The sequence below is a fragment of the Chelonia mydas genome, chromosome 6, assembly GCF_015237465.2.
Source record: "Chelonia mydas isolate rCheMyd1 chromosome 6, rCheMyd1.pri.v2, whole genome shotgun sequence".
Taxonomy (NCBI): Eukaryota; Metazoa; Chordata; order Testudines; family Cheloniidae; genus Chelonia; species Chelonia mydas.
Window position 1 is genome coordinate 99,940,998 of NC_051246.2, and position 576,716 is coordinate 100,517,713.

At 42.1% G+C, this 576,716-nt stretch overlaps 4 protein-coding genes and 2 long non-coding RNA genes across 16 annotated transcripts; 2 read left to right on the forward strand and 4 right to left on the reverse strand.

Moving 5' to 3' along the window:
• Nucleotides 1-10,570: 10,570 nt before the first annotated feature.
• On the reverse strand, nucleotides 10,571-71,874 carry PTPN21 (protein tyrosine phosphatase non-receptor type 21). 3 transcript variants are annotated; one of them, XM_037900810.2, is made up of 20 exons: nucleotides 71,536-71,839; nucleotides 65,543-65,907; nucleotides 57,303-57,472; nucleotides 53,761-53,858; nucleotides 45,616-45,683; nucleotides 45,021-45,091; nucleotides 42,744-42,831; nucleotides 42,311-42,399; nucleotides 40,851-40,938; nucleotides 39,974-40,053; nucleotides 38,532-38,633; nucleotides 37,721-37,781; nucleotides 37,073-37,157; nucleotides 32,222-33,693; nucleotides 28,991-29,128; nucleotides 25,635-25,856; nucleotides 23,642-23,770; nucleotides 23,018-23,252; nucleotides 22,431-22,591; nucleotides 10,571-21,518 (listed from the first exon to the last, which is right to left on the reverse strand). In XM_037900810.2, exons 2-20 carry the CDS (start codon nucleotides 65,720-65,722, stop codon nucleotides 21,390-21,392), a joined length of 3,666 nt encoding a protein of 1,221 aa, XP_037756738.1. In that variant the 5' UTR covers nucleotides 65,723-65,907; nucleotides 71,536-71,839; the 3' UTR covers nucleotides 10,571-21,389. The 3 variants fall into 3 exon arrangements, with proteins under 3 accessions (XP_037756738.1, XP_037756736.1, XP_043404641.1); XM_037900808.2 differs by lacking the exon at nucleotides 38,532-38,633 and having other exon boundaries at nucleotides 71,536-71,874; XM_043548706.1 differs by lacking the exon at nucleotides 38,532-38,633 and having other exon boundaries at nucleotides 71,597-71,836.
• A 5,764-nt stretch (nucleotides 71,875-77,638) lies between these two features.
• Nucleotides 77,639-122,611, forward strand: ZC3H14 (zinc finger CCCH-type containing 14). 4 transcript variants are annotated; one of them, XM_037900811.2, is made up of 17 exons: nucleotides 77,639-77,938; nucleotides 78,923-78,965; nucleotides 90,505-90,619; nucleotides 96,290-96,330; nucleotides 96,710-96,905; nucleotides 97,306-97,729; nucleotides 99,315-99,481; nucleotides 99,819-99,919; nucleotides 102,635-102,790; nucleotides 106,901-106,975; nucleotides 108,294-108,453; nucleotides 111,270-111,493; nucleotides 113,636-113,756; nucleotides 115,605-115,741; nucleotides 116,905-116,999; nucleotides 120,911-121,017; nucleotides 122,329-122,611. In XM_037900811.2, the coding sequence occupies exons 1-17, from the start codon at nucleotides 77,903-77,905 to the stop codon at nucleotides 122,333-122,335; spliced, it is 2,205 nt and encodes a 734-aa protein (XP_037756739.1). In that variant the 5' UTR covers nucleotides 77,639-77,902; the 3' UTR covers nucleotides 122,336-122,611. The 4 variants fall into 4 exon arrangements, with proteins under 4 accessions (XP_037756739.1, XP_037756740.1, XP_043403762.1 ...); XM_043547827.1 differs by lacking the exon at nucleotides 77,639-77,938 and adding an exon at nucleotides 78,317-78,467; XM_037900812.2 differs by lacking the exon at nucleotides 106,901-106,975 and having other exon boundaries at nucleotides 77,641-77,938.
• A 9,213-nt stretch (nucleotides 122,612-131,824) lies between these two features.
• EML5 (EMAP like 5) lies at nucleotides 131,825-431,240 on the reverse strand. Of its 4 annotated transcripts, XM_043547826.1 has the most exons (45): nucleotides 430,684-431,239; nucleotides 367,483-367,642; nucleotides 363,526-363,624; nucleotides 362,356-362,424; nucleotides 350,397-350,582; nucleotides 333,582-333,717; nucleotides 324,967-325,168; nucleotides 323,537-323,674; nucleotides 322,968-323,224; nucleotides 306,047-306,259; nucleotides 300,840-301,007; nucleotides 288,378-288,484; nucleotides 287,848-287,966; nucleotides 280,833-281,019; nucleotides 278,479-278,584; nucleotides 260,996-261,089; nucleotides 245,495-245,595; nucleotides 236,604-236,806; nucleotides 233,646-233,757; nucleotides 231,162-231,289; nucleotides 228,971-229,112; nucleotides 219,479-219,631; nucleotides 214,469-214,600; nucleotides 213,741-213,829; nucleotides 213,216-213,392; nucleotides 202,716-202,917; nucleotides 197,898-198,024; nucleotides 196,883-196,897; nucleotides 177,505-177,513; nucleotides 166,797-166,875; nucleotides 166,485-166,592; nucleotides 165,277-165,406; nucleotides 156,618-156,716; nucleotides 154,187-154,207; nucleotides 149,931-150,104; nucleotides 147,074-147,282; nucleotides 143,643-143,800; nucleotides 140,617-140,731; nucleotides 139,815-140,003; nucleotides 139,381-139,553; nucleotides 138,314-138,476; nucleotides 137,032-137,135; nucleotides 134,399-134,552; nucleotides 132,664-132,764; nucleotides 131,825-132,307 (listed from the first exon to the last, which is right to left on the reverse strand). In XM_043547826.1, exons 1-45 carry the CDS (start codon nucleotides 430,878-430,880, stop codon nucleotides 132,271-132,273), a joined length of 6,042 nt encoding a protein of 2,013 aa, XP_043403761.1. In that variant the 5' UTR covers nucleotides 430,881-431,239; the 3' UTR covers nucleotides 131,825-132,270. The 4 variants fall into 4 exon arrangements, with proteins under 4 accessions (XP_043403761.1, XP_007055991.1, XP_043403759.1 ...); XM_007055929.4 differs by lacking the exon at nucleotides 166,485-166,592; XM_043547824.1 differs by lacking the exons at nucleotides 166,485-166,592; nucleotides 177,505-177,513.
• Nucleotides 431,241-454,791: 23,551 nt separating this feature from the next.
• TTC8 (tetratricopeptide repeat domain 8) lies at nucleotides 454,792-518,993 on the forward strand. Of its 3 annotated transcripts, none has more exons than XM_043547828.1 (15): nucleotides 454,792-454,939; nucleotides 470,686-470,715; nucleotides 474,330-474,450; nucleotides 475,895-475,958; nucleotides 477,527-477,686; nucleotides 478,332-478,421; nucleotides 491,668-491,712; nucleotides 499,250-499,335; nucleotides 501,331-501,418; nucleotides 505,500-505,610; nucleotides 507,985-508,124; nucleotides 510,421-510,595; nucleotides 511,758-511,880; nucleotides 515,225-515,308; nucleotides 516,691-518,993. In XM_043547828.1, the coding sequence occupies exons 3-15, from the start codon at nucleotides 474,366-474,368 to the stop codon at nucleotides 516,805-516,807; spliced, it is 1,368 nt and encodes a 455-aa protein (XP_043403763.1). In that variant the 5' UTR covers nucleotides 454,792-454,939; nucleotides 470,686-470,715; nucleotides 474,330-474,365; the 3' UTR covers nucleotides 516,808-518,993. The 3 variants fall into 3 exon arrangements, with proteins under 3 accessions (XP_043403763.1, XP_007055989.1, XP_007055988.1); XM_007055926.4 differs by lacking the exon at nucleotides 454,792-454,939 and adding an exon at nucleotides 455,783-456,371; XM_007055927.4 differs by lacking the exons at nucleotides 454,792-454,939; nucleotides 470,686-470,715 and adding an exon at nucleotides 455,782-456,371.
• Nucleotides 493,271-495,328, reverse strand: LOC122466097. The gene is made up of 2 exons (XR_006291360.1): nucleotides 494,805-495,328; nucleotides 493,271-494,136 (listed from the first exon to the last, which is right to left on the reverse strand). It is a non-coding gene; the product is annotated as an uncharacterized LOC122466097 (long non-coding RNA).
• On the reverse strand, nucleotides 502,806-510,981 carry LOC122466098. The gene is made up of 3 exons (XR_006291361.1): nucleotides 510,818-510,981; nucleotides 508,360-508,448; nucleotides 502,806-502,947 (listed from the first exon to the last, which is right to left on the reverse strand). It is a non-coding gene; the product is annotated as an uncharacterized LOC122466098 (long non-coding RNA).
• Nucleotides 518,994-576,716: the final 57,723 nt, after the last annotated feature.

Sequence of the window (576,716 nt, forward strand, 5' to 3'; positions counted from 1 at the left end):
TGCATAAATAAACAACCAGTGGAAGGAGAACTTGAACAGGGGCCTCCTGCATCCCAGGAGCATTCCCTAACCACCAGGCTATAGTCACACCCACCCTTACTTAGCTCTGCCTCCCCACATGACTATTTAAATCAGTGATACGAAGTAAAACAGCTTTAACAGGAGATAGCCCATACCCCGTTGGTGAGGGCACCCTCCTCAGAGGCAGGTTGAAATCCCTGCTCCACATCAGGCAGAGTGGGGAATTGGAGCTGAGGCGCCCACATCCTGGGTGAGCAGGCTAACCACTGGGCTAAACATTATAAGGCAGAGGTTCTGCCTGTTTTGGGAAGAAAGGGTTGGCCTGGCACTGAAACACCAGGAGAGAGTTCACAGCTGTGAATCCTGCATGGGGCTTGGCTCGTAAGTCCCTTTGAGGGCAAGGCTTGGGACTCACCCCTTTCCTCAGCATTTCCTACTGGCTACTCACTGCTGAGCAAGCTGGCTTTTCTGGATCCCATTCCTAGGCATCTAACTCTCCTGGGTGCGTAACTCAGGCCTGTGAATTCCATTAGGTGGCAGGATGCCTGAACACAGCATTGCAACATTTACCATCTAAGTCCTCTTTGTGGAGCTAGCCCGCAGGCTGTATACCCCGAGCCATTCTCTTGCCCACTCCCAGACCAGAGTGGGATAAGAATGTTGGAGGGGCAGAACACCCAGTCCCTATGGAATAGGCATGACTCGCATTTCCGAGCAGCGATCTCGCTTACTGTTTACAGAATCATGTGCATAGCCTCCAGCAGAGTGAGTCTTATCCAGTCCTCAGCTGGAAGGCTGGTGGATGTGACATGAGCCCTTGAGAATGGTAAGTAAGGGCTAGAATAATTGAGTAGCGAGGTATCTGAGACAAACAAAACAAACCCCAGCTAGGCAACCCACTGAGCTATGTGAACTCATACTGTCAGAGGGCAGCATGAGACTGATCCATTACACATGATCCTGTGCAGAGTCATTCCAGGAATTCAACACCATCAAGAATGTTGGACTGCCCTTCCAGTATATGTGCAAGAGCTACTGCACATTGCGGAGCTAACAGGAGATAGAAACAAGCTGGTTCCAGAAGATGAATCACACACCACAAGATGACCCCCCAGCTATACCATCCTATACACATGCATACATATGAGAAATTAAGCTAGTTGTAGTAAGATATCAAGTCATCCTATCACCATCAGAGCACATTCACAGAGCCAGCTAACTCTCCAGCAAGGATCAAGTTTGGAGACAACATCTGGCACATACTTTACTGACATTTTACAGGTACAAAAACATAGTTGATACAGATAGCAGAGGCTATACACTGGCTGTTTCCCGGAGGCAGGGTGCACATGTCCCAGGTGCCAATTACACACTGTAGCAAGGCTTACCCAGTCTGCCTTCAGGCCCTGCTGCTGCCTCAATTTCCCTTGCTTCCCCAGGGCCTCTCATTTACACTGCCGGTGTTTTTCTCACTAACTCTCCCTTTTGAGGATTTGTTTTATTAACATCAAGTTTAGAACCCCACAACCCTTCATAGCCGGCTCACACCATTGGTACAGTGTTCTTACTCCTCTTCCAGCCTAAGCTTTCATCTTAGGTGGCTCCTGCTCCCTGCAGGCCTCTCAGGCCTTCTGGAGTGTTACTCAGTCTAGGCTTCCTCACTGGCCTTTTCCTGACTGTTCTCCCACTGCTTAATGACATTGTCAGGGTTCCTTCCCCACTCTGAACTCTATGGTACAGATGTGGGGACCCGCATGAAAGACCCCATAAGCTTATTTTTACCAGCTGAGGTTAAAACTTTCCCAAGGCACAAACTTTGCCTTGTCTTTGAACAGTATGCTGCCACCAAGTGATTTAGACAAAGAACAGGGAAAGGACCACTTGGAGTTCCTATTTCCCTAAAATATCCCCCCAAGTCCTTATACCCCCTTTCCTGGGGAGGCTTGAGAATAAACAAGATGAGCACAGACCAGCCTTGGATTTTTAACACCAAAAAATCCAGTCAGATTCTTAAAAAACAGAACTTTATTAGAAGAACAAAAAAAAAGATAAGAGAACAACTCTGTAAGATCAGAATGGAAGATAATCTTACAGGCAGTCAGATTCAAAACATAGAGAATCCCTCGAGGCAAAACCTTAAGTTACAGAAAGACACAAAAACAGGAATACACATTTCCTTCAGCACAGCAAATTTCACAAACCAAAACAAAGAAAACCTAACGCATTTTCTAGCTAGATTACTTACTAACTTAACAGGAGTTGGAGGGCTTGCATCCTTGATCTGTTCCTGGCAAAGGTATCACACAGACGGACCAAAGCATTTCCCCCCCTCCAGATTTAAAAATATCTTGTCCCCTCATTGGTCATTTTGGGCCAAGTGCCAGCCAGGTTACCTGAGCTTCTTAACTCTTTACAGGTAAAAGGACTTTGCCTCTGGCCAGGAGGGATTTTATAGCACTGTATACAGAAAGGTGGTTACCCTTCCCTTTATATTTATGACAGACATGTACTCCATGAAGGCTCTCCCCAGCTCACCTCAGGCTGCCCTCATATCCCCCATGTTCTTAGACACATCTCCCCATCATGTGGCCCTTGTATTCATTCCCTCCATCTGTGGAGGAGAGCTAAGCCTGGCATAGGTGAGGCTGAGCCCCAATTCCCTTCAAGGGACAGCTCACCCTGTGACACACATTGACAGCAAAAAGCCAACTTCCGAACAAGCAACCCAGGCATTTAATGATGTATGAATGGGACAACACAACCCCAAAGCTGTCTGCTAATATAGATCAGTAATGGGCTTAATCTACAGCAAGGCAAATTTAGGTTAGATATTAGGAAAATCTTTCAAACTGTAAAGATGGTTAAACTCTGGAATAGGCTTCCTGGGGGGAGTTGTAGAATCCTTGTTATTGGAGGCTTTTAAGAACAGGTTGGACAAACACCTGTCAGGGGTAGTCTGGGGTTATGTCATCCTGCCTCAGTGCAGGGGGCTGGAGTTGATGACTTCTTGAGGTCCCTTCCAGCCTTACATTTCTATCATTCCAAGATCAGTAGAATCAGAATCACTTATGGTTGAATGCTCACCAATGCCATTTAGCACATTTTCTCCAGTTTCTCTGCAGACTACCAACACAAAATGTAAATTAACCTCACTGCTATTTACTTTTCATTATTTAAGTGCTAACAGTGTGCTGTGGGATAAGTAGGATAACCTCGTTCATGCAAACAGATTCATATGGAGCATTCATTTTCCAGCTTGATGGCACAAATACACTGAGAGGCAGATTCATCCTTGGCAGAACTCCTAACTCAGTGACACTAGGGCTGAGTTTGTTTCAGACAGTGACTACACTCCAGCAGTACATAAATGTTAGATAACCTATGCACTCACCATATTCTCTATTTTATGCAAATTGTTTCCTAACATGCTACAGTGCATCAAATCAGTACACCTGATACCTGCTGAATGGATTTGTATAGCCCATTTGCTTGATTCTGCTATGGAACAGCTCCCACTTTACTCTGAATCAAAAGCTACGATTGGGAAGAAGACACTTCATTAACAATCATGGCATGTTTTAATTTTAATGCACAACTGCACTTTGCTGATGTTTCCTAATTAAACTCTGATCCTGATTACCTGCAAAGTACAGTCCACTCTCCCCTCTGTATCATGCAGGGAACTGATGTGCCTATTTGGATCATGTATTGTTTCTAGCATGCACTGTGCAGCCTAGAGAGAGTAATTAGGGGGGCGAAAAAACATGTTACTTACTATGTATCTGCAATTAATAGAGAATTGTTCTAGCTTTGGAGGGTGAATTCCTGGAACCAAGACACTACCCTTAATTAAGTCAGAGGCTTTGTTTTGACAGGCAAAAAGGTTGCATTTTTCAAAAGTGTTAGCTCAATCAAGGTAGCTTAACATGTTTGAAAAATTCCCTCAGGATGCAGGTTTGCAGCCATGTTAGCTGGCTGTGTTTTAGACTTTGCTTCACACACTTCAGCCTGTGTCTTGAGGGGCCGTGATTGAAAAAAACAAGTCAAGCTACCTATGGTTGGAGCAACCAGGCGGAGACCACCGAGACTAGGCCAGTGTGGGTTTGTATCTCAGCTCCCCCACTTCCTGTCAGAGCATAGAGACCATGATGCATGATGGGATAGACTCCCTCACATGCCCTGTGCAACAGCAGGGAGTTCGCAACGGAATCAACAACTGTGGGGAGGAGGAACAGCAGCTGCACCGGCATACGCAGGATACGGCCTCTGTGATCTCAACTCTTGAGAAACTGTGCAGGTGAGTCTGAAATACCCACCCAGAGACAGACTGTCCCCCAGCTGGAGCCCCTGTGGGTTATGTATGTAACATTATAAATGGAGTTCATGCGGCATTTTGCTTGGTTTGGCTGAGACCTCATATTCGCTTATCCACCTTTACTGTGGTATATGGGCCCCACTCTTCCCCTCCTTTAGTGGCTGCTGGAGCACCGGATAGGAGAGAGCTCACTGGGTTGTCAGTGAATAAATCACAAACCCAAAGGCTTAATAGCCTCAGTTCGTGTTTAAGTTTTACTGAGAGGGAAGCATAAAACCACCAAAAAGTCTAATCATGCTTTTTATTTTACTGCTTGCTCTCGTAGTCCCTGTCACTGTAGCAGAGCGGTTGATACTATGAGGAACAGAACATTCCAGCAACTTCATTAAAAATAAGTGTGTTATGCAAATGAGGTGAATAGGCATTAAATATGAAAATGGGGGCACTGCATCATTTGCATAAAATCTCTAGATTCTTGAGCCCTCAGCCTCAATAGGTCCATCAGTCAGTGCTTCTCAAAACTAAAGGAGTTATCTGAAAATTCAGTGACTTACTCCTACCTGAGCAATCTAGAATGATGGGGACCTGCAGCCCCCAAGAGAGGTCTGATTTTGTGCAATATAAGGGCATTCACTGTTTCTGGAGACTCAGAGATGAAGTCACTAAGGAACAGATGTACATATTTCTCTGTTGCCAGAGTGCAGGAAATTAGCAACTGATATCTGGAAGCTCAAAAAAGCCACAGTAAATCTAACTAAAACAAACTAGATTCTGCAGACAACTGACTCACTGGAGTATTGTGCTAAAGCATTTGTCTACACAGGATTAAATTTCAATTGTATTCAGTGGAAGAATAGTTTTTTGCGGGGGGGGGGGGGGGGAATGTTTGTTTATGGGCCCGCACACAAGACTTTCTTTGTAGGCACAATTCCCTAGTGAAAATTCTTACTTTGCCTCTGAACAGTAGAAGCATGTCTGGGTCTTTCCTTGGAAGGATTTGATGTTTAAATGTATGTAAAGGCATGTGACTGTCACTTTAGAAATGCTATTAATAAAATAATAATCTGAATTTAGTAGCCTAGATTAACATACTGATGAGCAAGCCCGCCAAGTCTTTCCTAGTAGTTTTGTTCATTAGAGGAGATACCTTAAATACATAGAATAAGCAGAGCTGTAAATAATACTGGTTTGGTATGTCTGGGATGACAGATGTTTGGTTTAAATTTAGGTGTCTGTCTGAGGTCTTGTCATGCAGATCAGTTTTGGAGCTGTTGTGATTAGTCAGAAATGGGATAAGAGAAGTTTGCTTAGCTCTGCTACATATAATCTCCTACATTTATGTTGTGCCCTTTCATCCCCAAGTGCTTGACAAGCTATAGGTCTAGTCTGAAGTCCTTACCCAGGCAAAACTCCTATTAATGCTCCCAATAAGGACATTGACTCAAATGTTTCTCCTTCTCTCCACCACTACACAGCATGGAGAGAGAAAGAAATCTCAAGATAAATGGCCACCCACATGCCAGTATACTGCTCTCTGTATTGGTTCCCCTATGAACACAGCATCCCGCTCAATATAATTGTCCAAATTTCAAAGCTCATGTGAAATTGGTCTTAGCTACTGCAGCTGTAGCCTTCTGTGGTGGTTATGTGCTACTGGGACAACTAAACTGTCAACCAGCTGAAAGTCACTCATGACTGCAGGATGCAAAACCTTCATAAAAGCTGGAGTGAGATTATGGAAATTACTGTCCCATGAAATTAGGATCATCACCTAATCATCATCATCATGCTCCCTTTAGAGCTAAATTCAAAACTCACCTTTTCAGCCAGCTTTTCCACGACAGCACCCTGCTTGTACCAACATTCACACTTACCGTGACCATTTGGGGAACCTATGCATGATATTATGCAGTTGTTAACTATGAAAATTGCTGTGTCATGAGTGCCTCTCTGTCACTGTGTATCCATCATTCCTGATAAACCTTTAAACCCTACCATACTAGAGACAATAACGGATTAATTAAGGACCATTAGCATCTGAATAGGCCTTACCTGGGGAGAACAAAAGAGTAATTGCACCCTAGGAGAAACAGTTCTCTCTAACTTGTCTGCTGGGAGGGGTGGAAGTGGAGCAAGAAGAAAATTTCCGAAGTGGGATACTCAGTGGTCACAAAACAGGTTATAAAGGGATTCACAGGGAAAAAGACTCAGGGCATGGCTACACTTGCAGATGTAGAGCGCTTTGAGTTAAACCAGCCCTCGGAGACCGCAGCAGGGAAAGCGCTGCCATGTGTTCACACTGTCACCTGCAAGCACAGTGGTGTGGCCACATTTGTGGCACTTGCAGCGGCATTGGAAGCGGTGCATTATGGGCAGCTATCCCACAGAGCACCTCTTCCCATTCTGGCACTGTGACTTGTGAGAAGGGGGCGGTGCGGTGCGGGACATTCTGGGTCCTGTCCCAAAGCCCTGTGACGCATCACTTCGCATCCCAGCAATCCCTGTGCTTCTGTCCACATTTGGCGCCATCTTTCAATGTTTTTCATACTGCGTGCTCTGTCTTCCCTTTCGGTCTGTGGTAATGGATCCTGAACTTGTGAGGAATATGCTGATGGGTCTTGCCAGCACGAGTTACTCCTTAAGCTACAAACTGACAGTGAGGAGTCCAACGATAATGTCGTCTCGCATAACGCATATGACACGAGATTGCTTATAGCATTCACGGACGTGCTCACCACAGTGGAACGCCACTTTTGGGCTTGGGAAACAAGCACTGAGTGGTGGAATCATACAGTCATGCAAGTCTGGGATGATGAGCAGTGGCTGCAGAACTTTCGGATGAGGAAAGCCACTTTCATGGGACTGTGTTCTGAGCTTGCCCCCACCCTGCAGTGCCAGGACATGAGATTGAGAGCTGCCCTACCAGTGGAGAAGCGGGTGGCTATTGCAGTCTGGAAGCTGGCAACTCCAGACAGCCACCGATCGGTCGCTAACCAGTTTGGAGTTGGAAAGTCGACCGTTGGAATCATGTTGATGCAAGTTTGCAGGGCCATTAATCACATCCTGCTCAGAAGAGCTGTGGCTCTGGGCAACATGGGTGACATTGTGGCTAGCTTTGCACAAATGGGTTTCCCTAACCACAGAGGGGCGATAGATGGGACGCATATTCCAATTCTGGCACCAGATCACCTAGCCTCTGAGTACATAAATCGGAAGGGGTATTTCTCTATGGCTCTCCAGGTACTTGTAGTTCACCATAGGTGTTTCATGGACATTAATGCAGCCTGGTCTGGAAAGGTGCATGACGCACACATCTTTCGGAACACAGGCCTGTTCAGGAAGCTGCAAGTTGGGACTTTCTTCCCAGACCAGAAGATCACCATAGGGGAAGTCAAAATGCCCATTGTAATCCTAGGAGACCCCGCTTATTCTTTAATGCCGTGGCTCATGAAACGCTACACAGGGAGCCACTCCCTCTGTCTCAGTGAATATTTAATTATGCATACAAAGTGGAACAGCTCCAACAGGAGAGCTTGAGCCACTCACACTAGAATACGCAATAGGCTGTGTTTGAAGGCCCTCAGCTGGGATGTGGGAGAGCTGAGTTCAAGTCCCTACTCCAAATCAGGCGGTGCAAGGATCTGAAAGCAGGTCTCCCACTTGCCCTCACTAATTGGCTATAATGGAGTAGGGTGGGTCCGTACATGTGAGAAAGGCACCTAAGCTGGATCAACCCTAACTCCAGGTGAGGGTTGATGGCTGAAGATCCTTAGTGGAGATAGGCACCTCCCTGTGGCTTGGAAGTCAGAAGGCTTAAGGCCTAGATCCATGTGAGTTAGGTGTCTAAGTTCCTTTGTGAATCTGAGCTCCACCCCTTTCCTGAGCATTCCACTCCTAGCTAGCTTAGGCAGCACCCTGCTCAGCATGCTGGCTTGGAAGGACCCCTTTCTTAGGCACCTGACTCTCCCCGACATTGTCTGGAGAGCCTGGATGCCCAACTCAGGGCCGTGGCATTAGGCCTAAGTCCTGTTTGTGAAAATAGCCCTGGGCTACCTTTTGAGTTTGTATAATGCCTAACACATTTGACTTAGGGTGACCACCTGTTCCGAACTGGGCGGGACAGTCCCAAAATGCAGAGTTCAAGTCCCGCTCCTGGGCTGAATGACTCCAGGACAGCATTTGGCCCAGATTCCCTGTGGCATCACTCCACATCTGCCTGAAGCTCAGGGGCAGCGCCAGCCTTTTCCCAGGAGTGGGGGCTGAGGGGGGTCTTAGCCCCCCTCACCACAAGGCCCTGTCTCCTGCTCTTCCTCTTCCCCATGAGGCGCCACCCCTGGCCAGGCCAGAAGCTGGAGCTGGACAGTAGTAAGAGCTGACGAGGGAGCCCGGGCCACTGTGCGTCCCACTCCTGGGGGTGGGGCCACAGGCTGGGGCTGCTCTCAGGCTTCCTTCCCAGAGCAGGTGGAGGGTACGGGGCTCCCAAGAGTGGCCCAGGCTCCTTCTTACCACAGTCCAACTCCAGCTTCTGGCCTGACCAGGGGGCAGGGCCTCAAGGGGAAGAGGAGGGGCTGGGGACAGAGCCAGGGAGGGAGTGGGGCTCCTGCATGTGTCCCGCTTTTGCATTTTGAAAATGTGGTTGCCCTAGCTTGATTGGAAGAAATAATTGTAGTGAGAGCTTAAACAGGGTCTATGTTTTGGAATGGGAACTACAGGAAAAGAAACAAATGTTAAAATTGGCATTGTACACTGACCGGAAGCTAGCTTTACATCAGTTTCCACATATCAGGCTTCCATGACATTTCCATGACAAACTGATGCTACAGCCCAACAACTAAGTTATGGAAAATGCCCTGTACACAGTGCATGAGAGAAGCAAACAATTCCCCAAAAGGCACAGAAGTTGTTTGCCTTCCTTTCTTTGGGTTAGTGGGGAAGCGCCCATTTATTTAACCTCTGGTTGGATCAGGCCCCTTCACCTCCATGTTTCTATGGTGGAATCATTGTAGTGAAACTGCTTATTCAGCGGTGAGCAGGTCCATGAATGTGTTAAGGTGACAAAGGCTGCCTATTGGTTAGATGGTTGCAGTGGGGCGGCATAGTGAGATATTATCATAACTGGGAAACATAATTTATATCTACTTTATGGCTGGCATTGGTCATTGTCAAAAGACAGGATACTGGGCTAGATGAACTATTGGTCTGGCCCAGTATGGCCATTCTTATCTATTTCCACAGTCATGGTAGCACCTCGTTGTTGCTTCTATTGGCTTAGCTGGCGTGCCGAGACAGTTTATTTACCTGCAGCATCCGCAGGTTCGGCCAATCGCAGCTCCCACTGGCCATGTTTCACTGTGCCAGGCCAACAGGGGCTGCGGGAAGCAGTGTGGGCCGAGGGATGTACTGGCCCCCGCTTCTCGCAGCCCCCATCGGCCTGGAACGGCAAACCGTGGCCAGTGGGAGCTGCAATCGGCCAAACCTGCGGATGCTGCAGGTAAACAAACAGTCTTGGCACGCCAGCTAAGCCAATAGAAGCAACAACGAGGTGCTACCATGACTGTGAAATATATAAGAACGGCAATACAGATACACTGTGTTTTTGCAAAGCTACAGCACGTAATCTATGGGTAAAGATGGAATTTTCCTGGAGTTTGTCAACTGTTACTTAAATTACAAATCATGATGATATGGCTAATCAAGTTGGCTGCAGGGGATTTCATACATAATTAACCCTCGACCCGTCTATCCCAATCTTTTTATATCAAGTTAAGGTTATATATTCCATAACCGTATCTGTAAGGCGGTTTATTATCACCACTCTGTTTCTAGTGTACATTACTTTCAGAGCTACTGAAAACAGAATTTTCTAGGGAGGTCAAATGTTATCCCTTCCTTTCTAATTGTTCATTGAAGGGAACTGCTGGTATTCATAATCAAACATTCTTAATATTACTCACTGCATAATGCAAAATGGACTATGAGGTGATAATGGCAGGGCAGAAATCATGAGTCTTTTGCTGCAAAGGGGATAATTATTAATATCTTTAATTTTCAATAGCAAGAGCTTTACCCTCTCCTTTAGGTACATTACAGTATCTGCTGCAGACTTTAGGAAAGGGGATCTATTATACTGAATGTATTTCTGCCATCACATCTAGGCGTTAGGAAAGTATTTAGACTGATCATAATTAAGTTCACTGACTGCTTTTTTCAGTACAACTCAAACAAAATCCAAAATTGCTTCAAATATTTATTTCCATGGCAAAAATAGACTATGATATATTCATTTCACATATATTACATATTCAGTAATACAAGCTTTTCTGTCTATGAAACACAATTTGTACATTGTTTTGTTTTACACACCAATTTCAGTTTTACAAGAATTAAAGCTGTACTGATTATACATTTTTTACAGTATTGATGGCAATACAGCAAAACATACATATTAACCACTAGCTTGATACTAGAAAAATAATACTTGAAAATCCACATGTGCTGCTGTTTAAACAAAAGTAGTGTATACATCCCTGCATACTGGCTCGAAGGAAAAGGATGCAACTGGGGTCAGATCCTGCATTCCTTTGCCACATAGCGTTCAACCCTGCAAGCTGTTGAAAACCCTTGACTCCCACTAACTTTAGTGAAAGTTAAGCAATCTCAGCAACTTGCAGGAATGCTTAGTCAGAACCTGATGAGTGTTCAGGACTTTGCCGGATCAAGATCCTAAAACTCCCACTGAAGTCCCATCCAATATCAGCAATACAGTTGACGGGCATTTTGGGTACAAAAATAGTCCAGGAGAGGGCCCTGTACATGGACTATGTTTATCTTCTTTGTGAGAATTCTCCAGCATTAGCAAGAAGATGGACTGGATGATCTAACAGATCTTTTTCTCTCTCTAAATAGAATGATTCTAGAAATCCAGTGTGCTGAAAGTTTCTCATTATAGTACTTTCAGGTCTAAGTTTTGCTTTAGCTTTTCCTAACAGAAAAATGTCATCTAATTCCCTTTATAAGGTTAGGCATCTTCTGAAACAGTGCTTCATAAAGATGATTATTTGGTAAGATTCTTACTGCTGAATATTTGAAATGAAATAATATGACAAAGTTTATACAAAACAATTGGCTAGCCTGCTGCAGTGCTGCATCTTTTGTCATCTGTATTCATTAGCTCCTTTGTACATCAAAATTTAATTCCCGCCTCCCATCATCATTTATAGCCAAAGAAAGAACACCCCAAGAGAAAATACAGTGGAGGCACATCCTTCATTTCACAGTGCAGTGTCTTGTGGAAAACTGTGACAAATACAGTCAAAGCTCACTTACTAATTTTTTGTTTTGAAATGCACATTAACAAAAAATTTGATTTTTTTAGTTAAGTACAGAATCCCTGCTGATTAGTAAAAAAATAATATACATGACCAAAACAGAATGAACCAAGTTAGCTGGTCCCAACAGCATCTTGGTAATAAGGTTTGACTGTACAGCCATGCCTAAAAAAAAGCTGTGAAAGTTTGTGAGATTATCTGAAGCATTAAGATCTCTGCATGTGCTGCACTGAAATATGACTTCTACGTTCATGGTTAAATGCTATTGCTTAAGGGCCTAATGTGCAGCCCAGCCTTAACCTGGCACAATGTAGGTCAGTCACGTCTACTGTAAATACTTGTCTGCACCCAGAAAGCATATAGCTGAACATCTAAATGACTTTAATTGCACGCACAAATAGTTGCCAGTGCAAACCCTTATTTTCCCCTGCTGTTTGCAAGTGTAACACCAGAGACCTGTGTTTGCAAATCTGACCCTAAATCTGTAAACAGACGCTGAGCTGATAGGTTGCACAGAATAAACTTGCAAAAGAGAGTTTGGGTTTTTTGTTTTTTTTTTTTTTTTAATAAACACAGCCTCTGAACTAAAATGTTCGGCGTTTCAAAAAGCACTTTTTAAAAAACCCTGCAAAAACAGAATCTGACTAAATAGTCACTTATCCTACTACGTCTCACAAAACGTCCTATATGAATCAAACCCTTCTAGCTGCTCTAGTGTCAATAAAAATTGTTCCAAAACCTTCTCCATTTGCCTCTAGCCACTCCCTGCACCCTCACCCCCCATTCCACATGTCAGAGTTAGTACAAGAGAGACAGATTTGGGGAAACTCTTACCCACGTATCCTTTTAATTTTTCAAGAGTCTACAGATGGAGAATCTTGATCCACTGCTTTGGCCTATTCTAGGTATCTGTGTTTAAATTTAAAAGGAGATGTGAGTATTTAAGCTCTGTGGGCCTTATCCTGCACCAGTGCTGAGTGTTTTCAACTGCCACCATTGATTTCACAGAACTGAGGGAGCTCAGCATGTTGCAGAATTGGATCCTGGTTTTGCAACAGTTTGTAGATGTGAATCAAATTAATTTGCAATTCTTTACAAATGTCATTGTTGGACTGGTCAGTTTTGTGGATTTAACATTGTCCCAGCCCCTCACCTGCTCCAAGGAAACCTCAGTTTCTGAGAATAATATTTTCCACACTACTTCCATAAATATCTTTGAATGGCAGTTTCACTTATTTGAAAAAGAAATAAAATAAATTATTAATCCGTTATTTATTAGCATTACGTTGGAGGGGAAGTTCACCTTTTTGTGAAACACTTGAAAGGCAAGTGAACGAAATTTGCTTTATATTTACCTTGTTTCCTCACAGTTTACAGTCAGCCCAATCTTGCAATATGCCCATGACTTCATTAACCTGGCTGCACAGTGTTAAGACAGAGGCACCATAATACAAATACCTCTTTGGAAGGTAATTGTTCAAGCACCTGGGGCCTGATCCAGAGAAGTCAATAGATACCCTCCCTCTCACCTCCATTGACTTGAGTGGGCTTTGGATCAGCTGTTTAATGATTCTTCAGAAGCGGAGAATGGCTTCTGGTAATGAAAAGCCAAATACAAAGAGTTGTTCTTTCACTGCTCAGCCCTACTTATTAATTTAAGAAGCTACTTTGGCAGAATTCCCCGCATGCCTTAAGTATTAACCCAGCAATACACATGCAGGATTACATGGTGAGATAGAAAAGCACAAATACACTAATAGTAAAATGATGTTCTTTCAGTTTAGCCCATCTATGTGATATTTATAACACTCTTCTACATTTTTCTTTGAAAATACTGATGACAATTTTCAGCTGCCTTTATCAAAAAAAAATCACGAGCTCTGCTTTGCTAAGTTCCTTGTAATTAAATGTTTTTCTAAAAATATCCATAGATCCCTAGAGTTGTATTTTTAACCTGTTCACTTGTGTAAAGGGTTATTATTATGTGCACAGTGGACACTACGGCCTAAATCTGGCCCAGCTATCCACAGGGGTGGACATTCCTATATGCAGTGGAACCACCACATAGCTCTACCGTGCAGGCTGTGAAGAAGCCACACAGGAACTCTGTGTATGCCATGGAGTAATGCTCCATGGGACTCACGCCACAGAATTATGGAGGAGTGATTTACAGCCTGATCCAAAGCCTACTGAAGTCACTGGGCATCTTTCCATTGATTTGAAAGGGCTTTGGATCAGGCCCATAGAGAAGAGCTTGTCCATGACTGTACAGATCCACTGGCCAAAACTCTCACATCAGGGGAGTATGCAAAAGCCATTGCTACAGCCTCCAAGATTTTCTAGTGATTCTTAACTCAGGCCTGGTCTAAACTACAGAGTTAGGTCAACACAAGGCAGCTTTAACTACGTAAGTGTCTACACTTAAATTTGGCTCCTACTGACATAACTGCCTGCTATGCCGACTTAATACTCCACCTCCACGAGCAGCATAGAGTCAAGATTGATGTAGTTTGGTTGATGCAGTGTCAGTGTAGACACTATGTGGCTTACATTCACCATTACTGGCTTTCCAGAACCGTCCCACAATGCCCCACACTGACAGCACAATTGATGCAAGTGCTCTTGGTAAGATTGTGCATTGCCGACAAAGGAGCAAGTGATGCACAAGTGATGTAATTACTGGATTGGCTGTATGCCAATGTAAGTTAGCTCGACTTAATTTTGCAGTGTAGACATGGCCTCAGACTTTGCAGAGTTTTACAGAATTTGATCCTAAAGAAGCATTTTCCATTTAGTCCCACAAGAGAGAGAGTGAAGTCTCACTATATATTTCCAGTAGCAGCATCCTTAATTGTCCCTGAGAATTCTGAAATTCTAAGTCTGAAAAAGAGCAGTATCTTTTCCCTGCTATTTATTGCAAGATCATCTTTATTCAACAGACTTTCTATAACAAAGAATACAGCTTAAACTTTAATTATATATGTAGTTTCTCCCAAGTATTTCTACATCAGTAGGATAGGAAAGTGGATTTGGTGAACCTGGCCCCACTTGGGAGTGGAATTTTAAGCCTTTGGCAAATAAACGTACCTGCAACCCTGGCTGGGGCTGGGTTTAGCAACAGATTCCCTTGTAACGCTCAATATTCTATGAAGAAACATGGTACAGATAGATATCCATCCAGTTTGCATGGACAAATGTGTGGTTTTGAAGGTTCAAAGCATTTGAATGCTAAAACCTGAGTATACATTTAGACTTAAACACCGTTTCTTAATTAGTTCAATAGCAATTTTAAATTTCATTTTGTTACAGAGAGCTGTTGAATTTCATTTTTATTGAAAAATCTTTTGGAGAGAAACGGGTTGGCTAGAATGCTCTCAGAGCTGGATCCAGCAATTCTTACTCACACGAGTAATCCCACTGATTTATATGAATGTTCATGCTGAAGTAAGGTCTATATATGAAAGAACTGCAGAAGTGGGCCCACGAGGCCAGATTCTGAGAGGTGCAGATAAACCATTTGACATATAAGTTGCAGGTAGTTTGTAGGTTAGCAGATGTGAATTATAGTGTGCCACATCTTCAGCAATTAGTTTCCTCTGGATCAAGGCACTGTTCCTGCTAGGTGTGGTTCTGGTTGGGCAAAGACATGGTAAGCATGTTATCTTAGGCCTGCAGTTAAGAGGAAGAGAGGGTTTTCTCTGTAGTGCTCAAACTCATTTTTCATCATCATGTTCCCATTACGCCTCTGGTGTTTAGGGCAGTGACAAAGCTCCTCCACTCCTGTCTGTTTCTGGCAAGTTTTTCAATGGTTCCCCAGCTGTGCTCCAAGTTTTTCAGCTCAGCTTTCACAGCTCTTCGTCATGTTGTTTTCAGACAGCCTCGTTTTCGCTTGCCTTCAGGTGTCCATCTTATTGCCACTCTGGCGATGGAATCAGTTTCCACCCGAAGCACATGGCCAATCCATCTCCAACGCCTCCTGGCAATGATGGTGCTCAGATCCTGTTGGCTGCACTGTGTCAGTAGATCTTGGTTTGAATTTGTTCTGGGCCAAAAGATACGGAGGATTTTTCTGAGGCAGGTTATATAGAATGAAGATAGTTTGGACAAGTCATACTTTCTCATTCCCCAGAATTCTGCACTATAAAGTAACGTTGAAAGTACGCAGCTCTGATCAATCTAGAGTTTGGTTTTGGTTTTGTATGTTGATGATTTCCAGACTGTATGTAAGCTCCTGAAGGTGTTCCTGGCTTTATTGATTTTGCTCCGGATGTCCTGGCTTGTTCCATCATCCTGGTTGGTGGTGCTGCCCAAATATGTGAATGTTTCCATATTGGTGAGAACATAATCCTCTATCCGTGATGGTGAGGCAATAGTAAAGGTCATGATACCTGTCTTATTGCAGTTAATTTTCAGTCCAATTTGCTGGCTGAATGCGTTGAGTCACGTTTTTTCTTGTATATGGTGTTGGGTATGTAATAGGAGAGTGAGATCATCTGTGATGTCCAGGTCTTCAAGGGATGAGAAGGGTGTTCATTTAATGCCTCTCGGCATGTCTTCTGTTGTACGCTGCATTACCCAGTCAATGGCAATGTTGAAGAGGATTGAAGATGTGACACCACTTCTGATGTACTCCTGTTTTGACTTCAAAACTGAACTCATTGTGGTCAACACTGCATGTAATGTTGAAATAAAAGCTTTTGATGATGACAACTATATGGAAAGGGATTCCCTATGCCTGCAGAATGTCCTCTGGTGTCTGTGCCTTGTCATGGCGGGACAGCTTGAATGCTCTAATGATCCCCAGAGTCTGTGTTGGTGGGGGCTTTTTGCTCCTGGTAGGTTCAGCCATGCCGGATTGGTCTGTGGGAAAAGGTCCAGACAAAACAGACACCCTGGTCTTCCAGGTTGGGGGTTAGGCATAGAGCTAACAACCCTGTCCCATAAAAAAACAAAAATGTGTTACAGAAACAGCGATAGAGAAATGACCATTTCTGTGTGTGATGGCTTTCAGGAGTCAATGACCCATATGACTGCCAGTGGTAACAGCCAAAAGGAAGCCACTAGCATGAAGACTGAAGTGTTCAACACCAAGACAAAAACCAGACTTGGTTTTTGGAACGTAGGGACAATGTACGAAACAGGGAAGATAGCTCAGGTCACAGCAGAGATGAGATGCTACAGCTGACACATCCTGGGTGTCAACTAGAGCAGATGGACGGGATCAGGAAGATTAACAACAGACTCAGGAGAAACTTTGCTGTATTCTGGACGGGATGATGGACAACACCATGAGGATATTGTCATCCTTTTGAAGAAGGGAGTGGAGCATTCCCTGCTTGAATGGAAACTCAGCAGCAGCAGACTTATGAGAGCCAGACTGAAAGGGAAAACATAATATCACCTTGATTCAGTGCTATGCTCCGACAAATGACAGTGATGAAGAAATAAAGGACAAATTCTACCTTACATTACAGGCGGAGTTAAAGAGTACCATGCCATGACCTATCATCATGGGAGACCTGAATGCCAAGGTCAGTAAGGACAAAAACAATGACAGAGCAATGGGAAGACATGGGTGTGGCACCATGAATGAAAACGGAGAGAGGCTTGTTGGTTTCTGTATTATGAATGACCTAGTCATCAGTAGAACCCTATTTCAACATTGTGAAATTCACATGCTGACATGGTGTTGTCCAATGGCAGAGAGAAGAACCAGATGGACCATATCACAATCAATGGAAAATGGTGACGCTCACTGATAGATGTGAAAGTGAGAAGGGGTGCAGATGTTGGTAGCGACCACCACCTTGTGACAGCCTCCATCAAGCTAAAATTAGAAATGTAGGCCCACCAAACAAAAGGACATAGACGTTATGATATTGACAAACTAAAGGCCCCTGAAATACAGAAAGCCTTCATTCTGCAGTTAATACAGAAAGCCTTCATTCTGCAGTTGCAGACCTTGGTGAAGAGGAGGGGAATGCAGATGAGGAGAACAACAAGAAGTGTGACAAAGTAACAGCAATTTATAAACAGAGCAGTGAAGCCTGTCTAGGCTACAGGCAGAAGAGAAGGAAGGAGTGGATTCCATCCAGCACATAGAACGCCACAGAAACCAGACAAGCCCTGAAGAAAAAAGTTTTAGACACAAAATCCCAGAAGCTAAAAGGACAAATACCACGAGCAGTACAACAAGGCACACCGGGAAGTCAAACGCCTTGTGAGAACGGACAAACAGCATTATATTGATAATCTGGCAACACAAGCAGAGAATGCAGCTGCTTGTGGTGAACAAGGAACAGTCTACAAAATGATGTGGCTTACCAGTGGTAAACGTCAGACACCAACAAACACTCATCAGCGTCAAACAAGGCCACCTACTAACAACCAAGAAAGAACAAGAAATGCGCTTGTCATAGGGGGAAGAGTAGCATAAAATCCCTCCTTGGCAGCTGTACTGGATTCCCTTACCTGTAAAGGGTTAAGCAGTTCAAATAACCGAGTTGGCACCCAACCAGAAGGACGAATGAAGAAAGAAGATACTTTCAAATCTAGGGAGGAAGGATTTGTTTGTTGTTCTGTAGTTTGTTCCTTCTCCGGACAGAGGGAGAAGCCAAGCAGGTACAATATCTCCTGAAAATATACCTGGAATAATCCATCTAAAACCACAGAAACTGTGAGTAGGGCCAGGAAATGCGTTAGGTTATCTTTTGTTTTGGTTCACATTGCTAAAGCAACTGGTTGGTAGTTTATTCTCAAGCCTCCCCAGGAAAGGGGATGAAGGGGTTTGGGGGAGATAGGGATTCCAAGTGACCCTTCCCTGAATATTGTGTGTAGATCACTTGGTGGTGGCAGCAATATCAGTCGAAGGAATTAGTTCCTGAGAGAAGTTTTAACCTAAGCTGGTAAAATAGAAGTTTGGGGGTCTTTCATGTGGGTCCCCACATCTGTACCCCAGTGTCCGGGTGGTGGGGGAGGGGGGCGACTGACAGCGCTGGACAGAGCATTTAAAAGAATTGCTGAACAGGGACCTACCTAAAGAGAAAGCAAATATCCAGGAGGCAAAAGATGATCTTGATATCAACACAGACATCCCAGCTAAGGAAGAGATCATTCAAGCCATCAAATCCTTAAAAAATGGGAAAGCTCTTGGCAAGGATAACTTGAATGCAGAATTGTTCAAGGTAAATCCTGAGTTAGCAGCATCTATCCTGGCCCCTCTATTTACATCAGTCTGGGAAAGGGGAAAAGTGCCAGATGAGTGGACCAATGGGTTTATTTATAGTGAAGATACCAAAGAAAGGAACTCTCAGTGATTGTAATAACTGGCGTGGTATCACACTTATCTGTGCCAAGCAAAGTATTGTGTATGCTGGATTATGATCTTACATCAGAGGCAGTTGATTGCGTTCTCAGAAAAGAGCCAGCTGGTTTTCGGAAAGGGCGTGGATGTACAGACCAGATCATCACTTTATGAAACATAACAGAACAATGCTTAGAATGGCAACGGCAACTCTACAAAAACTTATTTTTACCAAGGGCAATATGAATTGGAAAGGGCATCAAAAAACACTACATGGCTCTTGCAATCGACCCCAAAGTAATATAATTTTTTGGAGGAGTGATATTTTAACACTGTCATTTGGACCTTGTCTGTCATTTTGGGAGCAGATCATTACAGAGGAAACTGAAGCAACCCTTTATTATCCTTTAATTAATAATTTCACAATTTTTTTCTTGTGAAGGGAGCTTTTAATCTCTTACACTAGGGCTTAAAGCTTCCTCACAGCTAATCAGAAGTAAATGGCACCATCCTGACAGTCATAAAAATGACTAACAAATAAATGCTAATCCCATTCCATTCTGCGGAGCAGGTTTATCTCTCGGGGAGGTACAAAATGTTTGTTTGTTCACTGACTGGTCCTCCAAAGATTCAGGGATTGAATTGACCACTAGACATCTACAAACAACAGAGAGAGCTCTTGAATCGAGCTGTTTGTCACTAAATCTCAAAGCACTTTACAAAGATGGGGAAACATTATTACCCCCGTTTTACAAATAGAAAAACTGAGGCACAGAGAGGTGAAGTGATCTGACTTAGGTCAAACAGTGAGTTAGTGGCAGACCAGGGAACAGACCCTCAGGTCTCTTGACTTCCAGTTTCATGCCGCATCCAGTGACTATGTTGCTTCTTTTTCAGCAAAGGAGGTCACTAAAATACCCACATCTCCAACATCATCATCGTTTGAGTGTTGCTATCATTCTCAGATGGCCTCCTGTATATCAAACACCCTTAACTCAACAATACCATACAAGGCTAACAAAATAAGCTTAGGAATTCTATGTAAATTAAGATGTTTTTAAGCTTTTCTTGCTAGAGAGAGTAAAAATTAATACTGAAGTCTTTGCACTAACCACGTGTAATCAAAAATCACAGCTGTCACACTTGCACCATCATTTGCACATACTCATTCCCCATTCACCACTATGCCAACTTCCTACTTTTAAGTTCTGTTATCTCTCACTTCATCATTTCCAAAGGCTCTTCCTAAATTAACACAGTTAGGTTAGTAATGGTACTTAAATCTATTAAATGATATATGGTTACAGTTTATATACTTAGCTATATAAATGAGAGCAAAAAAAAAGTGCTTAAAACATTTGCATCCACTTCGATTTCAACCAGTAAAATCAAACTGTCCTCTAAATATATGAATAATACTGAATATATACCTCCTCTTGTCCATTTTGTTACCTAGAACCCTGTAGGTAACTGACCTTCTCTTGTTCATTTACTTTTATCTAAAACCGTTGACAGTAACATCTTCCCCTTGCTGATTATTACCTACAACTCTGTAGGTAACTGTGCCTCTCTCTTACCACTTATGCCACCTAGAAATGTGTAGGCAACAATGCCTTCTACTTGCCTATTTTATTACCTAACACTCTGCAGGTAACAAGACTTTTCTCTTGCCGATTCTACTACCTAGAACTCTACAGGTACCAACAGTTTCCTCTTGTACTTTTCCCTTTTGTACAAATCTTGAAAAGTTAATTTGAGTGTCTTCATTTTTGCTCTTCTCTGAACAATTGTTCTGTTTATAAATGTATAGCTCTTTGAAGACTAAAAAAATTAAATTTGCTGAAAAGAAAAATAACTGTCCTGATGTTTTTAGGTTTCTAGCAGCTGCTGGTTCTGCTAAATGAACCAGAAGAAACTAAGTCTAAATACAAAATGGAAAGTAGAGTGAGACTACTTAAGACCTTGGCATTCCAATGAGGCAGTCATGCCCCTCACTATGCAACTCTACAGATGATATTTTTTCCATGCCCAGAGCTAATGCTCTGTTTTTTAAAAAGCAACTTAGACTAAAAATCCGATTTCCAAAATCACCCAGTGTACTTTTGGTAAAGTTGACAGTTAATTTACCTAGAGTAACACAATCTCAAGAAGGTGGGCAGGTACATCAGAAGAGCACAGTTGTTTTAGGTTAGAACCTTCCTGACATGGCTGAACACAGAAAGAAGTTAGTCCAGGCAATATCTTGCTTTGCAAAGGTTGATACCTTGCACTTGCATTTAATATCCCCACACCATGCCAAAAAGGTAACTCTGCATGAGTCATCTATTGAGGAAAACACCAGAAAGGCAAGTCTGCCTGGACAACTGCAATTCTCCTTTTATAAACTCTTGAGGTGAATGAATCCCATAGAAAGTGGTGGGCGTCATATAAGCCTAGAACTTTTAAGGAACTGAATGAGAACTCCATAGACGAAAGTGTATTGACAGAGAGTCTGCACCATCATCATCCTCTGCTGCCTCAGCATGTCCAGCACTCTTGGGATGTCCAGCATCTGGAAAAAGAAAGAAGTTAACTGTTATAATGACTGGTGATTAATAAGTCTGAGGTTTGTTCTTTCAAAACAGGAGAGATGTATGATCTAAGCACAAAGTCAGTAACTCCTGAGCTCAGATCTCAGCTCAGACAATTAACCCTCAGTGGCCTCGACCAAGTCACTTAAATTGTCTGCCTCATTTTCTTTATCTGTAGAAAGGGCTTAATACTAATTTGCCTACTTCATAATGAGGCTTAATAATTTAATGCTTGGCAAGTGCTTTGAAGATGAAAAGCAGTGTCAGGTGTAAATACTAAGTATCATCAGCATAGATAAAGTGTCTTAGTTTCAGTATCATCTTTCAGAGCACATTCAAAAATGAAAAAAGCAACAAGTGCAATAGTCTATAGCTGGTCACCTTGGGTGATGGCCAGACAGGGCTAATGTCTCCTCTAAATATTTTATTAAACTGTCACACTGTCTTCTACACAACATTAGTATTATAAATACAGATACACCCAGCAACCAGGCAAATCTAACGAAGTGCAGGGATTAGACTGAAAAAATGCATCTGTAAAAATCAGTCATAAAGCCAAACTAGCAAGATGCTGGGTACCCTCAGCTCCCACTGAAGTCCACGGAACGTGAAGATGCCCTGCACCACACAGGCATTGATCAGCACCTTGCAGGACAAGATTCCGGAATGAATACTACATTTTAATGCACACCTGATGCACTAGCAATCACTTTTACAATATTACTAAAGGTGGTGAGCTTGTAAGGGTTCTCCCACCCTCAGCAGTAAGGATTTTCCATAAGCCACATCACAAGTGCTCAATAGCAGTACAACACTTATGATCTGGGTCACCTGAGCAATCTCCACATACATATACCAAAGCTTTTATTTTAAAACATAGGCAAGAAGATAACCTCATTGTGTTCCAAACAGGCAATCATGATCTCTGACAGTATGACCACTCCCGTTCTTCCCACACCTGCGCTGCAGTGCACCAATACAGGAGGGTTAGAGCTTTTAGGATCTGCTGTGCTGTTTGTATGGCGCCGCACTGATTGTATCTCCTCCAAGTATGCTGTCCATTCCAATGGAAAAGAAAAAGACACGTAAATACACATATTATATCACTACCATTGTAACTAACATCAGAGAACAAACTGCAGCATTCCTGACAACAATCATTGATTTACTGAAACATTTTTAAACAGCCCATCAAAGCAAAAGGAAGGATTATTTGTTTGCCTGGGTGGGCTCTTGGGGAGGTTATAGCCTAATTCTCTTTTGCTGGAGAGCTGTTAAAGTGACAGAATGCAGTGTAATTATGTTTCAATTTATATGGTTTTTAATAATTATGTACATCAGTTTAGAGGCAGAAAGACACACATTTCTACAAAAACCAGCAATCCAACATCCATCACTGGTGTGAAGAAACCTTTAACATCAGTATGCTCTACAACCATAGGAGGTGTTGCGGCTAATGGAGGGGATGAACACAACTTACACAGAAATCCCTTGGGATCATCTGGGCACCCGTGCTCTGGCCAGTCAGTGTACTGCAGATGCCAAACTGTTCTCTCCTGCCCTGTGAGAAGGTGTTTGATCTTCAAGCCTGTAGTTGCATAGCAGCCAGAGTCTGTCCGGAATCGTGTAGTAATCTTAAATCTCCCATAGGTGACAGTGTTGTGCCTTGAGCCAAGCCGGGGCCAGTACCTGAAGCTCTTTTCTCGCCCACCCTCCTTGGAAGCAAAGCATTGTAAACATAAGGCATGAACACACACACACACACACACACACACACCTGAACTTGCTGTAACAATCCCGACATTTCTACCCCACAATGTATCGCTAAAGGGCTTCTCCACACACTTAGACTCGGACTTAGTAAATGAGGAAACCATTTCTAAGGCTGAGTCTACACTAGAATGGTTGGCCAGTATAGCTATCTCAGGAAATTCCCCGAGTGGAGACCAGTTTATACCAGCAAAACTTCTACCAGTTCCCTGAATAAAAAAGCTATACTGTCAAAAGGATTTTTTTACTAATATAAAAATATCACACAGGATCACGATCCTAACATTACTAGATCAACAAATATTTCTAAAGTAGACCTGGCCTAAGGACCCACCTCTTCTGCTGTCACCATTGCTATAATGGCAATCCCTTGTTCCCACACCATCTGCCAGAAATCCTGACATGTATTCTGCAAAGGGCCCTGTGTAGCAATATAGTCCCACTCAATGCCACTGACAGAGACCTGTAAAAAATGCAAAAGGAGAACGTTAAATTACTGGTTACCAAGAAAGTTGTTTGCAAAGTGAGCGACTTTAAAGTTTGGAGTTGAAAGTAACATTTGGGAATCAAATGAGGCCACTTGTAAACCACATAAATCTGATTCCACCTAGTATTTGCACCCTGTCGTGTTGTAGTCATCATTTATATGGTCCTTTAAAAAAGTTAAATGAACATTTAGGAGGAGAAAAACAACTAGAGACATAGTATTTTAAAAACCAACTATACTGGACAACTGAGGCTACATCAACATTCTTTCATATTGGGTGAATTCTGTGCATTTAGACAAATTAGGCTTTAAAGACATTTTCTAGCCATTTCAATGCCATTATTACAGCATTAAAGTGAGTCTACACTAGTCAGAATGTTTTTCCTTCCAATTCTGATTCAGGAAAGTCAAAATGCTGACTTATAGCTTGTTATCAAGTATGGAAACTGTTCGATACTATGCCAGGCAGCAAAAGGCCATTAAAAAAAAACATATAACCTTGTTTAGAGCTGCCTACAGATAAGAAGGAGATCTTAACTCTCTTTAGAAGCAGTAAATCATTTAGGACTATAACCCACCTCCCTGTGGAAACACCCACTGGAAAAGGGCAAAGGGCCCTGGCCCCTGGAAATTCTATGAAGTTCACCTTGCAAGAGGTTCCTTATAATCTTTGAGGAAAGAGGCTCGGGCGAGGGAGAGGGATTATACTGTGAAGAGCAGTTTCCCACCTGGCTCCATCTACTCCCTGTGACCAGCCAGGAAAGTTCCAGCAAGAAGCTAGCATTCCCACCGGCTGTGCTCCCAAATCCACAGAAGGAGAGGGAACAATAGGGCCCTTAATTTCAGTTCTTTAGGTTGGGTGTGTGTCTCTGTCTCTCTCTGCTGAGAATGGAGTCAGATTGGGCAATTACAATACCTGACACATATATACCATCTTTGATCTCAAAGGACCCGCATCATGGATTAAGGATTATTGCCCAGCATGTCACATCCCCAAAGCATTGATTTACCTTCTATTAATGTATGACAAATGAAAAAGAGAAAGCAACTGAATGAACAGTATATGGCAGACACCTCAGATATCTGACCATGAAGTCTCTCTTAAGGCCTAAGGGCTTGTCTACACCGAGACTTAATGCGTGGTAAGGCAGAGTTTGAATGGACAGCCCTCTAGCCTGTCACTCACTAAGTGGCTGTGTGGACCCTGTTACTATGCTCTAAAGTTTCATTGTGTGCTGTGATATTCTGCCGTTTCAAACAGCGGTACGTCAAAGTGCACTACAGAACTTTTAGTGCGCGGTAACAGAGTGCACACAGTTGCTTAGTGTGTGGCAAGCTACAGTGCTGTAGTTTTACACACTGTGGTGCTGCGCACTAAATCTCCATGTAGATACAACCTAAGGAAAATCTCTCTTCCTTAAAATAGTGAATATTAAGCCAACATGAAAAGGGAAAGAGGGACAGACTGAGCACTTACCCACACTCATTTACCAGTCAGTTTTTCCAATATCAGTTCTAACACTTCTCTTAGTACAACAGTTGCAATCCCCTACACAGTTAAGAGAAAGAAAAGTCTCTCCCAGCAGCTTCATGCTGCTCTGAAACTAGTACCACCAACTGAGATCTTCATCACCAAGACTCTCCTCATAACCCCTGGTGCCGTGACATTTCGAAGTGCAGAGGTCAGTGTGCTCAGTCAATCCAGCACATCAACTACCCTGGCAACATTTTTAGGCTATTCAGAATTATTTTAACAGAACAATAAAGAGGCTTTTGATACTACCTGCAAGGAGACTGAAGAATTCTTCTGCAAAACGTTCTTCATCAGTGTTAATCTTACCTTAATATGGGATGCATTGATATAGCCAGTGTTGTTTTCTTTGGTTGGGACCAGCTCCACTCTGGCATCATCATAGGGAAGGACATCCTGGAACCTGTTTCTTTCTGCATTTTCAGGGAGCCGGGCTATTGAGCACTCTCCATCTATGAGCCTTTTCTTTTGAATCCGCTCATACTCGGTAAACACCATTCCTTGTTCCAGCCGTTGTTCTAGAATTTTACACTAAAAGACAGAATAAGATGATCATACAATACCACATCCCAACTCAATTTTATTCTTAACACTTCAGTGAAAAGAATTTAATAAAAAAAAAAAAAATTCACAAATTTCTCACTTAATTTTTTAAAAGCCCTCTCCAACTACCACTGTTCTTACAATCACAGTAATTCATGAGTGGCCAAATCTTGGGGTCTTTGCTCAGATTAAACTAATTTATGTTAATGGAAGTTCTGGCCAAGTGAACATGGATGAAGAAAGTAAGGATATGGCACTAGGAGATGGAGATAGTAAATAACATTGAAAAATTATTCCTTGATTTCTATATAGACAATCCAATTAGACATGGAAACATTTTGCCAAACAAGGTAATTAGGACAGATTCTCTACAGGTATTTGAGGCAAGGATAGATAAATTTGGACGGGGATGTGTGCAGTCCTTCCTCCTTGATGTAGCAGGTTACAGTAGCTAATTTGAGAGGTATCTTCCAACTCTATTATCTGGTCAGCTTTGTTGTTCAAGTGGAAGAGAAAAGCTCTCCAGATTCAAAACAAAGTGTTTGTTAAATGAATAAATTCAGCACACTTTGCAAATACTCTGTTTTATCAGCCTGCAGATGATAAATGTTGAAGATGGCAGCAAATCCTTCCAACAAACTCCTACTACAGATGAGGTATAAGCACAAATTCCTCCTATCATAGTAATTCTATTTTTCACTATTTTCTGTATTATTTTTCATTTGTTTCATTAATTGTTTTGTTTTATTTAACAAGACCTGCTGAAAAACAATTTCCCCCCCCAGGCCAAATACTTTCTAATCATAAGAGACTTTTGGAATTTCAGCATTTTGGGGCGGGATGAGGGAAACAGAAGAAGATTTAAGCTAGAGAACTGTGTGTGTCACATGAACTAGACTCTCACAGTAACATCAAAACAGCCACACAGTATGAGACAAATCAACCCTCTAGTCTGGTATCCTGTCTCTAACAGCTGCCGTTACCAGATGGTACAAAGAAAGGTGTAAAATCTCCACAACAATTCATACATCAGCACACTCACAGGGAAGTTTCTGACTTTCTTCTTGGTCAAGTTTTCTACTATGAAATTGACTAGCAAGGGCACAGTAGCAAGAATCTGAGCTTCAGAAGTAGATGTTGAACAAACTTCTTGGTCCTCCAAAAATATCTGAAGTCCTCTGAAACTGGATTTTCTCCTATTACATAGGTCTGAATGGTTTTGTCTGCGCCCTATTTAAATAGTAAACTTCTTGTTTGTGCAGCATCACGCACAACAGTGCTCAGTGTTACAGTGGCAACAATATCTGTTTTTTAAAGATTTAACTATTTGCTTCAAGAATGACTTGATTCTTTCTTCTAATAGATTCCTGTGGGTGGTCCTGGGCAATTGCGCCTCTGCTGTATTGGTTCTACTGCATACAGGTCTGCAAGGTTCTATTTTGTCACCCTCCTATTCAACATGCACGGCATACAGGGCTGCTGGGAAAGACAATGCAGGGATGTGGATGCAGAGGACACACATCTGACTCCTTTTCATCTACCCTATCAGTGCAGATTCCCCGTTTTCCCCCCAAGTGCTTGGGAAAAACTGGGGTGTGGATAAAGTGTGCTCACTGAAGCTCAAGTCAGACCCCCCCCCCCCCCAAAAATGATGCTGATAGGTAAGAGGGAGCATGTGAAATACAGGGAAACCTGCTATCATTAATGGCTGTGTCTGTTTGCTAACTTCAGTGACAATGTGGTGTTACTTTAGGAGTCTAGCAGATGCTGGGGACCTATGGTGCGCCTATGGCTAAAAATGCCATTTTCTATTTACATTTGTCCAGAAAACTACAACACCTCTCTCCAGTGTGTGGACCATACTCAGTTATCCAAGCCTTTGAGATCCCCAGAATGGATTACTGCTATGTGCTTGACATTGGATTACCCTTGGAATGACATTGGAAGCCATTTGGAAGTTTGTAGTTGGTGCAGAAACGTGGTTTCTCACTAAGGGCTCAGTCTTGCAAGGTTCTCAGTGACCTTCTCAGTGAATTGAGTTAAAGTGGAGATGAAGTTAAGCGTGCTGTGTTATGCACAGAATCAGGTCCTTAAGTGTTGGCTGAAGCATGCACTTTACACTACTTCTCCAAGGACTACACTGGCTTCCTCTATGCTCCTGGGTATAATTCAGGGTGATTACATAGGGCTCTATTGAACAATATTGTTCGGGTTCTGCCTATTTTCATCCCATATCCTCTCATGGCACTTAGATTAGGCAGAGTGACCTTGCTTATGCTGCATATCATAGAATCATAGAATATAAGGGTTGGAAGGGACCTCAGGAGGTCATCTAGTCCAACCCCCTGCTCAAAGCAGGACCAATCCCCAATTTTTGCCCCAGATCCCTATCAAGGATTGAACTCACAACCTTGGGTGTAACAGGCCAATGTTCAAACCACTGAGCTATCCCTCCCACCTTAAACAGCTAGAAGCTGGGATCAAGGCATTCTCAGTTGGATGACCCTCAACTTTGGAGCCTACTTTCCTCCACAGGTTTGAGACGGTATAAATGTGTTTATCTTCATGGCATTGTGTAAGATCCATCTTTTTTTTCCAGGGTTTTTCCTGAGGAGAAATATCAATGTGACCTGCAAAGACCTGAACCCTGGATGAATTCTAATTAGGATACTTGTTGTTAAATTTATTATTATTATTTGTTAAGCACCAACAGTAATAAGTCACAGAGAAAGTCACAGCCTCTACCATGAAGAGCATACACTCTAGACAGGGATACAGCTCAGTGGGAAATGAAGGGAAACTTTCTAATTTAAAAAACTCTGAATACTATTTTAACTACTGCCCACATGCCCAGAAGCTGGATGATAGGTGAATCTTACATATCTAAAAAAACAAAAACAAAAAACAACAAAAAAAACTTTCATCCTTAGTCTCATAAGGCACTTTTACCAACAACTAACCAATAATTAGAAGTCTCTTTCACCGATTTGCTGTCACCTTCTATGTCTGAATTATTTTGAGGGTGAGACATTATAGAAATTAGCACAAAACACGACGATGCAGTTAATTTTTAAGATTGCCCGGCTAAGAGAAACCAAATACTCTAGAAACCTTTAACATACCCGTTCATCATTTGTTGCTCTGGTAGGCTCTTCTTTACCCTCATCTGGCAAAGGCATTCGAGACAAGGTTAGTCCATTTAGGGCAGCTAGCTTCAGAGGCCCTATTTTTTTTGCATCAGTTCTATTCTTTTTCATACCCTGCAGAAAAATTTGAAAAATTGTAACATCCACAAAACAGATTACGATGTAGTCTTCACAGGGGTTAAGCTTAATAAAGGGGACGACTGACTCCTTTTTGCAAACAGAAGACAATGCACAGCCTTTCTCTTTGCTAACCACTGTGTAAGAGATTGCAGTGGTAAAGCCACATTCTTTCCTAGGACGGGACACCAGTCTGACTTCATTCCAGATACACGTTTCTGGAACGCCACAAGAATGACAAATATTGTTCTCTCCAAGGCTAGGTCACAGTGTGACGGGCAATTTTGGGCAGTTTACAGTCCTCAATAGAATTAAAATCTCTAATAGTATGAATAAGACAGAAAAAAATACCACAATGGTATATCGCACACATCAAAATGATTATGTGCATCAGACTATATAGTTTATAGGCCCAGTTTTCAGAAGCGGCCCCAGAGCGCACAATTTTATGGGTGCATTTTATAGCATTTAGATGCACAAGCATTAGACTGCGCGGGGGGGGGGGGGGGGGGGGGGGGTGTCTTAAATGTCAAACCAGTTTAAAAAAAAAAGCCTACAACAAATTTCAGATGCAAAAATGTGGTCAAGTTTTAGAGGCAGAGTTAAGGGCCTTTGGAAAATCAGGGCCTGAATCTTTAATTTTGCAGTATTCAGTTACTGTTAGAGAAAAATATTACTACAAATTCAGGGGGATTTTTGTGTTAAGAACCATTCCACCATAATCTTTTAAACACTTATTTACTAGAGAAAGCAAAATGTCTCAATCCTACAGTTTATAAATTTGGCTTCTAACAAAAATAATAGATAAAGAATTTCTCACAGTGAAAAAAACTGAAACAGAACATGGGCACATGTGGTGTGTGAGTGAAAAATCATTACATCCAAGAGCTAAAAGGCAGTAACAGAAACAAAAACACTGCTAATTGCCAAAGCTAAGAGAATGGGACTCTGTGCAAGAATGAATTAATGGAAACCCAATAACGAAGGATCACAATGGGAGCAAAAGACGTCGTCATGGAAAAAAATGCCTCTACCAGTCTTATCAGGATATAAATGTCAGTATTAAGTCTTGAAAGGAATTAGGTTCTATCTATATTGTTTGCAGGATTGTTGTAGCCATGTTGGTGTCAGGATGAGAGAGACACGAAGTGGGTGAGGTACTATCTTTTACTGGACCAACTTCTGTTGGTGAAAGACACAGAAACCACAGAAGTCATCCCAATAAAATATATTTCCTTACCCACCTTGTTCTAGCTATATTTTACAATAACTAAACACAGTTACTTGCTGAATAAGACAGTATTCTATTGAACATTTCCAATGAGTAAAGAACATCTTAATTTAAAACTAAAGTGAGAGTCTCTCTCAGTGAAAGCAAACTAATTACAAACACAGTAGAAGGAAAAAGCAGGGTAGGTTCACAAATGTCTCAAAAACATATACCATGTAAAGAGCAAAAAGAAAAGGAGTACTTGTGGCACCTTAGAGACTAACAAATTTATTTGAGCATAAGCTTTCATGAGCTACAGCTCAAGCTCACGAAAGCTTATGCTCAAATAAATTTGTTAGTCTCTAAGGTGCCACAAGTACTCCTTTTCTTTTTGCGGATACAGACTAACATGGATGCTACTCTGAAACATGTAAAGAGCAAGACGCAAAACTTCAAAGATATTTAAAGGTCACATTGCAATAATTAGGAGTTAGGTGCCTAAAAACCTTTGAGGATCTGGGCCTATGACACAAGGTGAGAGTTTAAAGCTGCCTGTGAATATAAGCCTATCAACAGAAGAACCTAATTAGTTTGACTTGATGTTAGTGTAACAAAGGGGGGAGGGGAGGGAGAAGAAATTATATACAATTATAAAATTCTTAAAGGAAATTGACTAGGATTGTGCAATTCTACTAGGTCTCTTTCTGCATCCAGCTCCATGCTAGAAAGCTTGATTTGGAGGGACAATGATGAGGGCTATATACGTGTCCAGATAAATAGACTAATCCTACAGTATTTAGTTTCTGCAGGGTCAGCTGTAGCAGCTGTTAGGCAGTAAAACTAGTATGCCAGTCAGTTTCTCATTGCTGCTTTTCCCTGCTTTTGCAGCTGCTGATAGTGACCCTGGGGAAGAAGTTAATGTAGCACAATCAATTAAAAAAATAAAAGCAAACTAAAAGTAGGGAAAACAGGGGTGGGGGGGGGAAGACAGTAGCTAAAACAAAGAAAAAAATATTTTGTTTTTATTACAGTAGCACCCACAATGAGCTAGACACTGTACAAACACATTGAGTTATAGTCCCTGCCCTAAGAACTTGCAAACTAAACAGACTAAAAACAAAGAGGGGTCAATGTAGAAGATCACGAATTACATTGTGTGGTTCTGCACACATCTTGGAGGAGGTTTTGTGGGCGGGAGTGTCAGTTTGTGTTCCTTTCTTTCATTATTTATTTTTTATGGCTTGGCGAGGTAGAAGTGGGAGGGAGGGGAAATGGCAAGGAAGGACTGAGTTTTTAAGGATGAAAGAATGGTTAAAAAGACAGGAAGGGAGGGAGTGCCTAAAAAAAGGGAAAAACCAAGGAGTGAATACAAAGGAGGGAGGTGCTTAGTGACATCACATTAGGAGGAGAGGGAGTGGAAAGTGTGTCAGAACACACAAGTGAACACTCAGTTAAGTCCAATGCTCAAATTACGGGAATGGGTCTAATGTCATCACAAAACTGCCAGGGGAATGGATGTAGCTGCTCCTGCTTCAGGTGCCTGGTGAATGCCGGGGGGGGGGGGGCCCTCTAGGAACCCTGGATGACTCATCCATGGGTTATATGAGGCTGAGGAGATCCCAGAGCCAGTCCCCCGTAGCTGCAGACTGAATAGAGGGTGGGGGCAGGAAGACTAGCTGAACAGACTGAGGGGGATGGAAAGACAAAATGGGGGAGAGGAAGCAGGAAACAGCGAGGGGGGGGGCAAATGGAGAGGAAGGTTACTGCATTTAATTGTTATGCTTCAAAGATATTGAAAAAGCTTTCTTAAAAACACCGACAAATGGGATCAGATCTATCATCATGAACCAAGAGAAGAGAGAGAAATAATATCCACTTACACCTAAAGGGGGAAGACCTTCCACTATATTCTTCTTCCCTGACAGAAGGTCAGAGACAGGTCTCTTCTTTAGAGAATCCCTTCTCACTCTGTACCTTCCCGAAGTCGTAAGGTCAGATTCTGACATGGACGGAGTCAGCAATCCTTCACCTCTTCTCTGCACCTGGGTTTCAGCCATTAAGTGTACTGGGCTCACATCTTTTATCCTCTTTTCCGTCTCCGAAATATGTAACTTAGGCTCAAGGATATGCAAAGGGCCAGGAGGTGAAGCAACAGAACTGTAGGGGTAACTTAGTAAGGATTCATTAGGATAACCACCCATAATAGCAGAAAGCTGGGTTTGATCATCAATGAGAGGAGTCAGGGTTGTACTAGCTTTGTTTTCTTCTTCAAATTCTTCTTCTTCCTCCTCGCTGCTGTGAATCAGCATAGTGGCATCCGAAAGAGACTTCTTATGATCACAGTTCAAACTTTCTTCTTGCTCCTTATTTTCTTCTTGCTTTGTTCTCTCCATGAAAATGCTGGGCTGTGACCCTGCCGACATGACCCTTGGAAGGGCCACATCTGCAGCAGAGGCTGACATGGTCCTCTCTTTAATTCTTATGCATTCAAAGTTGTGGGCAAGTCCAGCTATTTCAATACTGTTCCTTTTCTGTAGCTGAGCATGTCGTGCTGATGTTAAGGGCTCACTCACTTCCTGAAGGGAATGTGCAACAGGCAGGCTGTCTTCCTGAAACGTCTGAACAGAATGGTGGACTCGCCGCGTGATGAGATCTGGATTGCTGCTGCTAATGTAAAGATGTCGGGAAAGGTCTGGGGTACTGTTTGCAGGTCTTGGGTATGGGTAAGGGGGAGGAGGTCGATATACCTGGGTCTTCATGATGTTTGGGGCTGGATACTCCTGAGCCTGAAGCTGCACATTTGTTAGCTCAGGGACACTGACTGCACCAACAACTGGACGCCGTTCAGCAGGGTATGGGTAGGGAGACTGGCTATGAAAACTGTAACTCAGGTTGAAAGGACAGTGATTAGATTGGGGGGAGGTGAAGTGAGCATGTTCTCGGATTTCAGGTTGGCTGTAGACCAGAGCATCAGGCCTACTGTAGGCATATGAATTGCTGATGTTAAGATTTCTCATAGAATGACTCTGCCTGTCTGTGTGTATCATTCCTCTGTTAAGCTGTCTCATCACAGTTTCATAATCTGGTGTAGGCCGATAAGAAGGTGGTATTAGCGCACTATGTCGATGCGACGGAACATAATCAGGTCTCAGGACATCGCTTCCAGTAATGCTTGGGTTAGAGGACATGGGAGATGGCTGCAAGTAGTGCTGTGGGTTATTCAAAGAGTTTGTGCTGTGTGCACTATAGACACTCCCATTGCGGATTCTGCCATTGTAGTCATGTGGAGTTCTATCCAAGCTAGTCTGAGAGTGGTAGTAGTATCCATTCTGCTTGCTCACAAAAAGGTTATCTGAAAAAATAAAGGTGTTTAACAACCATTATGTCCAAACATTAAAAGAGTGAAATTTCTGTACTAGTCATGTTTAATCAATGATTAATTATCAAAACCTCAGCCCTTCCCCTCCATATCTTGGCTTTAACAATATATTGCTGCCAAGCAACACTTTACTTCCAAGGATTGCATTTTTAGTGCTGCAAGGCTCCCAACACTGCTCCCAAATACACAATTGCTACCTCGGGATAGTATTTCTGTTTTACCTCTTGCTACCTGGTCAATTTTCTGACATGCAAAATGGATCCTGTAATATAGTCCTTTACCTGAAGACTGATTTAATTCTGATGTGATTTGTTTTCAGACACCATGACGTTAATGAGTGTGGCATCAAGACTCAGCAGTGAAACATGAGAGTTGTAAATTTGCCTTTTATCTTGAAGTCATTCAGAACTTGTTTTGCTTTGACCAGGTGGGGTTGTGATGTAACAGCCAGAGTCAGAATTCAGGCAAGGTTGATCAATAAAATATGTCAGCCTCACTCACAAGAGCCATTCAAAAGCAGGAATCTAGAAAAATCCCACCAACGAAGCAGTAACAGGCTCAGGAGCAACCACAGGATTTCAGCTCTCTAGGCCAGGGGAGACAATGCACAGTACAGAGTTATGGCACGTGAGCTCTAGGGGAAGAGGTGCACCATACCTGTAGGGGCAGCCATGCTAGTCATCTAACTAACTGAATTAACAGTGGCTGCAGAGGGGACTTTCCCTCATCCACCAAGCCACTCAAAGCTCTGCAGTGACTGCAACTACTGAGAATTAGGCAGAGTGCAAGCGATGGAGGAAAAGGGTAAAATAGAAAAAAGTTTGGTCCCGCTTCTGATCTTATTTCTTTATATCTTATTTACCTGTTCTAGGCCAGCGATTTATACAGCATTACTCTTGAGATACGCCAGTGCAAGGTCTTGTCTACGGGCTTAGCTACACTTGCGAGTTAGAGTGCATTAAAGCAGCCCCGGGCGCCCTAGGTACTACCCGTCCACACTGGCAAGGCACGTAGAGCACTTTGACTCCATGGCTAGAGCGCTCCTGGTACTCCACCTCGGCGAGAAGATTAACACTTGTGCCTTAACTGAAACGCTCAGGCGTCAGTGTGAACGAGGTGTTGCATTACTGCGCTCTGATCAGCCTCCGGAAACGTCCCATAATCCCCTTAAATCAAGTGGCCACTCTTCTCATTGTTTTGAACTCGCTGTAGGAATGCGGAAATGCCCTTTGAAAGCTCTGTTTCTGACAGCCAGCTGCTTATCTGCTCCAAGAAAAAGCAACCATTACTGTGGAATGTTGTGTGAGAGTGAGAAAGAGAGGCGGGGGTCTGCTCCTGTCTGAACTTACAAGACAGCATGCTGACATGCTCCCAGCCCCCCAAAACCCACTCTCTCTCCCCCCACATACACACAACACACTCCCCCCCCACACACATTTGAAAAGCACATTGCAGCCACTTGAATGCTGGGATAGCTACTAAAAAGAGAGAGTGTCCACATGGGAGTTTCTATTGGTTCAACTATATCAGTTAAAAAAAAACAGTAAGTTAAACCAGTTCAACTTGCCTATGTAGATAGGGTCTTAGTGACAGAAGAATCAGGCCCACCATATAAATGAATAATCAATACTAACGAAGTGTCTATAATCAGCTGGGAGATGTGATTTCGAGTTCAGAAAGACATACATGTGCTAGCGCTGGTCGAGATAGCATGCTAAAAATACAGCATGGTGGGGACCGCATGGGCGGGACCGCATGGGCGGTTGCTCAGGTTAGCTGCCCCAAGTACATTCCTAGGACCTCAGATATAGTTGTTCTCAAGTGGCTAGCCTGAGCCACACAGCTGCATTGCTACTTTTCAAGCAGAGCTGGTGTATGTACATCTCTCTGAGCTGGGAATCACCCCTCCAGCTCAGAGAGACATACACATACTAGCTCTGTGTCGACAGTCTAAGAAATCTGCCTTACATGACCATCCTAGTAACCAGCAAAGGTAGATCTTAGTCAAACCAAAGTTTTCTGGAGACTTTGGAAAAATGATTTTAAAATATGGTAGGATGTTGCGGCTTACTACAGTTGGTCCTTATTACAGATTTCACTATACAGATGAAAGTGAATTATTGATTGTTTTACGTTTAATGTTTATAAAGCAGTGGAGCTTTTGCTCGGATGCCAAAATGCAACACACTGCTTCGGGTGCTTTTTGTGCGTGTAGCGCAAACAAAACCTGCTGTGCATCTTTGCTGACAATTGCTTTTGATTCTTCGTTCATGAGAATAAGCGTTCAATAGCAGGATTTTATTACAAATCTGGTGTTCTTTACTGAACCCCTACTGTGGTACTGGAAACAATTCAACTCCGTTCTGCTTTGGAGATTACAGGTATTAGTTCCCAAAACTGTCAGTGACTCAGTATTACCAATATTATTAATATTTGTACTACCATAGCACTCAAAGGCCTGAATGCAGTGGATAATTAAACACAGTCCTTACCTCAGAGAACTTAGTCTAATTAAACACAAAATGAGGGTAAGAATAAGGGAGAAGGAAAATGAGGGTACTAGTAAATCCACTGCATATTACATAGACTAGTTATGTGCACCACTTGAGAGTTCTGAATAATTTAAACTATTTTACTTTTAGAAAACCAGTGTTTAAAAATTCCGTATCAAACCAGCTACAATCCCCTGGGCTCTCTCAAAGTTTGCACCCCCAGCCTATCCCAAAGATTTCTATACCTACTACTACAGACAAGAGGTCCCTCTCTTCCTGGAGTACCTATCCCATATGGTCCTTAGAAATCCTACTCTCTCTATTGCTGTCCAGGGGCGGGGCTGGGTCCTTGGAGCAGTCAGGGGAGAGAGGGTACAAAGTCCATGGATAATTTATGGAGCTCGGATATTTTTAAGGTCTAGAGGGATATGAAGGAGCTCCTGAGGCCTGCTCATTAGCTTACCTTCTGAGGGGTGTATATATATATATCTATAGAGAGAGAGAGATATAGCCATAGAAACCATAGCCAATTTAAGGTCATTCAAGAGGGATTGTGGTCTGTAATTACAATGTGCATGGTCAGTAACTCAGTATTTGCTATCCTAGCTCCCTGCCACACCCCTATATCATTCTGTACTTAAAATAGAAACAAGTACTGCAGCAAGAGAAATAATGTGGGCCTGACTCACATTTACACTTTGGCCTCTTTACACAGCTCTAGCAGCGCCATGGGGCCTTAAAGTGAGTTGAAATGTAATGTGGTAAAATGTGATATCAAGTGGTCTGAGTGCTTACTGGTTCCCACTGTATTTAGAATTTACTTGAGAGTTAAACATTGAGAGTGACACATCATAATTTACCTTGGGATGATGTGTATGGTTCCGTGTAGTGTCCATTGTAATGTAGAGGAGGTGGTGGTTGCATCATGTAAGGCTGTGGCTTGGGCTAAGAAAGAAGATATTTTAAAAGTAGTTAAATACTACATGACTATTAAAGAGTCTTGAAGATCTTTAATACAAGGGGCTATTCTAAAAGCAAATTCAGTCAGTGTGTAACACAAAGTATCAGTTTTCAGGACTAGTGAAGAGTAAAAGCCAACCAATGTTGTGCCTACAAACAGACATCTAGGATTTTCTCTAGATGTAGGGGAATCTTAAATTGAAAAGAGATGTATCTAAAATACCTAAAAACAAAAAATATTTTTAGATCAGTTATTAAGAAGTTACATCCTGGTTTTCTGACAAACTAATAAGTTTCTTAATTTATTGGTCCCACCTTATTTTTCATCATTTCAGCTTATTTCACTAAATGAAAAAATATTAAGTCAAATGGAAAACTGTAAAAATTCAAATCTCAGAAGTCTGGCATATTCCTAAGAAAAGTATTCTTTTCCAATCTTACTGACTATTAATGTAGTCACCACCATTTCTCCCCTCATGGGGAATCCTCTATTCTAGTTAGCAAGAAACAAGAAGTGGCTCAAATGTAAAGCTATTTGAAAGCCTTACCAGAGACATCCTGGAAGAGGACCTCCTTCTAACTGGATTCACTGTAACAGCCTGGGTTTGTCTACAAAGCAAGTCATATGATGAGCAACATTGTCAACTTAGGCCCAATCCTGTAAAGTGCTCACCACCACATTTCAGGGCACTCAACACTTCACAGGCCCTATGTTGCACAGTCCTCCCGCCAGTCCCAGAGGGAAGAGCTTTGTATAGCATATGCACAAATCACTGCTGTTGCTAGAATGAGAAGAAACACAAAAATAGGATGGGGAGGGAGAAAGACAAACACCTTGTTTATCTCATTGCCTCCTTTCCCCATGTACAGCACCCTAGCAGGGGAAGAATTCAGATTACTTCTGGGGAAGCCTGGTGTGCCAGAGCGAGTGAAATGGAGGAGGACCTGAATTTCACATATGCAGTGGGCAGGGAGAAAGGTGGGATTTTCATGCTCTCACACCAAATTTCAACCCCTGGTAACCTGTAGGCTCCCTGGCCTGGATGTCTGTCTTTGTAATAGTCTATAAAGGGTCCTCAATACTTACTAGGCTATAGAAATAAACAACAGCCAAATGCTCATTCTGGGTCCCTAACCAATCCAAATTTTAGATATGGCGAACATTGTAGCTATCATAAACAATGTTTTGAAGTTTGCCAAATCACTGCATGTTGGACTGTTCAGCAATGCCCATTTTCCCCACCCTATACTGTTTCTGTACCTGTCAGCGTGCAGTATGACAAGGACCCAAAAGACACCAGAGCAATACAAATACAGGACATGCAAAATTTCAGAAAGAAAGATTATTCTCCAGCTCACCCTTTGGGAAGAGAAGGACGAGAAAGAATTGGTAAGCGTGGAAAGGAAAGAATGAGGAAAGGTTTCTGAGAGCCTTCCACAGGTGGAGAGTCTGGGGAGTCTCTAAAGACAAGGTACGTGCAGACAAAATGGAGACAATCAACTAGCACACGGAAAAGAAAGGCACTTGTTACTAGCAGAGAGGACATTTTAACTGAACTTAGATGAGTCTGGGACAGAGGTTCTTAGCCTGCGTGTCAGTACTACCTTGCCCCTCCCTTTTGTTAAACAGGAGGATTTCCCAACTCATTGACATGGGGATCCCAGTAAGGAAAGGTTAAGAACTACTGGTCGTGGGCATTTTCTTCTTTTTTTTTTTTTTTTTTTTTTTAAAGTGAGTTATTGTAAAGGGTGCAGAATTGACAGCCCAGAGACTGAAATTTGTAATGTAACCAGAAAACAGATACAGTTCAGACAACAGCTACACATGCTTCTGACATGTACACTACCTCCACCAATATGCTTCATCCCTGACCAGAAGGCAACCACCATGAGGGAGGAGAGGCCAGTCTGGTCTCTATTCCAAGTCAATCCTTCAACTATTTTTGAGAGTGTCAACAAGGGTGTAATTAATATTAGTGCCTGTTGTGGTGATTTTTGTGATATGGATATTTCTCACAGTCTTTCCTTCAACTTCAATAGGCTCTGAATCAGAGCTCAATAAGTCATTTATTGCTGGACTATGTAAAATAAATTGAATTAAATGGAAACCATGCTTATTCAGACTCACTGGACCCGATTCTCTGTCTCATACTAATGAGAATCAAGAGTAACTTGACTGAAGTAAAAAAGATTAAAAAAAAAAAAAAATCAGAATCAGGCCCTTGATTTGCAGTGTGGAGACTGGACCATTAAATTTAATCTTCTCACTTGTATTTAATTTGTTCTGCTCTGGCGCTTACTGAGCTATGAGGAGTCTGTGGATATCGAAAGGGCCGCATAATGTAAAACTGCCAATCCAGCATCTTCCAAGCACACTACATTCACTCCCCCACTCCTTTAAAATAACTTCAGTGTCCTATTACAAGTTCAATCAAAAGCACATTCAGAGTCCCATAGACTTCAGTATTTCACAAATACCCTGACATTAATGGCCCAAGTAGATGCATTTACAGCATTGAGATCCAGTTATTAGAAGAAGAGAACTATGTTCTCAGCTGTGACTCAGAGTTATAAAAATATTGTCCTCTATTATAAGGCTGCAACCATTTAAGATAAATCCTTTCCATATTGTAAACTTTAGCATTGGGGATAAATAAGTGGTTCAAAGCATCAGGAGTAAACAAGGTCACTTTTAGTATATTCTAAACATGTTATATAACATTTAGGTTCATTATGGGAACAGAGACCCCCCCCCCCAAAAAAAAAAAAAACAAAAAAACAAAAAAAACTATTCTACTCACAGGCTACATTTATTTAGTCTGTAAAATTTGTGTCTGGCCACACACATCCTCCACACATATTTTGCTGTTTCCATGTCCTCCTGTCAAAAAAAATATATAGATATATGACAAAATATACAGGCTAAAATATATAGGCCCAACTCTTGATCCCATGGAAGTCAGTGAAAGTTTTACCACTGACTTACACTGGAACAAGATTTGACCCACTTCATTTTGATGTAGCAGTTTCTATATCAAAGTTTCTTAGGAACCATGTAATTTGCAGGACTAATCCAGCTGCTCAAGCATGAACACTCCACTAGATTAAAAAAAGCTGAAAATAGCAGCCTTCCGTTGAAGACAATCTTATGACTCAGAACACTGAATAACCATATATACTGTGCATATCACACTTTAAGACTATTACAATAATTATATTCTTGAAGAAGGGAACAAACAAATGCTTTAAAGACTCAATTCTGCAAGGCGCTGAGCACTCTGGCCCTGACCCAGCAAAGCACTTAAACATGTACTTATCTTTAAGCATGTGAATAGTCCCATTGACTTCAAAGTCTCATTTAAACACATGCTTAAATGCTTTGCTAGTTTAGACCAGAGTGCTCAGCACTTTTGGTGTACTTACAAAAGATAAGATTTCTTAATGCCTTTTACTTTTGTATAAAAACTACTGAAGCAGCCACAGAATTTAAAATGTTATATTTGTGCCACCCTTATAATTAATACTTTTTAAAAATTGTAACAGCAACTAAAAAACCTCCACATATCTACAAAGTTGAAAATAACAACATTTTGGACAAAAATAGTTTGAGGGATTTTCTTATTTTGTGGTTTACTTGTATAGCTTTAGACTGATAGAAATAAAAACTCACTCACTTACAGTTTGGAACTGGATGGTCTCTTCTTTATTTGCCAGTTCTAATGCAAAAAAGGACTTGTTGTGGGACATATTGGCAATGTCATGCCACCTAAGGATATATGAAGACGACATGACAAGTAAACTCTGGATTTTCAGCATACAGAAAGTATAAATGAAAAACAAAACCTATCTTTGGGAGGGTGAGGACTAACTGAGCAATAACTCCCCCCTACCCCCAATCTGAGTCATGTGTAGCAAACTCTGCAATAGTGATTAAAGAAGCAGACTATAACTTCACACCCATTAAATTATTGTTAAAAGGAAAATGGGGACGTAACTGTAGTTCTTTGGAGGATGTATAAGTGTGGGTGGTATTATTTATAATGGATAATGCTTTACTATTCCTGCTCAACTTTGAGGTCTTTCAACTTAAATGCATTAAAAAAAAAAAGTTTAAAGACAAGAAACTAGCCATTAGCATGTCCTGACTTCTTGAAAGTTAATCACTCATTGTAAAAGAAAAGCTATGTCCAGTAACCAAGAACGCTCAGAGCTATTAAGACCTGGTTAAAATGAATGAGAAGACAGGCAAGGATGAGCAGAACTTGGGGCCCATAGAGATTCACTGTGCATGGTCCACTTACTCTGGGGTTGCAGAGAGGTTCCAATATTTGGTCCTCAGTCAGTCAAAAACTCGATTTGATCAGATAAAATCCACTGAGAACAATGTCTACCTGGCCACAATGGTAACTATAAGTCACCAGTGTCCTTGAAAGTAGCCTTCCGCATGTGTCGCTACAAGACATTTATTTGGTAGGCCAAATTCCGCCCATGGATGCACACGTGCAGCTCTTATTGAAGTCAGTGGGACTCATGTGCTTGCATCCAAAGGTGAAATCTGGGCTATTGGAATTGGGCCAGGTGGATCTCAATGCCATGCCTAGCATGGAAAAACATTTTTAAAATATTTAACTATGAGAATGCCCAGAAAGACTGCATGCTTCACTACCAGTGAGAGCTTAATTGCAAACAGCAAATGATCTATCACTTCAGAATAGTAATGCTACTTTCCTCTTCTATATTTCCATATATAGAACAACACCCCCCAACATACTTTTACGATTGCACATCCCCAAGTAATTGATGTGCACGTTTGTTTTTTGTATGTGCCTGTATCTGCCAAAATGATGCTGCCTTTAGATTCACATGCATTTGCACATGGGAATATACATAACTGTAGGTGACACACATATATAACGTAGCTCTAAATGAACTAATCCTGCAGCAATTATATAGGTAAAACTCCCATTGACTATAGTACGTATGCACAAGGGCTGCAAGACAGGGCCCATATTTGGAACTGTGCTAATGAGTAAGATCTGTATTCATCCAAGATGCCATGAAAGCAACTGGGGACTGCACAGAAAATGTTAATTTGCAAAGTACTCATCAGCATTATTCTGGCAGGGGACAATACTCACCGAAATATAACAGGAGGCCGGCCATTTTTGTGTTTCACAAAGATACCATCAAGACATGCCCCAATAAATAGGTCACTTCCCTGGCTATCCTAGAAGTAGTAAACAGAAATCACAAGAAAAACTCTTTATGAGCCAAAGTTACAGCAGAAACTGTTCACTTCAGTGAGGTCACAGAAAGGTTCTTACATAGGCAATGCAAATCTTAATCTTTAGTTTGAGATCATGACCTCTCCTCATCATGCAGCACTAACACAGGACTCGATACAGTGGTCCTTATGAAATCAATGAGACAACTCAGGTGACTAAGAGATGAAGTATAGGGCCCAGGGGTTTCTTATACATTGGATTTTCTTGTTTTTTCTTTAAAAATGGAAGAAAGATATGAAGATGGTTGCACTTGTTAAGTCACGTCAAGTGTCAAAGCCATCCTTACCTTTGCAGGGTAGCTCTCTTCACCATAGCCTTCCATTCTCTCTACCTCTTGCATATATAACATTTCTGCATCAGGAGGTGTAAGGCCTCTACAAACAAACACAACAGTAACTTTTAATCTAGTGATCAGCTTCTAAAATTGTACCAGTGGGGGGGCTCCTACTTGTATTACTCTTGAAGCATGCTCGAAAAGCACTTAATAAGATATCCAGGCTATCGTGAAATCTTATTGCTTCTTGTCTGTCCAAATGGCTAAAACACTTGTCCTAGTCCTGCCACTTGGAATCCTGTAACCTCTTCCTCTCTGGCTTCCCTGATTTCCATATCACTTCTCGCCAATTCGTCTGCTATGTCTATTGAGACCATGTTACATCCCTCTTCAAATCCCTCCCCTGGCTCCCCATCACCCACCATATCAAAACTGAATGTTTAGTATTTCCATTCAGGGTCCTTCATAATTCCACTCCAGCCTGCATCTCAGATTATTTATTTCTTTAGCACAAACAGTATGTTTAGAACTGTACAGTACAAGGAGACACACTAATTTCTTATTATATATCCCTTCTCATTCCTCTTTTCTCTGACAGTCACATCAGCCTCAGCTCCTGCACTTCCTTCTCCCACTCCCATCTACATTCCTCTTTTTATAATGCATATTATGCACAGAAAAAGCCCAGAATCCTGATATGTCAGTCCTCACCCCTCTCCTCATTCCAATTCCTCCTAAAAACTCGCTGCTTCCACGCTACTTAAAACAAACCCACAACACTGAGTCACATCAAACTCCATCTCAAGCCCAACATTATTCTAATTAGAGGGGGGGGGAGGGAAAAAGAGTGAGATCAGGAAAACAAACAAAGAATCTCATCTGATGCCCTCCTCTGGGTCTCCCAGTGCACTGTGTCTTATCTCTGTGATTTAGACTGAAAACACCTTGAAACAGAGGTTACCTTTAGATTGGTACAGCTCTGAGCATACTGTTAGTTCTTAAACAAAAATAATTGTGGTCACGATTTCCATTACACTAAAGCCAGAGATTAAGTTAAAGGACTTTATAAATATTCTAACAATGAAGCCACAATATTTATTTTTGCTCTGATAAGCAGCATTACTACGATGTACATTTGCTATTTCAAATGTCCTGGCTTTACCCTGGATGTAAATATCCACACAAAATTGCCAGAAGCTTGAAAATCACTGCACAGACAAGAGAAATGCAATTTTCTCCACACTACTCATCCCCAGCTGTGCCTCAACTCTGACTGGGAGGGAACATCTCTGGCAGAAGAGCAGTAGCTGTTCCTAATTATTCCTTCCCAGTTAGTGGCACCTATAGGTTTAGTGATTTGGAGATCTGTACTCTAGAAATTGGAGTGAGACTGCATCATACGAGGATAACTTTCAGTCACTACTGAGCCAGGATGGACTTGAACCAGCAACATATTGGTGACAAGCTCTATATCGCACTACCTAAATATCCAACATCACCTATACCATAGAATCATAGGACTGGAAGGAACCTCAAGAGGTCTTCTAGACCAGTCCCCTGCACTCAAGGCAGGACTAGTATTATCTAAACCATCCTTGGCAGGTGTTTGCCTAGGGAGGTTGTGGAATCTCTGTCATGTGAGATTTTTAGGAGCAGGTTAGACAATTTATTCCAGTGCTTAACTACCCTGACAGTTAGGAAGTTTTTCCTAATGTCCAACCTAAACTGCCCTTGCTGCAATTTAAGCCCATCGTGTCTTTTCATATCCTCAGAGGTTAATGAGAACAATTTTTCTCCCTCCTCCTTGTAACAATCTTTTATATACTTGAAAACTTATGTCCGGCCCCCTGCCCCCAATCTTCTCTTCTCCAGAACAAACAAACCCAATTTTTTTTTTCAAATCTTCCCTCATAGGTCATGTTTTCTACATCTTTAAACATTTTTGTTGCTCTTCTCCAGACTTTCTCCAATTTTTCCTGAAATGTGGGACCCAGAACTGGACACAACACTCTAGTTGAGGCCTAAGCAGCGCTCCAGCTGTCAGCCCTGGGACGTTGGGGGCTCTAGCTGTCAGTGCTCAACAATGCCCTACTTGAGTCGATGCAAGCGCTCCTGGTGAGGATGCACACCACTGACAGAAGGTGCATACTGTACGGACACACAGAGCCGGTTTAAATTACTGCAATGGCTGTAGGTTGACCTAACTTAAGTCAACTTAACTTTGTAGTCTAGACATGCCTTTAGATCTGAAGCGACTGCTCCACAATTTCTGCATTTATGAAATCTTACCTGTATTTTTGATGCAGCAAGGCCACTTTCTGAGTTGCTTCCTCCAGTACTTTTTCCTCTTGTAACCAACCCTTAACATAAAGCAGAATTTAGTTAAAGAGCTAGTAGAAGGAATTCTAAAAGGATAAAATAATTAGTTCCTTCACTCAGTAGGATCCTGACTTCCAACTGAGCCTGTGGTTAGTAGGCTGTGAACAGATTACTGCAAAAACCTAAAACATACTTTTTGTTTTTTCCCCCCACCATTTATCTTCACTATAATGTACAAACATCTTTAAACATTGGAATGTCCTGGAAAACTGGGATCTTGTGTGCAATTTAAAGCATTATGTGTAATTCAATTACCTGATAAAAACTTTAACTAGCTCTGGACTTGCAGAACCTCAATAATTTGTGCTTTGATTGGTTTGGGAGCAGTAAACGAGAGAGAGAAGTAGTGGTTCTCAGCCTTTATATAAGCATGTATCCGTTTGTTGAAATCTCTCTGATAAGCACTGCTATTTGTCAATACAGTGTTTGCTCACTTCGAAAGGGGTCTCCAAACCATTTGTTTTCTTTCAATAATGTCAGAAAAGCAGCTGAAGAAAGTGCTTACCACAGGAAACAAGGCAAATCTTTGTAGAAATTCCTGAGATTCATACTGATTGTAGTCTCCAAAGTCAGCTAAGGAAATGAAAGAACAGATAAGATTCAAGTACTTGTGATGATGAAAGGATATAGTTCAGTGTGAAGGATGCGCTCTCTGTACAGCATAGCTCCGTAATAATGAACTCTATTATTTAAAAGTAGTGGATGACACTGTACAATAGTTAGTAAACTTTGCAAAGTATAACAGTTAAGCAAATCATGTTGTGATGAGTGTATAAACCCCATACTGACCAAAAAGGAGCTAAATAGAGATAGAGGCCTGGTGTATACCTCAGAGTTAGGTCAAGACAAGGCATCTTGTATTGACCTAATTACAGAAGTGTCCACACTTAAATTTCATTCCTGTCAAATTTCAGAGTAGCAGCCGTGTTAGTCTGTATCCGCAAAAAGAACCAGGAGTACTTGTGGCACCTTAGAGACTAACAAATTTATTTGAGCATAAGCTTTCATGAGCTACAGCTCACTTCATCGGATGCATTCAGATTACTGTCAAAGTAACTGCCCTGCTAAACCAATTTAATAACTCCACTTCCACGAGCAGCATAGAGTCAAGGGGTCTATGTAGTTAGGTCAACGCAGTGTCTCTGTTGACACTGCGTTGCTTATGTCGATGGTTACTGGCTGTCAGGAGCCTTCCCACAATGTCCCACACGGACAGTACAAATCAACACAAGAGTTCTTTATGAAGACATGCACCGCCAACACAAGGAAAAGCGTAGACACACAAGCAATGTAATTTCTGCAGTAGAGGTATTCCAATGTAAGTTAGGTCGACTTAATTTTGTAGTGTAGACATGGCCTCAGAGCTTTAATTAGCACCAACTTGTTATACCTGGAGGGTGCATCAAGCTCACTGAGGAGCTCAGCTAGGAGAAGGAGACCCAGGAGAATGGAGATCTGGGAGTTCCTGCCCAGTGGGAAGGGTCAAATAGAAGCTCAGTGGAAGGAGAATTGTGGGGAAGCTACAAGAGTGGAGTTAATGCTGGGGCGGTGGGGGGTGGAGGGCTTGAAAAAGGGACAAGATTCCAGCGAGCCAGCCCTGTGGGTTGACGCTCTGTAGGAGAGAGGAGAACTGGGAGAACCTAAGATGCACTAAAAGTTGAAGCCTGGAGCAACTTCTGCCTGCCCTAGTTTGTATTTTTGTCTGGTTTCTGAGTTTTGCTGAGGGTTTTCAGGGGGTAGCTCTGCAAGGCTGAAGAGGAGCTCAGGAAGGACAGAAGATGTTGAGTTGATTACCACTATGTTGTTGGACATTATTTATTTGGGGCCCTGGAAGGGTGGAACTATAGGGAGACGTGGATAAAGGCCAAGTCACCATTGTTAGAGCCCTGCATGGATACAAAAATTTGAATCCGCATCCCTGGTAATTAAATTGTATCTGACCTGTGATCTGCACTCCACCTTATAGAAGGATCTGCATCTGCACCAGCACCTTCTAGAGCAGTGGTTCTCAACCGGGCATCCATGGCCCCCTGGGGAGCTGCAAGCTGGTTTGAGGGAGTCCAGGACCCCGCAGGGCTCCGGGCTTCAGCCCCACAGGCAGTCCCCCTGAAACCGCAGCCCTGCTAATTGAGATCCTCTGCATAATCTAGAGCCCCGCACGATAAAAAAAAATTTGGATTCGCATCCGATCTGTAATCCAGAGTTGGTAAATAAAGATCCGTATCCATGGATGCAGATATCTGTGGATATGACGCGGTTATCGTCAGATTTGCGGAGTTCTCACCATTGTACCAGACCAATGACAGAGCGAGGAGGAGAGCAAGACAGAGTTGCTGAAATGCCATATCACACCAGGAGTGCGGGGGGTACTCTGTGATGGTAAGACTTTGTCCTTTTTCTCCTAAAATATCCTACTTAGTCTGTGTTCCACTTCTGACTGGTCACATGACACAGTTCAGACACTAATCCTTTTGATCTTAATTCTTTAGGAACTCCACTCCTGTTCCTCTCTTTTCATTTGTTGTCTCCTGCACCCAGTTGTATTCTGGCCCTTGGATCTCCTCTCCTCTCCCCTCCCCTCCCCAGGATTCAAGTAGGCCTGGTCCTGGTTTAAGGCTTCTTTTACTGAGGATGCTGGCTGTCAGTTGCTCCAAATGAACACAACTTGCACTGGGTGCGTAAGAATGGGAGGTAGGTAGGAGGGTAGCTATCAGGGAGATGATCACTTCTCCCTGATTCTCTACGGCAGTCCCAGTTCTGCTGTAGATTAGAACAGACTAAGGGCTGTTCTGACAATTCTCCACTGGGTATGGTCCCACAGAGACTGTACATCAGATAGGGATTGTTGGAACACACTGGACACTTCCCCTCCACACCCTAAAATGATCCCTGTGCTGGGAGATGTGGAGAGTGAGGCCTAGAATCCAGTTCTGCATGCTCTGCACTTGCTGGGGGTATTCAAAGCAGGGACTATGGGGAGGTTTTAGTTCTCCTTTGGTCACCCAAGCAGCCCAAAGGGATCATAAAGGGACAGAGAACCTGCCTCTATATCTGGCCCCAGCCGAACAGGAGAAATAAAGTGGGCTAAATACAGAAGACATCAAGAAGGCCAAGGTGTTTAATGTATTTTGCTTCTATCTTCACTAAAAAGGTAAGTTGTGAAGATACTTCGCAATGGTGAATTCGGACGGGATGGGCGCAACATCGCTTCACTGTGGTCCCGTGCTCGCAATGCCATGCGTCGCCTGGGGAAGCGCATCGGCTTCCGCTGGGAGTGGTGCAAGGAGCACCAGGAGCTGGGAGTCCTGGTGCCGCAGATCAGGTCCGACGATAACACCATCGTCACCCCGAACACCGGGGCAGGCTGGAGAGGTTCCTGAAGGCAGCCATCTACTCACTGTACATGGAAACCCTGAAGTGTAAACCGGACCAGGGTAAAGCCTTCGAACTGACCAGCAAGTGGGACGTCAGCAACCACTTCCTCGCCGGGGGTGGCTTCACCCATTTCACCAACTGGCGGTTCATCCACCGTGCCCAGCTCAACTGCGTCCCGCTCAACGGAGCCGTCTGCCACGGGAACCGAGACAAGCGTTGCAGGAAGTGCAGCTACTCCAACAAGACCCTGCCCCGTGTCCTGTGCAGCTGCAAGCCCCACTCCAGAGCCTGGCAGCTGTGCCACAATGCCATCCAGAACCGCCTGGTGAAAGCCATCGCACCGCGCCTGGGGGAGGTCGCCGTGAACTGCGCCATCCCCGGTACTGACAGCCAGTTGCGACCTGACGTAGTAGTCACCGACGAGCCCAGAAAAAAATCATCCTCGTCGACGTCACGGTCTCCTTTGAGAACAGGACCCCGGCCTTCCGTGAAGCCCGAGCTCATAAGCTGGAAAAATACGCCCCCCTGGCCGACACCCTGAGAGCAAAGGCCTACGAGGTGCAGATGGATGCCCTGATCGTCGGAGCCCTGGGCGCTTGGGACCCCTGCAACAAGTGTGTGCTGCGGACCTGTGGGATCGGTCGACGCGACGCACGGCTCATGCGGCGCCTCATGGTCTCGGACACCATCTGATGGTTCAGGGACGTCTAGATCGAACACATCACCGACCACCGACAGTACCAGGAGATGTGAGCCGGTACGACATCATGCATCAACTATGAGAAAGGGACCGAGAGACTTTTTCCATTGGACCATATGAACTGGAAACAAACTCACTGAACATTAAATCTCACCAAATGCGGGTAAATCCATCCTCCTCATCGTATCCACTCATTATACTCCACACCTGAACATAGCCATTATATGAACAACATACCCCCATATCTCAATGTCTGTATTTTGACCCGTTAACCTTTTACCCCCAATCGGGGATGTCATAAATATAAAGGGAAGGGTAAACCCCTTTAAAATCCCCCTGGGCCAGAGGAAAACTCCTCTCACCTGTAAAGGGTTAAGAAGCTAAAGGTAACCTCGCTGGCACCTGACCAAAATGACCAATGAGGAGACAAGATACTTTCAAAAGCTGGGAGGAGGGAAAGAAACAAAGGGTCTCTGTCTGTCTATATGCTGCTTTTGCCAGGGATAGACCAGGAATGGAGTCTTAGAACTTTTAGTAAGTAATCTAGCTAGGAATGTGTTAGATTATGATTTCTTTAAATGGCTGAGAAAAGAATTGTGCTGAATAGAATAACTATTTCTGTCTGTGTATCTTTTTTGTAACTTAAGGTTTTGCCTAGAGGGATTCTCTATGTTTTGAATCTAATTACCCTCTAAGGTATCTACCATCCTGATTTTAGAGGGGATTTCTTTACTTCTATTTACTCCTATTTCTATTAAAAGTCTTCTTGTAAGAAAACAATGCTTTTTCATTGTTCTCAGATCCAAGGGTTTGGGTCTGTGGTCACCTATGCAAATTGGTGAGGCTTTTTATCCAACATTTCCCAGGAAAGGGGGGGGGGTGCAAGCGTTGGGAGGATTGTTCATTGTTCTTAAGATCCAAGGGTCTGGGTCTGTAGTCACCTAGGCAAATTGGTGAGGCTTTTTACCAAACCTTGTCCAGGATGTGGGGTGCAAGGTTTTGGGAAGTATTTTGGGGGGAAAGACGTTTCCAAACAGCTCTTCCCCAGTAACCAGTATTTGTTTGGTGGTGGTAGCGGCCAATCCAAGGACAAAGGGGGGAATATTTTGTACCTTGGGGAAGTTTTTGACCTAAGCTGGTAAAGATAAGCTTAGGAGGTTTTCATGCAGGTCCCCCATCTGTACCCTAGCGTTCAGAGTCGGGGAGGAACCTTGACAGAGGAGATTGCAGATTATGTATTCCTTATGCCACCCTTCCTTATTCCCTGATAACCAGAAACTTCTATGCTTAAACTCTGTACCGTTTTCTTTTTATTTCAACATCATCTTAATAAAATTATTAAGATGACGGGGGAAGGAACACAAGCCAAAATAGGGAAAGCACAGGTCAAAGAATATTTAAATAAATTAGATGTATTCAAGTCAGCAGGACCTGGTAAGGAACCAGCTGAAACAATCTCAGAACTGTTAGTTATTATCTCTGAGAATTTATTGAGGCCAGGAAAGCTCCCAGAGTGTTGGAGAAGGGCAAACATAGTACCCATCTTTAAAAAGGAGAACAAAGAGGACACCCAGAGAATTATAGACCAGTCTCCTAACTTTGACACCTAGAAAGATACTTTACTGGAACAAATTAATCAACAATCGATTGTAAGCACCTAGAGGATAACAGAGTTACAAGTAACAACAAATCATGCCAAACAAACCTAATTTCCTTCTCTGACTGGATTACTGGCCTAATGGATAGGGGGAAGTTGTAGACGTGATATATCTTGGTTTTAGGAAAGCTTTTAAAATAGTCCGAAGTGACATTCTCATGAGCAAATTAGGGAAGTGTGGTCTAGATTAAACTACTATACAGCAGGTGCTACACTGCTTGAAAGACCATACTCAAAAAATAGTTACCAATGGTTTGCTATCAAACTGGGGAGATGTATTTAGTGTGGTCCCACAGCTGTCTGTCCTGGGTCCAATACTAATGAAAATATTGATTAATGACTTGGAGAATGGAGTGGAGAATATACTTAGAAATATGCAGATAGGAGGGATTGCTAGCACTTGGAGGACAGAATTAGAATTCAAAATGACCTTGACAAATTGGAGAACTGGTCTGAAAGCAACAAGTTGAAATCCAATAAAGACAAGTTCAAATTACTTCACCCAGAAAGGAAAAAAATCAAATGCACAACTACAAAATGGGGAATAACTGCCTATGTAGTAGTTCTGCTGAAAAGGATCTGGGACGGATAGTGGATCACAAATTGAATACGAGTCAACAGTGTGATGCAGATACAAAAAACACCAAAATCTTTCTGGGGTGTATTTACAGGCGTTTCAGATGTAAAACATGGGAGGGAACAGTCCTGCTCTACTAGGCACTGGTGAGGCCTCAGCTGGAGCAGCATGTCCAGTTCTGGGCACCACACTTTAGGGAAGATGTGGACAAATTTGAGAGTCCAGAAGTGAACAAAAAAAATGATAAAGGGCTTAGAAAAATCTGACCTCTGAGGGAAGGTTCAGAAAACTGGCATGTTTAGTCTTGAGAAAAGGAGACTGGGAGGAGCTCTGATAAAAGTCTTTAAATATGTTTGTTAAGGGCTGTTATACAGAGGACAGGGATCAATTGTTCTTTTGTCCACTGAAGGTAGGAAAAAAAGTAATTGGCTTAATCTGCAGCAAGGGAGATTTAGATTAGATATTAGGAAAAAACTAAATCAAGATAATTAAGCTCTGAACAGGCTTCCAAAGGAGGTTGTGGAATTCCTGTCTTTGGAGGTTTTTAAGAACAGGTTAGGCAAATACCTGTCAGGGATGGTTTAGGTATATTTAGTCCTAAATTAGTACAGGAAGATCGACTAGATGACCTCTGAAGGTTCCTTCCAGTCCTACATTTCTATGGATTCTATAAATATCAGAGAAGCTATAAATGAATCTTCAGGACAAAAAGGTCTCAAAGGACCAGAGTTTCTGCTGAATGTCTGTTCCATATAGGAATATAACCCACAAAAATATAGCTCTTATTTACAAGTCTCACTGAAGAGAAGTACTTAGACGCCAGTCTTTAATTCAGAATTAATAGTATTGTGTGGGCTAGTATTCACATTTAAATGAGACTTCACCCATTTTAGATTAAGTTAATACCCACGATCAGACTAGTGTTCGGAACTGACTTACTGTTACTATTAAAATCACAAATTGCTGTGGCATTCATGAGTAGGGACAATGACAAATCACCAACTTGCCAAAATCCAAGTGTTCATGTTCCTGGTAAAAGCAACTGACCCACCTTATAAGTTATCAAGGTTAGTTATCTAGCACCTTAGTTATCAAGCAGTACCAATCCAAAAGCTCTACTATTCTACGCTGGTTTTTCAGTGTGTTACTGACACATACTATTCCTTTCTTACAACCCTGCCAGATAAAGTGAAAAATGCAAAAAAGTTAAAGGATAAATATTTTCCATCTGAGAAGAGGATTATACTGAGAAAGATTCCCATAAACAACTCACTGAGCAGAGACACATTTATACTCTCCCAAAAGCATGAAAATGAGTAAGAAAGAACTTGGTAGATGAAGAGTATTAAAGGCCTAGCCTGAACTACAAAAAAAACCAAAAAACACAACCTACACAAAACCCCATTTTTACATACATAAGGTATTTTTAATTCACCCTATTTCACTGGTAAACAAAGCAGAAAAACAGATTCTCTTCTTTAAATGTGACGCTATCAATATCTACACACTTAGTTAATTTTTTAAAAAAATCAACTACTATTTTCATGTACTACACATGCCCCCCAAGTATCCTGCCAATGCTGGTGGTTTTACAAACTATTAGTCGTTATAGAGGAAGACAAAATTCAGGCAAAGGTTGTGGGAATGGAAGACTACATATAATTAGCCTGGTCATGGGGAAGACAGGTAAACTGTTAGTTCTGGGGGTTTCTAGGTTTTTTAAACTATATGTGTAACCTATCCCACCAGCCCTCAACTAGCCAACATTAAATGGCCAATTTCTTGTAGGCATCATGGCAGAAGGGGGTCTTCAGGAGAGATTTGAATGTGCGGTAATGGTCCTGTGGACAAGCTCTGCAAGCACATTCCAGGCCTAGGGGGAGTTGGCATGAGAGACAACATGGAGAAAAGAATATGGATGTACAAACACATTCTTATTTATTAAAATGCATCGCGCTCTCCTGCTCCTAAACCAACAGGAGGAGATTGCAGAAGTTGAGACGCAACGAGGTCTAGTGGTCTGAGCACATGACTAAGAGCCAGGAACTCCTGGGCCACTGACTCCCTCTGTGGCTTTAGCTAAGTCCCACTGAAGTTAATACACCTTTGAGGATCTAGCTCTTAATGACCAGCTAAGTGTTGAGGCACCATAATCCAGGTGCATTATAAATTCAAAGCAAAGATCATGTATTTTACAAAAAGGCAGGTTAGAGCCACAAAAATACATACAGAGTATCTACCATAACAGGGGGTGTTCATGTAAGCAACAAATATAAAATATGCATTCAAATATCTCAAGTCACCATCCCTAAAATTTACTTAGTGAAATTCCTTTGTTTACCTTGAACAGCTAAACCAGCCAGATGAATTGCTTGTTCTAATGTGCAAGGAATGTTTCCCTCCAAGATATCTTTCTTCAACTGCAAATAATACTGGTATCTACAACAACAACAACAAATATATATATATATATATCCATGTCAGCTTTTTCCATTTTTGTTTCAGTACAATATAGCGAAAAAAATCTTTTGGAAGCCAATGAATTTGCACACATATTTCCTTCCAAATCCCCTCCCCTTCCCTCACTCTCTCACTACTGAGGACACCACAATCCTCCTTGTCACTCAGTCCCATAACTTAGTGTTCATCTTCAACTTCTCCCTCACCCCTCACACTATAGTGTATCCATATCCCGCCACTTCTTTCAACACATCTCCAGGATCTGCTCTCTCCTGCCTGCCCAGGCATCAAAAACGTACTCACATCCTCCTCATCATGCTATTTAATTCCTATAACAGCTTCTTCTCATGCCTCTCTGACAAAAAATCACACCCCTTCCCTTCAGGCCATTCAAAACACTGCTGCTGGTCAAAACAATCTCTGATGGTCAATCTGACATCACTCCTCCCTTTGAATCACTTTGATTCTTGCTTCTCCAGTATATCTCTTGCAAGCTATATGTCATCCCCTTTAAGTCCCTACATAATCTATTCCCTTCAACCTGGTCTCTACCTGTGTCATCTCCTCTATTCATCAATTACATCACTTTCCCACAACCATCTTCTTGCATGCCATTCCCTACGCAGAGAACATGCTTTCTGAGGAAGTCCAGCAGCCACCAGCCTCTCCTGAAAGTACTTCTTTAAAACCTACTACTACTGTAGTAAAACCTACATAAACTTAACCAACTAAAACATTTATTTAATCCGAATATAGATATTTTTAAAAGTTTAAACTTCCTCATGCTGTACATTAGCCCTTGCTCAACAGTGCAAACACTTAAACGTGCTCGGCTTTACTGACTGGAGCAGTCCCATCTGAGTCAAGTAAAGCGCACAAGTTTTTCAGCAGCAGGGCCTAACTGCATAATTTTACTGGTATCGTCCCTGTCCCCCAAACTGTTTTACTACATCACACTGAACAATAGTTTAAGAGTTCCTGGGGGCAGGGATTTTGTCTTCTTACATTTCAGGAGGTACATCATGCCATTAGAAACAATAAATAAATGCATGTCAGACTAAATACAGGAATACAGATTTTTCCATCTTTACCAAAGACTGTTAAACACAGCAACCTTTTAACGTATTCTCTACTATTTTCCCCTCTCCCACAAGAGCAGAGCCATGTGCTATATGACAATAGATGCCAGTGCTACATAAGTCACACACAAACAGAGCTGGGACTAAAATCCTTTGCTCCAAAAACACACACTACCCTTTGTGCAAAAGGAAATCACCCTAACCAGGCAGTAGGTTTCTTGTTCTTCCTGCAGGACACCTGCTAAAGGAATATATGATGATCATACAACTACCCCATCTAATTATTGGCAACTTCCCTCAAATACGGGCCTTACACTCCCTTGGCTATGCCAAATATACCACTTGTTTTAAACTCTCTTTGGACCAGATTCTGATATAGAGCGGGAGTAAGTAACTCCATGAACTTCTCTGAAGTTAATTCCCATCTTAACTGATGTGAATTAGGTAACAATCTAGTCCTTTATATCTAGCTGCCCAGGGTATAGGAACACAGAGTTTGCACCTGAACTCGGGTCTTGTGCATGGCATTGCTGAGCTACTGCACCAGAAATTTACAGCCTCTGTGTCTGCTAAGAATGTCTATATTAGAAATACTGGCAGTTTCACCCCACTGAATTAGAAAACTGCCTAATCAAAGTGAAAGCTTTTACTATTTTGATCTTGCTGAAACAATTCCTGATACATCAACCTGTGGAATCCTATACCAAGTTTAGGACCTAATCCAATACCTGAATACCTAATCCAATACCAGCCCTTAAAAACCTGGAAAACAACTGAAAAAACAGCCGACCATGCATTTTAACCTTTTATAAAGAAAACAAGTATACAGCTTTTCCCATACAAAACGAGAAGCAAAGTCAACAGGCCTTGTGCTGCACTGTATAATATGTTGGAGCTGCAGAATGTATTCTGAGCCACCCCACTGCATTGAAGCATAGCAGCCTGTAATTAATGTTGTGACAGTTCTCAGGGTAAACAGGACTGAGAGCCATCTTGTTACTCCTCTGCCTTCAGTGTGAGGGAGTCTTGCTTGTGCTTAACTGGTTGTCAGCTCCGTGAAAACACAAGACTATTAGCCACCCACACACTCTCCTCTGGGCTATGCCAGCCCTTACTCTGCCTTGCAGGTTAACAGTACATGCACCCCAGTCCCCAAGTTCCTTTGAAGCATTGCCCCTACATAGTATTCACCCCTTATCCACTGAACATTCATCGAAATACACATTTTCTGGGTACTCAGGACTGTCACAAATATGAAGGGTCCATGCAGCAGCAAAATAATTTTTAGTCTTCTAATTGTTAAAAGTAAACTCCTGAACTACAGCAGTTCACATTAAAATAAGTGTTTTCCACTTCCATGAGAAACTAAATTTATCACAGATAGTAACTGCAATACAGCCTGCTACAACAGTTTCCTATTAAACTCTAAATATCGGGTCTGAATGTGGTCTCAGCCAAACTGGTATAAATTAGAAGTAACTCAGTGAAAGTGAAAAAAATAATCACACTGGTGTAAACACCATGTACATTAAAATAAGAAGTGGAACAGCAGCTGGGAAAAGGTGATTCAAATCTGTTTATCCTTACCTCCCTATTGAGGCTATGTAGACACAGCCCACTGGTTTAGATGTTTAGAATTTGGCTTTAAGGAAAGATTCAGGTTTTTTTTCATTTCTATTTGTACAGAGCCTATCCCAATTCATTTACATTTCTGCATTTCTTTTGTCTATAAAAATCAATAAAATTATAAAAGAGTGAAGGTACATTCACCATATGAAGAGCTAATCAGTGAACATGCTGAACTGGATTCTTTTTTACAATTAACAGCACTTCCTGGCACTTGTGCCTGTGATCAGTGAATACACAAAGCAACAGTGGAAAAGGATGCACAATTTCTTCTCTGATATCCATCTTTATTGTCTATAATCACACACACTTTGCAAATGTGGTTTATGAATGCCAGAGTGTTCTGACAACAGGACAACCTGCCTCTATGAGCTCTTCAGGTGGTAAGTGTTGGATGGTTTCCTGAAGCAAAGTATTGCTCTGAAAGAAAAATCTATAATAACTGACAGGCTGATCATGCAAGCACGTCTGTGAGTAACTTTACTAGGCTCCAATGGACTCATAAGATCATTGGGAAAATTCATCCCAAGAGTAACTCTATTATTATATAGTCTAAATACACTAAAAGGATAATAAATGCCACAGTTTGGGCACAGTTTCTGCCTTAAGTCTGCATTTCCATTTTTACAAAGGTTGGAAATAAGGCAATTATGTCTACTTTAAGATGACCCATACGTTAGAATATTAAAAACTGAAATTAAAAACATGTGCAAGTTACCTGGTAATCTCCTGCTGAAGCTGAGAAACAGTAGGCACATAAAACACCACTCCAAAATATACCGTCGGCTCCAAAGCATATTTGTCCAGTTGCTTTTTTAGAGGCTTGTCCAAATCCACCCACCGGCGCTGGTTTTGCTTATTGTAATACCACAGACTGAAATAAGTAATCTGAAAAAGAGGGAAGCAATTCAATGATCAAATCATGTCAGTATTGCAATACCAGACAAAGTGCATATAGTGTGAACCTGGCACTGTCTCCAGCTTCACAAAAGGCTAGAGATACAGGACTAAAAACCATTTAACACAGGAAGGCTTTATAAACCTATAGTCTTAGGATTCAAAACTGCCAGGAGTATTGAAATATTTTTAATAGCATGACATATTAAATATTATGAAATAACAAAACAAGCCCAGGTAGTTGAAGAAAACACTTTTGGTTGCCTAATATATAAATTAACAGCCCTATTCCCAAAACACTACCACCTTTTATTACTGTGAGCATGCTCATTGACTCTGATAAGACAATTCACATAAGTAAGTAATATTCTTGGTAGTAAAAGTTTACTTTTCATGATGCAGCATTAACTTCATGATGCAGAATCAGACTCATTCAAATCTAAATTTCACACCATACAAGAAATGATCAATAACGTCTCATTTGGCAGCCTTTATTCCTGTGAATAACGATTTCAGAATTGGGTCCTCAATGAGCACGGACCTGGGTATAAAAGGTCAATCTAAAAATCAGACAAACCATCAGTACTTTTATTATAACAGTGATTAATATAAAGCATCAATGTTGTGCATTAGTATCAGTGGCAGTCAGGAATTTCCCCAAGTGGTTTATACACACGCACTGTTATAGATGGTGCGGGTAGAAACACCTATAGACTACCTAACACTTTTCTTTAAAAGACCATGCTTCCAGTTAACTTTGCAATGTTAACTGCCAGGGCTGAAATATCATATGCCAAGTGTCTGCCTCAAGTTGATTTCCCCCTCATCCTCCCCATACTGAAAGGGCCAGCCATTTCTGAGAACGAGAGTAGGAAAAAATGTGTTCACCACTCTAGGCCAATGTGAACTACTGGAAGCCGCCGCTTCCTGCAACCCCCATTGGCCCGGAGCAGCAAACCACAGCCAGTGGGAGCTGCGATCGGCCGAACCTGCGGATGCGGCAGGTAAACAAATCGGTCCGGCTCGCCAGGGGGCTTATCCTGGCGCGCCGCGTGCCAAAGGTTGCCAATCCCTGCTTTAGAACCTCCATGCTTTGGAGCAGGAACTTGAAATTTGTCCAGGGTGTTGACTTGGTGTCAGAGATGTGCCTTTTGTGGATGTGCTAATGGATGAGGGACTCTCCCAGGATGTAGGAAACCCTCAGTTCAAGCCCCGCTTTTCTTGAGGGAGAGAAGTGATTTGAACAGGGATCTGTTGCCTCTCAGGCGATTGCTCTAGCCACTGGACTTTAGGATATTCTTGTATGGGTGTTTCAGTCTCTCCTATTGAAGTTGTTAGTTAACTAATTGAATAACTAAATATTAATTGGGCAAGTGAAGAGTTAAATAACTTTATAGCCTAATAGATAGGGTAGTGGCTCTCAACCTTTCCAGACTACTGTACCCCTTTCAAGAGTCTGAATTGTCTTGTGTACCCCCTAGTTTCACCTCACTTACTCTCTCATTTTTACCATATAATAATATAAATATTGTACTTACATTTCAGTGTATAGTATACAGAGCAATATAAGCAAATCATTGTCTATGAAATTTTAGTTTGCATTAATTTTGTTAGTGCTTTTACGTAGCCTGTTGTAAAACTAGGCAAATATCTAGATGAGTTCATGTACCCCCAGAAGACCTCTTAGTACCCCCAGGGATACACATACTCCTGGTTGAGAGCCACTGAGTTAGGGCACTCACCTGAGAAGTGGCTGATCCCTGTTCAAATCCCTTCTCCCCCTCAGAAAGGGGGGGGGGGATTTGAATCCAGGATCTCCCACATCTTTGGTGAGTACACTATGCACTGACTAGGCTAAACCTTATCAAGAAAGTCCTCCTCCCCCAGCTGTTTTGTTCCTGGCTCCTCATGCAGTTTAGGAACACCTATCTTCCCTGGTTCTTGGATCACTAGCAGAGATAGACGCCTCACTGCAGCCTACATTTAAGAGCTTATCTCTGTGACAGGATTGCGGTTTGCACACATCCCTGCGGTCAGCATCTCCCATTGGCTAGCTTAGTCGGCTCCCTGCCTAGTATGCTGGCTTTGTGGATCGCAGTACGAGGTACCAATCTCTCCCCATTTATTGTACAGGGCGCCTAGGTGTCTAGTTCAGGCTTTCCAGATTGCAGTAATATACTATGATTTTCTAGGGATCTAAAAGTCAGGGGCTGCGATGCTCAGAATCATAATGCCTCAGTCCCTTTGGGGGTTTGGACCTAAGGTACTATGATGAAAGCACCCTAGAAAAACTCAGGAAGATGATAATTTGGGGTTCAGTATTGCATGCCATCCACATGCTGCAAAGAACACACAGGGACAAAGCCACACACTGAATGAAGAGGATAAAGAAGTATTGAACAGGTACCCATTGAATGAGCCCACCAATGTCCATTGTACACTGAATGAGGCATGGATCCTGTGAAAAAAATTGTAGCTGATCATGTAATTAAAGAGCTTGTCTACACAAACAGCTAGACCGTAGCAAGTGGGGATATGGAAGTGCCCCGCATTAGCCTAGAGTGGACTAAATGTCTGTGTGCACCCTGCAGATGCGCACAGGCTTTGACTGAGACTTGCATCAGCAAGGTACATAAATTACAGGTAGTGTGCTGCAGGCCAGCGTGGGGTAGAGCCACAGCCCAGCTTGCCATCATCTAATTGTTTGTATAGACAAGCTCACTGACTATATACTATAATGTGCGCACACACAAGGAGCTGAATTAAAGTTACATGACAACCTTAATTATGGCATTTCCTAACTTCTGACTGCTAGAATTTGCTACCTTAGCATCCTTTTATGTAAAATTACATTAAAACAAAGTAAGGTATATGAACTACAGGAATACAATTACAATAATGTAGACTCATACCTCAATTAAAGTTGAAGTATAGGCCAAGTGCTGCCAGATCCCACCTGCTGCTGTGATAAGCTTGTGTATGTAAGCCTATTCTTACTACTGGTCCAGTCCATCTACCCAGGTACTAATGCATTTAGCTGGCTTAGCAGTTATAGTAACAGCTAGGGGCTACCACTAATCTTTAGGATCAGTGCAATGTTTAAAGCTGGACACTGAAACCTAACAGTATTTTGGTCACCACTACTGAACCAATGCAGCCTACTGTCAAAATGTGTGTGTGTCTGTCTGTGTCCTCTCTCCCCGAATCATATGAACATTTATGAAAATTGACCTAGTAGAGATATGTGACAATGCCCAGAAAACCATTTGACTGGGTTTGATCTGTAGACTTAATCTAAACCATGAAAAAGAAAGTGGATTGTTATTTAAAGGGGGACGGGGGGGACCTTGAGATTTGGGCTAAATATGCCAAAATTTTCAAACCTGTCACACTCAAAATAAGCATCTAAATCTATATTGAATAAGTATCTTGGTTTTTCGGAGGTGCTGACTGCCTGAAGTTTCCACTCAGTTTCTTCAAAAAGCAGGCCACTTATGTTGTTGCATAAAAACAGATCTAAGTTGTTATGACCACAAATAATGAAATGTGTTTACTCTTAAATATGATTGAGTGTAATTGTGTGCATTTAAATAACCTTTCCCTGCCCCCAAAAAAGTGTACACTTGAAGGCCCAGTATAAACAGATTAAAGCCAAATAAAACACTCTGCCAAATCCTGTCTTCTGAGTCACATGCAAGCCTTCTTTTGGCTTCAAGGGTAGCATTTGGCCCTATGAATTCTCAGTAGAGGTAGTGTACTCTGGAATACTGGTGCTGATTAAAATAGAATCATTTTTTACTCATTGCTAAAAGTCTGTTAATAGTAGCACAAGACATTACACAATCCTAAAAAAAGTGACATGACATAATTCTTAAAATATGTCAAGCTTCTGAGATTAACACTGTAGTGAAGTTTGTTTATTATAGCAACTTATTCGTCATTTAACTCCTGGGCAGAAAATCAAACCTAGATAAAAAGAACTGTAGAATTTCCACTTAACTATTTTCCAGCTAATTACTTTCTGCATTATAGAAAGAAATAGCAGGGCTCTTATATAATTGTGGAACTGTTGACAAAAAAAAAGGCACAGTAAAATTAAAGGAACTAATAAAATAGGTCTAGAGAATACTAATATGGAAACCAAAATTTTAGGTGGGAAAAGGTTGCCTCTATCGCCTACATGCATGCCACCTTGCTTTGAGGCAATGGGACTTCACAAGCTAAGCAGCTGGGTTTGGTCATTATGTGCATGGGATACAGAGGAAGAGACACAGTTCTGATGATACAGTAGGTCGTGATCTACTGTACCTTCTCCGTCAGTAGAAAATTAATGGTGCTAAAAGGCAAGGTCTTGTTGGAGGTTCTTCCTTGTACATGAAATATAAACCCGAGGTCTCAATCACTTGATGGTCTCTTAAGAGATCACAGGAAAAACTGAGCTTGATTCTTAGTGCTCTAGCCAAATTCCAATTCTGGTCATTTCATTCTGCCTCCCTCAGTTCCCCCTATAGCGTCAACTGGAAACCATAGTTTTTTCTGCCTACGGCAAGAGCAGCACGCAGAGCCTCTCCCCCCCCCGACACACCGCCTAGGAGCAAGACCTGCTGGCCGCTTGCGCGGTGCAAGGACAGGCAGGGAGTCTGCCTTATCCCCGCTGCACCACTAACCGGGAGCCACCTGAGGTAAGCCCATGCCCCAACCATGAGCCCCAACCCCCTGCCCCAGCCCTGAGCTCCTGCAAACCTGGAGCCCCCTCCTGCACCCCAAACCTCTCATCCCTGGGCCCACCCCAGAGTCTGCACCCCCAGCCAGAGCCCTCACCCCCCCACACACACCAGAACTCCCCTACCCCAGACCAGAGCGCCCCCTCATACCCTGAACCCCTCATCCCCCACCCCAGAGCCTGCCCCCCAACCCCTCGTCCCCGGCCCCAACCCAGAGCCCACACCCCCAGCCAGAGCCCTCACCCACTCCTGCACCCCAACTCCCTGACCCAGCCTGGAGCCCCCTCCCACACCTTGAACCCCTCATTTTTGGCCCCACCCCAGCACCTGCACCCCCAATTAGAGCCCTCACCACCTCCTGCACCCCAACCCCTGCCCCAGCCCAATGAAAGTGAGTGAGGGTGGGGGAGAGTGAACCACTAAGGGAGGGGGAATGTAGTTGCAAACCAAATATAATAAGATCTCTACCTGCTACTGTAAATTGCTCTGATTGTCAATTTATTCTATTTTCAGATGTCTCCAAACTCCACTAACACATACACTCAACCATCAGCACTAACGAACAGATACACAGCCTGCTACAGTATAGACTGGCACTATCCCAAAAACAACTACTTTTGTCATATTTTTTCCCCCCTCAGGCACAACATAGCATGGTGAGAACACAAGACAATGAATTAGTAACAGCTGCAGAAAAGTATGTGGTATATTAAATTTTGAACTATAAGGTTTAAAAAGACAACTGATGGCAAACTACAAGAAGGCAGATGGAAGTTAATGGATCCCAAAGTAAGCAAGTGCTGATAAGAAAACCCCAGTACAAATCCACTGACTTATGTTTATCAAAACATTTTTAAAACAGAATACGAGGCCACTTCTGCAAACATTTGCTACTGTATAATGCTTAATACCATGAGCAGTCCTAAAGTAATTAATGCTGTTCACAACAGTAACCGTCTGCAGGACTGAGCCCTAAATTAGTTTGCTCAATAGTTACTGAAGCTGCTTGAAATTGGAAATACAGTATTTTGGAAAAATCAACAAGTTATCAATTAACTAAACAGAGTAATCCTATATCCTTTTCAGCTTGCTCTTCTATTTTTGTTGTGTACCGCAGTCGGGGATTTTGTCTCTTATACAAAGCAGTATTTAGAGGCATCTCTTTTCTAGTACTATGGTACAACATATGCCCATTTCGGTCTTGTACATTTTCTAGTTTATATTTTGGTTTTTTCCTGAACAAAAAGTCAGATTAGTGCAGTACAAAATACACAATACAGTGGTTACAGCAGGACTGGGATATGTGCCAATTTCCAAATTGTGTCAACAGCATCCAGCCCTTGGGGTCAAATTCATCTCTCGTACCACTAGACTGAAGCTAATGGAGTTACAATAATAATAAATGTCTCCCTTTAAAAACAGATCTGTGTGAACAAAGGTTCTACTTAGCTAAGGATTCTATAAGACCAGTTTCACAATTCAGCACTTCAGGTGTAAATAAATCAAAACATAAACATCATCAGATTTGTGTGGGACAGAGGTAAATCTGAGTTACTGGAGAGTTCTCCAAAATGTTTAACCTTCTTTTCAAAACTAATTTGTGTATGCATATACTCTGTCTTTTAGTGGAAGTCAAGCATCTGCACCTGGCCAACTATGCATTTAATGGGCCATCTAGCTCAGCAGTTCTCAAACTGTGGGTCACAACCCCATTTTAATGGGGTCGTCAAGGCTGGCATTAGACTTGCTGGGGACCACGGCTGAAGCCTAAGCCCCACTGCCCAGGGCCAGGGTCAAAGCCAGGGTGGCGGGGCTCAGGTGACAGGCCCCGCACCTGGGGCTGAAGCTCTTGGGCTTTGGCATTGGCCCCCCACCTGGGGCAGTGGGGCTGAGGCTTTGGCTTCGTACCCCTGGCCCAGGATGTCAGGCTTGGACAGGCTCAGGTCTCGGTCCTCCTCCTGGGTATTACCTGTAGTAATTTTTGTTGTCAGAAGGGGGATCACAGGACAATGAAGTTTGAGAACCCCAGACCTAGCTTATATATACCATGCGTGTATTTGCACGTACCAGTCCACAGTACATGTATTCGCGCTGGCATGAGAGGCTGGTCGCATAGGCTAGGAGAGACACTGCCTCTCCAAACAGCCAGGCGTAACCTTGCCCGCTGCTGTGACTCTCCCTGCGTGTGGCTCCAGTCCTCTGGCTCCAACCCCACAGTGCTCCACTCCACCTGCCTTCCTGCACTCTGGAGCTGGGGACGGTGGGGTGAATGGCCACCCGCCCCACGGACTGGGGCCACACCTCCCGCGCTCAGAAGCTGGAGAGGCTGGGGTTGCGTGCCGCCCTCCCTCCCGCGCCCCAGGGCTGGGGCCGCATGCCCCTGTCCTCCCGGCGTTCCTTTGTGGCTGGGGGACTAGCTGCGGGACTGGGCCGGTGGCTGCAGGGGTGTGGTGTGGTGTGGTGTGGTGGTGGTGTGGGGGGCTACGGCAGGGGGGTTAGGTGGAAGAGGTGTGGCCTGGCGGGGACAGGGGCGAGCCTCCCCCAGCCTGCGGTTCACGCATCACCCAGGAGTACTGGTGCTTTTTTGCCCAGCACCAGTGCCCTGAGACCCCACCTCATTCAAATACCTCTTTCTTAAAGAGCCACTTCTTTCATGTAAGCTCTACAAACACAACTGATTAAAAGGGGGGAAAAAAAAAAAAAAAAAAGAGACTCTAAATTAACACCTGCCTCCAAATCGCCCACTATTTTCTGTATCCCTCTGTTATGATCTATTCAGGCAGGAATGGTCATTACTTGTCTTACAGTGCTGAGAGTATTGTCAGCACTGTATAAGAAGTGACAACCATTGTCCTTTTGGCTGGCACTTTAGGCTTGTGGGCTGAAACATGGTGCACTGCTGCTGTCCACATCCTATTCCCTAACCCTACAACATAAATTGTGAGACTGGGTTTTGAAGCCATCCAAGTTGCACTGTGGATCAGAGCATTCACAACAGAAGGAACATGCCGGGGTGGCTGGTACAGGAGAGAATTTGGTAAAGTATCATAGTTGTCTAAAACAGTGGTTTCAATCTGGGGTCAATGGACCCTGGGGGGTCCTCAGACTATGTCTAAGGGGGTCCAAGAAAGGTTGTCATTACCATAGAACAGCGGTTCTCAACAGGGGTCCACAGACCATGTCTAAGATTTCCAAAGGGGTCCACACCACCATTCAAAATTTTTTAGGGGTCCACAAAGAAAAAAAGATTAAAACCCACAGATCTAAAATGGTAGGGAATCACTGTAGTGGGTAACCCGTTTAAAGTGATGGCTAGAGAAGTTGCCAATTTGCTTACCTCCCGCAGTTCGAGTCTCTGAGCCACAGCCTCCAGGCTTTCCTGGCCGGTGCTCTCCACAGAAAGAGTGAACTCCACAAATTCATTGTTGAGCAGCTGGATGCGGGCCACCAAGCAGCTCTTGCTGGACACCGTGTAACGTCGAGTTCGTTTCAATTTGAGCCCAAAAGGTAACGGCATCTTTCCCCACGGCCAGTGATGAAAAGGTATCACCACACCGGAAAATGAAGGGAAGTAGCAGTCTTCTCCCAAGCAATAAGGAGCCCTGAAGTATCCTGCCAATCAACCAGCGGCAGCAGCAGTAGCCATTAAAGAAGAGCAGGTCCTCCACCAAGCTCTAACTGGAGGGAGTTTCCACAGCAGCTCTAACAAGGAGAAGGGAGAGAGTCCAGAAGTGATTTATTTGAAAGGGGAATTGGAGCCATGGGAAATCCACACAGAGTTACGTTTCCTAAATCTACATGGTCAACATTTTTTCTCCTCCACTAGAGAGAGTGGAGTATGCTCTACAACAGCGAAACAAGAATGAAGATTCCTGGTTTGCCACAGACTCTTGGAATGACCTTTGATAAATCACAACTTCTTGATGGCTCTGTCTTAGTCATCTGCCAAATAGTGTAATGAATTTTGACCAAATGCTGCTGACATGCTTTAAAGACAAAAACGGCTCTAAAACTGCTAGGTATTTCATAAACTGGATCAATACTTGGATGAGACACCTTTAGGAAAAACGAAGGCGTCTCATGTATTTGGGAGGGAGAGTCACTAGGTGGCACTGTTTTCTCCAACTCAGGACTAAATCTGTGCTCCAGTATTGTCCTAGTAGCACCATGCTATTGGAGGCTCTGTCTTGGACAAAATGCAGAACCAAAACACAGGGTCATTAGAGATGCCACAGTTTGGCGTGTCATGTGGTGGTGGGTTTTTTTTTAGTTTGGAGCTGGGGTGAGGGAATACTAGCCAGATTCCCATTCAGTTCATTATATTCCAACTCTCGTTTCCCCCTGAAGTTCGTTAGCTACAATATTCTTTATTTCCTGTCCCAAACATCCGCGCTGTGCTTCAGGTTGCTAGTACTTGCCATAGTGTCCTCCCCTCCACCTCACCAGAGGGGGACTACCTTTCAGTGATGGTTGAAGCAATTCTTTTCTAAATCTTCTCAAAGAGAGACTTCTTCAAGGAAACCTATAAACCCTAACAATTTCCTTGACACCATCCATTGCTCCATGTCTCCCACAAACAATTTTCATGCTACCTCCTAAGCACAGAAGACCCTCCATAAATAAGTCTGGAAACTTACAACCCTCTTTCCAGTACTTTCTCACAGACCACTCCCTATAATAAATTGCACATCATTATTACTATTATTGACTGTTTAGAAAATGTGTCTGCATAATGGAAGTGAAGTTATCAACATTTTCTAAAAAGACTATTATTCTCTATGCAGTGATTACTATGTTTCATAGATATAAGTAGTTTGGGTAATTAGTAAGGTTTATAAAGTGTTTTGAGATCCATTCTGATGGAAATTGCTACACAAAGGCAGGCTTCACATAGTAAATTGCAGACATCTAATCACATTCCTGGGGAGGAGGAAACCAAACATTAATCTTGAAACTACCAGCCCAAGGTAAACAACACATGCACACAGCACGGACACACTGATTACCTGAGCCTGGACTTTAAGGGGTTTGTTTGGTTTCATTCCCCCTCCGCTAGAACTAGCCCCACTAGGTTGGTGACTAGAACCTGCTTGGTGTCAGGCTCTAAGGACCCTCTGGATGAGCTCATAGGTGACACAGAGCAGGCCTGTCCAGAGGAAGGGAGGGAGGGAGGAAGGAAGGGAGCAAGTCCACTGCCAGGGAGGACTGAAGGGGCTCAGAACCCAGGCTGCCAAAAGGGAGGCTCCCCCACCCAGACTGTGAGCACCAGGCCTCTGGGGGCAAGGTATTCGGGCTGTCACCCACAGGAGCTTCTTGACTGTCAGGGACTGGTTAATCTGGAGAGGCCACCCCCAGCCAGGGGAAGGCGAGGGAGGGGTGCATTTAAAGGGACAGTGCTCACTTTAGTTAGGCCTCCAGCTGAACTCCCCTTTAACCTTGTGCATTGTTAGCGGGACACATGGGGCGGATTCCTCCTGTGCAATTTATTTTTCCTATTATGTCTGGTTTTGCTGGGGGTAATATTTCTGGCGTCTAGGTCACAACAATGATGTCATCAGGTGCTCAGGTGGAATCATGGATGCCACACATCTAGCTTTTTTATTTTTTTGGTCCCCTCTAGTTTCCCAGTAGCTTTGTTTCATCACTTGAAACTTCAGGAGGGAGATGGTCAGCTCTTATATAAGCAAACCTGCAAATGTCCTTTTTAATGAAGAGTTAGGGGGGGTTGTTTTTTTAAATGCAAATTCACATCCACCTTAACTGAAAGGGTTTTATTTTAAAAAAAGTTAGGGAGGAAATATTATTGGAGCTATTAAATAGGGAATTTGTAAAAAGTAATGTTACTCCAGCAGTGTTTAAAACCTAGAAAAGCAGGACAGAGTGAGAGTGAATTACAGATAAAGGAAACAAATGGAATGTGTGTCTATGAACCGGGAGAATATTAACTCTATCAAAATATATGCCTAGCTTACTGCATCATCAGGTCTAGAGTGGCCTGACCAAACAGGCCAGGCAAACATCTGGACTCCTGAAAGAGCCAGATTGAAGAGGCCTGGACCTCCTTGGGCTGCGTTTACCACTAATGGATATCAGTGGTTACAAATAGACCTGAATAAAGAAAAGAGAACAACAGGCATTATAACTACTGGATCCATCACAGGAGAGTACTACTATTACATCTCTGCCTACCAAATTCTATACAGTGATGATGCACAGAAATTGACAGTATACAGAAAACCTGGTGTTGATCAGGATAAGATATTTCAAGGAAACACTGAGTATTACCAGGAAGTTAGCAATAACTTCAGTGTTACCAGAACGTAGCCTTGAAGGCACTAGTTACTACACTATGGAATTTGATAATTAACCCAATCATCAATGAAACCCCAGACTGCTGCAGGCAACATGTTCTGCAACATTAACAATAATAACAGTTACTAAATGTCTGCTCTAGCACAGTGGTTAAGGACCTGTCAGTATTTACCATCAAGTCTTATTTTTCAGTGGTGGTGTAGCCGGGCAGCAAATATTTACTGTGGACAAAAACATAACATACAAGTTTGTCAAATCATGTACATTCTTTTGCCTGCAAAATATTACAGTTGATTTCTCTCTCTTCTATGGTTAGGAAAGAATCAAACATCAACTCCTTGTTTCCAAAGTCTTCCAAATAACATTTCTTCAAACTAGCATGTGTTAGTATTATATTTTTTAAAATTTATGGACTTTGATTTCTGAGAAGACTCCCCTTACAATTTGTTAAATCAAACACAGATCAGTTTTGATGGGGGAGGCAGACTCCTAATGCACCTCTCTTTTAGCCCCTTAAAATGTATAAATAAAGATAATCTGTATCTAATTTGAGTGGAAAATTCATAAACTCATACAGAGCTCCATGTTCCCTTTTGTTAGGCACCCATGGAGGGGAATAAAGGTAGGCAAGAAGGGACAGATGACTGACCCCATGACACAAAGAGTGCGGGGAAGTAGCACCTCAGTGACCTACTTAACTCTCCACATCAGGAAACCCTCCATGTCCTTTTTGCATGGTCATGCTTCTAATGACTTGGAACAGGTTGTACCATTCTAAACAACATACTTCCCCAGCTCCTGGCAAATTTCCACAGAAGTCTGTGCAGTAATTAAGGTAGGCTGGATGAGAGACTGTCTCCCTGTATGCATATGCAATACCTAACAAAATTCTAGGTAGTACTGGAATATAAATCATAATGGATGGAATTAGATTTCCCTGCAGAGCCTAGGGTGACACGGGTTTCCAGGCTTTCCAGTTTGCTCTGCACATTGATCTATATAGTCCTACTACATAACAACATCATGCAGGGAAGGTTCCACAGACTAAACCTTGCAGAGTTTCCTGCATACTGAGGGCAGAATCCCGCAGTGGATTTATTCCTGGAAGTGAAACTTGTGGATCACTGACCAAGCTCGCTTTCCTGTGCCTTGGTATTGAACAGATCGTACATCAGATTATGCTCTTTTCTCTGATCCCTCTGGTTCCAAAGACAAAAACCCAATTATGGAGCTTTTAGTCAGAACTTTAAATCTGTTTTAACAGTTTTAAAGGGGTACAATTAAACACGAATGACTTTTTAGCTCTAAGGCAGTGGTTCCTAACCTGGGGTGCACACACCCTTTGTGGGTGCGAGATGCCCTTTCTGGAGGTGCGAGACATGCCAGATTTTTTTAGAAGGTAAATCATCGAAAACACTAATTAAGCACAGGCACGTATGTACAATTACTTTGTTTCATCAAACCTATGTATTTATTAATATTATGCATTTTTAAACAATTACTGTAATATACAAACAGAAAATATATCTAGGTTTAAAGAACTGACCTAGAACTTCACCAATTTTTGATAAAGGGTGTGAGAACGTACTTTGAGAGCCAAAGGGGTGCAGGCTGCAGTAAAGATTAAGAACCACTAAGGAGTCTTAAAAAAAATAAAAAAATAAAAAAACCACCCAAACAAGTACAACTCACTAGCCCCAGAGTGACTTACTACATTTCATTTGTCAGAGTGTCAGATTGCCCAGATTCTCATTGCTTTAGTTATTTCTTTGACAAAACTAGATTTATGCATATGAGGGAAATTTTAAATAAGACTTGGTGGTCCATTAAAAGGGAAGGAATTTTCAAAACATGCCAGGTCCATTTTTAAGGCCATATTGTATTCTCTGCTGTTTCCCAAGTGATGACAAACTAATTTTCTCTTTATCTAAACTATATTTTTTGGTAAATTTTCCTTACTTATAAGGCATGCTTACCTGACTTTTTAAAATGATTCTTAGGAAAGCTACAGTGAAATCAAATAGTTACACTTATTTAATTAGCAATCCATATCATTCACTAAATCAAACATAGCCCCTGACATATTTTACAATACAATTGTATTGAACAAATAACATTTGAGAAATTATGTTCAGAAGTAATTCAATAACTTATTGCTGGCCAAGCACAATTCTTGCAAATAGTGCAGTATTGTTTTCGTTTACCAGCTGTCATTTTGCACTACCATATGCTGTCATATTTGTCTCAGGCATTATTTCAAATGTGTGTATCTACACTGTTGTGGGGCTTTTTTTGCAAAAAGAAAACTGTGCTAAAGTGCCAATGCTTGTAAATCCAATCAACTCTCCGCTGAAATTATAAGTCTTTATTTGGCAGGCCTACAATTTTCATACAGCAGCCAAAAAAGGAATTTCACTCGCTAAATTGTATACATCCATCCATCCATCCATGCATGCTACACATATAGTTTTAGACAAGAATTTAGTTCAATCCAGCCAGGAACCAAACAGAATTACCAAGCATTTGAATATCTTCCTTCTTTATCCATACTCCTAAAGCCTCTCCGATAATTAGCTTTCATTTAACTTTGTAAAGCATTTCATCATAGCTTGCACGAATGACAGTATGCAACATAAAACTGCAACGCAGGGAGGAGAAATGAGGCTCCCGCTATTTCAAGTACTTAAATGTAGAAACTTATTTTATAAATTATGGGGCGAAGCCTCAAAGCAAAATCACTCCCCTCGCCTTGGTGCACTTTTACCAATCAATCGCTGGAATTACTTATTCCTGGGACTAACTGTAAGAGTAAAGGCAAAACGTGCACCACATCACAAACTTCCTCTGCTACCCGGAGCGAAGAGGCCCCGAAAGTTACACTGACCTCACCTCTCCAGGCTGCTCTTATTTATCTTAATAGGAAATACCTGACACTGTGTAACCTGGGCAAACAAACAAACAAAACAAAGAGGGGAAAAAACATGTTATTTCCAACAGTGCCCGCGGCTTTCCCATTACCTGCTGCAGCGATCCAAGGACACAGCGATCCCTTCCCACATCTTTAGCTGCGGGACCTCACCAGCAGCGCGGAGAGTTCTTCCCCTGAAGCCACCTCATCTAAATTCCTGGGAAATTGACTTATTGTGCTCCCCTTGCATGAAACAGCTGCTATGTCCGCTCCCCCGCCTTCTTCTCAGATCACTCATAGTGCAAACACGCCTCACTTCCTGTCTCAAAGCCCTTGCTCTGGAGATCATTCCACTGGGTAAAGAGTCGGACTGGGAGGGGAACAATATTGCAGCCAAATAAACCTGCAGCAGCCAGCTTTGCAGACACCTTTCATGCGACCTGGGGTATTGTGCCGCTTGAGCACAAAATGAGTTCTCTGGAATATTTCAAATCCTCTCTCTCGCTGTGCATTTAATTTCTTTTCCTGGGGGCGTTCCCCTGGCTCTATGCATGCGGAAGGATACGATGAAAGATGAAAGCGAAGCCCGTGTGCTGTAGCCCATTACCTCAGAGAGTTGGAATGCCTGGCAGGGAGAATGTCAGCAATGGGACAGCTGCTTCTCTGGCTACCGGGGCATTACAGAAATAGGGCCTTACAACAAACAGCAGGCAATCCTTTCTTTTTTTAACCATATGATCATTTATTTGATGCCTTTCCAATTAAAGAAAAGCTTCTTTCAAATCTACTGGTCTTATTTATACCTTGCCTAGGCATATTTTTAAGCTTTCATTTTAATTAGGTTTATGTATTATATAAAGTGGCTGTCGTACAACATTATTTTAAGGTCTATGACTTAAAACAAAAGTGATTGGGGAGTACCAGCCCTTATCCAGATGCCTTCTCAGCAGCACTACGGAGTAGCAATACTAGTAAATACAAAATTGATTAGGAGATAGAACTCTCAGCCAAAAAACCCATTGAAGTCAACAGAAATTTTGCCATTAATAAGAACTGTAAGATCAGGCATCAAGTGAGGACTAATTACTTCATGTTTATAAAAAGAAAGGAGTACTTGTGGCACCTTAGAGACTAACCAATTTATTTGAGCATGAGCTTTCGTGAGCTACAGCTCACTTCACCGGAGCTCACGAAAGCTCATGCTCAAATAAATTGGTTAGTCTCTAAGGTGCCACAAGTACTCCTTTTCTTTTTGCGAATACAGACTAACACGGCTGTTACTCTGAAACCTGTCTTCATGTTTATAAAACATTTAACTGAAGAAAAGCCTTCTGTAAATATTAAGGATCCCTTCTCACTTTATTGGTAATGGAATGGTCCTCCTTGTTGTGGGGGGCAGAGGAAAGCAGTGGCACAGACTTAAAGGGGGACAAGCGGGTGGGGAATTAGACATAATAAGTGAATGCTGATTCATTATCAGAAAATGTCAGTTATACAATCTGAACTCCTCCCCACACCCTAGGCAGGTTTAACTGCAGGTCCACTAGGTAAGCAGTAGGTAACTCAGTAGAACACTAACCTGTGTGTGACAACAAAATGTAGGTAATATTTGTACTATGAGGAACTGCTCTTGAGTTTTTTCTTCACTGTGTTAGGCCCAAACATGGTTTCTATCACAGTTTCTTTTCGTTCTGAGCACAATGTATTTTCCCACCTATCTTAATGCTACTGAGCCATATTTATGATGATCACTGCAAGCCATATATGCCAAGTTAAAAAAATAGATTGAGGGATTTTATGTTGAGAGTAAATATCAGTAACAAATGTAAAAAATTACAGGAATGTTCCAAATATCCTCCAAATATGCAGTTAAGTTTAAGCTTAAAAGACATCTCAACATGTTAAAGTATAGAAACACACTATTAAGGTACCCAAATAACTGCAATTTAGTAGCCATACCATGCAATAATCATTCAATTATACTTAATGCAATTTAGTGATTTGGTCCCTCCCAGATTACATTATACTGACCTTTAAAGGTATGTTTCCATAGGTGCTGGAACAAATTTTATAGTGGAGGTGCTGAAAGACATTGAACAAACTGTAAACCCTGTAAATGATGGAAACCACTTCAAACACCTTTCCACCCCTAGTTCCAGCTCTTCTGTATGTTTCTCCCCTTTTTTCTTCCATAACGGTGTCAACAACCTGAACTGTGTCCTGTAATCTGATGCCTCCCTAATACTATTATCAACACAACACGTTGCAGCTCTATGTCTTGATGGGTCCCTGAAACTGGGAATGATTGCTCCAGGCGACTGAGAGATCCCACACATTTTATCTGTTATATCTCCTTCCTAAACCCTGCTTTCAGTGTGATCCTGCTCTGAAGTTGCATCTCTGAGAACACTCTTAGCTCCCTAATTTGTCATCTCTGTGTATTTGTGCATCTTACACTAAGGTAGGGTGATCAGATAGAAAGTATGAAAAATCGGGATGCGCGTGGGGGGTAATATGTGCTAATATAAGAAAAAGCTCTGAATATCAGGATTGTGCCTATAAAATCAGGACATCTGGTCACCCTACACTAAGGGGCATGCACCCAGCTCAGCAGCCCACATTTTCACCTTTCCTCCTGAGAGCCCTGTGTTTCTTTTGGGTTCCCTAGAAAGGACACCTCATGCCCTGCTTCTCCACCTCTCCCATCATTCTTCTGTCACATCCCTGCCCGTGCTGCTCTCTGTGTTACCCCCGCCCTCTTTTTTGCCAAGAAGCCAAGTCTGGCAAGTACTAAGGGCAGCGGCAGCTTTACTGTTGTGAATGTGCATGCTCGGGTCTCTGATGCATGCACAATAATAGACGTAGACTAGCCCTGGGATGGGGGGGTTGGACCAATGGCAGCACCCCGCGCCCTTGTCCCTGCCGGGCTGGCGCAGGCGAAGTAGTCAGGTGTAATTCAGGCCCCAGGGACACTTAGCCAAGCCCCCTTCCTTGCTATCCCATCCTTGGGCCCGCGAGGGGCCGGGCTCTCCCGGGAGGTCCCAGCCTGGGACACACCTTGGTCCGATGGGTCCCTTCTAGGGAGCAGCATGGCCCATGGGCTGCGGTGGCACCGAAGGGTTGTGGTCTGGGGTCCCATTGCCATGCTGACCCCGGGCAGTGGGCTGGTTGCGCCTTCCCTGGTTGGCATTGCCCCATCCAGCCTCTCTGGGATTTCTCCATCCTTAGTGGAGCTGGTGCAATGCCAGTGGTGCAGCTGGGAACGTTAAATGCAGGAATTCATGGTGCCCTGTTTCTGGCAATTTGGTATCTCTGCCTGACTCCAAGGTTTGTAGCATTGCCAAACTTGCAGGATTCTCCCAGAGTCTCCAGAAATTAAAGATTAATCTCTACTTAAAGATCATGTCATGGGATGAAACCTCCAGGAATACGGCCAATCCAAATTGGCAACCCTAAAGGGTTGGGTCAGCTTGTTCCCTGACTAATGGAAAAGTGTCACTCCGAAGTGAGCCCACTAAACACAACAAACTCCATTGTTCTCCGGAGCAAGAAGACATTTGCACAAGTGTCTTGATGAATTTATTGGGGAGACACTAGTTCTTGAAAAGATACAACGTACTCTAGAAATCAATAGGAAAGAAGGGTTGCCAGGACTTCTGAGCACCAGAGAAGCTTTAGAGAATGCATCATAATTTATTCACTGAACACAAGAGACGGTGGCTGCAGACACTTAAAGTCAGACACAGACTGATATTGATTGTCTCAGGGACGAGAATTATTCTTCTTTGTGTGATTTATAAAATCTTCTCTCCTTTTTACAAATGTATTTTCTCCTTCACTGCCCTTTTACTACTTGACAGAGTGTCTTTGAGACTTCCTTTGTTTTTCATCACGCTAGGTATTATTCATGACAAATGCAGGATGTTCCACAAAACAAGGTTAAACCACAAAACAAGGTTAAATCAGGGCTCTCAGGAATTTACAGGGGCTTTTAAAGTATGGAATGTTGTAGCCATGTCAGTTCCAGGATATTAGAACAAGGTGGGAGAGGTAATAGCTTTTATTGGACCAATGTTGGTGAGAGAGACAAGCTTTCGAGTTTACACAGAGCTCTTCTTCAAGTCTGGGAAACTTATCAGAGTGTTTATCTCTCTTTATCTGTGACACTCTGATTAAGTTACCCAGACCTCAAGAAGAGCTCTGTGTAAACTCGAAAGTTTGTCTCTCTCACCATCTGAAGTTGGTCCAATAAAAGATATTACCTCACCCACCTTGTCTTTTTAGGGGACCATTTACGACACACGGCAGTTATGTGAAATGCAACACTGTAATTTATATATATATATATATATATATATATAATTTGCTGCATTTTTAAAAGGGTGTTAGGTGGCATAGAGACATAAAATGACATAGACACAGTCCCTGCCCTACAATGCTTGCAGTCTAAAATGTGTCCATTATGTTTCTGCAGATGAAACTTTTATCTGTGTTTGCTGGATCCCTTTTCAAGGTATGAATGGGCTCATAAACAATGAACTGCAGTCATCATCTTGTGCTACTGAATACATTAGCTGAGATTATTATTGAGGTTCTTCAGTTACAGCTTTGTAGTTAAAACTAAGATTTGCACTTAATACAGAGATGAATCACTGATTTATGTATGAAGAATACAGCATATACTCCCCAAAATTACAGCACTTTATCAGAAAATTCATTCTGTATTCAAAGATAATTTACAAGTAAATCCACTAATTAGTTTGAGATAAAATTAATTTTACAATGTCCTTTAGCATTCAGACCTTTCTTGTCTAGAAAACTTTATCTCTGCTCTGTAGTGAACCCATAAGTAATTTTTTACAACTGTCCTTAATGTCTTTAAAGTCAATTTAATCTAATCTGGGATCCAAAACAAAAATTTATTATTGATCATAATTTTATGGTTATTGCATGGTGTTGTTACAGGACAGAGTTCATGTTATTTAGATGCCTTTACTGTTTATTTCCATATTTTAATATGTTTGTATTTCTTTTAAGTTTTACCTTAACGCCTGGGTTTGTATACTTGTTTTTGGGATAATTACAACATGCCTGTAATGTTAATGTTTTTACCTTTAAGTTACTGATATATCTTTAAATGTAGTTGTTTTGTATGGAAATAACCTTTTTTGTTTCAATTATTAAGGTGTGTTAAGACCACTTCTTGTATGCTGATCAATACTGTCTCATTTTTTCCTTGTACTCTCATATTCATCTGGAACCATCTGATGTCTCTTGACTTATTCTTACATTGTAAACTGTTGGGGCAGGGGCTGGTTTTTTGCTCTGTGTTTGTATAGCACCTAGCACAATGGGGTTACCAGAGCTACAATAATACAAATTTTAAAAAAGTTACCATGTGATATATACAGTGATTTATGAAATGTATGTAATATTAACCTTAATTTTTGTTTTAATTTTAGCTTTAGGGATAGATTCACTTGTTCGCTCTCACTGCTTTATGGCACTTTGGAACAGTCCAAAGTACCAACAGTATACTGGCCTGTTAAACTGGGTTTACAGTGGGCAGGACTCGGTGCGGTACAGTCATGTCAGGGAGAGGAGCTGCCTGGGGTGAGTGCTGGCTCTTGCCAGTGGGGGCCCAACATGCTGCTGCTTTTACCACTGTGGTTCCTGGCAGAGCCTTTTATATCTGTGGATATGCACATCCGCGGACATGAATTTTGTATCCACACAGGGGTCTTACTTTTTACCCTCAAAATGCAGGCGCTTGCAGGGTTTGGTGGGAATTTTGTGAATCACAGTGGACCCTAAAACTGAGGCTTAGAATATCAGGGTTGGAAGGGACCCCACGAGGTCATCTAGTCCAACCCCCTGCTCAAAGCAGGGCCAATCCCCAATTTTTGGCCCAAAATGGCCCCCTTAAGGATTGAACTCACAACCCTGGGTTTAGGAAGCCAATGTTCAAACCACTGAGCTACCCCTCCCCCAAAAGTACCTTTGTGAATCCCATCCTTAGCTGATTGGGATACAGGGCTTTTTTAAACGTTGATTTAAAATCGGCCAATTTAGCAAGGAAGGAAACTTCCTGAATAGGCAACTGGGCAACTTGACTCAGAATTGAAAAAAAAATGGATATTTCCACCCCGTTTCCTTTTTTTTGTTTTTTGTTTTGTTTTTGTTTTTAAACGGAGGTTACCCGTGTCTGGGAGCCGGGCAGGCGTAACAGAAGGCGGGCGGAGAGCAGGGATGGGGCGCTCAGCGGCGATGGGGAGGCTGTGCGCAGAGGCGACCTGCGGTGGGCAGAGCAGCCGCCCCCGGCGCTCTGTAGAGGGCCGAGAGGGGTGGGCTTAGTCCCGGCGTGTGCTGTTCCTGGGCGGCCCGGCAGAGGGCGCAGCAGGCGGAGGCCGCGCTCTCTCTGCCGGCCCGGCCTGTGGTGGAGCAACGGCGGCCCGGGGCTCCTCAGACATTGCGACCATGGAGATCGGCACCGAGATCAGCCGCAAGATCCGGGTGAGAGAGAAGGGGGCCGTGGGGCCCCGGGCAAGGCGCTGGCGAACCCAGCGCCCCCCCGCTCGCCGTGTTCCCGAGGGGGTGCGGCCCCGGGCCCCCCCCGCGCTGCAGCCGCTGAACAGGGCCGCAGGCTGGTGCCACGGGCCGGGGACCCGGCTGTGCGCTAACGAGCCCCGGACCCAGCTGTGAACCGTCCGCCGGGGTCCACGTCCAACCCGCTCCCCGAAGTGCGCGCGCGCGCCCAGCGGGGAGAGGGGGCAGGCGTCGAGGGAATAGCCAGGGAGTGAGAACAGGTGGCGAGAGACCCAAACCACAGCCCCCACCTGCCCCCCCCCCGACACCCCGCTTCCATCGGGGGTTGGTATCCGACCCCACATCCAGATCCGAACTGTGCCGCCAAAGCCGGCTCTGGAAGGGGCCGAACCGACCTCCAAACATCCCCGCACTCGGGGAGGCCGAACTCTGGCTCTGAATGGTGCAGCTTGAGCCCATCACTGGTATACACCAGCCCTGATTCAAAAATCATGAGGTAGATTCTCTTCCCTTCCCCCCGCCCCCGTCATGAGATTGGTTTAAAAATGAGATTTTTTTTTAAAAAAGGGTTTCTTCTTCTTGTTTGTTTTATTGGGGGAGGAGGGTGTTCACGTTTTCCAGTGTTTCTCTGCAATTATGAAGGGCTTGGAATTTAAGAACATAAATGGAGATTTTCAAGTAATCTCATTACTCAAGGAGCTAGGGATACCGGAGATACTGAGAGACTGGTGATTACATCATGAGAGTTGTCAGCACTGCCTCTCCCTTTGGAAGTTTGCTTTGCAAATAGTGGAAAAGAGGAAAAATAAGCTCAACACCTGTATAAGATCTGTGTTAGTGTTGTTGACAAACACATTTTAGCAACCAACATTCTTTCAGAGTTTGGGTATTAGTTATATTGAGTGTTCCTTAACTTAAATGCAATACTCTTAATTTATTTTCTTTTTGTAGGGCGCTATAAAGGGAAAATTGCAGGAGCTGGGGGCTTATGTCGGTAAGTTTTATTCTGTTTAATAGCTTTATTTAGGCTCATTGTATTTAAAGATGGAAAACCCCTGCTAGTTTGTGTCTGTCCCCTGCAAGAGTATAAGGTAGTTTCCTCCCATGACAGTGTGTGGGGTACTGCACTGACTTTAGCTATTTATTTTAGTGTAACAATAGTTCACAAGTTGATATAGTGCTCCACTGGAAGCAACTCTGAGAAAGGCTTCAATCCTGTGTCTGGATTTATACTTACAAACTCCGGCATTCACCTGGAGCACAGTTGAAGTCCATGGGGAATGGGCTACATGGGTGCAAGGATCACATGCCATTGGGTGATCAAGCCCAAAGGTTGTAGCTGGGTCCGAAATTAATCCTGCCACCTATTTAAATGTGTCAGATGGGTAATTACATTTACAGGTTTACCCAAAGTGGTTATGAAAGGATGCCCCATCATTTTCTCAGCCCATCATGTCTGAAGAGGATGAGCTCATAATTTCTCCTTGCAAGTCTTTTCTTTAATTTGTTTGTCAGCCCCACTGTATATTTGGTCATTCAACCATGCAACCTGGTTGTCTTCTTTGATTCTGCTCTTTCCTTCTCACTGTTACCTTTCGGTTCTCTGGTTTCTCAATTATATAGCTTCTTTTTCAACAATATCTCTGAAATCAGTTCTTTCTTTTTTCTAGAGCCAAAATGTTATTAGTACTCAAGTAATCTCTGGTTTTAATTACTGCAAATGAGGAAGTTAGTTAACTAGAAATTAAAAGGTATAATGCCCAAAGTGAAATCCCTGCAAGCTTCACGGGAACTTTTTAAAGACACCATAATAGAGGCTCAAATTAAATGTATACCCAAATTAAAAAACACAGTAAGAGAACCAAAAAAGTGCCACCAGGGCTAAACAACAAAGTAAAAGAATCAATTAGAGGCAAAAAGGCATTCTTTAAAAAGTGGAAGTTAAATCCTATTGAAGAAAATAGAAAGGAGCAAAAGGCCAAAAAGAATGTGAAGAACAGCTAGCCAATTCAAAAAGTAACAGCAACATTTTTTTAAGTACATCAGAAGCAGGAAGACTGCTAAACAATCAGTGGGGCTACTGGAGGATTGAGATGCTAAAGGAGCACTCAAAGAGGATAAGGCCATTGTGGAGAAACTAAATGAATTCTTTGTATTGGTCTTCATGGTTGAGGATGTGAGGGAGATGTGACGGGTTGGATCACAGAAAACCCCTTGGGAACTACCACCTGGTGTACTTTGACTACCTCTGAGTCTGTTTTCCCTACCAGCTTAGGACTTCAGTGCCCTGCCTGGTTTGAGCCAGACACACTTGCCTGCTACAAACCCAGACCTAGGTCTGAACTATGTTCCCTAAAAGCTGCAGGCTTAACTGAAAACAGCTTAAGAAGTGTGCCTGTCTCCAACACTCAGATGCCCAGCTCCCAATGGGGACCAAACCCCAAATAGGTCTGTTTTACCTTGTATAAAGCTTATATAGGATAAACTCATAAATTGTTCACCCTCTATAGCACTGATAGAGAGAGATGCACAGATGTTCCCCTCCTACCCCCCCCCAGGTATTAATACGTACTCTGGGTTAATTAATAAGTAAAAAGTGATTTTATTAAATACAAAAAGTAGGATTTAAGTGGTTCCAAGTAATAAAAGACAGAACAAAGTGAATTACCAAGCAAAATAAAATAAAACACGCAAGTCTAAACCTAATGCAGTAAGAAAGTGATTACAGATGAAATCTCACCCTCAGAGATGTTCCAGTAAGCTTCTTTTACAGACTAGCCTCCTTCTAGTCTGGGTCCAGCAATCACTCACACCCCTGTGGTTACTGTCCTTTGTTTCAGTTTCTTTCAGGTATCCTTTGAGGGTGGAGAGGCTATCTCTTGAGCCAGCTGAAGACAAAATGGAGGGATCTCCCAGGGGCTTAAACAGACTTTCTCTTATGGGTGGAGACCCCTTCCTTTCTCCTATCCAGAATTCAGCTCCAAGATGGAGTTTTGGAGTCACATGGGCAAGTCACTTGTCCATGCATGACTGAGTTCCTTACCAGCCAGGCCACATTCCTGGGAAAGCTCAGATGTGGATTGACGTCTCCAAGTTCATTGTTAGCTTAAGTGTTTCTTGATTGGACAGTTACTGAGAATAGTCTTTTCTCAGGAAGCTGACCAACTGCTTCACCGAGGCTACTTAAAATTAAACAAGTACATAGCCAATATTCATAACTTTGAATACAAAAATGATACATGCATACAAATAGGGTGAATATATCCAGTGGATCATAACCTTTACAGAGATATGTTACATGGCATATCTAGCATAAAACATATTCCAGTTATGTCATATATACATTCATAAGCATAATCCCATAAAGCATTATGGGGTGCAATGTCACAGGAGATTCCTCAACCTGAGCCATTCTTTTTAGGTGACAAATCTGAGGAACTCTCCCAAATTGAGGAGTCAGTAGAGGAGGTTTTGGAACAGATGGATAAATTAAACAGTAATAAATCACCAGGACCAGTTGGTATTCACCCAAAAGTTCTGAAGGAACTCAAATGTGAAATTGCAGAACTACTAACTGTGGTATGTAACCTATCATTTAAATCCGCTTCTGTAACAGATGACTGGAGCATAGGTAATGTGATGCAAATTTTTAAAAAAAGACTCCAGAAGTGATCATGGCCATTACAGACCAGTAAGCCTTACAGCAGTACAGGGCAAATTGGTTGAAACTATAGTAATGAACAGAATTGTCAGACACATAGATAAACACAATTTGTTTGGAGAAGAGTCAACATGGTTTTTGTAAAGGAAAATCATGCCTCACCAATCTACTAGAATTCCTTGAAAGGGTCAACAAGCATGTGGACAAGGGGGATCCAGTGGATATAGTGTACTTAGATTTTCAGAAAGCCTTTCACAAGGTCCCTCACCAAAGACTCTTAAACAAAGTAAGCTGTCATGGGATAAGAGGGAAGGTCCTCTCCTGGATTGGTAACTGGTTAAAAGACAGGAAACAAAGGGTAGGAATAAATAGTCAGTTTTCAGAATGTAGAGAGGTAAATCGTGGTATCCCCAGGGGTCTGTACTGGGACCAGTAATATTCAACATATTCATAAATGATCTGGAAAAAGGGGTAAACAATGGGTTGGCGAAATTTGCAGATGATACAAAATTACTCAAGATAGTTAAGTCCCAGGCAGACTGTGAAGAGCTACAAAAGGATCTTACAAAACTGGGTGACTGGGCAACAAAATGGCAGGTGAAATTCAATGTTGATAAGTGCAAAGTAATGCACATTGGAAAACATCATCCCAACTATATATATAAAATGATGGGATCTAAATTAGCTGTTACCACTCAAGAAAGAGATCTTGGAGTCATTGCGGATAGTTCTCTGAAAACAAGCACTCAGTATGAAGCGGCAGTCAAACAAGCTAGCAATGTTGGGAATCATTAGGAAAGGGATAGATAATAAGACAGAAAATATCATATTGCCTTTATATAAATCCATGGTATGCCTACATCTTGAATACTTCATGCAGATCTGGTCAGCCAATATCAAAAAAGGTACAGAAAAAATTATTAGGGATATGGATCAACTGCCATATGAGGAGAGATTAATAAGACTAGGACTTTTCAGCTTGGAAAAGAGACGACTAAGGGGGAATATGATAGAGATCTATAAAATCATGACTGGTGTGTAGAAAGTAAATAAGGAAGTGTTATTTACTTCTTCTCCTAACACAAGAACTAGGGGTCACCAAATGAAATTGATAGGCAGAAGGTTTAAAAGAAACAAAAGGAACTATTTATTCACACAACACATAGTCAACCTGTGGAACTCTTTGCCAGAGGATGTTGTGAGGGCCAAGATGATAACAGGGTTCAAAAAATATCTAAATAAGTTCATTGAAGATAGATCCATTAATGGCTATTAGCCAGAATGGACAGGGATGGTGTCCCTAGCCTCTGTTTGCCAGAAGCTTTGTCATCCTCACCTCAGTCCCTGGAAAAATCATGGAGCAGGTCCTCAAGGAATCAATTCTGAAGCACTTAGAAGAGAGGAAAGTGATCAGGAACAGTCAGCATGGATTCACCAAGGGCAAGTCATGCCTGACTAATCTAATTGCCTTCTGTGACAAGATAACTGGCTCTGTGGATGAGGGGAAGGCAGTGGACGTGTTGTTCCTTGATTTTAGCAAAGCTTTTGACACAGTCTCCCACAGTATTTGTGCCAGCAAGTTAAAGAAGTATGGGCTGGATGAATGGACTATAAGGTGGATCGAAAGCTGGCTAGATTGTCTGGCTCAGTGGGTAGTGATCAATGGCTCCATGTCTAGTTGGCAGCCGGTATCAAGTGGAGTGCCCCAAGAGTCGGTCCGGGGGCCAGTTTTGTTCAATATCTTCATTAATGATCTGGAGGATGGTGTGGCTTGCACCCTCAGCAAGTTTTCAGATGACACTAAAGTGGGAGGAGAGGTAGATACGTTGGAGGGTAGGGATAGGATACAGAGGGACCTTGACAAATTAGAGGATTGGGCGAAAAGAAATCTGATGAAGTTCAACAAGGACAAGTGCAGAATCCTGCACTTAGGATGGAAGAATTCCATGCACCGCTACAGACTAGGGACCGAATGGCTCGGCAGCAGTTCTGCAGAAAAGGACCTAGGAGTTACAGTGGACGAGAAGGTGGATATGAGTCAACAGTGTGCCCTTGTTGCCAAGAAGGCCAATGGCATTTTGGGATGTATAAGTAGGGGCATTGCCAGCAGATCAAGGGACGCGATCGTTCCCCTCTATTTGACGTTGGTGAGGCCTCATCTGGAGTACTGTGTCCAGTTTTGGGCCCCACACTACAAGAAGGACGTGGATAAACTGGAGAGAGTCCAGCGAAGGGCAACAAAAATGATTAGGGGTCTGGAACACATGACTTATGAGGAGAGGCTGAGGGAACTGGGATTGTTTAGTCTGCGGAAGAGAAGAATGAGGGGGATTTGATAGCTGCTTTCAACTACCTGAGAGGTGGTTCCAGAGAGGATGGTTCTAGACTATTCTCAGTGATAGAAGAGGACAGGACAAGGAGTAATGGTCTCAAGTTGCAGTGAGGGAGGTTTAGGTTGGATATTAGGAAAAACTTTTTCACTAGGAGGGTGGTGAAACACTGGAATGCGTTACCTAGGGAGGTGGTGGAATCTCCTTCCTTTGAAGATTTTAAGGTCAGGCTTGACAAAGCTCTAGCTGGGATGATTTAGTTGGGGATTGGTCCTGCTTTGAGCAGGGGGTTGGACTGGATGACCTCCTGAGGTCCCTTCCAACCCTGATATTCTATGATTCTATGAATCTGGGAATGTAAGATTGGGGATGGAACACTTGTAACTACCTATTCTGTTCATTCCCTCTGAAGCACCTGGCATTAGCCACTGTCAGAAGACAGGATATTGGGCTAGATGGACCTTTGATGTGAGCCAGTATGGCTGTTCTTCTGTAACCCCCTCTTCCATTGTCTCTCCCCACCAGCTAGTTCATTCAAAAGACAGCTACCAAGATAATCTTTACAATGGCTCCCGTTCTTCTGAATTATGTTCAAGCTTCTCATTTTATTGAAAGGTCTCTGGACCCACCTACATCTCTGTCCATGTCTTATCTTACCTCCTGTCTACACTCAAGTTGTTGTGGTCCTTTGTCGTCATTTCTCGCTCCTGATTTTACACTTTCTTTCATGTTGCCCTTAATGCTTGGAACAGCCTTCCAGTTAATATTTGCCTCCATTTCTTCCTTTAGAAAACCAAAATCCTCCCTACTTCTTGAGCCATTTTTACTATTCTGAGCATAGAGCATTCTGTATGTGTACATTTTTATTCCGATTTGTGTCTTTTTGTGTCATTCTGTTAGGTTTTCTGAAAAAAGACTTGTTTTTGGTTTTTTAAAGTTATTTATAATGTAGAAATAACTGTTAACGGAAAATCTCACAACATAGGAAACTAAAGAGAAGAAAAAATATGCTAAAATGCTAATCCAGAATTTTTCAGAATATACCTAAATCTCACATTTGTACAGATCCCCAAGTTTTTCAGCAAGGGGGTAACTTCCATACATTTTGGTAAGAGACTAGGGGACTGTGAACAGTAATGTCTTACTCTGGAACGGTTCACAAAGTACTAGCATAGGGCTGAAATGATATTTTATGAGCTTTAAGAACTGCTGTTGCAGTATATGAATTTAACTGCTGTAGTCACACAAACTGTCACATTCTCCTCTGTACATTTTACAATATAAGAGAAAATGTAATTCTGTTCAGTTATGCTTTGATTTCACTTTGACTTCCTCCTCTTTTCTCTGATTTGTTTCCTTAGGCCCTGATACTGTAAAGGCTTATGCATATGCTTGATTGTAAAGTCTTTGGGGCATGGACTGTCTGCTGCTCTGTAGAGTCCTAGTAAAATGGGGCCCCACTCTTGATTTGTTCTAAGGCACTACTGTAATAAACGTGTTAAATACAAATATGCTTGACCTTGCACGCTGTGAGTAGTCTCTCTGAAGTCACACAACTCACAGTAGAAAGTTAAGCACATGAATAAGTCCCTTCAAAATTGGGACCTTGATTTTTATATATATATTTATTTATTTTTTTAAATAAATAATGGATGTACCATTATTAAGGTTAAGATTTAGTCATGGGTATTTTTAGTAAAAGTCATGGACAGGTCATGGGCAATAAACAAAAATTCATGGCCCATGACCTGTCCATGACTTTTACTATAGACACCCCTTACTAAATCTTAACCCCGGGGCGTGGGTGCACTGGGGGGCCCCCGGGGCCAACCCTACTTGCTGCTGTAGCTGCAGAATTTCATGGAGATCGTGGAAAGTCACGGAATCCATGACTTCCGCGACCTCCCTGACAAACTTGTAGCCGTAGCCACTATTTCCTCTCAGCAGCGTTCCCCACCACTCCCTCAAATAAAGATAGGTAAGGAGGAGTTCTGAATTGGATTATCTTCAGTAAACATTATTGGTTTTCTTTTATGTTTAGTGACAACGGTAGCTTTGGGGTTGCACAGCATTGTTAAGTGTCATCAAAATAAAAAAGGGTACATCTAATCCTCTTCATAAAGTCATTCAGAATGCTGCTGCTGTTTTAATAATCTAATAGTTTGAAATGTAAGGCACTGTAGAGAATTGCAAAGTGCTTTATACATAGTAAGGAATGAAAATAAAAGACATCGTTTCATTGATATTCATCTGAAATGAACAATAGTTTGTTTTTAATCTTTCATTTTAATCTTTTAATCTCTCAATCAGGCCCTGATTGAACAAAGCACTTAAACATGTATGTAACTTCAAGTGATTTAATTGGCACTGCTGACATGCCTAGTTATGCACGAGTTGAAGTGTTTTGCTGAATCCAGACCCTAATGATCTTACCATTCCCCCATGAAGTATATAGTGTCTATCTATGCTTATTCATTTTTTTTTTAAGATGGAATTTTTGACGTTAATAGATAAAGGTTTGTCTGTAAATTTTATGCATAAATCAGAAAGGAAATTTCTTTATTTCAGGGACATGTTTTCCGCCACTTCCTGCAGCTCCCGTTGGCCGGGAACTGTGAACCGCGGCCACTGGGAGCTGCAGCGGGCAGTGCCTGCAGACGGTCAATGCAAACAAAATGTCTCGTGGCCCGCCAGCGGATTTCCCTGATGGGCCACATGCCAAAAGTTGCCGACCCTTGCTCTATTTGGTTGCTTTTCCTGAAGGAGAAAGCCCTTTTGCAGTATAGGGCTTTTATCTTAAATATTTGAATAAATGAGAAACATATACTATGAGTGTTTAAATTAAAGGCCATAATATACAAATGTGATATCAAAATGACATTGTTCATATGTTTATCATGTATGTGTGACTCACTTGCTCTTTTAAAATTTTACTGTAGTCTTTAATTTGGGTTCTGGTGGAGTTGACAATCTTATGTGCTTTAGCCATATCTGAAGCTTGTTGTATTTTAGAGGAAGTGGAAAACTTGTCCCCGAAAAGCTTGCTTATTCATTTGCTTATCAGATAATCTGTTTGTTGTGCTGTTATAAGTAGGTATGTCTGACATACCGGGATGCAATCCAGACCAGTGATGGGCTGTCTCATCCCTGTCCTACAACCGTTACTCCTGGGGGAATACTGCGCATACTCAGAATTTATGTCCCCTGCAGATTTCTTTGCTTCCCCGCAGAAAAATGACTTTCTGACAGGGAAGCAAAGGGAAGCCACAAGAACAGTCATGTGACCCTCCCCGACAGTATGTTTTGGGTGCCCAGGGCAGCCGATAGAGAGGTAAATCACTGTGGGGCAGGGGGCAGGATTGGGGAAGACCCAGCCGGTGGCTCCTACCCAGCACTGGGCTCAGCTGCTAGTCCCGGCTGGGCTGGGGAGGACAGGACTTCCTCTTCCCCTGCATGGCATCTGGGGCTGTGTCAGACCCACCCCCAGATTTCTCCATCGGTTGTAGGAAGCTCTGCAAACTCCCCTCCTGCCTGCGTCTTCTCCCCCACCCCCGGCGCGTCCTGCACCCATCACTCCTCAGCTGCAGGGGGAGGGATCACTGTACAGGGAGCTACTTCCCCATCCACCCAACTCCTACTGCATCCAGAACCCCTCATACCCAGAGCCTCACGCCGAGCCTCCCCCTCGCACCCATAACCCCCCCCAATAAGCCCCTACCCCCGCACTACCTTGATGAGCCACCCACACCCGGATCCTCCCCGTACCGAACTCCAACCAGCTGCACCTGGATCCCCACTCCCCTGGCATCTGGACCCCACCACTGAACCCCCCACACCCACCCTGCTGATGTCTATCCTCCCCCACACCCAGACACACATACACCCCCCCGAGCCCCAACCACCTTCACCTGGACCCCTTTGCAGAGTCCCATTACTGTTGCACCCAGAACCCCCCAACAAGCCTCTGTGCATCCAGATTCTTCCCCCCCCCCCCCACCCCTGGACCCCACTGAGCCACCTGCACGCAGGTTGCCCTACTCAGAACCTTCTAAATCCACACCTGGATCCCTCCACGCTAAGCCCTTCCACAATTGGATCCTGCCTTGCTGAGCCTTCTTGCCCACACCTGGTGCACTTGGCATGGAGGGGCATGGCCCTGGGGTGTTTCTGGGGCAGGCCTGGTCCTTGCGCTGTGTCAGGGTTGGGTGCAGCCTCACCACTGAGTCTGTGTCTCGGGAGGAAGCTGCACAGTGATCTCCCACCTCTGTGCAGTCAGTGGCCTGTGCTTCCCAATGCCATGCTGGAGCCTCCACATTTATTTGACAAATAAAATTTGCGGAATTTTGCAGAATTTTAAAATATTGTGTGCAGAATTTATATTTTTTTGGCACAGAATTTTTAATTTTTTCCTGCAGAATGCCTTCAGGAGTAAACCTTGAGTGCCGCATAATACCTTGCTTATAGTAGCTCCAACCTAGGCTGCTCATAAACGGCCTTCCAGCATGCAGGTCTCACCATAAGTCTCTGTACAGTTGCAGCCTGCCAGCCACACTTGGGTTTCACTCTAGCTCTTACCAACCTCAGTTATACTGCAGAGTATTCCCTAGCACACTCCCAGTCCTGGATCCCCCCCCCCCCCCCCCCCCCCCGTGTGTCTTGTACTGCACAGCCCTCTCCCGAACAGTGCACATTAATTCCGTCATTCCTTTAAGGAATAATACACACAAGTTTACCACCTTAAATGGAGTTACTCAGACACTTCAATTTAAATACTGGATTAGCTAAATCAAGTTTATTAACTACAAAGAGAGAGTTTTAAGTGAGTACAAGCAATGAGGCATAAAAGTCAGTAATGGTTACAAGAAAATAAAGATAAAAATGCTTTCTGGTGCCTAGTTTAACAGATTTTAAAAATTTTATTAACACTAATGTTAAAATTACATAATACACAGGTTGCGAAAAGAGTGACTGTACATCTGGGTATAGTGCTTGGATTATCCACAAATACAAAATTTGTTTTTAAAAGTCATATGGTACATACATAACATAATCAGCAATAACCCAGATTTAGGTGAATAATTTTAAGAATACAGTTTAGATCAGGGGTGGCCAACCTGTGGCTCCGGAGCCACGTGCGGCTCTTCAGAAGTTAATATGCTGCTCCTTGTATAGGCACTGACTCCGGGGCTGGAGCTACAGGCGTCAACTTTCCAATGTGCTACAGGGTGCTCACTGCTCAACCCTTGGCTCTGACACAGGCCCTACCCCCACTCCACCCCTTTCCGCCCCCTCCCCTGAGCCTGCCATGCCCTCGCTCCTCTCCCTCCCCCCCGAGAGCCTCCTGCACACCACAAAACAGCTGATCGGGAGGGAGGGGGAGGCACTGATCAGCGGGGCTGCCGGTGGGTGGGAGGTGCTGGAAACGGGGTGTGGGGGAGCTGATGTGGGGGCTGCTGACGTATTACTGTGGCTCTTTGGCAATGTACATTGGTAAATTCTGTCTCCTCCTCAGGCTCAGGTTGGCCACCCCCAGTTTAGATATTAGACTCACAGCAAATTTTCTTACCACATGCTTCCAACAGCATTACTGACCAAACTTTCCGGTCAGGATTCCTCCCCCAGAGTCCAATGGCTGCTTCTTTTGTCTTCTCAGGTGCAAAGAGTGAGATGGACAGGGAGAGAGAGGAGAGGAGCTTTGGAATATTTGCCCCTCCTCTTTATAGTTTCAGTCCCTCTTTGAAAAGCATTTCCAGTTGAGAACTGAGAGACTGGGATCTGATGGACCAGGGAGACCTCATGCTGTTTCTTTTCTAAGATGCAGCTTTCTTTGTCCTTGCCTCCCTTTCTTGCCAAAGAGTGGTCACTGGATAGGGGATGGCCCATCAGCTTTGTTGACACCTGGCTGGGGCGTCTGCTTGCCCTTTGTTTTTAAAAAACTGGTTTAGCTACTCCCCAGATTTATCTGGGAAACATACTTCAGTCATGATTTCATCTTATGTTCATAACTTTACACATGATTTTGCTAGATGCATTTTACAATGATATTACTGATCAGCAAGTTAGGAGTTTTCAAGTGATACCTCACAAGGCATGCCTTGTACAAAGATTATTACAATAGCGTAGAGGGTGTGAATACAGGGGTGCATTCCATCACAATATGTCAAACATAGAAGGGTTTTGATGAAGCAATTTCATGGGTTACATGTAGTGTTGTCAGTGATGCAGATTTTTTATTGCAAAAAAGAAAACCTTGAAAGCTTTTGATTTTACAAGAAAATTTGCAAGTAATTACCAATTAGTTTAAACAAATCTGTTTGGCCATGATTTTGCTATTCTCTTGCTACATTCTGTGCTTCCTGTTTAATGAAAATCTTTATTTCAAGGAGTTTATAGTAAAACTGGAGAAATATTTTGATGTCTTCTTTTTCTCTGCCTCTTTTGTGCATCTACTGTACTTCGAAAATCTTATAGAAATGTCATTGTTAATTACGAAGTTGCTTTGAAAAATAATAACAAATTGTATTATTTTTTCTTCCAATTAGATGAAGAGCTCCCTGATTATATTATGGTCATGGTGGCCAACAAGAAGAGTCAGGAGCAGATGACAGAGGACCTTTCCCTTTTCCTAGGAAACAACACTGTCAGGTTTACTGTATGGTATGTTTGTGATCTACATTTTCCATGAACCTTACTTCTAATAATTATTTTGTAACTGCATCTGTATATGCGACTTGAGAATATAAGAAATTACACATTTTGTCATTATGCAAGTAAAGTTTGATCAATTAATTTTTTCTTGTGCATGAAGTGATGCAATATAGTAACTGATAATTTTTAAAATGATTACTTGTAGCTTGCCAATATTCAGGCAGTGGTAATACTAACATATATATAATATACAGCAGTTAGAGACTGAGGTATTGATATTCTCCTTTTGTCCATTTTTCCAGCTGAACTGTTCTGAAATGTTCAAAATAAATTAGGAGTCTATTTAGACATGGGTTAGCAAAACGGAGTTTCAAACATCTGAATCCCATCAAGGGAGTTGCCCTCAGAAAATTACTACTGCAAAATTATATAAGAACTAGAGAACATTACACAGTGCAGTCATATCTGGTTATGGTAGATGTATTTGGTAAACTTCCCTTTTATTCAGATTAACACAGCTTCTGTTAGAGATGTTGATATTGTGTAGGCATTATAGGTATGCAGTGTGGTAGCCATGTTGATCACAGGATATTAGAGAGACAAGGTGAGTGAGGTAATATCTTGTATTGGACCAACTTCTGTTGGTGAGAGAGACACAACCGACTTCTTCCACAAACTCTGCAACATTAACAACCTCCCTCAGAACACCATTCTTGCCACCATGGATGTCACTTCCCTATATGCCAATATCCCTCACTGTGATGGCATAGCTGCCTGCCTCGAAATATTTTCAAGACAATGGACAACCCTCAGATATCTACCCCAAACACATCGCCAAATTCATCCCTTTATCCTCACCCATGACAATTTTCCATTCAGCAACACCATGCATTGTCCAAAGCATGGGAACATCCATGGGTACCAAGATGACTTTCAATATGTCACCCACTTTGTGTTCCTCCTTGAAGAAGAATTTCTGAGCAAATGCACCATGATACAAGTGATATACCTCAGATACATCAATGATAGATTTCCACCACAACATTAAAAACCACCACCTGTCCACTAAACTCTTTCTGGAACGGTCCCACACTAGCATTAACTTCCTGGACACCATAATCAGCTTCAGCAGTGGAACCCTACAGACAACCATATACAAGAAACCCACGAATCACCACATCTATCTTCATAGAGCAAGTAACCACACCAAGAAATCTGTTATCTAGAGCCAGGCACTCAGATACCACAGAATATGCTCCAAGGCGAAAGTCCAGGATATACATCTTAATACACTTTAAACTGTCTTCACCAAACAAGGGCACCCCACCAGAGAAGTAGATCTGGTCAATCATGGAATGGTCCACCCAGATACCCTGAGAGACTGCACACCCCTAGTTATCACCTACCAACCCACACTGGAACCCCTATGAGTATAGTGAAACCACTAAAACCCATACTTAATGAGGACCTCACCCTGAAAGAAATCTTTCCAGAACCCCCTCTTCTGACCTTCAAACAACCTCCCAGCCTCTCCAAGCTCCTCATCAAAAGCAAACTCCCCACAGACCAAAATGCACCAACTCAGAGTGGCTCCAGACCCTGCCAGAGCAACAGATGCAAAACCTGCAGACATATCTCCACTGTTGCCATGATCAGCACTCCCCACAACACACGTCTATTATAACACGTGGTGTACCTCATCCAATGCACTAAATGCCCCAATAACAACTATGTGGGTGAAACCAAACAATCACTATGCTCTCGAATGAACTCTCATAGAAAAATGATAAAAGACAAAAAAAAAACCTGTTCTCTGTGTGTGAATACTTTTCACAAAGCGGTCACTCTATATCAGACCTATCAGTCTTCATGTTCAAAGGAAACTTGCACAATGCTTTCAAAAGACAAGCCTGGGAGCTTAAATTCATGAGTGTGCTAAACACTAAAAATCATGGACTGAACAGAGACACTGGATTTATGGCTTATTACGACAATCTATAACCAGCAATCCTCCCCCAGCTGCCTCTCCCTTCCTCTTCCCCTTATGACTGGAGTGGTGTTAACGGGTCACTTCAGCTTGAATGGTCCCTTGAAATATGTGTTAACTACTTATGCTAAACAATCTGTTCCAGACCTGAAGAAGAGCTCTGTGTAGGGCTATGTCTGCACTGTAGCCTATGTCGGCATGACTTATGTTGCTCAGGGATGTGAAAGAACCACCCTCCTGAGTGACATAAGTTACACTGACACAAGCGCCAGAGTGGACAGCGCTATATCGGCGGGAGACCGTCTCCCACCGACATAGCTACTGCCGTGCATGGAGGTTGTTTTATTATGCTGATGGGAGTGCTCGCTCCTGTGGGCATAGAGCGTCTTCGCCAGATGCACTGCAGCTGTATAAGTACAGCTGTGCCACTGCAGCCCTGTACATATAGGCATGGCCTAAGTTCATAAGCCTCTCTCTCTCACCAACAGAAGTTGATCCACTAAAAGGTATTACTTCACCCACCTTGTCTCTCACGGCATTATAGGAACATAGGAATAGCCAGATCAGGGCAGATGATTGGTCCGTCTACTTCTGTATTCTTTCTTTGGCAACAGCTGTAGATGCTTCAAAGAAAGGTGCAAGCTGCCTCCCCTAATGACTCCAAAACCTCATGATGAACAATTATGAAAATACCTGCCCATCAGGGAAATATCTTCCAAAGTCCTAGGAGCTATATATACTTTATACCCTGAAACATGACAGTATGAATCCCTCATAACTTTTGTCCTGTCTAATGTAACACTAGGGAGGCTTACTGTCTTCACCTTTCATTAAATTTAGGTTTCAATGGTTTTAAAGTTTGATAATATTTAAAGGGGTGTTGGGTTAATTTAGGAGCTTTCCAACTTTGAAAGTTTCAATTTTTTCCACGGGTAAACTGACTTCTGAATTTTTTTTACCTACCATAGTTTAAAAGTAACACTTAATATTTTAACTGAAATAAAATAAAATATCACAGTTCTGGGTTTTTTTTTTTTTTTTTTTTTTTGAATTTGCTTTGTGCCTTTGGCAGCAGTTTGTTTATTGTCACTTTCACTGTTTCACTGTAAATTAGTCAGTTTCCCCTTTTGTTGCTATAGGCCATTCATACAGCAGCAGGACAGGAGAAAAACATTTTAAAAGATGGAAAATGTGATTGTAAAAGCACAACAATTTACACGAGGAACTGAAAGGCAGGTGTAGTACCTGGAACTAATTTATAATTTTTAATTGACTACATATCAACACGACAATGTCCCTTTACAGGACATTGCTGGCACGTGTTGCTTTTAATTTATTTTAGGCAGGTGTAGAGGTGAGGTGGGGGCGGGGGTCACATGTCCCACCCAGATTTTTGTGAGCACCATGCTGCCTTTGTGTGGCTTTACTCGGCCTGCTGCGGGAAGGGAAGCTCTGTCCTTCTCATGCTGCACCTTTTTCCCTCCTCCCCTTCCTTCCCCCTCCCCTCCCCCGGCACATTTCCAGTTCGCTTGGCCCTTCTCCCCAACAGCGGGCCCAGGTGGTGAGTGGAGGGGGTGGGACGGGTGCTACCTCTCCTGCTGGGTGAGGGTGGCTGCTCTGGGTCGCTGCCTCTGGAGCTGGCGGGGTTGTCTGCCCTGGCCCAGGGAGATGGGGCTGGAAGGTTCCTGTACTAAGAGGCAACACGTGGGTCAGTCACATACCTGTTGAGGGCACAATTTAAAGATTGTGGGTATGTGTCACCTCTGCGTGCTTGTCAGAAACAGAAGAAAAGAGCATGCAATTTATTGTTTTTTGAAAAGTATACACACTTGTACATGCTCATTTATTCCCTATTGTGGCATGCCTGAACAGTTTGTGGGTTTGGGTGTTTTTGTCATTTTATCAGTCACACATCTGTGCGTCTTGCATCCAGTGGCTACATGAATCAATTAGAAAACAAAATAGATACTGTCAAATGTGGAGGTTAGTTCCATTACTGGAACTTGTTCTTTATAGCATCTTTTAGCTAGATTATATCCCAGAATGTATTATTAAATATGACAGAACATTTTTAATACTTTGAAGGTGAATAAATTAAATTAAATCATTTACTCATAAGACCAGTAATGAGGTGAGGAGAGAAATTATTCTTCAGTGTAGGACGATATATCAAGATACACAAGTTTTTAGATGTACTGCCTGTTTTGACAATGTCCTCTAAATTATTAAAGGAATGAGAGTACTGCAACTTAATCAGGCAACTCAGGTTTCTGGATCTGTTTGTGAATATAAATTTACTTCACAGCAAATATTTTGTCAAATATTGAAATACATTGTGGTTAAAAATAACTGAAAAGATGAAGATTAAATGAAATGTATCCAATGACAATCCAGAAATATGATGGGAAAAATTAAAATGGTAAATCCAGGAAACCTACAATTTTAAACATTGTTCTTATGCTTCCAGTCTTTGTTCTCACCAAAATGGATTTCTCTTAGATTTCAATACCAATCCTTTGCAGGGCATTCCCAGGTATAATGTATACCTCTAGTGTATAATTCTGATTCTGCTATAAAAAGTTTCACAGCACTGCCGTGACAGAGCTGTGGCTCAGTTAAAGGTTTGTCAGCCCTTTTCTGACCAGGGCGGAGGCCTGGTCTACACTAGAAAATGAGGTCGGTTTAACTGCATCAGTCAGGGTTGTGAAAAATCAACCCCTCAGAGTGGCATAATTAAACCAACCTAAATCTCAGAATAGACAGTGCTAGGTCAAGGGAAGAATTCTTCCCTTGACATATCTACTGCTTCTCCGGGAGGTGGATTACCTACACCAACAGGAGAATCCTCCCGTCAGCATAGGTAGGGTCTGCACTGAAGCACTACAATGGCGCAATTGTGCTGTTGTAACGTTTTAAGTGTAGTCAAGCCCTGAGTGTCAGGTCGCACCTTTCCTTGTGTCCTGAGTGTGAAAGTTGATCCATGATGATCACATCAGCAGGACTCAGCTGACTCTGCTTTGGGAGTGTTCTAGTGAGAATGCATGCAAGAGGGATCACAAAGGCTTCCTTACTGCAAAAGTGTTACTCAGTCTTTTTTTCTCCTAAATTTCAATGGAACTCTCTTAGGCTCCGAAATTATGAAGATGTGTAGTTGCAACTGAGTAAGTAGGGTTGAATTCTAAAATGGGCTAAAAACGGGGCATGCATTTCTGTTTTTCTCTCAAGGTAGGTCTTCAGTCAGTGTGAAATTTTACACAGGATTGTTTTATTCCCTTGTAATTTTCTTTGTTGGTTTTACTTCATACATTTTTAATAGGAAGCCTTTGAATTTGGGCTCTAGCTGAAATTTTTCCTTGGCCGTGTTTCTTGACTTCTCTCTTTAAAAACATTGTTTTACATATGCAACATTTGCTAGGGAAGTAGATCTTGCATCCATCAGGTGCACAAAGCACAGTATTTGATCTGTGTATACAAAAACTGATTGATTAAGTCTGGGAGTGTACAGAGATTGATTGATTGATTTTGGGGTTGGATGTACGTAGAGATGATTGTGTAAGTGGAAAGCAGGCTCACTCAAATGAGAGGCCTGTTGACATGAAAAATAAAACTTATAAACCTTGGCTGATTTTTGAATGGCTACTGTTCTGAAAGAGTTTAAATTACTCATCTCCTCATCTCTCTCTTTTTTTCAGGCTACATGGTGTGTTAGATAAACTTCGGTCTGTAACTACTGGTAAGTAAAGTTTTTCCAAGAAAGCAATAGCTTAGCTTTGGAAGCAGATATCAGTACTGTATTTTCTTATACTCGTATATTTTGCCAGTTTTTAAAAAGTTCTTAATTGGCTGTATCATTAATATTTAATGTTTATGATGTCTGTGGCTCCTGGCTATGAAGAAAATTGTCATGTATGTTGCTTTTGGAATGAAGTAAATATGATCTTTTTAAGCAGGTCTTGCTGCTTTTTCAGTCCAGTGGTTTGCTTCTGAGGATTTCTGTAGAGGCCAGTTGTTCATTATCTTGTGGCTTTACAGTTGCACTTGCTGTATAATTGATTTACATAAGCTAAGTCACTGAACTTTGATGTAAGGGTGAGGTGCACCTGTCTTCACAGAACCTACTAGCCTAAAGTCTTCAGACTCTAACATCTTTGAGAGCAACTTGCCTTCCAGCAAAAGCAGTTCATGTGGGAGTGATGAGAGACGGCGTGAGGAAATCCTACCGCCTCTTGCAGTCTCCAGCACTCGGGCTGAAAGAAATGACTCCAGAGTTTCAACCAGCTCACAAGAGCAGAGAGCTGCTGCTGCCCGGTAAGGCTTCTACCTGCTTATTGGCAAGAGCTCAGATTTCAGAGGATATACATCACTGGAATTGTTGTTTGGAAGAGAAGTAGGAAATAACTAGCTGATGAGACCAGAACAGGAGAATGGAGGCTTTTCCAGTCTCAAGCAGAAAAGGGTTGCTACTGTGTGTTGCATAAAATAAATATTATACCTGAAAAGTTTACATCATGCTTCTTTATGCCATAAATGTTCTTATCTTAACTAACTAAACTAAAACTAAAAGTAGATGTAAAATCTGCCAGATTTTTTAAAAGAGCAAAATCTTGTTTTTTTTATTTCTGCTTATATTTAAAGCGTTCTAAATTTTGTTTTTCAGGGATTCTTATCTGGCAGTTAGTTGAGACTTTGTAACCTCTTCTTTCACCAGGCAGTCTTATGAAGATGGATCTGCATCCCGCTTAATGTCAACAGTCAAGCCTTTAAGAGAGTTGGCGCCTTCTGAAGCTGTGATTGACATTAAACCTGAACCAGATGATCTCATTGATGAAGACTTAAATTTTGTGCCGGAGAATCCATTGTTGCCTCGGAAGAAAGCTGTTATAACTGTAACTTATGGATCTTCCCGTCCTACTGCTGAAATCTACAGACCACCAGCTAGCAGAAGCACGGAGAGCCATATACACTTACAAAGATTGCCGCAGCAAGGCAGCCTACAGGGTGGTAGGCAGTTAGACATGGAAAGCTGCAGGTCTTTGGAAACAATCCCGCTATGTGATCCAGAAGCATTTGGCAGCTTATCAGAAAGTTACAGGCCCACCTCCAAACTGAGCGCTGATAAAATAAGCAGTGAGGTTAGTATGCAGATCTAAACTATATCTGTATTTGACACACACTCAACAAAGCCAAGTCACCTTGGATGACACCTAGGAGGGCATCTTGGCCGCAGTGAAGTCAATGGGAGTTTTGATGTAAGTTGCGCCAGGATTTCACCACTTTGGTCCACTGGCCAAAAACCAGTGTGCTTAACAAAAAAAAACCCTCACAAATGGCTGACTAACTTGGTGATGTGGCATCTGTTTGGTGCTTTACTGACTTGGAGTAATGAAATAGAACATTGTTGGCAGTGAACATATGGTAGGTAAGAATAATCATTTTAATCTCTAGGTTTTGGAATAGCTGTGTTCATGCATGAGTTCTTTGTAGATCTCCAGTTTGCCAGGTGTGGAATAAAGACCAACACTGAAGATGAAAGAAGAAAATATATCCATCTACCTATTTGTGTATGTATCTCTATGTATTTTTAGTGTGCCAAACAACTTTGTATTTAGGGTGCATGAATCTTAGTCTCAAAAGCCATTGCTATTACATCACTTGCTGTGGATGCCAAAATGATCCTGTCAGCAGCAAGATAATTCTAGGACTGTCATATTAATGTATTTAGGAACATTGTGTGTAAAAGAAAAGGGATAAATGGATAGTTGGCTTTCAAATTGTTAGGACTGCTAACTTCTTAATAAAGTAAAAAAATTATTTGCCTTATATTCTAAGTGGAACTGTTTCTTGTTTTGTATTGTTTTTTGACTATAATAATTTTTTGTGCTTATATAATGCTTTTAATCCAAAATGCTTTATAAATGCAGGTAAACTTCATCCTCTCATTTTATAGACAGGGTATCTGGATCTTGAGAAGTGATGTGACTTGCCAAAGTCTCACATGAGTTAACAGCAGACCAGTCACCTCCCTTCCTGGGGTATATTAGACATGCCCCTTTGAGCTGTTACTCCCTCCTCCCCTTTTTAAAATTAATATTATAATCCTGTATTTAAAAAAAATAGAGATATTTTTATGGAGAGAGCCCTAGAATTTGGAGTAGCAGCCGTGTTAGTCTGTATCCGCAAAAAGAAAAGGAGTACTTATTTGTTAAGTCTCTAAGGTGCCACAAGTACTCCTTTTCTTTTCTCTGGAATTTTGAGTTTCATTATCTTCAGCCTTGTCTTAGACAAGTTTTTGTGGCTTGAAAGATTTTTCTCTTTTCACCAAGATGTTGATTTCTCATGGTATGTGTCCTGTGCATGGTCACTAAAATCCTTTGGTGCATCAGTCTGGCTAGTGAACACTCTCTGTATTTATCCAAAGATAGTGCTGCTGCATAGGGGAAATAGGAAAGTATAAGCAGTATAAATGGTACTCTTGGCAGCAGAGTTCTATGTAGGTGTTCCTTGGGGGGGATTGTGAGTCACATCCCAAACCTCATTCTTTCTATAGCACTTTTTTTTTCTGCACACAGTGCAATACATCCAGGATTTTAAGTGTGTCTCTGTGTCCTAGGTTATTGTTTAAGTGGAAGCTCTCCATCATCTGTCTATTGGTGGAATAACAGGGTCTTGTTTGTTTGCATATTAATGTGGATCTGATTAATGAATTGTTGGTTGCAGGAAGAAAGTTCCAGGAAGAGAAAATTGCCAGTTATAAGCTCAGTGGTCAAAGTGAAAAAGTTCAATAATGATGGGGAGGAGGAGGAGGAGGAAGAGGAGGAAGACTATGGGTTACGAATAGGAAGTATCTCCAGCAGTGTGTCTGTACCAGCAAAGCCTGAAAGAAGGTAGTTGAAGATTTCTGTGATCCACTACTGGTTTTTAATATGGATCTAATAAAGGGCAGCATGGAAAAGGAATGAGGTGATGGATAAATCAAGGTTAACTAAAGGTTTAGTATAGTATGTGAGCTAACTGGTTTAAAACATTAGAGTTGAAGAATACCTTATAAAAAGATTTAGTTCGTTAAAGTGTATTTTCAGATTGTGTATTCTAGCGACACTGTACTTAATTATGCAGTGTTTTAACATTTTTGTTGAAAATGAAACATCACAGTACTGGATTTACAGTGGCTATTGGGATTCATATATCTGCAGGAAAAATTAATTTCTCTCTCTCTCTCAGACCTTCACTACCACCATCCAAACAGGCCAATAAGAATTTAATATTGAAAGCTATATCTGAAGCTCAGGAATCGGTTACAAAGACAACCAACTATTCCACAGGTAATTCATGCCATTTTTATGCTTGGCAAAGCTATGTTATTTCTAAGTCCTTTCCAGGGAGTTGCTTACATGGGTGCTGATAGGTAGATTTGAAGGTTGGTCTGGAGCATTAAAGAGTGCTCTGAGATCAAGGGGAATGAGAAGAGACAAAGGTTCGTCACATGGCACAGATTCCATGCTATTGCAAGACAAAAAAAATCCAAATTAAAATCTGCAAGAGCTGAGAAAAGTGTTTTTGAAAAGGGTATGGACAATGCCAGATGTTAATACTGAGCACTAACACAAGTTATTTTAATATAGTGCTTTACATTTTCAGAAGACGTCCCAAATATTAATTTTACAGAGCTGGGGAACTGGCAAAAGGAGCGATTGGCAGTGGCACTGTAGAGATAAGGGTGAGGAATGGAGTCAGATGATAGGATGGTCATTGAGATAGACGCTTCCTTAAGAAACTGTATGTCCTAGGGATGTACAGAGGAAGAGGAGAGGAAGGAGAAAGCATCAAGGGGGCAACTGTTGGAAGCGCATGAGATATTGTGATTCACAATCACCCTAAATTGGAAGAGGAAAACTATTCTGTGCACTGGAGTGAGTTTGGATATAGCGTGAGCTGGTGTGAGAATATGGAAGACGGGGCAAGGATTGCCAGCCTCTTCACAAATGAGGCAGTTAATGGAAAATTAACTTGGAATTGTTTTGGAGAAGAATTTGGTAAATCACTTGGCTATTTTTAAAACATCTTCCATACAAAAAATAAAGTGTTAAGAGAATGTTATTGAGGTTGTGAAGTGAAGTATCTGCAAGTTAGGAAATACCTGAATTAAAGTAGCCTATGGAGCATTAATTATGACCCTTTGGGCATATGCATTATAATTAGATGATCGCATACTAACTTTACCACAAGACCCCTGCTTCATTGAGTGCCCAATTAATAAAGCTCTTTAATATATTTTTTTTAATCCTCATTGTTCAATGTCATTCACTGCATAGCATCCAAACCCTTCAATGAATAAAGAATTTTTTAGTTCTTTATGGAGTTTTCTTCTGCATTCATACCATGGTGTCTGGGTGCCTCCCAAACATCCGTGAACTTGTTGTTATAAAATCCTTGCAAATTAGGGAGGTGGTATTATGCCCATTTTACTGCTAGGGAACAGAATTATTAAGACAAGTTAGTGGAAGAGATGGTATTACTAGAACCATAGCTTTACTATGTCAATGGGTATTTTGGTAGAAAAAGACACAGCAGCAGGAACTAGAGCTCCCTATGTGTGTCCTGAAATGCTGCAGGAGGCTCAGTGGGCCTGGGGGGATGCACAGTGTAACATGGTAGAAGATGGAACACTGCCAGAAACTTTAAAAAGTTGTGAAAACTGTCCTGTGCTTGCAACGGTAGTCATTTTCTGTGGCTTATAACTCAGCCAAAGTAGGGACAGCAGAAAACACCTCTCTGAATTCTGGGCTTATCTCCAGGACATATTTCAGCTTCCTATTCCAAACCCCTAAGGTACAGGAGCCATTAATTTTTTTTGCAGTTTTTTTAAACATTACAAGTGTTAGCTGGTGCTGTTGCTTCAGGTACAGTACAATTTGCAAATGCTTCATATCTTATTTAAACATTTTAAACAGAAAATGAAAATAGCATCAGTTCACGTACAATAAAAAGGATGAAAGAAGATAAGAAACTGAATGATAAACCCAGTACCCTGCAGTGCCTCATGCTGTACAAGCCAGAGAATGGTCAGGACTGTCAATGTGGTATTCATCCAGAGTGCAGCAATCACATCCTCCCGCAGTTCTTTACATCCAGCTCACGGTCAAAACCAAACCAAAGCAAGGAAATCAAACTGCCATCCTGATGTCATCAAATTCCATAGGCTGCTGCTGTCACATTCTACACTATTTCCAAGGGCCTTGGGTAGGATTCTTCAGTATCCTGGCTATCACAGGTTGATTCAAACATATCCACAGCGTAGTCATACTGACAGAAGGCAGGAAGAGAAATGGCTTTGAAAGTCACTAGAAAGTCCGATTTGCATTTGCCCTCCATTTAACTACAAAAATAACAGGAGTACTTGTGGCACCTTAGAGACTAACAAATTTATTTGAGCATAAGCTTTCGTGGGCTACAGCCCACTTCATCGGATGCATACAGTGGAAAATACAGTAGGACAATTTTATATAGACAGAGAACATGAAACAATGGGCACTGTTTCATGTTCTCTGTGTACATAAAATCGTCCTACTGTATTTTCCACTGCATGCATCCGATGAAGTGGGCTGTAGCCCACGAAAGCTTATGCTCAAATAAATTTGTTAGTCTCTAAGGTGCCACAAGTACTCCTGTTCTTTTTGCGGATACAGACTAACACGGCTGCTACTCTGAAACCTGCCATTTAACTATAACACTTTTCTGGCCTGAAAGCTGGGTGAATGAATGCTGTTGCTAGTGTCAATCTTACTTCTACTGTAGGCCAACTGTGGCTCTGCACTGGCTGTTTGTGTGAGGAATCAGAAGTTGATCTTACAAAGCAGGCGTCATAAGATTGCAGCACATGGAACTGCCACTAGGCCAGTCTCTGGACTGCTTTTAAAGTTATACACTTAGCTTGTTGAGAATGAAATTATTTTGGGATTAAATGCAAACGTAGTACCACTGTATGTTTTTTTTTTTTTTTTTAAAAAAACATGCTCAACTGTTTGACTTATGTAAAGTTCCACAGAAGCAGACCGTTCCAGTTGCACCCAGAACAAGAATTGCTCAGGATGAACCTCTGTTAGAAGTGATCCATGTACAGAGCCGACCTTCCAGAGTGAGTGCCCAGATTGAGGCAGAAGAACCCAAGGAACAGACGACAGAAAGAATTCAAGGTAATTCTGATAATACTTTTCAAAAACCGATACGTGGGAAAGTTACTTTACTTAAATATGGAATCCTTTTACAGGCTGATTATCAAGTTGTTTGGTCACATGTGCATTATGGTAGCACATAAAACTGAAATTTCACCGAAAGTGCACCAGAGAAAAACAAAGTATGCACCGGAGAAGCAGATTTGAGCACCTTCTAGTGGTGCCGCAGCTTGTTAGTTGCTTCTGTAGCTGTTGGACTCTCTTAGAAGCCAAGAATCAAAACCATAAAGGGCTTTATAGATCAAAACCAACCCCTTGTGTTATACCTGGAAATGAGCTGAAAGCCATTGAGGTTTCTAGAGCAAAAGTGTAATATGTAATAATCAGCTCAGATGAGCCAAGCAGGAAGCAAAGATTTGTATATCCTTCTGGTTTATAGTGAATAATTTCACATAATGGAGCTGCCGCCAATCAGGATACACTTATTTGCATATGTATTATGTTTGGTTACTATTTCCCCATCCTTAGTATTTTTGACTGTACTCTTCACAGGAGGGAAGGCTTAATCAGTATCTTACAAAAGAGGGAGAGTTACAGCACTGGAGATTTAGAGTCAAGGTGCAGTGTGCTGTGAGATATTACAAAATATTTTCAGCGCTATTGTTATCAGATGAGTTGTCTTCAAAAGTTTTTACCACTTTCTTTGTATAGGTTTTAAAACGTACTGTAGTCAAGGGTTGCGGGAAGACTGTTAAGACAGTGGTTACTTAAGCATCAAGCTCTGTCTTCACCTTTTGTTATAAAACTGCTAAAAGAAAACTGACTTAACATTAAAGGCAATAAAGAGTATAACTCTGAAAATGTCAGCAAAGTATTAGGTTTTCCTATGTCAAAGGGCAGTGCCAAGAACAACAGGTTAAACACCTCACCTGGGCTAACTGAAAGAGAAGCTGCTGTGTGACACTCTGATGTACCCGAGGATTCAGTTACTGTTTTAAGCATGTTGGAAAAAATATCCAAAGATCTTGGCTAAAATTAAGGGAATAAAAGAAATTATTCTAACAGCTCACGCAGATATTTCTGCCCTGAATGCCTGGGTTGCAAAGAATGAAGCTGAAATCTCTGCTTTAGAGATTAAAAGAAATGAATATGCAGCCTTAGCAAGTGAGTGTGACAGGCAGTTTGGAGTGTTCCTACCAAAACTAATGGATTTTGAAAGCCATGAGACAGGAAATAATAAAATAATTGTTGCCTTTGGAAACACTGACAAAGGTAATCCCATTTTTTAAAAAAAGTTTTGGCAGTAAAACCTCCTGGCACTATTGAGCTCTTCATCTTACCTTCCAGTTGGTTGTGGGAAGGGCTCATAGATCATTCAGTCCCCATCCAGCTTGGATCAAAAACCTAAACCTGTTATAATTATATTTTTTGAGATTCGATGCTAGAATTGTGAGATCCCAAAGGAAGCACAAAAAAATCATTTTTATATCATGTATATACCCAAACTATATAATTTATCTTTCTAGACTTACAGTTGGCCAAAAAAAATAGTCTTCCCTTGGAAGACACTTCTCCAGTCTAAATTAGCAGTAATGACCAATGTGGGCATTTCATGACTATTATTGAACCCTGGCAAGAGTTGAGGGCCTGAGGTAAGTCTTTATTGGTTTATCCCTTCAGAATTTTGGGTGTCTTCATCCCTAAGTTTTCCAAGTTCTTTGATACAACCTTTAACAGTGTGATGTTGTATTTCCATTTACTCAAAGAGGGTCACTTAGAATTAGCCCGTAGTCGCTCATTCTGTAGCGCTTCATGTAACCGCACTCATAGATGATGAGAGAGATTTTTGCGTGCGGCTAAGAAATCCTGGCAAAATCTTAGATAACATACAACATAAATAAGTGATTGGAGTAATAAAAGACCTAATCCTGCATTGGGCTCCACATGGGCCAAGGTCTTGAACAACATGTGGTCTTATGTCTTTGAACCAAATGAGCTGAATATAAATTATATCTACTAGTAAATGTCTTTCTTCCCCCTTCTTTTTCTAAAATCTGTATTTTATAATATTAGCATCTATTCAAAATTAAGGAGAAATTGAGATGAAAATAGTTTTAAAAAATCCAATAAATGTCAGTTGTGTTAAAGGAACACCATCAATTTAATAATCACACTGAAACTTTGTTTCCTCTAATCTCTATCAAATATAATAATCTTAGGTGTTTTTCTAGCAACAGCAAGTAACAAATTGTTTTTCTCTCTTTGTCAATGTTTACTTTGTGCATTTGAGAGCTTTTTTTCTTATACTTAGTTTCATTGTTTCCCCTGTATATATAGTAAGTCTGTTGTGCCTACTGTTTGTGTGTCTTTCACATTGCAACTGAGGAGAGAAAAACATTTAAAGAGAAAAGTTGTCCTGGAGACTTGGGTGTAGGACATTCAGTTGTTTTCATTTTGTGAAACTGACCAGATTTCAAGTTGACAGGGGGTCTCTGTCTCCTGGGGATTCTAAATATGGTATTCTGCTTTTGGGTAGATCTGTATCTTCACCAGTGACCCAATGGAATTGCATGTACACTCCAAACTTAAAGGGATTTTCCCAATATTATACCAACCAAAGTGGAGTTCACTGAACATTTATTATCGCTTAATGTTAATACTTTTAGCTCAGTTAATCACTGATCCTGCAAACAAACATGTGCTTAACTTTGCTACTGTGAGTGGTCCCTCTGAGTGTTTGCAGGATTGGGGTCTTAACCACTTGCTACTGCAACAGAAACTTTTTTGAGGAACCCTCATTGCCCACTATTTTCTGTGCATCTTTGCTATAAACAAACCTGGTCATGTGCGTGCCACTGGAGAGATGGAGTGTGTCCCAGTGTGAAATGTTCAGGGAGGAATTCTTGGCTTTAAAAAAAAAAAAAATTAAGGTAATGTAGAAACAGCATGAATAAAAGCACAGCAAATATCTAGATTAAATTAAAGGGTAAAATGGATTTGAGTTGGACTGTTGTCAGGTTGGCTCAACTTCATTGTCTGAGGGGTGACAATTTCCTGTTAAAATTAATCACTGTTTTTTCAATCCCTTGTTTTTGTTTTTATTTTTATATCTAGCCACATTAGTCTATAGCATTATGCTGGCAGATTACTTCAGAATCGGAGTGAGTTTGAATAATTAGTTCATAATGTAAGGGAAAACTTTTCCAGTATCGGTATATGAGATAGTTTAATGTTTATAAACTATGTAAACTAAATGTTGGGGGTTTTAAATGGAAATGACTGCTTAGGAACACTATCAACATACTGTAAGGGCTGGTTTACACTAGGTACTTACATCAGTATAGCTACATCTCTCAGGTGTGTGACAAATCCATACTCTTGAGAGATGTAGCTATATCAACCTATCCCCCTGTGTATACAGCACTAGGTTGTCAGAAGAATTTTTCCATTGACTTAGCTACCACCTCTTGGGGATGTGGATTACCTAATCTGACAGGAGAAACCCTCCCGTCAGCATACGCAGTGTCTCCACTGAAGCGCTATAGCAGCGCAACTGCACAGATGTAGCATTTTAAGTGTAGACATACGCTAAATAGAACTAATTTTTCCAAACTTTAACAATAAATCTAATGCAGAAGAATGTGCTAACCTCATTTGTCTAGCAACTTTAAAGCATAAAGTAGCCTCTGTTTTAGTTAGTTCCTTGCATTTGAGTGTCGCTGAGAGGAGGCAGCTGGAAATGGGGATACCTGCTGTGCTACTCAAAATATAGAAATCCCTGTAAAAATGAGGGACAAAGGTGCAAGCAGAACTGATCTTCATAGTACTGTTTCTCCCAGAAGACCATGTATCCACAAACATAATCCATGCACAGTCACAACAATGGGAAAGACTGGGCTCTCTAAACAACTGGATTTTGGTGTGATCCTGTCCTGCTGGAGGAAATGTTTTATTGCTATATGTTTTGGAACATTCGAGATGGAGAAATAAAAATACAGAAATGAAAATTTCTTCCTCTGTTAGATTTGATTTTTTTTTTTTTAAGATCAGAAAGAAAGGAGAGTTAGCAGCTGGGACCTCTTTTAATTTTGACATGCAGTAAAATGTGCTTCTAATCCATATTTTCTTTAGGAACTCAACAAACACAGCTCTTTTCCCGACTCCAGATTGAACCGTTAATTGAAGAAACTTTGCAAATGACTCAAGGTTAAGGATGGCTTTTCTTTTTTTCTTTTTGAAAATGTGATAGTTTGACCAAAGAGGTCACTGTGTTTTAGGTTTAAAGTAGCACTTCCCTTTAAATTAGTTATATTTGTAATGTCTTCTAGTTTTTACATGTTAAGTAAAATCTTTCCATCAGTAGGTGTCAAAAATGAGATACTGGCATATGGATCCAGCTGCTTCTGCAGAGCCAACCCAATAACAAACTCCTAGTGATCAGGCCGTATGCTGCTACACCTTCAGCTGATATAAGCAGAGTTGGTGCATAAAGAAGGAAGTACACTCATTTTCTGTTTAAAAACCAGGGTGGATTTGATTTAAATCAAATTGATTTAAATCATGATTTAAATCACTAGTTAGGAAGACTCGATTTAATCATGGATTTCTACATCAAAGTGCATTTTTGTTGGTTGTTATAACCTTAATACATATTCTTCACAGCTCAGAGATAGATGTAGGTTTCATTTTTAGAAGGTACACACTATACATTTTTGAAGTGATTTATTTTGAAAACTTTTCAGATTAGTTTTAATTATATCAGAAAATGAATGATTGTTTGGTTATTTCATTTACCAAAGGTAATGAAGCAGATAGTTCACCTCCCAATGATTTCATAAATATCTCCAATTCAACAGGCTAATCATTAATATTTGGAGGATTTTCTTGCCATGCTGTAATAGGAGGAGAACATCACCAGACAGACATTTAAATTGTTTTATTTAACTATTTCTCACCTCTGTACATTATTTATTTATTTATTTATTTATTTATTTAAAAACATTTTTGCTGTTAACAAGCATGTTATCTCTGGAGACACAAATCCACAGTTTGAGAACTGCAAAACTAAGCATCTCTGACGGTATCTTCTAGACTGAGCACTGAGTCCCATTGGGGAGATAGAAAGATTAACCTAACTAATCTATACAGAAGCCCCTGGAGCCCCATAAGATTGGGTCCCTAATCCATGAACTATTGAAACTCATTTACAAAACTTTTCTTAAACATTACATGAATATATTAGATATATATGAGATATCTTTGAGCTATAATGTATCTAAATTAAAACTATCTTTTTCCTCAAAAAAAATCCAATTCAAATTAAAAAAATCAATTTTTTTGATTTTTTTTTCTTTTTAAAAAATAATTGATTTTTATCTACCCTGTTAAAAACTAGTACAGAGAATTGAAAACAAAATGCTAGTTGGTTGGTCTCTTCTAAATTATTCAAAAACATGACTGCTTACTAAAGTGCAATACGGTGGTTCTTTTATTCCAACTTTGATCCAATTTTTCTATGACTCAGATTATTATGACGTGGAGTCTGTGGTCCACACTGATACTAGATCATTTATTCTGAAAAAGCCAAAGCTATCTGAGGAAATAGTAGTGCCACAGAACCAGGAATTGGGGAAGAAGGCTGCGGAGGCAATGCGGGCACTTTCAGGACGTCTTATACAGACAAGGTAAAAAGTCAGTCCTTTACTTCATTTAAGGAAGTAACAGGACCAAATATAAGACAAGTCTTGTTACTGTAACGTATCTTGTAATTGGTTAGAATGTTTATTTAAATGTAAGAGGTTCCATAGTTGGAAGAACAAATTCAGTACATTTCTTGGTTTCTATGCTGCAGAAGCTCAATCAAGACTGATGAAAAATGGACAAAAGAGCCTACAGCCCAGCCAGAACTCAGAAATCCTGACATTCATTTCTTTTAAATTGAAAATGTGTCCGAGGCTTGGTTGTGGTTAGAGCAGTTTTTTCATTTACTAGGAAAATGGAAAAAAGAACTGGATGGCTTGCAGGTATCAGAGGGTGGCCCACTTGTATTGTAATTTTTATTACAGCTGTTACATCTTGCTGAAATCTAAGCAAATAGTTTGCATGGGCTCTTGTTAAAGAGTTTTAATTTTGTTTAACTTTTTTACTTGTTATATTTACTCTTAGCCCATCAGTCAGACTAAGATTTTGTCATGGTTATTTTTAGTAAAAGTCACGGACATGTCACAGGCAATAAACAAAAATTCACGGAAGCTGTGACCTGTCTGTGACTTTTGCTGCTGCGGCTCCATAGTTTCCCCCGCCACCATCATGGCTGGGAGCTGTGGGGTTCCGCCTCTGCACGCGGCAGCTGGAAGCGGCAGGTGACCATATTTCCCAAAGAGAAAACGGGACATCCCCAGCTGCTCGCCCAAGGCGTCCCCCTGCACTCCCCCTCCCCGCGAGGCTGTCGCCCGTTGCTACAATCCTGAGGAAAGCCCTCTCAGGAGTCTGTCACCTGTTGCTGGAACCTTGCAGGGGACCCCCCGCTGGCTGCCAGCTTGAGAGTCCCACAGCCCCTGGGGCTGAAGCAGAGAATGTCACAGAGATCTCTGGAAGTCATGGATTCCATGATTTCCATGACCTCCGTGACATAAACGTAGCCTTACCCATCAGACTAAATGCTAAAAATTTTAAAACGGTCTCTTGGTTGTAGTCATCCTCTAGCCACCTATCATTTTGAACAATAGGTGTGTAGAGAATGGAGGCAAACAGCGAGGTTAATGTTAATTTTAGACGGTAGGAGCTATTTAAGGAGGACAATGAGTGAATGTATTCCTGATTGGGTTTGCCTGGGAGTGTGGGTGTAAAACTGACCTGACCTAACTGGAGCCTCCATACCCAGAAGCCAGCAAACAGCTATTAAGTAAGTAAATGGTGTGTGGGAGCCCTGCTTTATGGGAGTTTTCCTATAAGGCGTTTGGCCAAGGGAAGCGCGGGACTCGTAGCTGTTGAGAATGGTCTATGTTGAGTTCACTGGGTTTGCAGAAATGAGTGCCCAGTGGACAGCACTCCTTTTAGTTCATCCTAGTACTAGGTAGCTTCTGATAGGGAGCAGCTCTGATTTTGGGGTATGTGTATGTTTTACCTATTTATATACAAACTGCAGGAATGGATGTGATGTCATGTGATAAATGGCGTTTAGCATGTACGCTTCATCACCTCATTGGCCCCTAGCCTCCTAGTTCCTCTCTTCCAGGGATCTGCTAACATTCCAAATCCCTGAGCAGTTTCTGTTTAAAAAAAGGCAACCTTCCAGAGAAGTGTTTCCTTTTTTGCTCTCCAAAAGTGAAATTTTGTCACAAAAATCACAGTTACTTAAGGCCATGGATGATCATGATTCAGTCCTGTACTAGACATGTTTAGCATCCAGTATCTCATGATGCTGCAGGGCTGGAAACTGGAGCTTTGTACCCTTGGAAAGAGGTGAGTCCTCCCATCCAATGGGACTGTGCTCTGACATCTAGCCCTAAAAGCTCTTGATATATCGAGCCTTCCATTTGTAATGTTTTTAATATATTAAAAAAACATTTTAGGCCCTTTATAGACGTGTTTTCAATTTCAGTTGCTTTTTTCCCCCTTCTAACTATGTAGCATATAAAGAATACATGATGGTGTGGTGAGAGAGAAAGGCTATGTTTGCACTTGTTTGGGATGGCTGCACAATTCACTTTTGCCTTTGCCACTTGTGAGTAATGCAGCCATCCTAAACTCGAGCTCACCTACTCTTTTCAAAAAGAAAAGGACTACTTGTGGCACCTTAGAGACTAACCAATTTATTTGAGCATAAGCTTTCGTGAGCTACAGCTCACTTCATCGGATGCATACTGTGGAAATGAGTGATGAAGTGAGCTGTAGCTCACGAAAGCTCATGCTCAAATAAATTGGTTAGTCTCTAAGGTGCCACAAGTACTCCTTTTCTTTTTGCGAATACAGACTAACACGGCTGTTACTCTGAAACCTACTCTTTTCAGACCTCAATATGGTGTATCTTTCACTGTCTGTCTGAGGGGGAATATGCATGTATATCGTATATGAAATAGCTTCTTCCAAGAATTCTGAATGGCATTTAGCTCACTTTTATGCCTCAAAATTGATTTATTTTAAACGGCTTAACTGTGCTCCTTTAGTAACTTTGCACCTATCAATGAGTCTCTGAATTTGTCCTTTTGAGCCAGCGTGCACAGGCTGTGAAATCTACCTGTTGAAATTTACTACTCTCTGTAGGTGTAGATTCCTGTTTTTTGGTGTGTCAGTGATGCAATAAGGAATGTTGATATTTGAAGAGGGTGATTATTGGCAAAAAAAAATAAATCAATCCTGGATAGTGAGATGCTCCTTGTACTTTGCCCTTTGGACTCATTCTTACAGCTCTGTTGGTATCAGTACAACTGACTTCACTCCAATTTCTTAGAGTTAAATTCCCTGTGATTTTTACCATGTGTTTTCTTCTGTTTTTTAGAGAGCAGCTTGCACAATCAGAAAAGCCTGCTAGCCCTAAGTTCATTGTGACACTGGATGGTGTCCCCAGCCCACCAGGGTACATATCTGATCAAGAAGAGGAGGAGATCTGTATAACTGAAGGAGTGAAGCCAGTTACCCAAAATGTAGCTGCAAACAAAGGATTAAAAAGCTTTCAAGCACAGCAGATGCAGGTTATAAGCAGGCAGCTGGAGAGCCCTTATGGTAAATTATCCTAGCCAACAGGGCCTTCATATTGGAGTTAGATTACTTTTTAATGTGGGGCTTTCATACTTGGGAGAACTCTCAAGCCTACCAGCATTAAACATCACTCCTTGCACTTGTCTGTATATTATTTGTTCAGGGTGTAACGAGACCACCCTTTGAAAAGTGAAATTTCAGCATTTAAGGGGATAGGGCTGTTTAACTTGCTGACCAAGAGCAGTAGCTGAAATTGTTCTCCACAGAGCTTTATGTGTCAGTAAAATTAGATAAGTGGTTTCTTTTAAACTTCAGGGAACTTTCACTTGTCAGAAAGAGCCATCATTCCCCTTACTTGCTGCATGATTGGCCCCAGGCAGGACTGCGTGTTCTGAGATGCACCTTATTAATTTGTATTGAGCCATTGAAAATGTGCCAGGTTGTGGTGGTAATCATGATCTTTCTGGCCAGATTTGTTCATTTCAAAAGCTGTTTTTAATGATAAAGAGTGTCTTTCAAATTGGTAGAATCTTTCAAAATAGAAGAAACTTTACTTATGATCACTGTATGTTTTTCTTAATATCTCATACATTCAGAATGCCGGCCCAGGAATTTAGAACATTGGCCACTTTAAAGTTGTTTAGAACTCTGCTTTTGAAATGTTGATTTCTGAATGCAAAGTAACACTCACTTTAAAATGTGGATTTTCCTTTCTCTTGGGCTTCTTAAACACTCACTGGTTTGAGGTCACGTTTACATTCCATTTTCCATTTGTAGTACAAGAATGTCAGACCCTCATATAGTAACAATGCATCAAAATTTCTTGTATTTGTATATAAGAAACTCAGGGCTAGGTACTATGCTGAGTGCCCTCAATTCCATTCACTGGATCAGGCCCTAAATCAGTGGAATACCTAGAGGTCTTTTTAAAGGACAGTTTCAGAAAGTATTAAGGAGAGATTTAGGCATTGATCCTACAAATACTTGCTTGCATGCTTAGCTTTATGTGCTGCTTAATTTGCTTCAGTGGGACTGCTCACAGCACATAAAGCAAAGCAAGGGAGTAAGTTGTAGAATTGGAGCCAGGATGTGAAGCAACTTGGAGAAGATAGAGTTTCAGATGGGGCAATACCACTGAGTTTTGAAAGGATGTGAATCGGGTACATAAATGAGGCCAATAATGGAATGAGGGTGCAGAAAGATTGCTACGAGTGAGGATGGTGAGGGATATTGGTGTGAATTTTGAATTGCAAGTGGATAGTTAAGAAACCCGTGAAGATGCCAGAGAATGAGGGATAGGGTCCTGTTTTCTAGGGCAGTCCTACTCTGGTTTCTGAATCCTCCGAACTGGACAGGGAGAGATTTAAGAACAACGGAAGAAGGGAATTGCAGGAGGGAAACCAAGAAGTGATTAAAGTGCAGTAATTGACAACAAAGTGATTGTATGAAAGTTGCACCTTCTTACTCAGCTTGCCCTGTTAATAAGGAGTCCTATCTGCTGATCGTAGTGTCAGAAGTAACTTCTTAATGCTGCTTTTTCATGATGGTCTCCCAAAGCCAAAACTATCCGTGAGAAAGGGTGATTTTATTCTGACACATACATCAACAGAACAGTTAGTGAAGTTTCAGTTGCAGAATCTTTTCCTTAGTCCAGTCAGAGTAAGGAAGGATCCGATTTGTGTTTGTATATCTGGCAGAAAACAATTTTTTTTTACTAGTAAACTGAGCTCATTTGATGATCTTTAAGTCCTTGGAAGACAATAAATATCCAACCCTAGGATGATATTTTTAGCCATTTTAAGAAGAAAGTAAGGATTTAGCAGAGACAGTTTTGTGTAGGTTTCACTGGGCTGGAGTATACACTGGGAAACTATTGAGTGCACACTTGGTTTGATCACTTTGTACTTGAGAAATTAACCCACTAAATAAAGTAGTGCAGCTTTCACCAGCTAACACTCTCCACTCTAGTTAGAGGTTGACTAAACTCTGTGTATGTTCAGGTGATCTGAAGTCTTGAGAGATTTCAATTTTTGTATGAATGCTTTCTCACCAACATATGACAAGCTCTCTGTGCAGGGGACATACTGAATTTAAAGGGTGGTCTGCTTCATAAACCAAACTGCACATGTAATAAAATAAGGTCCCTGTGTCATTTCTCCTCCACAGTGGAGATGGAGGAATTGACTGTGCCGCAGAAACAAGAGAAAGTGCTTGAGCGTTGCAAGTACTGGCCTGCCTGTAAAAATGGAGATGAATGTGCGTACCACCACCCCACATTACCATGCAAGTAAGTGCTACAGAACTCGACGACATCTGATCTGCTTTGTCCTTCTGGGCTCTAAATGCTGTGTTAAGTTATTTCACATCTGTTACTCAATTAACATGGTTCATGGTGGGAGACGGGAGTTGAACTTTGCTTTGTTAATGTAACTTCCTCCCCCCTTCTACTTTCCTCTCTTTCACCATGTGGCAGAATTTCGTGGTATTTACAATCAGCGGAGTCACATCTGAGCTCCTGTAGGAGAGAGCTTTTCCCACCACACAGGGTGCTGTTTTTTCTGGGCTCTTTATAGGAGAGCTGGGAGTGTAATATCTACACTACAGCGCTTACAGCGCCAGCGCTGCTAAGCGCAGACCCTCTCCCGTTGACTTAATTACTGCAGCCACGAGGAGCAGCGGTAGCTCTCTCTGTACCAGGGCTTAGGTCAGTATCATTTCATTGCTCAGGGTTGTGGATTTACCACGCTCCTGAGTGATGTAGTTATATCGACATAAGGCTGTAGTGTAGTAGAGCAAGCCCAAGATACCTCAGCTCGGTGTCCCCAGAGTTTTGAGCGCAATTGCTCCCATGTATATGGTGGTACAATGCTTTTTGGCTTGAAAGCAAAGATTTAGAGTAGTCGTCCTGAAGATTTTACTGTGCTGTTGACTCTTCTTCAACTGGCAGCAGCTGTCCAGAACAGCTCCCTTGCTGTTGTCCTCCTGGATTTTTGCGAGTCAGGCAGGCACTCAGCTTTACTAGCTGCTGTCAGAAGAAGGGAAACTGGACCACAGCACAGTGGAACAGGCATGGTCCACCTAAGAGAATGTACACTGTTGTGGAGTTCATTCGGTAAGGTGGAATCTTTCTGATACAGGGTTAGCTGACAGGTCATCAAGCCCTTGCTTTCCCCACCCTCTGTCCCACAGTGAGGAAGTGGAGAATAAAATTCACACCTTGATGCGGATTGATTCGGTGCATCTCTGACGAGATGATCACAATGGTCCCTTCTGGCCTTGGAATCTATGAATCTTTGACTGGGAAAGCAGATTCTCAGTCTGAAATTAGTCAAAGGGGACCATAGTACTGTAAAAGAGAATATTCCTTGTATTTTTGCTTAGTACAGTAGATACAGTAATTCAAGGTTGTATAGTAAGTGCACTTGCTTTATGAATGGCGGTATTCTTTGTGGTTTGCACTACTTTGTCTCACAAATGAACAATATTTTGGAAGGTGTTTATGGGAGCTTCTAATTTCTCCAAAAGGCAATGATATATTGTAGTTTATGCCACCCTATACCTCTGAATTCCTGGTAGACAAATACAAGTGATTTCATTCCACAATAATTCTGAAAAGAAAATTCACATGAGATCAGAATACTAGTTCTTTTATCACCTTAAAAAACTGAGATTGAAAAGGGGACATTGTTGGGTTCAAGTATTTAGTACCCAGTGAAAATTATTCTCCTTGGGCGTGTATAGCTTGTGGTGTTCCTGCAGTGGGAGCTCAGAAGCTGAATTTTGGACATGTTTTGTCTGGTTTGCTTAGCCTTTCAGCTGGGGTTTTAAATCTAACTGCCTTAGCTCTGCTGTTTGGGGATATACTGGTGCTATTTTTAGATAGCAGGTATTATCAGACTTGGGGTCCATCAGCCTTGATGTTGTCTTGTTGAAAGAGTTCATTTTGAATTATGGCCTTACATCATCTAATCCTTATTTGGAAATATCACCTTCTGCAAAATGAACTCACTCTCTTTCTAGGTGCTGTGGCTCAGACCGTATCTGATCTGTGGGAACTGTAGTTTGCCCTGGAGCGGGTGTGCACTAGCTACTGCATGGAACGTGGTTCAAATAACTGGTTTGGTTTTTTCCCCAGAGTCTTTCCCAGTTGCAAATTTGCTGATAAATGCCTGTTTATCCACCCAAACTGTAAATACGATGCAAAGTGTACTAAGCCAGACTGCCCTTACACTCATGCCAGCCGACGAATCCCATTGCCACCTCCCAAACCAGGTGAGCAGTCTTGACTATTGCTAGTTTACTGTGAATTTGCGAGGAAGGGAATAGTGCATGTGAGGAATTGGAGCTAACCCACAGAATCTGGTTTGGTGATATCTAAGAGGAAAAAGTTTTCTGCATGACACTTGACATTCCCCTCACCTCTCTTATCCCCTGGGCATTAAGACTTGAGTTAATATAACTGCAAAATCTGTTATGAATGTCAAATCCCTCAGCTCCTCTGTGTAAGTGCTGCGTACCAGCAACTCTCATTCACTGCAAAGGGAGTAGCATGGGACAGAGGTGGTGGCACACAGAAATAGCCTTCTGAATGGATCAGGTAATTAGTCAGTTCTGTAAGAACAAATGCACCTAAACTGTCCCCAGATTTAATCTGTATTATAACAAGAACGATCTTTTGATGTGAAAACACAAATTGAAGGTTTACGTTTCTGGAAGTCTGCTTTCTGTCTTGTAATTTTACATGATTGTGATAATTTTTATCTTTCACTCATTAAAACAGAGAGACTATCCTTGGGTAAAGAAATGACTTGATGGAAATTAGGTTTACAACTAAATGCAGTTATTTGAGTTGGAATTTGCCCAAAATTTAGGGGTTAAATTCCTACCCCCATAAAAAACACTATGGTAAGGGAGCCACATCTGCAGTGGCTTAGTGCTTCCTGACATCACAGTGAGGTGTGGTTTCATTACTGTGTCAGGCTAGAGTCCTACATACTGATCACTTATGCCACTTCCTGCACTCCTATATGCTCCTGGAAAGAGCCCCACCGAGGTGTTATGTCCCAGTCCTGTTTAATTTGAAAACTAACAGGCTTGCTGCAGCCTGAATGCAAGATTTGAACCTCTTTGTCTCTCTAAATTCCCCTGAATTTTGTTGGAAGCGATATTCTGCATTTTTTGTCCTGAACTGTTGAAGTGCTTCTGCGTGTGGCTAAATAGTGGCCACATTCCGTCTCAGCATCAGTAGCTTTTCAGTGCTGGGTGGCATAATCCCGATATATCTTATGTATTTCACAGGGCTATTACAAGGTTTAATTGTTTGTGGAGTGATTTGAGATCCTCAGATTAAATGAACTCTGGAAATACAAAGTAGAAATTGCTGAGAAAGTGGAATTGTTTTGATCCATGCAATACTCTTGTTCTTTTTCTAACAGCACCACTACAGGCACCACCGGCAACCTCCAGCAGTCAGCTCTGCAGATTTTTCCCTGCTTGTAAGAAAATGGAATGTCCATTTTATCATCCAAAAGTAAGAGGTGTCTGTTAACACTTCTGTAGAAGGAAATCTGAAATATGTTACGTTGCGTCACTGTGTTTTATGACGCAATCCTCAGAAATGCTTCTATAATTTGTATCTGAAAGGTAATCAATTTATAGCTTGAAAACGAGAGACAGAAAAGCATTGATTTATAGTTGTACATTTCTGAATGATCTTTCCTAAACTCTGTTTGGTGGTCTGGTAAAACTGTAGAAAATGCTAAATATCAGACTTGTTCAGTTACATCAGACTGGCCACAATGAGTCAGTTGGCACTGTGGTATGTGTTCAGTGTCAGCTCATCGCTAACCACTTATCCAAACTCTTCAGCTTATGAGGAATGATTTGAACACAGGAGAAGATGATTCACTTCTGCAACATATCGTGGGGAGAGCACACAATAAATGCTGACTTGGGATTTCATTTTTCCTGCCGCTGGGGTCATATAGTTAGCTTAGAGTATGTACAGCTAAATGATTATCCCATTGAGGATATAGCATCCGGAAGTGGCCACACTTAAAGTTTATATTGAGGGTATCTCCAGAGAAAGATGTGATCGGATTGGTAAAGACAGCCACCAAAGGAAGAGAAGAAAGGAAAGGCTGCCTTTAATTGTGAATTATGTTTCTTTACGTTAGAGATTTGTCTTGCGGCTCTTCATGTTCGCTGTAAGAGGAAGCTGTAGCCTTTGTGCTATGAATTTTGACTGAAGGTGGACAGGGAATCTTCTCTTTTGTTATGAGAATCACCTTTGATACATGTGGAGATTTCGTGAGCAGTCTGTCCTTTAGGGTATGTCTACACAGCAGTGTAAGCCCAGGCTTGACCTGGGCTCAAGCCTAACCCCCCTCACGTCCACAAACCAATTGTGTTAACCTAGGGCTCGAACCTAGGATCCCAGGACCCTGCAGGGCTGGAGGGTCTGAGCCCATGTTAAGTTGGGACGTAGGGTCCAGCCCCTATTGCTTTCCTGTGTGCATGTGGCCCAGGCTTGACTCGGGTCCTGGATGTCTTCTGGATATATCCCAGAGTTCCTTGGGGCAACTTCCTTAGTCCTCTCTATGCCCACTGACAATTAGTGTTGCAGTCTGTTGCACTCTATTGCAAACAGAAGCAGCTCAGATCAGCGTTAACCCATTGTCTGCTGAACACTGGTCTCCAAGCACACTATCAGGGAGCCTGCAGGGTTTTCAATGGAGACCAATAAGAAGAAGCTTTTTGCAGAGAGCTGCTTTTGGGTCACAAGAGCACAGCCAGATTTTGCTGAACTCAGCCAAGCAGGGGTGGGGGCAGGAGCGGGCCAGTGAGCAGAGCTAGGACTAAGTGGCTGCCTTGCAGGGAAGGGGAGCAGCAGAGCTCCCAGCTCAGCATGTCCGGGGGAGGATGACCCCCAACACCCCATCTGCTTCCCCTCCCTGCAGGGCAGCTGCTTGTTCTCTGCTCTCTGGCCCCCTCTATGGGTGTATGTGCAGGATGCCTGGGCAGCATGCACTGTCAGGGCAGCGAGTGGGAGCCAGTCCCTAAACCTTCCTGCACCCTCCTGCAGCTCCAGCTCCTCCTTGCTGTTGCACAGACTTGCCCAGAGCAGGGAGCAAAGCTGACAGGTGGGAGGCAGCTCTCAACTGCCAGGCTGTTGGGGTCATCCATCCCCTGGCTGTGCTGAGCTGGGAGCTCTGTCATTCCCTATCCCTGCAGGGCAGCGGCTTGGTCCCACTCAGCTCTCTGTCACTTGCTCTCAGGCCTTCCGGCCCTCCCTGGCGCTACATCTGCAGAGGCACCTGGGCTGTGTGCACTGTGAGCGGGAGCCAGCCCCAAAACTTTCCCAGAGCCCCCTGGGGTTCGCATCCCTGCCTCCCAGGGTATGAATGGGGCAGGGATAAGGGAGCCCTGGGAGGTGCTGGAGCAGACTGCATCCCAAACCCTGGGGATGCACTTCACTGCTCTGTAGTGGGCAGCAGCCAGGCTTGGACACGTCTTTGTTTTTCCTCTGAAACCTCCATTTTATGTCCAACTTCCAACCAAACGAAACACCTTCAGTGAACATCCCATTTTAAAAATGTGGACTTGCCAAGTTTCATTTTAATAGGTTGACAGCCCTAGAAACTGATGCCCTAATTATCCTCAGAGCAGGCGCACAAAGGCATTTTCCTACCACTGTGGCTCAGCCTGGAGCTGGAAAGCCCAAATCAGAGATTAGATGGTAGTTCAGTATAAAGCCTTCTCAAACTGCACTCATTCTACTGAGCAGCCACCAAAGGAGCTAATGATGCAACTCAGGTGCTCCTTATGGGCAGCTGAGTCCCATCAGCAGCACTGTCACAGTTAGGAAACTGGGTGGGCAGTAGTGTTTCCTCACAGAGCAACACATTCATAGGGCTAGACTGTTGAGACCGACGTAGGGGGGCACTAAGAAACTGGGATAGGGTTACTTTGATTCAGGTCTCTGCAGAGCAGTGTGGACGCCAGAGCCCTAGGGTAAAACAAGTCAGAAAATCCTTAACCTAGGGTTAAAATGCAGTATAGACGCACAAGCCCAGGGTTCCCTGACACAGGTCAGCTGACTCAAGTCCCACTAACCCTAAGCTTACACTGCTGTGTAGACATATCCGTAGAGGCCTTAGAGTACTTTCTAGGATCTGATTAAGAAATACATACAATACATTGCTTAAACTCTTACTTTCCATCTAGACAAAATGTAGTCACTATGTCAACAATGAGATAGTTCCTGAGATCTTTTTCAGAAGTCAGTTTCGGACATGATGAAAGGAAGGAAATATCCTCATTTAAATTGAATAATGAATTCACTTTTGGTCCGTAATTGCTGCTTTATCATTATGAAAGAAGAGAGTGAGATTTAGAAGGCAGTGATGTGATTGAATCTCTTCTAGCAAAACTGATGGTCCCAAGAAATACTATTTTCCAGGACAGTAATGTAATTTTACAAGTCACTAGAGATGAAAAGTGGAAGGTAAAATCTTCTAACAAATGTATTTTTTGTCACTGCAGATTAATTCTTGCTGTTCTTCTATATATGGTAGCATAGGTCTGGTAGCTAACTGTAATTCCACTGATGAATTGCTTTAGTGACTTTGTAATAGGGACTTGTGATTCTTGGAATACTCCAAACTAACCCCTTATCTAAACTCTTCCTGTGAGGAGGAATGACTGAAAGGCTGCAGAAGAAAATTCACTGCTGCAGTGCACCATGGGGAGGAGAAATCCCAGTATCTGTAATAAATCTTTAGAAGCCACACCTTTACAATACTAACATAGTGAAGGTTACACAAGAGACAAAAACCTAGTGAGTTTGGCTTTTACTGTACACACCTTCAACTTTAGAGACCTTAAAACAGGATGCAACATGGGACCCTGAGACAAAGGGATTGGATGAGAATGAGGAATAATGGATTCTTAAATGTATTAATCACAAATCTGCAACACTCAGTGCACTGCTAAGAGAATCTTGATGCCTTCAGGGCATTCAGGATCAGTAGTATGACAAAATCATAAAATTGGTTCCTGTTGTTTATGACATTGAGAACACATTTGTCATTTTAGCAGATGATTCTTTTCCACCTCTAAAACAATGAATCTCCCAAGTGTCAATCAACTTAGCAGTCTTCAGTTTATTTGTTTTAGTACATTTTATTTGCATTTTTATAATTTCATGGTCACTTATTAAATATCCTGTTGATAGAACATTTCCTTATAGAAAACAGAACCTCTGCCATTAGTGGGTTCAATTGACACTGCTGTTAATTTGCAAAATTATTGACCCATTATTGCCCATCAGGTATTTTGGACTATACAATAATAAGTACTCGTGTATAAAATTTGCCAAGATAACTTGCTTGTGGCTTTAGGAGTGCTATCTTTAATTAGTCTTCTCTGAATTAATTTTAGCACTGTAGATTTAACACCCAGTGTACAAGACCAGACTGTCCATTCTACCATCCCACTATTGCTGTACCTCCACGTCATGCCTTGAAATGGACTCGAACTCAAACCAGGTAATCTAAGCAATCTTTCACTGTGGTTAGCTTTTAAGGCCCTGATCATCTGAATATATATACACATGTGTAACTTTACTTACGTGAGTAGCCCTGTTGCATGTATGCATAAGTGTTCATTGGGTTAGGGCCTAAGATTGGTAATTATTTCAGTCTTATTGTGTAGCAATGGTCAAAGGCTAATCTGTCTTTGAACCAGAACTCTGTATTTGTTGTTTTGAACAGTGACTTAAACAGTTACTAACTCAACCCTTAGAAATGTGAAAAATCAAAGCTCTGCAGTGAGGGCCTGGAATAGAGCAAACAAGGTTCCAGGCCTGTGCCCAAAGACTAAGTAGAATGCACTGGTCTCCCTTGAGTCAGACCGTAAACTGCACATCAGTTCTTCCTTGTCCCTGGTCTCATGTCATGGTACATGACACCCCAGATGGCTCAGGTAGCTCCTTTTAGTATTCCTCATGTCATAGCAAAAACAGCCTTCTTCCTAACACCGCCAATGACTCCACAAACCCTAGCAAACTGGTTAGTCTACGAAATGCTGTGAGAATTAGCCAGCATCCTAAGTATCAATGTTTTTTTTATGCTCTGAATCAAGAAAATGGTACAGTTTACTCTGAAAAGATCCATGTGAGGGGAATTTATTTACCTGTAAAATTTTTGGCTTAGAGGGAAAGATTAAGAAATGTAATGTAAAATAGCCAGTGTTTAAAGTTGAAATAGCTTGTGTTGAGAGTAAATGCTTGAGTGTTTCTTGTTTTACTTTGAAAGTTTAAGATTGCTGGTGATAAAATTATTAGCAGAACTTCCAATGACCTACAGAAAAAAATATGTAGGTCATAGGTTGAAGGTGAATAGTACCTGTAATTTGTTCCTTCTCCTCATACTTAATTGGTAACTTACATGTGCTGTCCCAAGAGTTAAGTATGTTGTAAAACTCATTAAGAAAAATCTATACCATTAATCTACATCTCTTTATATGCCAGTACTTTTAGGATTAAATCCTGCTGTGTCAGCAAGAGCTGCAGGTTTTGGAAATTGAAGTCAGTGGAAGTTGCAACCACTCAAAATTGCTGAAAATCAGGCTCTTTATTAAGGTGCCTAAACAGATTTAGGAACTTAACTTTAGGCACCAAGTCTGAAAATGTTCACTTTTCTTTTAAATGCTCAGCTCTCTTGAGCATTTCTCACCATTTAATATCCCCTGAAATGGAAGTCTGGATACTTGAATCATTAAGGGGCTAGGACAACACTTGTCAAATCATCTATAATGGATAATAGGCTTGTTAATTATGTGGTTTTTTTCCCCCCTAGTGAATAATTATCATACAATTTGTGGATGAAAGTTGCTGCCTTTGGACACTGATGGAGAGGAAATCCTGATACTACAAAACCTTTCATCACACCTTTGGAAGTTTGAATATATATAGTTTTCATAAAATGAAATTGATTGCATACTTGAAATGTCTCTAATTTTCCAAATTTGTAAGTTTAATAGCTGATTTTACTTTTTTTTTTAAACTCTGTGAAAAGAACATCTGTGGAGGGAAAGAATTTTACTTTAAATTCCATTAAAAATTTTAAGACCTGGTTTGTATTTTACTGTTCAGTTTAGCCTGTTCTTTATTTGCTTAAAGATTATTCAGTAGAGCCACTCAAAGATTTTTAGTACCTGATGGATACAACAATAACTATTCTCTTGTGGGGATGGAAAGTTTTTTTTCTTTTTATTCAAGGAATAGTACATAGGCCTCTGATAATCTGACAGTAGAAGATAAAGGTACGAGGAAAAGTAGTCATTAGTAAGCAAGTGTTTTTAAATGTAGCAAACAAAGTGAGTTGTTCCACTGTTTTTGAATTACTGAGCAGTTAAACTGGAAATCCAATGTTAAGGATAAGTGTAGGGAGAAGGCACCATCTTGAATCTATCCTCAAAAGACTTTATTATTCTTCAAGCACTCAACACTGCTGCAAATACTCTGTTGTAATCATCTCCCTCCAGGGAGCACCTGTAATGTATATAGCAAAGATAAACCCATATGAATAGTAACTGTGAAGAAATAGTTTAAAATCTGTAATTCTTCTGTTCAAATGATGTAAATTGTTAAACAGTAACATGAATGCACTTTTTTTATTAAATCTTTTGTATCTTTTGGGGAACCACATTTTCACAAAAATATACAAAAGATATATTTTTTTACAAATATTTACATTAGATATCAGAAAACAATGTCACCTACATATTTTAAACTCAAATGTGACAAATATATTCTTGAATTCTGAAATTGAACACTTCAGGAAATTAATTTAAAATATTGGTGCAGATAAAGTAATCAAAGTTTAGTTCATATTCAAATTTAAAAAATCTGAATTTATGCAAAAACCTGAAGATTTAATTTAAATATTTTAAAATAACATAAAAACTACAGTATTGTATGATTACAGGGATTAAATGGTCATGGCCAAAACCAAAATGGGAGCACACTTAAAACCATGATCCTTATTACAGTAATACATGAACATACACCTTTGGACTAGTTTAGAGTACATTTTTTGGTTAAAGCAAGAGGGATAGTCTGACAAACACCATAAACAATCTAAAAAGACAACTGGATCAATGATTTTAAGTTTAAAGAACTTCAGTAAGAAATTTTCCTAGACAATTGAGCGGAGGAGCATAGGATGAGGAACAGTACTGAAACAGTGATTTCCAGCCCTTCTCTCCCCCTCCCTGAAATGAAAAGTAAAACTGCAAATGAAATTTTTTAATAGAATCTTCAAATACATCCATTAGCTAGCTGCACCTTTCGGAAGCATGCTTTCCCTTTTGGATATGAGACAAAAGTGAATCATAATCATTATAGGGCAGCAAAACAGATTAATACCTACACTGGTTAATTTCAACAGCTTTGATGTCTATCACCTATTGCACAAAGTTTAGCATAAGGCAATCTGCTGATGCGCTCCTCTAATAAAAACAGTAGGTGACGAACCAATGAAGTAAAAAAAAAAAATTAATTTCAGTCTAAGGGGAATGTTATCTAATGAGTGCCATTTAGATTGAATTTACATTATTTTAAATAACTACTGTGGTCTTGATCTTATTCTTATGTAAAACTTTACATCAAATGTACATTTTACCTTTCTTCACAAGTTAATAATGCAGCTTTTCCATTACTTAGTATATGCTGTAAACTCAGAAATGAACTAAAAACAGTTAAACAAAGCTCACAAGTACCAACTGTTTGTTCTTGTTAAAATTGAAGTAGCTATTCCAAGTCCAAAAAACACAACACTATGACAAGTAGTAGCAGTAAAGGAAAATAGGCTAGAAATATGGAAAGCATTATCTGACAGCACCAAGAATTTCACAAAGGAGTAGTAAACCAGCTTTATCATGCAGTTTGTGTCAGTGCTGACACTTGGAGTTTCTTTATAAAATGCATTTACTACATTTCCAAATATTTCAATAATCAAGCATAATACATGTTGGAAACAATTGTGGAACTGTAGACGTGCCAGTCACCATTCCATAGTTATGGCTGAGCATTAAGTTTTGTGTTTTAAGTCTTGCAGTGAAAGTAGGAATGCAGCTGCTTTGTTACATAGGAAGATACAATGTATCCTCCCAAAATTACAGCCTTTTCCCCTTTGGGCACAGAATGATTTTTTTTGAGAATTTATAAATAAATCTGTTAGTTTGACTCTTTCAAAATAGCTGCCTTGGCTTCTTTTGCCCTCATGGGGGAGAGACTGAAAGTGCCCTTTGCTAGCAAATATGCCCTCTTTCAAATGGCCACCAATGGGAGGCTGTGGCCATTTTAAAAGAGGGCGTCTTTGCTCAAGTTCAGCTATGGTCTCAGACCCAGTGAGAATAGATGGCTGCCATTTTGAAAGCAGGCAATTCTTATATTCATCAGCCCCTGCTGAAGGTGAAACTTTTAATTAAGAAAAATGGCAGAAAATGAACACTAACCCTGAAACTTCTTTTAAAGACCTACCTGTTACACCAGATTGACTCAACAGGTATGGGAAATTCTGGAGAGGTGTGCATGGAAAGTTGGAGGGGAAGGGATAGGGGACGTTTCTGTATGGGTGCATTCTGGGGAATGTGGAGTTTATGTGCTAGGGGAAATTGAGTAGTACACTCTAGTTGCTTTGCACTGCTCCTGTGTGGGATTAACAGCAAGAATATCTGGTGAATCTGGTCCTAGAAGATTTAAGGGTGATGCTACCCATCTTCAAATCATTAAAAATATTAAATGGCAACATTCTTTGGGTTTCTTGTTTCTATGACATTTTAAATAATAATAAACTTCCAGGAAAGAATCTATATTAAAGATAAGATTGACAGTATATATCAGTAATTTAGAGGTAAAACCGTTACTGGAATCTTGTAACAACCTAAATCTGAATTTCCTGGGTTTGTAATGCTTGTTTTGGGAATCAAGTACAAGAGAAATCCAAATGTGTTAAGGTATGGATAAGACACACAAAATGTTAACTCTGTCTTCTAGTACCACCATTTGGGGCGGGAGAGGGGAGTCTGTAACATCAGTTTAATCAAATTTAGGACTACAAACATTTATGCATTCATCATAAGTGTATGGTTATTGCATAGTGTCACTATAGGGCAGAGTTGAGGTTATTTGGGTGACTCTAAATTTCCGTACCTTCACACATTTGAGTATTTATTTTAACTTATGCCTTAACTCTCTCCTGAGTTTAATTATTTGTTTCTTGATCACAAAAGCCCTGTAATTTTTTTTTTTAATCCTTAAATTACTGATTTGTACTCAATTGTAACTCCCATCTCAATATAATTTGTGAGTAATTTTAACAAGAACTAATGAGTACAGGCTCATTAGCAAGATTTGTGCATCTCCCTCCTTCTAAGCGACTGTAATTTGTGCAGGCAGATCGTGGGTACCATTTTCAAAATGTAACATCTTATGGAATTTCACAGTTCTTTGGTTTATTTTCTCCTAAAGAAAAGTTTAAATACCCCTGTTATTCAGCAATATGAAACCTGGACACTATCAGGTTAGGCCAGTTAAAATAACCTCAGTATTTGTGTATTCCTTTTAGTCACATAGGCTGGAGGGTAGTAAAGCAGGCTCTCCCAAGCCTCACGTTACCCTTTGGGAGCAGCTGGGACTTCCCCAGGAACAAAGGGGTGGGGCAATGCCCAGTAACTTTCCACTCTAACTAGCAGAGGGGTTCTTTCCTAGCAGCTGCCACTTCACCAGCTGCCAGTTCTTTCAGTTTGAAATCTGGGTATTTTTCATCTGCTGGTTGGTGGTTTGACTCATTGACCACTTGCCCCTTCTGCTTGTCACTTCATTGGCAACCTCACTCTCCAGCTTTCCTTCCTTACTATTTCCTTTTCTGCCCACCCCATTGTTCTTATTTACTCTTTCCCTCCTGCTGTTTTCTTCAGCACATCCTCCATAATTAAAGAAGTGGAATTAACTTTTGCTTGTCATTACCATGTTCATATATAGTATGCCATTACTCCTCCCTCCTCCCCTGCAATCTTCCTTGTTTTTATAGTTGGGGGTTGGACTCTGTCTTCCTAGTTCTTTTTACATTGACTATAACAATGGGAGCCCAATCCTGATTAGAGGCTTTACTATAGATAATTCAAGTAGATATGACCAAAAAAACCCCATAGTAACTGCTGAGATTGTATTCAGTTATTTGTGAATGATTTGGTAAGCAGCTCTGTTGCAGCCACTCTCTGTATTATGAAGCCAGTTTTCTTTCTCCTAAATAATCAGGCATTCAAGACCAGTTTGGTTTAAGATTAGAAGCTGAAGAGGACCAAATCAAGAAAAGGATTTGGTCTGACAATACCACAGTGATTGGTACAAAGAGTGCATAGTAGGTTTTGGCATGCGCACATATTTATCCAGATAAGTAAAAACAAACAGTACTATAAACATTAGGGGGAAAAAAACAGATGACAAGAGGCAGGAAAGTCTGTAGGTGTGAAAGAGCATATACATGAAACACAGCTAGGGCTGCTCAATCAAATTGGTTACTATGACTAATACGGCAGTTTAAATTGTGACCTGCAATAGTTTTTTCTTCCCGTCGTTTAGGCATGGTACATTCAGGAAGAAGGCCACAGAGTGATTCACTCACTATCCAAAACATAATTAGCAACAAGACATTTGTCTGTTGTACACACACTAACCCAAAACCACTTGCTTTTGACAAAAATTAAGGCTTGCCGCATCTACTATGCTGATAAACAGGAAAACATGTCACTTTGACGCTGTAAGAAGAGTATATATTAAAACCAAATAGCTCAGCCTTCCATACTGTTAGGGCTTGCTATCCACTTACAGCATATAGATAATTATTTGGGTGCTGTGTGCTGTTTTTTAGGTGGTGCAGGTATCAGCCAGCATTAACCAGATTTCTGTAATTAGGGTAACTCCAGCTAGCAACTTCTGATTATGCTCATTGTTAAGATTTTTGTTCTAGCTAAACACTGACTTTATTGGTGCATACATTCAGTTACTGAAAAGGAGTGCTAAACCAAGTTGCTCTTCCCGCAACCCCTTCCTGGATCCAAAAAATGGTGTCCAGTGATCATGTGTTGAAGAAGGAAAAATTGAGACATTTAAGGTTAAAATGATTCAATACATTTGGCTCATTACTTCTCCCCAACCTTTTCCACACATCTTGGCTCTTTTGACTACAATAGGGTCATGTGTAAGTCTGAGATGATTTTTTTAGAATTCCAATCTGTGCATAGGATGTCAGGCTTTCTCTTTGTTAATTTAAATACTTTTCAATAACAGATGGATTCATGGGTATCTAGACTAGCATGTGTTATTCTTTCACTTGTATAATGGGTTTACTAGTTTCGTAATATAAAAAGAAATTACCTTGCGGCCCTTAAACATATCATACAGCTGGATTCATTGCAAACTAGAAAATGAACCTGCATGATTGAGTGGCAGGATCCAAAAAAAAAAGAGTTGGGGGCTCATTGCCCCCCTGTTGGTGCTGCATAGCTAAGGGAAAGGCTCCTTCCCCAACCCCATTATACCCTCCAGACCACCATACTTCCAGAACAAGTCTACACTCAGCCCTTCACATTCTTCCTTCCAGGTTTAGATGATCATAGCACACTAGGCATTTTTCTGCACCAGTGGGCAGTTATAATGTCCCATAGGCTATTGGCACTTGTATTCACTTGTTTCACTTAGCAACATGGCACCCAACTGATTGAAATTACACCACTAACAGTGAGTGTAAACACTAATTGAGGCACAATTGACTTGTGTGCCAGTGTAGACACATCCCACTAGCACATTGGTGAGCTGTCAGTTCCCACTGCTGTCAAAGACAAAAACTCTTCAGCAATGAACCGCCTTAGTTTGCTTGTGGAACATGCACTCTACCCCCATAGATCTGCAGCTAAGATACTATTCTCCCCAGCTCCAGGAGTTTGGGGGTAGAGGGAGTGTAGATAGCAGCTGTGCACCTCCTGCTACAGCCCCAGATTTGTGGGTGCATTGTGTGCTGGTATTTGTGCTCTGATGTACCTCTGTGGTTCGTCAGTGCAAAAGTATCCGCTGGCAAATTAGCAGTGGAGTAGCACAGCCGTAGCATGGGCACTGCTGAAGGTGGTGATCAGGGAATGGTTAGTGTGAGAAGAGGACACTCTGGGGAAGTACAGGGTGGGTGCAATTCACAGGCAGAAGACTTACTGGGGGATAGTGAGCATAGGATTTGTAGTAGATGGTGAGACACAGAAAGAAGGTTTTCAGCTGGCAATTTAAAGAGGTTCACTAGCTAAAGGAGCTTTTGACAGTCACCCCATCTGAACTGGTGTAAGGCAGCCTTAGCATGGATGCAAGGACAAATTACACCATGTTCAGATGTGCAGTATAGCTGCACTAAATCAGTGGCAGAACAAAGGGTGTAAAACAACAGATTACTACACTAACACTTGATTTCTCTAGCATAGATAAATGCTAACTATTAATGTTTATATTATAATAATGGGCAGTGAGAGTAATGCTGCACTGATCTCACATCTGTGTCAGTCAGGTACAATTCCACTGAGTCAGTGGTGTACCCTAGCACAGGTCCTAGCACCTTATACTTTAGAACAGCAGCTGCGTGGTTAGTGAAGCTATCGTACTCTAGTGGTAATGGCAATAGCTCATCTGTTCCAAATCCTGCCTGAGACACTTGATATTAGATCCATACATTTTCTATTGTAAAAGAAGCTCTAGTTAGATATAGGAAACAGTGTATAAGATTATTTGTTGGGTCACTAGTGTTGACTATTACTAGGGCCCTACCAGATTCATGGTCCATTCTGGTCAATTTCACAACCAGAGGGTTTTAAAATTGGTCAATTTCATGATTTCAGATGTTTACATCTGAAATTTCAGGATGTTGTAACTGTGAGGGTCCACACCCAAAATGGAATGCGGGGGGGGGGGGGGGGGAGAAAGGGTTGCAAAGTTGTTGTAGGGGGTCCCAAGATTAGCACCCTCCCAGCTTCCTGCAGTTAGAGGAGGTTCCCAGTGGTGAAGGTGGGTAGGATCCCCCCCCGCCCATGCTGCTGGAAACACCCCAGCTGGAGGCTCCTAGCTGCTAGTTCATGCCAGGGACAGATTAAAGCAGAGCCCCCTGGCCAATTTGGGGTCCCCCAGGAAAAATGGGTGCTCAAGCCCCAGGGCAGAAGCCCCTACTGGGTTACCCTGAGCCCCAGAAGAATCCGTGGGGCAAAAAGTGCCAAGCCCGCATGCCCTGAGCTGCAGCTGCAGGGCTGGAGCCTGGGCAGCCCCAAGTCTTAACTTCTCCAAGCCCCAGCTGGCGTGGCAGAAGCCCTGAGCCTGGACTGCCCCGATCTCGTCTGGAGCTGGTGGGTGGTGCAGAAGCCCTGAGCCCAGGCTGCCCCGGCTGCAGCTGACAGGAACACAAGCCCGCAGCCTGGGAGGAGCTGGCCGGGGAGGAAACCCCGAGCTCAGGATCTGGAGTGGTGGTGGAACCCCAGAGCCTGCGCTGCCCTGACTGGAGCAGCAGAGGAAGCCCCTGGCACGGGCTGCCCCGAGTCCTGGCTGCAGCTGTGGAGTGGAAGCCCCCAAGCACCCATAGCCGTCCGTCACGGGGGGGTAGGGAGGGGCAGAAGCCCAGAGCCCAGGCTGCCCCAGCTGCAGCCAACAGGAGCAAAAGCCCCCAGCCCAGCAAGCTCCGCTGTGGGAAGAAGCCCCGAGCTCACTGCCTGGTGCTATTGCAGGAGCCCTGGGAGGAGGTGGGACGGAAACCCAGAGCCCAGCTCCTGAGCTGCTGCAGCGCAGAAGTGAGGATGTACCACCCTCATTTCTGCACTGCCTCGGGAGGTGGGTCTGATCTCACCAAGGGTGGCAATGCAGGGGAAGGACAACTCCTGTCCCTTCCCAGTGTGGGCAGAATAGTAACTAGGAGCCCTGGATTCCCCGCAGCAGGGGAGAACAGATTTCCCGGGAGAGGGCTGATTTCACAGTCGGTGACATGTTGTTCAGGACGGTGAAATTGGTAGGGCCTATATTACATAACAGCAAGCATTGTTGGACATGGAAGAGGTCTGGCTGAGTCTCTTCTTAGTTTCTCATCTACTCTATGCAATCTGTCTTTTTCTCCCCACCACACACACAAAATATTTACAGTGGGTGCTGAGGTTTATTTGTTTCATTTTTACATTTACTTGGAGTAAAATGATAAAAGAGGTGAATAACAACAGCTATGCTATCTCAACTCTGGAATCAAATGCCATCCTTAACAAACGCTGACTTAAGTAGACAATAACAACTGTAACCATAGCAACACTACTCACATTTAACAGCACTTTGTTAATGCAACCTGTGAGCTAGTTACTTTTGCTCCCTTTCATGTTGCATGAAAAATAACTGCACTGCTTAAAAAACAGATATAGCCCACAGCACACCTCCACTGCTCAATCATTTCAAACGAACAATTGAAGCAGTCTTCCCTAGTTTCACCAAAAATGCAACTTTCTCCTGGAGTTTATCATCACTAAAAATGTTTAAGTCTGTGTTATTTTGCCATTTAGAATATGTTCTTATTCTAAGGGTTACAAGCAGGCCCATATCCTTAACATTCATGCTTACTTAAAGAAGAGTTATGACTGGATGTTACATTACAATCAGAAGAGAGAGCTGAATAAAGATCTCTTCCAACTAGTTTTATTCCAGTTAAAAAATCTGAATGTACAAAATACCAGTGTTTGGAAAGATTATGTTCTCTCTGCATCCTCCAAGTGATACTGAGAAAATAAAATCAACAATTCCTATTGCTGTGAAATTCTGTTTTTGCAACTGGTGACCCCAGTGTTTACAGAGACTAAAATTATCTTATTTCATATTTCCAGCAAAGAGGCTAGCAGCTCAGTCAAGTTTAATCTCCCTTCCACTGAGAACACTTTTATCGCAAGGCAAAAACTGGAGTTAGACTTTTAGGTTGTGGGCAAGGCACTCGCAAAGTGAGCAAATCTGTTTCTGCTCATGGAACTAATTTAATGTTTAAGTGCAATAAAATCACTAATTAGCCTTAAAGAATGGGTTCATGCATGCCTAATAGCATTCATCAGACAGGATTATGACCCAGGCCTCTAAGCACATGAATACTGCAGGTCTAAGGAGCAAACTTTACTATTACTGCTTCACCAGACAATGCTTCATTTTTTGACTATTCATAGAAATGTCATATCCCATTTTATTACTTTAATCTTTTATTAAAATACTGTGTAGTTTTATTTAAGAACTGCTAGATGGTTTTCCTTTCAGTAATTAAAAAAAAAGGAGTAATCTGTTTCAATGATATTCAATCCCCAGAATTTAAAGGAAACACATTCGTGCTGATAATAAATGCATCACATACAGCATTAGGTCAGAAATAACATCTCTTGATTAAAACCCCACTGTCTTATTGGGAAACTATACATTGATCCACAACTCACTTCTTCCTTTTATCCATGTGTTTCTTTTTCAATATCTGGCAGTGAGTGCAATTACTGTAGCAAATCTAGGGGGCGCAGCATATTTGTTATAGTCTATCCTTCTGATAGACTCTAGACACTTGTCTTTCAGAGACAGATTGTTGTCTGTCTTAGATCAGCACCATTTCTTAAGCTGCAGGGCACTGTAGAATGTCTCATTGCACTCATGGGTCTTTCATGCCTGTAATTTTCCGCAGTGTCCTCTTTGCAAAGGCTCCATGTCACTCTTAATGAGGCATATGCACGCATTTCCAGATAAATAAGCTGCATTTTCAAAAAGTTAAGAAAGATTAAAAATTATTATATGTTTAATATCAAAGAATCTTCAATAAAAATTATTTTCCATTAAATTTAAAAATATTTCAAACTATATTGGCCATTACAGTCTATTTTTTATTTTAGTGAAGCTCTGTACTTCATACCACTCTTAAATAAAAAGAATCGGGTGTTGTAAATATTTGACTGCTTCTTTACAAACAAGAAGGAACAAACACATAACTGGTTAAATGTCTCAGATTCTGAACTTGAACATTATCTCTGCACTATTAAGAATTGTCCACAGAGAGTAAACATATTAGATTTCTAATTACTTTTTGGGAAGAATGGAAAGATATACCTACCTGCAGTCATCCCCTCCAGCACTGACAACGTATTTATCCCCACTTGTAAATCGAATATTAGTCAAATGGGCCGAGTGACCTAAAAATCGCTTGTGTTTTGCCTAAAAAATAACAGCATGAAAGATCATGAGTCATCCTCATTGGACTGTTTTAGAAAGAAAGAGTAAAAGAGTGTGTGTATAATATTTAGTATCATGTATCTAGAAGGTTCTAAAATGCTCCATAGGTTCCTAGGCTACAGGGGTCATTTCATGAAATGCATCCACCATGGGGTGTAAAGCAGAAGCTATTAAATTGTCTCTAAATTATGGGGTCTGGGGGTGTCTCTAAACTATGGGGTGTGTGTGTACATCACCCTCCTCCCCATAGTTTAGAGACAATTTAATGCATTTATCCAGTGTGGTATAAAGCAATTTTTAAACACAAACACGCGCGCCCAGTGGTTAGGGCAGTCAGCTGGCAGATGGAAGACCCAGGTTCTAGTTACGCTGCTCCAACAAATACTTATTTATATCATAGTGGATCTGCTTTAACAGGAGGGATTGAGACACAGACCAGCCCCAAAATACCCCGTAGCTCAGTGATTAGAGCATTTTCCTGGGAGGTAGGAGACCTAAGTTCAAGTGCGGCAATGCTAAGCGTTGCAATGCCTAAGTCCTCCTTGGGTAGCCCACCACTACTCTTTTTGAATGTGCCTGCTTTCCACAGATGGGTGTCTTTGAGGTAGGCAGTATTTGTATGTGCAGATACTTGCATGTAAGGGAGACCTTTTTGTGGCAGGAGAGGGAGGAGAGATCGGGAATGGGGGCAAAAAATTAAAAACCAAATTTCTTCACTTTCCTTTGGGGGGGGGAGGATTTCTCTTTTTTCTTTTGACTCCTCATGCTCTGCTCCCTCCTCTAACTCTCTTCCATGCTGGCCATCACATTCCAGCTTGTGAACAGAATATTTCTGACATCATTCCATGCAGAAATTACAGATTCCTGTCTTAAAGCCTTGTCTTCAAAAAAAGGTGTGTAACAAGTTCAAATCCTTGTGAAGACAATGCAATTGTTTTCATGTGAGTTACTCAGTGGTTCAAGTTAAAGTCTTGGCTCCCCATCAGAACACACCTTTTTTTTTGTAGTGAAGACATGGTTTAAGAGAAACCATGTGCGTTGTTCACAGTTCAGAAAGTTGTCTCCTTGCTACAGAGGCCAGTGATGAACTCTAAATTTCCACTACATTTTCATTATGTTCTTTCTGACTAAAGGGATTTAACAGCCAAACAATAACTTTGTGACCATGAAATCAGCTACAGGTAGGGACACGAATGCAACCATTTTGCTATTAATTTACACTGTGCGGTCACAGTTTGTTTCCATAACAAGTCCTTAACCTCGGTGCCCCAGTTTTCTTATCTGTAAAATGGAGATAGTGTAACTTATCCACATTTATAGAGTGCTTTGAGACCTTCATAATGAAGGCACTTTATTAATGCAAGATGGCAACGAGTACTATTGCTAGTTTTTAGATTATTTGAAATCATGGATTGTGGCTACAGTTATTGTACAGGGTTTAGGAAATCCTGGATAGCAAGCAAGCTTGTGAGACTATGGAGCTACAACTAAATGCATACATTAAAAAGCTATAAACTTAGGGGGGGGGGAAAGAACTACCACCACCCTCCCTCCGATAGGGTGCCACAAAATCAAAAGCACTTTGTGTTACAATCACACAAACAAAAGGTTCTTACAAATTTTTCAGGACATGGAAAGTCAAACAGCTTGACCATGCCAAAGTCATCGCCTGTTACAAGGCTGATTCCAGAGTGAGAGACACAGGCACAGTTCACATCAGCTTTCTCAGCATGCCTGGACCAGATTCCAACTACTTCATCCCCTAGAATACTGAAATAGAAGGGTGAGAGGGCCCCCTTGGCAACTAATGCATTGTAGGAAAAGCAATAGGTTTAGAAATAATAAACCGATTTTTATAGTATTCTGTGATTATGAGAATCTGAAATTAAAGTAAACAATTTACCAAAAAAAGATATTACATGGCTAACAAAGCTAAAAAGCATATGATGAAACTGATATGGTTAAAATTGACCAATGAGGCAATTATCAAATATAGAAAAATAAATGATGTGAAGTACAACATACAGAATTTGAACAGAGATGTTACAATTAGAGCTAGTCAGAACATTTTTTGTGAAATATGTTTTAATGGGAAAATGCTGTTTCACTGAAATCAAAATGTTTTGTTGAGATGTATGAATTTTGATGGCATTTTTGACTGAAAGGTTCCCGAGGTCCAGGGTAGACCCTGGTCCATTCCAGAAAGAAAACCCAAATCAAAAGCTAACCCTTTTGCTCTGAAAACTGACATTTCAATAACTTTCCATTTTTCAAAAACTTTTGAAAGATTTGGTTTTCATCCTACACTGGATCTAAAATACATTTCAAACCTTGAAAATCCTCATGAAATGGAATTGTTGGTCTCTGGCTAGCTTTAATTATAATGTACATGTATACTCCACAACCTGAAGAGAAACCCAGCACTGGATTATATGATGGATTATAATTTATATGCTGAAAATTTGGGATGCTAGAATTTTTCTGGATCAGGCTTGAGTATAATATATATATATATTAAAATAAAGTTATAATACAGTTAGGGCTAGGTCAGCTGACAGTGTTTCTTTCAAACACAATTAAACAAGGAATATAATAAATTAATCAACTCACTATTAAATCATAAAATGGATAGGTACAAAAATGGCTCGGGACCTGATGACCTGAAAATTCTCCCCCGTCTGATACTATCCTGATTATGATCAGGAACCCTTTTGTTTTGAAAAGGAATGGGCTGCTGGCAGGACATTCTCTCTCTTTAAAGGCCCAGTGACTTTGGAATTCACTCCCCACAATGGTATGAAGTAGCTCAAGTCTGCCAATTTCAGGGCATGCTATAGATCCCAGCTCTTGTTCAGGGTTTTGAGAAAGTGGGAGATGTATGGGGCTGGTGATTTTTTGTTTTTAAAAAGACTGATTTTTTCAATTAACCTTTAGTGCATGAATGAAGGTATATTGCAGGATTTGTTATTTTGTATTGATTGTGATTTTACAGATTTGTCAAACGAGCCTAGAGCATGACATAAGTCATTTTTATTTCTGTAAAAATTAAAATAAAGTAATTAAATATACAATGTAAAATAAAAACAACGTAGTTTTCAAAAAAACAAAAAAATGCCAAACTTAATAAAATATCATTTTAAATATAATACCTGTTTATACAATGATTTATTTTGTATATTTTTGAATACACCAATAATAATCATATTTTTTCCATACGTTAAGCAGATAGAAGTACTGTGTATAATCTAGCACTGTCTACTACACATGCTCTAATAGGCTCTGTAAAACTTAAATGATCACAGGCTTGTATTATACAGGTTTTTATTTGAAACCAATTTTATATTTTTTCCTGACTTATCCTCAAATTGCTATTTCACAGCTACTGCTGCAACACATTCCATTAACTGGGAGAGTGAGATGTATGATCTCTCAGGTTGCCTTAGATTGGGGGAGGGATAGCTCAGTGGTTTGAGCATTGGCCTGCTAAATCCAGGGTTGTGAGTTCAATCCTTGAGGGGGCCATTCAGGGATCTGGGGCAAAAATTGGGGATTGGTCCTGCTTTGAGCAGGAGGTTGGACTAAATGACCTCCTGAGGTCACTTCCAACTCTGATAGTCTATGATTGCACCACAACCCTCTTCTGACAACAAAAATTACTATACAACCCCAGAAGGGGGGACCGAAGTCTGAGCCTGCCATAGCCCTGCCGCCCTGGGTGATGGGGGCCAAAACCAAAGCCCAAGGGCTTTAACACCAGGCAGGGAGCCTGTAACCTGAGTGCCACTGCCCAGGGCTGAAGCCCTCGGGCTTTGGCTTCGACCCCGGACCGCAGCAAGTCTAAGTCAGCCCTGGTGACACCATTAAAACGGGGTTGTGACCCAATTTGGGGTCCCAACCCACAATTTGAGAACTGCTGCCTTAGATGCTGGATCAAAAGCTGTAAAGGGTACTTAAAGAGAGTGAAAACTCATAACCTCCAGGGACCATATGCATCTAATACCCTGATTGGGCTAATCGCCAGTGGTCTCAAGTGGAGCCTATACATTCTTCTCATGTGACTGTATAATGTACTCCTACTCTGTTGCCAGATCAATCAGGCATGTTTTTAAGAAAAATATAGATCAAATGCTGTAGCGTTGCAGTATCCTTCATGATAATATGGTCATTTCCAGACCTATGGTTTTCTTTCCAGGTGGGAGACATCTGAACTTTTACTCCAGTAGCAAAAGCGAATCTGTGAATTAGTTACCTGGTCCAAGTGGCCCATGTTATTCTGTCAATCACTGCCTGGTCCATAAGCTGTTTTCCCGAAGGCACTTCGTAGACCTGTCTTTTGTAAGACCCAGTAGAGACCTTTGAGGATGAACATTCAGAAATAAGAGATCATTTGAGTTAAAAATGTTTGAAGATATTTGAAGTGCTAAGGATATAATTATACACTCAATGTTATTATCAATGGCTCTGAAATAGGGTGTTATTGATAGAGCCTTTTACCCTACAGTAGAATCAGAGGAAGTATTCTGTGGAAAGATCTTATGCTTCCCAAAAATGTATACAAGTAGAGAACAATGAGAAATGGTGATCAATTTTCAATTAAAAAAGTCTTACCAATAAAATGTGAGTGAAATATATGTACATTCCTTACTACACAGCACCCAATTAAAAGAGTAACTGTTGTAAATAATGCAGGTATAAACTGGACTTTTAGAAGTTGCTTAATTGGCCTGGGGAGGCTCACCCCAGTCTGTGTATGATCCTTTGGTGGTGAAGAGGCCACATAAGAGCTCGTATGCTATTCCTCCTCCCTGATGTTGGTGCAGCAGGGAAAATGGAGTGCTGCTTGGACATCCCTACTCCATGCTGATCCCAATATTTATTTTTGGCCTGTTGGAGCCATTTAAGACCAGTATAAATTACAGCAGCCTGAAGCTTGCGCTTGTGACCTCATAGAAAGGGGTCAAAATGTGTAGATACATTGTGAAAGTCATGGCAACATGGGTAGAGTGCTCATCAGAGGAGGCTTGTACTGATAAGATGTGCACAGGGGCACTTTATTATTATGGTCAGGAATCTGAAGGGTTTGCCATAGTTTCCTGATGATTCCTGGGAAGAAAGATCATTTCCAAAAGGTCACAAACCCAGCTTCAACAAGGTGATGAGGCAGATGAACAGTCAGTGTCACTTTTTAGTAACTCAGAAGTACGCTTCTGCTTTCTGTATTTATTTCTCACACTCAGGTACTAAGATGAGTCCAAACAACTTATTTTTATTTGTGATCTATACATGCCTATCACAAAACAACCTCACCATTTAACACAGCTATCAGTTTCTAACCATGATAGGCCCAGGACTGAAATACTGGGGGAGCTGCTGGTCAGGACTGAGATGTGATTACTGGAGCCTCATAAGGAATCTTGCATGGTGTCTGTCACTAATATCTTTGGCATGAACAAGTGATAATAGACCTTCATGAGCAATAAATTTACTTACAAACTTAAAAAATATATACAATGATCTCAAATGACTGATACCTGGAGAAAATGACTATCTGCAGAGAAGTCCATCTGGATAACAAAGCTTGGGATATCTTTGCAGTAGCTAACTCGATTTAGCGTTGGACCCAATGTCAAGTCATAAAAATCCACTGCATTCTCACTAGTACCCACTGCTAAGTAACGAGAATCTGGACTGAACCTGAATAGATAAATAGTTTAAGACGAGAGGTTGAAATTCACAAAAAGAAAAATTGAAGATCTTAGAATTTCTTTTTCTATTTTCTTTTCAACCCTCTGATATCAAGAATCATGGGCTTTTTTTTTTTTTTTTTTTGCAACCTAGTGTTACAAAACGGATCCAGCACTTATTCTAAGGGATGAAAGACAAGAGAAAACATAAAATTTGTCTGGTCCTACTTTCTCTTTCAGCATGATTGATTATTAGTAATATATTGACGAAAACACACTGTTTACATCTTCTATCTCCCCTCCTTGTGACTCTCCTCAATCAGGAGTCACTCTTTCTCTTGTGCTACCCTATCTCTGCTGAAATTTTCTCTCCCTCTAAGAGGCTGAGTTGATTTCTTCTCTTTTGAATCTAGAGTTCTGAACTGGGCTCACCTATGACAGAACCCTTCCATTTCCCCTTCATTGTAAGTAATGTCTGACCATACTTACTGACATCTCTACTGCTTAGGTTCCAGCTTTCTGTTCTACTCCATCTTCATATGTCCTTTTTCTCTTTATGCCTTGTATTGAAGTCATTATACTCAGCTCTGTAAAGCATTCACTCTATTCTATCTCTCTGCAAAGCATTTTGTAATACTCTGTACAATGGATACTATACAAAAGTAAATTATGTTGTATTATAAAACTATTCTCAAAGCACACACTTTGAAAATTACACTGGATTGGGAGGGGATTAATATGGTGTTTTAGGTATACGAACTCCAGGTAAATAGCAACTTTTGCATATGGGACTTCCTTATAAAATAAATCACCTTATGTGGGCAGAGTTTTTGTTTTTAAATTATTGCTTGCTTACTTTCTCAGCTCATTATTATCACATTTCAAGGGTAGATGAATGCCATGACTTTTCTGACCTTATGTCTTGGATAGCAGATCTTCTGTCCCTTTTTTTCCCCCATATTTTTAGAGAGGTCACCAGCAAGATAATAAATTCTCCATTTTTCATGCCAATAGCCACCATGTCCCCCTCGGGGCTGTAAGAAACAGTACGAGCTGCATGTCCCAAACTGACTTTGTTCAGCATCTTCTGTGAGAAAATAAAAACCAGGAAAAGAGGAGTAAATGTTTCTATTTATGCATGTTCCAAAATAATCCATAACCAACAGTTTCTCATAGTATCCATTGAATGTTATTTTTATTATGCAAAAGGTAGTGTCACAATCACTATACTAGCTTAGTTTCTCAGACTATGGTAAGAAAAGCTATTTTAAATCCTCACTATTGAATAAATCTCTGATTCTTTTTTGCTAAAATTATAGCTGCTTAGTACTATTAACTTTACATCTACCTTTTCAGCAATGTCCCAGAGTCTCACTGTCCCATCTTCTGCAGCAGAAAGGAAAAAATCTCTTGAAGGATGTGTAGCCAGTCCCCAGATAGGTCCATCCATATGACCATTAATTAGAATGTTACATGCTGCATTTTTCTCTCCAACTTCAATTATTTCAGCATTCCTTGTCCCAACAAGAATTTTTCCCTGGGACAATGGTGAAAGAATTATTACTGTAATAATATATTAGCTAATACTTATAAATAGTAACAAATGAGCCATGGTTATAATTCCATCAAGAAGGGCTGCTGAAATCAAATAAGGATTAAATTTTGTTAATGAAGAGATCGGCATGTGAATCTTCTCATTGTCTGAATTTCTGTTCACAAATCGGACATCAGATATAAAACGGATCATTCTCTGCCTCCAAATTTAACAGAATGTATTCAATTCAAGAGTTGTTATAATGGTCTGGGTGCTAAACACAGAAAGCGATCCTTTGTTATTTTTTAATCAAGTTGTATACACAATGTCATCCTAACTGGCACTAGTATTTCCTTAAGTGTATTTATGTGTGGACTGGAAAGTATGCTTTATGACAGATAATCTACAGCCATGGAAAGCCTTTAATTTAAGAACATTTAAAATTATAAATTAAAGTTAGATTCTTCAGTAACTCTTTAAATTGACATCAACTTGTATTAATTATTCAAACTAATAACCATGAGAAAAAGATTCTGCCAAAAATTCTTCAGTATATCAATTTGCTGTATAATAACCCAAGGATTGACAGCAATATATTAAAAAGAACATGCCTTACTTTGCCTCTACACACAGAACGAACACAGTCAGTCATCTGTCCTGTTTCCAATCTGAAGGCACGACATCGCTTCAGCTCCTGATCCCATAGTTTAACAGCCCCTCCTTCCTTTGATCTAATAAGATAGTAGCCAAAGACACTAAGTATGAAAGCTAGCTCGTATTTTAGTCAATTAAAATATTTTATTACTTAATGTAGTTTAACCTCCCCATTTTTTCCATTTAGCTTATTCCCTCCTAAGAAAACCTACCCCCCAAAAGCATGGAACTAAAATGACATTGTCTGCCATAACACTCTTCACTGTTTGTGTGTTATATCCATTTCCCTCACCCTGTCTCTGTCTTGTCTATTTAAATTGTGAGCTCTTCAGGGCAGGGACCCTCTACAACTCTGTATAGTGCCAAGCATAATGGGGCACCATTCTTCATTGGCCCTTAGGCACTAATGTAATAAACAGGGTAAAGGCATTATAAGTTTATTCCTTAAAGATTCCATTAACATTTGTATAGGCAAAAATATAAATATGCAATATATACCGGTCTAAAAAAATAAAATTCAGATTATAGATCAATAAAGTTTATTTATTAAAACTTAACAGTTTTTAAACCAAGGTAGATTTGCTTTTCGACTGTTTTAATCTCATCTTTCAAAAACACATACATTCTTTGATTTGAATTAATTATGTGTATTAATCTATAAAGATGATCAATTTTGCTGAAATCTCTAAATTACTGTCCAGAGGAAAAATAAATCAAAGGCATAGTTAGATTACAGATTCTGTAATTCATATGGTGCTCCTCAATTTCCTTCACTGTAATGCTTCTTCCCTGCTGTAGTGAAATGGCATTTAGAAAACTCTTCTGTCTAGCAACTAAAGACTTTCTTCATATGATGTGAAGAAAGGAGTGGATTTCCCAAACTACTGATTTAGTACTATATGTTAAACGCTATCTGTGAGCCATAACAGTATAATCCTAAAACAAGGAGAAAGTGAAGGAAGAGAAGAAAATATAAGAAAAGAAACTGAAGAGGAAAACTGAAAGAGAAGCAATGGGGAAGGTATTGATGGGGAAACAGAAAACAGAATAAGATTTGTAGCATGTAGTTTTAATTATTATTATTGTTTATTTTTTATTCAGTGCCTTTAATGTTCTAGATGCTTCACAGAACAAGTAAAAGATATGGTCCCTGTTCTGTAGAGTTCACAATCCACAAATGGAAAAGGCATGAGATGACAGACAATGGGGATGAGGAGACAGCAGGAAAAAGGCCAGATTCTCCATTACTCCCTTCTTGTACTGGTTGCAGAAAACAAGATCAGTGGGGACTTTAAATTATTTTTGTGTCTCCCTAATTTTGGTCCAGAATAGGGGCCTTCCAAGTTCTAAACACAACTCTGAGCAGCCCAATACAGCCTCATAGAGCAGAACTGAGACACAAGGGTAGAGCAATAACACTGTGTGGTTAATTTGATAGGCTGTGCACGCTCCGTGGAGGTTAATTTTAATTATGTATTTTAGCTATAAGTGTTACTAGACCAAAGCATTGCATTACATTTCTGCTAAATGATTCAACTACTTATCATGAGCAACTGCTGTTTTTCAATAGATAGTTATAAATATTGATGTGTAAGTATGCAGGCTTCCATTGCTCTTAAAAGTGGTCTCATAGCATATCTTCAGAAATCTGTGTGGTCAAGCATCAGCCAAGTATGCAAATATGTTGCATACATCAAGTTCCCAGAGGCGGTCATCCATACATATTTGATTAGTAAGACAGGTGGAGAGTTTGAGAATGCAATTCAGGGAACAAGAGGAGGAGATCTGGCTTTTAGTACTTTTGATCTACATTAGATGCCAAAACACACACACACAATTACAAAATACTTTTGTCACCATTTTTTCAGGAAAACTGATATTTCCTAGTGATTTCCATGAACAAACATACTACAAAATTATATGTCTTTGTGTTTTTAGGTAGTCTGTATAGTTTACATTAACGTGTGCAGTGTGTTTTGAGATTATTCAGAATAAAAGACAATATACAGCAGTTATGAGTTGATTTTATTCTTACCTTTTTCAATATATTCATTGATTCTTTTGAACCTATGTGATAAGAATACCCTTTTGGCTTTGAGACACTCAATATTACATTAGAATGTGGAGAAATAAGTAGCAAATAAAAAGAACATATTAAAAGCAAAACATCTTTAAAAATGCAAGACTATTATTTTAGGGAAATAATCATAAATTGGATGGAGTTTTGTATTTGGATGGGGTGTACGTTAACAGCTATCTCCAAGGGAAAGGAAAAGGATCTCACCAAAATGGAAGGAAATATGTAGTGTTCTGCAATACTGAATCTTGCTGAGCTTTCAGTCTCATTAAATCTGCTGTGTGCCATTGGCATCTGCAAATGAGGCTAGAGGAGCAGAAGACAGCTCCCTCTCATGATGCTGCTTTCCTCTCTACTGCATCCCTTCTAATGCCAGGTCTGAAAGTGTAAAAAGGGACTGGAAGAAAACTGGCACTGGTAATGAAAATAAAGGATCTTCTTTTTGAAATCTGATTAAGAGAGACCCAACGGCCATTCTATTGAATAGGTGCCCTTTAACCTCTCAAGTGTCTCATGAGTTTTCCTGACGAAGATATCTGTGTAAGAAAGGGGTGGTCAATTTATATTTCATGGCAAGGGAAAATTGATAAATTCATTGTTACAGTTCAGGGCAACTACACTTGTATTTCCCCTCAGTGGTCCAGCAAGGGCCCTGTTCTCAGGCTTCCATTGTATGTAATGCTCCCATTGTAAAACAGTGTTTATTTCTGTACTGTTTAAAATTATTTTTTTCCTAGTCAGTCTTAATCTTAATAATGAAAAATCATCACGAAATGTTTGAAATAGCTTGCATAGGTGCTTAAATAAAGTGACTGATAGTAACTACTGGAATTTCATGTTCTGAAGCACATTTGTACAGCACATAATATCTTAGTAAAACATATTTGAATGATAAAAAAAAAAAGACTCACGGTCTTTCTTTGCCTCCTGTTACGATTAGACCATCTCTTAGCGTAGTGTACATTGTGAACACAGGCCCATTGTGAGCTTTGGCCACAATTCGTACCAACACATGATCTTTCCAAACACAAACATCTCCACTGATGGTACCTGTAAATGTCAAGTTATTCTGAAAAGGGGGAAAAATATACTTATCATTTGATTCTGAATAAGTCAAGAAGAAATACATTTAACTTTTGAAATAAATAATAAACAAATTCTACATTTTGGGCTAGATTGTGGCTTTATTAGTCATTGCTGTAAAAGTGGTGTTTGTAGAGGGATACAGACCAATGGCAGATCCCAGAGGCACTCTGTCTGCAGAGGAAAAAGGCAGGCAGATAGCCTCCAAGTTAGAGGGTGAGCACACAAAAGAGAATCAGTTGTTATTCGCTTTTAAAGGCACATGCTCTTCTCCGGTCAACGTGGAAGAAGAATAGAGCAAAGGTCATGCCTAGGCTGAGATGTCCAGCACCGCAGGGAGCATGAACACTCCCTTCCTGCACTGAGAAAGTGCAAAGTATGGGATTTAGGGACAGGGCTCTCGGATCCGTTCCGCATCATCCCTTTGCACAACCATGGAACAGCAGACAGGAAATCAGGAGCAGCTAAGATACTAGTATCATATTTCACACAAAAACAGTAAAAACTATTACTAGTTAGTATCATGTTTCACACAAAAACTATTACTACTATACTTCAAGCACAATGTTTGATGGAAATCATCTTGTGTCCAGCTATTAGGTACAGCACTTCCCTCAATGGAGTACAGAGATGGTCAATTTAAAAAAGGAAAGTAGTAAGAATCTAACTCATTGGAACATAACTTGGTTTTCTTTAACTGTGCCTCCTATTTTTGAGGGGTAGTAAAGTTAAGCTTAACTACTTTAGGTATTCAAAAGCAATGATATTGAAAAATATTTAAAACCAGTAACAACTAAATGCTTATTGTTGGGAAGTTCAAAATGTTTTTGTTAAGTGCAGAATTCTTTATGTTTCAAATTATTGGTGATATGTAACACGTAAGATAATATATCAATGTGAAGAAAATACATTCGCTTGATTGACTCTGCTGATTTTATCTGGCACTGGTTTCCCTTGAAGTCACATCTCTATCTAAGGCACTAATATAGCCTCCATTATCATAGTATCTGAGCTCCTCACAATCTTTATGATGATGATGATGTTACATGCATTGAAAACATTTAATTTCCAGGGATCCCAATTCACTTTCCAAGCTATTTACTGTATTTACATGACTCATTGCCACCCAACACTGAAATGCAGCTGATTCTGTGCAGGGAATGACACAGCTGTTTATCTGTGTACAGCAACATCACATAACATTAAATGACTATAAGTGAAGAAAAATATATCCCATCAGGCAGGAAGTATACATGGGAATGTGGCCAGGAAACTGCCACTAAACACCATCCCCATGCTTGTGAAAAGCTTCCCATACTTTTAAAAAAAATTACTTATTTATCTAGATTTGTATGCAAAAGTAAAGAAAGGCACTTATCCACCCTCCCTAAGCACCCTTGCAATAAATTACAAAAACAGAAATAAAACTGAAGTGCCAGCAAAAGACAACACTCCCCAACAGTTTCACCCCTCTCAAACTTCACCCTTAGATGCAGCTTGGATGAACAACTACCTCTTGCACTGTGATACAAAGGTCAACTGACTCAGATTATACCAGACCAGAAGAGGGAAGCCTGTTCCAGAGCTAAGGGCACCTCAAGGAGAACGCTCTACACACCAGTCCCCTCTTTTAAATCAAGGGGAGTCCAGCTCAAACACATCTCTCAATTGCAATTGTGATAGAGAGGCAGTCTGTCAAGTAGGGAAGTCCCAAGCCATTTAGGGCTTTAGAGGTCACAAACAACAATTTAAAGTCAGTCTGGAAACCAATAGGCAGCCAGTGTAGATCATACAGCACTGGTGTCATGTTCTGCCATTCAGAAGCACCAGTTAATAAGCAGGTTGCCACATTGTGCACCAGCTGAGTTTTTTAAATTTACTTAAGATATAGCACCATGTACAGCACATTGCAGTAATCCAGTCTTCAAGTGACAAAGGTGTGGGTCCTGGTTTAGCATCTCAAAGAAATGGTCACAATCTCTTAGCATGGTGCAGATCATTTTAATAGATTCCAAGGGCAGAAGAAACACTGTGATCATCTAGTCTGAATTCCTATATATCAAAGGCCATAGGATTCCTCCAAACTAATTCCTTTTGAATTAGAGCATATCTTTTAAAAGAATCCACCATATTCCTTGGTACATTGTTGCCATGGATAATTATCCTCAAAGAGCATTTCTGGACACTTTTGCTGTATGATCATCCCAGAGCAGCTGGGGATGCAACAATACACCCAGTCTGTGAACAAGAACCACCCCATGGTGGGCCCAAAACCTTAAGTGGAAAAGTTATTCTCTTAATTTCTTCTGGTTGCCTTTCCCAATTTAACAACATCACCTCAGTCTTATCTGGAATGAACTTCAGCCAGCAAGTTCCCTGCAGAACTCCACATAAAAGTGCCTTAAGGGAAGAGGTACTACCTCCCTATACCACCTTCTGGGAATCTTTAGGCAGGAGAGAACAGAGCCACTCTAGAGCATCTCTGCAGTCCACAGACAAGTCTTCATGTTTAATGAACACAAGAGATGAGAATCTCAGGTTTTAGGTCTCAGCTGAAAGAGGGCATATTACAATGACCTAATTATGATGGGCTACTGAATATTGACTTGAAGGGAAAAGTAGTAGCTACCGAAACACCAAACAACTTCCCACAGATGCTAGATTTCTCTTGGGGATCTCCCATCCAAATATAGATCAGCCCTGATCCTAATAAGATATAATGACCTCACCACCTGGGGTGGTATAGCTGTTTTTTTATACCTTTTTATAAACTTTCTACATTAAATGCATACCACATATTGTGACTTAATCCCCCCAAATTTGGATCTTGCTTAGTTGAATTTTGTCTTGGAATAAGCATGGCTGGAAGATGGACATTTGTTACCCATAGGTCAAATCTTCCTATCATTTTTTGTAAAGTAATAAAACAGAATGGGACTAGACGGGAATATTTTTAGTGATCAAATATCAATACATATGAAGTTTATACAACACTGGGAGTATCTGAATTCATAACCTTTTTCTAAAGAGAACTGATTTCATTTTAATTAAGAATAAGCTCTAGAAATAATAAGTTTTTGTTAAACTATACAGTTTATATACTAATCAGCAGGTTATAGCAGTCTCTTATGCAAATAGGCATTTATGGCAGAAAAGTTCAGGATAACTCATTTTACTACATATACAGACGTGGAAGAATAAAATGTAAAAATAATGTTTTGTATCTATGCATTTTTAAAGAATTTGTTAAGGTACATACAGCTCCAAAAGCTACAGATAGCATGGTCTGCATCCGGGCATCTTCTATTGAACTCAGTAGCCCTTTTTTACTGAGAAGAGCTCTTCCAGCAAGGGTCCAAAACCTCACATGTTTTACTCCCACTGAAACAAACTGGGTATCTGAATCCGGTCTGAATTCTGCTACAAATATACGTTGGTTATGACCAGCTCTGCTGGCAATTTTGGCACCTGGCAAAAAGAAAATGGAGAATTTGAATTTACCACAAAAATATGTCTTCTCCCAACAGAAGAATCCTTTACTCTGGAGCCTGATGAGTTATTCATCCCCACAGGAGTAAAAAAAGTAGCTGAAACCCGAAACTGTTCCTCCTATATAAATCCTCGAATGGATTATCTCCAATGCTTTAAACGCTAGAAAACTATACACATATACAAACTACATACCCAGCATAGGCAAAATTCCAGAATAGAGAAAGGTGGTGTGGGGGAGAAGAATGAAATGAGGAGACAGATCAAGAATGTAAGACTGAAAGACCTGATGTCCAAGACAGCATCTGGTGAAGATGCTGTCTCTACTTGTAGGCTGTAATTTTCAAAGGGGCCTAATGATCAGGGCCCTACTCTTATTGTATTTCAATGGGAATTGGGAGTCTAACTACCTTAGGTCCTCTGAAAATCACAGGTCTAGCATCCGGTCAAAATATGCAGAGATTGCCAGGGGGCTGCTTGGCAGATTTTCTCCAAAGCTGCTCTATTTCTCTCTGTTCAAGATCAGTAGAGTACATTCAACAAAATCAGTCTAAGACTCAAAGATGGTGCCTTTCCAGCCTATACATAGTTTTCAAAATTAGATGTTCTGACCCGTTTGAAGATGGTTGTCTTAGATGCTTTGTTCTTCCCTGCAGAGCAGATGAACAAAGTATCTGACTACCTATCCAGGAAGCATTTGATGGCTCTGTAGCTATCCAGATGGAGCCATATGAACTTTTGAGGATGAGCAAGTTTAGGACAGGGGCATCTTGACTGAAATGGTAAGGAGAAACTTACTAGACAGGCCCTTACTAAACATACTACACAGGCTCTATCTTTGCCCATGTCCATGCTCAACACTGCACCAGTTTCTGTAGGGACCTGACTGGACACTAACCACATATGATGACAGACACATATAGTGCGGGGTCATTTTCATTACATGCACTCATCACTCCTGATGGATTTCTCCTTGGTCAGCAGAGACCACCAGATGGGAAGGTGGCCAGTCAGTGTGTAATGTATCATGTCGGCACCCAGGGTTCAGGGCTCTGGTAGGGTTGCCAGATGTCCGGTTTTAGACCGGAACGCCCGTCAAAAAGGAACCCTGGCAGCTCCAGTCAGCACTGCTGAATGGGCCACTAAAAGTCTGGTTGGCGGTGCAGTGGGTCTAAGGCAGGCTCCCCACCCTGGTTCCGAGCAGCTCCCAGAAGCAGCGGCATGTCTGTCTCTAAGGCACATGTCTGTCTCCTGCCCCTGCCCCAAGTGCTGGCTCCGCTGCTTCCATTGACTGGGAACCGTGGCCAATGGGAGCTGCAGGGGTGGGCACCTGCGGGCATGGGCAGCACACAGAACCCCCTGGCCCCTCCACCGAGGAGCCAGACATGCCGGCTGCTTCCTGGGAGGCACATGGAGCCAGGGCAGGCAGGAAGCCTGCCTTAGCCCTGCTGTGCCATGGACTGGGAGCCACCTGAGGTAAGCACTGCCTGGCTGGAGCCTGCACCCCAATCCATTGCCCCAGCTCAGAACCCCCTCTTGCACCCTAACTCTCTCCCAGAGCCCACACCCTGCACACACTCCCACACCTCAACCCCTGCCCCAGCCCTGAGTCCCCTCCTGTACCCCAAATCCCCCATCCCTGACCCCAATTCAGAGCCCACAGCCCCAACCGGAGCCTGCACACCCTCCTGCACCCCAACCCCCTGCCCCAGCCCTGAGCCCCCTCCTGCATCCTGAACCTATCATTTCTGGCCCTACCCCAGAGCCCATACCCCCAGCTGGAGCCCTCACCCACTCATGCACTCTAACCCCCTGCCCCAGCCCGGTGAAAGTGAGTGAGGGTGGGGGAGAGTGAGTGACAGAGGGAGAGGGGATGGAGTGAGCAGGAGGTGGGCCCTCAGAGAAGGGTTGGGGGCCTCAGGAAGTGGCATGGCAGGGGTGGGGCAAGGGTGTTCGGTTTTGTGCGATTAGAAATTTGGCAACCCTAGGCTCTGGGTGCACCAGAAACTTTGTAGTCATGATCTGGGTAAGGACTTGCCAGTTGGGAAGGGGAGAGAGAGAAGGAGCATGACAGTGCAGAAGAGAGGAGGGGCAACAAAACCCAAGGTCATGTTGCCTAAAACCTTGAACTCAGAGCAGAGATGCTATGAATGACTGTTTACTATAGTTGGGCACGTGATGTAATTCCAGAGATTATACAGAGGGAGCAGTTTAGGCATCACTTTTCTGAGAGTTTCAGCTTCTTCTGTGGTCTTTGTGAGTGAGTCAGTCAAATCTCTAGAGGACTCCTTCTGGGTGTGAAAAGATTTATATTTAGCAGAAAGGAATAGATTCAATACAAAACTGAATGAAACGTAAGATTTACTTTCATTATTATAAATGGAGGTCAAAGGATTTTCTTATCCAGTGTTTACAAGGACGATGCACTGGAAATACATTTGGCAATTATCACAATAGTTAAGCACATTTATCTTATTTTTAACTTGTATAGTATATGCTATGAAATATTTATTACAATCATTTTTATCAGTTGATAACAAAAAATTTTATGTTGCAATTCTGGTGTGTGCTCTTGATTGACTTAGGGGCAATATAAATGTACTGTACAAACACAAATGCTTTCCTACCTTCCTGCCACTTCCAAATGGTAATGGTGTGTTCAGGATCCAGCCCTACAGAGAGGAGAAGTTTGCCAGTGGCACTGAAACTGACTGAACAAACTCCCTTTGAATGGTAGCAACGCAGTACAGATAATGTCTGTTTGTTCATTGCATCCCACACGTGGATAGAAGGAGCTGTAGCTAAATGAATATAAAATCATCAATTATTTGTTATATGCTTACAAACAAAGGCAACATTTTTGCTACTGAAAGCAAATGAGGTTTTTAACACTAGAAAAATAAAATTGTTTCGGTTAAAAAAAAAGGGAGATTTTGGTCTCACCTTATAAACTAACTTTTTGAAACAAAACCACCAGTCTGGACTCTGGGCTTGTTGTTCCAGATTATATTGGTGCAAGTAGCTTCACCCTCTAGTTGGTTGCTGAGCTTCTGAAACCCAACAGAGACCCTCATACCAGCAGTCCTCTCTTGTTTTCAACCCGAGTTAAATTGTCCTTAGCTTGAAACATTAACTCAAAATCTGAGAACTTTGAAACATACCTTATCTAGTAGTATGTAACTTGTTGCAGGTTTAATACCTGGGTGAGGCTTTCATACTGGTGGTTTCTGCAGAAAGTCAGTTTACAAGAAAAGAACAAAATTTCCTTTTCTACAAGGTGCCCACCAGTTTGGAATGCGGGCTATACCTAGCAGTATGCCAGCTGAACCACTGGTAAGCTTACTGAGGTAGAAGAACTAGAGGTGTTTATCTTGGTATGAGTTACTTAGATTGTAAACTCTCTGGGGTAGGGATTGTCTTTCTACAATATGCATGTACGTTATTAATTATGGTGATGATGATTATTGTAGCGCCTAGAAGTCTCATTGTGCTAGGCATCACAGAGACAGTCCCTTCCAAAAGGGAGTCTAACCATGGCTTGCAATCTGTGTATAGAGCCTGGTACAATGAGGCCCCAATCCTGAGTAGGGGTTGGATTTTCAGAGGTGTGTAAGTGACTCAGCAGCACAAACCTACTTGAAAAATCAGTAACAACCTTCGCAGAAGGAAGACAGAAGGACTCTCCTTCAACTCATGAAGAGGCCTGAAAGAGTGGGTCCAGAAGGCTCTTTTCTGCTTTGAAGATTTCCTTCATGCTGTTACATAGCCACTTTGGTTTAACCAAATAGAAACCCTCCCTCTGCTCCTTTTTTTAAACTTTACATAGCACAAAACAGGGAATCAAATTTGTGAAAATCCTGGGAAGATTCATTTGGTGTATAGGCATCCAACTTCCTGAGCTAAGAAAATTACCTTGTCAAACCTCTCCTAGAACAGGTAGACAAGACCTTGGAACATGTTGAAGACTGTTTTCAAGTGGACCAATTTCTGAGAGCACACTAATTCACTCTTCTTAAGGCTAATAATAAACCCCATATGAGTAAGCAGCTGTATTGACTCACAAACTACTTTTGGAGCCTCTAGAGCTGACTGAGCTTTCAGAAGCCTGTTATTGAGATACAGCAGAACGTGCTGGTGCGGGTGGGAGCAATGCAAGGATAAAGTGTCAATTAAAAGTGCTCTTGACCCAGAGCAAAACAAATATTTTTGATGTGATGGTGTGATGTATATGCAGGTGTGTTTTTTTGAAAGTGAGGATGCCTGCAGGTTCAACCCCTGCTATAACTATCTGGGTTGTCTCTATTTTGAATTTCCTGTGTGGCACAAGGGGTTTGGACCTCACTGGGAGTTGGGCATCTGAGTGTTAAAGACAACTTCTGTAAGTTGCTTTCAGTTAAGTCTACAGCTGCTAGGGGATGTGGTTCAGACCTGGGTCTGGGTTTGCAGCAGGCTAGCAGGTCTGGCTCAAACCAGACAGAGCACTGAAGTCCTAAGCTGCCAGGGCAGGAAAGCAGGGGCAGAAGTAGTCTTGGCACATCAGTTGGCAGTTCCCAAGGGGGTTTCTGTGATCCAACCCATCACCCCCCGAACTGCAACCCTCTGCCCCCGCCCTCAGCCCCCCCAAACCTGGAGCACCCTCATCCCTGGCCCCACCCCAGAGCCCTCACGCCCTCCCATACCCCAACCCCCTGCCTCAACCTGCAGCCCTCTCCTGCATTCCAAATTCCTCAGCCCCACCCCCCAGACTGGAGCCCCCTCTGAGCACCAAAGCCCTCATCCCTGGCCCCAGAGCTTGCCCCACAGCCCAGAGCTCTCACTCCCCCACACCCCAACCCCTTCCCCAGCCCTGAGCCCCCCCAAACCCAGAGCCCCCTCCTTCACCCCAAACCCCTCATCCCTGGTTCCACCCCAGAGCCTGCACCCCCAGCCCAGATTCCTCACCCCCCCGTACCGCAATCCTCTACTGCAGCCCAGAGCCCCCTCTCACAGTCTGAATCCCTCGGCCCCACCCCCCAGGCTGGAGCCCCCTCCCAACTCCCTGCCTTATCCTCGGCCCCATCCCAGAGCCAGCAGCCCCAGCCCAGAGCCCTCACCCCCTCCCACACCCCAACTCCCTGCCTCAACCTGAAGCCCCCTCCCCATCCCCCAGTCTGGAGCCCCCTCCTGCACCCCAATCCCCTCATCCCCAGCCCCCCCCAAGCCTGCACCCCCAGCCGGAGCCCTCACCCCCTCCTGCACCCCAAGCCTCTACCCCAGCCTAGTGAAAGTGAGTGACGGTGGGGGACAGCGAGCCACTGAGGCAGGGGGAATGTAGTGAGTGGGGGGTGGGGCCACAGGGAAGGTGCAGGGAAGGGGGCGGGGCCTCAGGAAGTGGAGGGGTTAGGGTGTTCAGTTTTGTGCAATTAGAAAGTTGGTAACCCTATCTTCATCTAGACTCCACAAATGTGAATTTGAGTAAGTCTACCACAATAGGGTTAGCTGGAAGAAAAATGTGGTTCCCTCTGTTTGTGCTCTTCTCAAAATCTCTGCCTTGATCTTGCTCCTCCCTCATGAAGGTCATGGTCTGCCTGCTGAGTATCTGTCCTAGCATTTTGTGGGGTCTCCTCTCTCTCTTTAGTCAGGGTAAAGGTTCCATGGGCAAGCAGGGCAGAAGAGATCTGCATTAGAATGAACTAGACCTGTTCTGCAGTCAAAACAGCATTTCAAGTGCCATTCTGATCCTGATGCCAGCAAACAATTTGGCATGGAGATACTTAAAACATCATAATGAAGAGCAGCAGCAGCTCAGATTCTAGTCTAGTAGCTCCATAAAGAAGAGAGAATATAGTGCAGGACCCAGGCAATGCCATCAGGAATTATATAGGTTTATTAAGACATAGAAGGTCAAACTAAAGCTGTGCTAGGAGGGTGAATGAGGCAGCAGAAGTGCCTAAGTGGGAGTTAGTGGAGACAGTATGCAGCACTAGAGGGGTTCCTCCTGAACTCATGGAAACAGCCATGAGTTACCTCTTACATAGGAGTATTGGTTGGAAAAAGGCTCCCTTTTATGATCTCTCCATCCTTAATGCACCTTCATTTGGAATATTCAAAAAAAATCAACACACTTCAAAATTTCACTGACCATGTGCTCATCATCATGCATAATTTTCATCATATTCTCTATATACACACAAACCCACTTTATGCATCTCTGTGTCTGATGTGTGACAAACAACTACAATGATTGCTCAACAATGAACTCACTCACACATGATGGTGATGGATCCTTAAGATTACAGTTAAGATACAATTTATTACTAAAAACAGCTCAATTGCAATTGTCAAAAAGACCCAAAATGATTCATCACAAAATTAAACTGACATAACACCAATCATTTTGGATCACTGGTAGTAATTGCACGACAATCATACAATAGATATGAAAGGTGGTTATTTTAATTCACTCAGTCACCTAGGCCTCCTCCAGTGGAATATTACTTTAAATGTGTACATTACAAAATTATGTTCAATTGAATTGTCCTAAAACTGTGTAGTTGTCAGCCCCAATAGCTTCTAAAAACTGCATGTTGTACAGATATGCTACAGTAGCAGCATACGTAGAAATAGTTTATCACCGGGCAGCAAGAAGGGAATATGTTTCAACAAAAAATAGTTTTAAGATGTGTTCTTTTGAATGTTTTGATCTTTGGTAAAGGAGATATTCTATTTTTACAATTTACTGAGCTATTGTGGTTTATGTTCAGTGCTGAGGCAGTAAATGATTGATATGTGGGTTTATAAACTTGAAATATATTCTCAGAATTTATTGATCTACGAAGTTGTAGACAGTGACTACTCAATAGTCTAACTATACCTGAAGAGGTTAAAATTTTATTTCCCTTACCTGACATATCTGCTGAGTCTCCTGTAATGGAAAAGCAGCAGAAAAATAATTAGATCAGAAATAAGATATGGGTTCAAGAAAATATATGCTACAAAAAGTGTAATTTCTTACCACACACCCTGAGGTCATCTTCTTGCACTACAGCAGTACTAACACTGCTATTATAGTTAAAGTTGAACAAATATTGATGTCTAAAGTCTAAGTGGGTTCAGTCACATTTGGAATACAAATGGCTAGCATGAATGTATTTTGTCTTCAAACTGTTGTGAGTTATAAAATGTACAAATGTCTCTTGGGTCTACGCTTGAGTCCTTCTCTGCCTAGCTCTAAATTAATAGCATTTTTTACATGTTTCAGGCATGCTAACCAATTAAGTAAACAAATGCCCAGAGGGAAATAATGTTTGAGATGGTATGTTAATAAAGGGCCTGATCCTGACATGTACTGAACCCCCTCTACTCCCATTTACTTCAGTAGAAGGGATAGGTGATCAGCATTACACAGGAACATGCCCAAATTAGAGAAGCAATTAAGCATTCTGCATAACATAACGGATTTAGCATCATCATAAAACATTGCAATGAGATATTCTGATGTCAAAATTATTTCAATGCAAGTCTAGAGAGACTCTGCTACCCTGCCATTACAATTTGAAAACACATTAAAGTAATATTTCTGTAAATCTTTGGAGACTGCATTATGTCAAAACTATGCTGATGCAAGTTATAACACTGTTAAAAATAACAAAAGCAAATAAGTATAGTAAAATAACCTTAATGCCAGCGTAAAGCTTTAAAAATTGTTTTGCTTAGAAAAAATGTTTATTTTATCTTTTTTTTAAACAATTCTCCCCCCCCCCCATTTAATTACTGGGATTATTTGCATGGAAACAATTTTATTTATGTGGAGTCATCTGTTCCTGCTCTTTATTCCTCAATCCAGGTTATAAAACAAGGTAGAAGTCGTTCTATTATTAGCTGCTTTACAGAATGCTTATGGGACAAATAAGCATTAAAAGTGTCCTATGTTTCCTCCTGGGTGAAGAAGCACAGAGGGAAACAAAATAAGCAAAGAACCAGAGCTTTTGGAGTGTCATTGCATTCCTCCCACCCCATTCTGCATTCTTTGAGTAAACCTTTTAAAAAATGTTCAAAATCTAATCGCAATATTTCAATTTTGTCAAAAGATGTTTTATTCAACCTGAAACAAGTTTTATTTTTTTCTTTCAATTCGCCAAAAAATTTTGAAAAATTTTTGTTTTCAGTCCATCATGAATGTTTTTTTCCCCAACTTTTCAAAATTCCCAGTGAACAGAAAACATTGTTATTTCCTTTATTTTCCCAGCTCTTCTTAGCAGTAACTTCAGTACAAACTTTTGTAGAGAAATAAAAATATATTCCTGTTAAGTCAATCTGGTTCCTACATTTTCTAAACTCTCAGACATTCAATATGTGCTATTATTTGCTAAGAAACATTAAAAGATATGCAACATATGTTTGGGTTGTGGAATTGTCAGAGGACTGTACTGTGCTGCAATGTCTAGACACAATAGTGTTGATATAAGAGTACTGTTGTAAGGATTTCTTTTTTTATGTGTGATCTTACATATCAACTTTAATGTCATTTTAATATATATTTGTTTATACTAAAATCTAGATTATCTAGAGCAGGGGTTCCTAAACTTGGTTCATGGCTTGTTCAGAGTAAGCAGTAGCCTGGCCCGCAGCACTTCCCGCAGCTCCCACTGGCCAGGAATGGCGAACCATGGCCACTGGGAGCTGCGAGTGGCCGTACCTGTGGATGCTCAGGTACACAAAGTGTCTCGCGGCCCGCCAGGGGTTTACCCTGAACAAGCCACGAACCGAGCTTGGGAACCCCTGATCTGGAGGGAAACATTCATTACTGCTTTGGCTCTGTTTGGAAGGTTAAAACCATTTATTATGAGCACTGTAGTTGTAGATACTGTAAACCTGTATCATGAGATAATATTACGTAAATTCACAACTATTCTTCCATTTAAGATAAAAATGCAGGCCACTGTTTAATTAAATGTTTTTCATTTGTCTCCCTTTCATCAACAGACTACTGCTGAATTGGTTGGAAAGACTGTTTATGATGATGATGTCCTAGAACAAGTCAGGAGATTAAATGAAAGTACAGACGAATTTAAATGGGGCTCAAAATTTCCAAAATTACTTTCTGATAACTCTCCAAGCAAAATATAGGCTTTGGCTTCCTAAGCCTCTCAATAATTTTTGTTTAATTTTATTAAATTACACACTAGAAAAAAATAAAGAGGACAGGTAACTGAGTAACACTCATACAAACGGAGATAGCATAATCAAATAATCTTTATGTTTTATTCATGAACTCAAATGACCCTAATGTCATGCTTATATGTTAATTTCATTTTAAAAAAATACAAACATACCTACTTGGCCAGTTGCCACAAGGTTGGTAAACTTGGGGTGCTGATTTACAGTGAGGCACAGAATATCATCATTATGTTCCTGGTAAAAAGACTGAGAGCCTAAAATAAAAATACAAAAAATTAATACGTTTGTTAAAACATTTATGCATATATGGCAATGATTAAATTTGAAAAAATGTTCTAATATTTAATAGAGAATGGCCTTATGATGACATAATATTCTACATTCAGAGCTTGGAGTCACGAATCACTAAATTCTAAATCTGGATTTGATATATACTTCTCAATGATATTGGACAAGTCCCTTAACCTCTCTCTCTCAGCTTTCTCATTAGGAGTATTGTGATAATGGATCAAATTTGTCCCTGGTGTAACAGCACAGACTTCATTGTTGTTACATCCACTATTGATATGTACCATTAATACTTATTTCCCTATCCCACAGGGTTGCTGTTTGATCATTAGTTCGTATTTATAATGTATTTTGAAGATGAAAAGCAGTAAATAATTGTAGTATGCTTCACTTTAATAAATACTTTTGAAAACATTCCATGCTTTAGATTAAAATTCTTACCATAAACATAACAAAGCTTTTAAAAATATACACCTGAGTAAATAATGCATTTGTTGAAAACAAACCATCAGTGCACCAAAAGATAAATTGCCATGGAAAATTTACCTTATAAAATTAATACACATGCTATTATATTTTCTGTGTCCTTTGTCAAAATATATTCTTTTAAAAACAGTTCAGTCATCTTAAATGAGCTCCTGTTCAAGGAACTGTGCTCCGCAAATGCTGATATGACAGAAAGTCTCCTGTTCTGACCACAAGCCCTAAATTGTCAATGCCCCAGATGTGCTCCCCAACTTATTGAAGAGGCATCAGTGATTATGGTCATGGTTGGTGGAGGATGAGCAAAGGGAAAACCCTGGTGTACACTGCTCTGAACTGCCCAGCACTGTAAGAAGTCCAAGGCTATCCAGCGATTGACAACTTGGGCAATAGACCAATTTCACCTACACTGGAAGAGGATGAAAGCACAATCTCGCATGCTGAACTCCAAAAGTGCACGCAGACATATGGCCTAGTAACTTCAGGCATACACAGACCAGAATTGAAGGTTGAGATTGGAATGCCAGCCACAGGTGACAAATTGCTTGAAATCATTTGTTCGGCAGAAAGATTCTTGAACTTACAGAGTTTAGTGGGGCTCCAGTTTTCTGAGGTTGATTTTTTGAGTTGGTATTACTGTTGATTTTCCTTTGATCAAATCAGACCCAGATAACTGAAGAGATGTAGAGTGAATAGGACATGAAAGAGGACTTATCCTCTGTCACTCCCTAACCGATTGTCCAGGTATGGGAACACATGAATTCCTCTTTTTTCTGAGATATACTACTACTTCTACTATCATCATGTATTTGGTAAATACCCATGGAGTGGAGGACAGGCAAAAGGGAAGCACAGCATACTGATAATGCTGACCTGCCACTACAAATCTTAGAAACTGTCCGTAACTTGGGAAAATTACCACATGGAAGTTAAGAGTCCTGAAGAATGAGGGTGGCAAACCAGTCATTGTGATTCAAAGCAGGGAGAACAGTCACTAGGGTAACCATGCGGAATTTCATGTATTTGTTGAGGCTGTGGAGGCTGAGGATAGGTCTCATATCTCCCTTGGACTTGGAGATCAGGAAATACCATGAGTAGAATCCCCTTGCCCAGTTCTGAAGAGGAACCTCTTTCATCACACCCAAAACCCGGACAGTCTGCATCTGCTGAAGGAGCAGACACTCATGAGAGGGGTCTATGGAAAGGAATGCATAGGAGGGTGAGAAGAGGAATGGACAGGAACTGAAGGCATAACCCAATCCCACAGTGCTCAGGACCCACTTGTCCATAGTTACTGACTCCCAAGACCTGTAGAAGTAGGATAGCTTATCCCCAAATGTAGGAGAATGGCTTGAAGCCTGCCGACTGTAATGCTGGCTTCGGAGAGCGAGTCAAATTAGCTGCATACCCAAAACTGATGAAAAACAGGCTGACTGGTTAAAATTGGGACTAGAAGATCTCTTATAAGACTTGAGCCCTTTCTTGGAAAAGTCTTGCTGCCTAGCAAGATAATTCAACCTAAAGAACCACTGAAGACAATAATGCTGCTTAAGTTGTTGCCCTGCAAAGCGATGCCTCTTTAATACTGGTGTTAAAATCCCCAGCAAATGCATCATAGCTCATTTTTCAAGGAATGTAACATTTTGTCATTTCCAAAAGCTGACCATAGTGATATTTTTGCCACTAGTCACCTTTTACAATGAACTCTTAAACTCTTCCCTGGAGGATTCTGGCAACTTATCTATAAATTTTGCCATTGTTTCCCACTTTAGAAAGTCATACTTTGATAAAAGTGCCTGGTGACTGGCAATGAGCATTTGTAAGGATGAGGCAGAATAAATTTTCCCAAACAAGTCCAATCTTTTAAAGTCCTTGTCCTTTGGTGTCAACTTATCTCTCCCCCATCTTAACCTCTCAATAGCTGCTCTTACGACAAGAGACTTAGGCGCTGTATGTGAGTAGAAGCACCCAAAAAACCATTCACAAGCATGTGGTATCTTTTATTTGCATGCTTCATTGTGGGTTTAAGGAAGCTGGGTGTTAGGATTTTTGCCGGTTCCAAGATTGCTTCATTTATGGAGACAGTCACTCTCCCTGGAGCTGAGGATTGGAGAATATCCATCAATTTATGGGTGTTCTCTTGAGAAAACTTGGCCTGAATACCCAAGGCTGAACAATTTAAAATCCTCGGGTACAGGGGAGGAAAAATCATAGAATCATAGAATATCAGGGTTGGAAGGGACCTCAGGAGGTCATCTAGTCCAACCCCATGCTCAAAGCAGGACCAATCCCCAATCAAATCATCCCAGCCAAGGCTTTGTCAAGCCTGACCTTAAAAACTTCCAAGGAAGGAGATTCTACCACCTCCCTAGGTAACGCATTCCAGTGTTTCACCACGCTCTTAGTGAAAAAGTTTTTCCTAATATCCAACCTAAACCTCCCCCACTGCAACTTGAGACCATTACTCCTTGTCCTGTCCTCTTCTATCACTGAGAATAGTCTAGAACCATCCTCTCTGGAACCACCTCTCAGGTAGTTGAAAGCAGCTATCAATCCCCCTCATTCTTCTCTTCCGCAGACTAACAATCCCAGTTCCCTCAGCCTCTCCTCATAAGTCATGTGTTTCCAGACCCCTAATCATTTTTGTTGCCCTTCGCTGGACTCTCTCCAGTTTATCCACGTCCTTCTTGTAGTGTGGGGCCCAAAACTGGACACAGTACTCCAGATGAGGCCTCACCAATGTCGAATAGAGGGGAACGATCACGTCCCTCGATCTGCTGGCAATGCCCCTACTTATACATCCCAAAATGCCATTGGCCTTCTTGGCAGCAAGGGCACACTGTTGACTCATATCCAGCTTCTCGTCCACTGTAACCCCTAGGTCCTTTTCTGCAGAACTGCTGCCTAGCCATTCGGTCCCTAGTCTGTAGCGGTGCATTGGATTCTTCCGTCCTAAGTGCAGGACTCTGCACTTATCCTTGTTGAACCTCATCAGATTTCTTTTGGCCCAATCCTCTAATTTGTCTAGGGCCTGCTGTATCCTATCCCTATCCTCCAGCATATTTACCTCTCCTCCCAGTTTAGTGTCATCTGAAAACTTGCTGAGGGTGCAATCCACAACATCCTCCAGATCATTTATGAAGATATTGAACAAAACCGGCCCCTGGACCGACCCTTGGGGCACTCCACTTGATACTGGTTGCCAACTAGACATCGAGCCATTGATCACTACCCGTTGAGCCTGACAATATAGCCAGCTTTCTATCCACCTTATCGTCTATTCATCCAGCCCATATTTCTTTAACTTACTGGCAAGAATACTGTGGGAGACCGTGTCAAAAGCTTTGCTAAAGTCAAGGAGCAACACGTCCACTGCTTTCCCCTCATCCACAGAGCCAGTTATCTCGTCAGAGAAGGCAATTAGATTAGCCAGGCATGACTTGCCCTTGGTGAATCCATGCTGACTGTTCCTGATCACTTTCCTCTCCTCTAAGTGCTTCAGAATTGATTCCTTGAGGACCTGATCCATGATTTTTCCAGGGACTGAGGTGAGGCTGACTGCCTGTAGTTCCCAGGATCCTCCTTCTTCCCTTTTTTAAAGATGGGCATTACATTAGCCTTTTTCCAGTCATCCAGGACCTCCCCCGATCGCCATGAGTTTTCAAAGATAATGCAATCACATCCGCCAACTCCTTTAGCACTCTTGGATGCAGTGCATCCGGCCCCATGGACTTGTGCTCGTCCAGCTTTTCTAAATAGTCCCGAACCACTTCTTTCTTCACAGAGGGCTGGTCATCTCCTCCCCATGCTGTGCTGTCCAGTATAGCAGTCTGGGAGCTGATCTTGTTCATGAAGACAGAGGCAAAAAAAGCATTGAGTACATTAGCTTTTTCCACATCCTCTGTCATTAGGTTGCCGCCCTCATTCTGTAAGGGGCCCAGACTCTCCTTGACTTTCTTCTTGTTGCTAACATACCTGAAGAAACCCTTCTTGTTACTCTTAACATCACTTGTTAGCTGCACCTCCAGGTGTGATCTGGCCTTCCTGATTTCACTCCTGCATGCCCGAGCAATATTTTTATACTCTTCCCTGGTCATTTGTCCAATCTTCCACTTCTTGTAAGCTTCTTTTTTGTGTTTAAGATCAGCAAGGATTTCACTGTTAAGCCAAGCTGGTCACCTGCCATATTTACTATTCTTTCTACACATCGGGATGGTTTGTCCCCGTAACCTCAATAAGGATTGTTTAAAATACAGCCAGCTGTCCTGGACTCCTTTCCCCCTCATGTTATTCTCCCAGGGGATCCTGCCCATCAGTTCTCTGAGGTTGTCAAAATCTGCTTTTCTGAAGTCCAGGGTCCGTATTCTGCTGCTCTCCTTTCTTCCTTGTGTCAGGATCCTGAACTCGACCATCTCATGGTCACTGCCTCCCAGGTTCCCATCCACTTTTGCTTCCCCTACTAATTCTTCTCGGTTTGTGAGCAACAGGTGAAGAAGAGCTCTGCCCCTAGTTGGTTCCTCCAGCACTTGCACCAGGAAATTGTCCCCTACACTTTCCAAAAACTTCCTGGATTGTCTGTGCACCGCGGTATTGCTCTCCCAGCAGATATCAGGGTGATTGAAGTCGCCCATGAGAACCAGGGCCTGTGATCTAGTATCTTCCGTTAGTTGCCGGAAGAAAGCCTCATCCACCTCATCCCCCTGGTCCGGTGGTCTATAGCAGACTCCCACCATGACATCACCCTTGTTGCTCACGCTTCTAAACTTAATCCAGAGACACTCAGGTTTTTTTGCAGTTTCCTACTGGAGCTCTGAGCAGTCATACTGCTCTCTTACATACAATGCAACTCCCCCACCTTTTCTGCCCTGCCTGTCCTTCCTGAAAAGTTTATATCCATCCATGACAGTACTCCAGTCATGTGAGTTATCCCACCCAGTCTCTGTTATTCCAATCACATCATAACTCCTTGACTGTCCCAGGACTTCCAGTTCTCCCTGGTATCATAAAGTTGTCTGGCAACGAAGAAGAAGGAGGAAGCAGAGCCCATGGAATCTCCTGTGGCACCTGTAACAATGGTTCAGGCTGAGCCAGCAATTCTGGAGCAACTACTGTCTGTGGCTATAGTGATGGAGGTTCAGGAAGAGAGGCTACTGGAAGAATAGGTGACCTCGTTCTGGACTGAGCAATATCGCAAGGAGGCCACTGTGGGTAGGGTTACAGCATTGGTGGCCAGTAAGATCTGGGTCACAGACTTCTATCTCTATTAAGGGACGACCCTGGAGATGGCAGATATATTGACCATGCATTTGCAGAGAAGAAGTGGAGCTTTTCTTATACTAAGCAAAAGATATGATAAGATGCATGTTTTTCTAGGATATTGTAATGCTTCTGGTACACTATTGACCTAAGAATAGTGCTTCCCAAATTCAAACCACCAGGCAAATTGCCTGTATTGTCAAAACACAGATGATGATAGGGAATAATAAGCCCTTTGAAAGTCTATCATTTAACAGTAATACTTGGGGTAGTTGGTGAACTAACATACATAGTATGGGAGGACTGAGATGTGAAATGCTAGTTTAACAAATGAAGATATAAAAATAGTCCCAATAATGTTTTTAAAACCTCTTTCAAACATTTCTAAAACAGTTTTTCCGTAACATATACCGAAAACATGAAACTGTTAAGCGGGTCAAAGGTTTTATTGGCACGTGTTTTGGATGATCTGTGTAACTAAGTAACGTGGCCACTCAAATGCATTCACTTGCTCATGTCATATTTAACAAAAGCCAACGAAAATCATAGCAAATGCATTTCTATACTGTCTTTACTTTATTCATTTTTTTAATTTTGAGGGGTAGAGAGATGAATTCAAAGGTGAAGTGTGATGAATTTAAAGGTCCCACAGAAGTTTTCACTGTACATTTTATTATATATCCACGTGTGTTTCAGGCACATTCTGTACACATTCCAACTGGCTGTCATTTTGGATTACTTTAAGAGAAAATTGCTTGCAGCAATGCTGAAATTTTAAATGTATTAAATTCAAAACTAAAATGAAACATTTTAGGTCATGAGCAATTAGCAGGTCCTCAAGGAATCAATCCTGAAGCACTTACACGAGAGGAAAGTGATCAGGAACAGTCAGCCTGGATTCACCAAGGGTAGGTCATGCCTGACTAATCTAATAGCCTTCTATGATGAGATTACTGATTCTGTGGATGAAGGGAAAGCAGTGGATGTATTGTTTCTTGACTTTAGCAAAGCTTTTGACACGGTCTCCCACAGTATTCTTGTCAGCAAGTTAAAGAAGTGTGGGCTGGATGAATGCATTATAAGGTGGGTAGAAAGTTGGCTAGATTGTCGGGCTCAACGGGTAGTGATCAATGGCTCCATGTCTAGTTGGCAGCCGGTGTCAAGTGGAGTGCCCCAGGGGTCGGTCCTGGGGCCGGTTTTGTTCAATATCTTCATAAATGATCTGGAGGATGGTGTGGATTGCACTCTCAGCAAATTTGCAGATGATACTAAACTGGGAGGAGTGGTAGATATGCTGGAGGGCAGGGATAGGATACAGAGGGACCTAGACAAATTGGAGGATTGGGCCAAAAGAAACCTGATGCGGTTCAATAAGGATAAGTGCAGGGTCCTGCACTTAGGACGGAAGAACCCAATGCACAGCTACAGACTAGGGACCGAATGGCTAGGCAGCAGTTCTGCGGAAAAGGACCTAGGGGTTACAGTGGACGAGAAGCTGGATATTAGTCAGCAGTGTGCCCTTGTTGCCAAGAAGGCCAGTGGCATTTTGGGATGTATAAGTAGGGGTATAGCGAGCAGATCGAGGGACGTGATCGTTCCCCTCTATTCGACATTGGTGAGGCCTCATCTGGAGTACTGTGTCCAGTTTTGGGCCCCACACTACAAGAAGGACGTGGATAAACTGGAGAGAGTCCAGCGAAGGGCAACAAAAATGATTAGGGGTCTGGAACACATGACTTATGAGGAGAGGCTGAGGGAACTGGGATTGTTTAGTCTGCGGAAGAGAAGAATGAGGGGGATTTGATAGCTGCTTTCAACTACCTGAGAGGTGGTTCCAGAGAGGATGGTTCTAGACTATTCTCAGTGATAGAAGAGGACAGGACAAGGAGTAATGGTCTCAAGTTGCAGTGGGGGAGGTTTAGGTTGGATATTAGGAAAAACTTTTTCACTAAGAGCGTGGTGAAACACTGGAATGCGTTACCTAGGGAGGTGGTAGAATCTCCTTCCTTGGAAGTTTTTAAGGTCAGGCTTGACAAAGCCTTGGCTGGGATGATTTGATTGGGGATTGGTCCTGCTTTGAGCAGGGGGTTGGACTAGATGACCTCCTGAGGTCCCTTCCAACCCTGATATTCTATGATTCTATGATTCTATGATCAAAACTTGCTCCGTACTAGTTCCTGCAGCTGGAACAGAAAAACTGAGACTTTAATTTTAGTTTTGAAATTCCTCTTTGACTACAGACCTAACCCAAAATAGTGTATTAAAAGTAAAGCTTAGGAAAATTCGAACAGTAGCAACACACGTCATCCCTTTCGACGGGAGGGAACCTAAGATGGTAACCATAACTTGGAAGGTTCAACAGGACACTGTGATATGTCTCACAGCATCACAGTGACAGAACTGCAACGCCTCCTAAATTACAGATTCTTTGGCAGTATATTGCTGTCAGCTGAGAATGTGAAGACAATTACTTTTTGAACACACATGATGCTGGTACATGGAGAGGGAGTACTACTGAGTTACGAAAATTGGTATTGAAATAACTGGATTCTTATACCTCCCTCCAAATATTGTCCTCACAGGGATTTATTCAGATCTTTTTTTTGCTACGTAGCACGAATAATACAGATCACACACTCTCTGATAGCACTTTTAGCTAGATTTTCTTCCGTAAATCATTATTTTGCAATTTTTCCAGACAGCACTAAGATTTTAAGTACACTGGTTATCACATGGGTGTTGCCTGTACACATGAGCAGAGAAATTTTCCGAAGTAGTTTTTCCTACCTGTTGCCACGTTATACAGAATTCCAACAGATGCAGTATGATAAATTATATCAGCCCCATCATTCAGATAGTGAACATTGTTCCTGCAGTCCTTGCCTCGGTATCCAAATACCAGCTCCAACACTAGATCCTAAGAAAACAGATTTAAGTCTATTAAATACTTTAAAACTTCTTTATGAATAAAGATTTCCTAGTGCTTTATTTTTTAAACATGTGTACTTGCCTATATTCACAGGAAAAATGAATTTTTAATGACGGCCAAAAACATCTGAGACTAATCTGCTGCCTACTATACCAGTATATCATATTTTCCCCGTATCTCATGCTATACCTTTTGATGGATGTTAATGGAAACAAATTTTTCACAAAAGATAGTATACACAGCCTCATCCGGCAAAAATAATATAACTCTTGATATACAAGATGCTAGGACACGAGTATGAATAGTATTCTTCACCAGTTTCATATTCCCATAGTCTACCTGATGTTGAGCTTGGAGGACTAGGGGAATTGGAATGCTGAAATGGTGCCTAAAAATTCCCAAAGCGTCATGGCAAAATACTACATACTATGTCAAATATTTTCTTGAATATTAATTAATAATCTATATTTCTAATATGGTGAGAATATTATTTAATATTACAATAGCAATCAGATGCCTAATGATGATCAGGGTCCTACTGTGCTTGACAATGACACAGATGAAGACACACTCCCAAATTTAAAGCACTTACAATTTAAGCAAACAAGTCACATCTGAAAAGGTGAAGGGATGGGGTACAGTGAAACATAGAATTAAAAAAAAACAAAACTCATATGCACTGGCGGCGGGAAGAGAGAAAGAGAGAGAAAATATTAAATAAGGCCCCAAATCCTACAATCAGATCTAACTGCAGGATTGGGGTCTAATGCTACCTAACCCTAAAAGCATCATTAATTGGCCATTACTTACGAGCTTCAGAAGAGATTTATTTTGAATTTGAGTTTTAAAGGAAAAGATGGTAGTGAAGAGTTCAGGTGAATTTACAGGGAGGGTATTTCATGCATAAAGGGGAGAGATAAATTTACTGCATTCCTCTGAATAAACTTCAGAATTAAAGGTAATTTGTTTATCTGGTTTAGTAACCTACTGGTAATACAATGCATGGCCACATGGAAAAATCAGAGTTCTGGCCAAGTGTGATATTATACTGATACCCTACACTCACCCAAGAGGGACTCCATACCACATAGGCTGAATGTGCTGTTTCTGTAACTGATAGACTCTGAAGAAAGCTGTGGCTCAGACACATTTGTGGGGTGGGGTGACAATGGACCTTTCAGGGATCAAAAGAAAAATGAAAGATAAAAGATCCTAAAGGATTCCCTCCCAAAAAAAGAAATTTGCTGCTGTATACATACACGCTATTAACTATTTCTCTCTTTATACTAACTTTACCATATACAACCATTCACTTTATTGATAAGCAAATCATTTTTTTGGACAAAATAGAAAAAAAGATGTCTGCGGTTTTCCTTACCTCTATCGGTCTCTTTTTTTTGCCAACGTTATTTGTCTGAAGTTTTTCAGGCTGTGGCAGTGCCCTACTAACTGGTGGTCTGAAATAGAGAACTGTGAATAAGAAAAGGCTGTCTGTCACCTATTCTGTACTAGAAGAGTATAGTCTAATCTGTTATCTGGATAGGGAAAACTGTTAAATCACTATGTTGCTTAAATTGTCATAAAGAAAAAAGATCACTGTGAAAAGACTAGCCGTCTCTGATTGCAGAAGTGTCACAATTTATATTGATCAACTTGATAAGTTTTTGACAATTCTGAAAGTATCTATTCGGTCAATTCAAAGTCTTATTTTCCAATAGGAATGAGCCAAACATTCTTAACTTCTAACAGCATATTCTTTCTCCATGTACTTCCCTTTCAATGCAATAATTATTGTTGGATGACCCACAAAAGTTTAGAGGCTTGCCTGAACTATCTAAACGCATTTAAGGTTGTCCCACCCTTTCCCACAACTTCAAACAGACCCCAGTTATCTCCCCACCTCCTTTCCTACATTCCTTCAATAGACCCTAGATACCCACATCTCTTCCTACAACTGTAAAAGTCTCTGCTGAGCCCTGGGCACCTCTGATACAGTTCAGGTCAGTTCTTGATTGAATAAATAGAAATTAGAGATAGAAAAGACCTATTAACATCCAGCCCATCTCCTTGCAAATGCATGTTTGCTTTTATATCCTTACAGTATATGTTCTAGTGTTCTGGTTAGTCTAGTTTTAAGTTGTTCAAGCAATGGGCTTCCATCATTTCACTAGGAAAATAATAATTTGATCAAAATTTGTTTGGTTATCTTTTTAAATATTTGTAATATTTATATATTGTAGACAACATATATGGTTTCAGTCACAAAGGACAATTATACACATATTTAAAAACTCAGGAAAAGAAATATATTTTATCGACCAAATTTAGGTAAGTATTGCTAGCAAATTTGCAAGAGCAATAGTAGCTGATTCTAGATAAAATGTTCAGTTGTTAAAAAAAAAATCTTTTAAACTAAACTATCAGAAAAAGTAGTATTCATTCAAAATTTAACAAGTCTTTGTGAAGTCTAAATTATTTAACTCAGCTGAGTTTGTAAGAGAGTTAGTTATCCATCATTCCTTGTCGTTGAAAGGAAAAGCTATAATAGATCATAACTCTTGGAGACAATGCCCGCAGAACATGACTGGCAGGAAACTTGTAATTTGAGTATTTTGCAGGCAGCCAACCTATCTAGGATATAGATCACAAAAGGTGCCCACTGTTTGGGGAATGGAACATACTAGTTTTTCTACCAGCTTGTTTTTCAAGTGAAAGCTAGAAAAAGATTAAGGAATGCAAATATGTATCTTCAGTTCTGTTGGGAAGGTTGGTGGCTGGAAAGCTATTACAGTTTTTACTCTCAGAAACTCATAATACAGTATTTTTTCTTCCCTAAAGGCATCAGCAGCATTAGAATCTCTTGCTACTGTGAGCTGATGGTGGGGACAGAGGAGGGAGAGGGACAGCTGTTGACCACACCCCCTTGGACCTAGCACTGTGGCCCCAGTGTCCTATGTTTCTCTCTGTGGCCATGATATGGAGCAGGAGCCTTCCAACTTCTGAGTGCAGGGATAAAGAAAGAGAGGCAGGCTGGGTCAGTATCCCCCCTCAATCACCTCTTAGACTTTGCACAAGGTGCCTTCAGTCCATGAGGTTTTTGTTGGCAGTTCCTTCCTTTTCTATAAATTTTCAAAACCTTTATCAAGTTCCCTAATTTCAGCTATTATTTCTATACTAATAGCTCCCAAATCTACCTATCTATCCCTAACCTCCAACCCTCTGACCATTCTTGCATCTCTAACTTTCCTCAAACATCTCCTCCTGCTCTTGTACTTAATATATTCAAACTCAACTTCCCAACTTTCCTAACCCCTTTCCATGCCCTCCCTTCTCTACTGGTGATGATACCTATACTTTACTTTCCCAGGCTTGGAAGATTGCTGTGAAGTTTGACTCTTCTCTCTCCTTCTCTCCCATATTTGGGTTTTTCTTTAATTCATGTTGATTCTTTCTCTGTAGTACTATTTTAAAAAATTATATTGCTGTTGTCTTACTGTTTTGTACATGGCAAGCTCTCTGATAATGAACACTTTCACCTGATATTTGTAAAGTACCTTATATATTTACAACACTAATACAATAATATAATCACTAAACATGATAACGCATATTACACAAGACTGCTGTATTTTTTATTTTACTATCCAATTAAACCACAAACGTCCCTGGCAATTCATGCAATTTTTACCCATTTTACACATGCTAGCTCTGGGATATAATTCATCTTCACAAAATAACAGATATCCTTTAACGCATTTATGCTTTTTCAGGGATAAATCAATGTTTTACTGTGAGAAAAAACATCTTTTAATCACTTTTGTTCTACACTCTTTTCATAGATGTACAATTTCCATTTAGGCACAAAAGCAATCAGTATCTTGCATGGAAAATAGATGTCTCTCCAGGTCCACATTAGACCCTTCAGAACTATGCCTTTGACCAAACCCCAAACACGTGTCTCATCATTAGGATGTATAACGGATTATATTATTTGTTTATTGGAATATTATGAAAACATATAAATCAAACAAGATGTAAATATATTTAAAATATACAACATAAATAAAACCATTGGAAATATTACATTGTTATAGATACAAATTATATTGCCACTAAATTCCTGTCAGAGAAATAGTCATTTAGGGTGGGATTTTCAAAAGCATCTAAATTATATAGGAACACAGATCCCACCCTTAGTTGTTTAGTCAGCTGCTTCCAAACAGCCCAGCTCCAATTATATCTGCTGAAAAAAATCAGACAACCTTTACAACTCTTTTAATCTAAAAGATCGCATGTCAATGCCTTCTTTTTTATTTACTTATTTTTAAATAAAACAGCCTTAGTTTTCAGTTATAAATAGTTAACTAACATTATTATTCTGGAAATAGCTACACTGACCTCTAAAATATTATCCATTTCAGATTTATTGGCTGTACATGTCTGAAAAACATTAGCTGATATTTAATAACTTCTAGTCCTAAAAATCTCTAAAGTGAGATGGTAAAATGTTATCTAGCTTTACACCCAATTCTTTACTTTATGTGATAAGAGTCCCTGAAGAAGAGAGGTGATTAAAAATTAAATTGAAAACAAGTTTGATAGCACAATACTATATTATTTCAGGGGTAAGAACTGCATTCACTATATGAATGGAAAGAATTGACATCTTAAAACCAGTATGATAAATGATACTGAGAGTACTTAATCAAGATTTTACTACCTGCAGATTATTCACTGGAATTATAATTAAGGTACTATATTTCCTTTTATATCTCCATAACCTTCTGGGCACTTGTACAGATATTTATTAGTAATTACGGATTACATATACATAAGTTAATTCATTTCAATGTCACACCTTAAAGATGTATTATAAACTAAATATCATTAATCTACTTTCCTGTTTGCTTAGATAAAATGAATATGGCTGACTATTCTATCATCAGAATAAAAGTACCTTTCTCCTTTTCAAAAGGATAAGTATGAATGATGTCAGAGTTCTGTAAATTAGAAGACTACTTACCAGCAATTCTTGTTAGTTGTAGTAACCTTGTCTACCATCCTATGATGTTGGATTAAAGGACAGACGCATTATGGTGCCACCTACTGGAAGCAGGGATGCAAAGAGTTTTGAAACCCCATACCTGACCACACAGCTTTAGCCAGAAAATGCTCCCACCAGTTAAAAAAACTTCCACAGCCATAGAAAAGGACATAGTATACAAACCAGTGAGAGAGATGATAAACAAGCACCAGAGCAGAGAATGGAGGGATGCAGGGAGAGAGAACAGGAGACTCCGATAAACAGAATTACTGTTAAGTAATTTTCTGTTGTTATATGCCTGTCTTCTCCAATCTTACATCAGTGGATAGAATGACAGAAATGTAGCAAGTAGTAAACCCAGGAAGCGGGGCTACCATATTGTTCTGCTAGCAGGACCCTTTGTCCAAAAGAGACTATCTGAGAAGCAAAGAGGCCTAGCTAATAGCGACATAAAAAAAGGAATAGAGACAACCATGTTGCCACATCATATACTTGGGAAATGACTGCTCCAGCAATCACTGACCAAGACGTGAAGACTTCCCTTGCCAAATGTCATCTGACAAACTCAGGACAAAGCTGCCAGTCCGGGCATACTCTGTGAGAATGCAGGCTTGGACCTACCTAACAAAAGTGACTTCAGATGCAGCCTTGCCCTTGTTACAACCCTCAAAACAGAATAGCAGTTGTTTTGGCTTTCTAAACTCATGAGAATAGAATTTTGTTTTTGAAATGTTCAACAAATGAAACTTCTTCTCATAGGGGCTGGGATGCAATACTGGATTTGGAGGGAGCAAGAAGAAGAATGGATGATTTTTCTTCATAGGGAATTCCATCTTGGGAACAAAGGAAGGCTGAAAAAATCTTTCTGGTAAGAATGGGCAAATATGAGAGAGAGAGAAAGAGAGAGAGATCAACTTGTACATCTAGCTGAGATCACTGCAATAAGGAACACCATTTTAAAGAAAAGAAGTCTGCCCTAAGGCCCAAATGAGGGTTGAATCAGAGCTTGCAAGATGAGGAGCAAGTTTTACTGAAGGATCACAGGATTAATCACTGGTTTGAGATCTTACTTGAGTACCAATAGAAAAAAATCCCAAAGATCCTGGAGCAAGAAAAGTAGGAAACAGGATAGCCCTCTGATGTCAAACCAGGCCAGGAAGACTTTTCAGACCTAAGAGTAAGAAAAAGAAGCACCTTTTCCACCCTCCAGACAGTGTCATGTCAGCAGAGAAACCTTCTTTTCAGAAGTGGCTCCCTTCAACTTAAATGCAGTCAGCCTAAGGTGGAAGTGGTTGCAGAGCACAGAGTCATGAAGGGACCAGGTCAACAATTACAACTGTTTCATCCTGCCTGGCTTTCCTCAGTACCTTGAGTAGCAGAGGAAGCAGCATCTCAATACAACTCTTCAACTCTATGCGAGGCATCACAAAAACGGTGAGGGACTGGGATAAGAGAACTGAATCAGAAATGACTGACAGACATCAAGATAAACCAGTCCAAGGTGAGGCACTCTTCAGTCTGGAAAATGGCATCAAAAGTCCAGGGGAGCAAGGTTCCATTTTCCCAGAACAGTTTGTAATTAAGTCTGCCTAGAAGGCTGTTGTTATGGTCCTCCAGATATAGTGGTTTCAAGGACAGAAGAAGGGTTCTTAGAGGCATCACTTCCAAAACTAGGGGCTGTATTGCAAGCACTTCCCTAGCAGTTGGCAGAAGCCATTGCTGTTTGATTGTTACAGCAGACAAAGATGTGGGAAATCAGGACTAGAAGCTACCAAATTAGGAGAGTAAGGCAGGAGGCCCAGAGTTCTAGGAGCCTTCTACTCCACCCACAATACCCCCCAGACCAGGATCATGGGCTGATGGTTTGCCCAGATGCACCATCCCAACCCAAGAGACACATGTCAATGGTGATAAAGAGGTAGGGGATGGATGGAGGAAAGAAAGGACGGATGGAGAAAATCACCAATTCAAAGAAGGATGAATCAGCACAGGGAAGAAAGGGAGTGCCACATGGGCCAAGGCCAAAGATTCAGTCACATCTACAGAACTAAGTCCACACAGGCTACAAAGCAAGCCCAGTATCCCATGGATGCTCCTAACTGAGGAAGGGGAGATGCTCTGATTGGCAACAGCATGTTCAGTAAGGACTGAAGCCTTTAATAGGACATGAGAGCCTTCCACAGATAGCTATTTAGGACTACACCCAGATGAACAACTTACTGGAAAGGGGCTAGGTGGAATTTGTCCCAGGGAAGTTGGCATCCAGTACCAGCAAGATTTGGAAGCTGATGAAAGTACAAATGGCAGGGTGCAAAACACAGGAAGTGACTGTTTCTGTGGGTGAAAGGTAGAAGACTCCAATGAGCTGAAAAGTTATGAATATGCAGATATGGGCTCTGAACTGCCATCAAGTAGAGATGGTCACTTGGGAAGTAACTATAGAACTGACCTGGAAGTTTCCATCCAGAATCTCTGCTGTTATTTAACAGCCATAAAACAAGGAAGGACCAGAACCCTTCATAGTTTTTGTGCATAAGAAATAACCAGGAGCAGAATTCCTAGCCAAAATTCCTCTGCAGGGACAGATAGATCTATTACAAAAGAGATCCTGGAGTTGCATTACCTTTCAGTGCCTCAGCCTCCCTCTCTCTTGATGGAAACAAGACATCCCTACTTCAGAGTTGTGTTGTGTATCCTAACTCATTAACATTACCAAGTTCTCTTAGAACCTCAGAAAGCACAAAATATTATTATATGGACTTCCCCATGGCTACAAAAGGATATGCCACAGATAAAAGCAGGCAGCTGTACAATGCTCTATACTTGTCCTACTTAATACTAAGGAGGAGAACTTAGGAACAACAAGATATATGACAAGTGGAACCTCATTACTGAGGCACAAGTTCAAATATTCTCCCAAGATATATATTCCACATTCTGACTGTGGAAAATACACATTGAAGGTCCCCAGCAGCCTAGAAATGAAGGATCTGGGGGATTCTGAGCAAGAAGCTGGTTCAAATATGATCTCCCTTTCAAGGGAATTATATCTATTCCCTCTGTGCAGTAATAACCTTGTAGGATCAGAACTCAGAGTTATATTTCTCATGACAAGCTGCTAAGTAGTGTGAAGAGGGATCATGGTGCTTCTAAACTGGACTCAAGTTAGAAACAAGGAGGGCAGGGACAGGCAATCTTATAGGAAGAGGTACTGTCTGTACAGAAGGGAGCTAGTATGAGAGCGTGGCTGTACAGTCTATTCTTTGTGAGGCTGGTGCAACACACAATTAGCAGAGACTGAAAGGTAAGGGGTCCTGATGTGTGGTGCAATAAGGGAGACCACAGACACAGAAACTAAGAGGAATGATGTAACATCCAGGCCATTCAGAGCACCTGTGAGAAAAAGTGTGCATCCAAAGAAAATCAGTGAGAGAAAAGAGATGAATCCTAGCCAGAGACTGAGAGAAAGACCAAGTTTCTACGGAACCTATGAACTGCATAGGCTCCCGGAGCAACAGCAGAAAAATGGAAGGAAAACCTGCGACTGGAAAACAAGGGAGAGGAGATAAACCCCTCCCCAAAGATGGAGACACAAAGTTCTGGTTTCTGCACTTACAGCCTGGTAAGGGGAGGCAGAGACTGCAGAGCTGAAGGATTGGGAGTGGGGGTGCTCAACAAACACTTTTTATAAGTAGCCAGGGTTTTGGTTTTACCTCTCAACAGAAAGACCCACATACCATAAATTGCGAAGTAGTCAGTTTCACTCTCATGCTGAAAGAGCATGATCTGGGGTTTGAATTCCTGAGTGCAGTGATATGAAACTCAGGGGCTGGATCCTGCAGTCACCAGCTCAGTACTTACACCAGATACAGGGAATAACCTGGAGTTTACAGCTAGCACAGATTTTCACCAAGGCTTTAACTGAAGCAGAATATGAAAGATATGAATCTGCCAGAGTGTGGCTTACCAGGGCCAGGACAGGTGGAGAAGCCTCAGGACTAGATCCCCATGGACACTGGAGAGACTGAACCAGAGAACTGCTGAAGAGCTGGACATGCTGCTAAAGAGAACAGCTCAATGAGCAGGCAGGACGCTAGAGAAGCTGGTCTCCAGTGTGGAGAATGAGCAGGCCCCCTGGCATCAGACCCCTGAGAGGAGAGAATTGTGCTGTTTGCACAGGGAACAAAGGAGATGTCAGAACCATCTGGGGCTGAGGGAGTGCCAGATGGACAGGGAGAGGCTCCAAGGAAGGCTAAGGAGGCTGAAGTTGGAGCAGCAGAAATTCCTGCAGGAACAGCAGGTGAAAGAGGAAAATCCTGGGGATGGGAAGCACAAGGAGAGCAGTAGGGGGGTCCAACAAGGGAGGAGAGGTGGAAGAAATACCTGCCAAAGCAGGACTTACCAGAAGTGGGATTGGCTTGAAGACCCCAGGTATAGGAGTCCCTGGGCCTTGTGGAGGCAGAGAAGAGGATGATGAACTGCATAAGCTGTGGAGCAGAGCTGCAAGCTGAGGCAGAGTCCTGATACCAGTAAGGCAGGGAGGCAGCATGATAGGTGTATGGGTGCTTCAATCAAGGAAGCCTCTTAGAGATTGAGGAGGGAAAGTCTGTGCCCTCTGGCCACCCCTGTAAAACTGATATTTACAATGTCTGGTTGGATTGCCAACCCCAGTTGAGATCACCCTGCCCCCAGGGAGTGATCAGCCACAGAGCCTGGTGCCCTGCCTTCCACCCTCCCTTGGGTTTGAAGAAGAACATTCAAATTTCTTTCCCTTCCTTGTCTCCTTTCTTCTTTTGTGTCCCTGAAAGACAGAGAAAGAGAGAATGAGAGGAAAAGGGCAGAAGAAAGGAGACAGCAGGAGTGCAGAGTTGAAGCCTCTATGTTTCCCAGTACAGAAGACAAAGAAAATTAAAGGGAGAAAGTTCTGGCTCAAGCTTATGTAGTTATGTGTGGGGTTTCAGAACTTTTTGCCTCCTTCCAGTAGGTGGCATCATAAAATGTTGTCTGTCCCTTAATCCACTGTTGTAGAATGGGAGAAGAGAGAAATGTATCACAGTTTTCAATTATAAAACAATTTGAGAAGACCATCTAGTATTTAAGTACAATATATAACTCCTTAGCCAAACAACTGATTGGCCTATTTGAATTTGTATGCTACTATACTATAGCATACAGTATGCAAAATAAATGACTTTTGGTCTCAAGAATAGTGTTAAACTTGATTAGTTTGTGCTTAACTGTCTGTCTTTCAAGATATTCAAACAATATAATTGTAAACCAATCTAAAAAAACCTTTAAATGCACTATATTGTTTCACAGCAGTGGAAACTGAGTGCAAGATAAGAGTAAAGGTATATGTACATATTTTTCATTCAAATATGTTTCAGGGTAACAATCTCGGCATTCGGAAGCAGGCATATGCCAGGCATGGTACAGAACATGGGAGTACATTTTCAAAACACTGTCCTAAGGATGCAAATTAAAAAAAACCCACAGTTTTTCCAGGCTGATTTTTCATTTGATGTGCAGCTGGGTCACTATTTGCACATGCAATATATAGCGGACATGCATTTGCATGAGGAATATGGCTGCATGCTCAAAAACTGTGCGTACAAAAAGTGGGAGAGGCATGGGAAGCTTTTAGAGGGTTAATTTTCTCTTTGAACACATGTAAGGGAGTTAATACAGGAATTAAGTCCCTGTATCAAAGGGGAACAGACCCGTTCACATAGGTAATTTGTTTTATGCATGAAAATTTAGTCAGTGTTACTACACATCTATATTTTAGTATTCTTCGTTAAAAGAGTATAGAAATGAAATAAATGTATTTATACTATACATAGTTTAAGAACAATTAATCTCCTTTCATCCCACTTGATGTGATTTCAACATTATTGATGCTGGTATGCACATATAGTTCTGCACAATGTTACAATTTGTCTCTCCCTAGGTTTCATTTTAAAGCTATTAACAGATCAAAGTATGGTCTTTTCTGATGTGCATTTCCTTCCATATCTCCCTTCTCTACCAGTGGAAGATGCCAACAAATCTTTTAGTTTTGAGTTTAGTGGTAAACGAGGCTGAAATGCCAGTGATAGTATCTTTGTTTCTGTGTTAAAATGTAGATATTTTAATCACATTTTTCAGAGAGTAAATGCAGCTGTATGGACAGATGAAGAAATTCACCCTTGTGCTGAATGATACCATTTCCTACATTGAAGGACTCCAGTGGTGCTGGCCCTCTGTACAGTTTGAACCACACCCAGGGAAAAATGAGCTCCAAATAGTTTATGAACTTAAAGAGATTGAAGACAATTTTTTTGTTTACATTTATTCTGGTTGGGATTTTCAAAACCACCTAAGCAATTTAAGTGTCTAATTTCCATTAAAAGTTAATAGCTCCCTGAGGTATTTTTTAAAATCTTGCCTGCTGACAATAAGCAGTCAAACTGGGCACTCATACTAAGCCTTGTATGCACAGAGATAAGTGCCAATTTTGTGTGCACAACTGTAGAATTGTTAGTTATCTAGTATTTAACATTTTTATTTTAATACTGGTTAAACAGTGGATTCAATGCTTATAAAGGGTGCTAGACTGACATGGCAAGTTCAGTCTCTATGACCATTTTTTCCTTGATCTCTCTACTGAGACTGCCAAAAAATGCTAAAGGAGTGCAAGTTATGGTGTTTTTTTTTTTATAACATAGATAGCTGTCCACTAAGAACTGTAATGAACTCCATTCCTACCTCCTCTTATTTCACACTAATTTAGTATTTTTAAAATGTTCACAAATTTAATGAACATGTGGACAATTTTATTGGTAAATACATCCCTAAATACAATGTAGAATATATTGAATAGAACTATAGCTGATGCTATATATGTAATTTAAGAACTGATAAGCAGCATAATGGTATTTTGAAGGTTGCTAGGCAAAGCACAGCATCCTATTAGACTCCAAAATAACATATGGGTTTTTAATGGTAATGAGAGGTGATGGTAAAATATGGACTAGACATCTTAGCAAAATAAAAGCATTACCTGGAACCTCTTTTCAGCAGCAGATAAGAAAAAGAGAATAATTACTTATACAAGTTTGGCTCTCAGCAAAATATTTGAAGGGAAGAAAGATAATCAACTTTTTAAAGTGCTTTTTTTAAAGAGCAGAAGAGAAATTGTGTCTATAATAAGGGGTTTATTCACCTCTCCATGGGTCATACACAACTACTGATTTTTGCACAAAACTACCATTGACTTAAATTAAAGTTCTGCACAACCAGTGGAGCGTGAATGTGATCCCGTAAGAATAACTCCCAATATAAGCAAGAAGAGGAAATGTGTGTGTACGTGGGTGTAGAGAGAAGTGAGGACCTCTGATGTATGATAAGCATTTAACAGAGTTGATAAGTACAACATCTGAATCATTCAATCTAAAAAATGACTTGACACTGGTAATTTCTCTAAATAAGGAGACAGATAGGATAGATTCAAGTCACTAATAAAAGCAGATGTAACAGCTGTACAAAGTTACACAACAAAAGATATTAGATTATACTGGAATGCAATTGTCTCAGCTCACCAAACTGCAGGCATGTGGTATAGTCAATGATAAACTGTACAGTAATGTTTCCTAGTTATCCTCAGCATGCTGATTGGTTACTAATGATAAAGCCTGTTAATTTGTCAGAGAATAGGAATATGCATTTTATATGGTTGTATGATTTTTCTCAATAATGAATACATGAAACAGAACCCTACAACCAGAGTGCTTGGGTTTGCTCTGGTTACTGTTCAATAACTGCACTATGAATATGCACATTTTCCACTCTGGATAGCAACTATAATCTTTCTGCTCTGACTTGCTTTTGTTATAAGAATGTTCAAGCTGTTTGGCAAAGATGCTAGCTCAGTTATCACTCCTTGCAGATGAAACAGAAATAATTTAGAATTTGCTTAAATGAGAAGGAAGCGCAAAGCAAAGAGGGTTATTAACCTGCTAAAGGAAAATAAAGTTGAAAAAATGCATTCAACTCTTTTCCATTTTCCTTCTCCTCCCAACTTAAGCCTCAGGTCAGCAAGGCTCTGGTTTTCAGAATATCTGTTTTTCCATTGTTTCTTTACAATGTGAACATTTCAGCCCCTCTCCCAATTCAATTTCTAAAAGTTCTTGAGCAGAGTTTCTAATCAACAGACTCAATGCTTCATTGTTTGTTCTGTTAGAGGGGCAAGTCACAGCTAGATCTCTATCACTAGAGTGCCAAATACATCTGGATATATTCCAGGAGCAGGTATGACCCAGCATCATTGACAGGCACTCTTCTCCTGGACTGGAATCAGGCATTCCTTTATGATTTTCCTCTGATTCTGTTGATCCAGAAGTTAATTAAGAAAGTCAGATGGGATGAAAGCAAAATGCTGTGGATAATCCTGGCCCAAGCCTGGAAGTTTTGGTTCTCAAATCCTCTGGAACTTGAAACCACAGTCTACTAGATTTCTTGTCTCAGGATTGGGGCAAGATTCTCCATCCAGATTAAAATTCTCCACAGGCTGACAGCTTGGCTTCTGGACTGATGGGAGCCCAAGTCAAGAGAGTATTTTTCTGAGGTCCAAAAGATCCTATTGTAAACCAAGAAGGCTTCAACTAGACACATCTACCAAGTGTAGTGGTATAATAGTTCCAAATCTGGACAGATCAACAGGGAGTAGATTTGATATGGTCCTCTGTCATTTTTCTCTTTGAATACTCAGTACTTCTTTATCTACCAGAGTCCACATGGCTGCCACCTCAGATTTCTACACTTGTGTGTGGGTTGGCAATCTGCTTATCATACAGTAACACATTTCTGAAAATGTTTTCCAAGTATTTTCTCTGGCACATGAATCAGATGTACCACGGTAACTCAATCTTGTTTTCATAAAGTGCTGTTTGAACCTTGTCAAACTGTTCTGTGTGCCATCTGTCTGTGAAAAGGGCATTGATTATAGCCACACCATGATCCCTTATTTAGGGAGATACAAGGTTGATGCTCCCTGCACTGTGTTCAATAAGAATAAGGTGCTCCTGTATCTTCACTCCAACTTCCTGTGTAAAGTGATCTTTGATTTCCATTTCAACTGGGACAGAAACCTGTGCATTTTCACCCTCCTCTGGTCTTATGCACATCCAGGGAGATAAGGATCCATATTTGAGATGTCCAGAAGGCCTTAAGTTATTATATATATAAGCCAAAATTATCTGCAAGTTCCCCTGACTTTTGAGGCATGTAATAAGACCAGGGTTCAACCCATCTTGGTTTCCAGGCTGTCCAGATGGATCAGATTAGGTATACAACACTGTTATGACATGACAGATATTCAGCCACATGGAGATATCAGAGGACACTCAACTAAGTCTAAGGCAGCTTCTATGACATGTCTTTGCACTGTATCCATCACTGAAATACTCAGGGCTGTTGCTGGAACTATTTTTTCATCATCATTCCTTCAACTTGGTTTTGAGATGTCAATCCCAATTTGAGAGAACAATCTTGTCATCATCTTTAACTAATACACCTCAAACCCACAGTGCTAGGATCAGCCTACCTTGCCCAGTGAAGTATCTGTTGCCTCAGTTTCCCCTTCTTGGGCTCATCAATAAATGCATATGAACTCATGCTCCAAGTAACACCCCCTTTTTGGAGTCTAATTTATTAACATCACATAACAGTTCAATGTCAAATCATATCTTCCAGACCTCTTCCCCAGGCTGTATGGTTCCTTCTCAAATCCAGCTCTTTTCCTGATGAGGCTTCTTCTCTTGCTCCCTGGCAAGTGTCTTCTATTTCACTTACACAGACTCCTTTCCTATACCTTTTCTTTGACCCTGAGTCTCTTCTCTGTCAGAACGTGCTTCTTCCACCTCTGGGCTGCCACCATATTACCCTTGGTAACTTGATTCTGCTGCAGGTCAGAGCCTTGAAACCAGGCATGGGAACATGCTTGTGCACCCAAAGCACTATGTTACACCCATCTCCTTTAAGGTCTCTATATCTTGATAATTTCCCAAGAGTAGGGATCCATATGAGCAATTCACAAAGAAAAAACAGTTACATACTATAACAACTCTCAGATGATTGCCCATGTGGAACCATACTTCCCATCTATCTTCTGGAGTTCTTTGGAGCCTCTAAAGAGATTCCTGAATTAGTAGAAGGAGTTGAATAGTGATTGGGGCCCCTCCACCTTTTATAACATCAAAACTCTGTGCAAGAGAGGGAGGGAGGAAGAAGTAGCATTAATGGAACTGATTTTTAGATAATTCCAAGCTCATGGGCGGGAGCCATGCATCTCCTAACAGGGTACTCTCTCTATGGGAAAGCTCAGAGAACCACAGTTACGACAGTAAGTAATTTTTCTTTTCCTTCCCAAGGTATTTCCCTATTTTCACATCAAAAAATGGTTATCTACCTCTTGTAACTGTTGTTCTTCAAGATGTGTTGCTCATGTCCATTCCAAGTAAGTGTGTACATGCTGTATGCACAGTTGCTAGAAGGTTTTTCCCCTCCCGGTACCCATTGGGACGGATCAGGCGCCCCTTGGAGTTGCACCTTTATGGCACCCCATAAAAGGCCCTGCTGACCCGCCGCCTCTTCATAGAGTCATAGAATATCAGGGTTGGAAGGGACCTCAGGAGGTCATCTAGTCCAACCTCCTGCTCAAAGCAGGACCAATCCCCAATTTTTGCCCCAGATCCCAAATGGCCCCCTCAAGGATTGAATTCACAACCCTGGGTTTAGCAGGCCAATGCTCAAACCACTGAGCTATCCCTCCCCCCTCTTCAGTTCCTTCTTGCCGGTTCACCCCAACAGAGGGGTAGGAGGGTGGGTCTTGGAATGGACATGAGCAACACATCTCGAAGAAGAATTATCATGAGAGGTAGGTAAGAGGAGGTTACTCACCCAGTGGAGTAACTGACGTTCTTTGAGAGGAGTGTCCCTGTGAGTGCTCCACTTCAGGTCAAGGTGCGTCCCAACGCCTTCGATCGGAGATTTCTATAGCAGTACCCCTACAGGCTGCGCATGTGCAGTGCCTGCCTCACAAGCTATCTGTGTTTGAATAGCAGGTGCGTGGCCCGGGCTCCTCAGTTCCTTCTCTACAACAGAGTGCGTTCCAGAATCCGAAGTAGAGGGGAGCAGGGTGGGTAGTGGAGCACCCACAGGGACACTCATCTCGAAGAATGTCAGTTACTGCACAGGGTGAGTAACCACCTCTTCTTTAAGAGAGATGTCCCTGGGGGTGCTCTACTTCAGGTGACTGAAAAGCAGTATCCCTTAGGATGGTTGGGACTTCGGATCAGAAAGAAGGCTGCTGACAAGACAGCTCTACCCATCTTGGTGTCAGATGCTGCAGTGTGCTTGACAGTGTAATGATTGACGAAGGTGAGGTTCGATGCCCAGGTAGCTGCCTTGTATATGTCAGAAACCGGAACATTACGGAGAAGGGCAATGGAAGTGGAGACAGCTCTAGTAGAGTGTGTCCTAATTGATGTAGGGGGTTGTATTTGCTTCAGTTGGTAACAGAGATGTATGCAGTCTGCAATCCATTTGGAGAGTTTCTGGGTAGAGATAGCTTTTCCCTGTGATCCCTGAGAGGTAGAGACGAAAAGTTTGGGGGTTTTCCTAAACGGTTTTGTTCTATCCAGGTAAAAGGATAGTGCTCTGCGCACATAAAGAGTGTGCATTGCTGTTTCAAAAGCATTAGCATGAGGTTTTGGGGAAAATGTTGGTAGGTGTATTGGCTCATTAAGGTGACAGGAAGAGCGTATCTTAGGCAGTAACTTTGGGTGTGTGCGGAGTGTGACCTTATCATGGAAGAACATGGCATACAGAGGTTCCGCTGTAAGTGCTCCCACTTCTCCTACTCATCTGGCAGATGTGATTGCTATCAGGAGACGGTCTTCATGGATAGGTGGAGAAGGGAGCAGGTAGCCATTGGCTCAAAGGATTTACCCATCAGGGCCTTAAGGGCTAAGTGGAGGGCCCAGGGCACAGCAGGAAGTTTTATGTCTGGATATAATGTTTGGATGCCCTTCAGGAACCTTTTGGTTACTGGATGGGCAAAGACCGTAGTGTTGTCGATCTTATGGTGAAATGTGGTGATTGCTGCGAGATGGACCTATAGGCAACTCATGGAGAGACTTGATGTTTTAATGTCTAGCAGGTAATCCAGTATCAGTGGGAGTGGGGTGGAAACTGAGGAGATCTGTTTGGCAGTACACCAAGATGTGACCCTCTTCCATTTATGTAGGTAAGTAGTGCGCGTTGTGCATGTCCTGCTGTGTAGTAGGACTGTCCGCACTTGTTCAGAACATGTTAACTCCTCATTAGAGAACCATTGATTAACCAGGCCCTCAGGTGGAGTCGTTGTACGGTGGGGTGAAATAGCTGGTCCCTGCGTTGAGATAGGAGGTTGCTGATGGGGGGAAGGGGAATCTGTGGCTTGACCAACATCTGCATGAGGAAGGGATACCATGGTTGTCTGGGCCACGATGGGGCTATTAGAATGATGTTGGATTTGTCTGTTCTTATCTTCTGTATTATTCTGTTCAGCAGAGGTATTGGTGGAAACGCATACATGAGAAAGTCAGTCCGTGGGAGCATGAAGGCGTCTCCTCGAGAGTGTTTCCCCAGGCTGGCTCTGGAGCAGAAAGTTGTTTATTGCAATGGCAAATAGATCCAGTTGGGGATAACTTCACATCTGGAAAATGGTGGATAGAATAGCGTCGTTGAGTTCCCACTCGTGCTGTATGGGGAAGGATCGACTGAGCTCGTCTGCGTTGGTGTTCTGAGAACCGGGCAGGTATGAGGCGGAGATATGGATATTGTGTTGAAGGCACCAGTTCCATAGTTTTACCGCCTCTGTGCAGAGGAGTGGGACCAGGCTCCCCGCTGTCTGTTCACATAAAACATGCATGCGATGTTGTCGGTCATGATCCGAATTCTGCAGTTTTGGATAATGGGAAGGAAATGGAGGGAGGCATTGCATATGGCTCTGAGCTCTAGAAGATTTATGTGAAGCTTGGTTTCCGTAGAGGACCAGAGGCCCTGAGTGGTGAGGTGGCCCACGTGTGCTCCCTATCTTGTGAGCGATGCATCTGTAGTGATGGTCAGTGAAGGGGGTTCTTGTCAGAAGGGAATCCCGGCACAGAGATTGACAGGAGAGGTCCACCACAGGAGTGAATCCTTGACTTTCGGAGGCATAGGTAGCAATTTGTTTAATCTGTGAATATTTGGTTTGTATACCGTGGCTAGCCACCTCTGAAGGCATTGCATGTACAGGTGGGCATTTGGGACCATGAATGTGGAAGCGGCCATGTGTCCTAACAGCTGCAGGGAATCTCGGACTGTAACCCGCGGGCTGGCATGTATCTGTATAATGAGGGTGCCCATTGTGTGGAATCTGTCCTGGGGAAGAGAGGCAAGACCTGTGGTGGAATTGAGGTGTGACCCGAAGAAGTCTATTTTTTGGGTAGGTCGTAAGGTAGATTTGTTTCTGTTTATTTGCAGACCCAGGGTGTAGAAGCAGTGCACGGTTGCAGAAGTTGCTCGGATCGCCTCCAAGTAAGTGGGGGACTTGAGGAGACAATCGTCCAGGTAAGGAAAAATTAGGACCCCTTTCTTTCTGAGATGTGCTATTACGACTGCTAGTACTTTTGAGAAGACACGTGGGGCGGTGGAAAGGCCAAAGGGCAGGACCCTATATTGATAGTGTTCCACTCCCATGGCGAATCTGAGAAAATGTCGATGGGCAGGGTGGATAGTGACATGGAAATATGCATCTTGGAGGTCGAGGGCTGAAAACCAATCTCCCTGCTGCAGCATCGGAATTATCGTTGGCAAAGTAACCATCTGGAATTTCTGTTTCTTGACAAACTTGTTTAGACATTGAAGGTCGAGCATAGGGCACCATCCACCGTTTTTCTTTTCTGTCAAGAAGTAGTGGGAGTAAAACCCCTTCCCTCTGTGTTGAGCTGGTACCCTCTCTATCGCTCCTAGTTGTATGAGGTGTTATACCTCTTAACGGAGCAAATGTTCATGAGAGGGGACCCTGAAGAGGGACGGGGTGGGAGGGTGGGTGGAGGGGTATGGAGAAGAAGGGGATGGCATAACCCAATCTGAGTTTCCAGGACCCATCTATCCGTAGTGATGGCTTCCCAATTGGCAAGGAACGGGCGTAGATGGTGTCCAAAAAAATGGCTGGTTGAAATCGGCGCTGAAAAGGGTGGGAGGTTTTCTATACCCTCGACCAAGGCTTCAAATTTGTTTGTTTGAGTTAGGAGGGTGGGTTGCCATCTTTTGTGGAGGTCGACATTGCTGGGTTCTGGGTCTATGGCGCTGTTGTTGCTGCGTATCAGATTGTCTGAAATGTTGATTTTGCATAAAAGCATGGTAGCATGGCTGTTGGTATGGCTGATACTTGTACTGCCTCTTTTTTGTGGCAGGTGGCGGAATGCCTAAAGATCTCAGTGTGGCACGTGATTTTTTCATGGAATGGAGGACCTCATTGGTTGTTGAGGCGAAGAACTTGTCCCCATCGAAGGGGAGATCTTCGAAGTGCCCTGTATCTCCTTGGGAAAGGAGGAAGTAGTACACCATGAGGCATGCTGTATGACAATGGCCGTGACTGTAGATCTGGTGGCTGCAGCCGCAGCACTGAGGGCGGTCTAAAGAGCTGTATAGGAGATCAATTGGCCCTTGGACACCACCACTTTGAATTGTTGTCATTTGTCTTCCAACACATCATCAATAAATTGCATTACTTTAGCATAACTTGTGTGATCATATTTTGCAAAGAGCGCCGCATAATTCGCTACTCGAAATTACAAAGTGGAAAATGAATACACTTTGCGCTCAAAGGAGTCCAGTCTCTTGTTCTCCTTGTCAGATGGGGTAAATCGGAAAGGCTGGTTCTTATTTTTCTGGTTGGCCACCTTGACCACTAGCGAACTGGGTGATGGGTGAGTAAACAGAAACTCAGAACCCTTCGATGGGACAAAATACTTGCGGTCCAGTCTCTTGCTAGTGGCGGTTATCGTGGCCGGGGTCTGCCAGATATTTTTAGCTGATTCCATGATGGCCCCATTAATTGGTAAGGCTATTTTGGATGAGGTGGTAGCTTGTAATATGTCAGTGAGTTCGTGGTGGGTTTCTGGTACCTCCTCCAGGGTAATCTTGAGCTCATTGGCTACTCTTTTAAATAATTCCTGAAAGTGAATGAACTCATCAGTAGTGGGAGGTGGTGGGGGCCTCCTGTGGTGGTATCACTGTAGGATGGGGAGCGATGTCCCGTGCAGGTGGAGAGGCTACTTCAGGTCTTATCTGCTTATCAGTGTAAGAAAGCATTGGGGAGGGCCTGACAGCTTTTCTATGGGTGGCACAGTGAACATCCGACTGTGTTGTGGTGTAGTTCCATGGACCCCAGTGTGGCCATTGCCCAGGAAAAGGCGTAGGTGGTCCCATCCAGGCATAGGTGGCCACTAGGATAGGAGGATCATGGTTTAGTGCATCTCCCACTTGTAGGTAATCGAACCTGGGAGGAATACTGTGAGGAAAATATGTGGTTATTGTCCTCTTTCGCCTCCTCCTCTCCGCTTGAGAGGCTTGGAGCAGTAGGGGAGTAATGCAGATAGGGTGCTGAAGGTCCCGGTGATATATCGGTGCCGAGTAGTGGAGATTGAGGGGCACGTGACACTCTTAAGACCCCTGGAAGTAAAAACTGAGGCGATGCAGTGACTCCAGGTGCCGAATGATAAGGCAGGAGAGAGTGAGTGTTGACTGAAGTGGAGATGGTGCTGCTGCCGTTGATGCAGGCAGGGTCTGAGGAGGTATCTGCTGCACTGAAGGTTGCACTGGGGGTGCATATTGTGCCTCAGGAGTAGGTGCCCCAGATGTGGGCACTGTTGGGCAGGCAGGTGACAAGAGGCAGCTTGGTGCCGGGAACGTTGGCTGCAGTGGGTGAGAAAGTGGCGCTGCAAGATCAAATGGTGGTGCTGGGGTCTCTGCTTGTGCTCTCGGCACTGTGACAGTTCTCGGCACCGTGCTGTCAAAGACTGCCGAGGGAGAGAGCTGTAGGAGGCGGGCAACTGAAAGCCCTAAGCCTCAGCACCAGGAAGCTGAGCAGCCGACTCCCAGTCGGTGCCTGAGGAGTTAAAAGTGCTGAGCCATGGAGTGGCGGGCACTGGTGAGGGGGAAGTCATTTGAGACTTCTTTGCTGAGGAGCAGCCCTTGTAGGTAGGAAGGAGGGGGAGGAAGCTGAGGGGGAGGAAGTTAGCTGTTTCTTTGTTTTACCTTTCTCCCTTGAGGGTTTTAAAGAGCTTTGCTGGCCAGGGTCAGACACGGGTCTGAGGGAGTTTTCTAAGAGGAGCAGTTTCAGTCTTAGCTCCCTGTCCTTGCAGGTTCGCGCTTTGAGCTTATTACATTGGATGCATTTTTGGGGTACATGAGACTCCCCTGAACAGCATACACACTGTGAATGACCATCCGAGATGGGGATGGCCTCACTGCAGGAGCCACATCTCTTGAAGCCGGGGGAGCCGGGCATCCCCGTAGCCGACTTTTTTTTTTTTTTAAATAACTCTAATAACTAAACTATTTTTCTTAAATAGTAACTCTATGACTAAACTATCTAAATTAAACTGAGAAACAGAACTATCTATGACTAAATCTGAGAGGGCTGCTGAACTCCGTCTCTAGCTGGGGACGGTAGAGAAGGAACTGAGGAGAGGAGCCTGGGCCATGCACGTGCTATTCAAACAGCTCGTGAGGCAGGCACTGCGTGTGCACAACCCGTAGGGGTACTGCTGTTGAAATCTCCAATCGAAGGCGCTGGGATGCACCTTGACCTGAAGTGGAGCACCACAGGGACATCTGTCAAAGAAGAACTGTTTTTTCTTCTTTGAGTGCTTGCTCATGTCAATTCCAAGAATGTGACTCCCAAGCTGTACCTTGGAGGTGGGGTCATAGTTCATGGATTAGCTGATTGAAGCACTGCTCTGCTGAATCGTCCCTGGCATGCTGTGTAATGGCAAAGTGAGAAGTAAAGGTGGGGACTGATGATCATCTCGCCACCCCGCATGTCTCCTGGATCAGGACCTGGGCCAGAAATGTCACTGAGGAGGCCTGTACTGTTGTAGAGTGTACCTCCAGTGCAGGGGCAGGTATCTTTGCTAAATCATAACATGCCCAGATATGGGATGAGGTCCACAATGAGATTCTTTGGGAAGACACCGGGGGGCCCTTCACTCTGACTGCTACTGTGACAAACAGCTGGTTTGATTTTTGAAATGGCTTCATCCATTTGATATAAAACCAGTGCCCCGCAAATGTCCACGGAGTGGAGTCTTTGCTTCCAACTGTTAGCATGTGGCTTAGGGTAGAAGACTGGGAGAAAAATGTCTTGATTGGCATGAAACAGAGACAATCTTTGGAAGAAAGGCTGGGTGAGGCCAAAGCTGCACCTTACCCTTATAAAAGATGGTATACGGGAGTTCGGATGTTAGGGCCTTGAGCTCAGACACCTTCCTAGCTGAGATTATTGCCACCAGAAATGCCACCTTCCACGACAGAGTAATAAGCATGTTGCTAGGGACTCGAAGGAGGCCTCCATTAGCCTTGAAAGAACCAGATTAAGGTCCCAAGCAGGGATCGGTTGCTGAACTTGAGCGTATAACCTGTCAAGTCCTTTAAGAAAACCCGCAACCATCAGGTCAGCAAAGACTGATTGGTCTGTCACTCCTGGATGGAAAGTCAAAATGGCAGCCAGGTGAACTTTTATTGATGACACTGACAAGCCCTGCTGCTTTAAGTGTAGGAGATAGTCAAATATGAAGGGTCTTGATGACTACATCAGGGAGGTATACTCTGGAGCACACATGAAAAAAAAATTAGTAGGTACTTAGCACCCACTGGCAGCCAGCTTACCCCCTTCCCCCCGCCCACCAGCAGCCCTGCCGATCAACTCTTCCCCCTCTCTCCCAGCCCCTCCCACCCACCTCAATCAGCTGCTTCGTGGCATGCAGGAAACTCTAGGAGGAAGGGGGAGGAGTGGGACAGGGCACGGCATGCTCAGGGGAGGACGCGGAACTGGATGGGAAGAGGTGTGGACTTGGGAGAAGAGGTCTTTCATCAGCTCACAGCAGTAGCGAATGCAGGCCGTGATCCAGGATGAGATTCGCTGAGCAGACACTGGGCAACCTTTCATCCTGTCTGCCACTGCCACAAACAACTGTGTCCATTTGCGGAATGGCTTGGTTCTATCTATGTAGAATGCCAGCTTTCTCCTTACGTCCAAGGTGTGAAGTCTGCACTCTCCATCTGACGCATGAGGCTTCGGACAGAAGACTGGTAAGCATATGTCCTGGTCAATATGAAACTGGGAGACAACCTTGAGAAGAAATGTCGGGTGCAGGTGCAGCTGGACCTTGTCCCTGAAGAAGACCGTATAGGGCGGATCCAAGGTGAGTGCCCTAATCTCAGACACCCTGCAGGCCAAGGTTATAGCGACCAGGAAGGAAACCTTCCAGGAGAGCAGCAGGAGGGAGCAGATAGCCAAAGGCTCAAAGGGGGATCCCATGAGCCTGGACAGCAGGAGGTTCAAATCCCAGGAAGGGACAGGATCCTGGATGTGTGGATAGAGGCGCTCCAGACTCTTTAAAAATCTCGCCGTCATAAGATGGGCAAAGAGAGACCTGCCCTGGAGCATGGAATACAACACCGAGATGGCTGCCAGGTGGACCTTGATGGAAGAGAGGGACAACCCTTGAAGCTTGAGATGCAGCAAGTAGTCCAAGACATCCTGCGGAGAGGCCTGCTTGGCCTGAAAGTGCCCCTCCAAAGCCCAGCATGCGAACCATTTTCACTTTGCTAGGTAGGTTGCCCTGGTTGAGGGTTTTCTGCTGCCCAGCAAAACCTGCTGAACATGGGCCGAGCACACCTGTTCTTCCGTGCTCAGCCACGCAGGAGCCAAGCCGTCAGATGCAGCGCCACCAGGTTCAGATGCAGCAGGTTGCTGTGGGTTCTGTGACAGCAGGTCCAGGTGAAGAGGCAGAGGAAGAGGGGCAGCTGCCAAAAGGTCCAACAGCATGCCGAACCAGTGCTGATGGGGCCATGCAGGGGCCATAAGGATAATTCTTGCTCTGTCCTGCTTGACTTTCACCAGGACCCTGTGGATTAATGGCACCGATGGAAAGGCATACATGAGCGCCCCCAACAAAGGGATGAGGAAGGCGTCTGAAAGGGAACCTCTGTCCAGACCTTGGATGGAACAGAATTCGTGGAACTTCCTGTTCTGTCTAGACGCAAACAGATCCACCTGGGGAGTTTCCCACCTTTGGAAGATTATGTCAACCACCTCCAGATGGAGAAACCATTCATGGTGAGACGAGAAGGTCCTGCTGAGGCAATCTGCCAGGACGTTTCTGGAGCCCAGTAGGTGGGCCGCGACCAGATGAATGGCATACCGCACACAAAAGTCCCAAAGGCTGAGCGTCTCCTGACAAAGGGTCGAGGATTTGGCACCTCCCTGCCTGTTTATGTAATACATCACGGCTGTATTACTCATAAGGACCTGCACCACGTTGCATCTCACTTGCGGCAAGAACGCCTGGCAGGCCAGGCGGACTGCCCTGAGCTCCCTCACATTGATATGGAGGCCTGCATCTCTTGTGAAAGTCCAGCTGTTTGAAGCCAGGAGCTACATCTCATCACCACCGTGGACGCTACCACCCTGGCTTTCGAGTCTACTGCATCCCAGGCCATTGAGAGTGCACACTGGGCCGTTGTGGTACCCTCCTACACCAGAGTGTCAAACTCTTGAGCCACTGGCCAAGGAAGGGACTCTTTGAACTTATGGAGGGAGTCCCATAAGTTAAAGGTATAACGGCCGAAGAGGGCCTGATTTTTCGCCACCCGAAACTGTAAACTGGCGGTAGAATATATTTTTCTTCCAAATAAGTCCAGTCGTTTGGCCTCTTTGTTGTTTGGGGTTGAACCGCAGTGCCCCTGCTTCTCTTTTTCATTGGCTGCTGAGACCATCAGCGAGCCAGGGAGAGGGTGGGTACAGAGATATTCAAAACTTTTGGCTGGGACAAAGTACTTCTTTTCATCCCATTTTGAGGTGGGAGGGATGGAGAAGAATGTTTGCCAGATGGCCTTGGCAATTTTGAGAACCCCGTCATGCACCGGTAGTGCGACACGGGTTGGGATAGAAGCCAACAGGACACTGAATAAAGTGCCTGTCTGCTCAGCCATCTCCTCCACCTCGAGGCCCAAGTTCTCAGCCACCCACCAGAGCAAGGCCTGGTGGTCCTTAAAATCATCAGGCAGGCTGGCTGTGGAGGGTCCTGCAACCACCTCGCCCAGGAATAAAGATGATGATTGTCCCACCTGAGGGGGGGCTCTGGTCCTCCTCTTCTGCCAGGGAGGGTGGCTTAGGGGAGGGCACAGCCTCTTGAGTCTTGGCTTCCGGGCATGTCTCCGGTACCAGGTTCAGTGCTCTGAAGCAGCAGCTGACGAAGGGGGCATAGCCATAACTGGAACTCTCCACGCATGCCAACAAGGCTAATGCATGGGCAACTCACCCGGCTGCCACTGTCCCGGCACCATCGATGCTGGCTCGGTAGCCCATTCTTGCTGCTGGGGTCTAGGCGATGGGCTGAAGCAACCCTCGGTTCCAGAGGAACCCCCTTCCGGAGACCACGGATCGGCTGTAGATGCCTGAGTCTGCCTTGAGACTACCGATAACCTTGACCGGTGCCCTGCACAGAGGGACTGGTACCTACTGCGTGGAGACCAGGGTCAGTGCCGGGGGACCAGAGGCAGGAAGCGTCAGTGATCTGGATCAGCAACAAGACGATGATCTGCCGGACGGTGGTCAGTGCTGGTAGTAGGGGGACTGGCGCCTTCCACTCAGCGAACCGCATCAGGACGATGGTGATCGTGACCGTGATGCTGGCAACTGATGGCGAGTATCTGCTGACCTGGATGGACGCTCCAGCGTCCATCAGCACGGAGGTGGAGAGCATGTCATCACCTCAGGGGATCTGTGGTGCTCCACTGCTCCCTGGGAAGCCTTTTCAGCTGGCTTGCCTTCTTGGGGAGCTTTTGCTGAAGCTTGTGGCACCTGCTGTGCTAGCAGCACGGGCAGAGGCCTGTGCTCCTTCGACGCCTGGGGCGCATGTGTTGGCGTCGGTGTCGACAAGGAAGACAGTCCAGTACTGCTCGCAGCAGTTGGAGGAGGGCCTTTTACTGGGCTAACGCCCCAACTGGTGAAGGCCGACTATGGGGATCCGGGATAAGCGGACGGCCCAAGGCAGTTCTTTTGCCCACTGCCACCTGGTTTTTCCTCACCGGCACTGGGGAGCCGTGTTTTCGCACCTTTTTTTTGGTACCAGTTTTAGGGAGTGGTGCTGGGTGGAGCCTGATGCTGGGGTGCACTCTTCACCAATGCCAAGGTACTCAGCAAGTCGTGCCGAGATGGCTCGGCTGCCAGACAGAGGGCGGACTCCATAAGGAGAGCCCGGAGTTGAATATACCACTCTTTCTGCGTGCAGGGCCAAAAGTTCTTATAGATACGGCACTTGTCTTTGATGTGTGCCTCCCACCAGCACTTGAGACAACTGCCGTGAGGGTTACTAACAGCCATAGGCCTGTTACAGTCTGTGCAGGGCTTGAAAGCCAGAGATCGGGCCATGTCCTACAGGGGGTAAAGTCCCTGCTGGGACCTTTACTACTAACAACTAAGCTATTAACAGGTACTTAACACTAAGAATAACTATATACAAGGCCTTAAGGCACAAAGTCCAAGATGACAAAACTGCTAGCCCTTGCCAAGCAAGGAAAGGTGCTCTGAATGAACACCATATGGGCGGAAAGAAGGAACTGAAATGGAGTAGGAACAGCAGTGCCTGATATCCAAGCGCATGAGCATGGCACTCAAGGGGGCGCCACGGCAAGCATTATGGATACCGCTAAGGCAAAAATCTCTGATGACCACACATGTGGGTGCGTGCACATCTACAATGCAATCGACATGAGCAAGCACTTGAAGAAGAATTAATGTTCATGAGGTGCTCACATATGCCCTGCACCACTATAGCATAAATACCTAATTAAAGACAGACAAAAGGGGCATCATCACTGGGAGACTACACTGTCTCCAAAGTAGGGACAACCAGACAGAATCCTGGGAATTGCCATCCATGAAAGATCAGAAGTATCTTCAGAACCCAGACCTTCAATGATTGATGTACCCTCTATATCCATAGCAATGTTTCTTTTTCCTCTGCAATGGAACTAAGTTCCCTGGTGCAGATCCCATCTGGGATCAGCTTCTGTTTGCTCTTTTGCTTGACAGCAGGAGGAGAGTAAACAGACTTCACTAAACATGGGGCCCAGCACTGGGAGGAAAATTCAGCACTCACAGGAGATGGCTTAGCTCGAGATTTCCCTAGTGCTGAGACACAGTGAGGAACTCTCACAGATAGCAGTATGCAGTTCATGGCTGAGAGGAGAGATCATCTAAATCCCTAGCACTAAGGATACCCCACCATCAGACACAGACAATGGTGCTGACCACATCATCTGATCAACCTCAGAACTGGTCCCACCGTGTTTGCCAGCCTGAAGCTTGATAATAGAGGCTGGCCCCAGTGTCAATAGTTGGAAAGGAAGGAACTGAAGCTACTGAGGACCACACTTCTCTTACAACCTCAGCTCCTAACATTCTGAGCTATGTGGGAGTGCTGATACAGTCCTAACAAACACTACTTTTCCGGAAGATTCACAGTTCTTAGTGGGGTCGGGTAATGCCTTCAACAATAGGCCACCTTGTAGAAAAATATTTATTACTGGGGACGACACATGACTCAGGAAAAAAAAAAAACTCTCTACTTGACTTACATATTTCATGTTGAATTTTCAGGGTTGTCTGGTACCTTTTTACTTGTAAACTGAGAGACAATCATGGAACCTAAGGAAGCCACTCTTTAAGAGTCACTACAGAGAAACACACATTGGCCACAATTTTCAAAAATGGCTAATGATTTTGGATGTCCAACTTGAGACACCTTAAAGGGGCCTAATTTTCAGGTGGATAAATGGTCAATACTTTCTGAAAATCAGGCCCCTTAAAGGGATCTCAGTTTGGGCATCCAAAAATGGAGGCACCCAAAATCACTAATCACTTTTGAAATTCTTGGCCTTAAGTTTCAAGAAAATAACACTGCTTTTTTATAGCACTTTAACCAGTATGATTCGTGCATACTGCTCATTGCATTATAACAAACTGGGCAATTCTCCCTTGATTTCACACTTCCATTCTTATGATGAGCTGTTCTATAACCTTCCTAAAATCCCAAACTTTCCCTCTTCTGAAAACATTTCCAGTCAAATATTACAAAAAAACCCCCAACAATGCAGATGAAAAGAGAGAAACATTTAGAAAAGGTTTTTAATTAAAAATGGTTTCCCAATCTTTTGTGATCCATCAAATATATAAAAATGCCACACAGAAAAAATAGGTAAATAATGCACACACCTTAGAAGACATAAATCATTCAAATGTCACATGTGAGTGTTGCCTTACAGTCCATAACATTTTATCATTCTAAATAATGGATACAATAAACATACCAATACAGACTATAAGTCATAGCTATGTGAAAACACTCTGTTTCACAAGAGAATAACATGACTTGATTAGAAATTGGTCCAAACCAAAACCCTGCATCCAATTTCTCCCTAAATTTTCTGGAAATTCAGATCTGTATTCACACTTTGCAACTGACCTCTAACTCTGTATAGGCTGAACTAAACCCCTGAGTTCTACCACCCACATATTCTGTAAAAAATCTTCAGGTCAGAAATGTAAGGTTTTGGTCCATTTCCACTTTTAATATCAACCTTCAGAGCACTTTAGGCTGATACAGTCAAAGAGATCAAAAGGAGTTAATCACACAACCTCCACCAACTTTCAACAGGACCTGGGAACTCCCTTAAGATTTCAGACTTTATAGGCTGATAGTATGTAAATAAACTTTACCCAACTGTATGATCATTTTTATCTCATATCACTATTCAAGTAATAGGGAGTTTGTTACTTTGAATTCAGGACTAAGAAATAAGAAATTCTCCACTTCCATTTTTGAATATTTCAAAACTGCCTTTTCATTGGAAATGCCTATTTGGGCATCTACTATATCCAAATAAGGAGTTTTCAGTGAAAATGAAGGGTCACATGCTTTCCTTATATAAAACTCCATAGTAAGAGAATACTTACCTTATAAGTTTATCAACTCTTGGAAAACCAAAATTCACATTTCCTTGTCACGCTGTTGCATAAGTAACATTGTGAAGGAGGTAAGGGGTTGTACCCAAAGTTACCCAAAGCCACACAGGAATTAATAGCAAAGACCCTAAAGGTTCCAAGCCAGATGCATTTGTGGCTCTTGGCGCCACATTTTTCCTTCCCATCCCAGAACAAAAGAATAGATGGTACAGTTGTTGTGTTGCCATTGTCTCCCCTGCCTGATATTGGCATTAGTGGCCAGTAACGTCTCTTCTGGGGGTCAGTTGATAGCATGAGTTAATGCTGCTTAGAGCAGCTGCGCCTTCCAATTTTTCTGGACCCATTTCCACTGAGAGACAAGCCATATAAAGCAGCTGTTCCACCAGACCATTCCACTTTTTCCCTGTCTTGCTCTTCTGCAATGGGAGTTATACAGCAGGACTGTAGGCAATTGTGCCATGAGGTTGGAGCATAGCATGTGGCCAGCCACCTCTTCCATACACCTTTAAACCCCTTTTCTTTCTAGTTTTTGTCCTTTTGTTCCCTTGCACTGCAGGGGAACAAATAGTCCCAAATACTGAAAGCTTCAAAAACATCTGTAGAATCATCTTCCTTTCAATATTAAATGCCTATACAAGACTGTCAGCACAAGCAGTAGAAAAGTCACCACAAAGTTGCAAAAATCCTGTTTACCCTGTAGGGGAAAACAGAGGAACTGTTCCCCAAAGGTGAAATAAAATGGTTAAGCCAAAACATTATTAATTATGCAGGTAAAACAAAATTATATTACTTATATCTACTAAATTTAAGGAGCACAACATAGGAAAAATGATGCATAAGACCACAAAGAAAACGCAGGCATAGTTACCATCACAAACATCTTGACTATTGCACTTGATGTCATAATACCTACATCACAGATGTACATAGTCTTATACCTCCATTACCAGGCAATATTCATTTCTCTCTATCCTATATAAAATTTTAATCTTGCTGCCCTATGTATTAAAAAGGTTAAGATAACTTCTAAAATATAATGTCTTGTTTACACACAAGTTTTGAAATATCCACATATTAAATGGGGGACATCCTCCCCTCAGAAGCACAACTTTACTTCAGTACATCTCTGCGGTCCTATGAGTACATTTAGTCAAAGATGGTGTAAAAACAAGAAATATTTTTACAGGTGATATTTTAAACTTTTTTGTAATACTTAGGCAGATGTATCAAGTTTACTCATAGCACAGACCCCCTGTTGTTTGATGTATATTATATACTCAACTGAAATGTAAGTGAACAAATGGAAAATGTCAAAGGAACAATCTTCATTAACTCCTTATGCAAAAAGACTGCACTGTAAACCCCTGAATCGGGATGTATACTATATACTTTCTGAGCACTGTCACAGCAATGAGCAGTTATGGTCTGCTTTCTTTCTGATATGTTCTGGAGTTCAGCGAGAAATACTGGCTTTCCCTTCATAAGAATACTCAGCAACAAGAACAAAATAATGTTAATGGGAATAGTGTACTAAGAGACAATGCAGCTCTCTCCTTCAATACGGCAGAGGAGCCCTTAGCAATGGAAGCGTTATGCTTCCACTGTGCAAGTGGGGGCCAGGTAGGCATGCAAGGGGTTCAACCTCCTCATGTGCAGTGTGGATCCCGGTTTCACTCAAAGGGTGGGAGCGGGCAGACATAGGTTGCGTGTGGCCAGAATACATAAATACAGCATGGATTCTACATCTCTCTCGCTCACAGGGGTTTGCATGAAAGGACCATGGAGGTTACACTTCAGCCATTGGACTGAAGTAACCTCAGAACTGTTCTTCAACCAGGAGGAAGAGGGAAGACTTGTCCTCCTGACTCCATGCTTTTCTACCTCATGCCCAGCCTAGCTACTCACACTGTGTATTTAGCTCTTTATTTGTCCTCTAATCCCTTCGCTGCCCAGTAACAATCTGCATTTTAATAAACAGTATATTGCATAATGCACCTTATTTTAAGCATTCATTGCTGTATCAACGTACAACTCTACTTTTCAAAGTTTTGTAATAAAAACGCTTTATCCTGGATTATTATAAAGATAAGAAACTTACCTTACTACCCCTTGCCTTCACAGGAAGCAAAAAGGGGAAAATGAAGAAAGAGAAAATAAAAATTAGTATATATTTAAGCAGATTTTTTAAAATTTTTGAACAGAACAGAATTGCAGTAATATTATAGCAGAAATCTGGGCTAAAAAATAAAAAATGAATGCAGTGGATCAAATTCTGTCTCCATTACTCCTCCAGCCTCCCTAATTAGAAGGTTTGGGTCCTAACCTTTTAGGCCTTGATCCAATGTCCATTGAAGTCATGAGAATCTTTACACTGACTTCACTGGGGGCTGGACTTTGCTTACAATGCTGTAAAACTTATTGCATTTGTACTTTTGACAAGGGATCCAAATTAAGTTTGCATGGATAATCTTAATTATGGTATATCCTTATTTTTGAGTGCTTGAATTCAACTTTTATGTATATTAAGTATAGTTTTTGTGTATGTAAGTTCCTAAGTGTTTAAAAAAGCAAACTAAAAAAAAATCCATCATGTGGATTCTTCTAACCCCCAACTCTCCACACATACATATCATCAGCTAGGTTGGGACATTTAGATCCATAGTCCGACTCCAGACCATTACCACTTTCATTCAGGGAGTAATTGATAGTAGTTGCAAGCTGTTATCCTCTAGCTGGACCAACCACTAGAGACTAATATGGCATACACCCATAACAATAGGTATCACTACCACTTTTTGCCTATAATAAGTATTTTATAGAGTTCAAAACAGGACATGATATTAACAAAACACAGACAAATGAACATATTATCCAAGAAATTATTCAAATGTTATCATTTACACAGGTCATTTATGCCTTTTTTTAATTCCCTCCATTTATAAAAAAAGAGGCATGATCTAGATGTAAATAATTGTCTGGTAATCAAAAATGTTTCAAAAGCAGTACTGATTTAAAATGTGTTAGCTCTCTATGCATTTAATGCATCAATGTAATTATGTTTTATTATAAATGCTACTTTTTTTAGCTACATAGAACTCCAGTTTAGAAATTACCTTTCATCTAGTGATGGCTCCTTTTGTTGCAGATGAGGCTTAATTCCAAACATTGGTCTGATGTTTGTTGATAAGGCTTTGATGGTGTAATTAATTTCATTCTCTCGTGTCACATCACTGTCATAACCTAATAAAATCAATATAGTAAACAGGACTAAGAGAAGTAGGAAGTGAAAAATAATAAATAATTATTTTATTTCTGTAGCATCCCTTCTGCAGGAGCACTGGGAAATCAAATAAAAAGTAATACAATATACATATAATTAAATACCACCTTCTTAGACAGACAAGGTGGTTGAGGTAATATCATTTATTGGACCAACTTCTGTTGGTGAGAGAGACAAGATTTTGAGCTTACACAGAGCTCTTCTTGTCTCTCTAATATCCTGGAACATAGAAGGATTTCAAAGGGCAGTAATTTCTACCACCATAGGGCAGCAGTGGGCAACCTGCCATGGGGTCTTCCATACCAAACCTGTAATTGTCTGCTACTTACACAGCAAATAAAGATGTAAAACGAAATTACTTAGATTATGTATAATTATTTCTATGCTGCCTTTTTAAATGTTTTTGAACAGCTATTCCCTTAAACTTGTAAACGTATGGTCAACCTGATATCAAGTTCAAATAAAGGGCATGTCATGGAAGAAGCTTGACTGGGAAGATTATCCCTATGGCTTGGTTAGCAGCTGTATGAACTGCTATAAAGAAAGTCCTTGTAACATCATGATTTCTTAGGCAGGCAGAGAGATATCGGAAATGTCTGAATTTTTCTCTTGCACTTATAGTCTGTGAATGATTGCTCTTTGCTGTAGTTTCTTTGTAACTGTAGTCTCAAGCATTTTCAAGATGACAGTATGGTAGAGCTCCCCAAACTGTTGGGTGTGCTCCTGAGGGGGGCACGGAGGAATGTTTGGGGGGAGTGGCTGGGGCCCAGGCCAGCTTCCACAGGAGGGAAGGGGAAGGGAGCACCACCCAGCTCTGCTCCTGGCCCCACCCCCTTCCCTCCACCTGTGTCCCCACCTTCCGGAGCCATGGCCCCGCTCCTAGCCCTGGCTCCCGGGGGCGGGGAAAGGATGTGGATAGGAGTAAGGGGGGGGGCGAGAGGTAAAAAGTTTGGGGACCACTCTACTATAGTTAGTTTAGATATCTGTCTCACCAGAAAAATAACAGAAAAATAAAAAGTGGTGGACCAGTGCCTGTACAACTTACTAAAGTGAAATGTCAATTTAAGTGAATTGGACCCAGATTTTTTATGAAGTCTCATTTTACACACATCCACAGACACCCCTCAGAATTCTTTGGTGTTATCAGATCAAGACTTGTCACACATTTTAAAAATCACAGGTCCCATAGAATAGTAGTTTAGTTGTTGATGTATGTGTCACATTGGCAAAGGTTATGTTTAAAATTATACCTTTTTGACATTTTAATATTATATTTTTTACGTTTTGTGCTGTTTTGTGCATGTATTTTAACTGTTAGTTCAGCGCCTAGAGCCTCTATGATCAACTTTAGAAATAAAATAATGATGCCAAGATTAATTACTTTTTTGGATTGGAGCAAACATAATAGTTTGCTATACAAATTGTTTTCCAAATTCTTGAGGCTGGGGTTCCCTACGATCTGATTCCAAAATTCCAGCTGCCTATCAAACACATATTAACTGCAACCAAAATAGTTTCAGAGTAACAGCCGTGTTAGTCTGTATTCGCAAAAAGAAAAGGAGTACTTGTGGCACCTTAGAGACTAACCAATTTATTTGAGCATAAGCTTTCGTGAGCTACAGCTCACTTCATCGGATGCGTACTGTGGAAACTGCAGAAGACATTATATACACAGAGACCATGAAACAATACCTCCTCCCATCCCACTCTCCTGCTGGTAATAGTTTATCTAAAGTGATCACTCTCCTTACAATGTGTATGATAATCAAGTTGGGCCATTTCCAGCACAAATCCAGGTTTTCTCACCCTCCGCCCCCCCCCACAAACTCACTCTCCTGCTGGTAATAGCCCATCCAAAGTGACCACTCTCTATACAATGTGTATAATAATCAAGGTGGGCCATTTCCAGCACAAATCCAGGTTTTCTCACCCCCCACCCTCTCCTCCAAAAACCACACACACAAACTCACTCTACCGCTGGTAATAGCTTATCCAAACTGACCACTCTCCTTACAATGTGTATGATAATCAAGGTGGGCCATTTCCAGCATAAATAAATAGGTTCCTGGGTTAGTGGTTCTGTTGTGTGGTATGTGGTTGTTAGTGCAAATACTCACCAACAACCACATACCACACAACAGAACCACTAACCCAGCAACCTATCCTTGCAACAAAGCCCGTTGCCAACTGTGCCCACATATCTATTCAGGGGACACCATCACAGGGCCTAATAACATCAGCCATACTATCAGAGGCTCGTTCACCTGCACATCCACCAATGTGATATATGCCATCATGTGCCAGCAATGCCCCTCTGCCATGTACATTGGTCAAACTGGACAGTCTCTACGTAAAAGAATAAATGGACACAAATCAGATGTCAAGAATTATAACATTCATAAACCAGTCGGAGAACACTTCAATCTCTCTGGTCACGAAATTACAGACATAAAGGTCTCTATCTTACAACAAAAAAACTTCAAATCCAGATTCCAGCGAGAAACTGCTGAATTGGAATTCATTCGCAAACTGGATACTATTAATTTAGGCTTAAATAGAGACTGGGAGTGGCTAAGTCATTATGCAAGGTAGCCTATTTCCCCTTGTTTTTTCCTACCCCCCCCCCCCAGACGTTCGGGTTAAACTTGCATTTATGCTGAAAATGGCCCACCTTGATTATCATACACATTGTAAGGAGAGTGGTCAGTTTGGATGAGCTATTACCAGCAGGAGAGTGAGTCTGTATGTGTGTGGGGGGGGGGGTGAGAAAACCTGGATTTGTGCTGGAAATGGCCCACCTTGATTATCATGCACATTGTAGGGAGAGTGGTCACCTTGGATAAGCTATTACCAGCAGGAGAGTGAGTTTGTGTGTGTGTGTTTTTTTGGGGGGGGGACAGACCTGGATTTGTGCTGGAAATGGCCCACCTTGATTTTCATACACATTGTAAGGAGAGTGGTCACTTTGGATAAGCTATTACCAGCAGGAGAGTGAGTTTGTGTGTGCGGTTTTTGGAGGGGAGGGTGGGGGGTGAGAAAACCTGGATTTGTGCAGGAAATGGCCCACCTTGATTATCATACACATTGTAAAGAGCGTGGTCACTTTGGATGGGCTATTACCAGCAGGAGAGTGAGTTTGTGTGTGGGGGGGTGGAGGGTGAGAAAACCTGGATTTGTGCTGGAAATGGCCCAACTTGATTATCATACACATTGTAAGGAGAGGTTTCAGAGTAACAGCCGTGTTAGTCTGTATTCGCAAAAAGAAAAGGAGGACTTGTGGCACCTTAGAGACTAACCAAGGAGAGTGATCACTTTAGATAAGCTATTACCAGCAGGAGAGTGGGATGAGAGGAGGTATTGTTTCATGGTCTCTGTGTATATAATGTCTTCTGCAGTTTCCACAGTATGCATCCGATGAAGTGAGCTGTAGCTCACGAAAGCTTATGCCCAAATAAATTGGTTAACCAAAATAGTGTCTCTCTCACCTCCAAACTTGCTGAGTCTGATGGAAATGCTTAGGCTCTGGCTGTGTTTTTTCTCTGTATATATGTAGACAGCTGCAAAATAGCCAAAGTCTTCTGAGCAACCTACAAGATGGTGACAGATTTGCAACACAGAAACTAAGACCTGTTTAAGAAGCAGGGGAGGAGTTCAGGAGAATCCTCCCCAATTAATGTTTTAAAATGCCTATTTGGTGTGATCTGATTTATTCCAATGCCAACAAAGTTAAATTGCCTTCAGAAGAATCTAACATTTAGGGATAAAAAGCCAAATCTGGCAGGGATAGTTTAGAAGTATCTGAAGATTGTGATTAATTCTCTTGAATGTAACAGAGGCAAGCAAAACTCATTTGGGAGCACAGAGGAGGTACTGACAACCTTGAGAAAATCTTGAGCACCCCTGCCTGAGAACGAACTCCTGAGCTATGATTTGAATAGGAACCCTTTATAACCCACGCATTCCGTATTGCAGGAAGAACTGATATTTAGTTCTATAAAATGTGATTAAATGTTGTTACTCCTGTTCATTTTAGAATTGTATGATAAGGTGGCCCATAATACTAACATGAGCATATTTCAGGCTAGTACACTTAGATACAACAGACAAGGGGTTTTAGAAAACCTCAAGACAAGCAGATTCATTCATGATGTAGATTTCAACAGACATACAAATCCTTCTCTTCATAATTTTTAAAATAAATGGTGTTTAAACATGAACTTTATTTTGCTGACTTCTTTAATATAATTATTTATTGATTTTAACATTTATATCGGTTTCTGGCAGTTAGATTCTGCTGGTACACCAAATCTATCTATGCAATTTCCAGTGCTGTGTTGTGGCTAGAGCAAATTCTTGGGTTCTGTTCCACAGACTCAGACACTGAATAGTTTGGTGGTCTTGGGAAAATCACTTAATCTATCAGTTTCCCCATGACTATATTTATTGGTCTGTACCTCACACAGGATGCTATAAAGTTTAATTAATGTCTCTAAAGTAATTTGGGGTCTTTGGGTAAAAATAGTTATAATATAATATATATATATAATATTATAATATATATAATAAATATTTTCATTTCTAAATTGGCAGTTTTTCTAAAAGAAACAAGAATTGCTCTCTTAGACTAGTATTTCTTAAGAATATTACTGACCTCCATCTTCCTCAGAATCTAGATCAGATTCTTCACTATCACACTGCCTGCTCTCCCGATGTCCCTCCATCTCATAGGTCCACAGCATTAGAGATGTGTCTGCCCCACCAACAGTGACCAACAAACTGTCCTCATGAGTCCAACGAACATTTGTTACATGCGTACTATGGGCCACATACTTCTTAAATTTTCCAAACTTTCCCTAAATACGAAAAAAAAAAAGAGACAAAAGTTTAATCAACTCTTCTAAATAAAATTAAAATGAGCTGCTAATAAAAGACATTTTTGTCCACTGCTATTTCCTTAACCCTTTAAAAGCATATGCTTTAAAACAGTTTTACATTTATTCTGTATTACATAATTTGACAAATTCCTCAATCATCCAGAAACTTGGTGAAATATAAACCAGATCTGCACTTCCAGTGGGGCTCTGCTTAAGAAAACGAGGAGCAAAATCACTGCAATTTACAATAAGAACATAGGAATGACAATACTGGCTCAGAGCAATGGTCCATCTAACCCAGTATCCTGTCTTCTGACAGCGGCCAGTGCTAGTGCTTCAGATGGAATGAAACAGAACAGGGCAATTATCAAGTGATCCATCCCTTGCTGTCCAGTGCCAGCTTCTGGCAGCCAGCAGTTTAGGGACATCTGGAGCATGAGGCTGAGTACCTAACCATCTTGGCTAATTGCCATTGATGGACCCATTCTCCAGGAACTTATCTAATCCAGTTATACTTTTGACCTTCACAATACCCCCTAGCAATGATTCCACAGGTTGACTGTGCATTGTATGAAGAAGTACTTCCTCATGTTTGTTTTAAACCTGCTGCCTATTAATTTCATTGGGTGAGCCGTGGTTCTTGTGTTATGTGAAGAGGTAAATAACACTTTCCTATTCACTTTCTCCACACCATTCATGATTTTATACACCTCTATCATATCTCCCCTTAGTCATATCTTTTCTAAGCTGAACTGTCCCAGTCTTTTTAAAATCTCTCATATGGAAGCTGTTCCATATGCCTAATCATTTTTGTTGCCCTTCTCTGTACCTTTTCCAATTCTAATATATCTTTTTCAATAATTTATTGCATTAGTGTTCAAGAATCTTTCACCAACTATTGATTTTAGTAAGGAAGGAAAAACCCAAATGTTTGAATTAAATATAAAAAAACCTGGTTACTAACCTTCCATAACTGTTGTTCTTTGAGATATGTTGCTCATGTCCATTCCAGTGTATGTGTGTGCTTGCCCTGAGCACCACCGCTGGAAAGCTTTTACCTAAGTGGTATCTGTCGGGTCAGCTCTGGTGCTCCCTGGAATCGCATGCTCATGATACCAGTAAAAAAGGGCCCTGTCACCACCTCAGTTCCTTCTTGCTGTCTAACTCTGACAGAGGGGCAGGTGGGGGCAGGGTTTGGAATGGACATGAGCAATGTATCTCAAAGAACAACAGTTATGGAAGGTTAGTAACCATTTTTTCTTCTTTGAGTGCTTGCTCATGTCCATTCCAATGTAGGTGATTCCCAAGCAGTTGTGCAGGTGGAGGGTTTGGAGTTCACTCGCATGCTGTTGTAATACCTCTGGGCCAAAACCCGTGTTGTCTCTACCCTGCTGGATGATGGCATAGTGAGATGCAAAGGTATAGACTGATGATCATGTTGCTGCTCTACAGGTTTCCTGGATAGGAACTTGAGCTACAAACGCCACCGAAGATGCTTGAGCCTTGGCAGAATGTGCGATTAGGGCAGGAGGAGCAGGCCCCTTTGCCAGGTCATAGCATGTGTGGATACAGGAAGTGATCCATGATGAGATTCTCTGGGCTGAGACTGGAAGGCCTTTCATTCTGTCTGCAGTGGCCACCAAAAGCTGTGTAGATTTTTGAAATGATTTAGTCCTTTCTAAATAGAAGGTTAGTGCACGTCTGACATCCAGCGAGAGGAGTCTCTGTTACTCATTGTTGGCAGGTGGCTTCAGACAGAAGGCTGGAAAGAAGATATACTGGTTTCCATGGAATTGCGAGATCACCTTTTGAAGGAAGGTGGGATATGGCTGCAATTGAACCTTGTCCTTGAAGAAGACCATATAAGGTGGCTCCGATGTAAGGGCTCAGATTTCTGAGATCCTTCTGGCAGACATAATGGCTAGAGCCCTGCAAATCCAAGTATATCCGCTTTATTTCCGTGGACCATTTTTGCAGATCGCAGCTTGGATGCAAATTTTGTATCTGCGTAAGGCTCTGCAGCACACAGTCACCCAAACGAAGCAGCTGTCACCCAGTCCTCAGGTTCTAGGTCGGCTCTCTCAATCACAGCAGTGGGCTGCGATACATGGCAATAGCCTGCTGGGCATTCTGGAAGTTGTAGTCACCAGCTTGCTTGGATGGAGAAAGTAAACTACAACTCCCAGAAGAGAGGTTTCAGAGTAACAGCCGTATTAGTCTGTATTCGCAAAAAGAAAAGGAGTACTTGTGGCACCTTAGAGACTAACCAATTTATTTGAGCATGAGCTTTCGTGAGCTACAGCTCACTTCATCGGATGCATACTGTGGAAACTGCAGAAGACATTATATACACACAGAGACCATGAAACAATACCTCCTCCCACCCCACTCTCCTGCTGGTAATAGCTTATCTAAAGTGATCATCAAGTTGGGCCATTTCCAGCACAAATCCAGGTTTTCTCACCCTACGCCCCTCCCCACACAAACTCACTCTCCTGCTGGTAATAGCCCATCCAAAGTGACCACTCTCTTCACAATGTGTATGATAATCAGGGTGGGCCATTTCCTGCACAAATCCAGGTTCTCTCACCCCCTCACCTCCCTCCAAAAACCACACACACAAACTCACTCTCCTGCTGGTAATAGCCTATCCAGTGACCACGCTCCCTACAATGTGCATGATAATCAAGGTGGGCCATTTCCAGCACAAATCCAGGTTTTCTAACCCCCCCACCCCCATACACACACAAAGTCACTCTCCTGCTGGCAATAGCTCATCCAAACTGACCACTCTCCCCACAATGTGCATGACAATCAAGGTGGGCCATTTCCAGCATAAATGCAAGTTTAACCAGAACGTCTGGTTGATGGTGGGATCAACCTCAGCCTGGTCCAGTCCACACAAGAGATCCACTTCCTGGACACTACAGTGCTAATAAACGATGGTCACATAAACACCACCCTATACTGGAAACCAACTGACCGCTATTCCTACCTACATGCCTCCAGCTTTCACCCTGACCACACCACACGATCCATCGTCTACAGCCAAGCTCTGCCATACAACCGCATTTGCTCCAACCCCTCAGGCAGAGACAAACACCTACAAGAGCTCTATCAAGCATTCTTACAACTACAATACCCACCTGCGGAAGTGAAGGAACAGATTGATAGAGCCAGAAGAGCTCCCAGAAGTCACCTACTACAGGACAGGCCTAACAAAGAAAATAACAGAACGCCACTAGCCGTCACCTTCAGCCCCCAACTAAAACCCCTCCAACGCATTATTAAGGATCTACAACCTATCCTGAAGGATGACCCAACACTCTCACAAATCTTGGGAGACAGGCCAGTCCTTGCCTACAGACAGCCCCCCAACCTGAAGCAAATACTCACCAACAACCACATACCACACAACAGAACCACTAACCCAGCAACCTATCCTTGCAACAAAGCCCGTTGCCAACTGTGCCCACATATCTATTCAGGGGACACCATCACAGGGCCTAATAACATCAGCCACACTATCAGAGGCTCGTTCACCTGCACATCCACCAATGTGATATATGCCATCATGTGCCAGCAATGCCCCTCTGCCATGTACATTGGTCAAACTGGACAGTCTCTACGTAAAAGAATAAATGGACACAAATCAGATGTCAGGAATTATAACATTCATAAACCAGTCGGAGAACACTTCAATCTCTCTGGTCACGCAATCACAGACAGGAAGGTCGCTATCTTACAACAAAAAAACTTCAAATCCAGACTCCAGCGAGAAACTGCTGAATTGGAATTCATTTGCAAATTGGATACTATTAATTTAGGCTTAAATAGAGACTGGGAGTGGCTAAGTCATTATGCAAGGTAGCTTATTTCCCCTTGTTTTTTCCTACCCGCCCCCCCAGACGTTCTGATTAAACTTGCATTTATGCTGGAAATGGCCCACCTTGATTGTCATGCACATTGTGGGGAGAGTGGTCAGTTTGGATGAGCTATTGCCAGCAGGAGAGTGACTTTGTGTGTGTGTTGGGGGGTGGTGGGTGGTGAGAAAACCTGGATTTGTGCTGGAAATGGCCCACCTTGATTATCATGCACGTTGTAAGGAGAGTGGTCACTTTGGATAGGCTATTACCAGCAGGAGAGTGAGTTTGTGTGTGTGGTTTTTGGAGGGGGGTGAGGGGGTGAGAGAACCTGGATTTGTGCAGGAAATGGCCCACCTTGATTATCATACACATTGTGAAGAGAGTGGTCACTTTGGATGGGCTATTACCAGCAGGAGAGTGAGTTTGTGTGTGGGGGGGGGGGTGTAGGGTGAGAAAACCTGGATTTGTGCTGGAAATGGCCCATCTTGATGATCACTTTAGATAAGCTATTACCAGCAGGAGAGTGGGGTGGGAGGAGGTATTGTTTCACGGTCTCTGTGTGTATATAATGTCTTCTGCAGTTTCCACAGTATGCATCCGATGAAGTGAGCTGTAGCTCACGAAAGCTCATGCTCAAATAAATTGGTTAGTCTCTAAGGTGCCACAAGTACTCCTTTTCTTTTTCCCAGAAAAGAGTGAGCCAAGCACCATTTTGAAAGAGGTGTGGTTGTACTTTGAACTACGAGCAGCAATGATGAGCGATGTGATGAGAGTAGTTGTTGCCGCTGTCTGTTCTGGCTGGGCCTGCATGCGTTAGAGCCACTGCAGCTGCGTAGGGGTGTCCGAGCCCCACACTGGAGGATGGTGCTGCATACGAAGGCCCACGATTGTAGCCTCTCTGCCCAGAGCGGGGACGGAGGTATGGTGAGGGTGGAATGGGTGGCAGGGCAGGAGGTCTCTGGGGAGAAGTGGGAGGCATTTAGGGGTTGGGACTTGGCACAGCCCTGTGTCACTCGTGCACGGTGACCGGTGGAGTTGTTAGTAGAGCCCTGCAAATCCATGGATACCTGCAGACAATTTTTGCAGATTGGATGTGGATACAAAATTTTTGTATCCACGCAGGTCTCTAGTAATGGCCACCAGGAATGCTACCTTCCAGGATAGGCAGAGCAGAAAGCACTTTGCCAGTGGTTCAAATGGGAGTCCTGTCAGCCACGCCAACACCAGGTTGAGGTCCTGGGGGAGAAGCTATTGTACAAGGGGTTTAAACTCTCCAGGTCTTTGAGGAAATAATCACAGATGGAGTTCAAGAAAACAGAACACCCATTCATCCATGGGTGAAAAGCCAAGATTGCCACTAGCTGGACCCTGATAGATGACACAGATAGGCCTTGTTGTTTCAAGTAGAGAAAGTAGTCCAAAATGAAAGGCAGTGTTCACTGTGTAGGAGAAATACCCTTCAGTGCAGACCAAAGCAAGAATCTTTTCCACTTTGCCAGGTAAGTGGCTCTAGTGGAGGGTTTTCTGCTCCCTAAAAACAACTCAAGAGCTGTCCTGAGCATGCTAGCTCTATGGGGTTCAGTAATGGAGCTTCCAGGCCATGAGATGAAGGGACTTGAGGTTTGGATGAGGTAGATGGCCATGGTCCTGGGAGATCAGGTCTGGAAATGAAGGCAGATGGAATGGCGTTTCCACCAAGAGGTCTAGGAGGGTGGTGAACCAGTGCCAATGTGGCCAAGCCCGGGTTATCAGGATAAGGCGTGTCCTGTCCCTTCTGATCTATAGCAATACCTTGTGTATGAGAGGGATGGGAGGAAACGCACAGAAGAGATAGTCCGTCCAAGGAAGGAGAAAAGAGTCTGCGAGTGACCTTGGGCGGTGGCTGAGGAAGGAGCAGAACTGAAGACACGTCCTGTTGTGCCTCATCGTGAACAGGTTGATGTGGAGAGTCCCTGACTTCTGGAAGATGTGTTTCACAATGTCTGGATGGATGAACTACTTGTGATGACTGCAGAAGGATCTCCTGAGGTGATCTGCTGCTCATTCTGTGACCCCAGCAGATAGGAGGCCTCAAGGTAGATCAAGTGGGCTATGCTTCATTCCCACAAGTGAGCTTCCTGGCACAAGTGAGAGGAGCACACCCCACCCAGCCTGTTTATATAAAACATAGCTGTCATGTTGTCTGTGAGGATCAATATGCACTTGCCCTCCAAGTGGTTTTGGAATGCCTGGTAGGCTAGGCAAACCGCACTGTGCTCCCTGACACTGATGTATAACACGAACTCCTCTGGAGATCAGAAGACCTGAGTTCTGAGAGGTAAGCTCCCCAGCCCATCACCAAACTGTCTGTGATGAGAGACACTGACAGATGGGGTCTCAAGAATGGGACTCCAGCATACACTGCCAGTGGGTTCAGCCAGAGAAGAAAGGAAGCAATCACTGATGGGGGAAGTGTGACTACCGTGTCCAAATGGCGTTGGCCCAGTTCATATGCCGATGCCAACCAAGCCTGAAGAGATCTGAGCTGTAGTCTCGCTTGCTGCAACACATAGGTGCATGATGCCATGTGGCCCAGGAGCTTTAGGAACTTTGTCCTGGTGATGGGGTGAATCCTGAGGCTTTCCATGAGTGCCCCTAGTTCTTGGAACCAGGCTTCTGGGAAGAAGGCTCTGGCTTGGACCAAGTCGAGGATCACCCCAATACATTCTATCCTTTAAACTAGGGAAAGGGTAGACTTCTGGGTGTTTATTAACAGGCCCAAGTCCTGGAAAGTTGACTGTATTAACTTTACATTTGTCTCCACCTGGGCCTTGGTCCAACCTTTGATCAGTCAGTCATCGAGGTAAGGGTAGACCTGAACCCCTTGTTTCCCCAGGAAGGCTGCGATGACTGCCATGCACTTCGTGAACACCCAAGGGACCACTGACAGGCTGAATGGGAGCACTGCAAACTGGTAGTGCACATGATTCACGATGAATCTGACGAACCTTCTGTGTCCCTGAAAGAATGCAATATGAAAATAAGAATCCTTCAAATCGAGGGTGGCTTACCAGTCCCCTGGATCCAGGGAGGGGATGATAGAGGCCAAGGAGACCATGCAGAATTTCAGTCTCTTCATGAACTTCTTGAGCTTCCGCAGGTCTAGAATCAATCTGAAACTGCTGTTGGCCTTCAGGATTAGGAAATAACTGGAGTAGAACCCTTGGCTCCTTAGCTCCCATGGAAGCTCCTCCACAGCTCCCAACCTTAGGAGCAACTGCACTTCTTGAATAAAAAGGAGCTTGTGAGAAGGGTCCCTGAAGAGGGACAGGAAGGGAGGTTGGGAAGGAGGGAAACAACTTGACTGAAGGGTGTATTTGAGTGCTATCGTGTGTAGAACCCAGTGGTCCGAGGTAATGCAGGCCCACGCCCAGTAGAAGTGGGATAAACGGTCCACAAAAACTGGGGAATCTGGATCCATGCTTTGGCCTGGTAAGCCCCCAAGCGTCACATCAAAAGGCGTGCATAGACCTCACCGAGTGTTGGGGGCGGGGGTCAGACATGGGTACAGACAAGGATTGAGGTGGAGGTCTCCTCCTAAAACCACTACTCATTCTCCTACTGTAGTCCTGCTGGGCAGGAGTCTGGAAGAACCAAGCAGATGGCTGAGGTCTGTATTGCTTCCTTGAGGGAGTCAGTGTATGCATTCCTAGGGACTTTAGGGTGGCCCTTGAGTCCTTTAGGCTGTGCAGCTTTAAATCTGTCTGCTGGGAGAAGGGTGACATCCCCTCAAACAGAAGGTCTTGTGAGGTCTGCTGCACCTCATGTGGTAGGCTGGGGGCTTGAAGCAAGAGCTTCTGTGCATAGCCACTGCAGAGGCCATGGACCGGGCTGACGAGTCTGCCATGTCCAAGGCTGCCTACAGGAATGCTCTCACAACCAACTTGCCTTCCTCCACTATGGCTGCAAACTCATGCTTGGACTTCTGTGGTATCTGTTCTTTAAACTTTGCCACAATATCCCAGGGATTAAAGTCATTAAAATCCCAAGGATTAAACTCAAGTGTGCATGCTGAGTCACAATCCTGAGCTGGAGTCCCCTGGTTGAATAGACCTTTCTGCCAAAGAGATCTAATTTCTTGGCATCCTTGGCCTTGGGGTTGGTCCCTGTTGACCCTGCCGTTCCCACTCATTGGCCATTGACACCATCAAAAAGAACTCGGTGAGGGACGGGTGTAAAGAAACTCAAATCGTTTGGCCCGGACAAAATATTTCTTTTCTAATCTCTTTGCCATCAGCTGAAGGGATGCTGGCGTTTGCCATAAGGGCTTGATAGGGTCCATAATGGTATCATTTAATGGCAGTGCCTTTCTTGAAGGGCCCGATGCCATTAGGAAGTCCACTAGGGTGTGGAGGACTTCCTGATCTCCTCTACCTGGATCCCCAAGTTTGGGGCCATTCTTTTAAGGAGTTCCTTATATGCCCTGTAATCATCTTGGGAGGGTGCTATCTCTGTTCCTGGGACCGCCTCATCTGAGGAGGAAGAGGAGGATGCCTGTACCAGCTAGGAGCCCTGTTCCTTGCCCTCAGCAGCGGACGGGTCCTGTGGTACCAGGTCCTGATATTCGGTACCGACCTCAGTACCGGGAGTTGGATCCTGCTCCAATAGTGGAGGAGGCTCTATAGACTCTGAGGTCATGGAGTATGATCTCCTGAAATGTGATCCCTGTGGTGGGGGAAATGCCTAGGGATTCCAGAAGGGCCTCTGTGCTGGTGGCCATGCCAGAAACAGACAGGCCTGGCCTGCATCCACTGTCGGGTACTGCTGGCTGGAGACTTGGCGCCGACTCCTGAGGGAGACATACGACTCTGCCTCTGAGTCTGTCCCCAAAGAATCCATTCCCGGATATCACGATGGATTGGTGCCCAGCTGGTGCTGAATGGTGCTGAAATGGAGGAGGAGACCAGTTCTAATCCATCATGGCCGGTTTCCTGTTTGAAGGTACCTGGAGTCTCGGTGCTGTGGCAGATCTTCCTATCGGTACCACCGTTGACTTCTCCTGTACTGGCGGGGACGGCGGTACCGGAAAAGAGAGCAAGTCTCTCATAGCCACAAATGCCTCCGGTGTTGAAGATATCACCAGGGTGGTAGGCATCCAGTGTCTCTCCAGGGAGTCCATCGGTGCCAGACTCAATGGTGCCTGTTCCAGGGCAGAAGTCAATGCTACCAGGCAGGCTCTAGAGATCTCAGACTGGCCTGGCATGGGTTGCACTCTACTAGAGTCTCTTTGTGACCTCGGGGTCGGGGATTGACCACTGTCCATCTTTTTTGACACCGGTGATGAAGAGCAGTGCTGAGAGTCCTTGGCCGGCATGGTCTTCTTTGGCCCTGGAGACGACAGACGGTGACAAGGCTCCCGAGAGGCAGAAGCAATGTCCCTTCTCGGTGCCAGGGATGGAGACCGGCGCTGAGTCCTAATAGTCGCTGGGACACTTCTGACAGAAGCTGAAGTACTTGGTGCTGAGCCCGAGGGACTTGGCTCCAAGGGAGGACAGAGAGCTGCCTCCATGAGAATAAACTTAAGTCTTGTGTCCCCATCTTTTTTGGTGTGGGGCATGAAGTTCTTGCAGATATTGCAGCGCTCCCACACATGAGCTTCCCCCAGGCACTTAATGCAGCTGGAATGGGGGTCGCTCACTGGCATAGGCTTGTGGCAAGAACCATAAGGCTTAAACCCCAGAGACTGAGGCATATCCCGGTGCCGGGCAGTGACTAACTCCACAATGTGGGGTTCATTAACCTAACTAACTGTTCTAACAATTAAAACTTAATTATAATAATGGTAACTATACACAATAAGTTAGAAACAAAGTCCACTGAGGAATATTTGCGAACACAAGGACGAAGTAGTTCCAGTGACTGTCACGGGCAGTAAGGAGGAACTGAGGGCACTGCAAGGCTCTTTCTACTGGCACCATGAGCACGTGACTCCTGGGGGTACAAGAGCTGATTCGATGGCTACCTCTGAGGGAAAAACTTTCCGGCAGCGGTGCTCATGGCGAGCACACACCTACACTGGAATGGACATGAGCAAGCACTTGAAGGAGAACTGTGCATAACAATATCAACCACAGAGATTTAGTACTGTGTAGCAGTTGTGAAACTTCATGTTAAAATACTATAAGCATGTGCACTGCTGACATCACTTGTATGATACAATATTAACAACTGGAGAACTATGTGATGGCATAAATATATTTCACAGTTTAATGCACAACAAGGTACAATGTCATACTTATTTCCTTTACTGATCATGGTGACAAAAAACTTAAGAGCAGTATTATGCTTATATGTAGTGATAATTTTTGTAAGTGTTGGCATAAGCAATTTCATTAACCAAACTTCTAATACCACAGTTAGAAACTTACTTACTTTAGCAGGGAATCGAAAAAGTTTCACAAACCCAAAATCATCTCCTGTGGCCAAGACTTTACTATCACTGGTGAGGCAGGAAGCAGTTACATCTGTGACTTCCCCAATTATTGGCCAGATTCCTTCACAGCAAGAGCCCAGAACACTTGTCCATGATGCCCAGCCAATTTTTTCAACCTACAAAACAAAATTTTTCATCCATGTGATCTCAAACAAAACAAAAGCTTTTTATTTCAAAATATATTATTTTATATACATACTGTTTTCCAGAGTTAGAGACATGTGTAATTTATATGAGGAGGAGGAGAAGACATCCCTTATGTACGTGTGCATTCTGGTAATGATATTATTTATATGAAAAGTTTACAAAAATATTCTGTATAATTAAAGGACAGCAAAGAACAGTAAATAACTAATAGATGGTTTCTCCTAGAGGACAGGTAAGAACTGTAGTATTAAGCCTCATTCTCTATTGATGCAATTTATACTGTAGTTCTTTGGTTTGCAACTGAGTTACTTCCCTACCTCCAAATTGGGAATTGTCTGTCTTTTCCCACGAGGAGCTTCAAAGAACAGCTGCTCTTTAGCACCAGTGTTGACTTGTAAAAGCTTCCCTGTAAAATATATAAATTACATGCCAGTATGTTAACACCAATTAGAAGATTCAACTTCACTGAACAAATGTCCATTTGGAAATTTTCTGTTAACCATTTCTCACAAATTATTTGTTTCCACTTAATTCATTTTTAAATTAATCATGCATTTAGTATTCAGTACTACCTGAGAAAAAAAGTCATTCTTCCATGTGTAAGACAAAGCAAGGATCTGTTTTCTTGGAAAAAAGATGCAACAACACATTGCTCAGAAGGTAGAAATCAAACAGTACATTACATGTAAGACATAAGAATCTGGATAGAACTTTTATCTTACTTCATCAAATTGCACTCTTTATAAGTGTCTAAATTGCGGTAACAGATATCTAGCTCGGTATTTTTACCCATATAACATCAGCATCCTTAAGTGAGGGACGCATCTGCCATTGGCATCATAAATTCACATTCTAGGTGTACCAGATAAAATGAAGCATGATCTGCATGTTTAGGTTAACATAGAGTATAACCCTTTGACTTCCAATGAAATTTAGGCTCCTACATGCTTAAATCACTTTTGAAAATAGGATTTAGGCTCTTTTAGAAATTTTACCTATAATCTAATCTTGCAGTTGTCATTTAGAGTCACAGATTATTACTTACCTCTGATGTCCCAGTCCATGTGTGTTATGTAACTGGAGGCACCCTTGCAGATTCCCACTCGCTTACTGCTCATTACATTGTAGATGTCTACAAAGCTGTCACATGATGCCACCGCTAAGTATTTTCCAGCTCCTAAAATAAATTAGAACATAAGACATTTTTCAATCATTTCAGTGTTTTAAACATTAGTAGATAAGCTATTACCCTTTCACTTTTTGGATCTCAGTTAAATTAAATTTCCAGCTCTTTCTGAAATAGATGTGGTGATCCACAACCAACCCCTGACAGATTAGCATCTACATCACAAAATAACCAAAAATGTCATAGACCTTGTCTACACTTGTGGTGGCATGTACGGTATGTGTAGCTACATGTGGCAGGAAAAGGCAGGCTGCATCCACACTCACTGCAGTGCATAACTACATGTGGCAGTGAAAAGCTCCAGATGCTCCTCACTGCTGGAGCCTTTCAATGTGGTGAAGAAAGGTTCTGGCAAGGAGGAGGCAGCAAGACACTGCACTGCTAAAAAGAGAAGTGTAGACAGGGCCCCAGGGAGCCACTGCTTGGGCATGTAGAGCACATGTGTAGGGTATATATATCCTGGGGTTCAGGCATGCACTCTACTTTACTCACCGAATTAGTGCTTCACCGTCTACACCAGTGGTTCTCAACTAGGGGTTCGCGTACCCCGTTGGTTATGCAGAGATCTTCCAGGGGTTACATCAATTCATTTGGATATTGCCTAATTTTACAACAGGCTATATAAAGAGCACTAGCAATGTCACTACAAATTAAAATTTTATACAGACAATGGCTTGTTTATACTGTTCTATGTACTATACCCTGAAATGTATGTGCAATATTTATATTCCAATTGATTTCTTTTATAATTATATGGTAAAAATGAGAACATAAGCAATTTTTCAGTAACAGTGCGTTAGGGCTTTCCTCGCTCCTTGCCTAGTTCTTGTCAAGCAAACAGAAAGCAGAAGACCATAGTCCAAAGTGCAGGCAAAGCTATGTTTATTGGGGTTAATCAAGCAAGCATATCCATAGCTCTGTACACTGCCGAGCTTTCCTTTTCCCCCTCCCCTTTCTTAGGGGGCATAATTATATCTGTAGTGCATGCCCTTGGTTCCACCCCTTACAATTTATGGTAATCTTCCATTTTGGAGGGTCGTGAGTCTGAGTGCTTTGGTACCACCTCTTTTGTACCCCATGGGAGGGGGTAAGCAGTGAGGTTATGTTTCAGCCAGGATCACCTTTTCTCTGGCTTTTAGTATTTCTTATGCTTCCCCCCCAATCCCATCTTGCCCCTCCTGGCTGGTTGCTTGGCCTTGCCTTGATATAGGAGTCAAGACAGTCTTCAAGTGTATGCTCATATATTAAACTCCCGCCATACCCAGCAACACTTTAATTCTCTTCTCATTGTGCTATAAACCCCATCTGGTTAGGCAGAAGTAAACACAGTGTCTTTGTTCTTTGTTCACACATATTAGTAAGGATATAAAAGTATAAAAAATCAACTCAAAATTCTATCTCAGGCTAAGAGACAGGCCTATATACTAACACTTTGCGGTGACACTTTTGTATTTTTATGTCTGATTTTGTAAGCAAGTAGTTTTTAAGTAAGGTGAAACTTGGGGTATGCAAGACAATTCAGACTTCTGAAAGGGGTACAGTAGTCTGGAAAGGTTGAGAGCCACTGGTCTACACTGCTAGTTATACCCCTCCTAGCTGGGTGTGCAGTGTTTGCACTATACATTAGAACATAAGAATGGCCCTACAGGGTCAGACCAAAGGTCTATCTAGCCCAGTATCCCGTCTTCCGACAGTGGCCAGTGCCAGGTGCCCTAGAGGGAATGAACAGAACAGGTAATCATCAAGTGATCCATCCCCTGTCGCTCATTCCCAGCTGGGGAAAACAGAGGCTAGGGACACCATTCCTGCCCATCCAGGCTAATAGCCATCGATGGACCTATCCTCCATGAATTTATCTGCTTCTTTTTTGAACCCTGTTATGTCTTGGCCTTCACAACATTCTCTGGCAAGGAGTTCCACAGGTTGACTGTGCGTTATGTGAAAAAATACTTCCTTTTATTTGTTTTAAACATGCTGCCTATTATTTTCATTTGGTGACCCCTAGTTCTTGTGTTATGAGAAGTAGTAAACAATACTTCCTTATCTATTTCCTCTACACCAGTCATGATTTTATAGACCTCAATCATATCTCCCCTTAGCCGTCTCTTTTCCAAGCTGAAAAGTCCCAATTTTATTAATCTCTCCTCATACGGAAGCCGTTCCATACCCCTAATCATTTTTGTTGCCCTTTACTGAACCTTTTCCAATTCCAATATATCTTTTTTGAGATGGGGCAACCACATCTGCACGCAGTATTCAAGATGTGGGCATACCATGGATTTATATAGATGCAACATGATATTTTCTGTCCTATTATCTATCCCTTTCTTAATTATTCCCAGCATTCTGTTCACTTTTGTGACTGCTGCTGCACATTGAGTGGATGTTTTCAGAGAACTATCCACAATGACTCCAAGATCTCTTTCTTGAGTGGTAACAGCTAATTTAGACCCCATCATTTTATATGTATAGTTGGGATTATGCTTTCCAATGTGCATTACTTTGCATTTATCAACATTAAATTTCATCTGCCATTTTGTTGCCCAGTCACTCAGTTTCGAGAGATCCTTTTATAGCTCTTCGCAATCTGTCTGGGTCTTAACTATCTTTAGTAATTTTGTATCATCTGCCAATTTTGCCACTTCACTGTTCACCCCCTTTTCCAGATCATTTATGAATAAGTTGAATACCAGAACAGACCCTTGGGGGACACCACTATTTACCTCTTTCCATTCTGAAAACTGACCATTTATACCTACCCTTTGTTTCCTATCTTTTAACCAGTTACCAATCCATGAGAGCAACTTCCCTCTTATCCCGTGGCAGCTTACTTTGCATAAGAGCCTTTGGTGAGGGACCTCGTCAAAGGCTTTCTGAAAATCTAAGTACACTATATCCACTGGATCCCCTTGGTCCACATGCTTGTTGACCCCCTCAAAGAATTCTAGTAGATTGGTGAGGCATGATTTCCCTTTACAAAAACCATGTTGACTCTTCTCCATCAAAATATATTCATCTATGTGTCTGACAATTCTGTTCTTTACTATAGTTTCAACCAGTTTGCCTGGTACTGAAGTCAGGCTTGCTGGCCTGTAATTGCTGGGATCACCTCTGGAGCCCTTTTAAAAAATTGGCATCACATTAGCTATCCTCCAGTCATCTGGTACAGAAGCTGATTTAAATGATAGGTTACAGACTGCAGTTAGTAGTTCTGCAATTTCACATTTGAGTTCCTTCAGAACTCTTGGGTGAATACCATCTGGTCCTGGTGACTTTATTGCTGTTTAATTTATCAGTTTGTTCCAAAACCTCCTCTAATGATACCTCAATCTGTGACAGTTCCTCAGATCTGTCACCTAAAAAGAATGGCTCAGGTTTGGGAATCTCCCTCACATCCTCAGCCGTGAAGATCGATGCAAAGAATTAATTTATTTTCTCCTCAATGCCCCTATAGTCCTTGAGTGCTCCTTTAGCACCTTGATTGTCCAGTGGTCCACTGGTTGTTTAGCAGGCTTCCTGCTTCTGATGTACTTAAAAAAATTTGCTATTACTTTTTGAGTCTTTGGCTAACTGTTCCTCAAATTCTTTTTTGGTCCTCCTAATTGTATTTTTACACTTCATTTGCCAGTGCTTATGCTCCTTTCTATTTTCCTCACTAGGATTTAACTTCTACTTTTTAAAGGATGCCTTTTTGCCTCTCACTGCTTCTTTTACTTTGTTGTTTAGCCATGGTGGCTCTTTTTTAGTTCTCTTACTATGTTTTTTAATTTGGGGTATACATTTAAGTTGAGCCTCTAATATTGTATCTTTAAAAAGTTTCCACACAGCTTGCAGAGCTTTCACTTTTTGCACTGTACCCTTTAATTTCTGTTTAACAAACGTCCTCATTTTTAGCTTACACCTGGTTGTAAGGCTAAACATACTCATAGTCTGACACAGACAACCCCTTTAAGGAACAATCAGAAGTGAAAACTTGAAAATCCAACCATTCTTTCCTTCACAGAGGATGGCATGTGTAATATTAAGGTTGAGGTAACAGCAGGGCAGTATTTTTGTGATATTTTGCACCATGTATCTGCATCAAACTTTGCCTATAGGTAACAAGACTGCTTCCACTGAGGTGTTGTTAATGCCTCGGGCTATACATTTGGGTTCCTAAATGGGAGCTGAGCTCTTCCCAAAAGCTGCCCCCAATCAGCGGTGCTGAGCACTTTTAAAAATCTGACCCTAAAACATTAATAATACTTCAAATAAATTGCTCTCTTTAGCTATGGGTAAAGTTTCATGAAGATACATAGTGTAAAATATCACACAGAGACTGCCCTGCAGGGACCTCTACCTAATCCAAGTGGCCAGATTTTCCAGAGCTCACAACACTTAGCAGCTCTCGTTATTTGCAATGGGAGCTAATCACTTGAAAATCTAGTCTTTAAATTTATGTACCTAAATATGAGCTGAGCTCTTCTGATAATCCTGCCTTTAACCTCCAAAGTGTGATAATGCATCCAAGCAACATCAAACAATAATATTAATTCCATTTACTAAACAATGATAGATATAAAACAGGAGAACAAATCTTCATTTTCCCGTTCTTTTGAAGGAGATCCACAAGAGATGAAGAATAAGATTTATGTCCATTTGTTTCTTTCAAATTTCCATAGTGTGCATAAAGAAAGCAACACTATGAAGGTTTTATATCTGAAAAGTGACCTTCCTTTAACACATTCTAACAATTGATTTGATACATTTATGGAAAAACACAAGTGTGTTCTCAGTGAAGAAACCAAAAATCCCAGTATGCATTTTTACCACAGATATGAAGTTCTATCAAGCTGGATTTGATAATCATCACCTTAATGGATCACTCACCAGGAGAAAATCGAATCTCTGAAATAACATCCTTCCTGTGGTGGAAGGAGACTAGATCCTCCAGAGTGTCTGCATTCACCATCAAGAAACTTCCATCATTGAGACCTACAGCCAATGCCTTTCCATCAGGAGAAAAGCAGCAACATCTGCCCCCTGGAAGAGACACACAGGAGCTATTTACTTATTCTTTCATTAAATATTCTCCATTTCTTGTTTACCTATTTGTCCAAAAATTAGGAAAGATTAGTCCTGCAGTCCTCTGTAAACCACACATTTTTTTTCAGAAAGAATACCAAGAGATAATACAGACCCACTTCCATGAAAGTACACAGATTCTGTTACTGGATAAGCAGAGATACAACTTCACATTTGCATTACATTTATTTGTACAATCTGAATTTTTTTACTATTATCAATATTTATTTTACATTAGTGATCAGTGTAAAGATAAATATTGTTACTATTTTACATATTTCTATGTGGCTCACGACAGTAGGTGTTGGTGCCAGTTGTTTGCTACAATACGCTCTCCTCATACCAAGCGTACAGCAAGGTTCTTCACATGCCATCAGTTACAGTATATTTTCATCTGTCAATATGGAGTTTGACTATGCAGCATAATGCTGAACATTGTATACTTAGCCCTTTCTTTCCTTCTCTTCAGATTTCACAGAATTTTCTTCTAACATTTCTAAAATGTGCTGCTCCTCCTCTAATTTCACTGCTCGAACACTGGCGCATGTCAGAGTTCTCTTTCCTGGACTACTACATCTGGCCTGATCTCTTCCTCTCTGGCCCCCACCACTTCTGTCTGTACAGAATTCAGCAGCTAAAATACTCTTCCTTTCCCATCACTTCCTCTGCATCAAATCTGGATTCTTCCTTTTTGCTTCTAAAATACTGAAAAAAAGGTTACTTACCTTTCATAACCATTGTTCTTCTAGATGTGTTGCTCATGTCCATTACATGCCCAGTGTATGTGCACCATGTGCACTTGTTGCCAGAGATTCTTCCCTTAGTAGTATCCGTTGGGTCTGCTCTAGCGCCCTCTGCAGCTGCGTTTGTATGCACTGGTATAAGGAGCGCGGCCAGCCATGCACCCTCTCAGTTCCTTCCTGCCGGTAACTCCAACAGAGGGGTAAGAAGGTGGGTGCATGGAATGGACATGAGCAACACCTCTTGAAGAACAGTTTTGGAAGGTTAGAAACCATTTTTTCTTCTTCGAGTTCTTGCTCATGTCTATTCCATGCTAGATGATTCACAAGCAGTACCCCAGGAGGTGGGCTTGGAGTTCATGGATGTGCTGACTGCAAAACTGCAAAGGATGGCATCATCTTGGACCTTTTGACGGGGTGAACTCATTTCGCACTGGATGGGGAAAGGTTAACTCCTCATTCTGGGCAGAGGAAGCCACGCCTCCCGCATCCCTACTGGGCATGCTTCAGGTGTAACACCACTATAAGAGGGGGCAGCCCAGCTCAGTCTGGGTTGACCACCAGAAAGGAAGGACGCTCCTTGCCAGCTGCTTCCCAGGAACCATTGGCGCTCCAGAATGCGGAAGTCAGAGGCACTGAGGCCTAAGCAGATGCCCTGTGGATCCCAAGGGAGGTCTGAGCAACAGGGAGTTGCACCGACTGAGGAACCCGGAGACCCCGAAGATGTGCAGACTGCCACAAGGAATAACACGGTAGGAAGTAGCATCCTTTTATTTCTGGGTAGCACTTGACTGGCCCCGCCTGTCCCTTTTGTTCACCTCCAACACCACCAGGGACCCTGGAGCAGGGTGCGAGTACAGATAGTTGAACTCACTTGCTAGCACATAATAGATAATTCTTCTCTGCCCTCTTTGAAGTGGGGGCCAGAGAAGAAGGAATCTGCCATAGGGCCTTGACTGGTCCCATCATTGCCTCATTGATGAGCAGGGCTACTTTGATATCCTGGCTGCAGCAGCTCCATCCAATAAGGGTGTGTGATGTCTCTTTGAGCTCCTGGATCTCCAAGCTCAGGTTTGAAGTGACCCACTTCAGAAGGTCCTGAAATCGTCCTGGTGAAGTAGTCTGCTGGGACCTGCAACAGCTTCATCTGGAGAGGATGAGGGGGAGGCTTTCATCGGAGGAGGGACTCCTTACTCTCCTTCTGCCTCAACTATAGCCACTGGGCTTTGGTACTGGGGTCAGTGCTGGAGTCTGGATCTTGGGCTGAGTGGAAAGGAGCAGTAGCCTGTCTCCAAGAGGCCACCAAGTAGGAGCAGTGGGAGTCAGACCCTGGTACCGGGGAAACCCCAGGGGTTCCAGTAGGGCCACTGCATCGGACAGTGACCTGCTAGCCAGGCGCCCACCGGTGGACCAGCAGTGAAGCTTGGTGGGGCGTAGGCTGGGTACCGATGGTGGGCTTTTCTTGGTACACAGGACTCCCCTTCAGAATCCAAAGAGGATTCCTCTGTCGGCGACCATGGTGGAGCAGTACCCACACATATGGTGTGGGGGTTCTGGGGACTAGTAGTGTGCCAGGCAGAAGGATGCCGGGATTAGGTAGGGCTTGCCCTTGGATGATGTTGGGGGACTCAGTGCCAGGAAGGCGCCTGATGCACCTTGTTCCCTCCTGCTTCCGGATGCCAGAACTGGTAGGTTCCCCAGTGGGGCTGGAGGGACCAGAACAGAGAGAAGTTCCCTACCTGCCCGATAAGCCTCCAGGGTCGATGGCACCGTCAGTCCACTGATACCACGGTGGCTCCCTGGTGTCAGTGGAGGGTCCTGCATCAGACTCAATTCCCTTGGTGGACATTATCAGTGCTGACGCAGGTCCAAGGGTAGAAGAACGGCCTGCCATGGGTCTCACTCCCTCTCCCCACTTGTCTCTCTTCTGTACCGGTGAGTACCCTCTCTTGGTGTGCTGCTTTTTGTGTTTCCTTCGTGGTACCAGGGATGGAGAATGGTGCCGGAAAGAGCTTAGTGCCAGGAGACAGGTTTGAGGGTGGCTCCATGAGGATAGCCTTTAGTCTGATGTCCCAGTCCTTCTTGGTGCGGGGTCTGAAGTCTTGACAGATTTTGCACTTGTCCTTAAAGTGAGTTTCCCCAAAACTCTTTAAACAACTCGAGTGTGGGTCACTCACTGGCACAAGTTTGCCACAAGAGGCACAAAGCTTGAAGCCTGGGGACTGGAGTGTCTCCGGCCCCTGGGGTGAAAAGTCCTTTGATTATAAGAACTATATATACTAGATATACACGCTACCACAACTTGCAAAAAACTATATACATTAAACTAGGGGTTGGCAACCTTTGGCACGCGGCACACCAGGGTAATCTGCTGGCGGGCCACAAGACATTTTGTTTATGTTGACCATCGGCAGGCACAGCCCCCCGCAGCCCTCAGTGACTGCAGTTCGCCATTCCTGGCCAATGGAAGCTGTGGCCAGCACGTCCCTGCCGCCCGCAGTTCTATAGTATTAACTATAGTATAATCCTATAATATTAACTTCCAGTAGCCTGCTTCCAGTACATAATTAATAGTATAATCCTATAGTATTAACTTTCAGTAGCCTGCTTCTTGTCCCCACTCTGTACCTATTCCCCCACCAGCAGTATGTCTCTCTCTACCTAGTTCCTACTCCTCCCTCCTACAGCCAGTCTCTGTCCCCACAGACCCTCCTCCTCTCCTCTGCAGCCTGACTCTGCCCTGGTCTACACTAGGAGTTGAGGTCGAATTTAGCAGTGTTAAATCAATTTAACCCTGCACCCTCCACACGACGAAGCCCTTTTTTTTCTACTTAAAGGGCTCTTAAAATCGATTTCCTTACTCCACCCCCGACAAGGGGATTAGCGCTGAAATCGGCCTTGCAGGGTCGAAATTGGGGTACTGTGGACGCAATTAGACAGTATTGGCCTCCGGGAACTATCCCAGAGTGCTCCATTGTGACCGCTCTGGACACAACTCAGATGCACTGGCCAGGTAGACAGGAAAAGGCCCGCGAACTTTTGAACTTCAATTTCCTGTTTGGCCAGTGTGGCAAGGAGCAGGTGACCATGCAGAGCTCATCAGCAGAGGTGACCATGATGGAGTCCCAGAATCGCAAAAGAGCTCCAGCATGGATTGAACGGGAGGTACGGGATCTGATCGCTGTATGAGGAGAGGAATCCGTACTATGAGAACTCCATTCCAGTTTTTGAAATGCCAAAACATTTGTCAAAATCTCCCAGGGCATAAAGGACAGAGGCCATAACAGGGACCAAAGCAGTGCTGCATGAAACTTTAGGAGCTGAGGCAAGCCTACCAGAAAACCAGAGAGGCGAATGGCCGCTCCGGGTCTGAGCCCCAGACATGCCACTTCTATGATGAGCTGCATGCCATTTTAGGGGGTTCAGCCACCACTACCCCAGCCATGTTGTTTGACTCCTTCAATGGAGATGGAGGCAACACAGAAGCAGGTTTTGGGGACGAGGAAGATGATGATGATGAGGTTGTAGATAGCTCACAGCAAGCAAGCGGAGAAACCATTTTTCCCGACAGCCAGGAACTGTTTCTCACCCTGGACCTGGAGCCAGTAACCCCCGAACCCACCCAAGGCTGCCTCCTGGACCCACCAGGCAGAGAAGGGACCTCTGATGAGAGTACCTTTTAAAATACTATACATGGTTTGAAAGCAAGCATGTTTAATGATTAATTTGCCCTGGCATTCGTGGCTCTCCTGGATATATTCCCAAAGCCTTTGCAAAAGGTTTCTGGGGAGGGCAGCCTTATTCCATCCACCATGGTAGGACACTTTACCACTCCAGGCCAGTAGCACGTACTTGGAAATCATTGTAGAACAAAGCATTGCAGTGTATGTTTGCTGGCGTTCAAACAACATCCGTTCTTTATCTCTCTGTGTTATCCTCAGAAGAGTGATATCATTCATGGTCACCTGGTTGAAATAGGGTGCTTTTCTTCAGGGGACACTCAGATGTGCCTGTCTTGCTGGGCTGTTTGCCTGTGGCTGAACAGAAATGTTCCCCGCTGTTAGCCACGGGGAGGGGGGAGGTGCTAGCCATGCGCTGAGGGGAGGCAAAATGCGACCTTGTAAAGAAAGCACATGTGTTATATATGTAATGTTAACAGCAACGTTTACCGTGAAAGAGTGTATCCATTGTTCTATAAAATGTGCCTTTTTAAATATCACGGTCCCTTTTTTTTTTCTCCACCAGCTGCACATGTTTCAAGGATCACAGGATCTTCTCCTTCCCAGAGGCTAGCAAAGATTAGAAGGCGAAAAAAAATGCACTTGTGATGAAATGTTCTCTGAGCTCATGCTGTCCTCCCACACTGACAGAGCACAGACGAATGCTTGGAGGCAGACAATGTCAGAGTGCAGGAAAGCACAAAATGACCAGGAGGAGAGGTGGCGGGCTGAAGAGAGTAAGTGGCGGGCTGAAGAGAGGGCTGAAGCTCAAATGTGGTGGCAGCGTGATGAGAGGAGGCAGGATTCAATGCTGAGGCTGCTGGAGGATCAAACCAATATGCTCCAGCATATGGTTGAGCTGCAGGAAAGGCAGCAGGAGCACAGACCGCCACTACAGCCCCTGTGTAACCAACCACCCTCCTCCCCAAGTTCCATAGCCTCCTCACCCAGACGCCCAAGAACGCGGTGGGGGGGCCTCCGGCCACCCAGCCACTCCAGCCCAGAGGATTGCCCAAGCAACAGAAGGCTGGCATTCAATAAGTTTTAAAGTTTTAAACTTTTAAAGTGCTGTGTGGCCTTGTCCTTCCCTCCTCCACCACCCCTCCTGGTGCTTCTTTCCTCTACCACCCCTCCTGGGTAACCTTGGTAGTTATCCCCCTATTTGTGTGATGAATGAATAAAGAATGCATGAATGTGAAGCAACAATGACTTTATTGCCTCTACAAGTGGTGATCGAAGGGAGGTGGGGAGGGTGGTTAGCTTACAGGGAAGTAGAGTGAATCAAGGGAAGGGGCTTTCATCAAGGAGAAACAAACAGAACTTTCACACCGTAGCCTGTCCAGTCACGAAACTGGTTTTCAAAGCTTCTCTGATGCGCACCGCGCCCTCCTGTGCTCTTCTAACCGCCCTGGTGTCTGGCTGTGCGTAACCAGCAGCCAGGCGATTTGCCTCAACCTCCCACCCCGCCATAAACTTCTCCCCCTTACTCTCACAGCTATTGTGGAGTGCACAGCAAGCAGTAATAACAGTGGGAATATTGGTTTCGCTGAGGTCTAACCGAGTCAGTAAACTGCGCCAGCGCGCTTTTAAACGTCCAAATGCACATTCTACCACCATTCTGCACTTGCTCAGCCTGTAGTTGAACAGCTCCTGACTACTGTCCAGGCTGCCTGGGTATGGCTTCATGAGCCAGGGCATTAAGGGGTAGGCTGGGTCCCCAAGGATAATTATAGGCATTTCAACATCCCCAAAGGTTATTTTCTGGTCTGGGAATAAAGTCCCTTCCTGCAGTTTTTGAAACAGAGCAGAGTTCCTGAAGATGCGAGCGTCATGTACCTTTCCCGGCCATCCCACGTTGATGTTGGTGAAACGTCCCTTGTGATCCACCAGTGCTTGCAGCACTATTGAAAAGTACCCCTTGCGGTTTATGTACTCGCCGGCTTGGTGCTCCGGTGCCAAGATAGGGATATGGGTTCCGTCTATGGCCCCACCACAGTTAGGGAATCCCATTGCAGCAAAGCCATCGACTAGGACCTGCACATTTCCAGGGTCACTACCCTTGATATCAGCAGATCTTTGATTGCGTTGGCTACTTGCATCACAGCAGCCCCCACAGTAGATTTGCCCATTCCAAATTGATTCCCAACTGACCGGTAGCTGTCTGGCGTTCCAAGCTTCCATAGGGCTATTGCCACTCACGTCTCAACTGTGAGGGCTGCTCTCATCTTGGTATTCTTGCGCCTCAGGGCAGGGGAAAGCAAGTCACAAAGTTCCATGAAAGTGCCCTTACGCATGCGAAAGTTTCCCAGACCTGCAACACTATGCGGTCCCACCAGTCTGTGCTTGTTTCCCAAGCCCAGAATCGGCGTTCCACCGCATGAACTTGCCCCATTAGCACCATGATGCCTACATTGCCAGGGCCCGTGCTTTGAGAGAAGTCTGTGTCCATGTCCTCATCACTCAAGTCACCGCGCTGATGTCGCCTACTCGCCCGGTATCGCTTTGCCAGGTTCTGGTGCTGCATATACTGCTGGATAATGCATGTGGTGTTTAATGTGCTCCTAATTGCCAGAGTGATCTGAGCGGGCTCCATGCTTGCCGTGGTATGGCGTCTGCACAGGTAACTCAAGAAAAAAGGCGCAAAACGATTGTCTGCCCTTGCTTTCACGGAGGGAGGGAAGGAATGGGAGCCTGACAATATGTACCCAGAACCACCCGTGACAATGTTTTAGCGCCATCAGGCACTGGGATTTCTACCCAGAATTCAAATGGGCGGCGGAGACTGCGGGAACTGTGGGATAGCCACCCACAGTGCAACGCTCCGGAAGTCGACGGTTGCCTCGGTACTGTGGACACACTCTGCCGACTACATGCACTTAGAGCATTTGTGTGGGGACACACAATCAACTGTATAAAAACGCTTTCTATAAAACTTCTATAAATTCAACCTAATTTCGTAGTGTAGACATATCCTCTGCCTTCCCACCCTAATTCTTGCTCGCACAACCTATCTCTGCCCCTCTTCCCATTTCCACAGGCCACAGCCTGCCTCTCCCACACCATCCCTCGCCCCTCTGCATTCCCAGCTGATTCCTTCTCCTTCTCCATACTAGAGGAATGATCTCACTTCTGATGCCTGGCACCACAGTGGTCCCTACTGCCTGGGAGGAGTACTCGCAAGGGCACTTCTACTCAGCTCCTGCAGCCCTGAAATGGAACGCACCCAGTACAGGCATAATCTTCAGGGAATTTAGTTGCTAAACATTAACCAATATCTACTCAGCATGTGCAAACTGCAATTTTCAGAGGTTTGTTACTCAGCCACGTTTCGATGGATTTTTAGAGGGAGGACACATCCTGACACAAAGGCACCACTCCTGCTAAATTTCATGTGCCTATTCTAAAGCAAGGAGGTGCTGCAGCTTCTCAAGGAAACACTATGAGTTTTTTAAACATGAGTAAAACAATGTATTTCTCTACTTTGTTCTAGGAAACAAAAGCATCATTTTTACTGAATCTTTAAAAAACAAATTCAGCCTGAGGCATACACCTGGCATGGAAAATTTCAGCCTAAACAGTTAAACTTTGGGAAAGTTATATGCAATTGAAAACAAACTCTTATAATGGCAACCTTAACTATAGGATTCACTTCCATCTCCACCTATAATCAAGGCTTTTTTCTCTGTTCACACACACAAGACTCAACTAGGCCCTCATCCCTACCTGTTTTGACTATGACAACTTCTTCCTCACTGGCCTCGTTGAAACCCACACACCATCTATTCAATAAGTAGTTGCTAAGACTATCAGTCTTACTTATTCTTCCCACATCACTCCCCTCTTTAAATCCCTCTACTAGGTCTCTCTTTTCTGCTGTATCAAATTCCAACTTCTTGCTCCCACCTTTAAAATCCTACAGCTCTGCCTGTCCCTACTTGTCTGTTCTTATATCATCCTCCCCTTCCTTGCTCTACCTGCTTGTCTGGTTTTGCCACAAGCATCTTCATTCTTTCTTCCACACCATCACATGCAACACATGCAACAACCTCCCTGAACTAGTCTATAAAGCTACTATACCTATCCTCCTTAAAGTTAACCATATTCTCCCTGTACTTCCCTCCTATTGTTTATTACCCCCACTTGTTGCATCTTGTGTTAAATTAGATTATAAACTCTTCTGGGAAAATATTATGTCTTCCACAGTGCCTAGGACATTGGAGCCCCTCTCCAGATTAGGGCCTTTGAGTACTTCTACAATTTAATTAATTAGGAATTTTCTTCTTAATAATAAAATAAAATAATAATAATAATAATAATAACAACCACCATTCAGAGAGCTATTATGATATTTTTTGTCAGCTTTCATACACTTCCTGATAGATCATCTCCCCAGTTTCAATCACAAAACAAAAAAACCTCACAAAATTATATAACGTCATGATCATGTTAAACAACAACAAAAAAGGACGTTCAATATCAATGCTGTGATTTTATCTAAAAATACCCATGAGCTAAAATTTCATAGTATATATACGACACATAAAATCAACCATTGTTTAAAATGCCACCAATACTAGATAAAAAATGGTGGGTTTAATGCTGGAGCTTCATCCTTTATTTTAAATTATCTGGCTTTTAATTGTTAACAATTTTATGAAACACTATTAGATTTAAATATTTATTGAAGCTTTTATCTGTTGAGTCAGTAATGTCTTATCACAGAAATTGTTTGAACTAGCGAAAACTTTATATTTTAATATTTTGACTTTGCAAGATTTAGAATGCTAATATGTGTTAACTTAATTCAGTTACAATTTCTTTTCATACTAGCATCTTACCCTTTTTCAATTTGCGAACAGCTAACATACAATGGCTAGGAGATAGATCCCATATTCTTAAGGTTTTGTCATCACTTACAGTGGCACAAATAGGTAAATGAGGATGGGTGGCTAGACCCCAAACTTCCCCTTCCATGTGACCCTGTTAAAAAAAAAATCCATCAGGTAATTTTATTTCCAAAACTGAAAAAAAAAAAAAACACAAGGAAGCTACAAAGCTATACTGAGAATGTGCAAATCTTTGTTGGATGATAAAGAAAACTTCCTAATGAAAACACTCTTGGTTCAGTAATCAGCACAGAATATCTTAAAAATAAAAAGCTTCTGAGTAAAATGTAATATAAAATTAAAGTAAATTATGTTTGAGAAAATTGCCCAAGTGATCTGATTCACTAAATTATCTAATTTATAGAATCTTTTTGTTAACCTAACAATGACAGGCCAAATTGTCACTGGACTATTCATGTGAATAATTATGACCCAATTTGAGTTAGGAATTCACAAATGTGCATTCTATTACCAAGAAAAAGTCCAATTTGTACAAACTTCCTTTTATCATCCTTCAAAATACACATGCATTATTTTAAGTTTGTGCTTAAGATAAAAACATACTATAAACAAAACATCAGCATAGCAGAGCCTGACTCAAAAGAGATATAGAGATGTATAGACAGATACCTCTTTTGATTCAGGATCTAGTATGCTAATTTTAATAGTGTATGGGTATATGTACGTGTGTGTGTTTTAAAAATCTGTTCATGCATTGTTGCGCTATAATAGCTCTTCATACATATGGATTAAATATGCATCGTACATATATATGAACAGAAAAGAACAAAGCCACAAGAATGATTCAAGGTCTTGAAAACTCATGTTACAATCAGAGACTTAAGAAGCTCAGCCTGTTTAGGATATCAAAGAGAAGGCTAACGAGTGACTTATCATGGTTTATAGGTACCTACATAGAGAGAAGATATCTGATTGTACTGGGCTAGCAAAGCCCATAACAAGATCCAATGGCTGGGAGCTGAAACTACATCAATTCAAACCAGAAATAAGGTACTATATTTTAAACAGTGAGGTAATTAACCATTGGAACAACTTACCAAAGGGATGTAGTGGATTCGCCATCACTTGAAGTCTTTAAATCCAGAGTAGATGTCTTTCTAAAATATATGTTCTAGTTCAGTGGTTTTCAACCTTTTTTCATTTGCGGACCTCTAAAAAATTTCAAATGGAGGTGCGGACCCCTTTGGAAATCTTAGAAATAGTCTTCAGACCCCCAGGGGTCCACGGACCACAAGTTGAAAATCACTGCTCTAGTCCTACCAGAAATTATGGACATGTTGCAGGAATTACTGGGTGAAATTCTAGGGCCTATGTTTTGCAAAAGGTCAAACTAGATTATCATAATGGTCTCTTTTGGCCTTAAAATCTCTGAATTTAAAAGAGTTTTCAGACTTCATTAACAATTATAATGTTTATTATTTTATGTTACTTCTGATTGAAATACAGTATTATACTTGTGATAGAAACTTTCAAAGCCCAGCGGATTCTAGGAAGGAAATGGGGAAAAAAGAATATATGGGTAATTATGATGGGGTGTATTGACCCCACACCAGGGAACCAAGGGTTATCGAGCAGCTCTGAGTCCTGAAGGCCCAACCCAGCCGCACCTGCTGGGCATGCTCACAGTGGAGAGAGAGCTCAAAAGGAAGCAACTCAGTTCAGTCAGTGCGGACTGAGCAAAGGAGCAGTCTTATGCTGGTAACTCCTGGAGAGAGGCTGCAGGAGCTCCGCACTGCCTGGACCAGACCCCGCGGCAGAGCCACTGAAGGCCCCTGTGGAGACCAGGAACAGAGGGCTGGAACTGAACGACAAAGACTCTGGTGAGAATCCCCATACCTGTGAGTTCATAAGATGACACCTTTTGTGACTTTGAAAGGGGCTGAGAATGCAGTAGGAAGTGACCCAGTGAACAGGCTTGATGGCATCTGCCCCCCACGCTGCATATCGGACCAACCTGTCACAGGCTCTGGGTTGGAACCTGGTGGAGCAGGGAGGGCTCAGGTTCCCATACCACTGGCTGCAGAGTCTTGCAGCTGGGCGATGTGGCTACAGACTCTTGCCATTGGGTGCAAATGCCAGGCTCAGATGTTGAACACCCTGACAATAATACTTTAAAATGTACCTGAACCAGCAGAGTTATTGGTCCACTTTTATCCACCTCCAGTATTTCCCCATTCTTTGTGCCCACTAAAATATGCCCATGTCCTAACGATATGGCACGTATAGAAGGATTGTCTTCTAAGAGGAGACCTAAAACATTAAATTTTTAAAGATGTGAGAGTTTAATTTCAGAAGTATATACACGACACCCACATTTTACCAGATCATATTCAACAAAAAAGAAGTCCTAGCATTTTCCTGCCTACAAAACTTGGCTCCAGTTGTGGAGCTTTAGCACATATTAGCTAATTTTTAAAACGTGCATAATTTATTCTGTGCCAGCCTTCCAGTTTTTGTTACCCTGCCTTCCCTAATAACCGTGCCACATAAGGCAAGGATCCTCATGTTCAGCAGACTCTCCTTGAGGTTCAAACAAGGTGGAGAGCATTAACATGGCTATCTAATAAGCATGCTACAAACCTCAGTGAGAGAAATGTGCATACAGCTATGATTCTATCTATCTTAAAGTTACAGTGGAGTACATCAGTAAAATGTGTTAAACTACTATTTTAACTGCAATAGAAGTTTAATAAGCAAATAAGCACCCTTTTGACAGTCTAATGATGTAAGCTAAGAACAGAAAATTCTTAGTTTTTTAGGGAAGACAGACAGAGAAATCTCCAGAATATCAGATAGGGAAAGCTGTATATCAGGAACAACATCAGCCAGCAAATGGGAGAAATTTGAAGGAACAACAGGCCTGAAAACAGTTCAGTACTCGTACATGCTCACATGAAAACAAGCCAGAGTATTAAACCTTTAATAGAAAAAAAAATATTCTACCCTCCATTCCTTTTTTATCCAAGGCAGAACAGATAGGAAGATTAATCATGGAACCCCATGGTGCCATTTTTTAGAATAATTTTTCAGACCGTAATCTTTCTAATTTTTTTAAACTACCCTCACTTCTGTAGCACAGTAGTTCACTGAGGTCTGTGGAAGGAATAACAATTAGTTCAAAATCAACCTGCTGATTCAGCAAGATAGAAGACACTGTGAAGAGTTTATGCAAATGAACTTTCTGCAGCTTATAACTGTAATTCAGTGTAACTATTACTATATTTTTATAAGCCAAGCACAGATTCTCTCTTCAGACCGTGGGTTGGTACTAGGCTAAAGATGTAATATCTTCCAGGACAAATGTAGTTTTGTCATTGATCTTTGTGGCCCATATTCAAAATGCTCTAATTGGAGTGAGTGTTTATCCTCAAAGATTTACAAATATACTCAATTCACAAATAAAACTATTTTTTCCTTCCTGGTTAGTCTTGCAAACTCAATTTCTGATCAGTGTTAAGCTTGGTTCTTTCCTTCTGATGTATAATCATCAGTGGTAAAGGTTCTATAGAACAAGTTTTCCTTTCTGGATGTGAACAGGTGAAACTGACTGAGATTTAGTAAAAATTTCAGTTTTTGTTACTTAACTGAATCCCCGCATTCACTGTCTCCTGGTTGGCTTGGTCATAAGTACTAATAGGCATGAAAATCATTATTGTTGTCATAAAAGAACACAGATATGACAGTATACACAAAGGAAGCTGTGACAAAGTTCCTCCTCTACCTTGGTGGGTCTTGCGCTTATTGGCGGATTTGCTCACCTTGGAGCTTCAAGGCAGCCCTTAGTTTGGCCGTTTTCGTGAACCCACAGTCCAGGTCAACTCCGCCTGTGTCTGACCAGGAGTTGGGAGGTTTGGGGGGAACCCGGGCCCGCCCTCTACTCCGGGTTCCAGCCAAGGGCCCTGTGGAATGCAGCTGTCTAGAGTGCCTCCTGGAACAGCTGTGCGACAGCTACAACTCCTTGGGCTACTTCCCCATGGCCTCCTCCCAACACCTTCTCTATCCTCACCATAGGACCTTTCTCCTGGTGTCTGATAACGCTTGTACACCTCAGTCCTCCAACAGTATGCGTTCTCACTCTCAGCTCCTAGCGCCTCTTGCTCCCAGCTCCTTACACGTGCACCACAATCTGAAGTGAGCTCTTTTTTAAACCCAGGTGCCCTGATTAGCCTGCCTTAATTGATTCTAGCAGCTTCTTGATTGGCTGCAGGTGTTCTAAACAGCCTGTCTGTCTTAATTGTCTCCAGAAGGTTCCTGATTGTTCTGGAACCTTCCCTGTTACCTTACCCAGGGAAAAGGGACCTACTTAACCTGGGACTGCCTTCTATTACTCTCCTGTAGCCATCTGGCCCAACCATGTCACAAAGCATATATGTTAGGTTAGAAGTTGCTATTTTTACTTAGTCATTTTGCCAGAGTAGAAGCACACTTTAAATAGAACCCACAATAGTTTTCAAATACAACTTTATTATTTCCTTTTTCAATTTTTACTACAGCAAAACTTGATTTCCTTTTATTGCGGAAGAAGGAAACTTAGAAAAAAAAGCTTATTAAAGACAGTGTTTAAAGGCAGAATAAAATAGAGAGGTTTGATGTACTATACAATCACCTTTAGAGCCAGGGGCCAAAGCAGCTCGTTTGATGGCATAGGTTTTGAGACAGCGTTCAAAGGTGTCATCCCAGAGAGCCACTACCCCATCCTTTCCACCAGTTACAAATCCCTGCCCAAAAAAGTACAAGAAGATTAGTTCATAGGTTGTCATCAGTAGCCTTAATAATAATGTAGCTGTAAAATCATAGAATCATACAAGTTAGAGATGGAAAAGATCTATTAGATCTTCTGGTCCTGCCAATGCAATATAAGTCTCTACTGTGCATTTTTAGTGCTTTGTCCAGTCTGCTTTTTAAAGTCCTGCACCTGTCACTCTCAAGAAGACTATTCAGTGGCCTAATACATTTCACTGTCTGGATGTTTTACTGATAGTTAGCCTAAATTTTCTATTTCTTAATTTTACCCCTAGATCTGGACCTCCCAGATCACTTTTACAATGGGCCTGGACTAGCAGGGAATGTGGGGAAAGCTTACATCTGTATCTGAACTTTGTGGCTTGGGACCCTTTTCTCAAACAGGAATACTCTATTTCTATTCTCCTGCCTATGTCAGAAGACTGAAATTGTTTCATAGGGGGGAAAATATTGACAAAAGATAAACTGGCAATACAGCTGGAATCGTTTGATGTTATAAATTAGGAAAAACACAGTTTTGTCGTAAACCCCCATTCCTATACCTAAATTAATTATAACTGTGACAAAAAATGAACACTGTAGCTCCTTTGGCTCAAAAGGACATACTCTGGTTTAAACTTATATCTATTCCAGATGACTAAAGCCTAGTGTACATTCAAGTTTTGTACCAATGTTACTATTTTGGCCAGCAGTGTTTGTTTGTTTTTTCACACTGAAATAGTTATGCAGGTACAACTGCTGAACTGGGACGCAGCTGAACTGATATAAAGGTGCCTTATACTGATGTAGCTTATTCCCCTTCCCATATTGGAATACCCATACCAATATATCTTTATATTAACAGAAGTATATCAAACTAGAGGGCTTGTGTTGCTTTAACTATGCAAGCAGAGTTAAAGTGGTAGAGTGCAGACAAGGCCTTACTGTATGTTGGCACTGTAACAGTGTTCAATTTGTAATCCAACAAAGCCCATATAATAGTTACTAGATTATATACATAAGGATACAGGATTATATACAATGGAAGTAGTTAAAAAGTTTATTTCATTTACGAATTTTCTACCAGTTTGGAAGAAATTTCCTATGCATAAAATGATGAAAACTGCTATAAATGGTAGAAAGTTTTTAGGTCTGGCCATGTACATGAAGCAAGCCTTAGATCTATATTTTCTAATGCAAACAGCATCTGCTTAGGGTTGTCAGGCATCTGATTTTCAACCGGAACGCCCGGTTGAAAAGGGATCCTGGTGGCTCCAGCCAGCAAAGCTGACCGGGCCAATAAAAATCTGGTCGGCGGTGCAGCGGGGCTAAGGCAGGCTCCCTGCCTGCCTTGGCTCTGCGCAGCTCCCCGGAAGCGGCTGGCTTGTCCCTGCGGCACGGCCCCTAGGCTCAGGGGCAATTTAGGAAGCTCTGTGTGCTGCCCCTGCCCCCAGGGCTGGCCCTGCAGCTTCCACTGGCCGGGAACTGCGACCAATGGGAGCTGTGGGGGCAGTGCCTGTGGGCAGGGGCAGCACGCAGAGACCCCTGGCCCGTCTGCCTAAGGGCCGCAGGGACATGCTGGCTGCTTCCAGGTGTAGTGCGGAGCCAGGGCGGAAAGGCAGGCAGTGAGCCTGCCTTAGTTTCGCTGCACTGCCGACCAGGAGCCGCCTGAGGTAAGCACTTCCTGGCTGAAGCCCGCACCCTGAACTCCCTCCTGCACACCACCCTCCTGCCCCAGGTCAGAACCCTCTCCCACATCCTAACCCCAGACCCCCATCCCTACCCCAACCCAACTCCCTGCCCCAGGTCAGAACTCCCTCCCGTATGCTAACTCTCTCCCAGACCCCACACCCTCACCCCAACCCGCTGCCCAAGGTCAGAACCCCTGCCCCCAGCCCTGAGCCCCCTCTTGCATCTCAAACCCTTTATCCCCAGCCCCACGCCAGAGCCCACACCTCCAGCTGGAGCCTGCACCCCCTCCTGCGCCCCAGCCCTGAGTCCGCTCCTGCACTCCAAACCTCTCATCCCCAGCACGATCCCAGAGCCCTCCTCCCACACCTCAGTTCCCTGCCCCAGACCTGAGCCCCCTCCCACAACCTGAACCCCTCATTTCTGGCCCCACCCTGGAGCCCACACTCCCAGCTGGAGGCCTCACCCCCTCCCTCACCCCAACCTCCTGCCCCAGTCCAGTGAAAGTGAGTGAGGGTGGGCAAAAGCAAGCGATAGAGGGAGGGGGGCTGGAGTGAGTGGGGGCGGGGCCTCAGGGAAGGGGCAGAGCAGGGTAAGGGTGTTTGGTTTTGTGCAGCTAGAAAGTTGGCAACCATACATCTGCTTAAGTCTTCACATAGTAACAAACATCACTGGCATATGTTTCTTTTAATGCAATGTAATCGAATCTCCTTTCACCCCCTGAAAGTCTCTCCACTTTATCTGCTTTATTCACTTTTACTCTTAAGGCATCATTAAAGAAGGAGGACATGCAGCTCTTAAAAATCAATGAGAGGAGTCACTGTAATATGATGATACAATGCACTTCCTCCTACTAGGAAATGCAACACTCTCTGTTCCCGCTGACTTGAGAGTGGGGAGCACCATCTAGAATAGGGTGACCAGATGTCCCAATTTTAGAGGGACAGTCCCAATTTTTGGATCTTTTTCTTATATAGGTTCCTATTACCCCCCACCCCATCCCGATTTTTCACATTTGCTGTCTGGTCACCCTAATCTAGAATCCTGAACTCCAATTATATGGTAATAGACTACATTCATGTGAGGCCTAGCCACAAAGAGATTTTTATTAATCCAAACTATGTCTCATTTAAAATCCAAATAGTTCACTTACTTTTTCTAATGCATGCATGCTAAATACTGGACCATCGTGTGCTTTAACTGTTTTTATGAGAAACAAATCTCTCCAGATACACACATCCCCAGTGGAAGTTCCAGAGAATGCCATCTCTTCAGTCCAGCCGTATACTGCACACATCATTGTATCAGTTCTTCCCATTGCACCTATGCAGCCCTTTCTCCCAATCAGTCCTCCCCCTGGTTTAGAATAAAAACAAGTAATCAAATGCTTGCATAAGTATCACTTTCAAAATAATTTATAGGGCAACCTATCCAGAATAATAAATCTGTTTCCCTCTAGCTTTGGAATAAGCAAACTTTGAAGGTTCTTCACAAATCATTACTTCTCACCTTCCCCCACTTTTTGGCACCTTTGAAGAAAAAGAATGCATCTCACCTTTAGGAATTCATTTTACATGCTACTTGAATCAGGACTTGAATTTATATACACACACAGGTAAACATACATACAGATATATCAGAGGGAGTGAGTGAGTGAGAGTGTCTAAATACAGACTTTAATTTTCTGTCATATGATAGTATGGTATAAAGATTTTAATGGAATGAGTTTGGGATGACCATATTACTCCAATGTAAAAACTTTAAACCCTACCAACACATTCTTTTCATGCTATATCTTTGAAGGAAAGTTATTTTAGAACTTTAGCTTTAAAATTTGTGTTGATACAGTATCCTGTACTGGCCTATAAGTGACAGAAATGTTATTACCAATATTTTTTAAAAGCCTCTAAATTGTATGTCAAATAGTTTCTGTATATCAGGATGCCCATGTCCAGTATCTTGTGACCTGTCAGGCGCGAAAACGAGATGTGAATTTTCACAAAATTCTCAGAGTAACTCAGAGTAACATGTTTGAGACAACATGTTTGAGTTGTCTCAGTGCCACCTAACAGATGAAGATCTAGGGATTCTTATATCTTCAAAGCACTGTGCTATATCTTCAGTGACAAACCTCTGGATGTGTTTGCCTGCATTTGGCACTGATGAAGATTTCCCCCCAAAAACATACTTCAGTATCATGTGGTCTCAGGTCCACCAGTTCCAGCTCTAGTTTCAGTAGTGGATCTTGACTTAGAATATAGTAGGACTGATCTCTATCTCAGTGCTTATACTCACAATGATAAATCTCCTTCACAATGACCGACTATCTCTACACTTTCTACAGGATACTGCCACTATGTGCATTCTTGAGTTTATGAAAAAGTATGTACGGAGAATATGTCATAAGGGCCCCAATTTCACCGACCCATCGGGCAGAGGTGATAGAGACATAAAAGGCCGTTTTCATTAATAAGTGAAGGTAGGACCACGTTGCCATCAGTTCAAACAGAGGTCTAGTAAGAGAGAGTAGAACAAGGCCGGGGTAAGATCCTGTATATGGGGGGAAATATTTTGGAGACCTTTCAGGAAACATTTTATGAGTGGATGTGTGAAGACAGAATGGCTGTCTATTGTGGCAGTGAAAAGTGGCGATGGCTGCCAAATGCACACGAATGGTGTTGGTGGATAATCCTTACCATTTAGGGTGTAAAATATAGTCTAGGACAGGGATCGGCAACCTTTGACACATGGCCCGTCAGGGAAATCTACTGGCGGGCCGGGACGGTTTGTTTACTTGCAGCATCCGCAGGTTCAGCCGATCGCAGCTCCCACTGGTCACGGTTCGCCGTTCCAGGCCAATGGGGGCTGCAGGAAGCAGCGGCCAGCATATCCCTCAGCCTGCACTGCTTCCCGCAGCCCCCATTGGCCTGGAACGGTGAACTGCAGCCAGTGGGAGCTGCGATCGGCCAAACCTGTGGATACTGCAGGTAAACAAACCGTCCTGGCCCACCAGCGGATTTCTCTGATGGGCTGCATGCCAGAGGTTGCCGATCCCTGGTCTAGGATAAGTGGTAGTTGAGCGCTTATTGCATCAACCTGATGGGAGGTGCATCAGCATTGGAACCTAGTCCATTTGTGACACTAAGTGCATCTAGTCGTGTTGCGTCTGCTATTCCAGAGTATCTGTTTAACTGCATCTGAACAGGTTATTTCCAAATCCAAGAACCACGGAGGAGCCAGGCTTTGAGGTGGAGCATCTGTGGATTGGGATGGAGAAGATCAGTTGGCATACCATCATGCAAAAGAGGTAAGTATACTAGATCTCTCGTGGAAATGTTGGAGCGATAAGGATAACATAGGTTCAATCCCCCTGAATCTTGTGGAGTACTCAAAACAGAAAGGGGAAGGGGAAGACATAGAGCAGTGGTGTATCCCATGGGATGAGGAATGTGTCTTCCAAAGACCTGTGTCCCAGTCCAACTCTTGAGCAGAATTGAGGGCATCAGACATTTTGTGGTGTAGCAAAAAGATCTATGTGGGGGAATCCCCAGTGGTTGAACATAAGCTGAAGGAGTTGCTTATCCAGTTCCCAGTTGTGATCATGGAAGAATCTTCTGCTCAATGAGTCCACAGTGAAGTTCTGGTGTCCAGGGAGGAATGTGGCTGAGATGGTGATGTCGTGTTGGAGGCACTGAAATTATGGAACTGGTGTAGCCGAGTATAAAGAGTGGGACCTTGCTCTGCCTTGTCTGTTGATGTAAAAACATGCAGATGATATTGTCCATCATGACTTTGACGGTGCGATATGCAATCAGTGGGAGGAAACATCGCCAGGCATTGCGGACTACCTGTATCTCTAGGATGCTGATGTGTAGGGTGGATTTGGTTAAAGACCATCTGCCCTCCACCATATGAGTGTGAAGGTGCACTCCCCAACCGAGGAAGGAGGTGTCAGTTGTTAGAATCATGATCGGTGCTGGCTGAAGGAAATGAACCCCAACACAGATGTTCTTGGGCTGTGTCTACCAGAGTAGTGAGTCCTTTACCGTCCTCGGCATGAATAACAGTTTATGGCTGCTGTGTCCGTGAGGGACATATGCTGTACAGACATATGCCTGAAGACATCACATGTGTAATCATGTGTGCTTTACCCATGAACATGGTGGCGGTCATGTGTCATATTAGCTGGAGACACATTCTGTTGGAAATCTGGGACAGGCTTGTACCTTGGATACAAGATCCACCATAGTCAAGAATCTGTGAGGTGGAAGGAAGGCTCTGTCTTGTACGGCATCTAGTTGTGCGCCGATGAACTCCAGGTGTTGTACTGGTAAGTTCACACTGTGGCCTAGATTTGTGAAAAGGTCCATTGAGATCTGGACGGCACGAAGAGTGTTGGCTTTGGATGAGACCTTGTGGAGACAGTTGCCTAAGTATGGAAAGATGATGACACCTTGTTTACTTAGGTAGGCAGCAATTACCGCAAGGACTTTGGAGAATACACAAGGGGCTGTCAACAGTCCAAAAGGCAGTACCTTGTACTGATTATGTTTGGCTCCCATGGGGAACTGGAGAAACCATCTGTGGGCCAGGTGTATTGTGAAATGGGAATACATATCTCGGAGGTCGAGGGCCGAGAGCCAGTCCCCCTGTTCCAGTGCTGGGATAATGGTAGAGAAGGTAACCATCTTGAAGTGTTGCAGTTTGACAAACTTGTTTAGGTTTTGAAGGTCCAGGATCGGCTGTCAGCTGCCGGATTTCTTCTGGATCAGAAAAAAATTCTAGAAACTCATTCCTCTGTGTTGGGAAGGGACCAGTTCTATGTCTCACAGGTGAAGAAGATGAATTATTTCTTCTCATAGAATGGGTTCATGAGGGGGTCCCTGAAGAGGGACAGGGAATGAGGAAGGATAGATAGGAAAGGGATGGAGTATCCTTCCCTGATGATCTCTAGAACCCATATGTCTGAGGTGATTAGTCTCCAAGATTGAAAGAATGGAGCTAATCCGTCACCAAACTGGTGGTATGTCGAAGATGGTTGATGTGACTGGAAAAGGGGGAGGCTTCTTGAGGCCTTGACCTACCTTCAAAATTGTTGCTTGGTTGCAGGTGTGAGAGAGGTAGTCCCTTGAGGAGTGGCCTGTCTACGTTTGGTAGGGGGCTTTTGTTGTTGGCGCTGAGTGTCATAGTGCTGCTGAGGAGGGTACTGCGGTGGTCAGGATCGTAGGGGGAGATGATATTTTTGTAGGTGTCTCTTTGGCACTGGTGTGTAAATATTAAGGGAGAGGAGAGTAGCTTAGCAGTCTTTAAGGGAGTGTAGGGAATCAACCGTATGCACCATGAATAGTCTGGGGCCCTCAAAGGGTAAGTCTTCAACTGTGGTTTGTACTGCCTTAGGAAAGCCTGAGAGGTGCAATCATGATGCCCGCCTCATAACCATGCAGTTGCGATGGAGCGAGAGTGATATCTGCAATGAGGCTCGTAGGGCTGTATGGGCCAAGAGGTATCCCTCAGATATAAGCACCTGGAATTGTTCTTTCTTGGCCTCAGGAAGGTTATGGCAGAGTTCCTCTATTTTGGAGTAACTGAGGTAGTTGTACTTGGCCATAAGAGCCTCGTAATTAGCTATTCAAAATTGGAGTGTGGCAGATGAATAAGCCTTGCGTCCAAATAAATTAAGCATTTCCAGTGTCTGTCCTGACAGGTAGATACTTGTTGTCCTTTCTCTTCCTAGGATCATAGAATATCAGGGTTGGAAGGGACCTCAGGAGGTCATCTAGTCCAACCCCCTGCTCAAAGCAGGACCAATCCCAACTAAATCATCCCAGCCAGGGCTTTGTCAAGCCTGACCTTAAAAACTTCTAAGGAAGGAGATTCCACCACCTCCCTAGGTAATGCATTCCAGTGTTTCATCACCCTTCTAGTGAAAAAGTTTTTCCTAATATCCAACCTAAACCTCCCCACTGCAACTTGAGATCATTACTCTTGCACCATATTAACTACTAGGGAATCTGGGGTGGGATGCGAGAAAAGAAATTCCACTTCTTTTGCAATAACATTTTTTGTCTGCCCATTTTCAGGTTGGAGGGATGGCCACTGGGGTCTGCCAGAGCACTTTTGCAGGATTGAGAAGAACCTTGTTGATAGGTAGGGCAATTTTGGAGAAAGATAATGTGTGCAGGACATCGAGCAATTTATGCTCCTGATCTTTCACTTCCTCCAAAGGAATCTGGAAGGAGACTGCAATTCTGTGGACTAATTCTTGAATGTGTCTGAAGTTGTCAGCAGCAGTAGGATATGGGGGCATGATAGCCTCATTGGGGGAAGAAGAGGAGAAATATAATGTTGGTGGAGCTTCCTCCTCCTGTTCTTCCCCCTCATTCAGTACTTTGATGGGGAGGTTCAGTCTCTGGTGCGCAAGAGACCAATGGAGAAGGGAGATGTATAGTTCTCTGGCATTGCTTCATGGGAGGCTTCCCGAATTGTGCCCTATACATGTCCCCAGGGTCCCAATATGGCCAATGTGGAGGAGTGGAATGTGTAGTTGCATCCACAGTGGTCCATAACAGGATTGTGGTCCAGATGTGGATTGCAAATAGTGAGGATGTGTAGATGAAGTCGTTGGAGCCTGTCTTGAATAAGAGGGTGCGATGGAGCACTCCTCCTTCTCTTCTTCCTCCTCGTCACTGGGGAAGGAGGGTGCCCTTGTCAGGGGAACAACAAGGAGTCTGGTGGCACCTTAAAGACTAGTCTTTAAGGTGCCACCAGACTCCTTCTTGTTTTTGTGGATAAAGACTAACATGGCTACCCCCGATACTTGTCGGGGGGAAAAGGGAAGAATGTTATGAGTCCAGAGAGGAGGGTGGAAGTGGGAGGAGGTCATGTCTGAGCAGAGGTGACTCGGGCATGTCAGATACAAGCTGGTCTTTTCGGTATCTAAATTCCTGGGGAGGAGGAAGGAGCATCATCAGCACCAGTACATGACTCGGTGCCCAGGTGGAGCTGAAGACTTGGTCAGTGCTGAGGACTCGCTCAGTGCCGACGGCTTTGTTGGTACTGAGGACCTGGTTGATGCTGGCAGTTTTGGTGGGGCCAAGGACTTGCTCTGTGTCGATGGATTCAATTGTGCCAAAAAGGACGCCAGTGCCGGTGGTTTTGTAAGTGCCATAGCTCCTGAAGTCAGTCTGTCTTGGTCTCCAGAGCCGAGATATGGTGCTGAGGGCTGTGGCTCTGCCTGGTTAGGTCCTTAGTTTCATGCCGAAACAAGAGGAAGTCAGGTCCTGGAGCAATGTCCCCTGTCAGATGATGTTGAGGCAACTGACCTCACAGGGGAAGGTGTTCTGGCGAGCTGTGCCTCAGAGTGTGAAGAGGGAGCCTGTTTCTTCTTGTCAGAGCAAGAAAGACACAACTTTCTCTTAGAGGGACGTGGGGAATGAGGATCAGTGGACAACCTGGCACAGCGTGAAAGCCACATGGGGGAGAGTCCAGGGCCGGGTGCGATGCTGGGCGCTGTGATTTCTCCATGAGGAGAAGTTATAACCGAATGTTCCAGTCTTTTCTGCTCTGGCAGTCAAGTTGTGACAGTGGGAACACTTCTGTGGGATGTGTTCCTCTTCCAGAAAGTGAACGCACTGCGGGTGGCTGTCCATTACTGGAGGGCGTTATAGCAAGAGTTGCACCTCTTAAACCTGGGAGATCTGGGCATAAGGGTGAGGAAAAAAGCTTCCTGGTTCGGAAGGGTGAGAAGCAGGGAAATGAAAACCTAACTGATGAGGTAATCATAAAGGTGAAGCAAAAACAAATGTTTTTTGATAGAGGGAAGAAGAAGAAGTTCTAAATTACACTAAAACTGACAGGTAAGGCATTATTCTAATGAGGCAAAAAGGAGAAGCGGGCTCTTCTGCGGATTCCATCCCAGACCAAAGGCAGTAGAGAAGGAACTCGGGGGTGGGGGCGGTCAGACAGCACAACAATATATATATATGTCCCACTCATGGCGTGAGAGAGGAGAGGTGTGAATGTGCAGTCTGACGGGCACTGCTGATGAAGATTTCCGATCCCAGGGGCAAGGGGTGCTGCTGCACCTACAGTGGAGAACCCATAGGGACAATATTCAAAGAAGAGTTAATCTTCTCAGCAACAGCTTGCCAGCATTGTAATAACTTTATTAAACAGCAGCCTACTGTGGCCTGGGTTGAACCTGGATAATTTCTTGGGCAGTCCATGACTGAGATGACTAGGGTGACTGTTTTCCTTGCCGTTAAATGTTCTATAGCTCTTAGGATGAATCTTAAAAGGAATGGGAAGGATTCACCCGAGCCAGTTTATTTTCAGAACTACTGATGATGTCTGAGTATTTGGAGGTCTTGTCAACACAATAGTTTTCTCCAGCAAAGGAGGTAATCTTTTCAAAGACGCTTTTGGCTCCATGTGCCTTTCAGGATCTGATACACTGGAGTTCAGAATACCATTTAGATGGTGTTTTTCCATTGCTCTAAATTAAACATTTTCAAATAGATTAAATATGCATCTATTCTTTAACTTCTTGAGTTTTTGTAGTCAAGTTTAGCAAAGACAGACCCACAAAGTATAACTAGTAGGTATATTCACTGCAAGAGCCTTGTCTGCAATCTTATTTGTGCCTCTTACAGGTGAACCTTAGATTATTAAAATTGCATTCCTTTGTGATTTAGATCAATATATCTCTATTTTATATATGTATCTATGTATGTATATTACCTACCAAATATTGAAGGTCTGAAATTATTACCTTGTCCTCTTTGGTATCACTTGAAAACTTTTATGTATACATTGAGTGGGATTTATTACATTATCCTAGAACTGTGCATGAGATATTTTGAGCTATATAACTTTTGTGACAGATATGGTATTTCCTGAAATACTCTTGAAACACCTCATGGTTTTTTAAATTTATGTATTATTGTGGGCTGGACTGTATGTAACTTCTTCATGGGGAGATGTCACAAACATTGCAACTCCATGCAGCATCTTTGGGGTCCATTGTTTTAAATGAATGTTTTATGTATGACTGTTCTATTCCATGCGGAAGAGCTACCACAGCTCCTACAGGAACTAAAACAATAGATGATTAAGGCAAATCAGGCAGGTTGTAATCTCCCCAGAGAGATACCACCTCCTGGGGAGGCTCACATATACTAGCGCAAACTACATTCCCCACAGAGACCAACAGGCAAAGAAAAGACTTTGGGATAAATAGCCTGAGTTTAAATTGACTCAGAGCCTTTTTTTCTGATCCAACAAATGGAGAGACCCTTCTGTCCAAGGGAGCTCCAATTCTTCCTGGGAAGGGTTGGAAGGACTTTGGCCTCCTGGGGCCCGATAAGACATATGGGTGATCTCTGGCAAGCTTATTAACATGCATGTATGGTCTTTTATTGTTTTTAATGTTTTCTCTGTAATACTTTCACCTTAAGAATAAATGTGCTTGCTTATAAAGGACTGCGTGGTAACTTATAATTGCTGCCAATTATGTTGTTCGTAGCCTTGAAAGAGAAATCAAAGTGACGATGCTGGCCTGTTTAGGCAGTCTGGCTTGCTGGGACTATCACAGTGTAAGCAGGGAACTGTGTAACCTGGAAAAGCCCCTGGTCAGGAGGGAGAGACACATGGGTCTCCACCCAAGAGATGTGACAGCTGAGGAGCCTGGAGCCTCAGGGGTGCTTCAAGGGACCATGGAGGGGGAATATGGTGCAATTGCCCTGAATTGTGACAACTATTAATGGCATAACTATTATTTATAAAAACTAGACTAACCTCTCCAAGGCAGGCATTACGTTTTCCTGCATGCTGTATTACACCTAGCACAATGGGCTGATGATCTTTCTTGGGGTCTCTGACACTACCATAACAGAAATTAATTTTACTATTAATAGGAGTTAGAAAGAGATAACCTACTGATATATGCATGTGTCAAAAATCATACAGAATACATAACAATAACTATCTTAGGTATAACAGACAATGCTGCAGTTAAAAATACAAGAAAAACATGCCTTTCCTTACCTGCTCTATGCCAGAATTTCATGTGTTTAATTCCAGCTGTTATCAGTTTATCAGGCATATAAGGATTAACTTTAACAACAAAAATCTTATCTTTGCTTCCTCTGAAATAAAAAAGTAAAATATTTCACTGCCTTGATCCACAGACAAATGTATACACTCATATTTTTCTGTAAAAACAATGAGGAGTTCTTGTGACACCTTAGAAACTAACAAATTTATTTGGGCATAAGCTTTCGTGGGCTAGTACCCACTTCATCAGATGTACACAGATTTTCTGTGTGAATGTCCAGCTTACTAATGTCTATCTCACAAAACATTCCTATAGCTCTTAACCATTCTTTTATTAGGAGAAATAGGAAGGCAGACCATTGAACTAAAGGTATTGAGTTTGTCTAACTCTTAATTTAACAGTTTGCAGATTAGAAATCTGGAGAAACTGCTCTACTTCAGCAATCCACTCAACAGCATTTTCTTTGTAAAAGAACATACTTGACCCAAAATAATGCAATGATATTTATTCTTTGGGAATGAAGCCTTGATAGCAAACTAAGGGCTGTAAGGTTACATTAATTGCAGACTGTATCTACAACAGTTTCTCATTCTGAAAATCAATGACAATGTCCATACACTTTTTATTGAACTTTTCCATCATTCTAGTGGACTTAAACAATAATGGGTATGACATTGTTTGTCACATCTATCTTACAATACCTATCTTCAGAAGTTTTTGAAAAAAAAAAAACCCTGTCATCTTTGTTTGCTGACACATTTTGTATTTCTTTGTATGTTCCTAAATACAGACACACAATACACAGCTACAGGGACTACTGTTTTGAAAGATCCCATCACTTTGAGCTATATTTCCTATCTATGTAAGCGAAAGTTATTTACCAGTAATTCCGTTTCTCTGAAAATATCATTTTGTAAGAGTCTCACTCATGGGTATTTGCTCCTTAGTGCAAGAATGGGAGAACTCCTCTAGCTTTTAGCTTCCTAAGATTTTTTGACTCTGAGGGCACCACAAGCCAGTCCGTTACTAACCACTTTACACCACAATCTGTCATATATAAATGCTGTCCTCCAACATTGCAGTCAATTTCAATGACAGAGTTTGAGGTGAAGCTCCCCAGATAGAAAAGCCAATCCGAAATGATCAACATAAGATTAAAAAAGGGCCCCAGGGGAAAAAAATCAGTAAAAAAAGGTGCAAGAGAAAAACACCTGAGAAAAGGCTCTGAGCTCTAATGGTAGGACAACACATGAAATCCTACAACATGTAATCTACTTTGAAAATAAGTTATTGAGCATGACGAGTCTAAAACAGGAGTCCATTCTGGAGGTGAAATCCAAGCAATAAATGCCTAATATATGTATGTGGAGTAGACTATGTATCTGCTTTGAGATTTCTTAATGAAAATATACCTGAAGCAGGAGATGGTGACAGTGTTGCTTCAAAATGAGTGTACCTTGACAATACCTTTAGTATCAAGCAATCCTGGTGTTAGCTATATAAAATGCAATCATATTGTCTTCTTAACAATATACAGTACTGCCCAGTAAAGTGGCATCAAATGAAAAAGATGGGTGGACTTTCTGAAGGCTTTTGTCTTTTCCAAAAACAACACTAAGCACCTTCAGACATTAAGTGTAGGGAGAGGAGTATTCCGCAATGGACATGCAAAACACACTGGCAGGACAAACAGCTTATTAAAGTGGAATTCAGACACCAACTTAGAGAGCAATCTTCAATATGTCCACTGTATTGTCTTATCCTTGTAAAATCTGGTATACGCTGGGCCTGTTACTAGGGCTCTGCAAGCTGAACTCACTGCTACCAGGTAAAAATTACTTTTCTTGTCAGAAACTTAAGCTCAGAGAGACTGAGTTGCTTAAAAGGAGCTTTCATCAATTTTGTCATCTTGATATTAATATCCCACGACACAGGAGGCTTTTTAACTGGAGGTTTTAAAAGCCTCAAGACCTGCATGAACCTGACAAGGGACTGCACAGACATTGCACTGGTTGACCTTCAATTAGTTCACTATTGGCCAGAATGGCTGCCAAACATACCTGGATGTAGTTAGTCTTTCACTTAGACATGTGAAAAGACTAGTCAAGTAGCTTTTCTGGTGAGAACAAAGTGTCCATTCAGTCCTGTTTGCATGACTCCACAAACCTATTTTTAACTGTAGGAACTGGAGTTGTAGGTGCTTCTCAAGTCTCCTTGGAAGCCCTCTACCAGTATAGAACTACCCTCGTCTCCAGAATAATTATGTCCAAGTGCAGTTCCTATAGAGATAAAAATTCACTGGGTGCGTAATCCTCTGTATTGGCTCCCCATACCAGGTTAGACACATCTGTGGCTGCTAAAGTTTGGAGAGGAGGTATTTTAAGGTCAATTTGTAATTGGTGATTGTTCCTGAACTGTCAACAGGTCAGAGTAGCCTGGAGACTGTCTGCCATCAGATGAGATGTGAAAGTTCCTGTACTACTTACTTCCACTGGAATTGCAGGGTCTGCAGAGCTTACCTCATATGTAGGGCCCTACCAAATTCATGGCCATGAAAAACGCGTCACGGACCATGAAATCTGGTGTCGCCCCATGAAATCGGGTCTTTTGTGTGCATTTGCTCTCTACTATACAGATTTCACGGGGGAGACCAGCATTTCTCAAATTGGGGGTCCTGAACCATAAGGGAGTTGCAGAGGAGTCGCAAGGTTATTTTAGCGGGGTCATGGTATTGCCATCCTTACTTCTGCACTGCCTTCATTGCTGGGCGGCCAGAGTACGGTGGCTGTTGGCCGGGTGCTCAGCTCTGAAGGCAGTGCTCCACCAGCTGCAGCACAAAAGTAAGCATGGCAATACCATACCATGCCACCCTTACTTCTGCGCTGCTGCCTTCAGAGCTGGGCAGCCGGAGGGTGGTGGTGCTGACTGAGTGAGGGCCCAGCTCAGCAGGCAGCAGCCTAGAAGTAAGGTTGGCAATACCATACCAGTCCATCCTTACTTCTATGCTGCTGCTGACAGCGGCTCTGCCTTAAGAGCTGGGATCCCGGCTAGAAGCCACCGTTCTCCAGCTCCCTAGCTCTGAAGGCAGCACGACCACCAGCAGCAACACAGAAGTAAGGGTCGCAGCACCCCCACCCCCCCCGCCCCCGATAATAACTTTGCAACTCCTCCACAACTTCTTTTTGGGTCAGGACCCCTACAATTACAACACTGTGAAATTTCAGATTTAAATATGTGAAATCATGAAATTTATGATTTTAAAAATCCTATGACAGTGAAATTGACCAAAATGGACTGTGAATTTGGTAGGCTCCTACTCACACGCAAACATGTCCTGGATACCACAAATAGCATTGCAGCCATGAGACCGAACGTTAGTAGCATTGTCTAAACCAGTGGTTCCCAAACTGGGGTTCATGAACCCCTGGGGGTTTGCGAAATATTACATGGGTTCTCGGGAAAAAATTCCCTAATGGCAGACAGAGCTGTCCCTAGGGACCCCGGCCAGCACGGGGCCAGCAGCCCGAAACCCCTGGACTTCCAAGAGCTAAGCAGATCAAAGCAAGCATATCTATCACACTGAGGAGATTTAAATGTCAAGACTCCTTATAAGAAATGGAAAGGGAGGTGGATATTTTTTGCTGTTTTTAAAATTAAATAGGCAGCTAGTATTGTTTTTAAAATTATTATGAAGAACAAGTTTAAGCTTTGTTGTAATGTGCGTTGTTTGCCTGGACTGCTCAAGACCTGAATGCTTTTGTAGAAGGAACTCTTTGAGTTGGCTTCTTAAATACCTTCATGCTGTTTCAAATCTGATACTCCTTGATGAAACATAGGAGGCTTATTCAAAGTGATACAAGCTACGAAAGTGAGATCTTGGAAGAGTGTTGCCGTTTTCATAATGCAATAAAAATACTGTAATGATAAATAATAATTAATAATAAATAGTGTGTAATAAGCATGTCACAAAAACAAATTTTATATTTCCAAGGTCACTGCTTTTATAATTTATACTCAAGTAAAGGAGGAAATCCCTGGAAATATTCATTTTTAGGAGGGAGTTCACGAGACCTGACATTTTAGTGAAAGGGGTTCACAGGTTGTTAAAGTTTGGGAACCACTGGTCTAAACTTACCTGCTGACTCTCTTGCTGATCTGTTGTGCCCAACTAGGAATGTCTACGATCCTGTTCTGGAGAAGGAAAATTGATTTGAGCTGTCTAGTGGGGCTCCTGTATACTTCAATTGTCTGCGGGGGACTGTTGAGAATGTGGGTAGTTTTTCACATATCCTAGTGACTCCATTCTGGTAGTGATATGGGCTGTTCTTTCACATGATCCAAAGTAGTGTCCTTAATCAGCCAATCAGCCAACTTAGTGAATGTGCATGCTCCCAGACTGGGCAGGTAGGCAGTGACTTTCATCAAGAAATTTGTGAACATACACAGAGCAGACACCAATTCAAGAGATAAGACAGTGAAGGAAGTGATGTTCCTTTACCTTATATCTGAAAGCTTGAAGAGCATTCTAAGGTGCATGCAAGCATTCAGTTCTAGAGCACATAGCAATTAAACTTCATCTAAGACAGTTGTAGTGGCTTCCAGGGTAACTATCTACAATTGTTTTTTTGACCCGATACTGATTCAGTTCCCTGAGATCCAAGAAGGGCCAGAGATTTCCCATCTTTTTTCTGCCTGAAAGTATGTAGAATAAAATTCCTTTCCTTCTTTCACCCAGTGGCCCTGGCTTTAAGATCCTCTTTGTCAGGAGGGACAAGAGTGCCTGTAGCATTTCTTCTTCACATTGCTATGCCTGAGAGCACTCTTGAGAATGAGGAGCACAATTTGGAAGACTTTCTGAGAACCATTTGTAGGGGGGCACCACCTCATCCAATGAGCTCAGTATCATCTCCTTCAAATACCAAGACAGGTCAGCAATAATGTCAGGCAAAACTGGCACTGGGCCCTGCCACTCAGAAATTTTGACTGACTCAGGCTTTAGTACTCCAGGCCAGCCTTGTGCCTTCCTAAGGTGCCTGAAGGAGAGCTTGTTGGACTGCCCCATGTTTCCTCAGCACTTGGAATTACATTTCCAGATATATCTAGTACCCCTGTACATCATGAATGATGCCAGTGCAGACAATGTAACAAACATGGTCATCAGTTTTAAACACTGTTTTGCCACACAGGCCAAGTTTGAAACTGCAGAGCAGTCTTTTTAACTCCTTGTCTGCATACCTGAAATAAAAGAACAACGCTTCCTCAGCTCTCGTCCCCTAATGCCCCTACTCTACTTGCACTACATTGATGACATCTTCATCATCTGGACCCATGGAAAAGAAGCCCTTGAGGAATTCCACCATGATTTCAACAATTTCCATCCCACCATCAATCTCAGCCTGGACCAGTCCACACAAGAGATCCACTTCCTGGACACTATGGTGCTAATAAGCGATGGTCACATAAACACCACCCTAGCCGGGAAACCTATTGACCGCTATTCCTACCTACATGCCTCCAGCTTTCATCCAGACCACACCACACGATCCATTGTCTACAGCCAAGCTCTGCCATACAACCGCATTTGCTCCAACCCCTCAGACAGAGACAAACACCTACAAGATCTCTATCAAGCATTCTTACAACTACAATACCCACCTGCTGAAGTGAAGAAACAGATTGACAGAGCCAGAAGAGTACCCAGAAGTCACCTACTACAGGACAGGCCCAACAAAGAAAATAACAGAACGCCACTAGCCGTCACCTTCAGCCCCCAACTAAAACCTCTCCAATGCATCATCAAGGATCTACAACCTATCCTGAAGGACGACCCATCACTCTCACAGATCTTGGGAGACAGGCCAGTCCTTGCGTACAGACAGCCCACCAACCTGAAGCAAATACTCACCAGCAACCACACACCACACAACAGAACCACTAACCCAGGAACCTATCCTTGCAACAAAGCCCGTTGCCAACTGTGCCCACATATCTATTCAGGGGACACCATCATAGGGCCTAATCACATCAGCCACACTATCAGAGGCTCGTTCACCTGCACATCTACCAATGTGATATATGCCATCATGTGCCAGCAATGCCCCTCTGCCATGTACATTGGTCAAACTGGACAGTCTCTACGTAAAAGAATAAATGGACACAAATCAGACGTCAAGAATAACATTCAAAAACCAGTTGGAGAACACTTCAACCTCTCTGGTCACTCGATTACAGACCTAAAAGTTGCAATTCTTCAACAAAAAAACTTCAAAAACAGACTCCAACGAGAGACTGCTGAATTGGAATTAATTTGCAATTAACTTAGGCTTGAATAGAGACTGGGAGTGGATGGGTCATTACACAAAGTAAACTATTTCCCCATGTTTATTCCCCCCTCCACCCTCCACTGTTCCTCAGACATTCTTGTCAACTGCTGGAAATGGCCCACCTTGATTATCACTACAAAAGGTCTTTTCCCCCCCGCTCTCCTGCTGGTAATAGCTCACCTTAAGTGATCACTCTCGTTACAGTGTGTATGGTAACACCCACTGTTTCATGTTCTCTATGTATATAAATCTCCCCACTGTATTTTCCACTGAATGCATCCGATGAAGTGAGCTGTAGCTCACGAAAGCTTATGCTCAAATAAATTTGTTAGTCTCTAAGGTGCCACAAGTACTCCTTTTCTTTTTGCGAATACAGACTAACATGGCTGCTACTCTGAAACCTGTCTAAATGAAAAGCGTTACCGGTGCACCAAAGGGAACATCAGACCAAAAGACACAACAAGTGCTGAGCACCAAGATAGATGTAGGAATGAGAAAGATATCTTTATTACTTACAGCTCAGCACCTAACAAGCTTTGGTTTGGAGTGCTGAGAACAACAATGCAACAGAGCTAAGGTGCTAGCCAAAAGAAAACACATACATATGGTAAAAAGGCTCTATATTAATGGGTGGCACATAAAGCAGTGTGCCAAAGTTCTGAGAAAATATGTACCAAATTATGACAAAAGCAGAATCCAATGTGCCTGTCGCAAAAGACATCAGAAATTTAGAAATACTGTACTTCACCAGACTGAAAAGAAGAGTTGGATCCAGGAAAGAACACATGAAGAGCGTCAATGTTGTGTGCACAATAGGCACTGAATAAAAAATTTCAAATTTGTCCTATGAAGGGCCCCAGGACCCTTCTATTGTGGAATGAAAGCATGTAACTGTCACCCAGATTTTGTGTGCTAGAGTCAAAGAGTTGCTAACATTATCTGAACTGCAAAATAGAGAAATAACTATTTTGCACATCAAAATTGTGAAAGTGGAAATATGAAGCATGTTTCTTTTTCCGGTTACTGAAAATATACTGTTGAGCGAACATTTCATTGTCCACGTTTGGACACTAGATCAGCATTTTGAATTATTCATGAAGTTTTTGGACCAGTTACTGTAAGAGAGGGTTACTCACCTTGTGCAGTAACTGAGGCTCTTCAAGATGGTTGTCCCTGTGGGTGCTCCACTTTAGGTGTCTTGACGCTCTGCGCTTGTAATCACAGATTTGTGGTAGCAGTGCCCAGTTGGGTCGCAGACATGCCATAGCTGTCTCGTGCTGTTCCAAGCGGTTACATAGGGGTGCACAGCCAACCATCCCCCTGTTTCTTCTCTACCTCAGAGGATCGGCCTGAAACTCAGAAGTAGAGAGGAGCTGGGAGGGTAGTGGAGCTCCCACAGGAACAACCATCTCAAAGGACCTCAGTTACTGCACAAGGTGAGTAACCCTCTCTTCTTATTCAAAGAGTGTCCCTGTGGGTGCTCCACTTTAGGTGACTGTTGAGCAGTGCCCCTCAGTGGAGGAGAGGGGCTTTGGAGTTGGTCTATTAATGGTGGATAACACCATAAGTCCAAAGTGTGCATCTGATGCTGATTGTTGTTCTAAAGCAGGGATTGGCAACCTTTGGCATGTGGCCCGCCAGGGTAAGCCCCCGGCAGGCGGGGGCCGATTTGTTTACCTGCTGTGTCTGCAGGTTCGGCCGATTGCAGCTCCCACTGGCCGCAGTTCGCCACTCCAGGCCAATGGGGGCTGCGGGAAGCTTGGTGGGCCGCGTGCCAAAGGTTGCCGATCTCTGTTCTAAAGCATAGTGTTTAGTGAAAGTATGGACTGATGCCCATGTATCTGCTCTACAAATGTCAGTGATAGGGACATCATTGAGATAGGCCACAGATGCTGCCAGTGCTCTGGTGGAGTGTGTGCAAACTCCCGATGAGGGCTGTAGATTGCTGTTTTGATAGCACAAATGGATAAATCCTGATATCCATTTGGATAGTCTCTGTTTTGAGATGGTTTGACCCATCTAGCGTTCTGTTATGGAAACAAATAGTCTAGGTGATTTTCAAAATGTTTTTTTTTTCAATGTAAAAAGTTAATGCTCTGCGAACATCAAAAGTCTGAAGTGAGGCCTCCCTCCTGTCCACATGTGGCTTAGGAAAAAATACAGGTAAGTAAATGGGTTGGTTTAAATGAAAGGGAGAGGCAACTCTGGGTATGAATTTAGGATGCGGTTATAGGATTACTTAATCTTTAAAGAATGTTGTATAAGGTGGGTATGCCATTAATTCTCCCACCCGTCTGGCAGACGTGATGACAATGAGGAAAGCCACCTTCAGGGATAAGTGCAACAAAGAGCAGGTTACAAGGGGTTCAAATGGCTTTTCCAGGAGTCTGCGTAGAACAAGGTTGAGGTCCCACATGAGTGTAGGGTTTCTAACTGTGGGTGTAACAGAGCACAGCTGGCTCTCCTGGCTCCTGCCTCTGCTAGGCTCAGATAAAGTCACTCAGAGACCCTGGGGTTCAGGAACCACTGGTACTTTTATTTACAAGTATGTGCTCCCACCACCGTCTCACCATATAGCGTACACAGTTCTTGGTTCCTTGTGGCTGAACCCAGGAGGGAAGGTCTTTCTCCCTGCCTAGACTCCCTCGCTCTCCTCCATCCCACCACCCTGGCTTCCTTCTTCCCAGCCTCTTATATAGCATTGGCTAATTGGGCTGGCAGCTGGCTCTCATTTCCCAATTAGGGCAGGTTCTTTCCAGACAGCTCCACTTTATTCACTTAAATGGGGCTAGCGTGGCAGGGGGCTGATTCTGCAGTTTTTTTGCTCAGCACCATGTCACGGTAGGATAAGTATTCTCAATGCCTGTAAGGAAGCGCTTAATCATCGGGAGAGTAAATATGGTGACCCTGTTTACCTTGTCATGGAAGGAGGTAATAGCAACCAAGTGTACTCTGATGGAGCTTGTGAATAGCCCCGATTTTTTAAGTTCTAGTATACTGTCCAGGATCCTTGGTAAGGGGGACGATTGTGTTAAGATCTGTTTATCTTGGCACCAGGTGCAGAATTGTTTCCACTTATGGATTTATGTCTTTTTTGTACTTAGTCTCTGACTGTTCAGTAATATATCTTTTACTTCCTCTGAACAGGCCTTCTCAACCCCAGTCAGCCATGGAGTAACCAGGACTTGAGGTGGAGTACTGTGAGGTTGGGGTGATGGACGCGTCCCACATCTTATGATAGAAGGTGAGGTACTAAGGGAAGGCTTTGAGGTGGTTTCACTGCCATCTGACACAAGTATGGGAACCATGTTTGTCTGGGCCATGTGGGTGCTCTGAGAATGACCTTGGATTTGTCCTTGCTTGATCCTTTGAATGACTTGGCTTAGGAATGGGGTCGGAGAAAATGCATACATCAATGGTGCCTCCCATTTTATGAGGAGAGTGTCACCTAGGGAGTGGTGTCCCAATCCAGCTTTGGAGCAATATTGTGGGCACTTGGCATTCTGAGCTGTTGCAAATAGATCTATGACGGGGAACCCCCATAGTTTGAATATGGAGTTGAGAATTCCAAGGTCCATCTCTCACTCGTGAGTTTGTGAAAAATCCATGCTTAGTACATCCGCTGTTGTATTCTGACATCCTGGCAGATAGGATGCAGATATCTCTATGTTGTTGATGATGCACCAATTCCAAAGGTGTATTACCTCTGTACACAGGGAGTATGATTGTGCTTCCCCTTGGTGGTTTATACAAAACATGCATGCTATATTGTCCATGAGGATCTTAATGGCATTGTTCTTGATTAGAGGGAGAAAGTGGTCACATGCATTTCAGACTGCCCTTAGCTCTAGTAAATTTATGTGCAGGTTGGACTCCGCTGGAAACCAGAGGCCTTGGACCATACTGTTTTGTAGATGTCCCCCCCCCCCCAAACCTATTAGGGAAGCATCTGTCATGATTGTCATGGATTGAGTTCTTTGTTGGAAAGGGCAGACATTCCTTGGTTGTGTCCACCATGTTAACGAGTCTTTTATTCCGCGAGGCATCTGTTGAGAGAGTATCTGGCAGTACATACACTGTTAGAAGCCAGACTGGCAAGCATCTTATGTGGAGTCTGGCATGCTTGACCACAAATGTTGTTGCTGACAAGTGCCCCAGAAGTTGTAAACACGTTTTAGCGGATGTTTGTGGGCTGTCCCTCAACACTGAAATTAGATTGACTAGAGCGAGGAAGCGTTGTTGGGGTAATGTTGCTGTTGGTGTTAGACAGTTGAGATAGACTCCTGTGAATTCCAACTTTTGGACAGGAACCAGTGTAGACTTTTGTGCATTTATATGCAACCGTAGGTTCGTGTAAAGGGTTATTGTGCTCTGCGTGGCGTTTATCGCTTCTTGCCATGTTGGTGCCCATATGAGGCAGTTGTCAAAGTATGGAAATATCATTACTCTGTGTCTGCAGAACTGAGTTGCAATGACAGGTAGAACCTTGGAAAAAAACTTTGGGGCAGTGGATAGGCCGAAGGGTAGTACTCTGCATTGGAAATGCTGTTTCCCTAGGGTGAATCTCAAGAATCTTGTGTGTGATGGGTGGATGTTAATATGAAATAAGCATCCTGAAGGTCAAAGGCCAAGAGCCAATCTCCCTTCTCTAATGCCGGAATTATTGTGGTTAGAGTCACCATTTTGATATATTCTCATGAATTTGTTGAGTTTTCGTAAATCCAGGATGGGTCTCCATCCGCTGGTCTTTTTCTGAATTAGAAAATGGTGTGAATAAAAACCGCTTCCCCTGTGTTGCGATGGTACAGGTTCCACGGCACCTATTTGTACAAAGTAGTTTATTTCCTGTTCTAACAGGTGCTTGTGAGAGGGGTCCCTGAAGAGGGACAGGAAAGGGGGGTGGGTAGGTGGGACAGAAGTAAAGGGGATGGAGTAGCCCTTCTGGATAATCCCTAAAACCCATTTGTCTGTCGTGTTGCTGTTCCAGACTGGGTAGTATGGTGACAGACGGTCTCCAAATGGGCAGGGAACCGTTTCTGGTTCCAGAGTAAGAGAGTGTGGAGGTCTTGTGCCCTCAACCACACCTTCAAAATGATTGTCTAGAGGTGGATTATCAAGACGTCGAAGGCTGATCTTGGTTATGCCAACATCTGTTCTTTGTTTATGCCGTTGGTCGTACTGTCTTTGGAGCTGAGAGTATGGCGTAGACCAGAATCTCTGATTGTAAAACCTGCTCTGTTTCTTTTTGTTTGCAGGTATGTAAATACCAAGGGTTTTTAAGGTTGCCCTTGAGTCTATTAGTATGTAATGAGACATCGGTTTTGTCTGCAAAGTTTCTGACCCTCGAAGGGTAAGTTCTCGACGGTTGCCTGGACCTCTCTTGGGAACCTGGAGAGGTAGAGCCAAGATGCACAGCGCATGACCATAGATGTTGCGATGGAACGTGCTGCCGTATCTACAGAGTCAAAGGAGGTCTGTAGGGCCATCCTGGTGATGAGAGACCCCTCAGAAATGTTTGCCTTGTATTGTTCTTTTTTGTCATTGGATAAATTTTCAATAAAAGTTTACATTTTGGAGAACAGATTGCATGTATATTTGGCCAGCAGGGTTGCACAGTTGGCTATGTGGAACTGAAGTGTAGCTGAGGAATAAGCTTTCCGCCAAAAAAGGTCCAGCCTTTTCCAATCCTTATCGTATGGGATCATTTGGGACTGGTGTTGTTTCCCCCTTTGGTTCACTGTCTCCACTACTAAGGAGTTTGGTGTGGGGTGTGTAAATAGGAACTCAGCCCCTTTTGCTGGCATGTAATATTTTTGTCAGATCTTTTACATGAGGGTGGTGCTGTAGCAGATGTCTGCCAGATTATTTTTTTTGCAGGCTCCATGCCTGCATAATTAATTGGCAGAGCTATCTTTGCTGATGGGTATGCCTGGGGTACGTCTCAGAGCTTATGTTGGGCTTCTGGTAGCTGAGCCAACGAAATGTCTAGGGATTCAGCAACCCTTTTGAAGAGGTCCTGAAAGGATTTGAAATCATCCCCCATGGTAGGCGGTGGTGGCATGGTTTCGTCTGGTGACAGCGAAGAGAGATGAGTAGGCAGCAAAGTGTCATGCTCAGCTATGTCCTCAGGTTCCTCAGTGTCCTCCTCTTGTGTTTCTGAGGGTGCCAGAACAGTTGGTGAAGGAGATCTGGCTGTTCTGGACTAAGGGGAGTTAGGAGAGCTGTGGTTTTGGGCCCCATACATTGCCCATGGATCCCAGTATGACCAGTTAGGTGGGAATGGTATGTGGAGTGGTGTCCATAGGTGACCACATCCTCTCATATCCGCAGGTAGTTGGTGATGAGATGGTCCTGGCTTGGATGAGGAGTGGCAAGCAATATATATTACTGCATCATCTTCTTCCTCATCACTGGAGATAGGGGAGGCTGATCTGCAGGGAGTAGTCAGCTGGTTTGGTACTGTTCTGGATGAGGTACCCTCGGTGGCGAATAAAGATTCAGGCATTGAGGTCACTATCAGGTCCGCATGCCTCATAAATTACTGCGGAACTGTGAGGCTCGGTGTCGGAGACGACATGGTGGACTGCCTGGGAGCATGAGTTGAAGCTGCCGGTGCCAAGGATTTAGAGCTGTATGGCATAGGTACAGCAAGTGGCGCCATTGTACCGCTTGGTGCCAAGATCTTCTTCGGCTCTGTGGGTGCCGAGCTGGAATGTTTCAGTTTAGCGCGTGAACCTCCTTTAGAGCTTGCCTGCATAGGGTCTTTAGCTCTTCAGGAACTCTCGGTGCCGGACATTCCTGGTGCCTCGCGGTCTGGCACTCTCAGTGCCATCGATACCGGAGCAGATTTTTCAGTTAGAGATTGCTTTCTTTTAGGTGATTCTCCGTGCAGGGACGTCTGCGATCGCTTTTTGATAGCCTTTCTAGAAATAGGCTCTTTGGCAGCTGTTGTCGAAGTAGAGCCCCTGTCAGAGGCTGCCGCTGTCGACCGTTGGCCAGGGGGTGACCTGGACTTGGGGTCGGAGACTGGCCTGAGGGATTTCTCCTTCATGAGAAGCTTCAGTTGGAGATCTCTGTCTTTTCTTGTCCTGCCTGTCAGCTTTCTGCAGTGTGGGCACTTTTGAGTAATGTGTGTCTTGCCAACAAAGCAGACACACTGAGCCTGGCTGTCAGAGACCAGTATGGAGAGTCTGCAAGTCAGGCAGCATTTAAAGCCAGGTGAGCCAGGCATGCCCAAGGGAGTCAGTCTCTTAGAGAAAAACTGGGGTAAACCTGCCGGAGAGACAGGGGTAGAAAGGGAAGGTAAAGGGAGACTTTTTTGTGTGAAAATTAAAGAAATTAGAGTAAGGCAAGGGGATAAGGAAGCTAATTACAACAATCACTATGAACTATCTACTATAAATCTTATCTGAGGTAAGAGAAGGTGCTGCTGATTGCTCCCACTCAAGCCAAAGATGACAGAGAAGGAACAGGAGGATGGTTGGCTGTGCACTGCTATGTAACCGCTCGGAGCAGCACAAGACAGCTATAGCACATGTGCAGCCCAACTGGGCACTGCTACCAAAAATCTCCAATTACAAGTGCAGGGCATCAATACACCTAAAGCGGAGCACTCATAGGGACACTCCTTGAAGAAGAACATAGCTTGTGACACACCATGGTGGGTCCAATAATTCTTGGAACTGAAGTCATCTTTGGCACAAGGGTCATATGCCTTGTAAACAAATACATATATAGAACCACTGAAGATTGGGGAACTTTCCAAAAATTCTGACAGCATCTGCTGATTTGGGAGAATTTGTTATTATCATAAATATTACTGAATCAAACGTGAATCAACTGTGTCAAATGACTGTAGGGGAAGACTCCTGATTCATCAAGGGACCTCAGGAGAAAGTGAGGACAGTAACTATTATGAGCCATTGACAAAGAAGGCATATTCACGCCTGAACAATCTAGCTTGACAGAAAGTCTATGTTCCTCTCCCCACAAGTGGCCATTAAGAGGTAAGGAACCAGCAACTGCTAAAGCTTGCCAGAGAGAAGCATATGAAGCTTCCTAGTCAGCTTGCCAGGAGACCTACTAGCAAGAACCAACTGAACCAAGACCATTATGGATCATTTCTGCAACTGCAGCAATATCTTCTAAAGACAGTGTCTGATCTGAAGAGCTTGAACTACTACCTTAAAAAGAAAACTTAATTATTTGAGGATGGCAAGGTTGCCCTGGTTCCACAGCTACCAGTTGCGCAGCCAAGTTTCCACAGCCTCAGAGCAGAGGGTTGGGGAGGGAGGAGTAAGGACCTGCAACAAAAGGGCATCCCTGGAGAAAGCAGTTGTCATCTGAGAGCACCAACATAGGAAAGGGCTGAAGGAGCCACAGCTGGAGACCTACCACGAGAAGGTTTTGAAAAAGAAAAGTAGATACCAACATCTGCAGAAGGGCTGAAAGCGTACATCTGGTGAGTGCAGCTGCTACATGGAAGGTAGATGAGGCCCAGAAAAACAGCGTCAGCACCAGCTGCACGCAGGAGCCTCAAGGTCCAGTAGCTGCCGAAAGGAGAAGCACCAGACCCAACTGCATGGAACAGGAACATTAAAGAAAGACATGTGAGTGTGTGTGGTGTTTGAAAGGCAAGTAGTGTGCATGCATGTGCCGCAGAAATGGTGAGGAAGTGTGTGCAGCTGTAACTGGTAAGGATGGAGGGGGAAGAGTCACTTGCAGCCAATGATTCAGCTTGGAAAGGGACTTGTATGCAGTCTGTGACTATGTAATATTTTTTTGGCATGACAAGTTACAGAAATGGCAAACGGAGGTGTGTGTAGTGAGTTTTAAAGAAACTGTTTCAAAAGATACTAGGCAGTTACTCACACATCAAAGAAATGTTAAAGAACATTTCTTTTCTTCCAGTAAGAACAAATCTCTTATTTCTTATCTCGAGTTCGTCACTTAACTTACATAGCAATGGTTGTTGATTTTACTTTACCTACAGCTTTTCTCCTTAAACAAAGTTTTAAGTCTATGCTAAAAGCCATTGATTCGGTGAATCAACAAGCAAGGGAAACTGCTCATTTATGTCTCAGTAGTGTTCTCACTTTGTATCCATTCTGTCCATTGGCATTTGAAACTAATTTTGGTATAGATTTCAGAATGAAGTTAAATGTTTACCTTACTGCTGAAAGCTTCTCTCCTTTTTTCCAGTCCCAGAGCACAATAGTATGATTGTCATCTATGCCAACAGATGCCAACCGTTTGCCATCCGCTAGAAAAGGAAATGTATGGTAAGAGAGTGGGTAGAGAGCATTACTCTGCAATAACAAGAAATCAAATTATTATACTAGATATACTATAAATCATACAAAACACTACTTGTAATATTATGAGATGAAAGAATGTACAAACAGATAAACCACAGCTGATGTGTTGTAGTTAGCCAGATTTTTTATATGAATGGTCTAGTGGACAGAGTATAGGATTTGAATCCAAGAATTTCCAAGTTCTAATTCTCCCTTTGCCATTAACTTAGTGCAAGATCTTAGACTAGTCATTTAATTTCATTATAGATTTTAATCTTGGACTTTTAGGATTTTGGCACAGGAATTATTGATGTTGCTAGCTTTTTCAACAGTTGGGAAATGCCAGGTCACCTAAAGCAGAGTCATTGCCTTCCTGTTCCTCTACACTAGAAGCATACTTCACCTTAGTATCCTCCACATCAGCACTCATCCTCAAGAATATCCTTTTGTAACAGGGTAGTTGACTTCCTGTGATGGGCTTGTAAAAAGAGAACAAGTCCATCTCAGGCACCTATAAGTAATTCACTGCAAACCTCCATGGTGTGCTGACTTGGTCTCTTGGTCTCTTTCTTTCCTTCTTTGCTTTCCTCTCTTTTGAACAGACCCAAGATCCTGAACTCAGTGGATTAGTCAATCTTTACAGTTTCTTACAATATTCAGATATGAACAAACTTTGGATCCATCCTTTAATTTCCACTTACGAAGCCGAGTACCTACAAGGTAAAGACTCACTGTCCTTCGAAGTCAGACTTAGATGCCTTTAATGCCACTTCAAAGATGAGAAAAGTGAAAATTCATCTTTCCATATTGAAGGCATAACATTTTGATACATCAGGCATCAGCTAGGCAGGCACCCCTCATCCAGACATGTTAGGCAACACACAGGTTGGTCAGACACCAACATTTTTTCCCATAACAACAAAAATGATCTGATTTCTTGTCAAACATACTGATCTGTTGGTCCAAAAATACCACATGCCTGAACAAAAGGCTAACTGAGGCATACAGCAGACAAATACAAAAAGGTGACAGGCCATAGAATAGAACTAGAGATTCTCCTAAGTATGGTTAGGCTCACACAACGGCGATAATATTAATTAAAACTAACTACTAATAAAACAAACTTTAACTGATAAAACAAGGTAATTAGATACTATGATGATGAGGGGCTGTAAGTACAGTACATAGAAACAATAAAACATAATAAAGAATAGTCAAAGTTACAGTAGATGGAAAGAACAGGAAGTGAGTTTTTGTTTTACTGCCTCAGTGACCAAAGTATCTCAGAGATGTCTGTGGCTATGACTCCTTACAAAGTTGTGATGCAAATATTCATATTCCCAAGAGACTAATGACATGCGTCCAAAAGACAATGCAATATGCACAACCACAAAATCAAAGTTGGAGAGATGGAGGGGAAGAATGGTAGCAAAATTGATGCCAGTTTTCCAGACTGGATTATACTACACAAAGAAAAATAAAACAGTTGTATATTATAAAATCTCGTTAGTTCTTTAATATGCCTCATACTTGACTAAATGATTCATTCTTAGAATGTAAAAAATACTACATACATCTCAGTTTCACAAAGGCATCAGACAGCAGTAGCAGTAAATACCAAAAATATACAATCTAATATTTTATAGGTCTACAGGAAGGGTTTTTTGAGTTCTGCATGTGAAGCATATTAGACCTACCTTCCACTGCACAGGCCTACAAGTATAGTATAGGTAGGTTTGCTTGTTTATAAAAAAAAATGTAAATTGAATGTAGCCAGCCATTCAGGATGGTATTTCAATAGATTATATTGATACAGAAAGAATGCAAACCAAAACCTGTACTAATCCACAAATGATACAATGTATTACATTAATCATCTAATAACTAGTTAGACATTTCCAAAGTAGCATGTCATTAATCATATTTTTGAACAAACTCCCATGCTATTAAAAGATTTTCAGAAAGGTCTAATATTTTCTTATATACATTTAAAACAACCAGATGACTTGTTTTGTAGACCTGTGGAGGCATGTTTTTGACCTGCATAGAAAGGAAAATGGCTAATTTTGTTGAATGACCACAAGATGTGCCCATATTATTTCCCACTCCAATAGCTCCTTGAATTACAGCTGATGCTTCTATTGCTTCCTCAGCTTAAAGATTTATAAAGTGCATTAAAAAGTGAAATTTGCTACTTCCCGGTAAAAAATGGTTACCTACTTTTCACAACTGTTGTTCTTCGAGATGTGTTGCTCATGTCCATTCCATTCTAGGTGTGTGCATGTCCACATGCACAGTTGTCAGAATTTTTTGCCTTAGTGGTATCCGTAGGGCTGGCTCTGGCGCCCTTTGGAGTGCCGCACTCATGTGCTGGTATGTGAGGCACCGCTGGGCCTATGCCCTCTCAGTTCCTTCTTGCCGGTAACTCCAACAGAGGGGTAGGAGGGCAGGTAATGGAATGGACATGAGCAACATATCTCGAAGAACAGTTACGAAAGGCAGGTAACTGTTTTTTCTTCTTCGAGTGCTTGCTCATGTCAATTCCATTCTAGGTGACTCTCAAGCAGTATCCCTGGAAGTGGACTTGGAATTCACAGTTGTGCGACTTGTAACACTGCTCTACCAAAGCTGGCATTGTCATGGGCCTGCTGGGTGGTTGAATAATGCAACACAAACATATGAATGGATGACCAAGTAGCGACCCTGCAGATATCTCGAATCGGCACCTGGGCCAAGAAGGCTGCTGAAGAGGCTTGCACTGTAGCAGAATGAGCAGTTACCATCGCCGTAGAGGGTACCTTTGCCTGCTCATAGCAAAACCTGATGCAGGCAATGATCCATGATGAAATCCTCTGTGTAGAAATCGGGAGGCCCTTCATTCTGTTTGCCACCGCAACAAAGAGCTGCATTGACTTCTGGAATGGTTTAGTCCTTTCAATATAAAAAGCCAGCACTCTCTTAACATCAAGAGAGTGTACTCTGCACTCCTTGTCTGACTTATGAGGTTTCGGGAAGAAAACCAGTAAATATATGTCCTGGTTCGTATGAAACTGTGAAACTAACTTGGGCAAGAAGGCTTGGTGCAGTTGCAGTTGAACCTTATCCTTATAGAACACCATATAGAGCGGTTCCGAGGTGAGAACTCTAATTTCGGAGACCCTGCAGGCTGATATTATAACTACCAGAAAGGAGACCTTCCAAGAGAGCAGCAGAAGGGAACAAGAAGCTAATGGCTTGAAGGGTGGACCTGTGAGCCTAGACAGCATGAGGTTCAGGTCCCAAGGAGGGACAGGGTCACGGACTTGAGGGTAGAACTGCTCTAGACTTTTCAGAAACCGAACCTGCATGTCATGTGCAAAGACTGAACTGCCTTGTGCTGGAGGGTGGAAGGCTGAAATAGCTGCCAAGTGGACTTTGATCATTGAGAAAGACAGGCCCTGGAGCTTGTGATGAAGAAGATAGTACAGGATCAACTGGAGAGAGGCCTGGTCAGGCCAAAAACCCTGGTCCGAAGCCCAACATGTGAACTGTTTCCAGGGCTTTCTGCTACCCATGAGGACCTTTTGAACGCAGGCCAAGCATGCCTGTTCTTCCGCATTCAGCCATGCAGCAACCAGGCTGTCAGGTGCAGAGGTACTAGGTTCAGGCGCAGGAGGCGTCTGTGGTCTTGGGAAAGCAAGTCCAGCTGGAGTGGAAGCTGTAGCAGAGCTGCTATCGAGAGGATTAGCAATGTGCCCAACCAGTGCTGGCGAGGCCAGACAGGAGCTATTAGGATTATCATCACCTTGTCCTTCTTGATTTTCATGAGGACTCTGTGGATTAGAGGCACTGGCTGAATGCGCATAGCAGCGCCCCCGACCATGGGAGCAAGAAGGCGTTGAACAGAGAGCTTCTGTCGTTCCCGTGAATCAAGCAGAAAATAGGGCACTTCCTGTTCCGCCTGGAAGTGAATAAGTCCACCTGAGGAGTCCCAGACCTCTGGAAGATCAAGCTGACCACTTCTGGATGGAGTGACCTCTTGTGGTGAGATGAGAAGATCCTGCTGAGGCAATCCGCTAACACGTTCCTGGTAGCTGTAAGGTGCGAGGCCACAGAGATAAATGGCATGCTGCACACAGAAGTGCCACAGCCAGAGAGCTTTCTGGCAAAGGGCTGACGACCGGGCTCTGTCTTGCTTGTTGATATAAAACCTTGTCACAGTATTGTCTGTCAGGTCTGGACCACCTTGCCCTTCAGGTGATGCTGGAAAGCCTGGCAGGCCAAGCGAATCATTCTGAGCTCTCTGACATTTATGTGGAGGGATCAATTGTCTCGCCAACAATGACCTTGCATGCTGAGATCACAGAGGTTGGCTCCCCAACCCAGATCTGAAGTATCGGAGCCCTGAGTGGCCGATGGGGATGGGGTCACAAAGGGAACTCCCTCTAAGTCTGAGTCAGGATCTGACCACAACTTCAGGGATGACCATGTGACTTGGTACCATGACTACCTGGTCCAGATCATGTCTGTTGGGGACACAGACCGACGCCAACCATGCTTGCAGGGGCCAGAAATGAAGCCGTGCATGCACACCACGTAAGTGCACGCTGCTATGTGGCCCAACAGCTTTAGGCATATGCGCGCAGTGGTGAGAGGGAAGACCGTCACATGAGCTATCAGGTCAGCCAAGCTTGGAGACGGCCCCTCAAGAGGAAGGCTCTGGCTTGTGTAGAGTCGAGTATCACTCCTATGAACTCTATATGCTGCACCAAGATCAGGGTGGATTTCTTTTCATTTATCAACAGACCCAGCTCACGACAGGTGGATCCTTTGCACCTAGTCCTGAGATTTTCCCTTGATGATCCAGTCATTGAGATATAGATAGACCTGAATGCCTTGATGCCTCAGGTAAGTGGCCACTGGTACCATACACTTTGTAAATAGTCTCGGGGTTGATGAGAGGCCAAAGGGTAGCACCAAAATTGCAAATGGCGCTGGCCCACCACAAAACAGAGGAACCATCTGTGCCCTGGAAAGATGGAAATATGAAAGTATGCGTCCTTCAAATCAAGGGTGGTGTACCAATTTCCTGGATCCAGGGAGGGGATGTTGGAGGCTAGGGAGACCATGTGAACCTCAACTTCTTGAGATATTTGCTGAGGCGCTGCAGATCCAAAATGAGTCTTAAATCCCTTTTTGCTTTCGGGATTAGAAATTAGTGGGAGTAAAATCCTCTCCCTCTCAAGTCTTGAGGGACCTCTTCCATGGCCCCCGCTCGTAGAAGGTTTTCCATCTCCTGAACAAGGAGTTGCTCATGAGAAGGGTCCCCAAAGAGGGACGGGGAAGGGGGAGTGGGAGGGAGGAAGGAGTTGAGAACTGCAGGGTGTAGCCCAAAGATATTATACTGAGAACCCAATGGTCTGAGGTTATTCACGACCATGCCAACCGGAAGGGACACAGATGGTTGAGGAAAGAATTGGATGATGGATCCTGGAGTCTGACTGGGGCATCGTCCTCATGCGCACCCTCAAAATGCCTGTCTCAGGCCCCTTTGGTGTCTCGCAGGGCTGGGCTGGGCAAGTAAATGGGAGGAAGAGGGGCGACGGCATTTAAACCCCTGTCTCTTTCTTTCCTCCTGAAGGCACTTTGCTGAGGAGGCCTCCAGGACCTGGGTGGCGGAGGAGGACGGAACTGCTTTCTTGATGCCTGTGGTGTGTGGGGCCCAGCAAATGCAGAGTGGCTTGGGAGTCTTTGAGACCATGCAGTCTCCCATCCATTTGCTCCGAGAAGAGCCCCTTGCTTTCAAACGGAAGGTCCTGAATGCAGGGCTGCATGTCCTGGAATAAACCTGAGGTTTGAAGCCAGGAACTGTGCCTCATTACCACACAGAGGCAATGACTCTGGCAGCTGAATTGGCTGCATCCCAACCCGTCTGGTGGGAGCCCCTTGCCAACCCCTTTCCCCTCTTCCAGGATGGTTATGAACTCCTGGCCAAGGTCCTGTGGGAAAGCATCCTTAAACTTGTTGAGGGAGTCCCATAGATTAAAGTTATACCTCCCCAACAGGACCTGGTGTTTGGACACCCTAAACTGGAGAATGGCCATCTAATATATTTTTCTTCCAAAAAGATCCAATCTTTTGACATTCTTATTTTTAGGTGTGGCTGCTCACCTGACCCTGCCTGTCCCTTTCGTTGGCTGCCTATACAAGCAGTGACGGGGGGGGGGGGAGGAGAGGGGGCGTGTAGAGATATTCAAACCCCTGAGCAGGGACATAATATTTCCTTTCGGCCAGTTTGGAGGTGAGTGGAATGGGTGAAGGGGTTTGTCACGGTACCTTAGCCATCTTTAGAACACCCTCATGGACCAGCAGCCCAAGCCGTGCCAGGGTTGCCGCTGTTAGCATGTCGAAAAGGGCATCTGACTGTTCTGCCAGTTCCTTGGCCTCCAAGCCCTGGTTAAAAGCCACCCTTTTAAGCAGGGCTTGGTGCTCTTTGAAGTCATCAGTAGGGCTGGTGTGTGAGGGGCCTCTGATGACGACAGCACCAGGGCCAGAGCACTTTCCCCCATTGGGGAGGGCTCCCTTGGCATTGGCACCTGATCCTCCAACCCCGCCTGCATTGGAGTCTGCGCTGTGTTCCAAGTCTGGTACCGGTGGTTGCTTGTCCAAAGCAGCCAGGGAGAAGTTGTGCGAATATGGCACCAGAATCATTAGCATGCCCCACGGGTTCCAATAGGGCCATTGGCCCTGCTGCCACGCAGCCACAGCCAGTGCTGCGCTGGTCTCTGGAGCCGAAAGAGATCAGTGCTTCCTTGGTGAGGGGCTAAACTCCCACTCAGACCAGTCACCTTCCAGGTACCTGGCTACGCAGGTAGCGTCGGACAGAAGGCTTTGGATTCTTTGACCATGGGATGGTGTTCCAAGAAGGAGGAGTGCTAGGCAGAGACGGGCTCCACCTAACGAAGAGAGGGAAGAGCATCTTCGTAAGCAGGCTGGCTAACCTAGTGAGGAGGGCTTCAAACTAGGTTCACCGGGGGAAGGAGACCAAAGCCCTGAAATAAGTGGGGCAGTGGAATACCATGAGGAAGCATGAGCAGGAGAGCGCAAGAGGGGAGGACTCCTGCCTCATACTAAGAAAGCAGGACGATCAGCGAGTTATCTTAAGTGCCTATACACAAATGCAAGAAGCCTGGGAAACAAGCAGGGAGAACTGGAAGTCCTGGCTCAGTCAAGGAATTATGGTGTGATTGGAGTAACAGAGACTTGGTGGGATAACACACATGAATGGAGTACTGTCATGGATGGATATAAACTGTTCAGGAAGGACAGACAAGGCATAAAAGGTGGGGGAGTTGCATTGTATGTAAGAAAGCAGTATGACTGCTCAGAGCTCCAGTATGAAACTGCAGGAAAACCTGAGAGTCTCTAGATTAAGTTTAGAAGTGTGAGCAACAAGGGTGATGTCGTGGTAGGAGTCTGCTATAGTCCACCAGACCAGGGGATGAGGTGGACGAGGCTTTCTTCAGAAAACTAATACAAGTTACGAGATCACAGGCCCTGGTTCTCATGGGGGATTTCAATCACCCAGATATCTGCTGGGAGAGCAATACAGCGGTGCACAGACAATCCACGAAGTTTTTGGAAAGTGTAGGGGACAATTTCCTGGTGCAAGTGCTGGAGGAACCAACTAGGGGCAGAGCTCTTCTTGACCAGAAGATGGACCCTGTACTTCAGAAAAGGAGACTGACTCCCTCAGGGAGCGATGGGCAGGATCCCCTGGGAGAATAACATGAGGGGGAAAGGAGTCCACGAGAGCTGGCTGTATTTTAAAGAATCCTTGTTGAGGTTGTAGGAACAAACCGACCCAATGTGTAGAAAGAATACTAAATATCGCAGGCGACCAGCTTGGCTTAACCGTGAAATCCTTGCTGATCTTAAACACAAAAAAGAAACTTACAAGAAGTGGAAGATTGGACAAATGACCAGGGAGGAGTATAAAAATATTGCTCAGGCATGCAGGAGTGAAATCAGGAAGGCCAAATCACACTTGGAGTTGCAGCAAGCAAAGGATGTTAAGAGCAACAAGAAGGATTTCTTCAGGTATGTTAGCAAGAAGAAGAAGGTCAAGGAAAGTATGGGCCCCTTACTAATGGGGGAGGCAACCTAGTGACAGAGAATGTGGAAAAAGCTAATGTACTCAATGCTTTTTTTGCCTCTGTCTTCATGAACAAGGTCAGCTCCCAGATTACTGCACTGGGCTGCACAGTATGGGGAGGAGGTAACCAGCCTTCTCTGGAGAAAGAAGTGGTTCCAGACTATTTAGAAAAGCTGGACGAGCACAAGTCCATGGGGCCGGATGCACTGCATCCAAGAGTGCTAAAGGAGTTGGCGGATGTAATTGCAGAGCTATTGGCCATTATTTTTAAAAACTCATAGTGATCAGGGGAAGTCCCGGATGACTGGAAAAAGGCTAATGTTGTGCCCATCTTTAAAAAAGGGAAGAAGGAGGATCCTGGGAACTACAGGCCAGTCAGCCTCACCTCAGTCTCTGGAAAAATCATGGAGCAGGTCCTCAAGGAATCAATTTTGAAGCACTTAGAGGAGAGGAAAGTGATCAGGAACAGTCAGCATGGATTCACCAAGGGCAAGTCATGCCTGACTAATCTAATTGCCTTTTATGATGAGATAACTGGCTTTGTGGATGAGGGGAAAGGAGTGGACATGTTATTCCTTGACTTTAGCAAAGCTTTTGATATGGTCTCTCACAGTATTCTTGCCAGCAAGTTAAAGAAGTATGGACTGGATAAATGGACTATAAGGTGGATAGAAAGCTACGTAGATCGTCGGCTCAACGGGTAGTGATCAATGGCTCCATGTTTAGTTGGCAGCCAGTATCAAGCGGAATGCCCCAAGGGTTGGTCCTGGGGCTGGTTTTGTTCAATATCTTCATTAACGAACTGGAGGATGGCATGGACTGCACCCTCAGCAAGTTTACAGATGACACTAAACTGGGAGAAGTGGTAAATATGCTGGAGGGTAGGGATAGGATACAGAGGGACCTAGACAAATTAGAGGATTGGGCCAAAAGAAATCTGATGAGGTTCAACAAGGACAAGTGCAGAGTCCTGCACTTAGGACGGAAGAACCCCCTGCACTGCTACAGACTAGGGACCGAATGGCTAGGTAGCGGTTCTGCAGAAAAAGACCTAGGGGTTACAGTGGACAAGAAGCTGGACATGAATCAACAGTGTGCCCTTGTTGCCAAGAAGGCTAACAGCATTTTGGGTTGTTTAAGTAGGAGCATTGCCAGCAGATCGAGGGACATGATCGTTCCCCTCTACTCGGCGTTGGTGAGGCTTCATCTGGAGTACTGTGTCCAGTTTTGGGCCCCACACTACAAGAAGGATGTGGAAAAATTGGAAAGAGTCCAGCGGAGGGCAACAATAATGATTAGGGGGCTGCAGCACATGATTTATAAGGAGAGGCTGAGGGAACTGGGATTGTTTAGTCTGCAGAAGAGAAGAATGAGGGGGGATTTGATAGCTGCTTTCAATTACCTGAAAGGGGGTTCCAAAGAGGATGGATCTAGACTGTTCTCAGTGGTAGCAGATGACAGAATAAGGAGTAATGGTTTCAAGTTGCAGTGGGGGAGGTTTAGGTTGGATATTAGGAAAAACTTTTTCACTAGGAGGGTGGTGAAACACTGGAATGCGTTACCTAGGGAGGTGGTGGAATCTCCTTCCTTAGAGGTTTTTAAGGTCAGGCTTGACAAAGCCCTGGCTGGGATGATTTAGTTGGGGATTGGTCCTGCTTTGAGCAGGGGGTTGGACTAGATGACCTCCTGAAGTCCCTTCCAACCCTGATATTCTATGATTCTAAGACCAAGGTGGGGCTGTGAGGCTTGCATCTGGCGGCTCACTCTAAGAGTGGAGGACCAGTGCCTGGAAGTCAGTGACAAATGCCTCTCTGGGGAACGGTGCTGGGGAGACAGGGATCGGTCCTGTGGCAGCGAGTGGTCTCGCACCGGCGGAGACTGATGTATTGAAGACCGTTTAGGGGACTGAGACCTATGCCGGGGTGTCAGCTGATGGGACGTGGGTCGGTACCAGGAACTCAGAGACTGGTGCCTTGATGCAGGAGACCGCGGGCAAAGTGCCGGGGATCTGGGCCATCTAGCCGGAGACCGAGGTTCCAGAGCTGGGAGTCATGGTTGCAGAGTCGGGGAATGGACGCTTCTGCTCTGGGGACTGACGATGTCCCACTGCCCTTAGAAGTGGTCCCATTGTTGGCTTGCCCTTGGACTGGGGAGCCTTAGTCGAATCTGTTGCAGGACACAGCGTGGGCAGTACCAGAAGAGCGATTAGGTCCCTAGCCACCTGGAAGGCCTTGGGCATCAAAGACACTAAGAGGTGCTGGGGTCCCCAACTGTGCCCAGGAGTCGGAGGTGGATCCCTGGATGGGCTGGGGGTGTCCAGCCGGAGAAATGCCCCCTTGGAGCTCCAGGGTGACCGTGAGGCCTGAAATTGGTCCTTTGCCCAACTCCCTCTTCCCCTCTTTACTCTGTGCCAAGGAGCCACGCTCCTTTTTCTGGCGTTTCTTGGGTACCAGCGAGGGGAAATGGTGCCGAGCAGAACTCGTGGCTGGCGGGGCACTCTGGAGTGGGAGGGTTCCGACACTGGGCGAAGTGCAGCCTTCATGAGGAGGGCCTTTAGGCAAATGTCCCGCTCTTTTTGAGTCCTGGGCCGAAAGTTCTCACAGATTCTGCACTTCTCCTTTATGTGTGAAGCACTTTAAGCAGCACTTTAAGCAGCTGCTATGGGGGTCACTAACAGGCATAGGCCTGTTGCAAGTTGAACAGGGTTTGAAGCCCAGAGACCAGGGCATGCCCCGCTTCGGGGCAAAGTCCCTGCTGGAACTCTAACTCACTAACACTTAACACTTAATCACTAACTAAGTACTAACAACTATATAGAAAGAGACAGTCAATAGGCTGTTAGAAACCACTATCCACCTGCGAGGCAAGAGGAAGGCGCTCCGACCACTCATCATGGGCGATAAGAAGGAACTGAGAAGGCGTAGGGCCAGTGGCGCCTCATATATCGGTACATGAGCACAGCACTCTAGAGGGCACCAGAGCCGGCCCTATGGATACCGCTAAGGCAAAAAATTCTGACAACTGTGCATGTGGGCAAGCACACACTTAGAATGGAATCGCATGAACGAGCACTCGAAGAAGAATAACAAGTTCTTCACCATCTGCTTACTGGACTTGTTGCTCGTTGTGATGATTTGGGAAATCTATGTACACCTCATGAATTTTGACTGGTTTTATGAACTCTATGTATAACTCTAATTCTCAGTGTGTACAAAATTAGCCATTTGCTAACACAGGCTGTCACATCTGGAAACAGCTACAAGACAATCCAAAAAATCATTAATATGGAATGACTTTGCCTTGGCAATATAATGGATATGTTAAACAGATTGGCCAAGATGAAGAAAACTGGTTCTTCTTCCCAGGTTGTCTGGGGCCCTGGTTGGATCAGTGGAAATACCCCAGCAGTAAAGGAGAAATAAAGTAACAAAGTATAAGAACTGGCTTTTAAAAACTCAAACTCTGGAAGGTTTCAGGAAACAGAGACATGCATTCTGAGCTAGAGGGAATCTTTTGACTGCTAGACCTGAACAAGCTAAGGAGAGCTTGTTGCAGGGGCAGAGAAATGGACCTGGAGGTTGACCAGTAGGTGAGGCGAGTCTGGGGACCCTGCAAAGACTGACTAAAACCCAAATGAGCTCTTTTAGTGGTGAGGACACTGAAGGGACAGTTATTCTGTGCAGATTTTGTTATTTTTGCATGGATCTGTAAGTCTGGATGCTTTCTCTATGAATAAAATGTCTGTATGTGTTTAAGGGATTACTTTGCAAAGCCTCTGGATTCCTTGTCATAATTGTTATATGTTCCGGAAGGGTTAAACAGTGTACAAGATTACCCATGAGGGTGGAGCTCTGAGCTTCTTCATTTTAGAGAAGAAACAAATAAAAGATGACATGACAGAGTTAAATAAGAATGAATGATTAGCCTATGGAACTCATTGCCACAATTTATAATTGAAGACAAGAACTTAGAAGAATTCAAAAAGTTTTAGCTTCTCATATCAATTTCCACTACAGAATTATTAGTATTGTTTAATTTTTCTTCTGGCAGTGAACATCATGTACTATGTACTTTCCAAGAGTTTGCATTAAAAAACAAACACACAAACAAATAAAAACAAATAAAACAGAGATGGAGGTAACTGGGTATGATAAATAATACACTGTTTTGTTTTTTTAAAAGCTAAATAGATAATTTCAAAATGCTCACACACTATCCATAGGTGGTCAGTTCATTTCTTGTATGCATCATGACATAAGAGAGTCTTTAGGAAGAATATGAATATGCAGAGGGTACTGGCTTTGCAGAGTGGCTGAGAAAGGACATTATATACACAAAGAGGCCCTGTATTAGAATGTGCAGAAGTACCTCTGAAAGAAGGAGATAAAAGAGGTGTTCTGCACCTTTCTCTGAAACAGTGAGAGCGGTCACGATCAGAGAGTGAATACAGGACTAGATGAGCCAGTGGTCTAGTCCAGTATGTCAATTGCTGCACTTCCTCCTGTGCAAGAAAATATAGAATCTAGCCTTCAACTCATCTTTCTAAGATACAAGCTGTTAAAATAGACGCTAACATGCAATGTTGCTAATATTTACCCAATGACTGATTAAGCCAGAGAACTGACAAACAGAAAGAGTTCTGGCCATGAAGACAATAGTCAAAACAATGCAAATTTTAAAAACTATTCTGTATGAATTTCATCTTTAGCAGAAGCAACCAGGTGTTTTGTTGGAACCTGGAGGAGCTCAATATTTTATTAAAACTAACTGATTTTTGGTGATGGTCTCACATCAGAGTTTATAATTTTTGTTTATTGCAGTTTGAGATAGCTCAACTTTGCTCCTAAAGAATGAACTGAAATGCCAAAGAATGGATTAATTTTATTACTTGGTTACCAAAGAGGTTTTATGTTTATTTTCCCAGAGCAGATACTAACAGAATCCAAAACATGATAAGAAACATCATGATAAGAAAAATTAGTAAAGAGAAAAAATGAATAAAAACAGAGATTTTACATTTAAAGATTTGTGTTTAAGGTATATTATTCATTAATAACAACTTCCATAAGCAGCACTAAAAGGCTTAAACTCTTCAGAGGCTCAATTAAAAACAATAGTTTGGGGCTCCAAATTCTTTTAGAAGCCTCAAGGAGTCTTTGCAATGGATTTTCTGAAGTAAATTTTTGGGGAATTAAAATAAAAGACATGAATGCTCGCATAGAAAGTTTTGTCCTTCTGACAGTTTTTAGAGGAAGAACAACATTGAAGGTCCTTTACTGGCAGAGCCTAGCCTGTAGCAGTGGCTCTCAGGATTGGTCTTCCTCTAAAGTTCCAAGGAGACACTGCAGACTCATTGTCTAAGGCCTTGTCTACACTACCAAGGTTTGTCAACAAAAGGCAGCTTTTGTCAACAAAACAGTGAATGCGTACACACTGCGATGCAACTTTTGTTGGCAAAAATGCTCCATTTTGGTGACAAAATACAACCACCCCGAGAGACATAAATCTTTTTCCTCTAAATTTTTGTCGACAAAGTGCCAGTGTAGACACTACGCCTGATTTTATTGCTTTAATTGGCCTCCAGGAGGTGTCCCACATTGCCCATTGTGACTGCTCTGGTCAGCAGTTTGAACTCCACTACCCTGCAGCCAGGTAAACAACCATCTGCCCCACCCCTTAGAATATGGAGAGAGGGACCTGTACAGTCACAGCTGTGCTTGAGCCGTAGGAATTGGGATACCTACGGGCATATTTCTCGAGGCTTGTGTGAAAAGAGCTACGATCAGGACATCCTGAAGTGCAGAGCAAAGATAAGGTAGCTGAGGCAGGCGTACCATAAGGTGAGGGAGGCAAACCATTGCTCCAGTGCTGCACCTAAGACCTGCCAGTTCTATAAGGAGGTGGACACTATCCTCGGTGGCGACCCCACCTCCACTGCCAAGCCCCGTAGATACTTCGGCGGGCCTGGAGGCGGTGGAAAGAGGATCTAACCTGGAGGACGAAGTCATTGATTAGATGATGTGGAGTTCCCGGAGGGGTCGCCTGGTGGGGCAGGCAGCCAGGAACTGTTCACCACTCTAGAGGTGTCTAGCCAGTCTCAGCGGTTATTCTCCGGTGAGCAAGAAGCAGGAGAGGAGACACCTGGTAAGTGGCTGTGGTTTGTGTACTGTGGAGGTGAGTTCAGGGTATAGAAATGTTTAAGGCTGGCTGTGTTTCTGTGAGCTGGACATTTCCCTGTGTAGCTAATCAGTACAGCAGAACAGGAAGTTGATGCACATTGAGATCTCATGGGAATCCTCCAGAGAGATCTCCAGGAAAGTTTCCTGGAGGTACTCGGTAATTCTCTGCTGAAGGTTCCATGGCAGAGCAGCTTTGTTCCTTCCCCCATTGTAGGAAACTTTCCTGCGCCATTCGGCAATTATTTGTGTGGGGACCAAAGCAGCACACTAGCGAGCAGCATGGGGAGCAGGGTGGAAGCCAAAAGCATGTAGTAGATGTACCTTCATTTCCCTTCTTACCCTTAGCAGTGAGATGTCTTCTAGAATGACCCCTGCCTGTGGAAAAGTGTGGGAGAATTTTAGAATTTTTTCCCTAGTTAGCTGCATCACAACCCTTGCAGAGTGAGTGCTCTTTTCCCCATACAGAGCCCCCTTCCCCCATCAACACTCACCATGCTTTGGGTGTTCGCAGAGATGTGTGCTTGCCAAGGGTCAGTGAGAAAGTGATTGTTATGTTGCAAAGGGTGTATTTTACTGAAATGTTTCAATGCTGTGATTGAATTTAACAATGATGCTTCTGGGCATTGTTCCTTGTGCTTCGGCAGATGTGGCCTTCAGAAACACCCCACACACACTGGCCGAGCGTCTCTGCCACATAAGAAAGCGCCCAAGACAGAGCAAAGAAGACATGTTCTAGCAGGTACTGCACTCCTCCAATGCAGAGAAAAGGGAATTCAAGGAGTACTGGGAAGACGAAAGGCAGGAGAGAAAAGAAAATCAGGAGTTTGTTAAGGACACTACTGAGCAGGTGATTCAAGTAATGGAGGAGCAAATGCAAACGCTGAAGTCCTTAATAATGCTGCAGACCGAGCGGATCCATGCCTGCCCTCCCCTGCAGCACAGTCAGAATTCTTTTCCATGTCCCCTGCCCCAAAACTCCGCCTGCACAGTCCTTTCCACTTTCTGGGACTTCTAGGTTTCCTCTTCACTCCACCCCTTCAGACAACTTTCATAATGATAGCTGGACCTACACACAGCTCTGAAAGTCTGCCCTTTCCTGGTACCTCCTTTCCCACCAAGTATCTTTGTGTGTTTGTGTGTTTCTGTGTGCTGTTTCTTGTGCAATAACAACAAAGTTTTTGAATGGTAACTCATCTTTGTTTGTTTTCTACAAACTGAGAAAGCAGGCACTGCCAACACATATCCAGGCAGTTTATTCATGAGCTTGCTGGAATGTAAAGCCCCAAATGCCACTGTTACTTCCTAGGAAAACTACATGTAATGTAAACGAGGAGTACTTGTGGCATCTTAGAGACTAACAAATTTATTTGGGCATAAGCTTTCGTGGGCTAAAACCCACTTCATCAGATGCATGGAATGGAAAATACAGTAGGAAGATATATATATATATACACACAGAGAGAACATGAAAAGATGGGGATTGCCATACCAACTCTAATGAGATAAATCAATTAAGGTGGGCTATTATCAGCAGGAGAAAAAAAAACTTTTGTAGTGATAATCAGGATGGCTCATTTCAAAACAGTTGACAAGAAGGTGTAAGTAACAGTAGGGGGAAAAATTAGCATCAGGAAATAGTTTTTAGTTTGTGTAATGACCCATCCACTTCCAGTCTTTGTTCAAGCCTAATTTGATGGTGTCCAGTTTGCAAATTAATTCCAGTTCTGCAGTTTCTCATTAGAATCTGTTTTTGAAGTTTTTTTGTTCACAGTTAGGGAAACCCTTTTCTGCAAAGCCATCCACTATTTCACACAAGTTTCGCAGAGTCACGGTTCTTCGTAGCAGGATGCAATTAATTGCCCTGCACACTTGCATTAACGCAGCCCCAGTGGTCGACTTCCCAACTCCAAAGTGATTTGCAACTGACCGGTTGCAGTCTAGAGTTGTCAGCTTCCACATATTGATTGCCACAAACTTCTCTACCAATAGGGCAGCTCTCATTCTGGTGTCATTTTGCCGCAGTGCTGGGGCGAGCTCTTCATAGAGTTCCAGAAAGGTGGCTTTCCGAATCCGAAAGCTCTGTAGCCATTACTTCTCATCCCAGACCTGCACGATAATATGATCCCACCATTTACTGCTTGTTTCATCAGCCCAAAAACGACAGTCCACTCTCTGTAGCTGTTCTGTGAAAGCCAAAAGCAATCTAAAGTTGCTCCTATCCACATCCCACAGCATGTCAGGCCAATGGGAATCTTCTTCACTTAGGAACTTCGTGATTAACTGCATTGCCATCCGTGATGTCTTCATGACAGTTAACAGAGCATAGGATAGCAGTGCAGAATTCATCCCTTCTCACAAAGATGCTGGGGTGCACAGCAAAGAAGGGCTGTTAAAAAATGCCACAAAAGAAAGTCGGAAGCCCATGGAGTCCTGGGACTGAAAGCAATGCATTATAGGACATTGAGCCTGGTCCCAAGATGCGCCGCGATCCGCTCTGCCATCCCACAACACCTAGCGACAGAAGGTGCCAAACTGAACTGTGGGATAGGTACCCACAGTGCATTATTCACACTGTCGATGATAGTGCCCGAATTGTGGGCACGCTCTGCCAACAAAGAGAGCAAGTATGAACATGACATTCCGATTTTTATTAAGCCGATTTTTGAGTACTGACATCACTTTTATCAACAAAACTTAGTAGTGTAGACAAGGCCTAGGATTTGTGGCACTGCTTGTGACAAGGAAAGGACTAGTTATTATTAAAGTGATTCATTCCAGCTCTTTTGATTTGGAGAACATGCTCTTTGATCTCATTCCAGATGTGTGAAATTGAACAGTAGCTTTCTACAGAGAATATTTATTATTAGAGAATCTTTGTCATTTCAGGGTGATCGCTAGAAAGCATTTTTAACTGCAAAACTTGGATGTGGTCCATATCTAAGCACGAAGAGGAGATCACACTTACAAACTGACTTGCAGTATACCTTCAAACAAAAAAAGCAAGATGAAATATGTATATATATATTTTTTAATATATTTTACCTGAAAAATCAACAGCACAAACGCCATACTGGTGATAGCCCTTTAATACTGACAGTGGTTTGATTGTCTCTGTATCCCAAATGTGTATTGAGGAATCCCGACCAACCTAAAATATAAAGGATTTTAGGCATTCTTTTGTATCAAAGAACAAAGCTTTTGAAAGAAGATGTTTATCAGAAAAGGATGCCTGTGAAAAAGTACGAAAGGTATGTACTGTCTTTAGATTGATAAAATAGCATCTTATTGTAAACAATAACAGCACTGAGATTTTGAGCATACATATAGAATTCAGACAGATGATAATATAAAACAGTCTAAACTGGAAATCCAGAGTATGAGAAAATTTGCTTTTGGCAGCTACCTTTAACAATGTAAAAATGTTATTTGTATTCAGTTTTTTTCTATATGTTATCTTACAGTGGCAACACAATATAATGTTGATTTTTAAAAAATAAAATAAAAATGTAAATTTATTCATGCTCATTTGAGAGTTAATCAGTTATAAACTCAGTCAGTTGTCAAAATTGATGAAATATATCTAACTGGAAAGAAGTAGGGCTGTGGATTAATCGCAGTTAACTCGTGATTAATTCAAAAAAAGTAACTGCGATTAAAAAAATTAATCGCGATTAATCGCACTGTTAAACAACAGAATAGCAATTGAAATGAATTACATATTTTTGGATGTTTTTCAACATTTTCAAATATATTGATTTCTATTACAACACAGAATAGAAAAAGTGTACAGTGCTCACTTTATGTTATTTTTATTACAAATATTTGAACTGTAAAAATGATAAACAAAAGAAAGAGTATTTTTCAGTTCACCTCATACAAGTACTGTAGTACAATCTCTTTATCGTGACAGTGTAACTTACAAATGTAGATTTTTTTTGTTACAAAACTGCACTCAGAAACAAAACAATGTAAAACCTTAGAGCCTACAAGTCCATTCAATCCTACTTCTTATTCAGCCAATTGCTAAGACAAACAAGTTTGTTTACATTTACAGGGGACTGCTCACTACTTCTTATTTACAATGTCACCTGAAAGTGAGAACAGGTGTTTGCATGGCACTTTTGTAGCTGGCATTGCAAGGTATTTATGTGCCAGATATGCTCAACATTCATATGCCCCTTCATGCTTCGGCCACCATTCCAGAGGACATGCTTCCATGCTGATGATGCTCGTTAAAAAAATAATGCGTTAATTAAATTTGTGACTGAACTCCTTGGGGAAGAACTGTATGCCTCCTGTTCTGTTTTACCCACATTCTGCTATATATTTCATGTTATAGCAGTCTCGGATGATGACCTAGTATATGTTAGTTTTAAGAACACTTTCACAGCAGATTGGTACTGTCTTTGCGTTTTGTCAAATGTGAGATTTCTAAGGATACAGCACTCAACCCAAGGCTTAAGAATCTTAAGTGCCTTCCAAAATCTGAGAGGGATGAGGAGTGGAGCATGCTTTCAGAAGTCTTAAAAGAGCAACACTCCAATGCGGAAACTACAGAACCCAAACCACCAAGAAAGAAAATCAACCTTCTGCTGTTGGAATCTGACTCAAATGATGAAAATGAACATGCATTGGTCCTCTCTGCTTTGGATCGTTATCGAGCAGAACCCATCATCAGCATGGACGCATGTCTTCTCGAATGGTGGTGAAGCATGAAGGGACATATGAATCTTTAGCGCATCTGGCATGTAAATATCTTGTATGCCAGCTACAACAGTGCCATGCGAACACCTGTTCTCACTTTCAGTTGACATTGTAAACAAGACGTGGGCAGCATTATCTTGTGCAAATTGTAACCAAACTTGTTTGTCTCAGTGATTGGCTGAACAAGAAGTAGGACTGAGTGGACTTGTAGGCTCCAAAGTTTTACATTGTTTTATTTTTGAATGCAGTTATTTTTTGTACATAATTCTACATTTGCAAGTTCAACTTTCATGATAAAGCGATTGCACTACAGTACTTGTATTAGGTGAATTGAAATATACTATTTCTTTTGTTTTTTACAGTGCAAATATAGAGAGCACTGTACTCTATGTATGGTGTTGTGTAACTGAAATCAATATATTTGAAAATGTAGAAAATATCCAAAAAAATTTAAATAAATGGTATTCTATTATTGTTTAGCAGTGTGATTAATCACGATTAACTTTTTTTTAATCACTTGACCGCCCTAGAAAAAAGCTGAGGTTCTCAATTTTTAGACCTCTCTCTGTCCCCAACACAATTTCAAAAATTTACCTGCATATTTGTAGACTGCAAAATCCTAAATATGCATGTGTAAATTCACTAAAGTACTGTAACTTCAAATTTCTAATGCATATAAACATTTATCCTACCTGGCCTGTTGCCACGTAGTCCTTCAAGGGATGAATAGCAAGGCAAAGAATGTCATCATCATGACCCAGATAAAAACGCTGTGTGTTCTGCTGCCGATTGTATACTACGCCCACTGCTGCAACATGGTATACAATTTCACCAGTCTGAGTGTAAAATAGATTACTCCGACAATCATAACCTCTGTAACTAATTAAAAAAATAGTTTTTAGATCAAGATCACAAGCATAGATGCTAAGTAGTTAACGATATAAAAACAATCAGGACACATTCAATTCTTAAATTAAGTAACACCTTACAAATGATTTACCAAGTACTACACAGGAGTATTAAAAATGATTCATATCTCTATTTCCAAAGAATACTACTTTACAAACTTCAATTAATATGCAAAGATCATTACATCTACCCCTAACTTGAAAGAGACTGTTTTTTAACAGTAATGCTTCAAAAGAAGTTTAGAACAGGAAGTAAAAGACTAATATTTTTTTCCAAATGAAACTGCAGGGGGACTTTAGGTAGATTGCATGCAATTGTACAGGTTGGAATTTGTCCAGAATACCAGGCTTAACATTTTCTTTCTACATCACAAGTGGCTAGGATCCTGGGTGAATTTAGTCAGGAGTTCTCAGTCAAAATGATTTTTCAGTGGAAAATGCATTTTATTTCAGGTTGGTTCAACCCAGATCAAAACATTTCAGTTTGTTGAACTGAACTAAAAGATTTTGTTTTGAGTCAGTTTAGTGTTCAACTGCATCTGCCTGTGGTACTCCAGTGCTTCATGCCTCATTCTGTCTTAAAGGCTAGAGTTTGGGGCTGGACTTCATCTCTCTTGACGCACCATAGTTTCTCTTTTGACCCAACTGTGTGGTGCATCCTGGGAGTCATGTGACTGTGGATGCATCATGGGAGATGTAGTCCAGTTGATAAGGGAAAATGAAAGCATGAGGCACCCAAAATACAACTCCCAGAAGGAAATGCAGCACCACAGGCAGATGCAGTTGTCCAAAAGACTCAAAATAAAGCATTTAGTTTCAATGAACTTGTCAAAACAAATCATTTTGCCATCTCAAAATCTAAATCTTTGGAACTTTTCTTTCAAAGATTTGGATATTTCAATTTTTTTGTCCTGATTTGACACAGAAACAAACATTGAAATATTAGAATTTCTTACAGGACAGAAATTCTGGTTTTTATTTAGCGCTAGTCTTTGGTTTTGAGTGTAGCTCATGATTCAGTAGGTGGCACTTTGGTTTACTTCTGGGTCAAAACAATACTCCAGCGGCAAAGGGCTCCATTACCACAATGCTGGAGTATTGTTTTGAGCCAGTAGTCAACCAAAGTGCCACCTACTGATTCATGCAGTACTGAGGAGTTGCAGTACCTGCGTTACTTCTTGCGGTATCAAGGAGTTTCTTGGAGTCTATCATTCAAGTAGTGAGCCAAAACCTACTTAGTCTGTGAAATCTAAGAGGATCACAGAACAAGATAATATGATGACTCCAGGCAGTATATCTGTGTCATGATCAGAAATAAAAATACCTTTACTGTAAGTACATACTGAAAAATGACACGAAGGATTTATCGTGCCATCAGAACCCCAAAACATCTACTGGCTGGCTTCTTCCCAATGTCAAAGATCCTTTTGCCATCACCAATCTGATGGTTGGCTCCTCCCAGAGGAACTCCTTCTGACACCATTCAAGGATGCCTCGCCTCTTCACTTTCTCATTCCAGAAACCCACTTTGACTCCTTTGCTTAGGCTGGCTCCATTGCTCTTTATCTAGCTCGGTAAGTATGCCATAGCCATCAAAGTGCACATGCATGGTTTTTACTACCATCATTATGCTGATGATTCACAAATCTACCCCTCTATTGATAAGTTATCTCCCTTCATCCAATGTAGTATCTTGGTCTGTCTTTCTGACATCTCTTTGTGCATGTCCAGTTGGCATCTTAAGCTCAACGTAACCAAAACTGAGCTCTTGGCCTTTCCGCCCAAGTCCTTCCTCTGCTCCCACTCTCTATCACCATTGTCAATGCTATTATCACCCCAGTCATTCAGGCCCACAACCTAGGTGTCAGTTTTCACTTGGTCTTCTCATTGCACCCACACATTCAAGCCATTTATAAATCTTGCCTCCTTTTCTTAGACAGCATCTCTGATATCAAGCCTTTCCTCTGACTACAAAGTGAAAACTCACATCCCTTTATCAACATGTCATGCCTTCCCTATTACAACTTTTCTACACTCCTCCAGTCTATTTAGAATGCTGCTGCTGAAATAATCTTTGAGGTTTGTCACTCTGACCAAATCAACCTCCTCTTTAAGTTTCCTCCACTGGCTACTCATTCAGCTCCAGATCAAATACAAGCTTCTTGTTTTAAACTTTAAGGACATTCGTAACTTAATCCTGTTGTAGCTATCTGATCTAGTTACCAATAGTGATGCACCAGCATTTCCAGCTTTTGTCTCCCAAAAGTTAGCTTCTCCATTAAATATCTCCATGCTTACTCCCATGACAGTTATCTGTAATTATGATTTAAGTTTGTATACTATAACATCAGAAGGTAATCTGTCTTATTTGAACCATTGACACTCATTACAGATAACACACAGTGAGGCTACCTGCCTCACTGTAAAGTGACTATTCACAGGCAGCAGGAAAGGCACATTCAGAAAATATGTAAAGTTCTTTTGTAAAGCAGACTTAAGCATACAACTCAGAGCAACATGTTGATTTATGTTTTGAGCATCCATTGCTCTCAATTACTTGTGAAGAAACTTATATAACTTCACGAACAATTTTACATTTTCTGTAGATCCAACAAGAAGAGGTTATTTAACAGCAGTCACTATAGTTCTTGGAGAATACTGACTCTACATGTTCATGCTGTGGAGATGTGCTGTCAGCACTGCCCAGCTTTGGAAACTTCTCTGCCCACTGGATAGTGCATGAACAACCCACAGCAGACTCTTAACTCCCTGACTCCAGGGCTTGCTCCTGACTTTTCTTTCTGTTTAAAGATAGACGAAAGCAGATAAAAAAACAACATTATTTGGTCCCCCCATGTTACTGAAGTCACCATAAAAGGCCCAGGAATTTAAGAAAAAGAATTAGAAAAAATTATAGCTACAAGATATATAAAATGTAAGCTATTAATAAAAAGTGTCTGAAGAGATTTGGAGTGGTCCCTCTCTGTCAGCGTCAGAGGTAGGCCACTTCACCTCGCTACACCACCTAGCAGCTGAGAGCTGATCAACAGGGGATTAGCACAGTAAGTCAGTAAAGAGTCTAGGGCACTGGCCCCTCATGACAGGACAACTGGCAACCTTTAGAACAGCCCCCTGGCTTGGGCAGACAACCACCACAATCAGGCTCAGGCCCTCTGGGCCGGGCAGAGCAATAACAGTCTGGTTGGAGCAGGCAGCAAGCAGGTCAGGCTCCACCCTCTAAGCAGGGTAGAGCAATAGTAAACAGTCAGGCTCAAGCCCTCTCAGAGGGCCGAGAAAAATAAGTCTATGGCCCAGCTCCTCGGCTGGGCAGACTGCAAACAAATGCAGACCATTTGGCCCAAGGTGGGTAGCCTGCCACCCCAGGGTGGGATTGGCAGCAGTGGGTAGGGGGACCCGGGCCCACCCTACACCACCAGGTCCCAGCCTAGGACCCTAACAGTGGCGGGAAATCCCACCACTGAGTCAGCAGGGATCCTGTCAAAACACGCTGACCATGATTTCAGCAACACAACCGGACTAATGTCTGGTTTCCCTGGGCTACTTCCTACCCATACGTGTTCGTACGGCTTAATCACCCATTGGCCCTCAGGTTCCTTGGGATACTCCGCCACCGGCAGTTCCAACAGCTTCTCGGGGTATTTGCCTGGCGGCAGCTCTTCCAGGTATTACTTCAGAAGCAAGGGTTGATACAGCTCAGTTACTGGTTCAGGGACCAGCAACAAGGCAGCAACATCCAACTCCTTCCCTGGCTCTCCCTCAACAGAGCTGAAGGCTCTGCCTCTTATACTTCTTGTTCTACCCCTCTGCTTCCAGCACAACGGATGAGACCAGCCTGGCTCTGTCCACCCCGGGACGGGGAGTCCTCCCTGTCAGAGTCAGAGGGAGGCCACTCCGCCTCGCTATGGTGTCCTAGTGCAAAACAGTTTAGAGATGGTTGGATATTTGAACCAGGATTTGGTGAATCAGACTCAGTAATGGAACAATTCTACCCAGAGCAGAGTCTCCTATCTATTTGTCAGACTCTGACACAAACAACTCCAATGAATGGTTTACAGTTAATGAATGATAATGTGGTCTAGAAGTGACTAAATGAAACCAAAGGAATCAAGCAGGAGAAACATCAAGATGAAACTCCAGAACCCAACTCTCTGACCGAGAGAAGGATGAGCTGGATTCTGAGAGACTCCTTGGGACCACTAAAGAAAAGCAGCCATACAGAGTGGAGTGTAAGTACAATATGCACCATAAACAAAGCACCACAAAATAAATGGACAGCTGCATTCTGAACTAGCTGAAGTTTCCAAGTCATCTTCAAGTAATGCTTCAAGTACAACATACATAAGTGAGGCTATATGGAGGTGACAAAGGTATGGGTTGTGGTGACAGTCACTTGCAAAAGAAAAAAATAACCTCCTCATAAAATGAATATTTACAAAAACTGATTGCTGCTATCTTGGCATCTAGAACAAGCTGAAGAGCCAACATGATCCCAAGTTAGTGAACACAAGGTTTCATATTGATATTCAAACATGGGCAATATCAATAAATGCCTTGTCCAGAAGTTATGAATAAACAATTGAATAACACTGGTCCGCAAACCAATCCCTGAGGTATTCTACTAGTAACCTCTCACCAGTCTGATACCTCACCTTTCAGCACAACCCACTGCATTTTCCCTGTTAGCCAGTTCCTTATCCACCTTACAATTCTAGTACTGATCCCCATCCTCTCTAATTTAACAAATAATTTCCTATGTGGTACTGTTTCAAATTCTTGAACTGAAGTCCAAATATATTAGACCTACTGCATTTCCCTTATCTAAGAAATCAGTTATTTTTTCAAAAAAGGAAATCAGGTAGTCTGGCATGATCTACCTTTGGTAAATCCATGTTACATTACATCCCCTTTACCATTAATTTTATTATTCTTTCCTGAATAATTTGCTCTAAAGCCTTGCATACTACTGAGATAAGACAACCAGAATTGTAATTTCCCAGATCACTTCTTTTCCCTTTCTTAAATATAGATATCACATTAACTATTCTCCAGTCAAATGGCACTACTTGCAAATAAAGAACTATTAAACATCCTTGCTACCAGACTAGCAAACCCACGTGACAGTTCTATCTGTATTCCATGATGAACCTTCCACCTTAGATGTGGTGATTTCCATTTTTAGCTCTCATTTCCTTCAGCTGTATTGCCTTCATGAGCATGTTCCATGTTAGCATCCTTATTGATAACTGAGGTCAAGTATTCATTTAGTTTTGGGGCTATACCTAGATTTCCTTTAAACTCCTTCGCATCCACACTGCATAGCAGCCCAACCACACCCTTCATTATTCTCTTTTTATTTATATAACTAAAAAACCTCAATATTTATTTTAATTTCCTTGGCAAGAGCTAATTCAGTTTGACTTGTAGCAAATTTCACTGACGTGTTCTAACCTCCACAGTGTAGCTTTCTTTGCTGATCAACCCCTTTTTCCATTTCCTATAGGGTCTCTGTTTACTTCGAATAACCTTTTTGACGTGGTTATTCATCTAACTTGGTTCACAACTTTCCTTACAAGTTTTTTCCTTTGCTGGGAATGCCAATTTCAGATAATTTTTGAATAACTGATTTGAAGAAATTTCATGCCTCCTACACATTTGAGTCCTTAAGCTGTTCAGTCCAGTTGACTTCCTTGATTAATTCCCTTAATTTCCCAAAGTTCACTTTTTAAAAATCATGTCAGAAACTAACCCTAGAGGAAATCTCTAAAAGGTGTCTAGTGGCATTGACGGTGGAGAGCATCACTCTCATTTGACAAAATTTGCACACTATCATCATGACCTTCGTAATATGCATTTATCAAACCTCACAGAGCAGATTTCCATTCTGCCACAGAGTCATCGTTTGGTAGGAAGTGCAATATTAGTTGGTTTCCATATACTTCCTTAAAGTTTTACATAGCTTTTGTTTAATACAGGGAGGAAGTTATACTTCTGCCTATTATTCTAATGTAATAACTATAATATTTTCCTTAATTCCCTCCACTTCCTTTCTCTTGATAGAAATACTTTCAGTTATGAAAACTAATGGGGAAAAAGGACTATTAATCCTGAAAAAATATTAAAATATAGCCCAGGTACAAGACTTCACTGAGCTTTAGCAATCTGGAAAGTATGAAGTATTATTCAGTTACTGAGTTTATTAGAAGCAAAAAAGCATGTGAAAATGGGTATGAAGTTTCTTAAAGGGCTAATTTTGAATTAAATTAAATTCCTAAATTAATAGATTTACTTGTAAATTCTCCAAAAATTAGTTCTGTATTCAAAGAGTATGTGCTGAATTTTGGGGAGGACACATTATATTTTTCTTAGATAACAAAGAGGCTGATACCCAGCTTTAAGTAGAAAACTCAACTCAGTCTTAACGACAGAGTCCCTGGTAAAGCCAGAGAAAGAGAGATTCATTCCCAGATGCAGAAAAATATGGTTAGGTGACATTCAAGTCTTATATTTAGATAGCACTATAAAATAATGACACACCAACTGAGTTACCAGTAGGAATTTTACGGTGTAATCTAGCTGGGCAGCAAAACCACTGCTGTATATATATTTAGTTTAAAGACTTGTGTGTCTGTAAAAAGTGTCTAAAACACAGCATCTGATCTTAATTTTCAGTTGGTTCATCACATATTTAAATCTTACATTTCTATTTTTGTTGCCACAAATTTATAACAGAAAATGAATCTGTCCAGTCTGCTTTTAGAGAAAACTCAATTTTTCATACCCATGAACAAAGTGTAATCTTATACTGTTCCCTGGAGCTCTCTCTCTTCTTTTAGAAGCTGCACTTTTTCGTTTTTCTTTGCATTGCTCTTTAAGCTGAGGTAGATCTTCTTTGTAAACCTTTATGAAAGAGTACACATACATATAAACAAATATGTTTTCAGGAAGAACAAGTATCTGAGAAATAAACCTATAGATCAGTTCAGTTTTCCACAAGAATGGCACATTGACATTACTGCAGACATTTGCAATGACTGTAGCCAACTGGGTATACAATTTCTTTTTAAATTACAAACCATACAGCATGATATGAAGTGTTGTGAATACATCCAGCCACTGAGCTTTCTGTTGTCTTTGAATGTGTCAGCTACTGGCAATGGGCTAAATCCTAACATCCTTGCTCAATTTCTATTCAGTCCTTACTCAGGTAAAACTCCTATTGACTTCAGCGCTTTTTTTGAGAAAGGACCAAGTAAACCCTTGGGAAATATTTCAGGATTTGTCCCTGTGCCATTAAATCTCAAGTCTTACCTGTCGACGGTATGTGATCTGAGTCTCTTGTTCAATTTCAGAATCTAGCTCTGGAACATCAGATTGATCTGAATCTGATTCATCACTGTTAGAATCAACCAGACTTTCTGTGATCAAGAAAACCAAAATGTAGATGGAAACAATTAATTAAAATAGCGCATGGTTCAGAAAAATACAACAACAATTCTGCCTTATGCCTGACTGCTGATATTTACCACAACATGAGCTACTAAACCATGAAAAGATCATCTGAAATTATCATCAATTCTCCTAATACAACAGTACTTTCAAATTTGGACTGCTTGCTTTTTTCTTCCTTTTTGATAGCTAGGCTTCACATATTAAACTCACTTCACAGGCAGTGGGGTCCAGTGGACTGGGCACTTGACTGGAAGACAGAAGACCTAGGTTCCATTCTTGGCTCTGTGAATGATCTGCTAAGTGAACCTGGGCAAGATGTGTCTGTACCTTAAGTTTCCCCTACTGATGACCTCTCGTGGTCCCTTCCAGCCCTACATTTCTCTGATTCTATAATATGTATGCACAAAAGCAGTTTTTTGTAGATACAAGTTTATTTACCTTTGAATATTGGAGCCAGTGCGTCTTATTTACTTTTGGCATTCCAGCAGATTCCAGAGGCATGGGTCCTCCAATGATAATGTGTTGTTACCAGATACATAAAGTTTAAGTTCTGGAGCCAACAGTGAAAATGACCCAACAGATTTTAACTTCAGTGGTGGTACAGGAGCAGAAAGCCCCTTTCACATAAATGGATGTTAGATCATTGAGGGATCATAACAAAGAAAGTGAATTACACTCATATGTAGACTACAGATCTTGGTGAACTGGTGATACGTGCCTGAGACTCTGAAACTCATTGGTGAAGACTAATGTTACATTTGCAACTGCTCGTGTCATTAGATCCTTCCCCATATTATTAGATTCACTTCTGTCTTACTGCAAATGAGCTCTAATAAATTCATTCACATCCATTCTTATTTCCATGAGGTATTGTAAAAACACAAACTCAGTATCAGAGTGTCACAGGTGGGATCTGCCCCACAGTGCCACCTGGGGGGTCAAACATAGTGTTGCAGGTATCCCTTTCCTTAGTCCACAAGTTAGGGCCGCATGGTTGGAACAGAGTGGCCTGTGCCATAAGCTCAGAGTTAAATAATTGCAAATTCAGAATCTGACTGTCTGCACCTTTAAATAAACAAATAAAACCTCAAAGGCAAGCACTTAGTTGCCGTGCTAGAAGGCAAGGCCCTGACCTGGCCCTGGGGTTCTGGGCTAGCACTGAAAATCTCCTCATCTATCCCAGTCTCACCCAGTTCTGACCCTGAGAATTAGCAAACAAGCCTTCTTAACTGGCCTGCTGGCTCTTGATTGGTCAGTGTCTCCTCTTAGCCCTGCTAAACCTCTGGAGGACTGTGCCTTGTTGATAGCCCAGCCTGAGCAAGGACGTATTCAGGGTGATGCCTCCAGCAAGTGGACAGGAAAGGCCTGACAGACTCCATCAGATGGAGTTTGATCAAGTGCACATTTAAGTCATCTGATTATTGGTGGTACTGCCAGAAAAGCATATCATTTGTCTTTCCTAACAGCTGTACGTACATACTGTTTTTCCTAACAGCTGTACGTACAATTAGTTGCAACCTTGTAGGTCCCCAAGTGTGAGAATGCAAGGAAAAAAGAAAATATTAATCACTCCTTTTTTGGATTTCTCTGCAAAAGTAAACAATCAATAGAATCTAAAAAATTGCCATTAAAACCAACAAAACCAGCATGAATATTTTATTTCTGGTCACTGTCAGAAAGAGCTAATCAGACAGAAAATACTGCCTCCATACTAAAGCCATACTCAAAATCACACTGCTAGGCACAGGGATCAAAGAGACATATGTGAAAAGGATGCACCTAGATTGAATGAACTAATAAAATACTGTTTTTTAAAAACTGATTTATTTCAGTGTCACTATTACTAAGGTATTTTATTTGAATTGGACAAATTTCTAGAGGAAAACACAATATACTACAATTGTTTTGCCACAATACCCTTCCAAATAGCAACTTTTTCCTACCCACGATTACCTTTTAGTCTTAAGCATAAAGGCCTACATTTTCAAAAGTGAGTGCTGATTTTGGATACCTCAACTTGTAGGCTCCTATTTTGAGACACCTTAAAGAAGCCTAATTTTCATAATTCCTGAGCACTTACACTTTGAAATTCAGGCAGTCTTTGAAGGTCTCAAGTTGATCACTCAGAAACTGAGTTGCCCCAAATCAGTAGTAACTTTTGAAAATTTAAAACAAAAACTCTTTAAAATTAAGATACTCTTATATTGACTTTCATCGGACTACTCACATATGTAATGATAAGCATGGGCATAACAGTTTGTGGATTTGGACCATGAACTGTAAAATATGTATTAGAAGATTAACTGATAGGTCTATGAACGGGTCGGGAGAGAGAGACAGAGAAGACTGTCCTCTGTATATGCCCTGCGCAATAAGAAGTGGGAATGAGATCAGCTAGATCTAAAACTTTACAGAATATTCTCAAAAAACAATGTTACTAAACAATTACGAAATTCTAATTAAAAGAATAAGTATAAAACATCCACTTTTTCCACATACCACTACAAAGTAAGAATGAATTAAAACAAGGCAATTTAAATAAAAGCCTGATTTAATTAAAAGAATGATTTTTTGGAAATTCATGATTTGTATCAAGATCACACACTATATACAATACCATATTATATTTGTTTGCAAAATAATTAAACAAACATGCTTTTGGGACAAAAAAGTTCTCGTCTCAAGACTGCAACTCAATTCTCGACGTGTCCCATTTAGTCTAGTTTATAGATATATAAAGAAACCCCTCGTAAACCGGTTAAATAAAACTAATTGATATTGTGCATTAATGTTGACATAGATAAATAAAGCTTCAGTCCCACAAGGACTTAGGCGCATGTTTTACTTTATGGACTGTGAGTAAAGTTAAGCACTTGTGTCTTTGCAGGATTGAGACCTAAATCTGATCTTTAACACTAATTATGCAAGTTAGAGATGGGATACTTGAAGGGCCCATAGCTTGCTTCAACTCTAAAAATGAGAGCCTTGATTGAGAAATCTCAAACACATGGGTTAATGCTTTAGAATTTAAATAATTAAATAGATGAATCTTAAATCTTATGTCACTGATAACATGCTCAATGAAAGCATATTATTACACATTTCCTCAAGTAACTAAAATAACTCATTTTCAAATAGAGTGGCCAACTTTCTAATTTCTGAAAACCGGACACTGAGCACTGGAATCTCTCCCACCTCCTGTTCTGCCTCTTCCTAAGAGGCACAGGCCCTGCCCCAGGCCCTGCCCCTTGCTCCACCTCTTCCCCTTGAGGCCCCAGCCCCTGCTCCTCTTCCCCGCCACCACTGTCACTTGCTGCTCTCTCCACTACCCTCCCCTTGCCAGCTGAGCAGGGCTTGAGGGGTGACTGGGGCAGGACACTGGAGAGAGAGCCGGGCTCCAGGGGGTGACCGGGACAGGGCAGGGAAGGGAGAGCCGGGCTCCGGGGGTGGAGAGGTGAGTGGGGCAGGGCGGGGAAGGGAGAGCCATGCTTTGGGGGTGGAGGGATAAGTGGGGCAGCGCTGGGAAGGGAGAGTTGCGTTCCAGGGGTGGAGAGGTAAGTGGGGAAGGATGGGGGAGGGAGAGCCATGCTCCGGGAGTGGAGAGGTGAGTGGTTCAGAACGGGGAAGGAAGAGCTGCATTCTGGGGGCGGAGGGATGAGTGGGGCAGGACGGAGGAGGCAGAGACGCGCTCTAGAGGTGGGAGGGTGACTGGGACATGGCAGGGAAGGGAAAGCCACACTCTGGGGATGGAAGGGTGAGTGGGCCAGGACAGAGCACAGAGAACCATGCTCTGGGGTGGAGAGGTGAATGGGGCAGGACAGGGCAGGGAGAGCCACGCTTGGCACAGGATGGGGGAGCCACTGGTTCCTCTCTCTGTCAGAGCCATTCCAGAGTGCTCTGCTGCTCCTCCAGACTCCAGCAGAAGCTGTGGCTTTTTCTCACTCCCGCCTCCCCGGTGGTGGTGACCAGTTACTGCAGGTAATCTGGCTTTTAGTGTCCGGACGCTACCAGGCTCCCTTTTCGACCGGACTTTCCAATAAAAAAATGGACACCTTGCAACCCTATTACAATACTGGTACGTTTATAGTGGTGATGCTTAAAAATCTTCAATATTGTCTTTGCACTTACAGTGTCACACCCCAATGGCCCCCTCCCTCAGGGAGTCTCCGGGAAAGGTAGATCAGCATTGTATGTGGCTAACACTGTTGCAAGCATTGCAAAGCATTTTGGGGAGGGTCAAAGGTGTGAGAGTGGAGAGTGGTAATTTCCTTTGCAGAATACGAGAGGCCAGTGGGGGAGAAAGAAGAAGAACAAAGAACGAGTTAACTCAAACATTCAGCTAGCTCCGTGTGAAGATAAGACACTGGCCCCGGCCCAAGGCCACGCGCTCGACGAGAAAACAGCAGCTGCCCAGCTGTGAGAAGAGGAGAACTAAGTTGAGCAGAGCTGCAGAGACAGCAGCGAGAACAGTGAGAGCAAATGAGATGGTGACAGCGAAGGCCAATAGAAGGGAAAACAAAGTCTCTGGAGCCGGGATGTTTTGGGAAACTGAGGAGGCCACAGCAAGCCGGTTTGGACTGCCACAAAGAGCACCAGAAGCAGAGGTGCCACAAAGAGCACCAGAAGCAGTGGAATCCCCCCTGCAAGAAGCCCAAGACTGGAGCAACTCAGAGATCAACAGTGGATCCTCGGACGACCTGAGCCCAGGACACCACTCCCATCCACCCTCCCCCCCCCTTCTTCTGATGTTACACCCAGGCCTGGCCAATCTCGGGTAGTGCGTGTGTATAAAAGTGGGTTAGGGCGTGGGGCACTAACGCTTTCTTTCTTCCCCTGAGTGACGTGGGAACGTTCCCAGCACTCTCTGCTGTTATTTTATTATTTTATCAATAAAGCTTTAAAACTTAGACACTTGATGTGTTCTGTACCTCCTCCCCAAAGATCCTGTGGCATCAGCCTGATCAACTGACATCCCAGGCAGATTGATAACGAAAATCTGTCACAGTTTTGGTGGAGAACTGCGGAGGGGGGGGTAGCCCTGCGGCACGCACCAACTGCTTTGCCGTTGGTATTTCATGTTTGCTCTGTCTGGCACTGTTGATATTGCATGTTGGGGATTTTATGATTAAAGGTGAGCCCCACCCTCAGTCATAGCATGACAGAGAACCAGAGGGAGGTTTAGCATTCCTCTCTCCACCCCGGTTGGCAGGGGAAGGGTGGAAGTGGGTCTACCCCCGGTCGTAGAAGTACCGGGCAAGAGGAGGACTTAGAGATCCTCGCTCCAAGTGACAAGGACAATCCCTGGCATATACACCCCCAGTCGTAGTATGACTGAGTAGAAAGAGGAGAGCTTTGGAGTCTCTCGCTCCAGGTGAGAGAGGCACTTGCAGAGGAGAGCTTTGGAGTTTCTCGCTCCGCCCGAGAGGGGCACTTGCAGAAGAGAGCTTTGGAGTTTCTCGCTCTGCCCGAAAGGGGCACTTGCAGGGGCATATGCACCCTCGGTGGGATTGGACCGAGTAATACGGAGGGAGGCTTAGTGTCTCTTCCTCCAGCCACTCCAAGTGTGTGTGTGGGGGGGGTGAGCACTGTAAGCTCTGGTGCCGGCGTGAGCAGCGTGAAATCTCAAGTGATTTAAAAAACCTTAAGAGTGGTACCAACGGTTTGTGAGAGCACATTCAGGAAACAGAAGGGTACAGCTGTGGACTCAGGAGTCCCGCAGTTGTGGGCGATGGCATCAATGGCGGGTTCAATGCCAGACGAACGGACATTAGGGAGCGCGGACAAGGTAGTCCAGCTGCCCGGTCAGCTGGCGTCTCAGGAGGCAGGTGGACCTGATGCCCAAGCCATGGGGGAGGCAGTAAAGAGGGATGGGACCCTGCTGCCTCTTTCAAAGGGGGGTGAGCACCTCTCCCGGCCTGAGAGGGCTCTCACCAAGGTGGGATACAATCCCTGGGGTTCTGTGGCGGAGCTTCAGAAAAGAGTACAGACTTGGCAGGGTTTGTTAGACCTATATGCCGAGTATGAAACGCAGAAGGGTAAAAGGGGCAGCTGTGGGGTTAATATGGACTGCAGCAGCCATGTGGTATCAAACGTTGTCGGACAGAAAGAAGAGTTGGGGAAAAGGGAAGCAGTGTGCACCCGACAGCTGGTGGAAATTGAGCAACTGGAAGCGCAAATTACTAACCAGGCAGCAACCCAAGCCTATGCCCAGGACAAGTTGCAGGCCTTGAGACAGAACTTCCGGGCGGAAAAGGAAGAACGCACCTGTCTGGAAGCACTGGCTAAGCAAGTACCGGTCCTTCAGGGGCTTGTCAAAGATTTGACCATTCGTGCTCAGCATCCGCCACAACGGCAGTGTGCTCACCATGAAAAGAAAATTGTACAGTTAAAACGTCAGTTGGCTGTACATTCAGTCCAGGTGGCAAGCCTCACCGGGGATGATTTTGGTGACCCCTGTGAGGGCTTTGAGCTCTCCCTTTGTGAGGATCCTCAATTTCAGGCAGAACCTTGTTGCACCCCTATAGCAGCCCTCATTAAGACCAAGGAGAGGTCCAGCAGGTAAAGGAGGAGAAGGTTGTATGCACGGCACTCCCAACTATGAGGAGAGCACCCGTGGGGTGATTACGAAGAGGAAAGGGACCAGGAAGGGTGGGGGCTAATTAAGGAGCCCACCTTCCTTGCTAAATTGGTAATGAAACGAAGCCTGTGCCCATGGAAAGGGGATGGTGCAGTGAGAAAAAAAGGATCGGGCCCAGACAAGCAGGAAGGCAACAGATGAAGAAATTGGAATAAGGAAAGCAGAAAGTACAGGCACGAGAAATTCAGATCCCTGAAACAGTACTTGGAATGGTAAAATCTGAGTTGATGAAGGTGTCATTTTGGGAGATAAGCAAGTGATTTAAGGAAAGAGAGTGAGAGGTTAATTCTCTCCAGCCTCTGCAGAGTTAAGCAATTAAACGCTGTAAAAGTGTTAAAAAGGAAAAGTGTTAAAGAAAAGAAAATTCTTGGTTTCTTTGCAGCCACTCTGAAGGAAAAATGGGCCCTTTTCCAAAGGAATGTCTGTAAATAATCCAGACAAAGAGACAATCTGATTTAAATCATTTGACTATGGACAATTTAGTCAAATTTGCTAAAAAAATATAAGGGGTTATCTTGGACCTTAAAGACCAAAGTCGTGGCTGCAGTAGGGCAGTGAAAGCCAGGAGAATGGGAAAAGATTTTGAATTTGTTTTTTGGTAACAAAATAGCAGATAAGAGCTGTAGTAAAAGAGAGAAAGACATTGCCCCACACTGAGCTGAGGTGGCTCTGGGTAATCAACCTGTCACTTTGCTAAGGGTATATAAAAATTCCGTGAGCATAAAAGAAACGGTTATACCTTATGAAAAAATTGATATGGCTAATGTTATGGAAATTAAATTATGGGAGGAATGTGCATTTTCCCCAGTGTATATTGTAAAAGGGGCAAAAGAAATGCAAAAATATACCACAATAGGTTGCGTTTTCCTTTTTAAATGTGTGTTTTGGAAGCAGGAGTTAAAAGTAATCAAAACTCTGGTGAAAGTTGATTGTGTCCCTTTTAAGACAGTCTCTGAGCTGCTAATGGCTTTGAATCCAAAAGCAAGCCAGAAAGCATCTGTGTTAATGGAAATTACCTAACTGATAAAAGTAGAAGCCATTGAAACCTGGCCTGCCTATAGAACAAATGAGAAAATATGGACGTAATTCCTCTGTCTTTCCTGCAATCAGCAAGGATATTTGTAAAAGAAAGGAATATTTTAAGCAATAATCTGCCACCCCCAAAGGGGTAGAAATACGGGGTTTTTTGTCCTGCAGAACAGGAAAAGCTGATACCAGCTGAAAAGCAACCCAGAATACCATGAAGCTACTGTCACAACAGAAATTGTGTTCTGTTTTGTCTTGTGTTGTTTGTCTTGCTGCTAGCACTGTTGTGTATCAAATGCTGCAAGGAAACATCCTCAGGCAGCAGACATCATATTAGGAGAAACTGGTTTTGGAGCAGGGATTATAAATACTGTAGACATGGAGGAGGTTAAGAATAAATTAAGCTCCCTGTCCCAGCTACAGGACAGCCAAATACAGAAACAAATGGAAATAAAAAAAAACAACATACTGCTGTAGCTATGGGATGTACTGAAATGCAGATACTTGCTTTGTTCACCTTGGAAAACGAAATGTTTTGGGTAATATCAGGAAATACTAAGGTTTTGACACACGTGCTAAAGCAATAAATAAATAAATAAATAAATAAAAAATCGCTGTTTGATACTTGTCAGTACAAATGGATGCAGTATGTTTTTAGCATAGTAAGGCCAGACCTTTTAATTGGGAGAAATTGTTGTTAAAATCGCACACCAACAGGCTCTGGAGGCCAAGATATGGAAAGTCAGCCCACTCCCCATATTGCACATGGGATCCTTCTGGCTACCCTGGACCTCGAGCCTGTGGGCTGGGGAGGGAGGGAAGCAATTGGACACCAGAGGTTGTATCGAGCGGACTCCTCAAAAGTGGGTATGCCTGTCCTTACCTGTTGCTCCAGAGCCTTGTAGTAAAGACATTTCACTAGGATCCTGTATGTGGGATGAATTGGATAATGAGACCAAAGTACTGTATAATGGGCAATGTGTATGTGTTAATTCCTGGGAAGAAGTGTTTTGGGAGGACGGAAGTGTTAGCAACCCGCTAGTTGACAAATGTAAATGTAATGTAAGTACTGTGTTTACCAATAATCACATTTACGGTTTACCACAACCAAAAAAGACTCAGCTTTGCCCAGTTGAGGAAGGAGCTATTTGAAAACCATGAAGCTGTAGAGGCCGCTTTAGATAAGGAAAAGGCCAAGTGTAAGGGTGTCATATATAAAGGGAAGGGTAACCACCTTTCTGTATACAGTGCTATGAAATCCCTCCTGGCCAGAGGCAACATCCTGTTACCTGTAAAGGGTTAAGACGCTCAGCTAACCTGGCTGGCACCTGACCCAACGGACCAATAAGGGGACAAGATACTTTCAAATCTTGGGGTAGGGGGAGGCTTTTTGTTTGTGCTCTTTGTTTTCGTGGTTGTTCTCTCTTGGGACTGAGAGAGGCCAGACAGAAATCCATCCTCTGCAACCCATCCTAATCCAAGTCTCCAATATTGCAACCAGTATAAGTAAGCCAGGCAAGGCGGATTAGTTTATCTTTTGTTTTATGGGAAGTTTCCCTGTGTTAAGAGGGAGGTTTATTCCTGTTTTCTGTAACTTTAAGGTTTTGCCCAGAGGAAGATCCTCTGCGTTTTGAATCTGAATACCCTGTAAAGTATTTTCCATCCTGATTTTACAGAGATGATTTTTACCTTTCTTTTCAAATAAAATCCTTCTTTTAAGAACCTGACTGATTTTTCCATTGTTCCAAGATCCAGGGGTTTGGATCTTTGATGATTTTGTAACCAGTTGGTTAGGATATTATTCTCAAGCCTCCCCAGGAAAGTGGGTGTGTAGGGCTTGGGGGGATATTTTGGGGGGAAGACGTTTCCAAGTGGTGTCTTTCCCTGTTCTTTGTTTAAAATGCTTAGTGATGGCAGCATACTGTTCAAGGACAAGGCAAAGTTTGTACCTTGGGGAAGTTTTTAACCTAAGCTGGTAAGAATAAGCTTAGGGGGTCTTTCATGCGGGTCCCCACATCTGTACCCTAGAGTTCAGAGTGGGGAAGGAACCTGACAAAGGAGATTGTCATTAAAGACATCTGGGGATGGCAAATTAAAGACAAGATAATGTTGCAAAAACTGGGGAAAGCAGCCCACACCCTAGACATTAAGTGGGTGGGTCCATACTCCATTGTGAAACGCATCTCCCTAGTAGTGTACCAGCTACAGCTACCCGGTAAATTAAAATGGGTGCATGCCAATCAATTCAAAACATATTTCTCCCTAGGTTTCTGGACATGGCATCGTGAGCCTCAGTTGTGGACCAGCCATCTGCTTGGAACATCCGGGTTTCCAGCTGGCCATGGGATTCTCAGGATGATCGTAATTATTAGCAGGGAAGATACCTCCAAAGGCTCTCCCTGGCTCGAGCTACTGATGGGGCCCGAGCCACCATGTGGTGCGAGGCTGGAGGGGAGGTGCCTTGGAGACAGTGCATAATCCGGATAGACACAGCAGGACCACAGCAAAATACCTGGTGGGTGGCCCCAAGCCGCCCCTGGATCCCATTGGGACAAACCCTGTTCCTCCTGTGGTGGCCTGGAGTGGAAGTGGAATGGGAATCCCTTTGGCAAACAATAGCAATTACTGATCTCAGGATGTAATATTGTTGTTAGAACCTCCTAAACCAGGCCAACAACAATATCCATGATGAAAGCCAAGGCTGAAACAGAATGACTAATAATTCAGGGAGTTTTTTTATATGTGCCTCAGTATCCCCAATAGGCACATTTATGTTGTTCTTTTTCTCTCGCTCTTTCTTTGTTAACAGGATAAGGCAGTAATAACGAGCGCCCAGGGACACCCTGAACAGGAGCGGTGGGACCGCTCATGCTGCTTCAGGCCTTCAGAATTTGTTAGTGTGATACAATGTATGTATGGTGGCACATATCTATGGGAATCCTCGGGTGTCTGACGCTTTTGTCCTCCTTTGTTAATTTTACCACTGTTCAGAATTGGCCATGGTGGAAGAAAAGGTCACTTATCCATTGGCAGAGGGGGCAATTGTAGCTTAGCATCCTAGGAATGTGGCATCACGTATTATCTGGGATTGGGTGGTCCATCGCGACGTGTGGGAGGTGGCTCCCACCAATGACATGGCTAAGCGGTATGTGCTGACTACATCTTCTATCAGCACATATGGATTGCAGAGGGCAACACTTGGCAGCTCTGGCCTATGGAGTCCCCTCAAATGATATGTAGAGAAAAGGCAATGCCAGGTCGCTTTTATGAGATAGTTCAACACATCTGCTGGGAAGGGGAGGCATCGGGATATGCCCCCACTAAGGCCCATGTGTTTACCAATACCTCTGCGTGTGTTTGGAGGACCACCTATCCCAGGGTGTCCCTTGACTTGCTGTTATACTCTGAGGCACAAAAAAATTTCGGTGCATTGGCCCGCGGTTATGCAAAGTATGGTTAACATCTCTAACTATGTTGTGTTTAATTTTTCATGGATTACACCCAATGTTTTCCTGCCCTTGATGCACACCCAGGAACAACTGACCGTATTCCAGACAGATGCCTCCTCCTTTATAGTTTTGCAGCACACGTTTAATCTGGAGGAAGCTACCTTTGCCACAGACATTCAAGTGGGGCACCTATGCCAACAGGGGGATGTGCTATGCTATGTTACTAATGAAGCCAGAAGTCATTATTGGCTAGTGTATGCAATTGTTGCTGCCCTAACAATTTTGGGTATGTTATATTGCTGTTTATGTAGAAGGCCACTAATAATCCTGGTCACTGTGTCAGAGGGAGGATGGAAACCTAAGTGGTGACCCCTCACAACAAAATGTTGATTCGGAGTCAAGGGGGGGGAATGTCACACCCCAATGGCCCCCTCCCTCAGGGAGTCTCCGGGAAAGGCAGATCAGCATTGTATGTGGCTAACACTGTTGCAAGCATTGCAAAGCATTTTGGGGAGGGTCAAAGGTGTGTGAGTGGAGAGTGGAAGTTTCCTTTGCAGAATACGAGAGGCCAGTGGGGGAGAAAGAAGAAGAACAGAGAACGAGTTAACTCAAACATTCAGCTAGCTCCGTGTGAAGATAAGACACTGGCCCCGGCCCAAGGTCATGGGCTCTACAAGAAATCAGCAGCTGCCCAGCCATGAGAAGAGGAGAACTAAGTTGAGCAGAGCGGCAGAGATAGCAGCGAGAACAGTAAGAGCAAATGAGACGGCAACAGCGAAGGCCAATAGAAAGGAAAACAAAGTTTCCAGAGCCGGGATGTTTTGGGAAACCGAGGAGGCCACAGAAACCCGGTTTGGACTGGCACAAAGAGCACCAGAAGCAGAGGTCCCTGAGTGGAATACGACCCCCACAAGGAGCCCAGGACTTAAAACCCTCCTGAGACCTGGAGCAACTCGGAGATCAACAGCAGATCCTAGGATGACCTGGGCATGAAGAAAGTGATGAGTATATTTGCCAAATCTCTCTATACTTAGGAAGTATCAACAAATATTGGGGTTATGATATTAGCTACCTCAGGCAACTGCAAAATTTTAAGGATGATCAATGCATAAGGTTAGATAATTCTGAATATGTATAAACTATGTTACTACTTATATTAACCTTTTTCACCTTCTTTTTTAAACATAAAAGAACGTTATGAGCTCTCACCTTGGGGTGCTATGTGAATAGCATCCTTCAGCTTCCGTTCAGGGATAAATTTCCACTGGAAGACAGAATGATCAGCTCCACCAATAGAAACAACCCACTGATGATCATGTGACCATCTGACATTTGTCACATGAGCTGAATGCCCAAGATATTTTTTAAACTTTGCTCCTAGAACAAGGGCGGGGGGAGAAGGGGAAGAAAGCATTTTCGTGTATTCAGAATAAATCTTTCAAAAGCACAATGATTAAAAAACAGGGAACATTTCTATACAATGTGTGAAAAAATAACCATTAAGCTTTAAATTAAAAAAAAAATCTGCTCACTAGATGCCACCAATATGGATAACTAGAATTCCATTTGCTCTGCTTTGTAACAGGAAAATGGATCCATAAAGAGTCACGAAATTATGATACCATTCCCAGCCTCTAATCTGCCTGCATATCAAATAGTAAAATTTTACTTTCATGCACCAGTTTATAACAGATGAAAAAGCAGAGGCAGAAAGGAAGGGGACACATGCTAGGCTTTCATTAAGTTTACTACATTATGACAGGTTTCAGAGTAGCAGCCGTGTTAGTCTGTATTTGCAAAAAGAAAAGGAGTACTTGTGGCACCTTAGAGACTAACAAATTTCTAAGGTGCCACAAGTACTCCTTTTCTTTTTACTACGTTAGGATCACTTTGCTCACCTTGTACAAGATCCCATTGCTTACTTTCCCTGCCATCACAGAGTGGCATTTTAATTTTTATTTGCACATATTTAATTGGGTTCCCCTCTCTGAAAGCTTTGAGTGCCAGCTCCCACTTTTCCCATTGAAGAACTTTGAGTGTTAAGCAATTCTTGTCATGCATACTCATCACTACTATTACATCTGGTTAGCTCTGTTACCAAATCCTGCATAACAAACTCAAAATTCAGATATATGTCAAAAAGAAATTGGCTTCACAGAACTCATTGCAGGCGTTCTCATTATTTCTCTTCAGCAAATTAATTTGCTGTTTAATTAGTCACGCTCAAAACTACTTAAAAGAAGGAGAAAGCTGGTTTCTTTTAGATTTTCTGAAAATACTTCTTAGGACAGGTTTTTTAGATTATCTCAGTTAGCAACTAGCAAATGCCTTAAGACTATCAAAAGAAAACAAAACAAAATCTGAAGGACTTCTTAAACTGTATTTGCAAAAGGGAATAAGGCAAAATAACATTAGATATTCATGCCATTGTTGAGGGGCACAAACGGATGGTAAAATTCTATTTCTATAATACCCAAACGGTTATGTGAACTTGCCTAATGTTTGTCCTCAAGCCCATTAGGTGGGTCACACAGTTATAGCCAGGGCCATCCCGAGGGGGGCCTGGGGCCCAAGTGACGAATCTGTCACTTCCGGGACTGACGACGCCAGCCAATCACACTGGCCCGCAGGGCCCCCAAAGCGCGAGGCCGGAGCGGTTGCCCAAATTCGCCGTACCCAAGGGACTGCTCTGGTTATAGCTTGAATTAAAAAACATCAAAGGGTATGTGACCCTTAAAGAACTAGTTGATTGTAAAGTAAGTGCAGATTTACATGAGGATTCTGAGGATGTATCTAGGGCTCTAGGATCAGTTATATGTTTCTCAAGTATCCCTACATCATTAAGGTGTATTTTATAGATAAATTAAAGGACACAAATCATCCTACAGTATCTAAAAAAATTCAAAAGTAGTAACAAAATTTGATTCCTTTTGATACAGATTTCTTACATGATCTAACCATAGCTAAGGCTACAATTATGTCACCAAGGTCACGGAATCCGTGACTTCCATAGGCCTCCGTGACATTTTCTGCCCTGGGACGGCAGCTCCCAGCCCCTGCCCTAGTGGGGGGATTCCCCACAGCTGCCCAGCCGTGGCGAGCAACGGGGGGACTCCCCACAGCTGCCCATCTGAGGTGGGCAACAGGGAGACCCCCCACAGCTGCCCAGCCGTGGCAGAGGGACTGGCAGACCCTGCAGCTGTCCAGCCACCGACAAGGATGGGGGACCCCTGCAGCTGCCCAACCGCCACGGACAATGGGGGGACTCCCCGCAGCTGCCCAGCCGCAGCCAACAGCGGGGGAACCCTGAAGCTCCCAGCTGCCTAGGGGTGAGGGGACCCTGCAGCAGCACAGCCCCCTAGGCAGGGGACCCTGGAGCTCCCACGCTCCGCAGCGGAGGGGGACCCAGGAGCCCCCAGCAGCATTGGGTGCTGAACCCTCTTACCCCTTTTGTCAGGGATATTTTAAGTGAAAGTCAGGGACAGGTCACGGGCTTCCATGAATTTTTGTTTATTGCCTGTGACCTGTCCATGACTTTTACTAAAAATATGCATGACAAAAACTTAGCCTTAACCATAGGAGATTATTTCTCTGCTCTTTCAAAAACCAGAATTCAGTCTAGTCTCCAGGCTAATCTTAAACATTACGATGACTCTACCTCCTCGAATGCTAAAATGCATTTCAGGGGCTATGTCATATGGTCATGGCATCACAGGTTTTAAGATACAACAAATCTTTGAGACTTAGAGCACTTTTCTTGCTCAATCTGGATGGTTTCTGGAATAGAGCATTCTGAATAACTGTGAAGCAGCAGCAACTCTTTTTTGTTAAACATATGAGTTTGCAAAGATTTCCCTCTCCCCCTACAATACACACACAGTCTTCATTTTGGGGACTTCAGTTGAGAGTATGAGGTAGCTTGCTCTGGGCTTCAGCTTCAGAAATTTCATCTGAGATTTTCCCTTACCCTTAGTAGTAGGGTTGAGCAAGACGTAGAGCCAATCAAGAAAAGGTTTTCCACTCCCATTAAAATTTTTGAGATTTCAAATTTTTTCCCATTCCTGACCAGGACAAACCTGAGACCTTTAGAAGTTTTTAGTTGAAAACGAAGAGACACCCACCCAGCCACCCGAGAACAGTCAATGACCTACTGGTTAGAGTACTCACCACGGATGTGAGAGACCCATGTTCAAGTCTCTGTTTTCCCTGATTCAGACCAAGGACTGGTACCTGTCTCTTCCACATCCCAGTTGAGTGCCCTAACCGGGTGAAACAGATAAGTCATCTTTGCTGACTTCTTGCCCCAATCCCTTAGAGAGGGGTAAGGGCTGGAAAAGGGAGGGAGCATTATGAGGGAGACCACAGTTACAATGCCTGGAGACATGTTCCCTGCATGTCTCCCTAACGAGAAAGTCAGCTACTTCATCGCCTTCTGTAGGAGCACTGGAAGAGAGGGAGAGGGAAGGGGAGGCCCATTTCTCCTAAGGAAGGAGTTCTGAATTACTTAACCCCATATTCCCTGATGCTTAGTCCTGGCTGAACAGGGGTCAGCTGCTCAGAATAAGGAATAGCAGGACCTGAAGCAGCTGGAAACAGATGACCTGACAGTATATACAAGGCCACAAAAAGAGCCCGCACCTTTTTAATATCTGAGGCATTCTTGGCAGTGGAAGGCATTGGAAAACTGAGCCTTATATGCGAAATTTCTTTCTGCGAATGTCAATGTTTGACAATCTGTACTGTGTATGTCCCTCTTTCCCTAGTGCTTGGAGGAAGATGAAACTGTTGGCTGTCAGACAGAGTCTATGACTCAGGTTGAGGCTGCATCAACTTTGGCAAGACTGCCAAAATCCTTTTTGTCTTTTGTCTTTGGGGGTGTTTATAATTTTTATGTTTGCCAGCTAAGAAACTTCTCCTTGATAGTAAACTCCCACTCTGCCTTAATCAAGTCCTCAGAAGCAGGATGTAGAGGAACACAAAGCTCCTGATTTGTGCTAGCTAGGAAATACTTCTGAGACACTCCCTGGATTTTACAAATGGGCCCTGCTCTGGGGTTGATCCAACAGCATCTCCAGGGCTGCTAGAACTTTTCTTAGCATGACAGTGAAGAGGTGAAGAGGGAATAACCTCTGCTGAGGCTCCTCTTCCAGGGTCACACAATCAGAATCAGACAATTCCCCTTCGTCAGACAAGGTGGCAATATAGAGGAACTTCTAGATTAAAACCAGAAAGAAGCCGAAGTTATGAACTTTCATTTGGATACTTTAACTGGGACATTGGGTGCTGTGGCAGACGCCCATAATCTTAGCTACTTGGGAGGCTGAGGCTGGCAAATCGCTCAGGGGTTCTAGGCCACAGTACTATGCCAATCGGATGTCTAGTGCAGCTGACAGCCTGGCCAGAGGTTGGCTGAAGAACTGGCTAAAACACGAATGACGTATTGTGATCGGCGCTCTCTCTGTGAGGGCTGATGAACCAATTGATCAAGAATTTAACTGGGGCTTTTCCTTCCTTTCACAAGGAACTGTCCCTCTATTGGCACTGCTTTTATGCTCAGAAGCCCTAGGACTTGTACTTAGTAAATGGACACTATCTGTTTAAGGTTTCTTTGGGAAAAATGGCTCCAAAATGGCTCTGGGGAAAATGTATCTGTTATCTAGGCTTCATCCTGGGGCAAGGAGGTTCCCTGTGAGGGCCATGAGCAGACCGAAGGTCTACTGCCTGTGCAAGTTTGGAGGTGAAGAACTCTTGGAGTTCCTCCTGAAGGATAGTTCTAGCCCCTAACCCAGAGCTAATGATCCAGTCTGCCACCAAGCACTACAGAATGGGGAATGCCTACTTGGAATAAAAATTACCAATATCCACTGACCTAGATCTGCATATGAATGGAGTGTGACCACAGCAGACACTTCTGCAGCTCATGGGATCAGGTGTGCTGATACTGTGCCTCACTGAGTGCATGTGTGGGGGTGAATTCGTTCACTTTTCTAGAGCCCTCATAGAGATTCTTTGCACAAAGTTCTTTTATTCTTACTTTCCCTAATTACACAATTTCATCCATAGCATGAAACATGACACAGATCAGCAATCATGATAAAACAAACATAATTATAAAGGAATGCCCACAGTGCATTTGTTCTTCTACTGAAATTTCTAGAAACTGTGTACTACTGCCACATAGAACCTGTTGTGATATAAATCACTCTCTTATCCAAAGCACACACAAAAACATAGATCATAGACTCTGTAAGTCACTATTACATGGTTCATTTAATCAAACCATTACTATTTTCCATATTTGTACTTTATCATTCTAAGACTAAAGCTTTGCCATTTACATAACTCTTAAGACCTTTCTACTTTCCCCAAACCTTTATAAATATTCATTAATAATTTAAGTCAAACAAAGATATTACCTTTTCTTAAACAAGGATACCGGAATAGTTTTACTATTCCATAGTCATCAGCTGTAACCAAAACTTGACCATTAAAATTTCCATCTACAGAATTGATATCATTGATATCTGAATATTTGGGCCAGATTCCGTTAACTTCAAGGCCATAAACACATGTCCATGAAGCCCATTGGACGCCTTTTAATTCTTCTTTATTTGTTACTTCTTTTCCACCTAAAAATAAATACAAAGGCTTATTTTTAATAATTCACTCGTGCTTTTCCTTTAATAAATTTGGAGCTAAAATGATCAAAAAATGACCAGAACTCAGATATAGCTCAGACTGAGTTGAAAATTGTACAGTAAAACTATCTTTTTCAAACATTCTTTTTATTAGAGGCAGCACTGATGGCAACGTCTATAGTCAACATTGCTTAATGCTTTCTATTATAAGATCTAGTTTTCAATTGCATATAAAATTTTGCCAAACTTTTTGGCTGAAATTTTTCATAGCAAGCATCTGCCTTAGGTTGGTTTTTTTGTTTGTTTGTTTTTTGTTTTGTTTTTAAAGGTTCAGCAAACATGGTTCAGCCATTTCCAAGAACAAAGGTAGGGGAAAATATGTTGTTTGGCCCCTGTTAAAAAAACCCTTACAAACTTTTCAATGAGAAACCCTACAGCCTCCATGATTTTGAGCAGGAACTTGAAAATCTACCCAAATATGGCCAAATTACACATCTCTGAAAAACCTCAGTTTATATAGATTTGTTAGAAGTTGGTAACATGCTCCAATGATTCCACCTGCATTGCGCATGCTCCATCCACACATAGCTCTTATATGCTGACTGGACTGAGAATGCACCATCCCAGAGCTGCAGACATAGCTAGGGCCACTACGGTGCCAGGCACCACAACTGAGAACAGGCAGACTTCTGTTCTCTCAATGCCCCCCTTCTGGTGCCCAGGCAGAAGGAGGAAAAGCAGACTGACATGCTTAAATGCAAAGTAGTGAAGAGGGAGAGGAGGAGGACGGGGTGGGCTGGAATGGACAGAGCAGGGGCAGGCTATGGGGGTACAGGGACAAGTTGTGGAAGGCCATGTTATGGGCAAGGATAGCATGGTATTTACCAGAGGTGGTTTTTACCAGGTAAATCATGGTTTTTACCACTCCAGGAAAAACTAGTTAGTCCCAGTTTATGGAATTTTCTATTTTTAAAAGTGTTTATTTAATGCAGACCACATTACATTTAGTTTCAGTTACATATTCGAATTGTGGTTACATAAAACAGTAGATTAGGAGATTAATTTAGGGTTGTACAAATAAAAAAAAATTGCAGTGGCTGTAATACTAATATATGTAATTACAATACTGAACATTGGAAGGTCTGTATACGTTTTGGTTTGGAACTTTCTTAAGGAAGTTATATATGTCATGACTCATTTAATTTTTCAATATCATATATACAAAAGTAAAAAAAAAAATTGATTACCTGAAAATGATAATACCCCAGAGTCGTAAGAATGAAGTGTTAAGCAATCAGAAACATGCAGAGTTGCGATCTGCCAGTTGTAATACAAAGGCCCATTGGTGGTTCACTACTTTGTGTCAGCAACTCCTCAGGCCTGACGTACTCACTACACCTAACCCATTGTTTTCATGATATACACCCAAAAGGTGGAATGCAATATATCGCTGGAAAACTAGTATCTCACTGATCGTTAATATTCTTGTGTGATACATGTATGGGATGTGCACAAATAAGGTATGTGCTAGAATTACGTTCTGAAAATGTGTTTGAGAAACAATGCATAAGCACAGGTTTCAGAGTGGTAGTCATGTTAGTCTGTGTCAGCAAAAACAACGAGGAGTCCTTGTGGCACCTTATGCCCAAATAAATTTGTTAGTCTCCGAGGAGTCCTTGTGCATAAGCCAGTCTGCCCTAGACAAAGGAAAGGGTATTTGTTTGCTTGATCAGCCTGGTCCTCAGGCAGAGACAATGAAGGTATATTTACATTCAAACTAAACAGAGTCATCAACCTAGCAAATGGGGGAAATAGCCTCTTGCGGGGTCTGAACCTCCTACGATAAGTAATTGAATCACCTGATAGTATACAATACTACTGTATTATAGAAGTGTATCAAGTATGATCTTTTATGAAAGCTAATGACATACTGGTGATTAATATAATTGTGAAACGTACATAGTAATACTGTATGAGGAATTATGGATACTCAATAAAATTATGCTTTAAAGTCAGTGACCAAACAAAGGGAGAGAAACAGGTTTTCTGCCAGACAGAAGGGAAGGCAGTTATATACCTGTCTCCAATGAAATTAAGGAAGGTATGACCGAAAGCTGTTTAAGCCCCATTGACAGACAAATCAGCAGGGCAATGAGAAGTCCACAGGAAGGGAAGAAAAGCATGAGGTCATCCTGAGTCTGGGGACAAAACAGTGAGTTTCAGAAGATATAAGGAGAGAGAAGAGGCTATCTTGGAATCCATCAGTGGACAGCACAGGGGGCCAGAGTTCTTGAAACCTGAGCAAGATGGATCCTTCAACCAAGGGAGTTGAAATCTGTGGGAATCAAATATAAGTGAAAAACCTACGTAGGCAAAGATTTTTCACCTACAGCCCCTTGTACTTCTATAGAAGGTCCTGACTTAGAGAAAGTCAGCCACGGATGGAAAGAAAAAGATTGGTAAGAAATCTACCTTGAACCCAAGACTGTAGATTGTTGAGTTAAGTCTTAGCCACTAAAAAGTGTATTTTACTTTTATTTGCTTGCAACCAATTTGTCTTTGTCCTTTGTGCTTGAACTCACTTAAAAACTCTCTATTTTTGATTAAATAAACTTGCTTTACTTTTATTCTAAATTAACCAAGTACTGCGTTCAACTTGAAGTGATTATTAACTCTATGGTGCTTTTGTCTCTTTAAAGGAGCAACAGGCCTTATTACTCCTTTGAACATTCCTGGAGAGAGCTGGACATTTCAGGGCAGATGGTTTTGGGAAAATTCAGGACTGGGGATGTGTTGGGGTCACTTGGTTAGCAATAACCAAGGCTGCTGGAGACCAGAGTATGGCTGTCGCATAATGAGCAGGCTGCTGGAGTCAAAATTGCTGAACCATGGCAGAGGAAAACATTGATTTTGGATACAGAGTTTCTTCTACTTTAAATGAAAGTAAATGTGGCAGAAAGTTGGGATTTTTGTTGAGCAACCACAGCCTTGCAATTTCTTCTTATTCAGATGACAATTTCTTTCTTGCGTATTTTGACTGAAGGAGGTTGACACGGGAGGTAATTGCCTCACGAAATCTCTTTTGTATTTTTGTTTTGTGTGGTGCAAGATCTTCATTTATCAGTAGATCCAACCATACTTTGCATGCAACTCCAACTGTCGGTGTGCAGTAAATAAGATATATGGCTACACACTGAAGGAAGATAAACAGGAAGATAAACAGAAATCCTGAATAGCTACGTATTCAGTGAGCACTGTCCATTTTGTGCACTGAATGAAGCAGGGATCTTGTGGAAAAATATATTATATGATCATGTAATTAAAAGACTGTATCATAATGCATACACAACAAGGGGGCCAAATTAAACCCTGAAGCATGGGATTTCCAGACCTAACTTTTGAGTGCTTGAATTTGCAACCTTAAAATTTATTTAACATAGATTTTTGTGTGTAATTTCATTATGTCTCCATGGTGTGAAATACCTCACCCACTAACTCTGCTGATTATTTGCGTGTTTTTGATATCGCCAAAACATTTCCAATAATGGGGTTATACTACATTTTAGAGCTGAAAACTGTATCTTAAAATATTAATTTTCTTTCTTTAATGTTCACCTATCTTGAAAGGAGAAGTTTACAATTATACTTTTGTCATTGGTCGTTGATTGCTCACCTAAATATTATTGTAATTTTTGTATAGTTTTGCAAAGTAAGACTTGTTTATAGGATCAATTTCCATATTTACCTTAGCTTCAAGGGTCACTCATATTCCTTTTCTATTTCCAGCTAATATATTCCAGATTCTAATATATATCTAATTCAACTAATTTTTTATGACATTGTATTATCAAAATTTCCATGAACTAGAGGAGACCTGGAGCTGGTAGCTGAGGTGTGGGGGAGTCCCTCTGCCCTAATCCAGAGGGTGATACCACTGAAATTATGATTCTGTAAATTTTACAAAACAATTGACACTTCCCTTTCCTTTTAATCACTAACTTGCCCATGGAATGAGATTTTACTACATTATGCTCCCAGACTAATAGTTGTATCTCTGTATCAAAGTATTCTTTTTCCAAAACTTCAGTTCACTAGATAATTACCCAGTCCTATATTTCCAGATTTTATTTGCATTCTGATGGTTTTAAATAGATACAAATTACTTATTGCAAAAGCTCATCAGTTAACTTCATCAGTAGGGTTGCAAAAATCTAGTTCTAAAAAAATGTATGAATCTGCTGATAAGGGAGCTCTTGATCTTTTCAAGCACAAAAAGTATGCAGCTATTTAACACGAGCTCATAAAACCCTGGTAAAAGAGAGCATTCAAACGTAAAAAAAGATGGTTACTTACCTGTATTGTAACTACTGAATAGGAGCATGGACAGCAGAGATTGCACGTTTAGTGAGCTAATAGAAAATCATGATACCTTAAAATGAAGTCGGTATTATAAAATATCCTATATCTTTGTAGCTGAGGGAAGCAAGTTATGAGTCTCAGCCCAACACAAAAAATGTTTCCACTTACACAGGTAAGTACTCATAATAGATGGTTTCCCGCTGTTCAACAAAATGTTTTGTGCAGCTAAATAACAGTTCTTTGCTGTATGGTCTAGCCATTCAATAGCCAAAAGGTCAGGTGAAGACTGTTCAGATTAGAGTGAAGGACTTGACCGTACTGAAGGGACAATATGCCCTGTGGCTCATGGGACTGCTCCTTAACATGCATGATACTGCAGGTTCCTCTGCCTTAGTGCCCAACTTTAGGCTGCCTGCTTGAAGCAGGGCAGCCCATGCCGCAATCTTAGCATCAGTCTCTAAACAGTTAAACAAACATAAACACTGAATTTGGCCATCTGAGTCTTTAAATAAACAAACAAAATCTTAAAAGGCAAGTCCTTAGTTGCAGCGCTTGAAGTCAAGGCCCTGACCTGACCCTGGGTTCTGAGCTAGCACTGAGAAGCTCCTCCTGTGTTCCAATCTCAGCCAGCTTTACCCCTGAGAAGAAGGCAAGCCTCCTTAACTGGCCCGCTGGATCCCGATTGGCCAGTATCTCCTCTTGGGCCTTCCACGCCTTTGGAGGACTAAGTCTTTTTGGTAGCATTGCCTGAGCCGGGGCGTGAGGTGGTCAGGGCACTGACACCTCCAGCAGGTAGCAGACAAAGCCTGGACAGACCCTGTCACATATTTTCTCACACAGAATGGGCCTGAGAGCTCTATCTCCCCCTTCTGCAATAACCCCATCATCCTGGGAAAAGAAGTTGGTCCTGTGAATGAGGTTGGGGTTGTATATGAAAGGCAAACACCCTAAAATAATGTGAGGATTACTGTTCTTCATTTCCTTCAACCATTTAATGGGTTCATGGTCTATTATTAGGTAAAAGGAAGCCCCTAAAAGATAATGACACATTACCCCAATAGCCCATTTAATGGCCAGGCACTCTCTCTCACTGGTGGCATATCTAATTTCTTGCGACTCCAGTTTTCAACTTTTGTACAGTATCAGATGTTCCACAGCCTGAAATTTTGCACCTGTACTGCTCCCAGACTATGTGAGGAATCAACCATTTGCACTAAGAATGGAGTGAGAAGTTGGGACACCAGAGTTCAGGATGTTGGCACAGGATAGTTTTTATCTTTGTAAAGGTCTTGTCACATTCAGTTGTCCATTGGACTGTACGGGTGCAGTGGCCTTCTTGAGGCCTGTCAATAGATTGTGAAAGCAAGGATTGTGAAAAGAGGTACGGACCTATGATAATACGTGGCCAGATTCAGGAAAGCCCATACGTGTTTGTTGGTCTGGGTACCGGTGTCCTTCTTAAGACCTCTGTCTTATCTTGCAGGGGTTAAATCTGGCCATTCCCCATTAGATACTCCAGGTACCAAATTTCCAGCATCCCAAACTTACATTTTATTGAATTCGAAGTTAATCTTACCTTTTTTATTACTTCGGCACAGAGGCCATGTGTACCACATGCGGACTGCCAATTTGTACTAAAAATAAATGTTGAGGAGTTTGACACACTGCATTGAGTAAACATCAAATCGGGACACTGTACCATCTGGTTTGGGAACCAGCATTACCAGGCTACACTAGGAGCTTTTGGACTCCTCAAAGATGCCAAGATCTAACATGGCTCATACTTCCCAGTGTATGATTCCATGGAGTTACTCAGGAATATGATAAGTTCCATGTTCTACTTTTACCTCTGGGTTTGTCGGAATTCATCATTTGATGACCTAGTTGAATGGAGGAAACCATGTCAACAAATTCCTTGCTTGCCAGTGTCAAATTAGGGGTAAGAGTTTAAGCTACTAGCACATCCTCAAGGCTGTCTGTTTCTTGTGTCTAAGGGCTCAGATCCTCAGGGAGTTCCCTAAGATCTATAAGTATGTTTTCCTGAGCCCACCAGGGTTTTAACATATTTACATGGTAGATCTGGTGTTTCTTTTTGTCCAAATATTGAAATTTATAACTCACCTCTCAGACTCAGTGGACAACCTCATATGGGTGCAACCATTTGGCCAGGAGTTTGCTCTCCACGTTGGGGAGGAGCAGAAGCATGCGGTCTCCTAGGCTGAAAAATCCTCTCCTAGACACCTTTACTATACTGCTGGGCCTGGGTTTTTTGTGTCCATAGGAGATTCTCCTTCGCAAGTTGTCCCAGCCATTTAAGACACTCACACATTAGTAGGATATACTGAAACACATATTTGAGAGCATGACAGCTGCTCTTTAAGGAGACCCAAGATTCGTTGAGGCCATTGGCCATGTAAGAGTTAAAAGAGTGAGAAGCCTGTTGAGGCCTGGGGAACCTCTCATACTGCAAAGAGGAGATAGGGAAGCAGCTGTTTCCAATCCCTGTAGTCCATCTTCACAAACTTTTTTAGCATTTGCTTAAGAGTCTTGAGTGAAAATAAAGACAAACGCCATGGCTATGGCTTTGGCAGTAATTGAGAAGAAGGGAACAACCTCTGGGTAACAGGCTGCGTAATCCACTATGATCAGGAGCTATTGTTGCTCCCTTGCACTTTTTTCCAAATGCCCCAATATGTCCATCCCTACCCACTCAAATGGCATACTTACGAGAGGTAAGGGGATTAAGAGAGCCCAGAGGTTTCCTTTAGATGCTACTGTCAGCACTCAGGGTAAGGCACACAAAAGCTCACCACTTATTGGTAGATCTGTGGCCAAAAAATCTGGCCAACACCCTCTCGAGGGTTATATCTCTGCCCAAGGAACAATGAAGGGAACTACATGCGCCAGCCATAGTACTTCTTTCTGAATGTTTTGAGACACCAGGAGCTGGTGAAGTAAGTCACCCATCGACGTGCTGTTCTCCTCTGTAGAGAGTAAGTCATTTTGCAAATCAAATTGGGGAAACTGGGAGGCCTGAGCCTCATTAGTGATGGTTCCATTAACCACTGCAACCAGGGTGTACATCTCGCTAATGGTGTCAACTCCTCACTGTTCCTGAACCAAATGAAAGAACCTGTCTAACATTAGGTCAATATCCAGAAAAGGGTTATTCCAAAGTGGTCCTGTTGAGCTGCCAGCAGGCTTGGGAAGAGGGCTATCCTGAGGCAGTCCTGTTGAGCTATCAGCTGACTTGTTAGCTGCCAGAGCTGTTTGCAACCAAGACTTCCTGGCAAGTCATCACAGAGGTTGGAGCCCACAATCAGAAATCGGTCTGGTCTCACTGAGCAGCGAGATAGTAGTGTTGCCAGTCCTTCCCAATTATTACTTCCCATGACAAATTGGGAGTTACACTGACCAAAAGCATTCTAGCTTGCTCTCTTAAATTCCAATGTACCCAGGCTGTGGAGTAGGAATAAGTGTCCCCCTGGACACTGTTCATGTGCACCAGGTCATCCTTCTGTAGCTATCCAGGATCCAGTAGGGTCTCCCAGATTAGGGGTTGGGAGCACCCTAAATTTATTAGCCCCAACACTGTTTGGCCCCCTAGGACTACTGGAGCTACAAATGCTCAGCAACAGTTCTAGTCTGTTCTGCCAAAGAGATCCCAGAACTCTGCAAGCCACAGTCCGTGAAATCACACTCCCTGAGGGAGCACAAGCAGCTGACACATCCCAGCTTCCCGCAGCAGAAATAGATGACCATTTGATAACGGAAAGCAACTTAGCCTGCTCCTGGGAATGACTCCATGCTCTCCCCCTCTGACAGCCCTTGCAGTGGTTGCCAGATGCCTTCTGGGGTCTATCGGGTGGGTACTCCTCATTCTGGGACTACTCCAGGAGCTCCCAGCCCTGCTGCCCCGGGTTGATTCCTCAGGAGGTTGGGGTCAGTCTTCACTAGGCCTAGGTCACTCACATTGGACAGGCCAACTTTCTGACATAAAGTCCCCTGAGTTGGACGGCAGCTGTCAGTATGCTGGGTTGTGTTGGTGTACCCAGGTTTGAATAGTAGCCAGCAAAACCTGTAGATACTGTTTGAACAACACAGACTCTATGATCTCGGATGGAGAACAAAGCCAGTGGGTGGGCCAATTCTTTAGCTGCTGGGGCACAACCTAGGATCATGCCCCAAGTGAGAAAGTTTCTGTCTGGAACTGGCACCAGTAAATCTCTAGTGATACCCCCAGGGGATGAGAATGGTGACTTTCACGGTATCGTACTACTTTGCAGCTTCATCACCTGAGGCCTAGTAAGCCACCTGAGCTTCCCCAGAAACAAAAGGAGCTAATCACGCAACTCAGTTAGTCTCTTCCAACTGATGGGCAAGAGACATCTACTCAAATGTTACAAGGTACATCTCACGATTATCAGTGGGTCCCAATCTGCAAAGGGCTGTGCCTGGCCCCGACAGCATCACTTCGGAATAGGACTGGCCATTTTTCCGCTTGAGCATAGCCACTGGTGAGCTGGAGCTGGTTCGCACTGGTTTGCGCGAACTGGTTGTTAAATTTAGAAGCCGGTATAGAACCGGTTGTTAAAGGGCTGGGCAAACTCCGGCCTGCGGGCCACATCTGGCCCGCAGGACCGTCCTGTCCGGCCAGCCTGAGCTCTTGGCTGGGGAGGCTCCCCTTGAGAATCCCTTTTTACTCACCTGGCGGCGCTCCGGGTCTTTGGCAGCACTTTGGCAGCAGGTCCTTCACTCGCGCCGGGTCTTTGGCGGCAGGTCCCTCAGGGCCGCCAAAGACCCGGAGCAACTGAAGGAACCGGTTCTTCAGATTTTGGCAGCTCATCACTGAGCATAACCTCTGGGAACTGCTGCTGCAGTAGCTCAAGGAGCACAGCTTGTTGCAACTGGGTAGTTCACCAGGCCTCCTCTTGTACTTCCAGGAAAAGTTGCTGGGACTCTGCCTGAACCTGCTGCTACTGAACCAGAGTCATCCGCTCTCCGCCATGGACAGAAGGAGTCAATCCCACTTCTAGTACCAAGTTGTGGCAAGCAGGGTTGCTCCATAGTGCCCTCTGTGGGGTACTACAACATGGTACTACAGGCGCTCCGTGCCTTAGTCCACAAGTTTTGGAGTCCTGTTAGGCAGCCTATACTGTCAGCTCAGTGTCACTGTTTAAACAGTTAAATAAAAATAAACTCAGAATTTGCCTATCTGAGCCTTAAAATAAACAAACAAAACCTCAAAGGCAAGCACTTAATTGCAGCACTTGAAGGTAAGACCATGACCTGGCCCTAGGTTCTGAGCTAATACTGAGAAGCTCCTCCTGTGTCCCAGTCTCACTCAACTCTGCCTTCTTCTCAAGGTCAAGCCTTCTTAATGGGCCTGCTGGCTCCTGATTGGTCAGTGTCTCCTCCTGCCCCTTCCCTCTGGAGGACTACTTTTTTTGGTAGGCTGGCCTGAGCAGAGAGGTGTCAGGGTACTGGCGTCTCCAGCAGAAGGGTCAGGGAAGGCCAGATAGAGCTTGTCACAGACCTCTTTTGGAAGAAGTGCTAGAGGCATCTGAACAGAGAATCTGTTTAAGTCGGATTATCCTGATTAAATCCATGTATCATTTTTGTATCTAAAGTTATGAATATTGGCTATGTATTTGTATCTCAAATGTGTTTGTTCCTGGGTGACACCTCACAAATAGATTTACATCAAGGCTACACAGCTATGTGTGGATGGCTCATTAAGGACACTTCAGTCTAATAATGGGCTCTCCCTGAGGATGCCTCAGACACCAAGGGGCCAACAGTCCCCCCATGTGAGTCAGCAAACCATGTGAGGACATGCAATATGCTCACGTGACCCTGGACTCCATCTTGGGCAGTAACTTTCCACAAACAGGGCTGTGGGCTTTGTTTGGGACAGTAAAATCCCATGGACGTCGCAGAGGATATAAAAAGACACCCGAGACATCTCCATTTTGTCTTCATTTCGTGCTTCTTTTCTCTGGACTGGATTTCTAACAAAGGTGCTCTAAACAAGGACTGATGACCCCCAATCCGTTTGGGTGATCCCAGAGAGACTTTTGCAAGCTAGCACTTCATTCCATTACTGCTGTGATCCTGATCTATGAATACTGAAAATCATTTGTATGTATATGATGGGATAGAGGGAGCCTATACTGGAAGAATGGGCTCCACCTAAACCAAAGTGGATCCAGACTGCTGGCACTTAACATTAAAAAGGTTGCAGAGCAGTTTTTAAACTAAGAGATGGGGGAAAGTTGATTGCTGCAGAGGCGCACATGGATCGGACAGAGACTTCTATTAGAGGAGAATCTATTGATAGAGATTCTCTAGGTTTTAGTCAGGAGGAGAGGATGGAAGAGGACAAAGTATGGGTCAGATCAGACAAGAAACATTCCTATAAAGAATCTGACACATCAGAAAAGGGCAGTCAAATAAACAGTGACAAGTTTTTTAAAGTGCTTGTACACAAAGGTTAGAACTCTAAATAATAAGATGGGTGAACTAGAGTGCCTCGTGTTAAAGGAAGATATTGATATAATAGGCATCACAGAAACCTGGTGGAGTGAGGACAATCAATGGGACACAATCATTCCGGAGTACAAAATATATCAGAAGGACAGAACAGGTCGTGTGGGGGGCGGAGTGGCACTATATGTGAGAGAAAATGTAGAATTAAATGAAATAAAAATCTTAAATGAATCCACATGTTCCATAGAATCTCTATGGATAATAATTCCATGCTTTAATAAGAATATAACAGTAGGGATCTATTATCGACCACTTGACCAGGACAGTGATAATGACGATGAAATGCTAAGGGAGATTAGAGAGGCTATCAAAATAAAGAACTCAATAACAGTGGGGGATTTCAATTATCCCCATATTGACTGGATACATGTCACCTCAGGACAAAATGCAGAGACAAAATTTCTCAATACTTTAAATGACCGCTTCTTGGAGCATTTGGTACAGGAACCCACAAGGGGAGAGGCAACTCTCGATCTTGTCCTGAGTGGAGCGCAGGATCTGGTCCAAGAGGTAACTATAACAGGACCTCTTGGAAATAGTGACCATAATATAATAATATTTAACATTCCTGTGGTGGGAAGAACACCTCAACATCCCAACACTGTGGCTTTTAATTTCAGAAAGGGGAATTATGCAAAAATGAGGAGGTTAGTTAAACTGAAATTAAAAGGTACAGTGACTAGAGCAGGCGTGGGCAAACTTTTTGGCCTGAGGGCCACATCGGGTTTCCAAAATTTTATGGGGGGCCGGTTAGGGGAGGTTGTGTCTTCCCAAACAGCCAGGCATGGCCCAGCCCCTGCCTCCTATCTGACTCTCCTCCCCCCCCCACTTCTCACCCCCTGACGGCCCCCCCAGGACTCTTACCCCATCCACCACTCTCTGTTCCCTATCCGCTGACCCCCCCCAGACCCCCGACCCCTGGCTGCCCCCTGCTGCCCCATCCAACCCTCCCTCTCATTCCTGATTTGCCCCCGGGGACCCCTGCCCCATCCAAGTCCCCTGTTCCCCGCCTTCTGACTGCCCTGACCCCAATCCACACCCCATTCTCTGACCACCCCCCTCAACTCCCCTGCCCTCTATCCAACCCCCCCGCCCCCTTACCGTGCCACCCAGAGCACAGGGTCAGGCCGCGGCTCTGCAACTGTGCTGCCCGGCCGCCCAGAGCGTTGTGCCGGCGGCGCAGCGTGGTGAGGCTGCGGGGGAGGAGGGACAGCAGGGGAGGGGCTGGGGGCTAGCCTCCTGGGCCAGGAGCTCAGGGGCTGGGCAGGACAGGCCCGCGGGCTGGATGTGGCCTGCAGGCCGTAGTTTGCCCACCTCTGGGCTAGAGTGAAATCCCTGCAAGCTGCATGGACACTTTTCAAAGACACCATAATAGAGGCTCAACTTAAATGTATACCCCAAATTAAAAAACACAGTAAAAGAACTATAAAAGAGCCACTGTGGCTTAACAACCATGTAAAAGAAGCAGTGAGAGATAAAAAGGCATCTTTTAAAAAGCAGAAGTCAAATCCTAGTGAGGTAAATAGAAAGGAGCATAAACACTGCCCAATTAAATGTAAAAAATGTAATAAGAAAAGCCAAAAAGGAGTTTGAAGAACAGCTAGCCAAAAACTCAAAAGGTAATAAGAAAATGTTTTTTTTAAGTACATCAGAAGCAGGAAGCCTGCTAAACAGCCAGTGGGGTCCCTAGACGATCGAGAGACAAAAGGAGCACTTAAAGAAGATAAAGTCATCGCAGAGAAACTAAATTAATTCTTTGCTTCAGCCTTCACGGCTGCAGATGTTAGGGAGATTCCCAAAACCTGAGCTTTTGTAGGTGACAAATCTGAGGAATTGTCACAGACTGAAGTGTCACTAGAGGAGGTTTTGGAATTAATTGAGAAACTTAACAGTAACAAGTCACCAGGACCAGATGGCATTCACCCAAGAGTTCTGAAAGAACTCAAATGTGAAATTGCGGAATTATTAACTATGGTTTGTAACCTGTCCTTTAAATCAGCTTCTGTACCCAAGGACAGGAAGATAGCTAATGTAACACCAATATTTAAGAAAGGCTCTAGAGGTGATCCTGGCAATTACAGACCGGTAAATCTAACGTCAGTACCGGGCAAATTAGTTGAAACAATAGTAAAGAATAAAATTGTCAGACACATAGAAGAACATAAATTGTTGCGCAAAAGTCCACATGGTTTCTGTAAAGTGAGATCATGTCTTACTAATCTATCAGAGTTCTTTGAGGGGGTCAACAAGCCTGTGGACAAGGGGGATCCAGTGGACATAGTGTACTTAGATTTCCAGAAAGCCTTTGACAAGATCCCTCACCAAAGGCTCTTACGTAAATTAAGTTGTCATGGGATAATCGGGATGATCCTTTCATGGACTGAGAACTGGTTAAAAGACAGGGAAAAAAGGATAGGAATAAATGGTAAATTTTCATAATGGAGACGGGTAACCAGTGGTGTTCCCCAAGGGTCAGTTCCTAGGACCCATCCTATTCAACTTATTCATAAATGATCTGGAGAAAGGGGTAAACAGTGAGGTGGCAAAGTCTGCAGATGATACTAAACTGCTCAAGATAGACCAAAGCAGACTATGAAGAACTTCAAAAAGATCTCACAAAACTAAGTGATTGCATAACAAAGTGACAAATGAAATTTAATGTGGATAAATGTAAAGTAATGCACATTGGAAAAATAACCCCAACTATACATACAATATGATGGGGGCTAATTTAGCTACAACTAATCAGGAGAAAGATTTTGGAGTCATTGTGGATAGTTCTCTGAAGATGTCCACGCAGTGTGCAGCGGCAGACAAAAAAGCAAACGGGATGTTAGGAATAATTAAAAAAGGGATAGAGAATATGACGGAGAATATCTTATTGCCCTTATATAAATCCATGGTATGCCCACATCTTGAATACTGCGTAGAGATATGGTCCCCTCATCTTAAAAAAGATATACTGGCATTAGAAAAGGTTCAGAGGAGGGCAACTACAATGATTCAGGGTTTGGAACGGGTCCCATATAAGGAGAGATTAAAGAGGCTAGGACTTTTCAGCTTGGAAAAGAGGAGACTAAGGGGGGATATGATAAAGGTATATAAAATCATGAGTGGTGTGGAGAAAGTGAATAAGGAAAAGTTATTTACTTGTTCCCATAATATAAGAGCTAGGGGCCACCAAATGAAATTAATGGGCAGCAGCTTTAAAACAAATAAAAGGAAGTTCTTCACTCAGAGCACAGTCAACCTGTGGAACTCCTTGCATGAGGAGGTTGTGAAGGCTAGGACTATAACAGGATTTAAAAGAGAACTGGATAAATTCATGGAGGTTAAGTCCATTAATGGCTATTAGCCAGGATGGGTAAGGAATGGTATACCTCGCCTCTGTTTGTCAGAGGGTGGAGATGGATGGCAGGAGAGAGATCACTTGATCATTACCTGTTAGGTTCACTCCCTCTGGGGCACCTGGCATTGGCCACTGTCGGTAGACAGGATACTGGGCTTTGGTCTGACCCAGTATGGCCATTCTTATGTTCTTATCCTTTAATCATTCAATAACCCACTTTTCCTTCTTTTTTATATTATTAAACCTTTAATTTTTAGCTACTAAAGGATTGGCATCAGTGTGATTATTGGATAATATCTGAGTTATATATTGACCAGGCTAAGAGGCTGATCCTTTGGGATTGGAAGGACCCTACATCTGATTAAATTGTTTTCAGTAACCACTCATCATAAAGCCCAGTGTGTCTAGGTGGTGAGCCAAGGACTGGAAAGCCTAAGGAGATCGCATTTTTGACTTCTTGTTAACCAGTGTGGTGATACAGAAATTCATTCTTCTTACGGGCTCGGTATAATCTAATGATAGACTAACTACCAATTTTGGGTGAGTCTGCCTTATTTCTCAACAGTCTATCCTGAATTTGGCATTCTTAGCTGTGACCCATTGAGGCACGGTGAGACCCCCGAAAGGGAGAAAACTTGAATAGTGACATGGCCAGAGGGCCAAACCAGGAAGAGGGCATTGAGGTTCCTGAGACTACAAGGGGGCTGCAGGTGAATGCAGACAAAGTGATGGTATGCAAACTAAGGAGAGGGAGGGTTGTCGGCCTCGGGCAATGCTCAGAGTGACCAGGAGAAGGCACCAGCCCAGTGGTGAGTGATGTGCCCTGACACACCTCCGTAGTCAAGGTCAGGGATGGAAAAGGAGTGGGAAAGGGCACACCCCTGAAAATGTTGATTGGTCTTTCCAACAGTTCAGTCAGGAAAGCACCTTTGCAGGTACGTGAATTGGAATTCAGAGAATACTTGATTCGATGATACACAGACTTCAGCCATCCCTGTAAGCATCTGAGGTGAAGACTGTTTGATGCTGATCTCTACTTGATCTCTGGAATAGTCACAGACAACTCAATTGTCCAGGTAAGGGAATACCTGAATGCCAATGTTTCTGAGGTGAGCTGCTCCTACTGCCATGCATTTGGTAAACACCCTTAGGGCAGATGACAGACCAAAAAGGAGGACAGTATATTGGCAATGAAGGCCTACAAACTTCAGGTACTTTCTATGACTTGGATGGGTTGTCAAATGAAAGCAGGCATTTTGGAGATTGAGAGCAGCATACCAGTCACTGGAATTGAGAGATGGAATGACGGATGCCAGGGGAGCATGGAGCTGAAGCTCTTGGTCTAACCTCAGCACTGAGCAGATCGTGAGGAATGTTCTTAGAGACACTTCAGTGGCCTTTTTAAGACATGAAGTGCTCTTTTTGGATTTTGTGACAGATTTAGGTCTCAATTCTTTGTGAAAGGAACCCAGAGACAAGGAGTACTTCCTCTTTTCACAGTGGAAAGATTAAGCTTTTTCAGATTTTTGAGAGAAGTGGAGAGGCACTTCCAGCAGGACTGGTATGGGATTTTATGATCTCAGACACTTCGCAAGAGGGGCAATGAGTAAACTCCAGAGGTCCTGGCATAACCTCTCAGTCTGAAAGGAAGAGATCTCTGTTTGCAGGGTGCAGAAAAAAAACTCATAAAATGATTAAACAATAAAGAATTGTTAAAATCGGTATTACTGTCTCACTATTTGCACTTGTGAATGATCTGTTTACAAAAGAGAAACATCTCAATATGAGAGGGAAAATCATGACAGAGCACAAGGAGTTTCTCATTGCCTCTGGCTGCTTGTTAGAAGAACAGAAGGAGAGGTTGGAGCGGGTCACCCTGTATACACTTGCCTGGGGCCATGAGGAAGTGCAGAAAGTATTTTCCACCCTGACAGGTATTGCTACAGAGAACTGTCTGGCTCAGTTGCACTGGACATAAACACACCTAAGTGGAAGAGATGTGCAACCACTCAAAGAAGAATTAATCTTTTTTTAAAAGGTGGGAGGAGGAGACACTCTTCAGAACGATCCACTGATTTTAAAAAAATGGTTTCAAATATTTTTTTTAAATAACACTGTAATAAAGCAAACATGCTGCTAATAAGAGAAAGATAAGAATATTTAATTAAAATTAAGCAACTATGGCTCAGAAATGCTTAGTTACCCAAGCCAGAGTACTGTAACAGTCTAGAATATGAAGACAAATCTGAATGGGCAGACTATTTATGGACAAGTCTCTAATTTTCTCATACATGTTATCCACTGAATAATTATTTGGTCCATAACATCTTTGTTCAGTTTCCATGCCCACGACAACTTAATGTTTCAAACCAAGATTTATTAACTATATATTGTGGATTGAATTTATAAAATAAAGTAAATTATAAAAATACAAAATCTTACTTGGCATCTTGTAAAAAAGTCTTTTCCCACTGCCATCATTGGTCTGTAAATATTTACTGTCTGAAGACCAGTCCATATGAGTGATGAAACTTACAGATCCAACACATTCCCCAACTTTTTTGTACCGCTGAACAACACCATAAATATCAACAGAGCTGTCATTGGAGCCAACAGCAAGGAAAGTCCCATCTGGTGAATATTTTAATTCATGAATGGCTTCTTTCCTGTCTTTAATATGAACAACCTCTGTCATATCCCTGTAAGGGAGAAAGAAAATGTGTCACAAGCACAAAAGAATATCATCTTGTTGTCAAGCTCACTGTTTCAAGAATGTGCCTGACAAAATTTTCTTCTGAATTCAGAAATTTACTATTCCTTGTACAAATGTACTTTTCTTAATATGCTTTCAGAGTAACGACTAGACATAAATAGCCTGTGAACCTGTGTTTAAAATTTAAGTTTAAATGCTTTCTTAGCATGTTTTCTACATAAAACAAAACAGAAATATGCACAGATTACTTAAGAAAAAGTTTATAATTTATTTATAATTTTCTAATCTTTGTACCTACCTGACTCGAAGTACAGTGAAAGAGCCATCCTTCATGCCAAGTGCAAGATGGATTCCATCAGTACTAACAGCTGCACAGCGAATTGGTTCTTCCATATTGCACCGTGCAATCAATGCATGGTCTATTAGGCTCCAAATTCTAAAATAAAATATTAAATAAAATCATGTAAGGAATGGCTGTTTTCTGATTAAAAAAAAGTGAAGATTTCAACTTCACAGAATATATTCTGAATGCAGCACTACACCTATATTCCAAAGTCATTTGCTATCAACAACTTCCAAAACTAACAAAGTTACAAGCTTTGCATACAGCAATGCGTGTTTGTACATTTAAGAGTACGATTGAGTACCTAATTCGTGAATCTGCAGAGACAGACTCATTTTGTTTGAAAGAACAGTACTTATTTGTAAAACCTGAATTTTCTATTGCTTAAAGTGTATACTACTCATTTAGTTAAAGATTACTGAATGAACAACTGAAAATTTTACAACACAAATGCCTCCCTTTCTATTAATTATTTATCATTCACAATGTAGCACAACTTTCTGCATGTGACCAGATACCAATATAATTTCTAACTTATACTAATCATGCCTTTTCAAGCATGGAATTTTACAATAGCATGTCAATTAATTTTTTATTATATTAGTGTAACTCCTAGCAGATTAGCAAAAAATGACACTACACTTAATCTGAAAAATGTTTAAAAAAACTATGTAAAGGAGAACAATTTGCTAGGATTTATTGGACTGTAGCCTTATTTAACAAATATAGATACATTAAGTTACATTAAGTAAACAAAAATGTCACAAGTCTGAAATGCAATTCTATCACATTTAAAAAAAACATGATGTAAATAAGAATTATAAGGTACTGTACCATATCAGCACAAAAGAAGGCATCTCAGTAATGCCTAATATAGTTTGGACAAAAGGTTCACTAAAGACATCAGTCAAAATTATTTAACTTGGGAGTTGTGGATGCTTCGCAGCACCTCTGAAAGTTAAATCACTTCTTAGATACTCAGATATAAATTTAGGTGTGTAACTTTAGTTACCCAAGTTTGAAAATTTTGGCACTCATCTTATTTACTATCATTGAAATTATGAAAGTAATCCCTTTCACCATTTGAGTTCAAATTAAGGCCTTGATTTCCATTTTGAAAACTACCCATTTCTGCCACTGTTTTCAGACCTCCATCAGCAAAGTAATCAATATTTAGAGTTAAAGAATAAATTATGTTGGTTCAATATCACAATATGACATGCAATAAATCATTTTGCATTTTTACATTTTAATTGTTTTTCTAAAGATGAGGTCTCATCTATAAAGCTATACATAATCTGGGTGGGGAGCTTTAGTTTGGTGTATTATTGTTGGTCATTTTGTTGTTGGGGGGGGGGAGGGAGGGTGTTGTTGTTGTTGCTAACCTGACTGATCGGTCATCACTTCCAGTCATGGCCAATGGTTTTGTAGGATGGACTGCCAGAGCCCACAGCTCTCCTTCACAGTGCCCCTGCATGATCAGGAAAGGCTTATTGCGTTCATGCACAACAATCTCAAAAATTTCACTGTCTTGTGTCCCAACTAGGATATGGTCTCCTCGCCAGCACACACTTCTGACAGACAGACCTATGGGAAAAATATATATATAGGCACTTTGTTATGAACCACTTAAAATTTCACACAGATAGCATAGCTGTCAAAACCTTAAAAGAAAGAAAACAACCAGAAATTAACCTGCGTAATAAATACCATCTTATTCTTTCAGCCATGGACAGACTTTTTACCACCGCAGACCACACATCCATCACTACCTTAGGGATGCCAACCTCCACCTCTTGCATTGCCATACATCTAATAGAAAGAGTGAGTCTTGCATATTGGAGAGCAAAGTAAAGAAAGGTGTAGTCAAATCTTAACATAACAAAAGCATCATCCAGCACATTGACATTTGCACATAAAAGTGTATGTTTTAATCCATCTAATTCCTAAACATATATAGTAATATACTGAATATGAGTCACATACTCCAACTACTAATCAAAGAGCACACTCATATTTCTGACGGAGCTGGCAGAGACTACATGAACGACATCAACAGAGATATCAGTGGGATGTGTTATTCTTAGCTTTCATAAGAATTACAGGTAAGCAGAAAGTTAAAGTTAAAGGACAAGTGTCCTTTCATCTCACAAGCTTGTCTACTCAAGGTTGCCTTCCACAATCATCAACAAAACAACCAGTGTATCATCTGATTATCAGAAGACGCTAATCAAGTTGAAAGAGTGAAAAATAGATCCTACTGGCAACAATATACAGAGTACGGTGGGCTTGGGGACTGGTCTGCATATTTTGTATCTAAACATGTATCCGAATTTTCAGTGAAGTTGAGCACCCACAAGTTACACTGAGTTGAGGGCAGTTAAAGGTGACCAGCTATTCTGAAAACCAGATCACTTTTATTTAGTTTCCTGAATATGGATTTAGGTGCCTAACTCTAGGCATGCCAAAATTGTTAAATTTTGGCTTTAGTCGATAGTGTCTACTATACAAGCAACTTTACCAGTTTCACGTAGGCATTCCCGCCTTTTCTCACTCCTGCTTTTTTGCAGTCCTTTTGGCATTGAGCATCAGAGAGGGAGTTTGCCCAAGGATTTTTGTAGGCTCCAAGATGGCATCATTAATTGGTAAAATCACTCAAGCAGGACACACAGTATTCAAAATATCCACTAACTTGTGTGGATTGCCCTGGACTAGTGCTACCTGAATACCAAGGGAGGTGGCTATATTTTTCATAAGTTCCTGTTATGTTATATAATCATCCAAAAATGGGGAGAATCATTCAGAGACAGTGGTCTAATCCAGGGAGAAACAAATGGGTAGATAAGCACTGTAGTGTACCTCTGTTCTGCAGTCTTTGAACTGGAAGGGTCAGCTGAAGGAAGCAACTGAAAGAAGCACATCCTCTGCTTACTGGGTACTGGGATCGGTACCGAGAGTGGTATCAGGTACAGTATATCGCCTTGATGGAGATTTATTGGTACCTGGTGTGATGTTATATGATTAAAATATAACCATGTAGATCATTGTTGCTACCACTGTCATATAATTGCAACAAATCTTGTACAAAGTGTGTCACGTAAGGTGTCAATAGAAAAGTTATGGTTTGCTGAATATGATTATCCTATTTTTATGCATGTACCCTTTTTGTATCTGAAGTTATGAATATTGATTATGTACCTGTATTTCAAATATGTTTACTCCAGTGGTATCACCCACAGGGTAGTTTTCATCCAGTCTGGCCAGCATATTGTGAAGGGACTATTCAAATTGAATGGCCCACCAAAGAACACTTAACTCACAATGGACCACAGAAGAGGCTTATCCACACCTGATGGACTTTCTTGTGAATGTTCTAGAGTATGGATAATGGCCTCTGCTATGACTCAGCGAAGCATGCAACGGCATGTGACTAGATCATGTGACCAGATCATGTGACACTAAAAGCCATCTTGTTACCTGTATTTTTCCACAAACTGAATGAGTCACGTAGCCCAACTTCTAATCAAAGGGCACACTCATATTTCTGACGGAGCTGGCAGAGACTACATGGGACTGAGGACCTTCCAATCATTTGGGAGCAACCAGAGACTTGATTTAAGCCAAGCAGTTTATTTCATCACTGCTTCAAGCCTGATCCAAGGACCTTGTAATTATTGTATGTATTTGATTCCTTTAACCAATTTTAACTCTCACCTCTTTCTTTCTTTTTATAAATAAACCTTTAGATATTAGATACTAAAGGATTGGCAATAGCGTGATTAATGGGTAAGATCTGAGTTATATATTGACCTGGGTATGTGGCTGGTCCTTTGGGATCAGAAGAACCCTTTGATTGATTAAATTGGTTTTAAATAAGCACTAATCATTAAGTCTAGTGTCTGGGTGTTGAATCCAGGACTGGAATACCTAAGGAGGTTGCATTTCTGACCTCTTGTTAGCCAGTGTGGTAAGACAGAAGTTTAATTTTGTTGCTGGATTGGTTTGTCTTATGGAAGAAAGATCACCAGTTTTGGGGTGTATCTGTCCTATTTCTCAGCAGCATGTTCTGAATTTGGTATTCTCAGTTGTGACCCACTGAGGCACAGTGACACATGGTCTAGGCAATGAGGACCTAGAGTCCTAGAGTCCCACAAGAATTTCCAAAAATACCACTGTTGGACCTGATATGGTACCAGGGACCAGCTGCAAGACATCCTGTCCCTGGACCTGCTCCTATAAGAATGATGGTACCGAGATTTTGATTTGTATGAAGAGGAACCAGGAGAGGCTCTAGTCCTTCTGTAATGGGATACTAATGAAACTCCTCCCACATCAGCAATGAATCTAAAACTGAGAGGGAAAGAAGGTCCCTGACTGCAACATAGGTCTCAGGTGTTGTTGTGCCAAGAGCACAGTGTGCACCGCAGATGAAATCAAAGCTGTTAAAGGTCCCGGCAATAGAGTCAGTCTCAATGGTACTGAAAATGGTGCCAGAAGCAACAACTTGACATTGGTAAACAACAAATGTGACACTGGGGAATGTTTAGCTAGGGCTGGCTTATTTCTAAACTCAGTACCAGACTTTTTTCTGTGAGTCTCTGTCAGTGACCTGGCTCTCAAAAAGGAATTGGGCTTCTTCTGGCTAGGGGCATTCAAAGTATCCATCTTCTGTTGTTTACACAGTACCAAAGAAGGAGAATGCCTTCTGTCTGGTTCCCTTTGATGAGGGATCCCTCCAAGTCCAGCAGTGCACTTTGAGATAGAGTAGAATGTGAACCCCCATGTACCGAGAGGCTGGGTTCCGAGTGAGGGTGCAAAGCTGCCTCTATCAGGATATGGTGAAAATGAACTTACCTCAACTTCTTGGCCCTGGTCTTAAACCCTTTACAGAGATGGCACTTCTGCCTTACATGACCCTCTCCTAAATACTTTAAACATCTGGAATGAGGGTTGATAACTGGTATAGGTATGTTACAGTCAGAATAGAGTTTAAATCCTGGGGATTTAGGCACACTCCTGTACTGAGCTTTAAGCCTGAAGAATATTTTATATATATATATATATAAAAACTAGACAAATTTCTAAAACAAGTACCATAAGCTATCACTATAATCAACTAATAAACTATGTACAATAGAAACTAAAAACAATTTCTCTAAGAGAAGGGGAAAAGCGTGACAAGCACACACATTCTCCCATTACCAACTATGAACAGTAAAAAGGAACTGAAGGGGATTTTCCCCTTTATACCCTTAGTTAGCAGCATGAGTGTGCAGAGGGTGCAGGCACTATCCCAATAGGTAGTGCTCTGAGAAAAAAAGTTCTCTAACTGCGGTGCACTGGCATGCACACACCTAAAGTGAAATGGACATGTGCAAGCACACAAAAAATAAACTATGTACCCTCTGCATGGAGTTCTCTTTAGGGGATGCTCAGGACTCAGGTCTAGATGGCCTGCTTCTTCCGGGAGGCAAGTTGAGAGAGGAAGATAAGTGGGAGAGAGGCCCCACCCTCCAACTTAATAAAAATATCTAGAGGAAATTCCACAAATGGAATATTGTGGAGTTTTCCAACCTCACCCAAGGGCTCCTCCCACATATTTTCCCAACACGGAGAATATAATTGGGCTCAATAGCTTCTGTTATTACTGCTACTGTTTTGGAAATGACAGGGAAAAACAGCAAAGAACAAACTAGGGGAAATCTGTCTAACACCCACCCCTGGAAAGCTCTTAAAAGTGTTTTGGTGGTTAGTTGTGTTGTTGGTAAACCACTCTTTGAATTTAAAAATAAAACTTCTTTGTTGTATATAATAAGCTAACAAATACGAGATTATCTGATGTCAATTGGAAAATGTAATATAACCAAAGAGTCATTTTGTGAAGTAGGATATCTTTAAATTAGCCTTTGGGAATAGTCAGATGCTTGTGGAAGACAAGAGTTTTAGCCAGATAAAAAAGGTGAAAGTTGACAACACAATCATCTTGGTACACTTGATGAAGTAGGGCTTGTCTACACAGTAACTTAGTCTGCACCAGCTGAGGTATAAATTGTAATGCACATCAACATTGCCCACACTAATTGGCCTGGACCATGTTGATCCTAGCACACCAGAAGTTCTTCAGTGTGTGTTAATGTAGTCCTGTTTCAAACAATAACATTATCGCACAGTAGGGAACTTTTAGTGCATACCAGTAGGGTCCACATGGGCCAGTTAGTGTGCAACATGCTGGTGCAAAGTAAAATTTACACCCCCGCTATTGTACACTAAAGCACCTTAGAGACTAAACAGCAGCAAAACAACAATTTTAAGAATGTTGGAAATGAAAAGTGGCAGAAATACTTAATTCTGCTTTTGAACATCCAAATGAATTGGATGAGGGGATGAAAAACCCTCAATAATAAGGGCTTTGAAGAGCACAGAATTATTAAAACTTCTCAATAGGAGTGGTGAGACTTATATTCACTGTCTCCTAGTGCCCAACCCAATGCACTTTCCTCGAGGTGAATGTGACTTTTAATGAGGGAAAGCAGGAGCAAAAAGGCCTGCAGCAGGATCCATCCAGAAGTTCAGGTCTGTGTGGCTGCCTCAGAACAATACAGAAAGCTCAGTGAAGCCTGGGAGCAAATGCAGTGCAGTTGGAACATTCAGAAAATTATGGGGTAAACTGATAAATTCTACTGAGCATGTACAAATGGTGACTTTTTGCAGATTATAATTCTTCCAAATCCTGGACAGATTTTTACAACTACCAGCAAGATGCAACTCTGCCAAATGTCAAGATTTTGCCTTTGTTGCAAATCACAGATGTGCTATAGTTGTTCAAAAACAGAAATTTTTCTAACATTTTTAAAATGTAGCTTTGCCACTAACCTAATTCTTAAAAATGGCCAAACAGTTTTTTCTCAATTCCCCCTCGCCCCCCCCCAAATTTTTTTTTTAAATTTAACAAGAGACAATTGACAACAAGAAGTGTTTGGCGACCTCAATACAGAAGTCACTACTGCACTACTTACGTTTTTCTTTTTCTAAAATAGAAAGATGTGTAATTTTGTTAGAGATGAAAATAACACTTGAATTAGAGAAATCACTGGGAGAAAAAGAGGGAAGATATTTTCTAATAAGAGGTTTTTTTAGAAGGGAAAATAGTGATAACTGAAATTCAGAGACAATTGTCATATTATTTTGAATATTAGTTGCGTTTTCAAAAGGAGAGATAATAGTAGAAAATTTTAATGTTAAAATTGATTCAATAATATACAGATCTACTTAAAATCTAACTCAGAGCACTGAAACATATCTTAAGAATCAAATTAGAAATAATGGGTTAACAAAAGCTTGGAGATGGAAACACAGAAGAGAACAACCATACTTTTTTCATTAATTCTTACCAAATATACTTAAAATTAGATTACCTGTTTCTAACTCAAAGGTGAAAATCTAATAATAAAGACATTACTTGGAACCCAGATTGGGCTTTAAATGAGAACTTAATACATTATTATAGGATGTAATAATAAGTAATACTGAAAAAAAACTAAACAATATTTTGAAGCAAATATTCCTGGAGGCATATCCCATAACATAAAGTGGGTATCAGAAATAATTAAACAACATGTTTTAAAAGCACTAGATAGAGAAGGAGTGAACAAATTAATGAAGGAATTGTTAGAGTTAGAAAGAGAACAGGTAGAAAGATATAAAATGGTCTTCTTTTAGATAGAGGTATCAGGATATTAGCTGATCAGACTTTCAAAGTCTATAGCAAGAGTTAATCTTGGCAATCATTTCAAACAGTGGTAGCCCTTTCAACCTATGGATAAGAGTAATGGCGAATGAAAGAAAAAATTATAAAACTTTCTGTGAACTTGTAAATTCCTTTTTATTTTTATTTTTCTTTTTTTTTTTAACTTTAAGATATATGAGCAGGTATCCTTATCTATGCTGTAATATCTTTGCATTAAATACCACGTTCACAAAGTTCCACTAATGAAATTTCAGTAATTTCTGCAGGTGATGCTAGTCTTATTTAAGATATCTGAAACCCTTACTCTTGTTGAATGCTAGATTGAAACAAGGGAAGAAGAAGCAAAAGAAAGCCTTATCCAAAAAAAAAAAAAAAAAAAAAGCTATTGTCCAAATACCTGCCTTTCCCCTGGAAAGGAAGTAGGGGAAAAAGCAGAGATTTGAATACATTTGGCTCTTGCTTAGAGACTCTGATTACATTTGCCAGGATTCTGGTCGAAAAGGGACCTGGCAACATCTGGTTAGCACGACTGACTGGACACGAAAAGCCCGGTTACCTGCAGTAACTGGTCTCTGCCACCGGGCGGGCAGGAAGAGAAGCAGCTGCCATTGGAGTCTGGAGAAACAGGTTTCAGAGTAGCAGCCATGTTAGTCTGTATCCGCAAAAAGAAAAGGAGTACTTGTGGCACCTTAGAGACTAACAAATTTATCTGAGCATAAAGCTTTTGTGAACTGCATCCGATGAAGTGAGCTGTAGCTCATGAAAGCTTATGCTCATATAAATTTGTTAGTCTCTAAGGTGCCACAAGTACTCCTTTTCTTTTTTTTGGAGGAACAGTGGAGTACTCAGGAATGGCTCCGGCAGAGAGAGGTACCAACAGCTCCCACGTCCTGCCCCGAGCGTAGCTCTCCCTGCCCCACTCACCCTTCCACTCCCAGATCATGTCTCTCCCTGCCCCACTGACACCTCCACCCCTGGAGCATGGCTGTCCCTGCCCCATCCTGCCCTAACTCACCCCTCCACCCCCGAAGCGCAGCTCTCCTTCCCCTGCCCCGCCCCAGTCAACCCCTTTCCTCTGGAGCCTGGCTGTCTTGCCAATGTCATGCCCAATCACCCCTCCACCCATACAGCCCTGCTCAGCTGACAGAGGCAGGATGGTGGAGAAAGCAGCGAGCGGCGGGGCGGGGCAGGCAGGAGAAGAGGAGTAGGGACGGGGCCTCAAGGGAAAGAGGTAGACCAAGGGGCAGGGGAGGTTCCGGCACTCAGTGTCCAGTTTTCACTACTTAGAAAGTTGGCCACCCTAACTGTGGTAGTTATTTTTCTTGAACTGTCTCAGTAACGAGAAACTGACTGTCCACTCCAGGTCATTTTAAATGGACCGCAACCCATCTTGTTAGGATATCTCAGAATCTTAGTGGAGTTGCCACGTTAATTACAGTTCAAAATAGTATGTTTATTTTACTGTATATGAGAGCAGTTATTTATTGATACTAATATATTTGGCTAGCTCAAATCATCCTTCAATGTACTGGGATCTTGCACGACTGTAAAAAATAACAAGCAGCTTCAGCAATTGGCTGAGAGGCCTGCAACAGAAGTGCTGCTGAAAGTGACGGTATGTTTCAGCATGTCTGAACTCTTTTCATGAGTTGGTATTGAATCAATATCTTACGCCAATATAAGAAACAAATATATTGCTGGAGGTGCCTCCTTTTCAATGTGTCATAAAACCGAGGACTTGAAATTATTTCATATGATATGGCACCTTCATGGTTATGTCTGACCGGTGCTGGATACGTAAGTGCTATTATCGTTAGCCAAATTTCAGCACAGCTAGTTGCAATCTGCCTATCAAAATGACCTCTGCAATTTCTGCTGCAATACACTAGTTCTCATTTCCTGTCCTATATTGTTATACAGTGTTACTGCATACCGTGAAAAAGCTGCTGTGTTACAACATAAGGGTGGCTGCATCTCAGCAGTAAGAAAAGTTTTCGCTCTATGTGCTGTAACTATTTCACAGAACTGTTGTGAGTCTTATTGAATATTTGAAGTGCTTAGTGATCCCCAGATGAATGGCCATTATATAAGTGCAAATTATTAATTCTTATAGTGCAAATAAATTGTTCATATTAATATACATATAAATTTATAAAACATTTCCATTAACTTTTTTTTAAATAGATATTACTTTGTCAATCTATGAAGAACTTCCTTTCTGATGGTGTAACAAAAATTATAAGACTATTTTACCTTTATATCCCTGGTCTGTTTCCCTGAGATCAATCACAGTAATTGGTTTAAAATTTAAATCCCAAAGACGAACACAGCCATCCCTGCCACCAGTGGCAAAACCTTCCTCACATGCATTCATGCTGAAAATTCCTGCCTAAAAACAAGAAAAAAAAGTTTAAAAATATGCAGTTTACAGTTATTATTATGCAAAGCAAAATTATTCTTCATAGTGATAGGAAATATTTTCCCTTTTGTTATGTCATAGAAGGCAACATAAATTATACAAGTACATGTTTTATAATTGAGAGTCAGAATACATGTAATAATTAAAGAACAATTTTTAGTATTATGGATTTCCTCCCAGTGTTGTAATGGAATTGAAAGTGGTACAGAAAGAACTTCATAAGAACATAAGAATGGCCCTACTGGGTCACACCAAATGTCCATCTAGCCCAGTATCCTGTTTTCCGACAGTGGCCAGTGCGAGGTGCCCCAGAGGGAATGAACAGAACAGGTAATCATCAAGTGATCCATCCCCTGTCACTCATTCCCAGCTAGGGAAAACAGAGGCTAGGGACACCTTTCCTGCCCATCCTGGCTAATAGCTATTGATGGACCTATCCTCTATGAATTTATCTAGTTCTTTTTTGAACCCTGTTATGGTCTTGGCTTTCACAACATCCTCTGGCAAGGAGTTCCACAGGCTGTATGAAGAAATACTTCCTTGTATTTGTTTTAAACCTGCTGCCTATTAATTTCATTTGGTGACCTCTAGTTCTTGTGTTATGAGAAATACTAAACAACACTTTCTTATCTACAGTAACACCTCACTTAACGTTGTAGTTATGTTCCTGAAAATTGCGACTTTAAGCGAAACGATGTTAAGCGAATCCAATTTCCCCATAAGAATTAATGTAAATGGGGTGATTAGGTTCCAGGGAAATTTTTTTCACCAGACAAAAACACTATATATCACACATACATATACACACACACACACACACACACACACACACAGAGTATAAGTTTTAAACAAACAATTTAATACTGTACACAGCAATGATGATTGTGAAGCTTGGTTGAGGTGGTGAAGTTAGAGGGTGGAAGAGGGTGGGATATTTCCCAGGGAATGCCTTACTGCTAAATGATGAGCTAGCATTCAGCTGAGCCCTCAAGGGTTAACACATTGTTGTTAATGTAGCCTCACACTCTACAAGGCAGCACGAATGGAGGGAGGGGAGACAGCATAGCAGACAGAGACACACACCCTGTGTGTGGGAGAGAAAGAGAGATGTGCATTGCCCCTTTAAGTATGCTGACACCATTCTAAGTACATTACCTTTAAAAAGATCAGGAAGTCGAGATAGCAGCTGCGGCCAGCAAGCTCTCTCTGTCCTGAGCCCTGTCCTGTCCCCACCCTGCTCTATATGGAGAAGTGGTAAGCGGGGTGGCAGGAGTAGGGGGGCACCCTGACATTAGCTCCCCTCTTCTCCCCTCCCCTGCACAGCAAGCAGGAAGCTCCCAGGAGCAGCTCCAAGACAGAGGGCAGGAGCAGCACATGGCAGTGTAGGGAGGGACAGCTGAACTGCTGGCAATTGATAGCCTGCTGGACGGTTGACGCACAGGGAACTCAGGGAAGCGGGGAGCTGATAAGGGAGCTGACGGGGGGGCTGCCAGTCCACCCTGTTTCCAAGCCCCCACCAGCTAGCTGCAACAGGCTGCTCTTCCTGCAAGCAGTGGATAAAGCAGGCGGCTGCCAAACAATGTTATAAGGGAGCATTGCACAACTTTAAATGAGCATGTTCCCTAATTGATCAGCAACGTAACAACGACACAACGTTAACCGGGACAACTTTAAGTGAGGAGTTACTGTACTTTCTCTACACCAGTCATGATTTTATAGACCTCAATAATACATCTCCCCTTAGCCATCTCTTTTCCAAGCTGAAAAGTCACAGTCTTATTAATCTCTCCTCATACGGAAGCCGTTCCATACCCCTAATCATTTTTGTCGCCCTTTTCTGAACCTTTTCCAATTCCAATATATCTTTTTTTGAGATAGGACAACCACATCTGCACACAGTATTCAAGATGTGGGCGTACCATGGATTTATATAGATGCAACATGATATTTTCTGTCCTATTATTTATCCCTTTCTTAATTATTCCCAGCATTCTGTTTGCTTTTTTGACTGCCATTGCACATTGAGTGGATGTTTTCAGAGAACTATCCACAATGACTCCAAGATCTCTTTCTTGAGTAGTAACAGCTAATTTAGACCCCATCATTTTATATGTATAGTTGGGATTATGCTTTCCAATGTGCACTACTTTGCATTTATCAACATTAAATTTCATCTGCCATTTTGTTGCCCAGTCACCCAGTTTTGAGAGTTCCTTTTGTAGCTCTTCGCAATCTGCCTGGGTCTTAACTATCTTTAGTAATTTTGTATCATCTGCAAATTTTGCCACTTCACTGTTTACTCCTTTTTCCAGATCATTTATGAATAAGTTGAATAGGACTGGTTCCAGAGCAGACCCCTGGGGACACCACTATTTACCTTCTGGTTGAGCTCAGGAATGACGCAGTTATACCGACTGAACTCCTGGTATAGACAGCATTATGTCGATGGGAAGGCTTCTCCCATCAACACAGCTACTGCCTCTCAGGGAGGTGAGTACCTATGCCAATGGGAGAAGCTCTCCCGCCAGTGCAGGTAACATCTTCACTAAGTGCTACAGTGGCACAGCTGCACAGGACTGTAAGTATGGATAGTCCTAGGTGTCTGACCCTGAATTTGGCTGCACTAAAATACATGTTGTTCAAGTGAGCCCAGTTTATCATGAGATCCAGATCATTCTGTGGAACTGATGAGTCAGTCATTATTTATCACTTTGATTTGATTGAATGGGATATTTTGCCATTTACTACCTACCTAACTCAAAAAACAGTAGAATTAATGTGTTTGCTGATATTCAGTAGGTAGAGAGAATTTCTGAAATATTACTTTCATCCTGATGCTGATGATCATAATGCTGCTGCTTCTTATACCTAAAAAGAGTTTAGTTTCACATCCTTTTGCCTTAGGACTCCCTCTAACCTCTGCAAATATCAATGGAAAGACTTCCACTACCTTTACTGGAGTTTGGATCAGGGCTTTAGTTGCCATTAGTCTACTCCTTCAGTTAATTAGGCAAAAAGTCAAGCAATGTTTGCCTAAAAATATATATATCTATTTAATATCTAATATAGATCTGCATTAGTAGGAGCACTGCCAGCAGATCGAGGGAAGTGATTATTCCCTCTATTCAGCACTGGTGAGGCCACATCTGGAGTATTGTGTCCAGTTTTGGGCCCCCACTACAGAAAGGATGTGGACAGATTGGAGAGAATCCAGCGGAGGGCAACAAAAATGATCAGGGGGCCGGAGCACATGACTTACGAGGAGAGGCTGAGGGAACTGGGCTTGTTTAGTCTGCAGAAGAGAAGAGTGAGGGGGGATTTGATAACAGCCTTCAACTACCTAAAGGGGGTTCCAAAGAGGATGGAGCTCAGCTGTTCTTAGTGGTAGCAGATGACAGAACAAGGAGCAATGGTCTCAAGTTGCAGTGGGGGAGGTCTAGGTTGGATATTAGGAAACACTATTTCACTAGGAGGGTGGTGAAGCACTGGAATGGGTTACCGAGGGAGGTGGTGGAATCTCCATCCTTAGAGGTTTTTAAGGCCCTTCTTGACAAAGCCCTGGCTGGGATGATTTAGTTGGTGTTGGTCCTGCTTTGAGCAGGGGGGTTGGACTGGATGACCTCCTGAGGTCTCTTCCAACCCTAATCTTCTATGAAAAAGGCATGACTGGTATAACCAATATTGAAATAAAGATAAATACAACACAGCTGCCTAATATATTGTACCTAATCCTGATTTTTTGGGGGGGGGGGGGGGCCAGGAGCTTCGATTTTATTGATCCAAAAATCATTTTCAAAAGTGACTCAGTCACTTAGGAATTTAGATTCCATTTAATTCCATTTTCAAATATGTATTGCTCCTAAGTCACTTAAGAGCCTTTAAATTTTTACCTTATCTCTATTTTTTAAAATATATTTTAAACACTAAGTTACAAGCAAACAAAAGTAAAACCAGACGAACACTTAAAAATAACCAAAGCATGGAAATGGTTCTAAAACCTACCTGTGACACCCTCGCGCCACCTTATTCACCGTAATAGTCCTGCCTATGCAATTTCTACATTGGATTAGCTCTAATTAGGGCTATGCTTGAAAGATCATGTGGAAAGCATGTGCAAGATGCAACTGCCCACCTATTAAGTTGTACTGGAAAACTAAACATATTACACCAGTTCCCCAAGAACAGCAGTGGCTTCCCTTTTCACATGCAGGTACAATTCAAAGCATAGACACTGATCTATAAAAACATATGTGATAAATGAATGGGGGGGGATAGCCCCCATTTATGAACACCCAGCCAGCCAGCTATCTGTAAAATCCCTCCTGGTGTCTGTTCTCGGCTTGCTTTACCTGTAAAGGGTTAACAAGCCCACAGGTAAAAGAAAAGGAGGGGGTACCTGACCAAAAGAGTAAATGGGAAGGCTAGAACTTTTAAATTTGTGAAAGAGGCTGGAGGGACAGAGCAGCAATGCTGTAAGCAACTTTAAGCCAGGTATGATCATAAATATCAGATTATACCTAGAACTACTTATCTGAACCTCCAAATGTGTAAGTAGATCAGAATCTTTAGCCAGACTCGATCAAGTTTATTTCTGTTTATTTTTCAAGACTTGTGGATCTCCTCTGTGCTAACCCCAGGTCTTTTATTTGCTTGTAACCTTTAAGCTGAACCCTCAAGAAAGCTATTTCGGGGGCTTAATTTTTGTAATTGTTTCTTTTAAACTCTAGCAAAATGCCTAAGTTCCAGATGGATTGTTTTCCTTTTTGTTTTTAATAAAATTTACCTTTTTTAAGAACAGGATTGGTGTCCTAAGGGGTTTGTGCATGTTGTTTGATTAGCTGATAGCCACAGCTAATTTCCTTTGTTTCCTTTCTCAGCTCTTCTCCGGAGTGGGGATGAAAGGGCTTGAGGGTACCCCTCAGGGATGAATTCCCAAGTGCACCCTTGTGTTCAAAGGGTGTTTTTTTTTTCATTTGGGTGGTGGCAGCGTTTACCAAGCCAAGGTCAGAGAAAAGCTTTAATACAAGTTTAATACAAGCTTGAAGTGGCAAGTATTAATTTTTAAAATCATTGCGGTGCCCCACTTCCTGCACTTGGAGTAACAGAGTGGGGATTCAGCCTTGACTGTATGAGGTATTGCCTCTCCCTCCCACTTATGTCCTGCACAAGTCGACATCAGCTATAACACCTGAGGTAACTGTCCCCCCCTGCAGCAGTCTCGGGGAAGCAAATTCCCATTGGAAGGCCATTGACTCTGGAATTCACTCCCTTTACTTGCCCAGCAAAGCCCAAATTGGTTCACCTTCAGGCTAGTACAAAGCCAATATCTTTTCTAAAGCATTTTTATGAATGAAAGTTGGTGAGGACAGTGAGTATTTTTTCTAGGGAATGTCATTGTTAACTTCTGCCTTGAAAGAATAAAAAAATTCTCTCAAAGTTTTATTATATTGTGGAAATGTGTTCCATGACATGTGAAAGGAGTGTATTTCACTATAGAAATCTAAAAATAATTAAGCATTTTCTTATATATTTACACTATAAATGTAGGTCAGTGTTGTTTGAATTCATAATTAGCCAGTCCAATAGGAACAAAACTCTGGGTGACAAACTGTGTTGGCCAACAAGACCAGCTTTAAAACATTCATTTAAATTATTGTTTCCATCTATATTTAATTAAAGCTCAGCATACCACCATGGGTGCATGATGCTTGGGTGCCTGTTATTTAACCTCAGCCTCTGGCATCAGTCCACACAACTTTAATATTCACCTCTGAAAGCATATCCCAAAATAAATTATTCAGCTATTAAGAAAGCATCTGAACTTACTGTGCAAAGTTCAACCATAGTATGCAATAGTCTTTAAAATATAGAGTGATATTTTTTTGTTTTAAATAATATATCATATAGTTTATTACACATTAATATGAACGTATAAAGGGTTTGAAATTCATAGATCATTTCTCAATTACTATCCATAAAACACTGCAACTAAGAACTTTCTATAGCCTAGTCTTTCTAATGACACAGTAGTGTGCTTTGATAAGTTTTTTTGGTTAATGGCTTTAGTGTTAATTTTCCTGTATCAGATCTACCATCTATGACTAAGCTCCTGAAGTGCTACCAATGTGTGTTTGTATATCTCTTTGTCTTCTTTCCCCGTTCAGCTCTTTGCCCCTCCTGCTGATGCCTTCCCTCTCAAACTCCTGGTCAGTTCCATCTCTTACCCACCCTTTCCGCTCCTGTTCCAAATAAATTTAGTTCTCCAACCCCCACCTGCTGTTACATTCCTTCCTGCTCATCCATTCTCAGCCCGCTGCAGTTCTCTTCCTAGCTTCTTGAGAGCTTATTTTCAGTTACTCATGCATTATAACCCCTAAATCATTTTCAAAGTCACTGCTTTCCAAGCTAGAGTCCCCCATTCTGTAGGCATGGCCTGCATTCCTTGTTTCTAGATGTATAACTTTGCATTTGGCTATAATAAAGCACATTTTGTTTGAATAGGCAAAGCTTACCAATGATCCAGATCACTCAGTATGATTTCCCTGTCTTCTCCATTATTTATCATTTCACCAGTTTTTGCTGTTATAATTTGTAAATGATGTAGTGATTTTATGTTTACTTCCAGATCATCGATGAAAATATTGAATAGCATCAGGCCTAGTACCACTCCTTGCATAACCCCACTAGAAACACCTCCATTCAAAAATGATTCCCCATTGACAACTATTTTTTGAGATCTTTTAGTTAGATCTGTTTTTAATCATTTTAACAGCTGCTCTAATGATATTATATCATACTAATTTTTAAATCAAGGTTCACATGGTACTGAGTCAAACACCTTACAAAAGTCTAAGTATATATATATACTTGGATATATATATGGATATATATATATCTCAAGTTACCTGTATAAAAAATTGAAATCAAGTTTGTTTAAAAGACCTATTTTCCATAAAACCATGTTGACTGGCATTAATTGTATTCCTATACTATATTTCTTATGACCTGAATCACATATCAACTTTTTCCAGTATTTTGCCCAGGATCAAGGGTCAGGTTTACCAGCCTGTAGTTATCCTGGTTATCCAGCTTGTCCTTTTTGAATATTGGCACAACACTCTCTTCTAGTCTTTTACAATTTCCCCAATATTTTAATTTTTAATAAATCTTATGATTGGTCCAGATATCTCTTCAGACAACTCTTTTAGGACTCTTGGGTGCAAGTTATCTGGGCCTGCTGATTTTAAAATGTTTATCCCTAGTTGATGTTGTCTAACATCCTCCTCAGTTAGTAATAGCCTGGAAAGTACTTTAATATCCTCAAATAATGAGTTCATCATCTTGCTTCTTCACACATATAGAACAGAAATATTTACTGAACACTTCTGCCTTTTCTGCTTCATTATTAACAGTTTTACCATCTCCATCTAGTAATGGGCCCATACCATTGCTAGAATTTCTTTTGTTCCTGATACGTTTTTTAAAATCCTTCTTCTTGTCTTTAGCTCTGCCAGCCTTGGATTTTCCCTGATGTCTTTAGCTTCCCTTATCAATTTTCTGCACTTCATAACTTCTAATTCTTATCAATTGCTACCTATTTGCCCATTTTTCTATTTTTATATAACGCTTTTTAATTTTCAATTGGTGCCTTAACTTCATTGAAATAGGATGGGCTTTTAGCCAAAGTTGTCATCCTCCTTCATTGTAGAATCATGGATTTTTGATCATCTAATATATTCTTCTTTAAATAGTCCCAATTTTCAGTCTAATTTTTTTCTCCCAAACAATGTCACTCAATTTTCTTGAGCATTGGGAAATTAGCCCCTTTGAAGCACCAGGCATATATATTTTTCGTTGCGATTGTCCTCTGTTTGCCATGTTAAATCATCTTCTTTCATATGGCAACAGTAGAACAGTGAAAGAAACAGCGTGACTACAGTTGGATCTTAAGGTCTCTTATCCAGACGAGAGCACAAGGGGTAGCTATGTGAATGGCTGTGACAACTCCAGCATGAGTATAGACTGGGCAATCGTCCGTGATGTGTCCGACAGCTTGTACCATGCCACAGTTGCAGTTCAGCGATTTCCTCACTTTCTATCCATGGAGTTAGTATGCTCATCTTTCATGTTAGATGTGGATATGGTTTAGAGCTGTCCGTATGCACTGTGGGAAGGAGAAGCCTGGCACTTCCACAGTTGGGTCATCAATTAGATTTTGTTTGGTATGTCGGTAGCCGCCCAGACTTCAGACCATCTTCTGCAAATGTCCTTATCTTCCACAAAGAGGGCTGTGGCACAAGACCAGAAGGGTTTTCTTGATTTTAGCTGGTGGTGAGGGTGGTGCTCCAGATCATGGGGGACCGCTAGTGTGATATTTGCTATGATCTTCCTTAACTGTCACAGCCTCTCGGAGATTTGCTGGCACAACGTTAGCCAGTACCAATAGCCATGGAACTGGTATTGATATGAGGGTGCCACTAATTATGCAAAGAGCTTTGTTAATTTCAGTATCCACTAAAATGGTGTGTGGACTTCCACTCCAAAACTGGTGCACACTGTTCCACTATGGAATGGACTAGGGCTAGTGTCCATGTTCAGAGTGTGCAGGTGTCGCTTCCCCAAGATGTTCCTCAAATCTTCTGTATGATGTTGACCCTGGTCTTTGTTTTCCTTTTGGTTGGTTCAAGGTGGAGATGGAAGCTGAGCATGCGGTCCAGCGTTATCACCGGTACCTTGGATTATGACCATGTATCAATGATGACCCACAGAAACTGATGTTTAATGTCTTCTTGGCCTGGGTATTATTCAGATGAAAAGCTGAGACCCCTGCTTTTGAGGCATTTGGCTTTAACCAACATGCCCTGAAATAGGTTTCTAGTGTTTGTAAGTCCTGTTCTAGAACCTTTTCTGAGGTTTCAAATGAGGAAGTCTGAGAAGCCAGCGCAATGTCATCCAAGTACATGAACTTGTGGGAGGATGTTGGTGGAATAATTGCTGATAGATAGTTGAAAAGTGCTAGAACTAAAACGGACCCTTGCAGGAGTCCGTTGTTCAGTCTTTGCAGGCTGCTGATAGCATCACCAAGATACACCGTGAATCTGAGATTGTTCAGCATTTCAATGATGAGCCTAATTCTAGGGCAACAGAGCATGGCTATTGCAAGTTTCAGTAGAAGTCCTTTCTGCCATACTGTATTGTATGTGGAATTAAAATTGATATATATTGTTGCTGTTTTAAGTTGCCATTGGTAGCCAGCTTCTCTATAGCTGGTCAACACAACGACTTGGTTACTACAGTTTCTGCCTATTATGAAACCAGCTTGTTCTTTGGGGGACCAGTTCCTCCACTAATGGCTTCATTCTGCAAAGCAGAAGCTGCTCCAATAGCTTATTGCAGCCACTAAGAAGCATTATAGGTCAATAACTTTTTGCATTAGCTGCCTCTTTTCCTGGTTTGAGAACAGCTATAATTTTTGCTCCTTTCCATTCTTTTGCTATTCTCCCTGAGGAGTGGATGTTGGTAGAGAGAGCAGCTAGCCATTTTCTCATTATTTGGCCCAAATGCTTTAGGACCACAGGGAATACGCCATCAAGACCTGCTGCTTTTCCAGTCTTTATTTGAGTGAGGCCACTGTCCACCTCCTCCACTGAATTGGGCACAGAAAATTGGGAAAATGTTTGGCATCAATTGAGGGCATTATAGAGTTCTTTACTGACTTTATGGTGCTTTTGTCAATTGAGTTGGCAATTAGTTGCCACGCTATGGCATCTGGGCTCACCTGCGGAGATTTATAGATTGCAGGCGTCACTCCACCAAGGGCATGGAGGAGATACCAGACCTTTCAACTTGACTTTGTGAGGTCAAGGGCCTTCAAAGTGTCGCACTATCTTTGCATTCTTTGACGAGTCCAAAGAATCGAACAAAGTTTTTGCTGTATCTGGTTGTCCATTTGCCGTATACTGCCAAAGAAGTTCTTCACTCTCTAGTATCCAGCAGGGAGTGAAAGCCTTTCTGTATCCTCTGGGAATACTGACTTTGACAGCTGTTATAAGGCTAACCAAGTGATGATAATTGGCAGGGGTCGGAGGGATCCACATCAGAGATTTCTCTATTATACTGCTTTCTGAAAGTTCCACACTGTGGCTTCAGGATGGAGCAAAATAGTGGGATCTGGAGATTGACCTATATCACAATGGGTCTGTGTAGTCTGTTGGGACAGTCATCAAGACTGGAACCTCAAAGTACACGTGTACTTATTTCCTTTGATTTCACATGTGTAGAGTCTCTGATGACAAAGTTGCCATTATCATCCTGCGACAAAGAAAAGGTCAGGCATATAGCATAGGGGGGAGGGATGATAACCTGCTACAGGAGTAAGCACAATTAATGTAAAATTGGTGACAGAATGTCCTGAAAAGGCCTCCTAACCAGAAAAGCCCCTTCTAAAAACAGCCCCTTCTAAGTCAAACCGGATGCCAACCCTTCACTGCATATAATGCAGTTAAACATTGAGGGTTTATCCAGCGCAAAATGCAACTACCTCACAAAGATCCTACAAACAGATGAATTTGACATCTTTGCACTGCAGGAAACACACATCGAGCGAGAAAGCCACCAGAGAGATCAATGGATACATCCTTGTCTCAGCAGTCAACCCATGTCAAAGATGACTTGAAGAACATACTCAGGTCCTCCCAAACATGTCCCTTAATTCCATCACCATCAAGGTCAGAGACTTGACTGTAGTGAATGTCTGTAAACTCCCATTAATGAACTGGCCTTCTACAGTGTGGCCACCTGCAAGCCACCCCGCCATCTATGTTGGCAACTTCAATAGCGACCACAGTTTGTAGGGTTATGACTCCAACGATTTCACAGAAGAAAAATTGTCATCATGGGCAGCAACGAAAGACTTTTGCCTGCTCTATCACACTAAGAAGCATGGCACATTTAGGTAAGCATTCTGGTAAAAATGCCATATTAAATGTAATCAGCTTATGATCACTGTTCCCTGAGCAACCACCAGCTTCTAGTATCATGATTAATTCATCTTATCCATCATACAAAATCCAAAATAGAATTATCTCATGTAGGGTGCAATACCTTTTGTTAGAAAATCCATCACCCATATTTTTAGAAGCTAATTATGTTTTACCATTGGCTGCATTAAACCTCCATAATATGTTTCCCAAATGGAAGTCCCCACCCATAACATCACATGTTTACTTTCTATACATTAAAGGTAGGTGCTGGAGTAATTGATCCTGTTCTCTGGTTTGATTTGGTGGTTGTAACACGCACCGCTAGTACCCCCTGCTAGGCTTTATAGTTAGCGCTTTGCTTCACATGCATTCAAGATCTGCATTTCTGAGTTAGCAGTAATTCTAAAAGAAGGTAATGGATCTTTAATGTCAGATGCCACCCAATTCCACCCTCCCCTTTTTCTTATTCTATCCTTCCTGAACACGTTCTAACCAGTGGTTTTAACATTCCAGTCATGCAAATCGTTCCACCAAGTTTCAGTAACGCCAACTATATCAAATTTCTTCTCATCAGTGAGACTTTCCAATTCTTCTTGCATGTTACCCAGACTGCAGGTATTGGTATATTAAATGGAAAAAAAACTTAGTTAATGCAGAGTTAAAGTTGCCTAGTGACAGACAGTTCATGCCCTTCCAAAAATCAAGTTCGGCAAAACCAGGAAATACAAAGTTAATGTAAATGCCCATGCAACCTTAGCTCTGCCCCTGCCTCCCCGGAGCTGGCAAGAGCCACTGGGAATCATCTGCATATATTCCAGCTGCTTTCAGTGTTTTAGGTGCAGCTGTATTGAACGTTGGAGTCAGTAGATGTGGCAAGTTGGCATAGGTGTGTTTGTGATATGAGGAGACCTGGGGAGTAGTTTGAGGAGTGTCACAGAGCTATGACTGTGATATGAAGAAAACTGGGTCTGAGACTCTCCACGTGTGCAACCAAAGGAAATAGGTACATGTTTACCTTGAGGTTCCAGTCTGCAACATTTAATACAGAATTGTGTAAGTTGTGTCAGTAGCAGGGCACGGGGTCTTCTTGCCATGAGTACTGTCAGTAGAGAGGTGGCTTATAAGAACTGTCTCTGGATTTAATGACTGGTAGGGAAAAGATGGCATCCTGGGTGCAAGTGTGAAGGGGTTGTAAAAAGTGTGATATTCTGTCAGAGGAGTAGGATCAGTGTTTGAGCATAGTGCAGGTACAAGAAGCGCCTGTCCCTTACATTGAAAGGCAGAGTGCAAGTATCTGCATTATAGATGGTTTGGGGCACCTTGCACAGAAGGCAGATTTAAGGTTACATGGGCATTTACCTTAACTCAGTATTTCCTGGTTGTCAGAGGTTTGAGTTCTGCTGAACTTGATGTTTTGGAAGGTCATGAGGGGTCACCAGGCAACCTTAACTCTGTGTTAACTTAGGAAATTAATTGGCAAAAAACTATCTTTTCAAAACAGAAAAAGAAATGTTTGTTGGTAGAGTTAGTGGCCACTTAGGCACTTTTAGTTCTCACCTAGGTTTGTAGCTGATATGCTACTGTGGCTAGGTAATCAAAATACCTAGCTTTTATATAGTTAGGCTTGGCAGGATTCTATTTTGTAAAAAAAAAATCAATAGATGTCAGTAAACATCTATTTCAGTTGACACACACAAAAAAATGAAAAAAATGAAAAAAATTCATGGGAAACAGTTAGCGTGAGTGCAGCCTCCCCCCTGCACCTGCAGGGATTGGATGTCATTGGCTCTCTCGCAGGACAGAGTTTTCTGTGGCCCTGCTGCCATGGTCTTGCTCCCTCACTAGCTGGGATTACGAAGGCCCCACAGGACAACACCCTTCCCCGCACCTTGCACCTGCAAGAACCAGGTGTCACCAGCCCTGAGCCAGCACAGGAAACCCTCTGCAGCCCTGCTGTCACAGGTGTGAAATGGGGTCATGACAGCAGGCCTGCAGAGGGCTACCTGCAGGGCTGCAGGGCCAATGACACTTGATCCCTGCAGGGGTAAGGTGCAGGGAAGGCTGTGGTCCTGGCAGGGCAGAGCAGAGATCCTTGGGCCAGGACTGCAAGTAGGAGGATTAACCAATCAATATTAATTGTCTAAACCAAAAAAATTTCCAAATCTTGTAATCAAGTTACCCTTCAACCTTCTCTTTGTTAAGCTAAATAGAGCGAGCTCTTTCAGTCTATCACAATGCACATTTTCTAATCCTTTAACATTCTTGTTGCTCTTCTCTGAACTCTCAAATTTATCAACATAATTCTTGAATTGTGGGCACTAGAACTGGACACAGTATTCCAGCAGCGGTTGCACCAGTGCCAAATAAAGAGGTAAAATAACCTCTTCTCTTCTACTTGAGAGTCCCCTATTTATGCATCCCAAGATTGCATCAGCTCTTTTGGCCTCAGCATTACATTAGGAACTAATGTTCAGTTGATTAACCAGCGTGACTCCCAAATCTTTTTCAGAGTTGCTGCTTCCCAAGATAGAATCCCCATCCTGTAAGTATGGCCTACATTTTTTGTTCCTAGATGTATTCATTTACTTCTAGCCATACTAAAAACACATTGTTTGCTTGTGCCCAGTTTACCAAGCAATCCAGATTGCTCTAAATCAGTGACCTGCACTCTTTATTATTTAACACTCCCCCAATTTTGTGTTGTCTGCAAACTTTATCAGTGATGATTTTAGGGTTTTCTTCCAGATCACTGACAAAAATGTTAAATAGCACAAAGCCAACAGTGATCCCTGTGGTATCTCACTAGAAACCCACCTGCTTCATGATGATTCCCCACTTACAATTACATTTTGAGTCCTATCGCTTAGGGAGTTTTTAATCCATTAAATATGTCATGTTAATTTTACATCGTTCTAATTTTTTTAATCAATACGTCATGAGGTACCAAGTCAAATGCAGTACAGAAGTCTATTATGACAACCCTATTACCTTTATTAACCAAGCTTGTAGTCTCATAAAAAAAAAAGATATCAAGTTAGTTTGACAGGATCTATTTTAAATAAATATCTATTTTAAATTTATTTTAAATCTATTTTAAATTTTAAACTCAAGTTGATTTTACATTAATTACATTACCTTCCTTTAAAAATTTATTAATTCGGAGAGGTGTTAAGTGACCCATCCACTTCAATGAGATGTTCTCAGCTGAAAGAACACCCGATGGAGATAAATATAGCCTGAAACAATAGCTTTGATACGTGTGAACTGCTCGATTCATGTCAGTGGGTGCACTCATCCCCCATACCCAGTGCTGCAGAGGCTGTGATATGCATTAAGCATGCCCATTCTCAATTCCTTATCTCAGTGTCAGCAGTGTATTCTTAGTGCATGCCCCCAAACTCCCCTCCCCTACTCTTCCATCCCAGTCACTGTTGTGATAATTTGGTCTACAAATTTACCCTAATTGTAAATTCTACTGTTAAAAGTGAGTGTATGTTCATAAGATATCACAATAACCTATAACAACAAATGTTGATGGGAACAGCTACAAGAAAATCAGAATAAGTCCAAACAGAAAGGCCTACTGATATAACTCAAGGAAAACATTTAAATCATACTTGGTAAAAACAGAAGATATGGAACTGGAAATTAACCAAAATTGGTGTGTTGTATATTAGGCGTAATTGGTGGACAAATTAATGAGGGAATCGGCTATTTCATCCATCAGTCCCTTTTTGGATCTTTAAAGAAAGAGCCTTCAGAGGGAAACCAAGAAGAATAAAAGCTATTGGAGCAAGCTTCACCATCATGACTGCCACCTCTACTGTCTCCTGGGACCAGACCTTTTTTGTCCTGATCCTGAGGGATGGCCTGACCAAACCAGAGTGGAAGCCAGATGACATCACCACTTCTACCAGCCTCAGCTGCATCCCAAATACCACTGAAGATGAAAAAGAATTGAACTGTAACAGAAGCAGCCATAACAGATCTAGCCAATCTCAACTAACTTCTTCTCTTTACCCCAAAAGGAAAGTTATTACCATTGAACACTGTTAAACAAGGGTTTTTTTCCTTTCAAACCTCTCTCCAACTAAAGGGAAAGGGAACAAGAAATGTAAAGTAAGGCTTTCATTTTAACAACATTTCAAATGCTTTAACCATTTTACCTTTTTACTACCTTTTAATAAAAGGCTTAAAAGGTTTTTAATGGTATTTGCCATAATACTAAGCAGGCTAAGGTCTCTGTATACCAAACCCTGAACCTTGCTTAACACTGTTTAACGTTGGACAGCGACTGGGTTATGTTAACATCTTTGAGCACCTATATTCCATCTAAATTAATGCAATATCACCCTCTCCTCCCAGCAAACATTTGCTTGTGTAATTTATTTTCTTTTCAATAAACAGTTTAAGTGCCTTCTGATGTATTCAGATGACATTTTCCCACAATTAAAAAAAAAAAAAAACCCTTTGACAGAGGGAGACCGGAACAAGATGCCTCCTTTTTTATTTCTGCTTTCTGCTCTGGATTGGATTTGAATTCATAGTGCCATGGGTGGTGCTCAGAGCCAATAACCATTACATAACATCAGAGTCACAAGATCCTATGATATAGAGGTAGTTTTCCAGATAACCTCTTTCTCTGCATATACTCAGTGTAATTCATCTTGCACACTGCAAGAGAAGTCTTTAACTAATAAAGTTTTAATTTGATTTTCCCCACAGGGCTAGTAGATGCATGTACTCCACTGGGGTAACTCTCAAGCATTTGAGATACTTGTGTGATGAGCTCTTCCGCCTAGTTTGATCTCTATCTGTGAGCAAAAATTCACTACCAGGATATGTTAACGTTAAGAAGTCTTTTTCCCCACATGGGGCCGTATCTCAGGAACCAATAGCTCCAAATTTGGCTCACTGACCAAACCCTGCACCCACACAAGGGAGAAAATTTGAAAGCATCCCAGTAACTGTACAGATTTTGGCGCGCTTATGACAGTCAAGCTATAAACCGAAAGCTGGTCTTAAACTTAACTATTGTAGAGCTGCCGCTCCACTGCAGTAAGAAAATTAAGAGTTTCTTCTCTTCCCATTCTGTGTCTCATTGGATCAACTTGTTCATAACACACTGAGTTTTAATATTATCTGTAAGGTACACCATTGTCCATAATTAAAATCCACCTTCAAACGTAAGGAATTGTTTTAGAAAGTCAACTTGATATACTCCTAATAGTGTGACCAAGTAAATTTCTCTTAGATTAAAAATGTCAGAAAAATTAATGGCTTTATTTGTGAATAGCAGATGAGAAATCTTAAAATGTTGAACCTTGCCTTGTATTGTCACACACACTAGTTACAACACCTGGAAGAAAAAAAGAGACAAAGACAGCTCTGCATGTAGAAATTAAATTCAGGATTATTGAGTTTTTTCTCCACTTGTCTCCTCCACGTAAGCATACGGTCTAGAGTGATATGGGAAGGATACAGAAAAATTATGTAAAGGAAAAAAAAACCTCTTCAGATTTAGATTTAAATATTTTGGTTGAAAATAAAAAATAATCTCAACAATAATATTTCAAAAAGCTTCTTTGAGCTATTCATTACACACGAATCAACTTCCAAAGCTGTGCATTGTTCAAACAATCTGAATTATAACATAAATATACTTACAGCATGTGCTCCTTGTATTGTCCGTATGAGATTAATTCCTTTCCATACATATATATCTCCATTAAGTGCACCAGAATGTGTCACTTCATCTCTTGCACAGGCTAGGCAGAGTATAGTTTGGAGATCACCAGTCTTGCCAAAAACACCACGCTTTGGTGTCAACGAATTGCCACACAAGCTCCAGAACTGATAGATAAAACATATGGTATAAAAATGGTGTTTATTTTGCCAAAGTCCTGTGAATTTTGCAAACAATGTAATGCAGGGATCGGCATTGGCATGCAGCCCGCCAGGGTAAGCCCCCTGGTGGGCCAGGCAGGTTTGTTTACCTGCCGCGTCCGCAGGTTTGGCCAATCATAGCTCCCACTGGCCGCGGTTCACCAATCCAGGCCAATGGGGGCTGAGGGAAGCGACGCAGGCCGAGGGATGTGCTGGCTGCCGCGTTCCACAGACCCCTTTGGCATAGAGCGGCAAACCGCGGACAGTGGGAGCTGCGATCGGCCGAACCTGCCGACGTGGCAGGTAAACAAACCGGCCTGGCCCGCCAGTGGAATTACCCTAGCGGGCTGCGTGCCAAAGGTTGCCGATCCCTGATGTAGTGCATGCATATTTCAGAGTGAGTGAGAGAGAAATATACTAGAGCCAAGAGACTCAAAGTATTGTATTCTTTTCATTACTCTGGTTCTCCAGAGTGCCACCTGTAGCAATTGTTTTTCAGCTAACCAAAGTGTTTTACTTCCAATAAGCACACTACATTCATATATTTGTGACCTTTTGTGTGAAAGTTTCCTGGTATCAGTTTTAAAATAAAGTTCAAATGTCTTTACTGACCAAACTTTCAGCGTTAGGTTCAATATTATTGCTGTTTTTGTAATTATTCAAAAGAGTTGTTTCATAATGAAATTATCTGATTTTTTTCCATTATGCAATACAGAAAATATCCTTTGTGCTTTAGTGACATCTTTTCAGACCAACAGTAGAAGTGTGATGTTCAGGAGCTACAGCTATGATTTGCATGTTTCTGCACAAGCAGGTGTATGCAAGATTCATGTTATTCAACATGGAAAATAGGAAGCGCAGTCATTACTTGAACATCTGAAGCCCTCTAAACTTCAAAATTACTCTTTTCTAGGAGGATGTTTCTTTGGCTATGTTAGTTAACATCACAATAGATCTCAACTCAAGTAGTAAGCCAATAAATAATGAAGATTTCTTTTACTGAAAAGTGTGAATGAAAGAGAAAGCACACACTACATGTCAGTTAAGAGGAGATTACAGAAAGAAATTTTCAGTTTCTGTGCATTACCACAACTTGATATGTTTGGATTTGTTTGGGAGGGGGAGTGAAAGGTGTTTATGTGAACAGGGACAAGTGCTGGGAGAGTTTTAATTTCAAGTTAGATATGTGAAGATTTTTAAATTCAGCCATTGGGCCAATTGGTCTATGCTACAGATTTTTTTAAAAAATATATATATTTTGTAGTAATGCAGACAGAGCTCTGGAAGGGAGCATTTAGATAAATTGAAATAAATTTTAAAAGGACACCTGGAGAACTATCAGTACAAGTTAGTTGCCCTATGCTTTGGGTTTTTTTTCTGTCTTTAGGGAAAAAACAAGGAAACTGGAGTGCACACATTTTCATTAAAGTGATATTGTATGCAGATCTCTCAGTTCTGAGTTTCACAGGACTGTACCACTTTTCCCCTCAAAGTCCCTTATCCCAGTTGAAGCAGAACATTTCCTATATTTAGTTTGCCATGAGCCCCCCGTTTGAGAGGGTAGCCAAACTGAGTGGCATTGTGATCTGGCATATGGAGTTGCATCGCCACTCAGGTTTGGCCTGGCCATCCCTCTGCCTGTCTATGAAGGGGCAGAAAGGCCAAACCTGAACAGTGCAGTGTCCCTCTTTAGCCATTTGAAATATTAGGAAATATGTTATGATTAAAAATGTGAACACAAAACCCGTCAACCAGCATAACAGTTAAGGGAATATTAGCAATGTTAATACATACAAACTAAGTGTAATGTTGTTAACATTGTTATTTGAACCTTAACTTCCTCTATGGGATGAGTTCCTCAGCTGGACTACATCTTCCATTATACAACACCCACCTCCTTTTCCCTTCTCTTTTTGTGAATCCAGCCCTTTTAAAATGCCTGAAACAAAATATTTTGGGTCAAACTACATGTTTCTTTGACTGAAATAGATTTTAATTGATCTGCCAAAATGTTTCACAATTTTTGGATTTGGACCAAACCAGCCTCCTGCTTTTTTTGGAATTACTAGCAAACTGAAAAATAAGTTATTTACCTAGCTCTAGTACTTATTGACCACTCCGTAACCAAAGGTCTTGGCAGGTACTAGGTCTGCAAATACAGTATCCTCAGAGCTGGAGTTACAGGATACACTATTGGCCCACTCTCTTGCTCTATCCTTCTTTTTCCTGGTATAGAATGCAGAGCAGTGGCCATACAGGCTGCCTCACCTTGTATTTTACTGAAAAATCCTGCTTACTTTTTCTATGCACATAAATATGCAGTAGAGTGCTCAGGAACTGCTGTGCCAATTTTGTAACCCTGTGCTGAATGTCATGTAGCATTTTACTTCATTCACCGCAAACAGGTAACACAAACTGTCTCAAGAGATGATCCATCATTTTCCCTATAGCTCTTTATACTAATTTAGACTCTTAATCATCATTTTTCTTGCTCACAACCTGTTAAAAATTCTGAATAAAGGCCATTAGTAGAAGGATTGTAGCAGTTACCTAAAAAAAGATTTTCATATTTCCAGTAGTTATTGAGAAATAACCATACACTGATTATGCAAATCCCTGACTTGAACTCTGATTGGTTAATTATAGCAGTACAGAGATTCACATACTGTATTACCTGAGAAATAACAGTACAGTCATTGTACAGATCAGGCACCCACAAACAATATGACAGCAGAGAATAGCATATATGAGGAAAGCAATTCCAAAGAATTTTGTCATTTCAATTGATTTAGGCAATTCCATTTAATAATATAACAATTTGCATTCTCCAGTCAAATACCTAGTCAATATGAAGTCTATCCAGAGATGTAGATCATTATATAATGATTCCTAGCATGAGAAATAATTGTTGATGTTAAAAAGGAACATCATTTTTAAAAAGTCTGACCTCTTGCCTAATCAGGATGCTATTCAAAGTCTTGGGTTAGGATTTTTTATTTAAATAACGAATGACCAAATAGCTGCAGCCTAGTTGTTAAAGATGCTTTGAATATGATTTAATTAAAACGGATTTTGTTAATTATAAGTTGCTAAAGGAAACTAATTTTTTTAAAATAAACAAATAGGTTACTTCAGCAATCTGAGCCATTTTAATTATACAATTGTTTTTGGCAAAAGATAGGAGGACTAATTTGCCAGTGTTGCGCTATGTATTGAAGTGGCAGAAAGTTAAGTAGTCATCAAGCTAATGGAAGTTTTTAAACTACATGATAAACAGTATGTTAAATCAAAGTTGTACGCAATCTAGCTGACACACTGAACATTTTTGCCAACAAAGCAAAAATACTTTAATCCCCACATTCACTCTTTACAAGCAACATAATTTTCCCATCTGTCAATGATAAAAAATATTTTTTTTAAAAAAAGTACTCTCAGAGATCTTTGTAAACAAATGGCTATAAGGAATTTCAATGGCCACTCCTCATTTTTTAGTGTAAATTAGGGATCAAATTGGGGCATATACAGGGATACCCATTTCCCCCAGTCACCCCCCAGCCACCAATTTGTGCTCCAGAATCTAAGCTTTTCTATTTAAAGTTGCTCCCTCAATAAATTTTGAGAGAGAAGGGTCCCTGAAGAGGAGGCAGGGTAGAAGCTTGGCAGTGACCATAATTGAATGGAATAATCTCTGGTGACTATAAGACCCACTAGTTCAAAACAATGCCAGTGAATGCTTGGAAGGAGGATGGACAGACAGACAGTTGCTAAAGATGGGTGAGAAGGGTAGTAACCTAGGATCAAGATCAGTATGGGCTTTTAAGATGACCACCTCACTTGCTGCTTATTGGTGGACATAGAAGGTATTTGAACAGGAGAAGGATGAGCCCCATCGTGTGAGAAGGGTTTATTCACCTTGTGCAGTAACTGTGGTTCTTTGAGATGTGTCCCCCTATGGGTGCTCCACTGTAGATGTATCCGCATCCTTGCGCCTCAGATTGGAGATTTCAGCTAGCAGTGTCCATTCGGCCTGCACATGTGCTCTCCCTGTCTCATGCCTTGCCTCAAGGCTATCCAGTGCTGCACAAGTTAACCACCCTAAGTGTCTTCTCTATTGCACAGCCTCTTATTAAGAGCTCACAAACAGAAGGGAAGGCTGTGAAGCACCCATAGGGGCACAGATCTCAAAGAACCACAGCAACTGTGTAAGATGAGTAACCGCTTCTTCTTTGAGTAGTGTCCCTATGGGTGTTCCACTGTAGGTGACTGTACAGCAGGACCCCGATGGAGCTTTGGAGTCAAGTCTAATATTGATGCCAATATAGTGTAGCCAAACATGGCATCTGATGCTGAGTCATGAGTGACTGCACAATGTTCTGCAAAAGTTGCTGCTCTGCATATATTTTTGATGGGAACGTTTTTGACATAAGTGGATACAGATCTCGTAGAATGAATATGAACTCCAGATGGAGGTTGAAGATTGTGAGTACAATAGCAATAGTAATGAAGTTTGATATCCCTCTAGAAAGTCTTTGTTTCAAAACTGAGGATACTTTAGACCTCTCTGCAATGGAAAAGAATAGTTTAGGAGAATTTCTGAAAATTTTTGTTATATCCAAATAGAATGCCAATGCTCTCCTGATGTCAAGTATATGCAGTATTGCTTCTGTCTTGTCATGGTGTGGCTTTGGGAAGAAGGTTGGGAGGTAAATAAGTTGGTTTATGTAGAAAGCAGAGGATATTTTCATGAGGAACTTGGAGTGTGGTCTCAGTGCAACCTGATCTCTTAAAACACCACCACCACCACGGCTGGTTGTGCCATGAGAGTGCCTATTTCCCCAATTCTTGAAGCCAAGGTGATGGCTACTAGGAATGCTGTTTTCATAGATAGCTGTGTAAGTGAGAATATGGCCAGGGGTTCAAAAGGAGACTTTGTAAGACAGTTAAGGTCCAGGTTAAAAATTTCATGTTGGTGTCAGGCATCTGACTTGTGGAAAGAGGTTACTCAGACCCTTAAGGAAGCTTTCTGTTGTAGGATGAATGATTACAGAGTAGCTGTCTATCTTACGAGGAAAGGCGGTTATGGCTGCAAGATATACCTTTACTGAGTTTTGAGATAATCCTCACCTTTTTAGATCTAGGATGTCGTCTAGTACCAGTGGGAGGGAAAGGACGTTGGCATAAAATGTTTTGAGTCACACCAGATTTGGAATCTTTTCCTCTTCTGGATTATACTTGTGACAAATTGATGTTTTTCTGCTATGTAATAGCACCTCTTTAACATCCTATGAACAGGACATCTCTATGCTTTCGAACCATCAAGAAGCCATGCCTTGAGTCGGAAAACTTGCAAGTTGGGGTGGTGGATCTGTCTGGCATTCTGGAAGTGGAGGTGGGGAAGGAGCTGGAGTTTGACTGGAAGGTGTATCGTTAATTGAGGAACCATGCCGATCTTGGCCACATGTGGACTATAAGAATAACCTTTGCTCTTTCTTTTCTTATCTTGGGCAGGATTTTCAATTAGAGGAATTGGAGAGAAGGCGTAAAGGAGACCCATATTCCAGTGAAAGAGGAAGGTGTCTCCGAGCAAATGATGCCACAGTCCAGCTCTGAAGCAGTACTGGAAACATTTATTGGTTTTGGCGGTCGCAAATGTGTCTATTTTTGGGACTCCTCAATGCAGAAATATGTTCTGGAGAACAATGAAGTCCATTTCCCATATGTGTTCCTGAAAAAATGTCCTGCTGAGGACGTCCGCTGTGGTATTTTGTATACCCAGAAGTTAGGCAGATGATATGTTGATGCTGTGCTGAATGCACCAATTCCATTGCTTCATTGCCTCTGCACAAAATCACTCTGGCAATTTATGTAGAACATACATGCTATGTTGTCTGTCATAACCTTTATGTTTGCCTTTGATCAATGATAGGAAATGTGAACAGGTGATAATGACCACTCTGAGCTCCAACAGATTGACATGCAGTGTTGATTCCAAGAGGGACCATTTGCTTGAACCTTGTGGTCGTCTAGATGAGGTCCCTGGCCCAGTAAAGATGCGTCTGTTATCAGTACCAATGTTGGAGGTGGCTGAGTGAAGGGGACCCCGCACAGACATGCTGTGGATCTTTCCACCATTTGAGAGAGTCTTTGATTATCAAGGATATTAACAGTGGTTTGTTCAGTCTGTCTGTCTGGTGCGTATATCATTTTGAGCCATGCCTGAAGGCAACTCAGGTGAAGCCTTGTATGAGTTATTACAAGGTACCTACTGCCATGTGCCCCAGTAGTTGAAGGCAATTCCTGGCCAAGGTCTGGGGGCTGATTTGGATGGTGTGGATTAAGACTGTTACAGTGTTGAACCTTTGACAGGTTTCAGAGTAGCACCCGTGTTAGTCTGTATCCGCAAAAAGAACAGGAGTACTTGTGGCACCTTATAGACTAACAAATTTATTTGAGCATAAGCTTTCGTGGGCTACAGCCCACTTCATCGGATGCATAGAATGGAACATATAGTAAGATATATATATATACACATACATACAGATAAGTTGGAAGTTACCATACAAACTGTGAGAGGCTAATTAGTTAAGATGCGCTATTATCAGCAGGAGAAAAAAACTTTTCTAGTGATGATCAAGATGGCCCATTTAGACAGTTGACAAGAAGGTGTGAGGATACTTAACATGGGGAAACAGATTCAATATGTGTAATCACCCAGCCACTTCCAGTCTCTATTCAAGCCCAAGTTAATGGTATCTAGTTTGCATATTAATTCAAGCTCAACAGTTTCTCATTGGAGTCTGTTTCTGAAGCTTTTCTGTTGCAAAATTGCCACCCTTAAATCTTTTACTGAGTGGCCAGAGGGGTTGAAGTGTTCTCCTACCGGTTTTTGAATGTTATGATTCCTGATGTCAGATTTGTGTCCATTTATTCTTTTGCGTAGAGACTGTCCAGTTTGGCCAATGTACATGGCAGAGGGGCACTGCTGGCACATGATGGCATCTATCACATTGGTAGATGTGCAGGTGAACTAGCCCCTGATGGCGTGGCTAATGTGATTAGGTCCTATGATGGTGTCACTTGAATAAATATGTGGACAGAGTTGGCATCGGGCTTTGTTGCAAGGATAGGTTCCTGGGTTAGTGTTTTTGTTATGTGGTGTGTGGTTGCTGGAGACTATTTGCTTCAGGTTGGGGGGCTGTCTGTAAGCGAGGACTGGTCTGTCTCCCAAGATCTGTGAGAGTGAGGGATCATTTTTCAGGACAGGTTGTAGATCTTTGATGATGTGCTGGAGAGGTTTTAGTTGGGGGCTGAAGGTGACAGCTAGTGGCGTTCTGTTATTTTCTTTGTTGGGCCTGCCCTGTAGACCAGACAGTCTCTACGCAAAAGAATAAATGGACACAAATCTGATATCAGGAATCATAACATTCAAAAAATCGGTAGGAGAACACTTCAACCTCTCTGGCCACTCAGTAAAAAGATTTAAGGGTGGCAATTTTGCAACAGAAAAGCTTCAAAAACAGACTCCAACGAGAAGCTGCTGAGCTTGAATTAATATGCAAACTAGATACTATTAACTTGGGTTTGAATAGAGACTGGGAGTGGCTGGGTCATTACACATATTGAATCTATTTCCTTAAGTTAAGTATCCTCACACCTTCTTGTCAACTGTCTAAATGGGCCATCTTGATTATCACTACAAAAGTTTTTTTCTCCTGCTGATAATAGCGCATCTTAACTAATTAGTTTCTCACAGTTTGTATGGTAACTTCCAACTTCTCTGTATATATCTATATTTATATATCTTCTTACTGTATGTTCCATTCTATGCATCCGATGAAGTGGGCTGTAGCCCACGAAAGCTTATGCTCTAATAAATTTGTTAGTCTCTAAGGTGCCACAAGTACTCCTGTTCTTTTTAGTGTTGAGCCTGTGTAGTGGGAGGAAGGCTTTGGCCTTTACTGCATCTAGATATGCTCCTATGAATTCTAGATGTTGCACTGGAGTTAGAGTCAATTTTTGAGTGTTCAGTTGTAGTCCCAAGTCCATAAATAATCTACAGCAGTGTTTCTCAACCTGTGGCCCAAACAGCACACAGCTCTGGCCCATGTGACATCCTCAGGGCCAAAGTGAGGAGGTTTGAGCTCAAATCTAACCACCTAACCTTGTTAAAAAAAAAACCAACACAACTAATTGGTTATAGAAAATGGAGCCAAGCTACCATTCTGGTAAATATGGTTGCTCAGTAGAGAATACTGCCATCCCCTCATGCTACATGAAGATTCCAGGGAAAAGCCAGTCTCTGGAAGACACGGCCCCCAAAATGATGCTGACAGCAAGAAAACACTTCAAAGCTCTCACAGATCATGAGGGAGATGAACAGCTACGAAATTGAAATCTTGAGCATCAGTCAGAGCAGACTGACAGGTGTGGATAAGAAGCACTCCAAGCAAGAGAAGAAACATCTCATCTATGCAGGTCTTAGTGACAATGCATGCTTTGCAGGAGTAGCACTCAATATAGCAGATTCTATAGTAAAATCGCTTTTCAACTGGGAACGTATCAACCAACACATCATATGTGCAAGGCTCCAAATCAGATTCCTAAACATGTCAATAATATGATGCTATGCTCTGACACAGGAACATAGTGATGAGGATAAAGATAAGTACTATAATTGACTCCAAATGTGATTGACAGAATACCAAAACATGATCTACTCATTCTGATGGCTAAAGTACGATGTGATAACCAAGGAATGGAAAGATCAGTGGGGAAGTGTGTGTTGGGAATCATTAAACCCAAATGGTGAGAGATTAATTTAATTGTGCATGGTGTCCAACCCAGTTCTTGTAAGCACTGTTCCCTCATAACAATATACATAGAGAAACACAGAATTCACCAGTTGGCAAAACAAAAAACCAAAATAAAAAAAACAAATCAATCACATCTGCTTTAGCTCAAGATACAGGTCATCTATCCAAAGTCCAAGGGCATATCAAGCAGCAGATGCCAACAGCTTTGCCAAACTGAATTTAAATCTGAGAAAGCTCAACTTTAAACAGAAAGCAGCAAAGAAAATCCGCAGTACAGAACTGAAAAAAACAAAAAAAGTACTGTGAAAAACTCCAACTTCAACTAAGTAACAGATTTGAAGCACTGCCAGAGGCAGAGGAAGACAAGGCAACAACTGGACCTAAAGAAAGTGGGCAGTGCTCAGTGACAATGTGATTCAACCAACAGCAGTTGTAGTTGGATAACAACATAAACAAAGCAAGAATTAGATAAGCCAAGAGATACAGCATCTTATTGATCAAAGTAAAGCACTGAAAGGAAAACTCCTGAATGCTAAGATCAATGAAATATTGGAAAAAGCAAAAAAAGGAGTACAAGAAAACAGACAAAGCAGTGAAAAACAATGCAAGAAAAAAGAAACAGCATTATGTTTAAGACTTAGCACCTGAAGCTGCTGTTATGATAGGAAACCTCAGAGTCGTTTAACTCGTAACTACAACCCTGTGTGGAAACTTCAAAACCGGAAATGGAACAATAAAAAATAAAGAAGGAAAATGCTTACAACTGAGGTAGAACAGAACAACAGATGGGCACAGCATTTTAAATAAATCCTCAACAGACCAAGCCATACCTCAGCACCAGAATTCAATGAAACATTCAAACCTGACCAACTTGATATCAACATCGGTCCCACAGAGATGTCAGAAGTACAGGCTACAGTCAAGAAGCTCAAAAACAACAGAGCAGAGGGAGATGATCAAATCACAGCAGAAATGCACTTTACACTACAACCCTAACCAAACTGGCAGAGCTGTTTAATGAGATCTGGGGAAAGAGAGACCACTCCTAACCAGCGGAAACATGGAATAATTCTCAGAATACTCAAAAATGGTGATTTTACTAACGACTGGATAGGAGTCAATACTCTCTGTAGCAGGAAAAGTCTTCTATAGTGTGATACTATACAGGATGAAAGAGGCAGTGGATGCAAAGCTTAGTGAAGAAGCATCTGGATTCAAGCCGAAGAGATCCTGTGTAGATCAAATATTCACACTAAGGACTATCAGAAAAATGCATACAATGGCAGGCTCCCCTTATTATCAATTTAGTCTAATTTCAAAAGGCATTTAACAGACTGAATAGGCATACATTGTGGAATATTCTTCAGTTTTATGAAATTCCAGATAAAGTTGTCATCATCAAGACTAAATATATTGATGCAAACAACGCTGTAAGGGTAAACAACCAGACAACACAACGGTTCAACTAGCATTATTGTTTGGGATTGCCATAGATTGGATAATTAAGAAGCACATTAGCAACACAAACACTGACATAGTATGGGTAGATGCTTACAAGGCCGAGATTTTGCTGATAATATCACTCTGTTGAGTGACACCTCCAAAATGCTACAAAGAAAGAAAGACACGTTGGCAAAAATATCAGGCCAAGCAGGACTCACAAACAAATGTCCTTGAAACCCTAGCGTCAAGCAACAGCAACATATCAGAAGGCAAAAACAAAGACAGTTGAACAGTTCATTTACCTGAGCAGCACCATATTAGCTAACAGAGATTTTGTGAAATAAGTGATATCAAGAATAGGAAACGCATCCACAGCATTCACTAAAAACTCAACAACCTATGGAAATCAAAGATACATAGTACCAAAACAAAACTGAATTTTCAACTAAAATGTAATCTCAGTGCTAACATACAGCTGAAAGAGCTGGAGATCTTAAAATGTTAGATAGAAAACTAGATGCTTATGAAAATAAATGCCTACGAAAGATTCTGGGCACTGGATAGTGAGACTTTATCAACAACGAAGAGATTTGAGAAATTATCAACCAGCAGCTTATCTCCACTAGAATTAGAAGGAAATGTTGGACATATAGGGGGCATGCCAACATACAGACTCCCAAGTAAAGCTCTCAGGTGGAAACCAACTGGTGCGAGGAAACAAGGGCACCCCAGAGAAGAACCACCACCCTTAGCAGAGAGGACAGAACAGTCAATCTCAACACCCTAGAGCAGATGGAAGCAGCAGATAATGACAGAGATGGATGGAAGAGACTAGTTTCTGCCCTGTGTGCCAACATCAGCAAAAGTAGGATGTAGTAAAAAATCATCATCACTACCACCACCACTACTTACTTAGGATCTCAAAACAGTATATTTTATAATACACTGAAGTTAATTAAAAATAAAGTATCTTGTGGAAGAACTCTCATGTCCTTTTAAAAAAAGAAACTGCACTAGCAGTTGTCTAATTACAAATAATGTTATTTTTCCAATTTACATGTTCAATTTATATTAAGCAGCAACTGAATCTAATATAGTCTATTAATAGAAAAGTTATCAGAATATCTCATGAGCAATAATATTTTTGTTTGTGATTTATTAGTAAGATTCTGAATACAAGCCTCCTATCTAAACTAAATATAAAAGTACAGAATCATAGAATATCAGGGTTGGAAGGGACCTCAGGAGGTCATCTAGTCCAACCCGCTGCTGAAAGCAGGACCAATCCCCAATTTCTGCCCCAGATCCCTAAATGGCCCCCTCAAGGACTGAACTCACAACCCTGGGTTTAGCAGACCAATGCTCAAACCACTGAGCTATCCCTCCCCTACCTTTAGATTCCATAATTACTTGTTTTACCAAAAAAAGTGATAGTAAATATAACAACATATTTATATAAGAAAAATGTAAATTTAGTACAGTACCTTAATATGTTTTACACCACAGCTGACTAGTTTGTTTGGTTGGTACAAATCCCAAGAAATATCAAATATCTGCAAATAAATCAGAATGCTAGTAAAGATGGCATTTTTAATACATGTATAATTTTAGATATAAATGAAAATAACACAAATTCACATCAAGATGACAAACAGCACAAAATCTACTGACCTACAGACAGCAGAAAGCTATTTCAGAGCTTTTCAAAGAAGTTTATTGGGACTATTTTTTATGCCTCCCCTCAAAAGTTAAATTGCATTGTACATTATATAAATATCTTTCATTATCTGTATTTGTCTGGCATACCCAAAGTAACATACTGTACAGTTACAGAAGATGCTGTGTGTATATTTATAAGTTGTAGAAAAAAATCCTATCTTGCATTTGAGAAATAATATGTGATTATGTAAAAAGGGGCACACAGAAGTCTAATGCTGTTATTTTCTGATGTTTGAGGACTGTGAAGTTGTGGAGGTTAATGTTCTTTTTTGCCTTTTCTCATTTTTATGTATTATCTTTAGATTTATATGTCTAAACTAGAAGCTTGATAAGGAGATAAAGTTCAATATCTATTTGCCAGAATACTCTGAAGGAGTTATTGGTGATATTCTCAAAGGCCTGGAAGATTTTAAATGCCAGCAAGATAATATAAATGAAAATAGTCACCAAATGTATATTATTGTTAAATGGAGTTGGTTTAAGTTCTTGTAACATGTCTTAACAGTGTTCTTTTTGAGTGTTCTTTCATTTGTATAAAAGCTATGAATAAGCCTGCTTCAAAATGGTCTTCAAAATACTGTGTGTATTTCCCAACTACTAAGCCACATACACCTAATGAATTCCAGAGTTAAAAAGATTTGGCACACTTTGGTTTTCCCATACCAGAAGTAGGGTCTAGAGTTGCCTCAAATATGACACCTTCAATATATGATTCTAGGTCTCCACAGAGTATGCATAAATATGTGGTGAACTACATATCACATAAAGCATAGATATTTATGACGCATATATTTTCCCTCAAATAAAGTTAACACGATCAACTTCTATAATCTAAAACAGCTGTTATTCAGAAAACAAAAATTCCCAATATGTACACACAAAGGTTTCAACGTACCAAAATTCCACCAATACTCTTATTAAGTAGTTATGCTTACCCTGTCTGTATGACCAGGAGCCATAGATAACATTTTTCCTTTTCTCCAGTCCCACACGCATATTGTATTTTTTGAATCCAGACCCACTGAGACCAAACGCTGATAATTTCCAAGAAGTTTAAAAAAAGAAAAAAGGAAAATATCAATATTTGAATCACGTTCCCATTTAATTTTGAGAGACTTCTTACCATAACTGGATTTTTAAAAGAAATCTAATTGTATATATATTTCAGAGGAAAAAATAGAGCAACAGGGCCCAGTGCTAGTCTTCACGTAAGCAAAAAACTTCCATGGAGGTTGTGTCAGTAGAAGAACAATACACTTTTATAAACCTGAGGTTAACTAGTACCTTAACAAATATTAATAGATATTTCCAAATTAATATTTTGAATATTGTTCTTGAAATGTCCTCAATATACAAATGTGAATAAAACATAAAACATTACTCTGTACCTAAGACTCAATTCTGTAAAAATGCAGGTGCTAAACATTAAGTATGTGAGCAGTCCCACAGAAGTTAGTTTAAATTTAAAGTACATACACCCTGATCCTGTAAACACTTACGTAAGTATTAATATTAAAATTTCAAGGAAGTGTAAAGAATAAACACTTCATCTTTATCTTTACATCTTCAAAACCTGTTAAACACAATATTTCTTTAAAAATAATGAAGTTAAAGCTGAGAGTGTTTTTAAAATTCAGTTCAGCCAATACCCAAAAATATTTTTAATATTCTATACCTATTAAACTTTATTTAATTTTCTGAAATTCTTAAGAGATCAAGAGAGAAGACATTTCAGGAGTAAGGAGGCTGCATGAAAGAAACAGAGAGAAAAGTGGACTGTATGCATTTGCACATTCAGCTTCCCAGATGATGCTTAACAAAAGATGCAATTCAATTCTGCACTTTCAACCTTCACTGACATCCATAGCTATGCAAGAATGGTGGTTAATTTATATTTTGAAGGCTAATCTATATCATTCTCCTTAAGCTATGTTATGAAATAATTTGTGCTGCCTCCTTCTGCCTCCAAAGCAGCAACTGATTTTGTCTTGCACGATTGCTTTAGCATCAGGGCCTAAAACCAGCACTGAGGCAATTCAGTAAGCATATCCAAGGAGTCCCCAGACAAAAGATGAACTGCAAATCTGGAAGTGCCAAAAAGTTATTCCTGAGATGAAAAAATAAAGTAAATAAATAAATAAAAATCTTTCTGTGCTCCTAGCCCTCTCTTAGCCTAGTATGTGGACATATACAGCATGTTTCTGGGCTTAACTCACTTCATTTTAGCTTTGCAGTTCAACTTTATTATTTATTTCTTAAACATTGAGAGCACAGTTGTTACTGTGTAAGATCTGACCACAATCATCTTACACAATCTTAAAGACAGACTAAGATCAGACAAATACAAAGTGGGTGGTAGGGTGTTTTGGGTTTGTTTGTTTGTACATTTGGACGGTGATGGCTTAATTTTGACAGAGGAAGGACCTGTGAGCCTTATGGACAAAGATTTTTCCTCCCTTTAACTGATAATGCTTACACTCATAGTACCAAGTTGAGGCAAATTTAGTTTCCATTTTCTGACACACGTAGATAATAGTCAATTAAAAAGTCTGCCTATCAGGGAAATCTACCTACAATACCACCAACACCAAACTGGCTGCAAGGTGCACAGCCCACAGCAAAGAAACTACACCTCTACCCCGCTATAATGCTGTCCTCGGGAGCCAAAAAATCTTACCGCGTTATAGGTGAAACCGTGTTATATCGAACGTGTTTTGATCCACCGGAGCGCACAGCCCTCTCCCCCCCCCCCCCCCCCCGCTTTACCGCGTTATATCCGAATTCGTGTTATATCGGGTCGCGTTATATCGGGGCAGAGGTGTACATGGAAGTGATCTCTCTGGTCTCTATTTCCAAAACTCCATAAATTCCCAGTTTTCAGATCTTTCAAAATCCACTCTTTCTACTGAAAATGTTCCAAGCAGGAATTAATCCAGCTCCAGCATTAACAATCCTGCTCAGCAATGAATAGAGTAAAGATATACTGCATCTATTACCATTATAATAATTTTTAAAGCACCCATCACCATGAGGTCTGGGTGTTACACAAAAAACTTAAGTAGAGATTCAAATCTCAAAAAGAGACCAAATTTCATGCTTCCCATCTGCCTGCAGATTTACCAGAGAGCTAGAAAAGCAGGATTTAATTAGTATGGAACACCTGAACAAAGAGGTAGGTTTTGAAGTTCTTTCTAAAAGTGGTTAGGTTCATGCTTAACTGTATTTCCATAGACAAAATATTTTAGAGGTGCAACTCTCCTATCAAGAAGCCTCTACCATAAACTTTACCATTGGAGCCAGAAAGTTGTAATATACTGGATGAACACGGGCATAGACAACTGGGGACTAAGGAAGCTATAGCCCTCCTCCCCTTTCCCCCAAAAAAGTAGAAACTGCATTAATAAGGAAACAATGAATTGGGAACTGGAGTTCATTTATCTCATTTTAATAAAAGTGAAGAAATTTAGTTACGGTGCAAAACCACTAATGGAAATGATATTCAAAAGCTATTTTTTTTTTAATTCTAGTCCCCCCCAAATACAAAAAGCTTATTTATGTCCTGATGAGTGTAGATATATGGTAGTTTGGAGATGATCAGACAGTCTTAAGGGAGCCTGGGCTTAGACCCATTTAGGGCTTTATATATGGCAATCGGTACCTTGAATTTCACACACCAGTCAAATGGCAACAAGTCCAGACAGGCAGCTATAGTCTGGAGTAGAGGGAGTTTCCAGCGGACTTTAACAGATAATCTTAGATAAACTTTAGTCCTAGACTAGGATAGTTGAGCTAAGAGGTTATGAAGGCAAGAATGATTGATGCTAGAACAGCATTTGAGGGATAGAGGCATAGTTTTCTTTGCCCACTGTAGGTGAAAGAATGTTGTTCTTGCAAGCAATGCATCCTGAAAGTTTAGCCATAGTGAGAAATCTAAAACCCAAAGATTCCCTATCACACTGATGAGCTCTACGGCTTCCCTCTTATGTTTCCAGGTCTTTTAAATGAAATTCACACTTGGGAGCATTCTTACCCTAATTCTTGCTCAGATAATGAGAATAATTGATCTCTACACCACTACATTTCTAACTGGGAAAGTAGTAGAGCTAGTAGGTAACAGAAATTAGTTTCCCTGGCTAACAGAAGGAACTAAAGTCAGATAGGAAAGAACACAGCCTAAGGACCATATTGTGCCTGGCCTCTGCACAGGTCTGTAAGAAGGGGAGAATAGGACGGGGAAGTAGAGTAGCACAAGGAGCCTTCTCCCCACCCTGAGGAGAGGCCAGGCACAATTTCCGTTAGGACTGAAGTGCTAGCAACCCCCAAAAATAGAGAGAATAAACTAAAACATGCCCCACATCAACTAGCAGAGCCATCTAGCTCAGAGAAGCGACTATGCAGGGTGCTGAGACATTCAGGGAAGCAATTTGCTTCTCTGGGAACAGTGCCTCCTAAAGCCCCGCTGGAGCAGTGGCTCCACACTGCCTCCAATAAAGGCCAGTACCATAATCACATAATCTGGTCCTAAGCCTGTGATTTTTTTTTTAAATCCTCTTTTCAAGATGGCTAACATTTTCTTAGCTGGGGAAGAGCCTGTCATCGTGTGTGTCTTCTTTCTTGCTCTCTCCATACCTGGAATGATCTCCCTACTCCAGTGCAGTAGGCTTCCCACATCTCTTCATTCACATCTCTTCTGAAGCTGCAAATTTTTAAATTTGGCAAGAAAAGTGTCTGTAAATATTAACATCACTTTCCTGAAACTGGAACTAGACAAATAAAACCTTTGATTCAGTTCATCTCCTGAAAGAAAGTTGTATAGGAGGACTTTTTAAAAACAGATTTAGACAGTTTATCTTTTAAAAACAGATTTTGAAAATAGAATATTGACTACATACCTGCCCATCTAAGTCAAATGCCAAGCAAGCTATACCATGTGTGTGAACATCTTTCAGTATCGATATAGTTTGCACAGTGTATGAGTCCCAAACACAGATATATGGTTCTTTTCCAACTTGACCTGTTGCCACCAACACTCGCTCAGGATGCAAAGCAAGGCTGCCAAAAAAATGAAAAATAATTTCAAATATTAGAACTTTTGTTCAAGAAACTTGTACATTATTTAGCTCGTTAATCAAATATTAGTTTAATTCCTTAAACAAAAGTCAACTTTTATAACAAGTTTTCCCATTGACACAACAAGACGTCACAGTATCATCCTGTAAGACAACTTTCATGGTAGCCATACAACTTTCTTTCACACAGTTCTACCAACCGAACTTTAATCTTCCATGAATCTTTCCCAACGTGAAACTTATTTCATAACCTATCACACTCACTAAATCTTCTATTCTGCAACATACATGCTTTACCAAATTCTTCTGCTTAATTACTACTTCCCATTTTCTCCTGTTTAAAAGGACACCAACACAAAACATATAATTTTGAATTAAGGACAGTTGACTTAAAATATAATAAAATAACTAATACTTATTTAACACATGATATGGTGAATATGTAAATGAGGTATAAGAGAGGACCTGAAATCTTCCAGTTTATATTTCATATCAAAGGAAGACGGGTAAGAGGGATGTATACCTAGAGAAATCCAATCTTTTTGTACAAACTGGATACAGCAAAACAGAGTGATCTGTGAAATGCTCTACTTGACCCAGGAAGGTAACCATTTGAAAGGTGATTCTATACCAGTGGTCACCAACTGGTAGATAGTGATCAACTGCTTAATCCAAAAGGATCTCCCAGTCGATTGTGCTCTCTGGTGGTGTAGCGTGGCTGCCGCTAAGGCTGGTGCCTGCCCCAGCCCCACGCCGCTCCCGGAAGTGGCCAGCGCATCCCTGGGGGTGGAGAAGCAGAGGTTTCCCTCTGCATGCTGCTCTTACCTGCAAGCAGCTCCCATTGGCCAGGAACAGGAACGGGGAGTTGTGGCCAATGGGAGCTGTGGGGGTGGTGCTTGCAGAGAGGGGCAGCACATGGAGCCACATGCCCCCCTCCTTAGAGCTTTTTAAGGTCAGGCTTGACAAAGCCCTGGCTGGGATGATTTATTTGGGGATTAGGTTCTGCTTTGAGCAGGGGGTTGAACTAGATGACCTCCTGAGGTCCCTTCCAACCCTGATATTCTATGATTTTATGATTCTAAGCAGGGCACAAACCCCAAATTGCTTGTGAGATCTATACTTAGCTTTCTCCAACCAAGCATCAAGTGTAAACTCCTCAGGCACTATAACAGCCTAAACATGGAGTCACAGACAGTCCCCTTGGGTACCCCGGTCTCTCTTGCCATCTAGGCAAGCTTGCCTTTGTAAAAGATGGTCCCTTAAACAAAACAAAAAAAAAAATCACACTAATACTCAGGTTACTCTCAATCCCGAAGGGCCAGTCACTTACCCTAGGTCAATTGCACTCTAGATCTTACATCAAAGACAACCCTTGTGGACAATTTTATAATTAACTAAAGTTTTAGTAACTAAGAAAAAGAAATGAGTTATTTACAAGGTTAAAGCAGATACACACACACACAAATAAGTTACAGTCTTAGGTTCCAAAAGGTGATAGAAGCTGCTGCAATAAGCAAACTGAATACATCCTTTAGGGCTAATCCAGGCTAAGCAGCTGGGGATCCTTTGCTTATGCTTAGAAATCTTGCCCTCCCAAAGTCCAAGCATCATAGAGATACAGTTCTTCTGTCAGGGATTTTATTCCCTTCCTCCCAGAATTCAAGATGATGGGATGAGCTCACACGCACATCTCCTCTTTATGGGGGAGGGAGGAATGTAGTTAATGTCTGTGTTCTTTGATGTTTCACAATTTCTCATTTGATTTCAGAGGGCCTTCTTGGTAGGCAGGCGCTAATACTGGTGCAGGAAGCCAGTATTTTACATAAACTAATGCTTCTTTCCTGTTTGATGACTTATGGAGGATTACAATGCAAACACTTAATATCACCTTATAACATGGGGTACAGATGTTATCCGATAAGCATATCATAAAGACTAAACACATTTTTATAAACTTAACATATATTTTAACAATACTAACACATAAGTGAGCCAGACTAGTCTCCAGCTATGTATTTCAGTGTTCAGTTAGGACTAAGGCTGTCAATCACAGTTAACTCAAGCAATTAATGCAAAACAAATTAACTAGATTAAAAAATTAATCACAATTAATCGAAGTTTTAATTGTACTGTTAAACAACAACAGAATACCAATTTAAATTTATTATAAATATTTTTGGATTTTTTTCACATTTTCAAAATATTGATTTCAATTACAACACAGAATACAAGGTGTACCGTGCTCTCTTTATTATTATTATTACAAATATTTGCACTGTAAAAAAGATAAAATAGTATTTTTCAATTCACCACATACAACTACTGTAGTGCAATCTCTTTCTCATGAAAGTGCAATTTACAAAAGTAGAATTATTATTATTTTGCATAACTGCACTCAAAAAAAAAAAAGTAAAACTTTAGAGCCTACAAGTCCACTTGGACCTACTGCTTGTTCAGAAAAACAAGTTTGTTTACATTTATGGGAGATAATGCTACCTGAAAGTAGCACTGTTGTAACCGGCGTTGCAAGGTATTTACATGCTAAACATTTGTATGCCCCTTCATGCTTCAACCTGTAGATTGCTCCATCTTTTTTTCATCTTTTTACACTGCAAATATTTGTAATCAAAAATAGTAATTAGGGCTGTCAAATTAATCACAGTTAATGCATGCGATTAACTCAGAACAAATTAACACTTTTTTTAAACAAGCATTAATTGCACACCAGGGCTCCATGCACAGGTGGGCACTGCTACATGCCTCCAGGGCAGCAGTGTCCCTCCTCCCATCACCCTGCTCCTCTACTGCTCCCGCCTCTTCCCCACCCCCATTGAGTCACCCCTAGCCAAGCTGCTCCAGATTGGGAGCCTGTCTCCTGTCTGCTACACAGAGCAGGGGTGAAGAAGGCTGATATCGGGGTGTTCCCTTCCCCGCACCAGTGTACCCAGTCACCACTGAGCTAGGATCCGAGAACAAGTGGAGCCTGTCTGCTGCTGGCTTGGGAGTGAGTGCTGCCGACAACAGCTGCTGATGGCTAAAAAAGCATTCAGGTTCCTGAGTGCTCTGCTTAGAGACAGCACTCCCCCAACACACACACACACACTTCCTTCTCCCCCGCCCATCAAAAATATTTAAATAAATGGTATTCTATTATTTTAACAGTGCAATTAAAACGTCACAATTAACTGTGACTTTTTTTCAATCTCACGATTCATTTTTAAAATAATCTGACAGCCCCAGTTGAGACCTCGGGGCCTTGGCATGAGCTGGCATCTGATCTGCCAGCAACACACCAGGAACTTGATAAGTAAGTTTAGAAAAGACAAAGGGTGCTCTGGACATAGAAGGGAGCGGGTAGACCAAGCTCGTCATGGAGCTATTAAAGAAGACCAATTTAAAATGTAAGATTTATTTTCTCTATAACTAACCTAAAAGAAAACTACCTTCTCTGTGTTTTGCAAAGCGTGCAGATGAGGTATGTTATGCCAACTGCTTCTTTAGTTTTACAGTAACTCCTCGCTTAACGCTGTAGTTGTGTTCCTGAAAAAAGCGACTTTTAGTGAAACGATGTTAAGCAAATCCAATTTCTCCATAAGAATTAATGTAAATAGTGGGGATTAGGTTCCAGGGAAAATGTTTTTCACCAGACAAAAGTCTATATTATATTACACAGTATAAATTTTAAACAAACAATTTAATACTGTACACAGCAATGATGATTGTGAAGCATGGTTGAGGTGGTGAAGTCAGAGGCTGAGATATTTCCTAGGGAATGCCTTAGTGCTAAATGATGAACTAGTACTCAGCTGAGCCCTCAAGGGTTAAATACATTGTTGTTAATGTATCCTCACACTCCACAAGGCAGCACAAATGGAGGGAGGGGAAACAACATGGCAGACAGAGACAGAGAGACACAGCCTGTGTGCAAGAGAGAGATGTGCATTGCCCCTTTAAGGATGCTGACCCCACTCTAAGTACATTGCCCTTTTAAGTACATCAGCAAGTTGAGACAGCAGCTGCTGCCAGAAAGCTCCCTCTGTCCTGAGCCCTGTTGTGTCCCTCCCTGCTCTATGGAGATGGGGTAAGCAGGGGGCAGGAGCAGGGGGGAAGGGGACACCTTGACATTAGCCCCCTCTTTCTCCACCCGGACAACAAGCAGGAGGCTCCCAGGAGCACCTCCAACGCAGAGGGCAGGAGCAGCACATGGCAGTGCGGGGAGGGACAGCTGAACTGCCCGGCAATTGATAGCCTGCTGGGCGGCTGCCACACAGGGAACTTAGGGGAGTGGGGAGCTAATAGGGGGGCTGCCGGTTCACCCTGGTTCCAAGCCCCCACCAGCTAGCTCCAACAGGATGCTCTTTCTGCAAGCAGTGGACAAAGCAGGCAGCTGCCAAACAACGTTATAAGGGAGCACTGCACAACTTTAAACGAGCATATTCTCTAATTGATCAACAACGTAATAACATTAACCGGGACAACTAAGTGAGGAGTCGTACTACATTTTTTCTCTACTTCTAATAAATCTTGTTTTTATGAATACTACTGTTGTATGAATAATTTCATATAGCACAATGACTCAAGCACTTCCTCCTGGCTCTGAGCAATATCAGCACATCCCTCCCATGGAAAGGAACAATGTGCATGTGTGGGAAGGAGTAAAAGGACCTGATGAGGGGAGAAATGTTGGAAGTGAAAGGAACTGAGTTGGACAAAGTAGGGGTAAAGGAAAGAGGACTGGACAGATGATAAGAAAGCAGGGGAGGCAAAGAGTTGAGGAGGAAAACTGGAGGAGAAAGGACCAAGTGAAGAACAAAGGAGAAAATGATGGAGGAGAAAGGATGGGGAAGTGATTGGAACTAAAAGAGGAAAAGGAACAGTGAAGATAAAAATATGGAAAGGATAGTCTTCTGTCTGATTCATGAGACTTGAAATCAGGATCCCTGGGTTCCATCCCTGGCTCTGCCACTAACTTGTTATTTAATCTTAGGCAGGACAATCAATCAGTTCCCCCCATCTCTAAAACAGAGTTAATAATATGATGGAGGAGGACTGTATAATTACATGGACAGATAGACTTAATTATAATACTTCCACCCCTCATAATTAGGTACAAGCATCTTACCTGCTTTCACATGGAAAGCATTATACTGTATAAGTAGCAAGTATTATCATAAATATATTTTTATTTGATGGGAAGAACAATCTAAATAAGAAAAGATTCACAAGTGCAGAGGAGAATGAAATCTCCATTACAACGCAGTAGCTCTGCTGCATATACTACAGCAAGGCTAATATAGTTAAACAACCTTAGTAGTATGCTATGGATTACTGGACACCAATAGCTATATAATAGCCAACATTTTGAAACCTAGGTGCCTACAGTTAAGCTCTTAAAACTGTTATTTAGGTGCCCAAATATGAAGTCTTGATTTTGAGAGTACTGAGCACTTCCAGCTGCCACTGACTTCCACACCATGAAACTTTGACCTCAATAGGAACTGCAGGTACTCAACACCTCTGAAAAATCAGGCAACTTTATTTAGGTGTCTTAAAATGGATTTAGGAGCTTAGTGTTTGTTTGTTAGTTAATTTTTAAATTATTGTGTAATAAGGGCATTTGATCTTGGAAATTTTAGCTTTTTTGAAAAATCAGCTGAATGCTATGAAGTAAATATTATTAGGTAGTATTTTGTGGCAGTATCTATTAAAATAACACTGCTTTTCCCAGATGTTTTTCTAAAACATCTTAAGACAGTGATAACTGATATACTTTAGCCATAAGCTGTGGAATAAAAATGCATATTGAGATAATACAGACTGACTTATAAAACTAAAACATTATTGCCATTATTAAGATAACTGGATTTTTTAAACACTCTCTTTCAGTGATCTGGTGATGTAAATGTACAATATCAGTTTTAAAATTACACCAGCTTGGCTCAATGTTGCATTCTTGAAGCCGAGTCTGTCCTATATTATGATTGCACCAGTTCTAACTGTCATAGATGAGAAATTAGCAGCACCCAAAGATGTAATTAGCAGAATAAAAAAAACTTTATCTATGCAACATCCATAAGCTTTATCATTGACAAAAACGTATTAAACTTATCTTGCACTTTTGTGGATTAAGGCAAAAACCTCAATAGATCTAGAAATGAAAACAGAAACCAAACTAATGCCTTAAAACGTTTTATTTCTAGAAGCTATTCATGTACAGAAGCACAAAATTAAGCTTAGCAAACTTCAGGGAGAAAAAAAACAATAAGATTGCAGAAAATGGTAAATCTGTATTTTTTCCCTATCACTTTCTACCATAGAGTCAAGCAGTGCTTAGCCTTTGTCAAAAATACAAATTCCTACTTGCATATAGAGAATATGTAATTAAATAGAACGCAAAAGCCAGATCCTAATTCATTGTAAAATAAAAATAAGAATAGGTTTATGCATTGCTGAAGCTTACACTAATAGAGGCATACTGAATGAAACTAGTAGCTAGATATTTTTACTAACCTGGCCTCCATAATAGTCTGTATAAGCACTTACATACCCACAGATCATATGTATTGACTCATGAAAAATATAATTTGCTTCAGTACAACTGTGTGTTATGTTCACTCTCAGTAACAGCAGCAAATAAACCATCCTGAAACTCTGCCCTAGCAACAACAAAATTACACTTACATACAATGAGTGGGGAAAACACTGGAAAGGACAAGTACAGAATATCTCTCTTCTGCCTATCGTGGAAATGCTCATTGGTACAGAAATTTTGTATCATGATAAAAATTTTGTATCATGATATCATTTTAAAAAAATCACTAAATTGGACAAATTTGTGGCACCAGAAGTAGAATTAAATGTATTCCTATAATTCACAAAGCCAACATTACCTAAGATTAAATACTTCTTTGAGTTGCATGCTCCACACACCTTCTCAATGCAGCAAGAAAAAGAATGTAAAGGAAATGGAACTGCTCCCTTATCTTCACTGTTACTGTAAAGGAATGCTTGCAAAGATACAGAGAAGGCTGGTGATAAAAAATGCCAAGATCATAACTAATACATGGATAACTTTAGGCAAGTAATGTAGTGCATTTTTTGTGAACACAAGAGAAACAGGAGTCTCAGGTACAGGGAAATCTAACACAAAACAAAGTATTTTAAAAATCTCTCTTCTCTGGAGAAAGTATAGGCAATGTATTAAGTGAAATGGATATACTGCTCACACACAGACCATTAGATAATAAATATTTAATACTACGATACTTCTGCTTCACAGTAAGGAGTGAGTTTGGGCTTGGGGAATCACTCCAAAATATTTCAGGGATTAGGGCTGTCCCTGTCCTCCAAGAGATGGGTCTTATTGTCTCCCCTCTTCCTCCTATTCTGGGGGTCTGCTTCTGGATATCAGAAGGAGTGGCTTGAAATTAGAGAATGGACTTCTAAGAAGACTGATTCCCTGGGACCAGCTTGCCCAGGACTGTCCCTCTCTACTTCATGTGGTCCACATGTCAAATGGTTCTGTATTTCACTGAATCCCCCAGTAGGGAGTCCCTAGGATGCTTGTATAGAGGTGGCAGCAGCGGTGAGAGGATTGGGCTAGAATCCATGGTGTTTACCCTGTGTCCAAAACTCCCTATCCACCACTCCAGGAGAGGCAGAGAGGAACAACATGACTGATTTTTGCAGATAGATAGGTGTGACAGATAGGTGTGGGCTCTATGGACTTAGGAATTATCTTACATCTGCCTCATGGTCTGTCTTGCATCAATTTCTTCACACAGAGGAGAGGGAAGAGAGCAGTTTGCTGATACAACCAGATTTTCCAAGCCTACCAGTTTCCTTTTCTGCACAAGGGAGGACAGTTGAGGTGACCCCACCAAGACTGGGTTGCTGAAATTATGCCTGTATCTTGCCCACTGTAGCCATCCTCTCCAATGCTTTCAGGGATTTTCCTGTTCAATGGAGGGACACTAGACTCTGAAGGAAAAACTGCATTCTATCTGTGATGGGTTGTCACCCCCGGGGAGCAGTCTGGGAGCCATGGGAACCACTGTGTCCCCTAACCCCCCCGCTGGGCAGGCCTCTCTCACACTCCTTTGCTGGTGATTCAGCCAGCCTCTCCAGACCCTGTTATCACCCAACACAAAAGCAGGCGGCACCACATCGCCATCACACCACACGTCTCTGCGGCCCCTGTTGGGGAAGGGGAGGGAGGCAGCTCCACACACTGCCCCCACCCCCAGCATTGTCCTCACAGCACCCATTGGCCGGAAACCAGCCAATGGGAGCTATGGGAACAGTGCTTGCGGGCAGCACACGGAGACACACTGTCCCCTTCCCCCTAGGGGCCGCAGAGAGGTGCTAGGAGCCAGCCACTTCCAGGAGCAGTGTGGGGCTATGGCAGGCAGGCAGCCTACCTGAGCCCTGCTGCACTGAGCCCTGCTGCCACCTGTGGTAAGCGCCTCCTGTCTGGAGCCTACACCTTGCACCCCATCCTCCACCCCAACCCCCTGCCCCAGATCAGAATCCTGCTCCTGCACTCAAACTCCCTCCCAAACCCCGCACTCCCTCCTGCACCAGCCCCCTCCTGCACCAAACTCCCTCCCAGGAAAAAGAGTTGTATACAGGGGCCCCACAAAATCTAATAGCCCCGGGCCCACAGGAGAGTTAATCCAGCCCTGTTTGTGTGTTTTCCATTATTTTGAACACAATAATGGGATTCACAATACATCTGTTAGATAAATACTGTTAGTTGTTAACGCTTGGTTTCTTGATAGCAGCATGAAAGCAGTGCTTACTATGTTTGTTTAAATGTGGGATGAGACCAGAGACAAGCACAATGTGACTGAGATCCCAAAGCTGTAATTAGGCTGAGGGTAGAAAGGGATCTTTAGGCAGGTTAGTGTATGACTGACAGCTTTGAAACTTCACTCCCACATTATAAAAGGGAAAGAGAATTAGCATTTGTTGTGTTTTCTTTTTCGGTTTTGTCCTCAATATTGAATTTAAAGTAGACATAGAAAAATAGAGAAGCTGAAGACACAGATACTGTTTTAAAGAAGAGGTTTCCTTAGCAACAAAATATCAGATGAAAATCCAAGAATGTATTCATGTGACTGTGCTTCACAAAACTAGGACACTAGAAAATGCAGAGAAGAATACAGTTGTGGAAGATACCACTACCTTTGGTATCTTCTAATTAAAAGTATAATTCAAACATCAGAATTATTTTTATGTACTTAAGCATACAAACCATCTCGTATTAAGTTTTTATACATATTTTAGTCACCTTTCCCCCTTTTCTTTGGTTGGGGATCCACCACTTTTTCTCACTTGTCATTTGGGCACACCCTCCCTTCCCCGAACAAGGAGGATAGTAGGAGAAGCTGCAGATCTTTTTTGCCACACCAATAAATCAGTCCATTTACAGGAAATGCTGTAAGAACACAGACTTTGAAGAGGAATATTTTCTAAGTGAGTTATGTTGGGGATGCATCTGTTTCTCACAAACCCAATGTAAGTGGGGGAATGGTCCTGCTATTGTGGGGAACATTCCTGGCTTATATACTACCCCAGTGAAGTGGGCTAGCGAAAGGATCTGTGTCCTCACTCCCACTTCCTTTACCCAGAGCCCTGTCTGACCTTGAGGACTCCCCTTCCACTCTCCCATGTGGCAGAGTCCTCGTAACCCCAACAAGGCTGGGCCCAGGATTCCTGGGGAGCTTGACCCGCAACCTTGTTGTGGTCACTTAGGGCAGGGGCTAGGGTGTCCCCAAACCAGGGTGCTCTCTCTGCACTGGATGCTTCCCTGACCCATTGATCATTACATACAGTTCAAAGCAAATACAGTTTATAAAAAGGAATCAATTTAAAAAGATAAGGAAAAAATGGGAAAGGTTAAAGGAAAACATGTCACCCTCCTCTGTGGCATGGGGACATCACAACCAGCATCTTTGGAATGTAAGGGAAGTTCAGTCTGTTCCTCACAAGTCCCAGGCCTCCTTCTCAGGCCCTGGCTGTGCTGCAGGGATGCTGCAGGTCAGACACTTGCTCTGGCGGTGGCCACACGCTCTCAGGCTCTAGGTGGCAGGACCCTTCTTCCCAGCATCGCACCTGCCCCGTCGGGGTTACGATCCCCCTCCAAGTCTGGCCTGCAAGGCATCTTGGCTGGTGGCATCTCCCTGTACTGGGCCCGCTGCCCAGGGTCCCCCTCGCTCTCCCCAGCTGCTCACCGCACCCAGATCCACTCTGCCTCAGCTCCAGCTCCACGACTCTGCCTCAGCACAGCTACTGCTACTGCTCTGCCTCCAGCTCCCTGGGCTGCTCCTCTGGACCTGGTTGCTGCAGCTCTCCTCCCAGGACAGGTCTGCTCTGTGGGCTGCTTCTCTGACTCTGCTTCCAGCACTGACCTGCTTTCTGAGCTGCTTTTCTGGCCCCTCTGGGTCTGGCACAGCTCTGCTCCCCAGCTCAGCTTGGGCCCCTGCTTTCTCCTTAGCTCGGCCCCACTTTGTCTGACCCAAGCAATTCCAGCTCACAGGGAGGACGGGACTCCTTTGACCTCCTGACTCCCTGATTATCCTGCCCACCCTGTCAATCAGGCTGACCTGGAGCATTGGCCTCTCCCCATTGTTCCTGGGGACTGTCAGTCTCAGGGGCCTGATTTCCCATTGACCCTTCCCCTTTCTTTTAGTACTGGGAGCTAGTCAACCAAAACACCCCCACTGAGTTTTAATAAGGGGACAACAGTCACCTTACACCAAGAACCAGGATCCCTAAGGAGACTACCCAATGCTGTATCTTTCACATGGTTATTCAGAGCATTGGTAATGGCATAACCTGCTCTTTTAGAAATCCATTCTAAAGTAAACGTATGCAACTTAAGGAAAATCAGAATAATAAACTGCTTGGAATTGGGAAAAAAAAACAAACAAAAAAAACCAGCCACTTGAAAATTAAGTTCTGATTAGTTCCCAAGTCTCTCTCAGTCTCTCTCACTGCCCTTCCATATACTACCTTACTGAGAAAGGGTTTACAAACAGCAAACGTGATACAAGGTCTGTGAAATCCTTTAGTCTGGAAAGCATAACTTTTGGGAAGAAGTAATTAGTCCAGCCAGAAAAAGAGGGAGGGAAAGCTGAATAAATGAGGATATACATTAAGTGAGAATAGAAGACTATAACCAAAGGCAACATCTGATGATGATGATATCATATCTACTTTGCATTATTTGATAAAAGTAGGTTGAGATTGCCAGGTGGCTGCTCTGTATGTCTCCTTATAAAATGTCTAGTTCTGTCTACCCATGACGTGGAGACAGATCTTGCTAAGCATGCGGAGATACTTGAAAGCATCTTCTAGCCCTTCTTATAAGCTTCTTAAATAGAAAACATGACCCAGGTAAGAGCTGGTTATGTAACAAGCTTTCCAGATCTTAGTTCTTGCCAGCATATAAGGTGAACAAGGTATCAGATTTCCTGGTAGACTGTTCTGTCTTGGAAGGTTTGAATGCTGTACTAAGATCTAAGCTATATCATCTTCTCTCTTTAGGATGATTGTTTTTGGACAAAATTAAGGGTAGTGTGATGTCCTGAGTGAGATAAAGAAAGACTGCTGATGAAAATTCTAAAATAGTACTGAGTATAACTTGGGAGAAACTGAAGAAAAAAGTTTTGAAATAACGTCCCTAATCCCTTTAACAGAAGTGATAGCTATTAAAAGGCAAATTTGGAGGTTTTGCCATTCAAAGCACTTCAACAATACAACCTACATGGTCCAATTGCATGGTGTTACCTTCAGCTTAAGCATCTCTTGAAGGACATACTTGGTCCTGAGGTTCTGCAAGCACCACAGACTCCAGAATTGTTGTTGAAGTGGAAAGAGTCCTATAGATTCACCCAACCAGCTGTAGCCTGTTACAACTTCCTGGTCCAAATGACCCTAAAAATGGTTACCTTCTCGTAATTGTTGTTCTTCGAGATGTGTTGTTCATGTCCATTCCAATTAGGTGTGCACAACAGCCGGAAAGTTTTTCCCCCTAGCAGTATCCATACACCTAATTGGAATTGACATGAAGAAGCACTCGAAGAAGAATTCAGATTTCCTGTGCCACACCTGGAACAAAAGATGTGTGGGGAAGTGCCTTGCAAAACATTAAAAACCTCTACTTTTGATTTTCAGTTACAGCTAATCCAGCAGAAAGTTATATTTTTGTTCATACTGGTCTATGCATCAGTTATAGTGCATGGGCCTTGCCAAAAGAGAGTGCTGCTGGAGCTGTGGGTATCTCAGAACAATACTGGCTCACATATTTTGGGACTGTCCCAAGACACAATCCTGTTGTCCAGAAGTAGGTAGGAAAATTAATATGATAATGGATTCCTCCTTAAAAATTACTTCTCAGAACTGTGTTTTGGGATATATCCCATCATTTTGGAAACTCTCCAATTCACTGAAAGCTTTGTTGTCTGCTTGTAGCCAAATGACTCATACGGTTTGATGGAAGAGGAGACTGCCTCCAAGGATAGAAACTCAGCACAGCAGCTTGGCTGACCTGGCAGTTAAAGAGCAGATAACATTTCAGGGAAGAGGGAGCTCAGACAAATTTTAAAAGATTTGGTCTGACTTTTTAGAAATCTTTGATTAATTCCTAGTTGATGTCACTCTCCTTTCCCCTCCCAGCCCTCCCTCCTTCCTTTCCTTTCATACCCATCCCATTACTTTAGTGATTTTCTCCCTTACTTTTTTAAACAAAATTCAATACAATATATAAATAAAGGCAACATTGGCCTGGTCTATGCACAAAGTTGCACCTTTTTAACTACAAGTGTGATTTTAAACCAATATACTTTAAATTGGTACAACTTTGTGTGTGGGGACTCTTAAACCAATTTAAATTTGGCTTCTATCAATTTAGCTTGTTCCTGGTCAACAATATTTTAATTTGTCATGTCTGCTATTTTAGAATCTTATAAGAAGGATGGAAAGATGTTTTGAAGTATCAGAGTATAGTATGGGCCAACTAAACTGACAACAGCCAGGCTTAAATCAAATTAAGAATGTTCAACTGCAACAGAATCCTTGGTGTTTCCTCACTTGGGGGTAAGGGAACCTGACCACACTCAGTCATGTACTGTGGGTGGTCGCAACACCAGCCCCACTTCCCTACTATTTGCAATGGGGGCTCTGCCCTATGTAGGCCTGTTTAACTCTCTCTTTGATCCCTCATCTGGAAAGTCTCAACCCCCCCTCCCCATGCCTTCAGGGATACTCCCTCCCTCCCTCAGATCCCAGCCAAAGGAAAGGAAAGGAAAGGAAAGGAATGGAGTTGTGACAGTACAGTGCTACCAACAATCCAATCCCAACAAAATGGACTTGGGAAAATTTCTCTGGCTGGGTATCTGAGACCACTCAGCTTGTCAGTCTTAACTTGGGAGTCCACTGTACTCTCCTCATGGTCAGGGTGAAGGGCTCCTGCCTAGGAGTTTCCTCCACAGCACTAGGAGTCACTCCTGCAGTCTCCTGGTTAGGGCAATCTTACACCCTGCTGACTACAGTTTACTCCCTTTTAAAAGTCTCATCCCTATCATGCACGATTGACAAGGCCAGAGGGGTGGGCCTAGCCCTACCTCCAGGGTTTTTCTGTCCCCTTCCTCGTCCATGTGGTCCCTGTACACCCTGTCACACAGACTATACAGTTGCACTGATTTTAGTAAAATTAGTTTATAATTACACCTTTGGTTAGCACTACAATTTTAAATATATAAAGCAGTGGTTCTCAAACTTTTGTATTGGTGACCCCTTTCACACAGCAAGCCTCTGAGTGCGACCCCCACTTATAAATTAAAAACACTTTTTTTTAATATATTTAGCACTATTATAAATGCTGGAGGCAAAGCAGGGCTTGGGGTGGAGGCTCATGACCCCCCATGTAATAATCTCGTGACCCCCCGAGGGGTCCCGACCCCCAGTTTGAGAACCACTGATATAAAGGCAAGCAAAATTAATACAAACAGGTTTAAACCAATACAAGTGTGTGCACACAGAAGTTTGCTTTGGTATAACTAACCCAGTTTAATTAAACTGTTGCAAGTGTGTGTGAAGAAAAGCAATTTCAGAGGGAGGAAATAACCAGGTAGCAAAAAGTTTAAAAAAGACTGCTCGATTAAATGCTCCAGAATCTGATTTAGATACCAGCTAGCAAAGACAGCTTTAACAGAACGACAAAATTCAACTAATGCTTTGAGCAATTTAGGGATGAGATAGTGAGATGTTAAACTGTTTTTATTTGGCAAAGTTTTGGGAACACCCAAAGTAACACTTTTACGCAAAAGCCTGGTCTACGCACATTTACACTTAACTAAAGGTACAGTGTTGCACCAATTTAAATTGGTATGTGATCACTCTTACATCATTTTAAACCTTGAGGGCAAGCTAACTCTCCGTAAGCCAGGTTTACACCTATCTCAGAGTGTCCTGCGCATAGTCCGTCGATTCAACCATGACATTTTCAGGCTCTCTCTCTTTTTATGGATTCTGGAGTAACTCTGAAATCCAAAGCATGACGCACATGCTCGTGAGCAGATCGTGCAGACAAAGTCATTCGTGAGCATCTTGGTAGCTATTGCAGTGGTATGACACTTTTCCCTTGCAGCGAACAGTTGATTATTTCTATCCTCTTCAAAGCCTTGAAAAGCTCTGACTGTTGTGTATCGCCATACTGATCTATTTGACGCAGCCTTCTCAAGATCATCCAGTTTTATTGCAAAGTGTATGCTGTTCTTGATGCTTGTCTTGTAGAGCTTTCTGGAGCAGCCTTGATTCTGGTGTCCTTGTGCCAGTTCTCCATAGAACATTTTTCTGGGGAATCGATGTTCAGGCCTCCTAATGTATCCAACCCAGTGTAGTTGGGCTCTATCAGCATGGCCTCGATGCTTGTGGAATTTGACTTTTGGAGAAACTCCAACATGGTAATTTTGTCTTGCCAGTGGATCCCCATAATTGTATGCAGAGGCCGCATATGGGAGGCCTCTAGCTGTTTGATATGCCATTTGTATGGTGTCCAGGTCTCAGAGCCATAGAGGAGAGATGTGAGCACAAAAGCATTGTAAAGTTTTATTTCTGTTGAGAGGGTTATGTTTTGCGATTTCAAGGACTTTGTTACATAGCCTTCCTAGTGACTGAGAAGCTTTCTGTATCCTATTTGTGATCTCTTGGTCAAGAGATCCATCATTAGAGATGTTGCTGCCGAGACAGATAACATTGTCAACTTCTTTTAGTTGGGTTCCACTAATGGATATGCTAGGGGATATGGCAAGGAGTGGTGAAGATGACTGATGCAACACCACAGTCTTCTCCAGTCTGATTGTGAGGCGAAACAATTTTGATGCTTCAGTGCATCGTAGATCGCTTTGCTGGAGATCTCCCTGTGTGTGTGCTAGGAGGGCACAGTCATCCAGAGAATGCTTCTCTTATTAGTAGTTCTGTTACTTTTGTTTTTGCTTTAAGCCTTATAAGAGTGAAGACAGATACACACACACAACAGCTCAGATGTATATGCCTCTGTTGAGCCCGACTGTAGTACGGTTGAGAACTTGGGTGATGAAGAGGTTGAACAGTACAGGGGCAAGAACTCCATTTGAAATGGGAAAGGAGTCAGTGTGATCTCCATTAAGAAGTACCTGACCTTGCAACCCCCCATAGAATAAACGAATGATCTTTACCAGTTTTGGTGGGCAACCAAGTTTGCTAAGGATCAACCATAATCCTTCTCTATCAAATGCTTTTTGTCAGATCAATGAAGACACTGAACAGATACATGTTTTGTTTGATAAATTTTTCCTTGCATTTGCCTGATACTGAAAATCAGTTCTATGGTGCTATAACCAGATCTGAATCCACACTGAGCCTCAGGTAGATTGACTTCTGAGACAGATTAAATCAGTCGCTTCAGGAGGATACAAGCAAAGATTTTTCCAGCCATGAGAGATATCCCACAATAGTTATCACAGACCATTTTGCTGCCTTTATTTTTAAATAAAGGAATAACTGTGGCATCTTTGAAGTCTTGTGCCATTTCTTCGTTCTCCCAGAAGTCAGTAAGGATCTTCTGGAGTGTTGTTGCCATCTTTGGACCAGCAGATTTATACATTTCTGCCAGTATTCCATCTCTGCCTGAGGACTTTCCTGAGCTCATCATACTGATTGTATGATGGGGTTTTTTTCTGTTTTTTTAAGTGAGGGTGATGAGTCAAGTTGGTGCTGAATAGGCTTTTGAGGTATCTGGTTAATAGCATTTATTTCAATGGAAGATGGTCTGTTCAGTAGTTGGCTGAAGTGTTCAACCCATCTCTGTTCCATGCCATGTTTGTCTTTGATGACTGTCCTGCCATCAGCCATTATGAGTGAACCTATGCCCACCATTGAAGGTCCTTCAAGGAGTCAAGGAACTTCTTTGTTTCATTTGTTTCCGCATACATTTGAGTGTCTTCTGATGCCTTCTCCCACCATTTATCTTGTATTGAATGTGGTTGTCTTTGTGTCTTGCTTTGCAGGTGTTTGAATCTGTCTCTCTTTGAGGTGGACTGAATATAATTTTACCAGTTTTGGAAAGCCTGATTTTTTTCTTTCAAGAGTATTGTGATTTCCTCATCATTTTCATCAAACCAGTGAGCCCTTTTCTTCTGTTTGAGGACATCAATTGCAGTTTTTTGTACTGTGTCTCCAAATTCCTCCCTTGAGACAAGGTTATCACTAAGGTTGGTTTCTAGTCCACTTTGTAGCTTGTCTCGATAGGATGCGTGGTTTAGGATGCAGAGGATGTCTTGATTGTTTTTGGGCGTTTTGGATGTGTGGGGATAATATATACATTCAGTATTGACCTAATCATTCTATGATCCGTCCAGCATTCTGCTCCACACATGACTCTGGTGATCCTGACATCCCGTATGTCACATTGTTGGACAATGAGGTAATCTATTAGATGCCACTGTCCACACAAAGTTTAACTGGTTTAACTAAATCAGAGCAAAATGACACTTTTAGATACACCATGCAATGGTTTGTCTAAACAAGCCCTAAAAGTATTCTCAGTTCTTTAACAACTCTATCAAAACTAAAATCTCAGGTAGGTTTATAAAGGTTTACTTAGTTTCCACATTTTATGAACCCCAGCATCTAAGATTTTCCAGATGCAGTAGTAACTCTCCTGATGTGGTATTCTTCCTGGATGGAAGGAGAACATCTACTGGTTGGACTGCACACCCAAATTCAGAGATTCATCCTCTCAGGTTCTGCTTGATCAGCTGGAATTTGCGTGGTTCTTGACACTTCACAGGACCCTGTATTAGGTATTTGATGTTAGGTAATTGAGAGGGAAAAACACAGGAAAACTCTCCTGCATGTACAGGAGAAGGTGTGACAGCCCCAAGATGCAATCTGGACTGTGGAATCACTGTGCCCCCTTTAAGTCTCCTGCCCAGGCTATCTCCTACACTACTATGTCAGTGAACAGCACAGCCCTCAAAGCTCTTTTCACTCACCCATCAGTGTGCAGAGGCACACCCAACAAAGTTAGATGGAGGCTTTCACAGCCACTCATGAACTGTATACAGGGAGATACCCACAAATTCCCCCAGCCTTGCACCCCAGAATTATGCATCTTACTCTGCTCAAGGCAAGCTCATTAATTAGTTTGCCATTCCATCAAAGGGAGAGGGATATAAACCAGCCCTTGTTAATATATTCCCCAAGCACTTCAGCCAAAAACACACTGGTTTATATTAAACATAAAACAGATTCATTAACTACAGAAAGACAGATTTTAAGAGATTAAGTGGTATTGGCATAGAAGATTGGCCATGACCTCACCTCCTTCTTGCTTCTTAGATGGCTTAATTAGTCTGGATAGCATCGAGAATCCATTGGTCTTTGTGACATTACTCATGATGCAATCTGGACTGTTGAATAGCTGTCCCCCCTTAATTCTCTAACCTGAGGTGCCTTTTACACTGCTTCACTATGAGAGCAACCACTGCTGGTCTTGCCCCGACACAGCCTCCAGCATGTAATCACCCTCAGCTATACTGTATGAGTAGAGCTGAAGGGAGAGAATCTGGTGAGTTTACTCCCCTTTCTTATAGCAATTCTCTTCTTTGAGAATCATCTCCATCTGGGGTTCAGGACAGAAAGCCTGTTTGCACAGGAACCTCCAGCTGTTCCATTGTCAAAATGTAAATCTGTCACTCACACCCTTCTTCCTGACCAAAAATTGCTGCTTAACCAGGTGATAATACATTTGATCTTGTTGACACCTGGCTGAGGCGTTAGTTTGCCTTTTGTCTCTGAGGAACTAGCTTGAAGCTGTTTATCCAGACTTAGTATATGTCTTATACAGTAACATTTTATAACTTTACAATGTTGCCATACATTTTACCAGGATAATAATTTTCAGCAGATTAAGAGTTTTCAAATGATACCTCACAAGGCATACTTTGTACAAAATTTAGCAGAGTCTTGTAAAAAGAGTGAACATAAGGGTACATACTGTCACAGTCTTATCTGTTCCCAACCCTGTAAGAAGGGGACCAGATATTCTCCAAAGCTCCCAAGCACATCAAATTTGGGGATGAGAGGAAGATGCTTAGAAGTGGCTGTCAAATTAAGCAGATGGGCATTCTTCCCCTGTATTGTCTCTTGCTCTGTTGCCAAGGAGCTGGTCAGTACTTTACTAAAAGTAGGAGCTCCTAGGAAAAAGGATGGTCGCTAGTAGCAAAGGACTGAAGAAAAAGAAACCCCCTTTTTCTGAGATGTTGAGGACTGCATCAATCACAAAGACTAGTTTGGTCATAAGCTTTCGTGGGCTAAACCCCACGTCATCGGATGCATGCAGTGGAAAATACAGTAAGAAGATATATATACACACAGAGAACATGAAAAAATGGGTTTTGCCATACCAACTGTAACGAGACCAATTAATCAAGGGGGCTATTATCAGAAGGAGAGAAAAAACCTTTTGTGGAGATAATCAGGATGACCCATTTCAAACAGTTGACAAGAAGGTGTGAGTAACAGTGGGGCAGGGGAGGAATTAGCATGGGGAAACAGTTTTTACTTTGTGTAATGACCCATCCACTCCCAGTCTTTATTCAAGCCTAATTTAATGGTGTCCAGTTTGCAAATTAATTCCAATTCTGCAGTTTCTCATTGGAGTTTGTTTTTGAAGTTTTTGTTGTTGGATAATTGCAACTTTTAGGTCTGAAATTGAGTGACCAGGGAGGTTGAAGTGTTCTCCGGCTGGTTTTTGAATGTTATAATTCTTGATGTCTGATTTGTGTCCATTTATTCTTTTGCATAGAGATTGTCCGGTTTGGCCAATGTACATGCCAGAGGGGCATTGTTGGTACATGATGGCATATATCACAGTGGTAGATGTGCAGGTGAATGAGCCTCTTAAAGTAGTGACACATATTCCCCTCAAGAAAAAGATGAGAGAATGTAGACTGAATACTTTGAGGTGATGCTTAGGTTTCTCACTTTGGCTGTCTGTTTTGTCAGCCATTTTGAGATCCTGTCAGACAATGGCACAGGCACACACAGAAAAAAAACTATCTACAAAAAAAGTACCCCCAAAGAAGTGATAAAGGGGAAAACTACAAAGGAATTTGTGAGGACTGTCACGGTGCAAGACTCACCCTCGGGCGCCTCCTGCTGGTCTCTCAAGGAATTAGCTCTTCCAGCCTCCGGAGCGCCCACTGCAGGCCGGTGTCTCGCTGCCGCTGGCCCCTATGTCCCTCCCAGACCCCAGTGCCCCTTTCCCTGGGGTGCTGTCCCCTGGCAGTGCCCCCAGAGTCTCTGGGTCTTCCCCACCCAGGGAAACCCCCAACCCCCTATCCCCACCTCGCCTCAGTATATGGCTACTGCCCAGTCACCATCTAGCCCCCATTCACCGGGGCAGACTGCAGTTTATAAGCCACTCATCACAGACAAGAGGGGTTTGGACATGCTGCCTCTGCCTACCCGTGGGCTGCCCCCTGCAACCCCAGTACCCTTTTAGGCCTTACACTAGGCCTGCAGCCTGGGGGGTTTCCAGGCCCTCTGGCCTTCCCCCAGCCCTGCTCCACCTTAGGTACCCAGGTACGCTCCCCAGCAGCCGGGCCCTTCTCCCTCTAAAGTCAGAGAGAAAGTGTCTGCTCCTGGCCCTGGCCCTCTTATAAGGGCCAGCTGGGCCCTGATTGGGGGGTGGCCACAGTTTAGGCTGCTTCTCCATTCAACCTTCCCCAGCCACAGCCCTCCCCTGGGGCTGCTTTTAACCCCTCCGGGCAGGAGTGGGTGACCACCCCATTGCACAGACACAAATGGACTTCAACATTACTGCTTCTTCAGTGGTCAGAAGCTGGAAGGCAGATGGAGCCACTCCTATTTTTATATTTTTGGAATCCAACAAAAGGGGAAAGGATGGGTGGATGGGGAAATGAGTGGCCCGAGTGAACAATGCTTTCTAGAAAATATTAGGCCTGTGCTCTAAAGGATTTTTTATCTGAAATTCAGGGATCCATTTGGGCAATTCTCAAAGGTTGTGATGAAATTTTTAAGCTGACTAGACATATATATATTGCAATTGTTATTTTTTTAAGTGTACAGTAAATTAAGCTATTTAAAACTTGAATTTGTTGTCAAATATAATATTCCAAAGAGTATGGATTAACAATTAAATATAAGGAAAAGAACAAGAACTTGATACAGCACTGAATAAAGTAAAAGCGCAGTTGTCACATTAAAATGCAGATTAGATCTAAAAAGTACATTTACTAGTTCTTCAAACTTTCCCTTTATTTCTGGCTAAGGATTCTAGAAGAAAATTGATCTTTAAGATGACAGACTAGCTGTGGTAAATCTTCATGCCGTGTCCAAATACTGTCTGTTGCCCTGTCCTGATCTAAGCTAAAGCATCATTCACCTTGCTTGCTCTTGCAGAACGATTATAAGCGAAGAACGAGGATTAACACAGTTCTAAAAGTCAGAAGAAGGTTTATATAGTAGTCAGCTAATCACAATCTAGAATTAATCTGCTTATTCTGTGTGTGTGTGCACTGTCTTGATAAAACATACATCTCTTTACTCACTGTTTCAGTCTAAATACGAAGGAGGTCCATAAATTGGTCATAATTTAAATGACCACAAGTTACATGAAGGCTTTTAAATAACACCCTATACTCACTTATCTTTTCCAATTTTCTGCTTAATTTTAGGAGGATATAAATATATCATCCTATCATTCGGTTTTTAATTTAATTTTTTAAGGAAAATACTTCACAGTTGAAGAATTAGTTTACAACAGTATACCAGTTTACTTTTATATACACATGCATATACAAATAGTAAGGTAAATAAATGGAAAGTAGCATGATAAAGAAAAACAGTTCTCTCATCCCTCTTGTCTGTTAGAATGACTTTTGGAGATACCCCACATTGATACATAAACTTCACATCCCAAGTCTGGAAAAACCAGAACAGAATATGCAATCAAATGAAGAAAGTATTTATTAGAGATGACAGCACATAATGTTTTTATTATAACTATGGATAAATTCTAAACATAAAATTTTCAATCTCAATCACTTACACAATAGATAGTTTGACCCACTGCTGCAATTCGGCATTTTATTTTACTTATTTGCAGGTTAACTTTTTATAGAATTTTGAACAAGAGTTTAGTATTGACATTAAACATTAATTTATATAATTTTACTTCCACAAGTATCCAAATACTATGTACGCTGTATGAAGAAAAAATTTAAGACTTTTCTTGTTTAAGATTCTAGTTACATCTAGGATTTTATGTGCTCTATAGTCTAAAATTCCAAACAATGTCAAAGATGTAAGTTTTTCCTTCCTCTATGGAAAGTTTTGACTAAATTATTAAGGAAGCACTGCTTGTGGTTCCACAGTCAAGTTTGAGTTGAGTTTTGTACTTCAAGCAAAGATTCAACCACTTCTCTCTGTAAGAAAAATATAGCAGATTCTCCCCAAAATTAGAACACTGACTCTTTGGGCACAAAATGATTTTTATGAGAATTTAAAAGTAATACATTAATTAGTTTTGAAGTTAAAATTGATTTTAAAATGGGTCCTTTAAGAAATGTAACTTCTCTACTCAGAACACACTTTTCTCCAAATTATCTCAGTAACAAAATAACAAGCTCTTCAAACTTCCCATATACTTAAAACTGAATAAAGTCTTGTGCATAGACTGCCTTTGAATATTTGCAAGGTTTTTTGTTGTTCTGTTTCTAAGGATTATCGGGGGAGGTGGTTCCCATAACTCAAAGATTCTCCTTCAGTGGGGGTGGTGACTATTTTCATCAACAATTCCACAAAGAACTGTCTTCTTTCAAAATAACTGCCATCTAATTCCTGTTGAGAACAATAAAATTCTCCATTAGACTGAAAGCCATAGTTGCCCTTCACAAAGGTGCTGTCCGTCAAGATGGCTACCACTTCCCATTGTTCCCAAAAGGAGTCAAGCCAAACAGGGCCGGCTCTAGGATTTTTGCCACCCCAAGCAAAAAAATTTTTGGCCACCCCCGCTTTTTTTTGTGCCCCCCCTCCCCAACTCTGCCCCTTCCCAACCCTTTCCCCAAATCCCCGGCACCGCCTCTTCCCCCGGGCATGCCGCATTCCCCCCCCCATTGCTTCCTGCAGCTCTCCCCTGCACAACCCCCCACTCTAGCTCACCTCCGCTCCGCCTGCTCCCCTGAATATGCCGCCGCTCCGCTTCTCCCCCCTCCCTCTCAGGCGAGGGAGAGGCAGCGCGTTCAGGGGAGCAGGCGGAGCGGAGGTGAGCGAGGGTGCGGGGGGGAGTGCAGGAAGTAACGGGGGGGGGTAGAGGAACCGCTCCCCGCCCCAGCTCACCTCCGCTCCACCACTGCTGCCTCCCACGAGCGCGCCACCACTCGGCTTCTCCTCCCTCCCTCCCCAGCTTGCCACGCAGCAGCAGTGACACACTCAGGAGAGCAGGCAGAGGCGAGCTGGGGCACATTTCTAGGGGGGGCATGGCCGGCACGGGAATGCTGCCCCTAGAAATGTGCCACCCCAAGCATCTGCTTGTTTTGCAGGTGCCTAGAGCCGGCCCTGAAGCCAAATTGTCCTCAGCTAAAATAGTGGCCTCTCTCAGCATACCATCTTGGTGTCACACAATATATATGTGGTATATATGGTATTATTGGGAGAGACCTCAATATTGATACAAAAATGATAAATGTATAACATTCATATGTTAAGCCTTTACAAACTTGTCAGTGCCTTTACTGACTATTAAGATAGCTGTAAGTGTGTGTATCAAGGATGCTTGAAATATAACAATACCTGCATATGTTTTAAGTTAGTTATTTTCTAAAGTTTTTAATGTAATCAAAAGAAATTGCAGAAGGCTTCTGCTTTCTGTCACCCCAAAGACAAGCCAAATGTTAGGAAGATAATGCCCTCCTAGCCACAAGCCCATGTTTACTACCCCTAAGAATGTTTATTCAAACTTTAAAATGCATTCTTAATACCTATTTTGCTTTTATTTTTAAAACAGTGTCTTATGCTATGTTCTGAAAAATGAATGTAAACTTGGTTATTGTGATTGATAATTTTTTTAGAAAAACAAGTTAACTGCAAATTGTATATTGCAACTGGCAAACACCCACTTCGTCTAAAAGGTAAGTAAACCACAGTGTCTTTTTAAGACAGGACACCTCCCTTTGTATAAAATAAGTTTGGTACAAACGTAATCCGCACCTCAAGAAAACAAATCATGGAAAACATTCGTGTTTTAGGAAAATTGTGTGATTGTGTAAAAGAATGTGTTATCAGAATAATAAATCTAGGTTGTAAAGTGGGCTTTTTCACCCTCCCACGAAAAACATCTAAGTAAACCCACAGAAAGAATTCAAGAAATATCCTTGTTGAAATGAATTTCTTTTGTAAGCATGCTAAAAACATCATTCAGAAAAGCCTCTAAGAAAATGTGTAGCTGGAAATTATTTAAACCTTTCATTTATTTCTTAAATGTTGAAATGCAAACACCTTTATAAAATGCATATTTACCAAAATGTTAGCTAAAAGCAAAGCTTCTAATATGATTTCCCAATATCATTGCTATGTAAATGGTAAAATACTTTTATGTACCAACCTGAAATCTAATGACTTTGCTAATCTGATTACTAATACAAAACACTATTTAAATATAGAATATTTATCCTCAAGGGGAATTAATTAATTAGCTAACTCCCTCACCCAACTCTGGAAGACAAGAAAAATCATGTCTCCAAAAATTAAGAAGAATCAATAGCTTGGTTAATAACTATTCTTGCTAAACAGTCTTAAAATTACTGAATTTTCTTTTGAGAAATAAAAGCTTTTAATAAAAAGAATTGGAGTGTTTGGACTTTTTGGAAACAATTTAATTGCCTGATGAACTGTAATAAAATTAAAGAAATATCTCAGAAAATCATTGAATAAAAAGAGTTAAAACTAAAGATGTTCTGAGAATCTCCTGCCACAACGACAAAGGAAATATAACTACCAAAAAAGAGTTACAACCTAAATGCATGTATGCATTAATAAACTACATATTCATAAAATGAAGAGGTTCCTAAGGAAAACCCGTGAATGTACTGAGCCAATGAAAGTATGACAGCAGCCAGCTTCAATTCAAAATAAGCCTGAAAGTGGTGTGTTTTCCTATAATTTCTCGAAAATGGGAAGGAGAGGCACTAACCCTGAAGTTAGCATCCCTTTACTCACGCCCTACTATCTTGCTCAAACACACACAGCACACATCAGCTTAATCCTGTCCATTTTTACAAGCAAGCTGCCACAGACAACTAAGAAAAAACAAAAAAGCTAACACCAAAGAAACCTCAACAAAACCAACCTAAGGACAATCTCCCTAAGACTTCAACATGGATTGGTGAGAGGAAGTTAATTAAGACACTGCAAAGGGATTAGATTAAAAAATGCTTGTAATGATTTTATTGGGAGAGGGAAACACTGTTAAGATTAATTGTTTCTCCAGTTAATCACCAGATAATTAGACCACACATTCCTGCAGAGGAGACCAGGGTTAAACACTGGTAAACAGAGAAACGGGGATTGAACTGAATTTAAGATTCTTAATATTTGTTAATTGGACTGTCTCCAGACAGCTCCTTAAATGGCTTCTTCTATGTCATGGATTTAAGCTTTTTTTTTTCATAGGATTTAGTTAAGATTGCTTACCTTACTCATCTATAAACTGGTTATTAATAATAACCAACAGATCCATCTGCCATTGAACATATTTCTTTTGCCCATCCATAAACAGTTTTTTGTTATTGAATGATATACCAAACTTGGACTCACAATGCTGGGAAATAAAATATGTGTCTCAATTTACCAAGACAAAAGGGCTCTGCAGAAAGACCTGATTTCTGACAGCAGGAGATGGTGGGAGTGTGCTATGGCTGGGGGAAATGGGGGCAGAGCCTAGCTAAATTGTTTTTTATTGTATATTTAATCCCAATCTCAAAAATTTACCTCTCCCTTCCACCTTAAAATACTTAAATTGGTATCACTGATGAACTGGCAATAAGAGAAACAATTAGGATTGCCAGATGTCCGGTTTTTGACCAGAACGCCCGGTCAAAAAGGGACCCTGGAAGCTCAGGTCAGCAGCACTGACCGGGCCATTAAAAGTCTGGTTGGTGGTGCAGTGGAGCTAAAGCAGCCTCCCTGCCTGCCCTGGCTCAGTGAGGCTCCCGGAAGCAGCGGCATGTCCCCCCTCTGGCTCCTACGCACAGGGGCAGCCAGGGGGCTCCTCACGCTACCCCCACCCCAAGTACCGGCTATGCAGCTCCCATTGGCTGGGAACCATGGCCAATGGGAACTGCTGGGGCAGCGCCTGCGGATGGGGCAGTGCGCAGAGACACCTGGATGCACCTCCGTGTAGGAGCTGGAGAGAGGACATGCTACTGCTTCCGGGAGCTGCCTAAGGTAAGCACCACCCGGAGCCTGTACCCCTGATCCCTCCCGTGCCCCAACCCCCTGCCCCAGCCCTGATCCCCCTGCCACCCGTCGAACCCCTCAGTCCCAGCCTGGAGCACCTCCTGCACCCAAAACCCCTCATCCCCAGCTCCACCCCAGAGCCCACACCCCCAGTCAGAGCCCTACCTCCCGCCACGCCCCAACCCTCTGCCCCAGCCCTGATCCCCCTCCTGCCCTCCAAACGCCTCGGTCCCAGCCTGGAGCTCCCTTCTATACCCCAAACCCCTCATCCCCAGCCCCAATATAGAGCCTGCACCCCCAGCCAGAGTCCTTACCCACCTGCACCCTCCTGAGCCAGCCTGGTGAAAATGAGCGAGTGAGTGAGGGTGGGGAGAGCGAGCAACGGGGGGGGGGGGGGGAGGGGGATGGAGTGAGTGTGGGGCAGGGCCTTGGAGAAAGGGGCAGGGCAAGGGTGTTCAGTTTTGTGCAAGGAGAAAGTTGGCACTCCTAGAAACAATTAGTAGTAGCTGGACTACCACTTCTTGTTTGTCTCTAGATTAAATATTTTCAGTAATTTTAAAAATACAATTACTTGGCGCCCAACAGTTAAAAATTTACCCCTTTCCACCACACAGTATATGTGTCATAACTATCATATGGTAGCATTCTCTTTGGGTTTCTTGTTTTGTTATCATTATGGATTGTTAATAATTTTTCAAAAGAATGAAATTTCCCTGTTGTGACATCATGACGAAAAAAATGAAAAAGCTCATTCTATAAAAATCAGTTTCGTATACTCTAGAACGACAAACATTTTTGTAAACTAAAATAAATGTAGGTTTATTGCATGTGCCACTACAGGATAGAGTTGAGACTATTTGGATGCCTTAACTGCGCATTTCTATACTTCAACAGGTTTGAATTTCTTTTAAGTGTAATCTTGACTCTAAATTTCCAGGGTTTGTAATGTTTGGTTTTGGGATAATTACAACATCCTTGTAAACACAACAAGGAGTCCTTGTGGCACCTCAGAGACTAACAAATTTATTTGGGTATAAGCTTTCATGGGCTATAACCCACTTCATCAGATGCATGGAGTGAAAGATTCAGTAGGCAGGTATAAATATACAGCACATGAAAAGATGGGAGTTGCCTTATCAATTGGGAGGACAGTGCTAACGAGGCCAATTCAACTAGGGTGGATGTGGCCCATTCCCAACAGTTGACAAGAAGGGATGAACAGAGGGAAAATTATTTTTTGTAGTGACCCAGCCACTCCGTCTTTATTCAGGTCTAATTTGATGGTGTCAAGTTTGCAAATTAATTCCGGTTCTGCAGTTTCTTGTTGAAGTCTGTTTTTGAATTTTTTTTTGTTAAAGAATGGCCTCTTTTAAGTCTGTTATTGAGTGCCCAGGGAGACTGAAGAGCTCTCCGACTGGTTTTTGAATGTTACAATTCTTGATGTCTGATTTGTGTCCATTTATTCTTTTGCGTAGAGACCGTCCGGTTTGGCCAATGTAGATGGCAGAGGGGCATTGCTGGCGCATGAAGGCATATATCACATTGGTAGATGTGCAGGTGAACAAGCCCCTGATGATGTGGCTGATGTGGTTACGTCCTATGATGGTGTCCCTTGAATAGACATGCGGACAGAGTTGGCAACAGGGTTTGTGGCAGGGATTGGTTCCTGGGTTAGTGTTTCTGTTGTATGGTGTGTAGTTGCTGGTGAGTATTTGCTTCAGGTTGGGGGGCTGTCTGTAAGCAAGGACTGGCCTGTCTCCTAAGGTCTGTGAGAGTGAGAGATCGTCCTTCAGGATAGGTTGTAGATCCTTGATGATACTTTGGAGAGGTTTTAGGTGATAGCTAGTGGCGTTCTGTTACTTTCTTTGTTGGGCCTGTCCTGTAGTAGGTGACTTCTGGGTACCCTTCTGGCTCTGTCAATCTGTTTCTTCACTTCACCAGGTGGGTATTGTAGTTTTAAGAATGCTTGATAGAGATCCTGTGGGCGTTTGTCTCTGTCTGAGGGATTGCAGCAAATGCGGTTGTATCATAGAGCTTGGCTGTAGACAATGGATCGTGTGGTGTGGTCTGGGTGAAAGCTGGAGGCATGTAGGTAAGTACAGCGGTCAGTAGGTTTCCAGTATAGGGTGGTGTTTATGTGACCATCACTTATTTGCACTGTAGTGTCCAGGACGTGGATCTCTCATGTGGACTGGTCCAGGCAGCGGTTGATGGTGGGGTGGAAATGGTTGAAATCCTGGTGGAATTCCTCAAGGGCCTCCTTCGCATACAATCATAGACTATCAGGGTTGAAAGGGACCTCAGGAGGTCATCTAGTCCAACCTCCTGCTCAGAGCAGGACCAATCCCCAACTAAATCATCCCAGCCAGGGCTTTGTCAAGCCTGACCTTAAAAACCTCCAAGGAAGGAGATTCCACCACCTCCCTAGGTAACGCATTCCAGTGCTTCACCACCCTCCTAGTGAAATAGTTTTTCCTAATATCCAACCTAGACCTCCCCCACTGCAACTTGAGACCATTACTCCTCATTCTGTCATCTGCTACCACTGAGAACAGTCTAGATCCATCCTCTTTGGAACCCCCTTTCAGGTAATTGAAAGCAGCTACCAAATCCCCCCTCATTCTTCTCTTCCGCAGACTAAATCCCAGTTCCCTCAGCCTCTCCTCATAAGTCATGTGTTCCAGACCCCTAATCATTTTTGTTGCCCTCCGCTGGACGCTTTCCAATTTTTCCACATCCTTCTTGTAGTGTGGGGCCCAAAACTGGACACAGTACTCCAGATGAGGCCTCACCAATGTCGAATAGAGGGGAACGATCATGTCCCTTGATCTGCTGGCAATGCCCCTACTTAAACATCCCAAAATGCCATTGGCCTTCTTGGCAACAAGGGCACACTGTTGACTCATATCCAGCTTCTCGTCCACTGTAACCCCTAGGTCCTTTTCTGCAGAACTGCTGCCTAGCCATTCGGTCCCTAGTCTGTAGCGGTGCATGGGATCTTCCGTCCTAAGTGCAGGACTCTGCACTTGTTCTTATTGAACCTCATCAGATTTCTTTTGGCCCAATCCTCCAATTTGTCTAGGTTCCTCTGTATCCTATCCCTACCCTCTAGTGTATCTACCTCTCCTCCCAGTTTAGTGTCATCTGCAAACTTGCTGAGGGTGCAATCCACGCCATCCTCCAGATCGTTAATGATGATCCAGATGATGGGTCCAGATGATGAAGATGTCATCAATGTAGCGCAAGTAGAGTGGGAGCGTTAGGGGACAAGAGCTAAGGAAGCGTTGTTCTAAGTCAGCCATAAAAATGTTGCCATACTGTGGAGCCATGCGGATACCATAGCAGTGCTGCTGACTTGAAGGTAAATATTGCCCCCAAATCTGAAATAGTTGTGGGTGAGGACAAAGTCACAAAGCTCAGCCACCAGGTTTGCCTTGACATTATCAGGGATACTGTTCCTGGTGGCTTGTAGTCCATCTTTGTGTGTTTTTTTTACTCCATGCATCTGATGAAGTAGGTTATAGCCCACGAAAGCTTATGCCCAAATAAATTTGTTCATTTCTAAGGTGTCACAAGGACTCCTCGTTGTTTCTGCTGATACAGACTAACACAACTACCCCTCTGAAACATCCTTGTAACGTTTTTACCCTTAAATCACTGATAGGTACTGTCAAGGCTGATTCCCCACCCTGGCACTTCGAGTGCAGAAGGTGGGGGCCTGCAAGGATTCTACAAATTAATAGTGGCCACTCCAGGCTTGTATTAAACTCCCAAGGTTACAGCTTCTCTCTGACCTTGGATGACACCACCCAAGTTCAAAAAAACCCCTTTGGACCCAGGAAGGCGCACTTGGAAATTCCTCCCTGTGGGGTACCCTCAAGCCCTTTCACCCCCCTCCAGAGAAGAGCTGAGAAAGAAAACAAAGGAAATCAGCTGTTGCCACCAGCTAATTAAACAACATATGCATAAACCTCTTAGGACACAAAAACCCCATTCTGTTCTTAAAAAAGGTAAATTTTATTAAAAACAAAAAGAAAGAAAATACATTTGGAACTTAGGCTATTGCTAGATTTAAAAAGAGCAAATATAATAATTAAGCATCAAGAATGGTTTTCTTGAGGTCCAGCTTCGTGGTTACAAGGAAAACAAAAGCATTTGGGGGTTACCACATACAAGTCCACAAGCCATAAAGAAATAAAAGAGATAAACCTAATCGCATCTTCCTCAACACTCCCTGATCTACTTACAAATCTGGGGTTCAGATAAGTAATTCCTAGGTACGATTTGATGATTTTTCATACCTGGTTTAAAACTTCTTACAGTATTGCTGCTCTGTGTCTCCTCTCTCCAGAGAGCAACAGACAGACAGACAAAGGGAAAGTTTTTCCCAATTTTAAAAGGTTCTAGCCCTCCCATTGGCTCTTTTGGTGAGGTGCCCACTCCCTTCCTTTTACCTATTTGCTTTTGTAACCCTTTACAGGTAAAGCAAGTAGAGAACAGCGACTAACTGGGATTTTGTAGCTAACTGGCTGGCTAGGTGTCCATAAAAGGGAGCTACCTCCCCCCCTTCATTTATCACATGTACTCTCAATCTTAACTTCTGTTTAAACATAAATTTATTGTGAGATTTGAACTGGAAGCATTTTCCTAGTTCACAGCCTCATGCAAAGTCAGGCAAAAGAGTATTAGCCAGTATCTATGACATACAAGCTATGTATCATTCAAGTTGCATTTCTCCATAGCAGGGATCGGCAACCTTTGGCACACGGCCCGTCAGGGAAATCCGCTGGCGGGCCCAGACGGTTTGTTTACCTGCAGGGTCCGCAGGTTCGGCTGATCGCAGCTCCCACTTCGCCGTTCCAGGCCAATGGGGGCTGCGGGAAGCGGCGCGGGCCGAGGGATGTGCTGGCTGCCGCTTCCCGCAGCCCCCATTGGCCTGGAACGGGGGACCACAGCCAGTGAGAGCTGCGATAGGCCGAACCTGCGGACGCGGCAAGTAAACAAATCAGCCCGGCCCGCCAGCGGATTTCCCTGATGGGCCATGGGCCAAAGGTTGCCAATCCCTGCTCCATAGCATAGTTTCCCAGAAACGTGCTGTCAGACACACAAAAGAATTAAAAGCTACTGACCTCTGAAAAGAATCTAGACTCCCAAATTTGTGAGGGGGAGGACAGAACTAGTTTCCTGCCTACCAAGATGCACTTCCTATCAGATCACATTTCTCCCTTCTACAGTCTGCTGATCTGAGTTCTGTTCCTATTGTCACCTGTTTTTTGAAGAAACCCATATTGTATTCAGTCTAACATGAGTTCAAAGATTCAATAAAATCATGATATTGCAAAGATTCTTACGCCATCTCTCTTAAAATACAGGGTGGATGGAGGAGAGTGAAAAATATGTGCAACCTGAAATATGACTGTACCAGATGATAATGCTGATATTATGGGCGGAATGCACTGACTGACTGTATGATCTTGGCCAAGTCAAAACCTGTGCGGGCCTCAGTTTACTCTTCTATAAAATGGGGATACTACTTACCTACTTCACAGGGGTTGTGATGAAGTTTAATATTTGCAGAATGATTTAACTGAACTGGTGGCTCAGCATAAATATGATAGTAGTAATCAGCAAGAATAAATCTTTATAATCATAAATTAAAATGAGTTACCATATGTAAAAACATACATAAGAAAATACTTCTCCAGCCTGGAGTTTAGTCAGTCCTTTGAACCTGGGTTTGGAACCCTCCCTTCCTTCAGACATTCTCCTGCCACTGGCTCCCCAACACCCATTCTTACAGTTCCTCTCCAGAGTAAGATGGGAGGGAAAGGAAGTCAACGTTAACTCCTTGATTACTGGGGACCTACCATTGTCCCTACAACCTGTCAAATCTTCAGATGAAAATCATCAACACCAGGTCTCAGGAGACAGTTTGATGATAGGAACTGTAGCAGTTACTCTGATCCACTAAGGAGATTGCAGCTTCTACGATCACTTAAGCCACATGGTCAATGGTATCTAAGGCAGAGGTTCTCACAATACATTTTTTGGTGGCTTCAGAGTGCGGCCACCAACTCTTGCTGATGGCCACTAGACAATTTTTCTTAAAATACTTAATTAACTTTAGGAAAAACAAATAAATATGCACATATACATGTCCAAATCATTATAAATTATTTATATAGGGTTTTTTTTGCAGACTCAATAATAAAAATAATGTACAGTTCTTTATTCTTTACCAGACCTAAACAGAATAGAAACACAAATAAGGTGCTTTGAATATTCTTGTCTTTTGTTGTTGTTGTTTCTTTTGTTTTTGGTTGCCTTTTTTAAAAGACTTGCTAGCTAATAAGCCTGCTGCTGTGAAAAGTAATATTTGTATGTTTGTTAATATCACTTTTCGTAACAGACTTCCTAGCTAGCTGGAAGGCTGTGAAAAGTGATATTAACAACCGTACAAGTATCAATTTTCACAGCAGACGTACTCCGCCTTGGCAAGCCAAGAGACAAATTAAGCCCTGGATGGGGAGGTGGGTAGGGAGTCAGTGGGGGCCAGGGGCAATGGTGGGGAGGGCGGTGAGCCCAGGGTCCAGGGCTGGAGCCCGCCACCGCATGGCCAGAGCCCAGGGCCGGAGGAGGCTGTGGGGTCCAGGAACAATGGTGGGATTGAACCCAAAGCTGGCACCCGCTGCCATGTGGCTGGGATCCAGGGCCAGAGCCCAAAGTCCCATGACCAGAGCCTGCCACCCGCCACCCCAGGCTGAATGCCGAAGCCCGAGCATCTCCACCTCTGGGAAGGTGGGAAACTCATTGGCTGCATGTTCATCCAGGGTTTGTGGCTCCAGATGGTGGGGAGGGCACAACCCCTTCTGGTGGCCCTGGGTGAGAGGTACTGTTTTGCACCCCCACCCCAGTCATTGCCCAGGAGGCTGTGGCCACAAGAAAAGTCCCTGTTGGCCTCATTTGAGAAACACTAATCTAAGGCATCTAATACCTTGAACACACAGGGCTAGATTAAGGCAGAAACCCTACAGGCCTGTGCTTAAGGCCCCAGCTCCTTGAGTCATGTGATTCTATCAGAATCTAAGCTTACATTTAAAAACAATTCTAGTCACCATGATTGCGAAGAAAAGCTTGAAAATATGGCTGGATTGTAACCAAAGCAGTTACATCTGCATGAGTCAGCAGACAGCCTGACACAATAGAACTAAGGCCACGTCTACACTACCCGCTGGATCGGAGGGTAGTGATCGATCTATCGGGGATCGATTTATCACGTCTAGTGTAGATGCGATGAATTGATCCCCGATAGCTCTGCTGTCGACTCCGGAACTCCACCAGGGCAGAAGCGGAGTCGATGGGGGAGCGGCGGCCATCAATCCCGCGCCGCGAGGATGCGAAGTAAGTGATTCTAAGTCGATCTAAGATACGTCGACTTCAGCTACGCTATTCTCTTATCCCCCCTCCAGTGTAGACCAGGCCTAAGAATGTGTGACTGCACCATGCATCTCAGTGAAGTGTTAACTCCTAGAACCACTGCTCCAGGAGCCCAAATATCAGCCCAACACCAAACCAAAGTGAACTCTATGTGTGGCAGGAGGACAAGAGTGTACTGGGCCCAGCCCACCATCCAAGCAGATACACCCAACATCCCAGATATAAGTCCTGGGGCTTCCTGCTGCCACCCTTCTGCTCCTGGTGGGAAGAAAGGGACCCCATGCTGCTGCTCCTGCCTGTCTAGGAAAGGAATGGGGACACACACACACACACACACCCGCCATTCCAAGTGTGGGGAGGGATCATGGTGCCAGAGCAAGACAGTGGGAATAAAAAAGGGATGATATGAAACAGGGTTATAATTAGCCAGCATCAAAATATGGCATCTTGAGAAGAGATTACTTAAGTGCTTCCTGAGTGCCACCAGTACCCTCCCATCTCTACCAACAATGGACCCAATACTTTCTCACAGGTTTTCACAAGTGAGGAAAGACATAGTTCCAAATGAAAGACTGCAAAAGAACATTTTCCAGCAATCCAGAGACTCAATGTGACACTGAGGCCAAACTCAAGCACATAAATCTCTTAATTTGTTCCTTTGATATATGCCACTGTGGGTGTAGTCAGTTTGATTTGAATCTGAGATGTTTTATCCACAAAACAAGGAAATTTCTCACAACTCTGTCTGTCAATAAGAACAGACAACCCCGAGCCAAGCTATCCATTACCCAATACAACTGCATATATTAAAATGTACAAAAACTACATTAACACGGATATTAGAATATATTTAGAATATAATTATTGTTATGCCTAGCCAATCAATGGTGTAGTGTAAATACCATCTTAAATTTATATCTTGCAAGCACAACTGAGAAATTCTTCTGGAAGCATACTAATTCTCCTAAAGAAGAAATCCTGACTATAAGCAATACCACTCGTCAGATCATTTATTCCTGCCTCATCTTGACAATACAAGCCATATTCTACCAGCTATATCTTTCTAGTTACTTTATAACAGATATAAACTCCCCCTTATTCCAAAGGACATCACAGTATTAAGATATTATGTAAAATATACATCAGTGTTCAAACCAGCACTAAGAGCTAGATTAATGCAACATCTTAAGTAAATCTTGCATTGATTATAAATTGCCAGCGTATGATATGGATGGGAAAATGTATTTGGGCAAATTTATTTCCTGACTGGGTATTTTATTTACAGTACTGTATTTTAATGTATTTAAAACATTATATGAATTACAGACAAATTTAGGAGTCCAAAGAGCATATATTATCTTGTATTTCAATCTAATTCTAGAGACAACTTTCCATATTACAACAAGCTTGAGGTACAAATATCCTAAGACACATTAATGGACAAATTTATGCTTATCTGATGATTCGTCTGCTCCAAGTATCCAAAATCTCCATTCCAAAAATCGGCTTTCCTCTGTTTCTGTAGATTAAGAGGCAGGCTTGGACCTGTTCATGGAGAATGCACTTGAATCTGTGGGGAAACATCCACATCCACTTGAATCTGTGAGGAAACACCTTCCAGGGAAACATCCACTGAAACTGCTTCCAAATCTAAAAAAGCGGTTCTCAAGAATAACCTAAATGATTTAAAATTATTGCTTAAAATTTCCCTAATACCTATTCTGAAGACAAAAAAAGGACCAAACCCCTAGGGGTACGCTGGTGAGCTTAGATATTTAGAGAAGATAAACTGTAAAACAAGCACAAGTTTCTCTCTCTCCTTTAAACCCCGACTCACCTAAACAGTGAGATTTTAATGGCAGTGTGGTGAATCCTGATAGCATTGTAGATTAAATAACACATTTCTAAATTTGGAAATTAACAAAACAAGGAAATTTCTCACAACTCTATCTGTCAATAAGAGCAGTCAACCCCGAGTTGTGAAGCTATCTATTACTCAGGACAACTTCATATATTAAAATTAAAATTGATTGAGCAGAGTTCTAATATCCAATGAACCTGTTGCCAGAGAAACACAGAATTTTCAACTCAGGTACTGAGGGCAGAATAAGAACCTATATAGAATACAAGTAATATTATTGTGTCTATAACATCCAATACATGCTGTATAATTCTTACCAATAGCAATTCCAGCTGTGATAAGCTCTTGGTTCTCTTCCCAAATGCTTTCTTTTATCAGCGAATTGTCTAGGTAGGAGAACACATCCACTACCAGCCTGTATACATATAGTTACTTCCATCAAATATTTTGTAAATATATGTGGTGCAAATGCTAGTCTAAAAAGCAACACAGATATTGTTCTCCTGTTAGGAATTCAAAATACATCCTTGTGCTTGAGATAATCCTCTGTGTCTGTAGAAGCCTGCAAGGTCAGGAGCACATGGCAAGTTGCCTTCCTCTAGAAGAGGTCAGGGTATCCCCCAAAACATCACTTTCAACTTTTCCTTCACAAAGAAGAAACTGAGATCCGAGTTCTAGGATGAGACAGAGTTTCCTATTTTCTTCAGTATCTGAAATAAGAGTCCTCTCACTCTTCTATTGAAGTTCACATGCCACACCTATCACTGTAACATCCAGGCATCTCTTTTCACACACACGTGATAGCGGGTTTGGTGGGGGTTGCCTCCCCCCCTTATTTTTTGGCTATGTGAATCAAGAGCACCCTCAAAAGGGGAAATTTGAAGGAAGTTTTGAGAAGCAAATTTAGTCATCCCACTAGATAATCATGAGCACTCACATGATTGATATACCAAGATGCCTTTGCAAAACTTCATCACTGCTGTCAGGCAGTGATCAACTGGATGATGCATTTTTGACCCCACAGCCCCTTTCTCCTGCTTCAAGCTGTCACTCTTCTCAGATAAGGTATTTGCAAGCTAGGAAAGAAAAAAGATTGGCTGCTCCACACTCCCTGTGCTTCAGCAAATCTTCCCTGTGGGGCATCCTAGGTGGACCTTTTTTTCCCTGTGATGCGTACACTGATTCTGACAAGCAATGCTAGGAAACTCAGGTAGGAACAAAAAAGAAGACTAAGAAGTTCAGCACGTAGGTGAGGGTATGTGACTGAGTTCCAGGTATGAAGGAAAGAGTCAATCCAGGCTTGTGAGATGAGCAAATTCCTCCTCCATGCTGCGGGTAAACAAAGGCTGGTAAACACTCCTTTCAGGACCTTATTTCCAGAGGCAGCATCACCAGACACTGCCAAGCCATGGACATAGTTGCTGGATAAACTGTGAACAGAGTACCATATAGTGGCTTAACAGAGTTCAGCAACAGAAGAACTCCTGCTCATGGCTCAGGAGGCAGCTATTGCTCTGGCAGAATGGGAGCTGAGGTTTTCAGGACTGGAATAGGTTGCTGAAACACAGCAATGCTGGATGCAGAATCCAATCCAGGGAGAACTGATGTTGAGAGGTCTTTTCTTCCTTAAAAGGGACCATCAAAAGGATAAAGAGCAAACGGGACTTTTTTAAAAAAAGTTGTTCTGAAAAGACAATACTGAAGGGCTCTATGGTCATCTAATCTCAAACCTGGCTTTTGAACTAGAACAAGAGTTAGAAAGGGAGACTTCTAGGCTAAAATGTACAGAGGACGTTTCTTGAAGAGGAAACTAGGATATATATGGAGAACCACAATTTTTAAATGGAAAAAAAATCAGACTGGATGGTGGGCTCAGAGACGGAACCATAAGCATCCTACCCAACAAACCAAAGTGATAACCACCAGAAAGGAAACATTCTGGGAAAGGGAGACAGAAAAATAAATGCAGAGGCTTGAAGAGATTTGCTCAAAGGCTGTTGAGGACAAGGTTCAGGTTCCAGAAAGGGACGGGAGACTTAAAAGAAATTCTAATATAGGACACCACTATAAGGAATCTTGTCAAAGGGATTGGAGTCCACCAAGAAACCTCCCACAACTGCTAAGGGCATAGGATGGACCCCTTGTTGTTGGAAGAAAAGCTTTTTTCAAAGTAGTCCCAGAGAAACTTCACAGTGGAGGATATTTGAGGCTTCAGGCAGAGAATTGCCAATCAAATTCTACCCAGACCCATAAAAAAAAACATAGGAAGTCTCATTTTTCCAGGAGGAAGGAAGGGTGTAGATGACTGCCACCCCTAATTTAGACATGCTGGCACAAGTCATACCGCCTGAGTTTGAAGTAGCTGGGGCTAAAATGAAGGACCAAACCCTGGGATAACAGTTTTCTCTATCTGGGTGGCAGAGGCAGAACCCCTTCAAAAGATAGAGCCTGTGAACCAGGTCCACCTGGACCAGTTCAGGACCACAAGTAAAAGAGGGTACTAATTTTTCTCCATTTTTAACACCTTGTAAATTAGAGGGAGAAAGGTTTAAGCCCTTTTCCCTGGCTAAGCTTTGGAGGAGGCATCCTGAGCCCAAACAGGGGTCAGGATACCAGCTGCAATATTAGTGACCTTTGAAGTTGCTGTTTGAAGCTAATAAACTGATGCTAAGAGCTAGGGACTTACCAGTCAGAAAGTTAAAAGCTTCTAGGTATAGAAACCACTCCTCTGGATGACATTGGGGTGGCTCAGACAGTCGAACTGAAAATTCAGACACCTGGAAAAATGTAGAGCCTTGAAAGACTATAGATTCTTTTCCACTCACTTGAAGAGGAAGGTGGTTCTCAATAGGGGTTTACTTCTCATTCTGCCTTGACTGCTGAAGTAGGCCATCTCCATTACATTGTCAATTCTGATAAGGATAGATTGGAGTGGAGTAAGACTCAGGGGGAGGACAAAAAAACAGGCTGCCTTCAGTTCGAGGATACTGACATGGAATTTGCATTTCCTGGGTGACCACTCTCAGGACAGAGCTCAAGGCACAATGTGCAATCCAACCAAACAGGCTGGCAGATGTGGCTGTTTGAGTCCAAGGGGGATCCTGAAAAGGAGACATATTCAGATTGTTGATTTGGTCCAGTCCTCACAGAGCAGATATGTTTAAAACTTCATCAGAAAACTAATCTACCATAGGTAGGTGAAAGGACAGCAATTGTTTTAGGAATGACTGGAAGTGGAACCTTAGCCAAGCACAACACCAGAAATCTCAGGATCATGCATGAAGAATCCTGATCTTGTGAACTAGAATTGTCTGAGGAGTGTTTCCAGCTCTAGAATATTCTTGTGGAAGGGGACTATCTTACCTATTACTAAATCAATGATGTGCCAATATATGAAAGATCTCTGAGGGATATAAGGAGCTTTACTATGTGTTCACCAAGTCCTGGGACAGCCAAGGTGATACACTGACTACTGCAGATGTTTTCAAAAGAGAATTTGCTCAGAACCAGACAGTCATCCAAGTGAGGAATAATACAGATACCCCTCTTAGAGCTGCAGCTACCATCCCATCATTGTTGAGAAAGTCTCAATGGTCAATGCAAGCAGAAGGACAAGGTCTTGAAATAAAAGTAAAAGTGGCCAGCAGCAAACATCAGGAACCTTTTATAAGAGGTGAATGAACAAGTAGTCAATGGGTGCCATGAAATTTCTTGACTCTATGACTGTCTGGAGTCCTAAACCTGGCACAGCAATCTAGCCCTATGTTTCTTGTTGCCAGGACTCAAGGTCAGGATCTGCAGCTAGTCTGGCCTTTTCAACAGAGCTCAAGCATCATGCTTAAAGAAGGTGATTTCTTGCAGAAACAGAAATCTGTGTTGGACTTCAAAAGACTATTATAGCATTATAATTCCAAACTCATCTGCCAGCCATGACAACTCTAAAATGACTAATTTGTATTAATGTCCTCTGGTCACTTTAAATCAGAAAGCTGTATTGTTAGTTTCAATATTGAATTCTTTTCATTTTAAAATTCCTGTTTCTGGACTATATCACCTGCAGAACAATTCTTTTGAACAAACTTAACCCTTTTCACGGTTGTAACCTCGTGACATCATTGTAAATATTTGGGCAAATTGCAAAGTAACAAATTCTCTCTCTCTCTCTCACACAAAACCCTTAAGATCATAAAATATGAAACTAAATTCTCATGCAAATACATTCTACTTTATTTTTCAATCATGCAAATTATAAAGTATGTCAATCTAAGTCTGTGAAAGACCGAAAAACAAAAATTCATGTGATTCACTCAGGGAGCACAAACGTCTAAAGAACTGAAATACCAAGTTGTCAATATACAACTGATGCAAGATTGGCATTAACGAACTTCTGTTTATAACTCTTGGACCATTACATGGGACAATTAATTCTTCATATTATGTAAATGTGTTGAGAATCCACAGGATTTGTATTAAGGATTAAATTCCAAAATTCAGTTTTCCAAGAAGTAGAAGGGTTCAAAAAAAAAAAAAAAAACCCCACAGCATGTTAATACTAACACATTGAGAAAATAACAACTATTAAGAAAAAAGGGACAACTCCCAAATAATTGGCTTTTAAATATTCAATTGATTTTATCACAAAGGCTTAATACAAATCTAATTTTAACAGCTTAAAACAACCAGCCAAATTTGACTTCATGCAAGCTATTAAGTGATAGTACTTTATGCAAATTTATTCAGCTAACCCCTGTGGCATTGTCTCCTCACATCTCACCCTATGGCATTTTAAGAAAAATGTTAAATCAGCCTTATGAAGCTGTCATGAAAATATACCAGCCCAGGTACAAAATCTATTTGATTATCACTACCATGATGGCAACTAACATAATGAAATCCTGCTGAAATTACAGGGAAAATTAAGATAGGCAGAAATCTAAAGTAATTACCCAAGTAGGAATTTGGCCAAACGTGCCCTTAAATTCCTGCACAAAATGACTTTGGATTTTTAATAATCAAATATGGGCAGGCACTCAGTTTTACTTCTTATTATCCAACAGTATATTGCTCCTTAACCCTATGTTATGGTATGGGTTCAGTACTGACTCAAAGGAGAAAGTGCCAACTACCCGTTCAAGAGCAGTACTTTTTGAAGCACCTATATGTTTTCTCATCCAAGTATTGGCCTGGTCTGATCCTACTTGCAAGTACTGACAGGATCAGATCACAAGGTGGAGTAAGTGCAGCCTATGAAAAGCATGATGAGTGAAGGCAAGCTTGTAAGCGTTTGGCTCATTACTGTGTAGATCTACTTCAATAAACTATAGAGTTCGAGGTTTGTGATATGTTTTTACAGTGTTCTTCTTGGTGGATAATTTTCTGGTATTTGTGTGTATTGATGTAGTACTTAAGACAGTACACTGAAGAGTTCTTATGACACAGAAACTAACTAATGACAGATATCAGAGTAGCAGCCGTGTTAGTCTGTATCCGTAAAAAGAACAGGAGTACTTGAGGCACCTTAGAGACTAACAAATTTATTTGAGCATAGGCTTTCGTGGGCTACAGCTCACTTCTCTGGATGCATAGAACGGAACAGATAGATAGAACATGAAAAAGTAGAGGCTAATTAATTAAGATGAGCTATTATCAGCAGGAGAAAAAAACTTTTGTAGTGATAATCAAGATTGCCCATTTAGACAGTTGACAAGAAGGTGAGAGTATACTTAACATGGGGAAATAGATTCAATATGTGTAATGACCCAGCCACTCCCAGTCTCTATTCAAACCCAAGTTAATGGTATCTAGTTTGCATATTAATTCAAGCTCAGCGGTTTCTCGTTGGAGTCTGTTTTTGAAACTTTTCAGTTGCAAAACTGCCACCTTTAAATCTGTTACTGAGTGGCCAAAGAGGCTGAACTGTTCTCCTACCGGTTTTTGAATGTTATGACTCCTGATGTCTGATTTGTGTCCATTTATTCTTTTGCGTAGAGACTGTCCGGTTTGGCCAATGTACATGGCAGAGGGGCATTGCTGGCACATGATGGCATCTATCACATTGGTAGATGTGCAGGTGAATAAGCCCGTGATGGCGTGGCTAATGTGATTAGGTCCTATGATGGTGTCACTTGAATAAATATGTGGACAGAGTTGGCATCGGGCTTTGTTGCAAGGATAGGTTCCTGGGTTAGTGTTTTTGTTGTGTGGTTGCTGGAGAGTATTTGCTTCAGGTTGGGGGGCTGTCTGTAAGCGAGAACTGGTCTGTCTCCCAAGATCTGTGAGAGTGAGGGATCATTTTTCAGGATAGGTTGTAGATCTTTACTGATGCGCTGGAGGGGTTTTATTTGGGGGCTGAAGGTGACAGCTAGTGGTGTTCCGTTATTTTCTTTGTTGGGCCTGTCCTGTAGTAGGTGACTTCTGGGTACTCTTCTGGCTCTGTCAATCTGTTTTTTCACTTCAGCAGGTGGGTATTGTAGTTTTAAGAATGCTTGATAGAGATCTTGTAGGTGTTTGTCTCTGAGAAATTGGAGCAAATGCAGTTGCATCTTAGAGCTTGGCTGTAGACAATGGATCGTGTGCTGTGTCCTGGATGGAAACTGGAGGCATGTAGGTAAGTACAGTGGTCAGTAAGTTTCCGGTATAGGGTGGTGTTTATGTGACCATCGCTTATTAGCATACTAGTGTCCAGGAAATGGACCGCTTGTGTGGATTGATCTAGGCTGAGGTTGATGGTGGGATGGAAATTGTTGAAATCATGGTGGAATTCCTCAAGGACTTCTTTTCCATGGGTCCAGACGATGAAGATGTCATCAATGTAGCTCAAGTAGAGTGGGGGCGTTAGGGGACGAGAGCTAAGGAAGCGTTGTGGTAAGTCAGCCATAAAAATGTTGGCATACTGTGGGGCCATGTGGGTACCCATCGCAGTGCCGCTGACTTGAAGGTATATATTGTCCCCAAATCCCCAAATGTGAAATAGTTGTGGGTGAGGACAAAGTCACAAAGCTCAGTCATCAGATTTGCCGTGAAATTATTGCGGATACTGTTCCTGATAGCTTGTAGTCCATCTTTGTGTGGAATGTTGGTGTAGAGGGCTTCTACATCCATAGTGGACAGGATGGTGTTTTCTGGAAGATCACCGATGGATTGTAGTTTCCTCAGGAAGTCAGTGGTGTCTCAAAGACAGCTGGGAGTGCTGGTAGCATAGGGCCTGAGGAGAGAGTCTACATAGCCAGACAATCCTGCAGTTAGGGTGCCAATGCCTGAGATGATGGGGCGTCCAGGATTTCCAGGTTTATAGATCATGGGTAGCAAACAGAATACCCCTGGTCGGGGTTCTAGGCATGTGTCTGCACAAATCTGTTCCTGTGCTTTTTTCAGGGAGTTTCTTGAGCAGATGGTGTAGTTTCTTTTGGTAATCCTCAGTGGGATCAGAGGATAATGGCCTGTAGAATGTGGAGTTAGAGAGCTGCCTAGCAGCCTCTTGTTCATATTCCAACTTATTCATGATGACGACAGCACCTCCTTTGTCAGCCTTTTTGATTATGATGTCACAGTTGTTCCTGAGGCTGTTGATGGTGTCGTGTTCAGCACGGCTGAGGTTATGGGGCAAATGGTGCTGTTTTCCACAATTTCAGCCCATGCACATCGACGGAAGCAATCTATGTAGAAGTCCAGTCTTTTGTTTCGACCTTCAGGAGGAGTCCACTCAGAATCTACCAATGTGATATATGCCATCATGTGCCAGCAGTGCCCCTCTGCCATGTATATTGGCCAAACCGGACAGTCTCTACGCAAAAGAATAAATAGACACAAATCTGATATCAGGAATCATAACATTCAAAAACCGGTAGGAGAACACTTCAACCTCTCTGGCCACTCAGTAACAGATTTAAAGGTGGCGATTTTGCAACTGAAAAGCTTCAAAAACAGACTCCAACGAGTTAACATGCAAACTAGATACCATTAACTTGGGTTTGAATAGAGACTGGGAGTGGCTGGGTCATTACACATATTGAATCTATTTCCCCATTTTAAGTATCCTCACACCTTCTTGTCAACTGTCTAAATGGGCCATCTTGATTATCACTACAAGAGTTTTTTTTATCCTGCTGATAATAGCTCATCTTAATTAATTAGCCTCTTACTCCACTTTTTCATGTTCTCTGTATGTGTGTGTATATATATATATATATATATATATATATCTTCTTACTGTATGTTCCATTCTATTCATCCGATGAAGTGGCTGTAGCCCACGAAAGCTTATGCTCAAATAAATTTGTTAGTCTCGAAGGTGCCACAAGTACTCCTGTTCTTTTTGCAGATACTAATTAAAGTGACAGTCAAGTTTTAATTCCAATTGTTCTACCTGGACTCAATTAAATTTAGAAGGTTTTATTGTCTCTATTCCAAAATGTTTTCATTCCACCAAACCAATTTTTAAAAAGTTACTAAAACACTTTTTTGGTTAAAAAAAACAAAAAAAAACCCTCCAAAAACTATACAAAATCTAGCATGTATTTCCTTCTATTGCATGTGTGTTCCCGTGTTTTCTGCTTGGTTTTTTTAATAAAAATTTGCATATAAAGTCAGGACTTGAAAAATTCTTTTGCTTACAGCAAGAAAGAAGATTTCACAAGCAAATTCCATCGATGCACACAGAATCAAGTTTTGTGGGTTTGGGAGGTTTATATTTTTCTTTTAGTAAGTTTCTAGGCCTTATGGTTGAGAAGAAAGTCTTTCAAATACGAACAGTACTGTAAATAGTACTGTCTTTCTTAATCTGCAAATGGACAGTTCTAAAGCCTGTGTTGTTACTCATAATTGTGCTAAGCAGCAGTAGAGTGGGGGCATATCTATATGGTGGTTTAGTCAAGTGCATGGTGAGCTAGGGTGTAAGTCTACATCGCTGTGGCCTGCCGCGCAATGAGTGGCCATGTGAATTTGTACCACGCATTAAAAGTCTTGTAGTGCATTTTTATATTTACTGTTTGTTTAAAACAGCAGTATCAAAGCTTTTTCAAAACAGCAGTATTTCAAAATGTACTACAGATTTTGTAGTGCACAGTAGCATGGTCAACACACTTAGTGTGTGGCAGGCTGCTGCACTGTAGAGCAAGGATGGGCAAACTTTTTGGCCCGAGGGCCACATCTGGGAATATAAATTGAATGGCGGGCCATGAATGCTCACAAAATCGGGGTTGGGGCATGGGAGGGCGTGAGGGCTCTAGTTGGGGGTGCGGGCTCCAGGGTGGGGCCAGAAATGAGGAGTTCAGGGTGCAGAAGGGGGCACCGGGCTGGGGCAGAGAGGAAGTGAGGACTCTGGCTAGGGGTGCAGCCCCTGGAGTGGGGCTGGGGATGAGGAGTTTGGGCTGTAGGGGGGTGCTCCGGGCTGGGACTAAGGGGTTTGGAGGGGGATCAGGTAGATGGTTGGTGAGGAGCTTTTAAATAAATATGGACCCTGGCACTGCTCTCCCAAACTATGCATTAGAATATGATGCTAGGTCCAAAGAGTAATACCTGGTGAAAATGTGCACCCAAACACAGGAGAATGTGCCTAAGACATGTCTTTGATGCTGCAGTGGCTCTCATGGAATAGGTCTTTAAACCAAGATTTACTAGTTTCCTCGCTAATATCTCACAATATCTACTCCTGGAGGAATTCTGCACCAAAAAAAATTAAAAATTATGCACAAAAAAATTAAAAATTCTGTGCATGATATTTTAAAATTCTGCATATTTTATTTGTCAAAATAGCACAATATAATCAGGCCAGTTTCAATTATTTTGGTAATTTATTTCAAAATATCTGTTAGCAAGTATGTCTGTAACAATACAGACCAAAAAAAGATTCTGGTAATTTTTTTTGACAAATAGATTCCTTACTAGGCATATTAATATAGAACTTTGATTAATTCACAGAAGTAGTGCAAAGATTTGGGAGTGTCAGGGGTAATGGAGGAACTGAGGGAGAGGGAAGGGACCTGGAGTGAACCTGGAGGATTGTTGGGTGTGGGTGGGAGAAGTATGGAACAAGTTTTTTGCGGGGGGGAGGGGAAGGATTGCTGGGGAGTTCGGGAGCCTCCCCCATGCAGACTCTGGCTGATCCCAAGCCTCTCCCATTCAGTCAGACACTTCTGCCTCTGTCCCCACACGTGCCCCCCATCCTGATGGGTCCCCTGCAGTCTCCTCCCCAGGTGGCCATGCACCCCCACTCCCATTCAGTCCCTGGCTCAATGCTGTCACCCCACTAGCCATTCTGAACCCCAGTCTGTGACTCCCCCCAGCAACCCCGTGTGCCCCACTCTGTCCTAATCTGACTCTGCGGGCAGGATGCTGTGATGAACTTCTACTCCTGGGGGAAGTCTGTGCCACTGCATGCACACAGATTTTTTTCCCCCCCAGAAAATACATTCTGCCCAGAAGTGCTGCAGTTCCACCTTTTGCCCACCAGAGGCCGCTGTGGCACCAGAAGAGCCTGCTGCATTCACGCTATTGGCTGTTCTGGCACCACCAATGTATTTTCTGCGGAAAAAAATAAAATTCTGTGGGAGACATGAATTCTGCGCATAAGCAGTGGCACAGAATTCCCGCAGGAGTAAATATCCTATTTTTCTCCTAAACCTGTGTGAAAGTCTTGTTAAGTAATGGGTTTTTCCTGGCATCTCTCCCCATATGTTACAAATAACCTAAAAGATTTTCTAAAGGGCTTGGATTTTTCTACATAAAAGTTGATTGTCCTTGTGGAGAACTGGGAAATATTTGTATTTTTATAAACATCATGTTCCTCAGTGCATCTGTTTAATATTACTCTACCTGAATGCACAGTTAAATCAAAAGGAGTTGTTCAAAGTAACCAGACAGGAAAGGAAAACAATGGACTCTGATAAGGAGCATTCCCTCAAACAAACAACAGCATCAGGAGTAAAGATCTGAAGTATATCTGGGCCCCATTTAAGCTTCCTTATAGGTCAAAGATGCCAGATTTGTTGTGGGGATTAGCAGACCTGCTCTTAAAATCAGCAGCAGCAGCAGGGCTGCTGGCTGCTCAAAACATTTACCCCTGGCTATAATAGCTCCTGCTTGTTCCCAGACTTACTCTTGCCCTGTTCCAGTCTTACTCCTCATAGAATTAAAGGCAAGAAGGGACCATCACGATCATCTAGTTTGCTCTCCTGCACATTGCAGACCACGGAACCTCACCTATCCACTCCTGTTATAGACCTATAACCTCTAGCTGAGTTACTGAAATCCTCAAAATTATGATTTAAAGACTTAAGTTACAGAAAATCCATCATTTACATAATTTAAACCTACAAGTGACCTGTGTCCCATGCTGCACAGGAAGGCAAAAAAACCCTCCAGAAACCCAGGGTCTATGCCAATCTGACCTGGAGGAAAATTCCTTCCCAATCCCAAATACGGCAGTCAGTTGCACCCTAAGCATTTCAGAAAGACCCAACAGCCAGACACCTGAGAAAGAATTCTCTGTAGTAACTCAGAGCCCTCCTCATCAAGTGTCCCATCACCAGCCGCTGGGTATATTTGCCACTAACAATCACTGATTGGCTACATGCCATTGTAGGCAGTGTCATCATACCATCCCCTTCATAAACTTATCAAGCTCACTCCTGAGGCCATTTAGGACTTTTGTCCCCATTGCTCCTCTGGAAAGGCTGTTCCAGAACTTCACTCCTCTGATGGTTAGAAACCTTGACCTAATTTTGAGCCTCAGTTTGTTGATGGTCAGTTTATATCCATTTGTTCTTGAACATTGGCACTTAACTTAAATAACTTCTCTTCCTCCCCGGTATTTATCCTTCTGATGTATTTATAGAGAGCAATCATATCTCCCCTCAGCCTTCATTTGGTTAGGCTAAACAAGCCAAGCTCTTTGAGTCTCCCCCTTAATAAGGCAGCTTTTCCATTCATCTGATCATCCTAGTAGCCCTTCTCTGCTCCTGTTCCAGTTTGAATTCATCTTTCTTAAACATGGAAGATCAGAATTGCACATTGAATTCCAGATGAAGTCTTACCAGTGCCTTGTATTTATGGTACTAACACTTCCCTATCTCTCCTGGAAATACCTTGCCTGATGCATCCTAGGATTGCATTAGCCTTGTTCATGGCTGCATCACGTTAGCTACTCACAGTCATCCTGTAATCAACCAATATACTCAGGTCTTTCTCCTCCTCTGTTGCTTCCAATTGATAAGTCCCCAGCTTATAGCAAAAAATCTTGTTGTTAGTCCCTAAGTGCATGACCTTGCACTTTGCACTATTAAATTTCATCCCATTTCTATTACTCCAGTTTTCAAGGTCGGCCAGATCTTCATGTATGATATTCCAGTCCGTCTCCATATTGGCAATACCTCCCAAATTTATGTCATCCACATATTTTGTTAACGTACTCCCACTTTTTGTTAAATAAGATTGATCCCTAGACCGATCCCTGAGGAACTGCCACTAGTAATCTTCCTCCAACCTGACAGTTCACCTTTCAGTATGTCCTGTTGTAGTCTCCCCTTTAACCAGTTCCTTATCCATCTTTCAGTTCTCATATTAATCACCATCTTCTCCAATTTAACTAATAATTTCCCATGTGGAACTCTATCACATGCCTTACTGAAATCCAGGTAGATTAGATCTACTGCATTACCTTTGTCTAAAAAATCAGGTTAGTCTGATATGATCTACCTTTTGTAAAACCATGTTGTATTTTATCCCAATTATCATTTACCTCTATTTCCTTAACTACTTTCTCTTTCAAAATTTATTCCAAGACTTTGTATGCAACTGAGGTCAAACAAAGAGGCTTGTAGTTTCCCGGATCATTTTTTTCCCCTTTCTTAAAAATAGGTACTATATTAGCAATTCTCCAGTGATAGGGTACGACCCCCCGCGTTTACAGATTCACTAAAAATCTTTGCTATTGGGCCTGCAATTTCATGTGCCAGTTCCTCTAATATTCTTGGATGGAGATTTTCCCGGGGCCCCTGATTTATACCCATTAAGCTGTTTGAGTTTGACTTCCACCTCGCATGTGGTAATTTCTATTTCCATATCCTCATTTCCATTAGCCATCCTGCCACTACCCCCTAGCTCCTCACTACCTTTATTAAAAACTGAGGCTAAATATTCATTTAGGTGTTGGACCATGCCTAGATTATTTTTAATCTCCACCCTATCCTCAATGTTTAGCGGTCCCACTTCTTTCCTTCCCCCGCCCCTTCTCCTCCCCCCCAATTTATATGACTATTGAACCTTTTGCTATTGGTTTTCATTTCCTTTGCGAGGTCCAACTCTGCTTGGCTTTTGGCAATTCTCACGTTTTCTCTACACTTTTTGACCTCCAAGAGGTAGCTTTCATCGCTGATAAATCCAATCTTCCATTCATTGTAGGCTTTCTGCTTTCTCTTAACCTGTTTAAGATGCTTGCTCATACAGCTTGGTCTGTAACCCTTCCCTACAATTTTTTTCCCCTTGCTTGGAATGCAGGCTTCAGATGGTTTCTGCAACTTTGACTTAAAGTAAAACTTTGACTTAAAGTGACTCCTTCACATTCAGATCCTTGAGTTCTTCAGTCCAGTCCACTGTCTTAATTAATTCCCGTAATTTTTTTAAGTTAGCCCTTTTGAAATCAAGGGCCATAGTTGCAGATCTATTTTTGCTTATCCTTCCATTTAATTAAAACTGAATTAGCTCATGATCACTAAAATCAAGGTTGTCCCCTACTTCTATGAAGTCCTCATTACTCACCAATACAAAATCTAAAATGGCATAATCTCCTGTAGGTTTGGTGACTATTTGGTGAAGAAATCTGTCAGCTATCACATCTAGGAAAAATCTGTGTCTTACTATTATTAGTAGCACTTGTCCTCCAATCTACATCTGGGAAGTTAAAGTCTCCTATAATCACACAAACGTCCCACTAAGTATTTATTTCATTAGAAACATTAAAGAGGTCTCTACCCATACCCACATCGGATCCTGGGGGTCTGTAGCATACCCCAAGCCACTGTCCCAGGGGAGCCTCAGGTAGCTTTCTTCTGCAAAGTGATTTTGACCCAAACAGACTTTGTTTTACAAATTCCATCTCTTCTAATTTCTTTACAGTCTATCTCATCATTAATATACAATGCTACTCCACCACCTTTACCTTTATTTCTTTTTCCTGAACAGCACACACACTCTTCAGCACACACTGTTTGCCAGAAGCTGGGAATGAGCGACAGGGGATGGATCACTTGATGATTACCTATTCTGTTCATTCCCTCTGGGGCACCTGGCCCTGGCCACTGTAGGAAGACAAGTTACCAGGGTGGATAAAAATCAATAATTTAAAAAAAATAAAATAAAATAAATGGATTTTTTTTATTTAAATCAGATTTTTTTGATAAAATGCTTTTTGAGGAAAAAACCTATCTAAAGATAGTTTTAGTTAAGATATATTATAGCTCAAAGATATCTCATCATGGAATAGGGATTATAAATTCTAATTCTATAGTATGAGTCAATATATTCATGTAATGTTTAAGAAAAGTTTTGTAAATGAGTTCCAATGGTTCATGGATTGGGAACCCAATCTTATGGGGTTCCAGGGGCATCTGTATAGATTATTTAGGTTAATCTTTCTATCTACCCAATCGGACTCAGTGCTCAGTCTAGAAGATACCAATGAAGATGCTTAGTTTTGCAGTTCTCAAACTGTGGATTTGTGTCCCCAGAGCTAACATGCTTGTTAACAGCAAAAATGTTTTAAAATAAATAAATAAATAATATATAGAGGTGAGAAATGACAGACCTCAACCCTATTGTACCTCTGCAAATTTGTGTACACAGAGTCAATCCCTTACCTCTCTCTAAAAGTGCAAAGTTTCAAAAAGTTCAATGAATAAAAAGATTGTTGGGGGCACAATAGATCTGGACAAGGAGAAGAAGTCTGGAGATAAATGTGAGAAGAGAGGGACAGGCTGTAGAAACAAAATGAAACTGTTTGAACAAATTATTCCAGAAGTCTTGAGGTCTTTCTCAGTGTAGCCTTCATTGATTTCAGATCTACTATACCATGCTCTCACAAGAAGGGAAAACCTATAAAGGCAGCAAGCCGTAAGAGACCCAGTTTGGGAATATTTTAATGAAGTTCCTCTACATGCATGCAAAAAGCAAACAGTACAACAAAGAAATGCAAGGCCTGGTTGCCCAAATGAAATAACATCATAACTTATATTGTTGGGTTACAGAGCTGTTTCCTAATGAAAGCTGGCAATTGGAGTTATGCCCATCAGCATGTAGAACTCCTTACCATGTGTGCTCTAAGAGCATGAGGGATAAGATGTTATAAAATGTAGGCCCAAAGGGAGGAGGATTTGTTAGCCTTAACTTGGTCAGTTTAAATCAGAACCTTATTACTATGTAACTCTTATTGGCACCAAAGAGAGTATTTGGTGGTGTGCAGCATGAGACTTTTATTATTCTGAGTTAAAGATTAATGGCATCGCTCTAGGGTGGCAGAGGACAGCAATACTTGAACTGTACAATACCTATTATCTTTCACTGCATTTACTGGGAGGGGTGAGACCTGAAGTGGTGAGGATAATACTTTCCTAGTATTGGGGGAGAGACCTGAAGTGGTGAGGATAAAGTCCTGCTCACCTTACTCCCTCAAGTCCACTGAAGTCAATGGGACTTAACTGCATGACTAATGTGAGCAGGATATGGCCCCAGCAGTAATGAGATGACCAAATAAAAAGTACATCTATTATTTTACATATCAGAGGGGTAGCCGTGTTAGTCTGGATCTGTAAAAGCGGCAAAGAGTCCTGTGGCACCTTATAGACTAACAGAGGTATTGGAGCATAAGCTTTTGTGGGTGATGCAGCCGACGAAGTGGGTATTCACCCACGAAAGCTTATGCTCCAATAAGTTTGTTAGTCTATAAGGTGCCACAGGACTCTTTGCCATCTATTATTTTGTGGCACTAAAGGAATCCGAGACCTGTTGCTATGTCTAATGGATATGTAGCGGTGGTAACTAAAGGCAAGATGCAGTCAACCTGTGGAACTCTTTGCCAGAGGATGTTGTGAAGGCCAAGACTGTAACAGGGTTCAAAAAAGAACTAGATAAATTCATGGAGGATAGGTCCATCAATGGCTTTTAGCCAGGACGAGCAGGGATGGTGTCCCTAACCCCTGCTTGCCAGAAGCTTGGAATGGGCGACGGGATGGATCACTTGATTACCTGTTCTGCTCATTCCCTGGGGCACCTGACATTGGCCAGTGTCGGAAGACAGGATACTGGGCTAGATGGACCTTTGGTCTGACCCAGTATGGCCATTCTTATGTTCTTATCATGAAGGGTGTTCCTTCTCAGGAGGAAGCTGCGGTGAAGATGATGAAAGGAACATGTCTGAACATGCAGGATCTTCAGGTTGGTAAACATTTGTATTTTATACTTCTTTCTTAAGGATTGCCTGTCTTCCTTCTGGACTATTCTTGAATTCTCATGTCTGAGCAAAAAACACAGTTGTTACTGTATGGTACTATCACTGTGATAAAAAATAAATACCTGAAATAGGCAGATCTTCCTTTTACAATTTCACCTTTAAAGTAGTACCGAGTGTCAGTGAATGCAATGAGTAATACTAAATGAGCAGTATGGTAATAATAATTAAATAACTGCCTTGACTTATTTTGTTTAGGAGAATCCATCCTCACCATACAGGATTCTGAAGAGTATCCACCTTCAAGGTCACCATCATTTTCTGTAGTTTCAGACTTATCTGCCAATGATAGTGTTTCAGTCACATCATGTATGTCACATAGCCACAGTATATCACCAGTAGCAAAAAGAAAAAAAAATATCCATCATCCAGAAACAACCATAGATAAGTTTGTGATAAGAACCAGCAGATTACAAAAAAAGGTAATTGATGAAAAAATTGCCTGGTTTGTTTATGCAACAAACTTTCCTTTCCGTATGATTGAGAACCCATACTTCATTAACATGGTTCAGTCATTAAGACCAGCATACAGTCCACCCAACATAGCATATGTCCCAGGCAAATTGCTGGGTGTATGAAAGAGAAATTGAGCACTGTGCAAAAGGTCTAGAGCGTGAAATTGTTAACCTGAGTCTTGATGGGTGGAGCAATGTCCACAATGATCCTGTTGTATGTACTTGTGTGACAACAGAAGAAGGGAATGTCTTCCTTACAGAAACAATTGATACATCAGGAAATGCACACACAGCAGAATACTTGCAAGAAGTAGCAGTAAAAGCTATAACAAACTGAAAAAAAAATCAAATGTCTAGTAAGCAGCTTGGTCACAGACAATGCTGCAAATGTATCCAAGATGAGAAGAAATTTAGAAGAGAGTCCCAAGCTAATAACATACGGTTGCAGTGCTCATTTGATGCACCTCCTAGGCTCCTAGCCAAAGACTTCAGTGTTCCAGAAATAAAGGCTAATTTTGTTGAAATTGCAAAATACTTCTGTAACAACCACTTTGCAGTAGCTGCTCTGAAAAAAGTGGGAGGAACCAAGCTAACTCTCCCACAAGACATGTGATGGAAATCTATAGTGGACTGTTTTGAGCACTATATCAAGAACTGGCCTAATCTGATGACAGTTTGTGAACAAAATCGTGAAAAAATAGATGGAACCGTCATTCTCAACATTGGGCTTAAGAGAAATGTTGAACACAGGCCAAGTACCCTGAAGCCTATTTCTGTAGCCTTGAACAAAATGCAGGGAAATAGCTGTTTTATTGCTAACGCTGGTGAAATCTGGAAGGAACTGAGTGAGATCTTAAAAAGAGAAATATGCAATGACAGTTAAATTACAAGTATTAAAAAAACAAATGGGACAAGCACTATCTCCAGCTCATTTTCTTGAAAATATTCTCAATACTCGGTACCAGGGTCAAACCTTAACTGCTGAAGAAGAGGAGTTGGCTATGACATGGACATCCAGCAATCATCCCTCCATAATGCCAACTATAATAAACTTCAGAGCTAAGGATGAACCATTCAAGAAATATATGTTTGCTGATGATGTTTTAAAGAAAGTCACACCAATGAACTGGTGGAAGTCACTTAAGCACTTGGATTCAGAGACTGTTGAAGTGATAATCTCACTTTTAAACAGCAGTAGCTTCTTCTGCCGGTGTAGAAAGAATATTTCCTTCTTTTGGACTAATTCACTCCAAATTGAGAAATCGTTTGGGACCTGAAAAAGCAGGAAAGGTTGTTTTTCTTTTCCAAATTATGAACAAACAGGAAAATGAAGGTGAAGACAACTGAGTTAGCTACAGAAGCCAATATTTTAAGTTTCTCATGTTGACCTGGCTGACACAGTCGATTTAATTTTTGCTTTTTTTAAAAAAATATTTCATTTAACTATTTTAGTTACAAACAATTTTAACAAAAGCAAACCTGATTTTAAAAAATGTGAATGTTTAACTAAATTCAAAAATGCATATGCTTGTTTTGTTAAAGTATTATAGATTTGCTGTTGAAGAAAAAAATCCAGAATACATAACGTTGTTGTTTTAGTTAAATAAAACAATTTAAAAATGTCTGTCTGGTGATGTTCTCCTCCTAATACAGCATGGCAAGAAAATCCTCCAAATATTAATGATTAACCTGTTGAACTGGAGATAGTTCACCTCCCAATGACTTCATAAATATCTGCTTCAACTACCTTGGGTAAATGAAATAACCAAACAATCATTCATTTTCTGATATAGCTGTAAAATTAATCTGAAAAGTTTTCAAAATAAATCACTTTAAAAATGTATGGTGTGTACCTTCTAAAAATGAAATCTACATCTATCTCTCAGTTGTGAAGAATATGTATTAAGGTTATAACAACCAACAAGAATGCATTTTTATGTAGAAATCCATGATTAAATAGAGTCTTCCTGACTAGTGATTTAAAGCAAATCCACCCTCCAGGATACTGGGCTAGATGGAACTTTGGTCTGATCCAGTAGGGCCGTTCTTATGTTCAATACCTGTACTCCAGTCATTACTACTATTACACCATATTTCTGTTATCCCTGTAATATCTGGTTTAACTTCCTGCACCAGTGGTTCTAGTTCCTCCATTTTGTTACCCAGGCTCCTTGCATGGGTATGCAAACATCTTAGTTGTTTCTGCTTGGCTTCACCCAGATTCCTCAACCAATGAGGTACAGTTATTCTACGGCCAGTATTACCTATCTGACTGTCAGCTTAATTGGTATTGGCACTATCTTTCCTCTTAATGTCCATTCTCCTACCCATTGTTGTTCCTTTCTCCACTGCTGTATTCTCTCTTTCTTGATTTTCCTCCTGGTCAATATTAGAATCAGGCATGGAGATTACCCAACCATCCCCCCTAAATTCCTAGTTTAAAGCTCTTTAAAGCCTGCAATTAACTGAAAGCATTAATTTTTAACATATTAACAGCATACATCTGGGTGGGGAGGGAGCTGAAGAGTTTAATTTTTTTTAATTGCTTGACTGCCCTACTTTGCACCTCAAGAATATCTGCCATTCTCCCTAATAGATCCTGAAACGGTCTGTGTTTGTCAGCCGGGGAAGAATGATGCCTGCAACAGGGCTCTCACCAAGTCCTGTATGTAAACCACATGAGAAGCTAAAGAAGATGCTGCATCATATCCTTCCATGATGTCTGGATCTGAAGTAAGGGAATAAGGTCAGAGCCAGAGGTTGAATAGGGGAATGCTAAAGGTTCATTTCCAAAGGGGCCAAAGATACTACAAGACTGCTCCAGATCAGAATCAGGAAAGCCAATACACACACTGGGTCAAGCATCAGAACAGCATGTGGAGGGGTCGCTAGCACTCTTGACAGTGGACCTCAACTCAGACAAAGAGACATCAAAGATGTCACTGAGTTCAAACCAGTGAGTTTATCGGTGCCAAAACATATGGCTCTGGGGAGAAGAGGCGACAATGGTACCATTTAAGAGCCTTCAATGCACTCCTGGGGCAGAGAGTACAAAGGAGAAGGGAGAGGCAACTTCCTCTTTTTTTCTTATACTTGTGTCCCTCTTATGGGGAGATATGTTTCCTCTTTTTCCTTTTGCCCAAATGCACATCTGAATGGACTTTTGGTGTCAAGACACAGCCATTGATGCCTAAGGATGGGTCCACAGTCTGTGCCAGGGACAACCGTGCCTAAAAAAGAGTCGATGCCAAGGTGGGCACTTTCTGCACTTTTACCAAGTCTATTGAGGCCTTACTAGACAACATCCATTTGGTCTTCAGATCTGCTTTTGATTTAACCAGCATGAATAATCCTGCATTAAGGATTTGTTCCCGACATAATTCCAAGGAGATTTTGATCTCAAACCTATGATAGAAGACACTGCTGAGATTAGAGTGGCAAAATGTGTCTTGGGCTTCTGTCAAGAGGATCTCAGCATGGAGGCTGGTCTCAATACACTTGATGAGCCTCAACTATCAATCTGTTGACATTAAGAAGCCAGAAGAGACTGGAGTCTCAAATGTCTCTCTCTTCTAGCATGGAGAGTGAAGGCTCAGCAAACCGCACACCAGATTACCAAGTGGGTTTCACCCAAACATAGAAGGTCCTGGATATGGGCATTGATTTCCAGTATGATTGATGGGCAGGAAGGGCATCTCTTGAAGCCATTACTGGGATGAGGACCCAGTATGGTCCTCATACTGCGTCAAATGAAGACTCCTGGGACAAGGGAAGGTCTAACTACACCAGGCGTTCTCAAACTGGGGGTTGGGACCCCTCAGGGGGTCATGAGGTTATTACATGAGGGGGTCGCGAGCTGTCAACCTCCACCCCAAACTCTGCTTTGCCTCTAGCATTTATAATGGTGTTAAATATATAAAAAAATATTTTTAATTTATAAGGAGGGGTTGCACTCAGAAACTTGCTATGTTAAAGGGGTCACCAGTAAAAAAAAGTTTGAGAGCCACTGAACTACACTATGTGTTCTATACTACTCTAAACTATTTACAAAAGATACTAATGGAAGATCCTAGAATGAGGACACAAAGGTGAATTCCATTCACTCTCTGTGGCAATGGTGAAGGAACTGAGGCACCTAAGGGGGTACACTCCCTCATATTGAGTAAGGCAATGACATCACTTCCAAGCAAGAACTCTTGTACAGCCCCAACAGACACAACTTTGCAAGGCAGTTTGATGTCTCAGTGCAGGGGTGCCATATCCACAAGTGGGAACACACAGAGGGCCCTCAAAGAAGAACAAAACATTAGAATCTATTTAATGGCAAAAAATGGCATTAACTCAGAGTTAAGGTTGATTGGTGGTATGTTGTCCCCCTGAAGAACGCTGAGTTCAGCAAAACTCAAACTTCTGAAAACAAGGATATCATAGAATCATAGAACTGGAAGGGACCTTGAGAGGTCATCTAGTCTAGAACCCTGCACTCAAGGCAGGACTAAGTATTATCTAGACCACCCCGACCGGTGTTTGTCCAACCTGTTCTTAAAAATCCCCAATGATGGAGATTCCACCACCTCCCTCGGCAATTTATTCCAGTGCTTAACCACTCTGACAGTTAGGAAAGTTTTTCCTAATGTCCAACCTAAACCGCCCTTGCTGCAATTTAAGCCCATTGCTTCTTGTCCTATCCTCAGAGGTTAAGAAGAACAATTTTTCTCCCTCCTCCTTATAACAACCTTTTATGTACTTGAAAACTATTATCACGTCCCCTCTCAGTCTTCTCTTCTCCATACTAAACAAACCTAATTTTTTCAGTCTTCCCTCATATGTCATGTTTTCTAGACCTTTAATCATTTTTGTTGCTCTTCTCTGGATTTTCTCCAATTTGTCCGTATCTTTCCTGAAATGTGGCGCCCAGAACTGGACACAATACTCCAGTGGAGGCCTAATCAGCCTGGAGTAGAGCAGAAGAATTACTTCTCGTACCTTGCTTATAAGACTCCTGATAATACATCCCAGAATGATGTTCGCCTTTTTTGCAACAGCGTTACACTGTTGACTCATATTTAGCTTGTGAACCACTATGACCCCCAGATCCTTTCCCACAGTACTCCTTCCTAGGCAGTCATTTCCCATTTTGATATGCATAGTTAAGGTTTTCCATGCAACCTTAAGTCTGCCCTCGTTCAGCAGTGCCCCAATATTCCCTGTTAACACACACTGCTTTACTCTGCCAATCCCACAATTTCTGAAATGTACAAACTCTTCACCTCCTTTTACAAGCTGTTCATGCACAGAATCCTATCTAACACTATTAAAGAACAGAAGGGGGGAAAAACTGGTCAGTTAGGTACTATTTTGGGAGAGGACTTATATCTCCAGAATCCCTGCTCAAATGACCCCAAATCTGGATCACTAATCCTACTCTGTATTTCCACAAGGCATAGAAATTGTCAAAAAAATCTATACAAATATGTGGATTTTAGAGCACCTAGAAGCATCTTGTTATAAACAACGAGGATGGATGGAGGGAAAGGGCTGCTCTACACATCTGTTTTCAGCATAGGAGACTCTGAAAGGTCTGAAGCAGCCTATTCATCTCAATGTGATGTTCTCAGCTGAGTGAGAACACCCCATGAAGACAAATACAACCTGAAACAATTGCATCTCGGAGGGTGTTCTCATTCCCCTCATGAGTGCTTTAGAGCCTGTGATATGCATTAAGTATGTCCATCCTCAGCTCCCCACCCAAAGGGACAGGACTTCCCCAGATCCTGGATCACATGTGGGGCAAGGAAGAGGCTTCAAACCCTCCCAAAAGGGCACGGCCAGAACCCAGTTCACATGAATGGGGTAGGGAGGTGTTCCAACCCTTGTAGATGGGCACCTGGCCCCCCAAATCCTGGCCCATACAAGGGGAGCAGGAGAGGAATTCAGACACCTTCAGTGGGACAAGAACCCCTATATCCCAGCTCATGAGGGGGGTCCCAGAGAGGCAAGAACTCCCCAAATTTAGACACACAGGAGGGGAGAATGTGGAGCTGACAAGTGCGCCCGCCCCATTCTCCCTCAGTCCCTCTGCCACTCACCCACACATCCCCCTAATCCCCACACCACCCTTACATGAGCCTCCAACCTCCCTCCCCTCCCCTACCACCAGTCCTAATTTTTTCCCTCCCCTCACTGCAGCCCCAAAGATCTCTCCCTTGACTGCCCCACACCTCTGCCCCTTAATATTCCTTCCCCTCCCAGGAAGTATTTACATATCTAATTTTATCCTCCAAAGACTTTGATTACATTCCCCACAAAATAAAATTGCCACCCATGATTCACAAATTGCAGCAACCTCCAGCCATTCAGTCCCAAACTCCTTTTGTTTTAGGTGGGGGCTTGTGATTAATGTATCCTTAGTTATTATAATTGAACCCATCAATCTCAACAAGGTCAGTGATTCATCCAATAATTATCACCTCTGAGTTAACAGTACCAGGCAGCAGAACTAAAGTGTTTCGGAGGGCCCTGTAACTCAGAAACCAGTCCGTTAAATGACCCCAAATTTGAATCACTAACACTACTGCATGCAAGGAACACCAAATTTCAAAGCAATCCAAATAACCATTTGGAGTTTAGAGCACTTACAAGAGTCAAGTTTTAAAATATATAAAATGGTGGGAAAGGAAAGCCTCTGTTTTTCCTGTATTGACACATGCACTGTAAAAAATGTACATTTTCTTAAATACCATTCCCAATTTGTGTCCTCCAAAGACTTAGTGGGAGCCATATACTACTTTGGGTAAAACTCAAAAGATTGAGACCATTTTGGCCTGCAACACATCAATAGTTTGATCTTTAGCTCTGTGCAAAGAAAACCCACCTAGAAACTTTTTGAAAAATGACTATTTTTGTGGGGGGCCTTATTATATCTCAGGAGACCATGGCTCAAATGACCTCAAAGTCAGGTCACTGCACCTTTCTGAGCCACACCAAACTTCAAAGGAATCCAACTAAACATCCTCAATTTTAGAGGATTTAGCAAGGCTGACCTTTAAACAGAAGTTGTGGCACAACTTTAAGTATAGTGGCACTGCTGAACTACTCTAATAAAGAATATGATATAATATTTTCAGTATTACATTCTAATATGCGTCAATTATATATCCTTACCTGGAATACTGCGTTCACTTCTGGTTATTGACTCTCCGAAGATATATACCAAAAATAAATGGAGTCCTAACACGAGGAACAAAAATGATTAGAGGCATGGACAGCCCTTTTATGAAGAGAAATTGAGAAGACTGAGACTGTTCATTTTAGAGAGGAGACAAATAAGGGGAGGGACATGATGGAGGTATACAAAATAATTAATGATATCAGAGAAAGTAATTTGAGTGATCCTAATTACTCTCTCATATAACAAAAAACAAAAGGACATTCAATTAAATTGAAAGGCAAGGAACAGATAAAAAGAAAACTTTTTTTCTCTCTCAATGCATAATTAACCTGTGGGACTCATTCCCACAGGTAAAACGGAGGCCAAGGGTTTACCATGATTAAAAATAAGATTAGACATTTTATAGGGATAATGGGAACATCTAGCTAAATTAGTTATGATTAAACCATGTGTGTGTGTTTTATTTTAAATAAGAGATTTAAATCTTGATACCAGAAGCTAACCACTAACTGATGGTATTAGGAGGAAACTCCCTGTCTACTATGGACAAGTTACAGTATTCCGTAATTGACTACTAAAGAAGTTCTTGCACCCTTCTCAAGAATCTAGTACCCACCATTATCAGAAACAGGATACTGGACTGGTCTAGAGGGATGACTGGTGTGATCTGGTATGGCAATTCCTGTCTTCCTGAGTGCTGCTTAATGTCATTCAAAACATGCCATATCTATGCAGAAGAGTACCAACGATCTACCCACTTTGTATTATGGAACCTAGTTATCAAAAGTTTATAATGCAATTTAAATTTAGCAGACGTAGATGCATATGCACTCAAGTTTGATTTTTTTAATACACTACAAAGTTTAAAACCTCAGTCCTGAGTTTACAACTGAGAACTCATGTATGCATACAGAAATGGCAATCCTGCAGTTTTCTTCCTGCAGAGATTGTAAGTCACAACATCGCAGGATTCAATGTGTTTTATCAAATCAAACTGTATGAGCAAATTTTCAGTATACTGAAAACTTGCTACTTTATGGAGAGAAAATAAAGCAGCTATAGTGATTATTCTGTTATATAATCCCACCTTCAATGACATTCTCACATTTTTCTCATAGCTAATTTCTTTGAGAAAACATTTAATTTAATATTTCAGGATGATGAGATGCTAAAAGTCAGATATCTTTAAGAACTAATGTCCTCAGTCACTAAAGTTGAGTTTGAAAAGCTACCAAGGTTGGGTTGTTTTTTTTTTTTTTTTAAAAGGAGAAAGCAACCCCATTAATCATTAAAAAATGTGATGGTATCATTGGAAACAGTCATTCTACTGCTGAGATGAATCTTCACTACATCTTCAAGTGTTCTAACAGTTCTATATAGTCTTTCTAACGTTTGATAGGCATACAAAACTGTACACAATTGAAAACACTACCCGCTTCACAAGGGTTTCCTCAGCAAGCAGATAAAGAATTGGATCACCGTAACAGCATTACCTTGTAAGCAAGAACTTCCTGTATGTTTGATCATGATACCACAGAAGCCAAAAAATATCTACTAACAATCAGGAAAGTCACTAAAGATTTCCCCCTTGCAGATATTCTGTTATTTGGTATAATAAGTATGAATGATAAGTAGTTAGTAGCCTTTTGAATGATAAGTAGTTATTAGCCTTTTATTCCAAATTAGCACTCCATACAAACATTCATAGAGACCAAAGAAATTTCACAGTTGGAAGCCATAAACAATTTCTTTCTCATGGTCCAATCCTGTCAACACTTCTACCAGGTGTAATGCTGTAAGTAGCCCCATTGAAATCAACAGGGAAACTTCACGTTAGCAAGTACTACGTCAATGAGAACTATTCATGTCAGTAAGCACTATGTAGTAAACCTTTGCAGGATTGGGCCCGTCATTCGTATGAGCTGTGCTCAAAGGAAGCCAAGGCTCATGGGAGCTATGCTGAAGATTTTCCACAATGTCCCCTTGCCTGAGGAGTTGATGACAATTCTTGAGGCGCTTTTTTGTTTCAGATTAAGAGGAAATTGTCAAAAAAGAATGAAATGACCATAAAACAAATAGCGAATTCACATATCTGACCCAGCTTGGTTGCATAGTACACTACAGCATTCCATGAGCTACCTAATTTTTTCTTCTCATTTTGAGCACCAAGTAGGAATTAATTTAGGGACAGAATGGTCTGTAAGAGAAGCTCATACCCGTACTTTAAAATCTTCAAAAGTTTGAAAAGACCCTAAACAGAATTTTAAGATCAAAATAAAAACTGAAATATTTGTGGCCATTTTGGTCCAGATTTCTAGAATGTATTAAACCCTGAATGAAAGAGTCAGCATCCATTTTACTCTCTATGTGCAAAGCTAGTTAATACATTTGTACAGCTAATATAAAAGATATGCCAAGTGCTTTCCAGCATCACAAGCAATTCACAGTATACAATGTGTTTTTACAAGATTTACTGGCTACTGAAAAACTGTTCTCTAAATAAAAACAGCAATCAAAGGACAACAATATTTAAAATCCATACACAATGAGGCCTACTGGAAGAGAAAGGATTACTGATTCAGGTTCACATCTTCCCTTTATACACTTCAAAATACTGCCACTCGCCTTCCGATACTATCTGGCTATCCAAAAGCCTACTAAGATTGGTTTGGTGTATTTAGGAAATAACTCCGCCTCCATGACATATACTCTACTTATGCACCACTGGTGTTTAATCTTTTTTATTAACTTCAACACCTGATAAGACTCAGCCTACTACAATTAGACAGATCTGTAGAATAAATTTCAAATCTGCAAGAATGTTTGGTATTATAAAATTATCTTAAACGTTGCAGAAGCTGCAGATGTGTCTTTTATTTCCATGCTCTAATCGCTGTATTTAGATGTGGGCCAAAGGTCTACCTGCTGCAGATTAACCTCCTCCTGAGTTTAATGACTTTGAAATGCACATCAGATTACTACTTCCCACTTCCCAGCCTTTTGACTTATACACACAGATGGGAACCAAGCAACGGTCGAGACACATCATTTTATACTGGCAAAATATTGACATACAGCCATGCATACAAATTTCAGCACCAAGCACCTGAGGAAAGCCGGCAGTGAACCGCGCGATCCAAAAGCCATTTCTACAGGGATTTCTATTCTTGATGCTATACAAGACAAACTAAATTGTAAGGGGAGAGGGCGGGGAAGAGATTAAAGCCACACTGTCATTGGCATATTCAGATTATTTCCAATATTCTGCCTGTGATCACTGGACGCCAGGAGAAAGGGGTGGGAGGTCTGGTGACCCTGGCACTGGACGTGACACAGACCGGTATCCCAAGTACAATTTCTGCCGATGTTTCTGAGGATCGGGGTCTCGGATACCCGGGGATGTCCTGGTGCCCCAGGCAGGGCTTCGCCAGGTGCTCCCGCGGCTGAAGGTGGAAGCAATAGGGGAGAGTGGGGGTTGATGGATAGAAGGGTGTCTCCAGTCGCTGGGACATCCCGGGGCCCCGACCGGGGCTCCGGGGCGAGGGCACAGGGAAGGGCGTGAGGGTCTCCGTACCTGATGATGTCGTCCTGGTGCCCCAGGTAGAATTTCTGCCGGTGCTCCCGGGGGCTGTAGACCACGCCGACCCCCGCCACGAAGTAGACGATCTCCTTAGCCGCCGTGTAGTAGAGGTTGTTGCGGCACTGGTGACCCCGGTAGCCATAGACCCACTCTAGCCGCAGGTGGCAGTTGGGGGCATTCCGGTCAGCCATGTCCCCACCGCCGGCCGGCTCCGCGTCTCCCCCGCCGGAGCCCTAGAGGAGAGGGGGTCAGTTACCCTCCCCCCTCCCGGGCTCGGTGTCTCCCTCGCTAATCCCTGGCCGCCGACATGGATGCCCGCCGTTGCCTCTCCTCCGCCTCCTCACAGAGGGCGCCGCCGAACGAGCGGCGCTGGTCTCCTCCCGCCAGACATGGCTGCACTGAGACACCGCCCGGAACGGTTAGCGCCAGAAACGGCTTCCCCGCAGATCGGGCTGTTGGGCTGTAGTGCGCATGCCCGGGCCGTGTGAGCATGCCCGGCGCCGCCCGCTGAAAGCGCTGCCCCCGCGCTGCCCTTCTCAGCCGCCAGAGTCCGCTCATCGAGCGGGATGAAAGCGAGAGGAGGGAGGAATGGACAGGACAGAGCAGGGGGCAATACATGGCCAGGGGAGGGTGAAACAGGTGAAGGGAGGGGCAAAATCAGGGACAAGAAAGGGGCAGGCGGGCTGATCGGCAGAGAGGGGAACGGGCAAAGGGGACTGGGCTGGGCAAAAGGAATGAAAGTTACCAAACGGGGTGAGCCATCTGCAGTGGCTGCCAACATGCGATGTGGGTAGCAGCGAAGCTTGTGCTTCTCTGTGGAGGTTACATCTCTGTACCACCTCCCTAGGTCGTGTGGTGTCTAAAACTAGGGGTAGCCCAATGTCTAGAATAAGCAGCTCTTCTCTAGCTGAAATAATGTACCGAGCACCCAAAGAAGACTTGATTCCACGAAATAGTTTACAGATACCCTCTACCTAAAAAAGGCTTTCAGGGTTATCATATATGGTTGTAGTTTTTAAAAGAATTCCTTATCAGTTTACATAGGTGTAGCATGGCTGCATATAGCCTCATCTCTTGTCTGCAATGCTGAGTGCCTGACTGGTACTTCAGTTCCTGTACTGCACTCTTAAAAATAAAAGGAGGGTAAAACTACTTTTAAACAGTATGCTTATTACACATTGTCCTTAGCACATCATTTACCTTGATTAAAATCATGCTTAATGTCAAGATGCTATTTAATTTATGGTTTAAATAGCAAATAATCATGGAAAATAATAAGTGACACTATTAGCTAAGAAATCACATCTGATAGTGTTTTCCGGTGTAACACTTCCTATAGTCAGTGTGATTTTATAACTTCAATTATTTCTACATTTGTTCTTTTTCCTAACGGATGAATTTATTCTTTATCAGATGACTTTAAGGTTGTATGAATTTCTAGGTTATCCACCAAAGAGGTTTTCTCAATAGTAATTGAGCCGCTACTGCCCCGGACCTGTAAATCCCCACCGGAGCCCCGCCGCCACTACCCCAGGGCTTGGACAGCAGGGCTCAGGTGGGGATTTACAGGTCCAGGGCAGTAGTGGCTGGAGCTCCGGGGCCCTTTAAATCCCCGCCAGAGCCCCACCACTGCTACCCCAGGGCTTTAAATTGCCATCTGCGAAAGCCGGTCCCGCGTACCGGCTTACTTTCACCTCTGATTAAACCAGCTCTAGAAAAGGGTGCTGAGAGTCACAACAGAGACTATCTGGAGTGCTTAAGGGGTCCACAAGACAGGCAAATGGCAGCAGAGTGCCTGTAAAGCAATCTCTGGCCATGAGAGGGTGCTTAAAAAGGGTGCTCTACCCATATATTTATTAAAATCAACACAGAGCAGCAACACAAACCATAACCATTACTGTCTGCATTGAGACTCATGAAGCCTGGAACTATGACTCAGAAGTAAAGCTGGCCAGAAAGCAGTCTTTCCCTCCTAAGCAAAATTTTGAATTTTTGAAAAAACTTTAATCCCAAATCAGGACCGAAAAAAGGTGGGGGATGACATTTTTCATAGTTAGGGATAGATTATTTTCAGTCTATTTCAGGAAAACTGAAATTTTCAGTTTGCTGCCTGGGCAGTGTGTGGTGCCTGCGAGTCCAGGCTGCCAGGGATCAGGCCAGCCAGGGAACTGAGCAGCCTGGCCTGAAAATTCCGAAGCTGTTCTACTCGACAGTATTAAACGCACCATTAGTCTTTATAGTGTGTCAACTCTGACATGGCTAGCTTGTGTGGCCACCACAGCTCCTTCACACTCAGAGGTGTTTGCAGTGAACATCCACAGCCCCTGTGTATGTCTTTTGTGGGAACTGTGGTGACCAGTTAAAACATTTTAAACTTAGAGAATTAACACAAGATTCCCTCCCCCAATTTCCCTTATTCCCTTTCCTTAAGCTCCATAGAATCTTTTGCATATTAACATGTATGAAACTCATTTTCTAGTTATACTGGTGCAGTCCCATAAATTTACAGACTGGAGCCAAAAAAATGAGAAAATGCAACTTGCATGGCTCTTTCTTCCCATAGTCTGATGCCAGGGGAGGGGTACAGGCTCTCGGAGAGAGAGTTGGGGGTGTGGTGTTTACCTGGGGCTCCAAGGCAGGGCGGGCCGGGGGACCTCCATGCACCCCTGCCCTCAGGCACCACCCCCACAGCTTCCCATTGGCCGCAGGGTGCTCAGGGCAGGGACAGTGCATGGAGGCACAGCCCCACCCCGCCCTAGGGAGGGGCGGCAGCCACTGGAGCGAGCAGACAGACGCCACACAGCTCCGCTGCACTGCCGGGGCCCCTGGAGGAGGAGGCCCGGGGGTGGCAGGTGGGTCCAAGGGAGAGACCCGGCCCCAAAAACTGCTGGAGTCCCACCGGCCACACTGGGGTGGTTCACGGGCCGCAGATGGCCCGCGGGCCAGGAGTTTGAGAACTCTGATTTAGACGATCCCTGACAGGTGTTTGTCCAACCTGCTCTTAAAAATCCCCAACTTGGGTAATTACATCTGCCTGATGAAATTCCCCCATCTGTTTCAACTGATACTCCTTTTTATAGGTATTCTTCACTTTTGTCCTAACCTGATGTGTAGTTCTGATTTGTGCTCTTTAAGAAAGCTGTTGCTGTCTAACCCAATGATAGGTAAATTAACTTTTGTAATGTATACTAAAAAAGTGATGTGAAGAAAATCGTTCATTTAGCTTATCTGCAAATTCATTATCCTTCTGACTTGCTCCCTTTACTCCCTCATGGTTGATGCAGGCCTATTGATTCTGTTACAGGCTTACAGATTCTGGTATTTGAAAAATTGTTGTTGGGCATTTATCTCAAAATTCCATCTTAGCCCTCTTCATTTTTTTCTTACATATTGGCTCATGTACTCTACACGTATTATTGGCCTTATTAGGGTTGTATTTCTATTTTCAGAAGGATAGCTGTCTGGCTGAAATAACTTCTTGAGCTTTGCCATTGAGCCATGCTGATTTATAACTTGCTTTCCTATTTCCTCCTTTGTCCAGAAGTCTGCATGCCATGTGTGACTCTTATGGTATGCTTAAATGCTACTGAATAATAGGTAGCATTCTTGCCAGATCTTAAAGATTGTTATTTCTTTTGACTTTAAGGCCTTTTTTATTTACTTCCTCATTTATGTGAAAACTCACTTTCTGGAGTTGTGCCATCATACTAGTTTGAGACCTTTCCACCCCCAAGCATACTAAAATTAATGTTGTTACTATTACTTAGTGTCTCATCTCTCTCATGCCTACATATCTGATAATTACTACTTGAACCAGCTGCTGGGTGTTACTTAGGATCTAATAGAAAACAAGCACTGCATAGGTGTTCTTTGGAATGAGCCAAGAAGCACTTATGTGAAGAATTTATTTCTTAAACAAAATATACTGTAAATCTTGCCACTATTGCTATAACAATACTTTTGCTATAACTGTATATTGTTGCTGAATGAAAGCTTTTCACAGTAATCCGAATTCATTTAGAGATCGTGTAGGACTTGCATCATTGTGTAGTGACACAAAATGTAATTTGCACTGATCTGTTTGACTACACAGAAACACAAAAGGGGTTTCTGTTTTACCTTAAACACGTTTTTATAAAATTAAATGCAATAATCAGCACCATGGACAGTACCATTTAAGGAGTACTTGTGGCACCTTAGAGACTAACCAATTTATTTGAGCATAAGCTTTCGTGAGCTACAGCTCACTTCATCGGATGCATACTGTGGAAAATACAGAAGATGCTTTTATACACACAAACCATGAAAAAATGGGTGTTTATCACTACAAAAGGTTTTCTCTCCCCCCACCCCACTCTCCTGCTGGTAATAGCTTATCTAAAGTGATCACTCTCCTTACAATGTGTATGATAATCAAGGATTGTCTGGCTATGTAGACTCTCTCCTCAGGCCCTACACTACCAACACTCCCAGCTACCTTCGAGACACCACTGACTTCCTGAGGAAACTACAATCCATCGGTGATCTTCCTGATAACACCATCCTGGCCACTATGGATGTAGAAGCCCTCTACACCAACATTCCACACAAAGATGGACTACAAGCCTTCAAGAACACTGTCCCCGATAATGTCACAGCTAACCTGGTGGCTGAACTTTGTGACTTTGTCCTTACCCAGAACTATTTTACATTTGGGGACAATGTAAACCTTCAAATCAGCGGCACTGCTATGGGTACCCGCATGGCCCCACAGTATGCCAACATTTTTATGGCTGACTTAGAACAACGCTTCCTCAGCTCTCGTCCCCTAACGCCCCTACTCTACTTGCACTACATTGACGACATCTTCATCATCTGGACCCATGGAAAAGAAGCCCTTGAGGAATTCCACCATGATTTCAACAATTTCCATCCCACTATCAACCTCAGCCTGGTCCAGTCCAGTCCACACAAGAGATCCACTTCCTGGACACTACAGTGCTAATAAACAATGGTCACATAAACACTACCCTATACCGGAAACCTACTCACCGCTATTCCTACCTACATGCCTCCAGCTTTCACCCTGACCACACCACACGATCCATTGTCTACAGCCAAGCTCTGCGATACAACCGCATTTGCTCCAACCCCTCAGACAGAGACAAACACCTACAAGATCTCTATCAAGCATTCTTACAACTACAATACCCACCTGCGGAAGTGAAGAAACAGATTGATAGAGCCAGAAGAGTTCCCAGAAATCACCTACTACAGGACAGGCCTAACAAAGAAAATAACAGAACACCACTAGCCATCACCTTCAGCCCCCAACTAAAACCCCTCCAACGCATTATCAAGGATCTACAACCTACCCTGAAGGATGACCCAACACTCTCACAAATCTTGGGAGACAGGCCAGTCCTTGCCTACAGACAGCCCCCCAACCTGAAGAAAATACTCACCAGCAACCACATACCACACAACAGAACCACTAACCCAGGAACCTATCCTTGCAACAAAGCCCGTTGCCAACTGTGCCCACATATCTATTCAGGGGACACCATCACAGGGCCTAATAACATCAGCCACACTATCAGAGGCTCGTTCGCCTGCACATCTACCAATGTGATATATGCCATCATGTGCCAGCAATGCCCCTCTACCATGTACATTGGTCAAACTGGACAGTCTCTACGTAAAAGAATAAATGGATACAAATCAGACGTCAAGAATTATAACATTCATAAACCAAAAAGAAAAGGAGTACTTGTGGCACCTTAGAGACTAACCAATTTATTTGAGCATAAGCTTTCGTGAGCTACAGCTCACTTCATCGGATGCATACTGTGGAAACTGCAGAAGACAGTCGGAGAACACTTCAATCTCTCTGGTCACGCGATTACAGACATGAAAGTTGCGATATTACAACAGAAAAACTTCAAAACCGGACTCCAGTGAGAGACTGCTGAATTGGAATTCATTTGCAAATAGGATACAATTAACTTAGGCCTGAATAGAGACTGGGAGTGGCTAAGTCATTATGCAAGGTAACCTATTTCCCCTTGTTTTTTCCTACCCCTCCCCCATTCCTCAGACATTCTTGTTAAACCCTGGATTTGTGCTGGAAATGGCCCACCTTGATTATCACACACATTGTAAGGAGAGTGATCACTTTAGATAAGCTATTACCAACAGGAGAGTGGGGTGGGGGGAGAGAAAACCTTTTGTAGTGATAAACACCCATTTTTTCATGGCTTGTGTGTATAAAAACATCTTCTGTATTTTCCACAGTATGCATCCGATGAAGTGAGCTGTAGCTCATGAAAGCTTATGCTCAAATAAATTGGTTAGTTTCTAAGGTGCCACAAGTACTCCTTTTCTTTTTGCGAATACAGACTAACACGGCTGTTACTCTGAAAAAAGTACCATTTAACACTTTCATTAACCGTTTGTTTTTTGAGGGAGAGCAAGGTTGGAATTGTTCAGTGTCTGCTAATTCCTTATCTGGATGTGACCATACCACTGGCTAAAGAGGCTGGAGTACTTTTGTGATGATTGCCATGTAACGCCTTTCAGGCTGAATTCATATGCATGAAGAAGAGGGAGAAAAAGGAGGAGGGACTGAGAGCAGAGCATCAGTGTGCATGTAGACATGTGCGGAAGAATGAAGAGAAGACTGGTGCAGAAGGATCTCAAGTGACTGATGAAGAGGTAACAGTTGGCTGGGAGCACTGGTGCTGAGGTGAAAACAGTTGGGCTGCTAGCTGCAGAAAAGGCTATGAGTGCCTAAGCTGAGCAGGTGGAATGGTAATTGGGGAAGGGAGGCAGTTGTAATAAACTCCTTCCTGTCAATTTTCTATTGGTAGCAAAAACTGGTGCTGAGAATGTAACATTTTGCGCCCCTTCTTCATAGTCATATAGGTAGCAAGTTCTGATAGCTGCTCGTCTCAGAATTTGTTACCACTCACTCATTCCCCATATCCTGGTCCTGGGGTGGCAAATTCAGAGATAAAAGGAGTTGTTAAAAAAAAAATAAAAAATTAATACTAAATATTTTTATGAGTGGCCTACAGTTGTGCCCATCCTATTTGTGTTGTAGGTATTTTGTTTTCCAGCATCCCATTGTGGGCTCTATTAATTATAAATTTTAGATCCTTTTATAACAAGTAGAAAACATTTCACATCAAAAGTGGGTTTAAAGTTTTCTTCCCTATAGTTCCAGTGATTATTGACTATTTCTTTTTTTTTTTTTTTATAATTGAAATCGGCTTGTTCCTATATGAACCATGTTTTTATACACACACACTTTCATATTGTGGCACACTACCTACATGAGGTAGACAAGGCTTTCTTTGGACAACAGGAGTTTCCAGATCACAGGCCCCGATTCTCCTGGGGGACTTCAATCACCCTGACATCTGCTGGGAAAGCAATACAGCCGTGCACAGACAATCCAGGAAGTTTTTGGAGCATGTTGGGGACAACTTCCTGGTGCAAGTATAGGAGGAACCAACTAGGGACCATGCTCCTCTTGACCTGCTGCTCACAAACAGGGAAGAATTGGTAGGGGAAGTAGAAGTGGGTGGCAACTTGGGCAGCAGTGACCATGAGATGGTTGAGTTCAGGATCCTGACAAAAGGAAGAAAGGAGAGCAGCGGAATATGGACTTCAGAAATGCAGTCTGACTCCCTCAGGGAACTGATGGGAAGAATCCCCTGGGAGGCTAATATGAGGGGGAAGGGAGTCCACGAGAGCTGGCTGTATTTTAAAGAAGCCTTATTGAGGGTGCAGGAACAAACCATCCCTATGTGCAGAAAGAATAGCAAATATGGCAGGCGACCAGCTTGGCTTAACAGAGAAATCTTCGGTGAGTTTAAACACAAAAAGGAAGCTTACAAGAATTGGAAACTTGGACAGATGACTAGGGAGGAGTATACAAATATTGCTTGAGCATGCAGCGGTGTAATCAGGAAGGCCAAAGCACAATTGGAGTCGCAGCTAGCAAGGAATGTGAAGGGTAACAAGAAGGGTGTCTACAGGTATGTTAGCAAGAAGAAGGTGGTCAGGGAAAGTGTGGGACCCTTACTGAATGGGGGAGGCAACCTAGTGATAGATGATGTGGAAAAAGCTGAAGTACTCAATGCTTTTTTTGCTTTGCTCTTCACAGACAAGGTCAGCTCCCAGACTGCTGCACTGGGCAGCACAGTATGGGGGAGAGGTGAGCAGCCCTCAGTGGTGAAAGAACAGGTTAAGGACTATTTAGAAAAGCTGGACATGCACAAGTCCATGGGGCCGGATGCAATGCGTCCAAGGGTGCTGAGGGAGTTGGCTGACGTGACTGCAGAGCAATTGGCCATTATCTTTGAAAACTCGTGGCAATCAGGGGACATCCCAGATGACTGGAAAAAGGCATATATAGTGCCAATCTTTAAAAAAGGGAAGAAGGAGAATTCGGGGAACTACAGACCAGTCAGCCTCACCTCAGTCCCTGGAAAAATCATGAAGCAGGTTCTCAAGGAATCCATTTTGAACCAGTTGGAGGAGAAGAAGGTGATCAGGAACAGTCAATGTGGATTCACCAAGGGTAAGTCATGCCTGACCAACCTGATTGCTTTCTATGATGAGATAACTAGCTCTGTGGATATGGGGAAAGCAGTGGACATGATATGCCTTGACTTTAGCAAAGCTTTTGATACGGTCTCCCACAGTATTCTTGCCAGCAAGTTAAAGAAGTATGGATTGGACGAATGTACCATAAGGTGGATACAAAGCTGGCTAGATCATCAGGCTCAATGGGTAGTGATCAACAGCTAGATGTCTAGCTGGCAGATGGTATCAAGTGAAGTACCCCAGGGGTTGGTCCTGGGGCAGGTTTTGTTCAACATATTCATTAATGATCTGAATCCATCATATTATATTTACTGGTAATTAAGCATGTGCTTAACTGCTTACATGAATATGAATGTCCTCAGATGCATACTTATGTGATTTGCCAATTTGGGCCTTAAAGACTATTAATTTACCTTTTCAAATTTTATTTTCATTGATCAGCCTGACATAATGTTAGTAGAAATTGGCAGAGATGGCATGTACCTGTCAACATATTAAAAACAAATTATAAATTAATCTATTTAAATTACATAAAGCAGTTCATAAATACCTACATAATAGGAATCCTGTTTAATGTTAAAAAGAGAATGGTTAATAGAAAACTAATTATAAGCTGTATTTATTTATTTGTAAGAGCACAAATGCTGTCTTATTCTAAATACAAACTCAGATACTGAGGTCAACTCTTGTCCCCACTGAAGTCAATAGTAAAACTACTGTTGTCTTCAGCAGGTCCAACATTTTACTATGTATTTAAATTAACACGTTACTGAATATATTTTCATTAGCAGGAAGTACTACAAAATGCTATAATTAGTTGTGTATTTTATACTCTCTCTCTCTCTATGGTTTAAATAGGTTATAAATCTATAGTTAGATATTCATTAATATTTCCAATTTACAGTACAAAAGTTGTCCTAATTTTCCATTTGCTTAAGTTTTTATGTCCTCAGTATTATGTCTCCTCCAAAACTTATTTGAAAAAGGGCTTCTATTTTACCTCAGGGTATGAGTAGTTTTACTAGAATGTAGCTGAACACTCTCAATTTGAGACTACTGATGCATGTCAGATGATTTCACAACCATCTTTTTATTAAAAATGTTAATATTCTTCCTTAACTTCTTTACCAGTGCACGAAAGATGACAAACAATCCACATTGTTACAATTCACTAAAAGATGCTTTCTGAACCTCTAAACAATGCAATAAGTACCATACTTCAGATTGCCAACCATCTGCCACCAATCTTCATCTTGCTCTTACATTCACTACTATTCACACACTCTAGATCTAAATGACCTGTCTTTAACGTGCATTTCACTTCCAATTAAATATGTACCACAGTAATCCATCTAGGTGAGCTTGGAAATCTGTATCAAGCACCATAAATTCATATGACAGCCTAAACAGATTTAAATGAAGCACATGAAGTGAGGCTGATTAAATACCTTTGCCTCTTTCAGCAATAATCTTACACTGAAAATCTGATTCTGAACCCTTCAAACAAATTGATTTTGAACTGTAAACTAAATATAGAACTTTATTCTAAATGCAATTTACGTGACAGCCACCTCTAACTCCATCTTACGATGATATCTAAAATGACAAAGTAGTACCTTACTTGCATGCAAAATCAATGGTATTTTTCTCTTTTTCAGATATTTCTCTACAACTAAAAATAGTGTGGGGTGATCAGTCCATAAACATGATGCAATTTATTTTTTCTTTTAAAATACAATCAACTGATTGATGCAAATTATTAGATTTTAAAAAGTCAAGATCACATCTTTCTGCATATTACTAAGCAGAGATTTGAAAATATAATCCACTGTACTGACTTCACAAGAGATCTCTCTCAGCCAAGCCTTTTGACAATCATGCAAATGCACTGCTATAATAAAGGTCACTACAGAACCAACGTACACTACTGTAGGTTTTAAGAAGATGTGACAACAGTTCCTTTAGAGATGAGAATATGTGGCAGATATATTCAACAAAAACTAACGGCAATTAAACACATGCAGCAACAGTATTCAAAATTAATTTAACCACAGATAAATATCCTTAAAGTCATCAATTGATTATTTCACTGTATAAATACTGTATTTAGATACTGCATACCATAGATATATCTCCCCCTTACCTTCCCCTCCCAGAATTCCATCCTGAACTGAAGAGTTCAATTCCTATACAGGTCAAATTGCATAACCTAGTTACATCTGAATAAAAAATAACTTAAAAATTTGAACTGTGATTTTGTACATTAGACTTAAATATTTAACAGCTTTTACAGTAGACCTTATTTTAAGGATTACAAAGATTTTATTTCCTACTACAGCTGAAGACAGAGATGGAGGAACGCTATTCCACAATTTTCAGCACCATCTACTGTAGACAGACTCACATGCATTAGCTACTCTCGGACAATGAAAGGCAATTAGAACTTTTCCCCATATTTCCTGTTATAGAAAGATCAATTAAGAACAATACATATTAGCAACCCCTCAAGTATTATTTGTCAAATAGGACCATTGTCATGGCAGATGGATTTTTAGGCTTATCAAGCTTGACAGCATTCTCTTATTATGTTCCATTTTAGCAGACAGTACTACAGAGCTTGATAGTTGTATTTCTTTCAAGTCTTAAGCCTTGACTGCATTAAAGTCTTACAAATTAAGATCTTAGATCTGGACAACGTACTATATCCTGAAATACAAATATGTAAGGAAAAAATAGAAAGAAAATAGAATGACGTGCCCAATTACAACCTTAATTCTGTTTTCTTGTGCATATGCATTGTGATATGGTCTTCAGTTACATGACCGTATTGCTTCCAGAGGACCCGGCCCATTTAAACACTGTCCATCCTATGCACTAGTGAATGAGGTCATCATTTCCTTTTATCTTCTTCATTCACCATGTGGCACCATTCCTTATTTATTGCAAGCTCTCCATATGTTATGCTGAATACACAAATTCCCCCACAGATTCATGGGCTTTTCTATGGTGTTTGTCACTGTAGTATCCAAATGCCTCACAAAGTTAGTGAATCTAACTTCATGACAGCATTGCCCTCTACTGATTGGCTGTTTGTTCCAATATGCTGGCTCCTCTTCTCCCTCTCCCCAATCTCTTTACCTAAGCTTCACTCCACACTAGCCCCTCTTACTCTCTGTTCCCCTGCCCTTTCCCCCTGACCTCCTTCCCCTCCCTTTTCTTTCCACTAAAGGTATCCCTGTCAAGTAAACCCACTGTCAATTAATTGTATAGTCAATTGCTTGACCACACTTTGGTTCAATATGAAATATATTCAAGAGTCCCAGTAATCAATGTCAATCACGTTTATGGCTAAAAGTCAATAATAATATTAGTACAGGTTCAATATGATTCCAGTTTCTGGGAAGCCATCGTATGCAGAGTTGTTAAATTCACCTTACACAGAAGGTGTGCTCCCAAAGTTACACTCCAGAAGCTATCCTTTTTAAACCCATACATCATCTGAAACTAGATTTAACCAATCTGATTTCTACCTTCTTTGTCTGGCACCAGAGAGTACCCCTTATCTCTGTTCTGAACACATGCATTCCAGGTACCAAGGGGTGTGAAGGCACCTCCTAGGTTTGTACCAGGGTAGATCAACTACATAACCTTGTCCTTTTCCTTGGGACATTCAAGTACTGGCCTGTGAGAGTAACTCCCTACCTGTTGCTTTGATAAAAGACCTGTATGTTCTGATCCTGACTGTTTTCCTATCTACTTAAGCCAAAGCTTTCTTCAGCTAATACAAGGTGTTTTGAGATATATGATATGGGTGAACAGAATCGTGGGTTGGGATATATTCAATTAACATAACTTTCCAACACTTATATTAATACTATGTTTAACGTGTTTCAGAGTAACAGCCGTGTTAGTCTGTATTCGCAAAAAGAAAAGGAGTACTGGTGGCACCTTAGAGACTAACCAATTTATCTGAGCATAAGCTTTCGTGAGCTACAGCTCACCTCATCAGATGCATCCGATGAAGTGAGCTGTAGCTCACGAAAGCTTATGCTCAGATAAATTGGTTAGTCTCTAAGGTGCCACAAGTACTCCTTTTCTTTATGTTTAACATGTATGTACTGGATAACATCACCCAAAAATCAATCATAGAACTAACATGCCATTTGCAGTCCTCACATTGCTCCCTCTACTGGTGTTCAGACCTTTGCCTCACATTGCATCTGTCTTGGCTATTTAGATTAAAACTCATCAGGGCAGGGGCCATCTACTACTCTGTTATATATAAGGGCTACCACAATGGGGCACATTCTTGGTTGGCCCTTAGATACTACCATAAACATGTTAAGAAGTTACTCACCTGGTGCAAAAACGATGGTTCTTTGAGATGTGTCCTGCTACAGGTACTCCACTGTAGTTGCACTTGCATCCCTGTGCTGCTGATAGGAGAACTTTGGTAGCAGTGTCTGTTCAGACAGCACATGCGCTGTTCTCCCCATTGTGCTCTGCCACGAGGCTAACCAGCACATGTGGGTGTACCCCCCTCAGTTCCCTCTCTACCACAGAGTCCTTGACAAGAACTCCAAAGTAGAGGAGGAGGAGGGTGGGTCAGGAAGTACCCACAGGGACATGCAAGAACCATCGTTGCTGCACGAGTAACTTCTTCTTCGAGTAGTGTCCCTATGGGTGCTCCACTGTAGGTGGCTCCCAAGCAGTAATCCTAATGGGAGGCTGGGGCTTTGGAGTAGAGTCTGTTATGGATGACAATACTGCAGAGCCAAAGATAGCGTCGGAAGCAGAGCCCCTAGTAATCATAATGTTCTGCGAAGGTATGCGCAGACACCCAGATTGCTGCCCTGCAGATTTCCAATACAGACACATTCTTGAGGAAGGCGACAGAGGAGGAAACCGACCTTGCGAAGTGTGTTTGGATTCCGGATGGAGGTACTATGTTACAAACCTGATAGCCGTGTCTGATACAGTTTGAGACCCATTTGGGGAGTCAGATGATATCGCTGTGCCTTTAGACCTTTTTGCAATGGAAAGGAAAAGTTTAGAAGATTTCCTAAAGGCCTTTGTCCTGTCCAAATAAAAGGCCAGGGCTCTCCTAATGTCTAGCATGTGCAGTTTAGCTTCCCTGCTATCAGGGTGAAGCTTAGGGTAAAAGGCTGGGAGGTGAATCAGTTGGTTTATGTGAAAAGAGGAGGTCACTTTGGGGATGAACTTTGGGTGCAGTCTGAAAGTAACTTTGCCCTGAAAAAATATTGTGTAAGGGGGCTGTGCCATCACTGCCGCTATTTCCCCTGTTCTTCTTGCCAAGATGATCACCGACACGTATGCGAGCGAACAAGTAGCCATGGGTTTGAAAGGCGGCCTACTTAGGCTCTTTACTACTAAATTTAGGTCCCATGTTGGGGTAGGATGTCTGGGTTGGGGAAAAAGGTTTACTATACCCCAAGGAATTGTTTTGCGGTTGGGTGTGAGAGCACTGAATATCCCTCTTTTTGTTGATGGACGGCTGCTAGGTGAACTTTGAGTGAGCTAGGAGCTAGTCCTGATTTCTTGAGAGGCAGTATATGATCTAAGACCATTGGGAGAGTAGCAGATGTTGGGGAAATTTGTCTGGAATTATACCAAACCTGAAACCTGGCACACTTGGGCAGGTAAATGACACATTTTCTACTGTGTAGTAACACTTCCTGTACCTCCTCAGAACAGGCTCTTTCTATCTGCTGGAACCATGAAGAAGCCAGGCTTTGAGCTGGATAATCCACAGGTTGGGATGGAGAGTGTTGGAGAGAGATTGGCAGGTACGTGCCAGTTGTGACAGGTAAGCGTACCATGTCTGTCTCAACCATGAAGGTGCATTCACTTTTTATTTAACAGGGCTTTCAATAGTAGAGGGAATGGCGTAAAGGCATAGTGAAGGTCCTTTTCCTACAGAAGAAGGGAAGCATCCCCTAAGGAGTGTTGACCTAATCCTATCCTGAAGCAGTAGAATGGGCATTTCTTCTTCCCGTAAGTGGCAAACAGGTTTATAGTTGGTGATTCCCACCATCTAAATATGTTTTGTAGTACTGCTGAGTTTAATCTCCCATTTGTGGTCGTGTAGCAGACAGTCGTGTGTCTGAGATGGTCTGCTATCATGTTTTGTACTCCTGGAAGGTAGGCTGCTGATATTGTGATTCTGTGGGAAATGCACCAGTTCCATAGCTTTAGTACTTCTGCACAAAAGGGAGGGCAATCTGGTGCCTCTCTGGTGATTTATGTAGTACATGCATGCTATGTTGTCTGCTAAGACCCTTGTGTGTATGTACCTTTGATTAGCAAAAGGAAGGAGGTGCAGGCATTCCTGACCACTAACTTCGAGGAGGCTGATGTGAAGAGATCTCTCTGTGGATGATCACTTGCCTTGTGTCATAAGATTTGAGATTTGTGCCCCACCTTTTGAGAGATGTATCGGTGGTGAGAAGCAACGATGAGGAAGTTTGCAAGAAGGGGATCCCCATGCAGACATTTGCTGGGTCTTTCTGCCAGTCCAGGGAGTGTTTGACTTTGGTGGGCAGTGATAGAGTTTTGTCTAGTCTCTTTGTTCAGCATGTAGACTGAGCTTAACCACATTTTGAGGCACCTCATGTGAAGTCTGGGATGAGATATCATGGATGTGCCTGCAGCCATATGCCCCAGAAGTTGGAGGTAGTGTCTGCCTGATATGAGGGCAGGTCTGTACTGCCTCTCTGACTGTGGCCAAGGTGTGCAACCTGTGCTGTAGCAGGAGTGCTTTCACCTGTAATGAGTCGAGATCAGCTTCTAGGAGCTCTAGGTGCTGTACAGGGGTGAATGTCAATTTTTGGACGTTGATCTGTAGGCCCTGCTCTGTGAACAAGTCTACAGCAATCTGGGTGACCCAGAGGGCTTTGTTGAAGGAGCAGGCTCTGAGGAGTAAATCATCCAGGTAGGGGCAGATCATAGTCTCCTGGGAATGTAGGTGCACCACCACTATGAAGAGAATGTTGGAGAATACTCTCGGACCTGATGTGGGGCCAAGGGGAGCGCTCTGTACTGGTAATGTTCCTGGCCCAGGGTAAATCTGAGGAACCGTCTGTGTGAAAGTAGTATCAATATGTGGAAATAGGCATCCTGCAGGTTGAGGACCAAAAACCAATCTCCCTGTTCCAAAGATGGAATAATCGCTGCTAGTGTGACCATCCTGTATTTTTGAGCTTTGACAAATTTGTTTAGTGCTCCAAGTTCCAGTATGGGTCTCCAACCTCCCTTCTTAGGTAACTGGAAATAACGAGATTAAAACATTAACCTCCTGGATGCTGAGGTACTAGGTCTATGGCTCCTAGCCAGAGGAGGTGATCTATTTCTTGCCGTAATAACCTCTTGTGAGAAGGGTCCCTGAAGAGGGACAGGGAAGGGAGGTGAAGTGGATGGAATACCCATTGCGGATGATTTCCAGCATCCATCAGTCAGATGTTATTTTGTTCCCAGTTGTTGTGGAACAAAGCAAGGCAGTACCCAAATGGATGCAATGGGTTGATCAGCTGCAGTTGGTGTTGAGGAGAGTGGTCTGTCGGTGATGTTTTGAGGTAGATGGTTGTTAAGAGAGAGACTGGGGGCCTGATGGTTTACATTTGGAATATCTGGATTTTTTTCCTTTGAGGCTCATAATAGCATTCATTTGTAAAAATGTATTGTGCGGGACATATGCTGAGATTGAGGACTAAATTTTCTTTTTACAAATCCCTAATGACTGAAGAGTGGCCCAGGAATCCTTGAGTGTACAGAGAGATGCATCAGTTTTCTTGGCAAACAATTTAGTGCCTTTGAAGGGGAGGCCCTCCAATGTTGTCTGTACTTCCTTAGGGAAGCCAGGTAGGTGTAACCAGGACACTCATCACATAACCACTGCTGTAGAAATGGACCAGGCTGCTGTGTCGGCTACATCAAGTGCTGACTGGAGTGCTGTCTTGGCCACTGGTTGTCCTTCACTAACAATGGCCCAAAACTGTTCACGTTGTGACTCCAGAAGCTGATCAATAAATGAGTTAAGCTTGGCATGATTGAGATAGTCATATTTTGCTGTCAAACCTTGAATTTCATACCCAGTAAGACTAAGATGCCTTACTGAAAAACTGTGCATTTGACAAAGAAATTAAAGTAGACCTGAATAGAAATGAAAAATAAATAGGATCCTTACATTTATTAGAACTCCGAGATTTTCAGTCTTAGTGATAATGATAATCAGCGTTCTTGCTGCAGCATGCCTTAAGGATATCCTGTAGTCCTCGAATGAAAAATAATCCCCAACTGCAGCCATAGAGAGTTTGAATTATTTTGATTCCTGAACTTTGAATTGTTCTTTTGTAGGGTTGCAAGTAGAATGCAGTAACAAGCGATTTATTTTGCCAGTGAGATGTTATTACAGTCACAAAAGCATGCAAGTGAAATAAGAAGCATTCCTGCATTTTACTCCCCTTCAGAGAGGAAAGATGTCTCCTAACATAATACCCTTGTGCATTTATAAAACATGTGGATATTACCAGAATTTCTTTTAGCCAACATGATCAAGAATCAGTTCTCTTTAAGATTTTTGGATAATTTTTGCTCCTTAACTCCTATATATCATTTACCTACCTTTCTTAATATATTCATTTCTGTATTTGTACTGCATGCATAACATATTTGTTTAACACTACCCCAAGATGTCACTAACAACAAAGACTATTGCTTTATTCGTGATTGGCTCTATGAAGAAATTCAAATATGTTTGATCTAAAATACTCAGAATGTCACCACATTATACACTAGACCCTTCCATTATTTCAAATATAAATATAAAGTAGCCTTCTCTTTACCACAAAACCTTCTGAAAGTGCAACAGATACACCTACAAACCACTCAGCCTATGTTCTCCTTTTCATAATACAAATTGCAAACACCTCTACAGAATCATTCAACTCACATTTTCCTGTAATGTTCCCAACAGTGAAAATCCCCTCTAACCTAAACAATGCCTCCCAGATCCAAAGAGGTTGTGGTGCTAAATTAAGACTCTTCCTAGCAGTCACTATTTCACAAGCAGGATATCTATCTTTTTTTTCCTCCCACGTTATCTGGCGCTAAGAAATGGCCTCTAAAATATTATTTTTATTGACTACCCTATAGCCTAAAGTTCTCTAGTTTTTCCACTGGGCAGGTAATCGCTCAAGCAGAAGCAATGCAAGTTTCACCTGCACGGTACCTCAACCCTGAACTGAAGGGAATGAGAAACTAATCAGTTTCCATACCCATTTACTCTTTGTCCTTTCTAAGACTGCAAACAAGCATGCCAGTTTTGGTGATAGTAGTTGTAATAGTTTAATGTGCAGATGCTTATTCACTATGAATTTTACTGAAACCAGCAATTACTTTCACATAAAATACTGGATCACCTGATGATTACCTGTTCTGTTCATTCCCTCTGGGGCATCTAGCATTGTCCACTGTTGGAAGACAGGATACTGGGCTAGATGGACCTTTAATCTGACCTAATACGGCTGCTCTTATGTTCTTATAAGCTACCACATGGTAACACCTTTAAATCATTACCAGTCTGGGATGGATTTTAACTAGTGATATTAAACATGAAAGGCTCCATAGCTACAAAAAAACCATTCCTCAATTCCTTGAGGAGGCTAATGTCGGTGTCTGAAATATATAAAGCACCTTAACCTGTGTGTAAATCCAGGCTGATATAGAATTTACAAATTGTATTTAACTGTTATAGAGTGCAATGTGCAAAACTCCTGTAAAAATAGCAAAATACCAAATATTCAGTCACTACTTGTCCCGTGTCTGTGTAACACTGACAGATCCTGGTCATCGTCGGGCAGGATCAAACTTGGGAACTCTTGAGCTTAGTGCATGAGCCAAAAGCCAACTCACTGTTAGCTAAAGCTGTAGAGCAGACTCATTTTCTCTCTCTCTCTCTCTTTCTAAGTGGTCTCGGTGCCACTAGATGGTACACAACACCATACCCAGAAGGTGTGTGGGTTACATACTTCCCCAGCTGAGGAAGCGCGTCCTGGAGCTTCAGAGACTTCCCAGTTAAAATCCTGGACGAGCCTCCACTTGTAATGCTGACAGATCCCGGTCATCAGCAGGCGGGATCGAACCTGGGACCTCTGGAGCTTAATACATGAGCCTCTGCTAAACGAGCTAAAAGCCAATGGGCTATTTGCTAAGGCTGTAGAGCAGACTCATTTAACTCTCTCTCTTTAAGTAGTCTCGGTGCCACTAGGTGGGACAGAACATCATACCAAGGAGGTGTATGGGTTACATCTGCCCATACCACTTTCATCTGTTTTAGTTCCAGGTAACTTTAAAATTAATGTACTGACCTCAAAATACAAACTGCAAGTGTCCTTCACCTTGTATTCTATTATAAAATAGCTCCCCAGATGTACTAAATTACATAAAATGTTAACAAAAAGATATTTCAAAAAGCATGGTCTCATAGACGTTCACAAAAATGCTTGGAAGCACTGCTACTAATCTTTTTATTAAATCAATAGTTACTGGCAAATGTTCATAATCCCTTTGAATGCCATGTCTTGCATACCCTTTGATACTATGCCAAAACTATTAAATATATGCTGTAGAGTTTGCAATTTTAAACAAGCTAAGAACTCAACAGTTACTTGGCTACAACCCTGCACTGAAGTCAGTGCTTAGTGCTCTCAAGTGGAGGCTTGATCAGAGGCTGAAGCACAAGTTGTGCAGAATGAGCCCACCAGTTGCTGCATGTTTTCATGAGATACAGTGTGTGCTCCCACACGTAGAGACCAGTATACAGGCAGGATAGGGCTATGGCATTACCTCTTCACAACCCTTATTAACCCTTTTTAGCTCAGAGAAGCACTCCCCACATAGGGAGCTTAGTGCTACCCTGTCCTCCTGCATTCACTCATGCATAGGTCAGTCATAATCCAACTCTAAACTACTAAGTATGAGCAGTGCAAGCACAGCCTGTGCTATTTCCTCCTGCCCCCCCGCATCAGAATAAACCACTGTTTATGCACATTATTTCCCCTTGGTCCAAGCTGTTAGCAAATATTTAGGACCCTCCTGGATTGTTTTCCATTAGGAGGAAAGAACTAACTATATGAATCAGATATTTCTTTGGTGTGTAGAGCCCTGTACAGCCTCTTACTTCCTTTAACACCAGACTCCTTTCGGGTTTTTGATGGACAGGGCTGGGTTCATCTGGATCCCGCCTCAAGCTCAGTAGAGTGTAACTTCCATATTCTCTTACCAGATAAATTTACTTGGTGGTGCCTCCCCCGATCTCTGCTCCCTCTTAGCAAGATCACCAGGCAGCGAGGCGGTTTGAACGGAAAATTCCGACCACAGGATAGCCCTGAGTTGCTTGCCAGATAGCTGGAGACTCCCAAGGAATAAACACAAACAATATATACAGAGGAACTGTATTAAACAGGAAGAAAATATGACAGAACAGGGTAAACCAAAACTCCCATGGTTGCCGGTGCCCTCCCCATGCTGATAACCCTAATGAATTTCCTCAGCACTCCCAATCGCGTGACCTGATATAACAGGAATAACATTTAGTGTCCTCTTGGTATGCTTCTGTTCCCAAGATAATTACCCCACACAATTCTAACGCCTAATCTCATACCCTAGAGTGCAGATATAATCACAGCAAACTGGCAACCCCTGCAGCAAGAGCAGTACTTGCCACATGGTGAATGATAGATATAGGGAGCTTAAGCACTGGTTCCTTTATACCTTTTAGCCCAGTGGTTAAAGAGCTCACTGTAGATGTGGGAGGCCCAGGGTCAATTCTCTTCTCAGCCTGAAGGGGAGAAATGATTTGAACAGGGATCTCCCACCTATGAGGAGCATGCTTTAACCACTGAGTTATGGGATAACCTGACGGGAGAAGGAGATCCTTGCTTGCCTTCTTCTGTTCAAGCCATTTGTGACCAAGGGACCTCTTGATGCCAACTGGCAGAAGGCACAGGAGATGCATAGGATTTTACAGGGAAATCCTGGGTCAGATATATGGAAATTCAGTTAACCAAAAGGGTAGCATGTAAGGTCTCTGTCACAATCCAGAAGCTCACTGATCATTATCATAATTTCAAAATGTATGTATGGATAATATTTAAGAAGTTATGTATCTATACTGGAAGTTACATTCTCCAAGCCTTAGAGTTAAGGTAGGTAACATGTCTTAAACAGATTCTTTTCAAGCAGGAGGTAGCAGATGCTTTCCCTTCTGGTCATTGTGCATTCCATGTCTCACACTATAAGCCTATTTGCATAGTGAGACATATGCTGATTAAAAGACTGCAAAAATCAACAAGAGGAAAGCCATGGGGGGGGGAAAGCAGTTGGTAGGGGGTGTCCTGTTTATGAAAAAAACAAAAAGAACTGGCCTGATATATATAAGGGTACCAAGAGATACCTTTTTCATGCGACAAAACACTCTGCTAGCTTGTCCCCTAAGTAAAGGGGGTAGGGTATCACAGCCAGGCCTGGATGAAAAAAGCTGGAAGGACTTTGGGGTAAGCGTTACTCTACAAGACAAGAAAGTATCAAGGTAAATAAGTCTAAGTTCTAGAATGTGGGTTATGTTATGATTTTATTTTATAAATAACCTATTGCTATCCTGCATAAGTGGTCAGTGGACCACTTATGTTGCCCATGGCCAGTAGAGTCAGGGAGCTGACCCATGGTAGGCACAGTAAAGGCTTCCTCATACAAAGCACAAGTGGTAGTGAGGTGCCTCAAACCCTGGGTACCCCAGAAAGCATCACACTATTCTTCTTTATATAAATATTGTGTGGGACAGACAGACAGAGAGAGAATGACTCTATAGCCTGAGGGTTAGATTAGCCACCTGGGTAGGGGGAGACCCAGGGTCCAGTCCTCCTGCTTCAATAACCAATAATTCAAGTAATAATTCTAATAACTAATAATATATTACTTATATTTAGTTAATATAATAACTAATAATTCAACAGGAAAATTTGATGGAAACCTCACCTGCCTCAGACTATTCTACAGCCCTTGGGTTAGAGCAGTCAGGTGGGAGATTCCTGTTCAAATCCTGTCTCCCTCTTCAGCAGAAGGGGAGAATTGAACCTTGGTCTCCCATATTACAGGTGAATAATCACTAGGATAAAAGATATAGGCACCAACCCCACCTCCTCCTCCATTTTGTAGTATTCTTAGAGCACACCTACTGGAACAAGCCCCATTGGGAAGACAGGCACTCCTCCACCTGTCTTCTCTTGCTTATGGCTCACACGGGGGCTTAGGCACCTGGGTGCTTATCTGATGCCTAGGGCCCTAACAAATTCACGGCCATGAAAAATGTGTCATGGACTGTGCAATCTGATCGTTGTATGCTTTTACCCTATTCTATAGAGATTTCACGGGGGAGACCAGCATTTCTCAAATTGGAGGTCCTGCCCCAAAAGGGAGTTGCAGAGGAGGTCACAAGGTTATTTTGGGGGGTGGTCATAGTACTGCCACTCTTACTTCTGCACTGTCTTCAGAGCAGGGCAGCCAGAGAGCAGCAGCAGCTGGCCAGGCATCCAGCTCTGAAGGCAGCAGCCTACCAGCAGCAGCACAGAAGTAGGGGGGCAATACCATGCCATGCCACCCTTACTTCTGCACTGCTGCCTTCAGACCTGGGCAGCCAGACAGTGGCAGCTGCTGAGTGAGGGCCCAGCTCTGAAGGCAGCAGTGCAAAAGGATGGGAATATCACACCATGCCATCCTTACTTCTGCACTGCTGCTGGTAGCTCTGCCTTCAGAGCTAGGCTTCCAGCCAGCAGCCGCCGCTCTCCAGCTGCTCAGCTCTGAAGGCAGCGCCACCACCAGCAGCAGTGCAGAAGTAAAGGTAGCAGTATCACATCCCCCCACACATAACTCCTTTTCGGGTCAGGACCAGTTCAATTACAACACAGTGAAATTTCAGATTTAAATAGCTACAATCATGATTTTTACAATTTTTAAAATCCTATGACTATGAAATTGATCAAAATGGACCATGAATTTGGTAGAGTCCTACTCATGCCTATTGTGAGGCAACAGTGCACATACCTGAGGTAGAAATTCAGGTGCTGCCTCAGGACTTTGTACAGCAAAAAAAAAAAAAAAAAAAAAAATCAGGTGCTGAGTTTAGGCATCTACGGTGTTAGGCAGCAGCCATGTGGAGACTCAGGGAGCTTGGCTTGTTTAGCCTAACTAAAAGAAGGTTGAGGGGAGATACGATTGCTCTCTATAAATATATCAGAGGGATAAATACCAGAGAGGGAGAGGAATTATTTAAGCTCAGTACCAATGTGGACACGAGAATAAATGGATATAAACTGGCCACTAGGAAATTTAGACTAGAAATTAGACAAAGGTTTTTAACCATCAGAGGAGTGAAGTTTTGGAATAGCCTTCCAAGGGAAGCAGTGGGGGGCAAAAGATCTATCTGGCTTTAAGAGTAAACTCGATAAGTTTATGGAGGAGATGGTATGATGGGATAACATGGTTTTGGTAATTAAATATTCATGGTAAATAGGCCCAATGGCCTATGATGGGCTATTAGATGGGGTGAGATCCCAGTTACCCAGGAAAGAATTTTCTGTAGTATCTGGCTGATGAATCTTGCCCACATGCTCAGGGTTTAGCTGATCGCCATATTTGGGGTCGGGAAGGAATTTTCCTCCAGGGCAGATTGGAAGAGGCCCTGGAGGTTTTTCGCCTTCCTCTGTAGCATGGAGCATGGGTCACTTGCTGGAGGATTCTCTGCTCCTTGAAGTCTTTAAACTACGATTTGAGGACTTCAATAGCACAGATATAGGTGTGAGGTTTTTTCTGTAGGAGTGGTGGGTGAAATTCTGTGGCCTGCGTTGTGCAGGAGGTCAGATTAGATGATCATAATGGTCCCTTCTGACCTAAATATCTATGAATCTATGAATCACAGTACTGCCTAAAACTAGGATTTAGGCACATAAACCTCAGATTGAGGCACCTCAGTCCCTATGTGGATCTGGTCTTCTGTCTCTGCTCCTTCTCAGAGCCAAGATCTCAACATTTCTCTCACTGTCTGCTGTTTTTTTTCCTTCTGACAAATAGCTGCAGCCAATCAATGCCCTGGCCCTATATTTTTAATCAATCCCCACCACCCCCTCACTCAAACTCTGCCAGGCTGGTCCATGCCTTGGGAAGTGGTTTCTATTCTTTCAGCTCTCACTAACAATGAGGCATTTAATTGCTCCCTCATTCAGCTTGAATGAAGTGTGCTTAATACACTAATTAACTTTTGGTATTTGACTAGTGGCCACCATTAACACCTTACACCATAACATAATTATTACCATTTCAACTTTTTTCCACCACTACAATATCTGAAATTAGTTCTTGATTGGTTTTCTCTGCCAAATCTAAAAGGAACCGGTGAAAGCTCCAAGGCAGAGAAAGCACAGCTGCTCACAGTAGGCCCAAGCCTGTACTCTTTGTAACCAGCACTCCCACTGTCTTCAGAAGATTTTTTTCTTGAGGAGTATGGAACTGGGTTCTTAGCATTTGGAAGTACAGTGTGATTCCATGATTTTTTTGCTGTTCTTATACTTTGGAATCCTGGAACCAGGTAAGGACAATCATAACCAGATTTTCAGAAGTGCTGAGTTCCCACCATAGTGAATAGTAACAGCAAGTGATGAACACCTCTTTAAATTGAACTCTCATATCCGTAGCACTTAAAGAGCTCTGCTGTAAAATTTAATCCACTCCAACCTTAAGAACTGTACTGCTATATATAATATTATGTAGAAAAACTGATATTTATAGTGTTCTCTTGGGCCAAACTGTTTAACACAGAAGTGGAAATCCTTGAATCCACTAGTCCTCAGTAAAGAGAGGAAATGTTTTAGTATATCATAAATGGAAAATGGTATGATACAGAAGACAGTTTTAAAAATAAAATTTGGGATTCTTGGGATGACTGGTTAGCAACCCAACCAAACTCTGCTCTCAGTTACCAATGTTAAGGGCCTGATCCAGCTCTCAATAACATAAATATAAAAGTTTTACCTCTGACTTCAATGGGGCAGCAGCAGGTCCCAAATCCACTCCCTTGGATTACTCTAGATTTACAGTATTGTAAATAAAGCCTGATCTGCACCAAATCTGCACTGATTTAACTACATCAGTTTCTAAAGTAAAACCCATTTAGTTAAATCTGTATAACATTTGTATTTAGGAAAGGCCTGAATATGTGAGTTGGCACAATAAAGATACACTGAACGAGTTTGGTAACAGATATACAGAATAAAGCTCCACTCCAGCTACCACATACGCTTAATTTTAAGAGGAGGAGTTGCCCCACTGACTACAAATTTACCATGTGTCTGCAGTATCAGGGCGTCTATCCCACGCTCATTTGATAGGGGATATGGCTCACTGTACTCACCCCACAGGGACTAGTCGGGGGGCAGAACGCCAGTTTAATTTGGCAACTATCGGCGCTGCCTCTAGGGTGAGCCCTTGGGAGTCTAGGGAGACGGCACTGCCACACCCTTACGGCTAAGTACTGCAGCCCGCTGGTGTCTGGGGGGATAGGGCCGAGCCTGGACAGAGGGTTGGCCAGGGAGGCCACCGGGCCCGGGAGAGGGGAGAGCAGAGTTTGCCCCTGATGGACACAGCGAGACTGTGCCCCAGAGGAGCAGCCGCTGCTGCAGTATCCGCGGGAGCCACCCCCAGGCCTTCACCGTGAGGGCAGGCTCGGGCCGGCCGGGGCAGAGCGAACCGGGCTGCGCTGTTTCTCAGGCAGCTGCTTGGCCACCTCTGCTCCTGCTAGGCCCCGGCTCGGGCGTTGCTTGGCAGAGGGACGCCAGCTCTGCGGGGAGGAGGCCGGTCGGCGCTGGGTGCGGGACGGGTCCGGGTCCGAGTCCGCCCCGCACGGCAGGATGGGGCTGGAGATGGAGCCGCTGCTCCAGGCCTGGAGCTACTTCAGGAGGCGGAAGTTCCAGCTCTGCGCGGATCTCTGCTCCCAGCTACTGGAGAAATCCCCCGGACACCAGGTACCGGGCCCGGCCGCGGGGGTAGGGGCGCTGCCTGAACGATGGGCGGGGTGGAGGTTGAGGACTCAGACTCACGAGAGAGCTGGAGCGGGGGTAAGAGTGGGCGGGCGCCGGGAAGTGTGTGTCAGCGCCCCCCTCACTCGGGGTGAGCGGAGTGTGTCCGCGCAGTAGGGTTTGTAGCTACACCTGGTGCATCCGGCTTTCCCCTGGCCCCCCAACATCATCCCTTTCCTGCCTCCAGTCCAGCCTGGGACTGGATTGCTCGAGGAAGTGCATGAGCATCGGTGCTTGGGGAGCCATGATTCCTACAAGGGAGGCTTGGGCAGCTTCTCTGCTTTATTGTCCGTTGCCACCCTGGCCTTCCAAACATAGCTGTTCCAAGTGGATGACTGTCTCCCAGTGACAGAGGAGGGAGTGTAAACCAATAAATTGCATCAGCCAGAAACATTTGCTAGACAGTTTGGAGGCACCTAGACTGAATTTAATCAATATAGAAGGTGGACCAATACAAGATATTACCTAACTGACCTTGTCTCTCTAATATTCTGGGACCAACACAACATCAGCACTGCAAAGTAATGTTAGCTAGCTCTTACGTATTGCTTGTTAGTAGATCTCCCAGAAGTACTATTAACTTGATCAGAACTGAGCAAGAACAAAAATCAAACTTGAATGTATATCTGTTGTCCTCATTTGATGCTAAGCCTCCCTATTAAGACAAAAATGCTTTTTTTAAAAAAAACAAAAGTGAGCTAGCTACTACTGACCTCTCTGAAATCTTTCCTTCCTTCTAGAGAAGGCAGTGGAGCCCCCACAGATTTACTCTAAATCAGTGTTGAAGGGACATCTATTCCTCTAGTGGCATGAGATGGCATATGCATTTTAGGGCCCCAAATCCAAAGCAAGTAGTGAAGTAGGAGACAAAGGTACTTCTATAATTAAAATATATATGTTGTAATAGCAATAAGATAATTGTGGCCCTTTATCTCTCCCCCACCCCAAATCCAGTCCATCTCAAAACTCCCCCAGCCTAAGCAGAGTTCTTCTCCTTTTACAGGATCAGTACTAGAGACATCATGAAATGCACAAGGGATTTTGATATTAATTGTATGTCAAAAGTGCTCAGATGCTATTGTGATTGGCAGAAGTGTAAAACTAAGATTGATATACCTGCTAGTCTTCAATATCTGGTAAAGGGACTGTATATTTGAATTTGTTGTTCAATAATCAATTACATGGAACTGACAATTTGTTTCATCTGAATGGGTATTAACTCTAAGTGTTCAGTATGCTGTTCAAGGTTTACACTTCAGTTATACATGTTGCATGAAAAAAGAGGGTTCTCCAACTTTCATCCTGGATAAATATCATTTTATGTAAAGGTCATTATTGCTATTATTTCTTGGAGAACAGCAGCTAGATGGGCTTTGTCTCTGGACAAGATATACTGGGAAGATTTTAGTTCTCACAAAATGTCCTACGCTTCAGTTTCTCTTAAGAGCTTGAGAGTTCACCCTTCCCCATAAGGGAAAAAAGGCAAAGGATCTCAAGGAGCAACCACTGAAATTGCACAAGGTATACGATTTGATGAGCACTTATTTACGCTAGATATTTGAAAACATTTATTCATACCATAAGCCCTAAGTCACCACACAAAAGCCCCAAGGAACAAATAAAAAAGCTTTTACTTAGAAAGGACATTCAGAGAAAGCTTGAAGCTGTAATCTCATGGTTTCCACTAATTACTGCTGTACATGCACTAGACATCCGCAGAGCTGTTCTTCGCAGGGTCTTCCACATCATAAATAAGGCAAGCTTTTTGAAGTGTGTTTGCAGTATGTATACTTAGATTGTAAGCTTTTTGGGTCAGGGACCATCTTATGTTTGTACAATGCCTAGCAAAATGGGGCCCTCAACAATGACTGGGGTTCCTAGGGTGCAACCACAATACTAATAGTACCATATTAACACGCTGCAGCAGTGTTATTCATTTATAAATATCTAAAGTGCCAAACTGAGAAGTTTTCCAAATCATTACCAGTCTGAATATAAAAAGTTTGTTCATTTATTATATAGGGAGCTTTTTAATGTGTACTGTAGAACTCCAACATACAAGCATTGCAGTGTGATATTTTTTTTTCCTTGGGACTGCAGAAATTTTGCTGAAAAGTTACTTTGTCTTTTGCTGAGCTTATTGCAGAACCAACTGAGGAAAGCAGCTCATAGCAGAAGAAATAGGGTAAGGAGCATAATATATCATGGGCTGGGAGAAAGGGTTTAGGAGCAGTATGGCTGGGGGGAGGAGGAGAAGGCAGCAAATAAGATATTAGCATGAGAGGACAGCAGTGGCAAGTGGAACGAACAAGTGGAAAAATAGCAGTTCGAAGAGAGAAAGATCTAAACTTTCTAATTTTAGAGGAAGCTGCAGTGTAGAGGACAGTGTAGGCACAGCAGGGGTTTGATATTGGTAGTATTTGAAGACTATCAACTGAGTCATTAGTCTTAACTTGCTGGGTTTTTGCTGTATGTTTGCCATCCAGATATTGAGCATGGACCCAATCTTGCAAACACTTAAGTTCATACATATCTTTACTCCCATGAATAAAGTTCAGATGTGCTATTTGGAGGGTCAGGGCCCACTGTTTGTACCAGCTGGTGTTAATGTCATAGCTTTGACAATTGACAATGAAGGCAACTTTGTATAGATCTAGAAACAATCAATTACTTTTTTTATTTGCAAACTGGATAAAGCTAAGCTACCTATTTCAAATCACACAAGGAAAAAAGTGGAAACACCTTTTAAAATAACTGATTTCATATAGCATAAGTCCCAGTGTACGATTTACACTTCTGTCTGAAAATGTACTTATTGCCACAAGTAACTACTGTTGCTTTAGCTGGAGGATTAAAGTGAATGGAATTCTCTCAAATTTGTACATTTGACAATTCTTTGCATATAGTCAGTTTCACTGTTGCTGCTATATAATTATTTGAGGAATCCTCATTTAAAAGTTCAATTTAAACAGGAATGGCTTGCTTTTTAAAGTGAACTGTATTTCTCCTTGACTGATGCTCTTAGTTCTCAGATTAATTTTTTGTCTTTTAAATATGTACTATGTATTTAGTTAAGTCTCTGTGGAAAACACTTTGTATAACTGAAATCAATACTAAAAATTCATAGACTTTAAAAAACTGCAATAATTAGTTTAATGTGACTTGGTCAGCATATTTCTTCAGAAAGATTGTAGAGTGCACAGTATTTCATGGTGTATTTATGAGTCAGAAATATGATGGCAATCCTCTGACAATCTTATCTGACAGCCCATGTAGAAGGTGGAACTACTAACAGATGGTATAGGAGTATTGATAAAAATCTCTTTATTGGTACAAAAAGAAACTAAACAGGCAAGATTCTTCATTGTAGCAACTTGAGTCAGACTCCCCATATCAAAAATTCTACATTTGAAATCTCACTAAGAAGCCACTTTCTGTGTGCATAAAGACTAGCCTTTAAAGTGTTTGATATAGTTAATGCTAGAAGGCAGACAAATGTTAAATGATTTGTCTTCTCTGTTGTCTGCCAATTACTGTGCTATCTACTCAGCATGACTCAGATTCTGCAGCTTTTATTGTAATCCACAAGAAGCTAAGGCTAGTATTAGCTTTTATTGGCTACCTGCCTGATATTTTACAACTCTGCTTCTGATTTATAAAACAGTGTCTTTCTCCTCACTGTGTTAGTGCACTTTTATCGTCATCTTCTTGATCCAAGCCTTGATATGTCACGTTTGCAGTGTCATTGTAGTCATGATGGTCCTTGGTTACCACATTTACTTCCACAATTTGAGCAACCGCACCAGACACACCAAAAAAAACAAACCCTATTATCTAGAGCCAGGCCTTAGATAAAACAGAATTTGCTCCTAAGAGAAAGTCCGGGATACACACCTAAACACATTTAAAAGTGCCTTCACTAAACGGGGGCACCCTTATGAAAGAAGTAGATCACATAATGCAAAGAGCCACCAAAATACCCCAAGAGAACCTGCTTCGGTACAGGAAAAAGAAACCCACTTATCACACATCCCTCACTGTCACCTGCTAGCCCACACTGGAACCCATATGGGGTATCAAATTATTACAATTGGGATGGGAACCCCATCCTGAAAGAAGACTTTCCTGAGCCCTCTTCTGACCTTCAGACATCTCCCCAGTCTTGCCAACATCATCTTCAGAAGCAAGCTCCCCACATACAAGGACCCACCAACTCAAAGCAGCACCAGACCCTGCCAAAACAGATGCAAAACCTGCAGAAATATCTCCACTGCTATGGTGTTCAATACCCCTCACAACACACCTTTCAAGGTTCCTGGGTCCTATACATCTGTCACAACATGAGGCATTTTATGCACTGGTTGAGGTACACCACAACAACTGGGTGGGTGAAACCAGACAATCATTGTGCTCTCTAATGAGCCTACAGAGAGAAAAAGTGATAGAAGAAGAAGATACTATATCACCCATGGACCAACTCTTTTCACAAAGCTATTGCTCCATATCTGATCTTTCAGTACTTGTCCTCAAAGGAAATCTGCACAACACTTTCAAAAGGCGAGCTAGGGAACTTAAATTCATAACTCCGCTAGACAGACCCCAAAAGCCATGGACTTAATAGGGTCACGGATTTTTATGGCTTATTACAACAATTCGCAGTATATCACACTGCCTGCTACCCTTAGTTGCTCACTTCAAACCCTTTATTTGTAACAGTCTAACCCCCAATTTCCCATTTCATTGCAAGTGACCTCCTCCAACATGTTGCCCCTTCTGCGTACCAGTCTTTAGCTCAGACACTCTGCTTTCTTCCCCAGACCTGAAGGAGAATTCTGTGTAGCTCAAAAGTTTGTACCTTGCAACAGCAGAACTTTGGTCCAATAAAAGATTGACAAGGTATGTGAGATAATCTGTCATATGTTCATTCTGCTTGGCTCAGGTCAGAGGGAAAAGGGCTAGTATGCCTCAATCTGCATTTTCATATTAACTTATTTGCGCTTTTGTTTTAAACTCAGTCTAACTTTACGTATTGTTTCGAGCCTACTGAAAGTAAGCGATTAAAAAGGAAACCATATTCACATACGCAAATCTGTTTACTCTGCATTTAATAAAAGTTAATATTTTCTAAGACACTCAGAAGAGCAGATATCAAAGTATGAGAATCTTTGAAGTCAGAACTCTAAGGGGTGCACATTACTCAAACATCTACTCATCTTTACATGCTTATTCTAATGTTCAGTAATTAAAAAAAGAGCATTTCTTTTTATCCTTATTATTCAACAGTTGGCCTCATGCATTATTTACCCCACACCATCCAAAACCTGTACTGAATACTTTTCTATGGTGCTCATCACCATAAAATCTGAGTTTTTGAAAAACATTAATGAATTTATCTTGACAACATCCCTGTGAGGTAAGGTAGTAGTTGGGAACTAAACCACAGAGCAAGTATGGTCAAAATTGTCCATTGGTTTTTGCTGACCAAGTTGAGATGCCCAGAGCCTAATATCCAGAGAGCTTAGCATTTTTATAGCTATGTTCAAATATACAGCTCCCATTGACTTTGTTTACAGTTGCATGTTCAGCACTTCTGCAGCTCAAGCCCCAGACATCTCATGTTGGGCACCCAGAAGTGAATATACAATTAATAACTACCTGTGAAAAGTTTGGTTTGAGCGAGCTGCTCAACATCACATAGGAACTCTGGGCCAGGAGAATCATAGAAAGGGACAGAATCCAGTTCCCTAGGGTGGCATTCAACTCTTAGCCTCAAGACCCTCATCTCTTTTCCTGCAGTCCCTGACTCACTGGATGCACATCTTCCAACTTTTACAACAAATGAGGCAGGGGTTCTAAAAACAATAGCCTCATCCTATACACAGTCCTGAGTCATTCCCTGAGTACCTATCAATGAGGTGTACTGAATGAGTCAGGAAAAGCAGTAGGTGATAATGTAACAAAAGATTGAGTAGTAAAATTTTCAAAAGTGCTTAAGTACCACTGACTTAAAAATGGGACTTAGACGGTTAAATCACTATGGCCCACATCCTCAAGAGTATTTAAGCTCCTAACTTCCACTGAAATTGATGTCAATGGAAGTTTATGAGCCTAAAGCATTAAGCTTTGAGGCATCACGTTAATTTTTCAGCCAATCATGCATGAACTAGAATTTCTCTTGCAACGATACTAAATACTTTATATTGGCATTGTAAACCAATTCTTAAAGACTTAATCATTAAAATTGATTCCAAATGTAACTAGATCAACTTTTAAAAAATCAGATCAAGGAATTCGAGTTTTAAAAGATTCCCTTAAACAGATTCTCTTTTGATATGTACTGTATTTTTACTTACTTATTTAAGAAGTCTCCAAAGAATTCAGTGGATGACTTCCCAATAAAACTCTTACAACATGCTGGGTATATGAATGCATGAACCATTAATGCCAAATACAACCTTTTCTCCTACCATAAGAAATTGGACCTTGGCTTCCATATTTGTAGTAGTAGCGTGACAGAGAGAACACTCTCTCTACTGCTGTCTGTTTGTTGTCCCGATTTGTTGCCTAATCCGATTACTGTTCTTTGTGTTCCATGTGTCACATTCAAGGCACTAAATCAGCACAGATGTACTAATTGTGAACATGTAATTCAGCTATTAAGAGGGAGGGGAAATGGCTCAATAGTATAATTGTTAATAGATGTGTAATGAATGTCCTGCTTTAAAAAACTTATTTAATGCTCTACTATAGGACTTCGTGCTTTCACTAAACTGTCTTTTTTTTTTTTTTAAAATACTTCCCTCCCCTGACCCTCAGTGCTGTTACTCCTATGGGATTGATTTTTTTTTTTTATAGAAATGAAGTAATAGCTAAATAATTAAAACACCTTAAACCTAGCTACTTGTATGCTGATTTTTAACAAGGTCAGAGTAAACATATAATTAACATGTTCACATGGAGATGCACTTCTGAAAGCATCCTCAGCTGAAATAAACTGTTGACACAAATTGCTGTGGTTACTAAATGTAAAGATAAATATTAGTGATTCATTTAATCATTTCCCTGCACTATGACGATGTACATCTACAGTGATGCCAGTAGCAATTTGGCCTGCATTTTCAGTATACACTGATTTTTTCACAGTATGTTGCACATATCAATTCATATTTACCTTAAATTTGATACATGCCTGTAGATACAGGCATGTTATAAGCGTCAAATAGTTATCCAGACAGTGTTTGAGGCTCTCCTCTTTCTTTAAGATGTTACATTAGAGGTTTAATTTTATAAAAACAGCTCTTTCTGGTAGTTTTATCTCAAAATGGATTGATTTCACACAGTAACTGTCATTTTAAAATGCCCTCAAGGGTTTATAAATCTGCGCTGAATTCTTCTTTCATTTATACTTTTACAACATTAGCAACTTCAAGAGGGGATTAGATGTGTAAAAGATGACAAACTTAGACCCTTTGTTGTTAAGACCAGGCCACTTGTTAGCTTATTCTTGCAAGTCCTCTCACACAAGTCTTTACTCAAGGTGACTAGTTCCATTGACTTCAGTTGGATTACGTACATGAGTAAAAACTGCAGGATCCACTCTTATTCTGTTACACTACCTTTTATTATTAGTCATTTCCATGAATGGAAATGACTAATAAGTTCCATTGCTTGCTTAAATGTTAGTTAGCCAACTTAAATGTATTAGCCAACACATCCTATAACTCTAGTGCAGGCAAGGCAGTGTATACACCCTACCATGTGTAGTTGGTCAACCTTACTCTCTTAAAAATAAGAGGGAATGTAACTCTCGTAGCTTCATTTAGCTTCGTCATAATGAATGCTCTTATATAGGAAATATTTTGGATGACCCTAAATTAATGTTAACAAATAATGCCTAGAGTAAGATACACAACTTGAATATCCAGGCATTTGAGTTAGGGCTGCCACAGTATCCTTAAAATTGCTCTTGTTTGCTATTGCAACACAGTATGGAGGATCACCAACTGCTCTGAAACCATTTTCTAGTAGCCCATATCTATATATAATAAAACAGTAAGACCTATATCTGGCCAACAGTCCTAAATCATTGTGATATCAGCAGTAACTCAGCCAGTCATGACCCTTATTTTACAGCTAATTTCCATGCTACAATTTCATTGGCGAAAGTTGGTGATATGAGGGAGATGGACAGATGATGGATTGCATAAATGGTAGATTACTTGGTCCAACAGCTACAGTTCTTCAAAAGGTTGGTTTCATCCATACAGATCATCCCAAGCTCCCCCGTGTAACCTACACCCCTAAACAAAACACAATTCTCCCTGCACAACCCCACAAATGCAAATCACAACTACCTGCACAACCACACACAAATAACCCCAAACACAGCGCCTCACTGCAGCACACACCCCTTATATACAGCTTGTGCAAATTTCCCAGCACAACATAGGCACTTATCCAACCACACTCATACTTAACATAAACTTGAGCAGCAAAGCTATAATGCACACAATGGGATGAATAAAGGACAACTTGGACCAACCTCAATGTCCTTGTTTTTATTAGAATAAAAACTATATAGTAGCATCTAGAAGACTAGTACCTATTAAAAGAACATTGCATCCTAAACAAAGTCAAGTATTCAAGAGACAGGAACCGCTTCAGCCCCAAATGATTCCAAACAGGATTTTGTGATTCAACACAGCCCCTCCTTGGGGAAGCTTTATCATAAAAAACCCTAGTGCAAATAATCCATAACAGAAGACCCCAAATGTAGTCCATTTATCATCCCAGTGCACGTATTCCTTAAAATTAGATGACATCTAGTCCATTGATGGAGCATATATCGCACTCTGGCATCTTCCTTGGTCCTCTTGGTCCTTGGATGCCAGGACAGCCATCCCAGCCAGAGTGCATCCCTGCTCCCCTACAGCCTCTGTGCTGGGAGCTCATCCTCAGAAGGTCATCCATCACTCTCCCTGTTCCATTAACCTCTCCTCTCAGATTTGTAGGCACATAGGATCTTCCACTGCTCAAATGCCTTTAGTGCTCAGTTCTGGCTTGGGAATCAGCAGACAACTCCCTCTGCTACTCTTCTGCCTTGAGCCCTGGCTTGGGGAGGTCGTCCAGCAGACCTCGCTTGCTGCTATCTTACCTTCAGCCTTCCCCCAGGAACCTTCCGTAGCTTTTTTCAGAGACTTTCTCCATGCTGCTACCTGAACCTTTATAACCCTACCCTCTTAACTGGCCAAAATAAGAGCACCTATTTTGCTGGACCTTTTTCATTTAAGGGGGACAGCCACCTTATGACAGGGTTCTTTTTAGTTACGTTTTGGGTTTTGAGCCTTTAATGTGACTTGGGTCACATCTTTTCAACCTTTCTCTACTGTCATGAGAGCTAAAAACTTTTTTAAAAAGTAAGTTGAGATTCTAATGTAAACATAGGGTTCTAGGAGTTGGGGCTTTAAAAAAAAAAAATCACATATTGGGAGGTTTGTGATAAAATTGCAAGAGTTGGCAACATTGCAGTATGATTCCTCCAGACCACACTGCATTGCAGTGAGAGATGCTGGGCATCCACAGCTTTTGCTGACTTCATCTGCAGTTCAGAGTGCTGCATTTCTGCTTATCAGGGCCCTGTCTGACATTGGACATCCAACAAATGAGGAATGTACCATTAGTGGCCACATGCCAATGTCTGGTTTAAAGTGACTTGCTCAGCATTACACAGGCAGTCAGTCTGTGGGACAGCCAGGACTAGGACTGACTGTGTGGAATTCACTTGTCCTAATCACAAGAAAATAGTTTCTCTTCCTGCAGCCCTCTGCCTTGCTTTCTAAGCACAACTTCTAGAGCAGGTGACACAGATCCTACAAGCAGTCTGATTCAGTACACAATGGAGAGTCATACCCTGGACACCATCCCTCCATCACCCAATGATCATAATTAAGGACTGCATCATAATGCATATACACAAGGGGGATGAATTAAAGTTGCCCATGCAATCTGAATTGCTGGCATTTTCTAACTTTTGAGTGCTTGATTTTTCAATCTAAATAATAGCCTTTGAACAGTTTGTTTGTAATTTCCAGATGCCAGCTCCTGCCAAGGCCCTTCAGTCTCACTTGAACACTGACAAATGCATGGTTAGAAATCAGTCCAGCTCACCTGTGTGTTAGTACTGTTAAAATGAGTGTTACTTTTATAGAGATCTGTTTAGTGTTTGGATTTTATTAAAGCTTTTGAGTTGTTGCATTTGTTAATCTCACATTATCTGTATCCCACTGTGATGGTGTGCACTCACCTCTTGTGAGCACCTCCTGTTTTTTTGTGTGTGTGTGAGAAACTACACACTCTCTCTGTACCCCCTGACAGCTGTTAACCTCGTCAGGTGGGTCTTTAGTGGCTCAGCCCTCCAGCCAAGTCACATACAGTCTCTAAGCACAAACAAATCCCTTTTGGGGTAAAAGGTTCAACAGGGTCTGTCCTTGTTAAAGTCTTTAGCCCTGTCTCTGGGCTCAGTCCTCAGTGCCTTCTGAGCTTTAAGTCCATGTCTGCCCTGGTATAGAGCAGTGCCCCCGGCCGGAGCTTTCTCCCTGGGACTCTAAGTTATGCCCTTCACTTGGGTCTCTAAACAAGGCTTAACCCCTTCTCAGGGCTCAGGCCAGTGACTGGTGGGGAGAACCTGGGCCCAACCACTATTCCACGTCCCAACCCTAGGACCCTATAAGTAGCAGCTGCTTCCTGTAATAGCTGCTGCTGCTATTCCCTGAGCCACTTCGCATGTAGCCCCTTCCGCTTCACCTTTACCTCAAGGCTGAAGTTTTCTGTTCTTTGTTTGCGCAGGGTCTCCCCCAGGCCTCCTTGCTTGGGCAGTTTCACAGCTGTCCAGTCTTTCCTCACCCTTCTGGACCCAGCCAGCAACTGATCTGCTCAGCCCCAACAGCTCCTGTTATCTGAGCCTGCTGTGTTCCCATTGGCGGCTTCCCTGCAGACTTTCTAGGGAGACCTGGAGGACCCACCCTTACTGCTCCTTTTCTGGCTTGGGGTGTGGTAGGACAGCAAGGCCTCCTGCAGGAGACATCAAAGGTCCTGGTACACCCCCATCACACCCAAGTTATAAGCAGGAATCCTAGAAATCTGTTTTTCACGAAAAATGTGGAATTTGCATTTTTATACAGAGAATCTTTAGTTTTTACATTATGTGCAAAAATAAAAACAGAAGCCCATTTATCTGAGCCTCCATTTTCTGGCTCTCTGTATTAATTGAACTGGGGCTGACCGCCTGAGCCCTGCCACCAGGGGTTGAAGCTCTCCAGGTTATCTGAATTTTTGATTATCCGATCTGGCCCCGATCCCAATTAAATCAGATAAGCAGGGTTCCACTGTATTGTGGCTAGGGAAACCTCAGTTCAGCATTTCATTTTAATCATGGAAAAACACAGATTTTTATGTTGTTTTTTATCAGAGAATGTTGGGGGGATTTTATCATAGAAACCTTATAACCAGGGATTCTAATTAATATTTAAGTGTTTGTTTGCTTTGTAACTATCAAAGTATTTGCTATGAAGCTGGAAACCTAACTAATCAGGAGAGAAACATTACCAAGTGTGAAATACTAGTTTACCACAAGAGGTGTCATCTGCTGCCCAACAGAAGGACTATAGACACCAGACAAACGATTTTGGCACCTCAGTGGACAAAATACTTTAATTACTCCCTCCGCACCCATGAAGAGGGGATGTGCACAAACCTTCCACCCACCACACTTTGAACTGGGGGAAAGGAATAAAAATCCCTGACCAGAAGGATCTCTATCATTATGCTTCTTGGAATTTGGAGAGGACAGTATTTCTAAGCATAAGCAAGGTATTCCCAAACTTCTTAACTTGATTTAGCCTTAAAGGACATATAGAGCTGGCACATTGCAGCCGTTTCTATTACTTTTTGAAACCTAAGACTGTAACTCAATTGTGGGTATATGTTTATCTGCTTTAACTTTGTAAAGGTTCTTTTTCTTTGTTAATAAACCTTTAGTTAGTTTAATATAGGATTGTCTACAAGCATTGCCTTTGGTTAGAGATCTAAGATACAATTGACCTAGAGTAAGGGACTGGTCCTTTGGGACTGGGAGTGATTGTGATTTTTTTTTTGGGTGTAAGGGACCATGTGTCACAAAGGCAGGCTTGCCTGGGTGGCAAGATAGACCCGAGTGCCCCAGGGGACTGTCTGTGACTCCATGTTAAAGCTGGTATAGTGGTTGAGGAGTTCACATTTTGACACTTGGTTGATGAAATCTAATTATAGAACACACAACCAGTTTGGGGTTTGTGCCCTGGTTTGTAACAGTCTGCCCTGAGGTTGGCACCCACATTTGTGAACCACTCCAGACAGCTTGACAGCCCGTGCACCATGAAATTGCTGGCATTGTCTAACTTTTGTGTTTGATTTTGCAACCTAAGTAATATCCTTTGAACAGTTTGTCAGTAATTTCTTAATTTTGTTTCCTAAAAGGAAAAGAGATACAAACAAACGTTGTTATATGCAGTAGTAACGGTTCCCCTCCCCGCTCCAAAAAATCGTGCATCATCAGCAGGATTTAAACCCTGAAACTTCATCACTATAGCACAGCTTGAGCTACAGCTAACTATATTAGCAAGTAGAAAAAGACTTGCTCTGGTGGAAGTGGGAGAAATGGGCTGCTGGAGTCATATGCTGGGTTGTGTAGCTGGTGAGGAGGAGCAAGATTGGTTCTATCTTCTCTCTCCCTCCCTCTCCAGTGGAGGAGGAGTACCTTCCCTATCTTGTACTTCCAAGAAGTGGGGGAATGGCTAAGTAGGGCTGTGTGCTGGGTCAATGTACATAGGATGGGGATTGTCAAGGGGAGTTCAGCCCATCTCTCCCCTCACTCCCCAAGAAGCTGTCTGCTGCTGTTGTTAATCGGTGTCACATGTGGTGCTCCTGCCTTGGCAATGTGAGCCCAGCCTTAGTTTACAATGTTAATGTTCAGTTATTTTAGTATGCTACCACAATTTTGTTGACAAGGCAAGTAACAGAAGGGAATGGTGGCTTTTTTTCATAGTTCAGATTTCAGCCAAAACTGAACAGAATAAAGGCACAGAGAAAAGGCATTTCTCTGTCTTGTGCTCTTTTCTTCTACCAAATTTGACTGTTTAATAATGGAGGTGTTAGAGCTTTTCAGTTTAAAAAAAAAAGTCATTCTTTTCTATTAGAAAATGGTAGGCAATCTAGGTATGGGGTTTGTTGCTACCAGCTCACTCTACAATAATTTGCAAAAGCTGGGTTAGTGTACGGAAGCCTAAATATTTTGCACTATTACTAAACTTAGACAATCTTGTGTTTACACATTGGAAAATTTAAGTGAGCCCTCTTATAGTTGCTGGAAAATATAGGGGCTGGAAAATCTATTATCTTACCCTGTATTTCACATTCTACACTGGTGTTCCAGATCCATACAGATTCTTTTTGGTACTAGAATGACTTTCATGTTCTCTGAAGGTTTCAAATATTTTAAGTTTTAGGTCCCCAAATTCACTTGCCATAATATTGCCTTGAAGTTGTTGGGATTTTTTCCCCCCTCCTTAGGTGTTTTGCCTTCTCTAAATGGTGGCGACAGTACTATAGTGTTAATTTGAAAAATATAATGTTTTGGGTATTTTTTGAATTAAATACAGTCTCCATCATAATGTATACAAAGACTTGTTTGTATGCAGATATTTATTTTCTTTTAAGAACTTCGTGATGAAGCCATCAGTAGCTAACAAAAAAAAAAAAATATTGGGATCCCTTTTCTTCATGCATGCCACGTGTGAAGATTTTGTTACATATTCCTGGACCTAAAATTCTGATTTATTTTATGAGTGTCAGTTACAGTTTAACAGTGGTATTTAGATGTACATTTGAAAATATTTGTATATGGGATATTCACCTGGTATTCTTACATTTTAAAACCCCTTAATGTTTAATCTATGACTTGGCAAATGTGACCAAACTGAAACAAGAAACCAAGCTATGTCTGAGATATTACTTGCTGTAAATCTACTTCTGTTATGGAAAACATCTCTTCGGTCTTGAAAATGTAGAGGAGTAAAATAATCTGGTAATGGTGGATAATGGACGACAGAGGTCACATCAAGTAGTTTGATTTAGTTACATTGCTGTTCCATTTATGGGTTTGTTTTGTTTTTTCATTGTTTGAATCCATTTCTTAGTTCACTCCTCCTTTTCTTATTCATTCTAGGAACCTGATTGTGAATTCACAGTTTCTCAGGTAAAAAAATTTCATAAGTACCACTATTTGAAAAAACACTGAGAATAGTTTATAGCATGTTGTATAGTGATGTTGTTTCATTTAATTCCTTAGGGCTTGTCTACATAGAGACTTAGTGCATGGCAAGCCAGGGATGTGAATCTACAGCTATGTGTGTAGCCCCACTCCGCCCCAACCCTGTTCAGCCCCTAGTCCTGCTTTTCCCCCAACCTCAGCTCTCATTTCCTCTTCACTCCCATACCAGCTTCACCTCTAGCCCCAGCTCCTCCCCCAGCCCCAGTTCCGTCCCCAGCTCCACCTTCAGCCCCAGTTCCACTACTGAGGAAGCCTTGGCTGTACAATTATGGGGGGGAGGGGGAGGAGGCGGCATGGACAGATTCCGTTAATGGTAAGGGGGGGCACAACTGGAAAGTTTGAGCACCACTACATTAATGTATCCTTACAATTTCGTATTAGGATAATTCTGAAAGAAGTAACAGAAAATTGCTGTGCGTGGTATTGCAGTAAAGGATTAAAATAGGCTGTTTTTTAAAACCTGTAGTTGTTACTAATAAAATGGAATATATTTAAAAACTTGTAGATTTTGGCCTTATTGTGTAAACTGAAAAGCAGAAAACACATTCCATATTAGAATAAAACAACATATAGCAGGAACTGCTACAAGTTTTTGGTAGAAAAACATTAGGGCTTTGAGCTCATCAGATTTGGAGATAAATGGTGCTTCTCTGTGTAGCTGGTGTGGTGGGCAAATATACCTTGCTTTCTTAAGATCTTCTATAGTGCTCCTCATTGTAGCATCTACCTTATTCTTGCACTTTGTATAGACAGTAGAGGTGCTGAGCAACTCCAGTTGAAGTAATTCAGAATGAGACTACTCAGAGGCCGTCATGAAGTGCTCAGCATCTCAGAAGATGAGACCATAGGTGAATAAAACCAAATTGTTTCATTATGGAAAAAAAAAATTGGTTACAGTTATCTGTTTTGATGGAGAAAAGTATACTTTTCATTTTCTCTTCAGAAGAGTCAGTAGCCAAGTATAATTGTTCTAACAAAGCCCTGTATCACTTTACACTGCGTAAATAGTAGATTATATGAAAGGAGATGTTTTCACAAATCCCATTTTATTTTTCAAAAACCTATCTTGCCATGCACCTTTAGCATCTTTTTGTACATTTATTATTTCATCTGAAAATTTTTATGCTTCCTTTAGTTAACCAGAGGGTTGAAGTGATTATGTTGCAGTCTATCTCCATTTTTTGGAGAAGGGAGGGGGAATTCCACCAACTTTGTTACATACACACACCAGCATTGGATTTGTTCAGTACGTACTTCTCTTATGGGTTTTGTATAATTAACAAATAACAAGGATTGTGGATCATCCTCTTGTCTTGCAAGATAAAAAAAAATCCCTATATGCATGCAACCTTTAAGTTCCATATTTGGTAATGTACCATCTATTGCTGCTTTGATCAAAACTCTGATAACTGAAGCATTGCCATAAGCAATACTCTGATCTGAAGTCTGATGTGTAATTAGGTGATAGTATGTGATTTTTAAGATCATTGTTGGCTATACAATGCCCAATTAGTAGTTGAACATAGAAGCACAGCCTAAGGGCCCTAACTTTCCAATAGCTGACTGATAATGACAAAAGGATGCATGTTGCTTTTTTAAAGAAGTTGCCTAGTGCTTCTTGTTGGTGAAGAAGAGCGAAGATTTATCTAGGCCTTACCGATACTAAAATTGGCCTCTTTCAGCATTGGTATAGCTGTACCAGTATAAATAGGGAAGCTGCAAATTTCATGGAAAAGCACTACAAAGCAGCTTTTCTTATGTATGCTCGGAGTTGGCAATGGTTCAGCTACACTGATGTCTATACCAGCAATTTGCTGAAATTGGAGGTAAGGCATCAAAAAGGAATATTGCATGGAAATAAAATACTTGTGTGGAGCTTCATGAAAATATGTAAAGGTGAGATGAACTTTTAACTGCAAATATTTAATGAAATTAAAGGTTGTCACCAAAATTACAGGTTAAGAAACTACAAGAAAAAGTAGACCTGGATTACATTGGAATTGGCTAAATTCAAATTGCCCTGGTCTGTTCTTTTTTTTCCTATTACTATTAACAGATTTCCAAATGTGGCTGAGCTGGCTGTTTAGATGCAGTCTCTTCTCCCAGCTCCTAAATGAGGAAAAGTCTCTGAGTCAGTCTCTATTAAAATGTGGTACACATTATGAAAAGTTTGAGGTTCCTTCTATAGCAGGCCCTCCAGTGTTTCTGGATTCAAAAAAAGATTTGTCCTTGTGTGTTTGACCCCTTTGGTTTCATTTAGAGAAGAATTAACCTTGCTATTTCTCATTTGCAAATACTAAGCATGCCTTGCTAATGGTCTGTTTAGGCCAGTGTCAGGGAAGAAATAAACCTGATTATTTTAATAAGTCTCATGCTGGGATGTTTATGGTAGTCTGTTCTATGTCTGAAAGAAAGTCAGTGATTGATCTTGCAATCCTTTTTATCATCCTAGGCCTGTAAGTACATGTATATTAAGTTATCAAGAAGGGAACTGGATCTGCAATGTTGGTTCTCCAGAGTTTCTATTTAACCACTGAAGCTTTTCCCCTCTGGTTTGAGAGGTGAAACAGCCTACACTGAGCAGTTCATACAGCAAAATCCTTGAGTAATTTACTATTCCATGTAATCCTCCAAGTCAGTGGTGGGCAACCTGCGACCCACGGGCCGCATGCAGCCAGTCAGGGTAATCCGCTGGCGGACTGCGAGACAGTGTTTACACTAACCATCCGCAAGCACAGCTGCCTGCAGCTCCCAGTGGCTGTGGTTTGCCGTTCCTGGCCAAAGGGAGCTGCGGGAAGCAGCCCAGGGGACCTGCTGGCTGCCACTTCCCACAGCTCCCATTAGCTGGAAACAACAAGCTGCAGGCGGCCATGCCTGCGGATGGTCAATGTAAACACTGTCTCATGGTCCGCCAGCGGATTACCCTGATGGGCCGCAGGTTGCCCACCACTGCTTCAAGTTGTTCACTTGAGCTGTTTGCCTGTCCAATTCACCATCCAATGCTGCAATGGTATTGTGCAGTTGGTTAGACTTAGTATATCGGTAAATATACATGTTTACTAGTGGTGATTATTCTGAAGCAAGGAGATCTGGATTCTCCTTTTTAAAGGCTGCCTGTATTGAAACTGAATAGTGTTGTAAGTGTTAGCATTTAAGAGTCCTACTTGATAACTTTGTTCCCTACTGATTAAGATTTTCTTTTCCCCTGTGCACTGAGCTGCCTAGGGTAAGGTACATAGGGCCATGATTTGCCTTCCCCTCTTGTAATGGTGTGGCTAAGGGGAGATTGACTGTTGGTGATTTGGAACTGAGGCTGGAAATGTTTCCAGCCGTGGAACCTCAAGCAATTTCTTGTTCCAAAGACCAGTCCTAATATTTTGTATTTATTATAGTGCATCAAAATTCTGCCACCTGAACCAGTCAGTCAAATCACTACCTTTCTCACCCCAAACAAAGTATAAAATATGAAGGGATTAAAAAAGGTTAAAAACCTACTAAAATTAAATGTGTTTTAGTTTATTTGCTTTATCCTTATGTAGGCTGCTTGGAGTTTGAAAACACGAGCTCTAACGGAAATGGTTTATGTGGATGAAATTGATATAGATCAGGAGGGAATAGCAGAGATAATTCTTGATGAAAATGCCATTGCTCAAGTTGCACGTAAGTACAGACTTTCATCTAAATGTATTAAAATGATGTAAATTCTTTGTGGCAGGACTGTCATCTAGTATATAATTGTACAGTACATAATGTTATAGGGAGCAACCTACTGTTGATTTTTAGGCATTATCAGAATATAAATGTTCAATAATATAACATGGCATTGTAAAAGGCACATTGAGATTCAGCTGAAAAAAAAATAGTTTTATTTACTAAATTTAGCAGTTTAATAGATTTTTAAATCTGTTCAGTTATGTAAAGCCCACATCTCTTAAGGAATATAATAGCAGCATACCTAGCCTGGCATCAGGATGCATCTACTGTCACAGTTTACCTTTACTTGGTACCTTGAGTTCCTCTCTGGCTGGGCAGTTCATTTGGCGTGTATTTTATGCTGCTGCTTTGGCCTTTCAACCAAAGCAAAAGTCTACTTTCAAGGCAAGATTCCTCCATCAGTCTTCCACTCGGGTTCAGTAATCCTTTTTCCCTCAGTGCATGGGTTTCTGTACCACTTCTCTAGGAGTTAGCACTGGTGGAGGTGGAAAGGACACGGATCCTTCCTCCAATATGTGTCCTACCCCTGGAATCCTAAATTGTGAGTAGCAGTATGCCCTAATCTAAGACTGCTCTGCTGTGCTGTTTCCCAGGACCATTTCCTAGAAAGCTTGTTGGTGGTATGGCCTTTCCTAGCCCCTCCCCAGGGTCCTTCTTTGGCCCATCTCTAGGTCTCCTCTCTGGCCCTTTCCTGGCTTCTTCCACACAGTCTCTCTCAGGATTCCTCACCATCTGCCTTTCTCAACAAGGAGTCATTATGAAAAAATATAGTCAGCCTGTAATTAAAACAAGGACTGAAAAGGAGGTGACCTCTGACTGGCATCTTAGGGAAAAATTGCCAGTAGCTAATAGATTAAGTTTATATCATGCAAATGAATGTTAAGCAAGGTGTATACAAATAAAAGTAGTTATCTACAGTAGGCAAGTTCAAGGGAGCTTTTGAAAGGAGAGCAACAGTTGGTTGAATAAGAGAGGGGAGAACCCTCTAATAGCTGAAAGGCAGAGACCAGCCTATGAAAAAATGGTCACACTATTTTATTTATGTATTGACTTCTATAGCACTCAGAATAAAAGTGACTAATGACTAAGGGGGATACTTCTGGAGAATTTGGGAATTGAAGTACATCAAGAGTTAATCTGAAAGAAAATTAGAATTTGCAGCGTGCAAGTTAGTTAATTTGGCTAATGGACATGGGTGGCAGGGAGCTCCTTTGCTAAAGCAGAAGAACAGGGTGATTTACAATTCTGGATGCCCCAAGAAAATATCACAAGGTCTAATCTGGACTACAATGTCCCTGTCTTGAGGACCAGGTCTTCATTCTCTTTAAGGACCATGCAGCCTTAGGGTGGCTATTTACAAACGTTAAGTGATAATACTCTTATTTTGTAGGCCCAGGAACTTCTTTGAAACTCCCTGGAACCAGTCAGGGTGGAGGTCCCAGTCCAGCTGTTAGGTATCTATTTTCTTATGTTTGGCAGCTTTAACTTGTAAATATATTAAATTTAGGATCTGCACATTAATGTAACATATTAAGTTTAACAAATGTTAGGTTTAAATGTGTAGCATTTCTGTATTGATAAATTGGTGGAAATACCACTTCTATTCCAGGATGACTTGAGAAGAGCAAATATAGTACCTGTCTTTTAGAAAAGAGGTGGGGAAAGGAGCCGGGGAATTATAGACCAGTCAGGCTAACTTTGATACCTGGAAAGATACTGGAACAAGTGTATTAAACAATTTATTTGTTAAGCACCTATAGGATAATAAGATGGTAAGTAATATTTGTCAAAAACAAATCATGCCAAACCAATTAAATTTTTTTTTTGTCTGATATAGAGTGGATGGGGGAAGCAGTAAACATGATCTATGTTGATTTTAGTAGGGCTTTTGACACAGTCCCATGTGACATTCTCATAAGCAAACTAGAGAAATATGATCTAGATGAAGTTACTATAAGGTGGGTGCATAACTAACTGGTTGAAAGACTGTACTCAAAGAATAATTACCAATGGCTTGCTGTCAAGCTGGAAAGATGTATGTATGTAGTGAAGGCCCTCAGAGGTCTGTCCTATATTTGGTACTATTAAATGTTTTAATTAATGACTTGGCTAAAGAGTATCCTTATAAATTTTGCAGATTAAATCAAGATGGGAGGGATTGCAAGCACTTTTGGAGGATTAGCATTCAAAACAACCTTGAGAATTGATCTTAGAACAACAAGATGAAATTCAATAAAGACAAGTGCAAGTACTACACTTACAAACAAACAAAAAAAATCAAATACAAAACTACAATAGTACTGCTGTAAAGGATCTGTGGGTTAAAATGGATCACAAATTGATTTTGAGCCAGTGTGATGCAGTTGTGAAAAAGGTTAATATCATCTAGGATGTATTCATTACCTCCTGTGTAAGACATAGGAGGTAATTATCCCACTCTGCTCAGCACTGGTGAGGCCTCAGCTGGAGTAGCATATTGAGTTCTGGGCACCACGCTTTAAGAAAACTGGAAACAAATTAGAGAAAGTCCAGAGGACAGCAACAAAAATGATAAAAGGTTTAGAAAACCTGATGTATGAAGACAGGAATAAAAACTCGGCACGTTTAGTCTTGAGAAAAGAAGACTGAGGGAGGATCTGATAAGTCTTCAAATATGAAAAGGGCTGTTGTAAAGTTGATAGTAATCAATTGTTTTCAATGTCCACAGCAGATAGGACAAGAATTTGCATAATTTGCAGCAGGGAAGATTTAGGTTAGATATTAGGAAAAATTTTCTAACTAAGAGTAATTAAGCTCTGGAATAGACTTCTAAGGGAGGTTGTGGAATCCCTATCCTTGGAAGTTTCTAAGAATAGTTTAGACTAACACCTGTCAGGGATGGACAAAGTTTACTTGGTCCTTCCTCAGGCCAGGAAGCTAGAGTAGAAGAGCTCAAGGTCCCTTCCAGCTCTACATCTCTATGATTCTATGAACACATTTCCCTCATCTGCTCTTCATTTTAATATTTGTTGATTCGATTTAGGCCAGTGACTCAGTCAGGAAGACCTGTTACAGGGTTTGTGCGACCCAGCACACAAAGTGGACGACCAGGCACTATGGAACAGGCTATAAGAACTCCTAGAACCGCTCATACTGCTCGCCCAATTACTAGTGCTTCTGGAAGATGTGTCAGACTAGGAACGGTGAGTGACTTGGCTTTACTACTGTGAAGGATGGCTTTCCCTTCTGCGATGGTGTAGTTGAGCTTAAAAATTATGTCTGAAAAAAATCAAACTTGGGAAAGTTAGCTCAAGTAATATGAAGTAGATAGCCAAGCTCTATATTTAAAAAAATTGAATAAAATGCTATCAAACCTTACTTGTGTTTAAATATGCATAAAATTTCACAAAATTTCCTGATTCTTCACTCACTGAACTCCATGAAGAAAACTGCTTCAACAGAAGCAGGATGGAGCCCTCTCCAAGTTTTCCACTTTTTTTTTTTTCTTTTTTTCCCCACTGTTAGAGAGCAATAGTTTCTTTAAAATCACCAGTGAGTTACTAAGATTAAATCTGGCTAATTTATGCTGTGTTAGTGAAATCACCAATAGTGTGTCTGGCTTGAAGACATAATGTAAACCTGGGTTTTTTTGGTAGGCAAAAATTGTTGTTGAACTCCTGCTATATATGTATATAACCAGTTCTTCCCAAGTCTTTGCAAAAAAAGCCTTTTTTAACATACTCTACAGTTATAATTTACATTTTTTTCCATTAGTTTTTTTCAACTGATATTTGAAATGTATTTGTATAGTGTAATGGGTTCATTCTGTTTAACACTTTTTTTTTCAGGCCTCTATGCTCACAAATCCAGAGGGTCCTTTCATAAACTTGTCTAGATTGAATTTAGCAAAATATGCTCAAAAACCAAAGTTAGCAAAGGTATGTGACTATTTTGGTCAATGTTCTGCTATATTTAATATCACTTCAGTGTTAATTTACCATTAGTCTCTCTCATCTTCTAGATTTTTAGGACCCTTTCCAGCCTAATATTTCCTCCACAGCTGCTGGACTAAGGGAGTGCCATAGTCTTTCAAGGTCCAGCAGCTGAGGAGTCTGTTCGCTACTCAGAGAAGGAAGTACTCTCTTGTTAGCAGTACTAACACATTGCATTAGGTATTTCTCAATGCTAACAATCCTCAAATCCCCAATATTGTGGTAAATTGGGTTTCGGGAAATAGGCTTGTCTTATAAATCCAGAAATGAAGTGTCCAGCAGCAGTATTTAGAACCTCAATTGTCCTAATATGGGGTCAGCTATTTTTCCCCCCCACCTCCTTTAGATGCGGAAGGCTTTTTTTTTTTTTTTTTTAAACAAACAAGACACGATCTGTGTGAGCACAGACATTGTACTTGGACACAAATGTACTCTGACATCTTTGTGTCCATCAGGAAAAGTAGCAAAGGCTGTTCAAACTAAAGCCTCACCTGTTTCTCCAGCCAACCATGTCTGAAGAAATTGCAGTCATAAGAGGGAGGGTCCTAAGGACTTCAAGAAAACATTAGGTCTTTCCCCTGTTATGCCCCAATGGATGGAGCTGGAAGACCTCTCACCAATATATTCTTCTTGGTTCTCTCTCCTTCCCTTTCAAGATCTAAGATTAAGAAACTCCAACAGGCTGTTCAACCCCAGTAAGGGGAGATGGACGGGTCCAGTACAGGATATCAGCAATTCATTTACAGAAGCTCATTCCCTCCCTCCTGATCCAAGCTGCATAACTTCTAACTGCAGAAGGTTGTATGTGGGTGGCAGCCTAACATAGTAAGGCCAATGTATCTTCTACATAGGTTGCCAGACTCAAAATAGACACTCCAGAATCTGAGACCACAGGTGTGCACGTACCCTCAGTATATTTTTATAATGCTGTTTGTTCTAATAGATCTCCTTTGAAAAGAAATAAATGGGAATAATTACAGTCCACATATCCATTCTATGCTATTATAAAGATGACATTAAATTCCTTAAACTTGTAATCTTAAAGTGAGAAAACGTAATGTTTTTTCAGTTTACAGAATTGACGTTATTTTAAGGTATATTTATGCTAGGTCCACAAATATTAGCAGTGTGACCCAGACTGGAAAACGTTTGTGAAGAGGTAATACTGAATCAAAGTTTAAAACGAGGCATTGAACGAACATAAGCCATTATTATGTTATGGTGATAGAACATTCAGTTACTTTCAAGAAATATTACATCAGCTAATGGATTTTGAACCATGCATACAAGACAGACAAAAGGCAATAAAATACCTTGTTCGGAAGAGAATTTTGTGGATGAATTTGGAGTATGAATAAAAGTCTACACTGTTAATCTAAAAAAGATTTAAAATGTTTGGATTTTTTCCTTCGCTTTCAAAGCATGACTTACTTCCCTTTTTCGTATTAGATCTGTTTTTCCACGAGCATTAGTGCTCATAATTTTTTTAGTCTGTTTAGTTCTCATGATTGACAGCAAGAGAAACTGAAGTCCTCTACCAACACAACAAGTGTATCAGTGTGCCTTCCCTCACAAATGTAACTCAGTCCTTACCTGAAAGATGCAAAGATGATTTTGTTTCATGTTTTATCATTGGGTGACCTCTCAATTGTGTCTCTTTACGAGAGTGCCAGTTGAGTTGATGTCTTTATGTGGATACCTGCCCACAAGGAAGTGGACTGATAGCCACAGTTCACTTTGCATAGGCCACTGAAAGGCTATCAGATGGGCTGATTCTCTTCTGACCTGAGCTGTATTTGACTAGTAACTTAGAGGTGGAAGTCCCTTTTTTGAGACATACAGTCGTGAGCATTGCACATCTGCCTTTAAATCTGTTAATGGCAGTCAGCCTATCTAGGACTGTAGTTAATACACACATATTGGTACATTGTTATACAAAAACAAACCCTATCTTTATAAAGGTCTTAAAGAGGAATATGTGGGCGATTCCTGAAGCCTAGATAGGTGAGGATTTCTCCTGAACTCTGAATCCTCTTTTCTTCTAAGCTTAAGGCACTTAAACAAAAACTTCATTAAAATGTGACAGATTTTTTAATCAATCAGATGGTGTTCTGTATGCAAATGTGTGTACTGCAACTAAATGTGCAGATTTGGAAACTCTGCATGCAGATGGATAGTTAGGTTGCTTGCATACTCACATTCCAGATTGACACCTTCAGTTGCAGTAATAATATGCCATAGAAAATCATAGAAAATGCCATAGAAATTTTTACTCCTGAGGGCATTCTGCAACAAAAAAATTAAAAATTCTGCGCATAATATTTTAAAATTCTGCAAATTTTATTTGTCAGATAAATGTGGAAGCTCCAGAATTGCAGTGGGGATCACAGGCTACTGGCTGCAGAGAGGTGGGAGATCAGACTCAGCAGTGAGGCTGTACCCAACCCTGACACAGCGCAAGGACTGGGCCTGCCCCAGAAACACCCCAGAGCCCTTCCCCTCCATACCAGGTGTGGGCAGGCAGGCTCAGCAAGGCACGATCCAAGTGTGGAGGGACTTAGTGTGGGAGGATCCAAATGTGGGTTGAGAGGGTTCTTTTGGGGGCAATCTGTGTGCGGATGGCTCAGTGGGGGATCTGGATGCACAGGGCCTTGTTGGAGGGTTCTGGGTGCAACGGTAATGGGACTCTTCAGGGGGGTCAAGGTGAAGGTAGTTTGGGAGGGTGGGGGGAGTCTGGGTGTGGAGGGCTCAATGTGGGGGATCCAGATGCTAGGGAAGTAGGGCTCAGTGGGATGGGGATCCAGGTGCAGGTGGCTCATCAGGGCGGTTCAGGTGCAGGGGGAGTGGGGCTCCTCAGGAGGGGTTCTGGGTGCAGCAGAGAGCTGTGACGGTTTGAGGGGATCTGGATGCAAAGGGGTTGGGCGGATGGGGGAGCAGCTCCCTGTACAGTGATTCCTCCTCCTGCAGCTGAGGAGCTATGGGTGCAGGAAGCACGAGGGAGGGGAGAATTTTCAGAGCTTCCTACAGCCAGGGGAAAAATCTGGGGGTGAGTCTGACACAGCCCTGGATGCTGTGCAGGGGAAGAGGAAGTCCCGTCCTCCCCAGCCCAGTCAGGACTAGCAGCTGAGCCCGGTGCATGGTAGAAACCACTAGCCAGGTCTTCCCCAGTCCTGCCCCATAGTGATTTACCTAACTGCCAGCTGCCCTGGACACCCAAAACATGCTTCTGGGAAGGGACACATGACCGCTCTTGTGGCTTCCCTTTGCTTTCCCCTCAGAAAGTCATTTTTCTGTGAAGTAAAGAAATCTGTAGGGGACCTAAATTCTGCACATGCACGGTGGCGCAGAATTCTCCCAGGAGTAAGAAATGTAGGACTGGAAGGGTTCTCCGTAGGTCATTATTTCAATACCTGCACTGAGGCAGGATTAAGTATTGTCTAGACCACCTCGAGGTATTTGTCTAACCTGTTTTTAAAATCTTCTGATTGAGATTTTACAACCTGCCTAGGTAAATTGTTCAATGATTAACTAACTCCCCTTACCATTAGAAAGTTTTTCATAATATCTAATTCTCTCTTGCTGCAATTAAAGCCCATTACTTCTTGTCCTATCCTCAATAGTCAAAGAACAGTTTATCACCCTTCTCTTTAGAACAAGCTTTTACGTACTTGAATATTATTATGTCCCCCTTCAGTCTTCTTCTCTAGAAGAAACAAACTCAGGTTTTTTTGGTCTTTCCTCATAAGTCATGTTTTCTAGACCTTTGATTTTTGTTGCTCTCCTCTGGACTTTCTCCAATCTGTTCACATCTTTCCTAAAGTGTGATATCCAGAACTGGACACAATACTCTAGTGGAGGCCTTCTCCGTGCTGAGTAGAGTGGAAGAATAATTTCTGTCTTGCTTACAACTCTCCTGCTAGTACATTCCAGAATGATGTTTGCTATTTTTGCAACAGCATTACATTGACGACTCATATTTAGTTTGTGATCCACATCCACGCATGCAAACACATGCATACATTTTTTAAACAGCATCGGTCTTGAAAACTTAGCATTTTTTCAAAAGCTGAAGTGAATCATCACTTTCAGCTCAGAAGGGGCTTAGGCTAATGAATCTTACTAGACACATCCACAAGGAGCAAGTACAATTATCAATGTTAGAAAGCTAACATAATATGACATTAATATTTCTTACAGAAAGTAAGACGAGTTAAAATGTGCAGCTTTGTGGATTTTACAATTTATTATTTTTAAGGAGAAGACAGCATTGAGTCTAAAGCCAAAGCATGATGAAGTTTTAAGATCCTCATTTCATTTTGTGTTAAGGATTGTTGCTTAAAGCTGTAAAACTCTCTGCGCTATCACCTCTCCAATGTGCAAAGAGATAATAAATCTCAACCACTAAGTTCACATAGCTGTGTAACTATGTGAAGTAAAAATGTTAAATGAACCAAACTGTATCATAGAATCTCTATGGATAGTAATTCCATGCTCTAATAATAAGAATATAGCAGTAGGGATATATTACCGACCACCTGACCAGGATAGTGATAGTGACTGGGAGATTACTATTAGTCATTAGTGATAATGCTCAGGGAGATTAGGAAGGCTAACATACAAAACAAAAAGCACACAGTAATAATGGGGGATTTCAACTATCCCCATATTGACTGCATACATAGCACCTCAGGACGAGATGCAGAGACATTTCTTGACACCTTAAATGACTGCTTCTTGGGGCAGCTAGTCCTGGAACCCATAAGAGGAGAGGCAATTCTTGATTTAGTTCTAAGCGGAGCACAGGATCTGGTCCAAGGTGTGACTATAGGTGGACTGCTCTGTAATGGTGACCATAATATGATTAAATTTAAACATCCCTGTGGTGGGGAAAACACCACAGCAGCCTAACACTGTAGCATTTAATTTCAGAAAGGGGGACTACACAAAAATGAGGAAGTTAGTTAAACAGAAATTAAAAAGGTACAGTGCCAAAAGTGAAATCCCTGCAAGCTGCATGGAAACTTTTTAAAGACACCATAATAGAGGCTCAATTAAATGTATACCCCAAATTAAAAAAACATAGTAAGAGAACCAAAAAAGTGCTACCGTGACTAAACAACAAAGTAAAAGAAGTAATGAGAGACAAAAAGGCATCCTTTTAAAAAATGGAAGTTAAATCCTAGTGAGGAAAATAGAACAGAGCATAAACTCTGGAAAATGAAGTGTAAAAATGTAATTAGGAAAGCCAAAAAATAATTTGAAGAACAGCTATCCAAAGACTCAAAAAGTAATAGCAAAAGAAATTGTAAGTACCTCAGAAGCAGGAAGCCTGCTAAACAACCAGTGGGGCCACTGGACGATCAAGATGCTTTTTCCACTGAATGCATCCGATGAAGTGAGCTGTAGCTCACGAAAGCTTATGCTCAAATAAATTTGTTAGTCTCTAAGGTGCCACAAGTACTCCTTTTCTTTTTGCGAACACAGACTAACACGACTGCTACTCTGAAACAAGATGCTAAAGAAACACTCAAGGATGATAAGGCCGTTACGGAGAAATTAAATTAATTCTTTGCATTAGTCTTCATGGCTGAGGATGTGAGGGAGATTCCCAAACCTGAGCCATTCTTTGTAGCTGACAAATCTGAGGAACTGTACCAGATTGAGGTGTCAGAGGTGGTTTTGGAACAAATTGATAAACTAAAAAAGCATTTCTCAAATGCGGCCACCATGGCCACATGCAGCCACCAGGGGCTTTTCTTGCAACCACAGCCTCCTGGGCAGTGACTGGGGCAGGGGTGCAAAGCAGTACCTCTCCCCCAGGACCACCAGAAGGGGTTGGGCCCTCCCCCCATCTGGAGCCACAAACGCTGGATGAGCATGCAGCCAATGAGTTTCACACCTTCCCGGGGGTGGTGACGGTTGGGTTTCGGCTTCAGCCTAGGGCGGCGGGTGGCAGGCTCCAGTCATGGGACTTTGGGCTCTGGCCCTGGACCCCAGTCACACGGTGGCAGGTGCCAGCTCTGGGCTCAACCCCACCATTGTCCCTGGCCCCCACAGCCTCCTCCAGCCCTGGGCTCCAGCTGTGTGGTGGCAGGCTCCAGCCCTGGACCCTGGGTTCACTGCCCCCCCCATTGCCCCTGGCCCTCCCCCACTGTCTCCCTACCCACTTCCCCATCCAGGCTTTGTCCCCTGCTTGCCAGGTCTGAGTAAGTCTGCTGTGAAAATTGATATTTGTACAGTTGTTAATATTACTTTTCACAGCCTCCCAGCTAGCTAGGAAGTTTGCTATGAAAAGTGATATTAACAAACATACCAATATTACTTTTCGCAGCAGCAGACTTTCTAGCTAGCAAGTCTTTTTAAAAAGGCAACCAAAAACAAAAGAAACAACAAAAAAAGAAAAGAATGTGAAAAGCACCTTATTTGTGTTTCTATTCGGTTTAGGTCCAGTAAAGAATAGAGAACTGTACATTATTTTTATTATTGAGTCTGCAAACAAAAAAACTGTATAAATATAATGATTTGGACATGTATATTTATTTGTTTTTCCTAAAGTTAATTATTTTAAGAAAAATTGTCGTAGCGGCCACCAGCAAGAGTTGGTGGGCACACTCTGAGGCCACCAAAAAATGTATTGTGAAAACCCCTGAAGTAAACAGTAATAAGTCACCAGGACCGGATGGTATTCACTCAAGAGTTCTGAAGAAACTCAAATGTGAAATTGCAGAACTACTAACTGTAGTTTGTAACCTATCACTTAAATCCGCTTCTATACCAAATGACTGGAGGATAGCTAATGTGAAGCCAGTTTTTAGAAAGGGCTCCAGAGGTGATCCTGGCAATTACAGGCCCGTAAGCCTGACTTCAGTACTGGACAAACTTGTTGAACCTATAGTAAAGAACAAAATTGAGACACCCCTAGATGATCATAATTTGTTGGGGAAGAGTCAATATGGCTTTTGTAAAGGGAAATCATGCCTAACAAATCTACTTGAATTCTTTGAGGAGGCAAACAAGCATGTTGACAAGGGGGATCCGTTGGATATACTATACTTAGATTTTCAGAAAGCCTTTTACAAGGTCCCTCACCAAAGGCTTTTAAGCAAAGTAAGCTATCATGGGATATGAGGGAAAGTCCTCTCATGGATTGGTAACTGGATAAAAGAGGGTAGGAATAAATTTTCCGTTTTCAGAATGGAGAGAAGTAAATAATGATGTCCCCCAGGGATCTGTACTGGGACCAGTCCTGTTCAACATATTCTTAAATGTTCTGGAAAAAGGGGTAAACAGTGAGGTGGCAAAATTTGCACATGATACAAAATTACTAAGATAGTTAAGTCCTAAGCAGACTGCAAAGAGCTACAAAAGGATCTCACAAAACTGGGTGATTGGGCAACAAAATGGCAAATGAAATTGTATGTTTATAAATACAAAGTAGTGCACATGAGAAAACAACCACAACTATACATATAAAATAATGGGTCTATATTAGCTGTTACCATTCAAGAAAGATCTTGGAGTCATTCTGGATACTTCTCTGAAAACATCCACCCAATGTGCAGCAGCAGTCAAAAAAGTGAACAGAATGTTGGGCATCATTAAGAAAGGGATAGATAATAAAACGGAAAATATCATATTGCCTCTATATAAATCCATGGTACGCACCACATCTTGAATACTGCGTGCAGATGTGGTTGCCCCATCTCAAAAGAGATCTATTGGAATTGGAAAAGATTCAGAAAAGAAATGATTAGGGGTTTGGAACGGCTTCTGTATGAGGAGAGATTAAGACTGGGACTTTTCAGCTTGGAAAAGGGATAACTAAAGTGGGATATGAGAGAGGTCTACAAAATCATGACTGGTGTGGAGAAAGTAAATAAGGAAGCGTTGTTTACTACTTCTCATAACACAAGAACTAGGGGTCACCAAATGAAATTAATAGGCAGCAGGTTTAAAACAAACAAAAGGAAGTATTTCTTCACACAATGTGCAGTAAACCTGTGGAACTCCTTGCCAGAGGATGTTATGAAGGCCAAGACTATAATAGTGTTCAAAAAGAACTAGATAAGTTCATGGAGAATAGGTCCATCAATGGCTGTTAGCTGGGACGTGCAGGGATGGTGTACCTGGCCTCTGTTTGCCAGAAACTGGGAATGGGCGACGGGATGGAACACTCAATGATTACCTGTTTTGTTCAGTCCTTCTGGGGCAGCTGGCATTGGTCACTGTTGGAAGACAGGATACTGGGCGAGATGGACCTTTGGTCTGACCCAGTATAGCCATTCTTATGCAACCTTATGCTTGCCCTCCCTATATTTCCCCTTCTCTCCTTTGTTTGTGAAACTCACTTTAAATTATAAACTTTTCATGGCATGGACCATGTCTTCTTATGTGTTTTAAAATATAGGAATGGCCATACTACACCATATGATCCATCTAATCCCATATCCTCTTTCCAACAGTGGCCAGCAGCAATTATTTCTGAGTAAAAAACTAAGGTGCCACCAGACTCCTCAAGACTAACAAATGTATTTGGGCATAAGCTTTTGTGGGTAAAAAACACATTTCTTCAGATGCATGGATCTGAAGAAGTGGGTTTTTTACCCACGAAATCTTATGCCCAAATAAATCTGTTACTCTTTAAGGTGCTACCAGACTCCTCTTTGTTTTTGTGGATACAGACTAACACGGCTACCCCTCTGATTTCAGAGTAAGATGCAAGAAGCCATATAGGAGACAGATTTCAGAGTAACAGCCGTGTTAATCTGTATTCGCAAAAAGAAAAGGAGTACTTGTGGCACCTTAGCGACTAACCAATTTATTTGAGCATAAGCTTTCGTGAGTTACAGCTCACTTCATCGGATGCATACTGTGGAAAATACAGAAGATGTTTTTATACACACAAACCATGAAAAAATGGGTGTTTATCACTACAAAAGGTTTTCTCTCCCCCCACCCTACTCTTTTGTAGTGATAAACACCCATTTTTTCATGGTTTGTGTGTATAAAAACATCTTCTGTATTTTCCACAGTATGCATCCGATGAAGTGAGCTGTAACTCACGAAAGCTTATGCTCAAATAAATTGGTTAGTCTCTAAGGTGCCACAAGTACTCCTTTTCTTTATATAGGAGACAGAGTATTCCTTAACTGTATACAAGGAAAGGTTCCTTCTAATTTTCATTACCTAGAGGTTGATTTGTGTTGTGAAGCAGGAGGATTTATATCCCTTTCAAAATTTGTTTTTAAATGAAGATTTACTATTGAAATTCTAGGTTTCAGAGTAGCAGCCGTGTTAGTCTGTATCCGCAAAAAGAAAAGGAGCACTTGTGGCACCTTAGAGACTAACCAATTTATTTGAGCATAAGCTTTCGTGAGCTACAGCTCACTTCATCGGATGCATTCAGTGGAAAATACAGTGGGGAGATTTATATACACAGAGAACATGAAACAATGGGTGTTACCATACACACTGTAAGGAGAGTGATCAGGTAAGGTGAGCTATTACCAGCAGTCAAGTGCTGGAAATGGCCCACCTTGATTATCACTACAAAAGGTTCTCCCCCATCCCAGCTCTCCTGCTGGTGATAGCTCACCTTACCTGATCGCTCATTGTTTCATGTTCTCTGTGTATATAAATCTCCCCACTGTATTTTCCACTGAATGCATCCGATGAAGTGAGCTGTAGCTCACGAAAGCTTATGCTCAGATAAATTTGTTAGTCTCCAAGGTGCCACAAGTCCTCTTTTTTTATTGACATTCTAAATATTCTTATCCATATACGTGTCCAATCTTACTAAATCCTGTTACATTTTAGGCCTCAATATCATCTTGGGGGAATATCACAGGCCAATCATACAAGAAAATGTTTACTTTTCAGTTTTAGGTATGGTACTTTTCACTTTCATTGAATGTTTCCTTGTTTTGTATTATGAGAGGAGATAATTAGTGACTTATCTACCTTTTCTATACCATTAATTAATTTATATATCTCTTACCATGTTTGCTCTTAATCACCTTTCTATAGAATGTTTTTTTCCCATGCCTCTAATCATTCTCTTTGCCCATTTCTGAAGCCCCACTTTGCTTTTATTTTATTTATTTATTTGATAGGGTAACTAGAACCAAACTCTGTATTGCAGGGGAGGGCATACTATTGATTTATATAATAGCATTTTCAGTGTTCATCTTCCCATTCCTTATACATCTTAAATTTATTTACCTTTTTTTGACCACTGCTCTATATTGAGCAGAAGATGACATTGAGCTTTCTTTAGGTGATACCCAGATCTTTTTGTGATTTGTTTCAATTAATTTAGAACCCACTAAGATGTGAGTAGTTCAAATTATTCCCTCCGGGGTGCTTTGTGTTGCATTTATCAGAACTTAATTTCATCTGCCATCGGTTTGCCTGTTCACCTAGGTTGGTCAGGTTTCAGTGTTCTTCACAGTCTTGAAGAACATAAATAAATAGTCATCTGCATATTTTGCCACCTCACTACTTAGTCCTAATAGGGAACCTTGTGGCATCCCACTATGAAATTTTTGCCAGGATAAATATTGACTGTTTATTCTTAACTGTGTGTTGTATCTTAGATATGATGAGAGGCAAAATGGCTACTTATTTCCTTAGCTGTCTCTTCTGCTGGGCTTTGTCAAGGATTTTTTGGGAGTCCAAACCAGTTGCCAACTGACAAATTATCAAACTATTTATTGATACAGTTTCTAGCACAAATTGGACCCAAGCCAGACTGGGAACTTTGGATGCTACTGCAATAACACACCTCATACTGTTGCATCTGAACACAATACATTCAGAATTTTCTTCATTACCACCAATAATTTGGCTTTTCTTCTGCTAGCTGTTTGTTGATAAAGAATTGATATTGATAAGTGTCTAGTATTTGGGATAAAAGCCTAAGACAAGGCACTGGAAGATACCATGGAGTTTCTGAATATATTCTTTGCTTCCTTTTGGAGTTAGAGATATCCCTCTCTAGACAAAAGTAGGAGGAGAAAGTAAGTTAGAATCATAGAATATCAGGGTTGGAAGGGACCTCAGGTCGTCATCTAGTCCAACCCCCTGCTCAAAGCAGGACCAATCCCCAATCAAATCATCCCAGCCAGGGCTTTGTCAAGCCTGACCTTAAAAACTTCCAAGGAAGGAGATTCTACCACCTCTCTAGGTAACGCATTCCAGTGTTTTACCACCCTCCTAGTGAAAAAGTTTTTCCTAATATCCAACCTAAACCTCCCCCACTGCAACTTGAGACCATTACTCCTTGTCCTGTCCTCTTCTACCACTGAGAATAGTCTAAAACCATCCTCTCTGGAACCACCTCTCAGGTAGTTGAAAGCAGCTATCAAATCCCCCCTCATTCTTCTCTTCTGCAGACTAAAGTTGAGTCTTTAAAACTAAAAGTTGAGTCTTTTCCCATCGGCCATGACAATTCATTAGCAATTCTTTAATTTCCATAGGGTTAATCGTTTAAGAATTTGTTCTAAGGGAAAGGAAGCTAGCAAATCAGTCATGGAAGGCCCTGGAAGGCTTGTTAGTTCTCAGTTTGGGGTTCTGAAGAGGCTTGATATCTTGGACAAACAGGGCACTTTTTCCCCTCCCAAGGAAACCTATAGTCTATATTTGACTAACTTGAATTTACGGAAATGGTATCCTCTTCTGCAATGATTAAGATCTGGAATTTGTAAAACCCTTCCTTCTCCTGTTACTTTAAGGCTGAGGGCTTTAACATTCAACATCACTGAGGTTCTTGTAAAATAGATTTCGAGCAATAAGAGCTTAGTCTTAGAAAGTTTCCTATTAGCAGGTGTTTCGTATGTTGATCATGGCCATTTCTAAAAAGTTATGGCTTTTTACACTTGTCAGAATTTTCTTGAACATGCCTAATGTCAAAATAAAAAAAATGAACTTATTTATTCTGGACTTAAATCCCCCCCTTTCCTCTTCCAAACTGATTTTTCTAGAAGTTATTCATAAAAATTGTTTTTGGTAGAGGAAATCCCACTCCCCCAAAAGCCTTGTTCTGATGGGATTGTTAAATTTTGAAGCCTCTGCCTCATTGTGTGTCATTTTGGATGTCTCTGATCATAGACTTAATGGTTTAACTCCGAGTTTGAAGTGTACAGAATAACTAACAGCTGGTCACTGCTGGCATCCAGCAGTTAGAAAAATGATTTTTTGCAAATTATATTTTTAAAATAAATAAGATCAGAAGGAAGATTGGTACCTGAGTAATATTATATCAGGTTTCATGGTAGGTGACTTTGCAGTGTTAGTGTGTGTGCTATCAGTTCTGTAAATAAACAGAGGACTTCAGTCTCCATTGTGGTCAACCCAATATCTTTCACCAGCATTAAATTCACTTTAAAATTCAATTCAGGTCAGAAAAATGTCTGTAAAAAATCAGATCTTTTCCCTCTGTATATTCAGTCTTGACTGTGTATTTTTCTGACCATAATATATCTATATTTATTAGTACTGCAGAGTCAACAGAGCTGTAGAGATTGAGATGCATTCTAAGGATACACAATCCAGAAGAGACTTTGATTCTGCATCTGAAACTTGGCAAACTTTTTACTAATGATGTGCAAACGTGGAGAAAAAATAAATCTGGATTTTCAGATTCCAGAATGGTTGAATATGAAGAGCCATTTTTCACTCAAACTGAACAAATTTGAGCCCTGGTCCTTAAGACATATGCCTATGCTTAAATTCCATTGACTTCCAGCCTACTCAGTGCATAAAATTAAGGATGTACGTAATTCTTTGCAGGATCAAGGTCTTTCCATAAGTAGAGGGACTATAAACATGAAACCCCACAATGTCACTTTCACTTCTAGATTAGACACTTCAAAAAAAAAAAAAAAAAAAAAAAAAAAAAAAAAGGGGGAGGGGGGATTTTCAAAAACCAAATATTATAGACAACCCTAGTAATTTCATATACTGTACTACGAATGTAAAAATAATTGTCTCGTAGCAACACGGTACACCAGTAGATTTTGCTTATCTAACTCAAAGTCCATTTCATGTTTCAGTAGAGTTATGTGTAACTGTGTTTGCTATTTTAGAGTAGTAAGTGGGGATTATTACATTCTGAGAACCCACAGTGTTTTTTTATATAAGGTATTAATGTTTTTCTTCAAACATGATAATATCTTAAATGTTCTTCTGATAGGCATTGTTCGAATACATTTTTCACCATGAAAATGACGTTAAGAATGTAAGTAATCTATACAAAATAGATGTTTACTTGTACTAAGTCTTATTCTGTCATGTCTGTCAGGTTTCAGCTGAACTAAGGCTTCTAGTGTTACTTTAGTTCTTAGGATAGAAAAAATTGCAGCTTTAAGAAAATTCTTTTTACAAATATGAAAAAAGTCACAGATACTAAAATGTTAATGCTTTTATTTTCAGAAGTCAAAATAGCACATACCAGCACTACCTCAAGCGGAGCTAGTGCACTAAAAATAGCAGCGTAGCTAGGGTCGCACAAGTGGTGGCTCAGGCAAGCTGCCCCAAGTATGTACCTGCCCGGACGCCGTGGGTATGTACTTCGGCAGCTAGCCCAAGCAGCACTGTCCATGCAACCCCAGCTACACTGCTATTTTTAGTGCACTAGCTCAAGCTAGTGTGGGTATATCTATACAAGCTGGATATCGCACCCCTTCTTCCAAGTGTAGATGCAGACTAAGAGTGAGGGAGAATTGTTTGGAATGGTATATGGGATAATACTATAGTTAGTAATAATGGATTGAACTTAAAATCAGGTAAATTACTGACAGAGCTACCATGGGTAAGTCTGTGTGTGCTGGGAATCTCACCTTTAGCTCAAGTATAGACATAGTCACAGTTTTCTACTATATTTAACAGTCACAGTTAAATTTGTGTACCTGTTTAACTCTTTAAAAGTAATGTAAGCCAGTTTTTTTGCAAGTTTTTTCTTACCAGCTCACACAGGTGAAGTGCGTTTTGTTGGATGAGTAAGATATAAAAATTATAACATACAAAGTATTTCTGGTACATTCATCACCATAATATCTGGTAGGTTGTGCTTGGAGTAACAAAAAAGTTCAGATCAATTTTACATGGCTCATTAAGCATTTATTGGCTTTTCTGCAACACGTAAGGATGTGTTGAGGAAGGGGTGCGTGCAGGGGGCTGAAGATAAAGCATTTAATTTTTCCATGATGCCATTTTGACTGTTTTCAACTAGTGAAACAATAATTACCAGAACACACATGGTTTCTGTGGATGTAGATCAGAATCGTTTTCAGATAAAATGCTATGAATTGTTTAATCTGGCGCTAAATTATGTCAATCATATGCTGTCTGCCAGCTTGATTGCACAGGCCTCTCTTGATATGATTGGTTATATTTTGGATGCTAATATACTGAAATTCAGTCAGTGTCAGAAAGAAACAGAATGTGTAACATGTTAATTGCTACTCATCTACTTTGACACCACGGAAGTGGGATTTTTTCTGATGCCACCAACAATGAAAATACATATTGTTTACCAAGAGGAACTCTAGACCACCAGTGACAAAGGGCTTACATGGTATGAAATCACTTAGACATGTTAACATGAAATGAATACCAAATGAAAGTGAAAATACATCACTAAACTATTTCAGTGATATTAACAGCAGGATCTCCAGGGCTGGACTGGCAAATTCATAGAGCCCAGGCAATATGTAACATTTCAGAAATCTTGTGGAAGTAGTATTTTGGAGTCCCTAAACAGAATCCACAGACATTTCAGTTTTGGCACAGAGAGATATCAGTAACTGATCTTTACTTTCTAAGCTCTTATAGGAAATACTTGTGGCTCAGTTTACAGCATTGGTTGTACTTATGGTACTATATTTTAAACATCCAACTTTTAATTTTAATATTCAGCTCCCTTGATCTTCCTTTCGTTTGCTCCTCTTCTTTTCCTCCTATTTGCAGTTTCTTCTCATGCACTTCCATTTCCATCTCCCTTCTCCTCTTTACCCTCATTCCTCCATATTTAGTCTCTCCCTCCTTCTCAAACCCCCTTAACAAGTTCTCCCATTACTTCATCTCAGTTAAAAAAAAAAGCCACACAAATGAACAAAAACCCAACTCTCTCCTTCAAATCAATTCATTTCACTCCTTACTCACCTGTTCATCCCAGTCACTTTACTCATTCACCCACCCACCTCTCCCTGGGTCAGGCACTCTTAGTCTCTTGGTCATTCAGTAATGAAGGGCTGGGGTATCCTTGCAGCCTAAGATGACTCTTTTGGAAAGGGATGAGGCGTGGAGACTAGTGGTCCCAAGACCTAAGAAGCTGCCCTCTGGGTGGGAGAAGAGGAGGACCAGAAAGCTTGAAGAGCCACTGTCCAGTCAAGTTTCCTGCACCAGGATCAGGAAGAGCAGTTCCTGTAGTTGGCTATGAACTCAAGTCAGGGAAAACCGCACTCCCAACCTGTCCATGAATGTGGGAGGGGACAGAACAGACTAGCTCTGCATCTTGTCTACAGTTGGCTGAAGAACTAATTCTGAGGCTGTGGGTGAACTCCAAGAGTCAATTCACAGGTTGCGATAAATGCTTCCTAATGTGATTTCATAGATTAAGTCAAAGGCTAGAAGAGAATGTGGGGATCATCTAGTCCATCTCCTGTATAAAACACAGGACACAGAACTGCCTCAAAGTAATTCCTACAGCTTATTTTTTAGAAAAAATAAATCCAATCTTGATTTTAAGATTGCCAGTGATGGAGAGAGAGTCCACCACAACCCTTACTAAATTGTTCCAATTATTAATTGCTCTGTTATAAATTTATACCACATTTCCAATAGGAATCTGTCTAGCTTCAAGATCCAGCCATTGGATCATGTTATTCTGTTAGCCCATGATCAAATACATGTTCTCCATGTAGGTACCTACAGACTATAATCAAGTCACCCATTAACCTTCTGTTTGTTAATCTGAATGATTGAGCTCTTTGTGTCTGTCGCTATAAGGCTTTTTTTCTAGTTCTGTAATCAATCTTGTAGCTTTTCTCTGAATCCCCTCCAATTTATCAACATCCTTGAATTGTGGATATGAGAACTGGACGTAGTATTCCAGCAACCGTCGCATCTTTGCCAAAAACAGAGTTAAAATAGCCTCTATTTGAGATTCCCCTGTTTATGCATCAAAGAATCACAATAGCCCTTTTGGCCCCAGTGTCACACTGGGAACTCATATTCAGCTGATTATCCACCATAATCCCCCAATATATTTTCTGGAGTCATTGCTTCCCAGGATAGGGTCCCCTGTTGTGTAAGCAGAGATTTACTCACTGTTAGGGTACCTCCTTCTGGTTGGGTCTGGGGATTAGCTCTCATCCAGTCTAGCACCCTTTTCTGTTGCTCACTTGCCTTGGGGTCCCTCTTGCTCTCCAGGACTCAGGAGTACTCTCTCTTCATGACTTGGCCTCCATCTAGGTCCCTCTATCATTTTCCCTTTCCAAGGTATTAAAGTCCCTCTGGACAGTCTGTCCAGATGCTGTCACAGGCAGTCCTCCATGCCAATTCCAAGTCTATTCCACTTTCCCAGTGGTTGGTAGGGGAACCCAGGCCTGCCCGCTACTCTGGGTTTTAGCCCAGACACCCTGTAATCAGCAGCCAGGCTCTACACAATCTCTGCCTTTGCTGCTCTTTCCCTCAGCCTCTTCTTTCTCTGCATTCCACAGGCTTTCTTCCTGCAACTCCTCTGGGTGAACCCTTCCTGAAGGGCTAGAATACCAGGGCTTTTGCTCCTTCCTGGGTCTCGCCTCGCCTCGCCCAGCCCAGCTCTCTGTAGGGACTCCCTCCCTACAGCCCCCTTTTGCTGCAGACTTCCTGGCTTTATACAAGCTCAGCCTGCCCCTGCTCAGCTGGGTTTCATCTTCAATTAGCCTTTATCAGTCCCTGGCACTCCGCAAGGTGCAGCCTATATGGTTAATTGGCCCCTTCTGAGGCACCTTAACCCCATCAGTGCTGGTGTGGCATGGACACCCCTGTCACTGTGCCTACCATTCTTTGTTCCTACATGTATACATTTAGCCTTATTAAAAAGCATATTATTTCCTTATGCCCAGTTTACCATGCAATCCAAATTACTCTGTATCTATATCATTTTCCACTCCCCTAATTTTTGTGTCATCTGCAGACTTTATCAGTGATGATTTTATGTTTTCTTCCAGGTCTTTAACAAAAATGTTAAATAGCATAGGGCCAAGAACTGATCCTTACTGGCCCTCACTAAAAACACGTTTTCAAAGATGATATCCTGTTTACAACTACATTGAGATTTATCAGTTAGACAGCTTTTAATCCATTTCCTTTATGTCATGTTAATTATGTATCTTTTTAGATTTTTTAATCAAACTGTCATGCGGTACCAAGTCAGATCTCTTACAGAAGTCTAAGTATATTACATCAACATTATTACTTTTACCAGCCAAACTTGTAATCTCATCCAAAAAAGATATCAAATATTTACAAATAAGATAGAAAGTTATTAGTAGAGAAAGGGGATCTTTGCTCTCATTTTGCCCATCTTCAGGGACTTGCACTGTTGTCTTCTGCAATATAAATTTAATAAACAAGCCTTAAGCCTTTTTTTTTCACCTCCATTTAGTTCTCAACCACTCCTTTAAGTACTGTTGAGTTCCTTATCAATTTCTATTAAAGAATATGATTGTACAGTTGTATGCAGATTTGATTAAACATACACAATATAAAGTATTTTATCTACATTAATAGCAAATACAGAAAAAATCCACTGACGCTTACCAGTTTTTGAGATAGGAATACAGGAAAGCACAGTATTTCTTTAATACAGTATTTAATACTTTTTAAAAAAATGCATCCAGTATCCTAGGGATTGGCAACCTTTGGCACGCGGCCCACCGGTTTGTTTACCTGCCACGTCTGCAGGTTTGGCGGATCGCAGCTCCCACTGGCTGCGGTTCACCGCTCCAGATCAATGGGGGCTGTGGGCCACGTGCCAAAGGTTGCTGATCCCTGCAGTATCCCTTTATTTTACTTAAGGAAAAATAAATACCTATTTTGAGAGGAAATTATTCCTCCATTATTGCTGTTCACTCTTATTTTCTTTTGGGATCATTCATCAATAACTGACTCTCTTTAGACACTGAACTATTCTTGATTTTCATTTTGTGGACTAAACTCTGTGGGCTAAATGTCAGTGACAATGGGACAATTTAAAAGCTTTGCTCAGAAATTGTTCATCTTCTGCTGAGCTCATTTCAACCAAAGAGTGGAACACTAGAATCTGACATGCTTGAAAGTTTAGTGATGCTCTCTTTTTTCAATTTGTCTTAAGGAACAGCAGCAAATATACTGTATACTGGTTAATAATCCCAGCCCATAGTGTTGCCTTGGTATTTGCCAACACGCAGCAAATCACACTGGGTGGGTGAAGGAAAGCACACTATGTTCTATTTTTATAATTGCATTTTTTTTTAAATTATTAAGGCAAAGAACATTAACATCCACTGTAGTTGCTATGCTTGTCACCAAAATACCCTCAGGACATTTCTCTTCACATGCATTGATTGCATTTTGGCCTTTTCTCATTGTAATACCTATTTCAAATACATTGTGAGCAGGCATGTAATTTGTCATTTTATGTACCCCAATAAACAAACACAAATTAGGGGAGGTTTCAGTCTTAACTGTCTTCCAAAATTTTAAATCTGTGCTTTTTTCCCCCGTTAAAGTGGCTTCAGTTAGTGAACTTTGAGTTTTTTTACATTGGTATAACTAAGGTGATTTCATTTTTCATACTGCTGTTTGCTAATGAAGCAAACGTATAGTTTTCTGCCCCTCCCCATTGAACTACAAAGAAGCCAAGATCCTAACGGAAGGCAAACAATTTTATACATGGTAAATATCATTCACATCGGTATGAAATGAAGCCCCAAACCTGAAATGAACTCTGAACAACTAGATCCATGCATAGCACCACTGAGACTAAAGATTCCAAGATTTGATCAATATGTTTCCTTAGTTTTCTGAAGGATTACACAAAGCAAGGCTCTTTCTAATAGAGCTTGTCTACACCACATTGCATTTAGCGACAAGGCTGTGTTGACCTTGTCACTAAAAGTCAGCCTGTGTAAACACTCTTTTTCAGTACTTTATTGGCACTTTTGCTAACAAAATACTTCCACCCCGCAAGCGGCGTTAGCTTTGTCGACAGGAGAGCACGCCTGCCAACAAAGCCACGTTCACACTGCCACTTGCATTGGCAAAACTTTTGTCTTTCCGGGGGGTGGGGGGGGGGGGCTTTTTTAAGTACCTGTGAAAGACAAAAGTTTTGTCGACTACTTCGCAGTGTAGATAAGCCCTGAATTAAATATGCTGGGACAGGTCCTCAACTTGTGTGAATTGTTGTAGCTTTGTTCAAGTCAATGCAGCTATGACAGTTTCACACCAGCTGAAGATCTGGCCTACTGTCTTTAAAGCAGACCTAATTGTGGTAGCTGCAGGAGCAAGCAACTGGGAATAAAAACCCAGAAACACTTGGCACTTGGTCAACCTAATATTGGCATTTCAGATATACAGCTATCAGTTTTTTCTGAATTATATACACAAGAACTTAACTAGTTTACTGTAAAAGTACAACAAAACAAAAACCACACACACACAAAACAAAACACATACCTAAGAAACAGTTCTCTACTGGCCCCTAGTTTAGCTACTCTAATAGGAGTCTTCCATTTCTGTGGTTCTGTGAAATAATTATGAAGAAATCAAGTAAATTCTGAGCTTCATGGCCATGTATGTCTATTTTCATAACATTTTGTTTAAAAGCTTTTTAGACTGTTTCTGGTGAAACTGCTATAATGGAAATGTAGCTTTTACTCTGACATCTTATGATGGAAAATGGAATTTCAAACAATTCTGCAGCTTGTATGTTTTATAGCCTTTCAATACAGTATAGACTGATTCTTTCAGCACAATATGCCATGACCTGAAATCAGAAATTAAAGAAAAAAAGATAAACTAGAGCTTCTTTCTGATTTTTATTCTGTTTAAATATGACCCTTCCAATGGTCCCTGTTCAAGCAAAGTGTGTTGAATAGCATACCTACCTTTCAAACATCCCTGATTGTGGAGGATTAGAAGGGAGAGAAGCCTTCCTATTTTTTCCCCCATACTCATTTCCTGTGTTATGGGAAACAGAAGACCAAGGAAAGCAGTGTTTACCACTGCACACACTTGAAAGTGCACGGTGCTCAAGTGATCCAGGTGGAAAAGGCCTGATATTACCAAAACCAAGATAATTTGTACACTATTTAAAGCAGAAGTACCTCGGCAATTTTTCTTTAAAAAAAAAAAGTTTAAGCCACTTTTAGTAAATTTCCCCCATGGATGATGGGAAACATGAAAAATATGTATGCTTAGACTTATGGAATACCTTACATTGTCTCTGCAATCTCATTAAATGTGTTCTCTAGTTCCTCTTTTGCATTATATATAACTGTTAAAAAGCATGTATGATTACATCCTGCTATAATCCTTTCAAACACTTTATGATTCAATCTTCATAGAAATAAAGTAATAATCCTTCCGTAGGCTATATGTAAAAACAATGTCTGCATGTACCAAAGCATTTTATTCAATATTTTTAGATTTTGCTGTTCTTTGTCTTGTATTTTTCGTCAGTGTTCTTTGTTGAAACCTGGAAATGCCAGTTTTAAGGTGTGGGTGTGTGTTTGTGTATTTTTTTAAAGGCTTTAGATTTGGCAGCACTTGCCACAGAGCATGCACAGTACAAGGACTGGTGGTGGAAAGTCCAAATTGGGAAATGCTACTATAGGTAAGTCATTTTTGTATTCTTTAGTGATTGATTGTGATCTGAGGAACATGAACTTTAGTTTCTTATAATTGTACAGTATTTCCTAAGCCTCAAGGTCAAATTGTGTAGTAGTAAGAGGTGTTCGTATAGTAAGTAGTTAAGGGATGGCAATATAATAAAATTAGAGCTGGTCAAAGTTGGAATTTTTGTTTTACAGGAAATTCCAAAAATTGTTCCATTTTGAAACCAAAAAAAATTGAAATTTCCTAGAAGGGAAATAAAAAAAATAATTTTGAAATAATCAAAGCATTTCATTTAGAATATTTTGAAACAAAATTGATTCTGGGAGCACCCAATGGACTCATGTGAAGCTGGGAGCCTAGAAGCCCTGAGACAGATGGCTGAGCCAGCAGCATTGGAGCTTGGACTCCCAGGGTTCCTGCTGCAGAGATGGAAACAGGCCCTACTCTAGCTGAGGCATATCCGGGCTCCTGGTTCTATGGTAGGGAATCTGTGAACCCCTGGGCACCTGGCTCCGACACAGCCCATATGGTGCGGCTTCAATGGAGCCATCAAACCTGGAAGCCATGTTGTTCCCAGCAGCCCACCAAGTGAGCTGGCCTGAAGCCTGCATTGCAGGCATGGTGCCATCCAGAACCCTGCCCAGGTATCACCAGAAATTCAGTGGAGCCAGTCCATTTCTGGAAAACATAGACAAATTGGCATTTTCTGGTGAAGCAGGGTTTGAGCTTTACTCATAATTTAGATAAAATGGTTTATCTTTCAAATAAGGAGGCTAGTATAGTATATATTCAATTAATGAGGAAGACTACAGTTTGGGAGTATTAATGAAAAAATGAGCAGACCTTGTCCCACAACCTGAGATAATGTCGAGGCTCCAATATTTTGAGCACTGGAGCTTCCTCCTTGTGTTTGTCTCAATTATATGCAGGGTTGATAACACCTATTATTAAGGTTGCTCAAAACTTCCTAGTATAAGACCCTGTTTCCAGTTGCTTATAACTTTGACAAATTTTAAACATGTTCTCCTTCCACAGAGATGGGCTGACTTAATCACATCTCTTGGTTGCAGAACTTTTCTGAGGAAGTTCCAAAATTATATTTCAAATTTCTAACCACCAGTTTGTCAGAAGTTTGACTGCCAAATGTTGAGTCAGACTGAGTGCGTCACAAACATTAATGGATTTATTTTCACTGCACATTGTGAGATGAAGGATATTATCCCCATTTTACAGATGGGAACTGAAACACAGATTAAAGTCAAAAGGATCCACAAATTTTGGGTGCCCAATTTGAGACACCTAGGACCTGAGATTTCATTGTACAGTACTTTATGTGTTCAAAGCTCAGCAACTGTTGACTTCTGTTGCAGCTGTGAGTGCTCACCATTTCTCCAGTGAGACTGCAGGCAGGCACCCAGAAAGTCAGGAATACATAGTGACAACCTCTGAAAAGTTTGGTTTAAGTGACTTGCCTAGTATTATATAGGGATTCTGTGGCAGAGACAGGGATAGAACCCATTTCCCCAGGCAGCATTTGACTGCCTTAATGATGAGACCATTCTTTCTCTTCCTGCTGTCCCCAGCTCATTCACTACACACATTCCAACTTCTGGAATAAATGAAGCTGGGGTCCTAAAGACAGGTTCCTTTCAATACACGACCCTGATTTACTCCCAGAGGAGATCCATCCTGCATACTGAATGAGGCAGGAATCTTGTGGAAAAAATAGTATGTGATCAAAAGACTTTCAGTGCACATGCACAAGGGGGCTGAATTAAGGTTACAAATTTGTAGGCAATTCTGGCATTTCCTAACTTTTGAACCTGGATTTTCTTTTAGCAGATGCATGATTTTTTACACCCCACCCACCCCCACGTTACTTTTGGCACTTCAATGAGTTTTTTTTATTTGTTTTTAGTGGATAGTGCTTTGTTTGAATAAGTTACATTATTGTCAAATAAAGAACTTTCTGTATGTATCTATTATCTCTTAGGTTAGGATTGTACCGTGAAGCAGAAAAACAATTTAAATCAGCTCTCAAGCAGCAAGACATGGTAGATACAATACTGTATTTAGCAAAAGTAAGTAGATATTCTCAAATCAAATTAAATCTGCCTGCTTTAGAATAACTTGAAATTCTCATCTGTACATGAAAATCCAGGGGGCAGCTGACCTGGGACTATCCAACTTGATACATTTTTCAGATTGTGTAGCTTTTCAAATCCATTTTAAAATGTATTAAAATAAACCAATCTTTTCAGAATGCAATTAACTTAAACAGCAGAACTGACACAAATAGAACAAGTTATTTTTCAGACTTCCATTCTATAAAATTTTAAAGTTTTGTGAGAATAAGGCTTTATTTTAGAGGATTATTTATGAGCTTTTTTTGTCTGTACATTTTTCCCCACAACTTGTCTTACTCCAGTTCTTTAATATCAAAATGGTGATGAATGATGTGGGAAATACAAGTCAGTACTGAAAACAGAAGTCTCACTAAATTGTTGTTGCCGCAGGCTCAAGCATTCATGTACTTCAGAGTATGCCCTCTACTTGGATTTGATAATTTGTGATTAGCAGAACTGTGTACAAAAGCAAGAGCATAGTTTAAGTACTGGACACCATCAAAGACACCATCTTCTTCTGCCTTATGTTCTCTCCGCCAACAAACCCTAATCAGGACTATACAGATAAGGAATGATCAGAGTTGCAGTACTTAATGTGTAGCTATCTGATTTCTTAGGAGACCAATGAAATAAACCAATAAGGGTGACTAGATGGATCTAAAAACTGGTTTTTCAACTGACATCAAAAGGAATTTATCCGTAGCAGTCAGAAAGACCTCAAAATTGACAAAGTTGTATCATAACAAAGATATGCAAAACACTTGAAGAACCAACATCACCGCTCAAACACCAAAATTGTTGTTTATGGTTGTGCACATGAGGCTCTAAACATTTTTTCCAGACATTCAAGAAGAGACCGGCCTGCTCCAGGAAACTTGCTGTCTAAGGACTTGTCCACACAGTTTGCGGGCAGCAAGCCTGTGTCAAACACTACAGAACTTTTAGTACATGGTAACAGGGTCCACATGGCCAGTTGGCATGTGACAGCTTTATATCCTGGCTTGCTGTGAAGTAACTGACCGTATAAACAAGCCCCCAGGGTATCTTTTATCTAGGAGCTTGAATAATAGCAGCAATGAAGCCGTGGCTGCATGGGCTTTGCAAGCCTATTCTAGTGACTAGTCCCTGCTGCCACAGCTTCACTACCTTTGTTATTTGAGCTAGCTAGATTAACGCTAACTCTGATATGTCTACATGTGCTGCAGTTATTCATTTCATTGCAGTAAAGATGTACCATAAAGCAGCATTTCCCCAGACTTTGGAAAGCTGACACACCACCCCCACGAGAGGGAAACTTATTTCCCCTCCTGCTTTTTCAGTACAGCTATTAGGCCTCCCTAAAATAAGTGATTACTCAGAGTATATGTATAGCTTTTTATTGTATGATGCTTCCTGTGTGCGTTGAGTAGTGAATTAGCATCTGGGTTAGCAGCCACTGGAAAGAATGGGGCAGTTCATATCGGAGAGGTATTGTTTCAGGCTCTCTGCAAAATCAGACAGACATCAGTATCAGCTACATCCTAGTCACATTTTAATCACCATAACAAGTAGAGATTTAATTAAAAAAAAAACTTGAAAGCTGAGACTTGTGAAAAACTAAGAGTTTTCTGCATATCCATCTGGCTAATCCTGAGACCTTCCTCCTCCATGCTTTGAGAAACATTGGTTTAAGGCCAAAGGACAGGGGAAGGGGAATAAGAAATAGGGAATTGTTTTGTACAAGTCAAGAACTCCAAGGAGTCATACTATTTCACGACTACAGAGCTGGAAATGGGACTTTTACACCAGAGAACTAGGAGGTTCCCAGCTCTCCAGAAGGGGCAACCTTCAGCACTTGCTGTTAGCCCCAGAAGAACACAATATGTCAGACTTAAAAATCAGAGTATTCTTATGGTTTGAAAAGCTATTTTTAGAGGTTTTAAAAATTAATTTTTATGCCCTTCAAGCTTGTGCAGTTTTACTTATAGTATAAGGAACGCTGAGCTTTACAGGTGATGGATACAAAATAATCAATAACTATTTTAAAGACTCTCTCAGAAACAGTTCTAAAATGGTGTGTAAGTTATGGGTACATGCAGGTATGGTGTGTGTAAAGGGTTTACTGCACTTATTTGGGATGACTTGCATAAGTCATTCATGTGTTTCCCACATTGAGTAATATGATCATCCCAAACTCTTGCTAATTAAAAAGCTATACCCACTATCATGTATTCTGTCATCTATATATCCTCTGCTGAAGCTCTTTTTAGAGAGAGATTTGATTGTAGAAAAAAGTTGGTGAGAAACAGTAAAATAAATTCAAATGTTAAAGAAAGGAAAATGAGCATGATAGATATAATGGAGACATTTCTTTCAAGTTTAAGGCTTAATGCAGACATTAAATCCATCTGAAGCTGCTCTACAGATTATAAACTGAAATGTACAGTGAATACTCTGAAGGCTGCTTTAGATACAACACAAGTGTGACATCCACAGATGGAATGTGCTAGGAATAGATAGTTGATGTCCCATTGCTTAAAATGTCTGCTTAATTGATACTGTCACTTGGTGCGGTCAGGGTCTAGCAAGTAGAAGAGGGGGGGAAAAAAAAGCAGCAGCTAGCCTCAATCTTCTTTATTCCTTCTCCACAGGAAGGAATTATTTTTTTCTTAATATAGGAGATGCTAGCAAATATCAGGCAATTTTTTTCCACTGATCCTAATGTTCTAATTACTGTTATCAGTTTGAAACTGCAGTCCCTTACTTGAGAAATACTTGCTGTCAATTAGATCATTAAAATTACCCCATTGTCTCATTTCAAAGAATGCTGCTGTGTGTGCGTGCAAAGCACCATATATCTGTTTATAGATAATTAAATATTGGACTACAATAACTTGATCATTTGCATTCAGAATTCCCTGCATGGATCCCAAAAGCAGAAGAGCTGTATTGTGCTTCTAACTGTGGTGATTTCTTTAATATGTAATGTTGATGCTTTACTCCTTTGGGCCACTTATTATATTAAATAACACCAATGGCAGCTATTTTTCCATTGTTCGTATGTTACAATCAAACATTATTTACTATGTTATTCCACTAGCATGAGCACTTTAAATGTGTCTTGCTTTACTCTGAAGTATATATATCTGAAACACTTTTCTACTGAAATATGAGTAATCAGCTTGGGGAATTGAATGGCACAAGTGATTCATGTAGAATATGGCTTTTTTTCTTCTCTGTAACGGATTCAGATGTGCTTCATTGCAGTAGTCTCTGAAAGTTATATCATCTGAGTGCTGCCTAAATGGTCTTTGTGACATCAGTTGATGGTCTCTTTCCAGTTATACTGTAGTTCTTACAGGACAGGTCTCCACATCTCTATTTGCATCATACTGGTACTACCAGCACAGAAACTAAAGATTGACAGGCCATGCAGACTGAACTACCCTTTTGCCTATAAGGGATCATCTTGTCTAAATATGACTGGAGACATTCTGGCAGAGCAATATGAGGAAGCTTGCAAATGTCACTGTCCACTTTGTCATTTGGCCAGAGTAGAAGACTTTCCATGAATTCTAAAATACACTTTAAGAGACCTCTGCTCTTTCTTCATTCAAATTCCTCCTGAGACTCACTTCTTCCATGAGGCTCAAAATGTGACTACTATCATTTTTTAGATTAAAAATATGTTTTAAATATTTAAGGTGACATCATCTTAATCTCCCCGTTTGACTTTGACTTTTTTTGTTAGTTTTGTGAATTATAGGTCCCTGGACCTATGTTATAAGTAATAATTATAAATATAGAGACAGGAAATGTCTCGCTGTGGTTCTTGTACAGTTCCAGGCATGTTTTAGCACTTAAATAATTAAGACTGTCACATTTTTATCATCACTGCAAAGATTTTCCCATTGATGCTCATATGACTATTTGACATAAAGGCTTCTGCATCAAAAGAAGAATATATCTCTTGCTGGTAGCACTTCTTTTGTCAAACAGCTGTCTAAGCATGAAAATCAATATTTGACATATTTATATACACTTTTTCTTTGCTCAGGTGTATTTTCGGTTGGATCAGCCTTTGACAGCTTTACATCTTTTCAAGCAAGGATTAGATCGATTTCCTGGAGAAGTGACCCTTCTTTGTGGGATTGCCAGAATCTATGAGGTATGCATGTACTACACTACTGCTAATGCAAACAAGGTTATCTTCTTATGCAAGAAAAAGGGCCAGAGGTTCAATATGCTTGTAAGGTCATCAAAAATTCACCACATTATTTTCCAGCATTACTAATATAAAACAGGTAGTGTTGCAGAAAGTCTACAAAAATAAAGACAGCTTTGCAGGCTTATTTGTTCAGCTGGTTAACTATACCAAACAGGCCACGCTTTTCCTTGTTCAAACACACACAAACAAATCCACATTAAATCAAGTGTTGCATTTCCAGATGTTGTCCATGTAGTACTATGATTGGCTCATACATTTTTCATTGATCTAAAAGAGAAGAAAAGTGCTGGTGTCTCAAACGGCCTGTTAATAGATTTAAACAGCAGGATAGTCTACAGGTCAGTACTGCCTTCTTTAGTACTGTAAGTCATTGTGAATTAGTAAAGTTGAAATGTGTCATAGCTTAGGTGGTATTTGTTTTAAATGGAACTACTAATATTTTAGAATAGAATAGTGGTTTCATTGTAGGCTGATAATCAGAGGTAGTTGCTTTTATTTTGCATTAAAGAAAATGCTGTAATTAAAAACAGGAAATATTGAGTTTTATATTGTTGTAGTTTGCCTGGCACACTGAAATGGCAATAAATCTATTTCAAAGTATGAAGAAGTCATCCATTATTGTCTAATATCCATTTTTTTGGTTTTTTTTAGAAAGAAAAATCCTTTTTCTAGTCTTCCAATCTAAATCTTTAAACACAGTTTGAGAAAGCGGTGTTTAAATAGTGTGGCATATTATTCTGTAGACTATTCTCAACATTATGCAGCCTTTTTATGAATTTTTGTACTGCAGTCTGTATTAGATATTTCTCTGCACCATTTTTATAGAAAGATGTTTGTTTCTGTACTGATGGGCTTTGGTGTGTCACATAACTACAGATTTATAACTTAATTAAAGATTTGTACCCTTGCATACAAACATTCAGCTCTCTTTGCACATGCCTGGAGGGACATATGTACCAAACACTTTCTCCTTAGGCATTAGAAAAAGAGAAGGTCTGCCACTTTCCATCTGCTCCAGGTTTTTAAATGATCGTACTATTATTAAAATTTAGTATGTTTCCTTGTTTGAGAAATGTAAGTTTGCATAAGTTAATTTGCCACAGTTTTATTGTGTGATAGAACAGGTTTTAATTTGACTGTTTTCAGTCAAGCTGCTCAGGGTGATAGTATGATACACTGTAGGATGTTAGTAGGATGTTTTATGAGCAATAGGGTAAATGAACAAACTGCTCTCTAAACAAATAAAAACACTTCTTGAATTACCTCTAAATTTTGTACACTCACGCATCTTCTACAGGAGGTGGTTTCTCTGGTGACAGTAACCCCTCAAAGTACATGGGACATAGGTCTAGTTGTTACAAGAAGCAAAAGTCTATACCTCTTCTCCATTCAAATACCATACATCCAGGTGTATTTTTAGATACAATATGATCATTTTAATTGGCACCTCCTACTGGAAACAAACTTGCTAAATTATTCCATGATCCCAGTTTTCAGAGGCTCATGGTAATACTTGGTGCTCATTTAATTCATGAATTGCTTTGAACATAACCATGAAAGAATTGTTCTGAAAGTCTGACTAAACAGTCTGGAATTTATCATTCAATTTTGGGGGAACTATTGTACTGTGCTGTGTACTCCATAGCATAGTATAAATAGCAGCAAACACCTATTTGCACATGGTAGCTATTGTGAATAGGCTTTAGAAAATACCACGTGCACCTTTTTAAGTGTACTTGTCATACCTGCGTTCTGTTAATCCATGGTTTAGAATCAGTAAAATGTTCTTCTCAGTTAAATGGGCATGTAGTTTATGAAGAGGCTAATAAGTGAATTGTAGTGTCTGTTCAGAGAACCATAATAAACAATTCTTGTTTGTTGATGTCTCTACACTGTAGCTGGGACCATGCTTCCCAGCATGGGTAGACAGAGAGACACTAGCTTTGCTCGACTTAGTGTACTAGAAGTAACAGCGTGGCCAGGGACAGCATGGGCAGTGGCTCAGGCTGGCCACCAGAGTACATATCCAATGGGTCCAGGCAGGTTTCTATTCAGGTGGCTAGCCTGAGCTGTCACCAGTGCTACCTCCAGCTACGCTGCTATTTTTAGAATACTAGCGCAAGCAAAGCCAATGCATATCAGTCTGCCTTCACTGGGTAGGCATACCCTTAGGTTGCCAGCTCCTTACCTATGCCCTGTAAAGCACTGTGTAAGTTTATGGCACTTTATAAGAGTTTAATAAAATGATAAAAAAGCAAGATTACTACAGTTTGCAAAATATTCGTTCGTTTGTTTTTCTATTTTTGATGTGCAGGAAATGAATAACATCTCCTTAGCTGCAGAATACTACAGAAAAGTCTTAAAACAAGATAACACTCATGTGGAAGCCATTGCATGCATTGGTAGTAACCACTTTTATTCAGACCAACCTGAGATAGCTTTGCGGTTTTACAGGTGTGTGCAAGTAAGATTAATATTAAAGAGAAATATTTTTGGAACATTGATAGTGCCAAAGAAAATGCGAGTGTGTAGGAATCAAAGGTGTCTAACCAAATGGAGAAATATTGCCTACTATATCACCAACATACCTACTCTAATATCTTCTATACTTATAATATGGTAATTACATTTAAGCACTTAATATGCAGGATGATTGTTAAAATAAAAGCGCATCAGAATGGTTGAGTACCTGATTAATGAATGAAGAGGGGGCTCAAAAGGACCTGATTTTCAACTTCATTTTGCAGGAGGCACACACCACCTTGAAGGATTAAGCCACTAAAAAAACCTTTTGTAAAACTCCATGGCCCACATCCTTGGCTACAGGTGTGCTTGTAGCCATGTATTCCCCTGTTCCTAGGTTGACTGTGAGCCAGGGTTTTCCCCAGGTTTATTTTACAGCAATCTGAAGACTGCTGTAAACCGTGCCAGCTGCCACCAGTCTTAAGCAGCTAAGGATCACCAGCCTGTGAAGAAGCCCCTATACCAACATCAGAGAAAGACAATTTGTGCACTTTGTACCCTGATCCTTTTTAATCGTTAATAATATTTGTATTGATTGCCAATTGATACTAATTAATGAGCTGGGGTAATATGGTTCTCATCCCAGAATCAGACTCCACAGAATTAAAACTGATAAGTTGAATGTCTTGTAGGGAACTTCAGGGTATATGGCAAAGACACTCATGCTGAGGGCAAACCAAAGCCTTGTTTTAATAACAGACAATTAGTAAGGACAGAAAAGCCTCAAACCACATAAACAGATGAAGTAATGCAGTATTAGGGATATCTTTGGTGTCATTCCCTGCATATGCTCTGATACTTACACCCTTCCTTGGGGACCTAGCGGTGAGACACAAAGGACTAGCCCTGTCTCCGGCATGCCAAATAAGTCCAATGGTCCAGGATCTTCAGTGCCCAAAGATTGGGGGTAGATAACAATGAAGAGCTGAAGAGTCAACGATGGAAAGCTAGCCCCCACTACAAAGTGGCTTGTCCCATAGGGCCTGGGCACTATCATGAATATTCATTCTGATGCCTAGCCTTCCATGTCCAAATCTAACTTCCTCACCCTCATAATATTGGGGTGCAGTTATCCTATAGGTTAACCTATCAATGTCATTTAACTCATTATCACAGTCACCAATTGCTCAAGCAAGTTTGTAGTTAGACATCTGCCAATGATTCTATCCTAAAATATCCAAGCCCAGTACCAGTTCAGTGTTCCTGTAGTTGCCTGGTACTGTTATGTACCAACTCCCTCTACTGAGCAAGCTGTCCCCAGTTTCCCAAAATCTAGGGTAACTGTTGGGCCATTTTATCTATGCTATATCACAGGCCTACCATACTTCTGCTAACTTGCTTAAACTGGTGTCTTACAGGATACAGGCCTGTAGGTTCCTTGTGTTACTTCTGAGTAAAATAAAAAGGCTAAGCTAGCTCTATGGACTACAGCATCTATGCTAGTTCTAAACCACCTGAAGATCTCCCTTCATTATGGCGATCCTCCTGCCATTGGCTATGATGGCTTTAGGTCCAGAATTGGCCTGTGCTCTCATACAAAGCAGCTACATTCATTCTAAGATCTGGTCTTAACTGTACTTTTCCCTCTAAGTCTTATAAAAGAGTTCTGATTTAATAAAACAGCTGCCTTTTAAAACACACACATTTTTTCAATTTTTATTGAAAGTTAATGTGCAGCATTTAATATGCCTACTTTGTAAATCTGATTAAAAGTTAGATAAGATCTGATCTGGCGTTTGCTGAAAGCCCAGGGTTGGGCCAAAATAATTTAAGTATGAAGCATGATTATAAAAAGTGATAGCAACAAGTTACAACTTTAAGGTTGGGTGATGAGGGATATATCCAACTCTGACTTATACTAAAATCAAATGTAGTGGCACATCTGAAAAGCCGAAGTGTGAGAGTTTTGATTTACACACACAGCATTTTGCATAGCACTGATTCTACACACAGAAATAGTCTGTGTCTGTTGTCTCTGGCTTAGCCTTTCAACACATTTTTGCCAAACAGGATGGTCATTACCCGTGATTAACTGTGGTTTTTACTTTTTAAAATTCACATTTGCTTTGAACTCACTTTATTTTACTCCGTTCAGAGTATATTACTGTTATGTAATGTACTTAGTCATGCCTAATCCTTTTGGGATGGAGGGAAGATTTTCCATTTAGAAAGAAATTCCTACTTGCAATACATCTAAAAATGTTAAATTATCTTTCTCTTGAACTAGACGTCTCCTGCAGATGGGTGTTTATAACTGCCAGCTATTTAACAATCTGGGCCTCTGTTGCTTCTATGCCCAGCAGTATGATATGACACTGACCTCCCTTGAACGTGCACTTTCTTTGGCTGAAAATGAGGAGGAGGCAGCAGATGTTTGGTACAACTTGGGGCATGTGGCTGTGGTATGAAAAAATTAAAGTTTTTCTGAATAAATATGAGTCTACTGAATGAAAAAAACAATAATGCTGAAGCAAAAGGAATTGGTATGATAAACCCAAAGGCCTGTTGTGAAAAAAACTTACAGTGTGGAAGTCTGATAGTACAGAATAAATACAGTACATATTTAGTTGGGTTGAGGGTTTACTACCAGTTCAGAACAGGAAGAAACCCCAGGAGAGGAGTACCTTTCATTCTTTCAGTTTGGCATGTTGTCACATCTTGCTGAAAGACTCTCCAACGGAACCTTGGTGGAGCTTGTTCTGTTGCAAACCTATTAGACTAATATAGCAGATTCAAAGTAGTTTCTCCTGCAGCTGCTTTCCCTTAGACATGAAGTGCTGGGTTGCTACATGCTATTGGATAACAATTTTTATGCCAATAGAATTAGAGTATTAGAATACAATTAGACCCTAGAGTAGCATGTGTTGTGGCTGAGAAGGTGCATCTCTGTTACAGCTTGCTTTTTTAAAACAGAAATACAAGTGGTAATTGTCCAGTAAAGATATTCAAGTTATCTAATTTGTTAATTATCTATAATTTTAATAGAGTTCATTGTAAAATCCTTTTTTATGGAGGAGAATATCACATTAATGCATAACCCAGTTTGTATTTCTCTTTAACTACCTGCCTGGAAGTAGACTTCTAAACACCATTTAAACTTTCAACAGTGTTCTACCTTAAGTCAATGGGAATTTTCCATTGACTTTACTGGAATTGGGATAAGGCCCTTAATGCATACATTTTGACACCCTCGGAAGTTTAAAAGCCATGATGCATGTATTTCTTAGTGTTTGGCAGTTTAAAGGTGACCTTGCATTGTATCAGTTTAAATCATATAATTGAAACATTAGCAAATAGCCTCCTGTTCCAGACCAGAGACACTGATATTTGTACTAAAGTAAGACGCCCCCATATGAGGAGAGGGGGGCAAAAGGCAATTGAGGAAAACTGGAATTGTGAGTAGGGTTCCTGTCAGTGTGTTTTTATTTAAAGTAACAAATTTTTATTTTACAATAGTACATCCATATGAAAAAAGCATTCCTTTAAAACAAAACAGAAAACTAAGCAATCTGAAATTTACTGTCAAACTTTTTGATGAGTGGAAAACTCTGTTGGTATTTTTAGGGAATAGGTGACCTGAACTTGGCTTACCAGTGTTTCAAGCTGTCCCTAGCCAATAATAATGACCATGCAGAAGCTTATAACAACTTGGCTGTGCTGGAGCTACGAAGAGGTCATGTTGAGCAGGTTGGTGCTAAACTCTAAAGCTATGTGAGATGCTTGCTTTGAACCTCCTGTGGTTAGAATCTTGATTTCAGGGAAATTTCAGTTGAGTGAGAAGCCAGCCAGATGGCTTGCTTGTCAGCAAAGTTTAACTCAGATGCATGTTTTGAAGTAGCCTCTGGATTTTCATACCATGCACCACTAGACTATGTCCTCATACACCCTCGAGTGGCTGGTTGAAGACAAGCAACATTTGCAATGCCTTCACAGCATCTGCTGTTGACAGTTATGGCAAACTAGGGTTTTCTGAAGGTAAAATGGTATCCCAAAGGTAAAAGAGGATAAAAATGCTATGGCCTGAATTAGAGCAAACAAATTATCCTGTAGTTATCGCCTCAATACGTTGAACACCCTGCTGGAATATACTGCTTGACTGAGATAGGTGAAAGAGTCCATTATCAGGTGCCAAGGGATTTCTTCTACAAAGAGGTGATGAAGAGATTGCCTCATTAAAATTATATACAGCCAGTAGTATTTATTTATGCATTGTAATCACAAAGGCTACCTTGAGATTTTTCTGAGTTAAGCATTCATATTAGAGTGTGACCATTGGCTTAAATAAATAATAATGTTCCATGCTAAGGCATTCGAAAATTATATAGAAAAATTACAGTAGACAAGAATATGCCACTATCCTGGGCAAAAGAGGAACCCTGAACGTAGCTGGATAGCAGCATTTTTTTCCACTTTGTACATAAGTGAGTGTTTATAATAAGGAAAAAAGGCAGTACACTATTTTGGAGCAAGTTTTGTACAGAAACAGAATGCCTTCCTGTAAGGCTTTCTTTGCAATGCACCCTAAGTCAGTGAGAGCTTGGGACATCTAGTTGCCCAACCTAGGAGTACCATAGCATGTTGCACGTATATCTAAGTGTAGCAAAATATAGATGATGTGCATGTTGGAATAATCTGTACATTACAACAATTTGTAACACTTACCCTCCTTCGTCCTATGACTGCAGAGGCATTAACTGCCCTCTTCATCTTGAATGATCTCGCAATGTGTTAACTCCTTATGTTTAATCTGTTCTACCTTGTATTTATCTGTGACACTGATTATCTTTCTCAGACCTGAAGAAGAGCCCTGAGTAACTCAAAAACTTGTCTCTCTCACCAACAGAAGTTGGTCCAATAAAAACATACTACCTCACCCACCTTGTCTCTGTTAGAACACACACATTTTACTACTTCTTCCTGTAAATCACATGAAAGTCAAACCTACATTGGTTGGAAAGTCAATCAGAGTAGGCCCTCAGTAAGAACTGAATCTTTTCATTTGAACAGCAAAGCTGGTTTGGTGGATTTATATATTACATACACACACACTACAGAATAATATACAGTACTTACGTAAATCTGTTCCGAAGCAGCAAGTCATTTATAGAGCTAACATTATACAAGTATCCTAGCAATCACCATGGTAACATTTAACATACCCTCATGCTGATCTTTGCTGTGACCGATGAAGTTCAATTTTACTTTGTTTCCCAATCAGTCAACATACATAAATTTATATCCCAGATGGAGCCTTAGTCCAATTATACTGAAAGAGGGGGGTACTGTTTATAATTAAGGCTGGATACGCATTTCCAGCCTAATTCCTTGTTTTCAGTTGCTTTTAACTTTAATTTTCAAGTTGGCATTTTTCAATTTAATACCCATCCACACCAAACATTTTCCATTAATTTAGTTAATACTTTGTGTAAGAATAACAGTGAAGACTTGCTAATATACATAACCTATGAAAGTTTGTAGCTATTAGATACTTAACTGTTTAATCCCCTGAACTGCACCTAAAGAAAACTAACCCAATGACTGAAAAGAAAAAAGTACAGTATGTGTGCTGACAAAATTTAAGTGAATAGCAAAGATAAATTACTCAAAAATATTCAGGACCTTTATGAAAAATAAATTATTTTAAGTATAAAAATGAAAAACTCAAATATAGTAAATTTATCTAGGATGGTAGAATAAATTGACGGTATTTGAGAAACAAGTTATTCCATAATTTGACTGCATCATAATGCATACTCAAAAGCCCAACTTGGGTGCTAAGCTTTAATGTTAATAGCCTTTTTTTCAAAATAGCAGAAAATCTATCTTATGGAGATCATTGTTAGAGTACATTTTATTTGAAATGTCCACAATGTTCCTATTAAAAAATGGAAAGTATTCACAAATAGAACTTACTTTTGTGTTGCATTCATGGCATTACTTTCATCTCACTGTATATTAATTCAGTTTATATATAATGTATGTGTACACACACACACACACGTTATTTTTCACTAGTTTAATACTATAGTCACCTGTCACTTAAAAGGATTACTCCTGATGGCTATTGGGCAGCCTGTTCAACATTTAGTGGGACACTTTCAAACCTCACAACCTCAAAAAATCCCAAACAGTTTGTTTTAAAAATCCACACACCCCCAAACTTTTCGTGCAAGTAGGGGTTCGTTTGTTTTAAAATCATCAGCTCTTCAAAAAGTGTGAAAAACTTCAGCTGTTTAGGCTGAGCAAATCAGAATGCTGGATCATTTGAAAGTATGGATGTTTACATGCACCTCTCACCATCCTTCAGCAATTCCTGTCGGATCTGTTCTTGTGAGCCTGCAGGGGACAGCGAATGATGAGAATTCTGCTCTCCAAGCACTGCAGAGAGCAGAACTCTTGTCAATTTCATTCCCTGGCCAGCTCACTGGAACAATGCTTCAGGGAAAATGCAGGGGGAATAGCATAATATCAGATACATGTTCATTTGTATTTCATCCCTCTCAGGATTCTGGAATTTTAGGGGAGCTAACAGCAAAGTAAGTGAAAAGAAAACTATAAAACTCCCAATAAAAACAATACACACTAGGACATTGTAAACCTGAAAAATGTCATTTTCAAGAGATCAGATTTTAGGTTTTCAACTATGCTTAATACTCCAGAGCATTAGGCAGTGTTTTAATAGACAGTAGCTCCAACGCCAATAGAAATTTAGATCAGTTTCTCAGAGTTTCCCCCTTTTTTGAGGAATATGTTCTATTTGGCATTTAATACTAAATTGCCTATTTAAAGCTCCAACTCTGCCCTGTTAACACAGGCAAGGCTCCCATTAATTTCAATGCTATTAAATTGTATTATGCCTTTATATAGTGGTGAATATTGCTCATGTGTATTTTAAGATGACTTTTTTAGTAAAGACTTACGAGACAATCCAAGATCATGTCCTCACAGAACAGATAACACATTTTCTCCTCATTCTCTCGTCCCACTGCCATTCACATGTTTCAATATAGTCTTGTTTTTAATGTGTGTAGGCAAGAGCATTGCTGCAGACCGCTTCATCTTTAGCACCTCATATGTATGAGCCTCATTTCAATTTTGCAGCACTTTCTGACCAGGTAATGTACTGTTTTCTTCTTCTATCATCTGAAAGCTCAACAAGTTTTTGTTTGCATGTAACAAGTTTCCAGATAGGTGAATGAAAAAATGCAAAGCGTCTACCCGTTAGAGTAAACTTGTATGTCTACACTGTAATGCATAGGGATTGGAATTCAAACACCATCCATCAAATTATTTCTTTTGAGAATGAAAGTTTCTATTTTGAAAACCATTAGCTATGTAGTAATTTTAGTAATTCCTTGAATTTACATAAATTTACTGAACTATAGAATTTTCACTTCATTTGTGGTCTGTATAGTTATTTGATCATTTTGTATATTAAGTAGTAAAATAGCATCCGATTATGATTTCTTAACAATGAAAAGAATGTTAAAATTGTTTATGCCATAATTTTACCTGTTACTGGAATATAATATTTTTCAACTTTAATGCCTTTGACTTTTTTGCTTTTTATTAACTTCTGTCATAAGACACACTTCAGTTATTGAACTGGTAATTTATCTTTTGTTCACTTAGTTTGAAAGAAAAATGCAGAAGAGCTATCCTGATCTATACTGAAAATAAGGGTGACAATTGTTAGAGTATGTGTAGGAAACTAGTTTTGAATCAAGTACTGTAGATAAGACGAGCTAACGTGAGAAAACTTTTTCTTAAACCCATGCCCATTATCTATTACAATCTCATTGGTATTAAAAAGAGTAGTATGTACAGGTCTTGAAATGTTTTGCAAGTACAACTTGCTCTTTGCCTCTGCCTTCACCTTGAAGATGGATTCAGATGCAAGTCTATGCTATGTGGGCAGCCCACTAACACTAAAGTGAGAATAACCCACTCATTCTTAAACATACCCTCTCCATTGTAAAGCACAAGATTTAAAGTGTAAAAATGATTTGCCATACTTCCTGATTAAGGACTGTATCCTGGTCTCTACATGTGGCCTATTTATATAGGCTGTGCACAGGGGAACTTTACAGGTGTTAGAGCAGACCAGCTGTGTATGCAGCCTGCTAATGTAACCCCTACACCCAATGTAATACTCTGGTATACAAGTAGCGATAGCCTTTCTAGCCAGGACTCCAGCCCACCTATTCTCAAAACCTCCCTCTGAAGGTCTTTCTGATGAGGTCATCACAGTGCTATGTTCTATGGGTCAGAGGTTACATAGAGGTCTCCTGCAGCACCTTGTCCTTTTCTATCCAAAGGCCCTCACTTGTACTAGAGGTTTTAGGCCTATAATCAAACTTATTTGTTCAGTCTTGAGACCAGTTTACTTGGACACTTGTAGAGGAAGTGTCATGGCATCAAAAAGTGTGCTGCTCAGAGTACATGCAATAAATAGTGCACTGTTTGTGACAAGAGTGTTTGTGTATGTGTCTTGCAGGTTGGAGATCTCCAGAGGAGTTATATAGCAGCTCAGAAGTCAAAGGAAGCATTTCCAGGTCATGTTGATACACAACAGCTCATCAAACAGTTAAAACAGCACTTTGCCATGCTTTGATGCCATATTTCTGTCATGTAAAATAGCTCAAATGATTTTACATCCGAGATACTACAAAATACATTTTACAAAATGATAGCTGAGAATTTAATAGGAACAAACCCTCCTTATTAAAAGGCCTGTGTTTGGTTTGGGTACCAGGGAACATTTAAAAAATTCTGAACTGACTTGTAACAGTACGCAAGACATTTCACTTTTTACATGTGGCTAGAACATACATTGTATTTATTTCTGAGTAAAGAATAAGATATTGCAACTATCTGATAATAGTGTCAGGCAATTCGCCATTTAATATTCAGGAAGCATTTTAAAGGATTTTTTCCTGACGTTTTGGCAAGTTTTTAATGTTCCTCTTTGACAGTGCAGCATTAAGGCAAAAAGGTTTCATGTCTGTCTTTCCAGCATGGCTTTTGATATTGTACATTCTTACTGATTAGTTTGTGTATTAAGTTCTTATGAGTACAGTTTATGAATAAATTCCTTGTTATCTGAAGCAAAAACATTATATATTTTCCTTTATATTCGGGTGATATAAAATAAATTTTGATTTGTTTCCGTTGTTATATTATTCATATTGCTTCCAGTTTTCCTTATACTTACTTTCAAGAAAGAAAGGATTTTGAGAAATCTAGTAGAATTGGCATTAATAGCATAATGTGCATGCTTCTCTCTCACTAACAGAACAAAGTCCAAGGATTAGGTCCATAGTAATATATTAAGAGGACAGATGCTTGAGTGTCAGATTCACAAGGAGGACATAGGTGCCTAATTGCTACTTTAGGGACCTAATCCAACATTTAGGTGCCACTGGCCATCACAAACCTCCTAACCCTGTAGGTGTCCATAGTCCCTAGGCTTTCCACCTAAGTTTCCACTGTTAAAGTCTCCAAAGCACCAAACAGGTTCACAGTAGCCTCAAATCCTGACACCAGCCTGCAACTCAGCATCTAACTCGCACCCAAACCCCAGTAGGATTCTTAGACTAGACATGTCCTCTGCCTGTTGCCCTTGGGCCTGGTCTAGTAGGTATGCTCAGAGCACCTAAACCCACACAAAATGGATGTTTTGAAGCTGATCCACTCTGTCTGCATTGGGTCAGAGAGAAAGAATGACTACAGCCTAGTGATTAGGACACTAACTGGGAGGAGGGAGACCTACATTCTAGTACCTCTGCTCAAATGCATATTTAATTATTTACACACAGTGGGGACCAGTTTCAACAGGAGAGATTTAGAAAGACCTGCCCCAGAATACCCCATAGCCCAGTGAATAGGGCACTCTCCTGGCCGAGGGGAAACCCCCTTCTTCACCTCAGGCAGAGTTGGGAAACTGAACACAGATCTCCCACCTGGCTGAGTATCCTTACCACTGAGCTAAAAATAATGACACCATCTCCTCCTCAGTTTTTCACTGAGAAAGAGCTGACCTGGCTTAGGTGCCTAACTCCAGGAGAGTGTTCACAGCTGTGAATCCAAAGTGGGGATAAGCACCTAATTCCCTTTGCAGGGGGACTTGGAAATGCTGAGGAGAGGGGAGTGGCCTATTGGCTAGCCTAGGCAGCTCTCCACTCAGCAGGCTGGCTTTTGTGAATCCCATTCTTAGGCACCTCTCTCCCGCCATGTATTGTATGGAGAGCTGGGGGGCCTACCTCAGGGTCATGAATTATTTTTGGTGACAGGGCCCCTAAAAGTTAGGCGCTGCTATGCTGAGTGTTGCAGCACCTAGACCCTCTTGCAAATTCCACTCAGTGTTTAACAATGCTACCATAATTAGGGTGGCTAGAATATTTGTTAAAGGTATAATATGATGATCTCTTTTTTCCTCTGCATTTTAAAATAGTTCTGTTTATCTACTTCCCATTTGTGTGCATCTGCCACCATTTTTTTTAAAATCACATGCAAAATTGAAGGATCCTCTACTGCAATAATTCCTGAGGGGGGCCAATTACTGAAAATGTCAGGAACGATTTGGTCGTTTTCATCCCTTTTCCCTTCTGTGTTTACTGTTTTATAGAAGTAAAAGTCTGATAATAGTGACAGGATTCCTCTGACATATTCTACTTCTGTCCTCACGAATGAATTTTTCCCATACAGCTCAATTGGAAGTTTTGATTTAAGAGGGAGAATCTGACCCACAGTATTTCAGTCTCCCAGCTTTTTCAGAAAGATTGATATGGCAAAACCTTAGTTTGTTTAAAAAAGCCTTACAGAGAACACTTCATGAGACCACCCCCTTCCCACCCAAACCTCTCAGTTTGTTTCCATCGCTCAGGCAACAGTACTTCTGAAATAACTGGCAACTCACTACTGCCATGGAACTTAAGCCCACCACACAACCTATTTTGATTCTGGTTGTGATGCTGGAAGCCCAGGTGCCATCTCATGCCTAGGTCCCCATACCTCAATGGGACAATGAAATACATAGCTGGAATCAGTTGGGCTCGCCTGGGTTGTTAAAACAGGTATTAGAATTGTAAGAAACTGTTTGAGTTGTCGCATGCGTTAATCTCATTGATAACCTCTGTATCCCATATTGTAAGGTAATATTTGAATGATTATATTGTAAGCCTTTGACTGTGTAAATCACCAGAAAGTAGAGAGACATGAAGTGGTCCAAAGTGCTGATCTGTAACAAAAGGTGTCACATCCTGCACAACCGGCAAGGTTCATCGAGACCAGATGGACTATTGTGGGACCACAGAAAACAAAAGTTGTTTGTTATTTTGCCCTCCCCACCATGAAGAGGAATCATGCAAGTGGATTCCTCCCATCAGCTGAATTTTCAGCTCAGAGCACAAGGAAGGAGAGGGATAACAACCCCTACCAAGAAGGAACAGTATCTCTCTGCTGCTTGCACTCTGGGAGGTGGGGGGGACAGGTTTACTAGGCATAAACAAGAGATCCCCAGTACTTAGTCTGGGTTTATCCTAAAGAACATATAAGGCTTGCTTATTATAGAAGCTTCTATTACTTTTTGAAACTTAAGATCGTACCTCATTTGTGCATATGTTTTTATCTGCTTTAAACCTTCTAAGTAACTCTCTTGCTTCCTTTTCCAACTTAATAAATCTTTCTATACTTTATTATAGAATTGGCTACAAGTGTTGTCATTGGTGAGCGATCTAAAGTGCAATTCATCGGGGGTAAGTGACTGAGTTTGGGACCAAACATACTTATAGTGACTGCTACATCTGAGTTTATATACTTGAATAATTCTTTAAACAGGTATTATTTACTTAAAATAATATGGCTGAGTCCAATCTGTTCCTTCATTTATTGTGGGGAGATCAAATATGGGCAGTACAATTAAATCTACATGGATGCTAAACTATACACTGTAATTAAAGGCAACGTAAACAGGCTTGTGAATAAAAGTGAACACCAAGTTCTAAACAGGGATTAAAATCTATTAGCTTTCTAATGTGGAGCATTTGGAAGCCACTCCAAATATATCTTGCATACTCCATTCAGGTTTGTTTGCCCAAAAGTCAGTAGCTGTTTGCTTTGCGGCCCTTTGATGTCCCAAAGCAAGGATATTCCAATATTTGCTCATGACTAACACACTACTAATTAGATCGAATGTGGTAATCAGAATGCAGCACCACACTGAAAACAGCAGATGAATGAGCCAGGCTGTTAGTCACAGAGGAACATTTCAATTTTTTAAAAAATCTTAGACAAATTGGCCGGCCCTGGGGCAAAACAACCATCAGTTAATTTAGTATGACGTAACATAACACAATGCATCAGAAACAGTATCTGTCTCTGCAGGAAAATCAAGTAAGGACAGTATGACCTTAATAGTGTAAGCAGCATTTCTGTAACATAGCAATTGTTTTTCCTCTAACCAGTAGCCCCACCAGTATCCAGCCAGCATTATCCAGCTATGCTGGAAGGAGCACAGGAGACACTGGATGTGGTTTAATTAGGCCACAACTTTATTCTTAAATGTCTGGGAGTACCCAGCAGATAAAAGTGTAAAGTGCAGGTAATTCAATAATCATTTCAGTATATACCTGGGGGCTTCCATCAGCCCTCCCCCTTACCCGTCCTTGTCTCCAGCCAACCCACTGCTGGGACCTCACCATCTAAGTTCCCTGTAAGCTGCGCTGCCACGCAACAGGTGCTCAGGGAACCCGCCCGCTCGGCCGGGACTTGCTGCAGCCGGGGAGGGGCACCCCCTTCCCCAAACCAACCCCGTCCCAGACCTGCCATGGCCAGGAAATGGGTGCCCCTCTCCCAGCACCAACCCAGCCCAGCCCTGGACCTGCCGCGGAGAGGGGATGGGTACTCCTCCCCCATCCCCAACCCAGCCCCGGACCTACTGTGGCCGGATGAGGGGCAGCCCTCCCTGCCCCGAGCCCAGCCCCAGACCTGCCACGGCCGGATGAGGGGTGCCCCGGCCCAAACCCCACCCCGGACCTGCCGCGGCCAGGTGATAGGCGCCCCTGCCCGAACCCAGCACCTTGACCTGCCACAGCCAGGGGATGGGCGCCCCTGCCCGAACCCAGCCCCCTGACCTGCCACAGCCAGGGGATGGGTGCCCCTCCCACAGCCCCAATCCCAGAGTTGCCATGGTGGGGAAAGGCACCTATCCCCCTGCCCAGTCCAGGTGCTACTGGAGGGAGTCCTCTCTCCCCACCATAGCCTCAGGGCAGCCTGTGCCCCAAACCTCTCATCCTCTGCCCCACCGCAGAGCCTGCACCCCCTCCCCACCCCAACCTCTGCCCCACCCCTGAGCCCGTCATCCCCAGCCCCACTCCAGAGCCTGCACACCCTTGCACCCCAGCCCTCTGCCCCCTCCCACACTCCGAACCCCTCCGCCCCACTCCTACCACATGAATTTTGTTATGTGCACCAATAAGGTGATGTGTCACACATCACCTCCTTATTGGTGCACATAAAATTAATTCTGCATGCTGGGGAAAAAGTAGAGGGAACGCTGCTTACCATCCCCCCACCCCAAAATTAGGGGCTATAAAGTAGCGGGGACTGGTTTCCTGCCATACCAGTCATAGGAGCCCCAACTTCCCCATCTCTTTTTCCTGTAAAGAATATCACCTTTAAATCCTTAACCAATCCATTTTATCTATATCCCTGCTCTGTGGAGTACCTGCACAGGACATCGGCCCCCTGCAACACTATAGTCTAACTCCCATTTCATGTTTACCCCCAACTAAGCCCCTCCCCCAACTCCCTTGGCCAATCCAGCAGTGAAGGAAAAATTCCTTCCCAGTCCCCCAAGAAAGACACATCTAGCACAATGCCCACAGTGGATCCTGACAAAACCCAGTATTTCACCACTTTTGTGTCTGGGAGGGTGTGTGATGCTCCCCCTGGTCCAGATAAAAGGACTTTTCCCACACCAGCATGGACCTATATAAGCCCCACTCTTTTCCAGTCATCTGGAGGGGGGTGGGGACAGGGGGAGAATGGGTCAGTCTCACGTAGTGGGGAGTTGGCATTCCAGAAAATGGTGCTATTTACAATGATGCCCAAGATATTATTGCTAATGGTATATCGGTAGGTCATGCACACTGAATCCCAGTGTTACCGCAAGATCTCAAGGGAATCTCCATTTAGACACCTGCCACCAAGCCAGATCTGCTCAGGCCATCGTTATACCGCCAACTCATCAATCAGTCTTTACAACAGCCTTCAAGTTGCTAAAGCTAGAAGCTATTTAAAAGCCATGAATGTTTAGGATTATGAATGGGACTAGGGGTATTTTGGGAAGAAGTAATGGAAAACTCTGTAACAATGGTGCAAGTCAAAGTTTTGGCTAAAATTCTGAAAGGTTATGGATAATTTCTTTAGCTACCTTTAAAAGACCACAGCACAATACAGGAGCAATTTGTTGTTTAGGTATAGGTGCAGGATATGGACCCTCCTTACTACCAATGTTTTTTCATATGGTCTTAGATTTTAAGGCCAGAAAGGACATTAGCTCATCCAGTCTGGCCTCCTGCATAATTTCATTCAATTACTCCTGTTTCGAGCCCAACTTATGTTTGGCTAATGCAGCTCTTCTAGAAAGACATCCAGTCTTGATTTGAAGACATCAAGAGTTTGTCCCAGTGGTTAATCGCCCTCCATGTTAAACATTTGTACCTTTCTCCTAATTTGAAGCTATCTGGCTTTAGCTTCCAGCTGCTGGTTCTTGTTATGCTTTTCTTCACGACTTCTCACTATTCTGTTGATGTCCTCCTCAATGTGACTACAAGGCTCATGCATTTCCACTCTTATGCCCAGGTTCACTTTGAGCATGTACTTGAGTTTTATTGACACATCCCATTTTTGTAGGCCTAGCAGGCTCATTTCCTTTGCTCTTTCCCACCCCCTGCCCACACAGGTTTTTTTTTTTTAATCTTCATTTTAAGAGCCCTTTTTCTTTCCCGGGGTTCCCCACTGCAGTAGTATGACTCAGGTCCCTTGTAACTTAGCAGTGGTGTTGCTAAAACTATACTCTCCTTCTGTCTCCTGACTTCTCCTACAGACTCAAGTTTTATATGTTACACACATCTACAACAATCTCCAACTGGCATGACATTTGTAGTAATTGAACCAAATGTCCGGTCTCAATGATGACACACAGGACAAGGTGGGCAGAGCTCAGAAGAACATTGCACTCAAGCTTGAAGAAGAGCCCAATGGCTCAGTGTCCCCTATAGTAAGGAGTATTTGCCCAGGCTGCCAGTGAACTTCTTACCAACATAACCACAGCTGCCACATACGTCCAGTGATCAAGGACAGCATCAGAAGGTCTAAACCCTTGGTTGGAAGCCAGTTCAAAAGAAGCAGCCAGGGCAGCAAAGTGGGGTATCACAGCTTGACATCAGGATGAGGGTGTTGAAAGTCTCCCAAAGGTAAATGGCAGAATTCCCCCCTCATAGTACTTTTAGAACTAGACTGGACAACACACTGCAACGTAAAACACAGGACATGAACCTGCCTTGGCAGGAGTGCTGGACTGGATGATCAAATGAAAGGAAAGGTTGGGCTTTCAACGGGGGTCTGAGCAGCAGGAGAGCTATGCTGTTTGCTAAGCTACTTGACATTTAGTAAACTGTTGGAGTCCTGAATACTTATGATTCCCTGCAGATAACATTTTGTGTATGTTAAACTCTGCATAACAAACGTCTTTGGCCTCTGAACAGTATTTTACTGACAGTTCTGCCCATTAATGAAGGTAACTGAGTGGGTGGCAGATACAGAATGGGAAAGGTCACTCAATTTTGTTTCTATTTATTGTACCAGGAATGGCTTCACCCCCCTCCCACCAACATAACCCTGTGCTTCACAAGAGGCATGAATAAGTCTGAGAAGCCCTGATTTTCATCTGTGGAGTAGTAGAAGTGTTAGTGTCTCTAATCACTAGCCAGTGATTCTTAAATTGTTACTCTTAGAGGGTAATTGAGCTAGTAGTTGCCCGGCTCATAGCTCCCACAGCCCTCAGCTTAGGAGGAGTTGGGCCCTAGGACCACTTACCAATAGATTTGATCTATGGCAGTGTCAAGGTTCCTCCCCCACTCTGAACTCTAGGGTACAGATGTGGGGACCTGCATGAAAAAAACCTCCTAAGCTTATCTTTACCAGCTTAGGTCAAAACTTCCCCAAGGTACAAAATATTCCACCCTTTGTCCTTGGATTGGCCGCTACCACCACCAAACAAATACTGGTTACTGGGGAAGAGCTGTTTGGACACGTCTTTCCCCCCAAAATACTTCCCAAAACCTTGCACCCCACTTCCTGGACAAGGTTTGGGAAAAAGCCTCACCAATTTGCCTAGGTGACTACAGACCCAGACCCTTGGATCTTAAGAACGATGAACAATCCTCCCAACACTTGCACCCCCCCCTTTCCAGGGAAATGTTGGATAAAAAGCCTCACCAATTTGCATAGGTGACCACAGACCCAAACCCTTGGATCTGAGAACAATGAAAAAGCATTCAGTTTTCTTACAAAAAGACTTTTAATAGAAATAGAAGTAAATAGAAATAAAAAAAATAATCCCCCCTGTAAAATCAGGATGGTAAATACTTTACAGGGTAATTAGATTCAAAACATAGAGAACCCCTCTAGGCAAAACCTTAAGTTACAAAAAAGATACACAGACAGAAATAGTTATTCTATTCAGCACAATTCTTTTCTCAGCCATTTAAAGAAATCATAATCTAACGCGTACCTAGCTAGATTACTTACTAAAAGTTCTAAGGCTTCATTCCTGGTCTATCCCCGGCAAAGACAAAATATAGACAGACACACATACCCTTTGTTTCTCTCCCTCCTCCCAGCTTTTGAAAGTATCTTGTCTCCCCATTGGTCATTTTGGTCAGGTGCCAGCGAGGTTACCTTTAGCTTCTTAACCCTTTACAGGTGAGAGGAGATTTCCTCTGGCCAGGAGGGATTTTAAAGGGGTTTACCCTTCCCTTTATATTTATGACAGGCAGTGGCTCTCAACCTTTGCAGACTACTGTACCCCTTTCTGGAGTCTGATTTGTCTTGTGTACCCCCAAGTTTCACCTCACTTAAAAACTACTGGCTTACAAAATCAGACATAAAAATACAAAAGTGACACCGCACACTGTTACTGAAAAATTGCTTACTTTCTCATTTTTACCATATAATTATAAATAAATTGAAATACAAATATTGTACTTACATTTCAATGTGTATATAGAGCAGCATAAACAAGTCATTTTATGAAATTTTAAGTTTGTACTGACTTTGCTAGAGCTTTTTATATAGCCGTTTATAAAACTAGGCAAATATCTAGATGTTACTAGGCAAATATCTAGATGAGTTGATGTACCCCCAGGAAGACCTCTGTGTACCCCAAGGGGTATGGGTACCCCTGGTTGAGAAGCACTGGTCTATGGAACATGTGACTACAATGATAATGCCCAGTTTTCATAGAAAGAAATATCAGGCAAACACACTATGAACTGGTTTCAGAGTGGCAGCCATGTTAGTCTGTATCAGCAAAAAGAACGAGTAGTTGTGGCATCTTAGAGACTAACAAATCTATGAACTGCGTTGCATCACTAGGCATGGAATATGCAATTTTGTCTAGTCTGTTCATCATCTTCCTGTGTTATGCAGTTAGAAAGGGCAAGGCTGTGCTCTAAATAGTTAAGTTTATCAAAATATCAGCATTTATATAGGAGCCCTTTGCATACAAATGTTAAACATAATTATGTGCGAACCACATTAACAGAAAGGTAGCATCAAATCATTGTGGTTATTTACTTATACATGAGACTGTTTACCCACTCATTTGATTCTTTTCATGTTTTATTTGCTTTTTGACAGGTGTATCAATGATTTAGATTACAGTGCCAGAAAGAAACCGCTCCAAGCTACAGGAGAATAAGATGTTGCAAAGACTACACAAAGGGCAATCACATTAAAAGAGCCAGAAACTCAATTGAGATGGTTTCCTACCTGGAAACAATTTCCTCTTATTGTCAGCTAACTCTGTTAAAGATATTCATATCATAAAGTAATTACCAAGACTCTGATTTTTAACCTCTCTAGAGTTTTACATAATTACCAATCCCAGATCATGCCAAGCCTGTATTCTATAATAATACTTAACCCTTTTGTAGTGCATTGCAAACATTAACTAATTAATCCTCACATACTAAGATTCAAGTCATCCACAACAAGTGCCAATAAAACCTTTATCCCCTATACACCATTGTGTATTCTGTATAAAGATACTATAGAAACACTATTATTGGAAAGTGTTACAAAATTTAACTTGTTTTATGATGACTATGTTTTAGTTGTCTTAATTACCCAGAGCCAAATAAACAGGACTCACAAGGGATCATGATCCTTTAAAAATAGCTTATGTGCTTATTTTATAAAATAAATTAAATATAATGAATGCCATGGCTCGTAAGTTTGTTATAGTGGTTCCTTCCAGGACTAGACATTAGTGCCAGGGGTCCCACTGGTAATGATTTAAAGCTTCCCAATGGTGTAAGCCTCCCATTTTGAGCCCTGCAGGGTCACAACATATCAGACTTTAGAGATGTAACATTTTTACTTGTGGAGAAGCTACTATTGGTGCAGGATCGAATTCATTCCATCACAGGGGTTGGGTGGGTGATGGGACAGATTTGGGGGGAGGAAGAAGGAGAAAACGTTTCTCTGCCAGGTTAAAAAGAATTAAGTGGCAGCTAATTGAACAAGCTCAAGGGCTAAAATTTAAAATCAGTCCTTGGAAGACAGATTGATAGGCAGAGGGCATGGAAAGTTGGCAGAGATACACGATAAAGCAATTTACCACATGGCTCTACAGTTCATCACAGGGACATCACCTCCACCTGTATTGCACATATGCATATAGTCTGATCTTCAGATTCTCTGAGTGCACACAAATACCCAGGAATTCCTTCAAGTCAGACCATACAGGACTTGGCCACTAGGGAATGAGTTCTTAAATGCCAGCGCCTCCCTGAGTACTGCATGGGCACAGATATCCACCTACATGGAGCTTATTGCAAGACCTGACCTCTGACTGCCAACTCTTTATGGCAGGAACCAGGTCTCCAAGTGTACCGTGGTTAGCATACTAAGGTTCCATCTTTATCTGGGCCTCTGCGTATTATCACACTATAGATAATAATGACATCATACATCCATACTTATTTCAATGAAGTTCTTAATGTAGCTAGACAAACTCTATCCATATTAATAGAGCCAGCTATTCAAATTTATCCATTTTTTAAAAAAATAGAAATCATGGCACTGTAGCCTGAAAAATATTCAAATTCCTTGCATTATTCAACAATCTTAACATTGCTCATCTGTCTATGTGATTTTATCTGTCTTCTAAAAGGAAAACCTAGATATTTTCAGCTATCCTAGCTCATGCATAGGTTATAAACTGTCTGGATTTTCAATTTACACATAGCTCTGATTAGCTGCCTTTTTTTAAAAAAAGCAAAAAGCAAAATATAGATACCTTTTCCTCTAGATAGTCATTTTAAAAGCTGGAATTGAATCCTGGCAAACACAGGTTCTTGACCTTTTATTTAAAAAAAAAAAAGATGTCCAATGTCTCATGTCATTATCACACGTAACTCCACATCACATCATATTATCATCTCACCAGCCTCTGTTGTGCTGCAACATAACCCCAAATGACACAATGGAAAGTTGACATGCACTGTAAGTAAATTCCTTTCTGACTAAGTACCCATCATCCCTGGATAAATGGAAGGGTGTTTTGGCAGCAAGCATTATTAAACAAAGAATAGTAAGAGACAAACAAACAAACACAGAATTTATGGGTTGAAAACATCATATTATACAGACAGGTTTCAGAGTAGCAGCTATGTTAGTCTGTATTCGCAAAAAGAAAAGGAGTACTTGTGGCACCTTAGAGACTAACCAATTTATTTGAGCATAAGCTTTCGTGAGCTACAGCTCACTTCATCGGATGCATTCAGTGGCATTATACAGAGATAGTCTCCCAGAGACACAGGGGTCTTTTACCTATCAACACTTAAACCCTTCCTGAGATTAGATTTTACTACAATGAAATGCATGCACTTTTACCCCACAAACAGAATGTTTTCCTTTAGGTCTATTAAAGCATCCCTAGGGAATGTAAATACTCTTGGTATAAATAACACTGAGAAGGTGCATGGATTATACATAACTCTCCTCCTTCTATACATTACAGATCCTGGCCTGTTTGCTCTAACCTATTTAAAACGTTACAGTAATTTCTGATAACCAGATGACACCCAAATACCACTGTCAGCAAGTTCAAGTGCTTTTAATAAATACTGTAATGGGTTCTTAACATTTCACCTGAGTCCAGAATTAGCACAACTTAACAGACATGATGATGTGGACTTATGGTGCATATAAACAAACAAAAAAAAAGGACATGGTCCCTAGCCCAAAAACCTAGATTTCCCATTTAGATCATGCTTAGGGGTTAAAAATTGTTTAAAGCTGAGCCATTAATTAACACTGCTCTTTTCCCCAGGCAATTGTTCTGCTCCACCCCTAACCTTTCTTCCCCAACCTGTTTTTTGCATTTACTTCTCCAGCCCATGAAGCCCAGCATGGTGACAAGTATACCTTCAGTAAAGGAGCTCTAAACATGGCATCCTAGAGAACCCATCAACACTTCTGACTCAGCCCAGGGGATTCTTACTATATCTTGGGGCTAAACGTGCTGCTCCAGCATTGCTCTCAGCCCTTACTGACTAGAGAGCAAACAGCGTAACAGGTGAACTCACATCAGGGCCGGCTCCAGGCACCAGCTTTCCAAGCAGCTGCTTGGGGTGGCACTCCGTGTCCCGCGGCAGCAATTCAGCGGCGGCTCCGCCACTGTTGCGGCAGCAGCAATTCGGCAGCGACTGTTTGGGGCGGCAAAGTTGGTAGAGCCGCCCCTGACTCACATCCACCACTTTGCCATGCTACTAGGCTGGCCCCAAAACAGATCACTTCATTAAAAGTTTCTTACTAGTAGCCTGAACTCTGTATACCACCTCTCTCATTTCTCTTTGTTAGGCTTGTGCAGTTAAAGATCTTTTTGATAGAACCACTGTTGTTCAAGAAGAGTTTGGGGCGCTGCTTTATGACTCTTACCTTGGGGTGGTCTGAATTAGAAGAATTTTGTGCTGTATAATTGGGCATGATTCTCTAAGGCTTGATAAGGCTGTTTGCTGCCTCTCTCTCATGGGATGCACTTGGGAGGCCCAGGTATTCCCAGTGATACAGATGGGCTTTTGAAAATGAGCTGAGGGCCTTTGTTCATGGACTCAAATAGGTAACGGGCTATATTGAAAGCATGCTAGCACCTGACAATTAAACTGAAACAAGTTTTCATACTCCAGAGTAACACTTGTAAAAAGAAGAGTAGAAGATTTTCCTAAACGCGGGCTGACAATAGAAATGGATTTGGTCCAATGTTTTGACTGTGAGGTTTCCAGAAAAAACATCAGTGCAGTATAGATTTGATCTGAGCGCTATAAGATATGAGCAAACAACAATACTTAAAAACAGGTTATTGCCCTTCTTTCATCCCATCTTTTTCTGGGTCTTTAGACCCCAGTTTTGCCATCCTCACTCAGTTTGTGGTGCTTCCCTATGCTAGTAGTCTCATTAGCTATATGTTCTGTTTTCAGGCTGTAGTTAATGTGTGAACCCTGCAGCATCGCCCTACAGCTATGTCTGCTGTCTCTGTAGGTTCTGTCCAGGGAAATACATTCAATCAGGCAAGCTTCAATTCCATCAACTCATAGTATGATCATGTACTACCAACTGATCAGGCTTGTCAGACAGTCACCAATAATTCCTGAAGACATTCAGGCTTTCCATTTATTTGGAAGGAAAAATGGAACAATCGTTTTTGGTTGACCTCATTAGGTGAAGACTTTGACCGTGCCCAGTGCATGGACTGGATGAGAGACTAAGTTTTATTTAATCAATCACACTAGCTAGGAAGGGGAATCAGGGCCGGCTCTAGGTTTTTTGCCGCCCCAAGCAAATTTGCCACCCTAAACTCACGTGGGGCTGGGGCTTGCACGTGGCGCTGGAAGCGGAGGGAGTGATGTCACCCCCTTCCCCCCCCACCCCCAGCCATGCAGAGAAGCCCCGATATAAGGGGTGGCACAAGGCTGCGCAGCCCCGGCTCCCCGGCAGGACTCGCCCTCTCCTCCCCAGGTAGCGGCTGGGCCTTGGCAGCTCAACATCCCGGTGCTGGGGCTTCCCCTTCCAGCTGCGGCCAGGGGTGCGGCGCCCTCGCCCCGTCTAAGTGGTGCAGCTCCGAGAGCGCAGCAGCCCCGAAAAAAACGGATGGCGGGAATGCTGCTCCTGGAAACGTGCCACCCCAAACACGTGCTTGCTCTGCTGGTGCCTAGAGCCGGTCCTGAGGGGAATAACAGGACTGTCACCCCAAGCATTTCACAATCTGACAACCTGCCCTCTTATATGGTGTTCAGATTCTATACTCTGGAAGTTTGGAGTGGACTTTATAAAACTGGACATGAGCATTTATCGCGACTGTCCACTGCTCTCTTCTCTAGAATCTATTAGATGGTTTCTAAAATGTAGGGCAGAAATATAGATGCTTGCAGAATTACTTTCTCATAACTAGTGGATCTCCGCACTCTGAACTTTGCACATAAGAACTTGCAACATTAGACTGTCTGATACATGAATTTACAAATGAGTCAGAGAGCCCCGTTTGTTTTCACATGAACCAACACTATTGCATGAATCATGCAGATAAGCTGCAGACAATGACGTGGGGTGCCAAATGCAGTGTTTGGAAAAACAGTACAGCTCTCTGATGCAGAGGTGCTGGAGGGTGAAGACAATAAATATTATCAGCAATGACTTGGGGGAAAACATGAAGGAAAGGACTATATTAGAAAACAAGATTTAATTGGCTGAGCATCACATATGGAATGAAAGGCTCATAGATGCCATGTAGATAACCACATTAGGCATCATTTCCATGAGCAGATAAACAGGGATTTTGAAAGTATTAAAAGGTAAACCGTGGCTCTGTCAGTTTCTGTCAAGGTTACAGCTGCTCTGTATTTTAACGTGCTGTGCATGGCTGTATTTTAAAAGAAAGGAAAAGAGAAATAACTCAGAGGAGCCCATTTATTAAACTTTACTCTGCAACCCAGTGTGATGTTGCTGTGATAAGAAGGATTGTCTCAATTAGACATTAATTTAACCTGATCAGGGTGGGTAGAGCGCTCTCTCGCTTGCTCGCGCTCTGGATGAGAAGTGACTGGAAGAGAAAAGGAATATTCCAGAAAGCAGTGAGTGGAAGGAAAGAGCAGAGACTGAGTGGGAGTTTTGGTAGATCATTTAGTGGGGAAGGGAAGGTGCTTGCCTGCACAGGGATTTAGTGCGCAGCAAGCCAGCATGTGAAATCTAGAGTGCTCCCGCAAGCCGTAAGCTAACTGTCCATGTGGACCCTGGCAGAACTTTTAGTGCACAGTAGCAGGGTCCATACAGCCAGCTAATGGGCAGCCCACTATTGCAGTGTAGATTCACAGCCTGGCTTTCTGCACACTGAGTCTCTGTGTAGACAAGCCCTGAGGGTACGTCTACACAGGGATTAAAAAAAAAAAAAAAAACTGTGGCTGGCTCAGGTCAGCTGACTCAGGTTCATATAACTCTTCCTATGGTACATTTAAATAGCGAGCCCTCAGTCATAGCGTATCTTGCCCTGAAAAGAGGTTCAGTGCTGCCGAACAAGATCCTCCCGGAAACAAACATGGTGGTTTGCTGAGGAATACTATATGCAGCACATCTAAAATACACAACGCCTCACTGGCATTCTTTCACTGGGACCGTTATGTTCTTTCATATGCCAGTATCCAGAGTTCCGTGAGCACCTCTACCATTATATGCATAATTAGTTACTTATTATCATTAATAATCCCACTGCCCTGGATAAGACAATATCCCCCTTTACAAGAGGCCTTATGGGGGATATGTTCTCAGACTCCTAATACTCGAGGCAACTTCTATGCATCCACCCTTGCCAGACACAGATCACTAGGACGGGTTAAGTAAACTTTGACAAAATGAAAAGGCAGACTTTTTGCATAAAGTGGAACAAAGATTGGTTCTGCCCTTTTCTTTAACAACAATGCCTGGCACTTACTGTATACAGTGTTTTTAAATGCAAGATGTCAATGTGCTTTTCAAAGATTAGTAACTAATACAAGTATCATTTCCATTTTAAAGATGCAGAAACTGAGGCAAGTGACTGTTACATAACAAATCAGTGGTAGAGCTGGGAGTAGAAACCAGGTCTCCTGACTCAAAGACCTATACCCTGTCAGCTGCAAAATGCATTCTCCTCTCTTAACACAGAAGTGAGGAACAATTCCCAGCATGCAAAGCTTCACCTTTCCAGGGCAAATTTCCTGGGATACACTTTATTTATAGTGATTTGAGAGAAAATATTTTAAAAGTTTAATTGTTTCAACTATTTTTAAAAAATTGCTTTTTTGAACATCACACAATAATGGAATATTACACATGCAGTTGAATTTGGCTCATCTACCAGTATAATGGATAAATGAAAGTTGGGAGAAAGAAACACCTGCCAATTGCAAAACCAAGCAGCCCAGTAGAAATGAGGACAAGCCATGTTCACCTGAGTTAATACAGTTTACACTTGTTCAACATGCTATTCCCTGAAATACAGTATCATGGAGCAATTGCTACAACTCAGTTTACAGAAGTGGAAATAATTCAGACTGCACACTTGATTTAAGATCTGATAAGATACACTTTGTTGTCTTGTATAGTATTGATGTTATTGTCAATGTACCAGCAAATGTCATTGCTTTTTATGTAATGTACCAAATTGAAAAAAATCTATTAGTCTGGTGCTTGTGTATTTGCTCAGCTCACCAGTGGTTGATCTGCTTTACCTGGACACCTTGTCTTTGTGGATTAAGATATTTCCATCCATGATCTTCAGTGGGAATTTAGAGAGGTGATCTGCAAACTCAGTGGCTCCATGTTCTTTTTTCACTATGTAAATCAGCATTGATTTTTTTGTGTGCACGCAACATTAATGCTGCCAGGTACTTGGCAACAGAATGAGATCCCAGATTATGGAGGACATTAGAAGCGACAGTGAGTGCTACCTTGGTGAATGAAGATTATTAATCCTGTAGCAGATTCCAGGTTTCACGCTGAAAGGCTTGGACATCAGTGATGTGCTATGAATGGTATGTATTAAACAGGTTGTGTGCAAAGTGATTTGTGGCGATAGTCTTGGGTTAGTACTCCCTGATTTCATTCTGCTTTTTCCTGCGTAGATGCTATTTTTCAGTCATGCCAACATAAAGCACAGTGAAATGGTGTGGGTGACATCACTATTATTTTCAGGTTTAGGTTTTTGCTTGCTTGCATGTTGTAGGGCTTTTTCATGTTGCTTTGCCCCATACAATTGTATGCCGTTAATTCAGTCTATCCACATGCTTCCCTGTGGTCCTGACTATGGTTTTTTAAATGTCCATTTGTATGTACTACAGGATTAGAGTTGTTTTGACAAGTCTCTACACCTTTTTTGGGCCCCAATCCAGCAAATAATTATACCTCTGCTTAACTTTACATATGTGACTAATCCTACTGACACTGAATTCAGTGTGATCAATATGTGCCTGGAATTAAGCATGCGTGAAATCTTGCTGCCATTGACATCAATAAGGCAAAGATTTCACCCTATGTATGTAAGAATTTGCAGAATCAGGGCTTTAATCTACTCCTGTAGACATTAATAACTGAAGACATTAAGAAAGAACTTCCAAAAACATGGTGGGCTTCCCCAGCATTCTAGCCACATGAGGGCTGTGACTTTGGATTCTGAGCTCAGTCCTCAGCTCCCACATCTAGTAGGGGCTGGAAAGTAACTCCATTATTCATGAGTGGCTCTCTTCTAGGTAACCCATAAGGAGAGTTGGTGGGTTCCTAAAGAAGACATATAGCACTGCTTGGTCAGACCATAGATTGTGATGACGTGGGGTCTTGGATTGCAAATATATGGAAGACAATGGAGGCAATCCAAGAGGGCTGAAGAGAGTCTAGTCTAATGTTCTAGAAGGAGATTGTAAGTCAGGACTATGGGGGGGGGCGGGTCTAGTTCCAGCTATACCTACGACACTGTGTGACCTTTATCATATCACTTAGCCTCCTGGTGCCACAGTTTTCCCATCTGTAAAAACAGCATAATTTACCTACTGCCCCTGCGGTGTCATGAATTATGCTGTTTCCTAACCATTTCTGAAAGCCATATGTGGTGCTAATACACCACACTATATGGTGCACCTTTACTCTGAATAGCATCTTTCATATGATCTGTATCTCAAAATTATTTACAATGTAAACAACACAGCTCCAGAGTCAGTAATAAATACTAATAAAGAGAATGAGAAAGGATGGAACATAGCTAAGGGTGAACAGATAAGCATTTTGATGAGATTTGGAAATGAGATGGAAAGCTGGCTATTACAGGGTTCAAAAAAGAACTAGATAGCCATTGATGGACCTATCCTCCATGAACCTATTAGCCAGGATGGACAAGGATGGTGTCCCTAGTCTCTGTTTGCCAGAAGCTGGGAATGGGCAGCAGGGGATGGATCACTTTATGATAATCTGGTCATTCCCTCCGGGGCACCTGGCATCGGCCACTGTTGGAAAACAGGATACTGGGCTAGATGGACCTTTGGTCTGACCCTGTATGGCCGTTCTTATGTAAGTTGATGAGGCACAGAGATACATCAAAGGAGAAGGCACTTGCATTACAAAAGGCAAGACTGGGTGTCATCTTTGAAAATGCTTTGTAACTCCTGTGTAGAAGAATATGGCATGCTTCTAAACTTTCAAAAAGAGTTTTGACAGCGTGACCCCAGTGGGAGACATGTGACTAAAACCCTGTGTTCCAGATTAAAGATTTGGGGGAGAATGTTGTGTAGACGATAAGAGAAGAAAAACGCACTTATAGAGCAGAAGGAAGCACTGGTGAATGTTAACAAGTCAGCTTCATGTTTTGAGTTAGGGGAAAACAGGGACACTCTACTGTATTAAGTTAAACTGAAAAACATTTGTCTCACTCCCACCTTGACATTAGTGAAGACTTCTGGGTATCATATGTCACCCGTTACACTAAGGTGTCAGACCCAAGACATTTTTACATAGTATATATCCTTCACCTCCCACACAAAAGGACTCCAGCAATGCTTCTATTTTTCTGTTTCCTGTTTGCCTTCCTCCAAAGCAGGGATTAGCCACACAGTTCAGCCAAGGTTGCACTGTATTACTACACTGAGCTAAATAGCCTTTCACAATCGATTCCCAAGCAGCCACACAAAGATTAATAGTAAGAAAAGGGATCATGCAGGTCAATGAAGAGGAAAGCAGGATGAAAAACAAATGCAAACAAAAGCACAACAGCTGTTGTCTCAACAATATTTTTGCCTTCAATCAGTATAACGAGAGATGCAACACTGTTTTCCAGCATTCTCGGCTATGGTAACTAAATATAAGCAACTGTGCAATTGTCTCTGCGTAAGAACTGAAGGAGACCGCAGAGTGCTAAGGAAAGGTCAAAAGTTTATGGCAGGCTGTGACTGTGCTGACATATGCAGAGCAGTGTGTTCAGGCTGGACACATGGCAATGCATGAGCTTGAGGAGTTACTCTCTAGTAACCAGGAAGCCCTGAAGCCAATGGGAAGTGAGCCAAGGTAAGGAACTGATTAGAGAAGGTGGAGGATAGTTGGCTGGAGGCAGGTTGTGACCAGTAGAGCTATTTGCTCATCACTTCCGAGGAGAGGAGATGTAGATTTGTGCAGTGAAAGGAGCTGGTGAGAGAGGTTTGGATTTGGGTGGAAAGAATCAAGCAGAGAAAGATAAATTCATTCTAGTTGATAAGTGAATGATCCAGATGGACTAGGATCAGACAGTAGATAGGTAAGAGACTGACCTCAGACACACAGAGGTTACTTTTGGAAGGGCTGGGCTAGCTATTAAAAGACCAGTTTGGTCTTGACTCAGACTGGAAAAGATCAACAGAATAGAGATCACTCTAAGCAGGGACATCACTTAGCATTCTTTGTTGCATGTGACTGTTTGAGCAATTATTATGTAACTGAGGAAAGGGAGAAGGGGAATAGGTAGCAAGCTACCTATTGTTGTAGGAAAACAAAGCTATGAGGAAAATATTCCAATTTACTGTTTTTGTATGTTACACCGTGGCCTAATATTGTATTAAATATGTATGTGTTGAATTTTCAAAAGCACCCAAGTGACTTAGGAGCATAAGAGCCATTGACTAAATATTCCATCCATAACCACTAGTACTTGGCCTAAGTTTATGTACCTGAAATTTCCCTGGGATTTTGAGAAGAGTAAGCCTGGATCATGTTGTTACACAAGGACAGAGACAAATACATCATCAAATTGAATATCTGCTGCTGTTTAGAGCTCAGGAACAATAATTGAACACCTAATTTAGATTGTATTCCAGCAAGCTGGTGCTTATAGTCCACAGGCCAGGACAAGAATAGTCTACTGTGGGGAAAGAGCACTTAAAGGGCCTGATTCTTCACTGCCTTGCGCCTCGTGTGCATTTACATCTATGCAAAAGGAATGCAGATTGCTAGCAAATCCAAATTCTCAACTCATTATACTAGTCGCAGTGTTTTAAACCCATTTTGCACAGATGTAAATCACAATACAAGGCAGGGAAGACTCAAAACCTAAAAGCCTCTGCTTCTTAGTTTATTGGAACTGGTCTCACCCCATATTTGACCTTTTCATTTCTCATGGGAATAAATAATGCCATTACCAATAAAGAGCTATAACCGAGGAGGAGGAGAGAGAGAGGAAAGAATCCCCACTAGCTCACATCTAAGGTGGGAAAAAAGGACTCATCCTCTTGATTAATATGATTATGAATCAATAAAGTTTTTATAGGTTTCAGAGTAACAGCCGTATTAGTCTGTATTCGCAAAAAGAAAAGGAGTACTTGTGGCACCTTAGAGACTAACCAATTTATTTGAGCATGAGCTTTCGTGAGCTACAGCTCACTTCATATTACACAAACTTGGCTATTAATAATTAATCATATTTTATGGTAGTGTATACTGTAATGGCCACCTGAGAATGGGACCCTATGATGCTAGGCACTGTAGAAGCATAGGTTCCTGCCCTGCATAACAAGCTAAACAGACAAGGCAGGTAAAGGGGTGTAACACATAAGCAAAGTGAATAATGCGATCGTGCCTAATGTTATGTTAGTTCTGCAATTTTATTTATTCCTTTTGTTATTTAAATCCTTATAGGACTTGGTCCTGTATTGCTTGTTTTTCTTCTATCAGGTTGTCAAGCTGCTGATCAAACATTTTGAAGGCAAGACACCTTACTTGAACAATTTCTTAAACTGAATAACTTTTAAAATACTCCAGCCTCACATCGCAGAGTGTGGCATTCCCTTTGCAAAATGAGGCTTCAAACAGAAATAAAAGACTGGATTCAAAACTCTCCTGGACTTAAGTCTGAGGGGCAGATTGAATGAGCACTTTTTGGACTGCTAAGGAAATTACTGACAATTGGAAAACAATGTTTTAATAGGTAATATTTTCTTTGTCCAAGCTTAGAATGATAATTAGTTACTAGAGAGGTTTAAGGTTCAGAAAGCACTATCCATGGTTAAGCCAGAATCATTTAAAATAAGAGATAAGACGGACAACTAGTCTTGCCCTTGTCCTTCATGTGGGTTTGTGTGGGTTTGCAGAGAGCATGAAGGTGGTGTATGGGAAACAGAATGCTGTTTAATGATGTAGCAAACTTCCAGACACAAGTACACTATACAAACCTTTCTGTGAGACTATATGTAATATTAAACACTGACCACTTAAGCACCCCCCAATCCAATTATTAACAATGAATCTTAAACATTAGTTATATGAACCTGCAAGAAGCAGCTATTATTAGAGATGGTTATTTTTAGAATGAGAACAGCTATATGGAAGGCGCTCAGATATTACAGCAATGGGAGCCATACGAGTACCTCAAAGTAAGTACAGGTACCTAAATAAAAAGAATGGAAAGATCTGCCCCATTTCTTCCTACTTTCCTCAATATGCACCCTGTTTAGTGTGATATTTCCCAGCTCGTCCCTTTTGTCATGCTTGGGGAGGTCTCTGCTCATATGCTTGTCTCCAAAGGCAAAATTCAATCAAATGGTAATTTGAGAAAACTAATATTAACAGCTCTATTGGTAAAATAATTGAGAAACTCCCAGATATATGGTAATATATTCCACATATTTAACACAGGTAGCCAGGTCTTCACCCATACATATAGTATGTACATGGTGAATTTTATGATGGAATATAATGTGTACCAAGTGATTATTTTTGCTGATACTCTACAAAATGTCTTAACAAACATAAATATGCATCTGCTTTCTAACCCTTAATCCCAGTGGAAAATGCCATTCATTTCTTTATAGCACCTCTACTTTTTTACATGATGAGAATTAACACACACCATTTCATATATCTTTCTAAAAACAACAGGCTTGTGTATCCTTTATCATTCATATATTTTGTGAAACTAACTCAGCCTTACTGACCTCTTCTGTGCCTCAGTTTATCCCTGTGTGAAACAGGAACAACAATACTGACATACCTCATGTTATATGGCTTAAATTGATTAAGGGTCAAAGCATATGGAGATCTTTGATGAAGGAAGCCTTGCAAGTTTGAAGCTTCAATAAATAATAATAGCCAGATCCTTAACTCTGTTTTGTTAGCTTAAGACATTAAACATGAAATGGCAGGACTAGTTTAATATAATTCGTATCAAACTGTGTTTATTAATTTATCCAGCAGGCTTGCTCTTGTTTCCATAGAATAATTAATCCCTAGCTAGTATATAGAGCTTTCCATCCACAGACAGCAAAGTCCTTTACAAACAGCATCTTTTGTCACTGACAAACCTTTCATTGACTTCAATGGGAGAAGGATTAGGCCCAGTGTGTTCCCTAAATAAATATTTATTAAGAAAATAACCTTGTTTGTTCCATATCAGTATCTTTCAATTGTGAACGTCATCGTAACATTCACTACCTACCCAAGGATAGTGACTCATGCTTGTTTTGAAGAAGCCAGCACTTAGGAGCCAACAGTCATCTTTGTTAGGAGACAGACAGCACTTTTGGAATGACTTACTGTACTGTGCTGCCAGTCCCCACAGAATGCAAAATTCAAACCAAACAAAAGCATAGATGCAAGTTAATCACACAATTGCATTAGTGTCCTCTGCTGAACTCCTCAGTACTGAAAAGACCTTTGGAGGGATTATGCTTAACCAAGAGCATTAACTCTGTGTACAAAGTCGTAAAATAAACAAACATCCCCCCATCCTCTCTAGTTAATACAATATTAGCACAAAGCCTTTGATATTAATACGCTATCTCATTACATTTGGACATAAAAACTGTTTGAGCTAAATATTGCTTTTTTTGTTTTTTGTTTTTGGATCAGTACTGAGTCCCCAGCCTAAGTAGCTGGGTTAGGTGTTGGGCAGATGCACAAGGGAAGGAATCTCTTCTCCCCGGGGCCAATGCAGCTCTGCAACTACTCTAAACAAAACTACTTCAGCCCAGCAGGTGAAACTGCAATCGGAAGCACTGCCCCCATCCAAACTCCACCACAGGTTGTGCACTCTACTGCACAATCCCCCAAGTCCCACTTACCTCTTCTGCAGCAGAATTGCACCTTTTCTGCAGCCAGGGACCCCGTGTGGATAAGGTGGCAGGACTGGCCCTAAGTGCTGGGACTATTGAGAGGGATGGGTGAAGAAAAAATAAGGGTTCCTGATGCATCAAATATTTCTTCAACTGAACTCCAGGTATATGCTTCTAAGGGTCTGAAATGGCTGCATGCCTACATGGATCATGCCAACTGTATTTTCCACTCCATGCATCTAATGAAGTGGGTTATAACCCACAAAAGCTTATGCCCAAATAGATTTGTTAGTCTCTAAGGTGCCACAAGTCTTTTTCAGAGTCACTTCTTCCCAGGATAGAGTACCCCATGTTGTAAGTATGGCCTTCTTTCTTTATTCCTAGATGTATACATATTAGACATATTGTTTGCTTGCACTCAGTTTACCAAACGACCCAGCTTTCTCTGTGTCACTAGCCTGTTTCTTCATTATTTACCACTTTTCCAATTTGTATCTTCTGCAAACTTTTTTAAAAAATGATAAATAGCATAGACCCAAGAATCAATCTCCGCAGGACCCCATTAGAAACATATGTTTGACTATGAATCTCCATTTACAATTATATTTTGAGACATATTAGCTAAATTTTAATTCATTTAATGTGTACCATGTTAAATTTATATTGTTCTACTTTTTTTTTAAATCAAAATGGGGTATGGTGTCAGGTCAAGCACCTTATAGAAATCTAAGTACAGTAAGTCCTCACTTACAGTCGTCCTGGTTAACGTTGTTTTGTTGCTGATCAGTTAGGGAACATGCTCATTTAAAGTTGCACAATGCTCCCTTCTAATGTCATTTGGCAGCCACTTGCTTTGTCCACTGCTTGCAGGAAGAGCAGCCCCTTGCAGCTGGCTGGTGGGTGGTTGGAACCAGGATGGACCAGCAAGCCCCCTAGCAGCTCCCCACTCCCATAGGTTCCCTGTGGGGCAGCCACGCAGCAGGCTATCAATTGCCGGCAGTTCAGCTATCCCTCCCTGCACTGCCATGTGCTACTCCTGCCCTCTGCCTTGGAGCTGCTCTCCGAGACTCCTGCTTGCTGTGGGGGGGGGGGGGGAAGGGAAAGAAGAGGGGGGCTAATGTCAGGTTGTCCCCCTCCCCCTGCTCTATGGAAGATGGCGTAAGCGGGCTGCAAGAGCAGGGGGCACATATGGACTGAGGGAGCTACTGCCTTAGGCAGCAGCTGCAGGTCCCCTCTCAGCTTGCTGATCTAATTAACAAAGCAGTGTACTTCTGACCCCACTCTTCATACTTAAAGGGGAAATGCACATCTCTCAAACATACACAGGGTGTGTGTCTCTGTCTGTCTGCCCTCCCTCCATTCCTGCTGCCTTGTAGAGTGTGAGAGTTAACCCTTGAGGGCTCAGCCAATTGCTAGTTCATCATTTAGCAGTAAGGCATTCCCTGGGAAATATCCCACCCTCTGACTCCTCCAACTCAGCCGAACTTCACAATCATCGTCACCATGTACCAGTATTAAATTGTTTGTTTAAAACTTATACTGTGTGTGTGTGTGTGTATATATATATATATATATATATATACACACACACACACACACATACACACACACACACTATAGTCTTTTGTCTGGTGAAAAAAATTTCCTTCCTCATTTACATTAAGTCTTATGGGGAAATTGGATATGCTTAACATCGTTTCGCTTAAAGTCGCATTTTTCAGGAACATAACTACAATGTTAAGTGAGGAGTTCCTGTATATTACATCAACACAATTACTTTTATCAACAAAACCTGTAATCTCACCAAAAAAAGATAAAGTTCATTTGATGGGATCTGTTTTCCATAAAACCATGTTGATGGGCATTAATTACCCTCTTTTAATTCTTGATTAATCAAGGCCAGTATCAGCTAGTCCTTTATCATGCCCTGGCTCGATGTCAGACTGATAGGCATATAATTATCCAGGTCATCCTGTTTACACATTTTAAGCACTGGCAAAACATTAGCTTTCTTCCACTTTTCTGGAACTTTCCCAGTACTCCAAGACTTATTGAAAGTCAACTTTAATGGCCCATGAGCTCCTCAGCTAGCTCTTTTAAAAGTGTTTGTCACTGTAGGAATCATTAGAATATATGGTGAGATTCATAGAAGGGGAAGACTAGAAAGTTCTCAAAACATCACTGTGCTGAGGATACAATACATACAGAAACTGCAATGCAAGTAGATAATTCATCAGTCCATTTATTAAAGTGCTTGCTTGCAGTTCTCATTTCAGTGCAGCTGAAATCCTAATAAATATTGATCCAAGAATGATGTTCTGCTCTAGCAGCACTTTAATAGATAAGAGGACAAATTCGCCACTGCTGAAAGCAAGTATAACCACAGGGAAGCCAATGAGGTTGATCCTACTTCTATCAATCATGAATTTGGCCACAAAAGATTTAAAACAGCCTGGAACCCTTGGATCTTGCCAACTTTTGTTAACCTTGATAGACAGCAGGCAGGCAGAACAAAGTGGGTCTAATGATTTTATGTTACAAACTCTAGCCTATATGCTTCCCTCCTCTGCAAAGCCATGGAGAACAAATTAACACCTAAACACTGCAGCTCCACTAGAGACTGACTACATCAGGACCTGTAACAGGGCAGTCTGACCTAGTGGTCAGAGCCAGGGGAGTCAGGGTCATGGTCAGACATCACATCAAAAGGTCAAACCAGAGTCAGAGTCCAAAGCCACACCAAGGGTCAAGCTGAACTCACCATCAGAAGTCATGCCAAGTATCAAGCCAGGGTCAGAGTCAAAAGTTATACCAAGGGTCAAAGATGAAGATGGAGTCAAGAGCAGGAGGCAGGGCAAGGAAGCAGGAATAAGGTGTGATAATAAAAGCAAGGACAAGGCATGGTAGCAGGTACACAGAGATGGTGAAAGCTGCAGGAACCAGGCATGGAGATAAAGGCTTGGTTTCAGAAGTCTGAGCGGCAACGGGCCTAATAATTACTTGTTCAGAAAAGGGGTGGACTGGGAACCCGCTGGTATCCAATCAGCAGTCTGCTGCTAATCACCTGGCCCTGCTGAGTCACCAGGTGTAGGTGGTGGTAGGGCATTAGCTGCAGTTTCCTCACCTTCCCCCCTGCATTGTAGCAGTGCAAAGGGTAAAACTTTTTGCTTAGCAACCCTGTGGACCTTGGTTTGAGACCCATAGTGCCTAACAGTATGGATCAATAGCAGGGTTTGAAATCAAGATTTTCAGCATGAACCCCCCTTAAGCCAAAAACTAAGTTCACTAGCTGGAAGCAGTAGCAAACAAATGAATTTCTTATGTGGACCTGTAACCCATGAACCTCCTGGGTGTGGTGTTCTGTCCCATCTAGAGGAACCGAGACCACTTAGAGAGAGACAAAGAGATTAATGAGTCTGCTTTACAGCCTTAGCTAGTAGGCAGTTGGCTTTTAGCTCAAGCGGTACAGTCTCATGCACCAAGGTCTCACGTTTGATCCTGCCGACGATGACCAGGGTCTGTTGGTGTTACAGACCCACCACTGAAGGACAAAGACCCATGCTGCCTCCTCCCACCAGATCTGCAAGACCAGGAGGGGCATGGGAGCTCACACAGAGTAGCAGTAGAAGGCTGGGCATCCAGGGCCACAGATCCTGAACATATTAGATGGAAAAACTCTCCTCCGTGTCCTCCTTCCTTCTCCTAGCCATGGTAGGATTGGCTGTTGTAGGCTGCCAGGCCTTAGGCTATGCTGTGCAGAGGGGATTCACAAAGTGCTCAGCAAAGGTTCATTCTGCTTCAAGCAGTATTACGTTACTATAGGTTTCAGAGTAGCAGCCGTGTTAGTCTGTATCCACAAAAAGAAAAGGAGTAATTGTGGCATCTTAGAGACTAAAATTTATTTGAGCATAAGCTTTCGTGAGCTACAGCTCACTTCATTGGATGCATGCAGTGGAAAATACAGTGGGGAGATTTTATATACACAGAGAACATGAAACAATGGGTGTTACCATACACACTGTAACCTTTCGTTATAAACTGTATCCGATGAAGTGGACTGTAGCCCATGAAAGCTTATGCTCAAATAAATTTGTTAGTCTGTAAGGTGCCACAAGTCCTCCTTTTCTTTTTACATTACTATAGGCTTTTCCTTTAGTTTGGTCACAGCCTGGTAGGGGGTGGGGCCGGAAGGAGCACTTATTTGGGTTCTTCTCTGCTTCCTTCCTTCAACCTCTGTCTCTGTTCAAGGGCCATGCAGATGTTTTGCAGAAGAAAGGTGGTACAAGAGGTGGGGGGAGTGCACCCTACATAATCCTTTTTCCCCTCTACGTGGATTTACTCCCTCCTCCTCATGCAGCAATGCTGGGAGGGGGGCCTTTTGGGCCCAGAGCATGTTCTTGGGACGTACATTGCACAGAATGCTGTGTTAATACTGCCTCTATCAGAAACTAAAAAGAGCCACCCTAAAGAGTGTGTGCCTGGAAATAAGCACTGAAGGCATTTAAGCATCATGAATTATTTAGGAGGTACAATTAACCATGCTTTTATCCCCTGACTGTTATGGTGTCTGATACCATATACTTTGGGGCTGTGACTTGATTGTACTACAAGGAGAAATAATCAACTAGCAATACAGGCTTGTGAGAACCAGAGTCCTGCAGCTCTTGGCATCCATCCAAGGAGACACAAAATTAAAAGGGATCCCTACTATGCTATCCTTGATTGTTCTAAAATAAACATTACTTCAGGGTCCTTAATCACATATTTGAAAACGCAGAAAACCCCAAAGCACCAATTTGTCTCCCTTGAATTTTGCAGAGTAACTTTAACAGCTAAAAGCCTGAATCTATTTTCACACCTTTTCTTTTCTGAACAGCAAATCCCACCCTCAAGCCCCCCATCTAAACTTGGTACAGGCAGCACTGCCCAGTGGAGGATTTAGACGCCTTTTTTCCTCCATTGTATTTCATGTTATTGCTGCACAAGTTCAGTAAAGTATGAAATCATGACATTTCATATTTAACTCTAGGGCACAGTGCCTGGTTATTTTAGATCAACACACTGTATTTTAGTTTCAAACAAAGCTGGGAGCTAAGATTTGTCTTCATCAAGTGAGTTTTCCAAGTGTTTCTCGAATATATACATTCTAATGTTCTAAATGGACCTGATTTAGAAACATCATAGTCATCGTATTGATTTTCATAAATATGTAACGTGTGAGCTGTAGGTCTCTATTCCATATATGCGTCTGCTGTAGGAATTATTTTCCTCAGCCCTGCATATTTTTTTCTACTGTGTATATATTTTAAATATCCATGGGATAGAGGTCATCATGAAATATATAGGGAGTGAGAGACAATGCCGTCGCTCCAAATCAGGAGCATTTGTACATAATTATTATTTAGTATTAAATATTTATATTATGCTAATGCCTAGGATTCCAAGACTGCCCCCCCCCGGTGCTAGTTGTTGTACAAACAAACAGATTGAACGTTCTCTGGGGCAGAGAACGAGTCTACTTAAGAAGACAAGGAAAATACAAAAGCTGGGGGATAGGGAGACATTCAATTAGATTGTGCTCTTCCGACTCTTCGACATGGCCTCTTTTTTTTCCCCCGTCACTGACTATTATGATTTTAACCCTACATCTCCCTCCTAATTCAGTTTATCTGGGCAAGTACTGGGCATTGACATCTGGGCCACTTTAGAGAATTATGTAGCAAATGCACATAGCGACAACAACAAAAAACCCCAAAACTAGCCTCACTGCACTAGATGATGTACACACCATATATGGTATATTTGCTGGATAGCAAATTACTGGAGAACACACTTGCTTCTTCTGCCTAGAAATTGTTGTAGGTGAGTATTTGGCTGACATCTAAATGTAATGATGCCATCTCCTCCTCCTCGGGTCGATAATACCTGCTGGTTTTTATCTTTACTGCCCACAGGTATCAACCAGAAACCTGCATCTTATCAGGCCATTCCCCCCACTTTCCTTCATTCACTGGTGTTTCAGCCCTCCTGCAGCTTGCCCCTAGCCTAAGAAGGTGGTACTGGGTGTTTCTGGCATATAGCAGAAATCGCCGTCAGAATCATGTCTATCACCATCATAGCCTGCATCACTTACATACACCTAACGTAGTTTCAGCTTCATTCATGTCAAGAGTGAGAGAAAGGTCCTTGGCAGTGAGTGCTGCTGCTGACCAAAGAGAAAAATCTCATTCCTTTTCCGGAGAAATGAAGCTCTGAAATACACTCTCTGCTTATGAAACAAACCCACCAGCACATGGCAGTGGTACCTGGGTAGGGTGCGGTATGTGGTATGCTTGACTAAACAAGCAAGCCAGCCAACAGCAGCTCTGAGCATTGGGATATCTTTCTCTAGCCCAGGGATCAGCAACCTTTGGCACGCGGCCCACCTGGGTAAGCCCCCTGGCGGGCCAGGCTGGTCTGTTTACCTGCCATGTCCACAGGTTTGGCCGATCGCAGCTCCCTCTGGCCACAGTTCACCGCTCCAGGCCAATGGGGGCTGCAAGAAGCGGCGTGGGCCAAGGGATGTGCTAGCCGCCACTTCCCGCAGCCCCCATTGGCCTGGAGCAGCGAACCGCAGCCAGTGGGAGCCACGATCGGCCAAACCTGCGGATGCGGCAGGTAAACAAACCGGTCCACCGGGGGCTTACTCTGGCAGGCCGCGGGCCAAAGGTTACTGATCCCTGCTCTAGCCTCTCCACTTGCTTACAAAGGTCTTGTATGCTTTTTGGGGCAGGGAATTGTTTCTGTGATACTCTTAGCACATTTGGGGCTCTCAACAATAAAAATAAATAAGCACAGTTGTAGAAGATCCAGTCTTATGTTTAGACCTTCAACTTGCAATTAACACCTTGACTGCTGGAACACAAGAAAATACAAGGAAAAAGCAATCACAAGGCAGCATCGTGATTGGGACTGGAATGGAAGGACGTCTGACATATGCATCAGCTTTGCCAAACATATATAGGTATGTATGTAAAGAACTGAGTGGATTAATCAATGAAAAAAAGAGAATTTTGCATCTCTTACCTCAAAATAATCCTACATCTTAACGCTTTTTGTTTCACAAATTTATCAGTTTTTCAGATTAAAAGGAAATGTTTGATGGAAGGGGGCGAGATCATGATAACTTGTGGTTATTAAACATCCCAGCTGCTCTTCCAGCATTTCAGCTGCAAATTAATTTATTCTCAAAATTGTTGTGTTGTTTGCTATGTGCTATTACACAGCTGACATGTTTTGCCCAGAAGGTAGCTCCTTAGTAGTTTTATATGAAGTGGTACCTACATCCCATTTGTATGAGAGTTTGGGCTCCTTCTTTGCACTTTATTTGCAAAAAGCCCAGTCAAAACATTTCAATATATTATGGCTAAAATGGGGTCCAACCCTGATAGGTGCTGAGCATGGATGGCAATGGGAGAGGCAGTTGCTCAGCAGGCCTGGAATCTGAATCCTTGAATTTACACCTTGATCTAATCAGAATTAGAAATCTCTCACTCCACGGAAACATTTGTTAGGAAAGATTTGTTTGCCAACTATCCTCTTATTTACGTGACACTCTCAGCACCTCATAATTATCTTTTATGCTCCCTCAATTTATTTGCTTTATGCCCCTTAGGCTGTAAGTATAACGAGTGGCTAAGCTTCTAACGGCTCCTGAATATTTCTGTAAATCTTAGAAAGAAATATATGCCTTTGTTACCTAAAGATGTTCTGGATGAGAAGTTCCTGGTACTACAGATGGCAATACAAGACCTGCCAAGAATATGTAAATAGCTGTTCATAAAAATAATGTCTAGCACAGTTTATAACATGAGTGCCAGGATGCAAGAGATTATAGCAGATTGCCTTATGTTGTATGATGAGATATAGAGCCTGGCTCTACCTAGGCTCCAATTTTATGCTCACCCACAGCTTTACTCAGTTTGACAAAGTATCCAATTTGTAGGTGCAATTAGGGTACATAGGCATCCAAGCGGCTTGAATTGCAGCTGCAAAAATGGAAGACAACTTCTGAAAATCTGGCCCATAAAGGATTAACCTGAGAATGCTAGGATTAATAGCATAAGCATATTATGTTACACCACAAATGTTAAATGATATTTCAAAGTGAGCTACAGTCAGCTATAATGACAGGTTTCAGAGTAGCAACTGTGTTAGTCTGTATCCGCGAAAAGAACTGGAGTACTTGTGGCACCTTAGAGACTAACAAATTTATTTGAGCATAAGCTTTTGTGGGCTACAGCCCACTTCATCGGATGCATAGAATGGAACATATAGTAAGAAGAGTAATTTCATTTGCACTTCAAGGAATGTTTTATACCAATGTTTGTTAACCAGCACCTGTAAGATGACGTTAAGTGGGGGCCAAAGAATTCCTTGTAGGAAAAGTTGGATCTTCCTTCCATATATATACATTGGGTTATTTTTTCTGCTCGATGGCTGATAGAACATACAGTCAAATGGAAGAGTCCCTCTCCTTTCCTCAGTCATGGCTGGCTTAGTAGCATCCTACATCACAACTACTTACCTAAGGGGCTTCTTAGATGAGATGGAAGATGCACCTGGTCCTTTGACTCCATCACATCCCATTCTCCAACCATCGTCCAGTGATGGAAGAACTCAGGGATGCATTAGAGGCAGAAACAGCTTAAGCACCTCCCACTATCTGCTTCCCTGGCTCTCCTCACAGACCATCCACCATCACTGGGCTGCATTAGAAGGCTGAAACTTGATAGGAGCTGAGGCACTGCCTTTCCATGTGCCTTCTTGGGAAATTTGCTCTCATGGTATGAAGGTCTCACAGCCAAAGAGCTTTCTGGGGCCTGCTTGACACAAATACCTTTCCTGATCTGCCTTCCTTGGCCATTATGCCACACAAGAGGTCAGCTAATTGACTTAGCCCCTACTTAGAAGCCAGAAGTGGGGCAGAGGCTTGGCTGGTGTAGATTGCCACGGCTTCATATGGTTAAGCTCCATGACTCCAGGTCAAAATGGTCAGCCAAACGTCTTGACTGGTTGGGTTCCCATTTCATTTTGAAGAGGGATCCGCTGAACAAAGGAGATGCTGAGCTTCAGTGGAACTTTAAAGGAAACCTATGAATGACATGGTCTGTCTCCTGCCTGACATCTTTAGAAATGATTAGAAAGCATTCAGAAGGATGGCCAGCACTCCAAATTCAAATTGCTGTGGTGCTTCTAGTTCAGGGGAGGCATCTGACACGTTTTCATGACAAGAGAGATGAATCCTAATAGGAGAGAAATAGATTCTAAACCGGGGGATCTGGATCACGTTCCACAGTGGAAGATGGTGTCTGCTTAAGGCACAAAGTTGTGGATACAACAGGGCCATTCTTACAGAGCCTTGATTATTCAGAGCTTGCATGAAAGACTGGAAATGGAAACGGTCTCTGAAAACAGTACAGTATTGCCAAGCCCAGCATTAAAAAATCATAAATCAAGGCCCCCCAGCCCAGTCATGAGATTTTAAAAAAATAAATTGGGAGTTCTCTTTATTTCCCTTCCAGTTTCTGAGCCTGTAGGGTACAAGGGGGACATATTTTCAAAGGTTTTTTTGCAACCATAAGGGTTAGAAACTTACTTTAAAAAATATATATATATGCTGAGATTTTCACATAATCCCCACAATTCCAGGTGTTGGGGCTTCCAGGAAAACACCAAATATCACAAGACTTGTAATATAATTGTGAGATTTGGCAACACTGGCAGTATGAGAGTGAAACTAGTCATATGTATAAGTAATAAAGACTGGCATAGATACTGCAAGAAGTTATTCTTGCAAGTCTAAGGGTTTTAGAAAGCCTAATGTCAGCTGTCATTGTATTAACTGAGAAATAACATTTGTGACAAAGCTCTGTCCTTGTCTCCATGGGTCCCGCGTTTCCTGGCTAGCCTCAGAGGCTCACTGTGACCTTCCACCTAACCCTTCTCTCTCTAGAGACAAGGGTCAGTCTACTGAGCCATTTTCATCATAAGCCAGCGAGGAGAAGCTATCCTCCCTTGCACAGTCTCTGTTGTCTCCCAGTTTCAGTGATTAATCGGGGGGGGCAAACAGGGGAGCACAGGCTCACCCTCTACTCCAGGCTCCAGCCCAGGGACCCTAATAGTATCAGCTATGGTAGCTGACCTTTTAGAAACATGACAGGTACAATTCTCTGGGCTACTTCCCCACAGCAGCCCCCACTTCCTCAAGCTCCACTTCACCCTTACTTCAGGGTCTCCTTCCTTGTGCCTGATATGGTGTGTACTGCTCAGTCTCTCCAAGAGCACAACTTCCTCTCACAGCTCCTGACATCTGCACCCACCTGACTAACTGGGAGGCTTTTAACTAGTTTCAGCCAGCCCCTGATTGGCTTCAGGTGTCCCAATCAACCTAGCGTTCTCCCTGCCTTCTGGAAAGTTCTTAATTGGCCCCAGGTGTCTTAACTGACCTGGAGCAGCTGCCATTTAACTTATTCTGGTACTAGGGATTTGTTTAGCTTGGAGCTAATATATCTATCTCCCACTACTTTTCCATAGCCATCTGGCCTTGCCCCGTCACACATTGTATGCGATCATGTAATCAAGACTTCTTTGGTGGGGTTTTTTATTTTACATTTTATTTACCTTTCAGAAACACAGTAAGAGAGAGAAAACAAAATGTGGGAGGCACATTACAACATAATCAAGAGAACAGATTCATTAGGGGGAAGGCGCCCCAGACTATAAGGTCTATATGTACAGTTAGAGAAAGCAGGTGACCTATCTCATAGAAAAGACATTACATTTAACTGCTCTCTTGTTTTTCAGGGATTGTTTCAAATTTGCCATACCTCAAATGCTCCTATGTACCCTCTAGTGCCCCTACAGGAAGTGCTCATAATCCTCTTAAGTAAAGGAGTAAAGATTAGAAAAACCAACCAATCAACCTTGGCATTACAAGATATGCTAGTCCATTGCTAATCCACACTGCCTTGTATTCCTTCTTTTCCCCCTCCCTGCAATTGTACATGGTCAACTACCTATATCGTAAGCTCCCTAGTGCAGGTACCATGAATGTTTAAATAGTACCAGAAGGCTTCAGGTGTTATTTAAATAACAATTATAAATATAACCACAATCCATAGGCACAAGAGTGTACAGTCCAGTTTGAACTTGCAACCTTGATGTTTCTTGATTTTTGCCTGCTTAACTGCGCAGCCTTAATATTCTCTTAATGCAGGAATATAAATTAAATTTTCAGGCCTTTGGTAGGACAGTTTTAAAAAAATCTGTTGGGCTTTACTCTGAGAGGCTGTGTATGGTAATATTTATAGTAAAACTGATTTGCTGGTTTAAGATTAACAAATTAGAATTTATGTAACACTTCAAAATATTACCGTACCATTTTTGAGATGCTGCCACGGAGATGGCAATATTATCATACTTTATGTTCACACACAGTCAGCAGAACTCCCCATCCGTACTAAAGTGCCTTTATTTGAGTGAATTCCAGTATCCTGGTTTTTCTTCTTCTTCTTGTGCAGCCTTCTGGCTGTCTGATGGTTTGACTGTTTGTAAGTCTCTGGCAAAGGAGCACTGCCAAATACCTATTTCATTTGTTAAGATATTGTTTTACTTGCCTATCTCCTTGGCACTATGTATTCAACCCAAAACTCTCCAATGTGGTGCCTAAAATTAGCCATATTTGGAGACATAAGTGGTCTGATTTTGCAAAGCTGCTGAATGCTCACAGGGTCCCACTGATTTCAATAGAGGTTGCGGATGCTCAACTCCTCTGAAAAAATCAGGCCATTATTTTGGGATAGCTAGATCAGCTTCTTGTCTCTCTCATCCTCTCCCTGCCCCCTGCCGTTGGCCATAGCCCCTTTCCAGCTTCTCAACAAGCCCCCCTTGTTCTGCCAGTCTGCCCCCAACCCAGACTGAAATAGGTCGCCAGCTGAGCAGGCAGGAGAGCCTCACACTCTCTCCCAAAGCTATCAGAGCCCAGGATCTGTCTCCATTCTTTCCCCAAACCCAGCTACTCATGCTTTACCAAACCACCATGACCTTCTTGCCTTGGCCTTCAAGAGACAAGATAGCACTGACAGCAGTCAGAGGTCAGGCAAATCTTGTACACAGAGATGTGGGCTGGGGGGGGGAAGCTGGGAGCAACTACTCCCGGGCCTTCCAGCTCTGTCCCTCTTCTCCCAAGCCAGACACACTGCCCCCCTTTTACTCCTCCCCCCTTAGCATTCCTCCTCCCTCCCACCCCCACCAAGATAATTCTTTGAAAACTAGCCAGTACTAGCTAAAGGGTTAAAATCCATCAGGATTAGCCAGCATTGTAAGGGTTAATAGAAGGTGTGTTTGTATGTTATTTTGCTGTTGTAATGCCCAGTGTATTTCCCTTTGCTCCATTACTGTATGTCCCTTCCTTACAGCAGAATATCATCAATGCATTTATTCAAAGTGGCCTCATAAAATATCCATCCTGTATCATGCTGGTCCCAGTGGGCAGCAGCCATACAATCTTCTCCCCTACATACTGAGTGCAGCAGAAATCAGGACAGCCAACTGAAGCTGTCAGACAACTGCACTGAGCTGACACCATTTCAGTTCCTATGACATCCTCAAGGCTTCCTAAAATAAGGGATTACAAATTTCTTAACCAAGAGGATATTTGTTTCAATGAGACAGGTTTATTCCAGCTCTACGGAGGCTGCAAGCCCCAAACTGACAGAATAAGTCTCATGACGTGCATTTTTATATCTGTGCATAAATAGTATGGTGATAAGAACTATATAAGCATCTAAAATGGTCTGATGCATTTTACTTTAGGGGGAAGGGATAGCTCAGTGGTTTGAGCATTGGCCTGCTAAATCCAGGGTTGTGAGTTCAATCCTTGAGGGGGCCATTTAGGGATCTGGGCTAAAAATTGGGGATTGGTCCTGCTTTGAGCAGGGGGTTGGACTAGATGACCTTCTGAGGTCCCTTTCAACTCTGACATTCTATGACTATCAGATAAGCTGATCCAATCTGTGCATTTAAAAACTAGCATCTTGACCCAAACCCTATTGAACTCAGCAGGAGTCTTTGAGCTGGGCTCTGGTTCTTCTTCTGCAGTATCAGTCTGATCTTCTGAGTCCAATGGGGCTGGGGTTGTCGTCTTTGTTACTTGTTTGTACACTGTCTAGGGTGACCAGATGTCCCGATTTTATAGGGACAGTCCCGATTTTTGGGTCTCTCTCTCACATAGGCACCTATTACCCCCCACCTCCTGTCCTGATTTTTGAGACTTGCTATCTGGTCAGTCTAACACTGTCTACCACAACAGGGAAACAATCGCTGACTGGAGTTCCTAGGCACTACCAAACAGGAATGGTAACAAACATATAATCCAGTCTCAGTTGTTCGGAGTGCTTGGGGTTCAATACTCCACCCACTGAAATCAGTGGGGGTGCTGCCATTGACTTCAAATCAGACAGGATCTAGCTCTATGGTCTGGGGTTTTTTTTTGTTATTTTTTATCATGTGTAGGGTTGACAACTTTCTAATCGCACAAAACTGAACACCCCTGCCCCGCCCCTTCCCCGAGGGCCCGCCCTTGCCCTGCCCCTTCTCCGAGACCCTGGCCCCACTCGCTCCATTCCCCCTCCCTCCGTTGCTTCCTCTCCCCCGCCCTCACTCACTTTCACCGGGCTGGGGCAGGGAGTTGGGGTGTGGCCTCCGACTAGGGGTGCAGGCTCTGGGGTGGGGCTGGGAATGAGGGGTTTGGTGTGGGAGGGGCTCAGGGCTGGGGCAGGGAATTGGGGTTTTGAGGGGGGTGCAGGGTCTGGGTGGTGCTTACCACAGTCCCCAGGAAGCAGCCGCCAGGTCCCTGCAGCTCCTAGGCGCATGGGTGGTCAGGGAGGCTCCGTGTGCTGTCCTCGCACCTGCAGGCTCCCATTGGTCACGGTTCCTGGCCAATGGGAGCTGCAGAGTCAGCACTAGAGGCAGGGGCAACGTGCAGAGCCTCCCTGGCTGCCCATGTGCTGCAGGGACCTGTTGACCACTTCTGGGAGTCGCGTGGAGCTAGGGCAGGCAGGGAGCCCGCTTTAGCCTTGGACCCCACTGCTGGCTGCAATGCCGACCGGAGCCACCAGAGTCCCTTTTCGACCAGGCATTCTAGTCGAAAACTGGACGCCTGGCAACTGTAAATGTGCTTTGCACACTACGCATTTCCTGCAGTGTCTTTACATCTGGGGAGTTCTGCTGTAATTTGTTCTCAATAACAGCCATAAATTGGCAGCGCCTCCATTGTTTGTTTGCCACTTAAATGTTATTGTAGTGGAAGGAAGGGCTCTAATTTGGTGGGAAGGGCCTGGCACACTATAATTTGCTCATGCTTCTCACATTCTGTGCTGCATTTCTTCTTAATCAGTGAAGCACACCTTGTGTGTGTGTCAGCCACAGACAGATAAAACTACAAGGATTTCTCCTGCAATGATAGTGAAGATGCCCTGGAACAAAACCCTTCATTTTTGGAGTAGCCACGAACAGAACAATTTGCTGTTAAATGTGAATGCTTTAGGATGTGGTGGCACTTGCCTAACCTCAGATAACGTGGATATTCTAGTAATTGCCGCAGTTCCTACCCAAGCTTACAACACACATCTCTCCAGTGCGGGAAGTGACATTTTGTCAGCTTTGCTTAAGTGACATCACATCATGGCATGCAACACATTGATATGACCTAATGCAGTAGGATGTAAGACTTGTGCCAAGTCACTGAATAAAAGGAAAACAGTTTTTACTTTCAAAAAAGAGGCATAAACCTGGTAGTTTTAATGTCTGTGGACACTACAGTAATTACAGTTATATTATTATATGCATGGTTTTGGATGCTTTTAGATGTAAAGCCTGTACATCTTATGTTGTCCTGCATGCTTAATTTACAGTACAGAAAAGCAGTTAAACAAATTAAACAATGTCCCCTGCCTTCATACAGTAAGCTGTTCAAAGTTCATTTTCTACAACCTGGACCACAGCCCTGGGGCTGGTGTAACTATGACAGTAGTGGAGCCTTCATTACATCATCACAAGAGAAATAACAGGGAGAGAGAGGCAGAGTCAGTCCCATAACCTAATCCCAAAGTTCCCAGCTTGCCTCAGCTCCAATCTTCTGGCTCCATCACTGATGTAAGATAACCCCCCCCCGCCCCCAGCATATGCAATTACATTTTGCTGTTAAAATAACAGATGCAGTATCAGTTACAGTGCTGGTGGGGGAGATGATCCATGCCTAGCTGTTAGGACTAGACGTCTGTAACAGGAACCTGGGTGCGTGTGTCAAGGCTGCGTTGCAGAATGGAATGTGTGTGTGTCCGTCCATGGAAAGAGTGTGCTATGAAAGGGTAAAGTAGTGATCACACATGAATAGGGCAAACATTCTGCAATAAGCTTAGCACCACAACAGAAGAAGCAATTCTGCAGCTTTTCTTGCTTTTATAAAAAGTTACCATGAAAGGTGAAACTACAGCTGCAATGCATGCAGAACCTGTCACACCATAACTGAACTATTTCCCTGCCTTCACTTCCCTTGTGCTGTGGTGACTTGGTAAAACATATAGCAAGTATTTAATACACACTTCCCTAATTTCACTACTATAAACAAAGCAAAACCCCAAATTGTAATTCTATCATGTAAAAGAACAATGGTTGCCAATTAGTTCTAGACAAGAGATGGCCCACTGCCAACAATACTAAAAATGTGAATGTGAATGTGACAAAAAATATATATATATTGCAGATAAGCCCAAACCAAACCCCAGATCTGAGCACCCATGCCCTTAGAGGTGCTCAAAATGTGGATCCAGGTCCAAATCTTATGGCTTCATTCCATCTCTAAGATGCATAGCAAAAGCTAGAAAACTATCACATCTCATACTCGGACAAAAAATGAACTTCTACTCAAATGTGTAGTATCTAAGCAAATGAAGTCCACCAAAGTGACAAAGCCACTGCTTCCAGCACAATAACTCAGGCAATTATCCTCAACTGCCTAACATGTTTAACAGTTCATTGAGTCAGCAACTCCAACATGAAATCAGCTCTAAAGTAGCTGCATTGTCTCCAAGCAGACACTGGGCAGACAACAAGCCACCTTCCCCCTCTCCCCTACATGACCAGATTCTTTGTGCTAGAAGTTCATTATGATAGATGGAACCCTTTGGAGGCCAGGGCACTGGTCACTTAGATCTCCCAGGACACCAGGTGTGGTTAGAGTAGGAGGGAGTTAGGTAGCTTGATTGAGTGTGGAAGCTGCCAAACTTCAGTGAAGATGCTATTATGCTGATGGGAGAGCTTCTCCCATTGGCATAGTTAATCCACCCCCACGAGAGGCAATAGCTATGTCAACTGGAGAGGCCCTTCCATTGACGTAGCCCTGCCTAAACTGGGGATTTGGTTGGTATAACTAAATCGTCTTTTCACCCCCCTGAGTGACATCATTATACCGATGTACATTTATAATGTAGACCTGGCCATATAAGGGATCACTTACACCTGTAGTGAGCCTGATGAGCTAAGGAGTTACTTAGCTCACCAGCTGGAGAACCCTGGGAAGAAAGCAAGCAGCATAGAAGGCTGACCCAGGGAATAGGAAGGGGCCTCCATCCATCTGCTGCTATATTGTGTTGTACCTGGCACTTAAGGAACAAACAATAATAAACACACTTGGTGAAGGCATCCTGGTGGGCTGTGCATGCTGTATAATTCAGCAGGAGGGTCTATCAGCCTGGGTTTGCAGGAGCTGAAGGGGGAACACATTCACATTCATAAACCATAGCAACTGGAATGGGAGTGCAGCAAAACGGTCACTGCTGCTTCAGTGCTGACCCAGCAGCCCAGACTCTTTGTCTTTGCTGCTCTGACTCAAGTCCTGCTGAGCAACCTCAGGCAAAAGCATGTGCCTTTCCAGAGAAGGTGTAAGCCTTTGCCAGAGGTTTCTGGATGGCTGGTTGCTGGCTTTCTGAAGAAGTTCCCAGACATTACATGTGCCTAACGTAACAAAGGAAGGATTGTGAATTAGTTGGGGATGGTATTACATCTTGTAGGTATTGGAAGTATCTGGTAAAACATTTACCATATTCATGCATCCATTTCCTTGTGTGTGGTGGTGTAGGGCCTTTTCAGTGAATGCCCCCGGTGTGTCTTCACTCTCAGACTGTGTGGCCAGGTTTTGTAGATCACCAAATGCATAAAGTTTCAGATGTTGACACCATTGACCTTCTGGTCTAAAGAAAGCTCTGAGGCAGCTAGAGCTCTGTTGCTGAGCTTTCTGTACTATTTTCAAAGACTCTGAAAAATTCTATAGATGGTTCGTGATATTATCATCAAAAGAGTATTGCCTAAAGCCACAGTTACATGGCATAATGGCGATTATTGATGATACACTGCCGGGCTGTCTCAATTCCTCCACATGCATGAACATGTAACTGCCATGCAGGGAAAGCTAAAAAATATATATATAATATTTATTACTGGGTTATTCATGTCACCTACAAGACTGAGTAGATGTTCTCTGCAGGTGAACAGGTTGTCCAAATCTCTGGACTGCCTCAACCATGTAGGGGGCATAGTTTTTATTATTGGCACTCACTTTCAGTTTGCTAGGGACACAGCAATGGGTCTTGTCACAGGGTGGCTGGCCCCTCTAAATGAAGTAGAGCTACATCCCCTGTGCCAAAATAGGTGCTTCCATTTCCCCAATTAAGGCATCTGGGGCTATAAAGAGACCCAAAGAGAGGCATGCACACAGTGAGTCAGAGCTGACTGAATTGGTCAGGAGGCAGACAGGAGCAGGGTAAGAGATGACACAGGCTGATTGTGGTTCCAAGGAGAAGGCTGAAGGCAGGAGAGCAGTAAGAGGGACTTTCCTGCTGACATCTCTAGGGCAGGAGAGCTGGATCCAGAGAAAAGAGGAGAGGGCCAGAGGGAGTCAGAGATGCTCCTCCAGTAAAAATGGATCTCCCAGCTGAGGGTCCTTGCTGGGAAGAGCAGGGTTGCACTCCAATAGGAAGGGTTGAGGTGATTGTCCTGGCAGAGAGACAGCCGAGGATAGACAAGGAACCTAGGTGTGATGGAAGACACTGGAGTACGGGGAGGATGCTCTCTCAGCTGGCTGGTTGTGGGCTTTCCCACTGGGAAAAGCAGGGTTTTAAGGACTATTTGCACTAGGGATGATTTGGACTATGTTTTGGGACTTTTGTTATGGGATGATTTGAACTATGTTTTGCAATAAACTGGCTCCCAAGACAGGTACTATTCAAGCAAGAGAGCCTGTCGTGCTGTCCTTGGGTCACCTGAGAAGGGAAACTCAGGAGGGCATGCCTGCTGTGCCACAGCCAGGCGCTCCAGTTGGGGTGACCCTATGACAGATCTCTACGCCAGTTTTTTGTGTCTTAAAATCAACAGACTCAAAGGTCAGTTATCATCTTGTCTTTTAGTTAATGTGTGGCCTCTAGTGTACATACGTTCAAGTCACCGCTGCAGACCAAACTTGGCACTACAAGCACATTCAAACTATAGCTGTTCTCAGTATCAGTTGGTTTGTCACAGATAATAAGGCAAGTGTAGTCACTCAGTGTGTCTTTGTTATCAGATATTTGGCTCTTGAACTGGAGAGTCAAGTACAGAAGTGCTAAGTGTTGAACTGTAGGGATAAGACCAATTATTTTAAAGGACCAGATCCCCCTCTCTCACTCTAAATAGTACCTCACCTCCCTATGAAAATGGTCAGAGTGACATCTCCTGATTCCGTCCAGTAACAGGAATGAGGGATAGGATAGAGCCAATAGCGCTTGAACCATTCACACACCCCTGGACTCCCTGCAAGGGGGCCAGGCGCCTGCTGGTTCAGCAACGAGGTGGCAGCAGTGCAGGAAGGAAGACGGGAGCAAACAGCTGGTGTGTCTTACTCACTGCTAGCTTGTACCTTGGTTCAGCTTCTGCAGCAATTGGAAAAGTAGCACTCTGCATATCCCTTAAACCAGCCCTGAGGAACTGTAGAATCCATGACCCCTGACATGAATAACTTTTTCCCGGGGACATTCTGAGCCAAGTCAGCCACTAAGATCATAAGAACGGTCATACTGGGTCAGACCAATGGTCCATTTAGCCCAGTATCCTGTCTTCTGGCAATGACCAATGCCAAATGCCTCCAAGGTACATATAGGGCTCACAAAATCCTTTAAAGAGGAATAATGTTTGGAAAATTACATCACCAGTTGGAGGGGGTTTAGGGATTCAAGGTTCTTACTTCGGTATCTTGGTTGTTGGACTGTGCTTATGGCTCACTGAAAATCATTGGTCTGGAATCTGCATTTTTTAAAAGCGTGGGATAAGGGTTAGCTGTGAAGAACAGACACAATGTGGCCCATGGATGGTTAATTTGTTGGGTGGTTTCTTTCTCTCTTTGTACTTTTGGTGTCTTGTACCCAAATAGCAGCACAAATTACCTCCAAGTACTTGGACAGCAGAACTTCACATTTCCTGCCATGGGCTTTGATTTGCTTAGTGAAGGTTATACATTGGTGTTCTTAAGCATTCCATTAACTACTTTTAGCATTATCACCTGTGATTACTCCTGTCTGCCGTGGAAAGTAGTGTTTCTTGCCTGAGATACAATTGTAAGTTTGTTCTATTATTCATCATGCTATAATGTCAGTTGACACTGGCTAGACAGGGAAATAGAACATGAGAATTAATTGAAAAATGAGGACAAAGTATCTTTATGGTGGGCAGAGCATGAGACTGCAATGTTCCAAAGAGGGTGGTATGTAGGTAGGGAAAGATCAGAGAGTGGCAGTGGGGACTCTCCTTTTCATGGATGAGGTACCCTAAATGGTAAGGACTTGGGACACAGTGACAGCCATTCCTGGTGAGACGGAGTGAATTTTTTTTAAGTTTGTTTGCTATAATGTCATCCCTATAATTCAGTCTCCATTCACATTTACACAGCTTGTTTCCCCAACGTCTCAGTGTGACAGATGAACCTTGAGAATCAAATTTCCTGCTGTATAAGTCCCAGTTGTGTGATGACAAGCTCTGAACAAGCATTTTAAGATGATACCAAAGACCATCAGAGAGCTCAGCCTTGTTTATGAAACAAAGTTAGCTGCTTGTGTTTCTTACCCCATCTGTTACAAATCAGAGCTTGTTCCATCTCCCATAAATCAAATGACAGCCATACCCATAAAACAAAAAAACTCTAGTACATAGTCAGCCTTTTCACTTCTTGTTCGTTGCCTATAATATGGAAGAATCAAAATTATCCAGAGCTCAGGAAACCACCTAAATTACCTCCACCTTCACCTAACACATCTCTTTGTTCAATAAGAGTGAAATTCATTCACTTACGCAAAAATATATTAAATAAACTGCATGCAGAGAACTAAGAAGAGATGTGAGGGAGACCCCAGCCTGCTATAATGCAACCTCTGGGCTACAACACAGTTAACAACTGCTGCACATGAGTCTGGCCTCTGGGTCCAAGCAGTTACAGACCTAGTGGCGATGGCATAGTCCTGGCCCTACATTTAAACCCAGTTATGTGCAGCTCAGCTCTACTGCACACAGGTGTTTGCAGTGTCTCCCTGAATGTCTGTTCCACTGCCATACACCTCTAACACAGTAGAACTGCAGTGGGACCCCTTCTACAACCTCCAGGCCTCTAGGTGAAGGTGATCCTAAGGCCTGGTCTACACTACGAGTTTATGTCGGATTTAGCAGCGTTAAATGCGAATTAACCCTGCACCCGTCCACACAACAAAGCCATTTTTTCGACATAAAGGGCTCTTAAAACCGATTTCTGTACTCCTCCCCACTGAGGGGATTAGCACTGAAATCCACATCGCCGTTTTGAATTAGGGTTAGTGTGGACGCAATTCGAAGGTTTTGGCCTCTGGGAGCTATCCCGCACTGCACCTTTGTGACCGCTCTGGACAGCACTCTGAACTCAGATACACTGGCCAGGTGTACAGGAAAAGCCCTGGGAACTTTTGAATCTCATTTCCTGTTTGGCCAGGTGAGCTCATCAGCACAGGTGACCATGCAGTCCCAGAATCGAAAAAGAGCTCCAGCATGGACCGAACGGGAGGTACTGGATCTGATCGCTGTATGGGGAGAGGAATCCGTGCTATCAGAACTACATTCCAAAAGACGAAATGCCAAAACATTTCAAAAAATCTCAGAGGCCATGAGGGACAGAGATTACATCAGGGACGCAACACAGTGCCGTGTGAAACTTAAGGAGCTCAGACAAGTGTACCAGAAAACCAAAGAATCAAACGGACGCTCCGGGACAGAGCCCCAGACATGCCGCTTCTACGCTGAGCTGCATGCAATTCTAGGGGGGGCTGCCGCCACTACCCCACCCCTGTCCGTGGACTCCGATAATGGGGTACTCTCCGCCATGGCTGAGGATTTTGCAGATGGGGAAGATGAGGAGGAGGAGGAGCTTGGGGAGAGCACACAGCACACCGTTCTCCCTGACAGCCAGGATCTTTTTATCACCCTGACTGAAATACCCTCCCAACCCAATGAAGCCAGAGAAGGGACCTCTTGTGAGTGTACCTTTTAAAATATAATACATGTTATAAAAGCAAGCGTTTTTAATGATTAAGTAGCCCTGAGGACTTGGGATGTATTCGTGGCCAGTACTGCTACTGGAAAAGTCTGTTAACGTGTCTGGGGATAGAGTGGAAATCCTTCAGGGACATCTCCATGAAGCTCTCCTGGAGGTACTCTAAAAGCCTTTGGCGAAGGTTTCTGGGGAGAGCAGCCTTATTCCGTCCTCCATGGTAGGACACTTTACCATGCCATGCTAGTAGCAAGTAATTTGGTATCATTGCATGACAAAGCCTGGCAGTGTATGGTCCCGGTGTTTGCTGGCATTCAAGCAACATCTTTATCTCTCTGTGTTATCCTCAGGAGAGTGATATCATTCATGGTAACCTGGTTGAAATAGGGGAATTTGATTAAGGGGACATTCAGAGGTGCCTGTTCCTACTGGGCTGTTTGCCTGTGGCTGAAAAGAAATCCTCCCCGCAGTTAGCCACGCAGTGGGAGGGGGGGCCATTGGTGCTGAGCTGTTCGCATCTGGCTAGCAGGGATCTAGGGAGGTGGTAGAATCTCCTTCCTTAGAAGTTTTTAAGGTCAGGCTTGACAAAGCCCTGGCTGGGATGATTTAATTGGGGATCGGTCCTGCTTTGAGCAGGGGTTTGGACTAGATGACCTCCTGAGGTCCCTTCCAACCCTGATATTCTATGATTCTATGATCTTCCCTGATACCAGCCAGGCGGTGGGGGGAGGGGAAAAGCAATCATCCCAGAGAACTGGATGGGGGGAGGGGGTTAGTTTGGTTTCTGCTGCTGCACGTTAACAGGAAAACTGCAGCACTAAATGGCCAACTCAAAGGGCTTTGCTTGGTATGGGAAAGGAGGGGGCTGCTGTTATGAAGGTTGCGGAAGCCGAAAGACTATGGCTTACCATGGCCGCCTGCAAGCCGAATTCTGTTGCCCAGCCCTGCGTGTGTGATCTCTAACACCAAAGCCGCAGGCACTCAATATAAGATGCAAAATGCGACCTTGTACCAAAATCACATGTGCTATGTAATGTGAATAGCATTGTTCACCATGAAAGAGTATCGCCATTGTTCTGTAAAATGTGCTTGTTTCCCGGGCCCAGAATTGGTGTTCCATGGCATGAGCCTGCCCCATTAACACCATAATCTCCAAATTGCGGGGCAACGCGGTTTTAGAGAAAAGTGTGTTCATGTCCTCATCACCGTGCTGCTGTCACCTCCTCGCCTGGTTTTTCAGGTGCTGGTTCTGCATACACTGCACGATAATGCGCGAAGTGTTTACATGGTCATAACTGCCGTGGTGAGCTGAACGGGCTCCATGCTTGCTGTGCTATGGCATCTGCACAGATAACTCAAGAAAAAAGGTGCAAAACGATTGTCTGCCCTTGCTTTCACAGGGAGGGAGGGAAGGAGGGCCTGACAATATGTACCCAGAACCACCCGCGACAATGTTTTAGCCCCATCAGGCATTGGGATTTCTACCCAGAATTCAAATGGGTGGCAGAGACTGCGGGAACTGTGGGATAGCTACCCACAGTGCAACGCTCCGGAAGTTGACGGTTGCTTCGGTACTGTGGACACACTCCGCTGACTACATGCACTTAGAGCATTTGTGTGGGGACACACACAATCGACTGTAATAAAAACACTTTCTACAAAACCGACTTCTATAAATTCGACCTAATTTCATAGTGTAGACAAGTGAGTAATCTCAGGCACTAGAAACTGGATTTAGGAAACTGCTTGCTTTATACAGCTGGTATTTCAACTCAGTTGCCATTTCAAATTGGTTTTGAATTGAAGGATTATCTGTGCTTGATGGAAGATAGATCAAGTTTCCTGCTTCCTAGTCTGTATGGATTACTGGTGCATCTTAAAAACAATATTACAAAGGTCAATATAAATTATCCTATTTTTTTCTACTCTTAAGACATTCCATACAATGACTGAACATGGAAATAGGTTGCATTCTCATCTTTGCTTCTTGCCTTCCCTCCTTCATGGTGCTTTATGTAGAATTTAAGGTATAGATACTTTTGCTCGCTGTAGGACAGACTGTGAGCCAAAACACCCTTTTCAGTACAAGGGACACAGGAATAGCTTCTCGCTGTAGGGAACGGAGGGAAAATTGGGTCCTGTTTGACTGTACAGTCATCGCTCTTGCTATTATCAGGGGGAAGTACTCTACAACCAGGGCCGGATTTAGGGGCAGGCCGGGCTTGGAGGGCACAAAGGGAAAATAAAATATTTGAAGTAAAATATTTCAGGTATTCTATATGTGAATTAAGTTTAGAGGAAATGATTTTTTTTATTTATGGCACGAATAAATACAGATTTACAGATCCTAGCGTGCAAATTTATCCTCTTATAGAACAGGGATAAATCATGCATGCAAAGTCATGAAATGGGCTAGAAATGCAATAAAAATAAGGTATTCAAAAGTTTAACAAATGGATGGAGTACACCAAAGATGCTCTTCAGTTGGGGCACCAATTTGGTCTAGGGCCAGCCCTGTTTACAGTAGTCCCACTGGGAAAGGAACGTCAATCCATTTGAAGAAGGGATGAAGGGAAACATGCAAGATAATGTACCTTCACTAAATAAACCAGGAATCTTAGACTAACTCAGAGTTCCCTGAACTTCCTATTTTCTTTATTCAACTCAGAAACTGATACAGTTCAGTTGTCTGTACTCCTGTTCCTTGAGAGGGGAACCTGTTTTCCGGGAAGACACCCAGGTGTATTAGATGTTAAGTAAACATCTGTCCTTCCATAAATATTTCATTAACCCTTTCTACCACTATTCCTTAGACAGCTTCCAGGCAGGAGTATGTATAATACCCTTTACCTGGATGCTTATTATTTTGGAATATTAGTTGTTAAATACTCAGGAGAATCTTCTCAGGAATAAATGGGCAAAATCTATCCTGGTATCATTCCATTGATTATAACAGAGTTACAAGAAGGATGAATTTCATGTAATATTTTAGATTCTTTTCATAAGACTGTCTTCCAACTCCCCAAAAGAGCCTTGTATCCTTCTAATGTATTTTCTTTAGCATTCAAACTTCCCTGTCTGAATTTTTGGGGTTCTGCATAGCACCTCTCAATGGACTGGCCATAGAGACATTTATCTATCAACTGGCCATTCACTGTAAGAATTCATATGAAATGCTTAATTTATTTAAGGAACTTCCACTGGCCACAACGTTTTGTCCGTGACAGTCAGAATGTATTGGTTTTTTGCAGCAGAATTAAAGACACAGAACCTCATTGGAAAAGATAGAGTTCTTAGGTTAGAAATTTTTGGATGAAAAGCATGCCCTGACAGTTTTACCTAGGTTATTCCCACCTATGCTTATATTAAATAAGCAAGGTTATGGAAATTAGCAGAGCACATGATTGGACAATAACATGGAAATCTCTCCCACATATAATAAAAACACTGGTTTTATATAAGGTAGATAGTTCCTTCAAAAAAAATTTTTGGCAAGCAGGTTAAAGAAAGCAGACACGTTTCAGATTTTAGTTATTTTTGTCCTTTCAAGAGTTTCTGATTTTCATTTGTATAAACAAACAGAAAAGTGTTTGTTAAAAAGCATCAAAGCCAGCAATACTGAAATGAGGAAGCCATGTGGCAGATAGAAGAAAAAGTTTGGGCGGCAGGGGCTCTGAGTGAGAGATGTGAAGACGTACTTAGTATCGGAGATCTGGTACTGTACAGAAAATGTAATCATGGTACTCTAATCACAGGAAACTAAACTCTGGAGCCATTGGCAATGTTCTGATTTCATTTACATTGGTAAAAATGAGATAAGAATCTGTTCCATTTACTTCACTGGAGTTATCCCAGATTTATACTGGTGAAAATGAGATGAGAATTTGGTCCACTGATTGTAGACCATAATGTCATATGAATATACTCAGGACCTAATTTTTCCCTCAGTTACATGGGTCCAACTCCCGTTAACTTCCATGTAGCTGAAGGAAAAATGTGGCCCACAGCTATTGTGCACTGTTTGAATATTTAGCAGTGACACACCTTATGCCAGTAATGTATACATTTACTGAGTGGGAAAATCATCTGTCTGTAGTATGCATCTTATCAAGGAGGGACTCTACATCTCAGACATGTTGGATCAGCTTGTATTCTCTTAATTATGGACATAATCTTATCAAACCCTCAGAGGCAGGAAATCCATCCAAATGCAACCGTCTCTGCAGATCATTCAGAGCAGTTATCCTTATCAGCAGAAACTGACTGTAAAACTGGCTTAACTGGCCCAGAGAGGATCATCCCAAGATGATCCTCTGATAGTGCAGAGCTGGGGGCTCTTATGCCACTCCTGTTCCCTGCTACCAGTGTAGTGGGGAAAAGGGGTTGTGGTCATAGGAAAGGGGGTATGGCCAGCACACTCCTATGACATGCTGATACTTGGAGGTGGTTTGGCCCTCAGGAGTTGTATCATTAGCACCATTTTTGTCTCCTCTAACATGGTGCATCGGGACTGGCCCTACACAAAGGCTACATAAGGATCAGAAGTGTACAGAGTTGACCTTTATATGGGGATCCAACAGATGAGCGTATGGCAGTACCTGTGTCCTGAAACATCCACCAGCAGTGCCCAAACTGCTCTGCCTGCTGTCAACCTTCTGCCAGCCTAACAGCTGAAAAGCAAAAGGAGAACTTGAACTGGGATCCCAGCAGCTTTAGCAAATAGCATTAATGCTGGGTCATCAGGCTGGCTAATAACTTATTTTCAAAATAGCACAAACATGGGGCCTGATTCACTGGGAGATTACTCTATTTTTATCCCAAAATAACTCCACTGAGGTCAAATGTCACACTGAAGTAGGCCCAGGGTTTGTCAAATTTCAGGAATTCTTAAAAACATCACATTCCAAAGAGCAACCTGACAAATAGTCCTTGTGACCTTGTAACAAACCACTCTCCTCCCAGGCTTACATCTCAGATGACAAATTTCAGCCAACAACACATTTTCATGGCCAAGTTCCAAATCCGTAGAAATGCTGTCATAACCTTCTGTATGCAGCAATCTGAACATGGCAAACTGTAATCCATTCATTAAGAAACAGTCCTCCCCTCTCTGCACTTTCTTATTACCTGCCAACTTGAAACTGAGAAAAGGTGTTCGACAAGCATCTACAAGTACTGCAGAATCCATGCTCCCTTTGCTCTGTTGTAAGGAGGGTTCTTGGTAGGGGAAGAGTCAGCAGAGCTGAAGCTTACATCTAGGCAGTTACTCAGGAAAGCTTGAGGCAACCTTCTGAGAATCATTCACTTGTTCATTGGGACCCCAGAAGCGAAAGAGATGTGTATCCTTCTCCTGCACTCACATCAAACCTGATTTTCTTTTATTCCAAAGTCAACAGGTAACCCAAGACTTTACATCCCCTGGGAAAGGTGAATGTGAGGCTCTCAAAACACTACTGTTACTAATACTTAGCACTTATATAGAAGCTTTCATCCAAGGCTCTAAAAACAAACACGATACAGACATTGGGCTAATTTCAGTCTTGGGCTTCAGGATGCACGGACCATGGCATTGGAAGGGTGGTTTACCACACCATGGGTGGGTTTGCATAGCTTCAATGAGGGTGGCCAATGCAGCCTGAAATAGTGGGCAGTGCTGGCTGGAGAAGGATAATGGCCAGGGCAGATGGAAGATTAAATGAGCCAGTGCATCCCTTGATAGCCTCCATTAGTAAGACTCCTATGAAGTCCTAACCTCATTTTAAAACTGCCCACCATCACCTGCTCTTTCTAGAGATCAATTTACCAGACGCTGAGCAGCTCGGTTAATAATTCTATTAATTATAATGGTCATACAGCAGCCCTGCATGGTAATTATTATTGTATTCATTTTACAGGTGGGAAGTGGGGGCTTACAGAGATAAAGTAACTTGACTAGGATGAACTTGCAAGTTAGAAACAGAATAGGGAGAAAGAACCCAGGAATTCTGACTCCCAGTCCCCTCCTGTAACCAGAGCTCTATGTGCAAAGTAGCTTTCCCTCGCTTCCAGTGTGCAGAGAAGACAAGTAAAGAATGGCTCTTCTTTATTTCTTTTTAGTATCTCAAAATTCAGGGGGCATTTTGAGTTTTTTAATACAGATGTAAATTATCCTGTAGCCATGTCTAGATGTATCTGAATTCTAGTTACAAAATGTGTTACAACTGTGAAGAGAGGACACTATTAAAATAGAAACATAATGTGTGCTGTTAAGATGCAAAACAAGTCAGGCAGCGAGCTCAGCCTAGACAGACAGCACTCCACTAACTGGCATCGTCATGCTGGGGCCACTGACAAATGCTATCCAGGGTTTGAGAGGAGCATGTGATGGAATCTCTGGAAAGAGAAACTCCTTTATGTCACTAAGTTATCCAAAAAGGCCTTGACTTGGAGAGGAGCACATTTCATGACTCATGGTGAAGGTTCCTCCACCCCTGTATTTAATGTGATAGACTGACAATATTCTGTAATATCCTGAACAAACCTTGTGAAATGAAGATAAGGTTTATTTAACCTTATTGAATTAAGATTAACACTTTTGGGGTACATTGTATTGAAAACTCAATTGTGTAGGTATTGTGGAATTGAATGTACTTTCTTTAATAGAAAGTAGGGATACTAATGAACTTCCTCCATTATCAGCCTTCGAAACCCCCTGAAGAAATACGCATATACTAGTTCAAACCGGATTCTCCAGAGCTCAACAAAGGAAAAGACTTTTGGATAAAAAGCTCGAGTTTAGGCTGACTTGGGGCTTCTTCCTGATCCAGGAAACAGACAGGATTACTGGTCCACACAGGACCCACCTCCTTAGAGGAGGATTGGTAAGAGTGGGCCTACTGAGGGCTCATAAGACTGTGTGCTTGTTCTGATGAACATGTAATCGTAAAGAAATCCTAGGGTGGGGTGATGCCTGGTAAGCTTGTTAAAAACAATAAAAGAACCTACACACATTCTAATATGTTTTCTCTGTAATGCTTTTTACCTGAAGAATAAAGTAGGCTTGCTTAAAAAAAGCTGTGTGGTAACATATCTGTAGCAGTCATGCTATCATCTGTCCCTGAAGAGAAAGCAAGCAGGTCTGTTTAGGCAGACTGTGCTTGGGCTTAATAGCAAAGGCAGGGAACTATACAGCCTGGAAATACCCTGGTCAGAAGGGAGTGAGATGCATGTCTCCATCCAAGATAGGCAACATTTCGGGAGCTGCAAGCCTGAGAGTTGGTGCCCTTATGGACCACTGAGAGGAAATACAGGTGCAGTTGCCCTGAACTGTGACATTTAACTCTTAGTAAGAAATCCAGGGTTGGTTTCACCACTAAAGTACTCTATATATTGTCCTGTCTGACATACAGCCGGGTGGGCCACAAAGGTAGGGTCTAAGGGAAATATTTATAGCAAATGAATAAGAAAATCAGGAGGCTTCCAAAGTCTGCTCTCCAACTGTGACAAAATATACCCCTGTATTCACATGATACACACTATTGTAATAATCTTGGTACAAAGTTTGTCTTGCAAGGTATCATCTGAAAACTCAATTTGTGATCAGTATTGTTCTGATAAAATATGAATGGCAAAGATTTCCCTGTATGGTATTGTTAACATATATTCCAAACCCCACAGCCCTGCCCAAACAGAAGTTGGCAAACAAGTCTGTCCTAAACAAAGGAATGTGTGCTTCCCTTAATTTGCATTTAAGCAGTAAACAGAGTCATCAAGTGGGAAGGAAAGACAAAGGAAGTTCAAACAGGTGAAATAAAAAACAACAGGGAACATCCTTCCACATAGACTCTTTGTCTCCTAGTATCCAGCTGGAAATGATTTTCACGAGAGGGACTGAAACTATAAAAAGGAAGGACAAACACCCCAAGGCACTTTCTCTCTCTCTCCCTGACCATCATACTCACTGCACCTGAAGCAACAAAGGAAGCATTCATTGGATTCTGGGTAAGGGTCCTTCCCTACAGGATTTGGTCAGTAAGGTGTCTGAAAAGCATGTGGTCAGATACTTTGCTTGAATCTGATATAGTTTGTTAAGTTAGGTATTAGTAAATGTCTTCTTTATTTTTCTTGTAACCATTTCTATTATGCCTCATTACTTGTTCTCACCTAAAATCTCTCTCTTTGTAGTTAATAAACTTGTTTTAGCTAATCCAGTGTTTAAATTAAAGTGTCTGGATAACTATTTGGGGTGACAAATTGTGTATATATTATTCTCTTAAAGGACTAACAGACTTAATATCATTTGTACTGTCCAGGAGAGGGCTGGGCAGTACCGGAAATATATTGCTGGGGGGAAAATAGGATTTGGGGTGTATCAAGGTCACCCTGCAGTATAATTAAGACTGGTGAGAGCCAGCGTGTAACCCAAGTGTGGCTGGCAGACTGCAGTTACATACAGACACTCAGGGTGCAGCTTGCTTGCTGAAAAGCTGTTTGTGAGTGGCCCAATCAGGAGCTACTTCAGCACCCAAGGTTGCCGGGCACGGGTGACACAGCTGTTCATTAATCTGGATTGTAGTCTGGTATGTCGCACCCCCCCTCCCCATTTTCTCATGTCCTAAGTAATACTTGTGGTTGACACAGTTTGTGCAAATGTATTAAAAAAAATCTGGGTCAAGCAAGTTTACAAGGGGCCCTGTGGCTGCCAAAAGAAGGGGCTGCAGGGGATTTTCAGCAGATTCAGCACCAGAAGGATGAGTACGCTCTGTATTGCGGACAAGGAGAAGCAGCATGCTGTCAAAGAGCTGTCAGAAGCAGCAGAATGGAGGTCCAGCTGGCTGGAAATGCAAGGCCTGGGAACCCCAGAGGAGAAGGCGGCAGGCATCCTTTCTACAGAGACTGTAAGCAATATGGGGCAGAGTCTGTCTTTTTGTTCTGCGTTTGTACAGCAGATAACACAGTGGGGTCCTGGCACATGACTGGGGTTCCTAGGCCCTACCACAAGACAAATAGCAAGTAAAAATAATACAGAAGCCAATGGAGGCTGCAGTGATCATAACTACCTGGGCCCAGGAGAAAGTAGTTTCTTCTCCTGGATTCAGGACTTGTAAATATCCTTCACTCTGCGGGAAGCCCCCATTGGCCTGGGACAGAGAACCGCGGCCAGTGGGAGCTGCGAGCGGCCGAACCTGCAGACGCTGCAGGTAAACAAATTGTCCCGGCCCACCAGCAGCTTTCCCTGATGGGCCGTGTGCCAAATCTTGCCGATCCCTGATCCAGACCATCCCTGACAGATGTTTGTCTAACCTGCTCTTAAAAATATCCAATGATGGAGATTCCACAACCTTCCTGGGCAATTTATTCCAGTGCTTAACCACCCTGACAGTTAAGAAGTTTTTCTTAATGTCCAACCTAAACCACTCTTGATGCAATTTAAGCCCATTGTTTCTTGTGCTAGCCTTTTTGCGCCAGAAAACTCTGCTCAGGAAGTTTTCCACAATGAGTAAAAAAAAAAAAAAAAAAAGTGGTAGCTCTACTCACCAATGCGTCAGAACTATTGCCAGAAATTATGGGTTCAGTTCTCACAGCAGGGACTTTAGCTAATAATTTGGGTGGGAACTGCCATAAAATATATGTGTAGGAGATCACTTGTCAAATGCTTTGGGATACTTGAATGAAAATGCACTAAATGAAAATGCACTTCTATTCAATTCAATGGAACACGACGAGGACTAGTTCACCTAGGGCCTCCTCACTAGTTCTCCTCTCAATGATACTGTCATAAATCCACCGTAATTTGATGGAGTTACTGTGGATTTACACTGGTGTAACTGAAAGCAGAATCTGGCCAACAGACTTTCCCATGGTCTGCATGAACAATCTCTGAGAAGCTCAGTGGTTTCAATGCAATGTAACAAGAAGCAATAGATATACAATAACCAACCTCTTGTCGTGGTTTTTCATTGCCATGAAAAGTACTCCCAAATCACTCCATCTTTTGGCAAGAAAATATCACCACAAGAAAAGGGGTTCCAGCTAGGAGGTACACAAAATATTCAAGGTTTCCCACTTTTTGGTACAAACTCAAAGTGATCATTTTTATGGAAAGTTATACAAAGAATATTCAAGTGAACACAGGCCAGTTTTCCATCAAACATGGGCCCAATTCTCAATTAAAATCTTTTTGTATCAAGAACAGGTGAAAATTAGTATATTTGGTGCAAAAATAGGCACTCTGTCAAAATGATAAATAAAGTAGTATTTTAGGATGTGCAAAACCACAGGAAATTCAAACAGAAATACCCTTCTACACCAAAACTGTTTTTATACACATCTTTAGTTCCAAGACCTTTAGTTTTGCGACTACAACTCACTACACACACTCCATCTCTGCTTGGTGCCTTGCAGGGTCAGGGTCCAAGGCCTTTCCCAATCTGTGGATAATTTTAAACGTTGAAAAATTTTGAATAGGAACACTGCATTCTAGCCATGGGGTCAAATATTTTGGATTGTCACCATTAAAATCAAAGGGCTTGTCAGGATATAATGAGAACACCCCGATATATTCTGACTGCTCTGGAAACAGGAGTGAGTAATTATTTCACAGCATGCACCCCACCAATCACCTCAATTTTAGGAGCCACACTTTTTTGCTCATATATATAAAGGCTCCACATGATGGGAGCCATGGTCTGACTGCTCCAGTATTTTCTAAGGTCCCTACTTAACTAAGCACATGCCTAATTTTAAATCTTTAAAACTTTAACCCTAACCCTGGTGAAAGGGCATCCTATTTCTGTCAGAATATTTCCTTCTTATTATGAGCCAAAATTAGTCATTAGCTCATTCCAAACCATCTGGCAAAGAGAATATCTGCACTCATTACAGGAAATTGCTATTAGAGTGTATTCCAAATAACTGCAGTTTGAGTGAATTGAGATCACAGATAAATTCAGACTTCCTCTACTTGACAGTGATCTGGAAAGGTTTAAAGAAGAATTGCTGCTTTTTTTTAGGTATACTTCATCTGTGTACTTAAGACACCGGGCTTCTTCCTCTTCTGAACACATATAAATAATAATCACTAATGACAGTGGGCTCTGAAACAGGACAAGTTGATCATTTCCTAAAATGTTCACTGATGCGGGAAAGCAAGTTGGAAGATTTTTATATAGAAAAGGCCCATCAGATAAATTGTGCAGCTGCTCCAACGCTGACCTCTCCTACAGAGCAGTATTCTAAAGACATGAACATGAGAATAAATGCACCCTAACTACAGATAAGGGAGGCAGCAAGGTCCATCATGGCTTGATGCTGAACAAGAGAGCTTCTTCATCTGATGCTTGGCTTCAAAATACATTTCCATTTTGTTTCTCTTTTCAAGGGGAACTAGAGCTTTAGACATCACAGAGTAGCATTTCAAGACCATTTAAAATACATGGGTCCAAGACCTGTGGATGATTTTAATGGGAGCTTTACCTACGTAAGAATCTGCAGAGTTGGTTTATAGTTTCTAAGAAACTAGGCCAGATTCTGTTCTCATTTATAGAGATGTAAATCTGGTTACTGTATTATTATGGGTAAACTGAGACAGTAAGATGTTTAAGTGCGCTGCTTATGGTCACACTTGAAGTCAGTGGCAAAGCTAAGAATCTGGTCAGCATGTGACGACACTGGGTCCCGCTTGCTCTAGCTACAAATGAGACTTGAAAACTGCTGACATTGCAGGGCTCTCACACACATTAAATCCTCCACCCAAATTAGTCAGCAACTAATTAAGAGTTACTTGGGGAAAATGCGGGATTGAGTGTCTTCCACATCCCAGAACACTTCTCCTTCACTATTTCCCACTCTGCCCACATCTGTATATGAGGAGCATTGGACAAGACTCACTCTAATCTCCAACAGTGCTACTCCTTAATTAAACAGATGATTTGCTGTTAGCCGTGAGAGGCATAACTAGCAGAACCTGCTGTCTCCACTGCACTCCTTACCTCTACCAGCCCAGCCAGTTGGGGATCAGGACTGGGAGGTCTGTCTGACAGTGTAAGCACTACCCTTGGGCCATAGTAAATGAATTCCTTCATCATGTTCCTGTATGGAAATATTTTCACATTCATGCCACAGGGAACAAATTACAGGGCCAGTGGGTATCACCAAATGACACCTTTTTTCAGGACACACTTGTAACCTTCCCTTTTTAATGAACACTTCCCTATTTAAAGAGACTGCTGTGTCACTATCAATTACCTCTGAAGTGCCGCCAGAGCGTATGAAAGTGCTTCAGGTGCTAGAAGTGGCTGGGTTTTATATGATCTCCCATTATCTCATTACAATGAATTAATAAAACACTAACTTGAACCAAGCAGGGTGATTGTACCAGCACTACACAGGTAATTGGTCTTGATACGCTGTTCTCTTTAAATAGAGATGTGGTGGTCAGGGTTACCTGCAGGTCCCAAAGAAGGGATTATAATATTGTGAAACACAGTGGCCCCATTTTGTTATCACCTGTAACATGAGTCTGGTGTTTATCAAGATGTCTGTATAAAATTCCCTTCATTGTTGGAACAGAATCCTGGCTCCACCAATGTCAATAGGAGTTTTGTTGCTTTCTTCATTCTGCTCACATTGGTCTCCCTGCCCTTTGAAGAGCTTTGATCTAAGTGCTTAGGAGGCAAGTGGTTAGACTGGGAAGCACGTACCCCCTTTCAGTGCATGTAGCAGGGGGCCTCTGGCCTATGCTCCCCATGCAGCAGTCCAAAAATCATTGAGCCCAAGTCAGGTTCTGTGCTTTCAGGAGCTCCTGCTAGGGGGCACTGTGCCTCTGCTACCTCTGCAGACATTGCCTAAAAAACCCCAAAAACCGCAGTCTTGTGACATGATGACAGTTACAGTCATTTGAACCCAAGCCCCTCCTTCCCTTCATCGGAGTGGTAGTGGAGAAGGGTTTCAGTGGTGCAGAATGCTACTATGGCCGCTTCATTAGGGACTAAACAGTGGAAACTCAAATCTAGACATCGTTTCTCGTTGTTATCATGATACAAGCATACCCATAGTAACTAGAAACAATTGTTCATCAACAAGAATCTAAGTGAGCCACATTTGTGCTGAAAAACACCAGTAACAGCACAGCAGGACAGAAAGAAACAATCTGCTCTGAGACTAATTGCTTATAAAATACAGAAGTAGCCAGCAACAAAACCCTCTATTGTCAGCATAGTAAATCCCACCATGTGCGTAATTGCTGATTCATTGGGAACATGGCTGGTATCTCTTTTGCTGTTTTTTGGAGATTATATCTGGAACGCATGTTTCCTTTTTTAAAATAGGCTTGGTTACAAGGTAAATGAGCTGGGTTAGAGTGATAGTGATGGTCTGATCAGTGGAATTGTTACTAAGCACATCCTTTCTATTAACAAAAGATAGATCCAAGAAATCAAAATATGGACAATATAAACTGATGGGATAAAGACAGGTAAATATAAAAAATATGACCTTAACAGGGGGCTAATGTTATGAGGGGAGGAGGGATTGAAAAATTACAATAGGATCAGAGGAGCATCAAGAGGGATAGAAGTGGGGGAATCTGTTCAACATCTCAGATGTCTATACACAAATGCAAGGAGTATTGGGAATAAACAGGAAGAACTGGACATATTAGTATATAAGATAAGTTACGGCTTAATTGGCATCACAGATAGTTGAATAAATCTCATGAGAGGAATATTGGTACAAAGAGATATAATTTATTCAGGAAGGATAGGAAGTAAAAAAAGGAAAGTGTTGCATTATACATCAAGAATGTAACACTTGTTCTGAGGTCCAGAAGGAGGTAAGAAAGCAGAACGTTTGAAAGTCACTGAGTGAAGATAAAGGGGGAAAAAAAAAGAGGAAAGTCCTCATGTTAAGGGTCTACTACAGATCACCAAATCAGAAGCAGGAGACGGATGAGGCATTTCTAGAACAAACAACAGAAATGTCCAAAACACAAGACCTGGTATTACTGGGGGGCTTTAACTCAGACTTCTGTTGGTAAAGTAATACAGCAAAACATAAAATGTCCAATAAGTTTTTGGAAGCTATTGGGGATAACTTGGTTTCAGACGGTGGAGGAAGTAACCAGGGTGATAGCCATTTTAGTCTTGATTCTGACTAACAGGGAGAAATTGGTTGCAAACCTAAAGGTGGAAGGCAATTTGGGTGAAAATGATCATGAAATGATAGATTTCCTTATTCTGAGGAAAGAAAGGAGACAGACCAGCAGTATAAAGACACTACACTTCAAAAAAGCAGACTTTAAAAAAAACTTAGAATTGGTAAGTAAGGTCCCATGGGAAGAAAATCTAAGGGAAAAAAGGAATTCAGGAGAGCAGGCATTTTTTCAGAGACAATATTAAAGACACAACTGCAAACTATCCTGATGTGAACGAAAGATAGCAAAAATAGTAAGAAGCCAATGAGGCCCCATCAGGAGCTCTTTAATGACCCAAAAATCAAAAAGGAATCTTACAAAATATGGAAACATGGACAAATTGCTAAGGGTGAGCAGAAAAGAAGGGACAAAGAAGGGAGAAAACCAGAAAGGCTAAGGCACAAAATGAATTACATCCAGCAAGGGACATAAGAGGCAATAAGAAGAGGTTCTATAAATACATGAGGACCAAGAGAAAGAGGAAGGAAAGTATAGGTCCTCTACTTACCGGGGATTGACATGCGGTGATCGATGCATCAGCAGACGATTTAGCGTGTCTAATGCAGACCCGCTAAATCAACCGCAGATCACTCTCCCGTCAACTCCTGTACTCCATGGGCATGAGAAGAGTAAGGGGAGTTGATGGGAGACTCTCTCCCACTGATATAGAGCAGTGTGGACCCCACGGTAAGTAGATCTAAGCTACGTTGACTTGAGTTATGCTATTTACGTAACCCAAATTGCGTAGCTTAGATCGACTTGCTCCTGTAGTGCAGACAAGGCCTAAGTGGGGAAGGAGAGCTAATAAAATGATATCAAGGAGGCTGAAGCGTAAT

Coding starts and splice junctions, on each gene's coding strand:
- TTC8 (XM_007055926.4), top strand. CDS start 456,258: ATGGGGCTGGAGATGGAGCCGCTGCTCCAGGCCTGGAGCTACTTCAGG. Junction 477,687..478,331: donor GATGTGTCAGACTAGGAACG/GTGAGTGACTTG, acceptor TTTTTTTTTCAG/GCCTCTATGCTCACAAATCC. Junction 505,611..507,984: donor GGATTGCCAGAATCTATGAG/GTATGCATGTAC, acceptor TTTGATGTGCAG/GAAATGAATAACATCTCCTT.
- EML5 (XM_043547826.1), bottom strand. CDS start 430,880: ATGGCTGACCGGAATGCCCCCAACTGCCACCTGCGGCTAGAGTGGGTC. Junction 367,643..430,683: donor CACCAGGACGACATCATCAG/GTACGGAGACCC, acceptor TTTTTTTGGCAG/CCTTGCTTTGCATCCTGAGC. Junction 278,585..280,832: donor ACTACGTGGCAACAGGCCAG/GTAGGATAAATG, acceptor TTTATATTTTAG/GTTGGTCGGGATTCCTCAAT.
- PTPN21 (XM_037900810.2), bottom strand. CDS start 65,722: ATGCCGTTACCTTTTGGGCTCAAATTGAAACGAACTCGACGTTACACG. Junction 40,939..42,310: donor CGGCCTCCTGTTATATTTCG/GTGAGTATTGTC, acceptor ATATATCCTTAG/GTGGCATGACATTGCCAATA. Junction 37,782..38,531: donor CGTCCTTCTCTTCCCAAAGG/GTGAGCTGGAGA, acceptor CTTGCTTTGTAG/ACAAACCCAGGCTGTTACAG.
- ZC3H14 (XM_037900811.2), top strand. CDS start 77,903: ATGGAGATCGGCACCGAGATCAGCCGCAAGATCCGG. Junction 99,920..102,634: donor GACAACCAACTATTCCACAG/GTAATTCATGCC, acceptor ACTTATGTAAAG/TTCCACAGAAGCAGACCGTT. Junction 113,757..115,604: donor CACCCCACATTACCATGCAA/GTAAGTGCTACA, acceptor TTTTTTCCCCAG/AGTCTTTCCCAGTTGCAAAT.